Source organism: Schistocerca cancellata, chromosome 2, assembly GCF_023864275.1.
Source record: "Schistocerca cancellata isolate TAMUIC-IGC-003103 chromosome 2, iqSchCanc2.1, whole genome shotgun sequence".
Taxonomy (NCBI): Eukaryota; Metazoa; Arthropoda; class Insecta; order Orthoptera; family Acrididae; genus Schistocerca; species Schistocerca cancellata.
The window spans coordinates 414,898,366-415,475,081 of NC_064627.1; the positions used below are offsets into that span (position 1 = coordinate 414,898,366).

The following is a 576,716-nucleotide window of genomic DNA, read 5'->3' on the forward strand; positions in this document are numbered from 1 at the left end:
TAAAGTAAATGAAAGTTAATAGTATTAATATCATTCTTGATTCTCAGGAAAGTAAGTGGCGTTAAACCAAAGATACAAATCGGCCCAGTTTTTTTATAACATTACTGCAAAGGAAGAGTTCCACTCAATAATTTCAAAAGCAATTTAATGCCCTTGAGTATCAGATTCAGAATATTAATCAAATTCCACATAATTACAGATTATAATTTATAGACTCACAGATTTTCGAATGCTTTTGTGAGCGCGGGAAGACACAATTCGTAGGAGCGAGATGGATGGACAGAAAACAGTACTCTGTCCGATAATTTGTGGGACAGGCGTTGACTTCATCTGACTGCGACTGCCACAGCGCCCCATGAGGCAGCTAAGCAGTGTCCACTTTACAACCTTAGGCAAGTGAGTGGACCACCAGAGGATGTAACTGCAGTCGAGGGCTGTTTTCTAATTTTTTGCAGTTCGGCTTAGCAGAAAGCCATCGGCCACTTTCGAACACACGAAGTGTGCAAAATAATGGACTAGCTCCACAAGCAGTGTTTCCTAATTCCAGAGCCTCTGTGATATGAGACCAACTCCATGGGCACGCAGTCGTGGCATTGGTTTGTTTTAACAGTAGAAGAAGTTATGTGATGAGACTGTTATCTAAAGGTGACACGCTGTTTTGGTGGGACTCTCTATGCTGGAGGAAATCCTCGCTGTTGGGCCTCCTCAGTGTTTTGTAATTTTGGTATTAGGAACAGTCAGTGTTTGGCGGGAGAAATAAAGCAGAGCGGACAGGAAAGCCGATTTTCTTTTTCGCAAGTGGACTTCCGTCGAAGGCAGTGACTAGGGATTTGCTGCCAGACTTCGTTAGATACTAGATTGTTGTCGGGGTTCACTGTCGGATACTGCTGCCACTAATATTGGCAATAGTAGCAGTAGCAATAATAATAATAATAATAATGACATTAATAACCATAATGTTAGTCGCAGATATAAAAAGAATTTATAGATGTACGAAATACACGTTTCCTGATACAGCGAGTATTGGGCAGAGGAAATTTAAGGAGACGGCACCAGCTAAGAATACTATTGTTTGAAAGGAGGATGTACAAGGGTAACAAGAGCGTGCAGGGACAATGTTAATCATTATCTGCAAGAGGATATACCAGACTCGGATTCTTGCTACTGAGAAGGACGTCGAGAAAGTGTCTGAACGATGGACGAGGACAGAAAAGACTTTTCTCGGTTGAGAACAGGTGTTTCTGCCATGTTGTTCAGACAAGAATGTTAGGAGATATGAGAGACAGTGTACGTTGGTAAGATGATAGAAGAAGCAGATGTTACAGAAATCTCTGTGCTTGTCTGCACGCATTCGGGTTAGCTCTGCAAACGATGGTGAAATATTATCAAAGAGTCGATCATCACAGATGTAACGAACACAGACATTCATGAGCAGTTCCAGACGCCATGAGATTTCCTGAGAAAGACCTTGCAGAATAACATCGCTGTAATCAATAATTGGAAACGTAATTGTTTGGACGAGGGGGAAGAGATTTTTATATTTTTGTAGGCATGAAGACATTCTGATGCTTTCTTCCCCAATGCAGTTACGTGCTCAGTCCAGTTTAGATCTGTTTTACTCCTAGATTCCTCGCTGAAGGAAAGAAGTTTATGTTTTCCATTTAGGGTTAAAGATGGAAAGGATTCCCGAGCCTAGAACGACCATCCAGTACCGCTTGGGCTATGGATGAATTAACTCTACATCCTGCGCCCATTTTCATAGTGTACGGTACAGGTCCCTATTGCTACCTACTTGTTTATAGATTTTTCACTTACATATAACTGGAAGTCATTGACGTAAATGTGATGTTTGCAGTATGAAATAACTGATGACACATTGCTGATATACTATGAAGAGAGTATTGAACCTAATAACGAATGCTGGGGGACGCCTTTACCACTCGCCTTCACTGTGACTTTACGCTGAAACGCTTTGCATTATTTTAAGAAGCACTTGATAGTCGCCTCTTGTGCATTCATGCAAAATTCAGGTCATGTGTTACCTTTATTAATGCGAATGTTGTGCTGCGAAGTTTGTGATAACCTAACTGGCAGACGTCTAGTACGTCGTTTGTAGTTAAGAGGTTCGGTAACTGGTCGTGGAGTTCATGTTCTAAGGTCTTGAACAGTGCAGAAAGAATGAAAGTAGGTCGGTAATCAGAGGTGCTGTGGCAATGTCATTTTCAGATAGTATGTTAACTAATCCCTGTCCGTCAGGGAACACACTTGTAGTTAAGGAGTGTTTGAAGATATCTGTTATAGTGGGAAATAGTAAGTCAATAATAAGAGTCACAAGCTGCGACATAGTTGCGAATAGCACAGTGATCTAGAAGGTGTAGAATAAATTTCTCTTATCAACGAACGCGAAGTTATTAAGACTGTAGACTAGTGGTTTCGGTGAGCGATGACCACCTTCAGATCTGTTTCAGTACGTATCCTATAATAATGAAGCCCTAGTGCTATCGTCAAAAGATACATACAAAACCAGCATAGCATCGCCGCAAGTATGAGTATTTTAAATATGGTATACACTAGGCCACAGTATCTAAGTCGGAGCCATCTTGTCAACGGAGCTACTATTCATAACAAACTGCGTTTATAGTGTTATAAGTTTCATTACATGACCGAGTTCGAAGTCTCACGCCTCATCCTCGAGTGATGCTAATTCATTTATTGTCATTACCCACCATACTGTTTGTTGCGGCATTGTGTGATCTTCGAAGTTACGTATGCCAAGTGCATACAACAGCGACACGGCGGCGGCCTTGACCTCATCGATTTTATGCTGACATGCTGCATGCTGTTAGTACATTGTACGTTGTATACAACTGAACATCATCTTGATAAGTCTACGGCAATATTGCGCCGTGAACATCAGCCGCAGCCAGATACAACCTCCATAAATCAAATGACAATACCATCTATTCCGGGATAAGAGAGAAAAAATTCCTTGCAGAAGACCAAGCAATAAGTTCGATCCTCGTATTTGAACTGTTCGAAATGTACGTAGACTGTTTTATGCACTGCGAGAACACCCATTGTCTAACAAATCACAAAACAGAGATTCCTACACCTTTCAAAGACTACCTGGTGTAGCACAATGTATCATTATTATTCCGTCAGACAGGGAATGGTGAATGGCAGAGAGTACTTTGTGCCATTAATAGTCACTTTCTTTCCTGTTCCACTAGCAAATAGATCGGGGGAAAAACCACCGCCTTTATGCCTCCATGTGGGGCCTAATTTTTCTTATCTTCATGGTCATTACTATAAATGGACGTTGGTGGCACTAGAGTCGTTCTGCAGTCAACTTCAAACTCTGACACTTTAAATTTTCTCAGTAGCGTTTCCCGAAAAGAACATCTTCTCTCCATCTGAGTTCACAAATAAGCTCCGTATTACTTGCGTGCTGATCGGGCCTACAAGTACCAAATCTAACAGTCAGCCTCTTATGTGCTTCGATGTCTTCATTTAATCCGGCGTGGTGTGTATCCAATGCACTCGAAGAATATTTCCGTCGTGAAGGCATCCTTCAGCAGTATTATGAGTCAGTAGTGCGAATATTAGGCACCATTTGTCAGAGGTTGTGACGTATTCATCACACATGTTTTTGGACTACGTTAACCCATTATCAAGTACTATAAAACAAGGAAACAAATCAACGCAAGCTTTCATGTCATTGGGAGGAAGAGTACATAGCTAAAGGTAAGCACGCATTGTCACATAAAACTCCTCCCTGAACGTCTCATGTTGGCGCATCATGCCCCCAGAAGGCTCAAATGTAGAATAAAGGCAGTTGCCTTCATCTACCAAAGATAGCACTATTCTGTGATACATGTGTCACATCTCTCAACTATGCTACTGTCTTTCGCAAAATCTTTGAATGCTACACGTCAAGTCCCACCAAATTCTAAAAACCAATACTCAACCAATGGTGAACGTGTACATCCAGAGAGATAACCAACGGAAAATATTAAACCATGGCACAGGGTTGTGATACATGCGTCACGGAATAGTACTGTCTTTGGTAGGTGAAAGCAGCTGCCTTTAGTTTAGGGCTGAGCCTTCTGAGAGTATGGTGTGGCAGCTTCAGACGTTCAGGGAAGAACTTTATGTTTGACAATGCGTGCTTCCCGCTGACTATCTACTCCTGAGGGTGCCCAATGACTTAAAAGCTTTAAGGTATGTTACACCACTATACGATATAATATTTGCATAGTTGCCACTATCTGTAATACTCCAATATATTGAGGTGTTTCCTTGTTTTATAGCTCTTGATAAAGGATAATGTAGTACGGAAACATGCTTTGGTAAATATTTCAGATGTTTGACAACTGGTGCTTAACATTCTCATTACTGAATCCATCAGTACTCAAAAATGAGCCGCACTGTTGTTCGATACACTGTGTCGTTCTAAACATGAAGCACACTTCCCTAAAATTCTCCCAATAAACCGAAGTCGATCTTTCGCCTTGCCTACTACCTCCATTGGTGATTTCAATAACAGCCCTCTACTTTCAACAGTATTTTCCCTGCAATGGGTAAGCTGGAACTTAGCCATTTGTTTGCTTCTCTCCGTCTGAATGAACCTTCCTAAAACTGTCTACCAGATCTAATCAAAATTGATTACCAGACAAATTAATTGTTAATTTAAACTCGTGCACTAATCGACATTCTGACCATTCTAAGTTATACAAAGACTTAGTATGAATTGCTCAAGACAGTATACTAACTAAAGCTGTTTCTATAAAAATGCAATGCTACCCTGAATGTAGCCTCACTTATGAAATCAGTGCGCAACTCAACTTATAAAGAAGTGCCTGGTCCTAAACTGTATTTTCACTTACATTGCGTCTCGGCAAACATCTTGACAGATTTCTGGAAAGAAATGCACGGCGTACAGCAGCAAAGCAACACAAGGAAACCACGACTGAAAATTCAGTACCACATAGTGCAGGGTACGTAAGTACATAATAAACTGAACGACGGATGGGAATTTTAATTGGTAAGAAACGACAAATTTCTAATGAAACTATTTTCGAAAGTAATGCCTTAAAAATCAACCGAGTGTTCAGAACAGTATTTACTCAATATTAATTTAAGAAATAACATTAATCAAGGGAAATCTCACCTTCTCATAACAGCAATCCATATAAAAATCGTACTAGCTGAGCTTCGTTACTACAATCTCAGTAACATAAAACAACCCCATGCACTTTCGTGCTTAACTCAACCTCTCAACATTTCAGAAAAACTCACAAATTATCTCTTTACTTTCTCTCTCCATAACTGCATCAAAAATATTCACTTTCCCATTCCATCAGTCTCATTTCATTGTTATAAAGAAAATTTCCTGACCATTCTTAAAAATACGTCTGCTACTCAAGACTGCTCAACTAAGAATAGGTGTTACTTCGCTAGCGCTCTAAGACAGAGGGGGTGTAGCATCACACAGACACTGTAGCAATAGTAAAAGATTACTTAGCTACATGTTTTTGCACAGTCCGATAAATTCAGTCGCGGCCAGTGTCTGGTTAGAAAGATGTTACCAGTTAACAGCTGATGCTACACATGCGCACCAAACGGCGAGAAAGCAGTAACATACATGCGTCGTAAGAATACTATTTAACGAATTAGTTTCTGTACTTCTGCGTTCCATACATTAGTAAACTAACAAGAGACATGAATTATAGTTAAATTATGCGAAAACAGCTGAATCACACTGATTCATTATAGCTTACTCCTGAAGAAATATTTTCCATTGTGTGTATATTTGCAGATTACTCCACTGAAAGTGACAGAATACAAACACATATTTCATGCACGAGAAGCATAATTTCTGTTTTTGTTTGTTGCTATTATCACATGCACTTTCCTTAACACACAGAAAAATTTGTTATGGACCCTAATGATTCATCCATTCTTACACTTCACATGACTTTCTAATGCACGAACATTTTTGTAAATGTAATTACTTTTGTTTCAAAAGCGAATGTGCTGAAGAGTCTTGCTGTCTGTAGCTCAGATTTATGAAAATAGTGGAACTGGTCTCGTCAGTGTTAGGGAACAGTTTTATTGCTTTTGAAGTTTTATTGTCACGTGTATGTGGTTTACCCTTACGCTACAAGTGTGGTTGTTTATTTGGGACGTTACGTACTGTAGGTACTACATTCCATGTAGGATTCCTACGTTCCACATTCACTGACTTGGCTGAAAGCATAAAGAACAAAACTCCGCTTTCTTGGGCAGATATACGACGTCTTTCTGCAAAAGATCAGCTCTTCTGATGTTTACTAAAAATTTTTTGTTATTAAATGAAAACGACATTAGCCAGTAAAATATATCTGTACGCTGCAAGAGAATCATAAATAAACTGTCGTGTAATGTAACGTTCCGTACCTCCCAGAGGTTCTTAAAAAGCTGAAGAATGACAAATGAGGTATCACATATTGTCGATTTTCATAGCACTAAATACTCTCTCTGTTGTAAAAACTATGTAACGGATCAATATAAACGATACTATTTTGCACTCACCGGTATCGTACTCCGAGGTGACACTTGCTGGCCGCTTGGAGTGCTACTATCGCTGGAGGTAACAAAACCGAGACAGTGTCGCGACTGTTATGTTAGACTATGGTTTTGCTGTGTGTGAGATATGGATATCGATATTTACGTAAGAAACAGAGTTTACGAAGTGACCAGAATAGTATACATACCTCACAAACCTACTGTCCGTGTAGTCGACCGCACATCAATTTCGTCGTTGCTTGGTAACATCAGCTATTTTTCTCACACTACAGCTACAAGAATACTTTCATGAAATTTGTGAGGATAGCTATAGATGCATCGATAAAGACGTCAATAGCAACTGAAGCGTAACATTTTAAGAAGCCGTAAATTCAATAAACTATTAATTCCTATTGTATATTCTACTTTTCCTGTCGTCATAATCAATTATCGTTGATAGAGGAAGCATTGAGAATTCTGTACTTACTGCAATTCAAATCGTAACAGCAGGAATGGATAAAAAATAATTAAATTTGGCTTGTTGTGCAAATCTACTACTGTGGGAAGAATATACACGTATCTTTAAGCTTGTAGAGGGCATGGTTATAGGTAGGGTGCCAATTGTAGTACACAATGCTGCCACCACTAGCAACAACACTCATTCTAATCCAGCTGGGCATCTAGAGAACCTAAACTAGGAAGACAGATGTGGGTACGTCATAACATGCCACTTCAGCTCTACACCACAGTTGTAGTGGCAGCCCATGACCAAACGTTTTCCATGGGTAAGGGATCTGGTGAACATGTAAACCAGGGCGCCGACACCTTCTGTAGCTGTGTTGATCACCACAGCTAGTGCAATATTCTGTCTTGCGTTATCTTGTTAAAAGGTTACGTTACAGAGAATTCGAAGGTATGCCAAAGTCTCCGGCGTTAACGCTCTAAAATGTAGCGCTTACTGCCCAGGTTACTGCCAATGCGAACCACAGCTCAACGTGTGATGTGCCCAATAACAGCAGTCTAATGATAACGCATGAAACCTCGAAACTTCCGTTTTCCGTGGAGCCTCCTCACACTGATTCGTCCATCGTGATTCTACACGCTGAATCGGGACTTGTCTGAAATGACGATGTGGTGGCAATCCTGAGTCCAGTGTTTTAATTTGACGCACTTGTATCGGTGCATCCCTGTCTGCTGTCAACGGAAACCGCAACAACAGTCGCCGCGCCGTGATTCAAAAGTTGTGCACGCACCGTCGTACTTCCGGGGTATGTGCTTACATTTTATATATATACAGCAATGCCACGTAGCTTGAGTCAGCAAATGGCCTTGTTTGCAGGAAGGCAAATATTCTGGAAATTTATCCACCGCCAGTTCGAAGTATGCAACCTTTGTAAATGTTTGCGTAATAATTTATTAGTCACAGTCGCTTAGATATATAAAAAGTATACATAAAAGATAATATTTGCCTTCATGCAAACAAGAGCATTTGCTGTCTCAAGCTACGTGACACTGCTGTGCGATCCTTTACACTAATGCAAGCAAATAACACTCCTGTACTACCCTCGCAGAAAACGTCAGCTATATCCTCTCTACTGTCGTTTCTTCCCTTCGTTTACCAGGCACTATCAGCACTCAGATATATATTTTCTTTTTTTTTATCCTTATCCTTCCACGATCACATACATCCTGCATTTCACCTTCGCATACTGTTTTGTCAAACAGTCAAATAATTAAAATCTTTTGCTGCCTTTTTTTTTAAGAAAAAGGCACGTTACCTTTTCCGTAACTGGCTCGCACTCTTCGGATCGCTCACTAACATTTAAATACTTTTATTTTCTAAAAGAGATAAATGTATACATCTAACTGGCTATGAATGGTCACGGCAAACAATTCTTATGAATGTATAATCATCTTAGCAGCCAGAAAAGTTCAGCTTTATTTCATGGCACATAAATTTCCTCATCCTTTCCACGTATTTCATTTCTTACAACATGATTACACTTGATACCAGAAGAAAGGTGAGATTTAATTTAAGGAAAACACTTCGAAGTATGACCGAAACAAATATTTTCATTCTCAAACGAATATTCTATTTAATAAAACTTATATCACACTCCAACTAACAGTTGGCATTCACATAATTAAGGTTTCTAAATTAATATCACAATGTATAACGACATTTGTATTCTACATGAAATTATAAATCGCATTAGAAGAACATGTCAACTGTATAATACAATGAAATCCAGACCTTTAGCTGCTTACAAGCGTTGATAAATATCAACGGGGACAGTTGAAAATGTGTGTCCCGATAGGGATCTCTGCTTACATGGCAGACGTTCTATCGGATTTTTTTCCACTTTTTATGTATATTTATTTTTTATTTTATTTTTTGTAGTATTGCCCGACAGAGACTCGTACCAAGATTTCCTGCTTATCGCGAGCGGTCGCCTTACCATTGTATTCATTAAAAAAAATAGTAGATCAGGGGACAGAGTGGGCAGGGGTCGCGCTTGGAGGTCTGGCCACGGCGTCCCGTCTCCTAACAGGATAAGGGAGAGACAGCGGGAAGGAAACAATGTGCATGTATCTAATTCTCTTTTTATTATTATTTTTATTTATTTATTTATTTGATTTTAATGTCCCAGAAGAAAAATCACATATGAAAAATGAAAGGAAAGAAATATGTCCTCCTCACTTCACTGGGAGTAATATCCTATCCGGCGAAACTAACCTGGGTAGGGTCATGACACATGCTGCCTAGAAAGTTCGCAAAGTACGTGTTGTATTTTGACTGGCGTCGGATGATTTCTTGTTGTTCTGGTAGATAATGCCAATAGTCAATGCCCAATATCAAGTCCGCGAGAGCACGTAGTGGGATGCGTGTCCTCCAATCGAGGGGATTGCAGATGTTTTCTGTGAGGGGAAAAAGACAACGTCTACATCTACATCTATATGGATACTCTGTAAATCACATTTAAGAGCCTGGCAGAGGGTTCATCGAATCACCTCCACAATTCTCTATTATTCCAGTCTCGTATAGCGCGCAGAAAAAATTAATAGCCGGCCGTTGTGACCGAGCGGTTCTAGGTGCTTCAGTCTGGAATCGCGCTGCTGCTACTGTCGCAGGTTAGAATCCTGCCTCGGGCATGGATGTGCGTGATGTCTTTACGTTAGTTAGGTTCAAGTAGTTCTAAGTACTAGGGGACTGATCGCCTCAGGTGTTAAGTCCCATAGTGCTTAGAGTCATTTGAACCATTTTTTGAAAGAGCGAATACCTATATCTTTCCGTACGATCTCTGATTTCCCATATTTTATCGTGGTGATCGTTTCTCACTATGTAGGTCGATGTCAACAAAATATTTTCATTCAGAGGAGAAAGTTCGCGGGAAGATTCCGTTCCAACGAAAACCGCCTTTCTTTTAATGAGGTCCAGCCCAAATCCTGTATCATTTCAGTGACACTCTCTCCCATATTTCGCGATAATACAAATCGTGCCTCCCTTCTTTTAACTTTTTCGATGTACTCCGTCAGTCCTATCTGGTAAGGATCCCACACCGCGCAGCAGTATTCTAAAAGAGGACGGACAAGCGTAGTGTAGGCAGTCTCCCTAGTAGATCTGTTACATTTCCTAAGTGTCCTACCAATAAAACGCAGTCTTTGGTTAGCCTTCCTCACAACATTTTCTAAGTGCCGTCCAATTTAAGTTGTTCGTAATTGTAATTTCTCGGAATTTAGTTGAATTTGCAGTTTTTAGGTTAGACTGATTTATCGTGTAACCGAAGTTTAGCGGATTCCTTTTAGCACTCATGTGGATCACTCCACACTTTTCGTTATTTAGGGTCAACTGCCAATTTTCGCACCATTCAGATAACTTTTCTAAATCGCTTTGCAATTTATTTTGATTTTCTGATGACTTTATTAGTTGATAAACGACAGCGTCATCTGCAAACAATCGAAGATAGCTGCTCAGATTGTCTCCCAAATCGTTTATATAGGCAAGGAACAGCAAAGGGGCTATAACACTGCCTTGGGGAACGCCTAAAATCACTTCTGTTTTACTCGATGACTTTCCGTCAATTACTAGGAACTGTGACCTCTCTGACAGGAAGTCACAAATCCAGTAACATAATGGAGACGATATTCCATGAGCACGCAATTCCACTACAAGCCGCTTGTGTGTTACTGGGATGGAGTTAGTGCATCAGCATACTCCGAAAGGAACATAATTGCTATACAGTCTCGACCAGAAGACTCGTTTTTATTAAGTGATTTAAGTTGCTTCACTATTCCGAGGATATTTACTTCTACGTTACTCATGTTTTAATATCTAACTTTGCGTGAACTGTTACAGTTTGTAAGCGGTGTGTCATCTAATAAAAATGGACTACTGCCATGACCAGTTAAACCCTGAACTATTAAGCTATGCAGTAATATGCAATTATTCATGCCGCTGAAAACAAATTAGAAACGCGATCTGACACACAACATTATAATGAGTCACAGGCACACACACGTATTTAATATAGTCACAAGGAAAATGTATTTTGTGTAACTACACATTTAAACTTTAAATAGTAGGTAATCATTTATCAAGAACTTGTCCAGAAATTACATATTGTGTATGCTTTCAGCTTAAAGCAAAAAAGCAATGCAGTGAGAATGATCCCTCGTATCTCTAAACACATGAAAAGAAAACTGATTCAAACATTTTATTTACTACGTAGATCAGAATACAGTTTAACCATTCTAGGTGTGAATTTTTTTTATGGAAAACAGAAAATCTTTTTTTTAAATTGTAATACACTTACGTAGTCCTTTTTAAGATTTTAGATGCAAGATTTGCACAAAAATATGTACTTGTTTTCAAAACATTATTCGTACAGTTAGCTTAATTTTATGGGCTAAAATAACTAACTGCAAAATATTCTTTATTGTAATAAATAGCAAAATAATCACTCAATAGTTACCAGACAAAATAAGAATAACATTATTCAATTATACAGTGGAATATAGCGAACGAACCACATCCATGTATTCTGGTGTTAATGAGCTGCTGCGGATGCTACATTCATTTTCATAGTGATGTCCAGTATTTGCGCATGATGTAAATGTTAAGTATTGACAAATGTGGTCCACAGGTTTCCATTTTGAAAAAAGAAAATACTTCTCTTGCAGTTAATACACAGTAAAAGTTCATTGGTCTGAAAGGATTAAGAACAAAATCTTCACAAATAGCAAGGCAGGGGCTGCCATCTGTTCCACAGTGCATCTCACCAATATAGCAGAGCACTGTGAATTGTATTCAGGAAACACTTGCCTTTTATCTCCTGCAATCTTAATCAGTGCCAAGAACTTAACGTTTAGTGTTAGTCGTTTGCAACTATAAGATATGATTAACTCAATTAACTATTCGCGTCATATCTGGACATAAATGTATGGAAGCCTGCAACAACGAGGGTACAGAAGATGGCGGCACGGCAGCATGTGCCTTGGCTATTTTGCGCCAGATGATAAATGAAATGATTTGAAGGAAATACTTCAGAGCAAATGTGCGAAATATACGTAGATATTTTTCTGAAACGGTGCAGATATTCAAAAAACCAACAGGGGTTCTCTATGTAGTAAATGCAAGAAAGTTCCTCGAACAGAGTACAGAAATTATATGTTCTCGGTACTTGACATCTCACGAAACAATATCTCATTTATAGCGCAGGAGAGAAAGATAAGTTTATATGTTTAACGAAAAGGGAGAGAACGATGAATCTTCGTAATCACCCTGATAGCATCGCAAGTTCAGTACGCGGAATGATCACAGGATACTGTGCAAATTTAGATGCATGATTAATGATTCATACGTCGCCTGCTAGACAGCTGAGCAAATAATTCAAAAGATCGCACCCGTAATCTGCAACACTGTAGAAACTACGAACCGGCTCGCATCGACACCAGATAAAGCAAGAAGCAGAAGAGAACAGACTGCCTTCCAAGGCAAACAGCAGAAGCAGACTCCACAGATAGAGTCCCCATGCAGAATGGCCTAAACTTTATAACCTTGTGATAGCAAGCTCGAGTACGTTTCCCATTGGCTGATGGCCCAACAGGGTCCCAAAGATATGAAAAGCATGTTAACTTAACAGAGATCGTTCAAAAAAATTATTTCGAGTAATCATAGCACAAACATGCAACGCATTGCAAACATAAACTTGCGATTAAAGTAAAACCAAAAATTCTCTGGAAAACAATGAAAGTGGAAATGGACACATAACTTTCAGAGTATGCTTGGTTTCAAACCGGAAAGAATCATTTTACTGTATAAGCTTGATAACTAACATTCCAACATTCACTTATAATCAGTATTATATGAAGGGCTTATTTCAGTAGTGGTACAAGTCGATTTTTGTTCATTCTGAGATACAGAGTCCTAAAGTTAACTTCAGGACTCTGTACCTCAGTATGAACAAAAAGTTAACCTTAGGACTTAGTATCTCAGAATGAACAAAAATGAACTTGTACCACTATTGAAATAAGCCCTTCATATATCAGAGAACTGAAACAACTTTTTTCTGTGATACCTGTCAACCAACATTGTAACATTTCGCTGTAAGTTACAATCGTAAAAAAAGTAGTGCATACCACGCATTTTAGATTTGATAGATACAGATTACTTCCAGAATTCATTCGCAGATTTTCGGAGGCAGAAGAAGGGCAGAAGAAGCGCTATATATATAAGCAACATTAAAAGTTGGCAGTAGTGTCAGCTGCTGCTTTTCGGTGCCAAGAACGTTATCAGTGGAGACACGTTTTTGGTGAAATTATCACAAAGCTTAGTTACGCATATGAAAGTTTATGGATTATTTTTGTTTATGTTAATAATTTCCATTATTCTTTACTGCGAGACTGTGCTCACTCCTCCCTCCACTATTCAGAAAACAACTTCTCTCCGGTGTTCTGGGAAGGACTTGCCTCTCCGGCGTTCCAGAAAGAACTCTCCGGTGTTCCGAATAGGACTCCTGTCTATCTCCTTTTAAAATCCCCCTCTTTCAAAAAATGTTACTCCACGTGGAGCGTCTTTGAAACTCATCGTAGCAATTGGACGCAGCAAGATTCCTTTATGCTAATGGCGTAATCAAAGATAGCCGCACTGTCTTTCTCCAGGAGATGGGCGAAAGACACTCCACCAATAGAAAGCACTGCTGCCAAAGTTACTGACGCTACCGTCTGATTCCCGATCATGGCCCCAATTTTTTAGTGCGCGTGGGAATTCACTTGACATGGGCCGCAAATTTACCAACAAATACACCGGCTGCGTCGGCAACAGACTGTCGGACATCCAGCACTGCGGGACTTTCTCAGATTCAGAGAACAATTCACTATGTTAGCGGATAAGCTTCTCTCAACAAACAGGTCCTCGGGCATCGGCCTGCAGATACTTGCAGATTTCTAAAAAATTACTCTTTCGACGGGGAACAGTTTTGAGGATACCGGCTCGCTGTGCCAGTGGACCAGGAAGCAGTGTTAGCCCTCTGGCCAGCATCGTGGACAGTACGCCGGACCGCAACGGCAGGAGGCCCCTGCTGGTCGCCAAGAGACTCGCCGTGGCATCCACCTAGGCCCCTGCGCAAACTCCTGTAACGTGAGAACAGCCACATGTTCTCTGTCATCCCAGCTGTGGTTAGCTGCTGCCGCCTTCGCCGAATTCAACTCTATAAGGCGGCCCCGGGGCAGCAAGTTTCTCTCCACGTAATGGCAGCACAGACATACCACAAAATCTTAGTCAGTAGAAGACAAAACTCATCAATATAAATTGCCTAGAGCAACTAGATGCCGATGCAACGCAGTACAGTCACTGTTAACCGATCTCATTAAACATCATCACAATAAAAAAAGAAACCTAAAGGACGTGCTGTGCCGTCTTTCACAGTCTTTGCAGCCACATTACAAACCTTTCAAAATATCCACCACCCACAGTAGAGAGGCGGCACAAACAATCAATGAAATACGTCATCACTTTTTGTAGTGTCTCGACGTGAATTGATTCAGTTGCCACAGAGAAAGGTGATTCAAGTTCGTCCAGCTCTGTCGGACAGTTATGGTAGGCAGTGTCTTCCAATTTGCTCGGCAAAAAGTAGCCGCAAGCAGTCAGATCAGGTGAATATGGAGGAAAATGCATACCTACTCAACTAAATTTGGGCTATTCCAACACAGTGACTCTGTTTTCAAAGCATTCGTCATGAAAGCGAAATACTAATTTTCAACAATACGAACTCACTGATGAACCTAAACCGTGATTTGCTTCAAGAATCTGTCTTGGCCCCTTTCCCGTTCAGTCCGTAAATATCAGATATGTCTGAAACCATATCAAAAAATTTTCTGTGCGCTGTCGACTAGGCACTCGCTGTGAGACACAGTGATCTTTGAGCTGTCGAGTCTGCAGAGACCAATGGTTTATCAACTATTGTTGAGTATTTCGCACATGGAGCTTGCAGTCAAGTGTCACGAAGACGAAAGTCTCAGTATTTCACCTGCACAACAAGTTGGCCAACAAAGAGCTCACAGTCGATCTACTGAGACATTTCGTAAACCAGAAATATCTAGGGGTCGTGCTTGATACAATGCTCAGTTACGAACAACATCTATTAAGACAACCTGCCGAAATGAAAACTCGTATATAACACTGTAGCACATCAGGGGATTCTCTCCATCGACACCCCATACTTCATCTCGTGGGTTCGTTTACCCCAGTGTGGAGTATTACTCCCCAACTTGAACGAATGGTATTCACACAAAAGTTGTTAACATACAGCATAACCATACCATGCATCTTTTACAGTCAGTCCAACAGCTCTTTTATGGTTACCCATATGTACCCACATACCACGTCCATCTCTGCGGCACTTGTATGGGAGCACAAAAAAGTGCAGAAAAATTCTCACTCCTCTGTTCATGCAGACATTCCAACCCCTAGCAAATGAAGCTCCGCTCTCGTCACCCATCCCTAGAAACTGCAAGGATATTAGTTGACAACGGCTGTAATGACAATGACTGCTGAACACACAGGTGGATGATTAACGCTATTGTGGAACAACTAAAGAAGCCATGATTATCGACCAAGCCATCTGGCCTTGAATTGTCAGGCAAGATCTGGTCATTTCTTAACCGAATAAGAACCAATAATGTATGGTGTACTGATTCTCTGTATAAGTGGAAGAAAATAACTTCTCCAAGATGTGACTGTTGCACTGAAAAGCAGATCGTTCACCAAGTAATTCAAGAATTTCATCTGAGAGCATTCCCTGGCGATTTTATTTATTTGTTTTTTATTTTTATTTACATGTCAAGTTCCGTAGGACCAAATTGAGGAGCAAATCTTCAAGGTCATGGAACGTGTCAGTACATGAACTTACAACATAAAAGTAATAACAGATAAAAATAAATGTTCATGAACCTGAAAGAAAATCAGTCCATAAGTTTAAGCAAACGCTATCAGCAATACAGTGAGAATCAGCTTAATTTTTCAAGGAACTCCTCGGCAGAATAGAAGGAGTGACCCTTGAGGAAACTCTTCAATTTCGATTTGAAAGTACATGGATTGCTGCTAAGATTTTTGAATTCGAGTGGCAGCTTATTGAAAATGGATGCAGCAGTATACTGCACACCTTTTTGCACAAGAGTTAAGGAAGTCCGATCCAAATGGGGGTTTGATTTCTGCCGAGTATTAACCGAGTGAAAGATACTTATTGTTGGAAATAAACTAATATTGGTAACAAGAAACGACAATAAGGAGTATACACATTGAGAGGCCAATGTCAAAATACCCAGACTCGTGAACAGGGGTCGACAAGAGGTTCGTGAACTCACACCACTTATTGCCCGGACCGCCCGTTTATGAGCCAAAAATATCCTTCTAGAATGGAAAGAGTTACCCCAAAACAGAATACCATACGACATAAGTGAATGAAAATAAGCAAAGTAGACTAATTTACGTGTCGAAGTATCACTCACTTTCGATATCATTCGAATAGTGAAAATGGCAGTATTAAGTCTTTAAACAAGATCCTGAACGTGGACTTTCCACGACAGCTTACTATCTATCTGAACACCTAGGAATTTGAACTGTTCAGTTTCACTAATCATATGCCTGTTCTGTGAGATTAAAACGTCAGGTTTTGTTGAATTGTGTGTGGAAACTTCAAAAACTGAGTCTTACTGTGATTTAACGTTAGTTTATTTTATACAAGCCATGAACTGAGGTAATGTACTGCACTACTTGAAACCGAGTCAATGTTGCACACAACATCCTTTACTACCAAGTTAGTGTCATCAGCAAACTGAAATATTTTAGAGTTACCCATAATACTAGAGGGCATATCATTTATATAAATAAGGAACAGGAGCGGCCCCAACACTGATCCCAGGGGCACCCCCCACTTGACAGTACCCCACTCAGATCCCACTTCACAGCCGTTCAGAGTTTAGAGTTCATAGTTCATGTCTGTAATGGAGACTATATTCGTGGGCCAGATGTTGTTGTTGTTGTGGTCTTCAGTCCTGAGACTGGTTTGATGCAGCTCTCCATGCTACTCTATCCTGTGCAAGCTTCTTCATCTCCCAGTGTCTACTGCAACCTACATCCTTCTGAATCTGCTTAGTGTATTCATCTCTTGGTCTCCCTCTACGATTTTTACCCTCCACACTGCCCTCCAATGCTAAATTTGTGATCCCTTGATGCCTCAAAACATGTCCTACCAACCGATCCCTTCTTCTAGTCAAGTTGTGCCACAAACTTCTCTTCTCCCCAATCCTATTCAATACCTCTTCATTAGTTACGTGATCTACCCACCTTATCTTCAGCATTCTTCTGTAGCACCACATTTCGAAAGCTTCTATTCTCTTCTTGTCCAAACTAGTTATCGTCCATGTTTCACTTCCATACATGGCTACACTCCATACAAATACTTTCAGAAACGACTTCCTGACACTTAAATCTATACTCGATGTTAACAAATTCCTCTTATTGAGAAACGCTTTCCTTGCCATTGCCAGTCTACATTTTATATCCTCTCTACTTCGACCATCATCGGTTATTTTACTCCCTAAATAGCAAAACTCCTTTACTACTTTAAGTGTCTCATTTCCTAATCTAATTCCCTCAGCATCACCCGAATTAATTCGACTACATTCCATTATCCTCGTTTTGCTTTTGTTGATGTTCATCTTATATCCTCCTTTCAAGACACTGTCCATTCCGTTCAACTGCTCTTCCAAGTCCTTTGCTGTCTCTGACAGAATTACAATGTCATCGGCGAACCTCAAAGTTTTTACTTCTTCTCCATGAATTTTAATACCTACTCCGAATTTTTCTTTTGTTTCCTTTACTGCTTGTTCAATATACAGATTGAATAACATCGGGGAGAGGCTACAACCCTGTCTTACTCCTTTCCCAACCACTGCTTCCCTTTCATGCCCCTCGACTCTTATAACTGCCATCTGGTTTCTGTACAAACTGTAAATAGCCTTTCGCTCCCTGTATTTTACCCCTGCCACCTTCAGAATTTGAAAGAGAGTATTCCAGTTAACATTGTCAAAAGCTTTCTCTAAGTCTACAAATGCTAGAAACGTAGGTTTGCCTTTTCTTAATCTTTCTTCCAAGATAAGTCGTAAGGTCAGTATTGCCTCACGTGGGCCAGAGATTAATTTGTAATATGAGACAATTATATATACATTTCTGTGGTGTAGGCATATGTGAAACAAAAGTGAATAAATAAGCCCGTTCGGTGTGGTGTGGTTTTGTCCCATCTAGTATGAACCACACAGTGCCTGGTCTATCCTCCAATGTTTGACCTGTGGCGGCCAATTGTTCCAAAACTGCAACGTAACGTTCATCAGTTATTTATACTCGAATGAAAACAGGGCCCATAATGTCTCTGCTGCATACTGCAACCCAAACAGAAACTTTAGGGACATGGAGGTGCTTTGATTCACACAGGTAGAATATACTGCATATGTATGTGTGTAGTGTTGGTCATGATGAAACTGAACGAAAGTTTTCTAAATGTTTGCGAATCGTGTAAGTGAGGGGGAGTTGGGTTCTACCTCCGGTATTCACCTAGTGAGATGTGGAAAACCGCATAAAAGGCACACCTAGACTGGAAGGAGCAACGGCTTTCTTGGTGAATCCGTCGGCCGAACTTGATCCGGGGCCGGCTCCCCTCCCCGTCCCATAAACGGGGCTTTATCACGTAGGTGTACGTCCCTCTGCAGATCAGCTTACAAAGGTAAATAAATTGCAGTAGTAGAAAAAACCGTTACGCTGACTGCGTATATGTGACGACCAAGAGACGCAAAGCAATCAAACCAGTGGGTACGATTTTCTCAGCAATCACGAAGGTAAGAGGCAGGTATTTAGAAATATATCGCATCCGTCGCATCGGTCATAAGGTTCGGCTCCGGAACGGTTACATTTTACGAAATTAGTAACTTCGTTTTCATCGAATCGTAACGTTTTTAAAAAGACTGAAATGGTATTTTCAAACGAATGTTATTATCGACTTTCGTCATCTCTTTTCAGCTACTGGCTATTCAGGAAATTCACTGGTATTGTGCTGATTACTAAGGGACAGTTAATTCCATCGGAGCAGACTGCGGTAATTCAATTCCACAGCTTTAATTGCAGTGCAATCCGCAGATAGGCAGCAAATGAATCACGCGGGCATAACGAGGACGCCAGCTGCGACCCACGCGTGCGTCTCTCAGTGGGGCATTTTTATTTCACTTTCATTCACTCTTCGCTCTGTCAAGTATCATACAGTCTACGTCATCAAATACACCTGGGAAATCAAAAAGCCAACTTTACAGAACCATAATGAGAAACGAATTGAACGTGGCCAGACATATTTCTTATAGTAGCTAGCGTCTACTAACTATGTTCGACATAAGAAACGCAAGTGTCTTTTAAAATCCTTTGACGCAATCAGCATTAACATAAATCGTTCACCGTTGTATATATTGAGAGTATCAGAAGAATTTCAGAAATTTGATAATTATTACAGCATACTTGCAAGTAATCCGTGAAAGCACGAGTAGAGTTCAGTAAGTAAGGCAACAAAATTTTTATCTGCCTGTTTACGTTGAAAAATGCGGAATTTGTTGAGTAACATCGTGGAATATTCCCGCTTCAGTCCCTATGAAGGTCCGATAGGTGGCGACGCTGTACGTCGCTTTCAAATTGACGCCTCCAATGAAAGTGCGTTCCAAGCTGATAACCATCACTGAATTTTTTTTTTTGGCAGAATATCAGAGCATCGCAAACGCACTTGCTGGATGTCTACAGAGTCTTGGCAGTGAACAAAAGCACGGTGAGTTGTTGGGCCAGACGTCTGTCATCATCGCAAAAATGTCGCACAAACCTGTCCGATCTCCCGCTTCCCGGCTGGCAGCACACAGCTATGACTCCTCAAATGTTGGACTTGCAGACACTCTCATCCGAGGTGAACGACGGATCAGAATCAGGCATCTCGCTGCTCAACTGGACGTCTCTGTTGGTGGTGATCACACTAGTCCACCAGTTGGGGGTACTCAAATGAGTGTATTTGAATCCGGAATAAAACCAACCTGCTTTCAGCAAAAAGTTTTGCAATACTTATTGAACGCCTTTCATACTAGTGTAGCAGCTCCTTAGCACCAATTCTGAAAATTCATCGGTTGGCTGAAGTTGAGTTTTTCACCAGGAGGCTTGTAGATGGATTTTACTGTATAACTGATCAGCGCAACTGTTAACTCTTAACAACTGAGTGAGCAGTTGTACACTAATATCCGTCTACAAGCCTCCTGGCGAAAAATTTAACTTCAGTCACCGAGTGAATTTTCAAACTCAGGACACTCACTTCGTCGTGGACGACTTAAACAGCAACAGTAGCGTCTAGGGCTACGAGGATGATGATGTAAATGGAGAGGAATACTGAAGTGGGCTGACTGCAGAAGGTTAACCCTCTTACATGACTGCAGGTTACCGCCTTCATTTAACAGCGGCCTCTGGAAAGAAGTGGACCTGCTTTTCGTCAGCGACACCGTTTCCCACCACTGTGTGAAGGCTGTATCATTACCTGTTCCTGGCACCCGCCATTTTCCAATCAGCTGTCAAGAGCTTGCCCCTTCCGTACTCATTTCAGCGTTAAGAAGACCATCTGGAGTTGTTTTGCGTTAACTCAGGATGAGGCAATACTAAGCATCGAACCCGGGCCAGATTTCTACGATCTTTCTGTAGATGCTGTGAAGAGGTGCCCTCGCGCTTTGATCCCCAGAGGCTGCCGTACAACATACAATTCGAGAATTAATGAAGAATTAACGTCAGAACTGCATACATACCTTAGAATGTTTGGTGATGACCCTTTCAATACGGATACAGTAAAATCTCGACAGACACTAACCCAGGAATTGGTGAAAGCCAAACAGAATCTACGGATTGGAGCAGTAGAGAGTAATGACATGTCTAAAGGCAGCGAAAAGCTTGGCAACTGTTCAAAAGATTCCGTAATGAGCCTGTTATACTCAAAGTCGCCCACGAGGTGCTGCTGAATGAGAAAACTGAAAGAATAAAGAAAAAAATAGGAATAACCCTGCAAAGTCCAGAATCAAACGTGCTGTCTTGTAAGTTTACTTTGGAAGACTGAAAACCGCTATTAAAACGTACAAAGCCGGTAGAGCGCCAAGTTTTGACGATTTTTTGATGAAACCGATAAAGCATTGTGGGCCTGCGACTACGGGATGGTTACTGCAGTTCTATGATAACTGTCTAACATTACAGGAGATTCCTCAAATCTGGAGAAGGACAAGGCTCATTGCCATACTGCAACCCGGCAGGCCAGCGTCTAATGCCAGGAAATTTAGCCCGATATCTCTTTTGTTCCATCTTTATAAAACTCTCGAAAGAATGTTGGCCGCGCGGTATTAGTCGAGCGGTCTGAGGCGCTGCAGTCATGGGCTGCGCGGCTGGTCCCGGCGGAGGTTCGAGTCCTCCCTCGGGCATAGGTGTTTCTGTTTGTCCTTAGGATAATTTGGATTAAGTAGTGCGTAAGCTTAGGGAATGATGACCTTAGCAGTTAAGTCCCATAAGATTTCACACAATTCGAACATTTTTGAAAGATTGTTGGTTAATCGTCTCAGCCCTGTCACGAAGCCTCAGTTGATCCCAAAACAAGCTGGATTTAATTCAAATAAAAATTGTACAGCACAAATCCTAAATGTGACACATAATATGGAGGATGGTTTTGAGCGGAATTTTGTTACAGGAGCGGAATTTTGTTACAGGAGCAGTATTTGTAGATCTCTCCGAAGTGTACGATACTATGCAGGATAATATCATTGTGCACAGACTATATCAATTAACGAAAGATTGTAACTTTGTAACTTCTTGTGAACTCCCCTTCAAAACCGTAGATTCTGTGGTGGACTAGACGGCAAGAAAAGTAGATGGAGAATACAAAAAAGCGATCTGCCCCAAGGTAGAGTCCTAGCACCAACCTTGTTTAACTTCTATAGCAACGATCGGCCACAGCCTCTTAGCACAAACAGCTTCATCTAAGCTGACGAACTGGCGCTAATATCTCATGCCAAAGACTTCGAAACAGTGATGAGGCATCTAACAAGCGAACCTTTCATTCTCGCGGCATACTACCAAAATAACTACCTGAAAAAGAATCTAGCCGAAGCTCAAGTATGCGCTTTTCATCTACGAAACAAAGACGCCAACAGAAAATTAAAAGTCGTACGGGATGGCATGGAGATGGAGCACTGTCGTAATACAAAACATCTGGGGGTCAAGCCGGACCTGGCGCTGACATTTGGGAAGCACTGACTAAACACAAAACAAGAAATATCTGCGCGTAATAACATCATTAGAAAGCTCACAAGTAGTGGATGGGATGCCCAAGCGGCACTCCTCAGAACATTCGCACTTGCATTATGTTACTCTGCCGTTGAATATGACTGCGCTGTTTGATACAGCTCTGTTCATGGCAGGTGTATGGACGTTGTCCTCAACGAGTCATGTAGAATAACATCAATACGCTTGAGGGCAACGCTTAGCTACAAATTCCACGGCCTGGCGGGGATAGTCTCACCAGATATAAGGCGGGAAGTTGCCGCGAACACAGAGAGAAGTAAAGCGGAACTAAACGGGCTCGCCAGTTGCATGGACACCAACCTCCCCTAGTCAGGCTGAAATCTAGGAAGATCTTTCTGTCAGTGACAGTACATCCCCGTCAATGGCACGAGATAACCTATGGGCGTCCAGAGACGCAGATATTGCGTCATGGCTCCTACCTTAGAAGGCCCTCTTGTAATGCGAACATGAACAATGGGAAGCGGAGCAGTCCCTCAAAAGACTAAGAAGTAGAGTGGGTAGAGCAAAGGATAATATAGCCATCTAGAACTGACTTGGGGTCCCATCAGCTTAATGTGAATGTGGAGGCAAACAAAGCACCAAGCATTCGTACAGTCATCCTCAGGGCCCAGTTTACTGCACGCTGTAGATGTATTGTAGGCCAGGGACAATGCCGTCGACGTCGCTAATTTTTGGTCTGATTGTATTTAGAGCTTGTAACCTGCTTATGTATAACTATTTCTATACGGCTGTAATTGCCTCAAATTTTATTTTTACTTCTTTTGTGTGTATTAATCTTACATACTTAACCTGTTTTTCTCTTTTTGTCTGTTTAGTACGAAGTAAATAAATAAATAAATACCTACTTTTCTACGTAGTTACCAACGGTCTCAACACATTTTTCCCATTGTGGTACTAGTTTCAATAAGCCCTGTTCGTAGAAGTACGTTTGGCTGAGTATATCCATCTGTGTACTGTTGATTTCACTTCTTCATCTGTCACAAAACGTTGGGCGGCCAAGAATTTCTTCATAGGCCAAAACAGATGAAAGTCTGACGATGCAAAGTCCGGACTACATGGTCGATGCTGGAGCACTTCATACCCAGACTTGGCGATTTTCTCACGAACAGGAGCAGCAACACGAAGGTGAGTATTGTCGTGAAGAAGTTTGACACCCTCAGCCTAAATATTGTGGCGTTTGTCACAAAGGTCACGACGCAGCTTAACGAAAGTTTCAATGCAGGCTGCAGCATTCACAGTGGTATCGTGTTCAACAGAATCTACCAATAACACACCATGCGTATCCCAGAACACTGTCACAAGTACTTTCCTAGCAGACTGAGTCACTTTGAATTTTTATCGTACTGAGAAACCATCACGTTTCCTCCGCATAGAGACCTGCTTGGTTTCGGGAGTGTAGTGGTACGCCCAGGACTCATCACCAGAGACGATTCCTTTCAAAAAGTCATGCCCTTCAGCAGCGTAACGCGTTAAGTGATCCATGCTTGTCATCATTTGCTTACCCTTGTGGTTGTCTGTCAAGTTCTTAGGCATACTAACGCTAAGAAATTTCAACTTGTCATGGACAGTATCGTACATCGCGACAAACCAGCTATTGAACTTCTGCGATAAGGTTCGCAGTTCCACACGCCAGTCATTCAAAATTGCTGCCTCAATGGGTCCGACATTCTGCGGGGTTGCAGCTGTTACCGGCCTCCCGAAACGTGTCGAATTTCTTACGGACATCTTGGAGGAATACACACTACCTGAGACGTTGCTACGGTCTATGCAGTCATCCCCATACACGCCACGCATATCCCTGTGAGTTTCACAAGGTTTATACCCTTCGCCACACAAATATCGAACTATACTTGCTGCTTTTCACAAGTTAACAACTGCAACATGCCCACCGTATTTGTTTCGTAGTTCAGGCTTATGTCACTAGAGCTGCACATGAAAATCAAATACCATCTGTAGCGCAAATTTCAGATCATATAATAAACGTAAACACGGTCCGTAGTAGGCTGTAATGTGATTTTTAAGTAATCGTGCAATTACCTAATCACGTGATTAAATAAAAATCACATTACAGCCTTCTACGGACCTTGTTTACGTCTATTAAACATCTAACATTCTGCGTGGTGTCTGTTTGTTCTATATCGTGTCTCCCTACCACATTCGCACAACGCCGCTCTGAGTGTGTTTTTTAGGGAATTGACTAGTTTGAACCTGGGACCTGTTGCTGGTAAGGAGACGCCAGACCACACATGACATGTAGAGTTCAGAAGAGTTCAGTGAGACTAGCGATGATATAACCAAATACTTAATTATTTCAGTGTCAGCTCCACTGCACTCCCTGTAAAAGAATATTAATACTATCTAAATTTAGTGGAAGGGGTTCAAGGCTTTCCTATTTTAATTAGCTGATAAAATAATGTCGAAAAAGTAGTTAAGTTTACCATTGGAAATTTTATTCTACTCACAAAACATTGTTTATAAATTGCACTATTAATAAAAGGAAATGTTTTAATACAGGATGATAAAAACCAACTGCGTTCAACAAAAATGTGAACGAATATTCTCTGAGTGGGTTTCCAAGTTCTACAATGGATCGAAGGATGACCTATGCCATATCACATCTATAATCTAGGTTTAAATTAAGTTTCACAAGAGAGAAAACTATCAAAATGGTCTACAGTGACCCTCAATTATCTTTAATTACTTATCTAACTTGTCGTAAATTACAGTGGCTGATGTGGCTTCTCAATAACTATATAACAGAAAAATCAGCGCGTTTCAGATTTTTACTTCAAGTGGCAAATGTGAACACCATGAGCTTTAATTGACGATCGACACTAGTATTACGCAAAAAGGGGGTGTAACAGATGAGACCTCTGCAGTTCTGAGTGAAGCTTTATGCGCTGTTATGTGGCATTACGTGCGTTCATTACCTTGTCAGTGTTCGTCATGGGGCGGCGCACTGAACTGCTCCGCTCACCTCGCCGTCTCGGAAGCAACTCTCTTCTAACTTCTCCTTACTACAATTTACCGAAGTTGGTTAAAAAAACTATCTGGCTGTGTTTTCATCTGACCAATCAGGGTCTCAGTGTTAACCTTAAGCTCCGCCTACAAAAATTCTGTCCATCCAATGAGAAACATTATACTTTTCGTGGTGGGGGCAATGTTTTTAAAGTTTGCAACGCAACAGAGACGCGAAAAAGTCTCACGCTAAAACTTGCAGCTGGAGTGGTCCTTTTAGTGTTATCGCAAGATCTATACTGTTCTTCTGGAGGGCTCTATCTTTTAACATGGGCTGGGGGGTGGTCCTGACGTAACAGAGACACGAGAAAGTCTAACGCTAAAATTTGCGGCTGGGGAGGCCCTTTTAGTGTTATCGTAAGATCTGTACTGTTCTTCTGGAGGGCTGTAGCTTTTAACATGGGCTGGGGGTTGGTCCTAGAGGTAAGCTGGCGACGTGGGTGTCCGTCCCTTATCGCAGGGCATTCTAGCTTAACACGGTTTTGCTCTCGGCTTCTGTTCTCGTTTCTCCCCTCAGAACTGCATCTGTCTCGCGGTGGGAAGGCATGACATGCATTTAGGCATTCTTGTGTTAGTCTGTGGTATTCCATCTGCTCACGCGTTACTCGTATTACTTTGGTTAATTTAATGTCACGATTAATTCAGAGCTATGTGACATACTACTGGATTTGCTTATCATGTCAGGGTTTTCATGGAAGGTGTTGGATTAGCCTGACACCTTACATATTACCACCCTTCGAACTTAATTTTTGTACTGAAATCAGGCAATGATTGAATTGTTGTCTAAGCTAGTCAAAAATTATTCCGTTATCTAAATTTTGTTGCCTACTGTTCAGCCACGTTATTCTGTTCTATACCAGTTTGTATTACTAATTTATATTTTTATATTCTTCCACAGTATTATCAAAAATATGTTTATATTGACAAGGGAAGAATATTTTTATTCTATTATAATTATTATTTTTAATTATTTTCTTTCTTTATTTAATTATGAAGTTTGGTTTTTAAGAAGTTTGTTATAGAAAGTGAGGAGTCTTTCACATCGATTTTCTTAGAAATATTGTTTTTTATAAATGTAGTAATTAAGTAAAATCTATTCCTAACACTTTTTCTAAATATCATGTACAAGTAAAATGTTTTTGTTTCTAGACACTCATTTCAACATTGTTACACTAACAAATAAGAATTATTTCCAAGAATTGCTTTGACAAAGAAATATACATACACAAGTGTTGAGATATTATCCTATGAAATGGCACAAATGTTAAAAAAAAGGGAAAACATCCAACAAGAAAATTTTTTATTCCTTGTTTTTATAAGGAGAAAATAAGTAAAATATAGTTATTCTTTTATTTTTATGAGGAGAAAATAAGTGGCATATAGTTTTAGTGTTTATTATGCCTTACTTTTGTTCTTTATATACAGTCCATTTCAGAACTAATGACTTATTTTTATAGATAGCCTATTTTTTACTCAAGTCCATAGTCAATGACTGTTATTTTGTAGTTTATTAGCTTTCTGGTGTGCTTAATTTATTTAGTTCTTCACACATTTCTTTTGCACAGTTCCTACATCACATAATTTGATTTCACACATTCACACAATCCTATGAATGTTTAAGCATGAGGTTGGCGAATGTTTTCTGCACGAAGGTGATGGACTTGTGCAAGATGGATGTGGGCAAGTATTTGATGTACAGCTTCGTTCGTCGTTCCTTGTTGGCTTTGCAAGTGTGTGTTGTTGTTGTTGTGGAGGTCCCATAATGGAATGGAGCTGTGAGTGCAGAATCTCGTGGTTTACTGGCTTTGTATGTGTGAAAGTCATCGTTATGTGTCGCTGCAAGCTGTCGTTTTTCGTTGTAATACTTTGCAGACGATTAGTTTACAATAGGATAGGGATTTGGGAAGGTATGTCGTCTATTCTTCACCCATCTTCTTTCTTGGTCTCAATCTTGCGAATCTTCAACTTCTGTTGTTCCTGCTTTTTCTCTGCTTCTTACTTGCTTCTTGGTTCTTCTCTGGGCAGGATAGGGAAATATTTATTGATAACTAGTCGCTTTGAAGTCCTCCTCTTAGTAACAGTTTGATAAATTGTTTGGGCATGTCATTTTTACTTTGTTGAAGTTCTCTTCAGTTTCGTGCATCAGCATGCTGTTTAATAGCAGTAGTGACACTTGTGCACATATTTTTTTGTCAGTGGTGGCTTGCCCAAGCGGTCTTTTCGTCGGGCCGTTTTTTGCTCACTCCACTGTGTAAGGGTGTTCGGAGACCTTTCTGGCGTTCGGTGTCCTGTCGTGTCTCTGCAGGGTTCCGCCACACTATGGTTCAGCTTGGCAGCAGATTTATTTACTGCCCACTTCAGCTACAAGGGCCTTCTGTTGGTCTTGCTGTCCTTTCCCTTCTCTCGACGCTTCTGCCGTGTAGGGATCGTGTCTTGGTAATTACGTCCTTTCCTTTCTTGATACTTCTTGCGTTGCAACTTGTTGGTCATTGCATCTCGTCCTTGCTGGAATTTTTACAATGGTTCTTACAAAAAGATTTACTTATAATCATCTAACATATGTCTAGTACCTACATTGTTCTATGCCTTCTTAAAAGCTTTACAAATTTCGGCGCCCTTTTCATGTTACAATTCTAAGATATTTTGAGTCTTAACATCTACAAGAATCCTCAAATTGCTTTTTTATTTTTGTGTAGTGTTGTGGTGTATAGCATTTTAGTATTTCATGCTGTTAGACTATTTATGCTCTATCCCTTCACATTAATCTATGGTACTGATGGTGTTATTTTTGTTTTTGTTTTTATTGAAACTACTTTCTTTTTCCCACCTTCCTCTTTCTTCATTCTTCTTTCTCCTGACGATCTTATCTGCAACATAATCTTGAAATATTGTGCTGATTATTTACCAGTATTAAAATTAATCTTCTAACATTTTGATATGGCTCACATGGTTTTGCCTGTTTTTGGGTTCATTACTTCCACAGCATTATCATGAGCAATTCGGCTAATTATGACAGGTCCTTTGTATGCAGCGTAAAACTTATGTATTTTGTGTTTCTGCTTGCTGGTGAGATGGTGTGTTTTTACAAATAATTTCTGGCCTACTGAGAATGTTCTTTTAATTGCTGTTCTATCTCCTCTTTCTTTTCTTTTAATGGCTGCCTTTCTGATGTTGGAGAGTGCTGTTGCTATGACTTGTTTGTGCTGTCTACGTGGTACAATAGGAAATCTAACATTTTCTCTTGTTATGTTTGGGGGTTCAATATTTTTAAGTACAGTAACTGGAGGTAGTAGTGTAGTGCTATGTGGAATTTCATTTATAACTTCTTGAAAATCTTTAAGGTATATATCCCAAGTGTTGTGTTTTTTGCCTGCATATAATCGGCATAAAGTGCCTATGTCCTTCAAAGATCGTTCTGCTGGATTTACACTAGGTTTGTACTTAGATATGTAGATTGGTTTTATTTTGTGTTGTTTTAACGTGTTATGCCATTGCACAGATTTGTAGTGTGGGCCATTATCCGAAATTATTCGCTCCACTCGACCTACTTGTCTGAGAAAATCTTGTCTAAATGCTTTACTTATAGTAAGACCTGTTGCCCATTTTAATGGTGTCAAGGTAACATATTTAGAAGCAAGTTCCAAAACGACAAATATGAAAATATATCTATTTTTTGTGCGTGGGAGGGGCCCCATCAAATCTGTTACAGCTATTTGTTTTAATCTTTTAGGGATTATTGGAAACATAGGTGGCTTGGTTTGGAAAGTGACGTGTTTAGCCCTCATACATTTTTTGCATTTGACTAATACTGTTCTAATTCGTCTTTCCATATTAGGAAAATGGCTTGTTTGTTTTATTTTTAAAAAACATTGGTCTAAAGTGGCCATTACTTAAATGTGTATGCCATATGTACTTATTAATTAGTTCATCTGGGATATAAATTAACCATTCATTCGTTGCAACATTTCGTCTAAAAAATAAAACATTGTTTTTTACGAGATAGTGCTGTCAAACGTCTGGAAAATCCTTACTTCTCCACTTGCGTTTGATTCCTAGTATTTCGGGATCCTTGTCCTGTTCTTTGCCTATATTTTTCAATGCTGTCGTAATCTAGTTTTCGAAAGGTACATGTTTCATATAGTACATTGTAAACTGGTCTTCTGCTGCTTCCAAACAAATGTTATTGGATGCACCCTGTGGACATCGTGATAAAGCATCTGCTAATACATTCGCTGGTCCTGGTATGTGTGTAATAGTGAAGTCAAATTCTTGTAGTATTAACATCCATCTGGCTAATCCCCCATGAGTTAGTTTGGCGGATAACAGAAATTTTAATGCTTTGTGGTCAGTGTATACTTTTGTTTTTCTTCCGAATAGGAAGTATCGAAAACGTTGGAAGCCCCATACAATGGCCGATGCTTCCAGCTCCGTGACTGAATAGTTTTTCTCGTTTTTTTGTGAGTTAGTGCGTTTTTCACTTTTAAAAATTCTTCATTGGCTTGTTGATCCCATACCCATGGCGTGTTTTTTTCCAGTCAATGCACATAGGCGTGGTGTTGCGAGAGAGTCGATCCAAATAAATTTTTTATAGAATCCGGTGAGACCTAGAAATCCTCTGAGAGTTTTCTTATTATATGGAGTACAGAATTCTTTGATTGCCGTTAGTTTTTCTGGGTCAGGCATTACCCCTTTCTCGGAAATTATGTATCCTAGAAATTCGACCTCTCGCCTTCCAAATTTGGATTTTGTTATATTTACGGTGACCCCATGCTCTTTCATGATCTGTAAAAACTGATTAAATGTGTCGTTGTGATGTTCCCAAGAGGGTTCTGCTATAACAAGTAATTTTTTGTAAAATTTCAGGACTGAATATAGTATTAAATCCCCTAATAAACGCTGCTGATGATATGTTTAAACCAAATGTCAATCGTTTAAACTGGTAACATCTACCGAATACGATAAATGCTGTAAATTTTTTAGATTCTGGGGCCAATTCTATTTGCCAGAAACTACTCCGTAAATGAATTGATGAAAATATCTTAGCGCCGTGGAAGTTTTGTATCAATTCCTCTAATTTTTCTGGGCGATCTGTCTCAGTGATTATGATTGTGTTGATCTGTCTGGAATCAGGCACTAACCTGATGTTCCCATCTCGTCTTTGTACAATATGGAGCGGCCTGTTATATGTGGAGGTACCTGGTTCAATAATATCGTCATCTAACATTTTATATATCTCCTGGAATACTTTATTCCTGTAGCTTAATGGCATTGTATAGGGTGGCAGTCTAAATGGTTTGTGCTGTTTTACTTCAAACTTGTACTGAAAGTGTTTAATACTGCCAGTCTTAGGTAAAAATACCTCTGCTTTATCTCGTAAAATACCATGTAATTCTCTTTCACTGTGTTACGAAATACCTTGAACTTCTTGCAATTTTTCGTCGATTTCTTTATGGACTTCTAACATGAGTTGAGGCGATTCCCCCTTTTGTGCATCCCATTCTAATTCTTCATCCTCTTTATGTCGCGTCATTCTTAATTGATTGTTTATAACTGCTATTTCTTCTAAGTTAAGCTTTTGCTCAAACAGAAGTGTGACATTCCCGAATGTTACGCTACCTTTCCCCATATCTATTATCGCTCGTCTCTCATTTAAAAAATCTGCACCTATAATCAAATCTACAGTTAGTTTAGGTTTAATCACGAAGTTGGCTTCGATATTTTGACCTTGAAACGAAAGAGTTAACCTTGTTTGTCTCGTAACTTACGCAGCGTTGTTTCTAATAGGACCTCTTACTTTAATCTTAGATATTTTCAGAACTGGCAATTCCTCATTGGCATTGCACTGCATGAATAAATTTTCTGAGATCGCAGTCAGTTCACTTCCGCTATCAATTACAATATTGACTGGGATATGCTTTACCATGGCCTTCACAACTGGTTGAATTTGAAAGGGTTGGTTCTGTTCTTCTTCTTGCATCAACGAATCCTCCACTGAATCATACATGAGTCTTTTTAGGAATTTCCCTTGTGAATTCGAACTTTCTGTAGGATAAGCTTCGACTGCTACTTCTCTCTCTTTTATTTCCTCTTCTCTATTTCTTCCTTCATTTACGCTTTCGTCAACATCCTCTACTTTTTCCTCATCCTCGTCTGTCTTCTCCTTCTTCGTCGCTACTTCCACATAATCGCATCTAAATGCTCTAATTATCACTTCATTATATACGTTGGGTTGTGTGCCCACTCGTAACTTATTTTCAACTTCTGTCGACTGCGCATTCTTCTCATTGAATTCGCTTTCCCCGGTTTCCATCTCAAATAGCTCTGCAATACTCATTACTTTGTCCTTTCCTCCTCCATTCGTTGTGCATGCCTCTGGTAATTCATCTTCCTCGTCAGTATTCTCCCAATTAATTTCGTCCCAACACGATATTGTTATTATCTTGTCTTTGTTTTCATCTGGTCCCTGCGGATTTGTTTCTTCCTTCTTCTCTTCTCGTGATAAGATTTTTACTTCTCTGTTCAAGGTGCTGCAATTGTCCTGGGTCGGTGCGTCATTCTCTTTGGCATGGGCGCTTAGCTGTCAATTCGAACATTTATCGGGGTTTGGTGGTCTTATTTCCACCTCTTCTATCTGTATTGTCTTTGTTCAGCTTGTTGATAGTGGTTGTTGTGGATTGGCAAGACAGCCAACCCACTATGAGGAAGCCGAAAGGCACGCGTTTAAGCTCACGCAGGCTGGCGTGAGGTCTGGAACAGGACACGGAATTTAGACTTCATAAAAAAGGAGGTAACTGGTAGAATACTTAACTTTAATCCATAATTGGTGAACATCGTTCTTGACGGTACATGTTTTACAGCATCAATAGTAACTGGTAATGGCGCCTTGCTGGGTCGTAGCAAATGACGTAGCTGAAGGCTAAGCTAACTATCGTCTCGGCAAATGAGAGCGTAATTTGGCAGTGAACCATCGCTAGCAAAGTCGGCTGTACAACTGGGGCGAGTGCTAGGAAGTGTCTCTAGACCTGCCGTGTGGCGGCGCTCGGTCTACAATCACTGATAGTGGCGACACGCGGGTCCGACGTGTACTAGCGGACCGCGGCCGATTTAAAGGCTACCACCTAGCAAGTGTGGTGTTTGGCGGTGACACCACAGTGGTTTCTTTGTTGATAATTTGTCCGTCTATTGGTTCTCCAGTACCCGTTCCGGTTGTCGTTATTCCCTCTGTAATAGTTGTTGCCATTCCTGGGTGAATTATAGTTATTGCCATATTCTCTTCTAAATCCATAACCGGTTCTTTGTTGAAATCTATTGTCGTTTCTTGGCGCGAAGTTATCACATGGTTCGTAATTCATGTTTCTTCGTACTGTGTCTTGTGGATTCCACTGCTTTTTGCTTTCTTTTTCACGTGCGCTTCGTCTTTTTCTTGCGTCATCTTCCGAAAATATGAACTCTAGTTCCCTTAGAACACCTTTAAATGCTTCGACGTCATTGCCTCCGCGACCTACTAATGATTGCTGGTATTTCAATGGTAGCTTCATCGCGCATAATTTAATCAACTCTCCATCACTGTATGGTACATCTAAGCATTGATTTTTCTTTGCCATTAATTCGAAAAATTTCACGGGACTCTTCTCTCCTGAATTTTGAAAATATGGGTTCTGTAATAATTCGTACTTCACTCTGTTCTGTGCTTCGCTGGACCAATATCGTGAGAGAAACTTCTCTCTGAAATCTTCGTACGATCGGCATGTCGCTGCAACATTCTGCATGGTTTCTGCGACTGTTCCTGACATGTGTGCACATATAAAGTCTAATTTGTGTGCTAGCGTCCATTGTTCTGGTAATCCTACTCGGAATTGATCAATAAAAGTTCGTGGATGTAATGAGTTTCCTTCTCGAATGTGTTGAAATTTTCTGACTGTGAGGAAATGATCGTTGTCGTACTTCGTCATAGTTCCATATGAAATTCGCGATTCTTCGCCACTTTTGTCTCTGATCATTTCTCCCGTCGTTCTTTCCGGTTGTGGTAGATCCATTGGATATTGTCCACTGTAACTTTCGCCTACCCTTGCGTAGTATCGTTGGAGTGGTACGCAATAATTTTCTTCCATCGGTTGTGAACGTGTAGCTGGATGCATTGCACTGTACTCTTCGCGACCTGGCTTTCCATTGTCAGGTATTGGTTCGGTATCTTGTCTGGCAAACCTTGCTGCTGCATTGCACGATCCAAACTGTCTTGAAACATACATTTGTGGTTCCGCATGTGTTTGTGATGACGTTTGTTCATCAAGAATTTCGAAACGTGTTTGTTGCTGTGCAGGCTGTCTGATTTCACGTATGTTACTTTCCGCCTGTGATTGGAATCGAAAATGCGTAATATCTTCGTTAATTGCTTGTTTTTCCGGTGCTGTTACAGATACGAATGTGGTTGCAGACTCTGTGCTTGTTCGATCCTGTTCACTACGCTCTTCAATGGTTTGCAACAACTCTGTTCGCAATTTCTGAAATTGTCGCTTCGTTTGCGCTTCTATTTTGACTATGCCGTTATCATATCTTTTCAGCGCTGCTTTTGTGATACGTTTGTGTAACACACTGTTTTCAACAACTTCACGCGCTGTACTTGCTGCTTGTCTATTAATTTCGTTTATCTGTTTCTCTAGTTCCTTGACTTCTCCCTGGGTGTTGTTACGTAATGTTTTGATCTCGTCCCGAATGTCATTACGCAATGTTTGTACGTCCGCTTGTACCTTGTCAATGTCTGTTCTCAATTGATTGTGACCTGTTGTTAAGTTTCCTATCACTTCTCGAGATTCTTTTGCCTCGTCTTCAATATGACTTAGGTGTAGCTGAATTTTTTTGTTTTGTTCTTTAATCTCACGCATTTGTCTCGTGGTTTCTGCATTCTGAATTTGAATTTGATTCGCTATGTCTTTATTTTGCCTTGTCATGGTTTCCGTAATTTGTTGTAATAATTCTCCCAGATTGGTGGGTCCTATTGCGTTTTCTTCCGACGTCCTACGCTCTGTGTTTTCGCCCAAGTGTTGGTTCGCAACCGATAGCATTGAACTGTGCTGTGACACGTTTCTGCTCGCATTCCTTGTACTCTGTGGTGAGGGAGCTCTGATTACTTCTACTATGGGTTCTACGTATTCAAGACGCAAGTTAGAATCCTCATCGACTGTCTCTCTGCTTTCCTGCTCCTCTGTCGTATGCTGACATGTTTCTATGCCTTGGCGTACATTATCCTCGTTATGGTGCGTTATATGTCCTATTTCTCGCGATACTGCATCGTCTGTTGTACTGTCCTCTATTCTCTGTCCATTTTCATGCTGGGTCTCTACCTCAATTCGGTCAAGGTCTCGATCTGCCATTGCTAATCTTTCCGAATCCCTTATTTTCTGTTTTAAAAGCAATTCACGCGCCCTACTTCGAGTCAACATGCGCTCATACGATCTCACGCGTTTCATCAACTTTTTGTTCACACGACTTGACACTTATTATACCCAAGACTGACAATCCATTCACTTACTTGTTGGGTCAGAACCAACTTGTCAACGATGTATCCGCCACCTGTGCGCTTGCATTGAGGAGAAAACTTAATTCTAACCGTTCTTAAAATTCATAACTTAATTATGCTATTGTGTCTGCTAGAATGTCTCACTATCTACGGCGGCAGCTACTGTTTTCAACAATTTATGCCTTTCATAAAATTTTTTGTTATTATGAAAATTTTTTAAACAGGATATTTTTCTGACCTAGTAAGGCACGTGGTCGACCTTCAATCACGGTATTTTACCATCCTGGCAGGGTCACCATTTTCTAACATTCTGCATGGTGTCTGTTTGTTCTATATCGTGTCTCCCTACCACATTCGCACAACGCCGCTCTGAGTGTGTTTTTTAGGGAATTGACTAGTTTGAACCTGGGACCTGTTGCTGGTAAGGAGACGCCAGACCACACATGACATGTAGAGTTCAGAAGAGTTCAGTGAGACTAGCGATGATATAACCAAATACTTAATTATTTCAGTGTCAGCTCCACTGCACTCCCTGTAAAAGAATATTAATACTATCTAAATTTAGTGAAAGGGGTTCAAGGCTTTCCTATTTTAATTAGCTGGTAAAATAATGTCGAAAAAGCAGTTAAGTTTACCATTGGAAATTTTATTCTACTCCCAAAACATTGTTTATAAATTGCACTATTGATAAAAGGAAATGTTTTAATACAGGATGATAAAAACCAACTGCGTTCAACAAAAATGTGAACGAATATTCCCTGAGTGGGTTTCCAAGTTCTACAATGGATCGAAGGATGACCTATGCCATATCACATCTATAATCTAGGTTTAAATTAAGTTTCACAAGAGAGAAAACTATCAAAATGGTCTACAGTGACCCTCAATTATCTTTAATTACTTATCTAACTTGTCGTAAATTACAGTGGCTGATGTGGCTTCTCAATAACTATATAACAGAAAAATCAGCGCGTTTCAGATTTTTACTTCAAGTGGCAAATGTGAACACCATGAGCTTTAATTGACGATCGACACTAGTATTACGCAAAAAGGGGGTGTAACAGATGAGACCTCTGCAGTTCTGAGTGAAGCTTTATGCGCTGTTATGTGGCATTACGTGCGTTCATTACCTTGTCAGTGTTCGTCATGGGGCGGCGCACTGAACTGCTCCGCTCACCTCGCCGTCTCGGAAGCAACTCTCTTCTAACTTCTCCTTACTACAATTTACCGAAGTTGGTTAAAAAAACTATCTGGCTGTGTTTTCATCTGACCAATCAGGGTCTCAGTGTTAACCTTAAGCTCCGCCTACAAAAATTCTGTCTATCCAATGAGAAACGTTATACTTTTCGTGGTGGGGCAATATTTTTAAAGTTTGCAACGCAACAGAGATGCGAAAAAGTCTCACGCTAAAAGTTGCAGCTGGTGTGGTCCTTTTAGTGTTATCGTAAGATCTATACTGTTCTTCTGGAGGGCTCTATCTTTTAACATGGGCTGGGGGGTGGTCCTGACGTAACAGAGACACGAGAAAGTCTCACGCTAAAATTTGAGGCTGGGATGGCCCTTTTAGTGTTATCGTAAGATCTGTACTGTTCTTCTGGAGGGCTGTAGCTTTTAACATGGGCTGGGGGCTGGTCCTAGCGGTTAGCTGGCGACGTGGGTGTCCGTCCCCTATCGTAGGGCCTTCTAGCTTAACACGGTTCTGCTCTCGGCTTCTGACCTCGTTTTTCCCCTCGGAACTGCGTCTGTCTCACGGTGGGAAGGTATGACATGCATTTAGGCATTCTTGTGTTAGTCTGTGGTATTCCATTTGCTCACTCGTTACTCGTTTTACTTTGGTTAATTTAATGTCACGATTTATTCGGGGCTATGTGACATACTACTGGATTTGCTTGTCATGTCAGGGTTTTCATGGAAGGTGTTGGATTTTCCTGACACCTTACAAACATATGGAGGCTATGGATCCCCACAAATACAAAATTTCAGACAATATAATCGTGAAATTTCTACGTTCCAGTTATTGTGCGTTACTTTCCTCTCATCCCTCGTAAATTAATCATTTCAGTGAATAGATTTTCTTATTTCAAAAGAGAATGTAGCCTATTTAATGCGTGATTTTGATTTATTTTTGTGGAACATTACGTATTATTTGTTGTTTCATCACAAGTTGCCAACTAAAATTTCGCTACTAAGGCCAGGAACCATTAATAAGAGTTCAGACAGTCCGTTGCATACAGAATTCAGCAGTGTTCCTTTCGCGTTGTTCTGTTTCGAGAGTCATTCCCGATCAGAAATTAATCTCAAGTATTTCTCACATTACCAGTTCCAATCTTGTAACTGCTTGCAGAGGTCGAGTTTATTTACGCAAGCTGATACGTGCTGTACATCATACAGCAACATACAGTTATGCCTTGAAAACGGCTGTCGAAATATCGGCTGTTGTCGACGACGTCACCGGATACGTTCCCTTAAGTTTATTGAATGCAGCGCATTCTGCTTATAGCTTTATTGAAAATTGTTTGGAAACTAATGTACAATATTCCGCTAACTTTCACAGTAAACATTCCATTTGTTACACTCTGCTGTCCATCTTTGTTTTCAACATGTGTAATAAAATCCGAACCACTTTAAGAAATGAATAATTCATCATTTCAGTTTTAAAGTGCTCAACTCTCTTACATTCCTTTACATATGGAAGCAGATGGTGGACTCTTCGGCTAGTTTATATTGTCTTCCAGGTTGTTGCAATTAGTCGTCCATTCCGTTATTAATTATTATTTCCCTTTTTTGTGCTATTATCTCCTCTAATTTATTCATGGTTCCTCTATGGAGAAAAAGGATTACTTCACATCTGTTTTTTAGGTTTATTGGATAATAACCGGCGAGTGCTAACAGATCTCCTGAGGACTTTAATTTCTAAGCCCCAGTAAACCTCACAAGTTCACCTTGTCGCATCATATAGAGGACTCCTACATTTGTTGATGTTAATGTGCCTAAATTCGCACACCAATTACTGTAATAGCATTTACAGTATTCACTCACATTAATGGGACCAACTGTCGAAAACCAGAATAACCATCTTTTGCAGGGCAGACCGCTGCAATACATGCAGCAGAAAGCTATCGACAGGGATGTGGAACCATGCGCTAGGTTTCTCGATTGAATATCCACGGCACGAAAAACCCAGTCGAAGCTGTCCCACAGATTCTCGACTGGGTTCAAATCCTAGCCGGCCAGAGTGGCCGTGCGGTTCAGTCTGGAGCCGAGCAACCGCTACGGTCGCAGTTTCGAATCCTGCCTCGGGCATGGAGGTGTGTGATGTCCTTAGGTTAGTAAGGTTTAATCAGTTCTAAGTTCTAGGCGATTGATGACCTCAGAAGTTAAGTCGCAGAGTGCTCAGAGCCATCTGAACCATTTTTTTAAATCGTAAGAGTCTGGTGGCCAGGGGACTACAATAAACTCATACTCGTTTTCTTCGAACCACGCACATACACTGCGAGCTGTGTGACACGTTTGATTGACCTGCTGGAAGATTAATGCCAAGGAAAAACAAACTGCATGTAGGACATGGTCCACAAGGATACCTGCGCACTTGTGTTGATCCACCAAACATTTCAGAAAGACGCCGTCATTCAGGGAACGCCCTCTGAACTGGAACGCCCTCTGAACTGGACACTTCCGGCAATCGCTGTAGGATGTTTGCTTTCACATAGGGCATAAAACGTGACTCATCCGAAAAGGCCACCTGCCGCCACTCAGTGCATTCTAGTTGCGGTATTCGCGCGCAAATTACAGCCATCGTCGTCGTTGAACAGCAGTCAGCGTGGGTGTACGAAGAAGGGGCTTGGTGCGGAGGCCCATATGCAGCAGTGTTCGCTGAAAGGTCGTTGACGAGGCATCGTTCACAGTCCCTTGTTTCATTTGGGTCGTCTGTTGCTCAACAGTTGCACTTCTTCTCACCTGTACACAGCTCTGCAACCGTCGTTCAGGGGACTGATGACTTCGGAAGTTAAGTCCCATGGTGCTCAGAGCCATTTGAACCATTTTTGAACCGTCGTTCACCTCTTGGTAGCACCATTTTTCTACGCATGGTATACTTTAACGACAGCGGCATGGAAACAATTTACATCCTTAGCATTTTCGGAAATACTTCCAGCCATGACCCGAAAGCTCATGTTCATTCCCTTTTGGACATCAGATAAATGGCTCCGTTTTCACATTACGACAACGTCTGCAGTGTTTCCCGCATTCCTCCGACACACTTTATATACCCTCCACTGCTAGTGCTTCCAGCTGCCGTCTGTGAGTGTTGTTGCTCACAGGTGTCAAACATAGGCGGTTGTCACATTAACGTGACTGGATCGTGTAAAATCTCTTCGGGAATATGCACACTTAAAGATACGAAAATGCAGCGTGTATCAAAAAGAATCACCCGATTTGGCACGTATGTATTTCTGAAACAAATCAACATTCATAATGAATTTTGTTTTTTGATGAACGGGAAACTCATAAAGGTTTTTGTCATACCTTTCCATAGGTGTTCAAAATGACCCTCTTGAAATGCATGGCATATGTCAGTGTGGTATTCAAATTGTTACCACACTGCAGCGAGCATTTTTTGAGATACAGCTTCCACAACCGCTGTTAGGCAACCTCTCTGTTCATTCATTGTTGTTGATAACGGAGGCACCTAAACAGAGTCTTTTATAAACCCCGACATGAAATAATCACATACAGTCAGGTGACCTTGGAGGCAAGTAACGTAAGGCTGAATCATTTGGTCTAGTGGAACCGATCCATCGTTTAGCAATTCTTTGATTTAAAAATTCCAGCGCTTCCAGATGCCAGTGTGGCTGTGCCCCAACCTGTTGGTAAATGAAGTCGTTCGAATCAGTCTCCAATTGTGGGAAAAGAATGTTCTCAAGCATATCGAGATATGTGCTTCCTGTAACAGAGTTCTCAGCAAAGAAAAATTGACCGTACACCTTTCCCAGGGAAACTGCGCAAAAGACCGTAACTTTTGAAGAGCACCTCCAATCTTGTACAAATTCATGTGGTTGTTCCGTACCCCATTCTCATGTTATGACAGTTTATCTTTCCATTTAAATGGAACGTTGCCTCGTCACTAGACCCTAAGCAAGGAAGAAAACTGTCATCCGCCATCCTGCCAAGGACGAAATTAGAGAACTCCACTCGTTGTTGTTTGTCACAGTCACGAAGAGCTTGCAGTAGCTGAATTGTGTGTGGTTTCATATGTAAACGTAGACGCAACACATGGCAGAAGGACATCGGAGGCATGTTAAGCTATCGACCTACACGACAAACGGATTTCTGCGGACCCCTTGTGAAACAATGGCAAATGCGTTCGACGTCTGTGTCAGACACTCGGGGACCGGCCGGCGATTTGCCTTTACACAAACAACCTGTTTCTCGGCATTGCACATCCTATCGTCTACTGCACTGTGCCGTAGGGCCGGCCGTTGTGGCCGAGCGGTTCTAGGCGCTTCAGTCCGGAACCGCGCGGCTGCTACGGTCGCAGGTTCGAATCCTGCCTCGGGCATGGATGTGTGTGACGTCCTTAGGTTAGTTAGGTTTAAGTAGTTCTAAGTCTAGGGGACTGATGACCTCAGATGTTAAGTCCCATAGTGCTCAGAGCCATTTGAACCATTTTTTTGTGCCGTAGGAGGACCCACACTATACCTAGAACCAGAGTCTCGCTGAACAGTTATTACTGATCCGCACTGCGCAAAACGTAGAACACCAAACGCTTACTGTTGTCCCGACACCATTTTTACTAGAACTGAAGAGGAAGAGGTCGCACACTACTGCTACCTGGCGGGAACCAAGTAAAACTCGAGAGTTTGCTCTTTCCAGCTGAACATTGTTCACGCACGTATCTCAAGTAACTTAAGAGTTTTTTTTAAATCGGATGATTATTTTTGATACATCTCGTTTATTGGTACCAAGATATCAGGTTTCAAACAAACGTTTGTAACATGAGGACTGAAGTTAGTCTTTACCTGGAATGATGCCCGGAAACTTCTTTACTGTCCCATTAGCGATTTGTGTTCCATACGTTTCATTCTCGGTTTCTGGTCGTTGACAGCTTTCCATGCAGTGTAAACTAAACTGCCTTATTCGTAGCCACTCTGAAATCTTACTGACCTGCTTACTTGCATGGGAACTTACACTTCTTTTTCAGCTTAGCTGAAGGCTATTCGTCAGATCAGCGGTATATGCTACGACTGCTTCAACTATCACACTTGTCCGCAGCTCGTGGTCGTGCGGTAGCGTTCTCGCTTCCCGCGCCCGGGTTCCCGGGTTCGATTCCCGGCGGGGTCAGGGATTTTCTCTGCCTCGTGATGACTGGGTGTTGTGTGATGTCCTTAGGTTAGTTAGGTTTAAGTAGTTCTAAGTTCTAGGGGACTGATGACCATACATGTTAAGTCCCATACTGTTCAGAGCCATTAAAAAAAAACTATCACACTGTCTTCCAGTGGTTCGGGCAGTGATCAGGTAAACAGAGCCCAGAACACAGGGTCCAGGTAGTTTACTTACAGACCTTAACAATGATTGCCGTTTCACGAGTGGACTATTTTACTCCTCTCCCTGTTCAGTAGCTCTTTAAGCATAAATACACGCATCTTGAACATTCAGATTTATTAGTCTGTTAAATGAGACAGGTCACTAGAGATTGCCCAAAGTACTGGCTGTATCAAACATTACACTAACCCATGCAGCGCATCACAGAAAAAAATGAAGAAAATATTTTATCTGCGTTTCCTTTATGCACGGTGACTGTAACTGAATTCTGTTAACATCACGTGTAGCCTTAAGGAGAAAGAGTTTTAGGAATTTTTTGCCTAAGGCGTCAAACAAACATGTACCTTTGTTCAAACTCAGTTTCCTTCCACGTGGTCGAGTTCTGCCCTGGGTAAGGAACTCATTCGTCATTGTTGTCAGGAAATTACTTATTCTTGGTCTCCTGGAGCGCTTCCATTTACACTACTGGCCATTAAAATTGCTACACCAAAAAGAAATGCAGATGATAAACGAGCATTCATTGGACAGATATATTATGCTAGAACTAACACGTGATTACATTTTCACTCAATTTGGGTGCATAGATCCTCAGAAATAAGTACCCAGAACAACCACCTCTGGCCGTAACAACGGCCTTGATACGCCTGGGCATTGAGTCATACAGAGCTTGGATGGCGTGTACAGGTACAGCGCCCATGCAGCCTCAACACGATACCACAGTTCATCAAGCGTAGTGAGTGGCGTATTGTGACGAGCCAGTTGCTCGTCCACCATTGACCAGACGTTTGCAATTGGTGAGAGTTCTGGAGAATGTGCTGGCCAGGGCAGCAGTCGAACATTTTGTGTATCCAGAAAGGCCCGTACAGGACCTGCAACATGCGGTCGTGCATTATCCTGCTGAAATGTAGGGCTTCGCAGGGATCGAATAAAGGGTAGAGCCACGGGTCGTAACACATCTGAAATGTGACGTCCACTGTTCAAAGTGCCATCAATACGAACAAGAGGTGACCAAGACGTGTAACCAATGGCAAACCATACCATCACGCCGGGTGATACGCCAGTATGGCGATGACGAATACACGCTTCCAATGTCGCCAAATACGGATGCGACCATCATGATGCTGTAAACAGAACCTGAATTCATCCGAAAAAATGACGTTTTGCCATTCGTGCACCCAGGTTCATCGTCGAGTACAGCATCGCAGGCGCTCCTGTCTGTGATGCAGCGTCAAGGGTAACCGCAGCCATGGTCTCCGAGCTGATAGTGCATGCTGCTGCAAACGTCGTCGAACTGTTCGTGCAGATGGCTTTTGGCTTGCAAACGTCCCCATCTGTTGACTCAGGGATCGGGACGTGGCTGCACGATCCTTTACAGACATGCGGATAAGATGCCTGTCATCTCGACTGCTAGTGATACGAGGCCATTGGGATCCAGCATAGCGTTCCTGAACTCACCGATTCCATATTCTACCAACCTTTATCAAAGTCGGAAACGTCATGGTACGCATTTCTCCTCCTTACACGAGGCATCACAGCAACGTTTCACCAGGCAACGCCGGGCAACTGCTGCTTGTGTATGAGAAATCGGTTGGAAACTTTCCTCATGTCAACACGTTGTAGGTGTCGCCACCGGCGCCAACCTTGTGTGAATACTCTGAAAAGATAATCATTTGCATATCACAGCATCTTCTTCGTGTCGGTTAAATTTCGCGTCTGTAGCACATCATCTTCGTGGTGTACCAATTTTAATGGCCAGTAATGTATTATTCCATCTTTCCTTTTTAAGGAGATGGTGTTAACAATTCCGTGGTCTATTGGTACTTGTTATTCTCCTTGCAGTCATCCTGGTGTAAGGCGTCCACTACGTATTGGATGGACTAAAAATTTATCATGTGTCTTTTTTAGTGGGCGTAATTAAACAGAGTAGTAAGTTATCTTGTCGTATGCATTCTGTTCAATATTTTTGCTTACGAATTTACTTTTTTATCTTTAACTGACATGGTTTCTTATTCGTTACACAAATATTTGTGATTAATTTCGTTGTGTATCGTCATCAACAGATACTAATGTTGTTTGCATCAATAATTTGATGAGCACTACAAGTTTTTCCAAACAAAATTAAATGATACACTTTAACGACGAACAGACAATTCCTTAAGTACCATGTTTGCCTACTTCACGTCTTGATAAATTAATTATTAAGTTCATTGCAACTTCTAGAATCTAACGCTATAAAACATCATCTCTGATATGGATTGTACGCGTTTTCTTTTGTCACGTACTCTTCCTGTAGACTGCAACATGCATTATGTACGGCCTGGTGCCACGTTGCGCTATTAATAATTCCGAATCCGAGATTTATGCAGCGCGAACAATCAGTCGGAACTTCATTGACCAAACAACGATCCAGTGAGCTACGGCCTACAAAAGCACTTCGTTGTGAATCAACACTAATCATTTATTTCAGATGTATTTGCGGTCTAAATGTTTAAAATGTAATTCCAGTTCTGACAGCATTGTCTGCTGGTGAGAAAATCAACACTGATCGTTTATTTCAGATGTCTGTGCGGTCTGAATGTTTAAAATGAAATTCCAGTTCTGATAGCATTGTCTGCCAGTGAAAGATTGCAGAGCAATTCCGGATTTGATAATCAGAGTTAATACTATATTTTCAAGCAAATCCCTTCAAAAGCAAGTTAGTTTGAAAAGTTGCGATATTTGATGCTTAGTCTTGTAAATGACTAATTCTTCAAATTTATGTTGACACGATCAATGTAAGCATTACGACCAGCAGGGCAAGCACGCTGCCGCAGAAAATGCCGATGTAACTCAAACATTTTCACGGGCATTATGCACTGATCAGACAGAATATTACGACCACCTACCTAATAGCCAGTATGTTCACCGTTTGGCATAGCAGCGAAGACGCGTAGCGGCATGGAAGCAACGAGGCCTTGGTAGGTCACTGGAGGGAGTTGTCATCACATGTGAACACACAAGTCACATATTTCCCGTAAATTCCGGGCAGGGGGGGGGGGGGGGGCGGGCGATGAGCTCTGACTCCACGTTCAATCTCATGCAAGATGTGTTCGATTGGGTTCAGTTTTGGCGAATTAGGGGGCAGCACATCACCTGGAACTCGCCACAGTGCTCTTGGAACCACTCCATCACAAACCTAGCCCTGTGACATGCCACATTATCTCTGTTGAACAATGCCACTGCCGTAGGGAAAAATGATGGTCATGAACGGGGTGCATGGCCTGCAACCAATGTACAACACTCTTTGGCCGTCATGGTACCTTGCTCGAGCTCCATTGAACCCATGGATGCCCACGTGAATGTTCCCCAGAGCATAATGGAGCCGCCGCCAGCTTGTTTCCATCCCGCAGTAAAGGTGTCAAGCAGCTGTTCCCCTGGAATACGATGGATTCGCTCCCTTCCATTGGCATGATGAAGACGGTATCGGGATTCATCAGACCATGCAACGCTCTACTACTGCCCCAACTTACAGTGCCGATGGTCACCTGCCCATTTCTGTCGTAGTTGCCGATGTCGTGGTGTTACCCTAACATTGGCACATGCGTGGGTTGTCGGCTGCGCAAACCCATCATTAGGAATGTTCGGTGAACTGTGTGTCCAGATACTCTTATACTCTGCCCAGCATTAAAGTCTGATGTTAGTTCAGCCAAAGTTCATTTCCTGTCCTGCTTTACCATTCTGAGCAGTCTACGACGTCAGACATACGTAATGAGTGGTGGCCGCGCAATCCCACGTCTGGGCGTGGTTTCACCTTGGTTTCGCCACTTGTTGAAGACTCTCACCACAGCACTCCTCCAACATCCGACAAGTCGTGCAGTTTCTGAAATGCTCGTGCCGAGCCTCTTGGCCATCACAGTTTGCCCTAGGTCAAACTCAGATACGAGGGCTATTCGAAAAGTAAGGTCCGATCGGTCGGGAAATCGAAACCACCGAGAAAATCAAAAACGTTTTACTTGCAGCAGTTAGCTACACCCTCCAGCTACTTATCTACATAGTCGCCGCTCCAACTTAGACATTTGTCTCAGCTTTCTGCCAACTTTCCATCACCATCCTCGTAGAAGGCAGCCGCCTGTGGCTCACGCCAATTCTCTATGCTGATCTTCAGTTTGTGCCAACATTGTCTCCATAGCCAGTGCTTCACGTAAGCAGAGATGAATCTCAGAAGGAACCAATTACAGGCTGTACTGTGGGTGATCAAACACTTCCCATCGAAATCGCTGCAGGAGCATCTTCATTGCCAATGCAGAGTGCGGCCGAGAGCTGTCATGAAGAAGCAAACGCTTGGCAGTTACATTACGTGGGCTGTATGACAACGGGCGAAATCTGTCACCGGGCCCTGATACTTGGCGGGAGGCCCTACTTTTTAGTCATCTTTATGCCCTCACTGTGTGCTCATAACTAAAACCAGTGACGTGATGGGATCGACGCGCATTCTAAAGACACTGCCCAACACATATGTGTAAGGTTTCATCGGATTAGCCGGCTGCAGTGACCGAGCGGTTCTAGGCGCTTCAGTCCGGAGCCGCGCGACGGCTACGGCCGCAGGTTAGAATCCCGCCTGGGGAGTAGATCCGAATGCGACAGCCAGAATTCCGATTCCTAATTAGAAAAGCCGTGGGTACTTTGTGATCTTACAGGTTTATCTCTCACGACTGGCACAAACAAAACTCACAGGGTGCAAAATACTTGCTACAGAACAAGGAAGATCAGGAAGAAGTACTTAAACCTAACTGACCTAAGGACATCACACCCATCCATGCCCCAGCCAGGATTCGAACCTGCGACCGTAGCGGTCGCGTGGTTAAGGACTGAAGCGCCTAGAACCACACGGCCACACCAGCAGGCAAATGTGTTTTAAATTCATATCGTCTTGTTTGAAAGCTACAATGAGATTTGCATTATCCCTCCCCAACTATTTTGGGATTCTCGAGTATGTTTGACCCAAATAAAAAACGTCAATGCCGACATGATGACCAAAAGAGAAATGTCATAGAATTTTATACTTGTTTTCCACAGCAACATCGTTAAATATTTACAATGTGTTTGGCTTTACGTTTTCTGATGGGATATTTGACTGCCTTGATTGAATGTCGTGTATGTTACATCTACATCCTGCGGTATCTTTTGCAGTCACTACCAATTGGCCTGAAACACCGTTTTTGAAAATACACTTTTATGCTCAAAGAAGTTTTGTAAGTAGGCTGTTTATGTTTTCTCTATGTAAGTAGGCTGTTTATGTTTTCTTTATGTAAGTTTGATGCTTATGTTTTCTTATTGGCAACGTTACGTAGCGCTCTCTGTGGCTGTGCTGTGTGCAGTATGTGGCTAGTTTGCATTGTTGTTGTCTGCCATTGTTGTCATGAACTGCTATAGCTGGATGCGAACAGCGCGTAGCGCTGGGCAGTTGGAGGGGAGCCGCCAGCAGTGGTGGATGTGAGGACAGAGATGGCGGAGTTTGAAATTTGTAAAAATTGATGTCATGAGCTGCTGTATATATTATGACTATTGATGACTATTAAGGTAAATACAGTGTTTGTTCTCTATTAATATCTTTCATTTGCTAACTATCCCTATCAGTAGTTAGTGCCTTCAGTAGTTTGAATCTTTTATTTAGCTGGCAGTAGTGGCTCTCGCTGTATTGCAGTAGTTCGAGCAGCGAAGATTTTTGTGAGGTAAGTGATTTGTGAAAGGTATAGTTTAATGTTTGTCAGGGCCATTCTTTTGCAGGGATTTTTGATAGTCAGATTGCGTTGCGCTAAAATTATTGTGTGCCAGGTTAAGCACAGTCTTGTACAATTGTTCTAAGTGGACGTTTCATATTGTATAAATTGTTCTAAAGGGGACGTTGCATATGGCGACCCTGCCAGGATACCTCACTGGAATCTTCTGATTTTTTCTTGTAGTTTGTGTATTTAGTGTAGCTTTTGTTTATTGTTAGCGCGTAATTGTAGAGAGAATCTCCTTGGTAGTTGCAGTCTTTCATTGTTGTACAGTAAAACAGTTGTGGCATGCATGTAGCTTTGCGCCAAGTATTTCGCTGCTGCAATTAACTAGATATTATTTTCAGTGCTATGTTAATGTGTTCTCTTATTTTTGCTATTCAAATTGTGCTTTTCTGTGTTATCGTGTGAAATATTGTCACAATAATGGCGTGTGAAAAACGTAACACTCGGCTCCAAAGTAAACTGAGAAACGACAGTGAAGACGAAAGCAATGTGTTAGCGCCACTGTGTAATGAGTTAACTAATGTTCAAAGTAGTAATTTGGTAACTGTGCATAGGGAAATGGAGCGGGCGTCAAACAATGGCGTAGACAGTCAAACAGGTAGTGAACAGGGAAGCATTATCGATCGATCGGTCGGCAACAGCTCGCCTCAGGAATCCGAAATGATAGGACACAATTTTGCAAATACTGTAGATTCAGGTTTTGCGTCCTCACCGTTTTCTCAAATGAGTCAAGACACATTTTCTGCTTGTCAAAATGTGAATGTTGCCGGTGAAAATCCACTGCCAAAAAGCATAGAGAAACAGATTCCAGACACTAATACATTATTATTGCAATTAATGCAACAAATGGGACAAAATCTTCAAAAGTTAGACACAATGGAACAAAATCTTCAAAAGTTAGACACAATGGAACAACACCAGAGACAAACACAGCAACAGTTAGACGCAGTGGAACAAAATCTTAAAAAGTTAGACACAGTGGAACAAAATCTTCAAAAGTTAGACACAATGGAACAACACCAGAGACAAACACAGCAAAAGTTAGACACAATGGAACAAAATCTTCGGAAGTTAGACACCACACTTGAACAAACACGTGAAGATTTAACTACTGAGTTACATAACATTGAATCGAAATGTCAAAAAGTCTGTAATGACGTAAAAACACAAATTTGTGAGCATTTTCAGCCTATTTTTTCGCGGCATGAAAATGCATTACAGAATCACGAAGCAGCCATAAAAGAGCTGCAAACCATTGTTCATGAAAATCATGAGACCTTGTGGGCTAAAATTGACTCAGTTGCATCTACCGATTCGGTTACGCAACTGGCAAAAACTCAGGACAACTTAAAGAACACAGTAGATTCGATTTCAACACAAATGGACACTCTGAAACTTGGTTCAGAAAAACACACTGAGGAAATGTGTTCACTATCGGAGAAAGTAGCTGAACTTTCGGATCAGGTCACTAACTTATCTACAAAGGTAGATGATGATCTGAATGACACAAGACCCGTAGCCTTCACTGACACAGAAGAGTATGAACAAATTAGAAAATTCAAACAAAATCAAAATCAAATCAACACACAGTACAAAAGAGAAATGCGGGAAGTACAAGATCAGCTGACACAGGTAATACAAGAATTACGTATTTCAGAGGACACTCGCGCTCCAACACGGGAAGAGGAACTTAGAAATACGCAAAAGCCACAAAATAATAACACAGGGCATTTCGGTAATTATGAAAGAAATTGGCAAGGTACACCGAATTTTGAGATGGAACCGCCGACACGATATGCTACTCGCCGACACGATGATTTTGACTATAAGCTGTTCATTACTACACGTAAATTCAAAACATTCAAGAATTCTGCCAACGACATTCATCCACAAGCGTGGCTCCATCAATTCTCTCATTGTTTTCCTCCCAACTGGTCATTAGAACACAGATTAGAATTTATGTGTGGCTACTTGGAGAATGAACCAGCTGTAAGAATGCGATCGGTCATTCACGATTGTCACAGTGAAGGAGAATTTTACCATGCGTTCCTCTCAGCATATTGGTCACAAGCTACACAAGATCGCGTAAAACATAGCATCATGATGATGAAACACTTTGAACAATCTGAATTTTCCAGTCTTGTGAAATATTTTGAAGACATGTTGCACAAGAATCAATACCTGTCAAACCCATACAGCCCCTCAGAACTCATCCGCATTTGCTTAATCAAACTGCCTGAACATTTACGACACATTATTTTGGCAGGACGTTGCAAAGACGACATTGAAGCTTTTCAGGGACTGTTACAAGAACTGGAAATTGACACAGACAGTCGTGGGATGCGAAAACAGGAAATCAATCACTACAGGTCACATCCGTCACAATTCCGTGACGACAGAAATAATAACTGGACACGACAAGTCTATTCTTACAACGCAAATCGTGACCAAAACAGACACCACCCGTATGACAACCGTTGGCAGAGTAGTAATAATTACAGGGAAAGATCACCTCTCCGCAGTAATGACTATCACAGAGACAATCAGAGAAACAGACAATATGGGAACCAAAATAACTATTATCAAGGGAGACAGAATAACTTTAGACGCAACGGTCCAGCGCGTAGTTACGATTCAAGGAGAAATTCTCCACCACGTGACCGACAAGAAAGAAACTATGGAATCTACCGACATGACGACAGACGATATGATCGTAACGACAGACCTGAATTGCATCAGAACTGGCGAGATTTAAACAGAGCAGAGCACTCTCGTCACGATGAATTTGTAGAAGTTAGGTCTCCAAATCCCAATAACGACGCGCGCCAACAAAGAGACAATAGGCGATGACTCACACCACTGGCAGCCACAAGACGTACTTATGAAACTGACGACGCAGCTGCCGTAGCTAGTAATTACGTAAAAATGGAAGACATTAGGGACATCTTACTCCAGGAACACGACGTAAAACATAACAACATTGCATATCCTGTGATTCATATTACTGTAAATGACGTAAAATTTACGGCAGTACTTGACTCTGGCAGTCCCATTTCAGTAATTAGCGAAACAGCTTTTAGCAAATGCAACAAAGCGAACGATTGCCCCACACTTCCGTTACGTAAGATTAAATTACAAGGTGCAATCTTTGGAAAAAGTGTAGATGTACGCCAACAAACCAATTTAGAATTCGTTTGCCAAAGCCACAGCTTCTCTATGAACTTTCTTATTGTTCCATTATTGTCGACGGAAATTATACTGGGAGTAGACTTTTTGAATGAATACAAAGCAATTTTAAGCTTTCACGATGCTGAAATAAGTTTAGAGAAAGAAGGTAAGTCAATAGCTTTGAAATTTGAAGACTGGCTCTCAAACCATGATGAGGAAATTAATCGGCTTTATGTTCTGTTAGACAACAGTTCGGAATTTTCTACGGAAGTAGACACCAACAATCACTCTGCAAGTACTGAAAGGGATGATATCGACGGCATATTTGAAATTAATGAGTTAATTCAGAATAAAATTCAAACAATTGAGAATTGTAATGACACTGATAGGCAGGACCTTTTTGAGATTTTACAAGCACATTCCACAGTTTTTACTCACAAAACAGGAACAATCAAGGGATTTCAATACCAATTTCGTGTTCGTGAGCATACTAAATTTTGTGTTAGACCATACGTAATTCCAGCACATTATAGGGACCGTGTTAGAACAGAAATACAATCTATGCTTGACGAGGGCATTATTGAGCCTGCAGCAAGCTCATACAACAATCCGTTACATGTTGTTGAGAAGAAAAATGGATCGATCAGACTTGTCTTAGATTCGAGACAAATCAATACTATCATTATTCCTGAAACAGACAGGCCGCAGACGATGGAAGAACTTCTTCAAAATTTTAATGGTGTAAAAGTGTTGTCTTCCATTGATCTCAGATCCAGCTTTTATCAGATCGAACTTCATCCAGAATGTAGAAAATACACAGCTTTCCTTTGTTTCGGCGTTTGTTATCAGTTTCGGAAACTTCCTTTTGGTTTGAACATTTCTTCAGCAGCATTCATTCGCGGGTTAAATTCCATATTACCTGAGTTCTTAAAACGTCACATCACCTTATATGTGGACGATATTCTAATAGCAGAAGCTTCATGGGAACAACATAACCGCATACTCAACAGTTTGTTACGTATTTTTGCAGAATCTGGAATTACAGTTAACTTGGAAAAGTCTGAATTCGGTAGGACAAAGGTGAAGTTTTTGGGACATATCATTTCTTCTGAAGGCATTCAGCCGGATCCTGAAAAGTTAGAAGCAATCAGAGCCATTCCAGTTCCATCCACAAAAAGACAAGTCCGCAGTTTTCTAGGTCTCGTAAATTTTTACCGTCGTTTTCTGAATATGCAAATTCTAGTTACACCAAAACTTTGTTCTCTCACTGGAAAAAATACTATTTGGAACTGGGACGAACAAGCACAGTTGGAATTCAATTCTTTGAAAGAAGCGTTACTTCACGCGCCAATACTAGCTCATCCAGATCTGTCACAAGATTTCTGCCTTAGCACGGATTCTTCTAAAGTCGGTCTTGGTGCCCACTTATTTCAAGAAGCCATAGAAAATGACACTACTGTTCAGAAAACCATTGCTTTTGCTAGCCAAGTGCTAACAAAATCTGAAAAAAATTATTCCGTTACTGAATTAGAAGCTTTAGCTATCGTTTGGGCATTTAACAAATTCCGTTTCTTTCTTTCTGGTAAGCACGTGAAAGTATACAGTGATCATCGTGCATTACAATTTCTTATGTCTTCAAAATTAAATCATGATAGGTTAAAACGTTGGGCATTGTTTCTGCAAGAATTCCGCTTCACAATAGTCTACATTCCCGGCAAGGAGAACATTGTTGCGGACGCGCTGTCACGCGCACCGGCTGGGCTTGAGAAAAGTAACACAGAAGGCAACCTCGAGAAAAATTTCAGTATTCTTTACATTCAGAAAGTCGCCTTTGAAAACTTCATCACCACATCTTTAAAGGACATTGCTCATGAACAAGATAAAGATCCGATTTGGAAAGATATCAAAAGTAAATGGCATGAAAAGACACACACTCAGATTCGGCATTATTACCTGGTTAGAAACAACATACTCTTCAAACGTTGCACTGTTGATGACAAGCTATGGGTACTTTGCATTCCAGACGATTTTGTTAATAAGCTCATTTGGTACATTCATTTCAGCTACGCACATTTTGGTCCACGAAAATGTTATCATATTCTTCGAACGACTTGTTATTTTAACAATATGGAAAAGCGAATTCGAAGAGTCTTGTCTATTTGTAAACTTTGTCAAAAGGCGAAACCATCTACTATCTCACATCGTGCTCCGTTATTTCCTATTATTCCTTCTAAATTAAAAGAATTTGCTGCTGTTGATCTCTTGGGACCCCTTGTCAGAACATCGAATGGATTTGCGTACGTTCTAGTCGCTGTTGAACTTACTTCAAAATTTGTTTCTTTCACTCCGTTACGTAAAGCCACTGGACGGTCTGTATCCAACGCCTTTGTTAAAAATTTCTTACGTGAAATTGGACACGTTAGTAAAGTCATTTCAGATAACGGACCGCAATTCAGATCTGCTGTTTGGTCACGCATGCTTCGGAATCATAAAATCAAACCTGTTTTTATTTCATTGTATTCACCACATTGTAACCCGTCTGAACGGATTATGAAAGAAATCAATAAGCTTTGCAGACTTTATTGTCACAGAAAGCATCAGCATTGGGACAGATATTTACACTTATTTCAAAATGTGCTGAATGAAATGCCTCATGATTCCACTGCTTTACCACCTACTCTTGTACTGAAGAATGTAGAACCACCGAACAGAATCAGAGAGCTTGTACCTTTCCCGAATACACGTAAACTGCGACACAAAGACATAATTGATTTGGCTCTTAAAAATATAAAATCTGCAGCAGACAAAAGGAGAAAACTACACGGTAAAGCAAATGCAAAGAAATTATATATTGGTCAGAAAGTTCTCATTAAAGCTCATTCATTGTCACATAAGAAGAAACACTTGAGTCACAAATTCTTTCTAGTTTACAATGGACCTTACAGAATCCGACGTATACCACATGATAATTGCGTTGAAGTTGAAACTCTGCGTACTAGGAAGAGTAAAGGTTTACACCACATTTCTCATGTAAAACCATTTATTGACAGATAATCTGCTTTTTAACTTAGTCTTTGCAATTTTCACTTCACGCTACTTGTACAATTTGTCACACTGAGAAACTGTTAACATGCAACTATGTTTTAAAGATAACTAACCATCCAGTCAAGAACCAAGAGAACTTATTTAAACAGAAACTACGAATGCATTGTTATTGTGAACAGGCGACACAGTCTTATTGTGTGTGTGCATTCTTGCTTGTTAGTTGCACGATTACGTAACGAATACGGCTTACATACTTAGAACATATACCAGCACTGCTAATGAAATTTTCATGCAACATTTTGGTTTGCTTGAGAGTGGATTCTGGATTTGAGGTGCTTTCTGTGAAATGCCAGATGACACAGTGGTTAGTTTATGTTGACAGCTACACGATTATATCACGATGTTACTAATGAGTGACAATTTACAATGTGCTTTTGCGGTGTATCTGTTTTATATCTGCACAGTTTTTCTGAATTCTTCTATAAAGTGAGACATGTTTTAGTGGTGACTTTTGTGCTATTGCTACAATGAGACAGCCTTTTCTGTAGCACAACAATACGTTACAGCACAGTTCTTTCTTCATCACGGCAATAAGCGTAATAAGTATGATATCTATACGCAAAGCATTCCACTTTTGTGTATCATGAGGTAAGTACATTGACTTCTGCAGAACTTAGCTTTCGGAGGACAATGACTACGACACTTCCCAGAGATTATCTTACAGCAAGACGCACATTTAGCGCTACAGGACACGTATTTGAGTGATTAATTTTGTACTTAAAACATTTATTTTTAAAGATTTTTGAATTACAAAGAAAGTTTTTCGCAATACATTTCATTCCATTGCTGTAATCTGTAACACCTGAGGGTATAATTACAATAAACCTCAGGGGGGTACACGCCTACTTTGTGTACCATGTGTTTGGCAAGCACAAGGAGCCCTAGCTAATATGGTATTTGCTTATACAATTTAACACATCGGTACCATATTTCTCTAACACATAAATTACACAGCTATCTGATCATTTAACAGAGAAACAAACATTTTTTTTCTACGTCAGTGACACATGTTTACGCAATTACAGAGTTGGATTACTTCACACTTAAGAAATTGTACTTTGTCTGTACCTTTTGCACTGTTCATATTTTTTTGGTACCATTGTGATACTATGAGAGCTTTGAATGATGTATTTTGGTATGAGATCATAATTTTTAAAGTACGTTTGAGGTAGATGACACTACCGAAATGAACAGAGAATTTTCTTTAGGTTTTGAAATTATTGGAGGAAGCTACGACGATTTTGAGATTTGACTGAGGTTTTATGATGTTATTTTTACGACGACGATGTGTATTATGCTGTTGCGGTAAGTTTATGATCCATAAGCTGATGCTACATGAGTTATTTGATTATGCTATGTATCTGTTATGATGAAATATGGAAAAAGTGTCGACGAATAAGGTAAGGAGTAATGAATAGTGGTTAGGGACTCTTGACCTGTGAAATATTTTTATATGAGACTGTCACTGTAGCGAAAACTGCTGTCGTAAATATTTCCATAAGAATGTTAAGTGACCACCTGCACATGCGTCGTGGGCACACAGCTGTGTCAGACACCTGGAGAACAAGCCATTAGTTTGAGTGCCTCGTTAGAAGCACAGGTAGAAAAAAAAACAGAAAGGGAAGGCCATTGTACGCGCTACTGAAAGCATACTGTGGAGCTCGTAATTTATGATATTTATTGAAATGCCTAATGAAACGATGCGAAACATTTCACAGCTATTGTCTTGCTAGTTGAGAAAAATGCCATATGGCTTGCTTTATGTATTTATTTACATATTTTGTTTAATATCAAGTTTCTAGCTGCACTGCAGCATTGGTTAAAATAAAATTTAATATATGTACTAATATAAATATTTTATGCCTACAGATCCAGTAAATAATTTTATGATCTATCCAAAAAATGAGGGAGCACAAAAAGACATTTCCCTTCACAGGAATTGCATAAATTATTTTTTATGATTTGGTAACTTATCTACTAGCGTAAGTTTTTGTGATGCATCACTCTAATGTTAAGATGTGACATAGGTATTAGACATGGCCATTTTAGTGTAATATTTTTTCTGCTTGCGCTATGTCATGTTTAGATATAAGTTGCTGCTGTTTGCCAGGCATAGTGTTATTGAATTTGACTTTTGCTAATTTCTTAATGCTGCTTGCTTTGCAAATCTGCGTTTTTTTTCATTGCTGTTTATATTAACTGTGTTTTGTGATGCTGCATTGCCTCGTCCCTTGGTATATATCTGAGCTCAGTAGATTTAAGTTAGCTTAAGAGGGGGTAGACTATATAAGAAACTGACTATGGAGAATAGGTAAAGTATGCATTGCAAGGTTACATGAAAAAGATTTGGGCCCAAATGAGTGTTGTACAATCAGAAATAATCATTTTGAAAGAAATATGAATCGAATACAGGAAGGAGGTATAGGTAGGATTTTCTTGGAAATAAATGATGAGGTAAGCAATATGTGAACATATAAATACAGAAAGCATGCTTAGATAGGATTTTTTTTTGTGGAAACAAATGTTGAAATAAGACGAAAGATCTATCGAATGAAGTTGTGGGGTGGACTGCAGTACCAAATGTTACACTGAAAACAAACCCTGTCCTTTCCTTTTGTGTTATCCCACTATGTGTTTGGGTACCTGTGTGTATTTGTGTTTTTCCTGTCTTTATGTGTTTAGCTGATGAAAGCTATGCTGTAGAATTTTTCTAATACTCTGTTATTTTCTTTGTAAAGATGCTTAGACTTTATTTATTCTGTTTTGTTTTAATGCTCATGTGTGAAGTTGAATTTTTAAAAGTGATTCTGATCTTTTATTTTTGTACTCATGTCACAATTCTTGTAACACTGATGTATATGTTTATTTCTATTCTTTTGTAAAGCCTGTACTACAAATGTTATCTGTATTGTTATGTTTTTAATGATGTATTTTGTATCTTTGTAATTGTATTCTTATGTTATATAATTGTAATTGACGTCAGTTAATCAATTTAAGTAACTTGTACGTTACATTTCACTGCACATGTTTCTGTTGGTCACAGTATATGGACAATATGTGAGAAGTAGGGACTGATAGTGTTTGCACGTGTGTTCATAATTCAGCAAGGGACTGGATAACAGCATTGCTGGTTCTAAGGACAATTCCAAAAACTTTGTGAGTGCACAAGTGGTGGTTATGGACTTGCTCTATTATCCGCAAGACTCTTCAATGGTGATTGTGCACCTGCACAGTCGCAACAGATGGCTGCTGGCCATCTCTACAAGGACTACAGCGGGTCTACACCTCTGGTGGCCCACCAATACTCTCTACAAGGACAACAGTGGGTCTGCATCTCTGGAGGCCCACCAATACCACTTTCTACAAGGACTACAGTGGGTCTGCACCTCTGGTGGCCCACCAATACTCTCTACCAGGACTGCAGTGGGTCTGCTCTGTGATGACCTACCTACCAATATTCTTCAACACGTCGACTGACTCTGCTGTGGGTTTGCTCTGTTGTGGCCCATTACATGTCAGCATGTCAAGAGTCAGCACTATCTTACCGTTGGAAGGACAATACTACTTCTTCAAGACTGCATGGAAATCCACTACTTCCGTGTGCATTGTATTTTACTGCTCAGACTTTGAGCAAACAAAGTGCAGGTTTACTCTTATGATGAATGATCAGGACTGTCTTTATTGACTGTGAAACAATATTAGCTGTTGACCAACATTGTATCAATAAGTGTGTGCATTGGATATCTTTGTTATTGTAATTATGAAAAATTTTATCAAATCTGTATTGGCCACTGGCCAAAAACATTTTGTAAAATTTTTTGTGGGGAGCATGGGGGCTATGTAAGTAGGCTGTTTATGTTTTCTCTATGTAAGTAGGCTGTTTATGTTTTCTTTATGTAAGTTTGATGCTTATGTTTTCTTATTGGCAACGTTACGTAGCGCTCTCTGTGGCTGTGCTGTGTGCAGTATGTGGCTAGTTTGCATTGTTGTTGTCTGCCATTGTTGTCATGAACTGCTATAGCTGGATGCGAACAGCGCGTAGCGCTGGGCAGTTGGAGGGGAGCCGCCAGCAGTGGTGGATGTGAGGACAGAGATGGCGGAGTTTGAAATTTGTAAAAATTGATGTCATGAGCTGCTGTATATATTATGACTATTGATGACTATTAAGGTAAATACAGTGTTTGTTCTCTATTAATATCTTTCATTTGCTAACTATCCCTATCAGTAGTTAGTGCCTTCAGTAGTTTGAATCTTTTATTTAGCTGGCAGTAGTGGCTCTCGCTGTATTGCAGTAGTTCGAGCAGCGAAGATTTTTGTGAGGTAAGTGATTTGTGAAAGGTATAGTTTAATGTTTGTCAGGGCCATTCTTTTGCAGGGATTTTTGATAGTCAGATTGCGTTGCGCTAAAATTATTGTGTGCCAGGTTAAGCACAGTCTTGTACAATTGTTCTAAGTGGACGTTTCATATTGTATAAATTGTTCTAAAGGGGACGTTGCAGTTTCCATCCGGGTATGTTAGTAGTGACATTAGAACGTTTGTCTTGCCACAGTTGGATGGACCTGCAATTATCTCTGGATATTATCGGGTAGGAGTATCCAATTCTTCTTCTGTCTGCTTCTGCACCATCATGGGACCAGTCACAGCAAAGACCTGTTGCTACCCGGACCCTGCCATGATACCGACTACATGAAGTTTTGTTGTGCGATGTGCTTTTATACAAAAAATGACACTCCTAATAATAATAATAATAATAATAATAATAATAATAATAGTATGTGTAACCACTACAACGCAATCATCTTACCGACTGAGCCACAAGGGCTTCACATTACATTATATAATGACGGAGTAGTTAAATAAGAATAACAACCAATATTTGCGATATTAATTTTTTATTTACACTTCAGCAATGGTGTACATCAGTAAAAATTCTCTACTTCAATCTTCACAGCAGTGCAACATTTAGCAAACAAAACAGTCTTGTATGCACAGAATTCAGTGTCTAATTCTCACAAACTGAAGGATGTTCCTTTATCTTCTTCTTTTGACAACATACTGATGCAGTGTGTAGTCGTCTGCATGAACACCATTTGTACAGAAATAGTTCACAATGTCTTTATATACAATCTCAACATAAGGCAGCCCACGGTTCATTCTTTCCAACACAAGGGGTAGCACTATCCCCAGGTAGAACAATTTTGTAATGGTGAGTGCTGCAGATAAATAGATCGACCTGCAGATCTCATCATTAGTGCCATACCGTCGTACAATGATGTTATAGAGAGTGTCAAGTCAGCACAGTAAATATTTGTGGGTTGAGTAGATTGAGAATACTTGGAGGTCATCTGTTGATTGATGTAGGGTTCTGCATGACACAGTTAATCCCATTCAAGCTCTGTAAACCACACCTTAACACTTATCGAAGCACTTTCAATCTCTAAGTCAACACGCTATTCACTGCCCACTGATGGTTCTGTACGAATATTTAAGTGCTTAGGAAAGCTAACTGTTAAATTATAAGTGGAAGTAGAGCGCTGGGAGGATTCAGCAGCTTCTCATCCACCACATCAGCACTCTGCCCTTGCAGTAACACCAGAATATTCTGGGATGGCGCATTTGCTGGAGACCAGTACTGATCGTTCATAATGGATCCTTCTTTACTCAACACAAAGTAGCCACTTCAGACGGACTGATGCACGTGTGGTCCTCCAGTCCTGTACCAGCCATTGCATTTGGGAACATGCATTGTGCTGGCCAGCACGGCTGCGATTCCTGGTATTCATGTAGCCGGCTGATGGCAAATGGTGACACATGGCTCCAATATACATCTTTAGCAGCATTCAGCATTCTCTGATATATATAAGTAGTGCAGTGGTGAGTTGATCAGTGTTCTCAAATGGGACCTATCGATTTATTTGTGATGGGAATTTAGTTCTTTTACTTATTTATCTACACTTTACAATATGAAGATATGTGTGTGATGCTCAAGCGTTATTGAAGAGTTCAGATATGATTTCTGCAACGACATATCTGTATTATGCCTTTTTAAACTGTGTATTCCACTATGCGTGATCAATACCGATTTAATTTCTTTGTCATCACAGATCAATATGTTCCCAGTGCAAGCACATGAAGACAGGGCCACCAAAATTGGCAATATGACATCCTCCAAAAAATTGTTTAAATAAACAGTATTCCACACTGCGTTGGCTTCTACAATTCAACAGTGATACTGTGAGCACACAAAGACATTCCTCGCCAAATCAGCGATGCTTGGTAGTGTGACCAAAATGCTTTAATAAATTGAATGATCAACATGTAATCCAACCCACAAAGTGTTTGAACAATATTCTACTGCCTTAAATCGTTGAATGCAATGCGATTGACAATATATTACTGCCGCGAGATCTTCCCAGTCCAGCAGCTCAACACAGATTGTGAGATTTTTGCCGCCATTTTTTTTCCAGGCAGGGGTAGGGTGGAGGAGTGGGCATAGGAGGGGTAGGGATTTCACAGAGGGGTTGGGCAGAAGGGGACATTTGCCAGCTGAGGAAAACCTATGATGTCATCCGGAGGGAGGGAGTAATTAATTGATCAATTAAACTAACTAAAGTTATTCATTTGATATCAATTTCAAGAAAAGTGCCCTCTTTCCTGCTTTACCCTATTACTGGTGTCATGTTTTGGTATAGATTTAGTAAGATAGATAGCTCTTAAATTGCTAGGTAGTTGCGCAAGCAGTGGACTGATTGGATAACTGCAGTACTTATTGACTAGGAAACGGGGCAACGTATGGAATTTTGTTTTCAACAGTTATTTTGCAACACAACCTTTCTGCGACACATGTGTGTCAGAACAAAGTAATTCGTAATGAGAACTATTAGTAGTTGGACAGATTTTGAAATCAGACGCAAGTGATGCATTGTGACTCATATTCTACTATGGCAAGTAAATCTCAGCATCGACAATATCAGAAATTAAAACGAAAGTTACTCGAATGAGATTATGTTTAGTTGAAGTGTTCACTAATCCAAACTCAAAATTAACTTTTTGAATTATGAGTTCAGGAAGAAATTACGAACGAACAAAACCACTCAAAGTCGATCTGGACAGCAGACCGTGACCGGAGTGCTTTAGTGCTTGATGTCATCAGGTGGTGCGTATGGTTTGCCGGCGGCATGGCCACGGCTTTATGAGCGCACTGAGCGCTGAGCGTGGTCAGGCTAGTGTTGCAGCGGTACCAGGGCTGCTCTAGTAGGCTACTTGGCGTGGGCGTCGTCGTTCATGTTCATAAGAAAAGACTTGCCAGACCTCTCAGCAGCAGTTGAAGTGGCTTACATCAGACAAAGCGCCGAAATTCCTCATGATGCCCAGAAACCAAGGCCCGCATTTTGAGTGCCACAGTAAAAACTGTTAATATATTTAAATGGCCAGCGCAGATTTTTTCTCTCGCCAATCGCAGTTTTTGGTTACATGTTTTAACGTGCTAAGAGATACCAACACACTCACCAAGAAGTTTCTTCTTGTAAGTTGTCTACACTTTTGACATTTGGTTTACCAGCGCAAGTTAAACACAGCATATTTACATTTGAACAAACTGCAAAGTATTACAGATAAGGCCGTGGCTCATACAATTAAGTAATGAATGAAATCTGACTACATCAAAAAATGCAAGTTACCTTAACAGTAAACATATATTAGATCGGTGCATGAGTTCTAAGCGTTTTTGTTTTGCATGTCGGTATTCCGGTTGCTATGAGTTTATTTACCGATTGTCGTTTTTGTTTATGGTTTACATATTGTCATTTTGTCATTTGGGGATAGTTAGTAGCGGTGTAGATGTTACAAAATGGAGTGTGAAGTGGAGAAACCTGAACATTTTCGATATATGTTTCTGTTTGTTTTCAGTAGAGAAGTGACAGCAGCGGAGACAGCCAGATACATTTGCCCCGTTTATAGCGATATACCAATGGACAGAGCACGGCAAGGAGGATGGTTTTGACATTAGAGACTTTCCACTTTCAGGAAGATCTTCGGGGTTTGATGAAGTTCATTTAAACTCTTTAACGCACAATTATTCACTTCAGTACTCTCGAGAACTGGCAGATGTGAGAGACTGCGATCATTCCACCATAGTGCGACATTTGCATGCTATGGAGGATGTACGTTGCACTCCTGAGCCTACTGGTATTGATCTTATTTTAGTTTCACCGTTTTTGTGGAAGCGATATGTGTGACGATGAAGAATATTCGTAGATTTTTCCTAGGAAACCCCCCTTGTGATTTTCTAAACGGATATTCGTGAGGTGTTTACATGTATTTCTTCAATTTACCGGCAGTTAAAATATTTCCGCTTTACTGTTGTACTGTTATACTTCCCGGTCAGTTAAATTCACCCTTGTTTGTACGCATCTTCCCTATGAGTTCAGTCTGTTAATCAGTTTTCCACAATAAGCCGAGCAAATATTCAATAGGTAATCTTTTTCGTTGACAGTCCGTAATTTCCCAGTATACTAATGATACATTGGCAGTTGCCATTTTCCACAGCTAGACCTATTTCACGTTTGTACGCTGAAGGATCAGAGAAACTGGTACAACTACAAGATATCGTGTAGGGTCTCCGCGAGCACGCAGACGTGCCGCAACACGACGTGGCATAGACTCGACTAATGTCTGAAGTAGTGGTGGAAGAAATTGACACCATGCATCCAGCACGGTTGTCCATAAATCCATAAGAGTACGAGGAGGTGGAGATCTCTTCTAAACGGCACGCTGCAAGGCATCTCAGATATGCTCAATAATATTCATATCTGGGGAGTTTGGTGGCCAGTGGGAGTGTTTAAGCTCACAAGATGTTCCTGCAGCCAGTCTCTAGCAATTCTGGACGTCTGGAGTGTCGTATTGTTCTGCTGGAATTGCCCAAATCTGTCGTAATGCACAATGGACATGAACGGATGCAAGTGATCAGACAGGATACTTACGTACGTGTCACCTATCAGCGTCGTATCTACACTATCAGGTGTCCCATATCACTCCAACTGCACACACCCCACACTATTACAGAGCCTCCACCAGCTTGAACAGTCCCCTGCTGACAGGTTGTCTCCATACCCGTACACGTCCATCCGTTCGGTACCTGAGACGAGACTCGTCCGACCAGGCAACATGTGTCCAGTCATGAACAGTCCATTGTCAGTGTTGAAGGGCGCAGGCAAGGCGTAAAGCTACGTGTCGTGCTGTCATCAAGGGTACACAAGAGGTCCTTCGGTACAGAAAGCCCATACCGATGATGTTTCGTTGAATGGTTCCCACGCTGACACTTGTTGACGGTCCATCACTGAAATTTGCAGCAATTAGCAGAAGGGTTGCATTTCTGAACGATTCTCTTCAGCCGCTGTTGGTCCCGTTCTTGCAGGATCTTTTTCCGGCCACAGCAATGTCGGATATTTGATGTTTTAGCGGATGTTTGATATTCACGGTTCACTGGGGAAAATCCCCACTTCTTTGCTGCCGGCCGCTGTGGCCGAGCGGTTCTGGGCACTTCAGTCCAGAACCGCGCTGCTGCTACGGTCACAGGTTTGAATCCTGCATCGGGCATGGATGTGTGTGATGTCCTTACGTTAGTTAGGTTTAAGTAGTTCCAAGTTCTAGGGGACTGATGACCTCAGATGTTAAGTCCCATAGTGCTTAGAGCAATTTGAACCATTTTGAACTTCTTCGCTACTTCTGAGATGCTGCGTCCTGTAGCTTGTGCGCCGGCTGTAACACCACTTTCAAACTCACTTAAATCTTGATAACCTGCTATTGTAGCAGCAGTAACCGATCTTACATAGGGGTTGCTGACCGAAGTGCCGTATTCTGCCTGTTTACATATCTCTGTATATGAATACGCATGCCTATACCAGTTTCTTTGGCACTTCAGTGTATTTACTCAAGTATTATTATTGCCAGTCATTTGAATGGTTTAATTTACAGGATTTTTTTTCATATTTTTACGTCGTGTGAAGCGTACAGTTTAAATTTCTCTTCATGAAAAGCTTATTCTGAAATCTACATCCTACTAATATTTGATAAGACATGAGACGTATGTCTGTTGGTTAGTAGATATTTCATCAGATAATGCATCCACATTCATATTCGAGATTTCTTCGAAGAGTCTGACATTACAACCAATACCATCAGGCGAGAGTTAAGTAGACTACGGTCTGTGTCATTCATCCAGATTCTTCTCAGCATTTGGAACACTATACCCCAAGTTATACTGTCGGAGAGTTACCCCATTTCGGAAACAGCCGACGGACAACGGTAAAACAGTCTCAGTTTTATGGAGAGGTCCACGCAGCAGGTGTGGGTGACGCTGACAGCGAGTTGGCGTGATGAGCTCCCGCAAACAGTTCGCTTCTTAAAGCCCCGCCAGGTGAACTTGGCGGGCCGCACCGGGAGTTCTCTCATTAGCGAGGGCAGAACTTGGGCCGGCCACCAGCCGGTGTATCTTTGCAGAAGAGATTAATTCCGATGTTTGCTCAGAGCAGTGGAGAAGAGTGGCAGGCGACCCTGAAGCAGCCAGATATGAATCTGTCGCCCAGCCGTCTCGTCTGCAGCGGCTCCGGCAAATACATTAACAAAGGCCGAGTTAAACATGCACCGTCTCTGCCAACGGGCGCCACCCGTATTGACTCAGGTGCTAATCTGACGATGCCGGTGCCAGCACACTGAAATGAAGCTCGTCTGAGACTTCTTTGTCCTATGACAAGACGAAAGAGTTAATTTTTCACTATAGTTTGTTCGCTGAAGAACAGTTTCAGCTACCTGCACAAAGCAGACTAGAAATACCATCTCACATTAGCAATAAGGTCATGGTTTAATAAACCATTTTGTACTCCAGATGCTTCCGTTTAAGTTTCACTTGTAATAACAGCATATTTGCTTCGCCAGTTCTGGTCATCGCGGTGCTTTTTAAATTACTTCATTGTGAAACGAAGTGAAAGAATAGTACACCCGATATTTTATTTTACTTGATCGTAACAACTAACGCAATACTAACGGATTTTGTCACCGCAATGAAACCAGAAAGTCTACACGGAATCGAACTGATCAGTTCTTACAACAGCTGCCTGTCGAAGAAGCGGAAAATGAAAAGAGAAAAAATCCAAGCAGAACTTGGACCGAATAAGTAAAAGTATGAGAAGATATATAAAACTGGAATATATCCTGCAGGAGAAAATTTGTACTTTTGGAAAGACAATATCAGTTTTGATCTGATGGCTGCATGTGCCACCTGGTAAATAACAGATAGCGTAGCGACTTGGCTACGAGGGGGCCATACTCATTAATAGGGAATGCTCACACTCAGAAAGCACAGTGTTGGGCAAACGTGTGAAGCAAGCAGGCAACCATGCCACGGATACACACTCGTGCTTCCTACAGCCAAATGACCGAGTCTTGAAGGGGTCAAATTGTTGCCTTCCGAGTGGCGCAATGGTCCTTTCGGAGAATTGCTACACAACTTGGACGTGCTGCGTCAGTTGTGCAACGACGGCTCTGAGCACTATGGGACTTAACTTGTAAGGTCATCCGTCCCCTAGAACTTAGAACTACCTAAACCTAACTAACCTAAGGACATCACACACATCCATGCCCGAGGCAGGATTCGAACCTGCGACCGTATCGGTCGCGCGGTTCCAGACTGTAGCGCCTAGAGCCGCTCGGCCACCTCGGCCAGCAACGATCGTGGTATCAGTGGTAACATGAACGTTCTCACACCCGTAGACGAGGTTCTGGACGTCCACGCGACACAGACGCCAGCCAGGGTTGTAAGGGTAGCAGTGGCACCTCGTACAGCTACCACAGCACAGATAAGAGGACTTGTAAGTCAAGATGTATCAATATGAACTGTTGCGAACGAGTTATTAGAAATGGGAGCACGAGCACATGCACATGTAGCCCATCTTCCACTCATGCCATACCATCGACGTGCACTGCTCAACTGGTGCCGTCAGAGGACCACTTGTAAGATGGCACACCGTAGTCTTCTGTGATGAAAGCAGACTCTGCCTGCGTGCAAGTGATGGTCGTTTGAGCGTACAACGTACACCTGGTGAACGCTGTTTTGTAGAGTGCATTCGTTTAAGACACACTGGCTCTGCCACAGGCTTTACAGTGTGGGGCGCGATAGGTTACATCTCTCGTTCACCTTTCGAATTTCTGCGGGGGGGGGGGGGGGAGGGGGGCGCTCGGTACGTGTAGAACGTTGTTAGACCCGTTCTTGTAACAGGTAGGTGATGCGTTGTTTCAACAGAATAATGTTCGTCCACACGCTGCCCGTGAAAGTCAACGTGCTCTGCAAGACGTGCTGCGTCTTCCCTGGCGAGAGACGAACTCCGGACTTGTTTCCAATGGAGCTCGTATGGGATGTGATGGGACGAGAAGTGATACGTGCGACTCGTCAACCAAAAACTCTTAGAACTACATGAACAAATCGAACAGGCATGGCATAACTTATGCCAGGACACTATTCGCCATCTTTACGATCGACTGAATGCCAGAGTCAGCGCCTGCACTACTGTCGCCGGCCGGGGTGGCCGAGCGGTTCTAGGCGCTACAGTCTGGAACCGCGCGACCGCTACGGTCGCAGGTTCAAATCCTGCCTCGGGCATCGATGTGTGTGATGTCCTTAGGTTAGTTAGGTTTAAGTAGTTCTAAGGTCTAGGGGACTGATGACCTCAGAAGTTAAGTCCCATAGTGCTCAGAGTCATTTTTTGCACTACTGTCTGTGGAGGCTACACCACGTACTATTATACTCGTAGATGTTTCAGTATTAGTTACTACCTGATAGCGGAGAACCGCTTATGCTGTTGATCTGTAAATGTAATCATTTCACGTACTCGAAATACACTGTTGCAGCAATACATCTTGAGTGAAATGGGAACTTCTAAAAGGGTATACTAAGTTGTTTTCCTGCACTGTATTTTAAAGTAGACCATCGTGTTTGTACGAGCAGTGGAACGAATCGTTTAAGGTAATGCTACACTGAAGACAGAAAGATAAAACGAAATGGCGGAATTCGCTTAAGCTGTGACAAAAGTAAATAAGACATATGAGATAATTCAGAGGTATCACAAGTGAAGTCAAAGCTTTACAATACAACAGAAAAGAAGGTAAAGACTACATGGCCCCTAGGACGGACGCGATAAAGCCTATGCAGAAAGAGTATGTACGCGGTGCACTATAGCAGCGTCTTAACTCGACATTAATACAAAAATATCCAATTTTTTATTTAAAATTCCCGTAAGTCTTTTTAAAAATGGCCATATATTCGATGATGCGGTAACCTATCTCTATCTGGCAACACAGGATTGAAATGGTAGCAGCAGTGCACCTATGCGACGAACGTGAGCTGCAGAGATTCACAAGCTTACTAGCACTGTCTCCCTCCCGCACCTGCATCACAAACCCAGAACACTGTCTAGGCTATGATGCGTCATTGCAGTCTGCGGTGCCATTTAAAGCATATATGAGAGAGGAGTGCATGAAACCCAACATGAATTCACGCCGAAAGGAGATTTAAAACTATCTACAATGTAACACGTGTGTCAGTGGAAAAAACAGTCGTGGTCTAAAGTGAGAGAAGACATTATTGTTAAATCTTTCAAGAAGTGCGGAATAAGTAACGCTCTCGATGGCAGTGAAGATCATCTTATGTATGAAGAGGACAACGATGACGGCGAAGAGGAGGACGAAGAAGACGGAGAAGAAACTTCAGATGACGATTTTCAGAGGATTTAAAGGTCAGTTCGGTTTTATAAACTAAGAATTTTTTTACTGTAGCTTTGCAATCTAAAATTGAAAATGGTAAAAATGTTATTTCTTAAAAAAGTTGCTTAAAAATTAAGGTGCGTCTTATAGTCCGTAAAATACGGTAAGTAATGTCTCACGTGATCCACATTTAGCCTGACCGAAGCGATGAAAAATAAAGCAAAAAATTGACAAGTCTCACTATGAACTATAATGTAAAAACGTGTTTATATGCCCTGGTAGATGAATGGTCAGCGTAGATGGCTGCCATACGGAGGACTCGTGGTTCAATAGCGGGTGTTGCTACCGATTTCTCATTGGTTGTAGGACTGGTATTGAGTACATTCTACCTTATGATGTCCACTGAGGATTTACTTGAACGAAGTGGTGGTAAAACGTATGCACTGCCGGGAGAGCGATGTACTGACCCGACGCTCCACGTACCGCATCCACATGACGCCACTTGCTGATAGATGACACGGCGGTCGGTTGGATCCGATTGGTCCGTCTTTTGCCACGACGGCTGTACTCGAGTTTCGCCAGTAAAAACATGTCTAAATATAATGTTGGTAAATTTCTGACATTTTTATTATTTCACTTTATCCCGTTTTTCATTTCGTTGTATGTGTCTGAACTGATACATTGTAGGACCTGTATATTAACAAAATTTCCATTATTCAGATTTATCGCTGATGTGCTCTATTCGACCTGGTTTATGTTATTACATAATTTAGGAGAATGTGCTTTTTTTTTAATCTGATAGAAGGTCCAAAGTGTGTGCCCTTTTGCGATGTCCCACAAATAAATGTCCACGATCGCAGTATAACTAGTTGATCGCTCATTTAGAATATCGATGAAATGCAAGAACGATACATCTTTTTGTTGTGCTTGAATGATATTTGAAAAGTGGCAGTTAGTTATAACTAAATAGAAAAAGATTGTCGATTTTCTACAATATTAATTTATCTAGTTAATCAGTTTTCGGCGTACAAGGTGATTGTCAGGGTATAAGTGACTATTTCAAAAAGGATACACTATTAGTGAGAAACATTAGAAAAGATATTCCACGTATAGACTGAGGTGCAAAAACAAGGAAAATGTCATCATTTACAACGCAAAACTGAAATGTCAAAGTTAAATCCATATACGAGGGTTGACTGAAAAGTAATACCTCCACCTTCGTAACTCTTCAACAGTTGGCAGCGTTGGTAAGCGGCAGGTACTGACTTGTTCCGTAAACTCTTCTCTACAGCTCCAGTTGGCGGGAAGCCTTAGCATTGAACGGCTGTGTTGATACAGTGTGAAGTATGGAACCTATGCAGACGGTCGGTCAGTGCGATTTAAGCAACGTGCAGTCATAGAGTTCTTGACAGCAGAAGGTGTCACCCCAGAGGAGATTCATCAGAGAATGAAAGCAGTTCATGGTGACTGTGCTGATGTGAGTACTGTGCATCTTTGGGCGAGTAAGTTAAAATATGTTGAGGCGGGAACATCCGACCTGCTTGACAAACAAAGAGTTGGACGTCCTGTGACAGCTACCACCGAGCTTCACAAGCAAAATGTTGACAGATTGATTCAGGGCGATTGTCGTATCACTCAGAGAGAAGTTGCAACACAATTGGCATTTCACAAGAACGTGTGAGTCACATTATCAGGAGATCTGTGCACGATGGGTACCTCCGATGTTGGCTCCTGAAATGAAAGCGCACAGATTTGAAATTTGGCAGGAACTCCTCTCGCGTTACGAGAATGAAGGTGACGCCTTTCTCCATTCAATTGTGCCAGGAGACGAAACGTGGGTACACCATTACGGCCTGGAGACGAAACGTCAGTCTATGGAATATCGACACAAAAACTCGCCCCAGAAAAAGAAATTCAAGACACAACCCTCAGCTGGAAATATTACGACCCCAGCGTTCTGGGACGCAGATGGTGTTATCCATGTTGATTTGCTTGACCGTGGAGCAACAATGCATTCAGAGCGATATGTCACAACGCTGCGAACTCTGAAATGACGGCTAACAATGGTCCGAAAGGAAAAGGGGAATGTTTTCCTGGAGCATGACACTGCTAAATCACACACTTCACATGCCACCGCAGCATAACTTCAGAGACTGAATCTCACCGCCGTACGGCATACTCCATACAGTCCAGATTTAGCACCGTCTGACTTCTGTCTGTTCCTGATAATGAAAGACGATCGGCGGGGACATCAGTGTGCTTCTGATGAAGACGTTAAGTGAACTGTGAGACTGTGGTTGCGGAAACAGAGTGTCGACTTCTTCCGTGACGGCTTCAGAAAACATAAATGTAGTGTCCAATTGGCTGGTGATTATGAGGAAAAGTGAATATTGCGAATTAAAGATCACATTATAAGGATTATTTCTGCGTTTGGTTTATTAAAACATTCCCATCCAAACCCAAACCCAAATAACGAAGGTGGAGGCATTAATTTCCATTCAACCCTCGTATATTACGAAAATGAATGTGGATATATATGTATATGTGTATGTATGTATATACGTTCCAAAGCTCCACCTGAACCACTGGGCAGATTTCAACCAAATTTGGTACACATATCGCTTACTGTCCGGGAAATGGCGCTGTGGGGTAAGAACCATTCACCTATAAAATTTTGTGGGGTTGGGTTGTTTTGGGGGAGGAGACCAGACAGCGAGGTCATCGGTCTCATCGGATTAGGGAAGTATGGGGAAGGAAGTCGGCCGTGTCCTTTGAAAGGAACTATCCCGGCATTTAGCTGGAGCGATTTAGGGAAACCACGGAAAACCTCAATCAGGATGGCCGGACGCGGTTTGAGCCGTCGCCTACCCGAATGCGAATCCAGTGTGCTAACTACTGCACCGCATCGCTCGGTCCTATCAAATGTGTAGGGTGGAACAGCAGAGTAGCCCCGACATGAAATTACCCATATTTTAATCGTGCAGTATTTGACAATTTGGACACCTAGAGACTTGTATCAAACTTAATACATAATATCCAATATTTAAAAAAAAATTCTCGCTGACACTTCTGCTACATGATGATAGAAAAAAGTTTATCGCTGTCTACATTTTAGCTGTTCGCGCAGTAAAACTGCCTCATGAAGCGTAACGTTTTAATTGGTTATTTATTTACTACTAACTGTATTCGCAACCCATTTCGCTGACAGTAGCCACATATACCACAGAACGTACCTACAAAAGTATGTCACTGTACACCACATAGTTCACGAAATAAGCCGTCATTTGAGTTGCGAGAATATGAAATCGCTGGGAGCAATTCGCAAGAGATACAGGTGAAATATGTGTACAAATACGTGTGAAATACTAGGGATGCCCAGAAAGTAACAGACATCTTGATTTATTGCAAAATTGGGCGGGGTTACAGCCACCATCTTGCTGCCATAACGTTTCTACACTCAGTACACATCCTGCGGCAGTAGCGTGTGGCCTTCGTCTCCGTTTCTTTGCTTTCTGTGACGTGTAAGAAATTGCTCTGCAATAGAGAATCCTGTCGCGTCGAAAGTGAGTTCTGTGGTTGGTTTTTTTTTTTTTTTTTTTTTTTGCAAGAAATTGCAAGCCAATTGAAATTTGTAGCGATCTTTAGGATGCGTACGGAAAAGGAATAATGTGTCGGAGAAAACATAGCACAAAAGTTCTTTTTTGTTTTTCGCGACAGCGCAAGTCCACACACGGCTACGTGGTTTTGGATGGGAGGTGTTTGATCATCCACCATACAGCCCGGATTTGACACCGAGCGGCTACCACCCATTCCCAGCAATGAGATACTGTTCTCTACGCAACGGTTTGATATGGATGCAGGTTTGTACAGCGACCGTATTGAGAAACTGGTGCCTCGGCGTGATAGCTGCATCAGTTAGAATGGCTATTATGGCGGTGTAGCGGTTATCACGTCTGCCTAACACGCAGAAGGTCCCCGGTTCGATCCCGGGCGGAAACACAAGACCCCCCCATGAACCATGGACCTTGCCGCTGGTGGGGAGGCTTGCGTGCCTCAGCGATACAGATGGCCGTACCGTAGGTGCAACCACAACGGAGGGGTATCTGTTGAGAGGCCAGACAAACATGTGGTTCCTGAAGAGGGGCAGCAGCCTTTTCAGTAGTTGCAGGGGCAACAGTCTGGATGATTGACTGATCTGGCCTTGTAACATAACCAAAACGGCCTTGCTGTGCTGGTACTGCGAACGGCTGAAAGCAAGGGGAAACTACAGCCGTAATTTTTCTCGAGGACATGCAGCTCTACTGTATGATTAAATGATGATGGCGTCCTCTTGGGTAAAATATTCCGGAGGTAAAATAGTCCCCCATTCGGATCTCCGGGCGGGGACTACTCAGGAGGACGTCGTTATCAGGAGAAAGAAAACTGGCGTTCTACGGATCGGAGCGTGGAATGTCAGATCCCTTAATCGGGCAGGTAGGTTAGAAAATTTAAAAAGGGAAATGGATAGGTTAAAGTTAGATATAGTGGGAATTAGTGAAGTTCGGTGGCAGGAGGAACAAGACTTTTGGTCAGGTGATTACAGGGTTATAAATACAAAATCAAATAGGGGTAATGCAGGAGTAGGTTTAATAATGAATAAAAAAATAGGAGTGCGGGTTAGCTACTACAAACAGCATAGTGAACGCATTATTGTGGCCAAGATAGACACAAAGCCCATGCCTACTACAGTAGTACAAGTTTATATGCCAACTACCTCTGCAGATGATGAAGAAATAGATGAAATGTATGACGAGATAAAAGAAATTATTCAGGTAGTGAAAGGAGACGAAAATTTAATAGTCATGGGTGACTGGAATTCGTCAGTAGGAAAAGGGAGAGAAGGAAACATAGTAGGTGAATATGGATTGGGGGGAAGGAATGAAAGAGGAAGCCGCCTTGTAGAATTTTGCACAGAGCATAACTTAATCATAGCCAACACTTGGTTCAAGAATCATAAAAGAAGGTTGTATACCTGGAAGAATCCTGGAGATACTAGTAGGTATCAGATAGATTATATAATGGTAAGACAGAGATTTAGGAACCAGGTTTTAAATTGTAAGACATTTCCTGGGGCAGATGTGGATTCTGACCACAATCTATTGGTTATGAACTGCAGATTGAAACTGAAGAAACTGCAAAAAGGTGGGAATTTAAGGAGATGGGACCTGGATAAACTGAAAGACCCAGAGGTTGTACAGAGTTTCAGGGAGAGCATAAGGGAACAATTGACAGGAATGGGGGAAAGAAATACAGTAGAAGAAGAATGGGTAGCTTTGAGGGATGAAGTAGTGAAGGCAGCAGAGGATCAAGTAGGTAAAAAGACGAGGGCTAATAGAAATCCTTGGGTAACAGAAGAAATATTGAATTTAATTGATGAAAGGAGAAAATACAAAAATGCAGTAAATGAAGCAGGCAAAAAGGAATACAGACGTCACAAAAATGATATCGACAGGAAGTGCAAAATGGCTAAGCAGGGATGGCTAGAGGACAAATGTAAGGATGTAGAGGCTTGTCTCACTAGGGGTAAGATAGATACTGCCTACAGGAAAATTAAAGAGACCTTTGGAGAGAAGAGAACCACTTGTATGAATATCAAGAGCTCAGATGGCAACCCAGTTCTAAGCAAAGAAGGGAAGGCAGAAAGGTGGAAGGAGTATATAGAGGGTTTATACAAGGGCGATGTACTTGAGGACAATATTATGGAAATGGAAGAGGATGTAGATGAAGACGAAATGGGAGATAAGATACTGCGTGAAGAGTTTGACAGAGCACTGAAAGACCTGAGTCGAAACAAGGCCCCGGGAGTAGACAACATTCCATTTGAACTACTGATGGCCTCGGGAGAGCCAGTCCTGACAAAACTCTACCATCTGGTGAGCACGATGTATGAGACAGGCGAAATACCCTCAGACTTCAAGAAGAATATAATAATTCCAATCCCAAAGAAAGCAGGTGTTGACAGATGTGAAAATTACCGAACTATCAGTTTAATAAGTCACAGCTGCAAAATACTAACGCGAATTCTTTACAGACGAATGGAAAAACTGGTAGAAGCCGACCTCGGGGAAGATCAGTTTGGATTCCGTAGAAATGTTGGAACACGTGAGGCAATACTGACCTTACGACTTATCTTAGAAGAAAGATTAAGAAAAGGCAAACCTACGTTTCTAGCATTTGTAGACTTAGAGAAAGCTTTTGACAATGTTAACTGGAATACTCTCTTTCAAATTCTGAAGGTGGCAGGGGTAAAATACAGGGAGCGAAAGGCTATTTACAGTTTGTACAGAAACCAGATGGCAGTTATAAGAGTCGAGGGGCATGAAAGGGAAGCAGTGGTTGGGAAAGGAGTAAGACAGGGTTGTAGCCTCTCCCCGATGTTATTCAATCTGTATATTGAGCAAGCAGTAAAGGAAACAAAAGAAAAATTCGGAGTAGGTATTAAAATTCATGGAGAAGAAGTAAAAACTTTGAGGTTCGCCGATGACATTGTAATTCTGTCAGAGACAGCAAAGGACTTGGAAGAGCAGTTGAACGGAATGGACAGTGTCTTGAAAGGAGGATATAAGATGAACATCAACAAAAGCAAAACGAGGATAATGGAATGTAGTCAAATTAAGTCGGGTGATGCTGAGGGAATTAGATTAGGAAATGAGACACTTAAAGTAGTAAAGGAGTTTTGCTATTTAGGGAGTAAAATAACCGATGATGGTCGAAGTAGAGAGGATATAAAATGTAGACTGGCAATGGCAAGGAAAGCGTTTCTCAAGAAGAGGAATTTGTTAACATCGAGTATAGATTTAAGTGTCAGGAAGTCGTTTCTGAAAGTATTTGTATGGAGTGTAGCCATGTATGGAAGTGAAACATGGACGATAACTAGTTTGGACAAGAAGAGAATAGAAGCTTTCGAAATGTGGTGCTACAGAAGAATGCTGAAGATAAGGTGGGTAGATCACGTAACTAATGAGGAGGTATTGAATAGGATTGGGGAGAAGAGAAGTTTGTGGCACATCTTGACTAGAAGAAGGGATCGGTAGGTAGGACATGTTCTGAGGCATCAAGGGATCACAAATTTAGCATTGGAGGGCAGTGTGGAGGGTAAAAATCGTAGAGGGAGACCAAGAGATGAATACACTAAGCAGATTCAGAAGGATGTAGGTTGCAGTAGATACTGGGAGATGAAGAAGCTTGCACAGGATAGAGTAGCATGGAGAGCTGCATCAAACCAGTCTCAGGACTGAAGACCACAACAACAACAATAGCTGAAGAGTGTACCTTTAAAAATTATATGACAAAATTTGGTTTTTCCAATCCTTTATTTTTTTATTTAAAAACGTCTGTTACTGCTCTGGATAGCCCTCGTATGTTAAATACATGTGAAAGACATTTGAAATGTGCGTACGCCCGCAAAGTCATGAATATAAAGTTCATCCTAGACTCCTGGAAGGATTTCAACCAAACTTGGTACACATATTGGTTACAATTTCGAAAGAAATACTGTGGGGTGAGTGTGATATCGTGGAGGAAGAAGGGGGGAGAAGGAGATGGACAGTGAGAGGGAAAAAATGGACAGAGAGAGATGAGGGGTGGTGATAGACAGGAAAGAGAATATGGGCAGAGACAGGGAGAGAATGAGAGTGAGGGGAGGGGGAGGGGAGGAACAGATGCACAGACAGACAGGAGGAGGAAATTGACATGGAAAGTGAAGATAAGGAAATGGACAAGGAGAGGGGAGCGGAGAAGGTAGATAGAGAATGGAAGGAGTAGGAGGTGAACAGGGGCATTGGGAAGGAGGAGATGGACAGCGAAAGAAGGGGGAGGAGATGGGCAAAGAATGAGAGGAAGAGGAGATGGAATTAGTAGGGGGAGGAGCAGGTGGATAGAGGGGGGAAGGATCAGATTGACAGATACAGGAGGGAGAGGAGAAGGATGGAGGAGATGGATAGAGAGAGGGAGAAGGTTAGGTAGACTAATAGTAGATTGAAATAAACACATACCGAAGCAACGCTGGGTATTCAGCTAGTAATAAATAAATATAAAGGCAACAAACCAGAAAAAAATTTTAGCACTAAAACTTCAATAAACAGTGTTTATTCGATGTTTAGTATTTTTGTTTGTTTTGTTTCCTTTTTATTTATTTATTGCTTAATATTTTGATTGTTGCTTGAGTTCTTCATTTAATATTATAGAAAGTATACCAAACTAAACAAAAAAAACAGCAGTTACCAAGTGGCCAATTTCATGACTTATGTGATGGAATTGGGTGGTACCTGATAGCCACCTAAACGCATCCTCAGCTTTCGAATAGCAGGACACTGATTTATTCATAAAAGACGCAACTTTCCACGGATTTTTCACAGTGACATGTACTTAACCTGAAATTTGTAGTACGAGCCTGGACTTTAATACGTACGACATATGATACGCACAGGTTTCTGCTGCAAAGTCAGAACTTTCTGCCTACATTTACTTACACCTATGATTCAAACATTACTATCGCTACCCAGTGCAAGACTAAATGCCAACTCATGGCACTGCAGGCACGCAATCCGGTGGAGCAGACACAAATGTGTATCATTCTTGCGACAGTACAAGCCGCAAATAGACAGGAGGACATAAATGACTTTGACAAATGCAGACTGTTATGGCTCGGTATCGGGGGACGACGACCACGGAAACGACATACCTGGTTGACTTCTGGCGTGCTATTGCCGAGATTATCTACGAAAATGTATTTAACGAAACTGAGCTTGCGACCTGGTGACAAGGTGTTGGAGGTTCACGCCTTGTTACAGACCGTGGCGTTCGCAAAACTGCCTGCTTCGTAAAGCAGTACAGGCAGCCGTGGTAGATCTGATAACAGTACAATTCTGCAGTAGGCACAAGTCTTTCGCAGCACACCGTTCAGCGCATATTGTTGGACGTGAATTATTGGTAACATGTCACCTGATGGGATGAATCACGTTCATTGTTGCACGAAGTCCGTGGTCGTTTCTGTATACTCTGTCATCCAGGAACACACCTGCTCGGGACGTCACCGAGACACTGACGCAAACTGTTTGGGGTAGTATTCTACAGTGTGGGACATTCACTTGGGCTTCCATGTGGCCTGTGATAGTAATCTAAGACACTAAAACTATGTGAAAGTAACTGCGGAGCACATGTATTCCTTGTTGCTTTGATATTTTCTCCGGAGGGAGTGGGATATTACAGCACGGTAACTATTGTGCTACTGTGGGGTGAAAGGCATGTTAACCTTACCTTGATACATTAATCAACAAATTCGGCTGGTCTCAACTAAATCACTTCTAGGACGCTATCGGGCGCCAGTTCCGTACCTACAAATCACTGGCCATAGTTTACAGGAGTTGAACGCAGACAACTGATGTCACATACCTCCGGAAACCTACGGTAGACTCGTCGGTTCTGTGCCGCCAGAATCGCTGCTGTATGGTGTCCCAAACATTGACCAACACGTTATGAAGGTGGTGAAAATGATTTGGCTCATTACTCTCCACCATAAAGGGGACATCACACGGTACTTCGTACAAATATTCTTCCGCTAATTCTAGTTTTCTAAGCTCAAAATAAATAATAATGATGATGGTCGAAGTAGAGAGGATATAAAATGTAGACTGGCAATGGAAAAGAAAGAGTTTCTGAAGAAGAGAAATTTGTTGACATCGAGCATAGATTTAAGTACCCATGTATGGAAGAGAAACATGGACGATAAATAGTTTAGACAAGAAGATGGTTCAAATGGCTCTGAGCACTATGGGACTTAACTACTGAGGTCATCAGTCCCCTAGAACTTAGAACTACTTCAACCTAACTAACCTAAGGACATCACACACATCCATGCCCGAGGAAGCATTCGAACCTGCGACCGTAGCGGTCACGCGGTTCCAAACTGACGCGCTTAGAACCGCACGGCCACACCGGCCGGCAGACAACAAGAGAATAGAAGCTTTCGAAATGTGGTGCTACAGAAGAATGCTGAAGATTAGATGGGTAGATCACACAACTAATGAGAAGGTACTGAACAGAATTGGAGAGAAGCGAAATTTGCGGCGCAACATGACTGGAAGAAGGGATCGGTTGGTAGGGAATATTCTGAGGCATCAAGGGATTACCAATTTGGTATTGGAGGGCAGAGTGAAGGGTAAAAATCGTAGAGGGAGACCAAGAGATGAATACACTAAACATATTCAGAAGGATGTAGGTTGCAGTAGGTACTGGGAGATGAAGAAGTTTGCACAGGATAGAGTAGCATGGAGAGCTGCATCAAAACAGTCTCAGGACTGAAGACCACACCAACAACAACAAGCTCACCTGTACGTCTAACGAAATGGATTCGCAGATTGCGAATACGTTCTGGCGTCTGCTGCAGTGCCACCATTTTGGCATCCCATGCATGCCTCCTGGACCAATCCAAAATTTCAGATGTCATGTTCTCCGTGTCCCATATGCCTGCATTTCGTCATTCCCACAGAGGGACAGACAAATTTTTGTTATGTCATTTTAGGCTGTCAAGGCATGTATAGCAATGACTACATAATGTTTGGTTTCTACAACGTCTGCATATTACATTCCAGTGTCCTTCACACATGTATGGATGATATAGAGGGTGATTCAGCTTCCCCCATCTATAGGTTTTATGCAACTAGCAAGGCCTTCAAATACAACCTGCATGATTTTCGTTTTCTCTTGCTCGATAAGCACTATTAGTCTTACAAGAAAACAATGAACAAAACCTTATTGTAGGATATTTAATCAAATCAAATTTAGTTCCGGGATTTAGAATTATTCAAGAAAAACGTACAAAAGTGGGCTTCAAACTAATATTTTTTTTTAAACTGTAGCCTCCAGCATAAACGTATCCCAGTACAAAATTTAACTATATTAAATTTCCTACAAAAAGGTGCTGTTCATTCTTTCTGTAGGATCAATAGTTTGCACGTAGTGAGCCAGATAATGCTAACATTTGAACATACTGCACGTTGCATAAAACCCTTTGGTAGACGCTGCTGAATCACCCTGCCTATGCCTCGACCAGACAAAATGAAGAAATAAAATTTTGTCTCTCCCTGTGCGGGGATAACAAAGTGCGAGCATAAGAGATATGTACGAAATGACATATGGAAGCCCGAGCCCGTGCGCTGAAGTCTTTAAGCGGATTGCTCCTGATGAGCAGTTAACCTGGGTTCGAGTCCCGGTGTGGCACTAATTTCCATATGTCATTAACAAAATGTACAGCTGACTTCAAAATACATTTGCAATTTCCGAATTCATTTCATAATATTAACAACAGTTGTGAATCGTCTAACAGTATCCATTCCTTCAGAAGTGCATTCATGTCTGAAGAAACAGGCATGAAGTCATGTCTGAAAGACATTGTAATGTAGCACACAGACGCTGTATAAACACCGAAATTGTGTAAATCATTACACATAAGTGTTTCTTAAGGACAATGTCACGCATCTTCCATTGTAAGGGCTGTACTAATATTTTACGATCCAAGCCACAAACCTTTCAGTTCTATCGATATCTGCTGTGATAGCTACTTGATATGAATTTGTTGCACTATAGCAGTATTCTTAGAACTTGCCTGATTCACCTCTTAAATTCGTTCTCATTAATAGATGCACTGTAACTTTTCAGACACTACAGACGAATATAAGTCTTGCATTCGCTTTCTCCGCTGCTGATTTACGTCTTTATGTCATTTCATGGGGCTTGGAAGTGTTATCTCTTGATATTTAAACAGTGTGGAAGACTCCAAAAGTTAACCACTTGTATTGAAAACAGATGCTGTAGCCCCCTTTCTTTTCATTATGGACGTTAATTTACATTTACCCACATTGAATGAGTGCTTGCATTCGGTAGTCCAATGAGACTTAGTCATTCTGCATTTCTTAGACTGATCCACCGATGATACTTTCGTGTGAAGAACAGCATCATTGGCAAATAATATCCAGGTGCTGGTTGTAGTGATACACACTGCTGGAAGTGCGATACAGAGGCACTGCTACGCACTGGTGCATATGTTTTCTCAAACAATCAGTGACGTGCGCGATGGAGGTGACAGAGAGAGGTACTGCGTGGCGTGTCTGGAGGAACTTTGTTCGATGGTTATTTTTTGGGACAGGAAGTGAGAGCGTGGGCATTGAGTTCGAACTCTGCGAAGAATACAACGATAATGTCAGTCACAGACCAAATGTGAAATCCACCTGGCCAGGGAACGTCACAAAAATCCTCTGTAGTACCAGCTGGAGGAGCGTGCCTACAAAACAATTAGAGTAGCCCACATGGAAGAAATCATTGTAGGAGGTTCTATGAAGATAACCTCCCAAGAAACGACAGCGATTTTTTCGGTCTAACAGGAGATATCTTCTAGACAGACAGTGTTAGAAACAAATCAGTTCAATTCAATTCATAGCCATGAATTTTAGACCTGTTGTCTGGAACCTCTAAATAGATCATGAGTGTTCAATACTCATGGTGGGACCTACAGGGTGTCTCTCTTAAGAGGCGCCAGGCTCATTTTTCTCTGATGTTTCAGTATATACTTGCAATTCCTGATTTTCAATGTGTAACTGGAGCCAGCCCGCGCAAATAAAGGTCAACATGTCTTCTATGCGACGTCCACTGTCGACAGAAAGCGTCGGTTTGTTACCCGTTTTGATTTTTAATGCGGAATTTAGGTGTCCATTCGATGTAGTGGTCCCTAATTAGTCTAGTGCGATATTTGTTGCATCGATCTGTATTAAGTGGGACGGTAAAACACTAAGAATAACCGGTACTCCAGCAGCTACTAGCAGCGCCCTCGCCCACGACGATTGGTACCTCCATGCAGCAGCGCTGCTAGTCGCTTCTGCAGTACCGGTAAATCTTAGTGTTTTACCGTCCCACTTAATACAGATCGATGCAACAAATATCGCACTAGACTAATTTGGGACCGCTACACCGAATGGACACGTAAAATTCCGCATTAAAATCAAACGGGAAACAAACCGACACTTTCCGTTGACTGTGGACGTCGCATAGAAGACATATTGAGCTTTATTTGTGTGGGCGGGCTCCAGCTACACATTGCAAAACAAAGTTGTAAATATTTGCGGAAAAAACGGACAAAATGCGTTAATTCTCTTGAGAGCTCTTAGTAGAGACACCTGGGATATATATAATGTTAACAACAACCATTGTTAATATTAATGTAGTAATAAAAGAGAATATTTAAAAGATAGCCCGCATCTCGTAGTCGTGCGGTAGCGTTCTCGCTTCCCACGCCCGGGTTCCCGGGTTCGATTCCTGGCGGGGTCAGGGATTTTCTCTGCCTCGTGATGGCTGGGTGTTGTGTGCTGTCCTTAGGTTAGTTAGGTTTAAGTAGTTCTAAGTTCTAGGGGACTGATGACGATAGATGTTAAGTCCCATAGTGCTCAGAGCCATTTGAACCATTTTTTTAAAAGATAATAAGCTAAAATTGACATAAAATAAATGGAATTTAGTTCAAGTTCCAGGTGATTGGCTTCCAGCTTATATCAGTACTTCTGTTACTAGAAGCCTTGGAGGAACTCGAGGTTTGTCGACTAACTACAACAATACCTACCCGTAGATCTCTTGTTGTGACACTATTTTACGTTGACCGCGCTGGTAAATGGGTGCCTTGGCAATTCTCGAGTCACCCACGTGGGTGACGATGGCAATTTTTGAAATTTTTTTATGCTGGATTAATCAGGAGGAAACGTGTATGGTTTGACGGGTGATAGTATTGCCGATTTTGAACAAAAATGTCATAGGAACACATTTCCTGTTCTGTGACCTAATTGCTTTTTTTATTGTGTACATTTCCTCACAAAAGATGTTCAAAAAGTCCATCGTCAACTGCAAATAATTTTGCGCTCTTGCAGACACCTGTTGTGTTGCTGATCTCAGCTCATTCGTACGGAACGTTGCATTCGATGTATTCTGTTCCCTGATGAATCAGCATTTACCCACAAGGGCGTCAATAACCCGTGTAATTCTCGCGCTTGTGCAAACGAAACTCTATATAACGAGGAAATATTTCTCGTAATCTGTTGACGTTTTCTTAATATTCGCAGTGTCCGCTTAACCTTCGAAACGTCCCCTTAGAACAATTGTACACGACTGTGGTTAAACTGACACAATATTTTTTAGCGCAACGCAATCTGACTTTCAATAATCCCTACAAAACAATGGCCCTGACTAACTTTAACCTATACCTTTCACAAATCACTTACCTCACAAAAATCTTCGTTACTCGAACTACTGCAATACAGCGAGCGCCACTACTGCCAGCTAAATAAAAGATTCAAACAACCGAAGGCACTAACTACTGATAGGGATAGTTAGCAAATGAAAGATATTAATAGAGAACAAACAATGTATTTACCTTAATAGTCATAATATATATATCAGTTCATGACAAATTACAAAACTCCGCCATCTCTCTCCCCACATCCACCACTGCTGGCGGCTCACCTCCCACTGCGCAACGCTAGCGCTGTTCACATCCACCTGCCCCTCTACAATGGCGGACAACAATGCAAACTAGCCACAGACTGCACACAGCACAGCCAGTGATTTTCATACAGAGCGCTACGTGGCATTAGCAATATAAAAATCTAAACAGCCTACTTACATAGCCCCCATGCTCCCCACAAAAAATTTTACAAAATATTTTTGGGCAGTGGCCAATAATGATTTGATAAAATTTTTCATAATTATAATAACAAAGATATCAAATGCACACACCTATTTATACAATGTCGGTCAAAAGCTAAAATTTTCTCACAGTCCATAAAGACAGTCCAGATTGTTCATCACAGTAAAATTTCAGAGGTTTTTTTTTTTTTCTAAGTCTGAGCAGTAAAAGACAATGCACACTGAAGTAGTGGATTTCCATGAAGTCTTGAAGAAGTAGTGTTGTCCTTCCAACTGAAAGACAGTGCTGACTCTTGACATGCTGACAGGTAATGGGCCACAACAGAGCAAACCCACAACAGATTCAGTCGAAGTTTTGAAGAATATTGGTAGGTAGGACATCACAGAGTAGACCCACTGTAGTCCTGGTAGAGATTACGGTATTGGTGGGCCACCAGAGGTGCAGACCCACTGCAGTCCTTGTAGAAATTGTGGACAGGCCCACTGTAGTCCTGGTAGAGGTGAAGGTATTGGCGGGCCACCAGAGGTGCAGACCCACTGCAGTCCTCGTAGAAAGTGTGGACAGGCCCACTGTAGTCCTGGTAGAGATGGCCAGCAGCCATCTGCCGTGACTGTGCGGGTGCACAATCACCATTGAAGAGTCTTGCAGAGAAGATAGCAAGTCCATAAACCACCACTTGTGCACTCACAAAGTTTTTGGAATTGTCCTTAGAACCAGCAATGCTGTTATCCAGTCCCTTGCTGAATTATTAACACACATGCAAACACAAACAGTCCCTACTTCTCACATATTGTCCATATACTATGACCAACAGAAAAGTGTGCAGTGAAATGGAACTTACAAGTTACTTAATTTGATTAACTGGTGTCAATTACAATATTATAACATGAGAATACAATTACAAAGATACAAAATACATCATTAAAAACATAACAATACAGATAACATTTGTAGTAATACAGGCTTTACAAAAGAATCGAAATAACATATACATCAGTGTTACAGGAATTATGACATGAGTACATACATAAAAGATCAGAATAACTTTTGAAACATCAACTTTACACATGAGCATTAAAACAGAATAAATAATGTCTAGACATCTTTACAAAGTAAATAACATATTATTAATGCAAATTATATTTGAGGATTACAGTATTCCTCATCATAGTTCATGTAGCTAAGTACTAGAAGAAGAAAAATTCTACAACATAAATCTTATCAGATACACATATAAATACAGGAAGAACATAAATACACAAGGGTACACAAACATATAGCGGAATAATACAAGGAAAGGACAGGGTTTGTTTTACTGCAGTATTTTGTATGGAGATCTCCCTTCGTTCATCATTATTCCCAAAAGTCCTATCTAAGCCTGCTTTCTGTATTCTGTTTACATCCTCTGTCAAAAATAGTTTTTTCTCCATTGTACAGTATCCTTTTTTTGCCAAACCATTTTCTGATAGCTTCTCAATGCATTTCTGATAAATTCATCATAGTTAGTTTCTTATATAGTCTACCCCTCTTAAGCTAACTTAAATCTACTGAGCTCAGATATATATACCAAGGGACGAGGCAATGCAGCATCACATAAAACAATTAATATAAACAGCAATGAAAAAAAACGCAGATTTGCGCGAAGCAAGCAGCATTAAGAAATTAGCAAAGCAATTGTAATATTACAACTAATCTAAGGCAATGTGCAGCAAACAATAAAAATAAATAATTAGTAAAACTGGCTTAACAGAATAATACAAAGTCAAATTCAATAACACTATGCCTGGCAAACAGCAGCAACTTATACCTAAACATGACATAACTCAAGCAGAAAAAATATTACAGTAAAGACAACAATGCAGACAAGGGAAATGTCTATTCACATCTTAATGTCTATGTTATTAAAGTGGTGCACCACAACTTATTCTACGAAAAATATTACCAAGTAGTTGAAAAGAAAATTATGTATGCAGGTCCTGTGAAGGGAAATGTCTTTTTGTGCTCCTTCGTTTTTTTTTAAGTTATTGTTTACTGGATCTGTAGGCATAAAATATCTATATTAGTACATTCATAAAATTTTATTTTAACCAATGCTGCAGTGCAGCTAGAAACTAGATATTAAAGAAAATGAGCAAATATGTACAAAGTAAAGCATAAGAACATCATTCAGTAGTCATGAGGCATTTCATAAGTTAGTAGAAAAATCTCTCAACTAGAGAGACAGTAGTATTAATCAGGTGTATAGACATAAAAATATTTCTCGTCATTTCATTAGGCATTTAAGTAAATATCATAAATTAAGAGCTCCACAGTGTAATCATATGTTTTCAAGTTCGACCATGTCGTTTTTGCGATGCTTTCTACAAAGGAATGTAAACAGCGAGGTTAATGGCCTCTTTTTTTCTCCACCTAATGGCTTTCTTTTGTCAGACGACTACCTCTCAGCTGGGCGCCAAAAACGCATTACGTCAAGATCACTTACCTTTCTTAACGAAATATTTACGACAGCAGTTTCCGCTACAGTGACAGTCTCATATAAAAAATTTCTCAGGTCGAGAATTTGCGTTACAAATGTGTAGAAACAAAATCCTATGAATATAACAGTGTCCAAAAAAATTTTCCCCGGCATTGTGATACATTCACGCATTTACACACATTTCATAACTCTTAAAGTACGATTCTTGGTTTCCAACATCCTTTTTCACAAGTCAAGAGTCCCTAACTTCTATTTATTATTCATATACATATAAACACGTAATCACATTCCTCATATATGGTAGCATCATCTTATTGACATAAACATACCTCAACAGCATAATAAACATCGTCGTCGGAAAAATAACATCATAACACCTCAGTCAAATCTCAAAAAAGTCGTAGCTTTCTGCAATAATTTCAAAACCTAAAAAAATTCTCTACTCATGTCAAAAGTGTCATCTGCCTCAAACGTACTTTAAAAATCGTGATCCCATACCAAATATATCATTCAAAGCTCTCATAGTATCACAATGGTTCTGAAAAAATATGAACAGTTCACAAAGTACAGACAAAATACAGTTTCATAAGTGTGAAGTTATCCAACGGTGTAATCATGTAAACATCTGTCACTGACGTAATAAAAAAGTTTGTCTCTCTCAGTTAAATGATAAGATAGCTGTGTAATTTATGTGTTAGAGGAATATGGTACTGATGTGTAAAGTTGTGTAAGCAAATACCATATTAGCTAGGGCTCCTTGTGCTTGCCAAACACATAGTACACAAAGTAAGCGTGCACCCCCCTGAGGATTAATGTAATTATACCCTCAGGTGTTACAGATTACAGCAATGGAATGAAATGTATCACGGAAAACTTTCTTTGTAATTCAAAAATCTTTAAAAATTAATGTTTTAAGTACAAAATTAATCACTCAAATACGTGTCCTGTAGCGCTAAATGTGCGTCTTGCTGTAAGATAATCTCTGTGGAAGTGTCGTAGTTAACGCCCTCCAAAAGCTAAGTTCTGCAGAAGTCAATGTACTTACCTCATGATAAACAAAAGTGAAATGCTTGGCGTAGAGATATCTTAGTTATTACGCTTATTGTTGTGATGATGAAAGTACTGTGCTGTAACGTATTGTTGTGCTATGGAAAAGGCTGTCCCCTTGTAGCTATACCACAAAAGTTACTAATAAAACATGTTTTGCTTTCCAGAAGAATTCAGAAAAACTGTGCAGATATAAAACAGATACACCGCAAAAGCAACATTGTAAATTGTCACTCATTAGTAACGTCGTGATATAATCGTGTAGCTGTCACACAAACCAACCACTGTGTCATCTGGCATTTCACAGAAAGCACCTCAAATCCAGAATCTACTCGTAAGCAAACCAAAATGTTGCGTGTTAACAGTTTCTTAAGTCTGACAAAGCATACTAGAAACGTGAAGTGAAAAGTTTTATGGCAAAGACAAAGTTAAAAAGCAGATTATCTCTCAATAAATGGTTTTACATGTGAAATGTGGTGTTTTGCTCTTCCTAGTACGCAGAGTTTCAACTTTAACGCAATTATCATGTGGTATACGTCGGTGAGGAGTGCTAAAATTTTTCTCAAGGTTAGCATCAATGTTATTTTTCCCTGAGCCAGCGGGCGCAAGTGGCTGCCTGTGGTGTGAGTCATTGTCTGTTTCTTTGTTGGCGCGCATCGTTACTGGGACTAGGAGGCCTAACTTCTACAAATTCGCCTTGCCGAGAGGGCTCTGCTCTGTTAGAACCCCGCCAGTTCTGGTGAAATTCACGTCTGTCGTTTTGTCGGTAGTTTACATAGTTTCTTGTTTGTCGGTCATGTGGTGGAGAATTTCTCCCTGAATTATCACTGCATGGTGGAGCGTTGTGTCTGAAGTTATTCTGTCTCCTGTGATAATAATAGTTCTGGTTGCCAAATTGTCTGTTTCTATGATTGTCTCTGTCATATTCATTACTACAGAAATGCGATCTTTCTCTGAAACTATTACTCTGCCAGTGGTTGTCATATGGGTGGTGTCTGTTTTGGTCACGATTTACGTTGTAAGAATAGGTTTGTTGTGGCCATTTATTGTTTCTGTCGTCACGGAATTGTGACGGATGTGACCTGTAGTGATTTTTTTCCTGTTTTCGCATCCCGCGACTCTCTGTGTCAATTTCTAATTCTTGTAAGAGTCCCTGAAAAGCTTCAATGTCGTCTTTGCAACGTCCTGCCAAAATAATATGCTGTAAATGTTCAGGCAGTTTCATTAAGCAAATGCGGATGAGTTCTGAGGGGCTGTATGGGTTTGACAGGTACTGATTCTTGTGCAGCATGTCTTCAAAATATTTGACAAGACTGGAAAATTCAGATTGTTCAAAGAGTTTCATCATCATGATGCTATGTTTTACTCGGTCTTGTGTAGCTTGTGACCAATATGCTGAGAGGAACACATGGTAAAATTCTCCTTCACTGTGACAATCGTGAATGACCGATCGCATTCTTACAGCTGGTTCATTCTCCAAGTAGCCACACATAAATTCTAATCTGTGTTCTGATGACCAGTTGGGAGGAAAACAATGAGAGAATTGATGGAGCCACGCTTGTGGATGAATGTCGTTGGCAGAATTCTTAAATGTTTTGAATTTATGTGTAGTAATGAACAGCTTATAGTCAAAATCATCGTGTCGGCGAGTAGCATATCGGTCATTGTTACGTCGTGTCAGCGGTTCCATCTCAAAATTCGGTCCACCTTGCCAATTCCTTTCATAATTACCGAAATGCCCTGTGTTATTATTTTGTGGCTTTTCCGTATTTCTAAGTTCCTCTTCCCGTGTTGGAGCGCGAGTGTCCTCTGAAATGTGTAATTCTTGTATTACCTGCGTCAACTGATCTTGTACTTCCCGGATTTCTCTTTTGTACTGTGTATTGATTTGATTTTGATTTTGTTTGAATTTTCTTATTTGTTCATACTCTTCTGTGTCAGTAAAGGCTACGGGTCTTGTGTCATTCAGATCATCATCTACCTTTGTAGATAAGTTAGTGACCTGATCCAAAAGTTCGGCTACTTTCTCCGACAGTGTACTTATTTCCTCCATGTGTCTTTCTGAACCAATTTTCAGGGTATCTACTGTGTCCTTTAAATTTTCCTGAGTTTTTGCAAGTTGCGTAACCGAATCGGTAGATGCAACTGAGTCAATTTTAGCCCACAAGGTCTCATGATTTTCATGAACAATGGTTTGCAGTTCTTTTATGGCTGCTTCGTGATTCTGTAATGCATTTTCATGCCGCGAAAAAATAGATTGAAAATGCTCACAAATTTGTGTTTTTACGTCATTACAGACTTTTTGACATTTCGATTCAATATTATGTAACTCAGTAGTTAAATCTTCACGTGTTTGTTCAAGTGTGGTGTCTAACTTTAGAAGCTTTTGCTGTGTTTGTCTCTGATTTTGTTCCATTGTGTCTAACTTTTGAAGATTTTGTCCCATTTGTTGCATTAATTGTAATAACAATGCATTAGTGTCTGGAATCTGTTCCTCTACGCTTTTCGGCAGTGCATTTGCACCAGCAACATTCACATTTTGACAAGCAGAAAATGTGTCTTGACTCATTTGAAAAAACGGTGAGAACCCAAACCCTGAGTCTACAGTATTTGCAATATTGTGTTCTGTCATTCCCGATTCCTGCGGCGAGCTGTTGCCGACCGATCGATCGATAATGCTTCCCTGTTCACTACCTGTTTCACTATCTACACCATTATTTGACGCCCGCTCCATTTCCCTATGCACAGTTACCAAATTACTACTTTGAACATTAGTAAATTCATTACTCGGCGGCGCTGATAAGCTACGCTCGTCGTCACTATTATTTCTCAGTTTACTTTGGAGCCTACTGTTACGTTTTTCACACGCCATTATTGTCACAATATTTCACACGATAACACACAAAAGCACAATTTTAAGAGTAAAAATAAGAGAACACATTAACATAGCACTGAAAATAATATCTAGTTAATTGCAGCTGCGAAATACTTGGTGCAAATCTACATGCATGCCACAACTGTTTTACTGTGCAACAATGAAAAACCACAACTACCAAGGAAATTCTCTCTATAATTACGCGCTAGCAATAAACAAAAGCTACACTAAATACACAAACTACAAAAAAAAAAAATCTGAAGATTTCAGTGAGGTATCCTAGGCTAAGGGTCGACATATGAAACGTCCCCTTAGAACAATTGTACACGACTGTGGTTAAACTGACACAATATTTTTTAGCGCAACGCAATCTGACTTTCAATAATCCCTACAAAACAATGGCCCTGACTAACTTTAACCTATACCTTTCACAAATCACTTACCTCACAAAAATCTTCGTTACTCGAACTACTGCAATACAGCGAGCGCCACTACTGCCAGCTAAATAAAAGATTCAAACTACCGAAGGCACTAACTACTGATAGGGATAGTTAGCAAATGAAAGATATTAATAGAGAACAAACACTGTATTTACCTTAATAGTCATAATATATATATCAGTTCATGACAAATTACAAAACTCCGCCATCTCTCTCCCCACATCCACCACTGCTGGCGGCTCACCTCCCACTGCGCAACACTACGCGCTGTTCACATCCACCTGCCCCTCTGGCAGACAACAATTCAAACTAGCCACAGACTGCACACAGCACAGCCAGTGATTTTCATACAGAGCGCTACGTGCCATTACCAATATAAAAATCTAAACAGCCTACTTACACCTTATACGCTGAAAGCCCAGCAGTTGCATTTTAGACATTCGATGTGCAGTCATATTAACCGTCGTCAGTATGTTCTGCAGGCTTAACAATCGTTTGCTGGTCCCATTCTAGTTGTCTGGATTCTCCGCCTACCTGGAAACGAGGGAAACTGAAAACTACATGATCAGCGGAACCTTCCCATCCACATTCACAGACTGACGTCCTACTGCTCCACACTCAGTGCAGACGTTTAGTATACGAAACGTGACCTGTTAGTAAGTGCCACATACCTCGAGTAGCGACAATAGCGCGAAACCTGAGCCAGTGCCTAATGTTTCGGAACGTGCTATGTAGCCGCCCTGCACTGGTTCTGTTGGCCCTGTCAGTCTGCCGTTCATCTAACGTCAAGGCTCTTAATGTCAGAGAAGAGGCTGCAGGCTGCCTCTGTGAAGGCTGTGTCTCTGCTTCCAATGTCGGGCCCGTGCGCCACTGACGTCACTATTGGCGCTGTGCGCCCCATGAGAAATACGAACCCCACAACGAACTTGTGACGTCACGCTAGTTGCTTTGTCCGCCATACTTCATGACCGTTCGGCTCTTTTGGTTGGTTGTTTTGTAGATTAAGGGGAATAAACTGCATAGTTATCAGTTCCTTGGTCGATTCTGTGCAAGGTCCGCAGGAAATCAATATGTCAATGAAAAGGTACCCACTAGAGGTCTTAACTTTGTCGGTTACTATCTAGAGCAGGGCTTAACAACTGGCCGGTTTTGAGGGCGAGTACTCGCGTCTGCTCAGGCACGTGCTCGCGAGCAGGTGCAAGGTCGTGGAGTAGGGAGGGAGGGGAGGGAGGGGAAATGAGCGCGCACGTATGAATAGGACCGCAGCGTGCCTATTGAATTCGCGCCGACTGTGTAACGTTAAAAGTACTACGATCAGCTCTAACAGTCACTTCGCTGGTTAATAATCATGTCAAGTCGCCGTTGTGTAACCCCAACCATGCTTTCGCAGTTCAACCCCCATTGGGAGGAATTGTATCTGTTTACAGAAAAAGATGGTGTTGCAAAATGTTTAGTATGTCACAAAACGCTGAATTCTTTTAGGAAATTTAATTTGCAGCGACATTATATGTCGTACCACGCGAAGGACTACGGAAGTGGAAAATGTGATGGACCAGATCGTGCACTAGAAGTTATTAAACTTAAAAGGAAGCTATCCGTAGAAGATCTGGATGACGAAGAAAAATCAACAGAGGCAGCTCTCAGAGTGAGCTACAAAACTGCTTTGTTTTTAGCAAAATCCCTGCGCCCCTTCACTGATGACGATTTAATAAAAGATGTTTGGTAGTTGCAGCGGAACATTTGTGTCCATCTCAAGTTGAAGAGTTTCGGATTGTGCCATTATCTGACATGACCATTATGCGTCGCATACAGGACATGGCAGACGACGTCCAGAGCCAGCTTGAAAATATCTATAAAGATTTTATGGCGTATTCCCTAGCTCTGGACGAAAGTGTTGATATCACTGGAACAGCGCAGCTTTCCATATTTATTAGAGGTGTTAATAGAGATCTTCAGGTGAGGAAGGAGCTCCTCGATGTAGTAGCCATGAAGAACACTACAACCGGAGGTGATATTTTAAGTAGTGTTGAAGAAAGTGTTGAAAATATAGGATTGTCGCGGAATTCTTTAGTTTCAGTGTCTACAGACGTTGCACCAGCGATGACAGGGAAAAAATTAGGTTTCGTTGCGCTGTTGAAGGAGAAAATGCAAAAACTGACCGTGCCGAATGAAATAGGGGGCGTTCACTGTGTGATCCACCAGGAAAACTTATGTGCAAAGAGTATCACTCTAAAAATGTGATGAGTGTTGTTGTTCGTACAACCAATTATATAAGGAAGCATGGGCTACAACACAGACAATTTAAAAGCTTTCTTGAGGATGTAGAAAGCCAGTATGGTAGCCTGCCTTATTACAGCGAGGTCCGCTGGCTTAGTCGTGGCGAATTATTAAATCGAATTTTTGCCTATTAGATGAGATAAATATGTTCATGGAAATAAATAACAAGTGTGTTCCTGAATTGAAAGAGCCTTCATGGAAATGTGATCTCGCGTTCTTAGCTGATTTTACTAGCCATCTGAATGCTTTGAACATTTCACTACAAGGTAAAGATCTACTAATTACTCATTTCATAGATCGAATACGAGCTTTTAAAATGAAATTAACACTTCGGGTGAGTCAGCTGGAAACAGGAAATCTAGCTCATTTTCCTAAATTATCATCCATGCAAGATGTTCACAAAGACTGTGAACGTTATTCACATAGTTTAGTTGCCCTTAAGGAGGAATTTGATCAACGCTTTCAAGTTCTGACAGCACTAGACAGTGATTCTGATCTGTTCTCCTCTCCATATTCAGCGAATATTGAAGAGATTCGTCCTGAGCTGCAACTAGAAATTATTGACTTGCAGTGTGACAGAGAATGCAGAGACAAATTTCAGAACAAGAAAAACATTTTGGAATTTTACAGACACTTCCCTCAGGATAGATTTCCTCATTTGCACAAACTGGCGGCTGCAATAATATCAATGTTCGGTTCCATGTATGTTTGTGAATAACTGTTCTCTGCAATGAAATGTAACAAGACGCGCCTGAGAAACGCATTGTCTGATCGAAATTTAAACTGCACACTGCGCCTACGATGCACAAAAACAATTACTCCGAACATAGATGCAATTGTAAAGGGCAAAAAGTACAAGATAACAGAGAATCCCACACTTCATGACACCTTTTATTGTGTAACAGTTCACAAATTAATACGAATATAGAGGCATATACTAAGCTAATAAAATTATGTGGCACGTGTACATTCTCCTTTATTTGTTTCATTTGTCACAGTAATAATTCGTAAGTGATATCCCTGCAGGTGGCCGCCGATTTAAATTGACTGGCGGCAGCTGTTGTGTGCCCCACGTGACTCTCCCCACTCTCCGCTCTGGTCCGGTAGTGGGGGTAGCTTGCTCGCGCTGCTCCGTGCTCGCGCCTTGCTGCTCACAGCTTGCTCCGCGAGCACATATGTTGTGAAGCCCTGATCTAGAGCTTGCATGCATTTAAACGGACAGTTAAGAATTAGTAAACTCGTCTGAGACAGTTACTCGATTCCCACCAGAGATGATCGCTGGCACTAGTAAGACCTGTAGTGTCACGTACTGTGACGTACACGTATCGACCTGTCTTTCTTGTGGGGCTCGTTCCGCTACCAACCACTTTGCAGTACGATTCGGCAAAATTCTCTGAGCGTAGCAAAACCATGGAGCACTTGCACCTCAGATTCTCCTACAATCAATGTCATTCTTTGCGTTTTCTCAGGTTACATTGTTCATTGAAAGAATGGAGTTTCTGACAGGATTCCTGTGCGTATAAATTCTTTCGCACCAGCAGCCCAAACAATAAACTGTGTGTTGTTAGTACCACCCCTTCTAGTAGCTCTGGAATCTACATCTACATCTACATCCATACTCCGCAAGCCACCTGACGGTGTGTGGCGGAGGGTACCCTGAGTACCTCTATCGGTTCTCCCTTCTATTCCAGTCTCGTATTGTTCGTGGGAAGAAGGATTGTCGGTATGCTTCTGTGTGGGCTCTAATCTCTCTGATTTTATCCTCATGGTCTCTTCGCGATATATACGTAGGAGGGAGCAATATACTGCTAGACTCTTCGGTGAAGGTATGTTCCCGAAACTTTAACAAAAGCCCGTACCGAGCTACTGAGCGTCTCTCCTGCAGAGTCTTCTACTGGAGTTCATCTGTCATCTCCGTAACGCTTTCGCGATTACTAAATGATACTGTAACGAAGGGCGCTGCTCTCCGTTGGATCTTCTCTATCTCTTCTACCAACGCTATCTGGTATGGATCCCACACTGCTGAGCAGTATTCAAGCAGTGGGCGAACAAGAGTACCGTAACCTACTTCCTTTGTTTTCGGATTGCATTTCCTTAGGATTCTTCCAATGAATCTCAGTCTGGCATCTGCTTTACCGAGGATCAACTTTATATGATCATTCCATTTTAAATCACTCATAATGCGTACTCCCAGATAATTTATGGAATTAACTGCTTCCAGTTGCTAACCTGCTATTTTGTAGCTAAATGATTTGGGATCTATCTTTCTATGTATTCGCAGCACTTTACACTTGTCTACATTGAGATTGAATTGCCATTCCCTGCACCATGCGTCAATTCGCTGCAGATCCTCCTGCAATTCAGTACAATTTTCCATTGTTACAACCTCTCGATACACCACAGCATCATCTGCAAAAAGCCTCAGTGAACTTCCGATGTCATCCACAAGGTCATTTATGTATATTGTGAATAGCAACGGTCCTATGACACTCCCCTGCGGCACACCTGAAGTCACTCTTACTTCGGAAGACTCCTCTCCATTGAGAATGACATGCTGCCTTCTGTTATCTAGGAACTATTCAATCTAATCACACAATTGGTCTGATAGTCCATATGCCCTTACTTTGTTCATTAAAGGACTGTGGGGAACTGTATCGAACGCCTTGCGGAAGTCAAGAAACACGGCATCTACCTGTGAACCCGTGTCTATGGTCCCCTGAGTCTCGTGGACGAATAGCGCGAGCTGGGTTTCACACGACCGTCTTTTTCGAAACCCATGCTGATTCCTACAGAGTAGATTTCTAGTCTCCTGAAAAGTCATTATACTCGAACACCATAAGTATTCCAAAATTCTACAACTGATCGACGTTAGAGATATAGGTCTATAGATCTGCAAATCTGTTCGACGTCCCTTCTTGAAAACGGGGATGACCTGTGCCCTTTTCCAATCCTTTGGGACGCTACGCTCTTCCAGAGACCTACGGTACACCGCTGCAAGAAGGGGGGCAAGTTCCTTCGCGTACTCTGTATAAAATCGAACTGGTATCCCATCAGGTCCAGAGGCCTTTCCTCTTTTGAGCGATTTTAATTGTTTCTCTATCCCTCTGTCGTCTATTTCGATATCTACCATTTTGTCATCTGTGCGACAATCTAGAGAAGGAACTACAGTCTTCCTCTGTGAAACAGCTTTAGAAAAAGACATTTAGTATTTCGGCCTTTAGTCTGTCATCCTCTGTTTCAGTACCATTTTGGTCACAGAGTGTCTGGACATTTTGTTTTGATCCACCTACCGCTTTGACATTAGACCAAAATTTCTTAGGATTTTTTGCCAAGTCAGTACATAGAACTTTACTTTCGAATTCATTGAAAGCCTCTCGCATAGCCCTCCTCACACTACATTTCGCTTCGCGTAATTTTTGTTTGTCTGCAAGACTCTGGCTATGTTTATGTTTGCTGTGAAGTTCCCTTTGCTTCCGCAGCAGTTTTCTAACTCGATTGTTGTACCACGGTGGCTCTTTTCCATTTCTTACGATCTTGCTTGGCACATACTCATCTAACGTATATTGTACGATGGTTTTGAACGTTGTCCACTGATCCTCAACACTATCTGTACTTGAGACAAAACTTTTGTGTTGAGCCGTCAGGTACTCTTTTATCTGCTTATTGTCACTTTTGCTAAACAGAAAAATCTTCCTACCTTTTTTAATATTTCTATTTACGGCTGAAATCATCGATGCAGTAACCGCTTTATGATCGCTGATTCCCTGTTCTGCGTTAACTGTTTCAAATAGTTCGGGTCTGTTTGTCACCAGAAGCTCTAATATGTTATCGCCACGAGTCGGTTCTCTGTTTAACTGCTCAAGGTAGTTTTCAGATAAAGCACTTAAAAAAGTTTCACTGGATTCTTTGTCCCTACCATCCGTTATGAACGTTTGAGTCTCCCAGTCTATATCCGGCAAATTAAAATATCCACCCAGAACTATCACATGGTGGGGAAATCTACTCGAAATAGTTCCCAAATTATCCTTCAGGTGCTCACCAAATTGTTCGCTAACTAGAATGGAACCAATAGGATTTGACCCAGAGCATCTCTGTTTCGATCGTTGTGACTGCTCTGTCAGAAGCATCGTTGAGCAACATTAATCTGGCGACCGTATTTTGTTTATTTGTTTCAGCTAACCATACAGCCACGACCTCTGCCATGAATAATTATTTGATCTCATGCGAAGGCCGACATATGCTAACATATGCTAACCGTCAGTTAGTAATTGATAACCTACACCGAGGACATTGAGAGCTCGATTGTGCTTCTATATGGCACTCCCGACGTTATTTCGGTTTCTGTAGAACATTTGCTTCTGTTACAGCATATTGATGTTAAGAGACGAAATTCTTCTATCCAGTCAGATAGTTATAGGAACATTCGGTGAGATCTAATCTCACCTATCTATCGAGAGAGTGTAGCGCCTTCAAGACATCTGGATAAACTAAATCCGCCTGTTAACATTCATGTGCTATTTACAAGGTATGCTATGTGAAAAGTATGAGTTGCGCTATTACTTACAAATATTTCCTTCTCAGACTGATTCATTGAAAGAAGTTTCTTTTCCTGAATACCACGTGATATGGTTCAAGACAACAGTTTAAATCGCCGTCTGGACATCCGAATTTATATTTTCCGTGGTTTTCCTAGATTAACTTGTGTCAAATGATGCGATGGTTCTTTTGAAAAGGACAGGGCTCATTTTCCTTCCGATCATTCCCAAATCCGAGTCTGTAGTCCGTCTTTAACGACCAGGTCACTGACAGAACGTTAATGCTAATTATCTGATAAAGTTGGAGATAAGAGTTTTCTCTAGGATCTCACAGGTTTCTCAGCAGACGGGTGTAAATGTATTTTCTTTAAATCAATGACCTCTGTGATTTGATGAGGCATTCCGCCAAATTCTTCATTTCTTAGTAACAAGCGTGGGTTTTCTACACATTTATTTCCTTCTATATTGTGCGCGGAATGTTCTGATTTACAATATCCTCCTGTAACTAGTTGTCCGAAACGGTTCAACCCTCTTCATTGTTCTCAAATTCCATGATTCATATCTGTGCAATACTGTGCTCCATTTCAGGAATCTCTTCCTCAGTTAAGGCCAGTATTTTATACTAGAAAATTTCCTTTAGCGAGGAATACTCTCTTTGCCAGTGCTTCTTATGTCAATCTCGCTTCTTGCGTCATGCGTTGTTTTGTTTACAACGTAACAGAATTCTTTTACTCTTCTCCTATGTGGTTGCCAATTCTGAAGTTATGTTTATTCCTGATTTTTCCCCCCTAGTCCTCACTATATTCGCCTTTTATTTTTCTGTCAATTGTATTCTGTTATTATGAGAATGGCAATTCCGTTCAATAGGTCTTAGGGCATATTCTTATCTCTAACATTATCACCAGATTAGTGTTAATGGTAGAAGTCAACCTCGGGGAAGATCAGTTTGGATTCCGTAGAAATGTTGGAACACGTGAGGCAATACTGACCTTACGTCTTATTTTAGAAGAAAGATTAAGGAAAGGCAAACCTACGTTTCTAGCATTTGTAGACTTAGAGAAAGCGTTTGACAATGTTGACTGGAATACTCTCTTTCAAATTCTAAAGGTGGCAGGGGTAAAATACAGGGAGCGAAAGGCTATTTACAATTTGTACAGAAACCAGATGGCAGTTATAAGAGTCGAGGGGCATGAAATGGAAGTAGTGGTTGGGAAGGGAGTGAGACAGGGTTGTAGCCTCTCCCCGATGTTATTCAATCTGAATATTGAGCAAGCAGTAAAGGAAACAAAAGATAAATTCGGAGTGGGTATTAAAATCCATGGGGAAGAAATAAAAACTTTGAGGTTCGCCGATGACATTGTAATTCTGTCAGAGACAGCAAAGGACTTGCAAGAGCAGTTGAACGGAATGTACAGTGTCTTGAACTGAGGATATAAGATGAACATCAACGAAAGCAAAACGAGGATAATGGAATGTAGTCGAATTAAGTCAGGTGATGCTGAGGGAATTAGATTAGGAAATGAGACACTTAAAGTAGTGGATGAGTTTTGCTATTTGGGGAGCAAAATAACTGATGATGGTCGAAGTAGAGAGGATATAAAATGTAGACTGGCAATCGCAAGGAAAGCGTTTCTGAAGAAGCGAAATTTGTTAACATCGAGTATAGATTTAACTGTCCGGAAGTCGTTTCTTAAAGTATTTGTATGGGGTGTAGCCATGTACGGAAGTGAAACATGGACGATAAATAGTTTGGACGAGAAGAGAATAAAAGCTTTCGAAATGTGGTGCTACAGAAGAATGTTGAAGATTAGATGGGTAGATCACGTAACTAATGAGGAGGTATTGAATAGAATAGTGGAGAAGAGGAGTTTGTGGCAAAACTTTACTAGAAGAAGGGACCGGTTGGTAGGGCATGTTCTGAGGCATCGGAGGGCAGCGTGGAGGGTAAAAATCGTAGAGGGAGACCAAGAGATGAATACACTAAGCAGATTCAGAAGGATGTAGGTTGCAGTAAGTACTGGGAGATGAAGAAGCTTGCACAGGATAGAGTAGCATAGAGAGCTGCATCAAACCAGTCTCAGGACTGAAGACCACAACAACAACAACAGTGTTAATGATCCTTCGATGACATGGTCATTAAAGTCAGACTACAACCTCGAAGCAGGGAATGATCTGACAGGAAACGGGTCTTGTTCTTTTCAAAAGAACCACCCAAGCATTTGACACAAGTAATTTTTAGGGAAACCACGGGAAATCTAAGTTCAGATGTCCAGACAGGGATTCAAAATGATCCCTTGCGCCTTCTCACTTGGTCTTGAATGAAAGGAGATTGTGTCAATGAATCAGCATGATTGAGAAGAAAACATTCATATTTAAGAACGCAACTCACACTTTTCACATAGCACGCCTTGTAAATAGCACACGAATGTTAACAGTTGGATTTAGTTTATCTAGATGTCTTGAAGACATTGCTCACTGTCAACTGATAGGTGAGATTAGATCTCACTGAATATTCCTAGAACTATGTGACTGGATTCCTGTCAGCAATTCTTATTGTTGATACACTTGCACCTTGAAGTCGAATACAATTTCTTACCTCATACTTTATTTCCATCATTCCTTCTTAGATGTGGAGGCTGAACGCTAAACGAGAAAGACTGTATCCCTGCCTTACATCCTTTTTAATTCAAGCTCTTCTCTTCTTCTCTTTAGGTCTTCGACTCACTTCGTTACCTTTAACAGCCAGTCCTTGTGCGTAATGCACGTTATGCATGTTTCATTACTACGGTGCAATTTTTGAGAATTTCTAACCTCTTGCACTATTTTAAGTTATCAAACACTTTTTCTGGGTTGAAAAATACAACGAAAGATATTTATTTCCCTTAATTCTTGCTTCCATTATTAACTTCAGAACTGTCGCTCTGATGCCTTGCCTTTCGTGAAGACAAACTGCTCCTCAGCGAACAAGTTCTCATTTTTTAATCCTTCTCTATGTTACTGTATCAGCAATAACATACAGCTGATAATGCTATATTTCTAGCTTTTTTCTTCCTTAGATATGTTCATGAATGTGTAGATGATGTTCTTCAGAAAACCCAGCGGTAAGCCTCCAGTCTCATGGTTTATACAGACTAAGCTGATTAATTGTTTAGATACTACTTACCCGAAGGTTTCACAAGGAGCGGTATCTATCATTTCTGCCTTCTTTGTTCACAAATGCTGCAAAGCTCTGTCAAACTCTAACTCTGGAACCGTTACCTACTCTAAATTGTGACCCATTTCTTATTTTTTCATGCGGCAGACTGTTCCCACACTCATAGATGATTTCAGTACGGATACAGGTAGAGAGCACTTAACCCGCAGTTGGCAAAGGCCCCAGGTTCAAGTTCCGATGCGGATCACAGCTCTGAACTGCCAGAAACAGGAAATCGCTCTTCTTCCGAGCGTCAATTCTTCCTTATCTGTTATAACCAGGAGTGAAAAGTGCTTTTCCCGCTGTGTGGGACTATTTCCTTCAAGAGATATCCTCGAAAAGTATAAGCTATGAAAGCGTTTAATTCCGCAGAATTTTCAACGTCAAATATGAAAGGAATTTTGTCATGTCCTGATGTCTCGTTCTCTTACAATTTTTCAATCCTAGAGAACATACTTCAGTAACAGTCTCCGTATATTCGCACTGGCCAACTATTTATTCATGTATGGGTCCATAGCTGCGATGAATTTTTTACATGAAGCAATTTTGCGTGTGACTCAGAACTTTGAATGTACACTATCGTATGTAGTTACGTTGAGATTGTTTCGTTGGCCTTCTCGTCGGGTATGATAAAGCAGTCAAAGTTAGCCGATGATGATGTGTAAATCATTCAGATGAATACAAAAAGCAATCTAACAGGAAAATAGTTCCATTCAAAAAAGGTACCATCATGCATAAGTTCATTCAGTAAAGCCACCACCATCCGCGAATGCATTTTAAAATGTGGAATTACATATTTTGGGCTTTTCTCTATTGTGTTCAGCTTCATAACCAAACAGTTCAACGATGGAACTAATGTTAGGCTCTAATCCGTCAATGATGTTGCCTAGCACCTGAACTTACTAATATTTTGTGGTATCTCAATGCCTAGGCTTAGTGCACAGCCGTTCTTACATATGAAGTTTCTGTTAAGTTTCCCCTAGCATTTTCCCCATATTACTTTTTGTGACGATTCTGTATAGTTATCTGTTTATTCTTAGTTTTTATTAGAAAAGTCTGTCAAATACATCTGAATGACTTCTGTGAAGGCAAGCTTGACTCAAGCATTCCATAAGCCGATTCCTGATAATGAATTTCATCACTCCAGAGACCCACAAAATTTCTGAATACTCTCAGAATTTATTCATTCATTAATTGCGTTTCACAAACATATTTTTGAAACTACCTTTTCATCATATAAGTACAGTAAAAAAATTCATTTCACTATTTGCTGGTGGTTTTACACTGTGAAATTATTAGTTAAGTGAGCATACTAATTTGTTAGGATATAAGCCGTGAATGATAAATACACTGTCTACTATTTTAGACTGTCTGCATGCAACATGTTAGTTATTCTAACGTCTGTGGTGGAATATAGGTTTCAATAACGTGTAATTAATAATGTACATTTATTTTCATTCTGCGTCATTCACGAATGAAGTATGGGAAAAAGTACTCCCCCTAAACGTTAGAGGTGAAATGTTAGTAGTAGTGGAGTGTTTAATATTTTCACCTGGGGGGGGGGGGGGGGGGGGGCAGGGGAGGAGTGTGTTCAGTTCCGTTCCATTACAAGATCAGATCAGTATCTGAAACTGTTAGCAGCTGTTTCAAAGTTTAGAACTGGAAAACAAATTGATTTACTCAAACTCCGATAATAGTGAGCGGACATGAAACCAGCGTGGTAGAAAAATTGCGGTCTTGTTGATGACGATATAAATCGATCCGTAAATAGCGAGTATTTAGCGCCTATAAACTTCAAGGTATGCGAAAATTCACTTCATATGTTGTCTCATTCAAGATTAGTTATCCATATATTGCCTAATATGTCTAATCGGTCGGCATCATTTAAGTTACCTCTGTTAATAAACGGAAAAATATCGTTTTTTTACAGATGGAGTGGGAAATGGAGAACTTTTAACACAGTCGTACCTATCTTCTTGACTGACTGCATCAGACTGATATCAAGAAGTGAAACAGGAGCTAGCTTCCTGTATTTCAACATATCTTCGCCACTTTCTTTAAGATCTTCAATGTGCGCTCCCAGTTTTGTTCCTTCATTTCGAAGAAAAAGATTAAATTGATCCTTGCGAAAATCTGTTTTGAGGTGTTGGCGCCATGATAGTTCCTAAAAGGAAGCTATAACATTTTAAATGTTCGATATTGCAATGCATTGTAGGGCTAACATAACTATAAATCCTGTATGTTAAAGTAAAAGAATGAAAGTAATTTAAGTGAGGTGATTTTTTGGACTGCGTATTTTGTAATCCATAATTCGAAAAGTGGGAAATTAGATAGAATGAAATGTTTAAAAATTTCTCAAATGTACTTTGTTAATTCCAGAAGATTTATAAAAGCATTTCACCGTAATTTTTTATTCATTACAACAGGATAACTATTAACTTTGAAGGTATTAGTATGGCAGTCAGCAGACTATTATTTTTCATTGATTGATTAGCCTCCTAGGGTAAACTGAAGACTGTGACTGGGGTTTGACAAATTATGTTTCTGTGACTTAAACCCTCAGTTTGAAATTTTTTTGGACTTAAATGGAAAAGTATGGTTGCCAAACCACCCCTCACATGTATATCGCTTTTTTTCTTTTAAAATCGAAAAGCCTCCCTATCTAAGTGAAAGTAGTGAACGATTAACTGGTACCATTCCCTTTTCTTCCACACTCATGTAGCGGCGATCCAAGCAATGGAACCACATCATACGTAAATTTTTGTGTCAGGAAACCTTGCAGTTTCTTACTTTGTACTCTAGGGGCCACTGAATTCTAGTAACTTGACCCTAATACATAAACTGTCCAACTTTTCTTGACGCAATGCTCCTTAGTATTGCTCAGAAGTTGTCGATAGAATTAGAAAACTTTCGTGACGCTTATCACCATGCTTGCCAATCTACTCGAGCTAATACTAAATGGCACTGCACTAGGCTTTACGCAGTTCACTTCTTGACATTGAGCTGTGTCATTCATTTGACTTCATTTCATATTCGTAGCTACAAATAAGTGACAGCTGTGTCATGAACGTATCTGTAACGCGCTATCGCGAAACCTTGTCACGTCCTTGCGTCTATCCGTCACAGCAGGTGGTCAGATCGTAAAGTGAGCTGCAAATATTGACAGCATTGCGGAAGATGTCCCTCCGTAACGTTTCATTGAACAAGCTATGCTGCTGCTAATGCTTTATGGCAGATGGAATGCTCCGCCATACTGGCTTTCCGTGATTTCGCAGTATCAAACGTTGTCAAGTCCCTTAAACATGTTATCAATTTTTGCTGTTTTCTTGATGAACATAATTTGAAAACGCTCTCAAAACTGCGTGTTTTCAGATACAATTTGTAAGTATGACGCATCAGAGAAAGGGTCGGCAACCCTTTGGAACTATTACCGAAATGAAATCAAATGCTAAATCATATATTGGGGCATACCAAACTATAGTATGGCTCCTTTGTGGCCTCCCCCTTCCCCCATACAGCATCAAGTTAGTAATGAAATGTTTTCAGTTATTTACGAACATTATTCTATACATTACAGTACATATAAAGTGACATTTCCACTCTTAAAGTGATTTTACACCAACGTATCTGCCTCCTGGAGCGTTACCCTTGTTGCTAATACATTTCTGGTTTATTTAAGTGGTAACACCTATGTTCAATACTGAAATGATGAAACAAATTTTACGTAAGATTAATATCATTAAATTAACACAGTTATTTAATTACACTCCACTCTTGCAAAAGACGATTGTTTCTTACCGTGAAATATCATCTCAGGTGAACTCGACGAACATAATCCGAGTCACGCTACATACTGCAACTTGCTTCTTGCTATCAGTGTGACGAAACTCTTTAAAGGGTCCTCAGACTCTATTCGTGGTTTAACACTCAAGTAAACAAGCACATGTTCACTGATTGGTTAGTAAACCTAGGACGAAACCACCGGGTGTTGTCACGCAATTGGGTATCGCTCATGGGAGTTCACAGAAATTTTCCGTGGGGGTGGATGGCGCAAGACAGTAGGTTCCCGATTTTTTTAATACACATCGAAAAAAGTATTGCACTACCCCGGTTCCCAGAACTCCTGAAGACAGACGTTGACTGTGGATATTGTATCACACACACAGTCCCTTTGACCAGAGATGTCACTAAACCCGCCCAAAGATGTAAACAACCAGGCATGTGCAGCGCCTATTAGACGGAGGGGGTGCGACAGTCGATCAGCTCCAGTCGTTCCACCAAGAAGGACGTACACGGCTCGTGTTGTCTGTAGTTCAACCATGCCTAGACGATCAATACCGCGGTTCAATCGCGTCCGCATTGTTACTTTTGCATGGAAGGGCTCTCAGCAAGGGAAGTGTCCAGGCATCTCGGAGTGAACCAAAGCGATGTTGTTCGAACATGGAGAGAGATACAGGGAGACAGGAACTGTCGATGACATGTCTCGCTCAGGCCGCCCGAGGGCTACTACTGCAGTGAATGGCCACTACCTATGGATTATGGCTCGGAGGAACCCTGACAGCCACGCCACCATGTTGAATAATGCTTTTCGTGCAGTGACAGGACGTCGTGTTACGACTGAAACTGTGCACAATAGGATGCACGATACGCAAGTTCACTCCCGACGTCCATGGAGAGGTCCATCTTTGCAACCACGACATCATGCAGCGCGGTACAGAGGGACCCAACAACATGCCGAATGATTCTCTCAGGATTGGCATCACGTTCTCTTCACCGATGAGCGTCGCAGACAAACGTCGGAGACGTGTTTGAAGGTAACCCTGTCAGGCTGAACGCCTTAGACACACTGTCCAGCGAGTGCAGCAAGGTGAAAGTTCCTTGCGGTTTTGGGGTGGCATTATGTGGGGTCGACGTACGCCGCTGGTGACCGTGGAAGGCGCCTTAACGACTGTACAATACGTGAATGCCATCCTCCGACCGACCATATCGGCAGCATATTGGCGAGGCATTCGTGTTTATGGATGACAATTCGCGCCGACATCATGCACATCTTGTGAATGACTTCCTTCAGGATAATGACATCGCTCGACTAGTGTGGCCAGCATGTTCTCCAGACATGAACCCTATCGAAAATGCTTGGGATAGGTTTAAAAGGGCTTTTTATGGACGACGTGACCCTCCAACCACTCTGATTGATCTAGGCCGAATCGCCATTGAGGAGTGGGCCAATCTGGACCCACAGTGCCCTGATGATCTTGTGGATAGTATGCCACGAGGAATACACGCATGCATCAATGCAAGAGGGCGTGCTACTGGGTATTAGAGGTACCGGTATGTCTCGCTGTATGGTGGTACAACATGCAATGTGTGGTTTTCATTAGCAATAAAAAGGGCGGAAATGATGTTTACGTTGATCTCTATTCCAGTTTTCTGTACAGGTTCCGGAACTCTCAGAACCGAGGTGATGGTAAACTTTTTTTGATGTGAATGTAGATGAGTTGGTCAGTGTGAAGCAATAATGCTCTAAGAACTAAATTGAACAGGTAACATAAAAACATGTATCAGAGAACTGACGATGATTCACTCAGTATAAGAATAAAGTACTCTGAATTCGAGTGGGAGGGGGACAAGAGGAAAGAGCACCTTACTGGCTCTCCCTTGGTGACCCCTGAGTTATACTACCATTACATCACAACATTAAACTCTGAGACATACTAAAATCTATAGCGTGAAAAGTGACCAAGGTTTTGGTAATCATTATATTGTTTAAGTCATATTTCTTGTATTTCAAATTTTAGTGATCTCAGACGCCACAGTTCCGCTCCATATATATCGATAGAAGTCGATTTCAGTTGTTGGTGCTAAGATGAGCCTCAACCACAGTGGAGTGTGAGGTACGGTGAAAACAGGAAGGTGGATTTTGTCCCCTATCATTGATGCCAATTTGAGCATGCATACACGCAAATATTCAGCAGCTGTGCTACATATCACACACGGACGTAACATGGATATGTTAAAGCATGTCATAGAGGTGTTCATGTTCAAATACGAGTTCGCTGCGCTGTTATAGTGCTACAACTGTTAGATCACTGTCACTGGCAGCAGTCGTTAACGTAAGACAGTCAACACGAAGTGGACTGACATGTACTGACAACAAGCAGAAAGCCGAAGCTCAGCTTAAGTTTACTCCACACCACAGAGTAGAAATGTCTCTGGAATGAGCATTCAGATGGGCAGAATTGATTTTTTGTTGTCGACATACGATGCCAGCGTGGTAACCTGATCTCGGGAAGGCGTAGGTTTGTCCGTAATGTGTCCCATTAATTTTGAGTGTTTTCTTATCGCTAGTACAGACAGACTCTCTTGTTACGTGCAGTGGATATAGTATAGGCGCTTTGTAGACACCGTAACAGTTTACATTCGATACCTTGATAAAATGGCTCTTAGCTTTGAAGAACAAAATTAACGGACTTCACGTTACGGCACCGTCACGACAGGGTATATGTACACCGTCTGTCAGGTCACTTCTCATCACCTCGCTTAGCCTAGTACTGAAAGGCAAAATTGAGGTTTTGGGGCACCATCCGTAATAGTAAAAGTCAGAGCACAGTATCGGAACTGAGGTACTAACAACGACAAATTTTATTAATGGCCTAAGCATACTTTATAACCTGTGTTCTTTATCAGTTTCTTTCGATAAAGTCCTGAGATGTGAAACAACATCAGAACTTAGACAACTGTTTGCTAGGAGTAGTATATAAATACAAACACATCAAACAATAATCATAATGGATTAAATGCAGCCTGTTAATCAATCCACTATGTTGTTTCTTCTTTAACTAACAACGTCATAAACAACTGAACTTTCTCCTCCATTGAAGCTCATTATTCACTTAAAATGTTGTATGGTGGAAGTTGGTTCATCAGCTTACGTTCTTATCTACAATATTAAGGCATTGGCTCTGTTGTGCTACTTGTCAGTGTGTGGGTGTTACGTTGACGAGTTGCGCAACGTATTGATCTGACAAGTACCCTTTGGATCCTGCAAGAATCAATTTCCACCCCAAACAACTACCGAAGTCGGGCAGACGCTCCTAACTTACCAAAAAGAAATGCCTGAAAAACTTTCACCAATAAATACCTTCTGGAGTCGTCCGCTGTAAGGAGAAGACACAAAATATTCTATTTTCTTACGTAACTAGTGGGATACTTGGGTACTGGAGTATTGCTAGTTAGTGTAAGGAAAACATTAAACGAACAGAAAATATTATTTATTATAAAATTTAAGAAAAATCAAATGAAACTTTTATTTATAAACTGATACACAAATTTCCGTGTTCTTTTCGGAATAGGAGGTTACCTCTTATGGATAGGAATCCTGTTAATGACATTTATATACAAAGTGTGAAAAAGCTCTTTTATCTCTTTTCTTTACAAAATGTTATTTAATCGGCAGAATGGCTGAAACCCGCGCCTACTCAACTAGAATAATTATCCGAATGAATTTTTCTAAGTACGGTCGAGGCTGTCACGTCAGAAATGTAATGGAGTGACGTGAATGAAGTATGTTATTTCTAATGGAGGACAGATGGGGTTTACCTACGCTGTAGTGCACAGTACCATGAACTCCGAAGGCTGATGCCTGCGTCGTTCGCCGCTGAAATATAACAACACTACCTCTTTCTATCTGGATAGACCGCCAATCAAACTCTCACTGCGCCTTGATGAAGTCAAGGACTCCTATCTGCCCCTAGACTAACTATTGGCGTGGTACACCGGTCAGATAACCAGTCCACTGTGATGCCACTCAATTTTCGCTCTCAGGCGCTAACTATTACTCTGTCTGTGTTCACAGCACACATTAAGTGTCGCGATCAACACAGTGAACAAACACTTAATTGCAAGCGACTCAATAGAGAGTATCACTCCCATTCGCCAGCGAGAGAGGTGCTGTCTCAGTGCAGTACTGAATAGAGACTTTGTTCTTCACTCACTGCATACACGCATGAGCGCAGTCGCTCCCACTACGTGTTCCTGCTACAATAACGTCACTGGAACGATGGCGGGTGCGTATTGCCCATAAGCAGTCAGATCGTCCCGAGATCATGTGACAGTTCCAGCAAATGTTGACAACATGCGCAGAACGCAATGCTTACTACAGAGACACCTCTAGTCAATTGTCCACATGATGCCGTTTAACTGTTCAATTCTGCACATGCACTAGGTCGTATTTGAACAGGACTCGAACTATTCGAACAGTTTAGGTCACAGTTTGGGAAATCCCAGGTTCTGTTCTGTCCTTAGATTAGCCTGCAACCTAATGACTGCTTGTACTACGTCCCTGACCAGTCTTACTGCTTTTAATGCACTATACATTTTAATAGAAAAAGTAACTGTGAAACACTCAATAAAATATTTTCAAGGGTGCAGGAACGTCACTGGAACGATTTCCCTCCATGCAAAAAGCGAAAGGTTATATCATCCGCTGTCTTTCTCTCACTCATCCAGCTCGTTGTATCAGAAGTAGTCCACCAATCAGCATTACTCTTACAAATGGGAGAACGGCGAAGCCGACCAATCCGGAAATATATAGCATCTGCATTAGGCGTTTACTGTCCACTTGTGAGAACTATAAGATTGCGCACTAGGCCCATCAAAAAAATGCATATGCTGGGGCTCTCCCAAACAATACAGCGCATTTTGTTTTTGAGGTGAACACACAGGCCACTGTCCCTTTTCTCTGGCAAAAACTGTTCTGGTCTGTGGGCAGTCGGCCGGCTGGTGCAGCTGCGTGCTAACTCACCCTCCTACGGACTTTGCCTCCGCCGAACAAAAACTCCTGTGGCCGTCGTGTCTTGAATGTTTGTGTACGCCAGCCTCGACTTTTTAATCTCGGTGCGCATTTGCTGTTTATTTATTAGATTTGCATATCGAAGAAATGGAAATATGTAAAATTGATTCTACCCCATCGAGTATGGATTCGAATGAAACGTGTCGATGCGCAGAATGCGATGGTGAGGTCGGAATATGTAAGAAATGAAGGTCAGGAGACCATGCCACCTTACATACTGTATAACCTAAATAAGTTTTCGATTTCAGGTATCTAACTTCCATTGTATAAGAAAAATCAATAGAAAAAAATCCAAGTCGTCATGAAACATTTGCAGTTTGATACGAAAACAAAGTATAATGATAAAATTAAAAACATGTAGATATAAAATACGAAAATCCACTATTACAAGTGAGCGCAACAGTTGTAGTAGACGACCATACAGTCAAAATTTTCTGCCCATAAGACTTTGAAACCTTAATATGGCATAACGTGTGGTACGTTGACAGCCTGAGTTAATGCTGCCATTTTAAATGCGTTGTTGAATGTTTTGACATGACTGACGAGACATGACATGATGAGATGGCGGGTGCGTATTGCCCATAAGCAGTCAGATCGTCCCGACATCATGTGACAGTTCCACTTTGTTCTTCACTCACTGCATACACGCATGAGCGCAGTCGCTCCCACTACGTGTTCCTGCTACAATAACGTCACTGGAACGATGGCGGGTGCGTATTGCCCATAAGCAGTCAGATCGTCCCGAGATCATGTGACAGTTCCAGCAAATGTTGACAACATGCGCAGAACGCAATGCTTACTACAGAGACACCTCTAGTCAATTGTCCACATGATGCCGTTTAACTGTTCAATTCTGCACATGCACTAGGTCGTATTTGAACAGGACTCGAACTATTCGAACAGTTTAGGTCACAGTTTGGGAAATCCCAGGTTCTGTTCTGTCCTTAGATTAGCCTGCAACCTAATGACTGCTTGTACTACGTCCCTGACCAGTCTTACTGCTTTTAATGCACTATACATTTTAATAGAAAAAGTAACTGTGAAACACTCAATAAAATATTTTCAAGGGTGCAGGTCATGATTAACAACGGCAACTGATAAATAAATAAGAGAATGCAATCATGATTCTATCCGGTTCTCGGACGTTAGCTTCGCCCGCAATTTAGTGACGTCTGATGATGATATGTCCAGGACTGATCTTGTTGTTGTAATTTATACAGTTTACGAAGATATATTTCGTACGTTAGGCATTAAATTATTGCTGAATTTAATTCCTTGTTTCATCTGAATGTTGTCATCTTGTTTTCAAAACTGATTTATCACGATTTTACGTACCATTAAACTGAAGAGCCAAAGAAACTTGTACACCTGCTTAATATCGTGTAGAGCCCCGCGAGCATATGGAAGTGCCGCAACACGACGTGACATGGATTCGACTAATGTTTGATGTAGTGCTGGAGCGAATTGACACTATCAATGATGCAAGGCTGTCAACAAATCTGTAAGAGTAAGAGAGGGTGTAAATCTCTTCTGAATCGCACGTTGCACGGTATCCCAGATATGCTCAATAATGTTCATTTCTGGGGAGTTTGGGCGCTGTAACAATTCTGGCCTTCTGGGGTGTCGCATTCTCCTGGTGGAATTGCCCAAGTCTGTCGGAATGCACAATGGACATGAATATACACTCCTGGAAATGGAAAAAAGAACACACTGACACCGGTGTGTCAGACCCACCATACTTGCTCCGGACACTGCGAGAGGGCTGTACAAGCAATGATCACACGCACGGCACAGCGGACACACCAGGAACCGCGGTGTTGGCCGTCGAATGGCGCTAGCTGCGCAGCATTTGTGCACCGCCGCCGTCAGTGTCAGCCAGTTTGCCGTGGCATACGGAGCTCCATCGCAGTCTTTAACACTGGTAGCATGCCGCGACAGCGTGGACGTGAACCGTATGTGCAGTTGACGGACTTTGAGCGAGGGCGTATAGTGGGCATGCGGGAGGCCGGGTGGACGTACCGCCGAATTGCTCAACACATGGGGCGTGAGGTCTCCACAGTACATCGATGTTGTCGCCAGTGGTCGGCGGAAGGTGCACGTGCCCGTCGACCTGGGACCGGACCGCAGCGACGCACGGATGCACGCCAAGACCGTAGGATCCTACGCAGTGCCGTAGGGGACCGCACCGCCACTTCCCAGCAAATTACGGACACTGTTGCTCCTGGGGTATCGGCGAGGACCATTCGCAACCGTCTCCATGAAGCTGGGCTACGGTTCCGCACACCGTTAGGCCGTCTTCCGCTCACGCCCCAACATCGTGCAGCCCGCCTCCAGTGGTGTCGCGACAGGCGTGAATGGAGGGACGAATGGAGACGTGTCGTCTTCAGCGATGAGAGTCGCTTCTGCCTTGGTGCCAATGATGGTCGTATGCGTGTTTGGCGCCGTGCAGGTGAGCGCCACAATCAGGACTGCATACGACCGAGGCACACAGGGCCAACACCCGGCATCATGGTGTGGGGAGCGATCTCCTACACTGGCCGTACACCACTGGTGATCGTCGAGGGGACACTGAATAGTGCACGGTACATCCAAACCGTCATCGAACCCATCGTTCTACCATTCCTAGACCGGCAAGGGAACTTGCTGTTCCAACAGGACAATGCACGTCCGCATGTATCCCGTGCCACCCAACGTGCTCTAGAAGGTGTAAGTCAACTACCCTGGCCAGCAAGATCTCCTGATCTGTCCCCCATTGAGCATGTTTGGGACTGGATGAAGCGTCGTCTCACGCGGTCTGCACGTCCAGCACGAACGCTGGTCCAACTGAGGCGCCAGGTGGAAATGGCATGGCAAGCCGTTCCACAGGACTACATCCAGCATCTCTACTATCGTCTCCATGGGAGAATAGCAGCCTGCATTGCTGCGAAAGGTGGATATACACTGTACTAGTGCCGACATTGTGCATGCTCTGTTGCCTGTGTCTATGTGCCTGTGGTTCTGTCAGTGTGATCATGTGATGTATCTGACCCCAGGAATGTGTCAATAAAGTTTCCCCTTCCTTACTCTTAAGTGAACTTGTTTTACTCATATTTTGTTGTCCCATACAGTTTTTGAAATGATGACTCTAGTAGGTAGCAGATGACATAGTTACAAAATGTGCTACCTGTCTTTCTCGTGAAATCTCAGCTATCACTTTCTTTTTAATGGCTCATTTCACTCTGTATACCATAGAGCTCTTTGAATATCCCTTGCAACCTCCAAAGACGTTTAATGGGCTCAGAGTAAGTAACATTACTGTCTAACGCAATGAAAGTTTAATGCCTTTTGATGATCATTACATTTAATAGTAAATAATTAATGACATAATATAGTAAAAGCCAAAATCTGCTGTCATCGTCAGGTGGTATATTGACCATAAGTAGAAGAAGATTGTTTAAGAATTGTGGAAACCCTGCTGAAGCCTACCATTTTTCCTCAGCGTGTATGGACTGAATTTCAAAAAGTGATCAGTTACACTGATAACCTCTATGTGAAATGAGCTACAGGACTGTGGGTGGAAGAATGACACAGATTTCCTTAACATCAATCTTCAGCAACAATCTAGCTCATGATAGAGTAGTGAGACTTACCAATACATATTATTATGTTTCATATTGTCATGATACATTGATTAAAGGATGTATTTACAACATATAAATGCTTTATGCATGAAAATCATCTGTTTTAGTGACGCGTCATTACTATCCAGGGCTACACTCTTTACATACTTTAATGTATATTTAGATCCAATTACACTTGAACATATATGTGTTCAATTATTTTTTTAAATAATGTATTTTTGTAGATAAAAAATTACAAACAGGATAATGATGTCTTAAAAAACTTGCCACAGAACTAAATAAACGGTATGTTCCATTCATGATATGGTAAAGTATTTCTTATGTAGGCCTTTCAAACAATTTTGGGAAATTTGTTAATTGCTAATTTGTAAAACAGTTCATTTTCATATATGCACTCGATTGTAATAAAAGTTTATTATGCTTTCTGTACATACATTCAGTGACAACAATTTCTTCTAGATACACTTTTATTCATATTAACTGTGGTATTAAACTGTATGCATATTACAATGAAAACAGTTTTGTGAGAATCTGTTATGTCCATAAATTAATGGCAGAAAATTAAGTGTGAAAGATGTGATTAGATTTACAGTAAACCAAAATTAACCTATGTTTTTAATAATATTTAATTATGAAGAATATCTAAAGAGGGAGCTGTATGTTGACTCTGATCATCGAATCCACTTTCCTAATTGGGTGTATTCCTATATGAACAGTGAGTCATAATTTACTTCCGATGAATAGGAGTTTCTCGCTAATAACATGAACTTCGATGTTCAGTGTGATATTAACTTCCTATTCATTACATATCTGTAGAAGACCACAATGTTATGGCCCAAAATTATTAAAATTAGGGGGAAAGGAAATAATTATATAACTTCAACCTTATAGAATTTTTGGGAAGGAAGGTGATAGTAGTGGAAAAGAGAGCTCTCAGTATGTATCACACCACAGAAATGTTTCTTCACAAACTTCTCAATCCAGTATATATATTTATTACACTTACAATACATTGAAGGCAGGTAAAATGTATGTCTAATGTGTTAGTATCTGGGGTATATGGTATGGATACCATTCACACGAAAGTGTTGCACTAATGATCTATCTATATCATAGTTGTTTCCTCATTTTACAAATCTATTATAACAACATGGAAAATACATTATGTCTGAAAGTGTTGATACTAATATATTACATATTTACACTTCATAGGCCTTTTCTCTCAGCCATCATGTTTGTCTCGTTATTAGAAACATTACGCCATAGAAATACAAAGTAAATTCTTAACTGCTGAAACATTTTACATTAAAGTAAACTCTTGAGCTTATCAAAGGATAGAGCTTTAGTAGTTTCAGTATCTTAGATAATTAAATTTACTAGTACAGCTTATCTGCTACGTAAGTTTTATTGATACATTGATGAACCAGCAACAACAGGGAATAGTTACGTTTCAAAGTGAAAGTACAACTTTGTGTGCATACATTACTGAACATTTATCTTCAAAATAATTTTAAAATGGCACCCTGTTCTGGAACACAGGATATACTGAAACTGATGACGCCAAGATTTAAAAACAATGTAATACTGACTTGTGCAACAGATGAAACATAATATCACTGAACATGTTCCACTGCAGTAATTAATTTTAAGTTTGGAAATCATGAAAACAAATTTATTTCTTAAACACGTTTTCTGTCATGTGATAGCTTTTGTTGCATTACTTTTGCCAATCTGTTTTCATTCATATACGATATTTATCACTTTATAACAGGTAGTGTAAATCAGTACAATCCATTTCCTTAATTTTATGCCAGAACCGCTATCAATCGCTGTTTATAGGTACCAATAACAAAGCGATTTTAAGGTACTGTTTTGGATATGTATGTGTTTCCTCACTATTTATTTGCACTTCTAGAAAACTTGAAACAGCTCACCTCAGATTTTGACAGTTATCCAAGATATGAAAAGATGTTTGTAGGTGAAACATTTTTTCATATTTTCAATTAAATAGTGTAGCTAGTTAGCATACACATTATGCAGACAAATGTATGCTAATAGAATCAGATCCTTCTATCTAGTAAATGGAATTCATTAATGTGAATTCAGAGTTATCAAACAAGGTAAAAGGGTTCACTAAAATCCTGGGTTATCTTTGAGAGTGTGAATATTTTCTCTATTTTTCGATAGTTTGTTGGCATTTTGATGGTAAATTATATCATAAGGTCTACTTTACAGCTATTACTCCACATTCATTATTTTCATTTGAAATATTTGCACAAGACAACATATGTACTTTTGCATATCAATACCATTATAGTTCCACATCTGTACACAATATTTACAACATTTGATGTCCTGAAACAGATTCCTTTAGAGCAACCAGACAGAAATAAAGTAGTATCCATGTTCAAGGATTTGTTAACTATGACACTAAATGCTCAGTAAACAATGAAAAACTGCTGTTTTAGTTAAGTGCACAGTACAGTTGCATGAAAGTGCATGTTTCATATTATTATTCAATAACTGTAACAGGCTACTTCTACAGTACACAATAAGTACAAAAATAGCAATATTCTAAACTCACTGACAGGTCAGTGGTATATCAAATTCATGTAACTCAGTTCAGTAAATCACCAGTCCCATTATCACTACATCTCAAACACAACAATTTGTAATATTATAAAATTTGAAGAGGCTTTCTTTTCAACTGTGTGGCATAAACACTGCCTATAGATTCATGTTAAACATTTTAATGTTACATACCTTCATCAAATATATCTACATAAGACTGTCACTCTTTAACTTTATTTATATCCACAACATTTTCCTCAGTACTGAATTTTAAACTAATAACATAGATTCTCTGCTTTATTAGTGTGAAATAAATTTACTTTTTAAAGTTTTATCTTTAATCAAGAATTATTTATCTAAACATACACTTCTCATATATTCCAACAATTTTATAATCTTGTGTTGAACTGTATACATTGTAATCAGAAAGTACTCACAACTTACCAGAGGTTGGAAACCATTTATCTCGCCCAAATATATGCAGACAGTTGCCAGATGCTCTGTGTGAGGTTTTAAGTTGTAATCAGAAAGCACTCACAAGATACTATACGTTCTAAAACATTTAACTCATGCCAATGTATGAAGAAAATTGCTTGATAATTTATGTGATGTTCTTTTAACTTCTCAGTCTTCACATCTTTAACCACTGATTTTAAGATCTGAAGGTATCGTCTTATTATTAACTATAGCATTTCATTTGAGCTGGTAGTGATAAACATGTGGAGGTTCTATGAGTAACAAGTGTCTTACATGAAGGATGTTCACACAAGAGGGCATCAGATCGCTACACAATTTCACAAATGACATAAATCATTGCAGAACTGATGCAAAGTATATTACCTAAAAGTCACACACTTATAGATGTTGAATCAAGTGTCAAGCCATGTACCTAATTGTCTAATAACACAAGGTTTTTTTTTGTCATACTGCTAATGTAATCTTCATTGACAATATATTCAAGAGGTATTTTGCAGCGAACTAACTGCCAAAATTATCTTGATGAAAAGGAGCAGATTTGTGATATCTGTTATTCTAAGCAAGTCTGATATTGTGAAAACCCTGCAACAAATACACTAAGTTAATTGTTTCTAGCTTGGAATTACAAGGAACAGAATTGATTTGAGTAATGGAAACACCTCTGGGAAAAAGAGTAAATTCAAGGCAAATTACTTGCAAAATGATAACGTATAAACCCAAGAGCACTGTTATCTTCCAGTAGCATGAGTCAGGACACTTTCTTGTCATAAGCAAGATGCTGCAATTTTCACCATTTAAGGACGGAAAGTAACGCGAAAATCGTTACCATATGACAGTTTGTGCGTTATCAGTGTAATCTGAATGGTCTAAGTTCTCAGTATAAAAATTTGTGCCATTAATTTTAGTTAGCGGGAAACATATTTTATGTGATTAACATTTGCATCACTATTACTTTCTTAGCGAAAATCCACCAAAAAAGGAATAATCATTGTCGAATTTGTTATTTCTTGAAGTCTGTGGCAAAAGGTATTGTTATTACTGTATGCCATTCCAACGCAGTAAGTTGGTAATGAATAGTGGATCACCCAAAAAAAAGCATTTTGCATCTCCATTTAAACAAGTACATACTAAAGTATTTGCTACAATTGTTTCCTAACATTTCTCTTGTCACTCTTATTAGGACCCACGAAATGGACCCACGAAATGGTCCATGCCCACTCTGAGGTGGTTTTTTATGAGATCTGTGCTTCAAGACCTTCGAAACGAAAAGGTGCCATTTCTTGTTCTTTTATGTAGTACATTCCGTGAAAAACAAAAAGAAGTCACGGATTGGGAACCAACAATATTGTACAGTTTAAACAACAATGGTTGCAGCACCAGCATACATGCATCATATTCTGTTATACTTCAATGGATTTTTCGTAAGAAGAGACTGATTTTATTCGGATTTGAATGCCAGAAATGTGGGTGAAGCATGTCTAATCCTCGATCAACTTAATTAAATTACTCTCTTAAAAAATAACCGACCGTCTACAAAAAAGGAAGTATCTGAACGGGATCGAAATCAGAAGATATAATGTACATGTACGGACCAACAAATGATTTCAATTTCAGAAAAAATAGATGATTCATTCAAGACAAAGAGCTTCGTAGAATGAGCAAATCAATAACGCCTTGGTCCGTCTTTTGCCATTATGAAAACATTATTCGGCTTGGCATTGATTGATACAGTTGTAGGATGTCTTCTTGAAGGATATCGTGTCAAACTCTGACGATCTAACGCGCCAATTGGACAAAATTTGGCACGATATTCGACATGAGGACATCGAAGAACTCTGTCAAACAGTGCTAAGCCGAATGAAAGCTAGCATAAACATCATAGGTGGACCAGTGGGTTATTGACTTGCTCAGTTCCTGATGCTTTTTCCCTTGAATAAATCATCCAATGTTTCTGAAATTTTAATGACTTGTTTGTGTGTACATCACGCCTGCCGATTTCTGTCCCATTCTGATAATTAATTCATCGTTTTTTTTCTTTCTTTCGTAGAGTGTATTTTGTGTATGGCTGAGGAATTTGTACAGAAACAGTTTATCTCAGTCCAGATATGGCACACAGATATTTGGTAACATTTTATGCAGAGAAGTGCGAAACTATATAAATTTTAGGACCTAAAGGCAGTACTATTGACAGGCTTATGTTCCACATCAAACTGGGAGTTTTATGAAGGATACATTGCGGACATGTAGAAAAATTTTCTAGGCATTTATTATCACGAGAACAAAGATATTTTGCAATGAATGCAGCTGCTTCATTAGTTGTAAACTATTTTAGAATTACTGTAAAGTAAAAGTTCAGAAGTCATAAATCTGAACTGAGCCTAATACCTGCTTGTATATGGGCCAGAGGCGGACCAACGCGTTATTGACTTGCTCCATTTATGAATGTCTTTCTCTTGAATTCTCGTCCTGTACCATGATTCGACGAGTTTCCAGTTTATCATCAGTTGGACAAATAGCGTCAGAACGATTCAGGATGATAAAGAGGTAAGATTTCATGAAAGAAATTGGCCGCGAAAGATAGTATTCGCTTACACGTTGTTATTATCACACCTCTACCTCTCCATAATGTTCCCTCTAATATTCATTTTTCGAAGGGCAAAAGCCATATGTTTCCCTGTATTCCATCACTGATTGAGTTGTCATTTATACACCTTCCTTCGGAGTTCATAATTTTGACTGACGACAATCTTCAAGACCGGGACTGTGTGTCGTGCAGACCGGAAGTGACTTCGCCAGCTGGGCTTGCGCGAGGCAGCTGCCACCAGGCACCTCGGCTAGTGCAGTGGCGGTGCCGCCTGGAGCTACGCGCCGCGCAGCGGTGGTGGCACTGGTGTTGATGTCGGTGGTGTGGGCGGCGGGCATCACATGATGCTGCAGCTCTTGGCGCGGCCCTTGAGCTCGGCCTTGAGGTCCAGCTTGCTCTTGCAGGGGTAGCCGCGGCCGCGCTGCTGCAGCAGCAGCGCGTGGTGCTTGTTGAGCTTGCCCAGGGCCGCCAGCGCCGCCACCTCGAAGGCGTCGCGCACCGCCTTGGCCGACGCCTTCGCCGACGTTTCCACGTACGTTGTGGCGCAGATGGTGCGGCTCACGGACACAGCCTGCAACACATCCAAGTTTTCCGTTCTGATGCAGTTCCACTACTTGCGCTGTGCAGGGGCTGTCATCTGGGAAATGATTGTGGGCAGGAGCAGACACATGGTTAGGTTCTGGAGAGAGGTCTTTCTTTGTTACTGTCTCTGCCCCACTCCCTCTACAAAGAAAGCTTGCCGTCACCATCCCTACCTTTTAACATGCCACAGATATTTACAATTTTAATAGTAACAGCAATAAAATATATAAAACGAACGATCCGCCCGAGGTTCACATAGGTATCACAAGTATCTGCGGGTGGACGGCTTGTCTGACGTAGTGGTAATTACACTACTGGCCACAAAAATTGCTACACCAAGAAGAAATGTAGATGATAAACGGGTATTCATTGGACAAATATATTATACTAGAACTGACATGTGATTACGTTTTCACGCAATTTGGGTGCATAGGCGATGAGAAATCAGGCCTTGATACGCCTGGGCATTGAGTCAAACAGAGCTTGGATGGCGTGTACAGATACAGCTGCCCATGCAGCTTCAACACGATACCACAGTTCATCAAGAGTAGTGACTGGCGTATTGTGACAAGCCAGTTGCTCGGCCACCATTAATCAGACGTTTTCAGCTGGTGAGAGATCTGGAGAATGTGCTGGTCAGGGCAGCAGTCGAACGTTTCCTGTATCCAGAAAGGCCCGTACAACACCTGCAACATGCGGTCGTGCATTATGCTGCTCAAATGTAGGGTTTCGCAGGGATCGAATAAAGGGTAGAGCCACGGGTCGTAACAAATCTGAAATGTAACGTCCACTGTTCAAAGTGCCGTCAGTGCGAAGAAAAGGTGACAGAGACGTGTAACCAATGGCACCCCATACCATCACGCCGGGTGATACGCCAGTATGGCGATGACGAATACACCCTTCCAATTTGCGTTCACCGCGATGTCGCCAAACACAGATGCGACCATCATGATTCTGTAAACACAACCTGGATTCATCCGAAAAAATGACGTTTTGCCATTCGTGCACCCAGGTTCGTCTTTGCGTACACCATCGCAGGCGCACCTGTCTGTGATGCAGCGTCAAGGGTAACCGCAGCCATGGTCTCCGAGCTGATAGTCCATGTTGCTGCAAACGTTGTCGAACTGTTCGTGCAGAAGGTTGTTGTCTTGCAATCGCGATAGGCTACAATCCTTACACGAGGCATCACTACAACGTTTCACCAGTCAACGCCGGTCAACTGCTGTTTGTGTAGGAGAAATCGGTTGGAAACTTTCCTTATGTCAGCTCGTTATAGGTGTCGCCACCGGTGCCAACCTTGTGTGAATGCTCTGAAAAGCTAATCATTTGCATATCACAGCATCTTCTTCCCGTCGGTTAAATTTCGCGTCTGTAGCACGACATCTTCGTGGTGTAGCAATTTCAATGGCCAGTAGTGTACTTTATCCACAAACCTTTCTCACGCCTCACTCTATCTACGCTGACGGAAAGAAAATCACAGAACCAAAAAATAATTAACGTAGAGTAATGAACATTGCAAGATCACAGGTTAATGTAAACGCGAGTTAAGCCATTGTACGTGTGAAAAGCTGGTTCTACAGTAACTGTGTAAGCGCCAGTATGTTTAATGCAAGTGTGTTGTACAGGCGCCGGACGTCAGTATGTGGGCTGGAGTTCTGTGTCTGTTTCACTTGGTCGTCAATACAAGGACCGATAATGCTGTTTGTCGATGACGCTGCAGTTTTCGTCCGATGGTGTCCCATATGTGTTCGATTGGAAACAGATCTGGTGATCGAGCAGGCCAAGGCAACAGGTCGACACTGTGCAGAGTATGTGAGCGAACGTTATTCTGTTGGAAAACACCGCTTGGATGTTGTTCATGAATGGCGGCGGAACAGGTCGAACCGCCAGAGGGATGTCAAGATCTGCAGTCAGGATTCGTCGGATAACCACGAGAGTGCTCTTGCTGTCATACGAAATCGCACACCACACCATAATTCCCGGTGTGGGTCTATTGTGTCTCGCACACAGACAGGTTGGTTGCAAGCCCTCAATTAGCTTCCTCCTAACCAACACACAGCCATCACTGGCATCGAACCAGAACAACCTTTCATCATAAAACACAGCAGACTTCCGTCCAGCCCTCCAATGGGCTCTTGCTTGACACCTCTGTGTCCCAAATGGCGATGGTTTGGGGTCAGTAGAACGCACGCTACAGGACGTCTGGCTCGGAGCTGTCCTTGAAGTAACTGATTTATAACAGTTCTTTGTGTCACAGTGGTGCCAACTGCTGCTCACATTACTGCTGTAGATGCTTTACGATGGACCAGAGCCAAACACCGAACACGATGGTCTTCCCATCCGTAATGCTACGTGGTGGTCCAGAGTCTGGTGTTGCGGCCGAACATTCTCGTTATCACCGCTGTAAGCAATGATATACAATGGCTACGGTCCTGCCAAGTTTTTCTGCAATATTGCAGAAGGAACATCCAGCTTCTCGCCGCCCTATTATACGACATCGTTTAAACTCGGTGACGTGTTGATAATGGAGTCTTTGCCGCCTCAAAGGCATTCATGACTACTCATCACGTACAATCTCACAGATAAGTAACGTTCACGACCGTTACAGAGTGTATTTAGAGTAAATCTGATTTGCATCCTCGTAGTAGCGCTACTTTTATGCGACTGGTACAAAATTTGAACAGATATCATCTCTCAGTTGCAGAAAGACGACTACCATCTTTCATTTATGTCGCTCAACTCCTTGGTGTAGTGATTTTTTTCCCGTCAGTGTATTACCGACAACCGTTGTTAAAATCACCAGTTCCCTCAAACAGCCACCACAAATGAACGGCAAAACGCAGCAGCGGACATTAGTTCATCATAGTTCAGCCAACTGGCACGAAGTATTTGAAAATATGGAATCTAAACCACTTGTCGTTTCTGGCTAATCCCCACATCATTGAGTGTCGAATGGTGGGTGTAAAGTGAGACTGAAGAGTACGTGGGCCAGACGGAACTCGATCTCGCTAACTTTCATCTAACCGCGCGCGTTTTACCAATAAAACATAAAGCCCGACAGTGAATTTGGTCAAGCTTTGCTGTTCTGTGGAGTTATAACGGCTCTTATGGTACTGCTTTTCACGCCACATGCCGTCTCCATTATAGCTAACCAGGTGACAGCTCCCATCAGTGGCACGAGACGTTGCTACAAATGCTAATTAAATGGGAAAAAGATAAAGGTACAAAGAATGACACTCATTATTACTTAGCGGTAAAAAATTATATGCACGTACTTCGTTGTGAGTTATTCAATGTATTCGTGTAAACCGTATCGAAACCTCTGGCGCAGTTCCTTCAGATTAGTCTGAACATACAGCGGAAACCACTGTGGGGGACCCTTACGATAATTAAACAGTGCTACATTAGAACATCTGTTCTAAATTTATAACGAATTAAATTACTATGAAACATATAGAAATATACTAACGTAATAATAATAACAGTAATAACAGATAGTTTTCGTATGTGAGTAGTGCATTGCTCTCCCCTAACATCTGACAAATTGCAATTTAGGAATGTACAACCTTTGAAATGCAAAGTTCCAAAATTAGAAAAATACACATATCACACAATTAATCTGAGAAGTATAAAAGCAATAAATTCTCGTAACACTGATACTGGCATTATGTACACAATACACAGTCAAAGAATGCAGTCAGAATAATCAGCAGAAAACAGGTACAACGATTGTGAACACTGGTCTGCAAACTATGGCTAAACGCCCGTGTAAATGATCGGAAGGTCGTTTCTTCTAGGAAATCAGTTTCGTTGGTATTTATTTTCTTAGTGGAGGGTCTTTCCCCTTCTGTCTTCCTTATGCAACTTTCTGTGGGTTTCTTGGTTGTACCTGTGGATTCACATATTGTGTCCAGCTTGTTGATGAGAGCTGTTAGGTCAGCCTGTGGACAGGAGCCTTCACCTGGCAGCAATGTTACCAGTCTAGACACTAGACCTATTCAAGCGAGCAGGCGGTGACGTAAATAATTCAAAAATGACTTGTGTTAAAAATACCCTTTCATTTTACAAGAATATCTTGCCCTTCTCATGACTTTCAGTTTTGATGCAACTTCTTGTCCGAAATTTAGCTATGAAATTTGGTAATTAATTTATGTAAAAATGTATTTAAAGCATATCTTGGCTTCTTGGCTGTGTACACATCAGAATTTGTGCAAATATTAATGTGTTTGTGTGTGTGTGTGTGTGTGTGTGTGTGTGTGTGTGTGTGTGTGTGTGTGTGTGTGTGTCTGTGTCTGTGTGTGTTTGGAGTTTATGGGCCCTCAGTGGTGAGGTTATCAGCGTCCATACACTCATTAAAACAAACGAATATGGATAACATCTCTAAAATTGTTATACACTCATGCACTGGAATTGACCACACAGTCACACAGTCACTACATCGCACTTGCGCTGAAACAACGGAGAAAAAGTAAACGTAGTTATATATGAAGTTATAGAACAAGTAGAAAGACAAATTAGCCGAAGAAAGGGCATGGAAATGACAGTGGCTGACTATTTAAAAAAAAAAAACTGTAGTTGAGCCAGTCACTCTGTTAACACATTAAAACCATCTCCCTCAAATCTTGGGACAAACATTCGACAATTCACAAAACTTTAAAACTCGAACCACATTCGTTTGGACATTCCCTGAAATAGAGGGCACATACAAAGGCAATTACGCCGCGGCCCGGTGGTCGGAAAATAAAACATAGTCCAATAAAATGTGACGCTCAGTGGTCTCTAAGCCACAAGCACCCAACACTGGGGGGTCCTCTCGCCGGAGCAAGAAGCCATGCGCAATAGGGCTGTGGCCTATATGAAGACCCCTAAGGACGACCTCATCCCGTCGACGTGACTGGAAGGGAGTACGCCACAGCCACGATGTGGGATTTTCTGGACGGGGCTTACAGTCAGTCACTTACAGCCACTCATCCTCCCACCGACATCTACGCTCTGGATCTCAACGGCGAGACCATAGCATGCAGGGGGATGCTACACTGAAATAACTGATGGTCACGACATGCCTCCTGGACTGCTGGATCCGCCCATTCGTTCCCCACAATATCCATCAGTGCTGGTACCTGTCAGAAAGGCAGATTCTTTTCCAGTCTACGTAGTTGGAGGACGGCATCCTGGATATTCTGGAGTACATTATCTGCTAGGTGCAAACGTTGTTGAGGGTGAAGAGCACTCAGAGAATCAGAACAGACAAGAAACTTAGGATTGAAGGAACGTTTCATCTGCTCCAGTGCCCGCAAGATCGAATATAAGTGCATCGAAGACAATAAAGTCGGACCTTGAGGACAAAGCCTGGGAAAACAACAGAGCAGCCAACGGAGTCCCCCTATTTCGACCTATCCATAAAGACACTTCCATAGTTATCGTGTTCACATAAATTATCTGAAAATACCACAGTAAAACCAAAAGCATGATTGCAATCTTTCCCATACTGCACTAAATCTAAAATGATTGGGTCTCTGCAGCAACGAGGGTGGTAGGCGGCTAAAGCCCTGAATTTGAGCTTGGACTTGCTCCACTCCGAGTAACTCCACCACATACTGCACGCGGAACTCAAATGGTCTTGTTGCTCGTGGAGAAAGGGAGAACAGGTTTTCGAAAGGGGACGAGCAACAGTGTGGTATGTGGGTGAATCCTGAGCTGCGAAAAGCTTACATGTCTGCCGCATCATGAAGAGTTGCTGTCCAATTGTAAGTGGCGATTCACCAGCCTCAGCAGAGGGACTGGGCATGAGCTGGTGCTGTAAGCATCCGAGGCTAGCCTAATCCCCTCATGGTGAACAGCGTCAGCCATCTTCAGACAAGAAAGCGCCGCCGATCATTACACTGTACACCGGTAGTTAAGAAAGTCCTATAAAAGTGGAGCAGACGCATCATGTCCGCTCCCCAAGACCTGTGGCTAAAGCATTTTTGATGTCCAGTGCCTTATGGGTTCTGGCTTTCCTTTCTCTCAGGTGTGATACCCACGACAATTTAGAGTCAAAAATGATGCCCAGAAACGTCCCGAAGTCTCTGAAACGTAGAACAGTGTCCCCCACATGCAAGGCAGGTACGACGAGAAAGATTAAAATGATACACATACTTTTACTTCCTGGAAACTGAAAATCCATCTTCGCAGTGCATTCCTCCAGTCTCCACACTGTGCGTTGCAACTGACGGCTGGCTGTTGCAAGACTGGAGGAGGAACACAACAGCAAATTTGTCCACAAATAAGAGGCACTGCAGATGTGATAATGTTTATGGCTACGGCAAAGAGGATAACACTTAAAGTACTGCCCCAAGGGATATCATTCTCCTGCTCAAAACGATTTGACAGTGTGTCACCATCTCTGTTCTTAAAAACCACTTAGGCAGGAGAGATGCTATGAAAATGCGGAGGTGGCCACTAAAGCCATATTGATGCAATTGTGCGACAACGCTGCGTCTCCAAACACTATCATACGCCTTACTCATGTAGAAGAATGAGCCGACGCAGTGAAATTTACGCAGGAAAGCCTGCTGAATAGCTGCCTCTAGCAGGGTCAGATTATCGAGAGCGGATCGAAATTTCAGGAACCCACACTGAGAGTGGCTAAAGAGTTGTCTGGTCTCTAACAACCAGACCAGATGACAGTAACCATTCGGTCCAGGATCTTATCTACACAACTCGTTAAGGCGCTACTCCAATCACTGAGAGATGTGCGGTGCTTTCCTGATTTGAAGAGAGGTATCAGAACTGCTTCTCTCCACGAGTAGGAGATGTTACCTGACTGCCGTATGAGATTAAAACATTCCAGAAGGATTTCCTTTGACTCTGCTGGCAAATGTCGAAGCATGCAGTACCGGATTTGGTCGTTACCAGGTGCAGTATCACGAATCTGAGACAGTGCCGATTCCAGCTCCCGCATGGAGAAAGGGTAATTGTAAGTCTCAGAATTGTTGGACCTGAAGTCCAATTTCTCCCTGTCTAAAGTCGCACGGTGGCGACGAAACGCCGGATCCTGCCTGTCACTGGCAGCAGTAGTTTGTGCAAATTCTCTCCCAGCGTCTGAGCGATGTCTCTGGGGCCGGCCGCGGTGGTCGTGCGGTTCTAGGCGCTCCAGTCCGGAGCCGCGCTGCTGCTACGGTCTCAGGTTCGAATCCTGCCTCGGGCATGGGTGTGTGTGATGTCCTTAGGTTAGTTAGGTTTAAGTAGTTCTAAGTTCTAGGGGACTGATGACCACAGCAGTTGAGTCCCATAGTGCTCAGAGCCATTTGAACCATTTTTGATGTCTCTGGGCGCTGTTAGGAGACACCCCTGTTTCAGCACTGCTTCTATTGGTAAACGACCACTTATGGCTTCCCATACTTTCGTAGAGCAAGTGGAATAGTTGATGGAGTGCAGGATCAGTTGCCATGACCTTTTCGTGCTCTCTTTAATTACGCGTCGAGCCTCCGCTTTTGTAACACGAAATGCTGTCAGGTTCTCTGCTGTCGTGCAGTACTTAAACTGTTGAAGACCAGCACGCCTCGCTTGGATTGCTGAGTGGCAGTCACCGGTCCACCAAGGTACAGGTTGCTTTTTAAGACGACCTAAGGACTTTCGGGTGGATAAGTCAGTGGCGTGATAGATCACTCGTGTAGCGTGGCCCACACATTCCTGGACACTATCGCGCTGTTCAGACACAGTCAGCAGAGTGAGCGGCGTCCCGTTAGCCCTGCTGACCATCCATTTTGGCCACTTCTCTTCAGATAATGCTCTAAACAGTAGGTGAATGTGGAGTGGAAACTGGTCACTGGAATGAAGGTTGTCAATGACTTCCCACTGAACAGAGTTTACAAGTGATGTAGAGCAGAGGGGGAGTTCGATGGTTGAGAATGACCCAGTAGCAGCACGGAAATGAGGGGAGTACCTGTGTTGTGGACACACAGCTCATGAGACGTCTTGAGGCTCTCCACACCCCGACTACGAGGCAAGTAGAGGTCGAGCCCCACAAAACATGAAGGCTACGAAATTATATGGTGCGTCTGTTCTATTTAAGTGGCTCAGATAAATTTTAGTCTGTTCCAGAGCGCATTTGTTCCCTCTGAACCGCTATGGACCAATGTGTGTACGGATGAGCTTTGAATGTCATGCGAGTGTCCTTGTGGCAGCTTTAATAGAAACTGCCGTTAATAATGTTTTGCACTCCATTCCTGGTACGTGTTACCCACGACTGGACCCCACTTATTCACCCCCTGTCGGCATGCTTAACCGGCTTTTACGTCTTTTGGAGTGCATACACTCGGCAGCTTTTGCCGCTGTCTGTCTTTCGCGCTGTTTCCTCCAACCGCAACAACACAACTTAATGTTCCTGTCCAAGTTAAGTTTATTCTTTGAATATTTATAAATTTGTATCCGTTAGCTAGTGGCCTTCACCTTAAGCAAATTTTGATGTGCCTTCGGATCCCAACATATAGTTTAATCTGTTGTGACTTAATTATTCTCGTGTTATTGGAAATGTGTTATAACTTCAATTGATGTTTGTTTCTGGGTTTAAAATTATCTTGCCTATATATTAGTGATAAATCGTTTTTCATTGTTTTAAGTAAGGTTTTAGGTTTTTGTAACCAGTCAAGTTTAAATCATGTTTTTCCACCATTTGATAATTAAGTCCCTTCTGATCTGTTCTAGTACTGTTGATTAGAATTATGTCTGCGTGTCTTGCCCTAAAGAATATTAAGTCATCTGGGTTTAAAGTTAACTTTAAATTTTCTGTGAATTATTTAAATTAGCATTGAATTTCAAATGAATAGCATTGCTTGGCCTTTCAATCAATTTAAAAGAAATAAAAGCTTAATTCGCTGCTATGTGAGTGCGCCTGTGTAAAATAAATTTATGTTCTATCAGTGAATGAAGTGTTCAAAATCCCCACTGGTCCAGCCCTTCCCAGTTTTCCTTCCTGGTTGAATTAAGAGGCCGTAATTATGACCATTTCACAATACAACTCTAATGAGTATTTGAGATTTTCCACTGGGATGAGGATTTCCTGACAATGCGTCGTTCTTAATGGAACTAAACCGACAGATACAGTGGACAAAGTAAATGTAGCATATTGTTCAAACTTTCGTACTGAGCATTGGGATCCAGAAATACGAGGCGTGTTTTTTAAGTAAGTACCGTTTTGAAATTTAAAAAAGGGCTTGCTAAGATATCTCAATAATTTTATTTTTTCATGAAAGCCTGTAACTTAATCTACTTTTCTACATAATTTCCGTCAATATTGAGGCACTTGTCATAACGTTGAACCAGTTTTTGAACACCCCCCTCGTAGAAATATGCCGCCTGACTTGTTAACCACTGCACCACCACTGTTATGACTTCGTCATCGTCTTGAAGACGCTGAACGCCCAAGTGCAGGAACAGATGGTAGTCACTGGGCGCAAGATCGGGGCTGTAGGGAGGATGATCTAGAGCTTCCCATCGAAAAGATGTGATGAGATCTTTGGTCTGATTCGCCACATGCGGACGCGCATTGTCTTGCAGCAAAACGATGCCCTTGCTCAACTCCCACGGACTGTTGCTTTGATTCTGGTGTGACGTAGGCTACCCATGTTTAATCGCCTGTAACAATTTGGCTTAAGAAATCATCACCGTCGTTGTGGTACCGCTCAAGGAAAGTCAATGCACTGTCTAAACGTTTGTTTTGTGCACATCCGTCAACATCTTCAGCACCCAACGTGGCACGATTTTCGGTAATTCAAGTGCTTCGTCACAGTGCTATATAAAAACATTACGTGAAACATTAGGAAAGTCATTCTGCTAGGACGAACTCGTAATCCGTCTGTTTTCTCTCAACTTATTGTCCACTTCCTGCACCAAACTTTCATTAACGACCGAAGGACGCCCACTCTGTTGTTCATCATGCACATTTGTACGGCCATATTAATATGCTCTCACCCACTTTCTTACCATTCCATCACTCATAATGTTTTCTTCGTAAAATTCACCGATCTCACGATGAATATCGATCGCTTTTAGGCCCTTAGCATTAAGAAATCTTATAACACCCCGTATTTCACAGTTAGCGGGACTCACGATTATCGGAGGCATCTTAAACACTCAGTACACAACGTAAACAAGGAAGAATCAGACTGTAATGGCGTCAGTGCGTAGATTAAGGTACAGGCTTTCATGAAAAAATAAAATTATTGAGATATCTTATCACGTCTTTGTTTTAATTTAAAAACGGTACTTACTTAAAAAACACGCCTCGTACGTAATGATATCATTATGTTCGTTTGTTTGTAACGTAATTGTAACTGAAACAGCCCATGTGTCTACTGTGAGAGGGCAGTATGTGCAGTCTGTGGCAATAGTTCACGTGTAAACATTACGGTACTTGTGCTGCGTGTCATTAAGAGAGTTGTGTTGCTTGTGGATGGTTCGCACAGCAGTAACGTATGATCAAAGGCCTTTATAGTCACACCAGTGAAGCAGAGAATGAGACTGGTGGACGTCGGAGGGATATCGCTCTGGGTCAAAGTGATGTCTCTGCAATATGGAACAACTGCAAGCGACAGCATCAGTTGAGAATCGTCACTGACGTGGCCGTGGAAGAAAAACAACAGATGTGCAGGACCGTTACCGACGTACAACAACAAACAGAAATCCTCAAAACAGTGCTATACGTGTACGGTGGCAGTACCAAAACAGCTACAAGAGTGCAGGTGTAAACACAAACGGTACTAAATAGGCTCCGTGAGTAGGGATTACACGCCAGGATACCTCTACAGGCTTCTTTTCAAAACAGGGCTCGGAGAGGGGCTGGTGTCGCTTGGGCACGGAATTACCAGCGGGACACAACACTCTTTTCTCAAAAAATGGCTCAATTGGCTCTGAGCACTATGGGACTTAACATCTGAGGTCATCAGTCCCCTAGAACTTAGAACTACTTAAACCTAACTAACCTAAGGACATCACATACATCCATGCCCGAGGCAGGATTCGAACCTGTGACCGTAGCGGTCGCGCGGTTCCAGACTGTACCGCCTAGAACCGCTCGGCCACTCCGGCCGGCACACTCTTTTCTGATGAGAGTTCTGTCTGTCTGCGCCGTGACAGTATTCATATTTGTGTGTAGGGCAACGAGGGCAAAGATTCACCGTAACTTCATAGCAGACAGCTACCTTTATCGAGGCGGTTCAGTCATGTTTTGGGGTGGAATCTTTTTACGACAGCGGGACACCACTTGCAACAATACAGTGGAGAACAACTGGAGCGAAAGCATCCCTGTAAGTACTGAGGCTCTATTTGGTGAACATGCTGGAGCGGAATTTACGCTGATGTACGACACTGCACACCCCCACCGTCACAATCTTGTGAACACTTTCCTAGTGGAGCGTAGAATGATTTGGATGGAATGGCCCCCATATTCTCCAAATCTCAACTGCATTGGGGAGTGCATGGGCCATGCTAAAACGAATGTCTTTCAACCGTCCTGTCCCACCAGAGACCTTACAGGGCAGCAGAGAGGCCGCTGTACAGTGGTGAGACAGTAGCTTACAGGTTTACCTCGACTATTAGGTAAGGAGTATGCCAAACCGCATTCGGAAGTGTTTCCAATTACGAGGAGACAATTTTTTACGCGAGATGACCTGAGAAAAAGCTGCAGTGTTTACTGTGGAACTTTTTGTATGCTTTTGTTTTTTCTTTGTGTTTATCGCGTGTAAATGTGTTTATCCTTACTTTCCTTATGACTGCATCTGACAGGACAAAACCACTTTTGTTTTCTGTTATGTACAGTATTGACAATAAAGCAACGCGTCCGCAGCTCGTGGTCGTGCCGTAGCGTTCTCGCTTCCCGCGCCCGGGTTCCCGGGTTCGATTCCAGGCGGGGTCAGGGATTTTCTCTGCCTCGCGATGACTGGGTGTTGTGTGATGTCCTTAGGTTAGTTAGGTTTAAGTAGTTCTAAGTTTTAGGGGACTGATGACCATAGATGCTAAGTCCCATAGTGCTCAGAACCATTTGAAAGCAATATGCCATATTCATTTTGACCGCTGTATAAAGCAAATTTGTGAAGTAGCTCAAGGGAATGGTTTAGAGCCGCTACTACTTAAAATTTATGTTAATGATGTAGTGGATAACGTTGGAGGTTAAGAAGGGCAACTCGCGGGCGGTGCTGTTGCTATAGGAAGCTTGCAACGCCAGAACACAGTACCAAATACAGGAGCACGTTCAAATAAACGACGAGCAGAGCAGGGATTCGAGGTTGACCCTGAACATAAACAGATGTAATGTATTACTTACAAACAGGCGAAGAGATCCACTGCTGTTGATTACACCGTTAAGGAAAAATCACTGGTAACTATAACTATCGTGAAGAATCTACTAGTAACTGTACAGAGTGACCTCAAGTAGTATGAGCACAAAAAACAAATATTAAGAAAAGTAGATGCTACAATGAGATTCCTTTAAAGATTATTAAGGGAATGTAATTCATCCACAAAAGAAGTGGTTTACAAAAATTTGTTCGAGTGATTCCTGAGTACTGCTCACAAGTTTGGACTCCTACCAAGCAGAATTAGTAGCAGATGAGAAAAAGTTCCAAAGAAGAGCGGTGCGTTTCTTCACGGAATTGTTCGCTCGAGACTAGAGCCTCACGGAGATGATGAACAAACTCCATTGGTGGAAGCTTCAGGAGAGGAGTTGCGATTCACGCAGAGGCTTACTAACATCACTGCGACAAATTACTATTCAGCCATAGTCCCGCGAAATGACGACGAGAAAATCAGAGAAATTAGAGTTCATAGGATGCTTTACCTTCAGTCACTTCCTCTGCGCACTGTTCGTGAAAGGAACTGGAGAGAGAGAAAAAATAATAATACCAGAAGCAACGTAAATTAGCTTGTGGAGTGTAGATGTAAATGTAGATGTATGCGAAAATCTGTTTGTTCGCCCTGCCCTGTGATTATCACCCATTCTTATACTTGATTTTCTCCTCCTTCTGATACACTGAAGAGCCAAAGAAACTGGTACACATGCGTAATATCATGTAGGACCCCAGCGAGCACGCAGAAGTGCCGCAACACGATGTGGCATGGACTCAACTAATGTCTGAAGTAGTGCTGGAGGGAACTGACACCATGAATCTTGCAGGGCTGTCCATAAATCCATAAGAATACGAGGGGTGGAGATCTCTTCTGAACAGCACTAGTAAAGGCATCCCAGATATGCTCAACAATATTCATGTCTGGGGGGGGGGAGGGGGGTTGGTGAACAGTGGAAGCGTTTAAACACAGAGTTTCCCAGGAGCCACTCTGCAAGAATTCTAGACGTGTGAGGTATCGGATTATCCCGCTCGAATTACCTAAGTCCATCGGAATGCACAATGGACACGAATGATGCAGGATATCAGACAGGCAGTTTACATACGTGTAACCTATCAGAATCGTATCTAGAAGCATCAAACTGCACACGCCCAACACCATTACAGACCCTCCTCCAGCTTGAACAGTTCCCTGCTGACATGCAGGGCCCATGGATTCATGAGGTTGTCTCCATACCCGTACACGTCCATCCGCTCGATACAAACGAGACTCGTCCGACCAGGCAACATGTTTCCAGTCATCAACAGTCCAATGTCGGTGTTGATGGGCCCAGGCGAGGCGTAAAGCTTTGTGTCGTACAGTTATCAATAGTTCACGAGTGAGCCTTCGGCTCCGAAAGCCCATATCGATGATGTTTCATTGAATGGTTCGCACGTTGACACTTGTTTATGATGGCCCCGCACTGAAATCTGCAGTAAGTTGCGGAAGTGTTGCACTTCTGCCACGTTGAACGATTCTGTTCAGCCGTCGTTGGTTCCGTTCTTGCAGGATCTTTTTCCTGCCGCAGTGATGTCGGAGATTTCATGTTTCATCGGATTCCTGATATTCACGGTACACTCGTCAAATGGTCGTACGAGAAAATCCCCATCGCTCCTCGGAGATGCTGTGTCTCATCGCTTGTGCGCCGACTACACCACGTTCAAACTCACTTAAATCTTGAAAACCTGCCATTGTAGCAGCAGTAACCGATCTTACAACTGCGCCAAACACTTGTTGACTTACATAGCGTTGCCGGCCGCAGCGTCGTATTCTGCCTGTTTACATGTCTCTGAATTTGAATACGCATGCATATACCAGTTTCTTTGGCACTTCAATGCAGAATTACGAAGTTTTGCTAATCCCCTGACCACTCTCGAATCTGATTACGCGCCTAGGGCAGAGCCTTCTTACACGCGTACGTTGCGAATGGAGATGGAATGTGTTCCCTAGCTGGAAATGTAAATTATCAATGTGGGGTGAACGGGAAGATCACAGTTTATCGCTCGTTACACGTATGTGATAGCTGTTGTTGTTAGAGGTGTAAAGAAGATAGTAGTGAGTATGAACGACATCAGTTGCCTTTCTGCAGCTCCAATAGAGCTGGGAATATGTCACAAAGAAATTGTTGATACACAGCCTCTGTTACTTTGTGCAGTAAAATGTATGTCCTTGAGAGTCTCTTCACCCCGACTCGTGCAGACGCATTGATATTAAGGCCAACCTGACGCCTTACGTGAGGATTTATCTCTGGTGCCACATGATTACTTTGGTAATCTACTGTCCCATTCTGTGCCAAACCTGTACTATCCGTAATTAAATTCAAGCTGTGAGCTAAGGATCTTCCGTGCTGCGTCATCGACTGACGAAAGTTTAAAAAAGAAGGATGGAAGTTTAGGGTTTAACGTCCCGTCGACAACGAGGTCATCTGAGACAGAGGCAAAACTTCACTCTGACGTGGTATTCTTGTGACCAGAGAGTTTGCACACGCCGTATGTAGTGTGGATTAAGTAACCGCTCGTGCAGAACTGATGGCGCGACAGTGTGGTTATACTTTCAGTAGCTCCAATTATTTGCACAGACGCTTCAGTAACATCTTTTACTGGTCTTAACATTTGTTTCTCCACATACCGCGTGTGAAATCTTGTGACGTTCATTGCTATCCCTTGTTCGTAAATGAATTTCCACTCTGCAGTGGAGTGTGCGCTGATTTGAAACTTCCTGGCAGGTTAAAACTGCGTACAAGACGATGACTCCAAGTAGGAGCCTTTACCTTTTGAAGGAAGGCGCTCTCCCGACTGATCTATCACAAAAACACGTCTGAGTCGAGATGGGATAGCCCATTTGATAGAGCACCTGACCATGAGTGGCAAAGGTCCCAGCTGCGAGACGCTATCCTCTGTACTTGTTGAGAAGTATTGTGCCACTGCTAGTGCAATGTGGCTTTAAGGATTTCGCTCGTCTTACATGACACCTGCCCTGTTTAACTGAACCATAGAAAGATACCTCGTTTGCCTTTCCTCCACGGAAAAATAGGAATTTTCTACACTGCTTACGGTTTTCGCACTCCAAGGAATGATTAACGTTGTTTTGATGCCAAAGGAACACAACCAATACGACATGAGCAATGAACGTCGACAGGAGGCCTGCCTACGACAATGAGTACCGACCGTACTCAACACATTTAAAACAGCCAGTATGTTAACAAGTATTTGTTTCTAGGCATACGATTATAGCACTTCTTCTCTATCTGTGGCCACCACAATCTCCAATAAAAACATGGGACACTTAAAAGTAGTAAAGGAGTTTTGCTACTTGGGGAGCAAAATAACTGATGATGGTCGAAGTAGAGAGGATATAAAATGTATCCTGGATATGGCAAGGAAAGTGTTTCTGAAGAAGAGAAACTTGTTAACATCTAGTATAGATTTAAGTGTCAGGAAGTCGTTTCTGAGCCGGCCGTAGTGGCCGTGGGGTTAAAGGCGCTGCAGTCTGGAAGCGCAAGACCGCTACGGTCGCAGGTTCGAATCCTGCCTCGGGCATGGATGTTTGTGATGTCCTTAGGTTAGCTAGGTTTAACTAGTTCTAAGTTCTAGGGGACTAATGACCTCAGCAGTTGAGTCCCATAGTGCTCAGAGCCATTTGAACCATTTTTTGAAGTCGTTTCTGAAAGTATTTGTATGGAGTGTAGCCATGTATGGAAGTGAGACATGACGATAAACAGTTTGGACAAGAAGAGAATACAAGCTTTCGAAATATGGTGCTACAGAATAATGCTGAAGATTAGATGGGTAGATCGCATAACTAATGAGGAGATACTGAATAAAATTGGGGAGGAGTTTGTGGCACAACTTGACAAGAAGAAGGGACCGGTTGGTAGGACATGTTCTGAGGCATCAAGGGATGACAAATTTAGCATTGGAGGACAGTGTGGAGGGTAAAAATCGTACCAAGAGATGAATACACTAAGCAGATTCAGAAGGATGTAGGATTCAGTAGTTACTCGGAGATGACGAAGCTTGCACAGGATAGAGTAGCATGGAGAGCTGCATCAAACCAGTCTCAGGACTGAAGACCACAACAACAACAACAACTTCTTAATACCCAGCATACCACTAAGATGTTCGTGAAATAATTACGATTCTGAATTATTTTTTCTCGTGTGCTTAATTTTCGTTTTGCAGCTTCTTCTTCGAATATTGTACAAACATTTCTAATATTTCACATCAACAGACGCGAGAAGAGAATACCATCATGAAGATCTGATTAGCTACGGTGTTGGAGGGACACCGTTTCTGTCGAAAAAGGTAAATGGATAGCTGGACATTTCAGGTGATTAAGTCGTAGTCGTGACAGCCGAATGTGGGATGGACCCGCAGTGCTGTATCAGCGCGTTTCATCACCGCCAGAGAGTGGAAAACCAGCGCGTCGCACGTTCCATATCCGAGTTCGCGGAGTAACAGAGCTTACCAGATGCCACAGTATCAAGGATGTTCCACGAATTTCTCGGTTCGCTGCACCGGTATAAAATGCAGTCAGTAACAAGATATTGATGAGATACGTCGCCATGGGTTGTCGGGGACGGTAACAGTAGACACACAGGCTAATCATTCGTCTGTTCAGTAAGAGACAACAGCTACTGGTGAGTAGTACCATCCAGAGCTGCAGCAGGGATGTAAGTACAGACATAGGGACCACGGAGCAAGAATCTAAATTGGGATATCCTTCCTCTCCTAGAAGCCTCGTCCCATGGAAGCTTGTTCCCGATTCAACAGAACGCCGACCACACACCGTTTCTTACAGCCACCCCCTTCCTTCCCATACACACACACACACACACACACACACACACACACACACACACACACTAAAATACATCTGTATCCCGGTCGGCCTTGTCGCTGCCTGAGTAAAAAAAATTAAAAACAGTTCTAAATACGTTGATAAAGCGATATATATAGGCTTGACAATTTTTCCTGATTTATTCAGACAGGGAATATCACTTCGTCCCTACATCACTACAAAGGTACATCTTAATTAACTGCAAAACCAAACTTGCGAAAATTGCTGTTTAGCGAGTAAGAGAACATTCTTACACTCAGAATAAAAAAATTAAAAATAAATTAATTATAACAATGAACAGTACAGTAAAAAGTTAAGTACTTCCTAATAGTGTATTAAAAGACAAAACAAAAACGAATAGATAATTTCAAAGAAGTACATAAATAAGTGTGAATATCAATGTAAAAATAATACCTACCAATCAAATGCTTGCCGCGTGGAGTAGTCACTCGGTTAGAGGCGCCATGTCCCTGACTGCGAGGTTCCTCCCGTCGGAGGATCGAGTCCTCCCTCGGGCATGGGTGTGTGTATTGTTCTTAGCATAGATTATTTTAAGTTAGTTTAAGTAGTGTGTAAGTCTAGGTACGGATGACCTCTGCAGTTTTGTCCCTTAAGAACTCACACACATTTTGAACAATCAGATGTTTGAGTTCGGTCAGTTAAATTCTTGACTTACTTAAATAAGTTTTCCTTGTTTTTGCGTACGCAAAATAGACATTTATTTTTTCTAAAAACCGTAATTAGGGATCTTATATATTCTAAATACTCGTATAAACATACATCTTTATCTATACTCTACGAATATGTGTGAGGAGAGAGACAACGGATACTTTCTTTGAGCTATACGTTGGCTGTTCCTGTCCCATTTGCGAACAGAGCTTTGGAAGAATTGTGCTTATACGCCTTCCTGCAGGGTTGTTTTTTGCCTAATATTATCTACGTGATCTCTACGAGATAAGGACTCAAGAATATTTGTAGTTTCCGCACTGAAATAAGGGTCTAGGAATTTTCTAATCACGTTATTCCGAGATTTCAGTTCTGAAAATTAGGACAGTTCTTAAAAAAAATTCTGTTACAGTCTCCCGTGAGTTAAAGAAGTCTGACACTGTTCGTCAGCACCCTTCTGCGGCTGAGAAACCAGCTAACCGTTCCTGACGGAGTGTAGAACACAAGTATCTTTTTTAAATACTTTTAGCTTGAGAAATGAACAGCCATATAGATTCTATCAGAGACAAACAGTTCAAATGGCTCTAAGCCCTATGGGACTTAACATCTGAGGTTATCAGTCCCCTAGACGTAGAACTACGTAAACCTATCGAACCTAAGGACATCACACACATCCATGCCGGAGGCAGGATTCGGACCGTAGGAGTCGCGTGGTTCCGCACTGCAGCGCCTAGAACCGCTCGACCACAGCGGTCGGCTATCAGAGACACCAAGATGGCAGTGTATACGTCAGGACAACTCGATATCAACTCTGCTAATTCTTGCACAGCAGCCGTATTTTATATTTGTACATTAAGTGAAGTTCTTGTCAACATTAGATACGCCGGAAACAGAAGAGGAATATCATGAGGAAATGTCATTAAAAGCACTTCATTTCTAAGATCTTCGTCAGAGGCAATGCACACGCTAAAAGATTCTATATATTACTTACTTCATTGCTTAACATCAGACAACTAGTTTTGAAGAAATATTTTCAGTGATCCCAGTGTCGCTTTATGTTCCACGGAGAGCTGGTCGAACAGATTCTTCACTACTTTACTGCAATGAACAATTTACACTCGACGCTCCATCTTTCACAGATGCCGAAAATTTCGTGAAGTAGTTTGTCGAATGATCCTTTTTCTGAGAGCAAGCGAGCGATGTGGCTAGGGTAGTGATGAGACACTGCACTCATATTCGGAAGAACGGCTGGTTAACTGCTCGTGCGTCGATCCAGCTCAAGTTTTCCGCGGTGTCCTCTCAAATGGCTTAAGATAAAAAGCGAGATGGTTCCACTGAAAAGGACCCGGCCCATTTATTTCCCCCTACTCTTCCTATCCGAGTCTGTGCTCCGTCTCTAATGGTCTTGTCGTCAACAGAACGTTAAACCATTTTTGAAAATTATTTTCATTCTATGATCAATTTACCCAACATTTAGGAGTATTTAATCTACTTTCACGTATTAACTTCTTCGGTACACTGTTTGTAAAGTTAGTAGCGTACTTCTATTTTACAGAATATACTATATTTTTCATTCACGCCCACGGAGTTGTGTAGATCTCTTCTGTTTGTTTGTCGCAAATACACCTTGAAGGCCTCAACTCTGTCGTAGCTTTGGCCATGACCGGGTATAGTCCCTTTCGTTTTATAGATCTAATTACTAGATGTTTCAGTCCTAATGCAGACTGATCTTTTACTTGCGTAAAGGAGTTAAATTGAGTTCATATCTTACATGTTAACGGTTTCCCAGACCAGCTATCATTGTTTTAACACAGGGAAAGACTTCACTTGACTTCTGAGGGACAGCTGTGCGGTCATAAATCACAATGGCTGCCCAACGCTTACCTCTTTGAGTCCTTGCTGTAATCAGGTGTCCCTGACACAAATGTTCATAAAAGTATTTTGTTTCTAAATCCTTATTCTTTGAAGCTCCGTCCAAGGCTTTTAACTAGGCTTTGCTCATGCTTCTGCTCCTTAGTGTCAACCATAGCTCGTTTGACGTCCAACATTATTGGCTGTTTCATTCTTCTTAGCACACTGCTTTGCCAATTATGTATACAGAACTGTCTCTCTGAAAATAACCACTATTAAATTGCCCAACGAAAATATACACAACTCCCTGCCCACTTTGGGCTTCGCCATCTCCAATGCAAGCAACAAACTAAATGATACAGAAACTGAAACAACATAGATTTAAGAATCTATATTTGGTGCTATTATGTAGTAACTGACTTCTGGTTACCTCTCTTCGGTGCGTGATCAGAAGCCTGCTTAAATTATATTTAACTGGAGAGGACAGCAGCTGTTTTGTTGCACGTATTAATTTTTCCTTTTTCATTTACGACGGAATAAGTAAAAAATATTCTATCGCTTAATAGAGGTATAACAAAAAACATTTAGAATCTCGTTCACTCTGATTGATAACTGCCTTTCAGTTAATTTAGTAGAAGTAATTTAGCCGAAGGTCTCAGATTTAGAGATTTAATAACCAGCACACTTCTGAGCGCCAAGGACAACAGAACAACGTTCGCGGCACAGGCGCATGCATTGTGCAGTTTCACATTCAAAGGACTCAAATAAGGATGCATGCATTGCTTTCTCACTCGTCGTCGGCTTGTCTGACTTAGGCGCTACCTGACACATCGCCAATGTGCGAATATCTATGGTCGCGCTGACCATCTTCATCTGAGAAATACATGTAAAAGACGTTCAATCAAACGACTTAATTTTTCGTCGCTGGGGCAGTACCGAAAACTGTAGACACGAACGAAGGTTGGAGATGCAGAAAGGTGAAATGGAATCACTAGCTGGCAGGCAAGTACAGTCAAACGACTAGACAGAATAGCTAAACCTTGGCTTGTTTAAACTTTATCTATCTTTGGATGAGACGTTAGAAATTGAGCTTCTTTCTTTCTCTGTGGCTCTCTGAACTGTACGTGGAGTTCTGCCTGTAAATTAAACCGGTGTGCGAGACCATCGTTCTCCGAGGACGAATAAATGCTTACTAAACGATTGTTGCGGTTGCGGTGACCACGGACACAGATGGCTCGACTTCAGATGGCAGTAGAAATTTTCATCTCCAGTATTTGTATGGCAACAGTGGGAGAAGTGGTGACTCATCGCGAGACTGTGTATCTTTGTCCTCAGGTGAACCCTATATTTCGCCTCAGTAGTCATTCTCCGAATAAGGGTGTGCGATGCTGTTTAAGGATAGTTCTACCACTGGAGGGGGAGTCTGAAGTAGGAAGTACCCATGTTGTTTGAAGAAAAATAAAGATCAAGTGCTGCCACCAAGTTTAACACTCTATCTCAATTTCATTTTTACAATTATTGACAAAACTGCAATTATGTTACTGAACATAAAAAAGTAAAACAAAGGTAACGGAATGTACTCGAATTAAACCAGGTGACATGAGGGAATTAAGAAATGTGACACTAAGTAGTCGATGAGTGTTGGGCAGCAAAATAACTGACGATGACTGAAGTAGGGAGCATATAAAATACAGACTGATAATAGTAAGAAAAACATTTCTGATAAAGAAAAAAATGTTGATATTTAATATAAACATAAGTTATTCAATGATGAAGATACTAAACATTTTCGGACACCATCCCAAATTAATGAAAATGACAAAATTAACACCTAACAAATGCCAAATCTAAAGTAAGGTGTAAAGGAGAAACATTTGAGGCGTTTACGATTCAAGCAGAGTTAAGACAGGGAGATGGTTTACCGCTATTAGTTTCCAACTCTGCTACGGACAACGTGATGAGGGAATGGTACAAGGAAGTCCTGAAAACATAAGAGTTGGAACGAAAAAAGGTCAAAGTAACTTAAATTGCTAGGTTTTCGCAGATGACTTAGCGTTACTAACTAATAATATTCAAGAAGGCAGGAATCAAATAACACAAAACAGAGGTCAAAAAGTAAGGACTCCAGATATTATTCTAAAAGACTGAGATTATGGTAGCAGAACCACTAGTAATCAACCACATAACAGTAAATAACACGGAAGTAAAAGTAGTGAAACAATTTAAATACTTTAGAAATTATGATATACAAGTTGGATGAGCAACCGGCATGGCAATAAAGAACTAATAAAATGATAAAAGCTCAAAAATTAACACGGTCTATATACAAAAGAAATGTCTATCAATCAAAACTGAATTAAAACATTATAAGACGGTTCTTCAAGCAGAGCTGACATACGGAAATGGTACTCTTTTCAAAGTCACTCAGAAAGACAAAATCCTAAAAGTAGAGACAAGAATAGATAGAACGCACATAAATAAGAAAAATTAAAAAATTAAGAGAACTGCGGATAGTACCAAAAAAAGTGATGCACAGCGAACTGGAGCCCATCACAGATGTTATACGGAATAAAAGGCACTCTTTTTTTTATCACATTATGAGGACACCAGAAACCTGATTACCAAGAAAAATATCATGGAGAAAATTCGGAAAATGAAACAATAAGTTGGATGGATAAAGGAAATCAGGGGGATATGAAAGAAACAGAATTAATCTTGGGCCGGCTGGGGTGGCCGAGCGGTTCTAGGCGCTACAGTCTGGAACCGCGCGACCGTTACGGTCGCAGGTTCGAATCCTGCCTCGGGCATGGATGTGTGTGATGTCCTTAGGTTAGTTAGGTTTAAGTAGTTCTACATTCTAGGGGACTGATAACCTTAGAAGTTAAGTCCCATAGTGCTCGGAACCAATGAATCTTGGACGATTTGCAAAACATGAGAGTAAATTTAAAGAAACTGAAAAACATAAAAATAATATTCAAACCAAAAATAGGCAAACATCGTACAATAAAAAGAGTATTTACAGGTAAGAAACGCCACAAAATATCAGAACAAATGAAAAGGTGCTGCCCAATTCGGAAAGAAAACATATTGAAGAAGATGGCCAGAAAGTAAGTGACTGAAGTGGTCCAGTAAGGCTGTAAAAGCACGAGAACAAGAAACTTAAGTGTTAGGAGGTCTTTCTGGAGGTACCTGTATGGAGTCCAGCTTTGTGTGGAACTGAGACATGGACGATAAACTGCTCAGACAAGAAGGGAACAGAACGTTTTTTAAACGTGGCACTATAGAAGAACGCTGATGATTAGATGCGGAAACAGAGTAAGTAATGAGGAGCTACTGAACCGAAACAACATGACTAAAAGAAGAGAGCTGTTGATAGGAAGCATTCTGAGGCATCAAGAAATGTTCAGTTTAGTAATCAAAAAAATATTGTGGGGTATCTATCGCAGAGAGAGATCAAGGATAGATTAAAGTAAACAGGTTCAAATGTATAAACAAAGGGATTTCAAAAAGTAAGTTACACATTATTATGGCAGACTAAGTACATGTTACTAAATGCCACACTACACTTGAAAGTGACACAAACAAATGACACTACTTTTCAACATAATCACCAAATCTCTGTAAACGACAGTTGGAACGTTCTACCAATCTTTGAGTTCCTGACGACAGAAACCCGCTCCTTGGTCGCGGAGCTATTCAAGAACTGCTTCGTGTACGTACTGATAGTTGGAAAATTTCTTTCCTCCAAATGTTCTTTCAGCTCGCCCGAGAGGTCAGAAATCGCCTGGAGCAAAATCCGGACGTCCCGACTGGCATCACCCACGTCTGTGTGGTCATGGTTAAATTGTTGGCACCATTTCATCTTCAGCGGGACTGGAAGCGACACTGCATTTAGTCCATATATCACTAGAATTTCACGATGAATCTGTGAGAAATTTAGATGGTTCGACTTCAAGAATCGTACTGTCCCGCGTACCTCAAATTTGAAATGCATTTCCAGTTGCCGTCTCATTCCAAGCGCACATGGTGATGGACCTGTTATTCGTGCCAGGGTGTCAGTGCGAACTTTAGCACTTTTATAGTTTCAAATAATCACAGTATTTAGAAAAAATGTAGTCGTTGGGATAAGGATAGTTGTGGGAATGAAGAGAAAGCATCTTTAAAAATGAGCCGAACGGCGCAAAAAAATAACGATTAATTCATGAAGCATCCGTGTATACACGTTTCTGCATCCACAAATGTGTTTTGCATTCGGAATGTTTGTCGCGGCTTGCGCGACAGGCAGAGATCAGGGACTCTCGGTATCATCAGTAGGATCAACATTTTCAATTACACTAACTACGTTAGGTCGTAGTAGCAATAGATAAGGTGACAATGACAAATATTTTTGTGGTTTTGGACAGTATATTCGTTTAGAAAAATCAGCGTGTACGACGGGCAGAGATAATAGATTACCGCAAGGGTCACGGTTATTATGTATGATAATGCTACGTACAAACTGTCCAGTTCATAAGTATCTTAATACAGGAAAATGGTATTTTTAAAAAGATAAAATGAAAAGGAAGTTCCTTATTCGTGATTAATAAATCAGCTTCGTAAAATAGTTATGAAACTGGCCGACCCTAATGCCCTGTTGCCCTTGATAATTAAGTCTCTTTTATGTTAGAATTTTTCACAAACAGCATATTTCAGCCAAAAATCGTCAGTCACTGACAGAAGACGGTGACGGTGTTTGTAACCCTTTTCCCTGTACGATTAGTATGTGCTGAGAAAAAACGATACAGACTTGTGAAATAATACAGGGTGTTTGAAAAAGAACTCCCTAGCTTCAAGTATAAAATTAATGGGGAAATTAATGAAGAATTACATCAATGAGTACATATCATGAAAGAGAATTTCTTCAAGTTTTGTTTAATGTTAGTAGACGTCAACATGGGATCCATTCGTTGCCCTGCCCACGTCGAGACAATATTCCACTTCTCAGCACGCATTCAATAACATTTCAGCCGATCTGAGTGCCGCGCGGTTTGAGGCGCTATCTCACGGATTGCGCTGCCCCTCCCGCCAGAGGATCGAGTCCTCCTTTGACGATCAGTATGTGTGCTGTTATTAGCATAAGTTAATTTAAGTTAGTGGGTAAGTCTACGGACCGATGACCTCAGCAGTTTGGTCCCTTAGGAATTTACACACACACCAACATTTGAGGTGTAACTGTCCCAACCGCCGCGACGATTCTTTCCCGTAAATGATTGATGTGTCTGATCTTTTCACTGTACACAAAAAATTTTCTGTGGGGCCAAAAGAAAAAGTCTAGTGGGGTTAAAACTGGGCTTCGTAGGGGCCAAGGTATTGGGGCAGCCCTGCCTATCCACCTTCCTGGAAAGCGAGTGTCAAGATCTGCACGCACATGGTTACTGTAATGAGATGCGGCGCCATCTTGTTGGAAAAACACAAGCCCCTTTTCCTCCTCAATATCGTCCATTTGGGGAAAGACGTACTCTGTCAACATGTCACAGTGAACGTCCCCATTTACTTTATTTTCTACAGAAATGAGAGGACCAATCACACGATCTTTCATCAAACTGCACCACACATTAACTTTGGGAGAGTCACGATGATGCTGAATAACTTCATGTGGATGCTCTGCCCCCCCCCTCCTCCAAATTCTGCAGTTATGATGCTTAACTGTTCCACTGACATGAAATGTAGATGAAATGTAGCCTAATCACGAAAGAGAATCTTTTTTAAAAAAATTGACAACATCATCATTTCTATGTAGAAGGTCAACGGCAAAGTCATACCTTTCGATTTTATCAGTAGGTTTTATTTCATATAACAGTTGCAATCTGTAGGCGTGCAGCTTAAGCCTTTTACGCACAACATCATACACAGTACCTTTAGGCACTCCTAATTGTAGACTACGTCTGGCCAATCACTTCTTCGGGCTCCCAACACGGATCTGTTCAACATCTTCAGAATTTCTCGATCTCCCTGGTGATTTTGCTTTTAAAATACTACCGGTTCCCTTGGAAGACTTTACTCAATGACGGATAGTTTTTTCTGTAAGTGGTTCATCAGCATACTGACGTCCAAAATTACGTAGCACTGTTGTAAATGACTTCGTTTTCACACGCCAAGTAACACACTCCGCTTTCTGTTGCGGAGTACACATTGTTGTTGAGTTGCTCTGCTCTGCATTGGACGCCTGCCTGGACTGAAATGAAGGAGCAGAGGAAAAAAACAGCACTGGTGCCATCTCAAGGTCAAGCAGACCTGCCAACTTCAGGGGAGCCAAACTTGGAGAATTTATGAATCAAACACCACAAACTAGAATAGTGTACATCACTTTGTACAGATTCTAGGACACATTAAAACTAGGGAGTTCTTTTTCAAACACACTGTATTTGTAATCACACGATACCTATCCTGCAGAAACCTGGAACATTTACTCTCCTATGACATTGCACCATACTTCGGCAGTGGTCTCAGTGTGGGAATACATTGCGAAGCTACTTTCTGAAGTCCCTATGTCGCTTGCAGAAGTTGTACAGAGAATAAATAGAATAGATTAGCATGGAGACCTGTATCAAGCCAGTCTTTGGGCAATAACTCAAGGCAATAACCGGACCTCATGTGCACTAACCAATCATCCACAGTTGGCAGCTATACTGTACAGCTGGTGTTACACCTACAGGTCACAGCTGCCGATTACAAATTGCACGGACAACTATTTTGCATTGTAGGATGCTGTGCTCCGTCATGCTGCTCTCTACTTAATGCAACAAGCAAATAACTTAACGAAAGGGATATGCAAATACAAGTTACTATTGGTGTAGGGCGAAAACAGTGCACCATTAAGGAAAACTGGGAGGAACTCAGCGTTATTATCACTCTGATATGAGTGTAGGTGTTAGGACATGAAAGAGAGTAACCTTTCACCAGTGAAATGCCGCACAGTACTAGAAATTCTAGTGTTAATTTAGGGAGTTGTTACACAGTTGACCCTCGTAAAGATTAGTTCATCCAGATAAACCACACTGCCGCTTTCCTTCATCTATGGAAGTTTACACTAGCTCGTAAATGTTGAAATGCCCAGTGGTTAAGAAGGAGAAAGGACCGCTGGGATGTTGGGGCCATGTCTACAGCGTTTGACTGATATCTGGCCTCTACGGCGTCAGCAGTAGGAGGGCAGGTTGACCCACCTGCTCCGAGGAGACGGGCGCGTGGTGCAGCTTGGCCAGCGCAGAGATGGTCTCGATGTCGTTCCGCAGGTCGCTCTGGCAGCCGCACAGGATGACCGGCGTGTTGTCGCAGTGCTGCCGGATCTCCGGGTACCACTGCACACAAGGCAACCATCACTGTGCTGGTGGACAGCTGTGAAGCGTATTCTAATACAGGCATATGTATTTTAATTACAACTTTGCACAACCGATTAAATCAATTAGAGAGGGTGGCCCCCATCAAACAATGAGTCATACGTGAACCATATAGAAATGTACAATTAAAAAGAAAAAACGTCTGACTATGAAATGAAATAAGATTGCAAACTAGAGTTCTATAGTTCAATGACATGAATATGCACTGAGATGACAAATGTCGTAGGATACCTCCTAACATTGAGTCGGTCTCCCTTTGTTGCGTTGTAGTGCAGGAAATCGAAGTGGCATAGACTCAACAAGTCGTTGGAAGTCTCCTGCAGAAATATTGAGCCATGCTGATTCTATATTCATTCAAAATTGCGAAAGGGCTGGGGTTGCAGGATTTTGTGGAGGAACTGACCTCTCTATTATGACCCACAGATATTCGTGGCGTTCATGTCAGACGATGTGGATGGACAAACTGCCGAGAATATTCTTCAAACCAATCACGAACATATGTGGTCCAGTAACATGGCTCATTGTCATCCATAATCGGTCCATCGTCGCTGTGCGGTGTAGCCGCGCGGTCTTAGTCGCCTTGCCATGGCTCGCGCGCCTTCTCCCCGTCGGAGGTTCGAGTCCCCCCTCTGGCATGGGCGTATGCGTTGTGCTTAGCTTAAGTTGATTTAAGTCAGATTAAGTAGAGTGTAAGCCTAGGGACATATGACCTCAGCGGTTTGGTCTCATAGGAACTTACCACCACCACCACCATTCCATCGTCGTTTTGGAACATGAAGTCAGTTAATGGTCGGACAAAGTCCCTAAGAAGCTGAAGATTGGTTCAGTTGGAGCTGAGGATCCAGTCCATTCCATGTTGACACATCCTGACCACACAGTGCCTTGTTGACAACTTGGGTCCATGGTTCCGTGGGGTCTGTGCCATGCTCGAACCCTACCATCAGCGCCAATAGTCTGGCCACAGAAATACAACACTTACAATCAGTGTTCAGCAGGAATGGGTACTCCTCTAGACATATCCAGAAGGCACTTCAACCTGCCAACCAGCCAAAGGATCCAGAAGAAGAACCAGAAGAGCCAAAGAAGCTGGCATACCTGCCGTATGCCGGACCTATCTCTGCCAAGATCAACAGGATTCTCCATAAATATGACATCAAGAGCATATTTTGCCCACCCACCAAAATTGGGGCTATGCTGGGGAATGTAAAAGATGACCTGGGGCTACGCAAGCCAGTGTGGGATGTCATACATTGGCCAGACTACCAGAACTGTGGACATCAGGTGTAAAGAACACCAGAGACATACCAGACTCAGGCAGGCAACTAAATCAGCCATAGCAGAGCATTGTCTAGAACTTGGTCATTCAATGGATTACAATGACACCAAGATTGTGACACAGACCTCAAGATTTTGGGACAGTGTCATTAAAGAAGTCATTGAGATTAAAGTCACAGACAATCTAATCAACCGTGACTGGGGATACCAAATCAGCACTGCCTGGAATCCAGCGCTTGAGCTTGTGAAAACTCAACGCAGGACACTCCTGGATTCTACAAGAAATAGAATTGGAGACCGAGAGAACAGCCGTGAGACAAGGTGTCGGACACTAGAGACCAGATCTGACACACCCCAGATCATGAACTCGACTTCAGAAGACGGCCAGGCCGGGCGCGGACGGCGGAGGGAACACCGGCGACCAGAGAGGGACAATGTAGCCGCGTCTGGCGGGCGCGGACCTCAGACGGAACACACGACGCGGCGCGGACTGATTAGGGAGCACCCAACAAGAAACAGAAGTGGAAATCATAGCAACAGTCATGAGATAGAGTACCCAACATCTCAGATCGGGTCTGACACATCTCAGATGACAACCACAACCGTTGAGGACGGCCAAAACGGGCGCCGACGGCAGTCGGAACATCCGCGACTGGAGGGGTCCGTTGAAGCCGAGTCTGGCGGGCGAGGACCACAGATGGAACACTCGACTCGGCGCGGACCGATTAGGGAACGCCCAGCTCCTCCCAGGCATAAATACTGGACTCGATCGACCCAAGGACCAGTCTCAGGTAGCACCTGAAGAAGACAGCGAGGCACGCTGTTGAAATATCGTGCGAGAACGACGCGAACATCCGGCTGGACTCCCGAATATCCAAGATGTCAAATATAATTCTGTTTTTTGTATCTGTCTGCTTCTGTTCTATAACTGAAAGTGCTTTAAAATCTACGTATTGTTCTTTTAATATGTGGAATAGTTATTAGCGGACAACTCAGTCATAGGATTTTTTTTTTTAAATCAATAAATCTGCAGACTAAATTTTTGCTGCAAATTCCCTGATATCTAAGGATTACTTATCCGTTCATGATTTTGTCTGGGCATGACCAGCCTGGTCTGAATCCTCCCAGATATCCTCCAAGGTTCGGTTCCTGTTGCTTCTGTGCTCTATCGAGAATATGCTGAAATAAAATTTTGTAGGCAGCTGATATTAGTCAGATCCCCTTGTAGTTCTATACCGTTTCTTGTATTTCTGATTAATTTGGCTGTCTCTTTCCTCAATGTCAGGAATGTTTTGCAGTTGCCTTCTGTAATAATACTCCAGCAGTTGTGCTCATTGTGTCGAGACTGAATTTCATACTCACTGTCCTCATTCCATCAATGGTGATTTTTCCTTTTCTGCAGAGGAATTAGTGTTTGCGCTGTTTCGCTAATTGTGCTTTTGAGTTGTATGTAGCTGTTTGACTGCTTTTTCTCTGGTTCTTCTATGAGATACTGTTAGATGCTGCTAGTATCAAACTTGAGAGCTTGGATCATCTTTTATGTGAACCTCTGAGGTTTAAAAGTAGTTTTCCTCTTGTCAGTCTTTCTGATTTGAACGTTCGTAACTTCTCTTTAGCATATATAAGATATTGCTACAAGATCAATTTGGAATCCACAAATGAATGAGTGCAAAGATTTCCATCTTATCTGTTGTGATAGTTTCTTTTTCAAGTTTGCTGGCATGATTTTACGGTTGAATAACCTTCTTCCGTTCTGGTTAGTTCTTTCACGCGCTGGAAATGCTCCAATTTTTTCTTTGTACTTCCTTTCTTTGCCTAGCTCTGTACTGAAATCGCCTACTAGGATTTTGACATGGTTTTCTGGAATTTTAGAAACTATTTCTTCGAGTGCTTCTCGTGATTTGTCTTCATTTGTTATACTTGATGTTTCCTTTTACTTGTCGCTCTCTTTGTACCTGCACCTGCTTTGTTGTTTGCAAAAGTAATTTGTACGGTAATTACTCCTTTCGTCTGTTTCTCTATAATCTTAATTTGTAAGGTAATTAACATCTTACTTAATTTACACTTATAAAATTCCCTCTTCTTAAATAAAGGTTCAAATGGCTCCGAGCACTATGGGATTTAACTGCTGTGGTCATCAGTCCCCTAGAATTTAGAACTGCTTAAAACTAACTAAGCTAAGGACAACACACACATCCATGGCCGAGGCAGGATTCGAACCTGCGACCGTAGCGGTCGCGCGCTTCCAGACTGTAGCGCCTAGAACCGCACGGCCATTCCGGTCGGCTTTTTAAATAGTCTTATAATCTAGAAGTACGACGGGGTTCAATAAGTAATGCATCACTTTTTTCGAAAAGCAGGTCGGCTTTATAATTCCAATGCACCATACCAGTCCCAACTCTATACGCTTCGAAACCTTATTTTTCAACATAACTGTAAGGGCCCGTATGCCCGCCGTGTAGTCACTCTACCGGTCGACGTCGGAGCCAACGCCTCTCTGCGTCAGTAACCTCCCCATCATCCACATCCTCCTTCCCGCGGAGTTCATCCTTCATTGGGCCAAACATATGGAAGTCGGATGGTGAGTTATCTGGGCTGTAGGGTGGATGAGGAAGAACAGTGCAATGTAGTTCTGTGAGCTCATTTCGGGTGGGCAGACTTGTGTGAGGCCTTCGTTGTGATGGAGAAGGAAACGGTCGTTTACATTTTTGTGACGGCGAACACGCTGAAGTCGTTTCTTCAATTTTCTTAGGGTGGCACATTACACTTTACTTCAGAGTTTATCGCTACACAATGAGACAGGACATCGAACAGAAAAACCGCTTCTGAGTCCTAGGCTGAGGGTATGGCTTTGAACATTTTCTTCCGAGGAGAGGTGGTGAGGCGCCGCTCCATGGATTGCCGTTTTGTTCCCGGTTCGAGGTGATGAACTTATGTTTTAACGCTTTTGACGATGTTCAGTAAAAGCCTGTCACGATCAACATCGTAACGCGCAAGCAGTTCCTCACAGATGGTCCTCCGTTCTTCTGTATGGTCTTCTGTTAGGCGGCGAGGAAGCCAGCGGGCAAACAGGTTTGAGTACCCCGACTGGTGAATGAGTGTGGCAGCACTACCAACACAGAGGTAGCTGAGCGGCGAAGTGTTTGACTGTGACCCGTCCATCACCTCGAGTGAGAGTGTGTCCGCACATTCCAGCACTGCAGCATTCACAGCAATGTGCGGCCGGCCGCCACGCGTGAGGTCGGATAGATTACGGCGGACTTGTGATGACGGTAGATGCCTCTCCCAACGACTCACCGTGCTGTAGTTCACTAGTAGGTCTCCATAGAATATCAGTCATGCTGAGGTTTTTCGCCAAAAGAAACTCAAAAGAAAGCTCTCTGCTTGAAACGTACCTCCATTGCAGACGCCATATTGAATGATACGCATAGCACCAACTATACAGGCTGAAGCGGGAACATTCCACGGCGTCCCACAACAGATTTCGCATTTTTTCAACAGAAAATGGCAAAATATGTGTTGCATTACTTATTGAACGCCACTCGTATGAATTCATATTTCATAAGTAGTTTTCTTTTCTAAATGACTTTATTCAACAACGTCTCTACTATTTATTACAATATCCACTACAGCAGTTTCAGTCTTCAGTCATTTTTCAAGTGGTCATACGTGCTGAAAACACAGTAATAGTCAACATCAACAAAGAGAATACTAAAGAGTAAGCCTTTATGGCCCGTGTCACCCTTTGTAATATACGCCATCGGCAGGGGACTGTAGTTTTACATCTATGAATCTGTAATCACTTTAAATTCGAAGGTGATTCAGGACCGTCACATCCAGTAATAGTTTTTAATACTTATTTTTAATTTAATTTTGATCAATTTGGTCCCTGTTACGTCCATTTTGTATACGCTTTCCTCAGCACAAAGATGTCGATCTTTTCGGTAAATACTAGTAGTCCGAAATAATGGTCTCTGACTTTCTAGTATTTTTTATGAAGTCCCCTACTGAAGTGATGTCCTTTATTGTGTGTGCTACTTTCGTAGTAATACTGCAACACCCCCTTTTAAAAAATTATAAATTACTGTGCTTGGATGCCCCTTACGTTATTTGATTTTCAAACAGCTGAGCAGAACTGAATGTACTCACACATTTCGCTCTTTACTTATTCTGATCAACACTAAACTGACACACAATATTTTTAGCGCAACGCAATCTGACTTTCAATAATCCCTACAAAAGAATCGCCCTGACTAACAATAACCTATACCTTTCATGAATCACTTACCTAACAAAAATCTTCGTTACTCAAACTACTGCAGCACAGCGAGAGCCAATACTGCCAGCTAAATAAAGGATTCTAACTGCTGAAGGCACTAACTACTGATAGGCATACTTAGCAAATGAAAGATTTTGATAGAGAACAAACAATGCATTTACCTTAATAGTGTTCAAAAGTCATAATATATATATATATATATATATATATATATATATATATATATATATATATATATATCAGTTCATGACATCCAGTCTTACAAAGCCGGCCGGTGTGGCCGTGCGGTTCTAAGCGCGTCAGTTTGGAACCGCGTGACCGCTACGGTCGCAGGTTCGAATCCTGACTCGGGCATGGATGTGTGTGATGTCCTTAGGTTAGTTAGGTTTAAGTAGTTCTAAGTTCTAGGGGACTGATGACCTCATTAGTTAAGTCCCATAGCGCTCAGAGCCATTTGAACCAGTCATACAAATTTACTGTATCTGATGGACACACGTCCAGATCATCCGCACTCAAAACTCCTCCATCTCTCTCCCTACATCCACCACTGCTGGCGGCTCACCTCCAACTGCGCAACGCTACGCGCTGTTCACATCCAACTGCCCAACACTACAATAGCGAATATTCCAACCACGCCAACCAGACACAGACTGCACACAGCACAGCCAGTGATTTTCATACAGAGCGCTATGTGGCGTTACCAACATAAAAACCTAAACAACCTACTTACAATACCCCCCCCCCCTTTCACTCAGAGTATCATAACTGTATGTAGAATTAAAACATTTCCACGGAATATATTTTGTCTGGTTTAGAATAAATTTTGTTGCTCTATTAGGGGTATCTTCTGTATCTGTAACAATGTTTTTATTTTTCTTGTTTGTAACGACGGGGAATCCTGACTTTCGTGTCTACTCTAATTCTGTTTGGCATACGTTTTTTCGGCCAACTTCGGTTATCGACGTATCACATTTTATCTTATTAAGTACTCTTTGAACTCTACTAACCCAGCCTTAGGGACAAGAGTTCTGCTATTTATTGTCCCCAAACAACAAGTAATAGAAACAGGTTTATAAGGCTTATGTTATGGTTTCTTGGGGCAGTGTTCGTCTAACCAGGCAAAAGACCAGAGATCGCTGCGTATAGCCCGCTAATTAAACTTACCGCAGTACATTACACATTGATAATTCATCTCCCTGCAAAGCACAAGAAAAACATAAACAATCTTAGTGAGCTGATAGAATCAACATGGACACAGCCATGTGTTTCCGGAGGTAGAATTACACCGACAACCGTCTCGAGCAACCCAGTTTACATGCAGGTCTCAGAGATGTAGTCATCCTGATAGAGCTATTGATGTACAAGATGAGCCAGAAGATACGCAACCCCAAATTCAAAAAATTCTAATCTTCATTAATGTACCTATAATTCATACACTCACAGTATATATTTTCTCGGTGTGCTACAGCAAACGCCTCAACACGTTTCTTCATGTAAGCTGCTACGTTTCGGATGGTCGCTACACTAATGCAGGGTATTTCGTCTTTGCTGTTGGGCATCAGTTGCTCGATTGTGTGATGGTTAATCTTGTACACGTCACCATTCAGGTGTCCCCAAAGAAAAACGTCGAGCGGAGATAAATCTGCGAATCTAGCCGGCCACAGGCCACGAGAAATAATGTGTTCGTCAAAGAAGTCACACAACATTATGATTATCATGGTTTTGTCCCCACGTGCGCCGTTGCATTATCTTGCTGCAGCAAGCAGTGTCGAGCCGAGCGACCGCTACGGTCGCAGGTTCGAATCCTGCCTCGGGCATGGATGTGAGTGATGTCCTTAGGTTAGTTAGGTTTAATTAGTTCTAAGTTCTAGGCGACTGATGACCTCAGAAGTTAAGTCGCATAGTGCTCAGAGCCATTGGAACAAAGCGGTGTCGTTCATCAGCCTCTAACAATGCTACGAACTGCATGATGATGTAATGGTAACGTTCAGCTATTACCGTTACCGAGAAAAAATTTGGGCCTACAATTCTCTTGCGCGGAACGGCACACCAAAGCCCATCCCTCTGTAAATGTAATGGGGTCTCAAGTGAAATGTGAGGCTTTTCGTAGATTCAGTATCTGTCTTTCTGGCTGTTGACATAGCTAAGTAAATGAAGTCTTGCTTCATTAGAGCAGAAAACATAAACCAACACCCGAAAATTGTTGCGAATAAAACGCAAAAAAATTGACATTAATGTCGTCTTTTTCCTCTATCAGGTTCTCGAAGCTCGTACACAAAGCAAATGAGATACGAAGGGAGTTTCAGCTTCTTTATGGTTCTCCGAACACTTCCGTTAGACATTTCACTTCGGTGACACAGTTTTGTTACCGACTTTTTTGAAGAACATAGCAAGGATGTGCAGACATTTTCCATTGAGGCATCATTTAACAATGAAGATCGGCCGGAACATTCACATTCATTCAAACTACCAGTTTTTCTGAAACGAGCCACTGTGTGTGAAATGGTTGATCTGATAGGCGCCCTTCTTTCAGGGAAAGCTATCCTAAAGTTTCAAGAACGAACTCACGTTCAGCCAGGCAAAAACGAGTGTTTGTTCGTACCGAACTAACTCAATACTGACATCAAAATGACGGGAAACTGCTAGGATATCAGGTGCTACGCGTCTCCCAGAAGCTCATCCGTTCCCAACACAAACGTTCCCACCGGTATGACATTCATTTTCCCAATTTTTTAAATTGATGGCTGCTTACTTTTGGATCATCCTGTAGATGCAAGAAACTGCAGTACATGTACAACGAGGAACATAATGGAAAGGTAAATTTATAACCGTGTGCATGAATCTAAAGGAAACTGTTTTCTATCATGTAATATTATATACTAGGTAATAATAAGCCGTACCAATAATAACAATGATAGAAACAAATATACACCCATCTTGAAGCCGAGACACAAGAGTTCAGATACCACATAGTTAACACGACTCACCTTGTTGACAGCGTTGTCGAGGGAGTCGGGATCACTGACCCTGAAGCACAACAGGAACACCTTTGCATCCTGATAGGCCAAAGGTCGCACCGTATCGTAAGCCGCAGAACCTACAAGCAGACAAAATTAAAGTTTGCCACCGTTTTCAAGAAACGGCCAATGGATACACTTAACATCAGCACATCATCGAGAATAGTTGAAAATAAAACTGCCTGTAACGTCAAAGATGGCAGCGTTGTACACACTACATATGTTTCTTATGCCTGCCCCCTCTATCCTTGTGTAGAAGCCATTCACAGTTCTGTGTATTAGTCTAAGATTATTTTGCCTGAATCTACAAGTACTTCATAATGACACAGATCAAATTTATCTGTTTTTCAAATATGCGATTCTAGAGCACAATTCTTTATATCTAGGTAGAGCAAGTTCGGTCATTTCCTTGCATGGCTGTAAGTCAGCGTATGCGGATACATAAATCACTGTACCAAAACGATGCACTTATTCCCACGCAATGAAAAGGCAAACCAACATCTGTTGCCTGAGACTTTATCGGATTTGAGGTTTCGACAGTTTCTGGTAGAAGATTTTTAATAACAAAACAATTACGCAAAACATTACTGCAAAAAGCAGTCTTCATTTTAATTTATAAAGAAAGGACTTGACGCTTGTGTGGCACAGGAAAGCGTGGCAGACTACAAAGAAAACTCTCCTCTGCAGCGGAGATAGATGTAGTTCAGTGTTCAGGTTCTCAGCAGAGCACTTCTAGGTACGGCAGCCAAGTCAGTGGCGGTCTGCTCACGTTACATCAACGACTGTGGTAAGAGTAACTTGCAGCACTGGCGCGTTAGGATGAACGGAACTTAGGTATTCAACATCGTCTTTTGTGTAGCCTCGCCATGTTCAACAGTACTGTCACAGCTGCATGATTAATTTTAGTTTTTCTTTAAAGTCACGCAATCACTTATTAATGTGTAGGCAGGTATGCGATAATTTCGCAAGGAAAGGTAGAAGGAGTTCAGCAAATTTCAATTCGCCACCAGTTTACTTCACTAACTGTTGTTTGAGTTATCGTAATTTTTTCTTAATCAGTGTTTGAACTGTATACCAAGTAATTTGATGTCATGCCATTTCCATTTTTTGTGCAATTAAACTTTGTAAAAATTCGGAGTCATGCAAATTGTGCTGTTGCGTAAAGTACACTCATGCTCATAAATTAAGGATAATGCTGATAAATGGTGAATCAACGCTCTGGTGGGCACTTCCGGGTTTAAATCACCTCGGGGTATGACCATGCGGTGCATTTGACCTGCGATCGTCGAACGATGGCGCTGGCAGCAGTCCACATACACTGAGGTGTGTTGATGCATGTCAGAGTACGGTGCAGCAGACGTTTTCAGACGTGCTAATGGTGACTGTGTGTTGACACTGGCTCAAAGAACACGTATTGATGACGTTATGAGGGATAGAATACTGGGGCGACTGGAGGCTGGTCAAACACAGTAGGTCGTAGCATGGGCCCTCCGTGTGCACAAAGTGTGATCTCAAGATTATGGCAACGATTCCAGTACACAGGAAACGTGTCCAGGTGCTACAGTACGGGACGTCCACAGTGTACAACACCACAAGAAGACCGTATCTCAGCATCAGTGCCCGCAGATGGCCTCGGAGTACTGCAGGTAGCGTCGCTCGGGACGATACCGCAGCCACAGTAACAGTTGTCTCCAGACACACAGTCTACAGAAGACTGAACAGACATGGTTTTTTCGCCCGGAAACCTGCAAGGTGCATTCCACTGACCCCTAGTCACAGGAGATCCCATACAGCTTGGTGTCAAGAACACAGTACGTGGTCATTGGAACAGTGGGCCCAGGTTATGTTCACGGACGAGTCCAGGTATAGTCTCAACAGTGATTCTCGCTGGGTTTTCATCTGACGTGAGCCACGAACCAGATACCAACCCCTTAATGTCCTTGAAAGGGACCTGTATGGAGGTCTTGGTTTGATGCTGTGGGGTGCATGTCTGTGACAGAGGAACTGTAACAGGTCAGGTGTATCGGGACGTCATTTTGAACCAGCGTGTCCGCCTTTTCAGGGGTGCAGTGGGTCCCACATTCCTCCTGATGAATGATAACGCACACCCCCTCCTCTCCTCCGAGCTGCCATCGTGGAGGAGTACCTTGACACAGAATATATCAGCCGAATGAAGTGGCCTGTCTGTGATCCAGACCTAAACCCCATCGACTACGCCTGGGATGCTCTCGGTAGACGTATCGCTATGACACTTCAGGAGCTCCGATAGGCACTGGTGGAAGAATGGGAGGCTATACCCTGGCAGCTACTCGACCACCTGATCCAGAGTATGCCAACCCGTTGTGTGGCCTATGTACGTGAGCATGCTGATCATATCCCATACTGATGTCGGGGTATATGCGCAGGAAACAGCGGCGTTTTGTAGCACATGTGTTTCGGGACGGTTTTCTCAACCTATCGCCAATACCGTGTACTTACAGACCTGTGTCGTGTGTATTCCCTATGTGCCTACGCTATTAGCGCCAGTTTTGTGTAGTGCCACGTTGTGTGGCACCACATTTTGCAATTATCCTTAATTTTTGAGCATGAGTGTAGTTAGTAAACCCTCTATCATAGTAAATGTTTTTGTAAAAAAAAGAATTTTGACTACCCAAAACGAAGGTTCACTACTAGGGTAAAAATATTCTAAAGTGTTAATTCAATCCATTGTGCACATCTAATTCGGCACTGATTTTTAAGGGTGGCTCTGTCTCACAGTTGATTCTAATACACATTGTTCCTCACAACACTGAAGTTTCACAAGATAACTTCTTCGACACATCTGCCAAACCCAGAACCTTCCATCAAATTGCCACAGTATATAGCCCTAGTCAGACGAGTCCCGATTTCAGTTAGGAAGAACTAATGGCAGGTTCGAGCGTGTCACAGACCCCAGGAATATCAGCACCGTCTGGAGCCAACGAGGGAGGTCACACGGTGCTGCAAAGGAGAGCGTTGGGCGTCGCACAAGCGGGGACCTCACAAGGAGCCGTACGAGTGGGCTGGACGGACTCGATCTCGATAAATGGTCAGCCGCGGTTCAGTTGGCAGCTGTAGGCTGAGGTAACAAAAATCAAGGAATAGCGATATGCACACATACAAATGGCGGCAGTATCGTGTACACAGGATATAAAAGAGTAGTGCAATGGCGGAGCTATCGTTTGTATTCAGTTGATTCATGTGAAAAGGTGTCCGACGCGTTTATATCCGCACGACGGGAATTAACAGGCTTTGGACGCGGAAATACAGTTGCAGCTGGACACACTGGACATTCCATTTCGGTAATAGTTAAGGAATCCAGTATTTCGAGATCCACAGCGTCAAGACTCTGCCGAGAATACCAAATTTCACGCATTACTCTCACTGCGGACAACGCAGTGGCCGACGACCTCCACTTAACTACCACGAGCAGGCGTGTTTTCGAAGAAATGTCAGTGCTAACAGACAAGCAATCCTGCGTGGAATAACCACAGAAATCAGTGTGAGATGTACGAAGGACGTACCCATTAGGACAGCGCGTCGACATTTAGCGTTAACGGGTTGTGTCAGCAGACGACCGACGCGAGTCTGTTTGCTAACAGCACAACATCACCTGAATCTTGTCTCCTCGGCTCATGACCATACAGGTTACACCATATACGACTGGAAAACCGTGCCTTGGTCAGATGAGTCCAGATTTAAGTTGGTAAGAACTGGTGGTAAGTTCGAGCGTGGCACAGATTCCACGGAGCCATGGACCCAAGCCGTCAACAAGGCACTGTGCAAGCTGGTGGTGGCTCCATAATGTCTGGGCAGTGTTTACATGGAATGGACTGGGTCCTCTGGGCCAACTGAACACAATGGTAATTGTTGTGACTTACAAGTTTGTGGCTCCCTCCATCGGTAATGCTGGAATTCAGTATGGTGTTGGCCCACCCTTAGCCTTGATGACAGCTTCCATTCTTGCAGGTATACGTTCAGTCAGATGCTGAAAGGTTTCTTGGGGAATGGCAGACCATTCTTCATGGAGTGCTGCACTGAGGAGAGCTATCGACGTCGGTCGGCGAGGTCTGGTACGATTCAGGTCAGGACTCTGTGCAGGCCACTCCATTACAGGGATGTTATTGTCGTGTAACCACTCCACCACTGGCCGTGCATTACGAATAGGTGCACGATTGTGTTGAAAGATGCAGTCGCCTTCCCCGAATTGCTCTTCTACAGGGGAAAGCAAAAAGGTGCTTAAAAAGTCAATGTAGGCGTTAGCTGTGATAGTGCCGTGCAAAACAACAAGGGGTGCAAGCCCCTCCATGAAAAACACTACACCATAACACCATCGTCTCCGAATTTGACTGTTGGCACTAGACACGCTGGCAGATGACGTTCACCGAGCTTTCGCCATACCCACACCCTGCCATCGGATCGCCACATTGTGTACCGTGATTCGTCACTCCACACAACGTTTATCCACTGTTCAATCATCCAATGTTTACGCTCCTTACATCATGCGAGGCGTCATTTGGCATTTACCGGCGTGATGTGTTGCTTATGAGCAGGCGGTCGACCGTGATATCCAAGTTTTATCACCTCCTGCCTAACTGTCATAATACTTGCAGTGGGTCCTGATGCAGGTTGGAATTCCTGTGTGATGGTCTGCACAGATGTCTGCCTATTACACATTACGACCCTCTTAAACTCTCGGCGATCTCTGTCAGTCAACAGACGAGGTGTGGCCTGTAGGCTTTTGTGCTGTACGTGTCCCTTTACGTTCCCACTTCACTATCACATCGGAAACAGTGGACCTAGGGATGCTTAGGAGTGCGGAAATATTGCGTACAGTCGTATGACACACGTGACATTCAGACACCTGACCACGTTCGAAGTCCGTGAGTTCCGCGGAGCGCCCCATTCTGCTCTCTCACGATGTTAATGACTACTGAGGTCGTTGATATGGAGAACCTTGCAGTAGGTGGCAGCACAGTGCACCTAATATGAAAACGTAAATATCTGGGGGTGTCCGGATACTTTTGATCACATAGTGTAGATGACAACGTACCATGTCATCGGCCACATTTGTTTGCAACTGGTTTAAAGAACATTCTGGACAATTCGAGCGAATGATCTGACCTCCCTAATCGCCCGAAACTAATCCAAATGAAGATTTATGAGACATAAGTGAGAGATCACTTCGAGCACGGAATCCTGCACCGGCAACACTTTCGCAGTTATGGACGGCTACAAAGGCAGCATGGCTCATTTCTTCTGCAGGGGACTTCTAATGACTTACTGAGTCCATGCCGGGTCGAGCTGCTGCACTACGCTGGTCAAAGGAGACTCGACATGATACTAGGAAGAACCCTATGACTTTTGTCACCTCAGTGTGTAGAAAAGTATGGTGGTCGAGTAGTGGATTTCCGGAATGTCGAACTCTGCTATAGAAATGTCTATCCTGTCGCTTCCTGGAAGGCAAAACTTGGGGCAACGTATTACGTTGTGTCTGTTTGTTGTCATGCAGTACATCCCTAAATTCTTGCTGCAAGTGGTTATTAACGATCTTCCGATACCATCGCTAGCGTACTCATAGTCGAGAGCAGCGCTACTTTGAATATACGTTGCTATTCAGTGCTGGTGTGACTACTCATTAGTGCGTGCATACGAGGTGTGGCTAGAAAAAAACCGGACTAGTACTGGTGAAACAATAAAACGAATGCAATAAGGCTGAAAGTCGCGTGGCCTGTCACCTGACTCTCGCTCCGCCTACTGCTCGAGTTTCATCTGCCTCCTGCACTCAGTCTGCCCGTGGCGTCTGTTTTAAGTAGTTGACGTTTTGTCTGTGCGTCGGAAAATGTTGAGTGTACAGAAAGAACAGCGTGTTAACATCAAATTTTGTTTCAAACTAGGAAAATCGTTTGTAATGTTACAACAAGTGTACGGCGATCATTGTTTATCGCGAACACAAGTGTTTGAGTGGTTTAAACGATTTAAAGATGGCCGCGAAGACACCAGTGATGACACTCGCACTGGCAGACCATTGTCAGCAAAAACTGATGCAAACATTGAAAAAATCGGTAAACTTGTTCGACAAGATCGCCGTTTAACAATCAGAGCAGTGTCTGAGTTAACAGGAGTTGACAAGGAAAGTGTTAGGCAGATTCTTCATGAAAGTTTCAACATGAACAAAGTGTGTTCAAAAATGGTTCCAAAGTGTCTCACAATTGAACAGAACAAACGCCGAAGAATGATTTGTTCTGACATCCTGGAAAACATTGAAAGTGATCCCACCTTCTTACAAAATGTTATTACTTGCGATGAATCGTGGTTTTTTACTTACAATCCCGAAACTAAACCATAATCGATGCATTGAAAAACTCCTGGTTCTCCACGACAAAAACAAGCACGAATGTCAAAATCGAAATTCAAGGCAATGATGATTGTTTTTTTTGACATCAAAGGGATTGTGCACATTGATTGGGTACCAGAGGGACAAACAGTGAATCAGCATTACTACATTAGCGTCCTGGCTACCCTACGAGAGCGAGTACTGAGAAAACGGAACGATTTGTGGAGAAAAAAGTCATGGATCCTTCACCAAGACAATGCCCCAGCTCACAGTGCGTTGTCAGTGAAGACGTTTTGGCAAAACACAACATTCCCATCTTAGATCATCCACCCTACTCACCTGATTTGGCCCCCTGTGACTTTTTTATTTTCCCTAAAGTCAAGTCAGCTTTGAAAGGAACTAGATTTGAGACTGTTGAAGCAGTAAAAGAAAAAGCGACGGAAGTAATGTGTGGACTTACCGAAAATGATCTGCAGCATTGCTATGAACACTGGAAAATTCGTATGGAGCGGTGTAGAGACCGAGGAGGAGAGTATATTGAAGGAGATAACATGAAATTGTAAATAATTGTAAATACATGTTTTTTCCAGCATCAGTCCGGTTTTTTTCTAGCCACACCTCGTACTAGGCTCTTGTCATAAAATTACAACTGTCTCTCAGTACCATATTTTGTTGACTCAGTGTAATTGTGCCGCAGTAATCAGTGAACCGCATCTGTCACCACGTCATGTGACCACGTATAATTAAAACAAACCTGCGCATATTTTCTGCTAGCTTGGTTGTGTCTCGATGTGGTTTTCTCTTGGAATGAATGTGTTCGAAGACTTGCTTTTTGTGATTGATGTTGGTCATGAATCCTCCGTGTATAAGGTACAAGGAATTTCTGAAAGTATTTGGTAATTTTGTTGCATTTTCAAAATGGGTTCGATATTGGCTGTGTCTGATAAGATTGTCGGTAAATTATAGTTGTCTTATTGGTCAGACAGTGTGGGCAATGTTGGTAACTATCACAGGAGCTTCATCAGTAAACAGTACTAAAGGGATCGCTCAGCGATTTCCAATAAGCCATTAAAAAAATCCAATTGTCTACCTTCATCTCCTTCTGGAAAGTGCTCAGTCTGCCGTAAACAGTACGGGCAGAGGTCGTGCATACATAACGTCTTCCACATTCTTGCGTGTGGAACAACAATATATAAAGAGCTTTTGCGCGTACTTGTTGAAGGAATACCAACAGCGGAATAATGCCTTCTGTTCACACACATTCGGTACGTTTGCGGTTCGGATGAAATATACGTGTTGAGCACTGCATCAGCCTCACGCAGTTCATTGAACACTTGAGTAAACACTGCAGAATATGTCACTCTGTGCTTAGGAAATCGTTTACCACATTAATTACAAACAGCAGCAGCAGCGCTTACTGGTATATCAATAAATTATCAGCATACTCATTGTAGTAAATACGCGCAGCATACTTAAAGGGTATAGCACAAATGGTCGGATCATCACTATCAATATGACAGTTGAAAAATTCAATTATGTGAACTCAAGCACAGCTACACAGCTTGAAATTCAAAGTAAAAATCGATAGAAAACACACAGCTATTGGAATACCAACATCCGAAATGGAAACAAGGTAAGTAGTCTGCATAGGAAAGGGATTTACTATCAAAATATCAAGAGCGCACATTCCTAGAACAGTCACCCAACATATTATGGCTTCGCACCACGTACATCTTGCGAATAGACCAGGAACGTAAAATTGAGGCTCACAAGACGGTTTCCTGACAGTGGCTCTTCCCGCGAACAATTGTGACTAGAAGAGGGTAGTGAGAAAGCTACAGCTGTACACAAACTATACTCCGCCACACAATACAAGATGGCTAACAGAGTGTGGGTGCAGACGTGTCTTTGTAACCAGCTTTATAAACAGTTTACAGTACAGCGCAATCCGGATCCTTCAGATTACCTAGCTCTGTTCATTCTTATTACTAGCGTTGTCAATTTGTGAGGAATTCCCTAAACTGTGGGGAATTTCAGATCGTTTGGGGATTTTGTGGGGATTGGGAATATGTCGGCATTTTAACGTTTTCTTATTTATTAATGTGTCGTAGATGTTACATCGATAATTTGATGGATGGTGAGTTTGTTACTGGTGTTGATCCTAATGATTTTCAAGATCTTAAGCTCGGAATGAGTTTCATAAAGAAGATTTCAAGCAATATTATATCAAAATGGTAGATAAATACTCTTTTATATACAGATATTACTTAAGACCCCCCACCCATGAACCATGGACCTTGCCGTTGGTGGGGCGGCTTGCGTGCCTCAGCGATACAGATAGCCGTACCGTAGGTACAACCACAACGGAGGGGTATCTGTTGAGAGGCCAGACAAACGTGTGGTTCCTGAAGAGGGGCAGCAGCCTTTTCAGTAGTTGCAAGGGCAACAGTCTGGATGATTGACTGATCTGGCCTTGTAACAATAACCAAAACGGCCTTGCTGTGCTGGTACTGCGAACGGCTGAAAGCAAGGGGAAACTACGGCCGTAATTTTTCCCGAGAGCATGCAGCTTTACTGTATGATTAAATGATGATGGCATCCTCTTGGGTAAAATATTCCGGAGGTAAAATAGTCCCCCATTCGGATCTCCGGGCGGGGACTACTCAAGAGGATGTCGTTATCAGGAGAAAGAAAACTGGCGTTATACGGATCGGAGCGTGGAATGTCAGATCCCTTAATCGGGCAGGTAGGTTAGAAAATTTAAAAAGGGAAATGGATAGGTTAAAGTTAGATATAGTGGGAACTAGTTAAGTTCGGTGGCAGGAGGAACAAGACTTCTGGTCAGGTGACTACAGGGTTATAAACACAAAGTCAAATAGGGGTAATGCAGGAGTAGGTACAATAATGAATAGGAAAATAGGAATGCGGGTAAGCTACTACAAACAGCATAGTGAACGCATTATTGTGGCCAAGATAGATACGAAGCCCACACCTACTACAGTAGTACAAGTTTATATGCCGACTAGCTCTGCAGATGACGAAGAATTTGAAAAAATGTATGATGAAATAAAAGAAATTATTCAGATAGTGAAGGGAGATGAAAATTTAATAGTGATGGGTGACTGGAATTCGAGTGTAGGAAAAGGGAGAGAAGGAAACGTAGTAGGTGAATATGGATTGGGGCTAAGAAATGAAAGAGGAAGCCGCCTCGTAGAATTTTGCACAGAGCACAACTTAATCATAGCTAACACTTGGTTTAAGAATCATGAAAGAAGGTTTTATACATGGAAGAACCCTGGAGATACTAAAAGGTATCAGATAGATTATATAATGGTAAGACAGAGATTTAGGAACCAGGTTTTAAATTGTAAGACATTTCCAGGGGCAGATGTGGACTCTGACCACAATCTACAGGTTATGACCTGTAGATTAAAACTGAAGAAACTGCAAAAAGGTGGGAATTTAAGGAGATGGGACCTGGATAAACCGAAAGAACCAGAGGTTGTACAGAGTTTCAGGGAGAGCATAAGGGAACAATTGACAGGAATGGGGGAAAGAAACACAGTAGATGAAGAATGGGTAGCTTTGAGGGATGAGGTAGTGAAGGCAGCAGAGGATCAAGTAGGTAAAAAGACGAGGGATAGTAGACATCCTTGGGTAACAGAAGAAATACTGAATTTAATTGATGAAAGGAGAAAATATAAAAATGCAGTAAATGAAGCAGGCAAAAAGGAATACAAACGCCTCAAAAATGAGATCGACAGGAAGTGCAAAATGGCTAAGCAGGGATGGCTAGAGCACAAATGTAAGGATGTAGAGGCTTATCTCATTAGGGGTAAGATAGATACTGCCTACAGGAAACTTAAAGAGACCTTTGGAGATAAGAGAACCACTTGTATGAACATCAAGAGCTCAGGTGGAAACCCAGTTCTAAGCAAAGAAGGGAAAGCAGAAAGGTGGAAGGAGTATATAGAGAGTCTATACAAGGGCGATGTACTTGAGGACAATATTATAGAAATGGAAGAGGATGTAGATGAAGATGAAATGGGAGATACGATACTGCGTGAAGAGTTTGACAGCGCACTGAAAGACCTGAGTCGAAACAAGGCCCCCGGAATAGACAACATTCCATTGGAACTACTGACGACCTTGGGAGAGCCAGTCCTGACTAAACTCTACCATCTGGTGAGGAAGATGTATGAAACAGGCGAAATACCCTCAGACTTCAAGAAGAATATATTAATTCCAATCCCAAAGAAAGCAGGTGTTGACAGATGTGAAAATTACCGAACAATCAGTTTAATAAGCCACAGATGCAAAATACTAACACGAATTCTTTATAGACGAATGGAAAAACTAGTAGAAGCCGACCTCGGGGAAGATCAGTTTGGATTCCTTAGAAATACTGGAACACGTGAGGCAATACTGACCTTACGACTTACCTTAGAAGAAAGATTAAGGAAAGGCAAATGTACGTTTCTAGCATTTGTAGGCTTAGAGAAAGCTTTTGACAATGTTGACTGGAATACTCTCTTTCAAATTCTGAAGGTGGCAGGGGTAAAATACAGGGAGCGAAAGGCTATTTACAATTTGTATAGAAACCAGATGGCAGTTATAAGAGTCGAGGGACATGAAAGGGAAGCAGTGGTTGGGAAGGGAGTAAGACAGGGTTGTAGCCTCTCCCCGATGTTATTCAATCTGTATATTGAGCAAGCAGTAAAGGAAACAAAAGAAAAATTCGGAGTAGGTATTAAAATCCATGGACAAGAAATAAAAACTTTGAGGTTCGCCGATGACATTGTAATTCTGTCAGAGACAGCAAAGGACTTGGAAGAGCAGTTGAATGGAATGGACAGTGTCTTGGAAGGAGGATATAAGATGAACATCAACAAAAGCAAAACGAGGATAATGGAATGTAGTCGAATTAAGTCGGGTGATGCTGAGGGAATTAGATTAGGAAATGAGAGACTTAAAGTAGTAAAGGAGTTTTGCTATTTGGGGAGCAAAATAACTGATGATGGTCGAAGTAGAGAGGATATAAAATGTAGACTGGCAATGGCAAGAAAAGCGTTTCTGAAGAAGAGAAATTTGTTAACATCGAGTATAGATTTAAGTGTCAGGAAGTCGTTTCTGAAAGTATTTGTATGGAGTGTAGCCATGTATGGAAGTGAAACATGGACGATAAATAGTTTGGACAAGAAGAGAATAGAAGCTTTCGAAATGTGGTGCTAAAGAAGAATGCTGAAGATTAGATGGGTAGATCACATAACTAATGAGGAAGTATTGAATAGGATTGGGGAGAAGAGGAGTTTGTAGCACAACTTGACCAGAAGAAGGGATCGGTTGGTAGGACATGTTCTGAGGCATCAAGGGATCACCAATTTAGTATTGGAGGGCAGCGTGGAGGGTAAAAATCGTAGAGGGAGACCAAGAGATGAATACACTAAGCAGATTCAGAAGGATGTAGGTTGCAGTAGGTACTGGGAGATGAAGAGGCTTGCACAGGATAGAGTAGCATGGAGAGCTGCATCAAACCAGTCTCAGGACTGAAGACCACAACAACAACATTACTTAAGAGAGACTGGAAATAATAATGATGGAGCGTATGCGAGAAAACCTGTTGAGCGCATGCATAGAGCAAAGCATTGTTCCCCCTTCACAGTCTGTTTGTTGAGCAACACTTTCTTGCCAGTCTTCAGCTCGTATAGCGTGTATTCTAATACGTTCGACTGTTTACGTTTTGTTTTCTTCCCTTGGGAAATAATAATCGTTTTATGCAAAAACGGATAAATGGTTGCTGAAAGGTAGAAGCTAATCTCGAGGTACACCTGCATCTACATCTAAGTGATTAGTCTGCTATTCACAATAAAGTGCCTAGCAGAGGGTTCAATGAACCACCTTCAAGATTTCTCTCTACCTTTCCACTCTCGAACGGCGCGTGGGAAAAACGGGCACTTAAATTCTTCTGTGCGAGCCCTGATTCCTCTTATTTTATTGTGATGATCATTTCTCCCTAAGTAAGTGGGTGCCAACAGAATGGTTTCGCAATCGGAGGTGAAAACTGGTAATTGAAATTTCATGAGAAGATCCCGTCGCAACGAATAACGCCTTTGTTTTAATGATTGCCACTCCAATACACGTATCATATCTGTGGCACTATCTCCCCTATTTCGCGATAGTACAAAATGAACAGCCCTTCTTTGTACTTTTTCGATGTCATCCGTCAGTCCCACATGATGCGAATCCCGCACCGCACAGCAATACTCCAGAATAGGGCGGACAAGAGTGGTGTAAGCAGTCTCTTTAGTAGACCTGTTGCACCTTCTAAGTGTTCTGTCAATGAATCGCAGTCTTAGTTTGTTCTATCCACAACATTATCTATGTCATCGTTCCAATTTACGTTATTTGTAGTTGTAATCCCTAAGTATTTAGTTGAATTTACAGCCTTAATATTTGTGTGACTTACCACGTAATCGAAATTTAGCGGATTTCATTTAGTACTCATGTGAATGACTGCACACTTTTCTTTAATCAGGGTCAACTGCCACTTTTCGCATCATCTAGATATCTTATCTAAATCATTTTGCAATTCGTTTTGATCATCTGGTGACTTTACAAGGCGGTAAATGACAGCATCATCTGCAAACAATCTAAAACGGCTATTCAGACTGTCTCCTATGTCGTTAATGTAGATCAGGAACAACAGAGGGGCTATAACACTACCTTGTGGAAGGCCGGATATTACTTCTGTTTTACTCGACGACTTTCCGTCTATGACTACGAACTGTGACCTTTCTGACAGGAAATCAGGAATCCAGTCGCACAACTGCGGCAATATTCCATGGGCACGCAGTTTGGTTAGAAGACCCTTGTGAGGAACGGTGTCGAAGCCTTCAGGAAACCTAATAATATGGAATCAATTTGACACTCCCTGTCGATAGCACTCATTACTCCATGAGTATAAAGAGTCAGTTGTGTTTCACAAGAGCGATGTTTTCTGTATCCTTGCTAACTATGTGTCAATGAATCGTTTTCTTCGAGGTAATTCATAATGTTCGAACACAGTATATGTTTCAAAACCCTACTGCAAAGCGACATTAGTGATATCGGTCTGTATTCCAGAGGATTACTCCAATTTCCCTTTTTGGGTATTGGTGTGATTTCAGCAATTTTCCAGTCTTTAGGTACGGAATTTTCAGAGAGCGATCGGTTGTATATAATTGCTAAATATAGAGTTATTGTATCAGCATACTCTGAAAGGAACCTGACTAATATGCAATCTGGACTGGAGGCCTTGTCTTTGTTAAGTGATTTAAGGTGCTTTGCTACACCGAAGATATCTACCTCTATGTTTCCCATTTTGACAGTTGTTCTTGATTAGAATTCAGGAATATTTACTTCGTTTTCTTTGGTGAAGGAGTTTCGAAAAACCGTGTTTAATAACTCTGCTTAGGTGGCACTGTCACCAGTGACTTCACCGTTGTTACTGCACAGTGAAGGTATTGGTTGCGTCTTGCCACTGACGTGCTTTATGTATGACCAGAATCTCTTTGGGTTTTCTGCCAGATTCGGAGACAGAGTTTCGTTGTGGAAATTATTAAAAAAATCATTCCATGACTTTTCTACGCCTACGTGATCTGATCAGAAGGAGTGGAGACTGCCTCTTAAAAAGGTGTTGAGAGTATTTTTATCAGCTTTTTTAAACAGTTGTACTTTGCGTTTTTCTTTTATGGTTCTAGGTGTTACGGTATTCAGCCTAGCAGCAACTGCCTTGTGAAGAAATAAATCTCGGGTGAACAGCCTGGTATTAGTGTGCACAGGACACAATATTTCGACAATCGACCAGGTTGCCATCATCAACCCCTAGAACTTAGAACTACTTAAACCTAACTAACCTTTATGAGGAAATAAATCTCGGGTGCACATCAGCGCACCTGATGATGGCAACGTGGTCGATTGCCGAAATATTGTGTCCTATGCACACTCATACCAGGCTGTTTACCCGACATTTATTTCGTCATAAAGTACGCCTGGAGAAATTGAAGAATCACAGCTGCCTTGTGGTCGCTAATCCCTGTAATCGTCATCATACTCCATATTTGTCCAGGATTATTTGTTGCTAAGAGGTCAAGTATGCTTTCGCAACCATTTACGCTTCGAGTGGGTTCATGAATTAATTGTTCAAAATAATTTTCTGAGAAAGCATTCAGTATAATTTCAGATCATATTTTATGCCTAGCACCAGCTTTAAACGTATAATTTTTTCAGGACATCGAGGGTAGATTGAAGTCACCACCGACTACAATTGTATGAGTGGGCTACCTATTTGAAATGAGACTCAAGTTTTCTTTGAACTGCTCAACAACTATTTCTTCTGTGTGTATGCATGTGTGTGGAGTAGGGGGGCGGGGGGGGGGGGGGGGGGAGAACCAATTAATAGTTTAGTCCGATTGTCAGGTGTAACCTCTACCCATACTATTTAGCAGTAACTATATACTTCAATTTTACTGCAAGGTAAACTACTTCTGACAGCAATAAATACTCCACCACCACCAGTATTTAATCTATCCTTTCTGAACACTATTAGGTAGTTTGAAATAAATTTCCGGCTTTAGCCAGCTTTCCGTACCTATAACTATTTGAGCTTCTGTGCTTTCTATTAGGGGTTGGAGCTCTGGTTCTTTCCCAACACAGCTACGACAATTTACAACTATAATACCGATTGTTTCTACATCTATCTTACTGTGTTTTACCTGCCCCCTTTTAGACGGTCGCCCTTTCTGTGGTTTCCTGAAACCCTCTAACCTAAAAAAACGCCCAGTCCCTTCCACACAGCCCCTGCTACCCGTGTAGCCGCTTCCTGTGTGTAGTGGACCCCTGACCTATTAAGCGCAGCACGGAAACCCACCACCCGATGGCGCAAGTCACGGAATCTGCCGTCTACACCGTCACAGCACCGCCTGATCCTCTGCTTCAGACACTCCACTCAGCTCTGCACCAAAGGACAACAGTCGGTTCTGTCGACGATGCTGCAGATGGTGAGCTCCGCCTTAATCTCGCAAGCAAGACTGGCAGTCTTTACCGTTTCCGCTAACTGCCCGAAACCAGAGAGAATCTCCTCCGATCCAAAGCGACACGTGTCATTTGTACTGACATAGACCACCACTTGCAGTTCGCTCCACTCTGTACTCTTCATGGCATCCGGAAGCACCCTTTCCACACCCTGAATGACTCTCTTCGGTATGCACATGAAGTGCACACTGGCTTCCTTCACCTCCTTGGCAGCCATGTTCCTAAGTGGCCCCTTTACGCGACTAACCTTGGAGCTCCCAACTACCAGTAAACCCACCCTCTGCGAAGGGCCAGACCTTGCGGGCCTACAAGTTTCCTCTGGAACAGGATGGATGATTCTGTCCGGCTCAGAGACTTCGTCAGCCACAGATAACGCTTAAACCGTCAAACGAACCAAGTAGGCCCTACGATTGGCTTTGCTAGACTGGGACGTGCTCGACGTCCGTCGCATACCCACGTCTGATCCTCCACAGCGATGCCCCATGGCAACAACTTCAATCTGTGTGACGGAAGCCAACACAGCCTGGAACTGTGAGCGAAGGGTCACCAACTCAGCTCGCATCTGTACAAAGCAATCACAGTTCCTATCCATTACTAAAGTAGCTCCTCTTTGAAGATCATAAAAATATGTAATAGATGAACGGTGTACTAGCCTTATTAGCAGCAGGAACTCGCGGTGCTCTCTCACTGCCGGTCTAGCCGCCACTTGAGCTGTTCTAACCAAAGCAAACAACGAAACCCAGTACGATAAGAGGGTCGATACAAGATTCGATAGCAACGACAGTGCTCTACGATAACTGTTATTATAATAAAAGGTTGTGCCTAGTAAGCACTGAAAGACGCAATAAATTACAAAAATAAACTAGTAACTACATAGATAACTGAAAATAAGTCGCTCCTATTTGAAGCTCATAAACATATGTAATAAACGAACGGTGTACTCGTCTTATTAGTAGCAGGAACTCGCGGTGCACTCTCACTGAGGTGAGAACGTAGGTTACTAACTAAATTTGTTTGAATTCTTTTGAACACCTCATATACAGCTTGTTCACTTCTTAACAATACCTGTGTCTGTGCTCTGATCTGGAGTCGTCGGTGGTAATTCGGAAGTTTTCCTGCTACCTTCCTGCCAGCCTTTACCATTTATTAATATGTGACAATACATTACTCATTAAGACAGCGAAAGGATTGTTGATGTTATTGTCGGTTTGCTGGGCGCTGCAAATACACATGATACGTGATAGCGAAAAAAATGTACATAGTACAATATCATCGACATAGAATATGATATTAAAGTAAGCAGATTGTGAAACAAATATTCAATGAGTAAGATAGGTATGATGTTCAATTTATTTATTAAACTTTTACAGTCCGATTACACGTCTTCGAGACGTTAAAGGTGTCGATGAAGCAACATTTTCTTTTGTATACATGAATTATGGTTGTGCTGTTTACTTTTATTCACTCATGTGTTAATTCATTGCCTTCCAAACCGCAAACGCTCCGACATCCGAGCCACATTGAATCAACTCTCTCGTCTCCGCGTAACACACGGCTACGTGACCGCGCTTATTGCTGGTGCAGCATCTCACGCCCTAAATTCCTCCAGCCGATAATAACTCAGTGTTCACATTTCCTCCCTCTTTAAATAAGAAAACAGATTCTGACCAGAACAGCCGGAGGCAGGGGTCATGTGTGTGTGAGTTTTGTGTGTATGATAATATGAATGTGTGTGTGTGTGTGTATGTGTGTGAGCGCGCGCGCGTGTGCGCGCTTTCCTTCTTCTCCGAAGAAGGTAAAGGCTGGCAGGAGTTGGAAAGTGACTGGAAAATTTCCGAATTACCACCAACGGCTCTTTTCATAATCTTGCCTGCTGCTCGGCTTATGATTAGCAATCTGTCTGCTTAACAGTATAGTTATTCCCTCATGAAATTTCTTGTAAATAATCCACTGCCGTGCAGCAGGAACAATAACGTACATAATTAAAATACCGGAGTAAAAAAAACTGGCATTCATTACGCCACACAAAGATTGTCCGTAGAACAAACAGAGATTCACAACGCTGCAACCGGGAGTTCTGATCACTATTCCATCCAAAAGTTTTGATCACTTGGCCAGTGATATACAATTCCCGACAGATAGCAAAGTAAAATTCGAAACTAAAGTGGAAACATTTCTCTTCGGCAACTCCTCCTATTCCGCAGAAGACTGCCTATTATTGTAATGTGTAAATGGTAATGGGTAGGAACTATTGACTAACATCTGTTTAGTTAAAAAACAAAACTCTAAGAAATCATCACCAAGGAGGCATATTTATAAAACAAATCAATATAAAATGCCCCGTTCCACATCACTGTGATTTATCACGTAAATGATATATGAGACTAACTAAGTAACTACTGGTACAGCAGAAAGAATGGTATAGACTCACATATTCTGAAAACCTTAGAATGAAATTCAGAAGTAAACTGAAGCAGATGATGAAAGTAGCACACTCCAATTGTGATACATTTGGTTAATCCTGAAAAACTGTCAGTTCGTGGCGAGAAAATAAGAAAATAGGCTGCTGTTGGAAAGGTAGGCCTAAATGTTACACAGGTTAGGCTATCATTGCTTAAAAAGTGAACTACATACATGTTAAAGCAAAATATTCGTTTTATGGGGTGCAAGCGTTTGAGACCATTCCCTTAATCACATTTATAGTACTGCACAATGCTCGAGCATGCTCAGAAGATTATATCGTTTGTTTTATCCCTGTCAGTTACTATTATTGGTCACACACTGAAGATTTCAAATGCACTAACGGTCAAATACAGGGGCGGGCAAACGTTGCACGCGGCTCGAGAGCGCACAGCGCTGCACGTGTGCTGCTCGCGTGCAATCGTCGAATGGGGCAGTGGCGACAGCCGGCGGGTTGCGGCAGTGTAGTACCAGGCTAAGCTGCGGACGTCGATGCGTAGCGACCACTACGTAGTGAACGTTGTATTTCAAGAACCGGAAAATGCAGAGTGAAACAAGGAAACGGAGAAGCGGAGATTTGCTATCTTTTAAAAAGTAATGGGAGAATCATTTTTTCTTTGTGCAAAAACGTGAAAATTCGAAATGTTTAATATGTGGCAGTATTCTCGCTGGTCAGCGGAAGTTTAGTATTGAAGGTCATTATAACAAATTTCACAAGGACGAGTACAATTTATTGTCGGATTCTGAGCGGATAGGGAAATTGACTGAGCTTAAGAAGAGCGATCTGACGATACTAGATGAATCTGTCGTAGTTGCTGTGGTCACGAGAGATCTGCGACCTCCTTTCGTCATGTCTCTCACTGAACTGATTTAACATTTTATGGAGCACTGTTTTCAATTTTTCAGGACGACAACAATAATAGCCCAGCGGTACGTGCAAGTTATAACATTACGCTTAATATAGCGAGAGCTGGAAAACCATTTGCTGAATTAGTAAGTGTCGGTTAAGAGAAAACATCAGTGATGAAAATTTAAGTAACTGTTTGCGTTTGTGTGTATGTAGAAATTTTGTTCCACTCCACCTGTGATAATTAAATAAAACGTATCGTATGTAATAGGTACTCTTTCAAACCACGATATCTTTCAAGTACTCCTACTAATCTTATTCCTTCATTCAATAAAGCAAGCTAGGAAACAAAAAGCATTGCAGGGGAAGGAGCGGACAGAAGGTATGCTGGGGAGGGGAGATAAGCGGGTGGCCAGCTTGCCCCTGTGTGCACGCAGAACGACTGTTAACTGCACGCGTGAAAGTGCACCGCACACGTGCAGGATTCCTGCCCGCCCCTGGTCTAATAGGACAAGAACTCTATTGTGCATGGAAGTGCACCTCTATGCTGTTCTGTTTCTTTGTCATTTGAAGTTAAATGTAGACATCAGTACATAATCAAATATTAAATGACTGTAGCAGACCAGTACATTTTTTTCATGGGGAACTAATAGAACAGTTCGTCTGATATGCTGTGTTTACTTATATGGAAATGATCGTCAGAGAAGAAGATACCTGAAGTCACAACTATATCTTTCGGATCTCTACGAGAGAGCTACAAACACGTCTTAGGCATCTTCTCACTTTTTTAATATTCAGAAACAGTTTTCCAGAGTTGTTACAGATTTATTTCTACAACGTGGTACAACATGTAATTTGTAGCTCATTTTTCACAACATTAATTCAAAAACAGTGTGCTGCTTGAAGTGACCTTACGACTATAGTGAGAGCTAACTTAGTCGAGATGTCACAGGTATCACGCCACATAGAAAACGATATTGTGGACTTTCGAATTACTTGAACTTTTGTTTCTTCTTGTACATACTTAAATTTATGAAGAATAAGAGTATGTTTGGAGTATGAAATAACGCAATCAATAATTAACTGATGGATAGTACCAAAAAGCACGCAAATATTCCATTATGTGGGGAATTTGCTAGGAATCTGGAAAAATTTCTCAGTTCTGAGGAATTTCATTTTACAGAAAACTTAATTAATGACATACACAGCATAAGTTACAGTGCGTGGTAACAAACCATGGAAAGTCTGCACTCAATCACAAATACTCATCCCTTTCAACGTCACAATATAATTTATTTAACTTTGCAGAGCAGTAATTTAACTGCGAGTTTGTTTTAAATCAGTGTGACCGCGTTGTATTGCAACAACAATATTTGTCACCATCATCATCATCATGATTTAAGACTGATTATGCCTTTCAGCGTTCAGTCTGGAGCATAGCCCCCCTTGTACAGTTCCTCCATGATCCCCTATTCAGTGCTAACATTGGTGCCTCTTCTGATGTTAAACCTATTACTTCAAAATCATTCTTAACCGAATCCATGTACCTTCTCCTCGGTCTGCCCCGACTCCTCCTACCCTTTACTGCTGAATCCATGAGTCTCTTGGGTAACCTTGCTTCTCCCATGCGTGTAACATGACCCCACCACCTAAGCCTGTTCGCCCTGACTGCTACATCTATAGAGTTCATTCCCAGTTTTTCTTTGATTTCCTCATTGTGGACACTCTCCTACCATTGTTCCCATCTACTAGTACCGGCAATCATCCTAGCTACTTTCATATCCGTAACCTCAACCTTGTTGATAAGGTAACCTGAATCCACCCAGCTTTCGCTCCCATACAACAAAGTTGGTCGAAAGATTGAACGGTGCACAGATAACTTAGTCTTGGTACTGACTTCCTTCTTGCAGAAGGGAGTAGATCGTAGCTGAGCGCTCACTGCATTAGCTTTGCTACACCTCACTTCCAGTTCTTTCACTATGTTGCCATCCTGTGAGAACATGCATCCTAAGTACTTGAAACCGTCCACCTGTTCTAACTTTGTTCCTCCTATTTGGCACTCAATCCGTTTATATTTCTTTCCCACTGACATTACCTTCGTTTTGGAGATGCTAATCTTCATACCATAGTCCTTACATTTCTGATCTAGCTCTGAAATATTACTTTGCAAACTTTCAATCGAATCTGCCATCACAACTAAGTCATCCGCATATGCAAGACTGCTTATTTTGTGTTCACATATCCTAATTTCACCCAGCCAGTCTATTGTTTTCAACATATGATCCATAAATAATATGAACAGCAGTGGAGACAGGTTTCAGCCTTGTCTTACCCCTGAAACTATTTGTAGCATAAAAAATGACTGTATCTAGAACCACGGCTGACGTAAATTGGTATGACCAGGTGTTTTGAAGCAGGTAATATGTATTAGAAGACTTGCTTGGCCATTTAAAATATTAAGGAAACAAAAAATGTGAAGATAACATGTCAGAACAACCGGACAAACATCGCAACAGCATGGTAATCAGACATATCTAGTGGCGTACCGGTGGGGGTTGAACACCCGCAGCAGTTAAAAATATCACGCCCACTCGTAAACTGTTGCAAATTCAAGTTCTAGATCTATTTCTTTCTAAACAGTTACAATTATAACATCAAATTACTTCTGTAAAGTCATTGATGTCTACTTTGAACCACTACAGCTTATAGGTACGAATAACTAGTACAAGTACAGTATAACGAAATATGGAAACAGAAAAAATTATATATTAGACATTTCAGTATACGTACATATACCCAGCAGTCACAGGCACTGAATACTACGCGCTGCTTCTACGAACTGCCTCCATTCCTTTATACTTTGTGCTGGGTTCCTCCACGTATGTTTAGTCGCCAGGCCTGCCAGACCCTTCGCCATGTCCAAGACCACCCATACGTAAATTTGTAGGGAGGGCTAGATTGGGGAGAGGGGGGGCAAACCGGGGGTGTGGAGTAGTTTTAATTTGGAAGACGAAAGGCGTCTTATAACTAGACATAATAAAGTTCCAGTTTCAACCATATCAAAAACCTGCATGGTACAGACACTTAAATCATTCTTTGAAAGAAAAACAGCTGACTACCTTTCCCTGACAGGGAGGGGGATGTGTGCGGCCCCCTCCCTACCCCTAGGTATGAGCGCCCTTGACTACGTCGTCCATCCAGCGCTGTCTCGGTCGTCCTCTGGGGATTCTAATGTTCAGTTCCCCCGTCACCTGTCTGTGTTCTGGGATACGGGATACATGCCCTTCCCCCCCCCCCCACTCCCCCCCCCCTCTGGATTCTTCCGCTCTTCGCAATATTGTTGGTTGTTGCTTCAAGAGGTAGATTTCGTCATTCTTCCTCATTGTCCATTCTGCTTTATCTAAGATCAGTCCCCATATCTTCCTCATTACTCTTCTTTCGAATATTAATAGTTTTACTTTTTTCGTTTAGTCAAGCTAGTAAATAAAATGCATTTATTGAAAATTATGAATTCTATTCTTGCAAATTTTTCAGGTGCATGGTTAAAATTTACATTTTTTTCTTTCAACTGATGAAACTGCTATGGTACTTAAACTTTCATGGCTTGTAGTCGATCTCTGATAGGTCTTCTTTAGCTTTAGTTTGGGAATACTTCTTCCACAAGAATCATTTGATACAACGATCGTAAAAAATATTCTTAGTGACACAACAGTGTTAATTAAACTCTCTTGCATCTTCTACTTAATTATCGAGCTTAATAATTTTAAAGTGGTCCGTACCGAAATGTTCCCTTCTGCACGTACTTCTTTAAATAAAGGAATTTGGATTTTAGTACGCTGTACTTCAGCAGTCATAACTGAAGCATTCAGTTCAGAGATTTTTTACATAAATGTATTCCTCTTGTTCTGCATCCAGTAATATCCGAGACTGATGTATACTCATTTGTAACGCACGTTATTTATAATTTTTATGTTAGCTTATTTCCTACTTCAAGTTCCCCAAGTGTTTCCTGAACTTAATTTAAGCCAGACTGGATACTTTTCTCACCAGACTTTTTCTGTCGTCCTTAAATTCTTCTTTCTGTTGAAATATCAGATGTATAGCATATCTCCATAGCTCTCTCAGCTGCTTTTGTGACTAGAGAATAACGCTTTTCCTCATAAAAAGTCTGCGTTTGAACACAGTGATAAGTCCAAATCCTCTCTGCTGTAGGTGTATCTGAGCAACATTCAGTTCGTAACCACTAGGTTCCAAAAATAAGGGAATGTAAAGAAAGGATAGGTCATAATGCAAACCAACAAAATGCCTGCATCTCCTTTGTTTTCTTATATATATATATATTCTGATGCATCCGTCAAGACTGCAAAGGCTTCTATCATTCTTTTAATGTGCTCAGCAAACACATGTACAGATTCATGCTTTGAAATCACATCTTGTCTCTCAGGATCGCTTCACATTAATTCAAACATTTTGTTTAAGAACATCTCACCTACTTAGAGTCTGAGAAAAATCTGTACACATTTTGCACAGTACCAAAAAAAAGTCACCAATTCGGTTCTAACAGGAGCTGCATGTACTCCAGCAAGGCTGAGTGATTGTTACGTGGCGCCAACATTGTTTGGGGTTTATATTCAAAGTACGTCTCTGAACACCAATAATGTGTCATTCATGAACGTAGATTATCGTATACTTGTCACCAGCAGCGCTCCAGTTTTAGAAAGTCTCTTTGCAACTTGTCACACATTTGTTTTGTAATTTAAGTAGCTGATTTCCTTTGTAACAGAATGAAGTTAATACAGTATTCCTCTACTGTGACATCTGAACCACCAATATGTACATAACGCAGAGACATTTGGTCGATGTGCGTTGAATTTTAGGAAAGAGTGGTCACCTGTGGAGAAGACCGCATATAGGACACTGGTGCTACCTATTCTTGAGTACTGCTCGAGTGTTTGGGATCCGTACCTGGTCGGATTGAAGGGAGACATCGAAGCAATTCAGAGGTAGGCTGCTAAATTTGTCACCGGTAGGTCGGAACAACTCGTAAGTGTTACGGAGATGCTTCGGGAAGTCAAATGGGAATCCATGGAGGAAAGGCAAAGTTCTTTTCGAGAAACAGTGTCGAGTAAATGTAGATAACCGGGATTTGAAGCTGACTGCTGAACGATCCTACTGCCGCCAACATACATTCCGCGCTAGAATCACCAAGATAAGGTACGAGAGATTAGGGCTCATACGGAGGCAGACAAACGTCGTTTTTGCCTCGCACTGTTTGCGAGTGGAACATGAAAGGAAGTGAGAAGTAGCACAGTACGGTGGCAAGCACAGTACGGTGGCTTGCAGAGTATCTGTGAAGACGTAGATGTAGATGTAGTGTATTATCAAACATGATGGGGAAATACATGGCCTAAAATTTTTTCTTAAATTTTTGTATTTGATATAATCACCAAGCAGTTCTTTTTAGCTTCGTGGACAAAGGTAAGATACAACCAAGCAGTCTGTATGCTGAACTTTGTGAAGATGGTGAATCGCAGCTGCACCATGTTTGGCGAGTAGCTTGCAGATTTCAAGGAAATTTCCAAGGTCCTCATTTCCACAAAGCTCTTCTCAGTGACCATTCAAGGGTAAGGACTACCTGAATAAATACAATACACATTCAAGAATTTTTGTTGATACAGCTTTCCATTTCTCAAATGACTTAACGTTGTTCTGAGCACCGTCATCGACTGTTTCACATTTCTGTAGTCGCATTGCAAGTTCTTTCCGGTTTTCAGACGTTTCAATACGATAACTTTTCTCGTGATATAACGCTCTGAGGTTAAGCTTTTTCCATGTTTTTAGGCCATGTTGCTGTACAAAAGAAAGATTTTTTTTTAAGAAAAAGCATGCTATGAAAGCAGATTGTATACATTGACTTGGTAACTACGTTTAAAAATAGTGTCATGTATCTGTGTCACTTTGAAGTGTACCGCAGCATTCATTAAAAGTTACTTGGCCTCCAGGATAACAAGCAACTTGCTGTTTGAAATCCCCTCATATCAGAGAAATAGCCTAGTGTTCCTCTCACGGCAAGGGACACCATAGAGTGTCAAAATCGAAGATAGAAACAGCGATAAAAGTAAGATCACAGCAGCAAACGCACACAGAGCGAACCCGCAAAGCTCCTTGCTCTTAGTGCGGAAATTCTACTACTTGTTCTATCTGACCGCTGCACGCAGAGACCTGAGCGGCCGTCCGACTTAACACGGCAGGAGCACACAGAGAGATGCAAGTGACCACTCACGGACACGTCCAGAGCCTCCCACGGAAGGAACAAAGGTGCACGTACACTATGTGATCAAAAGTATCCGGACACCCCCAAAAACATACGTTTTTCATCTTAGGTGCATTGTGCTGCCACCTACTGCTAGGTACTCCATGTCAGCGACCCGCGGAACTCACGGACTTCGAACGTGGTCAGGTGATTGGGTGTCACTTATGTCCTACGTCTGTACGCGAGATTTCCACACTCCTAAACATCCCTAGTTCCACTGTGTCCGATGTGGTAGTGAAGTGAAACGTGAAGGGACACGTACAGCACAAAAGTGTACAGGCCACACCTCGTCTGTTGACTGACAGAGACCGCCGACAGTTGAAGAGGGTCGTCCTGTGTAAAAGGCAGACATCTGTCCAGACCGTCCCACAGGAATTCCAAACTGCATCAGGATCCACTGCAATTACTACGACAGTTGGCTGGAGGTGAGAAAACTTGGATTTCAGGGTCGAGCAGCTGCTCATAAGCCACACATCACGCCGGTAAGGGCCAAACGACGCCTCGCTTGGTGTAAGGAGCGTAAACATTGGACGATTAAACAGTGGAAAAACGTTGTGTGGGGTGACTAATCACAGTACACAATGTGGCGATCAGATGGCAGGGTGTGGGTATGGCGAATGCCCGATGAATGTCATCTACCAGCTTGTGTAGTCCCAACAGTAAAATTCGGAGACGGTGATGTTATGGCGTGGTCGTGTTTTTCATGGAGGGATCTTGCACCCCTTGTTGTTTTTCATGACACCATCACAGCACAGGCCTACATTGATGTTTTAAGCACCTTCTTGTTTTCCACTGTTGAAGAGCAGTTCGGGGATGGCGATTGCATCTTTCAACACTATCGAACACCTGTTCCTAATGCACGGCCTCTGGCGGAGTGGTTACGCGACAATAACATCCCTGTAATGGACTGGCCTGCACAGAGTCTTGACCTGAATCCTATAGAATACATTTGGCATGCTTTGGAACGCTGACTTCGTGCCACGCCTCGAAAAATGGTTCAAATGGCTCTGAGCACTATGGGACTTAACATCTGAGGTCATCAGTCCCCTAGAACTTAGAACTACTTCAACCTAACTAAGGACATCACACACACCCATGCCCGAGGCAGGATTCGAACCTGCGACCGTAGCTGTCGCGCGGTTCCAGGCTGAAGCGCCTTAAACCGCTCGGCCACACCGGCCGGCGCCACGCCTCAGCGACCGACATCGATACCTCTCCTCAGTGCAGCACTCCGTGAAGAATGGACTGACATTCCGCAAGAAACCTTACAGGACCTGATTGAACGTATGCCTGCGAGAATGGAAGCTTTCACGAAGGCTAGGGGTGGGCCAACACCATATTGAATTTCAGCATTACCGATCGAGGGCGCCACGAACTTGTAAGTCATTTTCAGCCAAGTTTCCGGATACTTTTGATCACACAGTGTAAGTGAATCCACAGCACATGAGGCCAATATCAGGGGCGTGTGTTAACACGTCCAGAGCAGTCAAAGTATCATTGAAAGTTGTCAATCTCTACACCAACTGTAAGTCGTATCAAGATCTGACCGAATAGTTTAAGAGCTGTCAGTCATTCATGCCCTGACAGATCTAATTATGTTCCGTGAGTTCCATTAATCACAATTACTGTAGTGTTTTTACTCACTGATTTAAGCTTGTTACTAATGATAGCAATGAAACGAGTGATTGTAAAGTCAAGCCATCCTTCCCTGTGTATTAACCTTCTCTATTCTGGTTGGAAATTTTTTCATATGTAATAGCTAACTTCACTTGCGAGCCAGTGGATGGCACAACAAGGGCTGCGGTCCTAGATTCAAACCGAGATTATTTCTAAAGGACAGAGACTTACATCTGAGGACCCTGCCAACTGGTGGTGGCACAGTGGCTCTGGTCGGCTGGGGCGCAGATACTCAGACGACCAACATTATTCCGATAGGCGACGTTCTGGCGTCGCGAAAACTTTTTCCTTGCGCCGTAGGCAGGCAGTTCACGCAAAATAGGTCTTTCTATAATGCTATGAACAGTAAGTGACGATGAGGCCGTTTTACAGCCCGATCCATCTCGGTCAACGCAGGTTTTGCAGAGGACATTTACGCAGCCCAACTTCTTCTCGGAAGGCTTTTGGAGTGGGAAACAGTTTGAACAGATCCCTATCCCTTGCGCTCCTGATGGAAGTGACACTATTCATTTTTCTGTCTCCTGGTGGAAGCTACGTCAATCAGATACCAGACCTGGCGCTGTCAGGTATTCTTCCACAAAGAGACGGAAGGTTTTTGCGTGGGGCATTCTTAAAAAATACAAGAGACTGGGAGGTGAGGAGCTGACATTCTGATCATATTGCACTTGCTATAACCACGGACTCATGAACTAAAACAGAAATGAATGAGGCAGGAAAGCGATATAGAATGTTGTAGAAACGGCGCCAACGGGAAGCCGGCTGTATGGAGAATTTTTACGCAGATTCTTTATTAAGAGAACAGAAACCCCCTGTACTTTATGATTTGCTTGGTTAAAATCTGTATTAATGTCATTATTTCTCTTGTGTAGCCTGAGAATGTTTATAACAAATGTATAGTCACTTGGGTCAAGATTTTAACTCGGTAGTTAGTGAATCACTTTTCCAAGCGGTATCCCGTTAATGATTTTGTGAATCCCAACACCGAGGACTCATTTCCTAGGGCCGCCGATTTAATACCATTAAATACGTTGTGTAGCAGCTGTTAATTCAGTATCTGAGTTAATTAGGGAGCGATATGCATCTCTGTCGCCCTCCTGATGCAAATCTTTATAGGAGCGGAAGGTTCGCCTCCATAGTTCGGTTTAATCTTCATATTTCAGTTTTTTCCATACAATACTTCACTACGTACAACATCATACGCGAAAAATAGAAGTTTCTGTTACTATTGTTTGTAAGGTCATAAATACACTATAAGAAAATAAAGAGAAGAAAAGAAACGCACCACGAAGAAGTTATCCAAAAGCGACGGAAATCAGTAGATGAGATGCACATGCGCAGACAAAAAAATTATTACAATTTCAGAAAAATTGGATGATTTATCCAGGAGAAAGGGCTTCACAAAAGGTGTTGGTCCACCTGTTGCCTTTAGACCCACAGTTATTAGGCTTACTATTGATTGACAGAGTTGTTGAATATCCTCCTGAGGGATAGCATGCCAATTTCTGTCCAATGGGAGGGCTATGTCGGAAACCCCGAGCTGGTTGGAGGACCCTAACCATAAAACTCAAAACATTGTCAGTTGGAGAGAGATCCAGCCACCTTGCTGGAAGAGGTGGTGTTCGGCAAGCACGAAGACATGACACTCACGCCTTGTGTGGAAATGCGTTATCTTGTTGAAATGTAAGGCCAGGATAGTTTGCCACGAACGGCATCAAAACGGGTTGTAGCATATCGCCGACGTGCCACTGGGCTGTAAGTGTGCCGCGGATGACAATCAAAGATGTCCAGCGATGAAAAGAAATGGCTCCCCAGACCATCAGTCCTGGCTGGCAGGCCGTACGGCACGTGACACTTACGTTGGTATCTCACCGCTCTCTGGGGCATCTGCAGACAAACCTACGCAGGTCATCGAGGCCTGACTGGAGCAGAATTGTCTTAATTGATGAGTCCCACTTCGAGCTGAGTCCCGATGGCAAGTGAAGATTTGTCTGGAGGCGCTCCGGACAGCAGTGGAATACCAAGCTGAGTGTCGCCCGTCGTACGGTCTGACAAGCTAGAGCGAAGGGCAGCGGTGCCATTTCCTTCCATAACCGTAACCCTTTGGTTGTCATCCGCGGCATCCTTGCAGCACATCGGTATGTAGACGATGTACTACGCCCCACTTTGTTGCCCTTCATGGCAGGCCAACTTGGCTTACATTCCAGCAAGATAAGGCCCGCTTGTACACGGAGATAGTTTTTACTGTGTCTTCGTGCTTCTCAACCCCTACCTTGACCAGCGAGGTCGGCGAATCTCTTGAGAACGTTTTGATATTATGGGCATGGGTCTCCAAAAAGCTTGGGATTTGCACAGATTTTGGCCAGGTAGCCCTCAGAAAGATATCCTAGAACACTATGAACTAATGCCAAGCCGAACAGCCATTGTTTGTGGTGCGTACTTTTGGTACTGAAGCAAATGCTTTCCACAAGTCAAGAAATACTGCACCTCTCTGACTGCCTTGGTCCATGGTTTTCAGATTGTTGTGTTTCCGGATTGCATGTTTGTTGGTACGGAGGTGGTCATTCTTTTAGAAATACATCATCACATTTGAGCTCAGAATACGTACTAAGGTTCTACAAGTGAAATATTATCAACAGTATTGGACATGAGTCGTGTCTGGATAGCTCAGTCGGTTGAGCACTTGCTGGCGAAAGGCAAAGTTTCCACTTTCGAGCTCCAGTTCGACATACTCGTAACATTTTAATTACCCGGGTACGTTTCAAACAGCACACGCTCCGCTGCAAATTTGATAATTCATCCTATAACTACTGTATTACACATATTTTATCAGGTACGATAATTTGGAAATTAAGTAGCGGCAACTATTTGCTCACAACCGATACAAAAGAGTTGCATGTTTGCACCTGTTACTGTCCTTCAAAGTAGTCACCAGCGTTGTGTAGAACCCTTAGCCAGCGATGTGGAAGGCGTAGTATACCGCTGGCAGAACCTGTTCTGTTGATTGTGGGAATGGAGCGGTCTGCTGCCTGTCGAATCTCCGGAAAAGTTCTGAAGCGAATGCGACGAAGTGGTTCCTTCATATTCGGAATCAAATCAGAGTCACAAGGACTTAAGTCCGGGGAGTATGGTGGATGGTACAGTACTTCCCAGTCCCATCGACAGGACAGAGCAGCCACAGTTTGCGCTGTATGCGCCCGCGCATTGACGTGCAATATGTTGGGTGGGTTGCGCAGAATGTGTCGCCGCTTCTTTCGCAAAGCTGGTCGCATGTGATGCTCCAAAAACGAACGGTAATATTGTGCGTTGACGGTCTGCCGTGGAGGAACGTAATGCATTAGGATAACAACATGACAGTCGTACACGAGAATCACCATAACTTTCACCATACTGAGGCTCTGACGCACTTTCGACTTTCGCGGCGACCCATAATGACGCCATTCGTTGGAGTTGCATTTCAGTTTTGGTTCCTACGATGTGGCCATGTCGCATCCAGTATTACGATACGGCGTAAGAAAGCCTCTCCTTCGCTCTCATAGCGCTACAATTGCATCTGAGAAGCGTCGTAACACATCCATTCCTGCATTTCCATCAATTCATGCGGAACCCATCGTGATGCAATTTTTCGCATGCCCAGGCGTTCCTTCAGGATGCGAAGCACAGTCGTATGCGCTAATCCGGTTTCAGGGCGAGGTCACGAATCTTATGGCGCCGACCACTGTCCACTAACGCGGCAAACAGCAAGCACTTCTTCAGAGAAGCTAGGACGACCTGCCCAATGCATGTCCGCCACAGTTTGCCGACCTACGTTGAAGGCTTTTACCCAACGTTTCACTGTTCTGTACGGCAATGCTGATTCCTCGCACGCCTCTTGAAGACCTTGATGACAATGTTGTGCTGTACGACCTCTGGCACATTCAATCTTGATCCAACTCCGTTGTTCCTGTTTCGAAAACATAGTGACATCGTTAGGTTGGACCGCTCGCTCACAAGTGACTGTTTCCCTCGATTGTGCGCACGCCGGTGACGTGTGACGGGCGAGTCCATTTGCTCGGAGGTAAGGTAAGTACGTCAATAACGTGTGCTATCAGTAGCAGTGTCCGACAATAGTAGATTCCATTGCATAGTGTCTCCACAGCAGTGTTGCCAATCTACGTAGATGTGGCGATACCCTTGATTCTTCTTTGTACTGGGTCATTTGAAACCCAAGTTCAATATTACTGCTTTTGCTTTAGTACACTCAGTTTCAGTTCCTGTGATATCCATGAGAATGTGGACATCGCTAATACCCTTCATATATGACCAGAATTGACTTGGATTCTGTGAAAGACTTTCGATAATAGTCATCTGCAGCTGTGACTGAAGGCTTCCCACGTTGCCTCTGGACACCTACACGCCTTTGATTTAGCATTTATCTACCTATAGCCCAATCCTTTATCTTGTGCGTATTGTGTAGCAGTCCGTATTACTTTAGAACTTTCCTTACAGTAAATGTATGTCATTGCGCGTCCCTCCAACGATTAACTTTTGTACTGCGTGCATGGCCGACTCTTCTTTTAAACTTCAATAACAGTTCTAATATCTGACGACACTACCGCCTCTTCATCCAATTGACTGAACACATGAATCCCTCTGTTTATTTTACTATCCTGTATTCTGTAGTAATTAAATCTGTGCTACCGGAGATCGTGACGATGCCTGCGATTCCACTGACGTCCATTGGAACGTAGATAATTTGGCGAATTTCTCTGTAGTACTTCAACATCAAGAACCCGTTTCCATGCTCTTCCATAATTATAGCCGCTGCCCCAAACAACTTTATTGTTGCGTGTTCTGACCTCTGCAGCCTCTTTAATGAGAGAGTATTTTGAAGGGTGCGGGACAAAATGTCTGTATTCATGAAACATATGTTTATGTTTATTGCTGATGTTGTAAAACAATAACTCTAACCGGAACCGAGGCTAGATTTATTGCGATGACCAAAACCGTGATCTCAACGTTGCCGGATTACAGAGAAATTCGAAGAGTAATGTACAGTCCAACAGATGCCACGGTCAACAAATCATCTGGTAGCGTGAAGACAGCCAGACGTTTCCGACAAATACCGTGGAGATTACCGTCAAAAGCTCGAGTTTTTATTCTAATTACGATGCGAGAAGGAATCAAGAGTATTTTATACACGAATTCTGACTGTACAAGCGAACCTGATAATCTCGTGTTAAATTGTTGTGTTGCTGTCTAAAATCCACTTATGGCAACAATAAATGTTCAGTGTCGCTTAGAGTGAAACAAGCAGAGCAGATATTGGCGTTTAGAGAACAGGAAGAAGAATTTATGGAGTGATGCATTATGATGTTAGGTGACTACAATAAATTAATGGGCAGCTACTCACAGAGATCCCTTGTGGGCTGTAGTTATAATATGGCAGCGAAACTTCGTAGGTATTCTAATGCGTTAATGTGGAACCGATTTTCTCTGGAAAACATTAATTCCAATTTTGGCCACCAGGTGCAAATCTGGCGCTGTAAAGCACCTCGTCGACACCTCCTTTGTTCGTATTGAACAAATTGTATTAGCGGCAGTAATAATAAAATCAACATTATGCCTTTCTCACTTGTTTGACCCTTTCTTCCCACGTCCCGTTCTTAAGCCACGCATTTGCAAACGTTTCTATACGTCTTTTTCGCAGTCACGGGGCAGATTTGCACCTGGTGGCCAAAATTTCAACTAATTTTTTCCAGTGTACATCGGTTCCGCATTAACGCATTAGAATATATACCAAGTTTCGCTGCCATACGACAATTACAGCCGACACTGCACATGTGTGAGTAGATACACGTTAATTATAACCACTCAGTACATGGCACGGCGCACTGCTTCTAGTCGGGGACGCGTCTAGTGGATGCTGCGGGAACGCTGTTCACCTGAGTGTGTTGGGGATAGTCGGCTATAGAGCGATTCTCTGTGATTCTGTTTACGTATTAAGGATTAAATTGTTAGCTTTTGACAAAACGATATACGAGGGTTGGAACTTAAATAGAGGTACATGTTTGCATCTGTCACTGTCCTACAGAGTAGTCACCAGCGTTGTGTAGAACACCTTTGCCAGCGATGTGGAAGTCGTAGTATACCGTTAGCAGAGCTTGTTCTGTCGAATCCCCTGAACAGTTCTGAAGCGAATGCCCCGAGTGGTTCCTTCATCTTCGGAATCAAATCAAAGTCACAAGGAATTAAGTCGGGGGAGCATGGTGGATGGTACAGTACTTCCCAGTCGCATCGACAGAACAGAGCAGCCACAGCTTGCACTGTATGCGCCCGTGCATTGTCATGCAAAATGATGGGTGGGTTGCGCGGAAAGCGTCGCCGCTTCTTTCGCAAAGCTGGTCACAGGTGATGTTCCAAAAACGAACAGTAATACTGTGCATTGACGGTGGCATTCGCTTCAGAACTGTTCTAGAGATTCGACACGCAGTAGACCGCTACATTCGCACGATCAACATCAACAGAACAAGCTCTGCTCACGGTATACTACACCTTCTGCATCGCTGGCTACGGGTTCTACACAACGCTGGTGACTACTCTCAAGGACAGTAACAGGTGCAAACATGTAACTCTTTTGTATCGGTTGTGAACAAATAGTTGCCACTATTTGAGTTACAAGCTTCGTATACGTTCAAGAAAATGGTTAAAAGTTATGGCGTGCTTCCCATTTATTCCGGAATCGATTTTTTTCGTGGCTGTTGACTTTGGTACAAAGAGCAACGTGTGCCTGAGGAAACGATATGGTAGCTCCTGCTGTACCCATCAGACTCTGTTGTTTCTTGGCATAGCAGACATTCTGAATTAACTGCGCACATTTAGAATAGACAGGGAAGTGCTCAGATTTGTGCCTTTTTTGCCGCACAGTGTTGTAACAAAGCGGATGTGGACGTCCTCTGTACGTCATTAAGGCGCAGCAGACGACGGTACATTGGCTTTGCAGAAGAAACGTCGATTTTGTTCGCTTTTTTCGTATTTTTGCGCACAAAGAACTTTTATGGCGGCCCTTTATACTGAAAGGCACGTAACACAATCATTACATGACATCATCTGCCTGAGAGTTGTACCACATGTGAAAGCTATTTAGTAATGCAAAGAACCGTGTGTTTACGACTGATTAGAACTGAGACATCCTTTTTCTCAACTGTATAGAGTGGTTACAATTAAATTGCAGCTACTCATAGAGATACGGTTTGGGCTGTAATCATCTGACGGCAACGAAACTTGGCAGATATGCTAATGCGTTAATGTGGAAGCGATTTAAGCTAGAAAACCTTAGTTTCAATTTTGGCCACCAGGCGCAAATCTGGCGCTGTACACCGTTTGGAAGACGGACGACAGCCGCGCTGTCATTTGACAAGGCATTACGTGAATGAACAGCATGGCTATCGAGAAGGGAGACCGTGCGCTGCAAGTGAAACTGTTTTACGTGAACGGCAGCGATTACAGTGCTGCACTGAGAGAGTGTCACCAACGGAGAGATCTGAGCAGAGGCCCGATGTATGATGTCGTTAAGTGGTTTAAGGAAGATGATAATTGAATTCGAAGCCAACGGCCTTACCGCAGTGGTAACATCGGTTCTCGTCAGATCACCGAAGTTAAGCGCTGGATTGCACTTGGGTGACCACCCGGTCTGCCGAGCGCTGTTGGCAAGTGGGGTGCACTCAGCCCTTGTGAGGCAAATTGAGGAGCTACGTGAGAAATAGCGGCTCCGGTCACGAAAACTGACAACGGCAGGGAGAGTGGTATGCTGCCCTCACGCCTCTCCATATCCGGATCCAGTTACGCCTATGGAGTGAGGGTGACACGGCGGTCGGTCAGTACCGTTAGGGTGTTCCGAGGCCTGTTCGGAAGGAGTTTAGTTTAGTTGGTTAATTAAATTCGAAAACACGTCTGAGCTTTGTGGAACCTCGAAGAGGAAGACTTTCTATGTCGGTGGAAGTCATTGACGACGTAGCTGGCGTTGTAACTGACCATGCAGCACGTGCCCTGGTAGTACTGGTGCTCGTGCAGAGTCACGAGAATTGTCCGTTCCGTGGTCAACAATACGCAAAGTTCTGCGGCCTATATTACACCAGTATCCGTACAAGATCCATATGGTGCAGCAACTGAAACCTCATGATCCGCAGCAACGTTCTGAATCTGCTCTTCGGTTCCCGGCACGGATCGAAACTGATGAAACATGACAATACAGTGTTCTGTGGAGTGATGAGACACATTTTACTGTACACGGTGCAGTGAATACAAAGAAATCCCGATGTTGGAGTAGTGTTGAATTGCGTGTTGTGCACAAAGAGCCACCGCAGTCACCATAAGTGATTGTGTAGTGTGGATTCGCAAGCATCTTTATTCTCGGTCCGTTCTTCTTTGAAGAGAATACGACCAGAGGGCCTGTCAGGTGTACCATGACGGCTGCACGTTACTAGTATCTCGTTGTACAGCGTGACTCCTGCTTCGGAAGAGTGCAGATGTGTGGAAATCACTGTCTTCATGCAAGGTGGGGGCAACGCCTCATGTCGCTCGCCCAGTGAAAGACCTGCTTACTGCAACCTTCACGAACATGTTATGTCCGGAGATTTTCCAGATGCATCTCCTGCAAGATCACCTAATCTCAACCCGTGTGACTTTTGACCCTGAGAATAACTACAAGAACGATTTTACCAGGATACTTTCGGTCTCTACGTGAACTGAAGGCCAGTATAAAGAAACAAGGTGCTCAGATTCCATCGGAACTGCTGCAAGCAACTGTTGATCACGTCGTTTTACGGATGCAGCACCTCGTCGCCGTCTCCGGTGTTCCTATTGAACGAACTATGTAAGAGGCGGTTAATAATAAAATCATTCACAGCGGCACATTGGCAACTGGTGATCAAAATTGGAACTACTTTTTTCCAGCGTAAATCGGTTCCACATTAACGCATTAGAAATTCTACCAACTTTCGCTGCCTTACTATAATTACAGCGCATACTGGACTTCTTTGAGTAACTGCACTTTAATCTGTTATAACCATTCGGTATTTTTATTGTAGTTATCTCTGATTCAAGGGAATGGCTCTACATAGTACTTTGTTGTGTTTGCGCAGTTTTGCCCATATAGAGTACAATTTTTAAATTTAATCTTGTTTTCCATTTATAACAATGAACCATAGGCCCATTAATTCATTAGAAGCGGCTTACGAAACCCACTTTTTACGAAGAAACACTGATTACGCAAACAGCAACCCTGTGAAACGCCCCCCCCCCCTTTTCTCTTGTCGTCCATGAGATACAGGAAGCAATAGACAAAACTGCAATTGTTGAAACAGTGGTTATTGACCTCCATAATGCATTTTTTTTTTACATTTAGACGTCAGTATGTTCGTCAGAAGAGGAAGAAGTGTCGGATGTGAAAATTATTTGTCACACACTCCAAGAGTGTATTACAGGTCTCCTACTGTACCAAACATTCTAGCAGATAACGTCGGAATCGTAATGAGGCTGTCGATGGGTGTTATTGTTGTATACAGGGCAGTTGCAGTAGACAAATGCTTGAAGTGAAATACAGGGTGACTTGCAGAGGACTGGATTTGAAACAGATGTACCGCCTCATACCAGTACAAAAGGAGTCAGTTGCCGACAAGTGAGAATCATTTCAATAACTCATGGTTGTAAAATACTAATACGTATTATTACACAGAAGTACAGAAAGACTGGCAAAAGCCAGCGTTCGAGAAGATCAGTTTTGATTACCGAAAAATGCAGGAAAATGCGAAGCAGTACTGACTATGAGACATGACATAGAAGACAGATTGGAAACGGGCAAACGTACTTTTATGGCTAATGTAGATTTACAGAAAGTTTTAATAATATAGAACAGAGTTACCTTTATGATATTATGTAGGTAGCAGAGATGAAATGCGGGGAACGAAAGGTTATCCACAGCTCGTACAGAAACCATACTGCAGTTAGAAGAAAAGGACAGGAAGGGGATGCAGTATTTGTTAGTTATTCAATCTGTATACTGCGCGAACAGTTCAGCTAAATAAGGAGATGTCTGGTAAGGGAATTAAAGATCTGGGAGAAGAAATAGAAACTTTATGATGTGCTTATGGCAACGTAATTGTCTCAGAGACGATAAAGTTCTTGGAAGATCAACTGAACGGAAATGGGTAGTGTCTTGGAGAGATATTGTAAGGTGATCATCGACAAAAGTTAAGCAAGGGTAATGGAACGCATACGATGATGACTGAATCATATTGGGAAATGGGTTACACATGGATGCTTTTCTATTTGGAGAGCAAAAAATTAATAATGATACAACTAAATAGGATATAAAATGCAGAAATACAGTAGTAAGAAAAAAGACATGTTTGCATCGAATACAAATATAAATACTAGGATGTTGTTTCCGTAAATATTTGATGATTGTAGAAGTATATCGATATGACACACGGACGATAAGCGACACAGACAAAAAGAGAACAGAAGCTTTTGAAGTATGGTGCTACAGAAGAACGCTGAAGATTAGCTGAGCGGATCGGGTAGCAGCTGAAGAGGTGGCGATTCGTTCGGGAGGAAAAGACAACCTGACTAAAATAAGGGATCGGCTGATATAACACGCCATGAGAATTCAATAAATAATGAATTTGTCACTGGACGAAAGTGTAGGGGGTAAAAAGAGTAAATTGTGACCAAGACTTTATTATGATAAGCAGGCTCAAGCGAATGCAGGTTGTAATATTAATCCCAGAATACTGGAGGGGGGGGGGGGGGTGTTACGTTACTTTAAAACACTGCAAATTTTACTACTCCAGATTTTATTCAAAGGAAGTCATAATTTGTATGTTATTTGCTAGTTAGTTTTATATCTCCATTGGTATGTTACATACAAAGGCAAAGAAGTCGTAATTTATGATATGCACTAGTTTCACATTACTATAATTATTATGACTCCAAGAGTATGTATCCACAAAATGAGTAGAGAGTCTTCTGCTTTCTTCGACGGTTACTCCGGGTTCTTCAACCGAATCGTCATTTGCTATTTCAGCGCCTGGATCTACATCACTGTCATCTGTACATACAATGTTAACTTGTTGAAGAAAATCTTCCTCTTCACTAAATTCCCCATTATGTCTTTATCAGCTTCTTAAAGCTAATCACCCTGTAATCAGTGTCAAAATCTAATTCAGAATCACCCAAATGTTTCAAATAGCTCTGAGCACTATGGGACTTAACATCTGAGGAATCAGTCCACTAGAGCTTAGAACTACTTAAACCTATTTAACCTAAGGACATGACACACATCCATGCCCGAGGCAGGATTCGAACCTACGACCGTAGCAGTAGCGCGGTTCCGGACTGAAGCGCCTAGAACCGATCGGCCTCAGCGGCCGGCTCAGAACCACCCACATTGTGCTAATTTTAGCAGTAAAAGGCGAGATTAGCACTGATGAGGACCAAAATGTGATACAACATAACAGTCTCCCAACTGTGACTGCTTGATATTTCACGTACGATGCCACACTAAGAAATTCTAAACGATATATCGAGTATGGCGACTATTATAAAACAGGCACACCATTAGCAAACATTCCTAATATTCACGACAAAGGCATCAGTGCCAGCAAACCGCTGGTGTCAGGCAATGAATAATTCAGGTATTCTTAACAACTATGTTTTCCATTAAGGTACTCATGAGCACGTGTCACTAATGTGTCCAGATTGGTGGGAAGCACGGAGAGATGCCGTCTGAAATCGTAAATTTTACGAGAGTCTGGTAAAGCAGGATTAATGCAGAGAAGAAAAGGCTTGCGCAAGACAGACAAGCGTGGAGAGCCGGCCACTTCAGAACCAGACTTCGGACTGACGAACGCAGCGATGTCTAGCGCGGAATTAGGCGGGGAGCAACATTGTTGTACAATCACTGGAAAGTCAAAAGTGTTAAATACCGGGTGATCAAAAAGTCAGGATCAATTTGAAAACTGAATAAATCACGGAATGATGTAAATAGAGAGGTACAAATTGACACACATGCTTGGAATGACATGGGGTTTTATTGGAGCCACAAAAATACAAAAGTTCAAAAAATGTCCGACAGATGGCGATTCATCTGATCAGAATAGCAATAATTAGCATTAAAAAATAAGACAAAGCAAAGATGATGTTCTTTACAGGAAATGCTCAATGTGTCCACCATCGTTCCTCAACAACAGCTGTAGTCGAGAAATAATGTTGTGAACAGCACTGTAAAGCACGTCGGGAGTTATGGTGAGGCACTGGCGTCGGATGTTGTCTTTCAGTATCCCTAGAGATGTCGGTCGATCACGATACACTTGCGACTTCAGGCCAATAATCGCACGGACTGAGGTCTCGGGACCTGGGAGGTCCAGCATGACGAAAGTGACGGCTGAGCAGACGATCATCACCAAACGACACGCGCAAGAGATCTTTCACGCGTCTAGCAGTATGGGGTGGAGCGCCATCCTTCATAAACATCGTACGTTCCAGCAGGTGTTTATCAGCCAGGCTGGGAATGATGCGATTCTGTAACATATCGGCGTACCTCTCACCCGTCACGGTAGCAGTCACTGACGTTTTGCTGCGCAGCGCCATCTGTCGGACATTTTGTAAACTTTGTTTTTTTTGGGTTGTAATGTCATTCCAAGCATGTGTGTCAATTTTTACCTCTCTATCTACATTATTCCGTGGTTTATTATGTTTTCAAATTTACTGACTTTTTGATCACCCGGTATTTTACAGTATATGTCTGGCGTGATTTTGAAGGGAAATAACTCTATAAAACTATCAGATTCGTTCGAAGCATCCTAAGGAAATTCTAGTAACAGCTTACGAAACACTTGTTCTACATGTATTTAACTATCGTTCCTGGTTTTTGGCTATAACCATCGGCATCTTTTTGATTAATCTTATCAGACGATGTTCTGTTGGAATGGCGACAGTCCTTACCGACTTCTGTCTCCGTTTCTGGCCGGATCGATCGCTGTTCTGATGTGTCTGGCTTCTACGCTCATCCTTTACGTGGAGGCGATTCATGAATAGCGCAGCAGGCAGGTGAGAAGGGGCATCGTTTCTAAGAGCGCTTTCATGTGCACACACCTGGGCCGCGCTCCGTAACAAGTAATCTCGGGCCACAATGAGGGCGCGCCCGCGCGCCACGCTTACTTAGCGACGACCGGGGAGGCGGCTGCGGCGCGGCTGTGAAAGGCGGGCAGTCGGCGGCCTGGCAGCGCGCTTTGTGCAGGTGGCGCGCCGCGCATGCGCACTCACCAGACGTGTCCCAGACGGCGAAGCGGATCCGATAGTCCGCCACGTTGTACGTCGACGCGTACTTTTCGAAGCCAGTCGGCGTGTACACCTGCAACAAGAGAACGCTCGCTGCAGCTACAGCTCCGACCTCTTCACCATCTACACTCTGAAAATTGAGATCGTTGTACTGTAAATTATCTAGCTGTCGTAGGTTCACGTGATGCACAGTGCTGCGTGCTCCGCCAGCTACGGCACACTGCTATACGCACACAGGGTCCCAGCGTGGCTCCACGTAGTTACCTCACAACGAAGCCGCGGCTACTCACCAACGCCGATTTCTTCCAAATTACCATTAAGCAGGGATTGGCTAGAGCTGAAATTGACAGAAGTAGGAACTTCAGAATGCAAAGTGCTTTGGAAAAAAAAGCCTATTTGGCACGGCTTGTGTGAGGCATCAACCATTTGTGATAAAATACTTCCAAGGCAGCACTTGTACAGTGAAAAGAATATGGAATGTTACAGAATGTTCCCCATGAGAGAATTTTTTATTTTTTTTTTAATTTCAGTAACGTTACTCACACTGCGAATAAACCGAAGTAACGCTCAATATACTGTTTTTATTAATATCTTCGTAAAAGGGCTGAAAAGGAACGGCAAAAGAAAATTGCAAATAGTTACCAAGAAATAAGTGTAGTAACAGCGCCCACGGGGACTGTGAAAATAGTTTTCCAAGAAGAGACCGCACTTAAAAGTGTACAAGACTTTCGTTTGTCTCATTTTGACATTCGAGCAGCCCTTGGCAAATGTATTCAAACAATAAGTTCTCCTGTTTTTAAGTGTCAATCATCAACTGTAAAATAGTAAAAGAATCCAATTTTACACTGAAGAGCCAAAGAAACTGGTACACCTGTCTAATATTGTGTAGGGCCCCCGCGAGCATGCAGAAGTGCCGCAACACGACATGGCATGGACTCGACTAATGTTTGAAGTAGTGCTGGAGGGAACTGAGAGCATGTTGCAAGGCATGCCAGATATGCTCAATAATGTTCCTGTCTCGGGTGTTTGGTGGGCAGCAGAAGCGTTTAAACCCAGAAGAGTTCTCCTGGAGCCACTCTGTAGCAATTCTGGACGACTGGGGTGTCGCAATGTCCTGCTGGCATTGCCCAACTCCGTCGGAACGAACAATGAACATGAATGCATACACAGGTGATCATGCAGGATGCTTACGTACATGTCACCTGTCAGAGTCGTATCTAGACGTATCACGTGCCCCATATCTCTCCAGGTGCACACACCCCATACTATTACACAGTCTCCACCAGCTTGAACAGTCCCTTGCTGAGATGCAGGGTTCATGGATTCATGAGGTTGTCTCCATACCCGTAAACGTCCATCCGCTCGATACAATTTGAAACGAGAGTCGTCAGCCATCAACAATCCAATGTCGGTGTTACGGGCCCGAGCAAGGCGTTAAGCTTAGTGTCGAGCAGTCATCAACGGTACACGAGTGGGTCTTCGGCTCCGAAAACCCATATGGATGATGTTTCGTTGAATGGCTCGCACGCTGACACTTATTGATGTCTGACCACTGAAATCTGCAGCAATTTGCGGAAGGATTGCTCTTCTGTCACGCTGAACGATTCTCTTCAGTCGTCGTTGGTCCCTTTCTTGCGGGATCTTTTTCCGCCCTCAGCGATGTCGGGTATTTGCTGGTTTACCGGATTCCTGATATTCGCGTTACACTCGTCAAATGGTCGTACGGGAAAATCTCCATTTCATCGCTCCCTCGGAGATGCTCTGCCCCATCGATTGTGCGCCGACTATAACACCACGTTACAACTCACTTAAATCTTGATAACCTGCCATTGTAGCAGCAGTAACCGATCTAACAACTGCGCCAGACACTTGTTGCCTTATATAGGCGTCGCCGTGTGCAACGCCGTATTCTGCCTGTTTACATATCTCTGTATTGGAATACGCATGCCTATATCAGTTTCTTTGGTGCTTCAGTGTATATGCGAAGTCTTCGAGTATGCCTTATAATACCCTACCGGAAATTTATTTGCAGTTCCCAAATTTTCCCTTACCTGCGATTTCATGCTTTTTCTACAGAAATATTAATAAAAGCAATAAACGGAGCATTATTTTGGTTCATTTGCAGTACAAATCATGTAAAAATAAACAAAAATTAAGGAAAAAGAATTTCCACATAGGAACTCGAACGCACGACTCACGTACTCTTTTGTACTCTTCCTACCGCACCGAGCAGTGCCCTGAAACAATAAGTAAGACGGTTATATTTACATCGAAAAACGCCAGAAATGCTTCTTTTCCTTAACGCTGGGCCTGCAGCTCCCACTTTTGTGATCTTTATTTCTGGCCAAGCCCTAGATGCACTACCAATCTGAACAAAATCGGCGATGATTAGCGAGCGCGGTCTCATCATTTAGAGCGTACACTTAACAGGAGCTTTGTAATGCTTCCGCGAAATGATTTAAAATGGTTCAAATGGCTCTGAGCACTACGGGACTTAACATCTGAGGTCATAAGTCCCCTAGACTTAGAGCTACTTAAATCTAACTAATCTAAGGACGTCACACACATCCATGCCTGAGGCACGATTCGAACCTGCGACCGTAGCAGCAGCGCGGCTTCTGACTGAAGCACCTAGAACCGCTCGGCCACAACGGTCGATTCATACTAGATAGACACGTCACGTCATGTCACGTCCATTCGCTTACCCCAGTACCGAATGATGAAAGTAAAGTTATGAGTTACCATCCGTGATACAAGAAGTCGGCGTACAATGTCGAACTTGCGGAAATAAACAAAGCTAAAGTTTATTAATGGCCAAAGCAAACTTCATAATATATGTCCTTCATCAGTTTTGTGTGGTAAAGTGGTGAGAAGTGACACAACACTTCAAAACATTGACATCCATTTGCTTGTGAAAATATATAAATACAAACACATCAAAAATATTTATAAGGGAATAAATAGAGGCTATTTACCTTAACATTATATATTGCCTTACGCAACTAATAACGTCATAAAAAGCTGTATTTTTCTCCTTTATTACAACTGAAATTTTCACTCAAAATGGCATTTAATGATATCTGCTTTATCATTTTACGTTCTTATTTATATACAGTATAGGCGTCAGTTCTGTTCTGTTATTGTGGAACTTTCAGATACCTGATCTCACTTTTGGAAGAACACTAAAATATATCCAAGTTGTCATGGAACATTTGCAATTTGCCACGAAAACAAAGCAAAATAATAAGATTAACGTTTAAGAAAAGACAACAGCACAAAATTCCCTACAATAATATGAGTGAGCACGACGAACAGACGTTGTATTCCGATGTTAGCAGACGACGACATCATCAAAACTTCCTTACCAAAAAATCTTCGTGCGGCGTGACCTGGCGGTGTGTTGACGACCTGTGTGAATGCTGTCGTTTTAAATGCTTTGTGGAATGTTTTGAAGTGACGTGGCGAAAGTGACGTTGCGTGAGTGATGTGACGATCAGTGTGAAGTGGCCCTTACCCGTCGTCCGATCCATACGGTGGTAGCGCTGTCTGAAGCCATAGAGGCCGCTGATACCAGGGACGACTTCCTTCACCCATCAGATAGTTCGGAGACAAACATACTTCCGTAGATTAAGACATAAGCGGACACACAGCTTCACTCGGCGACTTGTCGCTGTTGCCAAACAGTTGCTGCTGTTCTCGCAGTTATCAACCAGCAGCAATCAACAAGTGACGATGGCACAGCAGGTATCACAGTTTATGCCTATACTGACAGTAATCCTGACTGAACAACATCTAGATTAGTTAGTCATCGTTCACTGAGTTGCGTTACACCAGTGTTCAGAACTTTTACATTAATATCAGACATTTTCTTTACACAAAAGTTCAGTGTTTTTGTGTAATATTATCTCAATAAGGGTTTGTTAATTGTTGCTCATCGTGTTATTAACATTATTTACGTTTTAGTTCAATAATGCCCCATGAGAAGACAATTAAGGCATACAGGCTCACCTCATCAATACAGCGAGAGTAAGGGGTTCGCTTCCTGCTATTTTGATGTTGGGAGCCTTCCTTATTTGGTGAATACAACGCCCAGCACAGTTATTTGGCCTCAAAAAACAAGCTTTCCCGTTTAGTATTTACTCCTTTCATGACGTGATTGCTGTATCTTAGAAAGCGATCTTAGAAAAAGTGCTGACGTTCTTACAATATTAGCAAATATAACTACCGTCGGGGAATTTTAGTATGCGTCTTCTATGCCTTTATTGATTGCACTTGCAGCAGCAGATGAAACCTCAGCCCCGAACATTATTCAGGGGTTCCTGAAGCTGTGTATTACCAGGAAACTGTTACTCGTCTCACTCAAAAGAAGTTGGCGCAATATTTAGCTATCGTCATTGGGTTTTCATTTCTTATCTTTACCCTTACCTCACAGGTTACCACGTTTGATTTTTAGCAACTAAATAAATAAATTAATGGAACTTGCAGATGAATACGGTTCAGTATATAGAATATGATTCTACATGTCTATGAGGAGAATGGCGCAGGTGAGACCAGCAAATAAAATCCCTGAATATTTGGAAGGTAGAGTGACACAGCATAGCTGGACGTTGGAAATTAGAGAGTACAACAAAACTAAATAAATTCTAAAAAAGAAAAATAGGCACACACCACAAAAAGAATTTTGCGAATGCGACGGGAATCGGTAGATGTGATGTAAATGTACCATCAAACAGATGATTACAATTTCAGAAAAAAATGGATGATTAATTCAAGAGAAAGAGCTTCACTAACTGAGCAAGTCAGTAACGCGTTGGTTCACCTCTGGCCCAAGGCATTAGGATTTAACAAGAACGAAGACAAGCAGTAGTAACTGTATCCAGGCGGGCATCATCTTGCCATGAAGGGCTACAAAATGGGGCGTAAAAGACCATCGACGTACTGCTATGCTATAAGGCTGCCATGGATGATAAACAAAGCGGTCCTGCTACAAAATGAAATGGTAAACCCGACCATCACTCCTGGTGATCGAGCCGTATGGCAGGCGAAAGTTAGATTGGCATCCCACCGCTGTCCGGGGCATCTCCAGTGAAGTCTTCGAGCTGGAATGTCATTGACTGGAGCAAAAGTGTTTTCATTGATTAGTCCCGCTTCAAACTGAGCACCGATGATCAGCGAAAACGTTTCTGGAGACGCACCGAGCAGTTGCATCCATTCATGTCCATTGTGAATTCCGACGGTCTTGGGCAAATCCTGCAGGATAATGCGAGTGGCTGCAGGAACACTCTTCTGAGTTGAAACACTTCCGCTGGCCACCAAACTCCCCAGAAATTAACATTATTGAGCATACGTTAGATGTCTTGCAACGTGCTGTTCAGGAGAGACCTCCATCCCCTCGTACTCTTACGGATTTATGGGCAGTCCTGCAGGATTCATGGTGTCAGTTCCCTCCAACACTACTTCAGACCCGGCCGCTGTGGCCGAGCGGTTCTTGGCGCTTCAGTCCGGAACCGCGACCGCTACGGTCGCAGGTTCGAATCCTGCTTCGGGCATGGATGTCTGTGATGTCCTTAGGTTAGTTAGGTTTCAGTAGTTCTAAGTTCTAGGGGACTGATGACCTCAGATGTTAAGTCCCGTAGTGTTCAGAGCCAACCAGCTACTTCAGAAATTATTCGAGTGCATGCCACTTCGTGTTCCGGCGCCTCTGCACGATATTAGGCAGCTGTAGCAGTTTCCCTGAATCTTCAGTGCACAACAGCGCCACCTGCAGCCCTGGCTATCATCTGCATTTATACTGAAGCATACATTTCTCGCGGTGTTTCCGTATTTTAGTGCGGTCCCTGTATATGGATATGTAGTGGTAAAAATTAAGAAATTAACAGTTTAAAAACAATGAATACTGAAAACATCGGACAAGGACAAGCAGGATTCAAGCTCCGACGGTTTCGTACAAATTCATTTATGTACACAGACAGTTCATTATAGGTTTTGATGAGAGATTTTTCGAATATCGTTTGATTGTATTGACTTGAAAGTTTAAATTCTTTATACCGCCAAGGGCTATGGATCGTAGTATGCGACATAATTTTCAAGTAGATACAGCTATTCGTTCTTGAGAAAAATTGCTCTCAACAGACGGAGGGACATAGGCATGCGGATAACAAACAACAATAGTTGTACTCTCGCCCGTTTCGCTGTAACTCCATTCATTCTGCCACGTATTTAGTTTCAAGTGCACGAAATTGACAGTGGGTGATTTTCTTTGTTCCACGACTTGCTAGTTTTGTCAAACCTTTTTACGAAATCAATAGGGACCCTCACGACATCTTACCGTAATATCTACCGAATAGATCCCGAAGTTCATCAGCGAATTATCGGTCGGTGTTGTGCCAAAGCCCTCGTGTGTCTAAGGAGCAGAGCCATCCTTCTGTGGCCACAGTTCGGCTGTTCCCTCGCTCACAAAGGCCTGTGCAGCCAGAAGCTTGTTACGAAGCCTATCATGGCCGCGAAAATGCTTTTGTGCTATGTTCTCACAGCATGTTTCATACCTTATCATTGTCTTTGAAGGCACTGAAAGTTTTTTGGCATTCTGTTGCTTCCTTTATGTGTGATTGGGTGAATATGGCACTCGAAGTTTTCCGTTTTCGTGCAGTTGTACTCCAAGGTATCGTGTTGTAACCTCCCCCTCACTTATCGACCTTACTGACAGTGAAAAATTAAACCGCGTGTACCTAATGGAAATTTGGGAAAAGCAATCGTCACCAAAGTTAGTCTGTCGGTAAAGAGGGAGGAAACGGTTACATCTAAATGAAAGGAAAAATGCAAATGAAACTGGTGGAATTTAATTTTGAAAAGGGGTAAAGTTAATAAAGAAAGTAAATGTGCGGCCGTTACGTTAACAATTAACTAGCGGTAATTAGATATTTGAGATTTGGGGAAAATTACGGTCGCCAGTCATAAGGACAATAACTACTGTAACTGAAAAAGAAAGGTTATTACACATATAATTAGCACTAGAAGCGTGGCAACTGAAGGTTGACACGTGTAGTGTGAAAACTGAAAGTTTGTCAGAAGTAATAAATTTCGCTACACTCTGACTTAATTTAGCAAAAGAATTAATAAAACCGGAAAATAGAAAGTTAATTTAGTGACTGAAGTTAATAGTGAGCTTTCTTTCTGAAGCACATCGAAATTCAGTTAAATACGGTTAGTCTTGGAGTACCTCAACAATCATTTCAAAAGCTACTTGAATCTACGCAATTTAGAAATAAGAGATTTAACTTTGAACTTGAATTAAATGATTCTGAACAATTAACAACAGTAAAATTTAGTACGTACCAAGCTGAGCTGCAGTCACAGGTAAGCTAAAATACGGTAACAAAACTCGCACTCTTAATTTGTGCTTGTGTAATCTAAATATTGTAGCCAGCTATGAATACCTTAACTGAACTTTGAAATTAAAGCAGTGAAATCGAATGATGCTGGCGTTTGAATTTCAACGACACTCGGGTTCATTCCGGAAAAGGAACGGACCCTGCTTGGTAATGCAATTGGGACAATGAGCAACAAAGGTTCACGCTACGTTGCTGTAATTTAGTTATGAAAATGGAACAGTTTGAAAAGCTGAGGTCTGCCATACAGTTCTAAAACTTTACGTGCTTCCAGTCTTCCTTGTTGGTTGATTGAAGGTTCGAAGCCGTCGATCGAGGAGATGTCGACAGTCACTCACTGTCGGCCGTCGCTGTTGCAGAAGCTGGATGTTGGCGCGCCTTCTTCTTGACACGGTCACCAGGCGAAACGGGCTCTTGATGTGCGCCAGCTAATGCTTCCCGTCCGCGACACCGTGTCAGAAACTATCATCGCAAGTCGAGCGCAATTACATGTTGCCCAACCCCGAAAGCGCGGCAACTCGCGGGAGCGTCACACAACGCACCTGCTCCACTGCACCACCCCAGCCAGACCCTCTCTCTGCCCGCGCTCCACGCGACAGAGTTAACACTACCAAAGATCTTAAACACTTTGGTTCTCCACACGACCTATCGATGTATTCGTTCGATAGCATAGTTTTCCCTAAGCCAGACCCAGCGTATAAATACAAATAATATTCACAAAACAAACCAATTATAAATCGACATAAATGCATATATATATACAAATAGTAAAACAATTACAATATACAGAGACACAGAAATGTAATATATTCAGGTAACAAAATAAGGAAAAAAATTTGCAGTGCAATTGATGGAAATAGGAGGATATGCATTTCCGGCGTTACAGTGTGACTGTTTACTTGTTGAGATATATTCTAATATTACTCTGGGATTTTTACCTAAGGAGAATTATCGTGGAACTACTGCTAGTTCGTTATCTTTATCTTTGGATACGGAGAGGGGTTCATTTGTTATTCGCAGCTGAGCTCATGAGTTCCCCGACGCCACAGACATCGGCGGGAAGGGACAGTGGAGAAGTGTCCTTCAGAGGAGTAGCCTCGCTCGCCTACGGGTTGCCACAGCCGAGGTATGAATGGAGCGGGTGCTCCCACCTGCTGCTAGACAATGGCTGCACACGTCATGCGTGGGGGAACACACTCACTGAGATTGGCACAGACGCGTCTGGCAAGCGGCAGAACCGTTGCTCTACGCAGAGTACACGCTCCTTTTACGCAGCAGCAGCAACGTAAATGGAAGCGTCGTGGACAGGCAAAGTTGCGTTCTTGATTCCCACCATTACTACTTCTTTGTCAGGCTAGGAGGTGATTGCACTAACAACGAAACAAACAAAAAGTTACTGTTGGTTTATTTCATCGCATTTCCTCTAGAGTCGTACCTAAGATTAACACGGCGCTCATAACATACACCATCTTAATTTGTATCTTAGTGAATAAAAACAAGACTAAACAGTCTTACATTCTACACGTCGATAGGAAGTTAATGTGTTCTAATTTTCAGTCGGAATACTGGCTTGATGCAGCACTGCACGCTAGTGTATCCTAACCAAGCATCTTCATCTCTGAATGTCCGCCCCGATAGCTGAATGGTGAGCGTGACAGATTGCCGTCCTACGGTCCCGGGTACGATTCCCGACTGGGTCGGGGATTTTCTCCGCTGGGTGTTGTGCTGTCTTCATCATCATTTCATCCCAATCGGGCGAGCAGGTCGCCCAATGTGGCGTCGAATGTAATAAGACCTGCACAAAGGCGGCCGGACCTGCCCTGCAAAGGGCCTCCCTATCAATGACGCCAAACGCTCATTTCCATTTTCATCTCTGAATAACCACTGCAACTTACTTTCACTGGTGCTTACCGTAGTCAAGATTTGGTTTGGTGTCCTGTCTATCGATACCATCTTATAGTCAAGTTTTGCCACAAATTTCTTTTCATCCCAATTTAGTACCTCCCCATTAGTTACTCCATGTAGCCGTCCAATCTTCAGCATTCTTCTGTAGTGGCATATTACAAAAGTTTCTATTCTCTTTTTGTCTGAACCGTTAATTGTCCATGTTTCACTTTCGTAGCCGGCCGATGTGGCCGAGCGGTTCTAGGCGCTTCAGTCCGGAACCGTGCTGCTGCTACGGTTGCAGGTTCGAATCATGCCTCGGGCATGGATGTGTGTGAAGTCCTTAGGTTAGTTAAGTTTAAGTAGTTCTAAGTCTAGGGTACTGATGATCTCAGATGTTAAGTCCCATAGTGCTTAGAGCCATTTGAACCATTTTCACTTTGGTACTATGCTACAATCCAGATAAATATCTTCAGGAAAGAATTCCTAACACCTCCTAATACGCCTTTATTGTCATTTCCTGTCTGCATTTCATATTCTCTTTACTTCGACCGTAGTCAGTTTTTTATCTGCGGGAATAGCAGATTTCATCTAATATTTTTAGTATCTCATTTTATAAACTGATTCCAATAAGATTGCTCGGTTTATTCCGACTACATCTCATTACCCTTTCTTTATTATTTTCGGTATATATCTCATGAGATCATTTCAAGATACGGTATTATCAATTTCGTTCAGCTGTTATTCGAAATTCTTTGCTGCTTATGATAGAACTACAATCTCATCAAAGCAATGTGTTTCTGTGGTTCGCTGAATTGAAGGCCATGACTGAAAAGAGAGCAAATAAAATAAACAAAAGGATGTAACTGACCTGGAATGCTTTTAAAAAACGAAATGTGATATTGAAAACTAAGTTTCGCATCCAGTTTGTCTCAAACTGTAAGTTTACAGTCGGTGTATATTACTTATCAATACTTTTGACAAAGACAAAACGATTCAAAATCTGAGGATTGCTCATCGACTAATGGAGAAACCTACGGCGGGAATTCTTGGAAGAGACTGAGTAGCAGGCAAGAGGAGCAGGGAACAGAACGTTGTGGAAGTCGTACTCACAGCTACGATGAAACTGAAATGAAGTTGCAGACGGATGAATTGGTGGTAGATGGACCAAGGAATATCTCTGATTCAATTCAAGAGACACGAAAATACCAAGACGTCCTGTTAATGAAAGATTAAAGGATGAAATTAAATAAAATGCAGGAAGAATATGAACGCCTCCATCTGAAGACTGAAATGTATGGAAATATTTCGAGAGGACTGCATCTAGTAGGGTGAATTAAATGGTTGATTCTTGCATGGCGAAGTTTATATTACACAGTGTCATGTCGTATCATTTTCATCTGAATATTCTGACTTTTCATGTCTCAATTTTATCGTACCTTTAAGAGGGACTTGAAGCCTGCAAATATTGTGAACCCGAGTATCAACAAATAGTAACAAAGAACTGCGATCTCCGACGGCTGCTAGAAATACAGTGTTTGAGCATTCCCATACGAAAACGGTCGTCGCCAATTCGACGTATCCAGCTTGGCAGAAAGGTATTTCCTCCCAGAGAAAACAATGAGCATTTCCACTCCGAGCTGTCTTAGTCACAACATTGCACCCGGAATTTACCAGCACATACAGGCATAGATTATATTTGACCCTGATTCACGTGTTTTACATGAACGGTGCCACCACTTGCGTAATCCGGGTACACTTCACGCAGCAACTCTTAACCTGAATCAATCTTTAGTCCCTCTTCATTTCAGAAACCTTAGTTACTTAGACTGCTGCAAAATCAGTTTTAGGAAGGAATATGAGGTTTCAACGTCCAATGGACCACGAGATCATTAGAGACGAAGCGAAACCTCGGAATGGGGAAAAGAACCAACCCTTTAATTACTGTAAGCGATTTGTGTAAATTACAGAAACCCTATACGCGGCGTCGCATGAGGAGTGCTTAATATTCGTGGATACTACATAAAGTATTATTTGAAGCAAAAAGCCTCTTATGAACATATGCCGTATTTCGGACGGTTTCCGAGACAGAACACGTTTAATGTACATTGTTATTTATTTTCTGTATTGTCCACTACACTGTCAGATTAACACATGTACAACAATTAGTGAATGTTACAATACGCGTTTTAAAAATGCCGATTGAATACCTGCAGAAAGTCAACGTGTGCTGATAGCATGACTACTCTGCACCTTTTCGACTACGTGTTGTTCTTCCTACACAGGTTGTAGAACTTTACGTCCAGGAGAAAAAGAACAACTGTTTCAGCAATCTGATGAAAACCCTGGTAAACACTATACGATCAGGATTTCGACGAGTCCGAATGCATCAACGGTATTGTTCGACAGTAACAACAGCACCACCATTACAAAAGCGGTAAACTTATCAGCACATTCTTCATTAGTGTGGATGGGTGACATTTTAGCCAGCGCTTGTGCAAACACAGTTAACCGGTGCTTCTCTCTAATATACTCTCAGTCTCTCGCGCTACTACAGTCACAAAATACCATGGACAGGTGCGCGTTCAACAGGCTAGTTAAAAGGCAGATAGGTATACTAGCAAAGAGATTGAAAACAACGAGATAGTTCGGGCTAAAATGAAAGGTCATAGGTGTTGGATGGGTAAGAAACATACACGCGTGCCACTAACCCTACAAACAAATTTAAAATGCTCTCTCTCGGAAACCATTCGGAACAGGACGTATGTCTGCATGCAGTTTTTTGTTTCAAATGAGCGTTTCTGTCGTATGTCTGAATGCTGACCATTTCTCCTAGGACATTCTGAATCGTGTGTGTGGATGGCCGGATGGGGTTATGAACCACCGTCAGTGTCTTATCGCTGTGGCACCTCCCTCCGTATACCTGAAACCAATTTTCAGTTCTGCTCAAAATGTTGAGCAAAAGACAATGTGCAGCACGTGTTCAAAGAACGAATAAAACGAGCAAATGTAGGTTCCTAACACAAGGCAGCTCTACGGGAACCATACTGTGATACATTCAGTGATTTTTTGCACAAAAAAAATGGATAGAGAGAAAACGAGCAAGGACGCATAGAGCATATCTCCTCGGCTGGTCTTGTCACTGCGATATAAGGCACGTAAAACTTGTCGGGTCCCAGACATCTCTGTAACACAGAACGGCAATCTCCTCCACATGCTGCTGTTCTGCAAAGGTTAACGCGGCGAGTGATTTCAATGCCATTCCGCGCTCCAAAGAACGATGTCCTGGGATCACGAGGATCCCTCCGATCTGCCGGCGCTATTCATCCATTTGGCGCTGCCTTTAGAGAAGGGCACAACACAGTGGCGAAAGCTCCTTTTGAACGCCCCTTTGGATGGGAACCCCACAATGGAAGCGGAGTCCCGCCGTGTTGGTCGGCTGTTGTTAGCACGCGGCGCGGTGCTGCCGGCAGCTAGGCAGGAGGAACCAAGCAACCCAACTCGCAGCGGTACGACCGCGTCTCCCCATTGACTAACCCAGTACTAAGGGACCTAACCCCAGCCCCGGAAGGCCGAGGTCACCGTCGCTTGGTCCCAGCCCTCTTTCCTCGCCACACAGCCACTATTTATCTCCCGTCACATCCTGCTGCGGACGTAACGAATACCCCAGCCGACAGCTGCTCGGGCTCGTTTTATTGCCGTAAACGTAACGACTATATTCCCTATCGCACTACCACCTGTCCCAAGAAAGCTGTCACTCGTGATTTTGTTTACTGAGCACTGTTGTGACGCGTCTTATATGCCATTCAAAACATTGTAGACAGTAATTGCACTAGTACCGTATGTACTGTTTGCTTGTATGTCGCTGACATTAAAGAAATTTATATTCCATTTGAAATAGCAGTCAAGCAATAAATAGTAGTTCTCCAGTATCACATCGATCCCTGCAACATAGACTGTACAGGGGTTGGACAAAAATACGGAAATACCGGGAGCAATGCATGCTTGAACATAAATGCAGATGCTAGCTAGCTACGCTAGCAGTTTGCGCTGTTGTATCTGGGCACGAACGGTACATGTGCTATGATCTCAATACAGGGTGTATCAAAAAGTATCATCCGATTTGGCACGTCAATATTTCTGGAACTAATGAACATATACGATGAATATTGTTTTTCGATGAACGGGAAACTCAAGAAGTTTCTTTCATATCTTTTCATATGTGTTCTCTATGTACCCCTTGACATGCACGACATATGTCAATGCGCTATTCAAACTGTTTCCACACTGCAGCGAGCATGTCTTGAGTTACAGCTTCCACAGCTGCTGTTATGCGACGTCTCAGTTCACTCATTGTTATTAGTAACGGAGGCACATAAACAGAGTCTTTTATAAACCCCAACAACCCCCTGACATTGGATGCAAGTAGCGTGAGGCTGAATCATTTGGTCTGGTGCGACCGATCTATCCTTTAGTAATCGTTTGATTTAAAAGTTCTCGAACTTCCAGATGCCAATGAGGCGGTGCCCCATCCTGTTGGTAAATGAATTCGTTCAAATGAGTCTCCAACTCTGGGAAAAGAAAGTTCTCGAGCATATCTAGATATGTGCTTCCCGTAACAGTGTTCTCGGCAAAGAAAAGTGGACCATACACCTTTTACGGCGAAACTGGACAAAACACATTACATTTAGGAAAGCCCCTCTCATGTTGTACAACTTCATGTGGTTGTTCCGTACCCCATACTCTCACATTTCGATGGTTCACCTTTTCATTTATATGGAATGTTGCCTCGTCACTGAACACTAAACGTGGGAGAAAGCTGTCATCCCCCACCTTGCCAAGCACGAAATTACAGAGCTCCATATGTTGTTGTTTGTCACCTTCACGAATAGTCTGCAGTAGCTGAAGCTTGTATGATTTCATGTGTAAACGTCGACGCAAGACACGCCAGACGGGCGTCGGTGGCATGTTGAGCTGTCGAGTTGCACGGCTACCGGATTTGTGCGGGCTCCTCGTGAAACTATGGCGGATGCGTTCGACGTCTGTGTCAGACACCCGGGGACGGCTCGGCGATTTGCCCTACCCAAACAACAGGTTTCTTGGAACTGTTCATGCCATCGTCTAACGCTCCGTGCTGTAGGAGAGTCCACGCAATAACCAGTAAGCAAGTACGCTGAACGGTTATTAGCCACTGACCCGCGCTGATCAAAACGTAGAACACAAAACACTATCTGTTGTCCCGACACCATTTTTACTAGAACTGAAGTGGGTGCACACTGCTGCTGCCTAGCGGGAACCATGTAAAACTCGACAGTTTGCTCTTTCAAACAGTACGTTTTTCACACACATACCTCAAGTAACATAATAGTTCTGACTTTTTTAAATCGTATGATTATTTTTGAGACACCCTGTATGTTGCAACTGTCCTCGTGGTGAGAGCAACGTCCGATTTAGTTGCGAGCGCAGTATATCGGAGCTAAGTGAATTCGAACGTGGACAAATTGTTGGTGCTTGCGTAACTAAGGTGGCCACAACGTTTAGTGTTTCAAAATGTACCGCATCTAAGATTTATACCGCATACAGGGAAAGCGGAAAAAGTCAGCTAAATCAGGACGCGGGTGAAAGTGTGTGTAGAGTGATTGTGACACACGGTCATTCAAGAGGATTCTGGCGAAGAGTAAGGGACGACAGCTGCAAAAATTACTGCAGAACTGAATGTCGCATTCGTTAACCCTGTCGGCAACAAAACGAAGCAAGTTCAAGAAGCAAGGAATTTCAGGGCGAGCCAGAATTTCATAACCACTTATGAGTGATGTAAATGCCTAACAGAAGAAAGAGGTACCGAAGCCGTAAAAACTGGACTATGGGGCAACCGAAGAAAGTCGTTTGGCAGAACGAGTCTTGTTTCACACTGTTTCCAGTTTCTGGCAGGGTTTACGTCCCAAGAGTGAAAGGCTGCGTTCGGTGATGATTTGGGCAGCCATATCGTGGTACTGGTTGGTTCAAATGGCTCTGAGCTCTATGGGACTAAACATCTGAGGTCATCAGTCCCCCAGAACTTATAACTACTTAAACCTAACTAACCTAAGGACATCACAAACATCCAAGCCCGAGACAGGATTCGAACCTGCGACCGTAGCGGTAGTGCGGTTCCAAACTGAAGCGCCTAGAACCGCTCGTCCCCTGCAGCCGGCATATCGTGGTATTCCGTGGGCCCATTGTTACTTTGCAAGGCCGCATTACTGCCCAAGCATATGTTACCACTTTACTGATCAGGTCCATCCTATGGTGCGATGTTTGTCCCACAATGCTCAACTTGTGTTCCAAACGACTGGGCCCCTGTTCCCACAGATCGCATCGTCCAGGACTGGTTTTGTGAGCACAAAGATTAACTGTCGCGTCTTTCCGGGCTACCACAGTCACTACATTTCATTATTAGTGAGCCTTTGTTGTCTACTTTGGAGAGAAGGGTACGCGTTCGCTATGAGTATCCTTCATCGTTAACTTTCCGCCACTGTGCAGGAAAAGTGGTATACGATTCCCTTGCAAAACCTATAGGACCTATATTTATTCATTCCGAGACGAGTAGAAGTTGTTTTGAATGACAACGGGTTTCTTAGAGAGCATTAGGCATAGGAAAGTATTGTGTTCTTGATGCTTATTTTTGTCCACTCACTGTACCTATTAATCACAATACGTAATTTACGCCGTCGATACAGTTATTCCCTACATACAAGGTGTTCCATTTATCTTGATCACCCCGAATAGCGTGTTGTCCAGTTGTATCAAGCATATGGTGTTAAACAAACAGGGGGACATTAGCCGTCATGGCTGTCTTCCTTGTAAATTTGTTCGTTACAGCATTTGCAAAAACAGACACAATGTCTGATAGGATAGCCACAATCAATGATTTTACGTTGTAACTTTTAATCCGTGTTGATTGCAAAATGTTTATTCATATGACCGGTTTCGGTTCCTTTAGAACCATCTTCAGATCTGTAACGATAATGATACTGATATTTCGGTTACAGGAGTAATCCGTCCAAATACAGCAACTTTCACATGCTGCGTCACGTGTCACATGTATCAGTATCATTATTGTTACAGATCTGAAGATGGTTCTAAAGGAACCGAAACCGGTCATATAAATAAACATTCTGCAATCAAAACGGATTAAAAGTTACCTTGACATCAACAGCAGTACGACTTTTTTTAGATAGCTGCCTACACTTTTTATTCTGTAATCCACTTCCTCTCATCAAGAAGAGTTGAAAACAGTATCACAGTGTACCGTTCACGTAAAAATGACGTTATTTGAACCTAACTCATCCGCTTGCTCGAGGTAACAATAAATAAACTGAAACACAAGGAAAATGCAACCGGTTATTCAGTTAACAGTTTCTGTCGAAGGTTCGTACGAGTACATTGTGTACCAACGAATGGTAAGGATGCATGCTACTCTTCTATGGAGCCGGCCGGTGTGGCCGAGCGGTTCTAGGCGCTGCAATCTGGAACCGCGCGACCACTACGTTCGCAGCTTCGAATCCTGCCTCGCGCATGGATGTGTGTGATGTCCTTAGGTTAGTTAGGTTTAAGTAGTTCTAAGTACTAGGGGATTGATGACCTCCGATGTTAAGTCCCATAGTGCTCAGAGCCATTTGAACCATTTCTGCTATGGAGAATGTAAGTTAAACTGTATTACCAACAAATTTCTTTTGTTGTGGTAGAAAATAGGTGTAACGCTATACTGGCAGGGAAACTCTACACAGAGCGATATTATGACAAACACAAGGGCTGCAATCGTCATGCGAGGGCGTGCTGAAAAGTATGTTTCCGAACTTTTAATGTGAAATTTCTTAAAGTTTTTTAAATAAAACAAACGTTATTAACATTCTGCGTCTTTGTAGTTCACGTCTACAACCTACTTTTCAACATAGTCACCCTGGCGACGAACAGATTTCTCCCGACGAGAGACTGGTTTGTTGATACCGACACTTCAGAATGTTTGTGTTTGTTAACGGGAGCCACAACGTCATCTCTGCTTGGGCCTCTTCGTCGCTATCAAAGTTCTCAAAGGTGTTCTCTATGTACTGGAAACAGATTACAATCGGATGGGTCCCAAGGCGCCCGATTGTTGCAGCGCCCGCGTGTGGTTTGGTATTGTCTTGCGGACGGAAAAGGTGCACCGTGTGTAGACGAACTCTTCGAATTTGAAACTAGATTACAGCACGCTTTTTCTCATGCACCGTCATATTTATGTTACACAGCGCCATTTTATACGCTACAGTTCGTAGCTCTCTTGCGGCAAAGATTTGCAATAAAGTTCGCTTTAATTAAAAATCGTTAAGAGTTTTACATTAAAAAATCTAAGGTATTAAGCACGCTCCCGCATAATACCAATTACTACGTCACGTCAGATGTCACAATTTGCTGTACCTTCCCACCTGCTACAGGAGATGTTCCACGGTGTTCTCGTCGCATTTGGATGCAATACTGTGCTCGTCTCTGCAGTGAGTTACAAATTCTTTGCAACATCCCCAGATCATCTCGTAAAATTTGACAAGGCTACACAATTCGCTGCCCCAATCATTCAACCGTATCAACGAAACTGTTGTACATTTCTCTTTTGGGATGACCTGTGACACAAATTCAGATAGCTGATGTTAGGTAAATGAAAATGAAAATGCCGTGTGATTAGGGCCGCCCGTCGGGTAGACCGTTATCCTGGAGCAAGTCTTTCGAGCTGACGCCACTTCGGCGACTTGCGTGTCTATGGGGATCAAATGATGGTGATAAGAACAACACAACACAAAGTCCCTAAGAAAATCTCCGACCCAGCCGGGAATCGAACCCGGGCAGTTGGATATGACATTACGTCGCGCTGACCACTCAGCTACCAGGGGTGGACACTGGAGTCAGGTGATCTTGTGCCGGATGTCAGTTTATGGGATGGAGTTCCGTGACTGTTGCACTTGGTCGGTCAATAGAAGTACGGTTAATGCTGTTTGTGAATGACGCTGGAGATGTCGTCTGATGATTCCTCACATGTGTTCGATTGGAGACAGATACGGTGATCGAACAGGCCAAGGTAACATGTCGGCCCTACGCAGAGCATGTTGGGTTACAACAACGCTATTTGGGCGAGCGTTATCCTGTTGAAAAACACCCCCTGGAATGCTCTTCATGAATGGCAGCACGAATCACCAGACGGACGTACAGATATTCAGTCAAGGTGTGTGGGATAACAACGAGAGTTCTCCTGCCGTCATACGAAATCGCACAGCAGACAATAGCTCGATGTGTAGGTCCAGTGTAGTGTGTCTATCACGCAGACAGGTTGGCAGCAGCCCCTCCAGTGGCCCCCTTCTAAGCAACACACGGCCATCACTGGCACCGAGAGAAAACCAGCTTTCATCAGAAAACACAACATACAGATGTGCAGAACTATAGACCTATATCTCTGACGTCTATCAGTTGTAGAATTTTGGAACACGTATTATGTTCGAGTATAATGACTTTTCTGGAGACTAGAAATCTACTCTGTAGGAATCAGCATGGGTTACGAAAAAGACGATCGTGGGTTCCCAGGTAGATGACTTCCGCAAGGCGTTCGATACAGTTCCCCACAGGCGTTTAATGAATAAAGTAAGAGCATATGGACTATCAGACCAATTGTGTTGTTGGATTGAAGAGTTCCTAGATTACAGAACGCAACGTATCATTCTCAATGGAGATAAGTCTTCCGAAGTAAGAGTGATTTCAGGTGTGCCGCAGGGGAGTGTCGTAGGACCGTTGCTATTCACTATATACATAAATGATCTTGTGGATGACATCGGAAGTTCACTGACGCTTTTTGCGGATGATCCTGTTGTATATCGGGAGGTTGTAACAATAGAAAATTGTACTGAAATGCAGGAGGATCTGCAGCGAATTGGCATGGTGCAGGGAATGGCAATTGAATCTCAATGTAGACAAGTGTAATGTGCTGCGAATACATAGAAAGAAAGATCCATTATAATTTAGCTACAATATAGCAGATCAGCAACTGGAAGCAGTTAATTCCATAAATTATCTGGGAGTACGCATTAGGAGTGATTTAAAATGGAACGATCATATAAAGTTGATCCTCGGTAAAGCAGATGCCAGACTGAGATTCATTGGAAGAATCCTAAGGAAATGCAATCCGAAAACAAAGGAAGTAGGTTACAGTACGCTTGTTCGCTCACTGCTTGAATACTGCTCAGCAGTGTGGGATCCGTACCAGATAGGGTTGATAGAAGAGGTAGAGAAGATCCAACGGAGAGTAGCGCGCTTCATTACAGGATCATTTAATAATCGCGAAAGCGTTATGGAGGTGATAGATAAACTCCAGTGGAAGACTCTGCAGGAGAGACACTCAGTAGCTCGGTAGGGGCTTTTGTTAAAGTTTCGAGAACATACCTTCACCGAGGAGTCAAGTAGTATATTGCTCCCTCCTACGTATATCTTGCGAAGAGACCATGAGGATGAAATCAGAGAGATTAGAGCCCACACCGAGGCATATCGACAATCCTTCTTTTCACGAGCAGTACGAGACTGGAATAGAAGGGAGAACCGATATTGAAGGTACCCTGCGCCACACACCGTCAGGTAGCTTGCGGAGTATGGATGTAGATGTAGATGTAGATACCTCCAATCACCCATCCGATGGGTTATCGCTTGACACCACTATAATCGCAAATGGCGATGGTTTTGCTTCTGTGGAATGCACGTTACAGGACGTTTGGTTCAGAGCTGACCCTGAAGTAACCGATTGTAACAGTTCTTTTTGTCACTGTGATGCCAACTGATTCTCAGCTTGCTGTTGCAGATGAAGTACGGTGCACCGGAGCCAAACACGATGGTGTTCCCTCTCGATAGTGTCACTTGGTCGTCTTGAATCCAGTCTTCCTGCGACCGTACATTTTCATGACAACCGCTTCCAGCGTTAATGTACAGTGGCTACAGTCCTGCGAAGTCCTTCAGCAGCATCGCAGCACGAACGTCCAGGTTCTCGTCGCGCTATTATACGACCTCGTTCAAACTCAAATAGGAGTTGGTAAGCGCGCTTTTCTCACCTTAAAGGCATTCTTGAGTAACATCAGTTCACCACGATCAATGTCATAGGTAACTAATGTTCACAACCGTTACAGCATTCCGTCGGCTGGGGTGGCCGAGCGGTTCTAGGCGCTACACTTTGGAACTGCGCGACCGTTACGGTCGCAGGTTCTAATCCTGCCTCGGGCATGGATGTGTGTGATGTCCTTAGGTTAGTTAGGTTTAGGCAGTTCTAAGTTCTAGGGGACTGAAGACCTCAGAAGTTAAGTCCCATAGTGCTCAGAGCAACTATTTAGAGCAAACCTGATTTGCATCCTCATAGTGGCGCAACTTGCGCACCCCTTATGTGACTGGCGCGAAATTTGGATATACATCATGATTCAGATGTAAAAACATACCTATCAACCATCGATTATGTCGCATAACTCCTTGTTGTTTGCGTTTTTCTTTCCGTCAGTATAGTCCGCAGCTCGTGGTCGTGCGGGAGCATTCACGCTTCCCACGCACGGGTTCCCGGGCTCGATTCCCGGCGGGGTCAGGGATTTTCTCTGCCTAGTGATGACTGGGTGTTATGTGCTGTCCTTAGGTTAGTTAGGTTTAAGTAGTTCTAAGTTCTAGGGGACTGATGACCATAGATGTTAAGTCCCATAGTGCACCGAGCCATTTTTTCCGTCAGTATATATTGGTGCGTTGTACACTGTAGATATGTAGCAAAATGCACATTCATCGGCGATGGATTAAGAGTTAGATTTGAGCTCATTTTGACGAGGATTTAACTGAGGTGTTTATATTTTCAAGTACGTTTGTACCAGGTACAACATTACTTCTTACTGGCGTCAGTGGCTGCTTGTGGCCTCAAATTCGCAATTACCTAGTAAACGGCTCGTTTGGGGATTCACGTTAACTCAAACTTTTTTGGCTCGCATAGACTCTCACCCGTGTCTGTTTATATGCTATTAATTTAGACGTACCCTGGATACACTGCAAAAAACTGTGTAGTGAATGACATCGAAATTTTCTACGAGAATTTGTCATTCTCTGTCTTGTTCCACTCACACACAAAGCGAAGCACAAGTGGCTGTCTATGTGTCTCAATACGGGGCTAATTTATCTTATGTCATCCTTACGATTCCTATGCGAAATACATGACAGACGCAGCATAATTTTGTAGAGCTTGGCACAGCCAAGCTAGGAGCACAACAAAAGCGATCAGAAACTGATACAATATTACTTCATTGGCCAGTCTTGAGGGCGAAATACAATATTGATTTGCCAGTTTCAGTATCTGCTTGCATCCTATCACCAGAATAAAGACGAAAAATGAATCATTGTTCTATAAATGAAGTATACAGGTTGTTACAAAAAGGTACGGCCAAACTTTCAGGAAACATTCCTCACACACAAAGAAAGAAAATATGTTATGTGGACATGTGTCCGGAAACGCTTACTTTCCATGTTAGAGCTCATTTTATTGTTTCTCTTCAAATCACATTAATCATGGAATGGAAACATACAGCAACAGAACGTACCAGCGTGACTTCAAACACTTTTTTACAGAAAATGTTCAAAATGTCCTCCGTTAGCGAGGATACATGCATCCACCCTCCGTGGCATGTGATCGCCGATGCGCTGATGCGGCCCTGGAGAATGGCGTATTGTATCACAGCCGTCCACAATACGAGCACGAAGAATCCCTATATTTGGTACCGGGGTTGCGTAGACAAGAGCTTTCAAATGCCCCCATAAATGAAAGTCAAGAGGGTTGAGGTCAGGAGAGTGTGGAGGCCATGGAATTGGTCCGCCTCTACCAATCCATCGGTCACCGAATCTGTTGTTGAGAAGCGTACGAACACTTCGACTGAAATGTGCAGGAGCTCCATCGTGCGTGAACCACATGTTGTGTCGTACTTGTAAAGGCACATGTTCTAGCAGCACAGGTAGAGTATCCCGTATGAAATCATGATAACGTGCTCTATTGAGCGTAGGTGGAAGAACATGGGGCCCAATCAAGACATCACCAACAATGCCTGCCCAAACGTTCACAGAAAATCTGTATTGATGACGTGATTGCACAATTGCGTGCGGATTCTCGGCAGCCCACACATGTTGATTGTGAAAATTTACAATTTGATCACGTTGGAATGAAGCCTCATCGGTAAAGAGAACATTCGCACTGAAATGAGGATTGACACATTGTTGGATGAACCATTCGCAGAAGTGTACCCGTGGAGGCCAATCAGCTGCTGATAGTGCCTGAACACGCTATACATGGTACGGAAACAATTGGTTCTCCCGTAGCACTCTCCATACAGTGACGTGGTCAACGTTACCTTGTACAGCAGCAACTTCTCTGACGCTGACATTAGGGTTATCGTCAACCGCACGAAGAATTGCCTCGGCCATTGCAGGTGCCCTCGTCGTTCTAGGTCTTCCCCAGTCGCGAGTCATAGGCTGGGATGTTCCGTGCTCCCTAAGACGCCGATCAATTGCTTCGAACGTCTTCCTGTCGGGACACCTTCGTTCTGGAAATCTGTCTCGATACAAACGTACCGCCACGGCTATTGCCCCGTGCTAATCCATACATCAAATGAGCATCTGCCAACTCCGCATTTGTAAACATTGCACTCACTGCAAAACCACGTTCGTGATGAACACTAACCTGTTGATGCTACGTACTGATGTGCTTGATGCTAGTACTGTAGAGCAATGAGTCGCATGTCAACACAAGCACCGAAGTCAACATTACCTTCCTTCAATTGGGCCAACTGGCGGTGAATCGAGGAAGTACAGTACATACTGACGAAACTAAAATGAGCTCTAACATGGAAATTAAGCCTTTCCGGACACATGTCCACAAAACATCTTTTCTTTATTTGTGTGTGAGGAATGTTTCCTGAAAGTTTGGCCGTACCTTTTTGTAACACCCTGTATACTCTTGAAAAAGTTGTTCGAGAATGTAGTAAAGCAGGTGCACCAGCACATAGACTGGGACCAAAACGTAAGGGCATAGAATTAGACTATTTAGCATTTGCTGACGACATGGCACTGATCGCCGAAGACATTAACGATCCACAGAAAGGGCGAGAATTATTACAAGAGCAGGCAGCAAAAATAGGATTAGGAATTTCATTTGAAAAAACAAAATTTACGACCGACATCACAGATGCACCTTCTGATCTCAAAATTGGTAATAACAACATCTCTCGAGTAAAAGAATTTAAATATTTAGGTGAATGGACTGCATAAAATTGTAATGAAAAGAAATATATCAGATCAGGAGTCCAGAAAATCGAGACGGCGTTTCAGTTAACAAACAACTCTTACAACCAAAAGAGTATCTCGTAGAACTGCAAAGTACGACACTACACAACAGTAATTAAACCCGAAGCTCTCTACGCATCTGAGACACTGAATCTTCAACACAGAACACTAAAAGGGTTATTAGTAGTGAAAGAACGTAAAATAACGAGGGAAATCCTAGGACCAAGAATTAAAGATGGTTTGCTGGGCATTATCCAAAACCCAATGCAGAAATATACAAAGATATCTCAAAAATAATAGACACAATGCACATGAGAAGAATCCAATTCATGGGGCATTTGGAAAGAATTGACTCAAACAGGTTAACGCACAAAATCCATACATCCGAAAAAACTGCAAGACCGAACTGGTACAAATAGACGGAAAAAGACCTGAGAGAATTAGGGTATCCAAATCTACATGACAGAAATGTAATGAGAAATATCACAAACACACGGGGTTTTGAGGAAGAAGAGAGAAAAACTAATCGACATACGTGGTCTGCGCAACGAAAACTAGTCCATTCGTTGCGTATGGAGGGATACTGGGCGAAAAGGAAAGCCACCAAATGTAGATTACGCGTGGTCCTAAGTGATCCATCCGCGAAGAAGAAAGAAGAAAGAAATATATGAAGGCTCGCATAAGATATCTTGTATGTATACATATTGGAAAGACTAAATACGATAGTAGAGCGTCAAGTGATTTCACGTGTATAGCCAAGAGACAATAATCTAGCTGACTCAGCCTCATACAGTAACAGGAGAGGACAATAATCTATAGATGCCGTGGGTACATATTCAGAAGTAAAAATCAACTTCGGAAGGCGGACAAAATACGCTATCTGATTAAATGTATCCAGACTCCCCTACGATACGTAGGATTGACCACTAGATGTCACGAGAGACCAGACTAAAGTGAGACGGAGAGCGCTGTTTTGTCAGTAGAGATGCAGTGACAGCAAAATAGGTCGGTAAGGATATCTCAGTGGCTTCGAACGCAGACTTCTCATTGGTTGTGAGCTGAGTAACAAATCCGTTAGGACAACTCAACTTTTTCTAAAGCTGCCCAGTTGGACTGCTGCTAACACGACTGTGAAGCAGAAACGCGAACAAGCAACCCCAGCTAAATATACGTAGACCAGGCAGGCGCCATGTACTGACGGACTGGGACCGTCAAGTGTTCCGGAGGATGGTTGTAAAAGATCGTTTCGAATCAGTTGAAGGAATCACTCTTAAGTTCAGAGTGCTACCAGCAGTCCGGATAGCACAGTTCCTATGCGTAGGGAGCGAAAATGAATAGGGTACAATGGACAAGCACCTAGTCACAAGCCACACATTACAGCAGTCAACGTTAAGCAGCGCTTCAGGTGGTGTAAGGAGGGACACCACTGGGCAGTGTATGACTGAAAACAAGTGATTTTGAGTGATAAATCATCCTGCACCATGTGCATATTCGATGGAAGAGTTTGGTTTTGGTGAATGCCCGGAGAGCGTTACCTATAAACATGTGTGGTGCCAAAAGTGGAGTACAGAGGATATGGTGTTACGTTATGGATGTGTTTTTGGTAGTTACGTTGTGGTCGCATCACTGTATTTAAGAAAACTATAAATGCGAAAGTTTATGAACTCATTTTGCAGCACTGTATACTGCGTATAGCGAAAGGAACAGTCCGAAGGCGATACAAGCTTTCTGAGCCAATAATTTATGAACCACATAAATGAAATGAACTGTCCTTTCCAGAGTCCCGATATCAACCACATGGAGCAACTTTTGGATAACTTAGAACGTCGTCCAGTTACCATTACCTTCTATGGTTCCGACTGGCAATCCTCCACCTCACTGAAAGTGCCCTAGCAGATTTCAAGCCGACGGGTGAACTCACCCTAGATTAATGCCCCATAATAAAAGTCGAGATACCTGTGATTAGATAGTAAAGCGGAAAAACGTTCAATATCCTTTTGGAAACAGGATTGCAAAAGGTGTAAACCCATTATGAAAACGACAACAAAGCTACAGCCATTATTGTAACTGAAGCAATATAACAGGCAAGTATCAGATGCTAGGAAAAGTATTGAGGTAGAACCATTTTGTAGCCCAAAATACGGAACGAATTTTAGTGATTCGTTCTAGAAAGGATAGTGTCTTACTGAAACCACTAAATATAGCAAACAGAACTCACCAGCATAGTGTTATGACAGCGAAACTGTAACACGGTCAACCTCGTATATCCTGACGAAACGTATTACATTCTGTGCGCCTTTTTGTATTCGCCTTACATAGTAAAGCTTGTCATGTAGAAGCTAACTCTATCGTTGCCCTCTTGTGTGTCGTACACAAAAAGTTTGGTGTGTAACACGAAAGGACAGAGACAGAAGGAAAAGAGATTAACTGCGTGTCTACTTCGGCTAATTAGAGACACAACTCTGGCACAGTTGCACTAGGGAAAGGAGAAAGAAATAGGCATAGCTTTCTCGAAAGAACCATCATTGCGAAGCTGTACAACTTTGGCACATTTGCACCAGGGACAGGAGAAAGAAATAAGCATAGCTTTCTCGAAAGAACCATCATTGCGAAGCTGTACATTGAAGATTTGACCTAAGGAATATTAATACCTGCGTAATGACGGTTGTAGACGCGGTAACAGATAACAGATAAAGTTATTGGCACAAAACCTCGCGTCTACGAGTTACATCAAGAAACGTGACGCTAATTTAACTGATGCATAGGCAGTAGTTGCATACAACGGTAACCAAGAGACAATTTTATGTACTAGAATGAATATTTCACTCTGCAGCGGAGTATGCACTGATAAGAAACTTCATGGCAGGTGAAAACTGTGTGCCGGACCGAGACTCCAACTCAGGACCTTTGCCTTTCACGGAGCAAGTGTTCTACAAACCATTTTTTCTTGCGTCAAGAGGATGAGTGCCCTCCGGTCTACTTCTTCCAATAAGGAAAAATCTATGGCCATGCCAGGAATAGAACCCAGGTCCTCCTCATAGCAACCAGGCACGCATAACACCTTTTTTTTCTTTCAGTCTTTCGGTTTGCTGGCAAGCCCTTTACCACTTTGTTTCACATGTTGAAGCTACAGTCAATACAAATGAAAATAGGAACCTAGAGTCCACTAGTTTGTACCACGATTAGAATAGAGAACTCAGGCCACCCTCCTGTGGAAGCACCCTTCTTTTTGCGTTCTCACAACACCATTTTGCAAGAGTTTTCTAACCCAAGGTGCCATAAATCAGAGAAGAAAAATTTCAGTTGCTGCTCGATTCATTAGGAGGGCAAGCCATAAAGATTTTTAAAAATGTACTCTCAGCAAGGCTCGATCTGGGTACCCCGGGCCCACGAAACTAGGCACATACTTACTTCCCAACTTTTTTTTTTGACCTCATTTTGTTCATTACTGTTCGTTGCATTTGTTCGAGGCGGACGTCCCATGACACCCGGTTAAGTTCATCGTTTATCCAGTCACCCATTTTTTTTATTATTATTACAGAGGGCACCTAACCCTCTGACCGAACACGCTGAGCTACCGTGCCAGCTGTCCGACTGAGCTATCTAGAGACCCCTCCCCAGATCTGTACTTCTGCCAGTACCTCATTTCCTACCCCCCCCAGACTTCATAGAAGTCTTCCTGCGAAACTTTCATGATTAGCACTCCTGGAAGGAAGCATCCGTGGAGATATGGCCTAGCTACAGCCTTGGAGAGAGTTTCCAGAATGAATTTTTCACTCTTCAGCAGGGTGTGCGATGATTTGAAACCTCCTGGCAGATTAACACTGTGTACCGAACCGAGAGCACTTGCCTACGAAAGGAAAAAATTCTTAGTTCGAGGCTGGGTCTGGCACACATTTCAGTCTGCCAGGAAGTTTCGGTTGTATGTACGACCTGCTTCCAGATCTCAACGAGTCGCTTAGCAGAAGGATTTCTCCGATGTAATCCACGCGTTTTTAGAAGTGGTACTTCGTATAGCAGCAGGTAATGGTGTTCTGATGACGACGGCAGCCGAAATACTTACCACTGTGTAAGTTGATTATGAAAACCAGAATGAGATTTTCACTCTGCAGCGGAGTGTGCGCTGATATGAAATCTGCCAGGAAGTTTCGTTGCTTATGAAAAGTTAAGAACTCGATTGAACGTCTATAAGGAAGGCCCAACGATACCGACCAGCCGCGGTGCCATCCAGAGCCCATAGGCGTCACTGGATGCGGATATGGAGGGGCATGTGGTCAGCACACCGCTCTCCGCCGTATGTCAGTTTACGAGACCGGAGCCGCTACTTCTCAGTCAAGCAGCTCCTCAGTTTGCCTCACAATGTCTGAATGCACCCCGCTTGCCAACAGCGCTGGGCAGACCGGATGGTCACCCATACAAGTGCTAGCCCAGCCCGACAGCGCTGTGACGATGTTCGATAAAAAAATTGTTAAGGTCAGCCTCGTAACGCCCAAACAATTCCGTCAGATGGTCCTTCGTTGCCCTATATTCTTCTGTTAGGCGGCGAGGAACTCAAAGATCACACACCTTTGAGTACGCCAAATGGTGGACGACTTTGTAAGCACTACGAACAGAGGCGTCCAGCTGTGCAGCGAGGCGTTTGATTGTATCGTCGATCAGCTCGAATGAGAGTGGCCACATGTTCCAACATTGCAGGAATCACACCTGTGTGCGGCTGTCCAGCACACGCGGGATCGGACAGGTTTGTTCAGCCTTGTTGCTATTATTACAGACGCTTCCCCTAACGGCTCACCGTGCTTTTGTTCGCTTCCAGGTCTCCATAGACATTTCTAGAAGCGCCTATGAATATCTGCGATGACGGCTCTCTGCTTGATACACACCTCTGTTACAGACACCATTTCCAAGGCTACGTATAGTGCCGCTACCTATTGGAACTTCAGAAAAACCATAGGGACTGAAGCGAGAATGTTTCATGATATCCCACAAAAAATTCTGCTTTTCTTCAACCGAAATTGGCCGATACAAAAATGTGTTCCATTACCTATTGAAAGCCCCTCGTGTCTTCTGCACAGATTATGAAGTCCTCACTGAGTTTTCCTGTCTATATATGAAGGCTTATCTCAGGAACTACTCCAGGGATTTTAATACGGTTTTTACAAAAAGATAGTCTGAGTCACTTGGAAGGTTTCTGAGCATAATTCATTACCACTACGCCAGACAAGCCGTCCAGGCTGGGTCGCTAGTTGGTTATAAAATCCTCAAAGTAGCGCAAGTCCACCTCAGAGACTTCAAAATTACACTTCGTTATTTTATTTACCTTTCCTAGTTTCGTGGGTAATGGATGGGCCATGTTCTATTACTTTTTTATTCGTTTTGGCTTGGCACCACCTCACACGAACGTTATACATTTGTTGCCACAATATTGCGGTTGTGAGTTACAGTGGATCCATAGTACAGAAGGAATGTAGCGTCCTGTTTTTTTTTCTCTTTTTTTTTAAAAAAAAAGAAAACAGAAAGAGGTATGTGTGAATTTAAATGAGTACGTTAGAGGATGTAAAGGGCGCAGAGAAGTTACAATCTTCAGTCTGAAAACCTGCAGCGTATTTCGTATATTATTTTTCTTATTCCTGTGGACTATTGCAAATCAAACGTGCAGAATAAGGTCTACCTTTTTTTAGAATGGTATCTAAGTAAAGGTTATTGCCTCTCTAGTGTTTGTTGAGTAAATGCTGTAGTTGCTTTGGAATAAGTCAGTGTTGCTGGTTCATTTTACCATGAGAGGATATATATACTGGCATATTTGTGTCATAAATCGTAGAATTTTCAACAGAAGTTAGAAAACTTACACCAAAATTCTTTATGCTCTTCCTTTATGGAACAATAATATCATCTTGGAATACAAAAATATGACTTAATGTAGACACATCGTACACAATGCAATGAAAACAACTGAAGTAAATAAGTTTTCAAGTTTTTGGGATCAGTATCTGCAGAGAGCATTCAGATGCAGACGATTCCATTCAACTTGAGTGCATATTTTTAATCCAGTACTGAATTTGCACTCAGAATCAAATGAATGACCTAGGTTACTAGTTTGAGGCATCCAACCGAAGTTCATTACAACTGCCTTTATTTCCGCAAAATATCTCGCTTTGGATATTTCATTTGCCTTTCTCGAAATGTGATTTGAAACAACAAATATCTTAGCATAATGTTTTACAGGTAACAAGAATACACCAATATGCCCATTGTATTAATTATTACCTGCGGGCCATTTTCTTGGCTATTAGTTAAACTTTGTGAGAAGTAGAATATTGTTAGGTGGACATTTACTCGACTGCTTCATTGAACTGTACGACAGGGAGGCGATGGGAATGAAGGCGGCAACCAGTTATTCCCTGTGCTACAACTGCAGTGGTATCTGCCAGCTATGAGTCTAACGGACACCCTCAGTACTCAGATTTGACGTGCTGAGTAACTCTGAGCAGCACTTGAAGCGTGTTGGCTTCATTACTGTGAGAGGGTTTGCGCTCTAGGAGGCCTCACCCCCTTGTCTTCGGCGAAATTAATTTCTTTTTTTTCCTGGGCGTCTGGCTTGAGCAATATTAATCAGATTGTAAGTCATCTCTACACTGGATGTATGCGAAGCTTCGGAATGACTGAAAGATGAAAGCAAGGAGTAATACCAAAACGATTTATTCAAAAAATAACAAAAAACAAGAAACATCACTAAATACAGGGTCTCAGTGCCCTTGGAATGGGCAGAAAAAGCACAAACTGGTCCTCTGAGCAGCTGGCTTCTCAGTTGATCTCACTAAAGTCATTCATCGACAACTGATAGTGCTGAATTAATTTTCGGCGGACGTCGATCTGCAGCGGGTTGTGTCTCGTCTTGTCGTTCATCACTGTGTGCATGGAGATGATTGACAGCTGACGGCAGTTGGATGGCCTGTTGCCTCTGTACAGGATGGAAGGGTTAGCACAGAGATCCGGTGGCGACGCTGCTGCATTCACTTTTTCAGGTAATAGTGTCACAAGGTGTCGGCTCTCTGACCGGAGTAAATTTTCCATGTGGCCGTATTACAGAGGCAGCACCGAAGAAATCTAATGTTAACTGGACGGCGGTGGTCATGCAAATGACTCGCTACCAGCAGAGTCATAGCGTGATTCAGCATTGGAATTAGACTGGAGAAGCAGCATCAAATGGGAGAAGAAAGACTGGCTTTAGAAAAGGAAACAAAGTCGAATGATCTTGAGAATAATCGTCAGTATGGAATCAAGTATTGCACCAGTGAAAGGAATTCGGAGTGAACGTAAAATTTTTAAACTTTTTCTTCTGTAAGCACTGAGCCAAGACAAGTCAGGACAAGTGTTGTATCACAATTAGAATGCTACCAGGGAGTAAAGCCGATGTAGCAAATAGTGAGACACACACCTGTGGCATTGCTGTACCACAGTCGAGCAGAGGGCACACAGTGCGACCACAACAGTATTATCGCATCGGAATGTCAATCTGACAGCATTGCAAGGCTGAAACGTCCCCTTAGAACAATTTTACATGTGAAACGTCCACTTAGAACAATTATACAAGCCTGTGCTTAACCTGACACACAATATTATTTAGCGCAACGCAATCTGACTTTCAATAACCCCTACAAAACAATGGCCCTGACTAACTTTAACCTATACCTTTTACAAATCACTTACCTCACAAAAATCTTCGCTACTCAAGCTACTGCAAAACAGCGAGCGCCACTACTGCCAGCTAAATAAAAGATTCAAACTACTGAAGGTACTAACTACTGATAGGGATAGTTAGCAAATGAAAGATATTAATAGAGAACAAACAATGTATTTACCTTAATATTCATAATTGACATTCAGTCTTACAGATTATCAAAACTCCGCCATCTCTCTCCCCACGTCCACCACTGCTGGCGGCTCACCTCCAACTGCCCAGCGCTGCGCGCTGTTCGCATCCAGCTATAGCAGTTCATGACAACAATGGCAGACAACAATGCAAACTAGACACATACTGCACACAGCACAGCCAGTGATTTTCATACAGAGTGCTACGTAACGTTGCCAATAAAAAAACATAAACAGCAAACTTACATAAAGAAAACATAAACAGCCTACTTACATAGCCCCCATGCTCCCCACAAAAAATTTTACAAATTTTTTTGGGCAGTGGCCAATACAGATTTGAAAAAATTTTTCATAATTACAATAACAAAGATATCCAATGCACACACTTATTAATACAATGTTGGTCAAAAGCTAAAATTTTCTCACAGTCAATAAAGACAGTCCTGATCATTCACCACAGTAAAACTGCCGTTTCTTTTATCAAAGTCTGAGCAATAAAAGGCAATGCACACGGAAGTAGTGGATGTCCATGCAGTCTTGAAGAAGTAGTGTTGTCCTTCTAACAGAAAGACAGTGCTGACTCTTGACATGCTGACAGGTAATGCGCCACAACAGAGCAAACCCACAGCAGAGTCATTCGAAGTTCTGACGAATATTGGTAGGTAGGTCATCACAGAGCAGACCCACTGCAGTCCTGGTAGAGAGTATTGGTGGGCCACCAGAGATGCAGACCCACTGTAGTCCTTGTAGAGATGATGGTATTGGTGGGTCATCAGAGATGCAGACCCACTGTAGTCCTTGTAGAGATGGCCAGCAGCCATCTGTTGCGACTGTGCAGGTGCACAATCACCATCGAAGAGTCTTGCAGAGAAGATAGCAAGTCCATAACCACCACTTGTGCACTCACAAAGTTTTTGGAATTGTCCTTAGAACCAGCAATGCTGTTATCCAGTCCCTTGCTGAATTAGTAACACACGTGCAAACACTAACAGTCCCTACTTCTCACATATTGTCCATATACTATGACCAACAGAAATGTGTGCAGTGAAATGAATGCTTACAAATTACTTAATTTGATTAACTGGCGTCAATTACAATTATATAACATAAGAATACAATTACAAAGGTACAAAATACATCATTAAAAACATAACAATACAGATAATATTTGTAGTAATAGGGCTTTACAAAAGAATAGAAATAAACATATACATCAGTGTTACAGGAATGATGACATGAGTACAAAAATAAAAGATCAGAATCACTTTTGAAACGTCAACTTCACACATGAGCATTAAAACAGAATAAATAATGTCTAAACATCTTTACAAGGTAAATAACAGAGTATTAGAAAAATTCTACAACATAGCTGTCATCAGCTAAACACATAAGGACAGGAAATACACAAGGGTACACAAACACATAGTGGGATAGCACAAAAGGAAAGGACAACACACAATTACATATTGGGAAAAAGCAGCAAAGAGGAAAGGACAGGGTTTGTTTTACTGCAGTATTTTGCTCGGAGATCTCCCTTCATTCCATAGATTGTTCGTCTTCTTTCAACCTTTGCTTCCACCAAAAAAAAAATCCTATGTAAGCATGCTTTCTGTATTTATATGTTCACACATTGCTTACCTCATCAGATACTCATTTGCACCGACTCTTCTTTACTCACATACTTAATTCGCAACTTAGCTGAGGTGTTTATCGACTTCAGCAAGTAGCGATCTGTCATAATACATTAGGGATGATAAATTTCTTTGCTATGATCGCTAATAACAACCTTTATTCTCGATAACCGGTTTCGTTTATCAATGTTACCATATTCAGATCTAGAGATACAGGGTATTGCATATTGAATATCTGGGAGTATGCGTACGGAACGATTTGAAGTGGAATGATCATATAAAATTAATTGTTGCTAAGGCGGGTGCCAGGTTGAGATTCATTGGCAGAGTCCCTAGAAAATGTAGTCCATCAACAAAGGAGGTGGCTTACAATACTGTACTTGAGTATTGCTCATCAGTGTGGGATCCGTCGGGTTGACAGAGGAGATTGAGAAGATCCAAAGAAGAGCGGCGCGTTTTGTCACAGCGTTATTTGGTAAGCGTGATAGCGTTACGGAGATGTTAAGCAAACTCAAGTGGCAGACTCTGCAAGAGAGCCGCTCTGCATCGCGGTGTATCTTGCTGTCCAGGTTTCGAGAGGGTGCGTTTCTGGATGAGGTATCGAATATATTGGTTCCCCCTACTTATACCTCACGAGGAGATCACGAATATAAAATTAGAGAGATTCGAGCGCGCACGTAGGTTTTCCGGCAGTCGTTCTTCCCGCGAACCATACGCGACTGGAACAGGAAAGGGAGGTAATGGCGGTGGCATGTAAAGTGCCCTCCGCCACACACCGTTGGGTGGCTTGCGGAGTATAAATGTAGATGTAGATGTAGATTTATTTCCAAGAAAATCCTACCTATACCTCGTTCCTGTATTCTATTCATATTTCTTTCAAAATAATTATTTCTGATTGTACAATACTCATTGGGGCCCAAATCTCTCTTCGCAATGCATTCTTTACCTATTCTCCATAGTCAGTTTCTTATATAGTCTACCCCCTCTTAAGCTAACTTAAATCTACTGAGCTCAGATATATATACCAAGGGACGAGGCAATGCAGCATCACAACAAATCAACACAAACAGAAATGACAAAAAAATGCAAATTGGCAAAGCTAGCAGCATAAATTAGCAAAGCAAGTGCAATATTACAACTAATATAAGGCAATGCAGGAAACAAGAAAAACTAGCTTAGAAGAGTAACACAAAGTCAAATTCAGTAACACTATGCCTGACAAACAGCAGCAACCTATACCTAAACATGACATAGCTCAAGCAGAAAAAAATATTACAGTAAAAACAACAATGCAGACAGGGGAAATGCATATTCACATCTTACTGTCTATGTAATTAAAGTGGTGCACCATAACAAATTATTGTAAAAAAAATATTACCATGTACTTGAAAAGAAAATTATGTTTTACTGTTACGAGTTCCTTCGTATTGTTCTTTCCTTTCCAAGTGCTCCTTTTTAAAGAATGTGGATCATAAAATAATTATTTAATAGATCTGTTGACAGAAAGTGTTCACATTAGCAAATGCATTTTATTTTATAAAAGCAATGCTGCAACACAGCTGGAAACCAGATATCAAATGAAATAAGCAATTACGCAAACGAAAGCATAAAAATATCATTCAGTAGTCATGTGACATTTCATTTCATAATTTAATGGCTCTCAACTCTCGTACAAAGACTCTTGTCATAATCAGGTGTGCAGATGTAAAAATATTTCTTGTCATTTTGTTAGGCATTTCAGTAAATATCATAAATTTTTAAGTAACGAGGGTGTCGCATTAGCGATGAAAGGCACATCCTAATGGCTTATTCTCCAGGTGTTTGACACAGCTGTGTGCCCACAACACATTACAAAAATCATATGTTTTCAAGTAACGAGCGTGTCGCATTAGCGATGCCCTCTACAAAGGAATGTCATTAACAGTGGTATAGGCCTCTCTTTGTCCTTCTCTTCCACCTGTGCCTCTGGCACACCCTAATGGCTTTCTTTTCTACCTGAGCGTCTGAAAAGGCTTGTTCTCCAGGTGTCTGACACACCTGGGTCCCCACGTCACATTATGTACAGGTGGTCACTTAACTTTCTTACGGAAATATTTACGACAGCAGTTTCCGCTACAGTGACAGTCTCATATAAAAATATTTCACAGGTCAAGAATTTGCGTTACAAATCTGTAGAAACAAAATGCTATAGATATGACAGTGTCCAAAAAATTTTCGCTTGCATTGTGATACATTCACGCATTTACACACACATTTCATAACTCTCAAAGTACGATTCTTGGTTTCCAACATCCTTTTTCACAAGTCAAGAGTCCCTAACCACTATTCATTACTCCTTACCTTATTCGTCGACACTTTTTTCATATTTCATCATAACAGATACATAGCATAATCAAATAACTCATATAGCATTAGCTTATTGATCATAAACATACATCAGCAGCATAATACACATCGTCGTCGTAAAAATAACATCATAAAACCTCAGTCAAATCTCAAAATCGTCGTAGCTTCCTCCAATAATTTCAAAACCTAATAAAATTCTCTGTTCATGTCAAAGGTGTCATCTGCCTCAAACGTACTTTAAAATCATACTCCCTTACCAAATACATCATTCAAAGCTCTCATAGTATCACAATGGTTCCAAAACAATATGAACAGTGCACAAAGTACAGACAAAGTACAATTTCTTAAGTGTGAAGTAATCCAACTCTGTAATTGCGTAAACATGTGTCACTGACGTAGTAAAAGGATGTTTGTTTCTCTGTTAAATGATCAGATAGGTGTGTAATTTATGTGTTAGAGAAATATGGTACCGATGTGTAAAGTTGTATAAGCAAATACCATATTAGCTAGGGCTCCTTGTGCTTGCCAAACACATGGTACACAAAGTAGGCGTGTACCCCCCTGAGGTTTATTGTAATTGTATCCTCAGGTATTACAGCTTACAGCAATGAAATGAAATGTGTCACGAAAAACTTTCTTTGTAATTCAAAAATCTCTTTAAAAATAAATGTTTTAAGTACAAAATTAATCACTCAAATACGTGTCCTGTAGCGCTAAATATGCGTCTTGCTGTAAGATAATCTCAGGGAAGTGTCGTAGTTATTGTCCTCCGAAAGCTAAGTTCTGCAGAAGTCAATGTACTTACCTCATGATACACAAAAGTGAAATGCTTTGCGTATAGATTTCTTAGTTATTACGCTTATTGCCGTGATGAGGAAAGTACTGTGCTGTAACGTATTGTTGTCCTACGGAAAAGGCTGTCTCCTTGTAGCAATAGCACAAAAGTCACCACTAAAACATGTCTCACTTTATAGAAGAATTCAGAAAAAACTGTGCAGATATAAAACAGATACACCGCAAAAGCGACATTGTAAATTGTCACTCATTAGTAACATCGTGATATAATCGTGTAGCTGTCACATAAACTAACCACTGTGTCATCTGGCATTTCACATAAAGCACCTCAAATCCAGAATCCACTCGTAAGCAAACCAAAATGTTGCGTGTTAACAGTTTCTCAGTGTGACAAATTGTACAAGTAGCGTGAAGTGAAAATTGCAAAGACTAAGTTAAAAAGCAGATTATCTGTCAATAAATGGTTTTACATGAGAAATGTGGTGTAAACCTTTACTCTTCCTAGTACGCAGAGTTTCAACTTCAACGCAATTATCATGTGGTATACGTCGGATTCTGTAAGGTCCATTGTAAACTAGAAAGAATTTGTGACTCAAGTGTTTCTTCTTATGTGACAATGAATGAGCTTTAATGAGAACTTTCTGACCAATACATAATTTCTTTGCATTTGCTTTACCGTGTAGTTTTCTCCTTTTGTCTGCTGCAGATTTTATATTTGTAAGAGCCAAATCAATTATGTCTTTGTGTCGAAGTTTACGTGTATTCGGGAAAGGTACAAGCTCTCTGATTCTGTTCGGAGGTTCTACATTCTTCAGTACAAGAGTAGGTGGTAAAGCAGTGGAATCATGAGGCATTTCATTCAGCACATTTTGAAATAAGTGTAAATATCTGTCCCAATGCTGATGCTTTCTGTGACAATAAAGTCTGCAAAGCTTATTGATTTCTTTCATAATCCGTTCAGACGGGTTACAGTGTGGTGAATACAATGAAATAAAAACAGGTTTGATTTTATGATTCCGAAGCATGCGTGACCAAACAGCAGATCTGAATTGCGGTCCGTTATCTGAAATGACTTTACTAACGTGTCCCACTTCACGTAAGAAATTTTTAACAAAGGCGTTGGATACAGACCGTCCAGTGGCTTTACGTAACGGAGTGAAAGAAACAAATTTTGAAGTAAGTTCAACAGCGACTAGAACGTATGCAAATCCATTAGATGTTCTGACAAGCGGTCCCAAGAGATCAACAGCAGCAAATTCTTTTAATTTAGAAGGAATAATAGGAAACAACGGAGCACGATGTGAGATAGTAGATGGTTTCGCCTTTTGACAAAGTTTACAAATAGACAAGACTCTTCGAATTCGCTTTTCCATATTGTTAAAATAACAAGTCGTTTGAAGAATATGATAACATTTTCGTGGGCCAAAATGTTCGTAGCTGAAATGAATGTACCAAATGAGCTTATTAACAAAATCGTCTGGAATGCAAAGTACCCATAGCTTGTCATCAACAGTGCAGCGTTTGAAGAGTATGTTGTTTCTAACCAGGTAATAATGCCGAATCTGAGTCTGTGTCTTTTCATGCCATTTACTTTTGATATCTTTCCAAATCGGATCTTTATCTTGTTCATGAGCAATGTCCTTTAAAGATGTGGTGATGAAGTTTTCAAAGGCGACTTTCTGAATGTAAAGAATACTGGAATTTTTCTCGAGGTTGCCTTCTGTGTTACTTTTCTCAAGCCCAGCCGGTGCGCGTGACAGCGCGTCCGCAACAATGTTCTCCTTGCCGGGAATGTAGACTATTGTGAAGCGGAATTCTTGCAGAAACAATGCCCAACGTTTTAACCTATCATGATTTAATTTTGAAGACATAAGAAATTGTAATGCACGATGATCACTGTATACTTTTACGTGCTTACCAGAAAGAAAGAAACGGAATTTGTTAAATGCCCAAACGATAGCTAAAGCTTCTAATTCAGTAACGGAATAATTTTTTTCAGATTTTGTTAGCACTCGGCTAGCAAAAGCAATGGTTTTCTGAACAGTAATGTCATCTTCTATGGCTTCTTGAAATAAATGGGCACCAAGACCAACTTTGGAAGAATCAGTGCTAAGGCAGAAATCTTGTGACAGATCTGGATGAGCTAGTATTGGCGCGTGAAGTAACGCTTCTTTCAAAGAATTGAATTCCAACTGTGCTTGTTCGTCCCAGTTCCAACTAGTATTTTTTCCAGTGAGAGAACAAAGTTTTGGTGTAACTAGAATTTGCATATTCAGAAAACGACGGTAAAAATTTACGAGACCTAGAAAACTGCGGACTTGTCTTTTTGTGGATGGAACAGGAATGGCTCTGATTGCTTCTAACTTTTCAGGATCCGGCTGAATGCCTTCAGAAGAAATAATATGTCCCAAAAACTTCACCTTTGACCTACCGAATTCTGACTTTTCCAAGTTAACTGTAATTCCAGATTCTGCAAAAATACGTAACAAACTGTTGAGGATGCGGTTATGTTGTTCCCATGAAGCTTCTGCTATTAGAATATCGTCCACATATAAAGTGATGTGACGTTTTAAGAACTCAGGTAATATGGAATTTAGTCCCCGAATGAATGCCGCTGAAGAAATGTTCAAACCAAAAGGAAGTTTCCGAAACTGATAACAAACGCCGAAACAAAGGAAAGCTGTGTATTTTCTGCATTCTGGATGAAGTTCGATCTGATAAAAGCTGGATCTGAGATCAATGGAAGACAACGCTTTTACACCATTAAAATTTTGAAGAAGTTCTTCCATCGTCTGCGGCCTGTCTGTTTCAGGAATGATGATAGTATTGATTTGTCTCGAATCTAAAACAAGCCTGATCGATCCATTCTTCTTCTCAACAACATGTAATGGGTTGTTGTATGAGCTTACTGCAGGCTCAATAATGCCCTCGACAAGCATAGATTGTATTTCTGTTCTAACACGGTCCCTATAATGCGCCGGAATTACGTAAGGTCTAACACAAAATTTAGTATGCTCACGAACACGAAATTGGTATTGAAATCCCTTGATTGTTCCTGTTTTGTGAGTAAAAACTGTGGAATGTGCTTGTAAAATCTCAAAAAGGTCCTGCCTATCAGTGTCATTACAATTCTCAATTGTCTGAATTTTATTCTGAATTAACTCATTAATTTCAAATATGCCGTCGATGTCATCCCTGTCAGTACTTGCAGAGTGATTGTTAGTGTCTAGTTCCGTAGAAAATTCCGAACTGTTATCTAACAGAAGGTAAAGCCGATTAATTTCCACATCATGGTTTGAGAGCCAGTCTTCAAATTTCAAAGCTATTGACTTACCTTCTTTCTCTAAACTTATTTCAGCATCGTGAAAGCTTAAGATTGCTTTGTATTCATTCAAAAAGTCTACTCCCAGTATAATTTCCGTCGACAATAATGGTACAATAAGGAAGTTCATAGAGAAGCTGTGGCTTTGACAAAAGAATTCTAAATTGGTTTGTTGGCGTACATCTACACTTTTTCCAAAGATTGCACCTTGTAATTTAATCTTACGTAACGGAAGTGTGGGGCAATCGTTCGATTTGTTGCATTTGCTAAAAGCTGTTTCACTAATTACTGAAATGGGACTGCCAGAGTCAAGTACTGCCGTAAATTTTACGTCATTTACAGTAATGTGAATCACAGGATATGCAATGTTGTTATGTTTTACGTCGTGTTCCTGGAGTAAGATGTCCCTAATGTCTTCCATTTTTACGTAATTACTAGCTACGGCAGCTGCGTCGTCAGTTTCATAAGTACGTCTTGTGGCTGCCAGTGGTGTGAGTCATCGCCTATTGTCTCTTTGTTGGCGCGCGTCGTTATTGGGATTTGGAGACCTAACTTCCACAAATTCATCGTGACGAGAGTGCTCTGCTCTGTTTAAATCTCGCCAGTTCTGATGCAATTCAGGTCTGTCGTTACGATCATATCGTCTGTCGTCATGTCGGTAGTTTCCATAGTTTCTTTCTTGTCGGTCACATGGTGGAGAATTTCTCCTTGAATCGTAACTACGCGCTGGACCGTTGCGTCTAAAGTTATTCTGTCTCCCTTGTTAATAGTTATTTTGGTTCCCATATTGTCTGTTTCTCTGATTGTCTCTGTGATAGTCATTACCGCGGAAAGGTGATCTTTCCCTGTAACTATTACTCTGCCAGTGGTTATCATATGGGTGGTGTCTGTTTTGGTCACGATTTACGTTGTAAGAATAGGTTTGTCGTGGCCATTTATTGTTTCTGTCGTCACGGAATTGAGACGGATGTGACCTGTAGTGATTGTTTTCCTGTTTTCGCATTCCGCGACTGTCTGTGTCAATTTCCAGTTCTTGTAACAGTCCCCGAAAAGCTTCAATGTCATCTTTGCAACGTCCTGCTAAAATAATATGTCTCAAATGTTCAGGCAGTTTGATTAAGCAAATGCGGATGAGTTCTGAGGGGCTGTATGGGTTTGACAGGTATTGATTCTTGTGCAACATGTCTTCAAAATATTTGACAAGACTGGAAAATTCAGATTGTTCAAAGTGTTTCATCATCATGATGCTATGTTTTACGCGATCTTGTGTAGCTTGTGACCAATATGCTGAGAGGAACGCATGGTAAAATTCTCCTTCACTGTGACAATCGTGAATGACCGATCGCATTCTTACAGCTGGTTCATTCTCCAAATAGCCACACATAAATTCTAATCTGTGTTCTAATGACCAGTTGGGAGGAAAACAATGAGAGAATTGATGGAGCCACGCTTGTGGATGAATGTCGTTGGCAGAATTCTTGAATGTTTTGAATTTACGTGTAGTAATGAACAGCTTATAGTCAAAATCATCATGTCGGCGAGTCACATATCGGTCATTGTTACGTCGTGTCGGCGGTTTCATATCAAAATTCGGTGCACCTTGCCAATTCCTTTCATAATTACCGAAATGCTCTGTGTTATTATTTTGTGGCTGTTCCGTATTTCTATGCCCCTCTTCCCTTATTGGGGCGCGAGTGTCCTCTGAAATACGTAATTCTTGTATTACCTGTGTCAGCTGATCTTGTACTTCCCGCATTTCTCTTTTGTATTGCGTATTAATTTGATTCTGATTTTGTTTGAATTTTCTTATTTGTTCATACTCTTCTGTGTCAGTGAAGGCTACGGGTCTTGTGTCATTCAGATCATCATCTACCTTTGTAGATAAGTTAGTGACCTGATCCGAAAGTTCGGCTACTTTCTCTGATAATGAACCAATTTCCCCCATGTGTCTTTCTACTGTGTCCTTTAAGTTTTCCTGAGTTTTTGCAAGTTGCGTAACCGAATCGGTAGATGCAACTGAGTCCATTTTAGCTTGCAAGGTCTCATGATTTTCATGAACAATAGTTTGCAGTTCTTTTATGGCTGCTTCGTGATTCTGTAATGCATTTTCATGCCGCGAAAAAATAGGCTGAAAATGCTCACAAATTTGTGTTTTTACGTCATTACAGACTTTTTGACATTTCGATTCAATGTTATGTAACTCAGTAGTTAAATCTTCACGTGTTTGTTCAAGTGTGGTGTCTAACTTTTGAAGCTTTTGCTGTGTTTGTCTCTGATTTTGTTCCATTGTGTCTAACTTTTTAAGATTTTGTTCCACTGTGTCTAACTGTTGCTGTGTTTGTCTCTGGTGTTGTTCCATTGTGTCTAACTTTTGCAGATTTTGTTCCACTGTGTCTAACTTTTTAAGATTTTGTTCCATTGTGTCTAACTTTAGGAGATTTTGTCCCATTTGTTGCATTAATTGTAATAACAATGCATTAGTGTCTGGAATCTGTTCCTCTACGCTTTTCGGCAGTGCATTTGCACCAGCAACATTCACATTTTGACAAGCAGAAAATGTGTCTTGACTCATTTGAGAAGACGGTGAGGACGCAAAACCTGAATCTACAGTATTTGCAAAATTGTGTCCTATCATTTCGGATTCCTGAGGCGAGCTGTTGCCGACCGATCGATCGATAATGCTTCCCTGTTCACTACCTGTTTGACTGTCTACGCCATTGTTTGACGCCCGCTCCATTTCCCTATGCACAGTTACCAAATTACTACTTTGAACATTAGTTAACTCATTACACAGTGGCGCTAACACATTGCTTTCGTCTTCACTGTCGTTTCTTAGTTTACTTTGGAGCCGAGTGTTACGTTTTTCACACGCCATTATTGAGACAATATTTCACACGATAACACACGAAAACACAATTTGAAGAGCAAAAATAAGAGAACACATTAACATAGCACTGAAAATAATATGTAGTTAATTACAAGCGCAGCTGCGAAATACTTGTTGCAAATCTACATGCATGCCACAACTGTTTTACATTACAACAATGAAAGACTGCAACTACAAAGGAGATTCTCTCTACAATTACGCGCTAGCAATAAACAAAAGCTACACTAAATACACAAACTACAAGAAAAAATCAGAAGATTCCAGTGAGGTATCCTAGGCTAAGGGTCGACAAATGAAACGTCCCCTTAGAACAATTTTACATGTGAAACGTCCACTTAGAACAATTATACAAGCCTGTGCTTAACCTGACACACAATATTATTTAGCGCAACGCAATCTGACTTTCAATAACCCCTACAAAACAATGGCCCTGACTAACTTTAACCTATACCTTTTACAAATCACTTACCTCACAAAAATCTTCGCTACTCAAGCTACTGCAAAACAGCGAGCGCCACTACTGCCAGCTAAATAAAAGATTCAAACTACTGAAGGTACTAACTACTGATAGGGATAGTTAGCAAATGAAAGATATTAATAGAGAACAAACAATGTATTTACCTTAATATTCATAATTGACATTCAGTCTTACAGATTATCAAAACTCCGCCATCTCTCTCCCCACGTCCACCACTGCTGGCGGCTCACCTCCAACTGCCCAGCGCTACGCGCTGTTCGCATCCAGCTATAGCAGTTCATGACAACAATGGCAGACAACAATGCAAACTAGACACATACTGCACACAGCACAGCCAGTGATTTTCATACAGAGTGCTACGTAACGTTGCCAATAAAAAAACATAAACAGCAAACTTACATAAAGAAAACATAAACAGCCTACTTACATAGAACGTCCACTTAGAACAATTATACAAGACTGTGCTTAACCTGACACACACAATGTTTTTAGCGCAACGCAATCTGACTATCAAAAATCCCTGCAAAAGAATGGCCCTGACAAACATTAAACTATACCTTTCACAAATCACTTACCTCACAAAAATCTTCGCTACTCAAGCTACTGCAAAACAGCGAGCGCCACTACTGCCAGCTAAATAAAAGATTCAAACTACTGAAGGTACTAACTACTGATAGGGATAGTTAGCAAATGAAAGATATTAATAGAGAACAAACAATGTATTTACCTTAATATTCATAATTGACATTCAGTCTTACAGATTATCAAAACTCCGCCATCTCTCTCCCCACGTCCACCACTGCTGGCGGCTCACCTCCAACTGCCCAGCGCTACGCGCTGTTCGCATCCAGCTATAGCAGTTCATGACAACAATGGCAGACAACAATGCAAACTAGACACATACTGCACACAGCACAGCCAGTGATTTTCATACAGAGTGCTACGTAACGTTGCCAATAAAAAAACATAAACAGCAAACTTACATAAAGAAAACATAAACAGCCTACTTACATAGAACGTCCACTTAGAACAATTATACAAGACTGTGCTTAACCTGACACACACAATGTTTTTAGCGCAACGCAATCTGACTATCAAAAATCCCTGCAAAAGAATGGCCCTGACAAACATTAAACTATACCTTTCACAAATCACTTACCTCACAAAAATCTTCGCTACTCAAGCTACTGCAAAACAGCGAGCGCCACTACTGCCAGCTAAATAAAAGATTCAAACTACTGAAGGTACTAACTACTGATAGGGATAGTTAGCAAATGAAAGATATTAATAGAGAACAAACAATGTATTTACCTTAATATTCATAATTGACATTCAGTCTTACAGATTATCAAAACTCCGCCATCTCTCTCCCCACGTCCACCACTGCTGGCGGCTCACCTCCAACTGCCCAGCGCTACGCGCTGTTCGCATCCAGCTATAGCAGTTCATGACAACAATGGCAGACAACAATGCAAACTAGACACATACTGCACACAGCACAGCCAGTGATTTTCATACAGAGTGCTACGTAACGTTGCCAATAAAAAAACATAAACAGCAAACTTACATAAAGAAAACATAAACAGCCTACTTACATAGAACGTCCACTTAGAACAATTATACAAGACTGTGCTTAACCTGACACACACAATGTTTTTAGCGCAACGCAATCTGACTATCAAAAATCCCTGCAAAAGAATGGCCCTGACAAACATTAAACTATACCTTTCACAAATCACTTACCTCACAAAAATCTTCGCTACTCAAGCTACTGCAAAACAGCGAGCGCCACTACTGCCAGCTAAATAAAAGATTCAAACTACTGAAGGTACTAACTACTGATAGGGATAGTTAGCAAATGAAAGATATTAATAGAGAACAAACAATGTATTTACCTTAATATTCATAATTGACATTCAGTCTTACAGATTATCAAAACTCCGCCATCTCTCTCCCCACGTCCACCACTGCTGGCGGCTCACCTCCAACTGCCCAGCGCTACGCGCTGTTCGCATCCAGCTATAGCAGTTCATGACAACAATGGCAGACAACAATGCAAACTAGACACATACTGCACACAGCACAGCCAGTGATTTTCATACAGAGTGCTACGTAACGTTGCCAATAAAAAAACATAAACAGCAAACTTACATAAAGAAAACATAAACAGCCTACTTACAAGGCTCTGTAACAACATGTCAGTCATATGCAAGAACGAACTTTAGGCAACTGACATGGCATAACGCGCCAACTGAAGAAAGGAAAGCCACAATTGGGACACCATAGTACCATTTGAAGCGCTGACAGGCTCAGAAAATGGGGCCAAATTCGCTCATTGCAACGGTTTGGTAACATAATTGGCATAAGCCAACCACCATAAATACTGGGACTTCTGAAGCACACATTCTATTCTGTTCAGTTGCCAGCTGTTAGTAGTCAGTCAGTTTGACTGTCTCGTGAGTTACAATGAACCCACATCGAGGCTGTCCCATGACGTGCTGCCTAATATTTATCTGGTGACTTCAGCGAGGAGATATAGCCCAACCTGATGCACTCCACTGTCCTGAAATTCCGCTGCTGCTACCTCGCTGCCACTGAGGTGAAGGCCTCAGTCTCTTCGATCAACATCCCACTGGGGGTCAATTGAGGGAGAGGTGCTAGCTTAAGGCAGCACATACTGTCCAGGAGAGTTGCGTTCCTGCTGCCCCCTGCTGTACCTGTCAGCAGCTATCGTAGTCTCGACAGTCTCGTATTGGGAGACCAACGGCACAGTTGTGCGTGGCTAGCATCATCCCATGAGGAGCTTTTGGACGCTGACTCGGTCAAATTCTGATGTCTTCAAGAGCGTCTCGCTAAAGCAGTGCACCATGCTGCCTGTGTCCTGGCTGCGTGGACAACGACTGCAGTACCCCTGTTGAAGATGCAGTACCGATCTCCGCCATGCAACATAGACGTGAGGACACCCTGCCGCTTTCGCTCAGTGCCACGAAGGTTCTGTTGCAATATATGTATCCTGAAATAACTGAACTTACAGCCAGTACTGTATCAATGACGTCTTCAGGCGTTTCACTGGACAACACTCTCGCATTCCTAATTCGGCATCCTGCGCCCGTAGAGACCACACCTTCCCAGCTCTCCACAAAAGTCTTGTTAAAGACTGAAATGGAATTCAGAACAACATGGAGTAGACTGAAGTCATCACAGTATCGGATCAGCACCAAGGACAAGTTCAGACCAAGTCCTGACTACCAAGTCTTCAGATGAAATCCCAATATGAAGTCTCTCTAAAGAATCTTCATGTAGTTTCACTCCTCACTGAGTGTATCCACTGAATGTCCTATGAATGTGATCACTCTGCCAGCAGAAAGCCCTCATATCTCTCTCTCTCACTTATACTTCACTAGATTATCTCATTTCTTGAGACAGTCGTTTGATCGACCTTGTAGGAATTAAGAGCTTTGGGGTTTATATCCAAACTATCATGAAACTCCCCTTAATGAAGTCCTTTATCCACTCTCTGACACTTTATGCTCACATTCCTTGATTGATTTATATGTTTGCTTTCCTGTCTATCCATGTATGACACGATGTACCTGTAAGAAATCTAATTTATGCTATCTTCATTACACTTTATCTATTTTTTTCCCCAGAAACAATATAGCAGTGCAATGAATACAACAAATATTCACCTGCAATGAAACCATAAATGACCTACGTCAGAAACAAGTATAAAGAGATGATTTTCAAGGAAGAGACAGCAAGTGTAATCCCGACTTGTATTCTTACTTACCTTGCAATCTTCTTCTAAGGATTAATGGGGAAACATAAAAGCTTACCACTATATTCGTATATGAAAGAAGTGCCTCTTTAGGACTGAAGTTTTGTCTCTGAGCAATTCCTGAACCGTGCTGGAGTGGGTTCTCCAACTTTATACTTTTATTTATTCTTCCTCTAAAGCCCAGCGCCGCGTCAAGCGCGCGTTGTGTCGTGAAACAGCACGGCATCTGCTCACACACTGCCGCCGCTTTTCAGCCCGGTCCTCGCCTCTTTCTTGCTTTATTTATCTTCTGGTTCTCTTCTTTTTCCAAGCTGAGCGGCGGCGCCTTCCCTCCGCGGCGTTTGACAAACTCGGCTGCGGTCGCCGCTGCTGCCTGCGGGGCTTTCCCGGCGGCGCGCTGCTCGGCACGTGACTGCGATGCCAGCGCCCCTGCCGGCGTGTGATCTAATTACCGCCGCCGCCGCTGCTGCAGCCGGCCACCGGCAGACAGGCGTCCTTCCCTCGGCGTCCCTGGGGCCGCCGCCTGCCTCCTCCGTGACGGCACCACAGTTGCGGCATTGTCTCTCCCAGGCTCTGCTGTCTCTGGTACTCTGCCTCTACTCTGCCTCTACCACAGTAGCTGTGGCAAGGCCTGCGGAGAGTTAAACGCGCCCCGTCCGTCCACTCTACAAACTGCGTAATTTATACAGCGGCCGTTCTAATGCAATGCCTCCCAGAGTCTGTACATAGTTAACTCCTATTAACAAACAAACAGAACTTATTATGCAGTCTGTTCCAAGCTCTTACCAAAAAAAAATACTAATTTTGTAGTGAGTGCCTGTAAAGGAAAACGGGAGATTACTGTTGACGCTGGGGTGACAGTAGCACTTATATCGGTGGATTCCACCGACGACCGACATCGGCAAAAGACAACCAATGTTTTCAAATCACTGCGCCACTACGGGCACGGTTACAATATGCAGACGATTTCATCGGCCGAAGGTACAGCTTTCGGACGACCATCCATGAATATCAAATCAATATGTTTTCTCCGGTCAAATCAATCGACGTTCTTGCACACGAAATATGGACTGTGAAATGATGGTAAATTTAAAACAAAAAAGGAGTACGTACCACTTTGTGGATAAAAAATTTCATAATCCGGCTTCTATTAGGAAACTATGGAATGGAACAGCAACTTGACTGGAAACCACAAGTAGACAGATTTTTGTCGGAAATTTTATTTCTAATTTATAATCTCAAAACAAATGTGTTCAAGTGAGAGGGGTGGTGAATATTACGCTTAAGGATACAGAGTAGTTTTCCGGGTCAATATTATGTGAAAATCAACACCTATTTCTTTCAGGCACTGTTTATAATGTATATATTTTACAGATTTTTTGTTGTTATCGGGTAATGCAGCACACTTTTTAAACAATTTAGAAGTATTTTGAATATTTTTGAACCTGCTTAGGGTTATTAAAAAAATTACAAAGAAGTTGATGCAGTTATTTTTCCATGATGCTTCCTCAAATTGAGGTACCATTTAATTCAATGTTATACATTTGAAGGACATTAAATTTTTACCAGATGCGAATGAAATGATGGGTGAGGTACTGAGCCATTTAATTCCACCTATTACGTATATTACAAGGATAAAAAAATATCAAATCTTAAATTTTAATTTTTATAATTTTTTTCCTAATAAAAAGATTATTTTTCCTTAATTTAGTTGATTCTGTAATAGATCTTAGGTCTGATACATAAGTATGGACTATTGCAAGTTACAGAAAAAAATTAGAGGAATACTTTATAAACTTTACTAAGCAAAACAGGGTCATTCCGGTCTCTAAAAATTGGTTTTATACAGGCCCAGGAAGAGAATTCTCATGATGGTATATTTGAACACTTTTTTTTTGCTCTTTGGTATCCACACCAAGAATCTGCTTCTTTAGGGCAAAGTTCGTGAACAGGGTGGTCATCTATGATCAACTTATGAAAGTAGGCGGCCCATACAGCTTTTGTCATGGCTGCAACATCATTCAGAAGTGCAGTTCGTCTAATGGCCAGTCCATAATGACTCCGAAGAAGGTCTATTTCAGTTTCTGTCAATCTGCCTCGGCCAGGCAGAGATTTTCCATCAGATAGCAACTTTCATTTCATTCCTCTTTGTAGGTTCCTCAATCTAGCACCCATCCTCTTTTTCACATGTCCATAACACTCCAGTTTTGTTACCAAGGAATCACCATAAACATTGAATACATTAATTTTATTGAAAGCTTTGGAGTCCGCATCGCCTAGGTACCTCGTATATCTAACGTTATATACGGTAACCGACATCTGAAGTATTTTAGAGCTCCATCACACTCCATACCTCCACTGTAACCGTCATAATTCTTAGAACTCTGATGTTCAATATGTCCTTTAGCGTTACCATGGCATATCTGGCAGTACTTAGATAAGCACTAAAGATCAACTATTTTTCCATTCTCCAGAGAATTAGCACTTACAACACCATTCAAGGAACGATATTCTCTACGTTGCCATGTCCCCGCTAATATTTATAGTTTCTTCTACTGCACGTTTCGTAGATGCTTTAGACACAACCGACAAGGCACCTGAAAGTATTGTTATGTACTTGCTGAACCTATTGGGGAGTAGGAGGAAGGTCCATGAAACCACAAATCGTTTGAGCAGCCTTTTTTCCTTTTCCTACTGCATGCATTGCATACACTAACTTCAGATTCACAGAATATGAATTATGCACAATGTTCGAAGTCATTTTCGAGGTAGATTTATTGCAGAATCTACACAGAACAACTAATTTTGACGCTAAACCCTACCTGCTACTTTGTTGTTCAGTTATTTCCAGACAGCCCACACCATCACATTGTTTACATTTCGCCACTTCCTTTATCAAAGAAGATAAGATGCCCACATAAACAACAACAAATCCACTACGAACAGCGTCATCGTTAACAAAAAAAATTTACACCAGGAGAACTGACACATAGGTTACTTTCAACAGTGTGGCTTGCTTTGTTTGTGAACTGGTTACCACGGAATTTACTTTTATTGAATTTCTTGATGCGTGGCAGAGTTCGTATTTATGGCACACTAAAGGATATATACACTCCTGGAAATTGAAATAAGAACACCGTGAATTCATTGTCCCAGGAAGGGGAAACTTTATTGACACATTCCTGGGGTCAGATACATCACATGATCACACTGACAGAACCACAGGCACATAGACACAGGCAACAGAGCATGCACAATGTCGGCACTAGTACAGTGTATATCCACCTTTCGCAGCAATGCAGGCTGCTATTCTCCCATGGAGACGATCGTAGAGATGCTGGATGTAGTCCTGTGGAACGGCTTGCCATGCCATTTCCACCTGGCGCCTCAGTTGGACCAGCGTTCGTGCTGGACGTGCAGACCGCGTGAGACGACGCTTCATCCAGTCCCAAACATGCTCAATGGGGGACAGATCCGGAGATCTTGCTGGCCAGGGTAGTTAACTTACACCTTCTAGAGCACGTTGGGTGGCACGGGATACATGCGGACGTGCATTGTCCTGTTGGAACAGCAAGTTCCCTTGCCGGTCTAGGAATGGTAGAACGATGGGTTCGATGACGGTTTGGATGTACCGTGCACTATTCAGTGTCCCCTCGACGATCACCAGTGGTGTACGGCCAGTGTAGGAGATCGCTCCCCACACCATGATGCCGGGTGTTGGCCCTGTGTGCCTCGGTCGTATGCAGTCCTGATTGTGGCGCTCACCTGCACGGCGCCAAACACGCATACGACCATCATTGGCACCAAGGCAGAAGCGACTCTCATCGCTGAAGACGACACGTCTCCATTCGTCCCTCCATTCACGCCTGTCGCGACACCACTGGAGGCGGGCTGCACGATGTTGGGGCGTGAGCGAAAGACGGCCTAACGGTGTGCGGGACCGTAGCCCAGCTTCATGGAGACGGTTGCGAATGGTCCTCGCCCATACCCCAGGAGCAACAGTGTCCCTAATTTGCTGGGAAGTGGCGGTGCGGTCCCCTACGGCACTGCGTAGGATCCTACAGTCTTGGCGTGCATCCGTGCGTCGCTGCGGTCCGGTCCCAGGTCGACGGGCACGTGCACCTTCCGCCGACCACTGGCGACAACATCGATGTACTGTGGAGACCTCACGCCCCACGTGTTTAGCAATTCGGCGGTACGTCCACCCGGCCTCCCGCATGCCCACTATACGCCCTCGCTCAAAGTCCGTCAACTGCACATACGGTTCATGTCCACGCTGTCGCGGCATGCTACCAGTGTTAAAGACTGCGATGGAGCTCCGTATGCCACGGCAAACTGGCTGACACTGACGGCGGCGGTGCACAAATGCTGCGCAGCTAGCGCCATTCGATGGCCAACACCGCGGTTCCTGGTGTGTCCGCTGTGCCGTGCGTGTGATCATTGCTTGTACAGCCCTCTCGCAGTGTCCGGAGCAAGTATGGTGGGTCTGACACACCGGTGTCAATGTGTTCTTTTTTCCATTTCCAGGAGTGTACTTCCACAAATATATTTAGCACTTGGGAAACAAACATTCAGCAACACGTGAACAAACTGCTTCAGCGTAACAAAAGTAAATACTAGCAAAAATAATCATTCACAGACACTAGAAACATGCACTGTTACCAACATATATAATGTATTATACGTATAATCGCTGGAAACAGAAAGGTCACAGTTCTTTTCGAAATAATACTGGTTTATATAACAGAAATAAAGGGGGCATGGTGGTATACATGATCGTAACTTTAAAATTTGGTATATACATATAGGTAATTTTTCATTTGAGACCCTATAATTTATACATCAATGTAATCAGAAAAGACTATAGAATTTAATAAAGTCATAAAAAATTTAGATTTTTCCACCAATTATAAGTACCCTGTACCTTTAAAGTCACTGAAGTGGATCTTTTTTAGGTTGAAGTAGGTCAGCGTTAGCTGACTACAAATTATGATTGCTGCTTACTAGCATGTTTGTGGCCGGAGGTTGATGATTCTGTCATGTGAAGTGGTTTGCAAAAGTGTAGTATGTTTTTCTGCTTTTCAGTGTGTCATATTGTAAAATTTATGACTGTGATTTACAAGTGCACAGAATGACAGTCATTGAAGGTTAATTCGCATATGTCTTGTTTGTTCAGTTTATTTGAAATTGAGAACGTTTCTCTCTTCATCTCAACTTGTCTGGCTAACGCTATAACTGAGGAAAGAATGTACGGTATTCGTCACTTTTTTCCCAGTCAGTATAGCTCATTCACATCCATTCAGCGACTTTTTGATAGCGGAAGTCACAATGCAGCACTCGCCTCCAAGCAGAGAGACGCCGTGGAATCCATGACGCCTCCGGAGTTTAAAAGTCCAGTTAACCTTAACGGAATAGATTATAACCTAATCTAATCTAAACTCCTTAATCCTCCAAAAACTGACGAAGAGACCGGACGTACTGCGACCAAATTGTCGGCCGGTGTTACCGGGCGACATCTGCTGACGGAGCTTGGCCTTCATTGTCGATGTGACTGTGAATGCAGCCTTAACGGAGCATTGAAAACTGTGACATCACAGACGGCGAACAAGGCGCATAGACAGCGAACAAGGCGCAAGAAATCGGCCGTATTCCAGTGGCTCAGTCACTCCGCCACTTACCTTCGTAGGTGACAGAAACAATAAATTGATGCTAGGAATTCATGATCGGAAAATCCATTCCACGAGGTTATAGAGCGTGGGAAATATGGGGAGCAGTATTTATCGCAATGCATTTCTGCAATCAGAACGTAGCCGTAAGCAACAATCCAAGTTTGAAGAATTTCCCTCTTTTCTTATAATAACTAAAAGGACATGAAGTGCAAACATAAAATAATAAGGAAACCTATTGGTGTGGGAAAAGCAATTGCGAGAAAGTAGTCGCTGTTATTCAACGTAACGGTAAAAATTGAGAAAGTGTCTAAACATATGACGTCAATTTACCACCAACTGATGCCTTTGTTTCAAGATGGCTGGCGTAATTATTACATCTTCACATACTAGATGTATCATGCTGACGGAAAAACTAAGGAATGAAGCAGAGAACAGACTCGAGAGTACAGTGATATAACAAACAAACGCAGCTGAATGTTACAAACAACGTCAGTCATCAGCGTGAATGCGATTCCCCTCTCTGTGTTCCCACGGATGGCACATAACTGTCTCCATCATTGCTCGAGTAGAAAGACGTGTGAGTGGCCTAGCCGTGTCTTGTCTATGCCAAGTGGAGCTGTCAACGGCGGACGAAAGGAGGTCCGACACGATATAGCTCCGTGTATGAAGCCGCTAACGTCCCATTGTCTATGAGGATATGCTAAGTCGCTCAACCCGTCTCTGTCGTCACTGATGGTTCCTCATCAACAGACACACTGATATGTGAGCAGACTTTGCACATGAAGTGTGCCCATCCCGTTGTTACATGACTGTATTTCACAAAACTGTCAAAACCGTAATTAGATTCCAGTAAATTAATAAGTCCAGTTAATCAAAATTAACCCCAAACTAGAAACAAGTGTGCAAGTAATTAAAGTAAATATGTTAGTGACTGCCGCATACGGTTACTATTTCAATACTGAGTACTTCTTCCGGACGTGGTTTTACATTTGTTAGGAATCTTACTGAGCACGGGCTGGGCAGTGGAAATCCGAGCAGGGAGAAACAGTCAGCGTTCAGCCATCAAGTAGGCCGTAGGTCTCTTCGAAGGGCAGGCACTGCCAAGAGGATGAGAAGCAGAGGCAGAAAGACAGAACAGTATATTGTGTGAGGCTGAACTCCGCCAAAGAGACACCATCTAACTTTTGTCCTAAATGACGAAAAGCCATTGTCAACATTAATAGCAGTCTGCTGGCGCCGGTAAGACACGCAGTGAGCAAACAGTGAGAGAGTGCAGTTTTGTGGCGCCCTCTCCTCAGTCGGAAGTCAGCATTGTGGGAAACTCTAGACTTGCAGCAGTACACGGATAGAAGTCTCTGAAGTAGAATGAGATGGAGGGTCACCCTGTGCTTCTGTGATTAAAAACACGGGGCTCGCAATCGTCAGCCTGGTGCAAAGTTAGCTGCCTTGTTGACTCTGTTAAGAAACTAAAAGCTGCTAGCGTTGGATAATGTGGATAAAAGCCAGAGTGAGATAAGAGGAATACCTGTGTGTACATACAGGAGACCTGGTTGGCTAAAAAACAAAGAGTCAGGAGCAGCTTGTTTCTGAGCTCCTACACTAAAAAAATCACACGACTGGGTAATCATGTTTAAACCGAGTATCAAAAATGGTTCAAATGGCTCTGAGCACTATGGGACTCAGCTTCTGAGGTCATCAGCCACCTAGAACTTAGAACTACTTAAACCTAACTAACCTAAGGATATCACACACATCCATGCCCGAGGCAGGATTCGAACCTGGGACCGTAGCGGTCACGCGGTTCCAGACTGAAGCGCCTAGAACCGCTCGGTCAGCCCGGCCGGAAAACCGAGTATAAACGGTAAGTTTTTGCAATTTTAGAATGGACTTGTTTGGCCAACATTGGTGCTCAAAATCATGCACAAGTAAGATTCTGCTTCTTGGTGAGACCACACGGTGGAACTTACTTGCCTCGGGGACACGCCAGAGGACACTTCAGCCTAGAAAAGGACTTCGATTCTGAGGGAAAGCAGACTAGATGATTTAGAATTGTCAACTACCACATCTGCCACTCGCACGCACCGGTACTGCTAAGTATGGTTAGCCACTGCAGCGTCCGAAAACCAAGTGATAGGACGTACACGCAGTTTTGAGTTTGACATTAGGGATTTTACATTTCTGATTCAAGTACGGTCATTAGCAATCTCTAACTCAACATGTGCTCAATCAATATAGTGGGTATATGCACAATGCTTTCCATGTTTCTCTCTTTCCTCTTTGGCTAACATTCAGTAATCTTTGTGCGATTCCCGCAAACTATACTAATGCACGTTAAAACTGCTACACCAAGAAGAAACGCAGATGATAAAAGGTATTCACTGGACAAATATATTATACTAGAACTGACATGAGATTACATTTTCACGCAATTTGGGTGCATAGATCCTGAGAAATCAGTGCCCATAACAACCAAATCTGGCCGTAACAACGGCCTTGATACACCTGGGCATTGAGTCAAACAGAGCTTGGATGGTGTGTACAGGTACAGCTGCCCATGCAGCTTCAACACAAAACCACAGTTGATCAAGAGTAGTGTCTGGCGTATTGTGACGAGCCAGTTGCTCGGCCACCATTGACCAGATGTTTTCAATTGGTGAGAGATCTGGAGAATGTGCTGGCCAGGGCAGCAATCGAACATTTTCTGTATCCAGAAAGGCCCGTGCAGGACCTGCAACATGCGGTCGTGCATTATCCTGCTGTAATGTAGGGTTTCACAGGGATCGAATGAAGGGTAAAGCCACGGGTCGTAACGCATCTGAAATGTAACGTCCACAGTTCAAAGTGCCGTCAATGCGAACAAGAGGTCACCGAGACGTGTAACCAATGGTACCCCATACCATCACGCGGGGTGATACGCCAATATGGCGATGGCGAATACACGTTTCCAATGTGCGTTCACGGCGATGTTGGCAAACACGGATGAGAGCATAATGATGCTGTACACAGAACCTGGATTCATTCGAAAGAATGACGTTTTGCTATTCGTGCAGCCAGATTCGTCGTTGAGTACACCATTGCAGGCGCTCCTGTCTGTGATGCAGCGTCAAGGGTAACCGCAGCCATGGTCTCGGAGGTAATAGTCCATGCTGCTGCAAACGTCGCCGAAGTGTTCGTGCAGATGGTTGTTTTCTTGCAAATGTCCCCATCTGTAGACTCAGGGATCAAGACGTGGCTGCACGATCCGTTACAGCCATGCGGATAAGATGCCTGTCATCTCTCCTGCTAGTGATACGAGGCCGTTGGGATCCAGCACGGCGTTCCGTGTTACCCTCCTGAACCCACCGATTCCATATTCTGCTAACAGTCATTGGATCTCGACCAACGCGAGCAGCGATGTCGCGATACGATAAACCGCAGTCGCGATAGGCTACAACCCGACCTTTATCAAAGTCGGACACGTGATGGTACGCATTTCTCCTCCTTACCCGGGGCATCACAACAACGTTTCACCAGGCAACGCCGGTCAACTGCTGTTTGTGTATGAGAACTAGGTTGGAAACTTTCTTCATGTCAGCACGTTGTAGGTGTCTTTACCGGCGCCAACTTGGTGTGAATCCTCTGAAAAGCTAATCATTTGCATATCACAGCATCTTCTTCCCGTTGGTTAAATTTGGCGTCTGTAGCACGTCATGTTCGTGGTGTAGCAATTTTAATGGCCGGTAGTGTAGATCGTTCCCGCAGTGCTGCGTTGACTTTAACGTATTCACCTACATCTCATTACCTGACCCCTTGCCATGATGTTATTACTGTTAACTCCATTGTGATATTGTACTGATACTCGATGAACGTAACGCTTGTCTTTTTGTCAGGATGTTGTTACTGTAACTCCGTTATGAATTTATGTAGATACTCGATGAACGTAATGCTTTCATATCCTTGTATACTTGCGTTTATCTTGAACACCACAGAAAGTTGTAATAAATACTGTTTTATAGTGAGAGTGAGCATTGTTATCATTCAGTAGTTTGACGAAAATCCCTATTTCGTCATCTTATTAGTTACTGCCCCTGTTTCACGTATGCTCGGGCCACACCTTTTTAATGAATTAAATTCAATAATTATCCGGGCCTGACACCTGTAATTAAATTCAGGTGTTTCTATGGAGAGCAAGATGATTATTGGTAATCTTCGTACGTCCATATTTAAACTGGATGAAGGCTGGACTCAGCTGGTACAATTTTTATTAAAAATGAAATTCCTCCCACTGTGCTTAAGATTTTTTATTTACTTCGAAACTAGTAGCGAAGTAAATAAAAAATCTTAAGCACAGCTGGAGGATTTCATTTTTAATAAAGATTATTCGTAAGGTCACTCAGAACAGCTCTTTCTGACATCCACGGGGGTATGTCGATGGCTCAATTGTAACGTCACACTGTCATTGCTGTCCTTGATGCATAAAACACTTCCTCATTTCCTGTTAAGTCCTTCCTAGGTTTCTTGTGGGTAACTAGATGTAGAAATGCAATGATTTTGCTGTGTGTACCTTAAATGTGTGTGCGTGCATCTTTATGTGTGTGTGCTTCCTCATATCTTTTGCTTAAATGTAAGGCTCAGTTTTCTCACAGCTAGATGGTGTCATTAGTCTAGAATACACTACACTGTTGAAGCTCTATTCCAGTATGGTATCGCTGCCAAAGGCTCTACTTAATTGCTCTTTTTTTTTCTACAGACAACGATGCAGTTTTCTGTTGAACACGGATGGCGTCAAAATGACCTGAGGTCTACTCTACAGACATAAGGCCGCTTGGCTTCAAATGTATTGGGAACAAGTGTGAAGCTATCGAGCCATATTTGCTAACCATAGACGCTATGTTTTTAGTAGAATCGGTTGCACGTCACATCACTGCCACTACTGTGGACAGCAGAGCTGCCAACGCTACTAGGCTAGTGAGTCCAACTCACTCATGCATGTGCACTGTAAACTGCATGTTTGTACATTCCATGATGTTATGCACTAGGATGTAATGGCAAATTCAAGGGCTTGCATCCACTTTCTAGACCTTTATCATAATGTGTATATCTCTTCAGAGAAATAGTGCCTCTGGGAAATGTCGTTTGCAATGCATATTAGTCTTCTAAATAGACTTCCGTTTTGGAAGAAATATGAGCACCTCAGTGTGGAAATTACAGGGTGGCGCACGAAAGTTGTTACCATTCTGTTTTTTAATATAAACTTTGTTGTCAATACAATCTGAAAGGAACATATACTATAATGAAGAGCCGTCCACGGAGATTTGTTCTAACTCAGCACATGCTCAATATGTCCACCATTTCGTTTCCTAACTTCCTTCAAACGAACACTGAAGTTAGTGATTACCCTACGGCAAATGTCTTCGGTAATTTCACTGCAAGCTTGAAGAATAAGTCTTCTGAGCTCCACTAAATCACGTGGACGTTTCGGGAATATTTTTTCCTTTACGTAGCCCCAAAGAAAAAAGTCGTATGGGTTGAGATCTGGACTATTTGGGGGCCAATTTTGTCCGTCATTGAAGCAACCTGGAAACCTGAGTGAAATGATCCGCATGTCGAAATGCTCGTGTAAAAACTACAACATAGTGTATGCAGTATGTGACCTTGCTCTATCTTGCATTAACCACTGCGTGTTGAAGGGCAAGGCAGTAGCAAGAAGCTGTGGAGTGAAGCTATTGCGAAGCATGCTCAAATAACGCTCGCTGTTCACAGTTTCTTCAAAGAAAAAGATTCCAATTAGTCCGTGACTGGAAATTGCTGCCCACGCTGTAATCCTCGGAGCGTAATGTTGTCGTTCATGAAGCACTTGTGGGTTTTCAGTGACCTAAAAGCGCACATTTTGTTTGTTAACCACACCGTGTAAATGAAAATGCACCTTGTCTGAAAACCAAACGTTGTTGAGAGTTTCTTCCCTTTCCTCCGCCCACTGAACAAACAGTAGTCTCTGCTGCTTGTGTTCTTCAGTGAGCTTCTATGCACGGGTCATCTTGTATGGGTACATATGGAGGTCACTTTTAAGAATGCGTTTAACGGAGCGTCTGGGTATTCCCAGTTGCACTGCTGCCTTTCTACACGATTTCCCGCGACTTCCCTGTGCAGCAACTCGTACCGCTTCAATATAATCCGGCGAAGAAACAGGCTTAGGCTGAGGTCGCTTCGCTTCCAATACTGTTCCTTCCTGTACAAATTTATCGTACAACCTGTGGATGGTCTTCTTGCAAGGGACCAATCGTGTGTTAAACTGTTGTCGAGAACGCCTCTGAGTCACAACAAGGCTTTTCGTTTCATGAAAAAGTAACACAATTGTCGATCGATGCTGTGTCGTCACTCTTCCATTGTCAGCCATTGCTGCTTACTAGTCTCCTAGCGGCAGTATTGTGAATTACACGTCATTTCGTAACTCATTTGTTTTTCCAAGCTCTGCTGGTACTGCTGTAGAAATCCCAGCGGGATATCTAACGTGCGTCGTAAATTGTGAAAGAAACAATTTGTAACACATTTCGTGCGCCACCCTGTAAATGAATGTAACCTCCGCAGCGGACAGGACGACATTCAACGGAAGAATGCTTACTAACTTTTATTAAATAACTATAATAAAATAAGTCCCTAGCAGACACGTGTATACCATGCTGTAAAAATATTCAGTTAGAGGTGTGTCACAGATACTGTCAGTCCTCGTCTGATCTGGTGCAGAAGTAGGCACGTGCCTCATCAAACTTGTCCTTGAAAGCCTAGAGTACAATGGAAAGGCTGTCTAAGAAATCCTAGACTGGTGTGGATGTAACAGTGCGAGTGGTGGGGCGATGCACAAGAACAAGAGGCAAACAGCAGCCAATAGCGTCTTTCTGCGTGAGTGACTATTATCGTCTGTGAGTGTCTACTTGATTTTAGTAGTAGTGCAGCTCAGTCTAAGTAACCACAACACAGTAAATTTGTACTTAGTGGCTGATCACACGCAACGTTACAAATTTAGAGATCTAATGAACCATCTTCATTACTGCTAGGATTATTATAGATGTTAAAGGACGTTAATCCGAGGCGAAGCTTTTAATATGAAACCAGAAAAAGATTTGGAACCCACAATCAGTGCCACGTCTCCTTGCAACTCGATGAGTGAGCCTGCAAGGAAGCAAGTGAGATTGTTCATTGGCGACACGTGCATGGCACGGAACGCTGTGAGAGGGTGGGATTCCCCCCTCCACTCTCTTCCAATGATGGGCCAAACGCGTGTGCAGCTGGAGGCAGAGGGACAACACACTCAGCAAGTCATAACAATTAACACACTTGCAATTGTATCTTAAACTGTTCAGATTAAACTGTTCTTGAATTTAAGTATGACTAATGTGCTAATTTCCTGAAAAAATTAAATTTTCATAATTTTTAGAGGCGCGAAATATAAACGTTCCGATCTTGAAATTTTGGTAGTATATGTGATTTACCATAACGTAATCACCATAACGCCCCTATTGCGCTGCTTTTATTATTTTTTGAGTTTTTCCTGATACAGAATCAGCAGAAGTGTTATATATTATTTACCTTCTAGAGGCAAGCTAGGAAGCAGAAATTTCGGCTCCATATTCCACCTAATACATTAGAAACCGTACGAATTGGGAAAATAATAGCTGTATAATGTGTGATGTTGAGGCTTAAGGCACTGGATGATAAAGCGCAGCCGGCCGGGGTGGCCGAGCGGTTCTAGGCGCTACAATCTGGAACCGCGTGACCGCTACGGTCGCAGGTTCGAATCCTGCCTCGGGCATGGATGTGTGTGATGTCCTTAGGTTAGTTAGGTTTAAGTAGTTCTAAGTTCTAGGGGACTGATGACATCAGAAGTTAAGTCCCATAGTGCTCAGAGCCTTTTGAACCATGATGATGCGCAATATTTAAGTACTGGAACAGCCAGTCTTCCTCCATTCCAAGGAAGGAATGAAATGTGTCAGCAAGAAAAGTAAGGTCTGCTTTAGTCAATCGTGAGAAGTTCGCGTCGGAGGCTGCGAGTGCTTAAGCCAAATGCGTGACCCACATTTGTGATAATAGCCGCGGAACGCGGGCCTCTCGGATGACTGTACACAGATGAAACTTTCATATCACGAACAAAACTACTATAATATTCCAGTTCCATTTTAAGAAATTGAACGCAAGTGTGGAGTCGTGCTATTGCCTCATACCTTTCGGTAGCCGCGCTGGATTAGCCGAGCGGTCTAAGGCGCTGTCGTCAGGGACTGTGCGGCTGGTCCCGGCGGAGGTTCGAATCTTCCCTCGGGCATGGGTGTGTGTGTTTGTCCTTAGGATAATTTAGGTAAAGTAATGTGTAAGCTTAGGGACTGATGACCTTAGCAGTTAAGTCCCATAAGATTTCATACACAATTGAACATTTGAACCTTTCGGTATTTGCGAGTTTTTATACGCCCCCTGTTCCATTAAGCCGCGTGACGAGTGTAGGATCAGACTTTTCCTTTTATGGACGAACAATACATCACCGATTAACCAACCGATGTTAGTTTCAACAGTAACTGTAATGAATGGAACTAGGGCAGAATCTCCGAATCTGAGTAGTGCTAGGTGCTGAAAATAGTTTGAATAGTTACAGAGAATTTTACTTTCTGAGTGTTTTGCCGAAGAGAACTTATAACCCAAGAGCTTTGAACTGTGTCTCAGTAATTTCATTGAAGAAATTCTTCATTATCTCATATGCTCATTAGGTAAGAATTTTCCACCTAGACAGTTTGTGATGTCAGGAAGAGGAATGAAGACTACAGGTACAAATTTCCGACTATTTACAGGTTAAATATGTGAGTAGTTTACAAACTCTTATTGCGTGTGTTAACCTTTGAGACGGAATTTCATTTTCGTTCAGTGAAACGAAATGTACAAAAGTGATACGTTGATCAGCATCTGACTGACTCACGTTAACGGAATGATGAAATAATTATTTCGCCTCACCGCAAGTCGATTTTCAGGTGCTATTAAGAAAGCAGCATATCGCCTGGAATGTGGTTCTGTTTTGCAAAACACAGGGGTTTTAAAACCAGCCTTCGGGCTGAAGTAAACGAAACTCTGTCCTACAGCTTCAAAACTACATGCAACTATTTTGTGGTGGGTAGATTAAAATTCGGAGGCCACAGCAAGACTGACGTGGTACGGCTACAAGGAAACCCATTAGAACGCTGTTAGACAGTGGAGTGAAACTGTTCAGCCGTACGCTCTTGCTGTTTGGTAAAGAACACGATACACTTATTTGAATCACGCAGCGATCCAATAATTCTTCATATGTTTACCATCTATAAACTAAATGTTATATAAAACATATATATATATATATATATATATATATATATATACGGGGGGGGGGGGGGGTCCGTTAATCGTGACCGGGCCATATATCTCACGAAATAAGAGTCAAACGAAAAAACTACAAAGAACGAAACTTGTCTAGCTTGAAGGGGGAAACCAGATGGCGCTATGGTTGGCCCATTAAATGCCGCTGCCATAGGTAAAACGGATATCAACTGCCCTTTTTTGAATAGGAACCCCCATTTTTTATTACACATTCGTGTAGTACGAAAAGAAATATGAATGTTTTAATTGGATCACTTTTTTCGCTTTGTGATAGATGGCGCCGTAATAGTCACAAACATATGGCTCAGAATTTTAAACGAACAGTTGGTAACAGGTGGGTTTTTTAAATTAAAATACAGAACGTAGGTACGTTTCAAGACACTGTGCATTCCGTTCCGCTGCTCTTCCAAGTCCAAAGCTGTCTGTGACAGAATCACAGCAAAACTACAAGTTTCTATTTCTTCTCCGTGAACTTTAATTCCTACTTCAAATTTTTCTACTGCTCCCTTTACTCCTTGCTCAGTGTACATACTGAATGATATCAAGGTAGGCTACAACCTTGTCTCACTCCCTTCTCAACCACTGCTTCGCTTTCATGCCCCTCGACTCTTACAACTTTCATCTGGTTTCTGCAAAAGTTGTAAATAGCCTTTCGCTCGCTGTATTTTACCCTTCCTATCTTTAGAATATCAGAAAGAAAATTGCAGTCCACATTGTCAAAAGCTTTCTCTAAGTCTACGAATGCTATAAACATAGGTTTTCCTTTCCTTAATGTATCTCCTAAGATATATCGTATGGCCAGTATTGCATCACGTGTTGCTGCATTTCTCCGAAATCCAAGTTGATCTTCCCCGAAGTCAGCTGGTGCTAGTTTCTCCGTTCTTCTGTGAGGAATTATTATTAAACTGATAGCTCGGTAATCAGCAACTGCTTTCTTTGAAACTGGAATTATTACATTCTTCTTAAACTCTTATTTCGCCTGTCTCACACAACTTGCTCGCCAGGTGGGAGAGTAGTTGTAGACAGGCATGTCGTTCATCTATGAGATTTGGTTCACTGGTGACTGGACCTTTTTGAGACATGCTCATATATACCCATTCACGTTACTTTTTTATCTAATTAACGATACTGTACGTCTGTTTCTAATTTTAATATACTTTCCCGAGTGTGAATTAAAAACACAAATTCGTTATTTTAATTACAAATTTAATTGAAGATGCGTTAATTAACATTTCCATTCGATAATTAGGATGTAATTTAAATAAAACTAAATAACAGACTTGTCACTAGTGAGATTCGAACCAGCGGCTTTGCAATTACAAAATTAATACTACTCATATAGCTACTCGCAACTACTTTTATAAACTTGAATTGTTTTGTTCTTAACAGAACTCGGAAATCTTTCAGCATTCAAAGCCGCCGTACACTTACCTTAGAACTGCGTCACTTTTAAGCCGACTTATCGAGTAATTTAAGAATTGCATCAAACTGCTTTAGACAGTTAATGCCCGGGCACTGACCTTTAGACTGACCTTCCTGACTCATTCTACTGCCCTATTCTCGCTGCTTCCGACTTCCATTTGTTTGTCGCAATGAAGGATACGCTCCGTGAGAAGCAGTACGTGGATGACGAGGGGGGGGGGGGGGGGGTTACTGATGCATCAAGACGATGGCTCTGACATCGACCATTAGAGTGTTACCATGCGGGCATACAGGCCTTACCGGTAAGGTGGTGTAAGGCAGGCGCCTTGAACGGTATGTTGAAAAACAGGGTTTTCTAGCCGCAACGGTGGGGAATTGTATGGTGTATTGGAATCGTGAACAAAAACAACGTGCATTCAGAAAAAAAAAATGTTGCATTACTTATGGAACGCCCCTCGTATATATGAGGGTTACCCAGAAAGTAATGCACCGCATTTTTTTTTCTTCTACAGTTCTTATTGAGCATAATGAGAATTACACACACGAAAGAATGGTGTTTTATCTACACACCCTATTTTTCCACATAATCTCCATCTCCTCTAGCGCGACTCAAGGGCGTGTATATCCTGTCTGTACCAACTCTTGTCCTGATGGCGCAGCCAGTGCTCCACTTCGTGAATCACCTCCTCATGATCCTCAAAATGTCTTCCACGAATGACATCCTTTAATGGCCCAAACCAGTGGAAGCCCGAGGGGGCTAGGTCAGGGATGTAGGGTGGATAGGATAACACTGTCAAACCATGTTTTGCGATGTGTGCAGCTGTCCTCAGACTTGTGCGGGGCGGGGCGCTATCGTGTTCCAGCAAAACATCTCCTGGGATGCTGTGGCGCTGAAGTCGCTAGAAGCGCATCTTGAGCTTTGTTAATGTATTGACAGACGCTTCTGAATTAATGGTACCGCCTCTCGGCATCACATCAGTGATAACCACTCCTTCACAGTCCCAGAACATGGAGATCAAGACCTTATCGGTGGAAGCAGTTGCTTTGAATTTTTTCTTCTGTCGGGAGTGGGATTGGCGCCATTCCATCGACTGTCGTTTTGTTTCGGGCTCTAAATGGTGAACACAGGTTTCATTGCCTGTCACAATCCGAATCAAGAAGGCCTCCCCCTCAGCTTCGAAACGTTGCAACAAATCAAGACAAATGTTTTTTCTGTGCGTTTTTTGATCCACCGTTAGACACCGCGGGACCCACCTTGCACACATGTTTGAATATCCGAGAGTATGGATAATCGCATCCATACCTCCTTTGCTGATTGACAGGTTCAGCGCCAACAGCCGAGTCGTAATGCGTCTGTCCTCACGAATGACATCAGCCCCCTGCAACATGTCCGGTGTGATAGCCGTGGATGTTCTCCCGGACCGCTGAAAATCGAGGAGCTCCGCCGAACCGCTTTCTGATGACCTCATCCTCCATACCCAGAGACTAATAGTACTTGTGTTGCCAGCAGATGCTCCATAGACTTTGCACAAGTGTTTGTGAATATTCCCCACAGTTTCTTTCTCTGCAGCGAGTAATTGAATGACGGCACGTTGCTTGTAACGAATATCACCTACAGACGCCATTTTGGAACTGTCCTGCAACTACGCTATCTGTCGGAAGTGACGGAAACTTGGCACGCTCACTCTGGAGACTTCAGATAATACATGCGCTAAGTTTCGCATTCGCAGCATTGTTTTCGGCTGAGAAAAAATTGCAGTGCATTACTTTCATGGCAACCCTCGTACTGCGAGTGTGTCTCCTATAACTCGTAAGGAGCATTTTCCCTCGTGATTCATCAGATATTTGCAGTTTCGTTTTCGCCATATGTAGCTGAAATCAGTCCAGACAATTACTGCTCGTCATGTCATTGCTGGACGCCCAGTCCCAAGAGAAAGCGTCGATTTGTTTCCCGTTACAAACAAAATTAGTTTTAAATCGTAATTTTACTTACCCTTTCCATAGATTGCTCCCGGATTACTCTATTCTTACATTCAATTAGTAGATATGTATTAAAAGACACAGTAAACCACGAAGAATAGAGAGCAATCCAGCAGCGACTCAGTAGCGCCCCATGCTTGGCGGTAGTAGTCAGCACGGACCAGGTCAATGCTTTCGCTGCTCCAGTAGTGGTTATTTTTCCAGTTTTACTGTCCTTGTTAATAGGTATTGATAAAACAAATATTGCACTAGACCAATCGCGGACCGCTCTATTGAACAAACGGATACTTTCCGCCGACACTGGTTGTGATGAGAAATATTTGTGTGGGCTAACTCCAGCTACACACAATGCAAAAACTAAATTGAACATGTCTGCTGAAAACCCTGAGAAAATACGCCTCAAGGCTCCTAGAAGAGACATCACACACACACACACACACACACACACACACACACACACACACACTTATAAGCCACAACATTATGACCACTGCCTACCGCGACGTTGGATGCAACCTGTTCGCGTTAAAGGCACGTGACGCGGTAACAAGAGTACGTAAGCGGAACAGACACGGACAGGGGATCACCCTAGCAAAAATATGAGCTGCAAATCGGGAAATCCATTGAGATAAGCGACTTTGACAAGAGACAGATTATTATTACGCAGAGCCCGTGAACGATTGACTCGAAAACGGCGAAGCTGGTCGAATGTTCACGTGCTACTGTCGTCAGAATCTACGGAATGAGGTAGAAGGACAGTGAAACTATCACAAGGCGCTAAAGGATTCGACGTCTACGACTCTTCACAGCACGTGGGGTTCGGAGGCTTATCTGTTCTGTAAAGTAGGATAGATGGTGATCTCTGGCATGTCTGCCGGAAGAGCACAATGCTGGTGCGCGGACAAATGTTTCGGAGAACACTATTCATCGTACGTTTTTAAACATGAAGCTCCGTGGCTGACCACCCCCACGTGTTCACACATTGGCCCAGCGGCATCGCCGATTACGATTGCAGTGGGCACGGGCCCATCAGGATTCGACCATAGGTCAACGAAAACGTGTCGGCTCTTCGGGTGAATCACGTTTTTGCTACACTAGGTCGATGGTCGTCTCCAAAAACGCCGTCATTGAGGTGAACGGCGGCTCGAAACGTGCAGTGCGCCACTGACGCAGGCTGGTGAGAGCAGTATTATGCTATGGGAGACATTCTCCTGCGCTTGAGTGGGACCTATGGTAGTAATCGAAGACACGCTGACAGCAGCGAACCACCAGCATCCCTTCATGTTCGAGGTCTTCCCCGGTGGTGGTGTCATATTTCAGCTGTATAATAGCCCATGTCTCGGAGTCAGAACCGTGTTACAGAGATTTTAGGAGCTTTATAGTGGACTCGCTTTGATATCTCGGCGACCCAATTCGCCTGATGTAAACTGTTCAATCCGTACATCGAGAAGCAGTGATAGAAATAAAAGAAAGATTCAGGAGTGGAATTAAAATTCAAGGTGAAAGGATATCAATGATGCGATTCGCTGATGACATTGCTATCCTGGGTGAAACTGAAGAAGAATTACATGATATGCTGAACAGTCTAATCAGTACAAAGTATGGATTGAGAGTAAATCGAAGAGAAACGAAGATAAAGAGAAGTAGTAGAAATGAGAACAGCGAGAAACTTAACATCAGGATTGATAGTCACGAAGTAGATGAAGTTAAAGAATTCTGCCAGCTAGGCAGTAAAATAACCAATGACGGTCGGACAAAGGAAGACATCAAAAGCAGACTAGCAATGGCAAAAAGGGCATTCCTGGCCAAGAGAAGTCTACTAACATCAAATATCGGCCCTAATTTGAGGAAGAAATTTCTGAGAATGTACGTCTGGAGTACAACATTGTATGGTAGTGAAACATGGACTGTAGGAAAACCGAAACAGAAGAGATTCGAAGCATTTGAGATGTGATACTACAGACGAATGTTGAAAATGACGTGGACCGATAAAGTAAGGAAGCAGAATTGGAGAGGAAAGCAATATGTGGAAAACACTGATAAGGAGAAGGGACAGGATGATAGGACATCTGTTAAGACATGACGGAATGGCTTCCATCGTACTAGAGGGAGCTATAGAGGGCAAAAACTGTAGAGGAAGAGAGAAATTGGAATACATCCACCAAATGATTGAGGACGTCGGTAGCAAGTGCTACTCTGAGATGAAGAGGTTAGCGCAGGAGAGGAATTCGTGGCGGGCCGCATCAAACCAGTCAGAGGGCTGATGAACAACAAAAAATCTTGTGGAACCCATCTGGATCGCTATCGGACGCCATCATCGCGTACCAAAATCTGAGGTCCGTTATTATTTACGCGAATTACATGAGCTGTACGTACATATCTCATGCCACATGTCACATAATCCACAAACCTACCAAAAACAGTCGGATCCCTGATACGAAGAATCATTGAAGTATATCGTTCCAGAGACGGAGAAACGAGCTACTAATCAGGTGGTCATAATGTTTTTAAAGTCTGTACATCAGACGACTAGGGGAGGTAGATCACGTGGTGGGGAACAACTTTGCTTAGAGGCAAAATGTTCGCTGTCACTTCCTGACGGCAGTAGACGGCTTTTGTTATTGGTTATTCCCATGAGAGGCGGCAGAGCGTAGACGACCTGCAGTGGGTATATGCCTTGTGTGTTGCCTCTAATCCAACTGTCTGCTCCTTGTGAATGGAGGTACGCGCAGTAAAGTTACCGTTACTGGTTCACTTCTAAAATAGTTTTCTCCTCTTGGAGACAATTAGTCTCAGGGTTTTCTCGTTGAAAGTCACTCTATCAATTTAATGGGTTAGGTAGAGTGGAAGACCGCCCGGTTGGCCGTGCCGTCTAACGCACGGCTTTCCGGGCGGGAAGGAGAGCCTGGTTCCCGGCACGAATCCACCCGACAAATTTGTGTCGAGGTCCGGTGAACCAGTCAGTCTGTGGATGGTTTTTAGGCGGTTTTCCATCTGCCTCGGCGAATGCGGGCTGGTTCCCCTTATTCCGCCTCAGCTACACTACGTCGGCGATTGCTGCGCAAACAAGTTCTCCACGTACACGTACACCACCATTACTCAACCACGCAAACACCGGGGTTACACTCGTCTGGTGTGAGACGTTCCCTGGGGGGTCCACCGGGGGCCGAACCGCACAATAACCCTGGGTTCGGTGTGCGGCGGCGGAGGGGTGAAGTTGACTGCGGTAGTCGTCGATGGGTTGTGGACCAATGCGGCTGCGGCGGGGATGGAGCCTTTCTCTCGTTTCCAGATCCCCGGTTAACATACAATACAATACAATACAATAGGTAGAGTGGAAGGCACCTGCTTAGCACACACTGCTAATTTGCTGATATCTCGTCGTCCCAGGGCCGGCAAATCCCAAAGCACGCTTAGCATCACTGGAAATCATATACGAACATATAACTAACAACAGTTGGTTCCCAGAACGTGATCTATCACCCACAGCCATTTGACGTAATGACTCTGGAACACCTGCTATTATTTGTAAATGCCGAAATTGAAAGGATGGACACTGTGTTTTCGAAGACAAACTGTACCATGCGAAAAAATGAGTTCCAGGGAATTGGGACTTTTTTTAATTTTAACGTACGTTAATAACGGTGTTGGATGTTGAACAGCATAGGCAAAGAAGTCGATATTTCGGGAATAGTTTGAAACTGGGCAAGAACGAGCAAACGCAGAGATGTAAGCATCAACAACTGAATGAAGGCCGGTGGAGTGAAACGAGGAGCTAGTGTCCACGTGAGAAAGAACGAACTAACCGAACGAGACCGAGGCGTGGACGAGGACTGGCGACACTGAAACGAGGAGCGAGACCGACCGAGCGAGAGCGATGCGGGAGCGAGACCGAACTGAAGGGAACGGTGAATGGCCGTTCCTCAGGAGTCGTCCCTCAGCCCTTCCATTCAGTTCAGACAACCGTTCCTTTGGAACCGTTCCTTCGCGAGGGACCCACCTCCAGAGCGGCTGCGCTGCGGCGGTGACCGGTTTGTCGCGGCCACGCCGCGCCGCACTCCGCCCCCACGGCAGCTGCTGCTGCGGTTGCGGCCGCTGCTGCTCCTTCCTGTTAAGGAAGGTCGTCCGCCAGCCGCTGTCAGTGACCGCGGCCAGGCGGCTCCTCCGACAGCTACAAGCCCAGCCGACTCTGTACAAAGGCTGCTCCTGTCCTTACATTTGACATCGTCTAGGCGCACGTGGATGCTGTGCTCAATCAATCTGGAGCCTTCTACCATAAAGGCGTACTTAATATAATCAGCCTTGCCCTCTAGCCAGCCTTCAACCTAGCGGCACTGGCGGAATAGTCGGCTGGGCTTCGTAGTGTAGCGATTCGACTTGGCGGCAAAATAAACGAACCCTTTTGATGCCTCTGAACTCCGACGCAACCATTTCGGATTTTACTTGCGGAAGGAATTTTCATCGTCGTTATTTAAGCGGTACGTGGAGGTATAAGGTTTCCGTTAACCAGCAAAATTTGCTAGTTTCCTGGATCAGATGGTAAATGTCTCCTCAATAATGCTGATGAAAATAATGACTAAGTTGAGATACTCACTTCAGACTGAGACGTTAACTCCGCCTGTTGCTGTTCGAACAGTAAGTCGTGTGTCGTCACCAGGTTTCAACATTGTGTTCCCTTATACCTATAACACGAAGACAGCTAATTACTCATCTCAACCAAACACACTTCACAGTCTCTGAACTGAAAGGCAGATGGAGGCAACATCCCACGACGTTTGCTAGGCCCTAGTCCAGAAAGCAATGTGTGATTCTCGCGTCTACTCCCAGTTCTTATTTCCTGAGTTTTTGGCTGACTTTGACTGACTGCTGAAAACTATTGGCCTTGATTTCATCGAGTAGCTATGCAAATAAACTACGCTGTTTCACTATACTGGCATCAACGATACCTCTTTATAATACCTCTTTATAATAGCTACTGAAGTTAATTTGCTTCCATAATGAGTATTTTTCACAGTCTTTTTTTTACGTTGTTAATGATACGACACACTTGCGGCAACTTAGTGAGTTTATTTTAATGCATTCATTCCTGTCGGTACACATTTTGGATTTTGTCTACGGTAACTCTATGACATAACAGTATAAAAAGTTTTATTTAATAATACTGAATACCAGTTTTCATGACTGGTTAAATTGAACTGTTTGTTTCAGGGCTCTCGATTGCATAAACGACAGTAAAAATACACAAAATAAGAAAACTGACCGAGTTTCCTAAGCGTTGATCAAATTGTTCCAAACTTCTTGGAAAATGACTACCTTCTCTTTCCTAAGAGTTTTGGTAAAAGGCAGGTACCCTCACTATGATCAAAGGAGTGTTTATGTTTTCACAGGCTATGGCGGAAACATATTCCAGATTCCTTGGGATATATTTACAGACAGATTAACACAGGATAGATCCACATTAACGGCTAACTATGATCAAAGGAGTGTTTATGTTTTCACAGGCTATGGCGGAAACATATTCCAGATTCCTTGGGATATATTTACAGACAGATTAACACAGGATAGATCCACATTAACGGCTATCACAGAGTATGCCATAAATGGTCATCGTTGAGATTAATATACAGTAGTGCTCGATTTATCAAACTGCGAGACATGTGTAGAATCTTTGTCTGAGTGATACTACCAATAGCATTTACAATGTTCTGCCCTAGCATTTCCAGTGTGTGAGGATATTATGAGTACGCCTCACTCTTCTGTCTGTCCCTAAGGTAAAAATCGCAGGGAGAGATATCCTGTGATCGAGGTGGCAAGGAGATTGCACTGCCTCTGCTGGTTGTCATCTTCTCAAAAAAATTCCTAAAGCCCTAGTGACTAGGCTGTCAAGACGGTGTATGCGTTTGCTCTGTTTTTCAGAAAATACCCATACACTCGTGCATCCTCTGTGAGCTGACGCACAAATGGCTCAAACAGTTTCTGGACGTGCCAGTTCAGCCTCCACGTCTGCACAGGCTTCCGCTCATGGCGCAGTAAACCACAAACACGGTCTGGCATGGAGGGTAATGTGTCACACAGTTCCGCAACTCACGCGAGAAGAGATGATTCGTACGTTGCCCAGCCACTACACTTGAAACAGCCTTAGTGAGAGAAGCCCAATCAGGTGGGAATCGAGACCAAAGAATAGATTCGTTTTGCATATTCATTCAGGAGGAGGAGGAAACTTATGTTTAACGTTCCTTCGACAACGAGGTCATTAGAGACGGACCACGTGCTCGGATTAGTGAAAGATGGAGAAAGAAAGCGGCCATGCGCTTTCGAAGAACAATCCCGGCATTTGTCTTAAGCGTGTTTAAAGTTAAAAAAGCAGCACTAATTAAAACACAAATAACGAGCAAAAGAAAATTCAAAACAAATATAAATAGATTTAGGGAAATTGCGGAAAACCTATATCAGGATCGACGGACGCGAGTTTGAATCGTCGTCCTTCCGTATGCGGGCCAGTGTGCTAACCACTGCCCTACCTCGCTCGGTTACATCCAGCTCAGTTATAACTATTTAACGTAGAAGATTGTGATGCGTAAGTGTGGTGCGCATTGTAGAGTTTATGTGCCTGATGGTTGGGAAAGAGAAGGGAGAGAGTTAACACCAGTGTCGCAACGTGGTTGGTACCTCTCACTTAGTACCCAGGTGCCGGTTTAAATTCCCCGTCCGCTGGAAGGTTTACCACAAACAGCGTTACATGTCTCTGAACGAAACTGCAGAGATGTGGAACTCGATGTAGGTTACTGGCGGAAATTCTGAGATACACAATCTGATCAAAAGTATACGGGCACCTATTAGTGGCCTTTAATGCACGTATGTGCAACCTTCGCCTTTTACGGCTGCTTGAACTCTGCTGGTGACTGTTTCAGTGAGGTGTTTGAATGTCTGTGGAGGAACGGCAACTCATTTTTACTCAAGAGCCAAAACATGAGAAGGTAGTGATGCTGGAGAGTGGGCTCTGGAGCGAAGTCAACGTTCTCACTAATTTGAGACGTTTTCCAATGCATCTGGTCAGTTCAATTCACGAATGTTACTGTCCACAAACCGTTGTCTCACAGATGCTGCTTTACGACCAGGTGCATAGTCTTCCTCATACAATAATCATTTTCTCTGCCTCGTGATGACTGGGTGTTGTGTGCTGTCCTTAGGTTAGTTAGGTTTAAGTAGTTCTAAGTTCTAGGGGACTGATGACCATCGATGTTAAGTCCCATAGTGCTCAGAGCCATTTGAACCATTTGAACAATAATCGTCTCCGAACAGTTCCTCTAACGTATACAGAACACATTTCTGTAAAATGTGTTCATTTCCTTCCGCAGTCAGCGTTTATTTAAGTACAATAAGGAGACAACACTCCAAAGACGAAAAACACCCCATACAGCAGCACAGCCACTTCTCTACTTCACTGTTGGCATTACACATGCTGGCAGATAACCTTCACCGGACGTTCGGCGAACTCAAATCCCTCCATCGCCTTGTCGCAGGTTCTTGCGTGATTCACTCCTCCAGATCATTCGTTTCCAGACATACACTGCCCACAGGCGTCGCTCTGGAGACCATCACGAGCGTCGCTTAGCAGTCACTATTGATGTGTGTGGCTTACGAGGAGCTGATCGACTATTGCATGGCAGTCTGTTTACCTGTCTGTGCACGGTCACTGATGACCGTAGCTCGTAGCACTCTGCTATGCTCGTAGCACTCTGGAAGTCCAGAGTAATGCCTTCCGCTGGATTCACGTGATTTCGCAATGGTCGAAGGAACCTGTACGACAGTAAAGGAGACCTGCCTTGTTTTGGCTTAGTTGTGGTTGTTCCTTCGCGTTTCCACTTCGTAATCACATCACCAACAGTTGACCTGTGCAGGTTTAGAAGGGTTTAAATGGCCGGTATGCTTTTAACGTGGCATCCAATTATTAGTCCCTGTTCGAAGTCCCTGAGTACTACTACGCACCATAAGCAATAAACCGCTAAGCAAGATCCAGCCAATATTTTGTAGCTGTGTGATAGGAAGGCCAGCGGCTTAGTAGCTTTTTGGAACATTATAGCGGTTTTAGTCAGGGAACAAACTTGTCTAGAGGATTTTCATCGACACGAGTCGTTAACCATCAGTAGGGCCATGTCTTTTCATTATAAATTCCGAGAAAGTCGCAAGTGAAGGAAATAGTTAAAAGAAGCCAAATCTAGTTAAATTTACATTTGATTTTTAATCAAGTATTTATTACGTTCAGAAACAGTAGTAACTATAGTGGTTCAGATAATGTTACACTGCTACTGCAGACAATCAGCTAAAATTAAAAGTATTGAACTGAAATTTATTTTCTATGACTAAAGAACGCTGATTTTCTTATAATCAAAGTGGTTTTAGAATTTCACATTGTATTTCATGTTCAGTCCGGAACTGCGCTGCTGCTCCGGTCGCAGGTTCGAATCCTACCTCGGGCATGGATGTGTGTGATGTCCTTAGGTTAGCTAGGTTTAAATAGTTCTAAGTCTAGGGGACTGATGACCTCAAATGTTAAGTCCCACAGTGCTTGGAGCCATTTGATTTTTGTATTTTATGATTGATACTACGAGACGCAATAATTTACAAAGTGATAAGCAAAGAATGGTAAACAGTTTGATTCACGTTTAGGCATTTGTTCAAACAGACAGAATTATCGTGAGTTTCGTAACACAGTATAGTTTCCATAAAGTACATTTGAAATTAATAACTTTAGTGTTCATGTCACACGTATCTTTTATATGTAAGTTAGTTCGTGGGCACATTTTTTCAGTTGCTGCTTTGTCTTTCTCATACGATATTTACGCGATTTCAAAGTCATTACAATCATTTACCAAATTTAAATTTTGCTAGCGACCGTTTTATTGTGCGGTCTACATTCATTCAAATCATATCCCGACATTCAAAATTACGGCTGACTACGGTGAAACTTAAATTTATCAGTTTTTTTTTTGTTTTTTACATTTTGGTCGTTGCTGCACATATTAACAAACACTCGTGCGATATCGATCAGGTTGTGGCTACATGGCCGGCCGCTGTGGCTTCAGTTTGGAACCGCGTTGCTGCAACGGTCGCAGGTTCGAATCCTGCCTCGGGCATGGATGTGTGTGATGTCCTTAGGTTAGTTAGGTTTAAGTAGTTCTAAGTCTAGGGGGCTGATGACCTCAGATGTTCAGTCCCATAGTGCTCAGAGCCGTTTTTGTAGCTACATGTATTCTATTGACAAGCATTGATCTTCGGATTCGATGCCTTTTTTCCACTAACAGCGGAACTTTTTGTACACGTGTTACAATAAAACCTGATAAACACCGTAGGGTATTAGTACGTTATAGCCTCTTTTGATATTTAGTGGTCAGTTCTGCAGTGCACATTAGTGTCTGGATAGTTACATGATGGATTTGGACACATTAAATCCTTAACGCGATTGTTAGGTTGGGAAGATAGAGGCACGCGGTGTTGCGTCACTGACCAGCCACCTGTGCTGACAGTCAGTGACAGGTGGCCCGTAGGCAGCGCGGAGCCTTGTAAGGGCAGCGGGCTGCTGCGTCCTTAGCGCGCCTTCAGCGGGCCGCGTGGGCAGCCACTCGCCACTGCTGTGGGCGAAGATTGATGGCCCGGCCTCGCCGTGCAACTTTTCCCTATTCGGCCCGTACACATGTACGTTGCATCTTGCAGTTACTACCTGGTCCAATCACATTAAAGTGACCACCGCCTATGTTCGACGTCAGCGTGCAGTAACCACTCACAACGGCAGGTGGCAGCACTAGCAGTGGAGAGCAGGTATGAAGCGAGTTGGGAGGTCGCGGAGAACAGTGCAGCCGTTGTCGTAATGTGGAAACTGAGGGTTTATCTGACGTCCGAAAAGTCATAACCATTAACTTTCGGGCCAAGGGTGGAAGCCTGGCTAAGTTTGTAAATTGTTCGCTTGCCGCCGTGATTAAAATATACGGTGCATGGCGAACTGGCGCTATCCAAAACCGGCGCTGAGATAACTGTGGCGCACCACAGGCCATAGGCGACATGGGTCAACGACTGCCGCGAAGCTGTGTACGTGCGAACAGACGTGCATCTGTTGAGCAACAGAGCGCGCAGGTGAATCAGGGGGCTACAAACAGTCTCTCCTCAAAGATCTTTCAGCGAACGTTCCTGCGTATGGCCCTCCTCAGCAGGCGTCTGATTCATGCACCCACGCTCACTACTGTTCATCTGCTGGAATGTGCACTCCAGAACCGCAACAGGACGTCCACTGTTTTCTGCTGTATCGGACAGTTGGACGTTTGCGTCCACTGTCCTGCAAAAATCGTCGGAAGGCTCCAGGCTGGAGGCGGGAGTATTATGATCAGGGGAGTGATTTTCTGTCATTACCTGACTTGTCATTCTGGAAGGCACAGTGGATCAACACAAGAATGGATCTATCCTTGGGGATCATATCCACCCTACACCCAATATATATTTCCTCGGCACGATGGCATCTATCAGCAGCACAATGCAACGCGTCAAACAGGTCGCAGTGTACGTCCATGGTTCTAAAAGTACCAGCTTCAGTTTACTGTACTCCCCTGGCCACCAAATCGCTCAGATTTAATCCAGTACTGCGTAAGTGAGTCGGTGAGATGCAGTGCCTTAGAGCCACATTGGTATAATCTTTAAGAATAACGAGTTGTGATAACACACTATCTACTCCTATTAGTGTGACCACATGTGAAAAGCCTGAATGGCCACATTCTGCAGCGCGGGCCACTGTGAGACATGCAGGTTCAAAAAATGGTTCAAATGGCTCTGAGCAATATGGGACTTAACATCTGAGGTCATCAGACCCCTAGACTTAGAGCTACTTAAACCTAACTAACCTAAGGACATCACACACATCCATGCCCGAGTCAGGGTTCGAACCTGCGACCGTAGCAGCAGCGCGGTTCCGGACTGACGCGCCTAGAACCGCACGGTCACAGACATGCAGGAAAAGACAGTGAATGGGGTTCCAGAAGGTATCGACAAGGATGTCGAGATCTGCCGACTCGTCTGCCTTGATCCGATGCGCTATGTTTCTTGGTTGAGGATCCATGGCACGAACAATTCACTGAAGTAGATCTCATAGATACTCAACTGGGTTTAAATCCGGGGAGGCTAATGGGCAGGGGAGTACAGTGCACTCATGCCGGTGCTCTTCGAACCAGGCAGGTACAATTCGACGTGTGTGAGGCTTCGAATTGTCTGGCTGATAGATGTTATTGTGCAGAGGAGAAACACACTGCGTGTAGAGGTGGACATGGTCCGCAATAATAGCTGCAAATTTGTGTTAATCCATTGTGGCTTCCAAAATGACGAGATGACCCAGGGAATGTCACGAAAACATTCCCCAGTCCATAACGGAAAACATTCCTCAATCCATAACGCCCCCTCCTACGGCCTGGACCCTTCCGACGACTGTTGCAGGGTGTTTGCTTTCTGTCCAGTGCAGAATACAATGTCAGTTATCTGAAAAGGCCACCTATCACCACTCAGTGAACGTCCAGTTGCGGTATTGACGTGCAAATTCCACCCTTCGTCACCTATGAACAGCAGTCAACATCGGATCATGAACCAGGCACATTAACTGCAGCCATCATGAGTGCATGAACCAGGTACATTAACAGCAGCCAACATGTGTGCATGAACCAGGCGCCTGCTGCAGAGGCCCATCTGCAGCAACATTCCCTTAACTGTCGTTGACAAGACACCGTCGATAGCCCCTTGGTTTACCTGGGCGGTCAGCTCTTCAACCGTTGCACGTCTAATCTCCCGTACACATCTACGCAACCGTCGTTCTCACCTCTTCAAATGGTTCAAATGGCGCTCAGCACTATGGGACTTAACATCTGAGGTCATCAGTCCCCTAGAACTTAGAACTACTTAAATCTAACTAACCTAAGGACATCACACACATCCATGCCCGAGGCAGGATTCGAACCTGCGACCGTAGCGGTCACGCGGTTCCAGACTGAAGCTCCTAGAACCGCACGGCCACACCGGCCGGCGTTCACACCTGTCATCTATGGCCCATGGTGCACTACAGTTGCCTCAGCGGCGATTTTGGATAGCGGCGTTTCACCATGCGCCGCATACTTTAACCATGGTGGCACGCGAACTGTTTACAAACTTTGCGGTTTCAGAAATTCTTCTACTCTTGTCTCGAAAGACAATTATCAAGCCCATTTGGGCCTTATGCAAAACGCTCCGTTTTCGCACTGTTCTCTGCTCCCCTGAACATTTTATATAACCTCCACTGCTAGTGCTGCCACCGGCCGTCAGTGAATGGTTATTGCACGTTGAGGTTGAACTTAGGAGGGTGTCACATTAATGTGAATGAACTGTGTAGGTTACTTTAAGCAATCGTGAAGTAGCAGCTTACAGTGTCAACCCAGACTAATCGCCATTTGAGAGTGGTCGGGAGAAAGTAGGCTGCCTGTGGCCGCAGAGGTGTGGGTGGTGGGGCGGAATTCGTAGGGACGTTCGGTCTGCCGCTCTTGCACCCTGGTGCCCCCTGCCCTCCTCCGGTCTTTCGCAGATAAAGAGGCGGGCCAGCTGCAGCTGGCTCCATTTAGCACACGTCTGATCCGCAGTGTGTGGCAGCTGCACGAGTGTTAGGTATTCGAGAAACCTTCAAGGTCCTCGCCTTTTACTTTTACTATACATATTACATACATTTGAGGAATGAAATACACTAATCATTCATTTATTGTACCAGAAAGTTCGGTACTACGATTTAGTCGACCTCTTAGTGACGATGACAGCTGGCCTCGGTGGCCGAGCGGTTCTAGGCGCTTCAGTCCGGAATCACGCGACTCCTACGGTCGCAGGTTCGAATCCTGCCTCGGGCATGGATGTGTGTGATGTCCTTAGGTTAGTTAGGTTTAAGTAGTTCTAAGTTCTAGGGGACTGATGACCTCAGATGTTAAGTCCCATAGTGCTCAGAGCCATTTGAACCAATTTTTGTGACGATGGCATAATGAAGTTGCTACGTAAGTCAGGTTACTGTGAACAGTTACTGTATTTATTGCTTATTTAAATAGACAGTACTCATGAACCACTTTATTTTTTCTTTTGCTCTCCTTTGGAGAAGATTGTTACGGCGGTGGTCAGTCAAACGTAATCACGAGTGAAGTAACACTAAACGGATATGAGCTCCAAATCTAGAAGACAATCCACTTTCGTGGATAATGTATCGGGGCCACAACAGTAACATCTTGTTTCACTGGAGATTCAAACTTCAACAAAGGAATTAGGGTAGCTTGATTACGATGCAACATCAAAGGGTACCACGGAATACCAAAAATGTTGGTATTCCTACACGACATTTCATGGAGACTATATCAGTGTCTCTACAAACTACCCAACTTGACAGTGTTTGATTCAAATGTAAGACATACTCATGACCGGCTATTAATATTAGCTCTCCGAATAGGTAGATGCAAGAAATTTTCTGATGTACTAATTTGTAGTAAGTGCACCACATGCCATCCGACAGAGTTGTGAAATTTACAATTCAAAGCTTCAGAAACTTACTTCACGACTTCCCATAACAGCGACGTTGGAATCGTAAGGGACGGAACTCAAGCTGGAATTGGTTAACGATGAGATCTGAAACTGCTCGCGTCCAATTCCAGCAAATCGTCAAGGCATTTCTGAGATGAGGTTTAAATAATATACAGCGTGTTAGGGGTGTACGTATTGATATCGTCATCATTGGTACCTTAGAATGTACCCACTTCTCTCTGTCTAACAGTCTTCCTACAAACACATCACATAATTGACTACTTGATGTTTTCTGGACAGTCGTAACTGCATCGCGAAGTGCACTAGACTTTTCCATACAGACTATCCGTTTTGCATCCAAGCGTCCTCACTTTAATACCTTACCCGCTGAGCAGGGGAAAATAAACATTAATGGCTTACTTGTGACATGCGCATTTGGAAATGCTAACCAACCGAAAACCATATTGCTGGTAATACAAGGACTATTCGGATAGTAAATTCCGATCGGTCATGAAAATGGAAGCCACTGTGAAAATCCGATGAAGCTTTTTACAGATGTGTTGCGTAGTGTCTCTAGTACGTCCGTCAATCGCGGCACGCCACCGTTTTCAATTCTGAGCGCTCAGTGGTCACGTAAAGATGCGTATAAAATAGATTCACCCACCAGTTATGAGGGCCTGATGAGAGATTTCCCCTGATGTCGTGCAGCCCACATAACGTAACTCTCATGCGTTTCGTTCTTCATGACAATTCTCGGTCGCAGTCTGCAGGGGCAATGAAGATGCAACTGCAGCGTTTTCGTTGGGAAGTGTTTGATCACCCACAACACAGCCCGTAATAGGCTCGTCCTGAGCTTCATCTCTGGTCACGTGAATCGCGGGCTATGAAGACAGCACTTTGACACAGACAACCAGCTGTAGACAAAGCGTAGAAGACTGGTGGAAAGCACAGGCGGCGGCCTTCTACGACGATGGTATTGGGACGTTGGTACAGCGCTACGAGAGATGTCTCAGTCGGAGTGGTGACTATGTAGAGAAGTAGCCGTAAGGTGTAGCTAACTACTGAAATAAAACATTTTTGATTTTCACAATTGTTTCCATTTCGAGACCGATCGGAACTTACTTTTCAAATAGTCCTCGTAGCTATAATTATTACTCTTCAGATGAAGTAAGTACTGAAGTAACGTTGTTCAGTGCAGTGTCATCATTAAAATATCTGCACTTACACCACTAACACCTTGAATATTTTAAAACCTCAAGGTAACGTCTGTTATAAATGTAGATTACGGATATGTTAAGGTGTGATCCAAGATGTCTGTATCTCGTCCCTCACGGTTCATATACAGCTGCGTCGGCCTTATGCTAAGAACTGCAGTTACTCCATCGGTCATTCCTCATGGATACGAGACGCTGACCAGTAGGATCACGAGGTATCCGACCTGTAGTGGTTTACATTCCATCGGCATATCAAAATCTAGGAAATCCTTACACAGAACGGTCGTACAGCGATTTGAACGCCGTTTCTACCGAACATTATTTCAGCGTTCTAAATTGTGCGCCACCTCTGCCGGAAACAGACACAAATGCTTTCACATATCTACACAGATGTCGCTGACCGCACGCTTCCAGAGATTTCTGTAGGGTATTGTGTTTAGAAATAATCAGTTGTGACCACAATTGTTAATAACTGACGCAGGACAGCGTAAAATTATCGCACCGTGCAGAAATAACCGACAGTCAGATGTATGTGCCTTTTTGAAGCTGTACAGCTGTACACACTACTTTCAGATCATCACTTGACCCACGAAACGTCATCTTTTGTTAAGTACTGCAAACTTTTTAATGAACTGTGAAATAATAGAAATAGGCTGGTCAACCAGTTGGCGATGAGAAATGGTAAACTGTGGATGCTCCTTGTCATCCTTGACTCATGGCCACTAATTTCTCAGTAATGTAGCTCATAGCGAAGGAAGTTGGATTTTCAAAGGTTGGCTAATACCGAGTACTAACAATAAAAGTACCCAACTCAACGGGCATAGCACAACAAATGACAGAATTACAGAGGAAGCTGAACTGAAAACGACAAAAAGCAGGAATTCTACCAACGAATGACAATGTTTGGTGCTGAGTTTCATATTTCAACACTGAGTTAAGGGAAGAACGTTTCTCTCACAATAGCAGCGGCTCCATCTTCGGTTCCACGTAAAACTTTGAACTTTGTAGAGTAAAAGGGTAGAAAACTCCCAGTTCTCCAGTTACCACCTCCCATTTTGTCCATGGAACTTACTCTCTGTTTGTGTTTCACATTCGGGGAATAAATAAATATCCCGAACATTGATCCCCTAGCTGCTATCACTGCAACTTCTACAAAGCCTATGAGAGAAGGAAGTAACTATTTCGATAACTGTTCTTTTATACAGATTATATTGGTTCCTCTTTCCACGCAAATGGAAGGTCACAGGTGTCTGATCGACAGTGAGGTTGTTAGGGACGGGAGGCTGGGCTATTTGCAGAAGTATTGGAGAGGAGTTTTCTATCAAAGCAATCAGTCGTCTCAGAAGATTTAGCGATAGCAAGTTCTACGACTAAGATGATGGTTCACATGGTTCTGATCACTATGGGACTTAACATCTTAGGTCATCAGTCCCCTAGAACTTAGAACTACTTAAACCTAACTAACCTAAGGACATCACACACATCCATGCCCGAGGCAGGATTCGAACCTGTGACCGTAGCAGTCCCGCGGTTCCGAACTGCAGCGCCTAGAACCGCACGGCCACCGCGGCCGGCTGACTAAGATGAGCCACCCCGATACATCATCTGTCTTCTGATATTTACTTCACTGATTCATCTTCAATGCAGTGCTAATTTTCTTGCTAGTCAACTCACGTAACGTATTAAGAATGATAAAAACCTCCTCAGTGCTTTAAGACTCATAGTGTATTATGCCTAAGTAGATCAAAAGTATTGTACACTCCAGTTAGCTGTTAAAGGACTTACTATACAGACCAGCTGTAAAGACAGGTACAGCGATTAATAATGTTCATTTTCTTTCCCACAGACAATATCTTCATATTGCTACGCTATAATATTGTTCATCGTAACTAGGAAAAATAACTTAATCCATTAAAAAGGCAGGAGTAGCGATTTTGTGATGACGATACGTTCGACAACGGGATATAGAAACAGTACTGTTACAAAGGACGCACCAAGTGCAAAGATACGAATAAAAACATATTGTATCAAGCCAAAATTCGTGGTGGGTTAAGTGCTCTGGAAACAGTAGTAGGAGACAAGAGGAAGATATTCAGCTCAACGGTTTCACGTGCTGAAGTCGTGCCAAGCGGTGTGCCAATTTTCCTCGGTCCTGGTGCACCGCTGCTTGACATAAGAACAGAATAACCAGCAACAGGCGCCGAGGCACGTTCCGAGGCAAACGCCTCTGTTCGCAAGGCAGGAAATTTCCAGGACGGGGGTACATTTGTTTAGAGTGCACTATCGTACTGCACTGCTGCACAGCCGTGGTTGACGAATCGCAAAGCAATCACTGTTGGTTTGTCAATAGACGCTCATTGTGTACCCCGTAATTAATCGGTTCCAGTAAATATTGCTACTAACGAACATTAGAAAAATCACCTTAGTTTCTGGCGGTAAACCATCATGCAGACTGTTACGAAATCGTCGAAGTCCAGAGTACACTGAGGTGACAAAAATTATGAGATAGCGATACGTACATATACAGATGGCATTAGTATCGCGTACACAAGGTATAAAAGGAGAGTGCATTCGCGAAGCTGTCATTTGTTCGCAATTGATTCATATGTAAAGGTTTCCGACGTGATTATGTCCGCACGGCGAGAATTAACAGACTTTCAACGCGGAATGGTAGTTTGAGTTAGATGCATTGGACACTGCATTTCGAAAATCGTTAGGGAATTCAACACGAGTAGTCCGAGATTCACAGTGGAAAGAACGAGCCGAGAATACCCAATTTCAGATATTAACTCTCACCACGGACAACGCAGTGGCCGACGGCCTTCACTTAAAGAGCGAGAGCATAGGTATCTGCATAAAATTGTCAGTGCCAACAGAAAAGCAACATTGCGCGATATAACAGCAGAAATCGATGTGGGACGTACGATGGACTTGTACATTAGGACAGTGCGGCGAAATTAGGCGTTAATGAGGTATGGTGGCAGACAGCACGACCTCGTCTGATACGCCTCCCCTAGCCTCGTAACCATATCGATTGGACTCTTGACGACTGATAAACAGTAGCGTGATCAGATGAGTCCCAACTTAAGTTGATAAGAACTGATGGTAGGGTTTGAGTGAGGCGCAGACCTCACGAACCCACGGACCAACCTTGTCAACAAAGCACTGCGCAAGCTGGTTATGGCTCCATAATGATGTAGGTTGTGTTTACATGGAATGGAATGGGTCCTCTTGTCCAACTGAATCAATTATTGACTGCAAATATTTATATTCTGCCACTCGGAGAACATTTTCAGCCACTCATGTACTTAATGTTCCCAAACAACGATGGAATTTTTATGAATAACCATGCGCTCTGTCACCGAACCACAACTGTTCGTGATTAGTTTGAAGAACATGCTGGACAGTTCGAGCGAATGTTTTTGACCACTCAGATCGCACGTAATGAATCCCATCGAACATTTGTGAGACTTAATCGACAGTCCATTTAGAGCACAAAATACTGTACCGGCAACACTTTCGCAATTACGGACGCCTATAAGGCAACCTGACTGAATATTTATGTCAGCAGGTGACTTCCAACAACTTGTTGAGTCCATGTCACGTCGAGCTGCTGCACTACGTCGCCCAAAAGGACACGATATTAGGAGGTATCTCACGGATTTTATCGCCGCAGTTTATTCCAGTTGTGATGCAATCTCGACATGGCAGAGCTCTTACACGTACTAGACCATTAAGAAGTCAATAACGTTTTGTACGTATAGCCCCTTTGTGCATTTAATTTTATAATAAAAGAGACGCCATAGGAAACAATAGTGAAGGTTTTTTGCAAATCATTGAAACTATATTTCTCACATACCAATTGGTCTCAATTTAGCTCTAACACTGATGCGAATTCTTTGCATTATGGCTATTTCCTCATGAGGTTGCCATGCGTTTGGTCCTCAACGCAGAAACGACGGAACAAAATATTACTTAACGTACAAGTTATCTTTGATCAAGCGCTAAAAAGACTTGAGATGCAATTCTTGTCCTTATACTCTTAATTTCGGTCTTTCGAGGTTCATAAAAGAAGGTGGGATTGTGAGTTGATCAAGAATACCGTTTGTCTCCCATCGCCTCTTTCCCACTCTCTGATACACAGAACTGATTGACTGTTACGTCCCATACGAACTCCGGTGACTTCCTGAAAGTGCTTAAAATACGTTCCAGTATGGAGCATGAGGGAAGTCCGCTAGACACTGCCTCCTTCATTCTAGTTTAATTGGGTCTGCTCTTCATCTTTAATGAGATCCTAGTTTACATTATGTGGTAACTGTACCTTCCTTCCTTCGAACGAGCTTACAGTTGCCAACATGTTACAAATATGAAATGAACTTATTTGGCCCTGCGTCATTTTCTGTCCCTTGGTCGTACATCGTCACCGATATTAATCACTTGCCGTCTGTTAAAAGATGCCCCAAGGTGCAGTTCCTGTCGTAGAAGCGGAAGGCGCCCGAAAGAGGAAGAGTTTTGTAACATCATACTGATCTATAGATGGGAAACCCTGGAACTTAAAATACACTGCGTACCAAGAGTTAAAGAGTCACTTCTTCGGAATCCCGTAATTGTATCTCGTTAGAACGCAAGAGTTTGAAATTTGTCTCAAATATGCGCACAACTTCCTTCTGTAATAGTACAGAAGCGTGGACTTGGTGAAGCTTCAGACAACAAGGTGTAGACACATGCGAAAAAAAGACCACACCTCAGATGATCATGTGAGGTATAGGTAGGTTAAAGACGTCACAATGACATCAAATTTCACTACATCTATGTCCAGCTCCATCATGGACGTATCACACGAAGGGAAGGTCAGCATACCCTCTCTTATCGACATTGATCCCTTCTTTTGACGCCTCTGCGATGGGAGTCAGAAACGCAATGAGCAGCATTGTAATCGTGCAATTTCCCTATGGATGCCCAAGGAAAACATTTCAGACACATCGCCGTTCAGAATAACCACGAAAAGGACTTGGGAGGTAGCATAATGGGCATTAATGAAGCCATCCGTTCCCTTGGGGAATGATTCCCAAACGTTTGCTCTCGGAACCGACTGCTGGCAGTGCAACGAGCAACAGTACGATGTTCTAGAGAACTTTTGACATTGCTGACCAGCCCCAGATGATTCAGTCCTTCTCTCACGACATCGTGGGCCTGCAACCACATTGATTGTGATCACACACCCTTGGAGTGTAGCGCTACCACAATTTTTGCTCAGGTCTGCAGTGTGGAACAAGTAGGGGCCGTCCAAATTACTTGACGAAATTTGAACGTGAAGCAAAGTGTGTGTATGCTATTTCAACGCTATTGACTGCGCCGTCCATTTTCTGCGTCACAACAGGAGACCATGACGGATTCCTAGACACCTGCATGCAGGCAACCCCTTCTACATCCCACAAGTCCCACATGTGAGAGAGCAGGCGCTACGGCAGCAACACGGGGCCATTCAGCTGAAGGGAGTGAGATGGGTAACCTGCCTGCAGGCGCCTAGGGTTCCCTCACGCGCTGTATCTGTAGATGTACATTTTCAAATTGCTCAATAAAGGTGCGTGTGTAGTGCCGAGGGTGTTGCTGAACTGGGGGTCAGAGAGGACCCTTTGCTTTTTTAGACCACCTTACACCTCACACGAACTTCTGAGCTCTGGCCTTTTCTTCCCATGTGTCGACACCTTGCTGTTTCAAGTGCCCTGGCGCCAGAGGGTGACGTCGGAGGTTACCACACTTTTGCACCATTCACTTAAATTTCACTGCATCGCAATGGCAGGCAATTACGGTGTTTCGAAAAAGCGACCATTAATTGTGTTGGGCAGTGTACTTGAGCTCGTCACCGTGCTTCAGTGATTCGAGTAGCTGCAAACGAATAATTTTGTCATACTCTCAACCATAGTACACAAGTAAATAGAAACGATTCATCGATAATCATCGATTTATTTCCTCTTGCTACAGTAAAAAATGCAATGGAAGAAACCCATCTTAAATGTCTGTTATTTTTGCGTTAGTGAATTAAATCTTTTTTGCGTCGTGTTAGTAATATTCTATTACTAGACTGAAATTTTCACTCTACAGCGGAGTGTGCGCTGATATGAAACTTCCTGGCATATTAAAACTGTGTGCCGGACCGAGATTCGAACCCGGGACCTTTGCCTTTCGCGGGCAAGTGCTCTACCGACTGAGCTACCCAAGCACGACTCACGCCCCGTCCTCACAGCCTTATTTCCGCCAGTACCTCGTCTCCTTACGGAAGCTCTCCTGGTTCGCAGGAGAGCTTCTGTAAAGTTTGGAAGGTAGGAGACGAGATACTGGCGGAATTAAGGCTGTGATGACGGGGCGTGAGTCGTGCTTGGGTAGCTCAGTCGGTAGAGCACTTGCCCGCGAAAGGCAAAGGTCCCGAGTTCGAGTCTCGGTCCGGCACACAGTTTTAATCTGCCGGGAAGTTTCAATATGCTATTAGTTCGAGAAAATTGTGATAAGATCTAAACGTTACACTGAGCGTCGAGGACTTCACTACACGAAAAGTAACTGAGGATAGGCTACAAAGGAGTGTGATACGATCGTATATAGACGTATATGGAAAACTTACTGGCAAGGGTCAGCAGTCCTCTAGTGTTGTATCCTGACATTGTCATTCTCTGCGCTGGATGGTCGAAATGAACTCCAGAACCTATGTGAAACCACGTACAGACGTCGTGGTGTTGGGCGACATTACATACGTCGGACGTTGTAGGCTGGGCAGAGTGGTAAATAAGGACAGGCAGCGAACTATGGGGGAACTAACATCAGAGGTTAAGGTTGAGCAGACTACCAGTGTGTCTGAACACACACTGCACCGAACGCTCCTAGCGATTGGCCTCCGCAGCCGACGACCCAGGCATGCACCAATATTAACACCAGGGCATCGGCAACAGCGACTGAAATGGGCACGTGGCTATCGGCGCTGGACGTTGGCGCAGTGGTGGAGCGTTGCATGGTGTGATGAATCCCGATACCTTCTTCATCACGTCGGTGGGAGCGCGCAAAACTGTCGTCCTCCAGGGGAACAGCTCCTTGACACCTTTACTGCGGAACGGAGACAAGTTGCCAGCGGCTCCGTTATGCCCTGGGGAACATTCACATGGGCGTCCGTGGGTCCAGTGGAGCACGTGCAAGGAACCATAACGCCAAGGTGTGTCGTATCCTGGTCACATATCACGTACACCCCTTCATAACGATCATGCTTCCCCACGGCAGTGGCTTTTTCAAGAAGATGTCACGAGGCCGTGAGTGTGATGGAGTGGTTCTAGGAACACAGTGGCGAGTTCCAATTGATGTGCTGGTTCCCCCAACTCACCAGATCTGAACTCGATCGAACACATCTGGGATGTGATCGAACGCGGCGTCAGGGCTCATCGCCCCCCTCCTCGGAATATACGGGTTAATTGACACCTGTGTGTGTGTGTGTGTGTGTGTGTGTGTGTGCTATGAGCACGTGCTCACCTTCGCCACTTGAAAATACAAATCTTGTAATGAACAATTCCTCATAACTTTTAAGATGTGCATTGTAGAGAAAATGTTTACTGGACAATTTTTTCTTATTTTGGTCCTTCTACTACTTCCCAAAATGTGGAAAGAAAAGAGCTTGCCGTAGAAGAGATTTGCTTCACAATATCGAGGATGAAAAATTGCTCGTAGCTTTCAAGGTATTCATTTTCGACCCTATGTTTACTGAGACTTTTTTGCTTCTAGTATTGTGTACTTTCAACTGTATGCGTTTACGCCATTAATTATGATACACCTTGTGTACAAATCAGATGTAGGTTGCCATTGGGCTCTCAATTTTTCATTATCATAGAGTGGCAGACCCCTCAAAATACTTGCTGTACTGTCTTACAGCTTTTAATAATGTTGGGTGTTCTCGTATTTTGCGGTACTAAGGATCAAGGTTTCATTGATTTCATACTTATGGTACATGTAGTACGTCAGTTTTGCTGGGCGCTTATGTATAGGCGGTGCAACAGCTGTCGTGATGTCCTGAACTGCCTGAATTCAGCGCTATCAACCTCGCCACACTTCATGTAGAGCCAGTGTTGCGCTCTCCATTAAGATGATGTGTCGATTATGAATTCTAATAACAAGAATGATCTGGGAGAGGAGATATTAGATGGGAGCTGCAAGAAGTGTGTTCAGAAGTAGATCTTATCACACATTATATCAGAATGTAAACATCTGACACCTATAGAATATTACACAACGCTTGATGAGCCCGTTAGATTACGAGTTTCTTTAATACTACATATATGATCCTCTCACTCGGATACAAAATGTTGTTGTTGTTGTCTTCAGTCCTGAGACTGGTTTGATGCAGCTCTCCATGCTACTCTATCCCGTGCAAGCTTCTTCATCTCCCAGTACTTACTGCAACCTACATCCTTCTGAATCTGCTTAGTGTATTCATCTCTTGGTCTCCCTCTACGATTTTTACCCTCCACGCTACCCTCCAGTGCTAAATTTGTGATCCCTTGACGCCTCAGAACATGTCCCACCAACCGGTCCCTTCTTCTAGTCAAGTTGTGCCACAAACTCCTCTTCTCCCCAATTCTATTCAATACCTCCTCATTAGTTATGTGATCTACCCATCTAATCTTCAGCATTCTTCTGTAGCACCACATTTCGAAAGCTTCTATTCTCTTCTTATCTAAACTATACAAAATGAGTAATTTATTATTTATTGGAACCGAATATAATTATTACTAAGGCGAGCCTATTCAATCATGCTGACATAACAATGAGTAATGAAGTTGAGCAAATCCTCATAGTTGTAACCGTAATGAACATTCACAATTTGTAAATAACCTGGAATAAAAACATTGCTAAATATAGGGACTAGAAAGGTGAAGTAAAACTCATGCGGAAACAGGCAACGGTGTACATCCTCCCCCTTATAATATCTGACATCTGTTCGTTCTCCCAAAGAGAACTACGAAGATTCTTTAGGACATAATGCTGTGTCTCCCACTCTGATGCAATGGAGAAAGGCACGTCTCCTGAAAACCTACGGAACAATTTGTCATGTTCTCTGATAGTATAGTAACTTTACTGACAACTTTATATCTGAACCGTTATAGCCAGTTTCATGTCAGACCTTACGGATTACTCCGTCCTGCTTGATTTCGTACATTTGTGGAGGATTTAAAGTTCGGTGTCCGGACATCAGTTTCCTAAAGCAGCACGATGAAATTCTCAAAGTATCTTGTAAAAATAGGTTTTGAAGATTAGAAGTCTTCCGAACGTTGTTAAATGTAAAACGTTGCTAATTTGTTAACATTATTTATTGGAGCTGAGTGCGTTTCATAAAGGCCTTGTCTCTTGTTCAAATCTCACTAGCAACAACTTTTCTTGATTTCATTTAAATACCATGTTACCATATTTTTCAAAACTTTAACGTATTTTTATTTTTACTTACTGACCGCATGAAATATACGTGCATTCACAACGTATTAAAATTCGGCACAAAAATGTGAAAAATGAAATCTGTAATATGAACATGAATATTTGTTTCTTTTGTTCGTTTTCTACGCGTTCCTGTACCATTCATCAAACTGTGATGAAAATTCGGCAAGTTGTTAAACTTCGGCAAGTTGTTATGCGGACGCTCGAGGTTTCTGTAACAGTAATAGACACTTGGAGATGGGGCTGAAATGAGGGTGACACAGAAGCTTAACTCAGGAACGCCTGCAGCAATTTCAGTCAAATGTTTTATGTTCCTGACTGATTATTTGTATAACGATACCGTCAGGGTATTATACCCCAACCACCCCTAGAAGTAAGGTTGGTGGTGAGAAGATGTGACGTGTAAAAACTTTCGTTAACGGCCCATATTAGTATTAAATCCAAAGATTTAGGGGTCGCTAGACTTACTGGTGACAGCATGGCGTTGCACCTTTGGAGTAGGAGAAGAAGGAGTTGCGGGGAGGGGGGGGAGGGGGGGGAGGGGGGGGGAGGGAGGGAATTGCAAAGACAGTGACACATCAGCATATCATCTAAAGGAATTTTTACAAATATTGGCACACGTTCCATTTACTATCAGGAAAAATTTTCTGTGACAGGAAGAACACCCACACCACATCTCTGGCTGACGGTTTGGGGTGAAAAAGATTTAAATAAAAGCATAATTCAGCCAAGGACGGAGAAATTTCAACCAAATTTAGCATATAAATGACTCATTATTTCTATCAAAATACCGTCGGACTAAGATGCCCCGTACTACCACTAGGGATGACTTACAGAAACGGTAGGAAACGACCTCTTGGTACATCTTCCTTGTAATTAGTAGACATAGAATACTTTACAAGTATGAAGCACAATAGGTCTGTCATTTGTGTCTTTTAGTACATCAACCACTCCATGACAACAAGAACCAGAGTGAGCCAGCAATTTTTCGAGCGTGTTTCGGAATGAAAGATCATGCCACACGGCTCAGTGCTACAGACAAATTTATCATCCTTCCTAGAGGCGCATGGAGTAAAACAGCTGGGAAGTACACATGTCCCAGCCACTGTCTTTTTTTCTAAATCATAACCTGTTACTGGCAGAATTACGAGATTCTTCAGAATTCAGACGAAGCTGATGGGTGAAATTCTCTGGAAGTAGGGACGAAATAGATGTGAAATACGTAAAAATTTGCGTTAAATACGTGCTTTTATGAAATATATGTGACATATGCTTACGGGAATGAAGCCGCGAGCGAAAAGCTAGTAGAAAATAAAATTCATTTTTATTAGTGATGTGTATATTTTTTGAGTAAGCCAACAAATAAGGACTTCTGTTGTATATTTCACAGGATGTCACCTAAAGCAGCACTGCTTCCCCGGTAACAATGCGATTACTGATAAAAGTGCAGCTCACGTGTTCGTCCCAGAGAAGAGGTGCGCTACTCTGAAGAACGTGTGTGAAACCATTTAGGGAGGCCCGATGGGGAGTCGTGCTCCTAACCACTTTCTCCGGCAGCCTCCTCTGAACAGGATGGAGCTGGAGTCAGTGACTTTCATGAGCCGTAAATCCCGCAACAGCTGGCGCTATGAAGTCGGCTGCTGTGAGCATACTGTAAGGATGTGGTCACGGTGGTACCGATAACGGTTGCTTCTGCCGACAAACGACGTCGGTCGAAGATGGCCGACATTTTCAAATTAGTATACGACTAAGTGTTTCATTTCATTATAGCCGATCTCATCTTCCGAATGAACAGATTTCGGACGATAATCGGTGAAACTCAGATCAGAATGCATTCTTCGACAGAGCTGAACGATGTTTTCAAACACGAAATATGGACTGTCAGAAACTGGTGAATTTCATCCAAGAAGGAGTGGCTTTGTCCCTTCCGGAGGATGAAAAGTGTTCGGGTCGGGACAGAGTTAGAAATCTGCGGACTGAAATCGCTGGTTTATTGGAAACCAGTAGTACGCAAAAACTTTATCGGTAATTTTAGGCAAAAATTATAACAACTAAAAATAATACATTCAAGTGAGAATGGTGGCGCATTTTCTGCTTTGTAGTTACCACGTTGAATCTTTTATTGGTTGAATTTGGTGGGTATTAGCTGTCTGCAGATTATTGTTATTGTTTACTCTCGTTTTTGTGAGAGTAAGGTGGTGATTCTCTTATATGAACTGATGTGCAAATGTAGTGTATGTGTTCCTACTTTTTCGGTGCTTTAGATGTTCAGAGTATCTTATTCTAAGTATTTTACTTGTTTTTCACACGTATGTTGAATGACAGTCATTGAAGGTTAACTGACGTATGTCTGCACAGCTTCAAATAAATACAGCAACACGGAGTGTTTGTAATCTTGCTTTTGAATGTCACTATGAAACATTTGAAATCGTAACAGAACGTTCTCCCTTTTCCCTTCATCTCATCTATTGGTGAAACTTACCTAGTTATTACGATAACTGAGGTCTGAATGCGAATACTCACGAAGTTCTTTTCCAGACAGATACAACTCATTCCCGTGCATTCTGCGTCTTTTTAATAGCAAAATCTGCAATGCTGCGCTCTTCTCCAAGCACAGAGGCGTCATGATATCAGTCCCACCGTAGTACGTTAAAAATCTAAATTCACGCATAGAGCACGTTCTACCCTAACATAACCTCCTTGAGCGTGCCAGAAACAGACGAAGGGGATTGGACGCACTGTGATCAAGCTGTCGGCCGATGTTATCGGCCGACTTATGGCGACGATGTATGGCAACTGTTGCCGGTGCCATTGTGAATGGAGCCTAAGTTTGCGGTCGCCGTGACACTGACACCGGTGGCTTACACTAACGACCTACACTATATGATCAAAAGTATCCGGACACTTGGCTGAAAATGATTTACAAGTTCGGGGCGTCATCCAGCGGTAACGCTGAAATTCAGCATGGTGTTGGTCCACCCTTAGCCTTGATGATAGCTTCCAGTCTCGCAGGCATACGTTCAATCAGATGCTGGAAGGTTTCTTGGGGAATGGCAGCACATTCTTCACGGAGTGCTGCACTGAGGAGAGGTATCGATGTGGGACGGAGAGGCCTGACACGAAGTCGACGTTCCAAAACATCCCAAAGGTGTATCCTTTAATCCTCCCAACAAACCAAAGTCGACAGTTCGCCTTCCCTGCCATAGTTCTCTCTTACTCGTTCAGTTTCATATCACATTGCAATGGTTAGGGCCAGATGTTTAAACGACTTGACTGTGTCAAGCACGACCCTAGCAATACTGTATCCGAACACTGCAGGTTCGTTCCATTTTTATTAACTTCCATTTTTACACATTTATAGCTAGCTGCCTTTTATCATGTCAACTGGAAATTTTGTTAAGTCGTCTTGTATCTTCCTATAGTCACTCAACTTCGACAAGTCAGTGTACACCACAGCATCTTCAGAATTTAATAGTAGATTGCTGCCCATCCTGTGGCCCCTACAGAGGCAGGTTAATGGCTGACGGCAAGTCAGGATAAAGTGCTGCCTCCCAACCTGGACATGGGTTGTGGGTGTGGGTGTGACTAGAATCGTGCAGCACACCACCAATGTAACATCCCGGGCTATAACAATCCTTTCTTCACTTCAATCACACAGGAGGAGCTGGAGCGAGAGAGAAGCCCGTTGGCTTCCATGATGTAAGTGACTACAAGCACATAGCGAGTTAGCCTGAACTTTTCACCTGACCGAGAGACAACGTATGTTGGAGTCTGCAGCTGCTGACATCGTCCACATGGCCGGAGAAGACTGGCACTAGCACCATCTGCAAGAGATGATCATCGAGCTCCTTGTGGACCAGCTGCTCTGTGGCCACAGAGACAACACACCAGGACAGACAGTGCTACACTGTGGTACCCAGCACGAATGAAGATAACAGCTTGCACACACGGCAGGCGATGGTCAGTAAAATTGTGGGCCTGTACAGTCCAGATGACAGTGATAGTGCAGCTAGGCAGCAAGATGACCCACTATAGATGTGGCTAACGGAAGAAGGAGGCCAACAACAGAAGTTAGCCATCCAACAGTGCTGAGGTACCAAGTTGACGGTATGCGAATGTCACCCTAGGAGGGAGCCTGTAGGTACTGGCAGTGAATTCTGTGGATGGTGGCGACATCTTGTGCTGACAGTGGCCTCGAGATTGTTGTCATCAGCTGATGTAGACTGCATTGCACCACATATTGTATGCACCTAGATACTGTTGGATTCAATGAACATCTCAGAATTAGGGTATGATTTGGCATTCCCAACCTGGAAGTCATAGTCGGCTGATGTGGCAGGGCATTGCCATTGGTCGGACAATGTATCCATTTGCCGCCATTATCTTGTTTAGTTTGCTCTTCCAGAAGCCTTGCCAGAGCTGTAAGGTTTCCTAACTTTTCCTTCAAAAGGCTCTGCGTACCATCTTCCCCTGAATGAGCGCTCTTGCACACTGAATACACCTTATTGTGTAATGGTGCCAGGACTCAAGACTGACGACTGCTTCCCTCTCTATGACATTGTTCTGCTCATTGACACAGCATGGTTCATCACCCTGATGAAATTGTGGTCAACAGACAGAATTAAAATGTGTTTGTGATTGTTTTGTTTTTGTACTTCCTCTTTTTCCAACGTGTACTGCGCGCTGATAAATGTGTAAGTGAAGCGTGATGTTGTGACTTCTGCAGATGTGGACTGCAGAATACTTAAAGACAAGAGAACAATGCAACATCTCACACATCGAAAAAAAAAACCAGAAATGTATGGCATATGCTCCCAATAAAGGCAGTTGAAAATGAGAATAATTTAGTGAAACACGTCGAGCAAAAGATAAATAAAAAGGAAATTGTTTTTGGTAGCAGAAAAAATGTTATTTTGTAAACAAACACGTCGTTTATACAGTCATGGGATTTCACAAATAATTTCTAATGGATGAAAAAAACCACACCGTCATCAGCAAATCTCAACATTTTTGTTTCTTCCGCGGAACATTAATTCCCGTTTAAAATTGCTCCTTGGTTAGTCTTATACCATGGTCGATGTACTGATTGAATAACATTTCAGAAAGCCTACAACCGTGTTTCGCTCCCTTCTAAAGTACCGCTTTCCTTTCATGCCAATTGACTCTTGTAACTGCAGTCTGGTTTCTGTACAAGCTGGAAATAAGCTTTCGCATTGTTTGTTTACCCCTGGTACCTTCACAATTTAAAAGAGTATAGCGCAGCTAACGTCGTCAAAAGCTTTCTATAAATCTGCACATTGGACTGTCAAGAATCATACTTCTCCTGCACTGTTCACAAATGAAATAACTAGGGAGCACATTGTCTTGAATAGAGACATAGAAGGAGATGTACAGTGCCAGAAAAAAATGCATTACCCTTAAGGAGTGCACCCCGTGGGATCAGAGTAAAATATGTGCACACTGAGGGTTGTAGTGCTAGTAATTCATTTATTATGGTCATTGGCGGTCAGACGGCGCACAGGTGGTTTGTCCGTGTACTCTCTGTTTGTACCCTACAAGCAATAACTGAGTTCAGAGCTGAACAGTGTTTACAACACCCATTCTATGGTGCAACCGTGCCCCACCGACGAGTACATAATCCTCTTGAGCAGCTTCATCTGTTTCAGTGGGGTCACACTGCTGGTTTGCACAGAAAGCTGGATGGTCGCTCAACCGATTGCTGCACATCCTGGGCACAGTGTATCAGCGGTGTGTCGCTCGTTTCAACAGTGGTCTGTGGAATATTCGCACGCCTGTAGGAAATGTCCTGCAGGTCCGCATAGTACATACGCAAGTCAAGATCGACATACTGTGTGCGAACAGGTGGACGGCCGGGTATCCTCTAGGGACGAAATCTGTGCCCGGCTGCCTGGTGGGGAGGGGGGGGGGGGGTGAGAGTTACAACTCAAGCTCATATCTGGTGCTTCTGCAGGTTAAAGTAACAAGTAACTGATACATTGCACAGGCTAATATTCCCACTGACATTTCTTCGGCAGGAAGGCTATGTGCTTTTCCAGCAGGGCAGTGCCCGCCCACATACTACTGCTGCAGAGCAACGTGCTCTTTGTCGCGCGCAACAACTGCCTTGGCCAGCAGATCGCCAGATCTTCAAAAAATTGTTCAAATGGCTCTGAGCACTATGGGACTTAACCTCTGAGGTCATCAGTACCTTAGAACTTACAACTACTTAAACCTAACTAACCTAAGGACATCACACACATCCATGCCCGAGGCAGGATTCGAATCTGCGACCGTAGTGGTCGCGCGGTTCCAGACTGCAGCGCCTAGAACCGCTCGGCCACTCCGGCCGGCTCGCCAGATCTCTCACCAATTAAATATGTGTGGGACGCGAAGATGTTAAACTCACTTGTTCTCCAGGGCCTGCAAGAGCCATTGGCGGATTATAAAAACCGCAAGATGCTAGCGACAACCTATTACAGGATGACACTCGGCCCCTTTATAATCAATTGCGTTACTGCCAGTGGGGGGAGGGAGGTAACCCTTTGCTGTGATACAAATGTTAAAGTTGGTCTGACTTTGTTCCCATATACTCCTACAACGAGGCACCTGTCACCTCACTCGTCGATAAAATGACCTTGTCCTTAGTGTGTTGCGTTTTTTTTTGTTTTTGTTCTTCCTCCTTCACTATGGGAATAAGTTTGAGGATTGCGTTGGGATTCATGTTGTACTTGTTCGGTATTTAATGCGGCAACATGCGGAGCAGAGCGAGTAGCATCTTTGTGCGTGGGAAAGCGGCCGCTTGGAGGGGGAGGTTTTTGTGCTGGTGAGGGGGAGGGAGGGGGCGTGCCCCGGGCAGGTCGGGCGCGGCGGCCGCTGCCGCGGCTGTCCCCATTAAAGACGGGAAATTGAGCGGCGGCAGGGCCACGCCAGGTACAGGAGGGCCACGGAGCAGGCGCATGCCGGCGCGGCGGACGCGTCCAAACACAGCGCCACACGTTTACAGCAGACAAAGCTGCCGCTGTTTTTTAATTAAAACCAGCTGACACTCGCGTCTTAAATCATCCAAGATTATTAGCATTCGATAGAATTGCGTTCACGGTGTCCGGAAAATAAACATTCCATTCAAAAAAAATTTGTCACCCTCGTGAGGTATCAAGCCGGCCGCAGTGGCCGAGCGGTTCTAGGCGCTTCAGTCCGGAACCACACGGCTGCTACGGTCGCAGTTTCGAGTTCTGCCTCGGGCATGCATGTGTGTGATGTCCTTAGGTTGGTTAGGTTTAAGTACCTCTAAGTATAGGGGACTGATGACCTCAGCTGTTAAGTCCCACAGTGCTCAGAGCCTTTTATTTTTCCGTGAGGTATCACACTAACGGAGTGTGACCGCGCCTTCAGCCTTCTTAATTAACACAATTCGGAGGGGGAGAGGGAACACAAGTTTATTCAGGTTGTAACAGTTACTTTATTTTTGTTGTTCTTGTGTGTTGTTGCTATAAACTAAACTGGTTTCCTATTCTTAATCTTTCGTGTATACCTGTGTTAAATGTGAACCTGAACGATTCAAGTGGTGTTATTATGTAAACGCTATCAGATAAAAAGAGTCGAGAATCTAACTGCTACCAGCTTTTACCAAAAATAATTAGAAAGCGTAGTACCATGTACTAAATAAGCCGTCCTGTGAATGCAGTGAATAGTGCTACATAGCATGACGTCACTGTATGTGACTGGCAGTTCCATCACACAAAACTAAGAGAACAAATTAGGCTCTACGTAAAGCTATGAATCGAATTTTCAAAGAATAAATGTCCAAAATGCTTCTATGAAAATGTCCTGACTAAATAAAGCTCCAAATATTAAATGATGCACACGCGACAGTAGCGCTGTACCATAACAATAAAACTGTCGGTATAAGGAATGCGATACGAACTTTACCTATGCTGAGGTAATAATTTTGAAATGTAACACATGAAAACGAATGATTTTACTGTGTCCTGCCTGATGTTAAAATAGCCCTATATTTTTTTGTCTTACCTTGTGGCAACAAGAATTCGGTACTGCTCGAAAGCGGTGAAAATAAAAATGCAGCGCAGCAGCAAACCCGTTAAAGAAAATAAGAAGGCTTGCCCAAGTGCAATGCAAGAGAAAACAGCTATGCTAAACACATCATACATTAGTTTGAACAACTGTGTTACGCTAAGTGCAGTGCATCGACACAGTTACATAACAAAATTTTCGTAGGGAGACAGTGGTAGAAACTCGACTTGTTAAAAGATTGAACAGGAAACTAGCATTCAAAACTGTATTATGAACCTCATTCCTGAACAATTACAATCATCTTGGCTAAAATAACTTCATATAAAAAAAAATGACTATGCCATGAAATTACTTAACAGAATGGTAAAGCAATGGTGAATCTATAACTCTGAGTGCAAACTACCTGAGCAACTAACTTCGTTTAATCACGTCTGGACAATCAAACTAACTAACCAAAACCAATAAATACATAACAGAAAATTTCACAAACTCACCATAACCTTGCACGAGCAAGCAACGCAGTGACAACATTACCTGTAAATCTTCATAGTTCTCAAATCAGTCTTTACCAAATCATATTTCCAAAAATCTAGGTCCTCTACATTTTCATCTCTGTGCTCTGTTTATTATTTCAACACTACTAAGTAGTGTAACCAATACCCGACTTCCTCTCTTATTTCTCACTGAATGCTACTGGCAACGACAGTGTTGCCAACAACAAAAGTCACATTGTTTGTATTTACAACCTCTGTGGCGTAACATGTCGACTATCGAAGACATCTGTTTGAAAATATATCCAGTGTAAGCCATTCATTAGTTACTGATTCAATAGAGTTGCTCAGTTGAGGAGATACTGACTGCCACATTCCAGCAGCTATTACAAATAGAGTCCGATATTTTCTGTGGGATTAAGAGCGGCTGATCTAGCGGGCCAGCCGAGATGTGACAGTGTGCTTGAGTGTTCATCAAACCAGGAAGGTACAGGTATCATTCAATAAAACACGCCGGCCGGTGTGGCCGTGCGGTTAAAGGTGCTACAGTCTGGAACCGCGTGACCGCTACGGTCGCAGGTTCGAATCCTGCGTCGGGCATGGATGTGTGTGATGTCCTTAGGTTAGTTAGGTTGAAGTAGTTCTAAGTTCTAGGGGACTGATGACCACAGAAGTTAAGTCCCATAGTGCTCAGAGCCATTTGAGCCAGCCAATAAAACACCAGAATTTTAAAAAAAAATCTATTACGAGAATGGAATATAACATTCATTTATTTTTCAACGTAATCCCCTATGTATTTCGCCAGCGCTGCACAAGCTTCTCAATTTCACATGCGAAGAATTGTTGGGGCGTGTGTGTAACCAGTTTTTGGGTCGCTGCCTGGAAGTTTTCAACATCAGCGAAACCTGAGTCACTAAGAGCTGCTTTCAGTGGGCGAAAAATGCATCCAACTGCCATCTCGCTTTACAATACGATGCAGAAACGTCACACCTTCAGTTTCGTACTGTTACAAAAGCTTCCTGCGCTCATCCATGTGATTTTATTTCATTTCTGATTTCAGATGTTTTGGAATCCACATCGTAAACATCAGTACGTCATGAACAATGTAGTGGGCTGATCCGACACTAATGTTCATAGTTGTTCCAATATCACTCGCCGTAATACGCTGCTTTCCCGTACAAAATTCATCAACTTCTCATTGTTTATAAATTGGCTTTCGCGACGTGCAGATAGAGTCATTTCAATATTGGAAGATGCGACAGTGCATTTCCACAGTTGGCTCTGAGCGCTATGCGACTTAGCTTTTGAGGTCATCAGTCGTTTCGACAGTGGAGCACATTCATTTGGGCCAAGCCGTATCCTAGTACTTACACATGCCATGTGACGTCACTCAAGTGATTTCCGAGATATTAATGACAGTACGAAGATAAGAAGAACACAGCACCCACTTCCAGAGTGGAGCAAATCTCTCTCGCAATGTAGTTCTTCTTGACTGCACAGAGCATCATGGGCGTGGCGAATCTTCAATACTTGTTACACAGCGTTTGTACTTACCTGCCCACACTTACACTTCTGTTCGACTCAAACAACTTTCACCATGTTGCACTGCCATTCGTCAGTGAATTTCCATTGGTTTCAATGCTTCATCCAACAGATATCTAATGATGCACAGTCGCTCCACGTCGATACAAACCTGCACGGGTTCCGCCATCTTGTGTCGCTGATTTCCAGCACCACGTTTTCGAGGCAGGCGTGTCAGATCCAACTGATGATAATTATAGGACACCACCAAAACATAACAAAGAAACACTAACTCTGTCTAAGTTTTGTACTTTTACGGTAATTTATTGAACAGACCTTGTATGTGTGCCGGCCTGTGAGCACGGCCGTTGAGTGTTGTCATCTTGGAAGATGGGTGTGTCCAAAGCATACTTATCATGAAGATGTAGAAGAAAGGGCAAGACTTGCGTCATTGAGAATGTTGAAATAAACATCCGAGATCATATTCACCTGAATGAATCGTCCCAAGCAATGGCACGAAAAATACCCCCAAAATATCACAGAACCCCCGCCTGCCAGAACTACTCCCTACACACACTGTGGTTTGAGCGCTTTTTTGGGCCATAAGAGCATTCAGCGTCTTGCTTCATTCGAAAAGAGAGAAAATTGCCGCTCAGTGGACAGCATTACACACCTCCTGCGAGCTTATGACCAGTTCGCGTGTACCTTGACACTTTGAAGACGTGCAGCCTTAAGTCCCACTATGATCAATGGCGTTTTGCGAAGTATACGGCTCCAAATGTTGAGTAAGATTTAAACCGACTGTCACTGACAAATTACTCTCGCCTTCTCTTTCTGTCGATTAGGATCTCTTCACGACTAGAATTCTTACATTTTATATAGCTGGGAGTGGTACACCTTTCCTTGTAGAACACGCACTGATGCAAACTGGGCACCTTCATTCACGATATGGCACTGTGCACGTCCAAACACGATAGCTCCTTTCTGCCATTCTCTCATGTCTTTATCTCTGCCTATCTTACTGCTCTGGTTCTATACAACCGGTTGGCACATACAACATTGTACTTCACGTTCGAGAACTACGTCCGTGGCGTTGGATCACACAAGCGCTTGGTACCATTTCTGCTCCATCAACGGCGCCACAAAGCGACCACTGATCTCCTTCAAAGGGGTGACTGATATTTTCTCTGCTGAGCATGCAGAAAATAATCTGAAGTATGAAGTCTGTCCGGAAAAGTAAACTGCTTTTAGCATGAGGATATTGAAGAGATGCTGGCAGTAGGTCAGCGTGCTTAGAACTGCGACAACAAGAAACCCATATGGCTACTTGGTTGTCTACGGTAGCCGTTCAGAGTACTTTGATCAGCCAGAGCATTATAACGACTTACCTAAGAGCCGGTGTGTCCATCTTTGATGCGGATAACACAGGCGACATGTTGTGGCGTGAAGGCAATGAGGTGTTGGTAGATTTCTGGAAAGAGAGGGCAGCGAATCTGCACACCCAACACACAAAAATCACCTAATTCCGGTAAATTTCGGGGGAGGGGGGACTATGAGCTTTGACGTCAGGATCAACCTCATCCCATATGTGTTCGATCGGCTTCAGATCTGCGAGTTTGGGGGCCAGCACATCAACTGGAACTGGCCACTGTGTTTTTCGAACCACTCCATCACACTTCTGGCATTCTGGCATGGCGAATTATCTTTCTCAAAAATGCCACTGCTGTCGTGATACATGGTCGTCATGAAGGAGTGTACGTGGTCTGCAATCAGTGTACGATACCCCTTGAACGTCATGGTGCCTTGCACGAGCTCCACTGGACCCGTGGAAGACCACATGAATGTTTCCCAATGCATAAAGGAGCCGCCGCCATTTACTCCCGTCCAGTAGCACAGGTGTCAGGGAGCTGTTCCCCTGGAAGACGACGGATTCGCGCCCTCCCATAGGCCTTGTGAAGAAGGTATCGAGATTCATCAGGCCATGCAACGCTCTGCCACTGCGCCAATGGCCAGTGCCGATGGTCACGTGTCCATTTCAGTCGTAGTTGCAGATGTCGTGGTGTTAACATTACCTCATGCACGAGTCGTCGGCTGCGGAGGCAAATCGTTAGGAATGTTCAGTACACTGTCTGTTCTGACACACGAGTTCTCTGCCCAGCATTAAAATCTCACGTTAGTTCCGCCACAGTTAGTCGCCTGCCCTGTTTTATCAGTCTCCCACTCTACTACGTCCGACTGTAATGAGTAGTGACAGCCAAACCCTTAAGACGTGTGGACGTGGTTTCACCTTGGTTTCGCCACGTGTTGAAGACACTTACCACAGAACTCCTCAAATACACAACGAGTCGTGTAGTTTCCGAAATGTTCGTGCCGAGCCTCCAGGCCATTGCGATCTGTCATCGGTCAAACTCAACCAGATTGCGTGTCTTCTCCATTCTACGCACCAAACCGCTGCCACATCCACCACAGTCAAACAGGCAGATGTTCTATTGGATATCACTTTGACAAAGTCTGCGTTCTGCAACCGAACAATAATTGTGAATGTAGCCATAGGAACTTGTTACGAAGTCTCAAGATTATTTGGTCATTCTCAGTGAAACCAGTAAAAATTGTCTTCCCCCGCTCCCTCCCTCTCAGATAAGATCCTGCGTTCACTTGCTTTTAGTGGCAGAAAACTTGTCGCGAAATTTGTATACGGATTAAGTGTGATGAGTAAAAGTGTCGTATGGTTAAGAAAGGAACGACGAAATTTCATTGTGAAGACAGAGATGGCTGTCCATCTGTTGTCAGAAACAAATGATACAGAAAATTCACAAAAAGTTCATGAAAGCTGGGTTCAATATCTGTCATCAAAAATGTCTCTGAGCACTATGGGACTCAACTGCTGTGGTCATCAGTCCTCTAGAACTTAGAACTACTTAAACCTAACTAACCTAAGGACATCACACACACCCATGCCCGAGGTAGGATTCGAACCTGCGACCGTAGCAGCAGCGCGGCTCCGGTCTGGAGCGCCTAGAACCGCACGGCCACCGCGGCCGGCAATATATGTCATCCACTGAACGACTTCCCGCTAGTTTCTTGGAGAGTTTTACACGTGATCGTCACTAATTCAGTGCTCGTTGCCTTCCACATTTCCGTTCTGAAGCTTACAAAAGCCAACGGATGACAGCAACTCTGTACTTCCTTTTTCGTTACGATTTCGAAGGAGAAAACTATTGAAGAGTATTGTGACCGGTAGCGAGACATTTATTGCCTGAACTAAAGCGGTGACGAAATAGCAGTCAGTGATGTTGGATCATATCACCTTGTAAAAATAAAAAAAATTTAAAAAAATCTACAGCGTGCTGTGAGACATTAAGAAAACTGCGAATAGCCATTCAGAGCAAGTTGAGCTCTTGACTATCGACGTCGTGTTTTTGCCCGTCCAAGCCTGGCCTTACACTCCCCGACAAACACAATAACTGTCGCGTCAGCTAAATTGAGATGTATTCTACATGCGCTTGCCTGCAAGTGATGTTCGCCTGATCAAGACCATAAAAAAACGGCTTGGCTTCAAATGGTTTAACTCCGACTAAGAACTTCAAGACATTGTCAAAGGCGGGCACAGAAATCAAGAGTCAGAATGCTAAGCTGAAAATTTAGAAACTCTCTAAGACACACAATCCACGCTTGAATTTGAATATTGATTATGTTAAGAAGGAAAACAAATTACGACTTACACTACATTATTTATACTCTTACAGAGATGAATTTCCAGATAGCTCTCACGTATTGTAACTCAGAGATAGTAGGAAACATAAATGCTGTTCCTTTTTTCGTCAGCATAATCTCAAATATCTGCAGTACCCTTCGGAACAGTGTTAAAGCTGCGAAGGCTCCTTTTGGAATCGATCTGTAGGTACTGATATGAAATGTTTCTATCACGATTTTTCAGAAACGAGGGATGCTGACTTGTACATATCAATGAAATATCCCGTAGTTTCCACCTGTGTTGCAACCTATCTTTCGCATATCCTAAAATTAGTAAATGACTGCACTTAGTCTTTCCTTTCAGGGTCAATGTTTTGGCTTTAATATTTCATACGTGCAACACCAAACTAAACACTGCAAGAAAAATTGTAATCTGCAACACCTTTTCCGCTTTGGCCTCGCGTTCCATTCACAAGCATCGACATCTTATACATCTCTGTCACCCTTTTTCGTAGTTGTAACAATACTTGATATTCAGGCGTTCTCCCACTGAACTATGTCATGAGTGTTCCACTACATTCAAAAGCTGATAGGAAAAAATCTACTTAAACTTAGTGTTGTTTATGCTACGTGCTCCATCTCTTCTTGGCTCTATATTCTCACGCACGCACCTTTCTTTTTACAGACATTACAGTCCAGATGCAGTTCAAATGGTTCAAATGGCTCTGAGCACTATGGGACTAAACATCTGTGGTCATCAGTCCCCTAGAACCTAGAACTACTTAAACCTAACTAACCTAAGGACATCACACACATCCATGCGCGAGGCAGGATTCGAACTTGCGACCGTAGCAGTCGCGCGGTTCCGGACTGAGCGCCTAGAAGCGCTTGGCCACCACGGCCGGCAGATGCAGTTCCACATATCGTACTTTTAGGCACACTTTGCATATAAACGAAATTTTCTTGTTCGGAACTGATGTGAAATTATTCCTGAGAGGTGTCCTCACATGACAGTTCAAATAATCTTTGAGCTTCTATGGAGACGCTGAAATTATCGAGTAGAGCTACAGGGCACAGTCTATAATAATAATAATAATAATAATAATAATAAAATACTGAAATACGATTTTAGAGAAATGACAGAATGCAAGGGGACAGCTTTTTGTTGTATTGGCAATGCTTTTACAGTAATTCTTTTTTAGTTTCCAAGAAGTAGAAAAGTAAAAAGTAAAAACATCATTGTTCTTTTTTGCTAGTAGGGCAAAGTACTTTTAAGCTGCATTGGTTACCATCTGAATAAAAGACTGATGTGGTGTAGCATTTCAATGTCTGGAATGACAGGTTCCTGCCGGCAGGAGTGACCGAGAGGTTCTAGGCGCTTCAGTCTGGAACCGCGCGACCGCTACGACCGCAGGTTCGAATCCTGCCTCGGACATGGGTGTGTGTGATGCCCTTAGGTTAGTTAGGTTTAATTAGTTCTATTTCTAGGGGACTGAGGACCTCAAATGTTAAGTCCCATAGTGTTCAGAACCATTTTTTTGACAGGTTCGTGAATCTAGCCGGGCGAGGTATTGGTATGACCTCCATTTATTTCATTCGTCACGTAAACAACACAGAAAGGGGATCTAATCCTGTATATGTCGACCATAATATTATTGCACCTGGGAAAGAGAGCGTTTCGGTCTGAATATACCGGGTTTTTATCGTGATATTTCACGAGGACACGCTGAACCATTTGCTAGTATACGCACAAGTGTCCTGTAGGAATTCACAGTGTTATGGGTATTCCTTAATCACCCCTCTACTTATTTACTGGACGTCATCGCATGTTTCCGATAAGGGCCACAGGAGGTCAAGTGCGATAATATTGCGTTCAAACAGTACATTGGCGACTCAGAGAGCCAAATTCTACCAGCGTGTTTTGCCTATGTAACACTAGATAAACATTTTAAGTGGGATTTCACGTCCTTATCGATATCGGAATGAGATTTATGGAATGCAAAGAATTACTGGGGCCAAGTCGGCAATGCACTGGCAAAGGAACATAATGGCTGATCAGCGGCCGAGACACCGTAATGGCTGACCAACGTCTGAGAGAGAGCCAACATCTTAGCAGCGACAAGTGGGACAGCCAAAGTGTGATTGCAGACCTGTATCTTGGATCATCGTGGTGTAAAGATCATCTCGAAGCAGCAGTGGCTGCTGGGCATCTTGACTCCTACAGGACTGAAACAGAAACGAACTGTTTCCAGTGGTACTTTTCTCAGTCTCCTCCTAACAAGCGCTATCACAAAGAGCTATCCTGCCCTTGCTTCTCTTTCGCTTGCTCTTAGTTGTTCTTCCATTATTTGTTCTTCAGTCAGTGAGGTGTAGCGTAATAAACTCATGCCTTGCACTACAGTCACCTAGGTGCCAACTTTTTCATACCCCGGAAACACGCTGCGATAGGGGTTTCCATGTGTGGCTGCCAATTGGTTCTGGGTATGGGAAAGTTCGTCCTAGAACGGCCAATTTCCCAAGGACTCGCTGATTTCTAGCGGTGTATTTGGTGTAGATGTTCCACCCTCCCGCAGTCAGTTTCCAGACAAGTAAGTCTCTTTTGTCCAGGTGGACAGCGTAGTGCTTACAGTGGTGTGTCAAGCCGAATGCCTACAAACAGCTAACGGGATGTTTCCTTCCTTTCCCAAGAACTCCCATTGTGGGTTTCATCGTAGACAGCATCTACAAAAGTGACTGGAATCAACTCTCGCGCAGACAGAATCAACATCTTGTTAAATCACTTCTCTCCTACCTTCACCACAACTTACACACATTTGTGTTATGGAGCACATAATTGCTCAAATATTTTTCCACAATTAGTTGATGACGCCTCTTTTCATTCTACTGAAGACATATGGGTCAGAATGATTAGACTCGAGGTCAAATTATAACATTCTTCGAGACATTTGGAACAGTGTATCGGAATAGCACTATCCATTATTGTCCAGACAGCAGAATTCAACACTAATGGACTTCCTCCTATGGCGCCAGAAGAATGTGAAGTCAAAAGAAGATACTGTGGCTAGCTATCCATCGTTTTTGATACTGTCCACCAAATGCTAGGGATTCTCAAGAGGGGTATGAAAATTTTTATGTATCCCAAACCTGCGGAGACGGCGAACCATATTGTGGCTTTCACTGCAAAGTTTTTCGATTTTTCTTCCATTATGTACAAAGAGGAATTATGTGTTATAGCAACAATTATTACTTCATAATTTTGTCTTTCACAACTGTTTGCTTCAGGTTATACCAGTCCATTGTTACATCCTTCACTGATTAACATTCTAACACATTGTTTCAAACAATATCCAACTGCTTACTACCACTGTGTCATCTATAATGAATCAATGTTCTTACAGTCATTATGTGTTGACACATTGAAGCCAGAAGATGGTCAGGTCAGTGGAATCACACTAGGAAGAAAGCTGCTATACTTGCTTATGCATCATTTTGTTTGAGCACAAGGGAGATACCCTCTAAAAGAGGTTTTAATCAGCCTACAATTTCGAGATTTCTGGAAAAATACAGAGAGAAAGGTAGCGTTGATCGTGAGAAAGGAAGAGGTAGGGAACAGGTGTCTACTGTCAAACAAGATAGGAGACTGGCAATACTTCCTCTCATAGATCGTCGCCTGTTGTCATCTGAACTAAAGCGGCAGTGGGAAGAAATGTGTGATGTCTTAGTAAGGAGTAGAGCTGTAAGAAACAGCCCATCGACCGAGGAAGAAGCCTTTACTGTTAACAACAACTTGACAACAGCAACTATGATGGAAAAAGCACTTGTGACATGGACGCCGGAGTTGCGGAACTAAGTCATCTTCCCAGATGAGTCTAAATTTAATATGCATGGCTCCGATGGCGAAGTGTCCGTGCGTCGCAGAATAGTCGAAGAATTTTTGCCTTCGTGTTCAGTACAAACAGCGGAACAACCAACAGGACTGGTGGTCTGGAAATGCATTTCTAACCACGGAGTTGGTCGCCTGGACTTCATAAATGGCACAGCCAATGCAAACTTTACATCAGCATCCTTGACAGGAAGCCTTTAACAACAAGAAGAGACCAGCTTGGACATATTTCAAGTTGAATTTTCCAGGATGATTCTCCTCCGTGCCACAGAGCTTTAAAAGTAAGTTTTGTGATTAATATTTGTATCAGGCACGAAGTAGATGATGATCCAATTTAATTTTTAAGTATTTCTACATTTCAGGTAAAAACTTTCCTTAGTCAAAACGGAATTCAAAAGTTAGAAAGATCGGGAAACAGCCCAGATCTCAATCATATTGAGAAACATTGGAAGGTTATGGGAAACGTTGTCGCAAAAAAGAAGTCACGGAACAGACAGGAACTCGGGCGTGTGTGGTTTCGTTAACTGAGTGAGGAATACTTTAAGAAGTCTGTTCTCACCATGCCTAAAACGTGCAGAGACGTTGGTTAAGGCAAGTAGAAAGCCAGCCAAGTATTAAATGGCAAAAGTGGATTCATATAAGATAACTGCGTACGAACAATTATTAGACGCTATCAGTATTATGTCGTAAAATTAATATTCATTGTTCCTTCCGAGATCAGCACTCATAGTTGATAAAAAACAAAGACAGGTCAGATGGCATATGTACCTCCACCCGGTTCATTTAGAAAATATTAAAATGTAAACAACAACCCATTTAATAGAAACAAATCAAGAGAATAAAATAAAATTGGTTCATATTATAAGGCATATTTGCTTCCTACAGAAACAAAGGGAAAATCAAGCCAGTTTACTTGAGACGTTCAGTGATTATAACAAAATCAATGATTTATAGAAGGTGATGTTGTTGTTGTTGTTGTTGTGGTCTTCAGTCCTGAGCCTGGTTGGATGCAGCTCTCCATGCTACTCTATCCTGTGCAAGCTTCTTCATCTCCCAGTACTTACTGCAACCTACATCCTTCTGAATCTGCTTAGTGTATTCATCTCTTGGCCTCCATCTACGATTTTTACCATCCACGCTACCCTCCAATGCTAAATTTGTGATTCCCTGATGCCTCAGAACATGTCCTACCAACCGATCCCTTCTTCTTGTCAAGTTGTGCCACAAACTCCTCCCCAATTCTATTCAATACCTCCTCATTAGTTATGTGATCTACCCATCTAATCTTCAACATTCTTCTGTAGCACCACATTTCGAAAGCTTCTATTCTCTTCTTGTCCAAACTATTTATCGTCCATGTTTCACTTCCATACATGGCTACACTCCATACAAATACTTTCAGAAACGACTTCCTGACACTTAAATCTATACTCGATGTTAACAAATTTCTCTTCTTCAGAAACGCTTTCCTTGCCGTTGCCGGTCTACATTTTACATCCTCTCTACTTTGACCATCATCAGTTATTTTTCTCCCCAAATAGCAAAACTCCTTTACTACTTTAAGTGTCTCATTTCCTAATCTAATTCCCTCAGCATCACCCGACTTAATTCGGCTACAATCCATTATCCTCGTTTGGCTTTTGTTGATGTTCGTCTTGTATCCTCCTTTCAAGACACTGTCCATTCCGTTCAACTGCTCTTCCAATTTCTTTGCTGTCTCTGACAGAATAACAATGTCATCGGCGATCCTCAAAGTTTTGATTTCTTCTCCATGGTGTTGCAATAAATAATTCCACCACCGTTCTACATCTACATACATACTCCACATGCGCCGCAAGCTGCTGTGTACTGTGCAGTGCGTGACGGGAGTTCCCTGTAGCACTGCCAGTCATTTCCTTTTCTATTGCACAACCAAACACAGCGATGGAAAATAGAATATCTACATGCCTCAGTACGAGCCCTCATTTCTCGTATCTCATCTTCGTGGTTCTTACGCGAAATGTATGTTGGCGGCAGTAGATTCAAATGGCTCTGAGCGCTATGGGACTTAACTTCTGAGGTCATCAGTCCCCTAGAACTTAGAACTACTTAAACCTAACTAACCTAAGGACATCACACACATCTATGCCCGAGGCAGGATTCGAACCTGCGACCGTAGCGGTCGCGCGGTTCCAGACTGTAGCGCCTACAACCGCTCGGCCACCCCGGCCGGCGGCAGTAGATTCGTTCCGCATTCATCTTCAAATGGCAACTCTCTAAATTTTCCCAATAGTGCTTCCCGAAAAGAACGTCACCTTCCCTCCAGTGATTCCCTCTTGAGTTCCCGAACCGTCTGTGCAATCCGTCAATTCCAGCTAAACAGATTCATTTTCTGTGGGAACCGACAGCTGACTCTCGATCACGGGGACCCGGGTTCGATCCCCGGCCGGGTCAGTGGTGATTCTCCGCTCGTTACTGGGTGTGTGCGTGCGTTGTCCTCATCTACATTTCATCGCCACGGACACGCAAGTCGCCAAAGTAGCGTGAAATAAAGAGACTTACACCACGCAGCCAAACATCCCAGATGCGGTTTTCCGGCCAAAAACACTGTGGGAACGCTGAACTGTATCCTTTGAGCTGTTACCGTTGTAAGAATGTGTCAACAATAACAGTAACCTCGACATTTGGGTCACTAGCCGATATCTGTCCATTCTTCAGCCTTACTGGCTTACCTAAAGTACTTTGTAAATTCTAAATGCCCTCAATAGTTTGTTTGTAGGTAATGTGTCGTACCCAAAGTTTTAAAACTAGGTTTCCCCGCAGCCTGCAGATGTGTGTGCAGCTCCGTGGCACCGCCCAGCCGCCAGCCACCAGCTGTCGCAGGCTCTGCGGCTGGAGGTGACCCCGTTTGCTGCCCCAGGCTCCACAATACCGTCTGGGAGGAGAACGCAGGGCCGGCCAGGTGCCGCCGCGGCTTTGTGAGCGGACCATTGTGCTCCGTGGCCACGTGACCCGCCCTTTCTTCTTTTCTCTGTGAGGCGCATACAGTTTACTTTTAACTTTATTTTACCATTTCCATCATTAATATCCTCGACTGAAAAGGAAGATACTATCGCGGACACACGAAATGCTTTTGGAATCTGTAAAGCTACAAAATGACAACAGGGCACAAGTTCATCGAATACCTAATGTGGACGACTAAGCACCAGCAATTGAGACGCAACGAAGTAGTTAGGAAACCCAAGGAAAATAGCCAGAAGAATAAGGCTAAGCATCACCAGCAACAATACAAAGATACTGAATACCAATGGAGAATGGAATTCATTTAGAGGCACTGTGAGAGTAGCAAAGGGTAGTTGTAATTAAACTTTCCCTATTTAACACGTTATAATAGGGAAACTAATTACTGCACTAATACCAGACGTGATAGAATTAATGTCCAGAATATGGGGTGCACGATTTCCATGCGTCACAGCGCCGACGTCCCATTCCAACTGTGGCCATTAGGTTCCGTGATCAGTCATCGTGATTCATAGTCTCACACACCTGACCAGCCGCAGTGCACTTGTTGACATATCAACATGAGCTTGGACAACACGAGCTTGGTGAAGCTCTATTATCAAAACAACAGCTGCACTTCGAGAATATCGCTGTCTGAAAGAATTACGGAAGGGTCCCTTTTCTCCATCTGCAGTGCGGAGCATGATGAAGAATTTCGAATCAACTGGAGAATTGGCGTCGCTCCGGGAAAAGGTCGACGACCTGTTGCACAGCAGGTTGAACATCCCGTGATCCACTGTACGGAAGGTGCTTCGAGGCATTCACGAATGGTTCCCGTACAAGATCCATATCGTACAGCAGCTTACACCACAGCGAGCATGTCGACGTGTTGACTTCGCTCTCCAGTTTCTCGCAAGGATTGAAGTTGATGAGGGCTGGCTCTGGACCATCCTATGGACAGACGAAGCTCATTTTTCTCTTTCGCACACACACAGAATTGCCGAGTGTGGTGGTGTTCACCTCCAGTCACTGTGCATGAAGCTCCACTGTATGGTGACCTACGTTCATCATTCGCCCATCCTTTTTCGAATAGGTTGGCGCCCAAGGACCAAAGACGTGCTGTGTGGCCGGCCAGCGTTACTGCGAAATGTTCCGCCAGTAAGTCATACCCGCCCTAAAGGAGAGAGAGACGCATTGAACTCGAACAGTTTTCATGCAAGATGGAGTCCCACCGCACATCGCTCGTGAAGTTCACCTGCGTCTCCGAAACACATTTGGAAAGGCCGAATTATCAGACGATCGTTTCGATATGCAGAGCCGGCACGATCACCTGATCTCACTCCCCGTGATATCTGGTTGCGGGGCTTCCTAAAGAACAGGGTTTACTAGGGTATCTGAGGCGCAGGGTATCAAGAGAGGTAAGCTGGCTACGGACATGCTTCGTCCTGCTGTGCAGAATGCAATCCTACGCTTCCAGACTCTTCTGGACGCTGGTGGGAGCCATATTGAGCCCCTTTGGAGCGGTAATGGTACCGGAATATAATAGTATGGTATACCGTAGCAGCACATTAAAAGTATTTCAGTTGAACTGATTCTGCATTATTACTCTTCCCCATGTCCTTGACATTAATGGCATCAAATTTGGTATTCGTACGGTAATTAGTTTCCGTGAATTATGTTGGGGAATAGGTAACAACAAGAAATCAGGTTAAAGAATGAATCGGAAGTGAACAAGATTGTAATACAAGTAACATGTTAATGGCCGCAAAAGGTCAGACACTAAAAGAGAAAATCATTTGAGGCTGATACGACAACACTGTGAACGTATGGTGCGGAGTAACCAATAAAAGTGCAGAAGGAATGTTCTTAACCAACTGATGGGTCCTTGAAGACTATATAACGGATGGAAGAGGAGATCAACACAAAAACTGTACTGGAGAAGAGTTTAGGAACAGGATCGAGGGCTAATAATTGGGTACAAGTGATAAAAATATACAGGAAGTCTTAGAAGAGTGGTAGAGAAAGGAAGGGGATGCAGAGAAAAAGTGATCACAATGGAAGGATTACCTTTGATCTTACGAAGGGGACGAGGTTGGAACAATAATAATACCACAAAATTTGGTAGTCAGGAAGTACAACTGACTGTGTCTGCCAACGGTGTTCCACCAGGAAGTTGTAGGTGATCTGTAGGCCTGTAATATAAGATGGAAGAACATCCAAATATGCCTCTCAGAAATATTGTATGCCGAAGGTGCAGGTGCGTGGGTTAGCACACTAGACTCGCATTCGGGTGGAGGGTGGTTCAAATCCCTGTCTAGCCAATCAGATTAAGGCTTTCTGTGGCTTCCTTAAATCGTGTGCAGCAAATGCCGGGATGGTTCCACTGGAAAAATACTGCCAGTTTTCTTCCTCATCCTTCCTTATGTCTGAGCTTGTACATCGCATCTAATTATATCAACAGGACTTTAAATCCTAACTTACCTTCCTTCTTGTTTCTAATATTATACAGGAAATTTCATCTGCCACTACAGGCTGGATTAGATGGGAATGTTTATTTGCCTGAAGAATTTTGATATTAAGCCAGCTTTCTGTCTCTGACTGTAATCTGTGGACTTGACAGTGACTAAATTTTCTGTGGCGTCACGGGATTGTGGGACCTGTGTGTGTTTATCTGTCCACCGCAATAGCTTAACATTTTCTGTCGTTGTGATTTCGATAGAGTCGAAGACTTCTACTATACTGGCGGCCATTAAAACTGCAACTGTGTTTGTGTACTGCGGCAGACAGAATTCATGATTAAATTTGCCTGTGATTTTGGAGCATACAAGTCAGTAGCTACAAGGAGCTGAAATCTCTGGCAGCGGCAAATGCTCTAACCCTTCTGGACATAAGTGAAGAGAGCTTGTGTGACAGACATCAGTACTTCATTCCATGCAGCTTCAGGTCTGTGGCAGAATTCTTCATTTGTCTTGGTTGGTGAGTGGTGACATGGCACTCTCTCAAGATGTTTTCAGTGGGTTAGAGTTCTGGAGAAAGTCCTAGCCCAGGCAGTTGTCGAGCGCCTTCTGTATTGAGGCAGGCCAGGACAGTACGACCAACTTGGCACCTTTGCTTTACATAATTGAGACATAACTTCATGGAGACTTCGAAAATAAGGCACCTTAACAAACCTACTCTCCGAATTCCTGCAGGCGAGACAGAGGTCATCGTGTTGTGTATCCAATGGCGTCCCACACCGTCACGCCCCATGCTGGGACATATGGCGATGACGTTTTCTTTGAATCCTCGACACATGGATATCTCTAGCGTGATTGCTATCGCGACCTTAGAATTTATCACATGTCAGACTATAACGAGAAGAGTGCAGAGGACTGCGTAGTCAACCCGATCCGTGTACGTGACAGCTGGAAGACAAACAGGACATAAGGAGACGATAACGCTCCCCCAAAAAGCCGCACACTTTTTTTCCCAACCGGCTGGTCAAATAAGCCAGTAAGCATCACACATGACATTTCGCCAAAGGCGCCAAGGGTCAAGATCAATGGGAAAAGAGGAAACGTTCCGACGAGCATGGTGGAAGAATCCCGAAAGGAATTTAGATAGATTAACATTAAGGCTATCAAATGTTAAGGGAATATCTAGACAGATACTGAAGAGGGGCGTGTGCACCCAGAATCATTTAATAACAAAATAAACGGTCAGCCAGCAGCTGATTACGACGTCAGTAGTCAGTAATCAGTTTCAGTAACGAGCACCCAGAGGGCAGTGACGCTCCGCAGCAGAGCCCGACGGAGCAATAGACACTGCATCTACGAGTAGACGGTGGCAGACTCTGGTGGACACACAGCTAGGTAGCGTTTTACAGTATTCATTGGAATATAGGTGAACAAAGACTGCCTGAGTTAGAATGGCGGAATTTCAGTGAATAGCAGGAACAAGTCACTGCCTGGTACTTGTCACTTGTAAGGAGGACAAGTCCCCATTGACTACTAGTGATTTAGTACGAAGTGCTACTCATTGGTTAATTAGTCCAAGTGACCAGTAGTTAGCAGACCGAGTGACAGTGGGAGCACTAGTCCCTGATAAGAAATTCTTTCTAGTAATTATTGAGAGAAGCTAACATTCTGATTAGAGGTTTTGGTTTGAGACCCCACTAAACGAACGCGTGTTTTGGAACAAGAAACTGATTAGAGAAAGAGTAAACACTTACTAATTCAGCAAACCATTACTGAAAACTCCACGAGAGTTACCAACCTTTTGGAATCTAATCCCCTCCAACAAGGGAGATTTACTCCTTCTCGTTTCCGTTATTGTGACTGCAAAATATCAAAATAAACCCACATTGTCGTTAACGTCCTGATTGCGCCACGCAGATCACACCGAGTCCCGTTTGGTATGCAGACTGGTTGAGGGAGGCGGCAAGCCGTACGTAGAACCGGACTCGTCTGGAAAGATGGCGTAATTCCACTCCTGTGTCGAGTGTTATCACTGAGCCCACCATTGTCGGTGCACGTCCCTTAGCTGTCGCGTCAAATGAAGCCACAAAAATGCTTGCCATGCACGCTGTCCATGTTGCTCCAGAAGTGATCGCACTGTCCGTGCGGATGTATGTCTTGCTGCAGAGACCATCCCCTCTCTAGGAAGATAACGTGGCTGGACGAACCTGCACTGGTCGATAGGGCCCGCTGGCATCCTGCATAACTTTGGGTTTAACACTGTAGCACCTATTCATTAAAGCCTACCGGTCTAGAAAATTGTCACCCCTAGAGAAGTCATTGCAACTATCATTTAATACTGTGTAATTCCGTCCCCATAGTTGACCGCCTGGATTCGGTTAGGAAGTGAATTCACAAGGTTGTGTAGGTACGTCGCGTCCCTGTTAAGCCAATCGCTGAGGATAAGATCGCGCAGTTCCACCAAATTGCGGGGAAGCTGCTGTCGGTGTTTAATGCGCAGCTCCAACATATCCAACAGATTTTCTATGGGATTCACGTCAGGTGATTTTGCAGATCAATCGAGGTTTCACAGGACGGGGACGTATTCAGAAAACCAGTCACATAATCCGACGAACTTTGCTGTTGTCGTCTTCAATAATAGGGGTATCAGAAGCACGTTCATCATGCAGATGTTCACTGAAACGCAACACCTGATAATTCGGAATGTTTAAAAAAGTTGCTGGTTCATATTAGTGGTACAATTCATTTTAGCGGTCACCTCAGTGGGAGGTTTCAAATCACGGTGAGAAGAACACCTCCAAAACATCAGACACCAACATTTGGCTTGAAGCTGACGCTGCACACGCTCAGGATGAACTGCTTAATCTGGACTTCGTTGCGCTTGACGATATGCGTCATTTTAACATGGACGAAAACGTGATTCATCAGACCACATTACGTTCCGCCAGTCAGCCACTGTCCACGTTCGATGATTTCTAGCCCGCTGAAAACGCAGAGTATGAGCAACGGCCTCTTGCAAGGTGACAGATTAAAAATGTTCATTACGCGCAGTTCCCATCACAGCGTTCTTTCACAGGCTGGCGTGGACATTCATTCACTGCATAAGGCAATTTCTGTCGGGTTTGGAAGCTATTTTGATTCACAAGGCGATAAAGGTGTCTCCGGTCTCTCTCAATCATGATCTCTTTTCCGACAGCAATTCTGACGGCGTGTTTCGTGGCCATGGGCGTTACACCACTGGTAGTAAATAGGCACGCTGGACAGTCTCGAGATGAACAGTCCGCCGTGAAACACCAACAAATCAAGCAACGGCACATACCGTATGGCAATCGGCAAGGACAAACACGATTGCCCCTTTTTGCCACTCTGTCATGTCCTTACATTTACCCACGTTTAAGCACAATGTCCGCTTCAGACATAAATGTCTCACTGATCCCTACTGCCTTACGCTCACGTAGAAGCAGAGCGCGCGCGGTTGACAACATGGTTCTAACGCTGCGCCATCTGTTAAAGGCTTAACGTACGTACTGAGGTAGTCACCCAGTTGGTTCGGTGAGCTTAGGTAAGTATGGCGGTCATGGGATCCTGACCACTGCGAGCAGCACTATCAAGGAATAATGAACGTCACTATCGATAGGCATCGATCCTGCCACTATCGAAATCTCACACATGCTGGCAGACGTTTCTTCCTCTTGTAGGAGGCTTAACATAATATTGTTGCGAGCAATAAACCTTGCTATGAAGGTTCTGACTGAAGAACTTGTTGCGTACTATCTTTCGTGACACGCAATTTGTAGATGCCGTTACTTTTACATACTTAGTGCTGTCGCTCTGAAAGGTAACCATCTGCATATTTAGACGTGTAGTACACTTCATTCCAGTTTGACAACATTACACACAGCCTTCATGGTGTCCCAAAATTTTAATGACAAAGGAGATCTAGGTGATGTGTTGCGGAGGTGTAAGTTGGGACAAAGAGGGTAAATTTTATCCCTAGTGTAAGATCTTTAAGACACTGACTTGACTAGTAAGAGTATGACGCATTTAAATTAGTTAAACTGTAGCTATATATAGGTCTTTTAGGTACGAACTCCTACCAAGGAAAATTTTCTTTAAATTCTGGAAACATTGCGAGGTCTCTCACGGTACCTAGAGGAATCGTAGCTGCAGTAGGAAATTTTCGATCCATGGAAAGAATTTTTAAAATATCAAGCTCTGTTTAGCCCGTATCTGCTTAGGTGTGTTATCCTCATCTCTCGTGTAAAAGCCAGGCTGACGATCCAAAAATAAATATTCTCGGTACTATGTCATTGTCTGGGAGAAGACGTTTGTCAATCTGTTTCTTCTCACTTTGAAACTACTCGTGGTACAAAATTATTATAAACTCATGCAGAAAGCAGCTCCTTCAAAAATTACTGTTTTCCCAACTGCAAAATAAATGAGCGAAATGTCACAAATTTCAGGAAACGTGTAAATGAGGAAACTGCAAAATAATTCACTACATTATTAATATCTCTAGCTGTTATATTTTCTTAAGGCGCTGATGACAGAGACGAGAGTTACGGCGTTTGGTAGCGTTTAGATCGAGAGACCTCCAGCCAGTGGGAAGTGGCAGAGAATTAGTGATGTGCCAGACCCAACCGTTGTGAAAGTTACGACCTGTTCCTTCTGATAACGTTTTTGGATTGTTGTCTCGTTCGTACTATTCGTTCGGGGAGTACTCTCCACTTATGAACAGCAGCTTATCAGAAATCGTCAGTGACTGCCTTTTCCACTACTTGAGGTCTTTTGCAGAATCTACTGTACGAAAAACCACCTGGTGTTGTAGAAGTATATGTCGTGCTGGATTCGAACTCGGTCCCTTGTCCATGGAAAGTATGAGCTCGATCTCTCACTGGTCACTCAAAACGAGGGACAGAGTTAGTGCTACTTACTCAACCGTTGTTGCCCAATACGAGTATTTCACAATCTATATTGTCCGACGTTTTGCATTACTGAATGCGTGGTGGAGCTATAGTAGTTGCCTGTATACAGCTTTTCTGCATAGGCCGTGATTTAGTTTCCAGTTTGGTGTAGCGCCGCCCGCCGAGGCAACAAATTGCAGCGCACAGCGTTATCTCGTTTCATTTCTGCCTTGCAAATGACGAGGTGCTCACGTGTCAAATATCGGTATTTTCCGATGACATTAACTGGATGCGTTCCCATAAGTTATCTAAACATACATTACGCCGGGAGAAGCCCAAGTTCATGACAGAAGGATTTTGTCATTTCCTTTTCCTTGTCTTTGCCTTCATAATACTGTAATATGGTTTTGAGCTAAACACTGATTTATTTGTAAAAATATCTTGAAAAATATGTATTTACCTTGAAGGAGATACATGAACTTTCCGGTGTATGCGAAGGATGTATTTAAGGAAAATTATGGATGAACTGTTTGAATCACCAGGTAAAAATGTAGAATTACATATCACTACTAGAACAATTAAATAAAATGTACTTTGTGTTAGAAGAATGAAATTAGATAGTAAAAAATTAATATTATTGCAAATATAATACGAAATTAATTAATGATGTGATTTAAAGGAGGACTTGGTCGCCTCTTCTTCTAAAATATCACACATTGTAGTACTGAAATATACTTGTATTTAAAAAAGTTAATTCACAAGTGTAAGCGAGGTTTCGCGGTTAAGATGAGCATCTCAATGCACGGTGGTCATTCCATCGCCTGAGATCATCGGCAGTATCAGACACTGTGCTCACTCTGGGTTCCACGATCATCGTCGTCTGTACACGGAGGTGGAAGGTTTATGGACGTAAAGAACAAAAGACGTGGAAGGTTAACCAAAGGTATTGCTCTCCTACACGGCAACGAAACACCCCACTTGGCGCGCACACAACACAACCCTTGCTTCAGCGTTTTCGGTGGGAGGTTTGAAAGACTGCACCGTAGAGTCCAGATCATGCACCAAACGATTTTCATCTTTTCGGCAAGTTGGAAGAACATCTGGTGGCCAGAAGACATTCGCGCAGTGGTTATCGAATGCCTGCATTACCAAACAGCGGATTTCTATCGTCGAGGAGTGAACGATTGCTGGAACGCTCCGACCGTTGTTTATTAGGGAGTTGAGTGTGTTTATCTGTAGTGTTCTCCGTTGGAATGAAATCGTATGGTTACTTGTTTTGCCTATAAATAAACGAACAGACGTGTAAGGTCTCCTGTTACTTTCTTCAGGCAGATACTCTTTAACTAAAATAATACTTTTGATTTACAAGTAGACTGTTCATTTCGATATTTCACTCACTAACGTCAACCTTCTATGTTTGCAATATGTAGATGTTCAAAGAACAGTTCAAAGAAGAGTTTCTGAGTAAAGACATTGCGGTGAAGGACTAAGACACAACAAAACATAGCACAATACGTTCAGAGCGTTTCCGCTAAGTTGACAATGAGCACTTTACGTTCGATCGCAGGCGGTGCCGTGGCTTGCTTTTTTTCATCGTTTCTGTCAAATCTGCAGAATACAAGTTGGCACAGTTGTATTTATTTGACAGAATTTTATGTTAGACTTGGCAAGTGGTGTCACAGCAGATGCTCATTCACTGTATATTTTCCTACAGAATTTACGTTTGAATTAAAACAACTAGTTTTTTTTTCATTTAAAATTTTCAGCATATGAATCTTTTTTGTGTAAAGTATGATTATTGTGCTCTGAACTAATTGTTATGTTTGGAGATTCTTCTATATTTTTGGAGCTGCAGCTCCAGAAAGCAGACATAATTCTGTGCCTAAAAAACTTGAGAAGTAACTACAAACTCTGTCGTCCCTCGGAAATGTGGTTCAGCTTATACATCTTTTGCATTAACATTTATTCTACAAGGGCATATGGCCAGCTGAGGGCTATTTTTGATACCAGCTTTCCACATCCTGGAACAATTAGCTAGTGGCAATAAGGTGCGGAAGTAGCTCTTGGTTTCACAGGTGACGCACTATGTACATCCTCAGAACTCCTTTGATTTAATGGTAAGTGAAGTTATGAGTATGTGAATAAACATGAGATTATTTTTAACCGAAGTTCTCACAGGAGACATTAGTTATCAGTTGATAATCACTCGGTATTACTGATAAAAACCATCACAGTGCAGTATGATTCATGTGATGAAAATGGTGAATGTCTTTTCCTACAGAAATGAAACTAGATGCAGATAAACAAAACCAGCTACCTTTGAAATACAGTACACATGATTTGTGGTAAAGCGTATTGGTTAATAGGTTGCAAGTTCGGATTGTTTGGTAAAGTACAGATATAAGTTCGCAAGCCACTAGATTCTTGTTTTTGTGTAAATAAAACGATAATTTAAGTGGGCAACCTATTTGTTGGTGAAAATCCTTCCTGCAGGCATCATAACTGAAGACAGGTACACTAGTGACTTTAACAGTATGTTGAAATTATGGCTGAAATACATGCTCCTAAGTTTTCAAAATTGTAAAACAAAGTCGATCGTGAGCTAAACATTCTCAACAGGAAGAACATGCTGTGATATGCAAATGATTAGCTTTTCAGAGCTTTCACACATGGTTGGCGCCGGTGGCGACACCTACAAAGTTTCCAACCGATTTCTGATACACAAACAGCAGCTGACCGGCGTTGCCGGGTGAAACGTCGTTGTGATGCCTCGTGAAAGGAGGAGAAATGCGTACCATCACGTTTCTGACTTTGATAAATGTCGGATTGCAGCCTATCACGATCGCGGTTTATGGTATCGTGACATTGCTGCTCGCGTTGGTCGAGATCCTATGACTGTTAGCAGAATATGGAATCAGTGGGTTCAGGAGGGTAATACGGAACGCCATCAGCCACGTCTAGATCCCTGAGTCAACAGATTGGTACGTTTGCAAGACCACAACCATCTGCACGAATAGTTCGACAACGTTTGCAGCAGCATGGACTATCATCTCGGAGACCATGGCTGCGGTTACCCTTGGCGCTGCATCACAGACAGGAACGCCTGCGATGGTGTACTCAACGACGAACCTGGGTGCACGAATGGCAAAACGTCATTTTGTCGGATGAATCCAGGTTCTGTTTACAGCATCATGATGCTCGCATCCGTGTTTGACGACATCGCGGTGATCGCACATTCGAAGCGTGTTTTCGTCATCGCCATACTGGCGTATCACACGGCGTCATGGTATGGGGTGCCATTGGTTACCCGTCTCGGTCACCTCTTCTTCGCATTGACGGCACTTTGAACAGTGGACGTTACATTTCATATGAGTTACGACGCGTGCCTCTATCCTGCAAAACCCTACATTTCAGCAGGATAATGCACGACCGCATGTTGCAGGTCCTGTACGGGCCTTTCTGGATACAGAAAATGTTCGACTGCTGCCCTGGCCAGCACAATGTCCAGATCTTTTACCAACTGAAAACGTCTGGTCAATGGTGGCCGAGCAACTAGCTCGTCAGAGTACGCCAGTTACTACTCTTGATGAACTGTGGTATCGTGTTGAAGCTGCATGGGCAGCTGTACCTGTAAACGCCATCCAAGCTCTGTTTGACTCAATGCCCAGCCGTGTCAAGGCCGTTATTACGGCCAGAGGTGGTTGTTCTGGGTACTGATTTCTTAGGATCTATGGACCCAAATTGCGTGAAAATGTCAGTTCTACTATAACATATTTGTCCAATCTGCATTTCTTCTTGGTGCAGCAATTTTAATGGCCAGTAGCGAATGAAGAATCTGTGTGGTGTCCAAGTATTGGGGTGGCCAGCAAGATCCCCAGATATGTGTCCTTTGGGACATATACAGGATCAGCTTGTACACTAATTCGGTCCCAGAGCCAGTATACAGTACATCAAAGTTCAAGTACAACATTCGTGGGCCAGTTTATCTCAGGAGAGCTTTCGACGGCTTTATCACACCCTTACCAACGGAATCAGTACATACATATGGGGCAAAGTGGGTGCAATGTGATACTGATAAGCACGTTCTTACTAACAAATTCTTTGTAAATTTGACTTGATATTGTAATCAGTAAAATAACATCACATAGCCTCTCAACCCGTGAAGCCTGATTTCGTTTGCTCTTTGCGTTCCAGATGCTACAGCTTTTTCTCGGCCAATGTATTTCTGGCTACTCACTGTCCCCTCTTCAGCTAACACACATTAGGCTCCATGCAACCGTCTGTGTGAAGGACTATGAAGTGGTCGCTCTACGAGTTTAGTTTATAGAAAAAGACTTACATATTTCAAATTTAAAAATGTTGCACTTTCTCAAATCTCTAGCCTCATCGCCGATTCACCAAGATCACACTAAGTCAGGTGTCCTAAGCGTCAAGTACGGAAGGTATGTGTGGGCTGTTCCCGAAGACAAAGCACCAGGCACACCTCAGGTTTGCTGGCAGTGCCCCGCAGAAGTCGGCGGCGACGGCCTCCCATCGCGAGAGCAATTCCGGCGGGAGTCTCGGCGGATCGGCGGTGATGGCGACGCTATTGATTTCCGGACTCTAGGCACGCGCTGCGCTCTCCTGCGCCCATAAACCTTTGATCCGCACAGCCCTATCGTTACCGGGCGCAATCCGTGTATTTGCCGCCGCCGACTCGCCCCGAATTTATCGCCGCCGAGGAGAAAGAGAGGCGCACCGGGCCGTCAGCCAAACTGCTGACGAGCCGGGGGAGCCACTGGAGTTGCGAGGCACCTGAGGACGAGCCGCTGCTGATGGGCCGCGCCGTTACAGTCGAAACGTCACTCTTCGTCGTCACGTTACAGTTTTCGGTTTGAAATGTTACTATAGCCTCCGCTGGCTGTAATGCATCTGTCCTTTCCCATCACCGCTGTCAGATAAAGTGAATTCAGCATTAAGTAATGATTGTGTTAGTAAGGAGCATTTCGAAGCAAATATTTTATAAGAGATAATATATAGCGATTCTGGACTATTCGTTAAGGTAGCAGGGTGGTTTAATGTAAAAATAAATTTTTTCTGTACAGTTCATTCTCTTGTAGAACTACTGAAGAACGTATGTTAATACTATCACTTACTACACCTTAAAGAAAATGTAAAAAAGTTCTTTAACTGAAAGTATTTACGTTTCGTAATGTTTGTTGTTCAATAATTTCTTCTCTGTTGTGCCAGCAGCATATATAACGTTAAGACATGACATTTCTATATAAACCGAATCCTCGTTAGCTGCAAAATATTTTATTTATCATGTGCTTCACTACAACCATGATTCCGCTAGTAGGCCAGAGTACCTGTTAATGCTACAATTAATGTAGATTACCTACAAGGAGAGAATAGAAGCTTTCGAAATGTGGTGCTACAGAAGAATGCTGAAGATTAGATGGGTAGATCACATAAGTAATGAGGAGGCACTGAATAGCATTGGAGAGAAGAGAATTTTGTGGCACAACTTGACTAGGAGAACGTATCACTTGGTAGGACATATTCTGAGGCATCAAGGGCTCACCAGTTTAGTATTGAAGGGCAGCGTGGAGGGTAAAAAATCGTAGAGGGAGACCAAGAAATGAATACACTAAACAATTTCGGAAGGATGTAGGTTGCAGTAGGTACTGGGAGATGAAGGAGCTTGCACAGGATAGAGCAGCATGGAGAGCAGTATCAAACCAGTCTCTGGACTGAAGACCACAACAACATCAACCTATGTCTGTGTATCTTTCATATAAGGTTGGCTTACAATTTTACTTACGCCTTGATGGAATGACGTTCATAAATACGACTCGGAGTGGATATTTGTCTGGTGACAGGTGGTACGAATCACATAATTTCTTTTGTATACAAAACTTTTTCACAGATAAAATGACATTTTTCGCTCCTGCGATACTTTGTGTTTACATAATAAATCGAATCTCTGAAGGTCATAGATGCTGGCTGTACATCATAGATACTATAATTTCGTAGTTAACCATAGGTGCAAAAAAGGAGTTCTCATTATGTAACAAACTTGAAGCCGACGTCTGCCATCTTACACAGCCCAAAACATTGAGTTCTCTGCATTTATACATAAATGGTTCACCGCCGTGATACTGCCCTGTTATGCCACTCTAACGTGCCCGTGCCCAGTTTCGACGGTTGGGGATATGTAGCGACTTTTGTGGTTGTATCCCAAGTAGCATCTAGTGCTTTGATTACGTGGAGACGTAGTTGTTTAATCAAAAATGCTAGCTTGCGTCGTTTACTTATGTACTAATCGATCCAATCGTAATCTAAAGATTACAGAAATCACGTTTCATTCGTAAGTGGAGCCGTTGAAGCAATACTAATCGATCCAGTCGTAATCTAAAGATTACACAAATCACATTTCATTCGTAAGTGGAGCCGTTGAAGCAATATTTTCTTTTGTATACATGAATTATGTTTGCACTGTTTATTTTTATTCTTTCCTGTGCTTTTCATGTCCATCCAAACCACAAACGCTCCATCATCCGAGTCATACTGTATCAACAGCCACATCACCTTACAACAGAAGACTACATGACCGATTTGGTTATTAGTGCAGCATCTCAAGTCCTAAATTCTTCCCATTGACAATTATTCACTGTTACATTTCCTTCCTGTTTAAAAAGAATTCTGACAGGAAAATCCAGACACAACAGTCGTGTGTGTGTGTGTGTGTGTGTGTGTGTGTGTGTGTGTGTGTTAGCGCTTTGCTTCCTTTTTGAAGAAGGCTTTGGCCGAAAGCTAATGTGAATACTGTCTTCGTCGTGCTTGCCTTTTGCTCGGCGTGCGAACAGCAGTCTATCCGCTTCACGCTATAGTTCTTCCCTCGTGAAGTTTGTTGTAAGTAATCCACTACACTTCAGCTAGAACAATGTATAATTACTTTAACAGAAGAAAGAAAGACATTCATTACGCCACATTAAGGTTGTCTGTAGCACAAACAGCAGTTTACAACGCTGCAGTCAAAAGTTTTGATCACTTACCCAATGATATAAAATGGCTAATAGACAACAAAGTAAAATTAGAAACTAAACTGACAACGTTACTGTTTGACAATTCCTTCTGTTCCGATGAAGACCACTATTCTAACGTGTAAATGGTTCTGGCTAGGAATTATTAACATTTGTCCGTCTTTAATTAAAAAATTAAAAAAACTAATAAATGTACGGCATGGAGGCATATTTACAAAAAAACTGATGTTAATGTTAAATGTGTAGTCCGACATCATTATGATTTATCGTGCAAATCATAAGAGGAACCTGAAACTAACTGACTAACAACCTACGTGTTGGTATATCACAAAGCATGGTATAGACTTCTACAACTTGAAAACCTCAAAGTAAAATTCAAAACTAAAATAAAACTGACGATTAAAGTAAATGTACCTTCCAATTCTGATACGTTTGGTTATTCCTGAAAAACTGACTATTACTGGAGAAAAATATTCCTGGAAAACATGAAAACTGGCTGCTGTGTTTCGGAACAGGAGGTGTCGGACAACATATTACTTCCACCCACATACATCTCGCGTATTGACCAAGAGAAGAAAATTCGAGAAGGAAGGCCGGCCTATATTACTCACGCGTTAGGATGTTATTGCTAACAAAATGACTTACATACATCATCATCATCATCATCATTTAAGACTGATTATTCCTTTCAGCGTTCAGTCTGGAGCATAGCCCCCCTTATACAGTTCCTCCATGATCCCCTATTCAGTGCTAACATTGGTGCCTCTTCTGATGTTAAACCTATTACTTCAAAATCATTCTTAACCGAATCCAGGTACCTTCTCCTCGGTCTGCCCCGACTCCTCCTACCCTCTACTGCTGAATCCATGAGTCTCTTGGGTAACCATGCTTCTCCAATGCGTGTAACATGACCCCACCATCTAAGCCTGTTCGCCCTGACTGCTACATCTATAGAGTTCATTCCCAGTTTTTCTTTGATTTCCTCATTGTGGAGAATCTCCTGCCATTGTTCCCATCTACTAGTACCTGCAATCATCCTAGCTACTTTCATATCCGTAACCTCAACCTTGTTGATAAGGTAACCTGAATCCACCCAGCTTTCGCTCCCATACAACAAAGTTGGTCGAAAGATTGAACGGTGCACAGATAACTTAGTCTTGGTACTGACTTCCTTCTTGCAGAAGAGAGTAGATCGTAGCTGAGCGCTCACTGCATTAGCTTTGCTACACCTCGCTTCCAGATCTTTCACTATGTTGCCATCCTGTGAGAATATGCATCCTAAGTACTTGAAACCGTCCACCTGTTCTAACAAACTGCCTATTGGCTTCCGTCTCGGGTTCTTCGGCCGACGTTCATCTAATGATTTTTCTGACGTTTCGCCAGCACGAGTGGCTGGCATTGTCAAAGCTTCACCCTCCATTGCCGGTGGTGAACTGGAGGCGAGCTCGCGGCCGCAGACTATATGTACCTGGCGCGCCAACGTCCGAGGGCTTCTCCACGGTCATTTCCGGTGCGGTTCTCCTCTTGCTACCTGCGACGGTCGTTCGCTGCAGTACGGGAAGCCAGGATCCGTTTACCTTAAGGCTTTCCTCCTTCTTGTTGAAACTGTTCGCGTGTTTTTGGATTTCTACAGCTTCTCTGAACAAGCGCGTGTGATAGTGCTTCTCTACAGCCAGAACTTCCGTGTCGGCGAATTTTATTGCGTGGTCGGTCTCATTCAGTGCGTGCTCTGCCACGGCCGATTTCTCCACCTGCCCCAACCTGCAATGTCGCTTATGCTCTTTGATCCTGGTGTTGATGGATCGTCCAGTCATTCCGACATAAACTTTTCCGCATGTGCAAGGTATACGGTATATTCCCGACATTGCAAGTGGGTCTCTTTTCTCCTTCGCCGATCTAAGACACTCTTTGATCTTCCTTGTCGGTTTGAAAATCGTCTTTACGCCGTGTTTGCGCAATATACGGCCGATTCTGTCCGTCACTCTGGGAATGTATGGCAGAAAGGCCGTACCCGACATTTCTTTTTCTGGTTCCTTACTTCGCCGAGTGTTTGGCTCTGTTACACTTCTAATGTAATTTGTGGAGTACCCATTGCTCCTCAGAACAGTTTCCAGGTGTTGCATTTCTCGTTTGAGGTGTTGAGGCTCACATATTCGTCCTGCTCTCTTTACGAGCGTACTAATCATGCCTCTTTTCTGGCTCGGGTGGTGGTTTGACAGTTTGTGCAGGTATCGGTCCGTGTGTGTCGGTTTTCGATACACGCTGTGTCCCAGGTTTTCGCCGTCCCTTGTGACCAGCACATCTAGAAATGACAGTTTCTTGTCCTTTTCTACTTCCATGGTAAATGTTATGTTGGCATGGAGGCTGTTCAAGTGTCTCAGGAATTCACCGAGCTGTTCTTCACCATGGCTCCACACCACGAAAGTATCATCGACGTACCTGTACCACACCTTAGGTTTGCAAGTCGCCGAGTCCAGTGCCTGTGCTTCGAATTGTTCCATGAAGAAGTTGGCCACCACTGGACTGAGAGGACTACCCATGGCGACGCCTTCCAGCTGTTCGTAGAAATCGCCATTCCACGTGAAATAGCTCGTGGTGAGACATGCATGGAAGAGCTTTTTGATGTCTTGCGGGAACATGGAACCGATGTGCTCCAGAGCGTCGCTGAGTGGCACTTTCGTAAATAACGACGCTCTGGAGCACATCGGTTCCATGTTCCCGCAAGACATCAAAAAGCTCTTCCATGCATGTCTCACCACGAGCTATTTCACGTGGAATGGCGATTTCTACGAACAGCTGGAAGGCGTCGCCATGGGTAGTCCTCTCAGTCCAGTGGTGGCCAACTTCTTCATGGAACAATTCGAAGCACAGGCACTGGACTCGGCGACTTGCAAACCTAAGGTGTGGTACAGGTACGTCGATGATACTTTCGTGGTGTGGAGCCATGGTGAAGAACAGCTCGGTGAATTCCTGAGACACTTGAACAGCCTCCATGCCAACATAACATTTACCATGGAAGTAGAAAAGGACAAGAAACTGTCATTTCTAGATGTGCTGGTCACAAGGGACGGCGAAAACCTGGGACACAGCGTGTATCGAAAACCGACACACACGGACCGATACCTGCACAAACTGTCAAACCACCACCCGAGCCAGAAAAGAGGCATGATTAGTACGCTCGTAAAGAGAGCAGGACGAATATGTGAGCCTCAACACCTCAAACGAGAAATGCAACACCTGGAAACTGTTCTGAGGAGCAATGGGTACTCCACAAATTACATTAGAAGTGTAACAGAGCCAAACACTCGGCGAAGTAAGGAACCAGAAAAAGAAATGTCGGGTACGGCCTTTCTGCCATACATTCCCAGAGTGACGGACAGAATCGGCCGTATATTGCGCAAACACGGCGTAAAGACGATTTTCAAACCGACAAGGAAGATCAAAGAGTGTCTTAGATCGGCGAAGGAGAAAAGAGACCCACTTGCAATGTCGGGAATATACCGTATACCTTGCACATGCGGAAAAGTTTATGTCGGAATGACTGGACGATCCATCAACACCAGGATCAAAGAGCATAAGCGACATTGCAGGTTGGGGCAGGTGGAGAAATCGGCCGTGGCAGAGCACGCACTGAATGAGACCGACCACGCAATAAAATTCGCCGACACGGAAGTTCTGGCTGTAGAGAAGCACTATCACACGCGCTTGTTCAGAGAAGCTGTAGAAATCCAAAAACACGCGAACAGTTTCAACAAGAAGGAGGAAAGCCTTAAGGTAAACGGATCCTGGCTTCCCGTACTGCAGCGAACGACCGTCGCAGGTAGCAAGAGGAGAACCGCACCGGAAATGACCGTGGAGAAGCCCTCGGACGTTGGCGCGCCAGGTACATATAGTCTGCGGCCGCGAGCTCGCCTCCAGTTCACCACCGGCAATGGAGGGTGAAGCTTTGACAATGCCAGCCACTCGTGCTGGCGAAACGTCAGAAAAATCATTAGATGAACGTCGGCCGAAGAACCCGAGACGGAAGCCAATAGGCAGTTTGTCAACAAGTGGCCACGAAAGCCTCAACAATTTTGCACCTGTTCTAACTTTGTTCCTCCTATTTGGCACACAATCCGTTTATATTTCTTTCCCACGGACATTACTTTCGTTTTGGAGATGCTAATCTTCATACTATAGTCCTTACATTTCTGATCTAGCTCTGAAATATTACTTTGCAAACTTTCAATCGAATCTGCCATCACAACTAAGTCATCCGCATATGCCAGACTGCTTATTTTGTGTTCACATATCTTAATCTCACCCAGCCAGTCTATTGTTTTCAACATATGATCCATAAATAATATGAACAACAGTGGTGACAGGTTGCAGCCTTGTCTTACCCCTGAAACTTCTCTGAACCATGAACTCAATTTACCGTCAACTCTAACTGCTGCCTGACTATCCATGTAAAGACCTTTAATTGCTTGCAAAAGTTTGCCTCCTATTCCATAATCTTGTAGAATAGACAATAACTTCCTCCTAGGAACCCGGTCACATGCCTTTTCTAGATCTATAAAGCATAGATACAATTCCCTGTTCCACTCGTAACACTTCTCCATTATTTGCCGTAAGCTAAAGATCTGGTCCTGACAACCTCTAAGAGGCCTAAACCCACACTGATTTTCATCCAATTGGTCCTCAACTAATACTCGCACTTTCCTTTCAACAATACCTGAGAAGATTTTACCCACAACGCTGATTAAAGAGATACCTCTGTAGTTGTTACAATCTTTTCTGTTTCCATGTTTAAAGATTGGTGTGATTACTGCTTTTGTCCAGTCTGATGGAACCTGTCCCGACTCCCAGGCCATTTCAATTATCCTGTGTAGCCATTTAAGACCTGACATTCCACTGTATTTGATGATTCCGACTTAATTTCATCCACCCCAGCCGCTTTATTGCACTGCAATCTATTGACCATTTTTTCCACTTCCTCAAATGTGATCCTATTTCCGTCATCATTCCTATCCCATTCTACCTCGAAATCTGAAACATTACTGATCGCATTTTCACCTACATTGAGCAACTCTTCAAAATATTCCCTCCATCTGCCCAAGGCATCCACAGGATTCACCAGCAGTTTTCCTGACCTGTCCAAAATACTTGTCATTTCCTTCTTACCTCCCTTTCGAAGACTGCTAATTACACTCCAGAATGGTTTTCCATCAGCTTGACCCATAGTCTCCAACCTGTTTCCAAAGTCTTCCCACGATTTCTTCTTGGATGCTGCAATTATATGTTTGGCTTTGTTTCTTTCTTCAACATAACTTTCTCTGTCTACCTGGGTTCTGGTATGTAGCCATTTTTGATACGCCTTCTTTTTCCTTTTACAGGCTGCCTTGACTGTATCATTTCACCAAGCTGTTTGCTTCATCCTACTTTTACACACTACTGTTCCAAGACATTCTTTAGCCACTTGTAGTACTGTGTCCCTGTACCTTGTCCATTCCTTTTCCAATGACTGTAATTGACTACATTCAACTAACTGGTACCTTTCTGAGATCGCTGTTATGTACTTGTGCCTGACTTCCTTATCCTGAAATTTCTCCACTCTTATCCTCCTACATATGGACCTGACCTCCTGCACTTTCGGCCTCAAAATCCCAATTTCACTGCAGATTAAATAATGATCAGTGTCATCAAAGAATCCCCTGAATACACGTGTGTCCCTCACAGTCTTCCTGAATTCCTGATCTGTTATTATATAGTCAATGACAGATCTGGTTCCCCTGCCTTCCCAAGTATACCGGTGAATGTTCTTATGTTTAAAAAAGGAGTTTGTGATTACTAAGCCCATACTGGCACAGAGTTGTTTCCCGTACCTGTTGGCCTCCGTATCCTCTCCAAATTTACCCATAACCTTTTCATGCCCTTCTGTTCGATTTCCAATCCTGGCGTTAAAATCACCCATGAGCAGAACACTGTCCTTGTCCTTTACTCTAACAACTACATCACTGAGTGCCTCATAAAAACTATCCATCTTATCTTGATCTGTCCCTTCACAATGCGAATATACTGACACAATCCTAATTTTCTTGCTAGACACTGACAAATCTATCCACATCAGTCGTTCGTTTACATACCTTATTGCAACTACGCTGGGTTCTATTTCTTTCCTGATGTAAAGCCCTACACCCCATTGTGCTATTCCTGCTTTGACTCCTGACAGATAGACCTTGTATTCTCCCACTTCCTTTTCTTTCTCACCCCTTACCCGAATGTCACTAACAGCTAAAACGTCCAGCCCCATCTTACTTGCAGCCTCTGCCAGCTCTACCTTCTGCCCAGAGTAGCCCCCATTGATATTAATAGCTCCCCATCTCATTACCATTTGTTTGCCAAGTCGTATCTTAGGAGTCCCTGGTTTGTCAGTTAGAGGTGGGACTCCGTCACCTCCAAAGGTCTGAGGCATTTTGCTCTGATTGTTGCCAGCATCATATTTAAAGTACCAGGGAAGCAGGTTGCTAGCCTTACTTGCCCCGAGTCCCATTGGGTTTTACCCCTAACGGCTGAGGGACTAACCGGTGGATTTGGTAGTCTTTGCCGTATGAGCACAAAGGTGACCACGACTCAGAATATGTCCGAGATGCCCAGCCTTATTCCAAAGTAACTGGTATCCCGACTGTCGGGACCACTTACTTGGCCACTCATACGTTGCACGTGGTTCATGAACTAGGACATGACTACAGGAACCCACACAATGAAGCTTTTGAGACCATTCTGTTAATCACATTTACAGTATTTCATAATGATGGAACATGTTTAAATTTATATTGTTTATTATCCTGTAAACTGTTATTTGTCACAATCTGAACGACGCATCATAGGTACGATTTCAAAGTGAGAAAATGTGTAATCTGCAGTGAAACTAATGCAATGAAAATTTAATTAAACAAGAAATCTATTCTGCATGGAGGTACACCTCTATGCAGTCTTGTTTCTAAGACGTTTCAGTAGTTCCTTTTCTTGACATGGACAGGATACGACAGCATGCCTTGCGTCTTCCCTCATTACACACGTTTATGGGATAGCAAAGAAGACGTACATAAGTATTTTTCTAAATGTGAATATTAGAAATGTTGCGCACACTGTTTGAAAGCTGAAAACGTAACGAACAAGATGCAGCACCTACTGGCACTTGTTTATAAGTTCCAGCTTCAGTTGCGAATGATACAAACAGACTAAAAGTCGAACTAAATGGATTACGAAAGCATGCTTTTCAATCGCTTCTTTCTCTTCTTCGTTATTCGAAACATATAAACGAAAAGTAAGTTACGTTAAAGAGACCACATGTGTCGTATTACTACAACAAAAACCCTTTCAAGAACATAAAAACGTTCGAAATTGCCTTCCTGACGCTATATTATTCATATAAGCATGTCATTTATAGTATTTAAAAGAGCTGTTGCGTGCACACGAGAGAAATACTGAACACGAAGCAATCTGCTAATATTTTGGACTGTTTAAGATAGCGTCAGGCTCCGCTCACTCTGGCTTCAAAAGACGTACAGCCTAAGACTGTAGTGCCATATCCCTCCTTGTTTTTACTCCATGTTCTTGTTGTTGTTGTTGTGGTCTTCAGTCCTGAGACTGGTTTGATGCAGCTCTCCATGCTACTCTATCCTGTGCAAGCTTCTTCATCTCCCAGTACCTACCGCAACCTACATCCTTCTGAATCTGCTTAGTGTATTCATCTCTTGGTCTCCCCCTACGATTTTTACCCTCCACGCTGCCCTCCAATACTAAATTGGTGCTCCCTTGATGACTCAGAACATGTCCTACCAACCGATCCCTTCTTCTGGTCAAGTTGTGCCACAAACTTCTCTTCTCCCCAATCCTATTCAATACTTCCTCATTAGTTATGTGATCTACCCATCTAATCTTCAGCATTCTTCTGTAGCACCACATTTCGAAAGATTCTATTCTCTTCTTGTCCAAACTATTTACCGTCCATGTTTCACTTCCATACATGGCTACACTCCATACAAATACTTTCAGAAATGACTTCCTGACACTTAAATCTATACTCGATGTTAACAAATTTCTCTTCTTCAGAAACGCTTTCCTTGCCATTGCCAGTCTACATTTTATATCCTCTCTACTTCGACTATCATCAGTTATTTTGCTCCCCAAATAGCAAAACTCCTTTACTACTTTAAGTGTCTCATTTCCTAATCTAATTCCCTCAGCATCACCCGACTTAACTCCACTACATTCCATTATCCTCGTTTTGCTTTTGTTGATGTTCATCTTATATCCTCCCTTCAAGATACCATCCATTCCGTTCAACTGCTCTTCCAAGTCCTTTGCTGTCTCTGACAGAATTACAATGTCATCGGCAAACCTCAAAGTTTTTATTTCTTCTCCATGGATTTTAATACCTACTCCGAAATTTTCTTTTGTTTCCTTTACTGCTTGCTCAATATACAGATTGAATAACATTGGGGAGAGGCTACAACCCTGTCTTACTCCCTTCCCCACCGCTGCTTCCTTTTCATGTCCCTCGACTCTTATAACTGCCATCTGGTTTCTGTACAAATTGTAAATAGCCTTTCTCTCCCTGTATTTTACCCCTGCCACCTTTAGAATTTGAAAGAGAGTATTCCAGTCAACATTGTCAAAAGCTTTCTCTAAGTCTACAAATGCTAGAAACGTAGGTTTGCCTTTCCTTAATCTTTTTTCTAAGATAAGTCGTAAGGTGAGTATTGCCTCACGTGTTCCAGTATTTCTACGGAATCCAAACTGATCTTCCACGAGGTTGGCTTCTACTAGTTTTTCCATTCGTCTGTAAAGAATTCGTGTTAGTATTTTGCAGCTGTGGCTTATTAAACTGATTGTTCGGTAATTTTCACATCTGTCAACACCTGCTTTCTTTGGGATTGGAATTATTATATTCTTCTTGAAGTCTGAGGTTATTTCACCTGTCTCATACATCTTGCTCACCAGAGTTTTGTCAGGACTGGCTCTCCCAAGGCCGTCAGAAGTTCCAATGGAATGTTGTCTACTCCGGGGGCCTTGTTTCGACTCAGGTCTTTCAGTGCTCTGTCAAACTCTTCACGCAGTATCGTATCTCCTATTTCATCTTCATCTACATCCTCTTCCATTTCCATAATATTGTCCTCAAGTACATCGCCCTTGTATAGACCCTCTATATACTCCTTCCACCTTTCTGCTTTCCCTTCTTTGCTTAGAACTGGGTTTCCATCTGAGCTCTTCATGTTCATACAAGTGGTTCTCTTATCTCCGAAGGTCTCTTTAATTTTCCTGTAGGCAGTATCTATCTTACCCCTAGTGAGATAAGCCTCTTCATCCTTACATTTGTCCTCTAGCCATCCCTGCTTAGCCATTTTGCACTTCCTGTCGATCTCATGTTTGAGACGTTTGTATTCCTTTTTGCCTGCTTCATTTACTGCATTTTTATATTTTCTCCTTTCATCAATTAAATTCAATATTTCTTCTGTTACCTAAGGATTTCTACTAGCCCTCGTCTTTTTACCTACTTGATCCTCTGCTGCCTTCACTACTTCATCCCTCAAAGCTACCCATTCCTCTTCTACTGTATTTCTTTCCCCCATTCCTGTCAATTGTTCCCTTATGCTCTCCCTGAAACTCTGTACAACCTCTGGTTCCTTCAGTTTATCCAGGTCCCATCTCCTTAAATTCCTACCTTTTTGCAGTTTCTTCAGTTTTAATCTACAGGTCATAACCAATAGATTGTGGTCAGAGTCCACATCTGCCCCTGGAAATGTCTTACAATTTAAAACCTGGTTCCTAAATCTCTGTCTTACCATTATATAATCTATCTGATACCTTTTAGTATCTCCAGGGTTCTTCCATGTATGCAACCTTCTATCATGATTCTTAAACCAAGTGTTAGCTATGGTTAAGTTGTGCTCTGTGCAAAATTCTACCAGGCGGCTTCCTCTTTCATTTCTTAGCCCCAATCCATATTCACCTACTACGTTTCCTTCTCTCCCTTTTCCTACACTCGAATTCCAGTCACCCATGACCATTAAATTTTCGTCTCCCTTCACAATCTGAATAATTTCTTTTATTTCATCATACATTTCTTCAATTTCTTCGTCATCTGCAGAGCTAGTTGGCATATAAACTTGTACTACTGTAGTAGGTGTGGGCTTCGTATCTATCTTGGCCACAATAATGCGTTCACTATGCTGTTTGTAGTAGCTTACCCGCATTCCTATTTTCCTATTCATTATTAAACCTACTCCTGCATTACCCCTATTTGACTTTGTGTTTATAACCCTGTAGTCACCTGACCAGAAATCTTGTTCCTCCTGCCACCGAACTTCACTAATTCCCACTATATCTAACTTTAATCTACCCATTTCCCTTTTTAAATTTTCTAACCTACCTGCCCGATTAAGGGATCTGACATTCCACGCTCCGATCCGTAGAACGCCAGTTTTCTTTCTCCTGATAACGACATCCTCTTGAGTAGTCCCCGCCCGGAGATCCGAATGGGGGACTATTTTACCTCCGGGATATTTTACCCAAGAGGACGCCATCATCATTTAATCATACAGTAAAGCTGCATGCCCTCGGGAAAAATTACGGCCGTAGTTTCCCCTTGCTTTCAGCCGTTCGCAGTACCAGCACAGCAAGGCCGTTTTGGTTATTGTTACAAGGCCAGATCAGTCAATCATCCAGACTGTTGCCCTTGCAACTACTGAAAAGGCTGCTGCCCCTCTTCAGGAACCACACGTTTGTGTGGCCTCTCATCAGATACCTACGGTACGGCTATCTGTATCGCTGAGGCACGCAAGCCTCCCCACCAACGGCAAGGTCCATGGTTCATGGGGGGTCCATATTCTTAACTGCACTTAAAAGTTGTCTATTGTTTTTGTGATTCATGTGAATTTCTAGTTTACTTTTCCTAAAATTTCAGTCAAGTTTTATAAATAATTTTTACATTTCAAATATGTTAGTTCTTTAAGAATGCCGTTAGGATATCTCTTTGCATCTGTGTAAATTGCCAACTCCTCCAAAATGTTCAGTGTAGAGCCTGTAGGTATCGTATGTAAGATTTTAAATCTTTTTCGATGTATTCTGCTGTGTTGTTTCGGTTCTTAAGGTGAAAGTAGAAGCTACACTGATTGCTTTCACTGTTTCTCATGTGTTCTTTAAATTTAATTGAAAGAGTTCCTCCTCCACTTTGACCAATATAAAACTTAGTGCAGTCGCTACACGAAATTTTGTAGAGGTCTGGGTTGAAATTAATGTGGGCTTTTGTCTTTCCTGATCTTAGTTCCGTTGCTAAAATTACCGTTTGTGCAAAATGCCAGAATGATGTTAGTTTTCTTTAACAGGTCGCGCATTTCATCGATATGTAGACGGTACGTATGTTGGTCTCGTTTTATTCTGTCTTCTCTTTTCCATGTTATGTCTTTACTTGTTTTTGGTTTTGTGTGTCATTCATATAATTTGAACACTATGTCAACCTTGAAATTATTCTTTTGCGCTATGTATCGTACTGATGTAAGTTGATTTGTATTACGTTTTGTTCCAGTGGTAGACTTGATTCGAAAAGCGCATATTTGTGTAAGTTTGCATTACATAAATTTTTATTTATGTCGTTACCTATAGTTGTTGTGTTCCTATAACTTTCGAATGTGTAACTAACAACTCATATCACATATTTTTAAGCTTAGAAAATTTATAGATCTATTTTTTTTTGTCTCCAGTGTTAATTTTATTTTTGGATGTAAGGTATTTGGTTTCTGTTGATTTGTTTGAATGTCATGATCTTCTATGGCTATTAGCAGTAATGCTTCATCTACATAACGGTGGTAATATATAATTTTGTTAAGTAATGGCGAATTGGAATGCTAAATTTTTCTTCTAATGTGTTAATGAATATATCCGCAATTGTACCCACAATACAGTTTCTCATTCCGAACCAGTCAGCATGTGTATAGAGTCTATTGTTAAATTCAAAATAATTTTGGGATAAAATATAATGCAGGAGATCTATTGTTTCATATGATTCTGTGATAGGAACTTTCCTGTATACGAGCAGCTTGTTTTTTTTTTATTTTTTGGATATAATTTGAGTAGTTTCGGTAACAGTTGAAACTTTGTGCTAATTCAGTGATTTTTTTATCCTGTAAAAATGCCACGACTTTACATATTCATCAGGTTTAACATCAGTCAGACTATTTCCTGTATCATATTTCACTGCATTTTCTGTGGGTAAGTGGAATGCATTTTAAATAAGTCTGTTTGCTGTAGATTTATCTATTTTTTATTTTCATCTGTACGAATTTTTGCTATTTCACTGTTAGTTTATTTTGTTTTCTTAGAGCTGGTCTTGCCACATCAATGGCTACTTTTGTTGTGGCTGTTACGTATTTTATAAATGTGTTGTAAAACCATGGGTTCATTTTGTATTTAAGACCTTCGTTGAGTAGCTCCATTTGTCATTTGTAAATTCTATGGTTGTTAGCTTTTTGACTCTGCATAAAACTGAAAAGTTGATACAATTTCATACGTCACTTTTTGTTCATGACATCTGTTTTCGATTACCTTAGCAAATTTCTTTTTATGTGTTGTGTGTATACAACGATTTGTATACCAGATATGTCTGTCTATAACATTGGTTACACAATCGAATATTAATGGTGTTTCACAATTACTTAACTGTAAATGTGCTACAGACAGCTCTTTGTTGATTTCATTTTTATGGTGAAGTTTGTCTGTGATTCCCTCTTCCTTCAAACCTTTGCTCCAAAGCTCTTGATGTGTTGCAATAAACTTGATTTTACACTAAATTTTATGTTATGTACGAACGTATGATATTGTGCTTTAGACATTATTTTTGTAATTTATGGTTTCATTGAGTTTCAACATTTTAATTTTCATACATAGTTAATGTAGGATATTCTACAACAGACAGAGGCATGTAGGATGCGTTACACTTAACCACATAAATAAAAAATTATTAACACCAAACACAACAGCGGTGAAATCTGATGAAGGAAATAGTCCGGTTGTCATAGAACTTGATGACTACACAGATAATGAGTTTTTTTAAAAATTGCTATACACTCTTAATTGGTCAAGAAAAGAAAAGATGCACTGGTATGAACCAACGCACTTCAACATTACATACATAATCGAAAGTGCATAAAGACCTAATGCCAGTCCATCTGATTATTAATTCTATTCGTAGCCTGGCATATCTACTAAGGAAGACACTTAATAAACCAATATCTTATCTGTACACATTTAACAAACAATTCGCTATTACAAATTCGAAAACATTTGCAAATGGCTCTGAGCTCTATGGGACTTAACAGCTATGGTCATCAGTCCCCTAGAACTTAGAACTACTTAAACCTAACTCACCTAAGGACAGCACACAACACCCAGCCATCACGAGGCAGAGGAAAACATTTGCACATTCTCTAAAAGATACACAATCCTGCAGGCAGGTAAATTTATCTTATTTGACATATCAAATCTACAAGCGAACACATCAGTTTCTAAAACAACTAGAACTGTGTAAAACAACCTGCTCAGAAGCCTATGAAACAGTAGATCTCTTGCAGCTTACTTTATCCCAAAATCAATTTGAATTTAATAAGAAAATCTAATCACAAGTGCATGGAGTAAGATTGGGGAACCGTATTGAAGTTACGATTGCAGATATATTCATTAACACATTAGATGAAAAATTTTCCAATTCATATTGTCCACTACTTACGAAAAGTATACATTCCCTCTATTATGCAGGTGACACTTTACCACTAGTGACTGGAGACGATAGTGGCAGCTAACAACAAAATCCTGATACCTATGATGTACAACCATCGTCTATGACCTTCAGAGATGTGATTTACTCTGTAAACACAAAGCTTTATAGATGTGATAAGTGTAATTTTCTCTGTCAAACATAGAATTCTATACAGACGAAATTCAGTGATTTGTATACCCTGCCACCAGACAAATATCTGGTCCAAGTGCATTATGAACTTTACTCCACATTCACGTAAACGAAGCTGTAAAACAACTTTATATGAAAGATACATAAACATCGGTAAGCTGTATTATTTTTTACATACCAAGTACAATTCACAACGGCATACAAACCGAAACAAGCTTGTAAGGAAGAAATGCGATCAGCACAAACTAAATAAAATATCTGGCAACTAACTGGGAAACAATGTGCATAAAAATGTTTGCTATTGGTGTTTACTGCAGAAGAAGCCGGGTAGAAATTAGGCTTTTGGAATTCATTTATCTCAACTGCTCTTGTAGGTATCATTTCAATAAATGAACAGAGTTAAAAATTAAATGAGAAAACAATTTAAAAAAATGAGGTCGTGCCGTTGCTAGTTTCTCTGTCACCTTTATTAACAAACAGATAAAAGAATTATGACATATGTTACATTGGACAAAGGTGGTAAAAGGTGTATTTAACTGCAGTAAAAACGATTTCACCAGCAATGTGTTTCTTTTACTGTTGTTCGAGAAAGCAGCAAACGAAATGTAAGTAAAGCCGATTTTAATCTTTTATCTGAGCTATTACAAATTTCACGCCCTGGTCTGAAATAGTGCAAATAAGGTCTTACAGAGTTATTAAAAGATATTTGTACAAGGACAGGAACTTCTCTTCTTAACCTTCGTTAGCGTCGAGCAGACGAAAAACAAAACCACAGACATCAGTGCAATACTGAGAGAAAATAAGTGTTAAACAAAAAAAATATCTCCAGAGACAAAAAATTAAAGTACAACAAAGGAGTATTATCAGGGAAAATGCAAGATGGTAGAAGACGGACCTGTCCTTGTAAACAGAGCAGACGAGAGTTCTAACACTAATAGCACTCATTATTATTTTCATCTCTGGAGAAGGCATGAAAAGGATAAACCTGTTGAATACATTTAAACAGTTTGGAAATGCACAGCTGCCCTTCCGTGTCACTTGCTTAGCCAATACATTCCAAAACATATGCAGTCCTTGCACTTTATTAACAGCAGCAGTTAACAAATTCTATCATCATCTTGGCCCCGTCATCAAATTGCTGTTACGACCATTTATACAGCCATGGCCATTTGTGGTGGTATAAGTAATATGTGGAAGTTTAAAATGTAGGTACGTGTCTTTGACTGCTACAATGGGGGCTCTCAAAACGACAAATATCTCTCAATAAAGTCATTTGGTGGCACTAATCTCAAGAACTTTATTATAATTTTTTTTTGTATTCACATAGTTTTTCTGCTTTAGTGTCTTTACATATCTTTGGCTTTATTGCGACAACACCCATATATCCTACATTCTCGAACCACTGCCCTTCCTCTCTCTCTCTCTCTCTCTCTCTCTCTCTCTCTCTCTCTCACACACACACACACACACACACACACATAGAGTGCAAGTTTTCCAAGCCGTTGAGAGTATGTGTTAGTCAATTCAAACGCGCAGAGCATGAATGTGTGCAATGTGCTGGTAGTGCTGCTGATCCTGAGGTCTCATAGGTGAGAACACATGAACTCCATCGATACAGACATCTACCATAGCTATTCATCTTCAAAAAATTATAGACGAATGTAGTTGCTTTCAGCAGAGAGTCAAACACTCCAAAACTATTAGGCTTAGCTTAAATGTCAGAGGATTTACATCGATGCCACTGAAAATTTTCTGGATGTTAGTGAAAATTATAGTAACGAGAGGTTTTGACATGAGGCAGCACTAAGCGCAGAAGGGTAATTACAGAGGGAGAGGCGATACTGAAGGAAATGTTTCTGATTAAGGCAAAGACATGCCATCTGTAGTCGCAATGCAAACTGTGTAAAAGGCGGAATGTTGAACAATTTTCATAAGCTATTTCTGCAAAGTAACGTGGATACGATAAGTGTTCTGTGGGACGAGTTGGAGAGGAGGAAACATTTCTAAAGCCCTGATACTACAGAAGAGGGTGTGGGTTTTGGCAACCGAAGAGTGACAGCGGATGAGGAAGAGGCTATTGGACGGTAGAGCTGAAATTTAGCAGAGGAGTGAATTACTGTTGGAAACAGCTTAACATTAGGGTTCCGCTGTTAACAGCTTGATGGAGAAGACTTTGAACGGGGCGACGACGTGGCTGGGTTTGTTAAAGTGACAAACTATTCTGTTTCTGGGGGAACTGAAGTATTTACATTAATGAGAATACTGACTCTTCTGCTTCTAACTGCAATATCGAGTCTCTTCTCTTCTGAAAACCGCGGGGGGGGGGGGGAATTGGAACTCTACGGCGATTAAGTGGAGTAAGTGATCTGTGTGTATTCTCCGATCCAGTGAGTGGCTGAGGCATCTGCGTCATCCTGTCGGAAAACATCGTTCAGCGCCGCTGGGAAAGGAGCAGAGATTAATTAACCCTCTCTCGCAGATCAAAGAGAAGCTGGTGACCCTTATTAAAACGATTTGCTGAATAAAGAGCCAAAGAAGCTTCATCTATTTTGATCCGTAAACGTTATTCTTCTCTGACTATGAGGTAATTGACATTCGTAGAGAATTTGAACTAATCACACTTTGTTTGGATGACGATAGTGAAGTTCTTAGACCACATGCAAAAGGCGAACATTTCAGTGTGAATGACGAAGGGTGTGGAGCACCACTGTGCAACAGTTCTAATATTTACACTCTACTTGTTTCTACTGGTAGAATCCTTTGACTATTATCGGTCATGTAATCCAAAAGTCATCTAAGGATTTATAGGCGCTGAAGTTCGGCTAAAACTCCAAATTATTTTCTTTTGCTGAAAAAAATTCTTAGCATACGTTTGAGATTCTAAAACACATTTATTCACATTTTATTGTTTTTATTCCGTTGCGTCGTCTTCAGTGAGCGTTGTTTATGTAATAATACTTTTTAGGTAAATGCTTTACGGCGGAGGTTCGAGTCCTCCCTCGGGCATGGATGTGTGTGAGTTTGTCCTTAGGATAATTTAGGTTAAGTAGTGTGTAAGCTTAGGGACTGATGACCTTAGCAGTTAAGTTCCATAACGTTTCAAACACATTTCATTTCGTAAATGCTTTATATTAGGAAGCCATAAGGATGCGAAAATTTACCTTCAGAGTCCTAGGCACATTGGTTTTGTCATAACGATTTGTTTAGAAGAAATTTGTCATTTTAAGTGGGCTGATTCTTAAAATATATGTGGATTAATCGATAAACTGTACGGAATACACTTTGAGGAACTCTGCTGCTGTATACACAGTTTCTTTTAGACTTCTTTTTTCTTATGGATATTTAGTTTTCGTCCTAGGATGCGATACGACTTGCATAACGGTAAGACTTCGTGGGAAGAGATAGACTATGTAATGACATCTCATGGATAACACAGGACGAAATATCAGTAGTGCAGAGGGGACGAAGTGATGATGACCAGATGAAGTACTTGACTTACAATCTTCGGTTTTCAACCTTATGTAACTACGGCAAACATCTGGTTAGTTCTTTGTTCATAAAATTTACTTAACACCATTTAAGTGGAAGCTTATAGAAATTTTCACGCAGTTGCTTTTCTTAAATCAATATTTCTGCTGCTAATAATACATACAGACGTTGGCCGTTTGTCAGTATTTCATTTTACTTCTTTTTCCCCTGTGAAAATTGTCTTTTCAGTTAAGATTCAAACTGCGTCACTGAAGTGGATTCCATTGCCTCCGTTCCGGCAGATTCCCGAGTTAGTTCTAAGATGCGATCACTAAGTGTTTTCAAATAAATGTACATGTGCTCGGTTTTGACGAGCTAACACTGGAAATAATCTATGCCGTATCGGCACATACGCAATGGCACTCAGCTCGTGTAACGTAAGCGAATAAACAATATTTAATTTACAGCAGGCTGTACAGAACTAGAAAGATTGTTTTCCCCAATGGTAACCAAAAACTTGAAGTAATCGATTGTCTACATTGCAATAAAGAACTGAAACTGTTGAAGTAGTTGAAAACTAGTTCATTCCTTTGTGATAGTTCACTATTTTCTTCAACCTTACTGATATTCAAACCAAGACATTTGTTTAGCAAAAAGATGAAAACTTTGGAAAATAAGGAATTTATAACTAGCATTGTTTTAAACAGGAATTTGATGTGTGTTATCTGAAGCCGACACCTTATTACATAGGTGGTATGTCTGATGATTAAAATTAGAATGTTATACCAAACATGATAACTGACTGTAATAGGGTATTATTCTAACTTACAGAAATTAAAATACTTTTTTCATTATTGACTGGAAAAACTGGAAGAAATTTGAAGAAATTCTTAATTTGTTATGAAATGAAGCAGCTACATAATCTTCTGACTATAACACAAATTCTAGGTGTTAACAGTACATACGTAGAATACTCCCACCTGACAGATAGTCAGTGGCTCGTACAAAAGCTCTTCATACAGGCTGCAATATATTTGAAAGTTTACAATGATTAGGCATGTTGTTACATTCGTTGACGAGAAGACAGTGGTAATTATAGTGAGAAAATGGTAACTCAAGTGGGTTAGCCTGTTACAGAAAGTGACAAGCTAATCGTAACACCAGTCATACGGTATGAACTTAATGTTTAAATCGCCTTCTGTAGCATAATATCACGAACAAGCAGGGCAGCCTTTTACACCTAGCCTGCGGAAGTTCCCTTGAAGACGAAGGTCTTGTGTTGGATACTATGGCATCGGCGGCCTTCAAACTCTTCTTTCCCTCGTGACGGACTTAAGCTTCAGTCTGAGGAAAGTGGCCGTGTGTGTTGAAATAGGGGATAAGTAAGTATTTGTCCTTTCGGAGAAGGTCCACGTACTTTGTTCAGTGCCTTGGTGAGCTGGTATCCAGACAGACGTTCATAAGAAGAGGTTGCATTTCACTGGTGAGACTTGATCAGGGTCCAGTTCAATCCTAACAGCCTGACGATGTGGAGTCTTTTTCATAATCACCACTGCTTCATACAAAAAAATCTAACGTGTTCTAAGAGAGAATAGCATCATTCTGTTGAGAAACGAGGTCCGAAGGTGGCGGTTACCACATTAGATTGGTCAGCATTTTTCATCTGTCAGGGAATAATTTAATAGCACCTCACCATTACATTTTTACGTATACCGAGAATATGTATTAATTTTATTTGTTTCACTTTTGGAGAGGACACGGATACAGCTGGAAACGAGCGGCTGAAAAAGTAATGGCTTCTAACTCCCGATAGGAAACTTAGAGTATCCATTACTATTTTAAAGATGTGGTAATGTAAATTTTGCACAGTAATTGATCGCTGACGTTCTAAAGCAAATACTGTAAACATTAGCTCGTTGATTTGTCCGCCGTCTACGGTTTTTCTTTTACTGATGAGAGATTATTTCGCGTTTAGTATTCACATTTCTGTCGTAAGTGTTCGTATGGGCAGGACGCGGAATTCGACTACTTCCATAATAGCACATCTTAAGTTTCAAATAGAAGTATTTTGTCCGGACGTATTGACTCAGGAACGAGTCTTCCTTGTATCGTTGTGACTCTTGAGAATATTAACTGAACGAGTAAATTATTGTCAGTGGGACGATCATTCATCTATAGCGTTTGTTCACTCATGTTATTAATCGTTTTTACATGTTTAAATGTTATGCACAAAAAGGCGTATTTACAATGCGACGGAATGCGAAAGCACGATGGTAAGCCATTGCGACAGGAAGTAAGTAATTAATGTGCATAATTTCCATCTTCACCGAATAGCTTGATTACTAGCAGTCAAAGACACTGCTAATACGCTGTTGGGGGTACAGAGCTTTTTACTGAATTACTTACTCACCAAAATAACTATCTAGTATCATTATGTTTATTGATATTATACGCAATAAATTTTATTTTTCGTGAACGCTACAGTCTTCGTATTTTAACAACGGTACACAGCTGTACTCCGAACTGAAACCCGTATGCTTCTTTCGCTACGTGGACGACACGTTCGTTATCTGGCCACATGGACAGGAACAGCTACAGATTTTTCTAGAACATCTAAATTCGGTCCACAGTAACATTCGGTTCACTATTGAGACTGAGAAAGATGGAAAACTACCCTTTCTTGATGTCCTAGTGGAACGTAGGTCTGATGGCTCACTGGGTCACAGTGTGTAGCGCAAGCCTACACACTGCATGCCTCCAGCTGCCACCATCCGGTGCAGCTTCATGGAATGCTCAACACCTTGGTACATAGAGCACACTCGATCTCTGATGAACAGAACTTGCCAACGGAACTCAAACACCTGGAGACCATGTTCCGCAAGAATGGGTATGGCAACCGTCAAATCCAAAAGGCTTTCCGACAACAGAAGTGCAGCAAGAAACGAGATGAAGAACAACCCGAAGAAGAGAAGCAAGCTCTGGCCTCTCTGCCGTTTGCTGGCAACGTGTCGTCAAAAATAGGGAGACCGTTACGGCGACATAAGATTGACACAGTCTTCCGACCACCAGCAAAGATTCGTGACCTACTAGGAACGGCAAAAGATGACGTAGGCCTTAAGAAAGCGGGCGTGTACAAAGTCCCGTGCGGCTGTGGCAAATCCTATATCGGCCAAACAGTTCGCACGGTCGAGGACCGATGCAAGGAACGCGAACATCACACCCGCTTACGCCAACCCAGCCATTCGGCCCTAGCAGAACGCTGCACTGCAACCGGAAACACAGCGAAATTCGAAGAGACAATAATCCTGACGGCCACAAGTGCCTACTGGGACAGTATCTACAAGGAGGCCTTAGAAATTCGCTTAACAGATAAACTCACTAATAGGGACACCGGGTATCAACTTAGCAAGGCCTGGAAATCATTATTAAAAGCCATCAAAGAGCAACGGCGCGAGCGGACGCGAGATCCTTCCGCCAAGGCGGACGGAGATGAAGTGCGCCAACCACCGGGCGTGGCTGCAGCTACCCCCCCCCCCCCCCCTAGGGGGGGATGGGTACGACTCGGGACCCCGTGGACATAAATACCACGGACACTGCGCAGACAGATCATTCCTTCACCACCACCTGATTATGGCGGAACGGTTATTCGCCGAAATATCGTGGAACTTCGACGATCGGATCCGGCTGGACACCCGAGAACCTTGGCTGCGGTTTACAGGATGTTTTAGAATTACACCGACAAATTTAGAGGGTATGTAGATGATGTCTTGAGGAACAAAATGAGGATAGGAACCGGTGTTCGGAAGCATCATCCTGCGATGCGACAGAGAGGCGAAGTTACAGGCACCGGCGTCAGTATATGTAAACACAGGGTGATTCAATGATGGTCTTAGAGGTTGCCAGGCATTATAGAGAAGGAGAACTGTACCAATCTGAGTTGAGCGACCCTGCTCGGGAAACGAACGAATCGAAATTTATAAGCGAATTCTTTCTGTAACCTCTGATGGCGGAATCCATGTACCAGTCCTGTTGCTGCTAAGATTGTAGGGTAGACAACTTCCAGAAGTTATGGACCAAAATAGGATACTGTTGCTACTAAGATTGTAGGGTAGACAACTTCCATAAGTTATGGACCAAAATAAGAAAAAACAATGACTAATAAACATGGGCTTTTAAATGGATACCTGAGGAACTCCGAGCAGTTGTTCATCTTCGCTGCTGTGAAACACATCTAATCTATTGAACAAATGATCGTAGCTCTTGAGGCAAGATTTTAGAGTCCAAATTACTGGACTTTTTTGTGGATTTGCTCCATACTGACGCCTCTGAAAGCTGCCAACTCTACACTCTTAGCAACTTCAGTACTGGTACATATATTCGACTGTCAGAGGTAGCAGAACGATTTTCTCTTATAACTTTCGACTCAGTCGATTCCGGATAAGGGTTCCTCATCTAAAGTTGATATATAGACATTAAAAATGGTTCAAATGGCTCTGAGCACTATGGGGCTTAACATCTGAGGTCATGAGACCCCTAGAACCTAACTAACCTAAGGGCAACACACACACCCATGCCCGAGGCAGGATTTAAACATGCGACCGCAGTAGTCACGCGGTTCCGGACTAAAGCGCCTAGAACCGCTCGGCCACCGCGGACGGGTAACAGACATCAAAAAGTTTTGGATCACCCAAGTCCCCAGAACTCCTGAAGATAGATGTTGACGGTGGATATTGTGCCGCAGACACATTCCCTTTCACTATTCAGAGATGTCACTAAACCCGCCCAAAGATGTAAACAACCTTGCATGAGCAGCGCTTATTAGACGGAGGGGGTCCGACAGCTGATCGGTTCGTCATTACATCAGGAAGGAGGTACACGACTCATGTTGTCTGTAGTTCAACCACGCCTAGACGGTTCGATCGCGTCTGCATTGTTACGTTGTGCCAGGAAGGGCTCTCAACAAGGGAAGTGTCCAGGTATCTCGGAGTGAACCAAAGCGATGTTGTTCGGACATGGAGGGGATACAAAGAGACAGGAACTGTCGATGACATGCCTCGCTCAGGCCACCTAAGGGTTGCTATTGCAGTGGTTGAGCGCTACCTGAGGTTTATGGCTTGGAGGAACCCTGACATCAACCTCACCATGTTGAATAATGCCTTTCGTGCAGCCACAGGACGTCGTGTTAAGATTCAAACTGTGCGCAATAGGCTACGTGATGTGCAACTTCACTCCCGACGTTCACGGCAAGGTCCATATTTGCAACCACGACACCATGCAGAGCGGGACAGATGGGCCCAACAACATGCCGAACGGACCGCTCAGGATTGGCATCACATTCTCTTCACCGACGAGTGTCAATCATCACAGACGTGTTTGGATGCAACCCGGTCAGGCTGAACGTCTTAGACACACAGTACAGCGAGTGCAGCAAGGTGGATGTTCCCTGCTGTTTTGGAGTGGCATTATGTGGGGCCGACGTGGCCATGGTAGGCGCCGTAACGGCTGTACGATACGTGAATTTCCTCCTCCGACCGATAACGAAACCTTATCTGCAGAATATTGGCGAGGCATTCGTCTTCATGGACGACAATGCGCGCTCCCATCGTGCACATCTTGTGAATGACTTCCTTCAGGATAACGACATCGCTCGACTACAGTGGTCAGCATGTTCTGCAGACATGAACCCTATCGAACATACCTGGGATTGGTTGAAAAGAGCTTTTTATGGACGACGTGACCCACGAACCACTCTGAGGGATCTACGCCGGATCGCCGTTGAGCAGTGGGACAATCTGGACCAACAGTGCCTTGATGAACTTGTGGATAGTATGCCACGAAGAATACAGACATGCATCAATGCAAGAGGACGCGCTACTGGATATTACAAGTACTGGTGTGTACAGAAATCTATACCACCACCCCTGAAGGTCTCGCTGTATGGTGGTAAAACATGCAATGTGTAGATTTCATGAGCAATAAAAAGGGCGGAAATGATGTTTATGTTGATCTCTATTCCAATTTTCCGTGTAGGTCCCGGAATTGCCGGAACCGAGGTGATGGAAAACTTTTTTTGATGTGTGTATTTATCCTTCTCCATCATCCCTGAAAGTCTGTAACATCATCATGGAAACACCCTGGATATGCAAACATATACAAGCACAACATCGACTATCTGTAGCGTCGTTGGGTGACGTTCCCGGACACGGGTTGCTACTCTCATTTTGTTCCTCCAACCCCCTCCTGCATCGCCTCGAAGTTTGTCGGCGTAATTTTGAAACACCTTGTATGCAACAAATGTAATTTTATTTCCGTTACAAAGTCCGTTAATTGTGACCTACGTCTCATTTCGAATAACAGCTTTGTCAAAGAAAATCACAGGCAGTATTTTAAACACGCCGACCGCGGTGGTCTAGCGGTTCTGGCGCTGCAGTCCGGAACCGCGGGACTGCTACGGTCGCAGGTTCGAATCCTGCCCCGGGCATGGGTGTGTGTGATGTCCTTAGGTTAGTTAGGTTTAAGTAGTTCTAAGTTCTAGGGGACTTATGACCTAAGATGTTGAATCCCATAGTGCTCAGAGCCATTTGAACCATTTTAAACTGTGTACGAGGTCAATAACACTTATAAGCGACTTTACTGAGTAGTATATTATCAAATAATAATGTATTTTATGTTGATGAAATTTCGATGTAATTTTACATCTCGAAATCGCATCACCGGTACACAGGGAAGCTTCGATATAGTACAGGGTCAACGCTCTTTCAATTTAAGAACTGTATATCCGAAATACTTTATTTTTCAATTCTATTGCAAATAATGTTGGTGCTGCAGCGCCATTCGGCACACTATGTTTGAAATTAATATGCACAGATCATGAAAGGGGTGCTCGCGAGCTTCACATGTTCGTACGCCGCAAATAGCACGCGATAAAATACCGAAGGGGTTTGTTGCGCTAAATACAGAAGCAATTTATGAAACTGTATTTATCTCTGACACATATATTTGCGCCCAGAGACGCAAACCATTCATTCTCTTAGTACCGACGGGAAGTAAGTCGGTAGCTGGACTGTATTATAAAATTACCTTAAGTGGGCAGTACAGTGTGTTAAATAAATGAGAAAATTATTTGTTAGTAACGAAATGCATCAGTCCTCACTCCTCACATTAGTTTAGTCAGATTCTGACACGATTAATCCCACCACAAAACTTTTACTTCAGAAATGCTGTGCTCAGAGTATTATGCATAGCAGATGGCATTAGTTTTCTCTCTGAGTACCTGAAGTTGCCCGGGTCTGTATGTATTTCAGTCTTCTATTAGTCCATCTCCTCCGTTCCCCTCTCTCTGTCGCTCTCCTCCCACCTTCTCACTGTCCATCTACTCCTCACTCCTCTCTCTCTATCCATCTCATACTTTCCCCGCCCCCTGTCTACCACTTCCTCCCCCCTCTCTTTGTCCATCTCCTCCTCACCTCTCTCTCTCTCCCTGTTCATTTCCTCCTATTACCTTTCCCTCTCCATCTCTTCCTCTCCCCTCTCTCTGTCCGTCTCCTCTTCCTTTTTCTTTGTACATTTCCTACTGCTCCTCTCTCTGTCTGTATCCTCCTCCCCCTATTTATATCCCTGTCCTCCTTCCGCTCCTCACTGTCTGTCCATCTCCTCCTCACCACGTACCTCCCGACGTTACCAGGTCACCCTAACAGGACACTGGTGGTTCTTAGCCTCACAATTTTTCTTTCAGATCGTAATTAACGTGTGTATCACATTTGTCAGAAATCGTTCCAGCTGTAGGATAAACTTTTTATCTGTGCCTTGCCTGCGTACACACATATCAGAATGCCGGGATGGTTCCTTTCAAAGGGCACGGCCGACTTCCTTCCCCGTCCTTCCCTAATCCGATGAGACCGATGACCTCGCTGTCTGGTCTCCTTCCCCGAAACAACCAACCAACACATGTCAGATTTATTCCACGTATATTTAACGTATTTCACACATGTTTCACTTGTATCTCTAGCAAATTTCTCCCTGCAGTTTCATTTTCATGCAGTTCGGTGTTTATGAGGTCCAAATGTGTTGTGAAAAGAGTTAGCAGTAAGGAAGCTATAAATTTGAACTTCATGCTTCATGTGGCTGTGTTACTGCGAGGCCAGCGAAAATGTAGGAGGGGGGAGGCTGTCAGGGAGAATCAGTTTCAGATTATCTGTAAGGTTTGTTGTAAGTCACTAAGTGAACTAATCCTCGCGCAATGGGTGACCAGAGTATGGGTATTCGCCTGTCTTCAGGTACACTGCATTCCCGTCCCCACCCCCACCTCTTTGGTAGGTAGGTGGTTCTTACACCCACAGCAATTCGTTCCAGACGCGTGTGTGTACCAAGTTGGGTTGAAATTATCCCAGTGGTTTGGAGGAGACGTGGAACATACATACATACTTACATATACATGTACATCCATTTCTATAACACGTCTGCCGGCCAGAGTGGCCGAGCGGTTCTAGGCGATACAGTCAGGAACAGCGCGACCGCTACGGTCGCAGCTTCGAATCCTGCCTCGGGCATGGATGTGTGTGATGTCCTTAGGTTAGTTAGGTTTAAGTGGTTCTAAGTTCTAGGGGACTGCTGACCACAGCAGTTAAGTCCCATAGTGCTCAGAGCCATTTGAACCATTTTTTATAACATGTCTGGGTATATTCCATCTGTAGCTACGCTCACATATCGGTAGTTTTGTTCTGATAAGTGATGGTAAGTCAGTAAGTTAATGCACGTGCTATAACATTAGCTGCCCTCACGTATGTGTTCGGGTAAGCATAGCTCGTGATGTACGCCTCCCCCTCCTCCAACGCTCTCCCTCAATTGCCAACTGCCAAACGCGCGACGACGTGGCACGCGCAGCGTCGCTGACGAGCAGAGTGTTTGGATGGGTATGGCAGGAGCGTGCATCTATGCATCGTACTGCTGAATAACTGTCTATTATTATAGAACGCGTGCATTATTATGCAGCACCTTTCGCTTCTTTTTTTTAAAAAAAATCTCTAAAATACCCACTGTTCTTCCTCATGAGGTTGAGGATTGTATAAGCACTGTACCCATTACGCTAAATCGTATTACGCAAAACATATCAACCAACAAAAGAGTTTTCACAAATATAATAATGTTAAATTGTCATCCTCTTTCAAAGAGTAAACGTTTTGCCTTAATTCGCTTAATATTCTTCAAATCAATAAATATCTTGTACTGCAAACTTTCTAAGGTAGCCTATGCTGTTCCTCAAAGTTTAAGCTACTCCGAACCAAATTACAACTAAAGTAGTTCAGCGTTTTAGCCGTGGAAACATAACAGACAAAGCTACTTTCCGAGGAATAAGAATTTGTCCGAACGCGATATTCGATGTTCGTAGATCTGTCTAGGTATGATCCCAGGCCTGTATTATGAGACTCATTGACCACTTTCAAGTTTTGTTAGTTCGTTGTCTTAGTGTCTGACGGGATCATGAAGTAGACCGTTTAGCGTTTCGCAGTTATACCATGTACACACGACGATCTGCCTACTTCAGACACACTGTTGTTATGTAAGCATGGTTACGCACAGGGTTAAAATTAGATTTTAAATATTCAGGAGGCTCTATGTTTTCTAGATTCAGATCATTTTTAACAATCTTAAAGATGTTATTCTTGACAGACACTAGCTTGATACAAACATGCACAGAATGCAAGTAATCTTATGCTTCTACTTTGGTATATGCAATATATTACTGTGTTTTCAACATCGATATGTTTGTTTATCCTTTGTATTATGCCACGGAGGATAAACTACACTTCCAAATACCGGTATGGTACATAAGCGCATTTGAAGCTCTACTCATAAAAAGATTTCCTTTCTCTCATTGGAGATACACAATCCTTTGCAACCTGTGAGAGAAGCTGGTGTAGTTGTTTCCATGTCTTCTTAGAAAATAATTGTGATGTGTCGTAACAATATTACGCTGGTACTTGAATAGCACAATAGGTTACAGTGATAATGCACACAACAAAAAAGTTTTGCATCACCTCGGTTCACAGTACTCGTGAAGATAGACGTTGACTGTGGATACTGTATCACAGATACAGTTCCTTTGACTGTTCAGAGATATTACTAAACCCGCCCAGAGATGTAAACAACCATGCTTGAGCAGCGCCTATTAGACGGAGGGGGTCCGACAGCCGACCAGTTCCAGTCATTCTACCAGGAAGGAGGTACACGGCGCGCGTTGCCTGTAGTTCAACCATACCTAGATGGTCAGTACCGCGGTTTGATCGCGTCCACATTGTTACTTTGTGCCAGGAAGGGCTCTCAACAAGGGAAGTGTCCAGGCGCCTTGGAGTGAACCAAAGCGATGTTGTTCGGACATTGAGGAGATACAGAGAGAGAGGAACTCTTCATGACATGCTTCGCTCAGGCCACCCAAGAGCTACTATTGCAGTCGATGACCGCTACCTACGGATTATGGCTCGGAGGAACCCTGACAGCCACACCTCCATATTGAACAGTGCTTTTCATGCAGCCACAGGACGTCATGTTACGACTCAGACTGTGCACAATAGGTTGCATAATGTGCAACTTCACTCCCGACGATCATTGTGAGATCCATCTGTGCAACCACGACACCATGCAGTCCGGTACAGATGGGCACAACAACATGCCGAATGGACCGCTCAGGACTGGCATCACGTTCTCTTCACCGATGAGTTTCGCACATGCCTTGAACCAGACAGTCGTCGGAGACGTGTTTGGAGGCAACCCGGTCAGGCTTATCGCCTTAGACACACTGTCCAGCGAGTGCAGCAATGTGGAGGTTCCCTGCTGTTTTGGGGTGACATAATGTGGGGCCGACTTACGCCACTGGTGGTCATGGAAGGCGCCTTAACGGCTGTGCGATACGTAAATGCCATCCTCCGACCGATATGAAACCATATCGGCAGTATATTAGCGAGGCATTCGTCTTCATGGACGACAATTCGCGCCCCCATCGTGCACATCTTATGAATGACTTCCTTCAGGATAATGACATCGCTCGACTAGAGTGGCCAGAATGTTCTCCAGACATGAATCTTACACAACAAGCTTTTGATAGATTTAAAAGGGCTGTTTATGGACGACGTGACCCACCAACCACTCTGAGGGATCTACGTCGAATCGCCGTTGAGGAGTGAGACAATCTGGACCAACAGTGCCTTGATGAACTTGTGGATAGTATGCCACGACGAATAAAGGCATGCATCAATGCAAGAGGACGTGCTACTGGGTACTGGAGGTACTGGTGTGTACAGAAATCCGGCCCACCACCTCTGAAGGTCTCGCTGTATGGTGGTTAACATGCAATGTGTGGTTTTCACGAGCAATAAAAATGGCGGAAATGATGTTTATGTTGATCTCTATTTCAATTTTCTGTGTATGTTACAGAACTCTTGGAACCGAGGTGATGGAAAACTTTTTTTGATGTGTGTATTAAGATAGTACTTGAAGTATTACTTTCAGAATAGAGCCCGTAAATGTACGTCCCTTTACGCCGACTATGAACCCTGTGTGCTGCTCGTACAGTCCGGAACCGCGTGACTGCTATGGTAGCAGGTTAGAATCCTGCCTCGGGCATAGATGTGTGTGATGTCCTTAGGTTAGTTAGGTTTAAGTAGTTCTAAGTTCTAGCGGACTGATGACCTCAGATGTTAAGTCCCATAGTGGTCAGAGGCATTTGTGCAGTTCGTAATAGCATTCCACCAGCAACTAAACACATCCGAATAGCTGCTGTAATACAACTTGTCAAAGCTCTTGAATTATGGGCCTGGCTGTTCCACTGCCTCATCTCTGTGTATATTAACAGATATTGCTCGCCAAAACCCTCGCTTTCTTATCTCTTTCGTCTGTAATGTCCTTGTCGAATATTCATTTTCAATATATCGACTTCACACTCGAGTTATGCGAGCTTCAATTCTGCTTTATCTTAGAGCTGCACGATAAAATAATATACTTAATGAAAATTACACTTTCGCTATTCAGTGTCAACCAAATCTAATTTTTAGTTGATTTCAACCCAGTCACCCTTGGGTGACCTTACCTGTTATTTCTGTTAACATCATAGTAAAAAGGTTTTGAAAATGTAATAAACTGCAGAAAACTGTTCCGCTGAGCCAATAATATCGGTTTTATGTTTTCGGAACAGCTCCCAAAAGATACTACTATTTACACATCTATTCATAAAATTTTACTTGCGTTAAATAACAAACTAGAACTGTAGGCAATTTTTCTAACTTGTACTTGGGATTTTTCTCATCTGGAATCACTATCAAATTTTTCTAGTAGCAACTAACGAAAAGAAAGTAGGAAGTTATGCTACATAATTCACTGAACATAAACCGGTGAGATTTCTATTACTGGGAAAAAGCCGGCCGCGGTGGTCTAGCGGTTCTAGGCGCTCAGTCCGGAACCGCGCGACAGCTACGGTCGCAGGTTCGAATCCTGCCTAGGGCATGGATGTGTGTGTTGTCTTTAGGTTAGTTAGGTTTAAGTAGTTCTAAGTTCTAGGGGACTGATGACCACAGATGTTAAGTCCCATAGTGCTCCGAGCCATTTGAACCATTTTGAACTGGGAAAAAGCTAATGTAGTTCTACACGGTTCAGTATTTTATAAGGGCTGTAAGGTTTTCATATGTTTTTTATCACTGTAAATAACTCATCTTTACTGGGACAAGGATGAATATGTTTTTGACTGTAAATAGAGTTTAATTTTTCAAGAACGCCTTCCTTTATAGTAAAATCCTCCTCCATCATTTTTAGTTAAGTTTTAATATTTTTGCGCCTGTGCATTGCACCTTACGCCACACGTAGCCACAGATTATTTCTGACAAGCAAATAACAAAATTTTATAATGAGTAGTTTACCCTGTATTTAGCTGCTGCTTCTGCTGGTTTTTATTTCCTTTCGACAACGTCAGTACACCACACATAAAACAATTTTAAGCGTGAGGTATATTCCTATTATTTCAGGGTAGACCTCGCTTTGCATTCTTATGAGGAAACAGTTCGTTGTCAGAATCGTCAGGTGTTATGCTAAGCAAGCAGATTAATTTATAGTGAACAGTGTACGTAATCTCAGATAGTTATTTTTCTTCCTTGTAGAGCAGTATTTTACTTTTGTGAACATTTCAAATCAGAAATTGCACTTCATGTCACACGTCTTTCGTAATGTACTTCAGTACTGAGTTTTAGTTTTCACTGACTTCAAAAGTAGTTACTTTTGGCATTTAATTACAATGGTTTTCATTATTTAAGTTTCTGTATTTCATTACGTTTAAACTTTTGTTTCACACGAGGAGAAAGTTTTCTTTAAAAAAGGAATATTGAGTATTGTCACTTATAGATAATTTTTATAGAAAGCTTACCGAGGCACCATACGATTGGCATCGTTGCCCCTTTTGCCCATAACAAAAGTATCATAATCAGTCACAAGAGACATGTGTAAAGCATCAGAAGAAATTTTAAATATTCTCTGTCTAGGAAATAACATACTGTTAATTATAAAGCACAAAAAACAGAGCGAAAGACACCATGCTCAGGCCCCTACATCCAGTTCTACAGCGTCAGTTATAAATCTAATAGGCAGACAAGAATAACTAACTAAACTCAATCTGTGAAATTTTTAGATGTGCATATTCATGAGAAATTAAACTAGGACGCATACACACATAGCTAATTTTACGTTTAGTGCCAACTCAAGTTTCGGAGAGAAAGAACATTTTTAAGATAACACATTTCGTTGTCTTTATGTACTAACGTTCTTTGAAGGTTTATTCATCCACAGATCTTATTTAAGAAAGAAGTTTTCATTGAACAAAAGAGCGTAATAAAAATACATCACACTGCTACCCATGAGCATTTCCCATACACTGTTTAAAGAGTTAGGTAATTTAATTTCAGCACCGCAGTATTTTTATTCTCACAAAATTTCTTGCAATTGATTGATATTTTCTACGCATTATGAGTTTTACAGCATCCATACAAGAAGAAGAAATTCGATCGTTGTCTATAATAAACGTGACTTTAATCTGAACGGGTTAAATAAAATCGCTATCAAAATCAGTGAGCACTTGGCTTATGACATTAAACGTCGGATATGCAATAAAGTCAAATTTAGAAGTAAATTGACAGCAGTTAATATTTCATAGACGAATTGTTATTTGGAATGTGGCTTTTGTAATGCAAAATAATCAATATTTTAAGCGTGTAGGTGAACTTAATTTTATTTACTGGTGTATAAACGCATGCATTAATAGTATGTAGTTACTTAAAATATGAACTGTAAATCGTCTGTACCTATTTTCGTTGTCTGTCGACAAACTTTCTGAAGTTGTTCAGTGACATTTTCTGAGAATTTAGGTATTAGGAACCCGCTTCTCCGGTAGCCCGTTACAGAGTAATCGCATTTCGTTTGATTTCTTACCCTCACTGACTTCCGCACTTGTACTGTACTGAAAATATTTGTGCAACAGTAACAACTCGTCGGTCAGCGCTGTGTACCATGTTTGAACATAAACTTGTGCCATTCACTCACTGTACTTGCTGTGCCACGTTACTGCTTTCGTGGCTTTATGGTTCCGTTTTGGGTTTGTTTTGCTGGTAGTGTTAGTTTCATGTTGACTGTGATACACATCAGTCCGGACGATGAAGAGTTGGCCGATATGAACCTCGCGTGTGGGTTCACAGAAAGCAATAGAAGAGCAGCGCAACGACGCTGCGATGAAGGTGTACCTGTTTTGTCTGACCGTTGTTATGTTGATTTGAATTTTGTGTTCGGCTTCTGGTTATACCACGCGGTTTTCCACTTCATGGAGGTATTTTCACAGATACAAACTGAGTAAAATGTTTGTCAACTTGAGGGCCCGCAGCCCTATATATCTTGCAGAGACATTGTAGACAGAGAAATACTAATCACTGCAATGTTTAAAGCATTTAGAGTATTTTTGGTTTGCGATAAGCCTTCTTCGCCTAAAGTACCATTTTCAAGCTGCCTTCGAGTAAATCATTGTTTCGTTAACGTTTGTTACTATTCTTATGTATCATTCATGACAATGTTGGGGGATTATACAATTGCACTTACGTATAGCTATTTTTGACACCCATGAAACATCGACTGGTGCTACCCATTCTAATTATTTTGTTGTTACGTCTTATAGATGACGTGATTATGTGACTGTGGCAGCTATACTGCCGTACCTCCATGGTTAATGTTGCTGTAGGCGAGACTTTTTTTGTTGTTATGACCTTTTTATTCTGTTACAACTTCTGTGCTTTTGACAGCTTTATTTGACACATGTCCATCAATTTTAATGGTTATACTTTTGTTTTTGTTTATTAATTTCTTCTGTGCTTTTGACAGCTTTATTTGACAGAAGTCCATCGGTTTTAATGGTTATACTTTTGTTTTGGTTTATTAATTTATGAGTTTTTATCATGAAGTTAAAAAAGAAAGCAGTTGTCATTACGCCGCAAACTTGAAGCCGATGTCCACCATCTTGTTGCTGTTGTGGTCTTCAGTCCAGATACTGGTTAGCTGCAGCTCTCCAACAGTGTGGCTCGGAAGAAGGAGCGTTTGCGATTTGGAAGGCAATGAAAAACACGGGAAAGGAGAGAAAGAACGGATACTGAGTAAAGCAAATCTAAAGTCAAATGACAGAAATAAAATCACTACAATAAAAGCAAAAAATTGCAATCACAATTCGTGCATACAAAAGAAAATATTGCTTGAACGGCTCCACTTACTTTCGATTACGAGCCGGTCGATTAGTACACCCGTAAACAATGCAAGCTGGCATTTTCGATGAAACAGCTACGTCGCGACAAAACCAAAGCACCCAACCCGTCGAAACTGGGTACAGGCACGTCAGAGTTACGTCACGGGGAAGCATCATTGGGGTGAACCATGGAGGTACGAATGCGGTGATCCTAATGTTTTGTGTTGCTTAAGATGGCGGACGTCAGCTTCAAGTTTGTGACGTAATGACAACTACCTTCTTTTTTTACTTCCGTAACCCAAACACAAAGATTAATAAATGAAAACAAAATAGCAACCATATAACTTCGCTGGTGTTCTTGAAATAAATCTGCAGTAGTACAAAAGCTTGTACACACACCGGAAAGGCCATAGCCAACAAAGAAAATCTCTTGTACGACAACATTAATGATCGAGATATGGCAGTATAGCAGCCATAATCATATCATCACACAACCTGTGAGACATAAAACGAAAACATTAGACAGCGACAGCACAAATCGATGGTTTATGAACGTCAAAAACAGCTAGACGTAAAACTATTCTATAATCACACTATATTGTCAATAATTGTGGATAAGAATAGAAAAAAGTCAACGAATTCGTGTTTGATTCGCAGGCAGCTATGAAATATCACTGTGGCCGAAATAGGCCTGTGGCAAACCAATAAAGCACTAAATACTTTAAACATAGCAGTGAATTGGATTTCTCTATTTGCAACAGAATAAATTGTGATTACATTTTTACTCTGTAACTAGGAAAGAGAGACTACGGTTCCATTATGCTAAAATGTTCAGAAAATATTCTTGAACGGCCGGGGTTTTGGGTTTAGCTGTACAAGATTTTCAAAGCTGATCAACGACTTAAACAGTAGGCATCGAAACAAAGTAGTCAGAGATGCTAGTAGTTCCGTAACGAATATGTGATATTCACGTCGTGAGGAAATCACGCCGGTACGTTGAACGTTATTGCAAAAGGCATCTCCAGAATAGTCAGCAATCAGTCCTAAGATGTGCAGATGATCAAATTTAGCTACTAGAAATACCATACATGTAAGAGATTAAGAAATAAAAGTGCCACCAAAACTCTTCAATACCAGTCGTACTGACCACATCCTGAACACATTTCACACAGAGTGTACCCGGACGCAGTGACCTACGAGTATACCAGACCGGAATTGCCCACTGCAGCGCAGTGCATCACTGATGCTCGTCGGGGAACCGGTTTGAGGGCCGCCGCTGCGGCTCCACGGGCGAAGCGCGCCCGCTGACCACGAAGGCCGCTCTTTAAAGAGGCACCGGCTCTTCTCGTAGCGGGCACGCCCTGTCTGATCGCCGGATTAGGTTTCTTAATCTGACAATAACTTGAGGACACACGGCCTGCCGTAGCTAACCGCACCCTCCACAAGTCCGCCTGGGAGCTCCATTAAGCTTAATGGTCGCTGTGGACTGGGCGGTTTGAGACGCGTGCTGCCACCCACAGAGCGCAATCACGTGTACCGTTAACGCTCAGGAGTGGTTTCAACTCGTCCTCTTTTAAAACGTATCGCATTCGGGATCACTAGAACGATGTGTCACGAGTAGGATGAAGTTCACTCCGTCATTAATAGAAGAATGAAGCACAGTCGTCATCACGATGAAGAAAGGTTTTGTGGCAGCCGTGCGGTGTTGGCTAAGTAGTGTTGCTGAAACGACGCAGTATTTCGACTAAGCACGTGTTCACAGTCATCAGGCAATGGTGGTTACTTCTGGTGAAAGACTCAACAGTGTTCCCAACATAGGCACAGATGACCATCTCTGGTCCGACAAGGGGAGGCTACGACGATTGGAACGCGGATTTACTGTAAACTCCGTACACTCGTAGCAATCCATGAGGACAGCAAAATGTGTAAGCAGTGGCGCGTACTTCTCAAGCGTTACTGAGAAAATCGCAAGACGATTTCGGTCGTCAAATATATATCTGTGCGTGGCCATTTTAACCATGAAGCGGCAGAAGCCTAATGGTGCCGGCACGGTAGGTCAGCGTGTTCGGTCAGAGCGTTAGCTTTCCTTTCTAATAAAACAACTGAGCGAACGGATGAACTGAACGGGTGTCATCGGACGTCAGCTCTGAACAAATTCAGCGAACAATATAGAACAATTTTATTTTTTTTAAGTGGTTAGCGTTCAAGCCGCTAGATCGCTGGATGGAGTTCCGTTCGTCAGTTTTTTTTTTTTTTATTTTCAACACAGTCATGTTTTTTACTATTTATAGTACAATTGATATAATGGGAAAAATACGAGTAATGGGATGGACTTTTATTAAATTTACAATGTTATTTGGCAATCTACTATTTTTTACTATCGCAAATAATACAATATTCATAACTATCGACTAGTAAACGACTAAACGCATAAAGTGATACTGAAAATGTATGCTTGTCCGTGTCTTCAAAACTGTTCGTATTTAATCGAAAGAGACCGAGAAATTGCTTCTTGGAAGACGCTATTAAAATGCGCTCGATACTGCATAACCAATTATCAGCGCCGATTTTTAATGAAATACTGCGTTATGCATGGTTTGCTTCCAAACTATCGTCTGAAAGAGAAGTTTTTGAGAATGTTAACGAGGCTTGTTTTTCCACGGAAAACGTCAAAAGACCTTGCGTATGCGGAAACATAGCATTCATTCAATGCAGCTGGTGCCGTTTAAGTTTGTGTGTTCCATGTTTTTACGAAAAATACCACCCTGCAACTTGTAATGTCGGAAGCGACGATTAGTTGTACATCTTTCGAAAGCCGTCTGTGCCGGTCAAATCTTGGAGGTAACAAGTCGTTTCGGGCTCCTTCCAGATATAAGGGATTTCTGAAATCACAGACAAGCATACATTTTCAGTATCACTTTATGCGTTTGGCCGTTTACTAGTCGATAGTTACGAATATTACATTATTTGTAATAATAAAAATTAGTAGACTGCCAAATAACATTGTAAATTTAATAAAATTTCATCCGATTACACGTATTTTCCCCATTGTATCAATTGTAATACAAATAATAAAGAAAATAGCTGTGTTGAAAATAAAAAAATGACGAACGAAACTCGATCCAGCGGCTTGAACGCCAACCACTTAAAAAAAAATTCTTGTTCTATATTATTCGTTGAATTTGTTCAGGGCGGACTTCCGATGATACCCGTTCAGTTTGTTCGATGGCCGTTCGCTTAGTTGTTTTGTTACGAAGGAAAGCTAACGCTCTAACCGAACACGCTTTTTTTTTTTAATCTCATTTTGTTCGTGTTTGTTCGTTGTATCTGCTCGGGGCAGACGTCGCAAGACACCCGTTTCAGTTCGTTGTTGATGCATTAACTCGGTTTTTTTTTTATTACAGAGGGCAGCTAACCCTCTACTGAGTTACCGTGCCGGCCGCTGAGCTACCGTGCTCCCACCACTCGCATGTAGCCGCTTCATGGTTAAAATGGCCACGCACAGATATATATTTGACGACCGAAATTATCTTGCGATTTTCTCAGTAACGCTTGAGAAGTACGCGCTACTGCTTACACATTTTGCTGTCCTCATGGAGTACTACGAGTGTACGAAGTTTGCTGTAAATCCGCGTTCCAAACGTCGTGGCCTCCCCTTGCGAGATATTAGATAGCCTGGTGAGCTCCTCAATGTAACTGCGCGAAGTCGGAGTTTCCTTACGTCTCTTGTGAGGACATGGACAGTCTCTACGATAGTATCGTCCTAGAAACAGAAAACAACAGGAAGAAACTTGGTGTTCGGGTATACCATCCAACCAATCGCCAGAAGACCACAGCAACACCGAATATATCGGGAAAGCATTTCACGGCAGCCCAGAGGGTTGATTTGAATGCTGAAGTGGTATACGAGGCACGTTCGTGTACCAAGCGCCATGCCAACGTATTTCTCTGACTTGACAAGTTACTCCTCCAAACTGTTACACGTTTACGTGTAATACAAATTATAATGCTTATTTTTCTGCATACGAAATGTTTGACGTGGAAGTTTCGTTTATTCTATGAATAAACTGCAGGCCCATCCAGGAATCTAACCCTGTACCTTGCCAGTGCTAGTTTAAGACTCCGCCAATGCATCGATCGAGTCGCAAAGTATTGGTGTGTGTATGTGGGGGCGGGGGTGAGGGGGGAGGGGGGGCGGAGGAGAATTATGCAGTAAAACGCCAAAAAACATTTGTTCCGGGTGCCAAAATAGTATTCTGACTGTAATAGGCAATGCCCACGTAACATCTAAGAGTACAACACTCAAGCACGTCACTCCGAAATTTACTCTGAGAGATGTCGCTGAAGTATGGAAAGCTAACACAGCCCCCGACTGGTAAGGCACTAAATATTATGGAGGTACGATTGTTATTCGTACTTCTAAAGAGAATTTTAAGGTGGTTTATGATGTCAATAAGGTCCAGAGACAATGGACGCGGGATTATTGAACAGAATACAAATGTAACTAACAATCTGAAGCAATGATTATTAATCTGAAACTCAGATTGTCGTGTGATGTAAACTAGGGAATTATGGCAGGTCGCACATACTAAAAACTCCCATTGGAATGCTTTAATTCTCACCGTAAAATTTTATCTATCGCATCTGTGAGTATGCACACGTAGGTTGTGCTACATTCTTCTACCCGCAGAGTGTAAAACATGGTAATTCTGTAAATGTCCATCACCCAGATCGCAGACTTCTATCCGATTAATTCTATCCTAATTCTATCCTAGGTGCAATAGATTCGTCCCTGAAGCACGATTTAGGCTGATCACGTCAGCAAACTGAAGTAATTGTAAGTATGATACAAAGGGAAGGAAGACATCAGCTGCTATTGGGTACTGAAATAAGTTACGTCAATAGGGACAGTTCAAAAATTTTTGCCGGACCGTGAATCGAACCCGTATTTTTCCGTTTCTCACGAACGGTCACCTTAACGGCCTAGGCCATCCGGACACGTCTTCTTTTTTTTTCATTTTGTTCGTTGTTGATCGTTGTGTTTGGTCTTTGCGGACGTCACATGACATCTGTTCAAGTTCGTTTTGTTGATCGTTCCACGCAGTTTTTTTATTACAGGGACCAACCGGCTCTCTGACCGAACACGCTGAGGTACCGTGCCGGCTGTGATGTGTGTGTATATATCTTTCGGACATTTCAGAAACAACAGACACCATATATGTAACAATAAACAGTTGTGACAGTACAGCCTTGCCGCAGTGGTAACACCGGTTCCCGTCAGATCACCGAAGTTAAACGCTGTCTGACTGGGCTAGCACTTGGATGGGTGACCACCCGGTCTGCTGAGCGCTGTTGGCAAGCGGGGTGCACTCAGCCCTTGTGAGGCAAACTGAGGAGCTACTTGACTGGAAAGTAGCGGCTCCGTTCTCGGAAACTGACCTACGGCCGGGAGAGCGTTGCGCTGACCACATGCCCCTCCATATCCGCATCCAGTGACGCCTGTGGGCTGAGGGTGACATGGCGGCCAGTCGGTGCCTTTGGGCCTTCATGACCTGTGCGGGAGGAGTTTAGATTTTTTTTTTTTTTTTAGTTTTAGTTGTAACAGTTAGCAGTTTGCTTGCAGATCTTCTACAATTCAGGGAGAGCAAGGAAGTCATTTCCCGAGAAAGTGATGTTGAGTATGTTCCAGGTATCTGTTTCTACCATTCCTCCTTGGATATATGATAGATGTCCAAGTGCATGTGAATATGCCGTGCATATTCATCGTACACGCCATTCATACACCTTGCGGGAACGGGTGATTTACACTTTCAACACAATCGTGCAGCATCGCATTGACAGTGAAACGTACGAAAGTTGATGAAATTTTCTTGAGGACGAATGAAAAGTGTGGTTTTCGGTACAAGTTTGGTGTGCGAAGAGGAGAGGAAAACACAGCAGGGCCACCTTCTCCCCTGCAGTCTGTACTTGGGCACAGAGCAACCAGAACTGAAACAGAATCAGGCAGCAGCAGGCCAGCAGAGGGCCGCGATGAACTTGCCACGAAATACTGCGACGGCCTGTTCTCTTCTTTCGCTCTACAACTGCATTTTTAGTTACATGCCTCGAAATTAATTTTAATTTTTCTGTAAAAAACTTTCTGATTCTTCTCTCGTAATGGAAAACTCACAAGTTTATCTGCTATATCATAATTTTATCGTATACTGTAATTAAATATGTCAGTTTTCAATGTCTCTTTGTTTTATATGTTTTAACAACAAATTTTATACCCCTATAAGGTAATTATACACGTACTGTAAATGATGACCCAAAGATTGGAAAACATCAAATCAGACGAATTTATGCAAATAAATTTACCTTTCGTTCCCAGGTTTTACTTTGCTACTGCTGGTGAGTCATATATTTCTGGGTACTGTCTGAAAGCAGAAACAGTGACAGAGCTTTGGGAAGATGTTTAACAGCATGTGTATCATTCATTGCATTCATTGTAGACTCTTCACCAAATATGGACAGTAAATGACAGTTCGTTGTTCTTAAAAGCGTCTGAACGCTGTTGGTGGCAATTCGAGGCCACCGTAGTATTTGTGGGAATCTAAAGTGACTGGTATTTTCTTTTTATCGATTCGTTGGTGTCATATTTACATTCTTCCTCTTATTTTCTTGAAATACACCTATGAATGGATTATCCTTCGTAAATAACATTTTTCACTGTGACATCGAAAGTGAATTTTAATGTGGCATTCAGAGGCAATAACTTGTAGGGGCAACCGGTGATCGAACTCTATACCTTTTTAATGCTAGTGTAACACTTACAAATATTTCGCCATCGTAGATGGTTTAGTATTTTTCCTGTAGAGGTAGTACGCTCCAGTAGTCGTTCCTACGGCTCGCGTGCAGTTTATCACGAAGTGAGAATGAGTGATACTGTTGATGGTGATTTGTTCTTTGGATGAGGGCGTTAAAACCGGCGACTCTACAAGGGGAACAGGCTACTTGCCGGCTCTAGCTTTTACTCTCTCCGTCTGTCTCGTCGTAAGGTGCGAGATGATTGTGAAATTCCAATCCACACGCACTTATCAGTCGACTACATTAAACACTTAACGGAAGACACAGTACTCAAATTTAATGATAGCAAAACCCAAATGTGTACGAATGAGTATATATTCTATTAGACGACAGAACCTACCCTTCCCCAAATCAGCAATACCATACGACATGACTGTCTTCCATTCCATCGAAAAGAACATTGCCAATGCACAGCAAACGCTAATCTACAAAATAGGCTACTTCCGTGACGGTTTTTGTTAACTGGGTGTCAGGCCATGGTCTAAGACATGTTTCTCCAGCTTACGTTTTGTTTCCTAATGTTGGTGACACCAGCAAAGGCTATAAGTTAGTATTTTCAAAGCTTAACAAGATCGTAAAATACTAGCTACTTCTTTACAGCCTCTGATAATGTCTGCGCCATTAGCAGACAAAACGTATAACACAAATTAATAGGGCTGGAAACAACCACGGTGAAAACTTCCATGATAAAGTAGCTTTCTGTTGCGCGTTAAGACCGATATTGGGGATTATGCTTGTGGTACATGCTGAAACTCATTGTCCTGTTATTTAAATCTCAGACTGTGGATATGTTCTACAGCCGTAAATTATTCCATTATTGTTACGGAACAACTTCGGGACGACAATGGTAGTTAAATCACTAATATTTTACACTGAAAGTAATGCGTCGTTTAAAAGTAATAACTGGACCAAATATCAAGCACGATATTTCGACTGATTATTCGACAGTTCAACAGGCCTGTCTTATACTAGGAACGTAAGTGAGAAAAGTGGCGCTGTTTCCTCACTCGTGTTTGCTCATACTGGAGAGAGCTCCGTTTACAAAAATGGTATATCCTTCACTTTCCTCCACTATTCTCCATATTTTTAAACCGCTTTCGTGGTCGTGATAATCAAAGAAACGCCCATCAAGCCCTGTCGCTTTCGCTATTAGATCTTTCGTTTGATAACACAGGCCAACGTTGGAAAAACTTTTTTGCTGAAAATACCTTATTCTTATTTTTTTAAGGTGGTAAATCCAAATATGATTGTTAAAAAATTGTATCGCCCTCCATTTCTTCACATTTTACTGCTAAATTTATTAAATTAAGCGACTTTTTAAGAATTTAACAGCTTTTATATACTTAAAATAATTTTAAAAGGAGGTGTAATGAATGTAGATGCCGTTGGTAGCACTGCTGAAAAACATGTGCTATCAAAAAAGGTCGATTCTATTTTTGTGTTAACAGATGGTGTTTTGTTTACTGTCAACCTTACCTCACTTTCCCATTTCCTGTACATGTGCTCAGTACAATGTCTGCTTCAAATGGTTCAAATGGCTCTGAGCACTATGGGATTCAACATCTATGGTCATAAGTCCCCTAGAACTTAGAACTACTTAAACCTAACTAACCTAAGGACGTCACACAACACCCAGTACAATGTCTGGTCGTGGTTTTCAAAACTCTGCTGACAGTTTTTGTTATATCTGTGGTGAAATTGTGATTAAAAACACCAAAGAAAATTTTCAGACTTCCTGAAAAAGGTTTATCTATCTAACTTTGGATCTAAACTTGCTAATCAAAACAAATCTCGAGCGCCGCATAAGGTATGTTATGTTTGTGTTGAAGATCTGAGAAAATAGTCCAAAAAGGAGAAAAAAGTCTTTAGATTTGCTCTTCCTGTGATATGTAGGGAGCCAAGAAATCATTCCGATGATTGCTAATTTTGCAGTTTTGATACTACTGGTCATAATTCGAAAAGCAAGAAGGTAAAAAGCTAACATAACCTTCGGTCAGCCATCCGACCAGTAGGGCATGGTGTAGATTTGTCGGTTCCTGAACCACCAGATGACTTAAATTCTATTCCAATAGAAGTATTTTCTAAAGTACAAGGTGATTCAGATGAACCAGATGATGATGAATTCATTGTAATACAGAATGTCTAGAGCTCATATTGTTTACTCAGACCGAGCTTAACAATTTGGTTAGGTATCTGGGCTTAACGAAAGAAAAAGCTGAATTGCTTGGCTATAGATTAAAAGAAAAGAACTTATTGGCAGTTGCAACCAGCATATACATGTACAGACAGAGAGAGCAGCAATTTTCAAAGTTTTTTTTTAACAAGAAGGTGATTTAGTGTACTGTTCAGACTTTCCCGGTATGATGAGTGAGTTTGGTATTGAATGCAAAAAGAAATGTTTATTGATTCATCCTAAACTAATTTAAAGGCTGTTTTACTAACAATGGTAACATGTATGCATCTATACCTGTTGGACATTCTGTACATATCAAAGAAAGCTACGAAAACCTAGAAATATTGCTAAATAAAATAGGCTATTGTACCCATGGTCGGATGATATGTGGCGATTTAAAAGTAACATGCATGCTACTTGATCTGCAAGGTGGCTTTACCAAATTCCCATGTTTCTTGTGTGAATGGGACAGTAGAGCTAGGGATCAAAACTGGTGCAAAAAGAACTGACCTGTGAGGCAGCCTTTAAAACCTGGTGTCAAGAACATTGTATGCAAAAACCTTGTAGATCCAAAAAGTACTCCTACCACCTCTACATATAATGTTAGGCCTAATGAAACAGTTTGCAAAGGCTTTGTCTAAAGATGGATCATGTTTTAAGTATCTGTGCCAAAAGGTACGACACCTCTCAGAAGCTAAAGTAAAAGAAGGCGTCTTTGTCGGACCTGACATTAGAAAATTGACGTTTGATGTTGACTCTGAATACACAATGAAGTTAATTGAGAAAGAAGCATGGGTATCATTCAAGAAAGTCGTTGCAAAGTTCTTAGGACATTAAAAAGACCCAGAATATGTTTCTCTTATAGCTACAATGTTAAAGAAGTTTAAAACTTTAGAATGTTTAATGAGCCTGAAAATTCACGTTTTGAACAGTGACCTTGATTACTTTCCGGACAATATGGGAGATTTTTGAGAGGAGCAAGGGCGCTGGAACACCAACATGATGGAGGACTACTGTTGGTCACTTTACCAAGAAATTCAACAAGCGACTCATCGTAGAAAAAGCTACACAAGTAGCCTCAAAGACAAAAGAGAAGGAAAATACAAATATATTCCAGCTGACAAGTGACACCTCTATTGTCATTGATTTAAGTAGCTTATTGTAAATAGAAACAATGCTTATGTTGTAACAAAGCGTTTCATTAATTTCCCGGTTTACCTTATAGCATAGGATTTTTATACTATATAATAAAAAGTATATTGCTCGAAAACTATGGATGATACAAAAAAAAACTAAGGCTATATTTGGATTCAGCTCAAACCTATAAAGACAGCTATCAAAGTAAAAAAGATTTTTAAAAAAAATTTCGTTGACCTGTGTAATTAGTTTTGACGTTTTGGGTTAGTCCTTAAGTTGAATATTTGGAAATCTCTCACGATATCGCTCTTGTACGTACAGCTTCTGTAAGGGCTTCATTTGCGCTGCGGTAGTTTAGCCAATCTTAGGGAAAAGCTATCTTCCTGTAATATAGAAATGATTTCACGGTCTTTATTAATAAACCTTGTCTCGAACGATAAACATCTAACCCCTTTCCGCTCTGAGTAATATTCCAACAAATCCGCTGTAACTGTACCCCTTCTCTCTTGCTCTCTTAGTTTATTAAGAATTTTCTGTGAAAGATCCGTTGTGTGCGGGACTATATTGCAGCTGGTACGTACCACATGGAAACAATATTGGACAGCTATCGGTACCGCAAGTATGTGTAGTAATAAGAAGTGGGAAAAACCAGTAACCGAAAATTATTTAGGTGTTAAAAACAAAATGTGCCTTCTCCGCACTAGCTATTTCTTTTAAATTTGTGTGAGCTTGTTATTTAAAGCTTTAAATAATGAGCGTTGGTAGATTTGACGTTAGGAATTTTAATTGAGTGCTCCAATCTCTTGATGGAATCGCGCTGTTAAAATTTGAGTGAAAGTCGGAGATAAGAAATTGCGCTTACGATATGGCCTACTTCAGTGCAGAGAAAAGTTACAAATTATGTCGGCATTGGACCATAATTTAGATGAAATCTCGCGATTCTTACGCAACAGCTGATCAGAGGCGTAGGGTGGGGGGAACATGAATAAGTGATTATGGCTTACGGCGGATAGCAAGGTATCAGTCTGCCTTAACACCTACCTGGGAGTCCCAGAAAAGTAAATAAAAGCGAAAGGCCCGCAGGCAGCTGTGAGCCACTCTCCGCTGAGCTCTGCAGTCGTGGGAGTAAATGCTCGTAGTCAGGCAGAGTCAACACACTGGATGGATAAGAACGTATTTGTAACTGCATGCTACGCATCCGATCTGCTGTGAAAAAAAAGAAAAAAGAAAAGAAACTGGAGAAGTGGGAACGAGTAGGACTTGGGCTCTGGGCGTTCTGTACAATCTTAATTATGCCACGAGTAATGAGGATAATGGGCAAGAGGCACTACATTAGTAGTGTGTGGATAAACTGGGAATTTGCACCTGATTGGAAGCGTGGTAGGGTAGTCCGTGCTGTTGCGATGACCACTGTGCCCGGATGGCGCAGTGATCAGCACTTATGCCTACTAAACGAGAGACTCGAGTTCGAATCCCAGTCTGCCACAAGTTTTCAACTTTCCCAATCGATTTAAATAGCTAATGTTATTAATTCCTTTGTATTGTTTGATTCATAATCGCTGTAGTTTCGAAATTGCAACTGAAAAAACAGATGCCACATGTAGAAGAAGGTTGCTGTTGCTGAGAAAAACAAAGTGGGTGTGCATCTTGACTGATTAACACACAGAGAATATCTGCACACAAAACTCAAACTATCTAAATTCTCCATTGTGTATTAAAATCTATCTGATTTAACACAGTACTCTTCGCTGTGTGTACAGGTGGTGAACGAAAATATGGAAAAACCTAAACACAACACAATACTACAACAAATACGGTGTAGGAAAACCACTAGCTTTCAAAACAGCTTCCAGTTTTCTCTAAACGGATTAGTACGGGCCCAGTACGGTTTTAAAGCGAATCTTACATCATTTTTCCAGCATGACAGTGGCAATTTCGGATAACGACGATGGAGATGAACAGCGATCACGCACGCCTCACTGCAGCGTAAACCACAAAGGCTGAATAACACTGAGATATGGTGAGTGTGTTGGCCAGATGAGACGCTACAATTCATCCTCGTGCCCACAAAACCATTCCTGGATGATACGAGCCACGTGAACAATGTACTGCCGTCTTGGAACATGACATCACCATTGAGGAGCGAACACTGCACCAGGGGACCCACTTGATGAACCAAAACGGATAGGACTGACAGGAGACATAGAGAAGATCCAACGAAGAGCGGCATGTCCAGTCACGGGATCGTTTAGTCGACACGAGAGCGTTACGGAGATTCTTAAAAAACTCCATTGGCAGTCAATACAAGAGAGACGTTGTGCATCACGGAGAGATTTGCTTCAAATGGTTCAAATGGCTCCAAGCACTATGGGACTTAACATCTGAAGTCATCAGTCCCCTAGACTTAGAACTACTACTTAAACCTAACTAACCTAAGGACATCACACTCACCCATACCCGAGGCAGGATTCGACCATGGCAGCAGCGGGGTTCCGGACTGAAGAGCCTAGAACCGCTTGGACACAGCGGATGGCCTGAGATTTACTATTGAAATTTCGAGAGATCACTTTCCGCGAAGAGCCGGACGACATATTACTTCCCCCTCACATACGTCTCGCGTAATGCTATGAGGAGGAAATTCCATAAATTAGGGTCAAAGCAGAGGCTTACCGCAAATTATTCTTCCCACGCACTATTTGTGAGTGGAACAGGGTTGGAGGTCTCAAAATGGTTCAAATGGCTCTGAGTACTATGGGACTCAACTGCTGAGGTCATCAGTCCCCTAGAACTACTTTAACCTAAGTAACCTAAGGACGTCACACACAGCCATGCCCGAGGCAGGATTCGAACCTGCGATCGTAGCGGTCGTGCGGTTCCAGATTGTTGCGCCTAGAACCGCTCGGCCACCCTGGCCGGCTGGAGGGCTCAGGTAGTGGTACAGAAAGAACAGTGTTAGGTGGGATGCTGAGTACGACGTAGACAGACAGATAAAACAGGCACATAATCCTTGGCAGTAGTGCTACCGTGCAAAGTACCCATGGGGAGGGGGAGGGGTGAAATCGAACACCACAATATGGCTGCCAAAATCATCACCGAACGCCTCCACGTTTCACTCTTGCTACATAAACTCGGCCAGATGTTGGAAATGGTATGCAACGTGACTCAGAGGACCAAATGCCTTTCTTCCATGGCTCCGCAGTGCAGGTTTTGTGGATCCGGCTCCACGTTTTCTTGCTACTGGCATTTACGTGGAGAATGTGTGGGTTTGGAAATCTAGCACGCGCTCTAATTCATACTTTATGGAGCTCTCTTCTCGTTGTTTGGTGCTGACAGGATTCGCGAATGTGACGTTTAGTTCTGCAGTGAGGTTTGCAACTGTCGTCCCCTTGTTCTTCGTCAAGAGCCTCTTCAGTGAACGCCTGTCACGATCACTCAGCACACACATTCATCTCCGTTGTGACTGAGTGGATGATGTTTTTTCGCTTTCCCCGTATGAAGCGTAGGCCCCGGAGTAAATTGGAGCGATACTACAGAGCATGTAAGTAGGTTGTTTAGGTTTTTATGTTGGTAACGCCACATAGCGTTCTGTATGAAAATCACTGACTGTGCTGTGTGCAGTCTGTGGCTGGTTGGCATTGTTAGAATATTCGCTATCGTAGTGTTGGGCAGTTGGATGTAAACAGCGCGTAGCTTTGTGCAGTTGGAGGTGAGCCGCCAGCAGTAGTGGATGTGGGGAGAGAGATGGCAGCGTTTTGAGAGCGAACGATCTGGACGAGTGTCCATCAGAAAAAGGAAATTTTGTAAGACTGGATGTCATGAACTGATACATATATTATGAGTTTTGAACACCATTAAGGTAAATACAGTACATTGTTTGTTCTCTAGCAAAATCTTTCATTTGCTAACTATGCCTATAGTAGTTAGTGCCTTCAGTAGTTAGAATCTTTTATTTAGCTGGCAGTATTGGCGTGGCGCTCGTTGTATTGCAGTAGTTCGAGTAACGAAGATTGCGTTACGGAAAAAAAAAAATTATATGTCAGTTTAGTGTTGATCAGAATAGGTGAAGAGAGAAATGTCTGAGTACGTTCAGTTTCGCTCAGCTGTTTGAAAATCAAGTGACGTAAGAGGTTTACCAGGACTGCCATTTCTAAATTTTTCTAAGGGGACGTTTCAAGCAGAGCGGAGCTGCGCGTCGGACAGCTGCTGCAGCACTGCTTCGCGCCGAGGTATGGTGGGATCCGGGGGAGTGGCGTGTGTTAATCTTACCCTCCGACACATCACCATTAAATTTCTCTTAGGCTCTTCATTATTTTCAAAAGCTTCGAGAGGTGTAAGATATACAAAAGAAATCCTTTTTGCTTATCTTCATTTTCTCTTCTTGTTGGCTCCAAGTTTTGCGTCTTTGGGTACATTCTTGGGGCTGAAATTTTCATTTAACGTTGTGAGTTCCTGGTGACTAAATTTTATAATTAACGTCAGATTTTGCAATTAATAACATTAATTTTAAGTATACCCGAAATTTCGTAGTTTCAAATATTTATAAAAGAAGAATAATTGTAACTGTACATGCAGAGTGTAACAAATTAATTTCTTTTTATGCATTTTAGAATGAAACATAACACATCGTATACAAAATCATATGAAGTTCAGTCAGTTAAATAGCTGATATAATGTTCACCTATACAAGAATCGATAGTATACATGGTATCGGTTACTTATATAAAAGAAGGTAATGTTAGAGGGGGGTGGTCCATTGCACGCGGCAGCGGCATTCTCGCCAGGCTGTGTGGACTTCAAAGGCGCAAGCCGGCCGATCTGCAGTCTGTCTCAGACGACTGCAAAGAGACTAATCGATAAACAAACTTGATTCTCCCGCATCTCACAGCTTTATTCGTCAGCTTCCCGGTGAGGTGCTTAGCATTTCATTAATCTAAATGGTTATTCTTATATTTCAAAATTAAGCAAGCTCTTGCAAGAAAATCTCGTAGTTATGAAAGTTAGAGGTCGCTATGAATTTGCGTTTGGTGGACATTAGATCATTTGTTACTGCGTATCAAATGTAGTTAGCATACTGAACTATTCTTTAAACTTGGGATGGGATCTATAGCTAACTGCACTCTCGAGAAAATGGATCGTATAGGCCCTATAGCGTACTCCGTTCCATTGCCTTGACCAGGCGATAAAACGAGAGTGAAATATTTATACCATCCTTACATCTCACAAACTGTTTGAGATATCGACACAAGAATTTGGGAAACGTAGGTTGCCATATAATTACTGTGTGTAACGTCCTTATCTAGTGCGATATACAGCTAACTACAGATATTTCAGTGCAGTAATGTAATATTTAAGGGGCATCTACAGCTGATGAAACGAGAATTGCTACAAGTTCCTAGAAACCAGAAGACGTTTTCGGGATATGGCCCTCACCATCATAATAGGTTTCATAACCACTGTAAGAATTGTGGAGTCAAGTACCAAAGTGTTGTGGGATTGTTCCCAGCCACAACACACGAGTGCCATTGAAGATGACTTTCTAAATACTGTAAATGATTTGTACAAGATTTGGAACTTTCCAAATGCAGTCGAAGACGCTGACAGAAAACACATTCGTCTAAAACGGTCAGATAATTCTGGTAAAATGCTTACAACGACAAAACATTTCCATTCAATCATCTTACAGCCAGTTCCAGATTCCCACAGGAAATTCATTATAATTGATGTTGGGTTTTATGGGAAGGAAAGAGGAGGTGCACGTCCCATTCTTCTAGTGCATATCGATAGAGGCAAGGGGGAAGCTTAATATATCGCCAGACTCTTCAACACCAAAGACATCAGGTGTGTTGCCTTTTGTGTTCATTGGAGATTAGGCAGATCCACTGTTGAGGCATTTTACCCACTCTTGCAGTCGGTAGATTTCAGATCCAGGAAAAGAATATTTCGACAGATGCTTTTCCAGACCACAATGATTAAATGAATATGCTTTACGAGTAATGAGCGGTAAGTGGAGCATATTTTGGAAGCCAACACAAACCTCACCAGAATCTGCTGACGATGTTGTGAAATGTACATGTTCTCCATAACACTGTCATTGATCTAGAAGGATTACTGATTGTCGATGATTAACATACATTAGAAATCGAGTGTTCAGTACAAGGCACTTATAAGTCAGGACGAAACTTCAATACAACGTTAAATAAGCCGTCCTAATGAGACGGTTTTCAAAACATTTAAAACACGATTTTCATATATTTCTCAGCTACGTTACTTCAACTTACTATCGTCTATCGTTTTAAGAGAATGAAAGAAATAAGAGATTGAGGGATTGTATTCTGTACTTGGAATTAGTGATATTGCTGGCACCTTATCAGATAAATTGTCCAAAACGCATCAGCTGTGGTAATACTTGTTTCCCAGGTTCCATAAGGGATATCGAGTAAAAACAACAGCTGATGCCATTTCCTCAACAGTACAGAAAAAGGAATTTAAGCGCATAATCAATCTCACTGAGTAGTGCTAGTCTGTGTCGCCAGCGCTGCACTGCTCGCCGCACTGCTCTGACCACGCCTACCGCACCCTTTGGTGCACTGACTACACTGACCTTTGAAACATTAAAAACTTTGGCTACATGGGTGATGGAAGCACACGCCGTACGGACACCAACAATTCGACCACATTCGAATTCACTTAGTTCCAACATAATGCACTCACAACTACAGTGAACTCTGTTCTGACCACATCTAACATTTGCAACGTATTGAGGACATCGCCCAGGTGTCGTTCATGGCTAAATGTAGCATCACAAGCTGTGGGCTTAGCTAACAGCTGCATTTATGTTCCAGCGCGCATTTCTCATGGTGTTTCCATATTTTTCTCCAAACCCTGTATGTTAAGTCTGAGCGCTAGAGAATTGTAGCAAGACGAAAACAACAGCAGAGAACAGTGAATTCAAGCACGGACTGCCACCTGTCATTATTAGGATGTACTGATGTAACATATAGAGTGCGAATAAGTCGAAAGTTTAATTAATTACTGTTCAAGAACATGGTTGGTAATCAACCAGTGGAAACAGTCAAACCGTTAACTGTCTAGAAGAATGCATCCCGAGAGATTTAAAGTGGGACGACAACATGGAGATAGCTGCAGAAAAATGCAGCTACCAGGCATAATTACTGGAGGAATACGTAAGGAAATGTAATTCACTCATGAAAAAGCCAACAGTTGACCTATTTTTGCTTTTTGCCCGTTAGTCAGGTTAGATTTAACAAAAGAGAAAGAGAAAATATAAGATAGCTGCATATTACATCATAAGCTCGAGAGCGGTAGTGAAACAGTCAAACTGAGGCTACAAGACAAATATTATGCATCAAAGAGAAGCTTACTGTTAAAATTTCGTAAGCGCAAATCCTAAGAAGAGTTAATCAATATATTTTATGCTCCTCAACGTATTACATCAAATGACCATGACAACAAAGCAGAGAAATTCGAGTTTATGAAGAGGCGTAGCGGCAGTTACTCTTTCCGTACTCCGTTTGTGCATGGAACAGGAGGGGAATGAAATGATAGTGGTATGTGATTTAACATCCAGCACACAGCATTAAATTTAGTTTGGCATATGAATGTAGTACAGCAGTTCTACGGCAATCTCTGCAGTGTGTGTAAAGAACTCTTTAACGTAGGTTCACTATCTTCTGATGGAACGAATGATAATAGAGAACTAATTTAAACGAAACAGAAGAGAGACGGAGGGATGGTGGGGGGGGGGGGGGCAAGGAGAAAGGGAGAACTTGGACATTCTCAGAGCGGATATATACATGAACTATCCGATGGATAGGGTGAGCAGCAATCTACACTGTTTTCTGCAGTGTATGTCGTTGGGTGACTGTAGGAGGAGGGCCGGCCGGCATGGCGCTAAAATCAGGAACCGCGCGACCGCAACGGTCGCAGGTTCGAATCCTGCCTCGAGCATGGATGTGTGTGATGTCCTTAGGTTAGTTAGGTTTAAGTAGTTCTAAGTCTAGGGGACTGTTGACCTCAGAAGTTAAGTCCCATAGTGCTCGGAGCCATTTGAACCATTTATAGGAGGAGGCAGGATGATTTTGACATAATTTATATCTGATCCTATTAAAAAAAAGCTTCCTTTAAATGTAGAATAATACGAGCAGGAAAAACAATCTTGGAATGTTGGAGTACGTGATTAGTAGTTTGTCGTCAGACAGAGTCACGTCCATTAAAAATGTAGGCGTAACGCTGCAAAACCAATTGAAATGGTACGACCACCTAAGATTGGTAGCAGGAAATGCAAGTGGTCGACTTTGGTTTATTGCAAGAATTCTAGGGAAGTGTAGTCCATGTGTAAAGGAGCCCGCGTGTAGAAAACTACAGCGATCCTTTCTTAAGCACTGCTTGAGTATTTGGGACCCCTACCACGTAGGATTAAAGGAAAACATCGAAGCAATTCAGAGTCGTTGTGCAGATTGGGAAATGCTCCATGAGCTCAAATAGGAGAATAAGACATACTTTTTGAGCAATAGTATTGAGAAAATATAGAGAACCGGCATTTGCAGGTTGACCGCTCGACAATTCCAGAGCCGCTAACGTAGATTTCGCGTAAGAACCACCAAGAGAAGAGAAATTAGGGCACGTATGGAAGCGCATAGATAATTATTGTTTTCCCTCGCTCCGTCTGCGAGTGGAACAGGAAAGGGAAAGATTGGCAGTGGTACAATATATGCTCTGCCACTCACCTTTTGGTGGCTTGCGGAGCATGTATGTACATGTAGATGTGTCACTGTTTACGTGTAAACGAAAGATACGATCAATGCACCTTACACGAGATTTATCTGGTGAGTTACGAGGTGTAACCAAAAAAAAAAAAAAAAAAAAAAAATTGTCCGATAGCCTCATCCATTGAGACAGGCAGCGTCAAGTTGGAACACGTTCTGCCTTGTCAGTCAGCGTCCAGAGAAGATGAAGAGATGTTGGGTTTATTGTATCTGTGGCGCATCATGGCTTTCTAACAACGCATTAAAAGTAAGTTTTGTTTGAAGTTGCAAAAATGTGGCGAAGAAATACTTGAAATGTTGAAATTGGTGTATAGCGATTATGTTGTAACTCTAAAGACTTTTTACAAGTGGGCCGCGGGGTGTAAGGCGCTGCAGTCATGGACTGTGCGGCTGGTCCCGGTGGAGGTTGGAGTCCTTCCCCGGGCATGGATGTGTGTGTGTATGTGTCCTTAGGATAATTTAGGTTAAGTAGTGTGTAAGCTTAGGGGCTGATGACCTTAGCAGTTAAATCCTATAAGATTTCACACATATTTGTCCATTTTTTTACAAGTGGTAAGACCGATGTAAAAGCGGAAATGATCGGTAGAAAACGAGCAACGTTCAGGACGTCTATTAACCACAAAAAAACAGAAGAAAACTTGCAAAAAATGGCAAAAAATTTTCGTTCAAACAGGTGAATAGCTATTCGAGAGCTTACCGAAGAACTTAGCGATCTCGCAGGGGTCTGCGGAAAGCATTTTAACCTATAATATGTAGTTGAGGCAACTGAGTGCAAAATTTGTTCCCAGACTTTTGAGTAGTAAACAGAAGGAAAATCGTGGGTCAGTTTACACGGACAAGAAGTATGTCGCCTTTCAGATACGGGCATCACGTGCAAAATTTTTAACTGAAGGTGAAGTTTGGGTTTATAGGTACGAACTTGAAACGATATTTCACAGTTGCTAAAGGGAAACCAGTGAATCTCATCGTTCTAATAAGGTACAATCGTTAAAATCGAACATGAGAGCCATGTTCAGTTTTTTCGGTATTGAGGGCGTAGTGCGCTCAGAGCTCGTTCCAAAAGGTACAACTGTAAACGTAGAATTTTACAAGAACGTACTGCAACGTTCTCGAAAGGATGTACAAAGAAAGGGACCAGAAAAATGGGCAAGTGGCTCTCTCAATCATCATGACAACGCGCCGTGCCGCATCTCGCTTTTGATTCGCGAGTTTCTCGCCGGGAAAAGTGTTCCCATCTGCCCGCATCCGCCTTACTCTCCAGATTTAGCGCCACGCGACTTCTGGCTTTTCCCAAAAATTAAAGCCATGCTTAAAGTTTAGCTTTTTGACACTATTCCTGACACTGAGGGGACAGCTACAGAGCACTTAAGCGCACTACCAAAAGAAGCTTTCCAGAAACGCCTCCAGTAATGGATTCAACGTTGGGATAAGTGCATTGCTAACCAGCCCTTTAAAGCAGAGTAAATCAGATTCCGTGTAAGCTTATTACACTACTGTCCAAAATTGCTACACCACGAAGATGACGTGCAACAGACGCGAAATTTAATCGACAGGAAGAAGATGCTGCAATACACAAATGATTAGCTTTTCAGAGCATTCACACAAGGTTGGCGCCGATGGCGACACCTACAACGTGCTGACATGAGGAAAGTTTCCAACTGATTTATCATACACAAAGAGCAGTTGACCGGTGTTGACTGGTGAAACGTCGTTGTGATGTCTCGTGTAAGGAGGAGAAATGCGTACCATCACGTTGCCGACTTTGATAATGGTCGCGATTGCGGTCTATCGTATCACGACATTGCTGCTCGCGTTGGTCGAGATCCAATGACTGTTGGTAGAATATGGAATCGGTGGGTTCAGGAGGGTAATACGGAACGCCGTGCTGGATCCCAATGGCCTCGTATCACTAGCAGTCGAGATGACAGGCATCTTATCCGCATGGCTGTAACGGATCGTGCAGCCACGTCTCGATCCCTGAGTCAACAGATGTGTTACGACCCGTGGCTTCACCCTTCATTCGATCTACATTTCAGCAGGATAATGCACGACCGCATATTGCAGGTCCTGTACGGGCCTTTCTGGATTTAGAAAATGTTCGACTGCTGCTCTGGCCAGCACATTCTCCAGATCTCTCACCAATTGAAAACGTCTGGTCAATGGTGGCCGAGCAACTAGCTCGTAACAATGCGCCAGTCACTACTCTTAATGAACTGTGGTGTCGTGTTGAAGCTGCATGGGCAGCTGTACCTGTACACGCCATCCATGCTCTGTTTGGCGCAATGCTCAGGCGTACCAAGACCGTTATTACGGCCAGGGGTGGTTGTTCTGGGTAATGACTTCTCAGCATCTATGCACCCAAATTGCGTGAAAATGTGATGACATGTCAGTTCTAGTGTAATATAGTTGTCCAATGAATACCCGTTTATCATCTGCATTTCTTCTTGGTGTAGCAATTTTAATGACCAGTAGTGTACTTTGTTTCTAGTAAAATTATTCACCGTAAGTTTTTTTTTTTTTTTTTTTTTTTTATCACGCCTCGTACAAAAGACCGGTGTGTGGCTGTCACACAATCTTCATTGGCCTCGAAACTGTTTAGAGACACAAACTGCTTTACATATCGCAATAGGTTATTGCCTGACAAGGTCAAATGTGGTAGATGGTATTAATGTCCCAACAGTTTATTATTCATATCTATCGGTTTTCATGTTGCCGAAGCTCGTATGTTGACACGCTCTTCTTTTTTTTTTTTCTCTCTGAAGATGCACTGTTTCCTTTTCTCCTATGCCTTACAGTCTAGTCTCATATTTATCATCGAGTGCTTGCGTACAGGTGTTGTTCCACTCTTTGCAGGACTGGCGGCTTCCGCCAGACGAGGTCTGGTGTTACTACGTGCGGCCGCGCCAGGTGGGCGCCTGGGCTTGGGGCGGTCAGCTGCAGCTCCGTGGCGCCACGCACCGCTGCGCCCGCCGTGACCCCAGCCGCCCTCCTCTCCACTCCTCTCCTCTCCTCTCCACAAACAACCAGCGCCGCATTCTTGCGCGGCAGAGTCTGTGCCTCCTAAGGCTCACCTCTTCAGTGGGCGGGGCGGCACGCCTGCCAGCCCAGCCCCATATGGCCGCACGGGGCACGCACCTGGTCGCCTACCACGTGTTCTCTCCCACGCTACTATAGAGAGGGCACTAAATGAAAGTTTATTCGCAGGTCTGTGAAGGAACAGACACAGTGGAAGCAATCACTGGTCAGACATCGGCAGCAAGCTGGACTTCAATACGAGGGGCGTTCAATAAGTAATGTAGCTTTTTTTTCTCAAAAGAGCTTGGTTTTATTCAGAATTCTAATACACCACATTCCTCCCCACTCTTTTCTCTACAGAACCCTATTTTTCAACATAAACTCCATTCAAAGCGACAGCCTTACGTCATCTTTCTGGGAGGGCCTCTTCGGCCGCATGGTACCACTCTATTAGTCTACGACAGAACCAAGATATTGCTGCATCAGTAATCTACCCATTATCCACGTACTGCTTTCCTCGGAACGCATCATTCATTTGTCCAACCATACGGAAGCCGGAAGATGTGTGATGCGGGCTGTAGCATGGGTGAAGAAAAAACAGTCCAATGAAGTTTTGTGAACTCCTCTCGTGCATGGAGACTTGAGTGAAGCTTTGTGTTGTCTCGGAGAAAGATAAAACTGGTTTGAATTTTTGTGGCGATGAACACGCTGGAGTTGTTTCTTCAGTTCCCTGAGAGTAGCACAGTACACTTCAGAGTTGGTCGTTGCACAATTAGAGAGGACATCAAACAGAATCATCTCTTCAAAGTCTCTGGACACCGTCGCCGTGACTTTGCCGGTCGAAGGTGCGGCTTTCAACATTTTTCTTCCAAGGAGAGGTGATGTGACATCACTCCAAGGATTGGTGTTTTCTTTCCGGATCGATGTGGTGAACCAATATTTCATCGTCTGTGAAGATGTTCCACAAAAATTTGTCACCTCCAGCATCGTAGCGCGCAATCATTTACGGACAGATAATACTTCGTGGGGCTTTATGCTCTTCTGTTAGGCGGTGAGGAACCCAGCAGGCATACGACTATGAATTACCCAAATGGTGGAGGAGTGTGCTAGCACTACCAACAGGGACGTCAAGTTGTGCATCGAGGTGTTTGACTGTAGTCGTCGTTCACCGAGAATGAGAGTGTCCACAAGTTGCAAAATTGCAGCAGTCACAGCTGTGTGCAGCTGGAGATGGGTCCGGTTTGTGCGACCTTGATGCGATAGCAACAGATGTCTTTCCCAACGATTCACCGTGCTTTTGTATCCGAAGACATTCAGCAAACGCCTATGAATATCTGCTATGCTCTGGTTTTCCACTAAACAGAAACTCAATGACATCTCTCTATACGGAACGCACCTCTGTTACAGACACCATTTTGAAGGTTACGTAAAGCGCCGCCACCTATAGGAACTTCACGACGTTATATGGACTGAAGCGGGAATATTCTACGATGTCCTACAACATATTCCATGTTTTTCCAATCGAAGTTGGCCGATGAAAAATATCCGATGTAGTACTTATTTAACGGCCCTCATAGATGAATTGGTAAGAACCAGGAAGAGATTAGGAGCAAGTAGAACAGTAAAAGACGAGTTCAGCAACTTGCATTCGAAGTGCGCATCTTCATGTACACTGATAGGCCGATGTCCATGCCGAGACTGATTGCGTCCTAGAGCCATTGCGGGCACGTGACGTGGGAAGAAAAGTCTGCATGCTCTTAAAAAAAAAGTTTAAAATGTTTCCATATTTTGATAGGTTGTCGCTTGGACCAAAACAAGGCAAAAATATCCAGCAAACATGAGCTGTGAAATGCATACCGTGAGAGCTTTGAGCACTTATTCGTCTTCTCTCGCACGAAACTCACCTCTTCTACTGTAAGCGAAGAATCAACAGACTGCAGTAAACAGACGAGCAAACAAATGAGAACACGTTATTCTGTTACTGTTCAAATGGTTCAAATGGCTCTGAGCACGATGGGACTTAACATTTGAGGTCATCAGTCCCTTAGAACTTAGAACTACTTAAACCTAACTAACCTAAGGACATCACACACATCCATGCCCTAGGCAGGATTCGAACCTGCGACCGTAGTGGTCGCGCGGTTCCAGAAGGAAGCCCCTAGAACAGCTCGACCACACCGGCCGGCTCTGTATTGTAAAAGAGCGTAACTTAATCTGCTTGCTACTACATACAAGGTGTGTTCTAAAAAGGACCGAACAGTTGAAACAGCGCATCAACCAGCAGAGGGATTGCGCTGCGGATACTGAGTACAGCAAATGGCAAGTTTAGACAACAAAATACCGTTAGCGTCATTTCGCTTTGACCATTAGTTGCCGAGCTGCAGCTGCTGAAGTGAGCACGTACACACGCTTTTCGCCGGGTTAGTAACAATCTGACAATGAAGTGGTTGCCTTAGATCTAATGTACGCGATGAACTTATCCACTGTGAATACCGTTTACAGTAACAGCATTAATAGACATTCACTGCATGTTTTAGCCGACGGCCGAAGTGGCCGTGCGGTTATAGGCGCTGCAGTCTGGAACCGCGAGGCCGCTACGGTCGCAGGTTCGAATCCTGCCTCGGGCATGGATGTGTGTGATGTCCTTAGGTTAGTTAGGTTTAACTAGTTCTAAGTTCTAGGGGACTAATGACCTCAGAAGTTGAGTCCCATAGTGCTCAGAGCCATTTGAACCATTTTTAACCACGTACAAATTTTGAGGAATGCGTTCTATAGTTTGTAGGCATTAACAAAGACCTTACATAAGAAGAGATGTGTTTCACTGTAACAAATATGAACGAATACTCGTAGCTTTAAAGTAAGAATTTTAGAGCCCATGTCTATGGGGAGTTTTTGTCTCGTTTTGGTACATACCAGCATCTCCCGAAGTCTGGAATATTCTTTTTAACTTCCTGTATAAGAGACGCTGAATCGAATGGGTACCATACCAGTGACGATACGGACTGAAAATGGGGAAATCCACTGACATAAAAATCTTTGACAAAGGCTGGATTGTTTCGGCACGCAGCTGGTACGCCCACCGCGGAAATGGCTAAGTTGCTCGGCTATCTACGTGCTGCTGTCGTGAGCATCTATGGAAATGCCTTGAAGAACGGTGAAAACACGAGTAAGCGACAAGGTGTTCGACGTCTATGCTTCATCACAGAATGTGAAGGCCAGAGGCTTACCCCTTTCGTAAAGGACATTCGGTGATCTGTGGCATATACGAGGGCAGGGTACAATGCTGGCACAGGCACAAGTGTTTGGGTGAGCGATGTTTAGCGGACAGACGACTCCTACATGTTCCTTATGTTCACTCAACGATATCGTCAATTACGACAGCATTGGGAACGGTATGATCTAAACTGGACCGTGGATCAATGGAAACGTGTCACCTGGTCGGATGAATTTCTTTCTTTGTTGCACCAGGTCGATCGTCATATTCGAATACTTCGTCATCCACGTGAACAGGTGTTCTAAACATGCTCCGTGTCATCAACGTAAGCCGACGGGGGTAGCATGACGCAATGGGGGACATCCAGATGGACGTCCAAGGATTCTGCGGTAACAATCGAAGTCAACATAATAGCCGTGGACTGCGAGAATATTATCGTGAACGACTGGCATACTTTCTTCCCCGACGACGGTGATACCTTCCAACAAAATAAGGTCCGCCTCGTAATTCCAAACTTCCAAAATCATGCTCCAGTGATTTAAGGATCATGTTAGTAAATTGATAACTTGGCATCAAATTCGATTGATATCAACCGCATTGCACGTTATAGAACGCCACCTCCACGCTCACAAAGGACCAGCGAGTAACTGACGGGAATCGCCTCACTTGTATGCAGACATCAGCTGTTACTTAACTCCGGAGACCTACGAAGCACCTGTAAGATCTATGGCATTCAGAATCGGTGTTGCATTGCGTTTAAACACGATATTAAGCCAGTGGTTAGAATGTTTTGGTTCGGTGTAGGTACGCTGTATAAAATCCGCAGTCGCATTTGTTTACAAGATTAGTAGCAGATGTTTTCAGCGTGTCGCTTTGTTTAAATTCTTATGCGCAATATTACGAGGCGATATTCAAGGGGAGAAAACCACTCAGAACTAGTAATAGGGAAATCGAATAGAAGAGTTAGATTTGTAGCAAGGATTCTGGGAAAGTGCTGTACAATCAGACAGGAAACTACATGCACGTCACTCGTGCTTTTTATTTTAGAGTACTGTGTGAAGTAGAAGTGACAGCACATGTAGAAATTCAGAGAGACTCTGCAGGTATTTTGAAAGTTGGTTATAGTTCATTGGCAAGTGTTGGTCAGGAAACAAAATGTGGGTTTTTTGGTAGAAAGACTCCGTTGTTCTTACGAAATCCTACTGAGTGACTTTATAGAGTCAATAGTTGTAGTAGACTGTAAGAATTCCACTCTTTCTATTGTACAGTTCACTTAACGATAATTTGAATAAGATAAACAACTCTATTCATACGCGGTTTAAACGAAAGTGGCTTATATGACGAAAGTCTGGCTTATATGAAGAAAGTCTTAGTCTTGTAGATTTTCTTTTGTTTACATTGGCCTTTGTATGCAATGGGAGACACGAAACAAGACAAAGCTGGCTTAAAATACGAAAACTGCATTAAAGTTCGTATTGTGGTCGGGTCGCCCGGAATGTGATATTCCTGGCGACCCAACCAAAAGCACTCCACAGAACATACACTACTGGCCATTAAAATTCCTACACCAAGAAGGGTATTCATGGGACAAATATATTATACTAGAACTGACATGTGACTACATTTTCACGTAATTTGGGTGCATAGATCCTGAGAAATCAGTACCCAGAACAACCACCCCTGGCCGTAATAACGGCCTTGGTACGCCTGAGCATTGCGCCAAACAGAGCATGTATGGCGTGTACAGGTACAGCTGCCCATGCAGCTTCAACACGACACCACCGTTCATTAAGAGTAGTGACTGGCGTATTGTGACGAGCTAGTTGCTCGGCCACCATTGACCAGACGTTTTCAATTGGTGAGAGATCTGGAGAATGTGCTGGCCAGGGCAGCAGTCGAACATTGCAGAAAGGCCCGTACAGGACCTGCAACATGCGGTCGTGCATTATCCTGCTGAAATGTAGATCGAATGAAGGGTGAAGCCACGGGTCGTAACACACGTCCCCATCTGTTGACTCAGGGATCGAGACGTGGCTGCACGATCCGTTACAGCCATGCGGATAAGATGCCTGTCATCTCGACTGCTAGTGATACGAGGACATTGGGATCCAGCACGGCGTTCCGTATTACCCTCCTGAACCCACCAATTGCATATTCTGCCAACAGTCATTGGATCTCGACCAACGCGAGCAGCAATGTCGTGATACGATAAACCGCAATCACGAGAGGCTACAATCCGACCTTTATCAAAGTCGGAAACGTGATGGTACGCATTTGTCTTCCTTACACGAGGCATCACAACAACGTTTCACCAGGCAACACCGGTCAACTGCTGTTTGTGTATGAGAAATTGGTTGGAAACTTTCCTCATGTCAGCACGTTGTAGGTGTCGCCACCGGCGCCAACCTTTTGTGAATGCTCTGAAAAGCTAATCATTTGCATATAATAGCATCCTCTTCCTGTCGGTTAAATTTCGCGTCTGTAGCACGTCATCTTCGTGGTGTAGTTATTTTAATGTCCAGCAGTATATTATAACATACAATAGAGCTTACTATACCCACATTACTACAGTATTTACAAAAACCGTCGGCATAGCGTTTCAAATGTCAGCAGTCCAACAAACAGCATTAACACACATAGTGGTTCCAGTTCTAGCCGAAACAGGAATATCTTAATTTTTTCGAGTAGGAATGACGTTTATCACCGCTACTAGCTACCAAGACGGCATACGAAACCACGTTCTTCATTTCGCGAAGTCTACGTGAGAAGTTAAAGCTACCGAGCCTCCACAAAAAGTGAACTTTACTTGTCTCCCTGGGAATCCAGAGTGAAAGAATCTTCGACGGGTGTCATGTTTTGCTCTTATGAAAGGCCAATAACGTGGCGGCCATCCCCACTCCATTCTGTTAACTTTTAATATTACTTTTCGATGTCAGCTCGTATTAAATTCTAATATCTTCCCCTTAGTCAGACTTATCACTATCGTAAGCTTCTAGTTCTTTCTCCTAAACATTAGTTTTGATTACTGTTGAATTAATCTAACTATCGCTGTTCTGTTGTTTGCTAAGTCAGTATTTTCTGTGGTGTTTTTTTTTAATAGTTGTACAACAGGACTGTACCTTTATAGAGGGCAAGGAGATTGTTTCTTTTGCTCCATGTAGTAGAGAATGTAACACATTATACAAAGGCGTACAGGCGTACGACATATGTAGAATTAAGTCTACTTACTTGCTATGCGGGATGGGGGGGGGGGGGGGGGACGTCAAACCAATCAGACCTAGAGCGACAAAGAGTGGAAGCAGCCGAATAGTACCGCCACTAACAAATGTACACTCCTGGAAATTGAAATAAGAACACCGTGAATTCATTGTCCCAGGAAGGGGAAACTTTATTGACACATTCCTGGGGTCAGATACATCACATGATCACACTGACAGAACCACAGGCACATAGACACAGGCAACAGAGCATGCACAATGTCGGCACTAGTACAGTGTATATCCACCTTTCGCAGCAATGCAGGCTGCTATTCTCCCATGGAGACGATCGTAGAGATGCTGGATGTAGTCCTGTGGAACGGCTTGCCATGCCATTTCCACCTGGCGCCTCAGTTGGACCAGCGTTCGTGCTGGATGTGCAGACCGCGTGAGACGACGCTTCATCCAGTCCCAAACATGCTCAATGAGGGACAGATCCGGAGATCTTACTGGCCAGGGTAGTTGACTTACACCTTCTAGAGCACGTTGGGTGGCACGGGATACATGCGGACGTGCATAGTCCTGTTGGAACAGCAAGTTCCCTTGCCGGTCTAGGAATGGTAGAACGATGGGTTCGATGACGGTTTGGATGTACCGTGCACTATTCAGTGTCCCCTCGACGATCACCAGTGGTGTACGGCCAGTGTAGGAGATCGCTCCCCACACCATGATGCCGGGTGTTGGCCCTGTGTGCCTCGGTCGTATGCAGTCCTGATTGTGGCGCTCACCTGCACGGCGCCAAACACACATACGACCATATTTGGCACCAAGGCAGAAGCGACTCTCATCGCTGAAGACGACACGTCTCCATTCGTCCCTCCATTCACGCCTGTCGCGACACCACTGGAGGCGGGCTGCACGATGTTGGGGCGTGAGCGGAAGACGGCCTAACGGTGTGCGGGACCGTAGCCCAGCTTCATGGAGATGGTTGCGAATGGTCCTCGCCGATACCCCAGGAGCAACAGTGTCCCTAATTTGCTGGGAAGTGGCGGTGCGGTCCCCTACGGCACTGCGTAGGATCCTACGGTCTTGGCGTGCATCCGTGCGTCGCTGCGGTCCGGTCCCAGGTCGACGGGCACGTGCACCTTCCGCCTACCACTGGCGACAACATCGATGTACTGTGGAGACCTCACGCCCCACGTGTTGAGCAATTCGGCGGTACGTCCACCCGGCCTCCCGCATGCCCACTATACGCCCTCGCTCAAAGTCCGTCAACTACACATACGGTTCACGTCCACGCTGTCGCGGCATGCTACCAGTGTTAAAGACTGCGATGGAGCTCCGTATGCCACGGCAAAATGGCTGACACTGACGGCGGCGGTGCACAAATGCTGCGCAGCTAGCGCCATTCGACGGCCAACACCGCGGTTCCTGGTGTGTCCGCTGTGCCGTGCGTGTGATCATTGCTTGTACAGCCCTCTCGCAGTGTCCGGAGCAAGTATGGTGGGTCTGACACACCGGTGTCAATGTGTTCCTTTTTCCATTTCCAGGAGTGTACCTCATTCGCCGGGCGGTTCTAGGCGCTACAGTCTGGAACCGCACGGCCGCTACGTTGCAGGTTCGAATCCTGTCTCGGGCATGGATGTGTGTGATGTCCTTTGGTTAGTTAGGTTTAAGTAGTTCTAAGTTCTAGGGGACTGGTGACCTCAGCAGTTAAGTCCCATAGTGCTCAGAGCCATTTGAACCATTTTGTACCTCATTCCATGTATATTCCGGAGGGCCATTGTGGATACTGCTCCCAGGGACATGACCCAGGGCTGCTTCTTTCTGCCGGCGATAGCTATACAATATATAGTGAGGAGCTAAAGAAACTGGTACACCTGTCAAACCGTGTAGGTCCCCCGCGAGGACGCAGGAGTGCCGCAACAAGACGTGGCATGGACTCGACTAATGTCTGAAGTAGTGCTGGAAGGAATTGGCACTATGAATCCTGCACACCTATCAGTAAGAGTACGAGAGGATGGAGGTCTCTTCTCAACAGCACGTTGCAAGGCATCCCAGATATGCTCAATAATGATCGTGTCTGGGGAGTTTGGTGGGCAGCGAAGGTGTTTACACATTTAGAAGAGTGTTCCTGGAGCCACTCTGTAGCAATTCTGGACGTGTGCGGTGTCGCATTGTCCTGGTGCAACTCCCCAACTCCATCGGAATGCACAACGGACATGAATGGATGCAGGTGATCAGACAGGATGCTTACGTACTTTTCACCTGTCAGAGTCGTATCTAGATGTATCAAGGGTTCCATATCACACCAACTGCACACGCCTCACATCATTAAAGAGCGTCCACCAGCTGGAACAGTCGCCTGCTGACATGCAGGGTTCATGGATTCATAAAGTTGTCTCAATACCCGTAGACGACCATGCGCTCGATACAATTTGAAACGAGTCTCGTCCAACCAGGCAACATGCTTCCAGTCATCAACAGTCTAATGTCGATGATGACGGTCCAGGCGAGGCATAAAACTTTGTGTCGTGCAGTCATCAATGGTACACGACTGGGTCTTCTCCTCCGAAAGCCCTTATCGATGACGTTTCGTTGAATAATTCGCACGCTGCCACTTGTTGATGGACCAGCATTGAAATCTGCAGAAATTTGCGGAAGGGTTGCACTTCTGTCACGTTGAACGATTCTCTTCAGTCGTCGTTCGTCCCGTTCTTGTAGGATCTTTTCCGGTCGCAGCGATGTCGGAGATTTGATGTTTTATGGGATTTCTGATATTCACGGTACACTCGTGAAATGGTCGTAGGGGAAAATTCCCACTTCATCGCTACCTCGGAGATGCTGTAACCCATCTCTCGTGCGCCGACTATAAAACCAAGTTCAAACTCATTTAAATCTTGATAATTAGCCATTGTAGCAGCAGTAACCTATCTAACAACTGCGCCAGACTGTTGTTGTCTTATATAGGTGTAGCCGTGTGCAGCGCCGTATTCTGCCTGTTCCTGCATTTGAATGCGCATGCCTATATCAATTTATTTGGCGCTTGAGTGTAGACATTTGCAGGGAACTGAGAAATTGACGGTTCAGCACATCACACAGTTTTCCACATATGAGACAACACTGACAAAAGCGAACCGGGATTTGAAATGCGTATCGTTTGAGTCGCAGATCACTTCTGTACTAATAAACACGTGTGTCTCAATCTTCATGTGAGTCCTGAATTCAGTGGCGACTCGTCCCTTTCGCGGGCTGAGATGCGTCTCGTACTTGATAGTAATAAATCCAAATGGCGACTCGTTAAATGAGACGGGGTGTCTCCCAGTTTCTTGAACCACCTCAGCTGGCGTTGTCAGCACAGTGCGAGCCCTCCTTTTCTTTCAGTCTCAAGCTGTGTCTATCAAATTTGCAGACACCCTCAGTGGTAACCTCGGGCGTCAAATCTGTTTCCTTCTTGATGAAAACAACATTTACTGACGATTTTCTTGCCCCAACAATAAAAAGTTCATAATCCGCTGAAAAATTCACTTTTATACCGTTCTGTTCACGTTAACTGTACAATTTATTTAGAAAGTAACATCGTTACTTTCTTACCTACTCCCCATCTAAGAGATGGATTCTTTTCTGTTTGCAGCGGAGCCATAAATACTCTTTCCCATTTCTTTAGACGCATTAGGCTTATTACCTGTTTCGATCGCATATGTGTTTGCTTGACGCTGTTTTACAAAATTGTTCTAAAAACACCATTTTGTGCTAATGATATCCCAACCCAGTAGGCACGGCTTATTTCAGTCAGAGAAATGGCTTCCTCCCTTTTCGATTCTGGCTTTGCATGTTGTTTAAAATGTCACCACGACATTAAAAGAGTTCCACAGCGGGCGTTGCAGAGTAGACTGTTTGTTACATTACTGCGAGACGTTAATCATCAGTACTTCTGAAGTCTCTCCTGCAGTGACATGTTCACTTCTCACTTCTGAAGTGTCTCCAGCAGTGAACTGTTGGTCTGTCCACTTCGTCGCGTCATCAGGCACCTAAGAGCAGTGAGCCGAGCTACGTCGTTGGTTTTCGAAGACAAGGTTCAGGCTGGAAGTAAAGTTATTCCATAGAATTTTCTCGCGAGGGCGTCTTCGATTAATACTTTCTCGGTTTACTAGTCGCGTAAATCTGGGTGAGATGTCGATATTTAGACGAACTCCTCAGGGAGAACTGACTATCGTGGCTGAGGTGTTGACCACTTGCAGCCCGTAGACAGTTTGCGATGGGTCGAAGTCCGTCTTCATTAGGTCATACGGTCACAAATTGTGTCCATGTCAGCAGTGGTGGCGCCAACGCTTTCGTAATGACGTAAACATTTCAGTACATTTCTCTGCGTCGTCTCAGTGTCGATAGCTCACATCCATTCACCACTAACTATATAGCCGCTGTGCCGGTTGAAGTTGTTCTCGCGCGTCCTACTTTTCACTACTTCTTTAGTAACAGAAGCCCAGTATGTAGAAGGGTGGAAAAAGATCAAATTTTTAATGTGATTATGGTGTTTTGTGCAACGGTCGGTAACGGCTGGGATAGACTGGCGGATTTAGTTGCTTCCTCACCCACAAAGAATGTTGGAAATTCCAGGGACTCTGAGACCGACACTTACCTTAACTGGGTGCAGCGTCTGCTATTTCTACTTGGATGGTCGGAAAGTTGATCTTATGCCTATTCTTCTCCGCACCCTGCATACAGGATGGTTTTAATTAAACTGCCACTACTTTAGAGTGCCCTCCTGAAAAATAAGTGAAGATAGAGCAATGACGTATAAACAATTCAAAGAACCACATCTACTTTCCACATGAAAGGGTTCAAATCCGGTGATCTTTGGCGGTTGCGCTGTTTGGAACGGTAGGCCCATGATCGAGTTTGCTCTTGCGAAAGGCTGACGGCCAACTGGACCACAAATTGTTGAAGAAGTTACTGTTGCCATGGTTGAGAATGCTAAAGCTGGAAACAATGTACGACATTCAAGCAGTGCACGGGCTGTGGCATGACAGCTGCAAGAATCTATAGGGTATAAATGGTCACAACGGCTGCAGCCAGGAGAGTCAGTTGCTTACGACGAAGACAGTGGAGGAATTCGTCGAAAGCTCGAGATTTCATTCAGATTTGAGGCGACATACAAACCGAGAATGTTTTTACGAACTTCCACGTCCAGAATGCTGGAGTAACTTCGGTTGGTAACTTCTGTTAATCAGTAGAACGAAAAACCAGACGAAGTCGCAAATTTTTACTTTTTATTCATGCGGCGAGTAGTTGCGGGCGGAAACCCATTTTCAAATCATCCTAACATAGTCGGAAATAACGTTTCCGAAGATGTCAAAAATGTGCAATTAACATTTACAGTGCGTACAGATAACTGTATGCGTTATAAATGTTCATTGCACATTTTTGACACCTTCGGAAATGCCATTTTCGACTATGTTATGATGATCTGAAAATGGGTCTCGGCCCGAAAATAGTCATCGATTGAATGAAAGGTAAACTTTTAAAAACATCTACATCTACAGCTACATGGATATTCTACAAATCACATTTAAATAGCTCGCGGAAAGAACGAACACCTATATCTTTCCGTACGAGCTCTGATTTCTCTTATTTTGTCGTGGTGATCGTTTCTCCCTATGTAGTTCGTTGTCAACAAAATATTTTCGCATTAGGAGGAGAAATTTGGTGATTGGAATTTCGTGAGAAGATTCTGTCGCAACAAAAGACGCCTTTCTTTTAATGATGTTCAGCCCAAATCCTGTATCATTTCTGTGACACTCTCTCCCATATTTCGAGATAATACAAAACGTGCTGCCCTTCTTTGAACTTTTTCGATGTACTCCGTCAGTCCTATCTGGTAAGGATCCCACACCGCACACCAGTATTCTAAAAGTAGACGGACGAGCGTAGTGTAGGCAGTCTCCTTAGTGGATCTGTTACATTTTCTAAGTGTCCTGCCAATAAAATGCAGTCTTTGGTTAGCCTTCCCCACACATATTATAACTGTTCTTTCCAATTTAAGTTGTTCATAATTGTAATACCTAGGTATTTAGTTGAATTTAAGGCTTTTAGATTAGACTAATTTATCGTGTAACCGAAGTTTAGCGAATTCCTTTTAGCACTCGTGTGGGTGACCTCACACTTTTCGTTGTTTAGGGTCAACTGCCAATTTTCGCACCATTCAGGAATCTTTTCTAAATCCTTTTGCAACTTGTTTTGATCCTCAGATGACTTTATTAGTCGATAAACGACAGCGTCATCTGCAAACAACGTAAGACGGCTGCTAAGACTGTCTCCCAAATCGTTTATATACACTCCTGGAAATGGAAAAAAGAACACATTGACACCGGTGTGTCACACCCACCATACTTGCTCCGGACACTGCGAGAGGCCTGTACAAGCAATGATCACACGCACGGCACAGCGGACACACCAGGAATCGCGGTGTTGGCCGTCGAATGGTGCTAGCTGCGCAGCATTTGTGCACCGCCGCCGTCAGTGTCAGCCAGTTTGCCGTGGCATACGGAGCTCCATCGCAGTCTTTAACACTGGTAGCACGCCGCGACAGCGTGGACGTGAACCGTATGTGCAGTTGACGGACTTTGAGCGAGGGCGTATAGTGGGCATGCGGGAGGCCGGGTGGACGTACCGCCGAATTGCTCAACACGTGGTGCGTGAGGTCTCCACAGTACATCGATGTTGTCGCCAGTGGTCGGCGGAAGGTGCACGTGCCCGTCGACCTGGGACCGGACCGCAGCGACGCACGGATGCACGCCAAGACCGTAGGATCCTACGCACCGCCACTTCCCAGCAAATTAGGGACACTGTTGCTCCTGGGGTATCGGCGAGGACCATTCGCAACCGTCTCCATGAAGCTGGGCTACGGTCCCGCACACCGTTAGGCCGTCTTCCGCTCACGCCCCAACATCGTGCAGCCCGCCTCCAGTGGTGTCGCGACAGGCGTGAATGGAGGGACGAATGGAGACGTGTCGTCTTCAGCGATGAGAGTCGCTTCTGCCTTGGTGCCAATGATGGTCGTATGCGTGTTTGGCGCCGTGCAGGTGAGCGCCACAATCAGGACTGCATACGACCGAGGCACACAGGGCCAACACCCGGCATCATGGTGTGGGGAGCGATCTCCTACACTGGCCGTACACCACTGGTGATCGTCGAGGGGACACTGAATAGTGCACGGTACATCCAAACCGTCATCGAACCCATCGTTCTACCATTCCTAGACCGGCAAGGGAACTTGCTGTTCCAACAGGACAATGCACGTCCGCATGTATCCCGTGCCACCCAACGTGCTCTAGAAGGTGTAAGTCAACTACCCTGGCCAGCAAGATATCCGGATCTGTCCCCCATTGAGCATGTTTGGGACTGGATGAAGCGTCGTCTCACGCGGTCTGCACGTCCAGCACGAACGCTGGTCCAACTGAGGCGCCAGGTGGAAATGGCATGGCAAGCCGTTCCACAGGACTACATCCAGCATCTCTACGATCGTCTCCATGGGAGAATAGCAGCCTGCATTGCTGCGAAAGGTGGATATACACTGTACTAGTGCCGACATTGTGCATGCTCTGTTGCCTGTGTCTATGTGCCTGTGGTTCTGTCAGTGTGATCATGTGATGTATCTGACCCCAGGAATGTGTCAATAAAGTTTCCCCTTCCTGGGACAATGAATTCACGGTGTTCTTATTTCAATTTCCAGGAGTGTAGATAAGGAACAGCAAAGGGCCTGTAACACTACCATGGGGAACGTCAGAAATCACTTCTGTTTTACTCGATGACCTTCTGTCAATTACTACGAACTGTGACCTCTCTGACAGGATATCACAAATCCAATCACATAACTGAGACGATATTCCATAAGCACGCAATTACACTACGAGCCGCTTGTATGATACAGTGTCAAAAGCCTTCCGGAAATCCAGAAATACGGAATCGATCTGAAATCCCTTGTCAATGGCACTGAACACATCATGTGAATAAAGAGCTAGTTGTGTTTCACAGGAACGATGTTCTCTAAACCCATGTTGACTGTGTGTCAATGGACAGAGTTCTTCGAGGTAATTCATAACTAGGACTCGTTTCTCGTTCTACAGAGAATGTTTTGTGCAAGGAGGGCAAGTTGTTATTAATACTAAACAGACGATAGTGCTTCGTGAAACAGAGCATCTCAGTTTTCCTGTAAGTCGCGATTCGTGAGGCACGCCTTGGCTTTATCAATATTCCCCAACGGAAATACTGAACTCAGCTAAAGCAGGAATCCATTCTGAGAAAAAATTTCTTCTTGTGTTCTTGTGTTAGGTAATGGCAACAAAAGCTGTTACAAAGTAATTCCATTCGCATGACGAAGTATTATAGCTGGTCAATCAGAATTGAGGACAGGCCTCTCGTAAATTTTACATAACGCTAGGGGACAGACCATCCTTGTGTGGAATATTTCACTGTTAGGCTTTACAAGAGACACATCGCTACTATGCCTCAGGTACGGACTTGAGGTGCTGGTTAAAGGTCGTTGAAGGCTCCGCTTGTGTGCGCAATGGCAGTCAGCCGAAGCCACTGCCGCACGCCGCTGCCCAGGAGGCGCGCTCCAGCCCTGGCCGCAAACACGCAGCCGCTGCCGTACCTTCACACGGGTCCTGCATCGCCCACCACCGGGGAGCACTGCCGCCCAGCGGACGCAGAGACAGTTGCCTGTCGCTGCCGCCCACAGACAGCGCGCCGCCTGCTAAGCGAACTGCACTGCTGTACTCCACCAACACTCCACCTGCCGGTCCCCTGTCTGGCTCGGAGCAACAAGTGAAGCCCAGAAAAAGCGAGCCTGAGGATTTTCGTTAATGCACACCTGGCAGTCCAAAATGCTTCGAAGCTGGATTTAGGGACCGATGATCTCAGCAGTTTGGTCCCTTAGGAATTCACACACACGCATATTTGAAGGTGGATTAATAAAACATAAAGGAAAGTTAAATTCGTGGTATTAATGTTTCGGATGTTCTACACATTCTCACCCTCACTTGAGTATAATGCACAGAATGTTCTCCGGCCACTGTGGTCGAGCGGTTCTAGGCGCTTCAGTCCAGCGCCGCGCGGATGCTACGGTCGCAGGTTCGAATCCTGCCTCGGGACGTGATGTGTGTGCTGTCCTTAGGTTAGTTAGGTTTAAGTAGGTCTAAGTCTAGGGGACTGATGACCTCAGATGTTAAGTACCACAGTACTCGGAGCCATTTGAACAAAATGTTCATACAACCATTTCAAACTGCCGAAAATAAGGCATCGTCCGAAGATTGCGATGCCACACCAAAATCAGCGACACTTATCTATACCACGGATGTTTTCGAGGTCTCGCTGCAGTCCTCAACGATGTAAGGGAGCTGCTCCCCTCTCAGCACAGCACTGCCCTCACACTGGAGGTCAATACGGAGCCGAGTACAGAAGCGCTCTGCTCTGGCTCGAGATCTCAGCTTCAGCAGTTAACATTGTCGTGTAGGATAGTGACATGAAATGTACTTTCGTTAATGTTGCCTTTTGCACTGTAAGGGAACAGTTTGTTAATGCGTGCATCAAGTGATGCTTTCATGGTCATTGACAGATGTAAATTATGAAGCAATCCTGTGACAAAGAACTGTGTCAAAGTTAAGTCAATCTTTCGTTCATTTATGGAATAAAGTGAACTAATATTTCGTGTGTTCTAATTGATGAGCCTTCTCCCAAAGCAATCAAAGTAATCTGTCTGGCCCCAACAACAAGGACAAAGGTCCATCACTGGGATAATGTTCAGCTCGCTCATCTCACTGTCTTGAACTTAGCTTATGCCGTCGAAGCGTTGACGCTTCAAAAATGGCTCTGAGCACTATGGGACTTAACTTCTGAGGTCATCAGTCCCCTATAACTTAGAACTACTTAAACCTAACTAACCTAAGGACATCACACACATCCATGCCCGGGGCAGGATTCGAACATGCGAACGTAGCGGTCGCGCGGTTCCAGACTGTAGCGCCTAAAACCGCTCGGCCACCCCGGCCGGCTCGTTCAAGCTTCATGTGACTTTCTGCACTTTGTCTTTTCGTAGTAGGTTCGTACTGATGACACTAAGTCTTGTCACCTGTGAAGATTTTTTTTCCAGAAAATCTTTTTCCATGTTTTTTTCTATTTTAATCAAGATACGTCGGGTGTTCACGCGTCATGGTCTTTGTTTAGGAGTGAAGCTGCAAGGTATAGACTTGGCACACACTTCTCTCTACTCAAAAACATTCTGGAGAATACCTCGAACACTTGATTTTGAGAATTTTCTCCTTGCGACGTTCCCACACTAGGGCCGCTCGTCCATTACTTCCACACGTCCTGTTCGCAGATGAGTGATCGAAGGCACATCTTTTGTTTACAGTTGTTAGTTCAAGCTGCCATCGCATGTACTACCCTATATCAGGAATAAAATCAGTTTCGCAACTTTCTGTACTGACTATGTAATCGACAAATTGTTGTTATCTTATTCTAATCATAATGATGAAAAATATCAATTGTTCTGTAACTGTGTTTCTGTAAAGGGTAGTTGAAAACAGCTAGCAATGGCCCAAACAGATCTATTTGTGGAAGCGAAAAAAAATTAATATATCCATTGAAGATACAAATTTCTGTAAGCCACATTTACTCCTCTTTCCGTTACTCGTTTCGAAGGAAAATTCTTCCAACAGGAGTCGGATTTTTTCAGTTAGTATAGCATACTAGAGATAGTCAGAAAGTTTCAATTAGCGCGCCTCGAAATAATAAACTTACGTATTTAATTGTTTGCTTGTTTGCACGTACTTGGCAGCACATGTCGTGCACTTTGAAACAGTCGCGTCACAGTTCCGTAGCGTGCCACTAGGGAGCCAAAACAAAATCGCGGAGACTATTGAGAAAGTGGAATACCATGGGGTAATTCGTTTTTTTTTTTTTTTTTTTTTTTCTTTGCATTTGAAGATGAACAACGCAATAATCCTTGCTGAGTTGGTGGTAGTGTACGCCCAAACGCTCCATACAGAGTTTCCAGCGAGGGGGGTTTCCAGCGAGGGAGTCCCTGAATTCAGATCGGAATTCCTCGGAGCCTAAGACCGATGGACGAGTGCAACAAATTCTGTTTATTGTGAAAGCTGTAAGAATTATATATAGAAGTTTCTAAATGCCAAGCCATGGCGTTTTACGCTGTACAGCCCGTAGAATATCAGAGTGTTTAATTAAACTGTTTCTTTGCGAGGAATATCTGCAGTCGCATCACAATCTTTTCAAAATGCCCACCACTCGTAGTATGGACATGTCCCAAACGAACAATGAAATTTGCCATCACATCACATAGTTTACCTCACCGTTGACAGACTGCTGTTAACATTGAAGGATAATATATAATTGATGAATAAAATGTACGTTATGTGAATTTGTTGTTTTCATTAAACGTATGGAATAACACTTCGAACTTGCGCAGCAAACCAGTATTTGAACGGACAACGTGTACACCACATTGGAAAGTATCCGATTACTTTACAGAGAGATAATTAAGTAAGGTGTCGGACTGCGTCTTTGTGCAGGAATGAAGAGTATAATTACCCCACAGATTCACAAGACGGCCGAATTACCCTCCCGCATAGCTGCACGCGTTAGCACATCGCATTGGGGATTCAGGGAGGCGAGCCAGCTTCGGATGACATCTACTCGGCAGATTAACTTCGCCGGCCGGTGTTTCGGCCAGCCTGAAGGTGGATGTAAGCTGTTTCCTAACTGCATGAATACCGTGGTGGTACCCACGTCCGGTCTCCGTTGCACCATCCACATACACTTCGAAGAAGTTTACATGCCTTCACATGGGACAACATTTGGCGCACACAAATGGGGTGCATAAAACTCAGGTGTTGGCAACAGGAAGATATTTGGCCACGCTCTACGACCGACATCCCCAAATCCTGAATACCTGTGAAGATGCCGCATAAGAGCAGAAAAAAGAAGAAGACTCAAGACGACAGAATATGTGACAAATCTCGATATCCTTAATACCAGGCGATACCGTCGGAAACATACATCTACATGATTACTCTGCTAGCCACAATTAAGTGCCTGGCAGAAGGCTCATCGAACCACCTTCAAGCTATTCCTCTACCTTTCCACTCTAGAAGAGCGCACAGGAATAGTTGACATATTTCCCTCCATGCGAGCTCTGGTTTCTCTCATTTTATCAAGATGATCATTTCTCCCTGTGTAGGTGGGCGCCAGAAAGATATTTCCTTTGGCAAGGAAAAGTCGCTGACAGAAATTTTGTAAGGAGATCCTGCTGCAAGGAAAGGAGCCTTTGTTTTAGTGGTTGTCACCCCCGACTCGCGCATCGTATCCGTCACGTCTATTTCACGATAATACAGAACGAGCTTCCATTCTTTGAACTTATTCGGTGACCTCCGTCAATTTTATCTGGTGAGGATCCCATACCGCACAGACATACTCCAGCAGCGGACGTACAAGCCAAGCGTACGCAGCCTCTTTAGTATACCTACTGCATCTTCTAAGTGTTCTGCCAATAAATCGCAGTCTTTGGGTCGCTTTCCCCACAACATTATGTATGTGATCATTCCAATTGAATTTGTTCGTTATTGTAATCCCTAAGTAATTATCTGAATTCACAGCCTTTAGGTTTGTGTGATTTATCGTATAACCTAAATTTAACTGATGTCTTTCAGGACTCATGTGGAAGACTTCACATTTTTCATTATTCAGCGTCAATTGCTACTTTTTGCAGCATACAGATATGTTGTAAAAATCATTTTGTAATTGTTTTTGAGCATCTGATGACTTAACTAGACGAAAAATTCAGCATCATCTACAGACAGTCTAAGAGGGTTGCTCGCAGACAGTCTAAGAGGGTTGCTCGGATTGTCTCCTAAATTGTCTATATAGATCAGAAACAGTAGACGGCGGCCTATAGCAGTTCCTTGTGGAAACAAGGTGTGTTTTACTCGATGGCTTTCAGTCAGTTACTACGAACTGTATACCCTTTGTAACAGGAAACCACGAATTCAGTCGCACAACTGAGACATATTCCGCAGGCGCGCTATTTGATTAGAAGTTGCTTGTGAGGAACGGTGTCAAAAGCCTTCGCGGAAATCTAAAAACATGGAACTAATTTAACAGCCCGTATTCATAGCATCCATTACTTCTTGACAATAATGAACTAGTCGTGATTCATAAGAACTTTAATTTCTGAATCTTGTTCGATATTTGTCAATAAATCGTTTACTCCAGGTAATTCCGCGGTGGCCGTGCGGTTATAGGCGCTGCAGTCCGGAACCGCGGGACTGCTACGGTCGCAGGTTCGAATCCTGCCTCGGGCATGGATGTGTGTGATGTCCTTAGGTTAGTTAGGTTTAAGTAGTTCTAAGTTCTAGGGGACTGATGACCTAAGATGTTAGGTCCCATAGTGCTCAGAGCCATTTGAACCAGGTAATTCACAATGATGGAGCACAATAGATGTTGCAAAATCCTACTGCAAATCGACATTCGTCATAAGGGTCTCTACTTCAGCGTATTACTCCTATTTCCTTTCTTGAGTATTGGTGTGACCTGTGCAACTTTCCACGTTTAGGTACGTGCGTTTCGTCGAGCGAGCGGTGGTATATGACTGCTAAGTATGGAGCTATTGTATCAGCATACTCTTGAAGCAAACAAGTGGTATACAATCTGCACCGGCAGCCTTGCTTTTATAAAGTGGTTTAAGCGAATTCGCTACACCGATTATATCCATTGTATACGTTAGTCGTGCTGGCAGTTGTTCACGTTTCGAATTCTGGAATATTTACTTTGCCTTCTTTGATGAAGAAAATCGGAAAACCTTGGTTGGTAACTCCGCTATAGTAGCACTATCAGTAATATTTCCATTGTTATCGCACAGTGGACGTACTGATTGCGTCTTTCCGCTGGTATACTTTATATGCGACCAGAATCTCTTCGGGCTTTATGCCAGATTTCAAGACAGTGTTTCGTTGTGGAAACTACTACAAGCATCTAGCATTGAAGAGCGCCTTAAATTTCGAACTTCTATAAAACTACGCCAGTGTTGGCGATCGTGCATTGTTTTAAATTTGGAATGTTTTCGTTGCTTCCGCAACAGTGTTCTGATCTCTTCAGTTAAAACTTATGGGCTGACAGGCCGTGGTCGATGCATAAAACTGCTTTCTGACGTTTCTTCTATAAATGCAGGAGACGTCTTTCGAGGTAAAATGGCTACCATCTCTAAGGCTTAAGGAGCTCTCACATTTATAGAGCGCATAGAGGGCACCGCCGTACGTCACGTGACGTCGAGTGTGTAATGTCTCTGGCTGGAATTAATTCACGACAAAAATAATCGATTGTCATTCTGTTGGCGTGAAGTAGTCGTCCATATTTTACCCAACTTAAAATTTTCTTCTTTTCTGTTAAAATTATTATGGTGCTTTTCTACTCAAGCGTGCTAAAATTCTTGAAGCACCACGAAGCATTTTTATACATCTACCACGGATTCTCAGCCGGAAGTTTTAACCAAAGGAACCTGCAATTTGTGAGTGTTCTGGTGTATTTTGTGAAACACGGGGGATCAGTGCGATCTCTTATTAATTTATGTTGCAACTCGTGTTACTTGACCTCCTTTAACATCTACTTGTTGGTCTGTCTTTCTTTCTCTTCCTTTTGCTGCCCTTTTCTCCTTGTTCTCAGCTTGTCGAGGCTTATCTGCGAGCTGCCGGTGGACAGAGACCCGAAGACGCGCCGGCGCTTGTTGGGTATTCAGGAGGCGGCGCGTCTAAAGAGCTGAGCCGGCTCGCCTCGGGTCCTTCCGGGCCATTAGGGGCGGGAGGAGGCGCCGCCCGCTGGCGCACACCCGCGTCAGGGGATCAGCGCGATAACAGGAAACTACTCTCACGTCGCTACGCCCTTCAGAATATTGCTAAGCTTGTTATTTCCCCAGCCCCAACACGTATACTTGCCGGGAAGATTCCCCCTCTGTGTTGCTACATTGGCTCCTCACTCCGTTAACCGGAATCGGTGAACAAAAATAGCAAAGTGGAGCAAAGAACATGTTTTTAAGTAACTTAAAGAAATGCAGCCGGGTGACGTCGTCGACAAACGCCGCTATTTCGATACGAAAACATCCTGCCATTTTCAAGTCAGAACTGCAGCAAGTAAGCGCTGTAAAAGGGAATTTAAAACCTCGGTTTGCAGAGAAACTGTGGAAAAATAAGACACACACACACACACACACACACACACACACACACACGCACACACACTGTTCACACTAGTGCCATCACAAACCAAAGATTACCGACGTCAGAAGTTATCGATAGTCTATCAATAATCAACGGGCGAGGTAGCGTTAGCTCTGTTCCTCCGTCTTCTTTTTTTTCTTTTTTTGGCAAGGGAGAGAGAGCAGGATTCCATGTAGAATTCAAAACAAAAATGATTACTTGCTAATTCAATTTCAACTGCTTCCTTAACGTCACTATCCCAGTAGCTGGAAATACAGGCCAGATTCTCCGTGGTTATATTTCATGGGATGACAGGTGCCAAGACAGTGTTCTGCAATGGCGTTTTTACTTGGCTGTTGTGAGGGTGTGGGACGCTGATGCACAGTACACCAGTCCTGTTAGTCTGACCAATATATAACATGCCACAGCTGCAAGGAATACGGCAGATACCCGCCTTACGCAAACTGAGATCATCGTTTACAGCATCTAGAAGGACCCTGATTTTAGATGGTGGTCTAAAACACATTTATCATATTTCTGCAAACCATTACCAATTATGTTTGAAATACTCCCTGCGTAAGGCAGAAAGCTCGTAGACTTTGCTAATACATCGGTATTATCATCACTGACCCGGTGAACAGTTGGTCGATAGCGCAACGCACATCTGATCTGTCTTTCAATGTAACCGTTCTGACGAAAGTTGACCCCGAGGTTTGCTAATTCATCTAGAAAACCCTCAGAGCCCGAAATGACATGGGCCCTTTGAACAAACTAGGATGGTGACAACTATCAGCCAGCAAAAACAAGTCAGTGTGAGTAGGCTTTCAATAAAAGGTAGTCCCCATTGTCGCATCAGCCACCCTCCTGACCAACACGTCAAGGACAGGAATACAGCCATCCTTTTCCACCTCAATCGTGAAACAGATATTCGGGTGGGCTGGATTCAGATGTTCTAAAATGTCGTTCAAATTCTCACTGCCTTGAGGCCAAACAACGTAAGTATGGTCTACATAACTGAAAAAAAAAAAACCACAGGGCTTTCAGAGTCACCGACTTTTAGTGAGTGCGCGCGCGTGTGTGTGTGTATGTGTGTGTGTGTGTGTGTGCATGTGTCAGTGAGTGGATATGTTATCATACCGAGTTTCTCTACAAACTGAGGTTCCTTGCACACTGCTTACTTGCTGCAGTTACGCCTTGAAAATGGTAGTCTGCGCTCCTTTCGAAATATAGGCGGTTGTCGACGACATCACCCGGCTGCATTCCCGTAGTTTATTTGAACTTGGTATGCACAGGAGAAACTGCGGTCTGACAAGTTGTTTTTATTTGTAAGTGAGAAACAACATACGTGCTTCTGGAACGGAATTAGCACTACGGATATGTGGATTTACAATTCTTCATTGACTGAGCAATTCAGGAGTTCGTAAGTACAATTGCTGAAAACTGCTACCGAACAGAGATATACCATACCCCTCGCTACGGTGGGACAACGTATCTTCGTATCAGAGCAGGAGATAGATAGTGAAGAATCCGAAAAAGGTTTTCAAGTCGAAAAATTGTTACTTCTTCGTGGAGCGGAAACAACTAAACTCTCGATAAAGGAAGAGACATGCATTTTTCCGCGAGGCAAGAATGAAGCGTTTTAGCTCCACAGTTAAGGTTAGGGGAACCGGTACAAGACGAGCGATATGCGGACATTACCCTCTGCTGACCACCTTGGCTCTAGCTACGTTTCATGAAGAGTGACGAAGACGATTGATGCCAGACTCAGTGCCTTTCTTACGTTTCCGTACCTAACGACCTCTGCGTCGACTGAGCGTTCCTTCATTCAGAAGATACAGAGAACTACTAGGGTGTAGATGCACGCAGGGGAGAGTGTTCTGCATAGGGGTAACGTACTTAGAAACATATGATGTTTCCTTGTCGGGACTTCAGTCTAGTAACTGATATTATTATCACAAGTAGGAATGCGCATTTGAGACCACCATAAGCAGGTTCCGCCATTGTCTATTTTCGTTGTTGTAAGATATGAGGATGTTTTTGAACTATTACAAGGCAGGTAGAAGAAATTGTGAAACATTTCCCCATTGGGAGACGGTCATCTATTACAATGTCCAAACGTGAACCACCAGGATACTGCTTTATCCCTCTGTACATATCTTCTCAGACTGAATTCTGAGAACGATATCCACTTTATAAATAAAAACTGACTAATTCGCAATCGTGTGACATGAGGACGATTCGACAGGCTACTCAGCAACTCCACATCGCCGCAGACCATTTTCTGGTTGAATATCACTGCTTCACAGTACTGTTATCAAATTATAAGCATATTTAAAACAACTTGTTGTTGCCAGAGGAAGTTTTTGGGAGGAGTTTATGAGACAAACTGGATCTGTTAATGGATCATTTGGTGGTTAGCTTCATTTTAGAAATATTTTCGTTACGGTGTTTCTTCCGTGTCTCGACGACAACAGCGTACGTTCTAAAACAGTATCAGACGATAGTTATTGATATGCTTGCTAACTTGTACATTGATAATGCGGAACCTATACAAACTCAGTGTCAGTCTTTGATTTTCTCAGTCACGTTCTCACTAACAGGCACAATCAATCATAAGAATTTAAGAATCTGTTGATACACTTGTTGTTTTACATTAATATTTAATTGTAAGAGAAACAACAATTGTTAAGATAATAAATGATAGGTCGTGTGACTACCTGATTGATTAAAAAATAAACTTAGTGAACCAGCCACTCTGGCAGTAGCATATAGCGTGGTGTCACCGCCAGACACCACACTTGCTAGGTGGTAGCCTTTAAATCGGCCGTGGTCCGTTAGTATACGTCGGACCAGCGTGTCGCCACTATCAGTGATTGCAGACCGAGCGCCGCCACACGTCAGGTCTAGAGAGACTTCCTAGCACTCGCCCCAGTTGTACAACCGACTTTGCTAGCGATGGTTCACTGACAAAATACGCTCTCATTTGCCGAGACGATAGTTAGCATAGCCTTCAGCTACGTCATTTGCTACGACCTAGCAAGGCGCCATTACCAGTTACTATTGATACTGAATCATGTACAGTCAAGAGCGACACTCATCATTAATGGATTAAAGTTAAGTATTCCACCAGCTACGTCCGTTTTTTCTAAAGTCTAATTTCCTTGTCCTGTTCCAGACCTCACGCCAGCCTGCGTGAGCTAAAACGCGAGCCTTTCGGCTTCCTCTAATAATACGGTGTTGGCTCTCCTGCCAACCAACAACATATAGTACCCAGTAATTCTCGGAGCTAGCCAGACATCACACAACATCTCTGCTCGTTATACATCACACTGCGAGTTAAATCAAACAGGAATAATGTTCCAGCTACTCCGTACTCAGCACATAAAAAGATTATTTCCAACCTACTGCCATAGTGCTGTACTATATCATAAGAACTGTATACCACTCGCCCTCTCGCGGGAGAAGGAATTCAGGCATCATAGAGCAATGTCTTGTTTGTATGTGGGTTAGGGTAACTTCATCGTGTCGAAGTGGTTAATATTTTCGAGTTGAGGTTCAACTGACAATCCTTGCAATTCAGTTTCGATACCCTGTAGGTCTTCCAGCATTTCGCTACACACTTTTTAGCGCTGTGACCTTACTGTATACAACGACGTCAACTTTGAACAGCGTCACCGTGATTCCCCCATTACCATTAAAGTCATTAGCACATATCATGGTCACCAACTCCCTACATATCCTTCTAGTGCTAAGTACGGAGTTAGTTTTATACCTAGCAATTTCGCCACGTTAACAAGGACTTGTTGATCTGTGCTCTACGAAGTTTTTAAGTCCAAACACGAAGCTGATCCGACATGCCGCACGCTCGTATTTTGCTCACTAAACGACAGTCTAGAACTAATATGAATGTCTTGTGGTAAGGTCGTGCGATAGTGTTCTCGCTTCCCACGCCCGGTTCCCGGGTTCGATTCCCGGCGGGGTCAGGGATTTTCTCTGCCTCGTGATGACTGGGTGTTGTGTGATGTCCTTAGGTTAGTTAGGTTTAAGTAGTTCTAAGTTCTAGGGGACTGATGACCTTAGAAGTTAAGTCCCATAGTGCTCAGAGCCATTTGAACCATTTTGTCTTGTGGTAGCCAAGGTGCTTGGTATCAGTATGGATGCCTCTATCTACTGCTCTCTGGTGCAAAGCTTCACAACAGACTTCCCACATGAGAACAACACGGTGCGGACGGAGGTAGTATAGAGGTCTGTTCTATGCTTGCGTAGTGCAGAGGCCCTCGTCTTCACTTGCATGAACAGCAACTCCTGTTCATAGAGAACAGGTCGCTTTGCTGAGACAATGGAAGACGAGGAAGTTGTACGAGGGGAGTGATCTGAACCTCTGTCGGATCTAAATACCAAACGTGGAAAGAGTGTGGAAACCAGATGGTCCTTTTGCATAGTCGACGTTAACATCGACGTAGCGGCCATTAGATACGCGGCACCCCCCCCCCCCCCCCACACACACACACACACACAGTGGATGATGAAAGTGACCATGATCTGTTCAAGGAAATGTACCAGTGTTAAACTGGACTTGGGGAAATCGTGGAAAGCAGAAACCGAGACCTCTATATTGGGGCTTGCACCGTCTCCCACCGAAGTCATACGGGTTTGACAGTTCCTCACTGTCTATCGTTACGTACAGCCAATATCGGCCAATGATGGTAGCGCCTGTGTTTACTTTGTCAGTACGGCTTCGTGTTATACTTAAGTCAGTATTATTTCCCTTTAAGGATTGGTCGTTACCCTATGTGTTAGTTCGCACGTGACTAGAGCACGGATAGAATCAAATTTATCATGTACAACCGTTTAGGCTTTTAGTCATTTTCATGTTTCATACAAGAGATATCCAGTGCCATATCAATTAATTGTCAAACGTAACTTACGATACGAGTGTAATCTCTGAAGCTTTCACGTTATTCTAAACTTTCAGCGAAAAATGAGCAGGTGTTGAAGCCCCAACGATATCGACTGGGCGCCATATCATTCTCAGCCCGTAAGCGTCACCGGATACGGATACGAAGGAGCATGTGGTCAGCACACCGCTCTCCCGACCGATGTCAGTTTTAGTGACCGGTGCCGTCAGCATGAGAGCACTGGGAGACAAATATCGAAGATCTCAGTGGGGATTAAGTGGTGGAGCGATGTGACCAAACAGTTGACCATGACCATCCCCAGCCTGTTAATTGCTTAGCAAGGAAACTCCGATACTGTGTGAGTGTAATGTTCCTACTTCATCGGAGACATATATTTTGCTCGTCTTCGTCTGTCTCTGAATACATAGAAAGAAGGATTCTTTATTGTATGATTATATGATAGCGGAACAAACACTGGTAGCAGTTACTTCTGTAAAATATCTGGGAGTATGCGTGCGGAACGATTTGAAGTGGAATGATCATATAAAATTAATTGTTGGTAAGGCGGGTACCAGGTTGAGATTCATTGCGAGAGTCCTTAGAAAATATAGTCCATCAACAAAGGAGGTGGCTTACAAAACACTCGTTCGACCTATACTTGAGTATTGCTCATCAGTATGGGATCCGTACCAGGTCGGGTTGACGGAGGAGATAGAGAAGATCCAAAGAAGAGCGGCGCGTTTCGTCACAGGGTTATTTGGTAACCGTGATAGCGTTACGGAGATGTTTAACAAACTCAAGTGGCAGACTCTGCAAGAGAGGCGCTCTGCATCGCGGTGTAGCTTGCTGTCCAGGTTTCGAGAGGGTGCGTTTCTGGATGAGGTATCGAATATATTGCTTCTCCCTACTTATACCTCCCGAGGAGATCACGAATGTAAAATTAAAGACTGACCCATTAATTTTAAACATTATGAAATCATCAAGACTATCCACTTCATCTGGTATTGCTTATACAAAACACGCACTTGAGTTCCTTCAGCATCGTGTTCTCTAGTTACGAAGTCAACCTTTGTGAAAGACTTGTTTGTTCAACTCCCGCTGTCTTCTTTTAGATTAACTTTTAAGTGCACTGTAGATGACTAAAAGTCTTATCAGCTGCTGGTACCTGTTGCAACATGGCGAATTTTTACATCTGAAAATGTGGAAAATTTCCAAAACCAAACCAGTCACCGTGCATTTCTCATGCGGTTGGGAGATGACGAAGTATTTTTTTCGTAGAACATCAGGGACAGTCCCGGAATTGTTCCACGAAAAATATGAGGATCTCGTAGACTACCATGTGACTTTTCTCTCTAATTTTGTACTGGACACCAAGTAGAGCCGAAGTAGTGCAGCAACGTTGTCACTCTATATCATGGTGGATACAAAACATATATCAAGATTGACGCGGTAATGTCATCTTCATTCCATATGATCAGTCGTTTGACATATCAATCCACTTATAAATAAGTGAGTCAAATTGAATCTCACTCTTTTAGTGTTATGTGGAGGCAGGACGAGCGGAATTATGCGTAATTTGTCGTCAAATGGCGCCTGTCAGTCCACATACCACCCCGTAAAACTTCCTAAATAAGTGGTGGATGAATCAACCTGTTTAAAAAATTCCGCGTGGACCAAAGACCAGTGACCAACTCCAGCCTGCATAAGTTATATCAACATTATAGTGGTTTATAACCATAGGGCTAGCGAATAACGTAGGGCGTGTTACCGAACGCTTGGAACCAAGCTGTCCAGTAGTTGGCAAACTGGGTAACGATTCTAGTTGTCATCTCCCCTTGGCAAGAACGGGTCAGCCTAAATCTGTGGACGCACTGGCACTTTTATGGTGGTCATCGCTCTGTCGGTATAGGCACTTCCTTCACTATACTGCTATAGTTTGGTATTAGGCACCGAATCCTTATATCATCATGTAGTAGTTTCCAGTTGGTTTTCACTTTAATGCTACAATTCAGTAGTTAATTTTGTGGTTACATTTATATTTAATCAATTTTTGATTGGAGAAAGAGTCTTGGTCTGACAGCCTTTGTCTGTGATGAAATGCTCCACGTGTACTTAAAGATCAATAACCTTAGTGTTTCATCCTAAATGTCATTTCTAAATTCACAGTTATCTATCAAAGCACATCCTGAGATGTTTAAATGAATGTATCATCGCCTTAACCGATTACATTTAGTCATTTCGCAGCCTTATTTCTAGGCTTACGTTTACCCAGTGTAAGGTATTTTCCTTCTATGCTGAATATTATAGTCATTGGCAGAATATACCATGTGTCCTTTAGTTGGTATCAAACAAACAATGCTATGCTTCACATTGTCATACATGAAGTTACGAACTGAAGGAGTACCAATATGCGTATTGAATTTCTCCTTATTTAGGATTTACAGAATTTAATGTGTTTTTCAACATTTGAGTGTCATGACCAGTGACATGACATGCATGTACTCACCTATTTTCACCATTGTGGTATTTAATTGTGGTAACAGGGCACCTCTAGGATCTTAGTAGTTTCTGTCTCTTATTTTCGTGACTTTGAATGAACAGTTTCCATAGCCTATGATCCATACAACTCTCCCTATCTACTGTGCACACGAAACAAGCTACGTCTGCAATTGCCCCTCCATGTTACTGTTATTTTAGGGGACCATGTAATTCTATCTTTTTTCTTGTTGTACATACTTCATTGTCTGAAGACGTTTTCAGTGGTTTGTAGTGGAAACATCGATGCCCGTGTTATGTATTTACAGAATAAATACCAATTATTGGAGATCATTGATCCCCTATTTCATTAATGAGCCGCATAGATTAGCACTTCACGCATCCTCGCAAACTAACTTTTTACCTTGACGTAAAGAGAGTTATACAGGCAGATTAAATCAATTACTGCAATTCATATAAAATTCCTCCGCGCACAGTCTCGTGTGTAGCGTGTTAATGAAAATTTCCGTTGTGCATGAAATCAATTCAGACAGATTCATGTCTTTTGCTTACCCACTTGCTTCACACAAGCTCAACGATAAGCCAAATACCTGGTGTAAATACACATTAATTAGACAGCCCATCGCTTTCCACACTGGGCAACCCCCTCTTACTAACAAATTAAAGTCTATTAAATATCCTCCATTCAAGATGAACTCTCATACAAGCTTTAATACTAATAAAATCAAGAGACTGTATTTAGTAAAATATTTTTCAACACTGACAACGTAGTCGCTTCTTTATACTAAAGTGCCATGAGAATGGAACTTAATAAGCTGACCGTAGCCTGTTGGTCCATCGTCAGTCAGAAAAAGAATTGGTGTCGTGTTGTCTTGAGTTTTAAAAATACTTAGTATAAGACCATGCGTTGATGGCTCCAAATATTCGTGCACAGAGCATGAAAGTCCTGTGGTGTACGACGAAGTGATCCGTGAACCCCGAACGGAATCTCCACAGCAGGCTCAATGCGTTCCATAGTCGTCTCGTCTGGCCTGTTTTGGAAACAGGATTTTATGTCGAACTCATTATGATGCTTTTAAAACAAAACGGGGAACGATCATGGTCTTTTAGGTTTGAGGATTCTCTCGCTGGAATAATTGATATTTGGAGCACAAAACATCAGACATGTAAATTTGCAACATGGCAATGACAAATCGATGTAGTCCATACCTCGTAAAGCGATTTCTGTAATAACCATACGTACCAGAGTGCTGAATATAAGCATTTCTCATGACATCGCCTACCATCAGCATGTGAGAAAAATGCCAAGCAGAAGTCCTCCCAGAGAATAACATTTGTTGTGACGATTTTAGAAACTTCATTCATTGGACAGTGAACTTGTTACCACGGTCAAATATATTCACGCGTCCGCAACAGTAACAGGTGACGGAGTCACTTGATCATCAGGGGCACATCGCGTGCAGTGAGACCGGAACTGTATGAACGTGAGCCGGCCGTTGTGGCCGTGCGGTTCTAGGCGCTTCAGTCTGGAACCGCCTGACCGCTACGGTCGCAGGTTCGAATCCTGCCCCGGGCATGGATGTGTGTGATGTCCTTAGGTTAGTTAGGTTTAAGTAGTTCTAAGTTCTAGGGGACTGATGACCACAGATGTTAAGTCCCATAGTGCTCAGAGCCATTTGAACCATTTTGTATGAACGTGCAAGGAACAGCGTGTTCAGATACGTAAAAATCTTCCCCATCATCTTCCTCAAAGACGAGTTGAGACACGGACTGGCTACTGTTACATTTTGAAGAGCGGAAAGATCTGACATCCATTGTCTTAAACCAGACACCATTGTTCAATTTATTGTAAACGTTAGTGCAGCAAATTCTACGATAACGTTCCGACAAGAGCTTTCACCAAGTAGACAAGAGGCAACCATCAAAGGAATTCAGACATGCTCTGATAAGCTTGTAACAGATCTATTATGACCATACGACAGTGTAAAAAAGATGCTTGTGAAATAGAAACTGGATCTTTGGCAGGAAGACGACATTGCTCTCTCGAAATTTTGTTGAGTAAACTTAGAGAACCAATATTCGAGGAAAGTTGTATGGCGAGACTCTGCTACAATTTTAAACCTCACGTACAAGCCATTAAACAAACGACATATCAGTGCACGTACAGATCCATATAGATAGTCATTCTTATCTCGCATAGTACACGAATGGAGTAGGAAAAGAATTCGCTAACATTGGCACTTGGTATCCTCGGCCAGATGTGCAGTGAGTTGTGGAGTATTTAGATACAGACAGAGACAATCGGCGCTTTCATATCGGAGAGATGGTGATGATAAGGCCATCGCAAGAATCCACGATTGCACCGTTAATGTGACGCTAGTTTACAGATTGCAAATCACCAGTGCCTACAGTTTCCCAAAGTTGTTAAAATTATAGGATTTTCCCCATTCTGTACGAGACTGTTCCTACGCCCTGGAACCTGTTATATACTTCTCACACTATGCAATGTGTGCTCCACGTGATTCGGCCATTATGGTTCCTATGATAGACAGATGGTGACAATCTTCTGGCTAGGCAAGTTACGTTTTCATTCAAAGTGAGGAATGCGTAACTAACCCGAATTATCTGGATAAAATTAACATATTTTTAATGCTGCCATTTAGTACTGGAACACATAATTAACACAAAGAGCGTATGTAAATTGACGTAATCTTTCAAACCAACCTTTGTTGTCACAACAGTATTAACCAGATGTTGTGTATGAAAGAGCTTCTGTTACTGTAGCTCTCGTAAATAAGAATCATGTACTAGAAGTTGTGTATGAAAGCACGAAGAACTTCTGTTACTGTAACTCTCGTAAATAAGAAACTGTCACGGCATTTTCGTAAGGTGACGAAAGAATCGAAAACCTGAACCAGGATGGAGAGAAAAAGATTTGAATTCCACTTCTCCAAATACTTACTTCGTATCGATATCAGATCACCTCATAATCGTTGTTCATTAGTTCAGCCAGTACTCACGTGCTTCATCTGGGACGTCTACTGTATGTCATTTCCTCACAGTAGTAATGCACGTTTGTAAAATCACAGCTCTGTGATTCGTTCGTAGACATTCGACGAGCTTAGATTCTTACGTTGTGCTTGTCTACAGTCGTAAACTGATCACAATTTCTAGGGAAGGATGAGGCATTATTTCGTAGGCTTGTATTTTGCTCAAAAACATCAGCAAGTGCTGTGAGACAAAAAGCTGTTATTATATGACCACCTAACAAATGACATAGAAGATGAGATTATGATTACTGACAGTGAGTTAAGCTAACTGAAGAGATTGAAATAAATTCTCTGTTCTACTTCAGATCACCCGACCGCATAGCCGTGCGTGTTGAAGCGCTTTCCGAGACTGGGAGGTGCGCTGGCGCGTGACCGAGTCCGGCTGGCGGCTTAACGACGAGGTTAACGTGTAGTAAACTCTCGCCCACTTGCACATGAATAACACTACACGCAGACAGTCGGGATACAAATATTCCATCCCCGGGTAACGGGATGGCGACACGAAGAGCATCCGAGTAACAATTAAATTAAACCACGCCAAATTCGTTAACAACAATGTCGACCCTGCGCCGATGCGGTATAAAGGGATAAGAGAAAGAAAAAGATACAGCTTCAGATCGAGTGTTCAGAATAAGAGAAAAGATCAGCCAGCGGAAGACTGTTCGGATGACTTGCTCGTGGTAACGATATCTGAGCTGCAAAAAGTCTGTGTTCCCTCTCTCCGCGCGACTGGATGCCGGCAGAAATCAGATAATGGGCTAACGCTGTTCTGTGAACAAGCGGAGAGACACGCAGGATCTATGTTGATTATACCAGTTCTGTACAGAATACCTTAGGGGCTTGCATGGTTTGGAATGGAGCTGATCTGTGCGGAAATGACATCACTCGAGAGAAACAAAGGACCAAAGTTATTAAAATCATTCTGTTGTCGAGTGGAGGGTGTACAATGTATGCAGGAAAAGCGCTGCTGGTGCTCTACCGTGGAGAATCCTGCAAACTTTATTTTGAAAAAAAAGCACTCCTCGTTTTTCATCTGTAGTAACCCACCCCTCCCACCACGAGTAATTGCGGCCGAGTTATTAACGTATCCATACGAACTGTATTGTTGTATGGGAGAACCCGGAACAAATTCTAAACTGAGCCAGTACAGTTTCTGAACAAATAAGAGTTCTGTTCGGATTTCTCTAGTGGCACCACAACGAATGTGTTGTGCCAACTGTTTAAAAAAGCTGCTGTCATTTCGTTTGAAAATGGTAAAGGAACCAGCTCGCAAATCATTCCACTAGTACATAAATGTCTTTGGTAAAGAAGTGACAGAATTTTCCAATGGCAGCTGCAAGACGATTCGTCCCGTCTCGTCTTACGGTCCTATTACGAAATATGTAAGATCATACAGGGTGTTTCAAAAATGACCGGTATATTTGAAACGGCAATAAAAACTAAACGAGCAGCGATAGAAATACACCGTTTGTTGCAATATGCTTGGGACAACAGTACATTTTCAGGCGGACAAACTTTCGAAATTACAGTAGTTACAATTTTCAACAACAGATGGCGCTGCAAGTGATGTGAAAGATATAGAAGACAACGCAGTCTGTGGGTGCGCCATTCTGTACGTCGTCTTTCTGCTGTAAGCGTGTGCTGTTCACAACGTCCAAGTGTGCTGTAGACAACATGGTTTATTCCTTAGAACAGAGGATTTTTCAGGTGTTGGAATTCCACCGCCTAGAACACAGTGTTGTTGCAACAAGACGAAGTTTTCAACGGAGGTTTAATGTAACCAAAGGACAGAAAAGCGATACAATAAAGGATCTGTTTCAAAAATTTCAACGGACTGGGAACGTGACGGATGAAGGTGCTGGAAAGGTAGAGCGACCGCGTACGGCAACCACAGAGGGCAACGCGCAGCTAGTGCAGCAGTTGATCCAACAGCGGCCTCGGGTTTCCGTTCGCCGTGTTGCAGCTGCGGTCCAAATGACGCCAACGTCCACGTATCGTCTCATGCGCCAGAGTTTACACCTCTATCCATACAAAATTCAAACGCGGCAACCCCTCAGCGCCGCTACCATTGCTGCACGAGAGACATTCGCTAACGATATAGTGCACAGGATTGATGACGGCGATATGCATGTGGGCAGCATTTGGTTTACTGACGAAGCTTATTTTTACCTGGACGGCTTCGTCAATAAACAGAACTGGCGCATATGGGGAACCGAAAAGCCCCATGTTGCAGTCCCATCGTCCCTGCATCCTCAAAAAGTACTGGTCTGGGCCGCCATTTCTTCCAAAGGAATCATTGGCCCATTTTTCAGATCCGAAACGATTACTGCATCACGCTATCTGGACATTCTTCGTGAATTTGTGGCGGTACAAACTGCCTTAGACGACACTGCGAACACCTCGTGGTTTATGCAAGATGGTGCCCGGCCACATCGCACGGCCGACGTCTTTAATTTCCTGAATGAATATTTCGATGATCGTGTGATTGCTTTGGGCTATCCGAAACATACAGGCGGCGGCGTGGATTGGCCTCCCTATTCGCCAGACATGAACCCCTGTGACTTCTTTCTGTGGGGACACTTGAAAGACCAGGTGTACCGCCAGAATCCAGAAACAATTGAACAGCTGAAGCAGTACATCTCATCTGCATGTGAAGCCATTCCGCCAGACACGTTGTCAAAGGTTTCGGGTAATTTCATTCAGAGACTACGCCATATTATTGCTACGCATGGTGGATATGTGGAAAATATCGTACTATAGAGTTTCCCAGACCGCAGCGCCATCTGTTGTTGAAAATTGTAACTACTGTAATTTCGAAAGTTTGTCTGCCTGAAAATGTACTGTTGTCCCAAGCATATTGCAACAAACGGTGTATTTCTATCGCTGCTCGTTTAGTTTTTATTGCCGTTTCAGATATACCGGTCATTTTTGAAACACCCTGTATAACTAGTCGTATAAAATTTCACCATCTTATTCCACCTTCTCTCATGTGTAGGTCGATCGTAAAAGTATTACGGAGCTAACTCGGTTTATGCATAGCACTGGAAGTAGCGGGTACAACGAAACAGTCGATACACTGAATCACCTAGCGGGGCAGTGCGGTTAGGATCTATGATAGTGAGAAATCCAAGAAGTTTCTCGCTCGACTACAGGTAGCCGCTCAAAAAGAACGTGCAATTGAAAATCCAGTCAAATGCGAAGTCCGTTCTGTAATACGTTTCTTAGTGTCAATTAATGAATAAACGTTCACATTTATGGCAAAATTTGTGCTGTATTCGCCACGAGCGAGAAGACTGAAAGATTTGTGTGTCAATGGTATCATTTGTTTAAGAGTGGAAAGACAAATATTCATGGTGATGACAGAAGAGATCTTCTGTTTGTAGTCAGCCACGAAGTAACACAGAAAATCTGACGAACACCAGCGTTTCACGAAACCTCAGGAGTCGGTCAACTTTTCGCATATTTCTCCGGTTGTTTTGCATGAGGTCGCACTCAAACAAATGGTGTACTGGATGTTCTAAGAGCGTTTGATTCTAAGACCCTCAGATGTAGAATTTTATGCAAGGGGATACTATCGACTCGTTAAGATATATCACTAATGCCTAAATTTTAATAATGTTTATGTATAGAATTAATAAAAGGTGCAGTTTAAAATTAATTTGCCTCAACTAATGTGGGACTTCATTACAGCCTGACAAATGGTGCTTTCCGGATAGTTCACATACTTTATACGGGTGCGAACGAAGACACTTAAAGATTTCCCTGATTGCTAACCCTTCAAAACAGAAAACTGTGATGTTTCTAAAGATCCTATTATCAGTTTCTACGCTAATCGCCAGGAAGAAGAATAAATATTAGAAAAGAACTAAATTTGGAAAGCTGCAGTAGAAGAGAATGATGAAATGCCCCTAACAATGCATCAGATATCACAGAAAACTTTATTTCCCAATGATGACAATGAGAAGCCGACCGTGAGGGAGACTTCATGCTAATAGAAAAGAAAGAACTTCAGCGTCAAACATCGCCACAGATCATCGCTTACAAGAATGGAGTTTGCGCATGATCTCTGTTTGGAGGAGGTAATTATTGAAATTTATCAATATAGTTGGTTGAAATTTTCATAACACTTAATTTGTTGAATTAGGCGGATATTTACTATTTATTGACACATTTTAAACCTAAAGTTATTAATCAGCGGGTAAGGGAATGTAGACGTTATCGTTTCCGTCCATTCAGCAACAGTGGCACTGTGATTAAGACGTTAAGTTTGTGTCCTTGAGCATGGTGGCTCAAAACCTACCTAATCACACAGGTTTAGATCTTTCTAGAGGAGAAACAACGTGCTATATTTCCATTGGTGTGAATGATTCTTGCTGGCCGCTGTGACCTTGCGGTTCTAGGTGCTTCAGTCAGGAACCGTGCTGCTGCTACGGTCGCAAGTTCGAATCCTGCCTCGGGCATGGATGTGTGTGATGTCCTTAGGTTAGTAAGGTTTTAGTAGTTCTAAGTTCTAGGGGACTGATGACCTCAGATGGTAAGTCCCATAGTGCTTAGAGCCATTTGAATCATTTTTTTGAGTGTTTCTTTGTCTTATCTGGGTTTCGCTAATTTTGTTCGTTTGCCAACTTTTTGGCCCAGATTTAACTTCAGTAGCTACTGCTGCGAACAATTCGGCGTACTAACGGGGAAGTGTGTGGTTTCACTATTTAGCCAATTGAGGGGTGCGGCTGCCGGATGTGAAATCTGTGAGGAAAGGAGGCAGTAAAGAAGTCAGATGTCTTAGTCCAGGCTCAAAAACGCTAGCGGGTTGTGTAGTAGTAAATCAGTTAATAAGCGTAAAATGTTTGCTTACCCGGAGTGAGAGTTGATGGTGTAAAAGCTAAATATTGCCATAGTTATTATCGACTAACTGAGCTACTGTTAAAGCGAATAAATTACACAGTTTTACACATTGAAGAGCTAGAGAAACTGATATAGGCATGTGTATTCAAATACAGAGATAAGTAAACAGGCAGAATACGATGTTGTGGTCGCAACATCTACATAAGACAACAAGTCTGCCGCAGTTGTCAGATCGGTTACTGCTACTACAATGGCAGGTTAATAAGATGTAAGTGAGTTTGAACGTGGTGTTATAGCCGGCGTAGGGCGATGGGATACAGAATCTCCGAACTAGGAATGAAGTGGGGATTTTCCCGTACGACAATTTCACGAGTGTACCGTGAATATCAGGAATCCGATAAAACATCAAATCTCCGACACCGCTGCGGCCGGATAAAGATCCTACAAGAACGGACCAACGACGACTGAAGAGAATCGTTCAACGTGACAGAAGAACAACTCTCCAGCACATTGCTGCAGATTTCAATGCTGGACCATCAACAAGTGTCGGCGTGCGAACCGTTCAACGAAATATCATCGATATGGGTTTCTGGAACCGAAGGCCCACTCGTGTACCCTTGATGACTGCACGACATAAAGCTTTACGTCTCGTCTGGGCCCGTCAACACCGACATTGGACTGTTATGACTGGGAATACGTTGCCAGGTCGGACAAAGCTGGTTTCAAACTGTACCGTGCGGATGGACGTGTACAGGCATGGAAACAATCTCATCAATCCATGGACCCTGCATGTCAGTAGAGGACTGTTCAAGCTGGTGAAGGCTCTGTAATATTGTTGGGCGTGTACAGCTGGAGTGATGTGGGACCCCTGATACGTCTAGATACGACTCTGACAGGTGACACATACGTAAGCATCCTGTCTGATCAGCTGCATTCATTCATGTCCATCGTGCATTCCCACGGCCTTGGGCAATTACAGCAGGACAATGCGACACCCCACACGTCCTCAGTTGTTACACAGCGGCTCCAGGAACACTCTCCTGAGTTTAAAAACTTCAGCTGGCCACCAAACTCCCCGGACATGAACATTATAGAGCATATCGGAGACGTCTTTCAACGTGCTGTTGAGAAAAGATCTCCACCGTCTCGTGCTCTTACGGATTTATGGACAGCGCTGCAGGATTTATGGTGTCTTTTCCCTCCAGCACTACTTCAGACATTAGTTGAGTCCATGCTACATCGTGTTGCGGCACTCCTGCCTCTTCGCGGGGGCCCTACACGATATTAGTCTGGTGTACCAGTTCTGGCTCTTCAGTGTACATGAACCTAATGCCTTCTTTTTTACAAAGATATCGTTGTTGGATATGGATCAGTGTAGATCAGAACTTGCAAGCCAGTTACATCTACACGTGTACTTTGCCAGTTATCGCCTAATGCGTATTAACCAGAATTTCTCTGATAATAATGTCGTGGTCAGTATGCGACATATATGATAGGACATTAAACTTTTTCGTCACTCATTTTGGTACATGGGCATTTCTGTGACACTGTCACGCTGACTAAATGAATCCGTGACAAATGGTACAGGTGTACGTTGATTTCATCTTTTCCGTTAATCCAATCAAACAAGGGCCCAAGAACTACGAGTGCGGGCTGAAAAGTAGTGACTCCGAATTTCTTGAAGATTTTTAAGTAAAACATACGTTATTACTATTATATTTCTTTAATATTCATATCTATATATCTGCAGCTCTCTGTCGCTTGAGGGCTCCCAACCGTAGTGTGTAACATGGCGGTGTGTATCGTAGCAACGTCGGTGCGCGAGAAACAGCGTAGTGTAATCGAGTTTCGAATTCGAAAGTTAGTCCACAAGTGGAGCAGCCTCTCTTCAATATAACAATGCCAGAACACACACAGGCGCTGCGACATCTGCAACAATCCGACCATTGCGTTCGCTGTCGTCGATCATCGTCCATAGAGTCCCGCCTTGGCTCCCTCTGATTTTCATCTGTTTCCGAAACTTAGAGAACAGGTTCGAGGACTTCACTATGATAGTTATGAAGCGATGCAAGCAGAGGTGAGATTGTGGTATCAACAGCAAAATCAAACATTCTACAATGACGGTATGAACAAACTAGTCTCTCGTTGAGAGAAATGTGTTCGTCGCCAGGAGTTGCCGTATTGAGCAATAAATATGCAGATATGAAGAATGAATATGTAGAATGTTAATAACGTTTGATTTACTTAAAAAGCTTTCAGAATTCCCACGTAAAATATTCAGAGGCATTACTTTTAAGCACGCCCTTGTACAAACAATATTCAGTTACAGTTTGATCCTCTTTCACGTGTGAATTACGTTTCCTTATGATTCTTCCACTACATCTGAGCCTGGAATTTGCCTTTATGACGGCTACATTCCCTCCAGCGTAAATCACTCTGGACAGACGTTTAAAGTCACATGCCAACCTGCTGATCTTCTGGAAGGCTATATATTTCGTAACACGTCGCCTATCACACAACTGGGTCGACTGTGAAAGGCATTACATGGCTACAGACGTTATCCGCCAGACCACGAATGCAAGCTGCTCTCCATCAGAACGGCAACACCATGAAGACGGCTGGGACAGCTATTTTGTTTTTTAGAATCGCATTTGAATGTTCGTTGTGTATGAGTAGACAGTGTTTTGATGATCCCATAACTGCCACGTGAATATGGACTTTTTGGTCTCAGAAGCACCATACACAACCCCATGTAGGAACAAAACGACCCCACGCGACTAGTGCAGGTATTCAACCCCATGTAGGCTGTCAGTGGCCCCAAGTGACTAGCGCCCGATAGGATACACTTATCGCTCGCTCAGTTGCGCAGTTTCATATAGCCACGTCACGTACGTTAATGCAGAAAAAGAGCCTGTTTGCAGCACGACAAGTAATCACATGGGGAGTACGATGATTTCTGAAGCACCTCTGACTGGCAGCATGTCAACTACTGTCGCGGATTCCTTTTGACGCATCAGAAAACAGAGACTCACTGACAGTGACAACACTGGGCGCACAAGTAGCAACACGTCGTCTTTTCTCACGAATCGTAATTCCGTGTGCAGCATTACGATAGATGTATCCCTGGGTGGAGGCTCTGCATTGGTCATCGTTATAAAGACCAGCGCTTCGAGTAACGGTATGAGACGCCGTTAGGAACAACATAGGATTACATTTGGTTCGCTTAGCCGGTAATCTGGACGTCAGCCGCTACATTTCAGACAGGTTAAGATGTGAGGCTGTGACCTGTCTCTGTGGCGTTACTTTTCAACAAGATACCGGAAAACCGTATGTTGCCCTTGCTGTCCTGCCTTATTTTGAAACAGAGTGTGTTCGAGTGTTGTTCTAGTCAGCACGTTTCTTCAAATCCCTCAGCTACTGAAAACACCTGGTCATGAGTTGTTGTAATACTGAGACGCTATCACTCATGAGGCACTATGATTCACGAACTCTACAATACTGTACATGCAGAATCGAAAGATGAACCCGTATCTGTCATCTAAGTTCAGTTCAACTTGATGCCCGGACAGCTTAAAGCAACTGTTGAGCTAGGTGTGACAGTTCATGTATTGCATTTGGCACTATGTATATCTCAAACCACTTGCAAACTGAAACACTATTCATCCTGTTGTGCTGTATAAGTACAATTTTGTTGTTTGCTATCTTCCTCGTGTTGCAATTTTCATGGAAAGCTGTGTACCTAGTGTGTACAGAGGCGGTCCTATTAAACTATGCTAAAACACTCCTCGCTGACTACGCTTCTGTTACCACCCCATTACGATTGACATAATGATCTTGATGAGTTGTCTTCATTCCGATCGTGTATCCGCTTCACTATTCCATGTGTAGGTGTTTTATTTCCTGGACGAACGTATGGAACTACATCGATGGATCACTGAAGTTTAAGGGGATGTTTACTATCTTTGGCCCGAAAAAAGCATGTTCTTTGAGTATATTTTCCTCGGGATGTATTATAGATATCAATGTCAAATTTGGTCAAAATGTTTATTGATATTTCCTCTACAAACTGGAATTTTGTCGACCGGAAATGTCGAAGAATAAAGGCGGAAGTGCCGTCGAAACGAAACCAAATTTCGATGTAGACCCCCACGCGCGGTATTTCACAAGTCAGCCGACTCGTCTGAAATAAAAATTGAGTTGACGTTCGCGAATTATATAAGATTATTTAGGAGTTCTATCTCGCTGAAGTTATTTGGACCATAGGAAACAAAGTGGCGGCCATTTGGAGAAAAGGGTTTTTTTCTTCGATTTTTCGACTTCGTCGGCCAACTAAAAACATATATAGTTGCTGGATCGGAATAAAAGTGATACAACTCCTAGACAATTCAGTTAGCTTCGTCGAAAACAAAGAATCATGCCAATCGGTTCAGCAGACTTGAAGTTACCATACCGCACAAAAAAAAAAAAACACGTCATTTAGAGAAAAACGCGTTTGAAGTTTTGACTACATATAAATGCAGTATTATGAAACATACGTTAAATCTGCTATTCCGGGTCCATAAACTAGTCCTTCCTCTTCCTCACAGAGGGCGTTCTGTTTGATCTGGGCCATCTTGCGCTCCTCCAGAGCCGCGCGTACGGCCGGTTTTCGGCCGCTTGAATCCGGTGGTCGTCCGAATGCTTGGCGAACTGCGTCAATTGCTGAATACCCATCGTTGAAGCTGCTCACTGCCAGAAAAGTCGCAATCTCCACAGTCTTCGCACCAGAATGCAAATGCTTGGGGCTAACTTCGAAACACACGCGTTCAAACTTTCATCTGAATTTTGTGCGTTTCCTCCCAAGCACAGGTACAATAACCCATCCTCCGAAGGAAAAAAAAAACTGGTGCGTGAAAAAGGTCGATTTCAGCAGGTGCATTTTTTTGTTCAACCGCGAATAACAAACATTTCCGTTCTGTATTCGGAAAAACCGTTTCAGGGCTGGATTCTAAACACTTTTATGGATACAAAAATGAAGTTTAAACAAAAATCAGTTTTTTGAACGAAAAGATAGTAAACCTCCCCTTAAGAAACACATCAACCTGTGCTCCGTCATCTACCGTCCTCTGCCATTGGATCATTAGACACTCGATAGTAAATATGGTACACACTCTTATCGTTCCACAGTTTAGGAATTGAGTAGTATTCCGTTACGAATTCGGTGAGTGCAGGGGTACTTTCCTCAAGAATGCCTTATTTTCTTTCCCATCACTTCCCATTAGAGGTAGTGTTCCGTCCGTAATGACCCCGAGATTATGAAAAATATGCTTGACTCTTTAATTTTCACTTCCTTTTGTGGGATCGCTTGAACGCACGTATCCTACGACAGCAAAAGCATCCGAGAACACGAGAATTTTGCAGAACTAGCGATGACGCACGAACTTCTTCATTTCGCGGTTGCAGCAGGACACAACTGGAACAGCAGCAGCAGCTCGTGCTTTAGACTTCCATGTCTGGTTGCAATTGATGTGTTTACATTCAGTGGGGCTCGGTGCCGACCTCACTCCAGCGGGCTCCTATCTGCGACATGAGTTCCCTGCCCTGACAGATGAGTAACAGTGAAGTTCCAGTCTCTGAAATAAGTCGGTTTATACAGTAGTGTTGTGTTTTGTTTGTGTGACTGTCGCTGATAGGAGGAAATTGAGACAATAACACCTGTTTCTAGCAAATAGCGTACTCAATACAAACAGCGACAACAAGCGTAGGTGTTCAGTTTCCCCGTCCGTTGGACAGACTACCAGCAACAGCGTCATATCCCCTCATTCCATGACGCACTTCAGAGAGTATTAGAATTTAACCAACTCTATTGGCTGAAAGTCTGGTCTCAACTGAAATAAATTCACTTAAATTATGTGAGTGTAATCAATGGCTATGAAATCACTGTACTACATCGTTCTCAAGTAATTTCAGAACATCCGTTTATAATTAATATTTCTTCGTGTTTCTTTGTGTTTCACTAGGATTTCAGCCCAGTCCTCACGCTTATCTGTAGCACTTACTTAAACTAATTCGGGCATCCGAGCACACCTATAAGACCAAACAAAACATTCAGTTTCACATGCGTTTTCCTCGTATTTTTTCGAACAAACATCCAGAGGTTCTCTCTTAGGGACACGATCGCTACCTCCGTCCAAGAATACCAATGACTTACCGATTTCCAGATGCAGTGCTTGTTGTCTTTCATTGGAGGGGGGTTCAATAACTAGTGCAACACATTTTTATCTGAAGCAAGTTGCTTTCATTCAGGATTACAATACACCATATTATTCCCCACTCACTCGGCTACAAAACTCTATTTCTCGACGTAATCTCTGTTCAACGAGACTGTCTTAGGCGCAGAGCAACATTCTACTAGTCTACATCTACATTTATACTCCGCAAGCCACCCAACGGTGTGTGGCGGAGGGCTCTTTACGTGCCACTGTCATTACCTCCCTTTCCTGTTCCACTCGCGTATGGTTCGCGTGAAGAACGGCTGCCGGAAAGCCTCCGTGAGCGCTCGAATCTCTCTAATTTTACATTCGTGATCTCCTCGGGAGGTATAAGTAGGGGGAAGCAATATATTCGGTACCCCATCCAGAAACGCACCCTCTCGAAACCTGGACAGCAAGCTACACAGCGTTGCAGAGCGCCTCTCTTTCAGAGTCTGCCACTTCAAAAGTTTGCTAAACATCTCCGTAACGCTATCACGCTTACCAAATAACCCTGTGACGCAACGCGCCGCTCTTCTTTGGGTCTTCTCTATCTCCTCTGTCAACCCGACCTGGTACGGATCCCACACTGATGAGCAATACTCAAGTATAGGTCGAACGAGTGTTTTGTAAGCGACCTCCTTTGTTGATGGACTACATTTTCTAAGGACTCTCCCAATGAATCTCAACCTGGCACCCGCCTTACCAAAAATTAATTTTATATGATCATTCCACTTCAAATCGTTCCGTACGCATACCCCCAGATATTTTACAGAAGTAATTGCTACCAGTGTTTGTTCCGCTATCAGATAATCATACAATAAAGAATCCTTCTTTCTATGTATTCGCAATACATTACATTTGCCCATGTTAACGGTCAGTTGCCACTCCATGCACCAAGTGCCTATCCGCTGCAGATCTTCCTGCATTTCGCTGCAATTTTCTAACGCTGCAAATTCTCTGTATACTACAGCATCATCCGCGAAAAGCCGCATGGAACTTCCGACACTATCTAGTCGACGTCGGTGACAACGTCTTGCTGCATAAATAACCTACCCATCATCCACGCACTGCTTTCCGGGAGTGCATCCTTTATTGGGCAAAACATATGGAAGGCAGAACGTGCGAGATACGGACTGTAGGGTGGATGAAGAAGAACACTCCTGTGAAGTTTTGTGACCTTCTCTCGGGTGCGCTGCCTTGTGTAAGGTGTTGCGTTGTCAAGGAAGGGAGAAGTTCATTTGCATTGTTGTGGCGACGAACACACCGCAAGGAGTCACAGCTGTGCGCGGCCGGCCGTCCCGCGGGAGGTCGGACAGGTCTGCGCGACTTGTTGCGATGGTGACAGATGCCTCGCTAAACGACTCATCATGTTTCTGTTCACTGGCAATTCTCCATAGCCTGCAAGTGCCTATGAATGTCTGCGATGCTCTGGTTTTCCGCCAAAAGAAACTCAATGACAGCTCTCTGCTTGGAACGCAGCTCCGTTACAGACGCCACTTTGAAGGCTACATACAGCTCCGCCACCTATCAGAACTTCATGAAACTATAGGGGCTGAAGCGGGAATATTCCATGATGTGCCACAACAAATTCCGCATTTATCAATCGAAATTGGCCGAGAGCAAAAATACGTTGCATTACTTACTGAACGCCCCTCGTAGTTGTTTCGTGGGAGAACGGAATCGGCAACCGAACAACCCCTTGACAATACAGCGCCCTTGTTCACAGCAGTTGTGAAGCAGACTGTATTACGATAGATGGGATACGTTCAGCGAATGAACCCAGAGCTGAACGCGCTAAGACAGACTCTGCGTTTGAAGACACCTCTAGGATATTCCACACTTACAATAAACTATGTTACCAAATATTACAAGCAGGGATTTCACATACGCACAATTGCAGGTGGGTGACATGCAGATCTGTACGGTGACGTTGCTTATCTAACGGGACGATAACAACGACGAAGAGTGATTAGAAACGCTGAAGCCAATGTGGCTTCCTAATACCGCCAACGACTGTGAAGAGCCAAAGAGGATTGGAAATGTCACGTTATTGTCAAATTGATCACCGATAAACGCGGTCGTGACAGCGTTAAAAAGAAATATATAATTAAAGAAACAACGCTTTTCCAAGAATGGCAATGTGTCCCCATCGTCTATTGTTTGTAGTAGTTAAAACTTTCATTATAACAGTCGTCTGTAACGACGCTGTCGGCTAATTATATCAAAAAACATTTGACAAAAACAGAATTAGAACATGGAAGTCCACTCTTTCGTGTTAAGTGTTTTGGAGGATACAGTTTCACCGTACATTCTTGTAAATGACAGGTACGCTTCAGAGTCCGGCTGCTGTGAAACCTCTGTTGGATTTTTCGAAGAGTTGTTTTAGAAGGTTCATTTTGTGTAACATCACAAAAGCCCATCCTAGTACTTCCTCATTACAGCACTCGAAATGGAATGCTTCGTTGCCACTTAACACTAGTAACTTCTTTTAAAACGTTTAAGGTATCTCATTCTAGTAGCTCACAGGACATTTCTTAGATAACTTTCGTAATTTCATGTAGTTGTTAGCATCTGTAACCAAAGTGAAGAACAGATTTCGTTATCTCCAAATGAAAGCAATGTAAAACAATATGGTGAGCGGTCGTGTGGCTAAAATTATCGTCTTCCTTCAGTCTCTAGACAAAACAGCAGCAACAGTTATCAGTAGATATTCTGAGAAACAAACGCATTACATACAAGTAAATCAGTACCACACATTGGAAATACACTTGAAATGTATCTGATAGACTAACAGTCTAAAAATAAGTTAAAAGGCTTGGGCCGGGAAAAGAAATCCGATCTGTGAGGGTGAATGACTATTTTCTGTAAGCTATTGGTCATGTAAACAAACAGAAGCTCCACAGGATACTAAGTCCGTCTGACATTGGCAAAATGTAGTCCGTAAATGTGTGTCAGTCCCTAAAGTATCGTGTGGGAGTTATCTTTCGTCATTTGTGAAGCGAATTTTAGGTTTCCTGGCCTAGTGAATTGGTGAGATTATAGGGCCAACAAGATTTTTTTCATATTAAGACTGATGGATTTCCTCTAAATTATTTGGTACATGGATGGATGCCGTAAGTGTTGCCTAGCGTATGTGTTGAGAGCATAGTGGGGAGCGTCAGCCATATCTCGGAAAACTTTGTTTTAAATAACTTGCAGTCTTTTCAAGCGTTTCTCGGAGGCCAGTGACCAAACGTCCGATCTACAAAAGATGGAGACATGTGTGATGGCACATCAGATTGCCAGTTTTGCACTTTCTGATAGCGCATCGTTCTTGAGGAGTGTGTATAACTGACAAAACAGGCCACAGTCATTATTGAGTGCACAGGTTATGTGCGACCTCCATGTCAGTCCCTTGGCTACGTTAAGGTATGGCTTGCCACCAGCTGTGACTTGACAATTGGAGATCTTGAGGTTTGTGGTGAACAGAATGGTCTGGCTCTTGTTAGGATTTGTTTTCACCTTCCAGACAGTGCAACATAGAGTTATTTTGTCCAAAAGTCCCCGAAGGCACCTCAAAATGGAGTTTAGGCTGTAGCACCGCTTGAACAGCGCAGTGTCATTGTCGTACTTGGTGATTTCTCCTCCCACCTGCTTAGGTATGTCACTGATATCGATAGAGGACAGCACGGGTCCGAGAACGGAACCCTGCGGCATGCAGCCAATACCGGTTTTGTGATGTCGCAGGATCTGCGCCTCTTGAGAAAGTATATCTTCCCCCTAGGGAAAAAAGAATCAATCGTCTTGAGTACATGTCCTGGACAACCTATGATTTTAATATATTGTGTGAAGCCATCATGCCACACGCGCTCGCCGGCTGGGGTGGCCGAGCGGTTCTAGGCGCTACCGTCTGGAACCGCGCGACCGCTACGGTCGCAGGTGCGAATCCTGCCTCGGGCATGGATGTGTGTGATGTCCTTAGGTTAGTTAGGTTTAAGTAGTTGTAAGTTCTAGGGGCCTGATGAACTCAGAAGTTAAGTCCCATAGTGCTCAGAGCCATTTGAACCATTTGAACCACACGCGTTCAAAACGAGTTCCTCATCCGGGTCATGTAGGCCCAAGGGATGTCTACCGGCGCCATGTCATCCTGTCTCTTGTGGCGTCACGCGGATGCGGTGTGGAGTGGCGTATGGTCAGCACACCGCTCTCCCCGCTGTTGTTGCGGACTTCCCAGACCCTGGAGCCGCTACGACTCTGTCAGTTACCCCCTCAACTGGCATCACGAGGCTGAGTGCACTCCGTACTGGTCCTCTCACCTACGAAAAATCCTTGGCAGTTCCGAGAATCGAGTCTTCCGCAAGGCGACATCTAACGCGTTCAGAAACCTTTTTTATATCAAGGAATAAGTAAGTCACTGTGCTCCTCACTGTACAAATACTCAGTCAAGATAAGGGACTGGTGGACTGTGGAATGCTTTGTGCGGAAATGACCATATTTATATATACTGTGTGTTGTAGTGTAATGAATCTATGTAATCAATCTACTGATATTCTGAATAGGGAAGTAAAAGTAGTCTGTAATTTGTCAGCTTCAGTACAACAAGATATAACGGCATATTTTAGGCATCTTATGAAACAAAACTGTGTATCTTTACATCGTGAAACCCAGCTAGATGATACGAAATGAAGATTGCGTAAACTTTTCGGAACACAGTTTGGTAAGAAATTAAAAGATTAGCGTTAAGTTTATTTCGGTGACAGTAGGAAAGGACTTTGTCAGGAATGATTCATGGACAGTCACCATTAGGAACGCTTGGCCGGCTGGAGACACAGGTCATCTCGCTAGTCCAGCCACCCACCGCTTTGCTGTCTCACTAGGTCCCTTTGTTACCTGCTTGTCCTATCGGCCTCATGCTTTGTGTGTTTGCTTCGTCAAACACGCCAAATTTCTAATAACAGACGCATCGCTCTTATATGCCCGAAGAGTGTACGATACTGCCAGCCGGTGTGGCCGTGCGGTTCTAGGCGCTTCAGTCTGGAACCGCGTGACCGCTACGGTCGTAGGTTCGAATCCTGCCTCGGGCATGGATGTGTGTGATGTCCTTAGGTTAGTTAGGTTTAAGTAGTTCTAAGTTCTAGGGGACTGATGACCACAGATGTTAAGTCCCATAGTGCTCAGAGCCATTTGAACTGTACGATACTGTCGACTGCTAACGAAGCTGGAGTCACACGGAATATCTACGAGGTACGATACCGGTGTTGAAATTTTTGACAGTTTGAAGAAGAACCACTACAGCCTACTGAAAATAGTGTATTTGACTGAAACAGAAGTAACAATGAGCATGCCACACGGATGACTGACTACACATAAACGACTTATTAGTTAGGGTCCGCAGCACTCCCAAATCGATCTTTGAAGATACTATTGTCTTCCAGAAGGTGCTGGCGTCGCTAGTTGATGGTAAAAGAATGAAGAACGGCTTTCACTCTCTGTACTAGCTGGCAGCTTTCCTAAAATACATAGTGTTTAGTGGTCGTACGCTGGAGCCTCTCACGTAGATTAAACACCTAACGACATGAAACGGAATTAACAATGGAAATCACTAGCGAAATCAGGAAAGTGAATGGATGACTCAGATTTGTTGGCTGGTGAGATAATATTAAGAAAGCTACATACAAGACACTACGCAAGCCGTTCTACGAAGCTGTTCCAGTGTTTCAAATAGTCCGCATGAAAGCTATTGAACAAATTCAGAGACATGCTGCTTGGACTGAAAACGCGTTAGTGCAGCACATGTGACAGATTAACAGAGAACCTTAGTCAACCTGATTAGTATCTTTGGAAGAAAGGCCATATTGTTTTTACTGAACCCTTTCGAAAAAATTTAGAGATCTAGTTTTTGAGAAAAGCTGCAACAAGTCTATCGTCTATATTGTACATCTTGTGTACGGATACAGTTGACACATTAAGAGATATTACGGCATGAACTGGTATGTGCACAGATTCAAACTCTTCTGTGTATCGAGTATATGGTACAGGTAGCCAGAAGCTCTCGGTGCGGAGCAAAACCGTCAATCACTGCGCTGTCGCTATCAGTACAGTTGCTACATGCCTCTCCTCTCTTTGTCTCGCTTAGCTTTGAAATCTCATACCATTTATTAAAAATCCAACTCGTATGCCCATTTACAAGAAAAATCAAATTCACATGACGGTCATGTATTATTAGTTTGTTATTATGTACGCTAATATCTACAGTATCATAAAGTACAACATATATTACTAAATCCCTACGACAGCTGGAACTAGGAAGCTGAAGTAAAGAAACACTGCCCTCTCTCTCTTTTTATTTTTGCCAACTGCCAGACGTAAGAGTACTGTTCAGATGCATTTCACCATGATCACTCACCTCGACAAATTTGTCCGAGACGAACCTCTCGACGAGCGCCGTCTTGCCGCACTTGGAGTCGCCGACGAGCACGATGTTGCAGTCGATGTCCTGCAGCGCGTCGCCGCCGCCACCGCCGCCGTCCCCTCCGGTATCCATGGTTTCGACAACAACGCGACGCCCCGTCTCCCGCAGCGCACGGTACGGCAGCGGACGCACAGCTCTCTCGGCGCGACACGGCACTTGCTAGCTCCGGGCAGCCCGCGGCGCCAGCATCCCCGCTACTGGCAGGACGGAGGCGCGCCGGGCACGTGCAGCTGCTCTCCCAGACGCGCATGCGCACTGGCCGCCGTCTGCGAGTAGGGCAGCCCCAGGTAGAAGCAGACAGCGCGTGGCCCTCCACGGCAGCAACAGCTGGCAAAGGACCACAAAAATTCTCACATCGTGCACCAAGAGTTGCACACGAACTATATTATTTATTGTTGTTAGTTTTATTCTGGACCACGTTTATGCCCTGCATTCACTACATTGCGTTTGGCAGAGAGTACTTTTCGCTGTTTCGTACTGTGATGACCCAAAGCGTTACGACGACTTGGTTAATAGCGTGATAGTTCACTTCTGGAACGCAATACAGCGCTGACTCTGCGTGGCATGGATTCGACAGTCCCTGGGTGGTTCCCGGAGGTTTGTGACAGCAGATGTATACACAAAGGTCACGCAATTTCCCTAAATTACGAGCCGATGGTTTAAAGGCGCGGAAAAGACGCCCAGTTGTATCCAGATGTGTCCTATCGGCTCCCAGATCAGGCGAATTTGATGGCTGTGACATCAAGTGAGGCACTACCATGCTGCCAAAACTACTGTAGCACATTTGTGTCCTTTTGACACGTGCAATTACGCTGCTGTGAGATGACATTGAAGTTGGAAAAGAGAGGAAGCATAAAGAGCTGCAGCATGTCCGCAATAACGTTCACGGAGCTCACAGTTGGGCTGACGTTACGTAATAGATCTTGCCCCCTCCCAAGCCAAAAATGGGACTCAAATGGCTTTAAGCACTATGGGACTTAACATATGACTCATCAGTCCCCTAGACTTAGGACTACTTTAATCTTACTAACCTAAGGACATCACACACATTCACGCCCGAGGCAGGATTCGAACCTGCGGGCGTAGCAGCAGCGCGGCTCCGGACTGAAGCGCCTAGAACCACTCGGCCACAGAGGCTGGCTGCCTACCCCCACACTCCCACCTCCCTACCCGCCCAGCCCAATTTTTAGCATTTCATCAAGCAATTATTATGAAACTGGTTATGGTATATACACAACTAGCCATTAAAATTGCTACACCACGAAGATGACGTGCTACAGACGCGAAATTTAACCGACAGGGAGAAGATGCTGTGATATGAAAATGATTTCAGAGCATTCACACAAGGTTGACGCTGGTGGCGACACCAACAAAATGCTGACATGAGGAAAGTTTCCAACCGATTACTCATACACGAACAGCAGTTGACTGGCGTTACCTGGTGAAACGTTGTTGTGATGCCTCGTGTAAGGAGGAGAAATGCGTACCATCACATCTCTGACTTTGATAAAGGTCGGATTGTAGCCTATTTCGATTGCGAATTATCGTATCGCGACACTGCTGCTCGCGTTGGTCGAGATCCAATGACTGTTACCAGAATATGCAATCGGTGGGTTCAGGACGGTAATACGGAACGCCGTGCTGGATCCCAACGGCGTCGTATCACTAGCAGTCGAGATGACAGGCATCTTATCCGCATGGCTGTAACGGATCGTGCAGCCACGTCTCGATCCCTTAGTCAACAGATGGGGACGTTTGCAAGACAACAACCATCTGCACAAACAGTTCGACGACGTTTGCAGCAGCATGGACTATCATCTCGGAGACCGTGGCTGCGGTTACCCTTGACGCTGCATCATAGGCAGGAACGCCTGCGACGGTGTACTCAAAGACGAACCTGTGTGCACGAATAGCAAAACGTCGTTTTTTTTCTGAGGAATCCAGGTGCTGTTTACAGCCTCATGATGGTCACATCCGCGTTGGCGACATCGCAATGAACGCACATTGTAAGCGTGTATTCGTCATCGCCATACTGGCGTTTCACCCGGCGTGATGGTATGGGGTGCTTGGCTACACGTCTCGGTCACCTCTTCTTCGCGTTGACGCCATTTTGAACGGTGGACGTTACATTTCAGATTTGTTGCGACCCTTGGCTCTACCCTTCATTCGATCTCTGCGAAACCCTACATTTCAGCAGGATAACGCACGACTGCATGTTGCAGGTCCTGTACGGTCCTTTCTGGATACAGAAAATGTTCGACTGCTGCCCTTGCCAGCACATTCTCCAGATCTCTCACCAATTGAAAACGTCTGGTCAATGGTGGCCGAGCAACTGGCTCGTCACAATACGCCAGTCACTACTCTTGATGAACTGTGGTATCGTGTTGAAGCTGCATGGGCAGCTGTACCTGTACACGCCATCCAAGCTCTGTTTGACTCAAAGCCCAGGTCTATCAAGGCCGTTATTACGGCCAGAGGTGGTTGTTCTCGTTACTGATGTCTCAGGATCTATGCACTCAAATTGGGTGAAAATGTAATCACATGTCAGTTCTAGTATAATATATTTGTCCAATGAATACCCATTTATCATCTGCTTTTGTTCGTGGTGTAGCAATTTTAATGGCCAGTAGTGTACATTGAAGTTTTCTTGAGTCAGATGTATGGTGTTCCCTCAGTTAACTATGTTCTTCAAAATACGTTTGTCAACATGATTGAGAACATCTTTCACGAGAGTACGTAATAACCTTATCACGTTTGTGGTTACAGACAGATCTGTAGCGTAGCCAGAGGTCTAGGTTAGGTTGGAATGTGACAGTTTGGTTGAGATGGCGAAGCTAACGAATGTGATGGTGATAAACGTGTCGGTAGTGACGGACTGGTCTGTCCCTTGGATTCTCTAGACTAGGCTGGAAGCTGAAATTTCATCTGATGGATGTTAAATAATAATTAGGCCATTTGAAATCTGCTTCAAGTGTTTGTCCTTAGGTAACCGATTTTATACCACACCTGACAGGTGTAGGCCTATTATGCTGTACTGCACTTCTTTTACTTTCCTTTTGTAATTTCAGTCTGTAAAAGTGCGCTGTGTCCTGCAGTGGTTTGTTGTCGATACATATGTGGTCTTTATTCAGTTTCTGATTAGTTGGAGCTATTGTCATTAAACATATGATCTTTGCCTTTCTTCCGTGGCGTCAGTTGCTGTTTCTTTTGCTTCCTTCGGGAAGTGAATAGTTTGGCGTCTTTTCGAATACTGTTAGGTTAGAACATGCATTGGGTGTTTGTAGCGCCTTAAAAAGAGCTAGCGAGTTTATCAGGAGTTTATATATAGTCTGAAAGACGCTAACCAAATTGTAGATTTGTGTATGTCGAGTGTATTCATTGCAAAATAGAGAAGGTGTGATGAGTGCCAATCAGAAATGAGGTTGGGAGCGAAGAAGAGTTTGGGTGAGGTATTCATGTGGTAGTGTCGGATAAAATGAAATTTGGGGGATGAGAAACAATGTTCAGCAATAGTATGTTTTTGGTTGGCAGCTAGCAAAGTACCGATAAGTATCATTTCGTGATTGACAGACTTTTTTGGTTGTATGAATGTATCAGCAAATACATTTGTTACGACCTACAACGCGGCCAACAATCTGTTGTTGTTTGAAAAGAATACTGTAGGAAAGATTGTATTAATGACTGTTTAAGAAAAATGAAGAACTTGGTGGGAAGGATGCAATTGTAGAAACTGATGAGTCTCTATTTGGTAAGAAAAATCTGTTAGGGCCAACAACGCGCCAGGGCGATGGATATTCGGTGCTGTTGAAAGATGCACTAGTAAGCGCTGTTGCCGTGTAGTTCAAGAGAAATCTAAAGAGGTTAATTTGGAGATAGTTAAAGAAAATATTTTACTTTCCGATTGTTTCAGTACCTATGTACACCTAAAAGATGAGGGAGTGAAGCACGTATCCGTAAATCATAGCCTTTATTTCAAGGATCGAAAAAGTGGAGGACATACAAACACCACTGGAGGAACGTGGCCAACAATTAAACGATCATTACAAGTAACATGACAATACAAAGAATTAGCTGACGCTCTTTTAACTAAGTATATACGGCGAAAGCAAAATAAAGACGAAATATCTTGATTACGTATTCACGCTCAGAAAGATATAGAGGTTTGTTTTTTCCACACGCTGTTCGAGAATGGAATAATAGAGAATTGTTGTGGAATTGGTTCGATGAACGCTCTGCCAGGCACTTGAGTGTGACTTGCTGGGTATCCATGTAGATGCAAACGTAGATGTAGACGAATTGTGCAACTACGTAGATGTAGACTAATTGTGTAACTCTTCGGTACAATCGCAACTCGTAAGTAATCACATTTTCGGGTGTACTGTTAATGAAATTTACAAATAACATTCTGGCAGTCTATAGTTGCTCCATACATATTTAAAAAAAACATTGACGACAATTTTTCACTTGCATTTGTGATACAGACGCACCTTCTAATAGTAGGTCTCGCTTTTTAAATTACATTTTTATTTGCTCCAGTGTTCGTTTCCTTGAAAGTTATTCGTGATTTATGGTTAGGTTCTAGGATCCTTCGTACCTACAAGAACCGAAAAATCGTATCGCGAAATTATCGCTTGTAGTCCGTTGTTTTGGTTGATTCTATCACTACTGCTTCGCTTAAATATGCTGCAACACGAAAACTACGGAGAGTATCTTTTCTCAGTTGGCAGAATACTCATCCCCTCTTAAGGATTTTCACTTTTCCGAATACAGATATGAGTTTTTGCTATTATGTATTTCGCTACAATCATTTCATTATCTCTAAAATACATTTCAGTACACTCTTTTCTCGGTTCATTCCAACTGACAGCAGAAAATTATGGTTTATTACAGGTTTGTTGTGTGCAGTCAAGTACTATTTCGATTTAAACCTCAACTCTCTTGCCGCTTTTCTCACCATCTTCACAGCTGACATACAAATATTCTTTGTAGGTACCAGACTGATCGTATAATGACACTTCTCACAGCTTCTCTCTTTCGTGATAAACGCAATGGTCTACTGCCAGTATGAGAAGGTAACTGCTAATCTATAAGGTGAGTAGTCAGCTGAAATGGGGTACTTCCGATATTGTGCAACCATTCAAGTGTTTAATCATGACATCAGTTCAGCTGATGTTGTTGATACGAACTGACTAAAGAGGCACACTGCTACAATTTCGAAATTATACCACTGATGTTGACGGAAGAGACTCTGAGTGCTTCTAAATGACTTAAAATATCTTCGTGAAAAATTGGGACATCATTTTCCCTGAATCTTAAGTTGCTACCAGTGCAGTTAATGTCGATTTCCAATCTCCGGGAGGGCCAACTAAGGAATGGGAAACCAGGAATGAAACGACAGATGTTAACTAAAAAGATTTATTCAAGATAAATGATTTTATGTCATTATTGACAGCCTAGTGTCGGACTTGAAAGGCCGATACGAAACAGTGAATATTGTAAACGAAGCTTTAAGATTTTTATAGAAAAGCTCAAAGATGATTCATGACCAATTCGCTGAGGCATGCACGTTATTTATTTATGAATACCCTAATGACGTCACAACATATTTAGAAGAAGAAATTACATGTCTGACAGAAATTCACACTTAAAATTTTAAATACATTACTTTGCAACCATTAGACCTCTTGAGTAATATGCACGAGATTAAAGTTTCAACCTTACATCCGAATGTATGTCTAGCTACGGGCGTCTTTTCCACTTAACCAGTTATAACAGCTGAAGCAGTAACATCGTTCAGCACTATGACTCGTGTTAAAAGTTGTTTCAGATCAAATGTACGTCACCAGCGTCTTACAGATTTGTGGCCACTTGCAACTCAATATACACTGAAGCGACAAAGAAACTGGTATAGGCATGCGTCTTCAAATAAGAGATATGCAAGCAGGCAGAAAACGGCGCTGCTGTCGGGAACGCCTAAGTATGACATCAAGTGTCTGGCGCCGTTGTACATCGGTTACTGCTGCTGCAATAGCAGGTTGTTAAGATTTAAGTGAGTTTGAACGTGGTGCTATAGTCGGCGCACGAGAGCTGGGGCACAGCATCTCCGAGGTACCAACGAAGTGGGAATTTTTCCGTACGGCTATTTGAAAAGTGTACCGTGAATATCAGTAATCCGGTAAAACATCAAACTTCCGACATCGCTGCGGCCGGAAAAAGATCCTACAAGAACGGGACCAACGACGACTGAACAGAGTCGTTGGATGTGACAGAAGTACAACCCTTGCGCAAAATTGCTGCAGATTTCAACGCTGGGCCATAAACAAGTGTCAGCGTGGGAATCATCCAACGAAACATTATCGATATGGGTTTTGGGAGCCGAAGGCCCACCCATGTACCCTTGAAGACTGCACGACAGAAAGTTGTACGCCTGGCCTGGGCCGTCAGTACCAACGTTGGACTGTCGATGCCTGGAAATATGTCGCCTGGTCGGGCGAGTCTCTTTTCAAATTGTATCGAGCGGATGGACGTATACAGGTATGGAGACGATCTCACGATTCCATGGACCAGGCATGTCAGCAGGGGACTGTTCAAGCTGGTGGAGCCTCTGTAATGGTGTGGGGTGTGTGGACCCCTGATACGTCTAGATATGACTCTGACAGGTGACTCGTAAGTAAGCATTCTGCCATTATCTGGATCCATTCATGTCCATTGTGCATTCCGCCGGACTTTTGAAGTTCCAGCAGGTCAGTCTGACACTCCACAAGTCCAGAATTGCTACAGAGTTTCTCTAGTAAAACTCTTCTGATTTTAAACACTCCCCAGACATGAACATTATTGAGCATATCTGCGATGCGTTGCGATGTGCTGTCCAGAAGAGATCTCCACTCTCTCGCACTATTACGCATTTATGGACAGCCCTCAGGATTCATGGTGTCAGATCCCTCCAGCACTACTTCAGACGTTAGTCGAGTCCATGCCACGTCGTGTAGCGGCAGTATTGCGTGCTCACGGGGGCCCTACATAATATTAGGCAGATGTACCAGTTTCTTTAGCTCTTCAGTGTAATTTGGCAAGGAAACTAGATTCTGATGCAATGATTGAAAAAAATGCTGAACGATAGGCTCGCAAAGCGCCATTGATAGCGTTATAGGTAAGTATGTTGTAGTATGCTACCCGTTGCACGACGGCTTATGTGTCAGGGCGTTGATGTCTGTCTACTGCCATGTGCGTGCACACCAGGTAGCGAGCATGGACAGAAGACTCCACATAGCAGCGTTACAGGCACAAGATACTTCGTGAGTTGCAAGTGAATACAATACTTAGCCTTTTGTTTTAAAGCGAAGTGAATATAAATTAAACCATTTCAAAATGTAAAACTGAATGAAGCCTACATGCATTTTACAATACTTTATCATCGAATAGCATATGAAGGCGAACCTATAAGTTTGTCAGTCGTATCAGTTTCCTCTCTTGCCATTGCAGGTTTCGGTGGAGCTAGTAGTGGTGGTCTTGGGTTCCTGGTAAGTGCCTTCATCAATACTTTTCTAAACAAAATTATTACTTTCCTTCAGTCTCCTACTCCATGAAAGCTTTATGATGTTGGTCGTCTTACTCGATATATTTAACCTTTGCAAACAAATTCGTGATCTGTCCAATTGGTCTGTTAGTTTCTTTCAAAGCCGCAGTGGAAAACTGGAGACATGATTTACAGCTATTTCTTGTTTTACTACATTCCAAATGGTTTTGATTGTAACAGAACATTGTACAAGGTATACCACAGCAACAGTTTCCACTTTTCTCAAATAACAGAGGGCATGAAATTAAACATTTTTATCGATAAAAAAGGTCTAGTAATACGTCGTTTTTAAAATGTACTGGGATGATGGAAACTGTATATTTTAATTTAAGTGCTGACAGGACTTTCAATATGAAACGAGGGCGCAACTTAGAGCACGATCTAAGCAATGGCACATCACGAAATGTGCTGCAAACTGTTTATTTCTACAAAATTGTTGCCATTAAATCTAATGCAAATTGCAAATATATTTATAAAAGTTATTTAAATTTGTAGCTAATGCAAGCTACTGTAATTCTGACTGGAAATATGTGTGGAAATCAGATATATGAATGCAAAAAGTGTGCTCGGGAAATAGTAACAGGAAATTTGACTTTCAGTGTCAGTTGTATGGTTTACCACGGTTTCGCAGAAAAACAATGTCAAATGTTTAAAGACCCGAAACTAAGATATTCTGTGACTTATAGTGACGAAGTAACTACAGTATTGCATTGTTACCTTGGTAAGAATAAAAGCTGATGCAAAACCATCTTAAGTCTGAGTGATGAGCATTGGCTTTTGCATAGAAAACAAAGCATTTGCAGACTTTGTGTTATTAATACCTAACATTTATGTTAATTTACTCCACATCAGAAAATTAGGAACAGTTTACTCCCATATATAAAATTCGCGCGATTTCTTAAGGGGCATCTGCTTTCTAAGTACGAGGGTCAGTCAAATGAAAACCTTAAAAAAATTTTAAAATATTATTTATTGTGCAGAAATGGTACAAAGCTGTATCACTTTTCAACATAATCTCCCCCACGCTCAATGCACGTCGTCCAGCGCTTACAAAGTGCATAAATTCCTTTAGAAAAGAATTCTTTTGGTAGTCCGCGCAACCATTCATGCACCGCGTGGCGTACCTCTTCATCAGAACAGAACGTGCAATGTCATTCAGTGTCACTTGGCGGTTTTCATTCACTATGGCTTCAACTGCTGCAATGATCTGTGGAGTCATGACTCGTTGTGCCTGACCTGGCCGAGGATCATCGTCCACTGAAGTCACACCAATTGCAAACTTTCTACTCTATTCTTAGACTTGCTGCTGTGACAAACATGCATCACCGTACTGAACCTTCATTCGTCGATGAATTTCAACAGATTTCACATCTTCACTACGCAAATTAAAAGAACGCTGTTTTTCACTGGTGAAATTCGCAAGTGGGGCGGCCATCTTTATACTGATACTGCGACGGGATGTATGCATCTGCACTATGCTGCCACCTACAGGCCGCTCTGCACGCTGTTTGTAGCACGCTTACCAATTTACAGGATAACGGCGCGAAATTTCGATTTGTTATTACAAATCTAAGGTTTTCATTTGACTCATCCTCGTACAACGCAGTGTCAGGTCACAGTCTGTATAAATTCCTTGAAGGTTTACTAGCTCTGCAATCCAGAATAACAGTGCATCCAGTATTCAGCCGAAGTTAGTGTTGGCTCTGAGCACTATGGGACTTAACATCTATGGTCATCAGTCCCCTAGAACCTAGAACTACTTAAACCTAACTAACCTAAAGACAGCACACAACACCCAGCCATCACGAGGCAGAGAAAATCCCTGACCCCGCCGGGAATCGAACCCGGGAACCCGGGCGTGGGAAGCGAGAACGCTACCGCACGACCACGAGATGCGGGCAGTTAGTGTTGTTAATAGTAACTCCATGATACACGTGTGTAAAGTACCACGCACTCAGTTTCAATCTTTTGAGTCACGAACTACTCTAAATTCATTCGGATTGCGATAGCAATATCTTATGCGACGTATCGTACCATAGTATAAATTTCATTTGTGAACATATGTTTAGAATGTAATGAGAATTCTATGTATCATCCCAGTGGGTATGTCTTATGTATCTCCTCTATTCCCCGAATTATTTTATGTTTGAATCATATCAGATCTTCTTTTAAAATAGCAATAAAATTCGAAACTTTCTGGCAGATTAAAACTGTGTGCCCGACCGAGACTCGAACTCGGGACCTTTGCCTTTCGCGGGCAAGTGCTCTACCAACTGAGCTACCGAAGCACGACTCACGCCCGGTACTCACAGCTTTACTTCTGCCAGTACCTCGTCTCCTACCTTCCAACCTTTACAGAAGCTCTCCTGCGAACCTTGCAGAACTAGCACTTCTGAAAGAAAGGATATTGTGGAGACATGGCTTAGCCACAGCCTGGGGGAGATTTCGAGAATGAGATTTTCACTCTGCAGCGGAGTGTGCGCCGATATGAAACTTCCTGGCAGATAAAAACTGTGTGCCCGACCGAGACTCGAACTCGGGACCTTTGCCTTTCTCGGGCAAGTGCTCTACCAACTGAGCTACCGAAGCACGACTCAGGCCCGGTACTCACAGCTTTACTTCTGCCAGTACCTCGTCTCCTACCTTCCAAACTTTACAGAAACTCTCCTGCGAACCTTGCAGAACTAGCACTCCTGAAAGAAAGGATATTGTGGAGACATGGCTTAGCCACAGCCTGGGGGAGGTTTCCAGAATGAGATCTCATTCTAGCAATAAAATTCGATTGCCACTTTAGGATCTGGGCTCAGTCACTCATCCTCCCCCGGGGTCAGTCCTGAATCTTAGCGGCACTGACCACAGATCCTAAGGAAGGCCACATAAATGACACCCATAGCACACTACTGCCTATATTTGTCTGCGTTCGTGGCACACTGCATGTTTTGAGCAGCCTCTCGCTTGAATGGCAACGTATCCGGGAACCACCATCGACCTGGTGAAATAAGAAATGTGATTCAATCTGCCAGGTGAAACGTTTCCATTGATTTACGGTCGAATCTCGACGATCCTGTGGCCACTGCGAACATAACTTTTGACATCAGCAATGAACATGTAGAGGTCAGCTGTTGTGGAGCCTTGCCCCGAAACATTTGTGCTGGCACTAGTATTCTATTCTCTCGCCAGATCTGCCACATATCCCGCGTATCCTCCTTCACAGAGCAGGTATATTTCAGACCCCCATATACTGTGATGAGGCGTGGGCGTCCAGCTTTATGTCACCTAATAGTGGGTTCTCCGTTCTTCCCCAGTTACGAGACGTTCGTTCTCAGGTCCTGGCCCATACAGTCTGCCTCTGTTACAATCCCTTATGTTAGTGCATCACCGCTATTAATAATTCCCCATTCGTCATCTTCGGTTTTTGTTCAAGATCATTCGTCACCAGTGAATAAGAGAGGATATCCGATTTTTGGCACTCCACTTCGTTCAGTCAACTGACAACAATTATGGCGGAGGGTACGTCACACATAAATGTGTGGACTTTCACACTTGCGCCACTTAATTCTGGGTCTCCCTTGGAAGTTACTGGCTGGTTTTCCTTCCATGGAGCACTGTCTTCATTATACTCGATGATCTGAACTGCGACTGTCTCTCCTGCCTTTACGTCACATTGAGCAAAATGCTCCAGTTAATAAATACTAGGATTCTACTGACATATCTATCTAACTCAGTTACTTTTGCTACCTTCTCTAACGATGGTGTCCGGCAATACGCACTTCAGTATAAACTACCGCAATAAAGACACACTTATCCGACAGATCAGTGGTTGACAAATGCACTTTAGATATCACCACAAGACAGAAAGACAGTTGGTATCGTGTGGACAAGAGAGCAATACCAAGTGGATTGCAAAAGATTTGGCAGATTCGTTTAAAAATTGCCCCACGTCAAGTTACTTTAAATAGGACAACAACTTCTACGAGAATACTGATGTCGAAGCTATGGAAAACCCACTCAGTGCACTTGTTGTGAATTTTTATATGAAAAAAGTCGAAGAAGCAGCTCGTGAGAGGAGGAAGAACAGACTCTCATATTCGTTGCGGTACGTTGCTGAGAGTTTCGTTATATCGGTTCATGGAGAAACAAGACCTCTCAGAATTCCTAATGATTTCGAATGATACTAGTTCTAATATAAAGTTTATTGTGTTAAAAGAGAAGGAGGATAAAATTTCGATTTTGGAAGTACAAGTGCTTAGAAAATACGACGGATCAGGCGCACAACCTACAGAAAGCTCACTCACATGAAAAGATCTTTACAGAAGTTCCAGTCATCATCCCTGAAAGAGTAGAGGAGTGATCATAACATTGTCTGTACGAAAATTGAAGGAATCTGTGAAGAAGGAATCTGTGAATGACATCACTTGGAGGACAAGCCCGATCATTTAAGAATTGCCTTAGGAAGAAGCGGCTAACCTGAAAAAAGAATAAATAACGCACTACACACTAAAAGATCTGCAGTTTCTAATGAAAAGAACCAACTAAAGGAAAAATTTCCTTCCACTCGTAAAAACTGTCACAGATTACATCAGCGGAATATTAAGAAGACACGACTTTGACAAAGGGTTTAAACAAACAAAGTGAGTGCGCGAATGTTTGAACACTGTGAAAGACCCACGCCTGTCGCTTGTCACAGCAAGAGCATACACTGATCAGCCAGAATGTTATGACCACATACCTAATAGCCGGTATGTCCACATGTGGCGCGGATAGCAGCGGTGACGCGTCGTGCCACGGAAGCAATGAGGCCTTGGTAAGTCGCTGGAGGGAGTCAGCGCCAAATGTGCAGGTCCTGGGTTCAATTCACGACCGGGTTTTGGATTTTCTCTGCCCAGGGACTGGGTGTTTGTATTGTCATCATCATTTCATTATCATCATCATCATTTGTGAGAGTGACTAGAATGGATTGTGAAAAGAAAATGGACTATGTAAAAATTGGGATACTGTACTGGCCCTTATGACCGTGCAGTTGAACACCCCACAAACCAGACATCATCATCACCATATCAGCACACACAGACATCATCTAACTCCCGCAAATTACAGGGATGGAGACAACGAGCTCTGAAGCTACGTTTAATCACATCCCACATTTGTTCGATAGGGTGCAGATCTGACGAGCTGGGGGCCACACATCAATTCTAACTCGCCACTGCGCTCCTCGAACCATTCCATCACATTCCTGACCTTGTGATATGGCGCATTACCTTTATGAAAAATGCCACTGCAGTCCACAAACACATGAAGGGTTGAACGTTGTCTGCAACCGGTGTAAGACCCTATTTGGCCGTCATGGTGCCTTTCGCTGTCTCTACTGAACCCGTGAATGCCTATGTGAATATTCCCCAGAGTACAACGGAGCCGCCGCCAGCTAGTCTCTGTCCCGCAGTACAGGTGTCAAGGAGGTGCTCTCCTGGAAGACGACGGATTCGCGCTCTCCCGTCGGCATGATGAAGAATGAATCCGGATTCATTAGACCATGTAACGCTCAGTCACTGCGCCAACGTCCAGTGCCGATGGTCAAGTGACCATTTCAGTCGTAGTTGCCGATATTGTAGTGTTAACATTAGCACATGCATAGGTCGTTGCGGAGGCCCTTCGTTAGGAGTGTTCTGTGTACTGTGTGTTCAGATACACTTGTAGTCTGTCCTGTTTTACCTGTCTACGCAGCCCGTGACGTCCGACATCGGTAATGAGGGGAGACCAAGCAACCCCACAACGTCTGGACATGGTTTCACCTTGGTTTCGCTACTTGTTACAGACACTCGACGCAACACTCCTCGAACACCCGACGAGTCGTGCAGGTTCCGAAATACTCCTGTCGAGCCTCTAGGCCACCACCTGCCCTCTGTAAGACTCAGGTTAGATGGGACGCTATCTCCATTCTACGTACGGACAGCGCTCACTGATGCTACATGCAACGTTCGTGTGTCTGAGTAGCAGTCATTCCTCGCCAGGTGACGTTGATACTGCCTGGGTGAGTTTATATCGATAGTAGGTCGGTAGTCACAATGTTCCAGCTGATCAATGTTTAAAATCCCTTGCATGTGCGGTCAGCTGATCAATTAGTGACGTAATTAGCGAGACCCGTTGCCCTTTAGTCATATTAATACGCCAAGCCTTACTATCCGTTACTCAGCGTAACAGGTTATGCGACACAGTGCTACCAACATGTACTGTTGAGTCACATACAGGTGTAGCGTTTCTTACAGGACACACGAAATGGGATATCAAATGGACCGAAGTCTTGTGCACCAACGTAGTAATTAAGTGAGGAATAAAATTTTAGCCGGCCGCGGTGGCCGAGTGGCTCTAGGCGCTTCAGTCCGAAACCACGCGACTGCTACGGGCGCAGGTTCCAATCCTGCCTCGGGCATGGATGTGTGTGATGCCCTCAGGTTGTAAGTAGGCTGTTTAGGTTTTTATTTTGGTAACGCCATGTAGCGCCCTCTATATGAAAATCACTGACTGTGCTGTGTTCAATGTGTGGCTGGTTTGCATTGTTGGAATTTGCTATTGTAGTGTTGGGTAGTTGGCTGTTAACAGCGCGCAGCGTTGCGCAGTTGGAGGTGAGCCGCCAGCAGTGGAGGATGTGGGGAGAGAGATGGTGGAGTTTTGAGAGCGGATGATCTGGACATGTGTCCGCCAGAAAGAGTAAATTGTAATACTGGATGTCATGAACGGATATAACACTATTAAGGTAAATACATTGTTTGTTCTCTATCAAAATCTTTCATTTGCTAATTATGCCTATCAGTAGTTAGTGACTTCAGTAGTTAGGATCTTTTATTTAGCTGGCAGTATTGGCGCTCGCTGTATTGCAGTAGTTCGAGTAACGAAGAGTTTTGTGAGGTAAATGATTCGTGACAGGTACAGGTTATTCTTTTGTAGAGATTATTAAAAGTCAGATTGCGTTGCTCTAAAAATATTGTGTCTCATTCTAGTGTTGATCAGAATAGGTAAAGAGCGAAATGTCTGAGTACTTTCAGTTCTGCTCAGCTGTTTGAAAATCAAATAATGTAAGAGGTTTATCAGCACAGTAATTCATATATTTTTCTCAGGGGACGTTTCATATGGCGAGCCTGCCAGGATCCCTCACTGGAATCTTCTGATTTTTTTCTTGTAGTTTGTGTAATTAGTGTAACTATTGTTTATTGCTAGCGTGTAATTATAGAGAGAATTTCCTTTGTAGTTGTAGTTTTTCATTCTTGTACAGTAAAACAGTTGTGGCATGCATGTAGATTTGCAACAAGTATTTCGCAGCTGCGCTTGCAATTAACGATATATTATTTTCAATGCTATGTTTATGTGTTTTCTGATTTTGCTCTTCGAATTGTGCTTTTCTGTGTTACTGTGTGAAATCTCGTGACAATAATGGCGTATGAAAAACGTAATACTAGCCTCCAAAGTAAACTGAGAAATGACAGTGAAGACGAAAGCAGTGTGTTAGCGCCACCGTGTAATGATTTAACTAATGTTCAAAGTAGTAATTTGGTAATTGTGCATAGGGAAATGGGGCGGGCTGAAAATAATGGTGTAGACAGTGAAACAATTAGTGAACAGGGAAGTATTATCGATCAATCGGTCGGCAACAGCTCGCCTCAGGAATCCGAAATGATAGGATACAATCTCGCAAATACTGTAGATTCAGGTTTTGGGTCCTCACCGTTTTCTCAAATAATTTAAGACATATTTTCTGCTTTTCAAATTGCGAATATTGCCGAAGCAAATGCACCGCCGAAAAGCACTGAGGAACATGTTTCAGACACCAGCGCATTGTTATTACAGTTAATGCAACAAATTGGACAAAAGCTTCAAAAGTTAGACACAATGGAACAAAATCTTCGAAAGTTAGACACAATGGAACAAAATCTTCAAAAGTTAGACACCACGCTTGAACAACACATGAAGATTTACCTACTGAGTTACATAACATCGAATCGAAATGTCAAAAAGTCTGTAATGACGTAAAAACACAAATTTGTGAGCATTTTCAACCTATTTTTTCGTGGTATGAAGATGCATTACAGAATCACAAAGCAGCCATAAAAGAAGTGCAAACTATTGTTCATGAAAATCACGAGACCTTGCGGGCTGAAACTGACTCAGTTGCATCTACCGATTCGGTTACGCAGCTTGCAAAAACTCAGGAAAACTTAAAGGACACAGTAGATACTTTGAAAATTGGTTCAGAAAGACACATGGAGAAAATTAGTTCATTATCAGAGAAAGTAGTCGAACTTTTGGATCAACTAAATAATTAATCTATGAAGGTAGATGATAATCTGAATGACACACGACCGGTAGTCTTTAATGACACAGAAAAGTACGAACAAATTAGGAAATTCAAACAAAATCAGAATCAAATTAATACGCAACACCAAAGAGAAATCCAGGAAGTACAAGATCAGTTGACACAGGTAATACAAGAATTACATATTTCAGAGGACACTCGCGCTCAAATATGGGAAGAGGGATATAGAAATACAGAACATCCACAAATTAATAACACTGGGCACTTCGGGAATTATGAAAGAAATTGGCAAGTTACACCGAATTTCGTGATGGAACAGCCGAAACGACGTAACAATGATCGACATGCGACTCGCCGACATGATGATTTTGACTATAAGCTGTTCATTACTACATGTAAATTCAAACATTTAAGAATTCCGGCAATGACATTCATCCACAAGCGTGGCTTCATCAATTCTCTCATTGTTTTCCTCCCAACTGGTCATTAGAGCACAGATTAGAATTTATGTGTGGCGACTTAAAGAATGAATCAGCTGTAAGAATGCGATTGGTCATTCATGATTGTCACAGTGAAGGAGAATTTTATGATGCCTTCCTCTCAGCATATTGGTCTCAAGCTACACAAGACCGAGTAAAACATAGCATCATAATGATGAAACATTTCTATCAATCTGAATTTTCCAGTCTTGTGAAATATTTTGAAGACATGTTGCACAAGAATCTGTACTTGTAAAACCCATACAGCCCCTCAGAACTCATCCGCATTTGCTTAATCAAATTGCCTGAACATTTCGACCTATTATTTTGGCAGGACGTTGCAAAGACGACATTGAAGCCTTTCAGGGACTGTTAGAGGAATTGGAAATTGACACTGACAATCACGGGAGGCGAAAACAGGAACACAACAATTACAGGTCACGTCCGTCACAATTACGCGATGAAAGAAATATTAACTGGACACGTCAAGGCTATTCTTACAACGCAAAGCGTGACCAAAACAGACACCACCCATATGACAACCACTGGGAGAGTAGTAATAATCACAGAGAAAGATCGCATTTCCGTAGTAATGAATATGACAGAGTTAACCATAAAAACAGACAATATGGGAACCAAAACAATTATTATCAAGGGAGACAGAATAACTTCAGACCCAAGAGTTCAGCACGCAGTTACGATTCAGGGAGAAATTCTCCACCACGTGATCGATAAGAAAGAAAATATGGAATCTACCGACATGACAACAGACGATATAATTGTAACGACAGACCTGAATTTCATCAGAACTGGCGGGATTCAAACTGGGCAGGGCCCTCTCGACAGACAATGACTCGCACCGCAGGCAGCCACGTGCGCTGGCTGGGCTTGAGAAAAATAACATAGATGCTAACCTTGAGAAAAATTTTAGCATTTCTTACCAACGTATGCCACATGATAACTGCTTTGAAGCTGAAACTCTGCGTACTAGGAAGAGTAAAAGATTGCACCACATTTCACATGTAAAACCGTTTATTGAAAGATAATCTAGTTTTTAACTTAGTCTTTGCCATAAAATTTTTTACTTCATGCTACTGGTTCGCTTTGTCACACTTAGAACCTGTTAACATGGAACAATGTTTTGAAGTTAACTATACAGTCTAGAACCTAGGGAACATATTTAGACAGTAATAACGAATGCATTGTTATAGTGAACAGACGACACAGTGTTATTGTGTGTGTACATTCTTGCTTGTTAGTGGTACTATCACGTAACGACTATAAAGCTCACATACTTAGAACATATACTGGCACTGCTAATGAGATTTTAATGCAACATTTTGGTTCACTTGAAAATACATTATGGATTTAAAGTGCTTTCTGAGAGATATCAGATGACTCAGTGGTTAGTTTATTTGACAGCTACACGATTATATCATGATGCTACTAATGAGTGACACAATTTATATTACTGCTTTTGCGCTGTATCTGCCTTATATCTGCACAGTTTTACTGAATTCTTCTGTAAAGTAAAACATGTTTAGTAGTAACTCTTGTGGCATAGCTACAATGAGACAGCCTTTTCCGTAGCACAACAATACGTTACAGTACAGTATTTCCTTCATCACAGCAATAAGCGTAATAACCACGATATTTATACGCATAGCATTTCGCTTTTGTTTATTGCGAGTTAAGTACATTGACTTCCACAGAACTTTGCTTGCAGACGACGATAATTACGACACTTGGCAATTTTTTACCCTTCAATAATGACAGAGATTATGTTACAACAAGATGCACAGTTTAGCGCTGCATTACACGTATTTGAGTGATTAATTTTGTACTTAAAACATTTATTTCTAAAGATTTTCGAATTACAAGGATACAAAGGTTTTCCATGATGCATTTCATTCCATTGCTGTAATCTGTAACACCTGAGGGTATAATTACATTAATCCTCAGGGGGGGGGGTACACGCTTACTTTGTGTACCATGTGTTTGGCAAGCACAAGGAGCCCTAACTAATATGGTATTTGCTTATACAACTTTAGTCATCGGTACCATATTTCTCTAACACAGAAATACACAGCTAACTGATTATTTAACAGAGAAACAAACATTCTTTACTACATCAGTGACACATGTTTACACAATTACAAAGTTGGATAACTTCACACTTATCAAATTGTATTTTGTCTGTGGTTTGTGAACCCTTCATATGTTTTCGGAACCATTGTGATACTATGAGAGCTTTGAATGTCGTATTTGGTAAGGGATCATGATTTTTGAAGTACGTTTGAGGTAGATGACTTTTTTGAAGGTCTTGAAATTATTGAAAGAATCTGCGACGACTTAGAGATGTGATTGATCTGATATGATGTTATTATTATGATGACGATGTGTATTATGCTGTCGAGGTATGTTTATGATCAATAAGCTGATGCTATATGAGGAATTTGGTTATGCTATGTATTTATTATGATGAAATATTGAAGAAGTGTCGACGAATATGTATACGTGTAATAAAGTAAGGAATAATGAGTAGTGGTTAGGGACTCTGGTTTGTGAAAAAGGATGTTGGAAACCAAGAATCGTACTCTAAGAGTTATGAAATGTGTGTAAATGCGTGAATGTATCACAATGCCGCCGAACATTTTTTGGACTCTGTTATATTGATAGGATTTTGTTTCTACACATTTGTAACGCAAATTCTCGACCTGTGAAATTTTTTTATGAGTCTGTCACTGTAGCGCAAAGTGTTGTCGTAAATATTTCGGTAAGAAAGCTAAGTAACGTTGACGTAATGCGCTGTAGGTGCCAAGCTATGCGACAGTCGCCTGGAAAGATAGCCGTGCGTTTCAGAGGCACAACAAAAAAAGGAGAGGCCATTAACCTCGATATTGACATTCTTTTGTAGAAAGCGTCTCTAATATGACACTTTTTGATATTTACTGTAATGACTAATGAAACGATGAGAAACATTTCACGGCTCTTGTCTTGCTAGTAGAGAGATTTTTTATTGTCTTATGAAATGCCATATGGCTAGTGAATGACGTTTCACGCCTTGATTTATGTATATATTTGCTAATTTTGTTTAACATCTAGTTCTAGCTGCACTGCAGCATTGGTTAAAATAAAATTTAATAGATGTACTAATGTAAATATTTTCTGTCTACATATCCAGTAAATAATAATTATATGATCTACTTCCAAAAAAATGAGGGAGCACAAAGACATTTCCCTTCACAGGAATTGCATACATAATTTTTGTCAATGACTGGGTAACTTGTTTTGTAGAGTAAGTCATGGTGATGCAGCATTCTAGAGTTAAGATGTGACATAGTTATTAGACATTTCCTATCTTTACTGTAATTTTTTTCTGCTTGAGCTATGTCATATTTAGGTATAAGTTATTGCATTTGCTGCTGCTGTTTGCCAGGCATAGTGCTACTAAATTTCGCTTTGTATTACTCTGTTAAGCCAGTTTTACTACTGATTTATTTTTCTTGTTGCTGCACATTGGCTCATATTAGTTGTAATGTTGCATTTGCTTTGCTAATTTAGATATACTGCTGCTTGCTTTGCCAATTTGCATTTTTTGTCATTGCTGTTTGTGTTAATTTGTTATGTGCTGCTGTTTGCCTCGTCCCTTAGTATATATATCTGAGCTCAGTAGATTTAAGTTCGCTTAAGAGGGGATACTATATAAGAAACCAACTATGAAGAATAGGGAAAGAATGCATTGACAAGTTATATGAAAAGGATTCGGACAGAAATGAGTATTGTACAATGAGAAATATTTATTTTAAAAGAGCATACGTACAAAACAGTAGGGTTTAGGGACAACAGGGTTAGATAGGATTTTTTTTTTCGGGAGCAAATGTTGAAATAAGGGGAAAGATCTATGGAATGAAGTTTTGGGTTGGACTGCAGTACCAAATGTTACACTGAAAACAAACCCTGTCCTTTCCTTTTGTGTTATTCCGGTATGTGTTTGTGTACTCTTGTGTATCTTTGTTTTTCCTGTCTTTATGTGTGTAGCTGATAAGAGCTATGTTGTAGAATTTTTCTAATAATATGTTATTTACTTTATAAAGATGTTTAGACACTATTTATTCTGTTCTGTTCTAATGCTTATGTGTGAAATTAATGTCTGGAAAACTATTCTCATTATTTTATGTATTTACTTATGTCATAATTCCTGTATCACTAACGTATATGTTTATTTCTATTATTTTGTAAAGCCTGTATTACTACAAATGTTATCTGTACTATTATGTTCTTTAATTATGTATTTTGTACCTTTGTAATTGTATTCTTATGTTGTAAATTTATAATTGTATAGACACCAGTTCTTCAAATTAAGTTACATTTCACTGCACATGTTTCTGTTGGTCATAGTATATGCACAATATGTGAGCTGTTGGGACTGTTAGTATTTGCACATGTGTTAATAATTCAGCAAGGGACTGGTCAACAGCATTGCTGGTTCTATGGACATTTCAAAAAAAATTTTTGTGAGTGCATAGGTGGTGGTTCATGAACTTGCTATATTGTCTGCAAGACTCTTTGATGGTGATTGTGCACCCGCACAGTCGCAACAGATGGCTGCTGGCCGTCTCTACAAGGACTACAGTGGGTCTGCATCTTTGATGGCCCAACAATACCATTATTTCTACAAGGACTGCAGTGGGTCTGCACCTCTGGTGGCCCACCAATACCATAATATCTACCAGGACTACAGTGGGTCTGCTCTGTGATGACATACCTACCAATATTCTTCAAAACTTCGAATGAATCTGCTGTGGGTTTGCTCTATTGTTGCCCATTACCTGTCTGCATGTCAAGAGTCAGCACTGTCTTTCCGTTGGAAGGACAACACTACTTCTTCAAGACTGCATGGAAATCCACTACTTCCATGTGCATTTTCTTTTACTGCTCAGACTTTGAGAAAAAAAAACACTGCAATTTTACTGTGATGAATGATCAGGACTGTCTTTATGGACTGTGTGAAAATTTTAGCTTTTGACCAACTTTGCATCAATAACTGTGTGCATTTGATATCTTTGTTATTGTAATTATGAAATTTTTTTTCAAATCTGTATTGGCCACGGCCCAGAACAACTTGTAAAATTTTTTGTGGGGAGGATGGGGGCTATGTAAGTAGGCTGTTTAGGTTTTTATGTTGGTAACGCCATGTAGCGCTCTATGTGAAAATTAATGGCTGTGCTGTGTGAAGTCTGTGGCCGGTTTGCATTGTTGGAATTTGCTATTGTAGTGTTGGGCAGTTGGCTGTTAACAGCGCATAGCATTGCGCAGTTTGAGGTGAGCCGCCAGCAGTGATGGATGTGGGGAGAGATATGGTGGAGTTTTGAGAGTGGATGATCTGGACATGTGTCCACCAGAAAGAGTAAATTTGTAATACTGGATGTCATTATATATATATAATGACTTTTGAACACTATCAACGTAAATACATTGTTTGTTCTCTATCAAAATCTTTCATTTGCTAACTATGCCTATCAGTAGTTAGTGACTTCAGTAGTTAGAATCTTTTATTTAGCTGTGCAGTATTGGCGCTCGCTGTATTGCAGTAGTTCGAGTAACGAAGATTTTTGTGAGGTAAGTGATTCGTGAAAGGTGTAGGCTATTGTTAGTAAGGGCAATTCTTTTGTAGAGATTATTAATAGTCAGATTGCGTTGCGCTAAAAATATTGTGTGTCATTTTAGAGTTGATCAGAATAGGTAAAGAGCGAAATGTCTGAGTACTCTCAGTTCTGCTCAGCTGTTTGAAAATCAAATAATGTAAGAGGTTTATCACCACAGTAATTCATACATTTTTCAAAGGGAACGTTTCAAGGTTAGTTAGGTTTAAGTAGTTCTAAGTTCTAGGGGACTGATGACCTCAGTTGTTAAGTCCCATAGTGCTCAGAGCCATTTTTTGAATAAAATTTTATTGAAACCAACTGGAACGATGCAAAGCGAAGCACGCTCATCGAGTATGCAACGATGGCGTAATGTCAGCACTCAGAAGAAACGCAGTACAAACAAGCAGAGAGCTCATTGTCTCACGTTGTGTGAAGCAGAGCAGTAATGGGGCTACGTGTAGTAAATAAACCTAGGAACGACTCAAGAACCCAATTCAGACTGCAAATTTGCATTAAGGAACGCTCTGAAGCTTTGAATTGAAACATAACGTTAGCCAAGTGTGTTGATAAGTTCAAAAAACGGGAGCACCTATCGTCACCAGTACGGGTCCATCACGTCACTGACTGCTGTAAAACCCCCGCCTTCTTTCCGCTCATTCTCAGAGTCTGCCCACTCCATCTACACCAGTGAAACCGATGGATGGGCAGCTCTGGCAGTTGCAGGATGGGTCGGTGCATATGACGAAGTGTTTCCAGCCGCCACCAGCTCTGAGTCTACTGCTACGAGTCTGCAGCCATCTGGCAGTGGAGGGAACTTCAAATTCACGAACTGTGTAGTTGCCGGTCACACATGTGACTACCCGAAGTTGAGAGCCGAGTCGATCTTCCGTGACTGAAAAACCAATCTGCTCGTTCGCAGGCTGTCCAGCTAGGTAGTAGGGCCCTGTGCCGCCACTCCTGGACAGTACAAGTGCCGCCTTTATAACTGTAAGCAGGGACCGCCCCTCGGATTGTCCTTTGTGATGCTGTTGGGTCTTCCGCCTACACGCCATCACGAAAACCGACAGCAGGGGCATGCAGATTTCTGGGGCCAAGCCTAAGTCCAGTTACTTTCAATGAGAGCGCTGAGGCTCTGACAGACATCCACACCCTCCAACGACAAGGCCCCGGCACTGACCATAGACAACGCCATCGGCTGCGCAAGCAAATTTTTCACCAGGTCCTGATACGCAACCACGCACTTCTTTGCAGTGCAGACAGAGACTGCCACTCCTGGGCTGCACTGGGAAGAAGACAGAGTGACTTTTACAACTCTTGGCAATAATTGGCAGTTAATTGATTGACGTCTTATTAGTGCCTTCGCACACCATAGGACCACAAACCCACACCTTACCCCGACTATCCTACACATATAGAGGAGGCCTCAACTGGCGGACTACTACATAAGTTATTACATATTAATTGACATTTCTGAGGCATTGAGATAAAACTGTGTATACATCACATGAAATTCCGTAAATCAGGTGACGAACGAACTATGACAGCATATAATGCTTCAAGTTTCTGTTACCTTTATCAGACCAGAGTGTAGATGGACGTTTGGTGAGTCGCTATGATGCGAATAACGACAACTTCAGAGAAGGATGAGACAAAACTGATAAGAATATATGAAGATGGTACCGTCTTCATATAGTTAAGGCTCACCGGCCGTTGACCTTCTTCTTCTGAGCTGGATGCACACGCATTGCCCGAACTCTTACGGGACTCGGTAAGATTGTCTGCCGCGAGTAATGAGTGTAACGGGCAGGAGCACTACGAATGTAGTGTGCGGACATTAAGATGGGAATGTGGGGTCTCACGAGGAGCGTACAAGGGGTAAGTCCCTGCAGTCGCACTGTCCTCTGTGCTCTCGGTGGCTCAGATGGGTCAGCTGGCACGGTAGATCAGCATGTTCGGTCAGAGGGTTAGCTGCCCTCTGTAATAAGAAAAAAAAACTGATTTAATGGATCAACGACGAACTTAAACGAATGTCTTACGAGGTCAGCCCCGAGCACATGCAACGAACGAAAACGAACAAAATGAGATTAAAAAAAAATGGATGGATAGAGCGTCTGCCGTGTAAGCAGGAGATCCCAGTTTCGAGTCCCGGTCGGGGAACACATTTTCAACTGTCCCCGTTGATGTAGATCAACGCCGGTCGACAGCTTAGGGTCTTGATTTAATTATCATTTCATGATAAGAATATACGTTTATCGAAATAAACATGATTTTATATCTATATGCGAACCAGTTTATGTCTAAAGGCAGTCCTCGTAGTAGTAATAAGATCCATGTAATGATTTTTTTCTTTATGATTAGCTTAACCAAAACTAAAGTCGGTAACCAGCTGGACCAGTAGTAAGAAACTTAATTCGTTGCCGGGACAAACAAGAGGGTTGCAGCTTTGCACTTACTGGTACGAATCAGTGGAGGCCACAGGGCACAACAATTTACGGGCCGGCCATGTGGCTGTTCCTGCTCACTGGCTCTATCAGAGGCCAGAATGGCACAATACTCGTCGACAGGAGTCTTTAACATTTATGATGTTGTTGTTGTGGTCTTCAGTCCTGAGACTGGTTTGATGCAGCTCTCCATGCTACTCTATCCTGTGCAAGCTTCTTCATCTCCCAGTACCTACTGCAACCTACATCCTTCTGAATCTGCTTAGTGTATTGATCTCTTGGTCTCCCTCTACGATTTTTACCCTCCACGCTGCCCTCCAATGCTAAATTTGTGATCCCTCGATGCCTCAGAACATGTCCTACCAACCGATCCCTTCTTCTAGTCAAGTTGTGCCACAAACTCCTCTTCTCCCCAATCCTATTCAATACCTCCTCATTAGTTACGTGATCTACCCACCTTATCTTCAGCATTCTTCTGTAGCACCACATTTCGAAAGCTTCTATTCTCTTCTTGTCCAAACTAGTTATCGTCCATGTCTCACTTCCATACATGGCTACACTCCATACAAATACTTTCAGAAACGACTTCCTGACACCTAAATCTATATTCGATGTTAACAAATTTCTCTTCTTGAGAAACGCTTTCCTTGCCATTGCCAGTCTACATTTTATATCCTCTCTACTTCGACCATCATCAGTTATTTTGCTCCCCAAATAGCAAAACTCCTTTACTACTTTAAGTGCCTCATTTCCTAATCTAATTCCCTCAGCATCCCCCGACTTAATTTGACTACATTCCATTATCCTCGTTTTACTTTTGTTGATGTTCATCTTATATCCTCCTTTCAAGACACTGTCCATTCCGTTCAACTGCTCTTCCAAGTCCTTTGCTGTCTCTGATAGAATTACAATGTCATCGGCGAACCTCAAAGTTTTTACTTCTTCTCCATGAATTTTAATACCTACTCCGAATTTTTCTTTTGTTTCCTTTACTGCTTGCTCAATATACAGATTGAATAACATCGGGGAGAGGCTACAACCCTGTCTCACTCCCTTCCCAACCACTGCTTCCCTTTCATGCCCCTCGACTCTTATAACTGCCATCTGGTTTCTGTACAAACTGTAAATAGCCTTTCGCTCCCTGTATTTTACCCCTGCCACCTTCAGAATTTGAAAGAGAGTATTCCAGTCAACATTGTCAAAAGCTTTCTCTAAGTCTACAAATGCTAGAAACGTAGGTTTGCCTTTTCTTAATCTTTCTTCCAAGATAAGTCGTAAGGTCAGTATTGCCTCACGTGTTCCAACATTTCTACGGAATCCAAACTGATCTTCCCCGAGGTCGGCTTCTACCAGTTTTTCCATTCTTCTGTAAAGAATTCGCGTTAGTATTTTGCAGCTGTGACTTATTAAACTGATAGTTCGGTAACTTTCACATCTGTCAACACCTGCTTTCTTTGGGATTGGAATTATTATATTCTTCTTAAAGTCTGAGGGTATTTCGCCTGTCTCATACATCGTGCTCACCAGATGGTAGAGTTTTGTCATGACTGGCTCTCCTGAGGCCATCAGTAGTTCTAATGGCATGTTGTCTACTCCCGGGGCCTTGTTTTGACTCAGGTCTTTCAGTGCTCTGTCAAACTCTTCACGCAGTATCTTATCTCCCATTTCATCTTCATCTACATCCTCTTCCATTTCCATAATATTGTCCTCAAGTACCTCGCCCTTGTATAAGCCCTCTATATACTCCTTCCACCTTTCTGCTTTCCCTTCTTTGCTTAGAACTGGGTTGCCATCTGAGCTCTTGATATTCATACAAGTGGTTCTCTTCTCTCCAAAGGTCTCTTTAATTTTCCTGTAGGCAGTATCTATCTTCCCCCTAGTGAGACAAGCCTCTACATCCTTACATTTGTCCTCTAGCCATCCCTGCTTAGCCATTTTGCACTTCCTGTCAATTTCATTTTTGAGACGTTTGTATTCCTTTTTGCCTGCTTCATTTACTGCATTTTTATATTTTCTCCTTTCATCAATTAAATTCAATATTTCTTCTGTTACCCAAGGATTTCTGTTAGCCCGCGTCTTTTTACCTACTTGATCGTCTGCTGCCTTCACCACTTCATCCCTCAGAGCTACCCATTCTTCTTCTACTGTATTTCTTTCCCCCATTCCTGTCAATTGTTCCCTAATGCTCTCCCTGAAACCCTCTACAACCTCTGGTTCTTTCAGTTTATCCAGGTCCCATCTCCTTAAATTCCCACCTTTTTGCAGTTTCTTCAGTTTCAATCTGCAGTTCATAACCAATAGATTGTGGTCAGAATCTACATCTGCCCCAGGAAATGTCTTACAATTTAAAACCTGGTTCCTAAATCTCTGTCTTACCATTATATAATCTATCTGAAACCTGTCAGTATCTCCAGGCTTCTTCATGTATACAGCCTCCTTTCATGATTCTTGAACCAAGTGTTAGCTATGATTAAGTTATGCTCTGTGCAAAATTCTACAAGGCGGCTTCCTCTTTCATTCCTTCCCCCCAATCCATATTCACCTACTATGTTTCCTTCTCTCCCTTTTCCTACTGACGAATTCCAGTCACCCATGACTATTAAATTTTCGTCTCCCTTCACTACCTGAATAATTTCTTTTATCTCGTCATACATTTCATCTATTTCTTCATCATCTGCAGAGCTAGTTGGCATATAAACTTGTACTACTGTAGTAGGCATGGGCTTTGTGTCTATCTTGGCCACAATAATGCGTTCACTATGCTGTTTGTAGTAGCTAACCCGCACTCCTATTTTTTTATTCATTATTAAACCTACTCCTGCATTACCCTTATTTGATTTTGTATTTATAACCCTGTAATCACCTGACCAAAAGTCTTGCTCCTCCTGCCACCGAACTTCACTAATTCCCACTATATCTAACTTTAACCTATCCATCTCCCTTTTTAAATTTTCTAACCTACCTGCCCGATTAAGTGATCTGACATTCCACGCTCCGATCCGTAGAACGCCAGTTTTCTTTCTCCTGATAACGACGTCCTCTTGAGTAGTCCCCGCCCGGAGATCCGAATGGGGGACTATTTTACCTCCGGAATATTTTACCCAAGAGGACGCCATCATCATTTAATCATACATTTATGATAGACGTAGGAAATAAAATTTTATACACATTTAAGTTAACTGTGGTGCGACTGGTGACAATTTCCTTTATACCTTGCTCAACGAAATGAAAGGATCACCTTTCCGAAATACCGTAATTGCTTACCTTTGCGAAGCATATGTTTCAAATTGGGCTTGAAGGTAGCAATTGCAGCACTACTATTCTCAAACTAGTCATACTCGATTAACTGTAGTGAGAAGGAACGATGTCTTTAAAGCAGAGACGAAAAGTGGCATCTTGATTTCTAATGTATGCAGCTCTCAACATTAACTCGTACATCCTCTCTAGTGTCTTACAGTCTACGATGTGCAAATTTTTCTCAAATTCAGCTCGCTCTGTAAACATAATTTTGCTTTTCTTCAACTGATTTTATAAGATAGAGTCAGCATTGCCTCACATGCTCGTATATTTCTCCAGAGTCGAAATTCATCTTCCATGACCTTGTTTATTACTAGTTTTCCAATACATCTGGAAATGTTTTATGTTAGTGTTTTGCATGTATGACTTATTAGATCCATAGTTCAGTAATATCCTCATCCTTCAGCAACTGCCATATTTCGTACTGGAAATATTACATTCTTTTTGAAGTCTCGTGGTATTTCTCTTTGTACACGAGATGGAATAGCTTTACCTTGTATTTTCTCTCAAGGATTTCAATAATACTGAAGGAATGTCCTTTTGTCAAAATGTCTTTTTTCTGACTTACGTCGTTCAGTGCTCCGTCAAATTCTTCTCACAATATCATATCTCCTCTCTCACCTTCATCGATTTCTCTTCCCTTTCTGTAATATTGTCTCCTGTTCCACTTCCCTTGTATTACCTTTCTGTAAACTCCATCTTTCGACTGGCTTTCCCTTCTATGCTTAGTACTGCCCAAATTTCTGAGTTCTTGATATTCTACAATTGCTTCTGTTATCTCTATCGGCCTTCTTAATTTTCTTGCTTGCAGCTCCTCTCCACAGTGGTACAGGCTTCTTCAGCCTGGCATTTGTCCGTCAGCCCATTGCCTTAAGCCATTTTGAATTTTCTGCCCATCTCAGAGTTTAGAAGAGTGTTTCTTTTTGTCTACCTTACGTGATTTAGTTTTATATTTTCCCTTTTCCTCAATTAAATTTAATGTCTCATGTATTATCCAAGGACTTTGTACACCTATCACTAAAGCTGCCGTCCGTGTTACGACTTTCTGCAACAGTTCTTAACCAAAAGAATTTTGTTCACTCAGGAATTTACATTCAGATAACAGAACAATTTATCTACAGACCAAGATGGGGTACTGGTGTAATGGCGGAGTCCTAAGGTGTCGACACAGATAACATATACCTGATCAAGTAATTCCTTGTCAGAGATGAAGTATGAGTTATGATGATTCTATGAACGACTGCTGTTGAATTGTGTGTGTCTGGCGTATGAAGTTTTCAGCGTGAGTAAGAAAGAAGAACAAATATAATAACGGCAGCTACTGAAGAATAGAGAACTCAAACAATTCCGCATAATCTTAATTTGCAGTCAGTAAATATGCAATTTATTTATAACCGCGCTTTAGATCTAACGTCTAGCTACAGAATTGAGAATAAAATTCAATAATGTATATGTTTGATCGACTAGACAGCTGCCTCCTCAGTAAGTATGAGACGCTTAAGAAACAGCTCAGCTGTGGAAGCATTGTTTCTCCCGCTAACTTGAGATGTGGCAACATCCCACAATATACGTAGTTCTGCAGGCTTTCGTGGCCGTTGTCACTGTAGTTAAAATCTTCTGGGTTATTAGGCCGCGTCATATAACAGAAAAATTTATCTACTGACCAAGACTCATATAACGTGGCCTTAAAACCCAGAAGAATTTAACTTAATCTCATAATACATTTTGCAACTGCATAAATGGCAGCTTACTTACTGGGGCAGCTGAGAATTATCTTTCAGTATTCACCTGATATTTTCTTGCCATTTCGATTAAATATTCTGATTGACACTCACTTCAGGGATGATATAGAGATACACTCCTGGAAATTGAAATAAGAACACCGTGAATTCATTGTCCCAGGAAGGGGAAACTTTATTGACACATTCCTGGGGTCAGATACATCACATGATCACACTGACAGAACCACAGGCACATAGACACAGGCAACAGAGCATGCACAATGTCGGCACTAGTACAGTGTATATCCACCTTTCGCAGCAATGCAGGCTGCTATTCTCCCATGGAGACGATCGTAGAGATGCTGGATGTAGTCCTGTGGAACGGCTTGCCATGCCATTTCCACCTGGCGCCTCAGTTGGACCAGCGTTCGTGCTGGACGTGCAGACCGCGTGAGACGACGCTTCATCCAGTCCCAAACATGCTCAATGGGGGACAGATCCGGAGATCTTGCTGGCCAGGGTAGTTGACTTACACCTTCTAGAGCACGTTGGGTGGCACGGGATACATGCGGACGTGCATTGTCCTGTTGGAACAGCAAGTTCCCTTGCCGGTCTAGGAATGGTAGAACGATGGGTTCGATGACGGTTTGGATGTACCGTGCACTATTCAGTGTCCCCTCGACGATCACCAGTGGTGTACGGCCAGTGTAGGAGATCGCTCCCCACACCATGATGCCGGGTGTTGGCCCTGTGTGCCTCGGTCGTATGCAGTCCTGATTGTGGCGCTCACCTGCACGGCGCCAAACACGCATACGACCATCATTGGCACCAAGGCAGAAGCGACTCTCATCGCTGAAGACGACACGTCTCCATTCGTCCCTCCATTCACGCCTGTCGCGACACCACTGGAGGCGGGCTGCACGATGTTGGGGCGTGAGCGGAAGACGGCCTAACGGCGTGCGGGACCGTAGCCCAGCTTCATGGAGACGGTTGCGAATGGTCCTCGCCGATACCCCAGGAGCAACAGTGTCCCTAATTTGTTGGGAAGTGGCGGTGCGGTCCCCTACGGCACTGCGTAGGATCCTGCGGTCTTGGCGTGCATCCGTGCGTCGCTGCGGTCCGGTCCCAGGTCGAGGAGCACGTGCACCTTCCGCCGACCACTGGCGACAACATCGATGTACTGTGGAGTCCTCACGCCCCACGTGTTGAGCAATTCGGCGGTACGTCCACCCGGCTTCCCGCATGCCCACTATACGCCCTCGCTCAAAGTCCGTCAACTGCACATACGGTTCACGTCCACGCTGTCGCGGCATGCTACCAGTGTTAAAGACTGCGATGGAGCTCCGTATGCCACGGCAAACTGGCTGACACTGACGGCGGCGGTGCACAAATGCTGCGCAGCTAGCGCCATTCGACGGCCAACACCGCGGTTCCTGGTGTGTCCGCTGTGCCGTGCGTGTGATCATTGCTTGTACAGCCCTCTCGCAGTGTCCGGAGCAAGTATGGTGGGTCTGACACACCGGTGTCAATGTGTTCTTTTTTCCATTTCCAGGAGTGTATATATCTTTTGAGGTCATGACGTTTTGACTCACCTCAAAGGTCACTGACGGCTCCGAGCTATACATTCGCAATGGTCTGCAGGTACTTGGTGACTGGATCCACGTCAGTTTTCGCTTTTATTGCGATACACCCTGTACATATACACATTCAAGAACGTATTATTTTGTATATTAAGATCTGCAAGGAATATGCATTTAAGATTACACTAGAGCGTAAAAAAATATAAATAAGTTACTACTGTTTGATTTGTGACATTTAAATATCATATTATTTATAAATAGATGTCCTTCCAAATTATATAATATGTATCTGATTCATGCGTTACTAAGCAAAATAAACATAAGGATCTTTACAACTGCTGAAAGGATACAGTTCTTTATATTAAATTATGTGTTCCATTAAAAGAAGCCAATTACAACTGTCTTTTAATTTTGTGATATAATCACAGTCAGTAAAAAATAAAGATAATCACAACTAAAAACAATGTATTGAAAATAAGTTTAATTTCGTTCACCACAAGCTGTCGTTATTTTGTCACAAATCTCTACACCCCTATAGGAAAAGAAGCCCTTTTCTCCCTTTTCTTTCTGTGTGTATTATCATGATAGAGTGTTTCGAAAAGATAAAATCTGTTCTTATACAACGTCACCGGAGCGTTTATATCGTCACCTGAAACATAAGTGACTAATATTAATTCAGAAAACTATTCCTAGCCGTAAGTCACTGCATCTGTTCAAATATCAGTTGTTGAAAGGGTCAAACCGCACAGACTCTACTTCCAAATGGTCTTCCAAGTATACAGTTCGAAAGATCTGGCCCCATATAGCTTATTTTGTGTTTCCTTTCCTAAAAAAAATGACTTCGGAAACTAATGTTTTGACAAATGGAAAGACTGTCTGCTATATACGAGTATTATGCAGACCTGGTGACAAATGTACTTTATTTGGGACTGAAAATCTTTTGAGCTCAGAAGAGACAATAACAAAAACAAATTTTTGTTTCCCATAACCCCCATTTTTGTTTCCTACACGTTTTTACCAAATCCCAAAATCCACTCTAGTGATATAGCGAGCTTTTGGATTGAAGTATGTCTTATTTTATTTCCTGTTAAAACAAGATGATGTCTAAATCCTTATTGAGGGCAACCAGCACTGATGCAAAGTTACTTTTATTACGTATAATTGACGATATGATGGTTGGACCACGTCATGCACTGTTCTGAGCAACACGGGACAGTCAAAGTGGATTGTGTGACGATCTGGAACGCACTCGCGGCCAGACTTTGGATCTAGTCCGCAAGAGCTCTTCGCCGTTCGGCGTATTACCCCAAAGAGCGGCTGGCGTTTCCTCTCGTGTCGTAACCATTGTGGCAGTTAAAAGCTGACCGGTGCTCCATTTCACGCATTAGCTTCGACAGGCCCACCGAACCCATAGCTCGGCAACACCCACAAAGACCAGTGGGATACGCATACATCGATACGGTTTGAAAGTTCACGGAGCTGTTGGACACTTAAGACTTCTGAAAGAAAATTAGGTGAGCATTGAGAGAGTAAGAATGCGTACCGATATGTTGGACCCCGAAGACGATCCGAACACTCGTGAAAGAAAATCAGTGGAAAGTCTTTCGTGGTATTAATGACGTACGTCAACCATTACCACGAAAGAAAAAACCTTTCACTATACTGTACAGAATTACGCTCATTACACAAGGCAGTATTTTCCTTATTTCTATTTTTAACGAAGGTTCCCTCTTGTACTTGAAGAAAGGGGTTAAGAGCTGACGGCGTCGAGATAATAAATCACTTCTTACTACCTACTCAGGACGATTTCGTTTCCCATACCAATGAAATAAAACGATGTGTTTAGTGTGTGATCTCCACTTAAGATCTCAGTGGAATTTGCCTGTGCTATCACTCTTTATGCGAGTACTTCACTGCACATTCCTTTATCCTCAAGAACACTAGGGGGCAAAATATACTTTGTTCTTGACAGTTTCGTAGAAATCTAAATTGCAATGCCCGTATCTCTAGGTTCGAAACAGCAATTCCGCAAAATAATTTAGATGAGTGGAGTTCGTGAAATTAATCAAAGCAAGTTAAGGAAAAGACGATAGCCTCAATAATCTTCATGGTTTATTGTTGCTCTTGGATCCTCTAACGTATCATACATGTAAAAGATGAAACATGGCTCACTTAAGAATTACAGGCATGTTTTTCTCACAACACACTGATAAGAAACACACAACTCAGTTTTCCATGCGAAACCTGATGTACCATTACAAAGTCAAAATAATATTTACATATGGACTTACGAAGGTCACTGGTAATGGTTAGAATGTTCATTGAAAATTATCAGATAATGGTAACATCAACAGAATATATCCACTTCTGGGTAATGATCCCATTCTACAGGTGTCCATAACTAAAGTTGTAGTTTCAAAACGCAGTAGAAAGGGAGCAGTTGCTCAGAATAACGTCCAGTTTGAACAGGGTGTTATTGACGCAGGGGGAAACGCCATGGAAAAGGAAGAAAGCAAGTGAGAGAGAGAGAGAGAGAGAGAGAGAGAGAGAGAGAGAGAGAGAGAGAGAGAATTAACGACAATTTGACCAATAGATGGCGCTGTAAGCGTCAGAATAGTCACTCCAACTGACCCGCGGCGCAAGTTTCATCATCAGTTTGCGTCCGAGTGTCCAGCATCACCGCCTCCATGAAGGATAGCGCGCTCCTGCTAAAGCTCTTTTACAACAACAGTGACTATACACCAGTAGCGTTGCAGAAGCTCCTAACACCCTAGGATGTGAGAAAAGGCATTGTTCTGACGTCCACTATGGGTCTGGAGAAAATCACTACAAAATTCGAAAAGACAGGTTCTTTCGAAGTGCACTTTGGCAGAGGGAGGAAAGCAGTTCATCCGACATCTGTCGAAGATTGGTGCGCAAACATGCAGTGCAATGAAAACCGCCGCTCGGGATTAGCCGAGCGGCCTTAGGCGCTGCAGTCATGGGCTGTGTGGCTGGTCCCAGCGGAGGTTCGAGTCCTCCCTCGGGCATGGGTGTGTGTGTTTCTCCTTAGGATAATTTAGGTTAAGTAGTGTTTAAGCCTAGGGGCTGATGACCTTAGCAGTTAAGTGCCATAAGATTTCACACACGCAATGAGAACTGCCTGAACACTGGACACGCCTGCAAGCACGGGGCAAAAAATCCTACGAAAAACTCTGCATTGATATCCACACAAACACACACAAGTTCAACTTCCTTCCTGTTGACCAGCGAGGTAAACGTTCACTCTAGAATTTCTTGCTCGCATGGAAGTTAATCGGCGTGGAAAATCCAATGGACAGACCAAGCCCATTTAATCTCCAAGGATATGGCATCATGCTGAATTACGAAATATGGGCAACGGAAAATCCGCACGCACATCAACCGGAACCAGTTCATTCTACAAAGGTGACAGTGTGGTGCGGATTGACGGCATCGTTTATTGTAGGGACGTATTGTTTCGAGGAGGTGAGTCCTGTGCGGTCTGTTACCCACACCGTCACTGGTAAACGTTGTCAGAGTCTTTCGAGCACCAACGCTTGGATGTGTGAGTAGTAGCATTCTGATACAAGATGGCGTTATCCGCACATTGCAGAGCCAGTGAAGCGACTGCTCCAGATGCATTTCGGAAACGCTAGAATTATCACTTGCCGTTTCCTTATATCCGGGCCATTCAGATCACCAGATATCGTTCCGTGTGACTTCTGGCTGTGGCGTTATTTGAAAAATGTTGAGTTCAGTGCTCCAATTACGGACGTAGCTGAACTGAAGGCACGCATTGCGCAGCACATTCTGAACATGACCTCCGAGACACTCAGATCTGTTGTGAAACGTGTTATTTCTCTATTTAAACTTACGGCAGAAAACGGTGGACAGCACACTCCACATGACGTGCCCCCGTCTTACGACAATTAGAAACCGATGTTATTTTGCTTTATATGCTGTTTTTGATCTCAGGACAATTAAAAACCGACGTCGTTTAGCTTTTTATGCGTTTCTTCCCCCAGAACAACTGAAAACCCATGTCATTTATATTGTTAAACATTTTTGGCGTCAAGGCAATTGCCGTGGTGGATAGGCTTACTTAATTGACAGTGCCACAACTGTTGACAATCAAACTTGTACAGTCACGCACATTCAACAGTGCGGATGGTGTAATGTGCAACTCAAACCATTGCCGTCCTATAGCGGTTAATCTGTCAACTGCAGCCGACCCCATTTACATTAAGACGCCACCTACTAGTAAAATTTTCGTTAATTTTTTATTTGTTTCATGACGTTTCTGTCAATAATATGATGTTAGAAGTTGACGTCATTCTGAGCAGGGTTTCTCTTCCTACAGCGTTCCGAAACTGGAACTTTATTAATGTACACGTTGTCTCAAGATATTATCTTTGGATATGAAGGTCGTCGCGAACATTGTTGTGGTAGCTGTATCTCATCAGAAAGCATTCATTCTTTTACCAACACGGGGGAATATAAACTGAAGAGTATGAAATTCTATGAGCATAAATATCAATAATAGTAAAGTGATGCGTATTTCCTCATCTACGTGGTTTTCACGATATTTAAGTGTACAAACAGTATTGTAGTAACCGATATGCGGCCTGTTTCGTTACATGTGCTGTAGCACATTTCTCTCAGAATACTGCAAGTAAGAAAATAAAAAGACAATTGCAAAATGCTTTCACTAGGACTCTGTTTTATGATAGATTAAATTTATACCAAATACCCAGGGAAGCCACCTTTCAATTGTCACAAACTGCGAAATGCACCGCGTCTTGAAATAAAATCATGATTGTGACTGAAGGTGGTTGTTCCTTATTTTAGGAAAGTAGTACAGTCACGGTAAAAACACTGGGGCAACTGATAAAATTAAAGAAATTATTTCCATACTCAATGAGAAGACAGATATAGTGGGGAATTGTGTGCCCGGTGGAAAGGAGAACATGAGATCTGGTCATATCAGCACAGGGTAATCCACAAAAAAGCAAATAGGGGCAACGCAGGAGTATGCCTAATAATGAATAAGAAGATGGGACTGCGGGTTATTTACTCTGAACAACATAGTTAACGCATCGTCGTAGTCAGGACTGAAACGGTGCAAACACCCTCCACAGTAGTACAAGTTTATATGCCAACTAGCTCCACAGACGACTCAGAAATTGAAAATGTATGACGATATGAAGGAAACTATTGGAATAGTCATAGGAGACGAAAATTTAATTGTGATAGGTCACTAAAATTCTGTAATAATGGAACAGAGACTGGGGGACAGGTATGAAAGTGGCAGGTACCTGGTGAAATTTTGCAGAATGCGTAATTTGGTCACCGCTAGCGCATCGATTAAGAATCATGAAAGAATGTTGTGTACGTGAAAGAGACCGCGGTACACTAAACGATTTCACATTCATTATGTGATGATAGGACGAGATTTCGTAGTGAGATTTTAAACTGTATAGCGTTTTCAAGCGCAAGTGTGGAAACAAAGCTCCTCGAGTAGATGGCACTCTCTCAGTATTGTTGACGTCCTTGTTAAAGGCACCCAAGACAAAACTATTGACCTGGGGTGGAAGATATGTCAAACAGTGAAAATACCCTCAAACTTCAAAAAGAATTTAGTAATTCCAAATCGAAAGAAGCAGGTACTAAGTGGTGTGAATATTTCCGAACCTTCAGTTTAATAAGTCGTGGCTGCAGAATACTTCCATGCATTATTTGCAGAAGAATGGAAAAACTGGAAAAGTCGACGTCGGAGAAATATAGAAACACGAAAAGCAATACTGACCCTACGTCATATCTCAGAAGACGGACTGAAGAAAGGCAAACATACATGTATAGCATTTTCTGATTTCGAGAAAGTTTTAACATTGTTGACTGGACTATCTTCTTCGAAATTCTGAAGGCAGCAGGGATAAAACACAGGGACTAATGCTAGTTGTACAGAAACCAGACTGCAATTACAAGAATCGGAGGACATGAAAGGTAAACAGTGGTAGAGAAGGGAGTGGGACTTGGTTGTAACCTATATTTTTGTACATTGAGCAAGTATTAAAGGAAACTTCGGAGACAAAGCGGAGCTAGGATTCAGCTTTACTCTGTGGAAACAATACCAATATGAAGGTGCGAGAAAACCCCATAAAAGATAAATAATGTTTTAGCTACATTCTTACTGGGAAAAATGATTGATCCAATGTGTAAAAACTTTGGAGTTCATGCTTCCCTTCGACGCAATCACAACCTTGCTGCCAGGAGAAACATTCCCTTCCTGTTCGAGTTTCAGTCTCTACCCCTTGAACAAAATAATATTGCGGCCACATGTAGTAAGCGTTGCTTCACGCAGAGGAGAATGGAAAAACAGAGGCACGCCGGCGACCGAGGCGTTGCGAAGTAGGCAGGCACAGAGAGCCTTGCCGACAGCAGCAGTCTACCAACAGGCTGACACAAGGACGCACACAGACTGAGCGCCGAGCGAAACCTGGAGAGTGCTGAGTAAGGGGAAGTGAGGCCAGCATGCTAAGTTACGCTGCAATATACTGCGAGAGTAATAACAAAAGCTACCAATGAGGGTTAAAAACTTCCTACTGCCGGATATAAATAGTGGAGCGCAGGCAGCAACAGACAGAAGACATTACGAAGCAGTTCGGATCTGAGGACGGACGTGGTCCGTGTCCGAATGTTCAGTCTTCGTAGGTGACGATTCTGGAAGTCTGTTCCAGCTCGCAGGAGTCATCCGTTTGTCGCCAGATGTCAACTTCAGCTCTGGAGGTCGGCCCGAGTTCGGTCGGCACCATGGCTGACTAACTACAGCGAGAACTTCCAGCAGGACCGGCCGCAGCGCGGTCTTGGTAACAGGCGCCGCCAGGGATTGACGCCCGGACTTCACGGCAACCCGGCCCCATGGCGCGTGGTCCGTCCATGACGGGACCTTGCGGACATCGCGAGTGACGGCTTCCCAGCCGCCGGTGCAGCAGGCGTCGGCAGCTGACCTCACGGCGACGTGGCTCCGTGGGGGTGCCATACTGGGCTGCCGAGCGGCGACGAGTTCATCTCAACCACAGGGCATCCTGGCTTCAGCGGAGCACTAGTGGCGCGCGTTGTGCGCATTGTTGGAGAATCTACACACCAGCAGCCAGGTGGAAGTATCCGCAGGGCTGGGCAGCGAGAACGAGGGAGAAATTGTAAAGCAAGCTCAATAAATAATTGTAAAACTCCACGCCGTCACAGTCTTTGGCGCAGCCACAGTGTCTGCTGCAAACAAGTGGTGCAGAAGTTGTAACAAGTGGTGTCAGGCGCACCCACGCCACGACTTTGACTAGCACCATGCGGCGCAACCGACAAACACCGAATAAGGTGAGTCCAGAAACTGCTTCCTCTCTGCTTTCTGTGTAACTAGACATATCGAGGGTAACGTTAATGAATGTGAGAGTGTCATTTGAAAGGCCTAGCAGCCCTGTAGACTTATCGCAGTTTCGCGGGAATGATAGTCATGTTAACTTAGTACTATCTAAATGTGTAGTGTGTGGATTAACAGGTCACGTCGCTCCTTGCGATAAATTTGTACCAAGCACTTGTGATGTGTGTGGCTTCTATGGTCATGTAACTGGGCAATGTGGTAAGCCTAGATGGCTTGCCATTAGACATGCTAGGAATTAACTTGCTTCTGGGTAACACAATTTTATTTTTGTGAGGTGAGGTATACCACACGGAAAATGCCAGAGACACGTGCAACCGGGACAAGTGACGCCGTAGTCGCATTGACAGAGCAAGTTAAGAAACTGATTGAAGAAAATAAGTTGCAAAAGCAGCACATGCAGAGGATGGAGCAACAATTGTTGCAAAATACTCAATCAGGCTTGAGAAGCGATAGTGTAGAATGCAAGGATACTGTCTTTTCCGGTGTGGCAGGTTGTTCAGTGGCTAATTCGATACCTTCCTTCTCGGGTAAAACATCAGAGGATTGAATGTTTTCATTGGTGACATACGTAGTACGGCTAGACTGTGTGGCTGGTCGGATGATATGTGTTTGCAAATGGCGAGGTTATGGTTAGTAGGTGACGCAAAGACTTAGGTGACATGCCATGAGGGGTTAAAGAATGCTACTACGTTCACAGAGCTGGCTGAGGGATTATTGCAAAGGTTTAGGAAACAAAACAGTGCCAGATTTTTTAGATAAAAATTGGGGAGGATGATGCAAAAAACGGGTGAAACGGTAGAAGAATTTTCAGACAGAATTAGGAGAATGAATGCGCACACGTATGAGTTAATGCAAGATGCGAGTGAAAATGAAGTTCTATTAAAAGAAGCAGAGAATAGAGCTTTAGACGCATTTTTGCGAGGGGCCTCGCCGGACTTTTCACGCCAGATACGGATGTAAAATTCAAGTGGCTTAGCAGCAGCATTGTGCGTATCTACACATTTGCAGGAAGTGGATAGAGCCACTATAAGTCGCAATGACAAGAAAATTTCTTCGTTTTCCAAAGACTGTTACCGTTGTGGGAAGCGAGCTCATTTTAAGGGACAATGTCGGGAACCGTAGTGTTTCAATTGTCAGAAAGTAGGGCATAAGGCACGGCAGTGTAAAGCCAAGAAACGGGTTAATGATACAGCAGGTGAAAACAGTTAAACGAAAAATGGGGTGTTCCTGCCGTCGGGAGGCATTCCCAGTAATAAGAGGTACTTAGAGAGTGCACGAACAGGCGGATTGTAGTTTGATGGTTTGGATAAAAGATAAGTGGCGAAGAGTTTTAGTGGATACTGGAGCGCATGTATCAGTTGTCAGTGTGGACCTCATGGGCAAGAAAGGATTGGAAGCACCGAGATAGCGATTGCACGCAGTAGGTGATAAAAAATTAGATGCTCTAGGGACAGCACATCTCAAGTTTAAGATAGGGAATGTGTGGTTCTGGGAGTAAATGGAGGTGTTGTCAACTGTGGGACAGGGATTTTTGGCGATACTTGGGCTGGACTCTCTGATTAAACGTCACACCAAAATTGACCTTTCGCAACATACGCTGGAATTCGAGGGGAACTTGTTCTCAATGGGTACAGCCATTGCAAATGTTTCAGAGTCGCAAGGTGCACCTATAGCTAAGGTGATACCAACTAAACTGTGTACAAGTGCATTAAGGGAGATTTCGTGTGACAAAGTACGAACAGGTATAGCGAAGTTGATCTGGGTACCGGTAGATGTCGATGTGCCACCGCAGGGGTTGTTCTTGGTAGAGCCACTACCATGTAATAAGGTTTTGGACGAAAAAGTGTATCACGGGTAATGGCATTAACGGGCAGTTTATGGTTCTGGTGAGTTTAGATAACTTCAGGCGGGATGATGTAGATCTGCCAAAGGAATTAGTAATAGCCACAGTAGAGTTAATGGATGAAGAGGACATTCATAGTGCGAGGCTAGACTATGATGTAAAGAAAACCGTCAGTACGTCTGCACTTCGTGACAAGGTAAATCATTTGAGAAGAAATAATCGTTCGGGTATGGAAGCATTATCACTGAAGTATAAAGCATTGTTTGAAGCACAGGGTTCGTTACCTGCTACACCGATAACACAGCATCGTATTCCGACAGGGAATCATGCTCCGGTGTATCGTAAGCCATACAGAGAACTGAAACAATTACAACCAGTAGTAGAGCAATTAATAGAGCAACAACTGGAAGATGGGACAATCCAGCACAGTAATAGTCCTTGGTCTAGTAGCGTAGTCCTAGTCCCGAAGAAGACACTGGACGGGTCGAAAATTTCGCTTTTGTTGCGATTACAGACATTTGAATGAATGGACAGTGGCGGACGTATTTCGGATTCCGAATATCACAGAAACGTTGGACAACCTACGATAGTGTACGTTTTTCTCCACTATGGATTTGCTAAGCGGTTATCACTAGATTGAACTGTGTCTGGAGGACAGGCCGAAAACAGAATTTACGACACATTGTGGTCACTTCGAGTATAAAAGAATGCTGTTTGGACTAAAGAACGCTCCAGCAACATTTCAGAGGTTGTTGGATGGAGTCTTTCGCGGGTTCAAACCGAAAAAATGCATGGTGTATCAGGATGGCATTATAGTTTTTTCAAGAGATATAGAGCAGCATGAGGAACGGTTAGAGGAGGTGTTTAAAAGATCAGAGGCAGCACGGCTAAGATTAAGTTTGGACAAATGCCATTTTGCACAAGCAAAAGTAAATTATCTCAGGCATGTTATCAGTCAGGACAGGGTAAGGACATATCCTCATCTCACTTCTGCAGTACGAGATTTTTCGGTTCCGCAAAGGTTAAACAACTGCAATCGTATATTGGTCTTGCGAGCTGTTATCGAAAATTTAACAGGGGTTCGCAGAAATAGCGAGGCCACTTACTAAGTTGCTAAGAAAAGGTGTTACCTTCCAGTGGACCTCAGAGTGCGAGAAAGCATTTCAAGAGTTGAAACGGATACTGACATCAGATCCAGTTTTAAAGTTTCCAGACTTTTCAAAGAAGTTTTTGCTACAATGTGACACATCTAATCAAGCTCTTGGGGTTGTATTTGGGCAAGAAATTGATGGCAAAGAACATCCGATTGCGCTCGCGTCTCGTCAACTTAACAAGGCGGAACAAAATTACTCCACCGCGTAGAAGGAATTGTTAGCGGTAATATACGTCTTTTCGATGTTATCTGTACGGTAGAAGGTTTAAGGTTGTGACGGATCATTCAGCTCTGAAATGGTTATTAGGTCTGAAAGACCCAGCGAGTAGGCTAGTGAAATGGACGCTGAAACTCAGTGAGTTCGATTATGAGGTAATACACAAGCCAGGTGTGAAACATGCCAATGCTGACACATTGAGCGGGAATGTGGCAGTATTACAAGTAACAGGGGTGACTGAAGATAAGTGGAAAAGGGCACAAGCCGTGGATAGTGATTGCCAATTGTTCAGAAAGCAAACACAGTTTCTAGTACTGGGCAGGTTACTTTGCAGGTCGACGAAATGCGACCTGCTCGTCGTCGTACCAGCAGCGTTAAGATCTTAAGTTTTGAAACAGGCACATGATCATTTTCTTTCAGGACATGGCGGGAGAAGAGCTACGGATAGGCGGAGAGCGGAGAAGTTTTGGTGGAGGACATGACGTCAAGACGTGGACGAGTACGTCAGGAATTGTGTGCCATGCGCACAGCGTGCGAACTTGAGCCATCAAAAGATTCAGCTTCAAAGATTTCCAGAGGCAGACAGACCTTTCCAACAAATCGGAATTGATGTATTAGGCCCATTTAATAAGAGTGCAGCAGGAAATAAGTATGTGTTAACAGTGATTGACCACTTTTCTAGGTATTTAGTCATGGTCGCATTACCAGACCAGAAAGCAAGTACAGTGGCACAAGCTTTAGTTAATAATTGGTTACTCAGGTATGGGATACCTCACTCCTTAATCTCGCATCAAGGTACTCATTTCACATCTGATCTGATGAAGCTACTGTGTAAGCTACTGAAGGCAAAGAAACTACGGACTAGTCCATTCCTTCCGCAAGCAAACGGACGAATAGAGAGAGTGCATCGCACGATCGCTAAGATGTTGACTCACTATGTAAATATTCAACACACCGACTGGGATGAGTACTTGCAATTCGTAACCAGTGCATATAATAGTGAGGTATATACGTCGACAGAATTGTCGTCGTACTAAGTGGTGTATGGGCGGAAGATGTCATCACCTTTTGACATGCTTCGTCCAAGGCTGGGAGCGGAGGGCAAGCATGTAAGGCAATTTGCGAAAACCATTAAGGAAGTATGGCAGAGAGTTAGACGAGCTAACACGAAAGCGTTGGAACGACAAGAAAGGATGGGAGGTACAACGAGGAAGTTGCCCCAGTAGAGAGTAGGCCAATGGGTGCTACTAGCCAATCCGTATGTTCCAAAAGAGAGGACCAAGAAGTTCACAAACAAGTTCCAGGGACCATACCAGGTAGTGGAAATGACATTACCTGTCAATGTAAAATTACAGTTGCCTACCAAGACAATGGTGGTTCACGTTAGTAGAGTTAAGCCGTTCCAGGGGGTAGTAGATCTGTGTATATGTACTTCTCGTTCTGGCAGAAAGCGAAAATAAGAACCATAAGCAGACAGTAAACCGGGTATTAAGTATAAGTTGCGTTCGAGGGAAGTGTAGTTAGCAGTAATTATCATGTGTGTATTATTTTTGTACACGGACTAGGGTTATTTGTTTGGTATTAAGGAGTAGTGATGGAAGTTTTTTCCTTCTCTCTCCATTCTGTAGGTGACGCAGAATGGGGTACAAGTAGATAGTAGGGGGCGTAGTCCTCCGACAGCTGACACAAACTGGCCAGGTACAGGATATGCCGTTGCGAAGTGGGGTGTCGTTCGGGAAACAACCAGATGTGGTCCTCACGAGTCATGAGTGGATGCTTCGGCTGGCACTCAGCATCCTGCAGGCAAGGAACGAGATGTGGCAGCTACAGGAGGTGGTATCGAGTGTGGAAATGGTTGCATCTAAGAACGGAATATTACGGGATGTGCAAGAAGAGTACGAGGCTTTGGATGGATCATGTAAGGAAATAAGGGAACAACTGCTCCAAGTCGTGAGCATGATTCCAGGGAGGAGAAAGAGAGTAAAGAGGGGTTGATCGAATGCAGGTGGGAAGTTGCTGAAAACAATTTTTGGAACAGCAGATAGAGATGATATGGAGGGTTTGAACAATTATTTAACAGTTATTCGCAACAGGGAGGAAAGCATAGGGAAGTTAGTGGATATATACACAACAGAGATACGGGGATTAGGTACAGAGTTGTCGAATGTGACACGCGTGGTGCGTGGGATGGCTACAGGGTTACGAGCAAATATAGAAAAAACACAGAAATTATTGAATACGAATCTGGAACAGGTACAAACGCGATTGGATATTGTGGAAAGGAAGCTGGAAATGGCTAAATTTCTGCGGGAACTGGTTAACAGCATTGGCGATGCACGAGTGAGGATGGATGAATTGCAAGAGGCAGTACATCACGCATTGCACGGGCAGGTGAGGGTGACGTTGATGTCACCAGAAAAATTCAGACAGGGTCTGAAGCAGGCAGAGGGAGAGTTTCCAGAGGGGGCAGAGCATGTAGTGCCGATAATTGAAGCGAGTATGTCACTTTTTTATCATATGTCTAGGGTTAAGGTAACAACGGATCTAGTTAAGATGTATATAGAGATTAGATTTCCAGTAACTAGTGTGGGGAGACAGTATCACTGTTACACAGTGCATCCTTATCAGGTGAGATGGGAGCGCATGGGGAAAGGCGCACAGTTTAGGACGCAGGAGGTTTCATTAATTCCTAAGGAGGGGGATACTCATGCTACTGTGTCGAGTTTAGAGTTGAGTAGATGTCTAACGGAGTTAGTTTCCATTTGTCCATCACGGGTTGTTTTCACGGGCAAGGGGTTGTGTGAGATCCAGTTATTTAGGGCAGAAGCAGAAGCTTCGAAGTGTCGGAGAATAATGGTGAATCCTACGCCACATTTTCAGCAAGTTGGGAGGCATTGGTTGTATTCAGTATTCGCTACGGAGAGGATATCAAACCAAGTGTTATGACAATGGGAATTGGACAGCAACCACTGAGATGGAATTACGGGACAAAGGTTTGCTAATCAACGGGACAAATTGTGAAATAGTAGGGGATGGTTTCAGCTTACCAGCGACAGTCACGGGTGTCCCCAAGCTTACAGATACTCATCTGACGATGTTCTGGCCAGATGCGTCATTCATCATCGCTCCAGGAGAAAATTTGACGTATATTCAAAAAAAATGTTCAAATGTGTGTGAAATCTTATGGGACTAAACTGCTAAGGTTCAAAAATGGCTCTGAGCACTATGCGACTTAACTTCTGAGGTCATCAGTCGCCTAGAACTTAGAACTAATTAAACCTAACTAACCTAAGGACATCACACACATCCATGCCCGAGGCAGGATTCGAACCTGCGACCGGAGCGGTCGCTCGATTCCAGACTGAAGCGCCCAGAACCGCACGGCCACTCTGGCCCGCAAACTGCTAAGCCATCAGTCCCTGAGCTTACACAATACTTAAACTAAATTATCCTAAGGACAAACACACACACCCATGCCCGATGGAGGACTCGAACCTCCGCCGGTGCCGGCCACACAGTCCATGACTGCAGCGCCTCTGACCACTCGGCTAATCCCGCGCGGCTGACGTATATTAACAACACCTTGGATACTACACTATTGCAAACGATAGATAAACTAGTAGATTCGGAGAAAGGTCAAATTTCAAAGCACCAATTCTTAAGGCATGTGGAGGAGTACGATACCAGGCAGAAACGTAGCTTACTGACTTGGCAAGACAGCCAAGCCACTATGATTGGTAGCCGAAAGGCACGCGTTTAAGCTCACGCAGGCTGGCGTGAGGTCTGGAACAGTTAAAGGAGTTTAGTCTAGTAAAAATAATATGTAGCTGCTGGAACACTTAACTTTAATCCATAATTGGTGAACATCGGTCTGACGGTACATGCATCACAAGATAAATAGCAAATGATAATGGCGCCTTGCTAGGTCGTAGCAAATGACGTAGCTGAAGGCTATGCTAACTACCGTCTCGGCAAATGAGAGCGTAATTTGTCAGTGAACCATCTCTAGCAAAGTCGGCTGTACAACTGGGGCGAGTGCTAGGAAGTGTCTCTAGACCTGCCGTGTGGCGACGCTCGGTCGGCAATCACTGACAGTGGCGACACGCGGACCGCGGACCGCGGACCGCGGACCGCGGCCGATTTAAAGGCTACCACCTAGCAAGTGTGGTGTCTGGCGGTGACACCAGACTGACCACTGGCATTTCAACCAGTACTATTATCGCGTTGATTGTATTTATCGGTGTGGTATATATCTTATTAAAACGGAGGATTCAGCATGTTAATGCAAGACCGCTCCATGAGATTCCTGTAGAATGGATTACCAGTAGGGCATGTTCTGGAGCTAGCAATTGAACGCTTTTTGCGAGCACTTGTTAGCAGTGAATATGAGATGAGGTTTACCAGCTACATCGATATGATCCATCAACTGTTATGATTTTATAAACCAGTTAGTCACAATAAACTTATTTAATACGTTCTGCGCCATGCTGTTTATGGGGGCGTTTTATAAACGGTTCCAGCCAACGGAGCCCTGCTTCATTTGTATTTTCATTGAAAGGGTTTGGAATTTTGTTCTCTGTATAGAAGGTGTGTACACTACGTTTGAGAATATTGTTTGTTACAGGCATTCCTATACATGCCAGTCGAAAAATACGACATAGTGATTTCTCTTGCTCTATATTTAGAGTACAGTGTCATCCTAATTTCCTTTGTGGATGCGACGTGTCCGTCTGGGAATATGAAACATTGTTGATGCTTCCATCACAGACATGCCATCAAGAATAGCAGCTAAAGCTAATTTCGTCTGCTCCTCTGACCGCGTTACACGTGGCTGGATTCCATTGTTTACCACAAAAAAGAAAAGACCTTATTTGCTGAACTATTATATTGTATCGAATAAGTTAAGGTCAATTTATATTCTTTAAAAAGATAAAATTTATGAAGAAACAGTATTGAGATTGCTTGTAGTCGAACTATAAACAATCTAACGAGGAACCACCAATGGAGGTCTGTAAAGTGATGTAGCAAAACCGTGAAAAAACTTCGAATTTCTATGATTCCTACACATACCCCGTAATTAACTACCGAAGGCAGCATATATGCGCATAAAAATTAATAAGGCCATCACAGTATCTAATAATGCCATACCTGGCCTTACTGGTAACACACCGCCGTGACCAAAAGCTTTTGACCTAATTTCTAACTGATTGAAAATTAATAGGTTACTTGGTGAAATACCAAATAAATAAGCTTTTAAATCGCACAGAAACAAATTAAGTAAGACAACTCTAACCTCTGTTATCTCGAAAAACCTATGCCGCACAAATTACAACGAAGCGCATACCAAACCAACACGTCGGCATGCGGCGACAATGAAATCTGCTAGAACCAAAATCTTCGCATTTCATAAATTTCATAATCAAGCAGCTACCGCCGTCTAGAAGTTGTCTATCATACTTTTTTCACAATTGGCCACTGGCCTTATTTTGTATATAGGTGTAAGGTGCTTATTCTTTCGGAAATATCCAAAAGAACCGACACCAACTTCGATTTTGTAGCCATTATGAATCAAGATATAGAGGAACGGAAGACATTAGCTGCCAGTGGGCAATGATTTATATCAATGGTACAAGATGAAAATTTGTGCCTGACTGATTTTCGAACTTGGGTATCCTGCTTAGTAGGAAGTTGCCCTCACCACTTCGCCATTCGGACGTAGCAATCGCCAAAACCGCGCCGACTTACTTAGCACGCGTCCCATCGGACCCAGTTTCTGAGCTACCACCGCCCTCTGCTGATGTGACGTCACTGCCCATTAGCCTCATTACTAGCGATGCGTCGCTCGGTTGTGGTCACTGTGTCCGGATGGCGTAATGTTCAGAGCAGCTGCCTAGTAATCAGGAGACGCGGTTTCGAATCCTGGTGCGTCACAATTTTTCAGCTTGTCCCATTCATATGAATCAGTGACCATTGGCAGCTAAAGTCTTAAATTCCTGCCGGCCAGAGTGGCCGAGCGGTTAAGGGCGCTACAGTTTGGAACCGCACGACCGCTACGGTCGCAGGTTCGAATCCTGCCTCGGGCATGGATGTGTGTGATGTCCTTAGGTTAGTTAGGTTTAAGTAGTTCTAAGTTCTAGGGGACTTATGACCACAGCAGTTGAGTCCCATAGTGCTCAGAGCCATTTGAACCACCTTAAATTCCTCTTTGTCTTAAGTACCCTTATTATGTACCTGACCTTTTTCGGACCACCTACCATATTGAAACTGTTGTGTTGGTTCTTCTGCCAACACAGCGTTACTAGTGGAGGCCGAAATGCACGCGTTTTAGCTCACGCAGGCTGGCGTGAGGAGGGAAGAACTATACTGACGTGAGGTCTGGAACATAACAAGGAATTAGAATTCAGAAAGCGGACGTAATTAGTTTGACACTTAACTTTAATCCATTACTGATGAACGTCGCTCTTGACGGCACATGAGTCACAATATTAACTGTTCAGAATACATTAGTAATGATAGTAACTGAGTATGGCGCCTTGCTAGGTCGTAGCAAATGACGTAGCTGAAGGCTGTGCTAAACTGTCGCCTCTGCAAATGAGAGCGTATGTAGTCAGTGAACCATCGCTAGCAAAGTCGGCTGTACAACTGGGGCGAGTGCTAGGGAGTCTCTAGACTAGCCCTGCTGTGTGGCGGCGCTCGGTCTGCAATCACTGATAGTGGCGACACGCGGGTCCGACGTATACCAACGAACCGCGGCCGATTTAAAGGCTACCACCTAGCAAGAGTGGTGTCTGGCGGTGACACCACAGAAACATCAGCAAGGAAAACTGTGTGGAACACGTGATGCCGTAGGCACATCCGAAAGAGAGTACGGTTCATCGTTCGTCAGGAATCCCGTGTGACAGCACGTGAAAGAAATGGGTGACTCAGATACTGACTACCGACAAAAGGCAAAACGAATTTCACAACTATGTTCTTCCCTCCTTAAAAAGAACCCACCTCAACTAACAATCGCTGTCCTTCGACGCTGCGTCGCTAGCTTTGCATCTCATGCACGATATGAAGCATATATTCCTACATCTGGGCCACGATTTACTGTTTCATTTCTTACGATGACATGGTGGAAATATCTTTTCAAATATGAGGGTGGCGTTATGATCCCCTTTCATTCGCGTTACACTGCGCCACCAGCTCCGGCTGCTCTTTATCCAATAATGAAATAAAATCGGCGCGCACTGCGCAGCAGCCATGGTCTGCTAGGCTCCTTAAAGCGACGAGATATCAGCAATCCGAGCGCAGCGGTGGCATGAATAAACATTAAACGCGTGCTGGGCGGGGCGGGCAGAGAGGGGGGGAGTCCCGAATTAAGCACGGCGGAGCGCGCCGCCAATCTGGAGCCGACGACGAAACGCAGTCGAGCCACCGAAACGGTTATGGCGCCTTAATTTCCCGTTCCATTTGCATTCTCCGGCTGACACACGAGCTGGAGACTCGCGGGTAATTTAATCAAATATTTACGTTTGCGTTTCCCTCCACATTCATGGTGCTTAAGGCCATCACAACAGCGTCTCTTGGTGACGACGTTATTTTCGTGAGCTAGGTACATATGGTCATACGGCGTCGTTTGCGAGAAACGAAACGTACTACTGGAGGCAAATGGACGATTCTTTTTTTCTAACGTTTGAAACGTTCATGGAGTACCTCTCAGCCCGTTTCGATAAAAGCAGAGGTGGTTTGAACTATGGATGCTTCCAGTGTCGAATGAAAGTGGTAAATTTTGGTCTGGTCACCTTCTTCTAATCACGTGATTGTATTTACAGTAAGCTCCGGTAACGGAACAAATAAAATTCTCGAGTTTCTGGTAACCGTGCAACCTGCAGAGCAGGATTTTCGAGAGAGCTCGATTGGCATATTTACCGGGTGATCAAAAAGTTAGTATAAATTTGAAAACTTAATAAACCACGGAATAACGTAGACAGACAGGTAAAAATTGACACACGTGCTTGGAATGACATGGGGAGAACAAAAAAAAAAAAAAAAAAAAAAAAAATTCCGCGCATCGTTTGGCGATGATCGTGTGCTCAGCCGCCACTTACGTCATGCTTGGCCTCCCAGGTCCCCAGACCTCAGTCCGTGCGATTATTGGCTTTGGGGTTACCTGTATCGCAAGTGTATCGTAATCGACCGACATCTCTAGGGATGCTGAAAGACAACATCCGACGCCAATGCCTCACCATAACTCCGGAGATGCTTTACACTGCTGTTCACAACATTATTCCTCGACTACAGCTATTTTTGAAGAATGATGGTGGACATATTGATCATTTCCTGTAAAGAACATCATCTTAGCTTTGTCTTACTTTGTTATGCTAATTAATGCTAATTATTGCTATTCTGATCAGATGAAGCGCCATCTGTCGGACATTTTTTGAATATTTGTATTTTTTGGTTCTAATAAAACCCCATGTCATTCCAAGCATGTATGTCAATTTGTACCTCTCTATCTACATTATTCCGTGGTTTATTCCGTTTTCAAATTTATACTGATTTTTTGAACACCCAGTTCAAAAATGGTTCAAATGGCTCTGAACACTATGGGACTTAACATCTATGGTCATCAGTCCCCTAGAACTACTTAAACCTAACTAACCTAAGGACAGCACACAACACCCAGCCATCACGAGGCAGAGAAAATCCCTGACCCCGCCGGGAATCGAACCCGGGAACCCGGGCGTGGGAAGCGAGAACGCTACCGCACGACCACGAGATGCGGGCTTGATCACCCCGTATATATACTAGACGTATTAATACGAAAACATCGAAGGCAAGCCAACAGCTGACCTTGCTGTCGCTAGCGAAGCGTTTGGTTCGTTGTTGAGTGCTGCTGGAAGAAAATAATTCATATGGCTGCAGTATTGTTGCACATTGATGCTTTGGCATTGTTTTGCGTGTCAGTTGTGAACACTATTGAGACCGGCCGTTTATAAGAATATTAGGCCTAATAAATTGGCCATTTATACTGTTGCAGCCTTGTCTAGTACTAATTTTACCTTATTTTATTAGTTTTGTTTATTAATAGAAACTGTGATGTAGGCATGCTATTCCTATTTTGTGCTAAATGATTTCCTGTCAACTCCATTGTTATTTATGTACTGTTCAGTTTTTACTATTTCATTGCAAATATGTTACTTACTGTATGTTTCTACTTCAGTCTAGATGTATTACTTCTCTTCCAATGTGGTCTGCTAACATTTAACTTCTTTGGTGATAATACTCAGTAAATGTCTGAAGATGGCCTTGTAAGCCGAAAACCGGTTAGCAATAAAAGTAATATTGTAGAAAAAAATTAAACTGGTGCTTTTCATTTATTTATATTGTTATTTAAAGCGTTACTGACACATGTGTGGTTGATGGATGTTCAAGAGTAATACGTACTAAGGGAAGACCGAGCTTCAAGTATTATTTTCCGTTAGTTCTTTTCACATATTACGTATTTTATAGTATTGACAACGGCAGTATAATTATCCTCCCAAAAAGAGCAGATTTATCAAGCAATTTCTTCCGTTTGGGCTTCCAAAATTTTTTGTTCTTTTAGCAAACATAGCAAATTTTTAGCTGCATTACAGTGAATTGCGAAATTCAAAGAGTGTACGCACGGAATTATGTCAGTGCAATCATACTGGCTCAGCCATTCGCAACAGCAGTTATTAAGTTCACTAATGTTTCTTTCAAATTAATTCTAGAAAATGACAACAGAAGGATGCACCAGTCATGAGACAGGTAGCAAGACGTCCGTACATTGTTCTCATACGCAATGACCACAGTTTTCGAGTAGCAGATGGCTTGCTTGTATAGAAAATGGCGGCCCGACCTAAACTCGGCCGCGGTCTTTTGAACACAAAGTTGTGAGTCCGAACTATGTTCTGGCTTGGTATACAAACTGTTAATAATGCACGTTATAACTGTTATCCCTGTTTTTTATAAGAAAGTAGTTATCCAATACAATGAGTGAAGTGAATAGAGTAAGTGGTGCACAAAATAGGAGGTGAACTTGTAATGTCTCTTGCAGCGGTCTTTCCGCGATATTTTCAGAAATTTAATAAATTATATAACTCAGTACATATCTCGAAATATCTCTTCTTATCTTACCGATTATCAATGCAAAGTAGTTTCAAGGCCAATTATTCCTTGGAGCGTCCATTTACTCCATGGAATAGCTTCTCTGCTATCTATGTTTTCTCTTATGAAAAGAAGGAGGGACTTCTTGCCGATTAGTCGTGAAAGAAGGAGGATGTATATGCATGTATTATTGGGCTAGTCGCCATCTTGATGAGATTCTGTATGAGAAGGAATTTAATACATGAACTAAATTAAAGTAAGTGTGTTCGCGTATTATTTAACTGATTATTATTGACAGTGTCTGCTTACTACGCTATGTTGCACGGGATCAGTGGGGAACGTCTGATTTACATTGGACGAACCTGCCGTTTTGTATGCTCAAAATATCCAGTTATTTGAAATAAATAGGCTAACACGGTCTTACCAGCAGATCTTCGGTCTTCCCCATGTGATCACCGAAAGTTAATAATTATTACGAATGTTTCCAGGAGATCGACTGACAATTTTCGTCGCACCGAGACTTCGAAATTGCTTCAGTGCCTTATGGAATTTAAGTTAAGCTCAATTTAATCAGGATAGAACAGTATTGAACTGTGTGAATGTGATAAACCTGCTTTGTGAATGAAAATTCCCTTAATATACGCATGTTTTTACTATCCTGATCAGTGAAGCTAAATCAGGCCGGTGTGAGAGAGGTTTTTAAATTTTAGATCACACAAAAAAAATATTAAAAACTATTAAACGACAAAGGAAGGTGCTGTCCAAAGGTAAAATATTTGGGGAATATTTTTATAAGCTTATAAATGCCAGTTTTAAATGTCTGATCGGGAATAGTGCCATGACCAGTCAAGGTGAAATTTTAGCAGCATTTAATGAAAGTGTTGATGGCGGTGAAATATATATTACAGCAGTAATCGAGTTGTGGAGGCAGCATTGTTGTTGGTGTTGCTGCTGAAAAAAACGTCAGTGGACTTGGGAGCATGGATGCACCAACATATGAGAACGAGAATATAGGTAAGGACACAACCCGTGACGAGGAAAGTCTTGAAGATTATGTGGAGGAAAAAAGAACAAATCATGTGTGTGAGTGCAAATGCCATTGTGGACATACTAACTAAACGGCATTTGGAAGATGCAAGCAACGAGAACGAAACAATTATCCAGCGAATTGTGCTATGAATGATGCTGCCTGAAATTTATTGCTGTTCACAGTGCTCGAAAAAATATAGATTGTGATTTCTATTCCACCGTAAGACGTATCTGAACGGCAGCTATTCAGAATCTGCGCCGACGGAGCTGCAGCCACCACTGAGCGACCCCATGAGGACCCTACCTTAAGCAGGTAGCAACATGGGCGCCACAGTGAGGCGCCGGTCGAGAATAGCTAGCGAGAGTGCGGGACTCTCTGATCAGGCTTGCAGCGCCCTCACATTGAGGTCAATATAGTGCCGAGTATGTCAGAGCGCGCCCAATTCGAGACCTCGGCTACAGCAGTTAACATCATCATGTCGGACAGTGACAATTAACGTCTCTCATGAAATATTCTTTCGCGTACGTTGCATTTTGTACTGCAGGCGAACAGTTCGTTTGTGTATCAAATGATGCTTTGCTAGTCCATGACAGCTGTAAATTGTCCAGCACATCTGTGCCAAAGAAGCGTGACAAAGTTAAGAATTTTTTATTCATTTGTGTAATAAAGTGAACTAATACTTCAAGTGTTCTAGTGTAATGTGCCATCTCACCTAGCAATCAACGAACCATCAGCTGAGGCCAGACAGAGGTAGTTTCACCTGGTCACAACATGAACTGTCCTGTTGGGCATTCGTGGTGGAGTCGGCTGGCATTAACAAAAGTGCACTGGCCGAATAGTTGTTGTACAGCCCGCTGGATGCTGACTGCTTTATGGCTATTTGTCTGGTTTGTTTCTGCTAGGCAACACTTGACACAGTGACGTAACTTGTGTGAGTGTGCGATCGGACAGGACTATTCTAACTTTCCGTGACGTATGGTAGTTACCTCTCTCCCTGATGTAATCAGTTGCGTGTTCGATTGGAGAGAGGGGAGTGGTTGCTAGTGCGACATTTCTTGCCGTCACTAGCCTGATCTCTAATTACTGTATGTTCCGTTGAGTGGTGGTGAAATCACGTTGCGCAAAATATATTGGTCAGTCGGAGCAATAGTAGTCGGTGCACTACACATGCCTTGTACTTCTTATCTCGGTATATGAGCGCATATAGCGGCAACATAACCACTGTATATTTGTTTCAAAGTCGTCTTGATCAGGTTCCTTCTCAGTTCACTGTATTCCAAGATTGTTCTTTTCTTCGGTGTGTTCCGGTGCATCCGCTTTGAATTTTAAGTTACATAGAGAGTTTTAAAAGTTTCCTGGCGAGTTGTGTTACCTGGAGGTGTTTTTGTATCTAGCACATCTGGCCAGATGATCCATTGGTTGAAGTCGGCTTAGTGTCCAGACAGTGGGTACACATTCTGAAATAGTTTCCGTGTAAGGGTAATTGCCGACCAGTGTGGCCGAGCGGTTCTAGGCGTTTCAGTCTGGAACGGCGCGACCACTACGGTCGCAGGTTCGAATCCTGTATCGGGCGTGTTTGTGTGTGATGTCCTTAGGTTTGTTAGGTTTAAGTAGTTCTAAGTTCTAGGGGACTGATGACCTCAGATGTTAAGTCCCATAGTGCTCAGAGCCATTAATTGCTGTTATTATTAAGCTTGGTGTGCTCAGCAATACGCTCCTTGTATAATTGCAAATTAGTTATATATCAAAGTGTTCTGCTGAGTGTATTTTTGCTAATTGACGTTGGACAATTTTCATGACTCAAGTACTTGTAGAATTATTCGAAGAATTCGTGTTTTAAGATCATTTTTGAATAGCAGGGTTCATTACTTTTCTTTTAGTTGCCAATTTTGGTCTTTTTTAATTTTGAAAGTTCATTGTGGCCCTCCTCCTGTGGAAATGTTAAAAACATTATATTGTATTATGAAAATTTAAGGCGTGGAGCATTGATTTATTGAATATATTTTCTAAAATTAATTTTGAGACTATGTCGAATAAAAGTTTTAAGAGTAACTGATCACCCACATCTTAAATCAGTCCTACCAATCCTTCTAGCGGCACAGATTCATAAAGTCAAAAGAAGAGTATTCACAGTGAAAGGTGGCTACACTGAGCCACAGCGCCAAAAATCGCGCCAGAGAGAGTATTGTTCCGCCGCCTCCAGTGGCAGTGATTATTGAGACGCAGCGACAGGCAGTTCTTGCCGAGAAGTTGTGGTGGACACTGCTTGTAGCTGAAGTTGGAATGAGATGAGGTAGTAGTGAGTGTTGTTCCATGTTATGCAGCTATTTGATGGGAGAGATAGCAGATGTTGTTCCAATGGAGATATTGTAATGATCTGAGTGCTTTTCGTCAATATAAATTAAGGTAACTAACTACTGTTCTTTATTTTCTTATCATTTGTGTGTCCTAAATAATGTGTCATTACAGGTTCAGTCAACAAAGCATCTGGCTTGTGTTCTTGTATTAGAGTGTAATTCTGGGTTTCTTGCACAATTATAGTATTTCTAATTTTCTTTTATCACGTCAGTATAAATGGTATTTAAAATTTCTTGTCTTGTTGAAGAAGAACCGTGCCAGAGTGCGTTGAGTCATACCACCACATACAGAACAGCTACACTTGTGCTTTGTTGGTTTCGTAGGTTTTATAGTTGCTGGGGACTTAATTAATTAATTGTATTAACTGAAATTTTCTTTTCATTCTTTGTTGTTGTTTCACGCAGTCAGATTGCGTAATAATACTAGTCAGGGCCAGCCGTTTACGAGACTTGCGTAATCGGACAGACAGCTACTAAAAATAATTGCATTACATTTTATTAAGCCCCCATGCACGTGGCGACCGCTGCTTCGGATCGTCCCTTGGAATTCTTCTGATTGCAAAAATAGTAGACAGTAGTATTGTTGTAGTAATCTGTAGTTCAGTAATTGTAGTCTATTTTGCATGTGTAGACTGGTAATTGTCATTCTTCTATTGTTCGTTAATCGTGTTTGAAGGAAGCATTTCGTGTGATTGATATTGTTGGTGATAAAGTGTCATTGTGTATAAATTTTCGTACAGTGACGAATTTTGTATGTTTTGTAAATGATTACGCGATCGATGAAAAAGGCAAAAATGATGGATAGTGAGAATGACGAAGTTGTTAACATGGCGAACTCGCCAACAGAGGAAAACAGTATCATGAATAATGAAGTGGAAAACAATTTAATCAGTCGAGAAAATAGTCCGGAACCATTTCAAAATTTTTCTCAACCAGAAAATTCACAGAATCCGAGATTAACGACAGAAGATTCTGGAATAGTATCGAACACAGATAGCCTTATGGCTATGCAGAAGGAAGTTAGTATTGTGGAAAATGTTAGGGGCGAAAAGAATTCTGAACCATTTAATATGGAGCAGTTGATGAGTGCTATATTAAATATGGGATCACAGTTACGATCTGAAATTAAAACTGATATAGGAACAATTAAAACTGAGATGGGAACTTTGCGATCTGAAATTAAAACTGATAGGGGAACAATGGAAACACGGTTAGACTCACTGGGATCACAAATGGGAACAATGGAAGCACGGTTTGGATCTGAATTAAAAACAGAGATGGGAACTTTGGAAACACGGTTAGACTCACGAATAGGGACATGTTTCAAAAATATGAAAGATGAATTAAAGAAAGAAATCAGAGAAGAAGTACAACCGATTTTGAATTCTCACAATAATAGATTAATTGCAGTAGAGATTAGACAAAGGGAACAGGATAGAGAACAGGAGGAAAGAGATCGCGTGATAGTACAGAAATTTTCAGAATTAAATTTACAATGTGCACACGATAAGGAAGAAATACTTGAAAGAATCGAGAAATCCGTACCAAATGACAGAATAAATAACCTAACACAACAGTATGAACAGTTAACTACTAAATGTGACCATACTGAAACCCGAGTCGCGACACTTACGGAAGACGTAAATAAACAGAAAGAACAAATAGGTGATTTATCGGAAAGAGTGGAGGAGATTTCAGATAAATTGACAAATCTTAGTTTAAATGGGGACAGAGATTCAGATGACACAGCTCCATTGCCATTTTCAGAAACCGAAGAGTACCAGAGCATAAGTAAACATGTTGAAAATCAAGGAAAATTTAATGAACGCGTTAAAAGGGAAGTTGAGGCATTACGAAAGCAAGTGAAACAAATTGAAGGCGAAATTGTAGGTAAAGACAGTAGAAGAAATTTAGAATCACAGATAGCAGAGGGGTTTGAAGAAAATAATTTGTTTCATTTACGGGATGCAACAAGAGATCGCCAGGCGCGCGAACTTGACAATAATCGACCTTGGGACTGGGACAAACGCGGTAGGTCTTTGTCGCCACGAGGCGAAAACTTTGACTATAAACACTTTTTGACTGTTCGGAAATTTAAGATCTTCCGCAATTCTAAGAATGACATACATCCATGTGCATGGTTAGATCAATTTATGTACGCACTTCCACCAAATTGGCCACTAAGTCACAAACTGGAATTTATGTGTGGATATTTAGAAAACGAACCGGCGACGCGGATGCGCGCACTCATTAGAGATTGTAATAATCTGAATGATTTTTATCATGCATTTTTATCGGCATACTGGTCCGAAAACACACAAGACAGAGTCAAACATAGTCTGATTATGCAGCGTAATTTTAAACAGTCTGAGTTCCGAACGCCGGCAGAATATTTTGAAGACATGATTCGAAAGAATCAGTTCCTTTCCAACCCTTACAGCCCGACTGAATTAATTCGTATTTGTTTAACTAAGCTGCCGCAATCCATAAGACAAATTGCTTTAGCCGGAAGATGTAAAGACGACATTGAGACTTTTAAGACTTTGCTACAAGAACTCGAGTACGACAATGACGACGGGACTACCTGTAATTTTTTCAGTAACAGTAATTATGATAGATTTTCAGAGAAAAGGGACAGTGATCGGAACGGACGTTATAGCGGTAATTTTGAGAATGACAGACGAAACAGACAGGACAATAGATACCAGCCTTATGACAATAACAGGCGTTCTAACAGAAATTACACAGACAATTATAATAACGGTAATTCGTACCGGAATGATCAATCATACGGAAACAGTAATCGGTATTATCAAGACAGAAATTATTCAAACAGTAATAGAAATTCTTACTACAGAAATAATCCGGGTAGTAGATACAACAATAATTTCAGAAGTGACAGTCGAAATTACACAAGAAGTAGTTATGCAGACAGACAGGAAAACAGAAATTTTAATAACAGACACAACCAAGAATTTGTATCTAACAGACAGGAGGGACCTAATTGGCATCCTCCACGTGACAGAACTTCAGAGAGACAAGTGCAAATCGTAGAAATGGATCCGCGAAATGACGCGAATAATCAAAGACGTGACGCAAACAATCGACAATGACTAGCAGCTTCGGCTTCTGGCAGCAATATAGACGGTTCAGAAAGTAATGACACTACGGCTTTACACTACGTACGCCTGGAAGACATGAGAGACATTTTGTTAGACGAAAAGGAAAATAATGTAGACGCATTTTTACATCCTGTTATTGAAGTATGTGTGGGTAAGAATAAGTTCACTGCAGTTTTAGATTCTGGGAGCCCATTGAATGTCATTAGTGAATCAGTTTTTCGTATATGTGAAAGAACTATTGCCTGTCCTGTGTTACCTATTTCTAAAACTACAATTCGAGGAGCGATTTCTGGAAAGGGTGTAGAAGTTAAACAACAGACCAACCTAAATTTCAATTGTCAAGGATACGAATTTTCTGCTAATTTTATTATTGTTCCATTACTCAGTACACAAATTATATTAGGTATGGAGTTTCTTAACGCACATAAGGCAATTTTAAACTTTAAAGAAGGAAGTGTGAATTTGACTGTTGCCGGAATGCCGAAATGTTTGAAATTTTTTGAGTGTTTAACAAGATCTGAGTCAGATACAAAATGTTTAAGGTTTCTTACTTCTGATGTTTTCGTTGAGCATTATGACGACAGTGTGTTTATTCATGACAATGGCAATAGCTACAGAGACGCGATGGATGATATAATTAATAGCGAAGAACTAATTAATCAAAAGGTTAAGAAAGCTGAAGTGCCAGATGACGTTGCAAGAGAAGAGCTGCACCACATTTTGACTTCACATGCTACAGTGTTTAGTCATCACACGGGAACTGTACAAGGCTTACAATATTTATTTAAAGTAAAAGAACACACACCATTTCGTGGGAAAACGTACGCTATTCCTTTGGCTTACAGAGACATGGTTAAGAATGAACTTCAGTACATGTTAGATCAGGGCATTATTGAGCCTGCAGTCAGTCCTTATACTAGCCCATTACACGTTGTTCTGAAAAAGGATGGGTCAACTCGTTTGGTTCTGGATTCCAGACAGATAAATAATATCATCATTCCTGAAACTGACCGCCCACAAAATTTAGATGAACTTCTTCAACATTTCCATGGAATTAAAGTTTTATCCACGATTGATATGCGCGCAAGTTTTTGGCAAATAGAACTCCACCCTGATTGTAGAAAATACACTGCCTTTTTAGCCTTTGGTAACTGTTACCAGTTTCGGAAATTACCGTTTGGACTTACTGTATCTTCAGCAGCATTCATTCGTAGCTTAAATGAAATTTTACCTGTTTATCTTCGTGACAATATTACTTCATATGTTGACGACATTCTTATTGCTAAACATTCTTGGAGTGAGCACAACAAAATTTTGGATTCATTGTTACGTATCTTTGCAAGGGTTGGCATTACTGTGAACTTGGAGAAATCTGAATTTGGTCGTTCACAGGTGAAATTTCTCGGTCACATTATTTCTACAGAAGGTATTCTTCCTGATCCAGAAAAACTTGACGCTATTCGTAATTATGCTGTTCCTACCACAAAACGTGATGTTCGTAGTTTCCTTAGTGTCTGTAATTTTCTTAGACGCTTTGTTAGATTGGACGATTTGGCCACACCTCGTTTATGTGAACTATCTGGAAAGAAATCTAATTGGTGTTGGGATGAGGAAGCTCAGTCAGAATTTGAACAACTTCGTGATGCTTTAGTTGCTGCTCCACTTCTTTCACACCCGGATTTATCTAAAGATTTTTGTTTGGCAACGGACTCATCATACAAAGGGCTAGGTGCACATTTATTTCAAGAGATAGAAGAAAACGGCGTTGTAGTACAAAGGACTATTGCATTTGGAAGTCGTGTTCTTTCTAAATCAGAAAAGAATTATTCTATTACGGAACTTGAAGCTTTGGCTGTTGTTTGGGCTTTTACAAAATTTCGGACATTCTTGTTTGGCAGACATACTAAGGTTTACACCGATCATCGAGCTCTGGAATTTCTTATGTCAACAAAATTAACTCATGGCAGATTGTCACGATGGGCGTTGTACCTACAGGAATTTGATTTTAGTATTGTTTACATACAGAGTTCTTCAAATATTGTTGCTGATGCTTTATCACGTGCACCTATGGGCTTGAAACAAAGTGCTGAAGAGGACTGCAAGGAAAACAATTATTGTTTGATGTATATTCAAGGTGTTGCGTTTGAGAACTTTATTTCGTCTTCGCTCCAGGACATCGCTAAGGAGCAAAATAAGTATCCAATCTGGAAGGACATTAAGGAGAAGTGGAGGAGAAAGGAAAGCGTAGCGATTAGACAGCATTATTTAGTTCGCAATGACATTCTTTTTAAAAGAAAATCGGTCGACAACTCTGTTTGGTTAGTTTGTATTCCTGATGAGTGGGTTAATAAGCTGATTTGGTATACGCATTTCAGTTATGCACACTTTGGTCCCAGAAAATGCTTTCATAAATTACGAGAAAATTGCTACTTCAATAATATGGAAAAACGTATTCGATTTGTTCTTGCCAAATGCAAATTATGCCAAAAGGCTAAGCCGCCGACAGTTTCTCACAGAGCACCGTTGTTTCCTATCATTCCAGCAAAATTAAAGGACATGGCTGCAGTTGATTTGTTCGGTCCAGTGGTTCGATCTACTAATGGTTTTGCGTACATTTTCGTAGCAGTGGAGTTGACATCAAAATATGTGTGTTTTACACCTTTACGCAAAGCAACAGCTCGTTCAGTATCTAACGCTTTCATCAAACATTTTCTTAAAGATAAGGTTATATCAGATAATGGATCACAGTTTCGTTCTAAAATTTGGCTTCGTACTCTACAGCGTCGTAAAATTAAACCAATTTTCGTTTCACTTTTTCACCCCCAATCTAACGCTTCAGAGAGATGGATGAAGGAAATCAATAAATTGTGTCGTCTTTATTGTCATCAGAATCACAGAACGTGGGATCAGTATCTTCATATTTTTCAAAACATTCTGAATGAACTCCCTAATGATTCAACTTCTTTACCGCCTATACTGATATTAAAAAACAAAGCACCGACAAATCGCATTTCTGAAATCGTTCCTTTTCCGCCTTCACGGAAACTGCGGCATTCTGAAGTTGTCAACCTGACTCTACGAAATATTGCATCTGCGGCTGCTAGAAGAGAGAAATCAGCTAAGCATCCTGGTCGTTCAAAAATCTTGTCAGTTGGTCAGAAGGTGTTAATTAAGTCTCATCGATTGTCTCACAAAGGAAAAGGCTTGTGTCGCAAATTTTTTCTGCTTTATAACGGTCCATATAGAGTTCGCAAAATTATACATGATAACACTGTTGAAGTAGAAACTCTTAAATCTCGACGCTCTAAGGGAATACATCATATATCTAACGTTAAAATTTTTGTGGAATGATTTACTTTTGAAAAATTTTTGTAGAATGACATACTTTTGAGAAACTAACAGTTGTATGTAAACACACGGAGAGTACAAGGATACCGCGCTGTGTTTTGGCGGCGGCACATACTCAAAGCAACAGTCAAGTCTGCGCGCCGTTAAAGGCAGTCGTTGACCGCAAACAATCACTTCCTACGTCACGCGCCTACAGCTGATCGAGCGCTCAGTGCGAATGCACTGACAGCCGTAAATAAATACACAGTCTAATTTCTCCGACTAAATTCAGTATAAAGCTATAGTGACTTGATGAATTCTGTTATTAACATTCAGTATTTTTCAGGATACGGTTCTATAAGGTATTTAAGAACTTCAGGTAAATTCTGTGCGTGTCCGACGTTAAGACGACTTGCTATCGAGAAAATTTCAGGAAAAATGTCATTTAGAAGAAGAAAGTAATAAACTAAAAAGGTAATTATTAATTGAGTTTATTTTTCAGGTAACATATTTCCACTTAGGTACGTACTTTAGACGTAATTTGCTGCTCGCGATTACGTGATTCATACTTTGTGCTAATTACATGTTCTATGAATTTGCTGGTGAAGCGACGTGCTTGCGTACGTTAACTGATTTTGACAATGATTATCCATGAATTGAGTTGTAACTTGTGTATATTATGCATCGCTTGGCTGCACTGCTTTTTCACTGATGTCATATTTTTAATTATGTGCCTGCTGTGCCTATTTATTTAAATTATAATTGTCACCTGATTAATTGTGCTGATGCGGTTAGGTATGTAAGTTATACTTTGTGATTTATCTGCTTGCGCCTTCATGTTTACTTATTAAGATACGATGCTAATGACCTGTTTAGTACGTAAGATATATGTTTACTGCTATGCGTATGGATTGCACATTTACACATTTCTGTTTGTTGTCACAACTACTCTTTAATTTTGTATATAGAAATGCTATTATACTGTGTATGAACATAGAGTTTAGGTTACACTATGGTACTATTTACAGATTGTTCGCTTGGCAGAGCCTCGTTGTAAGATTTGTGCTGCATCCACTTGTTGACATTCTGTTCTCTACTGGTATATTTACTCGCTGTTGCTTGTGTTGCTTACGCTCAGTGCTTTATATTTTAACATAAGAAAATGAACTGCAATAATTCGACGAACGACATTAGTACAAGAAACATCATAGAAGTCACATGAGCTGGAGGTTTTATGAAAGCTGTATAAATGTATGCCAATAGGAAGGAAGCTAACGACATGACATACCAACACAGTTATTACACTGCATTTTTCGTGAGCAATTGAAATAGAAAGTGACACTTGATACAAGAAATACTCCACATGTTTGCTTCTGTTTGCCATAATTCTTGAAGTGGTGTACACACTGTGAAATATTAGCATCATTCACACTCCGTAATCGTACTTAATTACTGAGAGTTATTCGAACTAAGTCTGTTAGAGGTCATGTATGCATTCTTTGTTTATAATTCATAATGAGTAGAAGATTTTGGTCAGATGGATTACACAGAGGTTGTGTGTTGACAGTGTGTCTTCGGATTGTATGGGATGAGGAGGTTTGCATTAGGATTTTATCTGTACTTATTCGAGGAGACTGACTTGAGGAAAGAGTTGTTATGGAAGTGAAATGATATTGGTGCTAAGGTTTATATGTATCGACGTATTGAAGAGGTATTATTGAGGTATTATTGAGATTATATGAAGTTGATTGGAGTTTTTGTGGATAAGAGATAAAGTAAGTGAGGTGCATATTTTTTTTGTTGTTGGTCTATATGGAACAAGGAGGCTGAAGATAGCAGACTAGAACACTAAAATGGAAGGAAGATTGTCTACACACAATTTGTTAAATCACTAAGCAGTATGTATTTTTTTTTGGAGAGAGGAAGTTGCATATCTTGGCACACTGACAGTTGTTCAGTAACAGTACATTTTGATCTGGCTTGGCAAACATTGGTCTTGACATGATGACTATGACGTTGACTTAACTATTATTGACTGTTATACATTGCTGCCACTACTACTTGATACACATGATGAACATGAAATTTGACAGAAGTGGATTCAGACAGTTAACACTATACAATTACACAGTAGTACTTAATGTGGATGAAAGATGAGTGAGTGTGTTTTGTGTGTTTTCCTTTCCTAATCCTACCCACCTATCTCCTAAATATTATTTTATTTGTTTGTAGTGGCTTGCACTGACACCCATAAATATTATAGGTTTACTGATGTTTATGTACTTGTAATAGTAATATGACAATTATCTGATATCATTTGTGTGTTTGTTATGATTTGTATGTTTAGTGTAAGAGCATTGTAAAAGCATTTGTATGTGCATTCAAACTATTGTTCATGCTTGAACTGTCTAAATAGTGACTGATTATGGACTGTTACTTGTACTTTTTCTACATGATTGGTGCCACTAGGACATGTTTAATTTGTGATGAGGAACAGTGTGATCAGTGATAGTTGTTTAATGTCATTTGTCGGTGTCTGCACCTACTCAACATTGCTGGGTGCCACTGATGAACTGCTTCTACTGAAATGATGTTACTTCTTGCTGTCTGCACCTACTCAACATTGCTGGGTGCCATTGATGGACTGCTTCTACTGAAATGATGTTACTTCTTGCTGTCTGCACCTACTCAACATTGCTGGGTGCCACTGATGAACTGCTTCTACTGAAATGATGTTAATTCTTGCTTTCTGCACCTACTCAACATTGCTGGGTGCCACTGATGGAACTGCTTCTACTGACATAATGTCACTTGATGGTGTCTGCACCTACTCAACATTGCTGGGTGCCATTGATGGACTGCTTCTACTGAAATGGTGTCACTTGTTGCTGTAGCACCTGTTCAACATTGCTGGATGCCACTGATGGACTGCTTCTACTGAAATGGTGTCACTTGTTGCTGTAGCACCTGTTCAACATTGCTGGATGCCACTGATTGACTGCTTCTACTGAAATGATGTCACCTGTTGTAGTCTGCACCTGTTCCACAATGCTGGGTGCCATTGATGGACTGCTTCTGCTGAAATGATGTTACTTCTTGCTGTCTGCACCTACTCAACATTGCTGGGTGCCATTGATGGACTGCTTCTACTGAAATGATGTCACCTGTTGGAGTCTGAACCTACTCCACAATGCTGGGTGCCACTGATGAACTGCTTCTACTGAAATGATGTCACCTGTTGGTGTCTGCACCTGTTCCACAATGCTGGGTGCCACTGATGGAACTGCTTCTACTGACATAATGTCACTTGATGGTGTCTGCACCTACTCAACATTGCTGGGTGCCATTGATGGACTGCTTCTACTGAAATGATGTCACCTGTTAGAGTCTGAACCTACTCCACAATGCTGGGTGCCACTGATGGCCTGCTGTCTGCACCTACTCCACATTGCTGGGTGCTACTGATGAACTGCTTCTACTGAAATGATGTCACCTGTTGGAGTCTGAACCTACTCCACAATGCTGGGTGCCACTGATGAACTGCTTCTACTGAAATGATGTCACCTGTTGGAGTCTGCACCTGTTCCACAATGCTGGGTGCCACTGATGGACTACTTCTACTGAGATGATGTCACTTATTGCTGTCAGCACCTATTCAACAGTGCTGGGTGCTACTGCTGGAACTGTGAACTACTTGTTGTGAATATTTGTATTAACTGATTTTTTGTGTATTACTGTTTGTGAAAAGTTATAAGACTCTTACCTGCTCATATGCGTCATTGCTGACGTTATCGATTGAATTGTTTAACCACATGATATTTCTGTAAACTATTATGTAAAGTCACATGTATGAAAGAATTTGTATTGCTTAGTGTATTTTGTATATTAGGCTATAGAAAGGTCAGTGCAAAGCCAAAATTTTATCTAGTTATATGATATTTACGTATTAATATTATCTTTTATTTTTGTCTGTATTTTTTTGACGAATTTGGTGGTATTTTCACCACCAATGCTGGCAAAAATACCATCAAATTCTAGCCCGTGGAGGAAGGGCATATGAAAGGTGGCTACACTGAGCCACAGCGCCAAAAATCGCGCCAGAGAGAGTATTGTTCCGCCGCCTCCAGTGGCAGTGATTATTGAGACGCAGCGACAGGCAGTTCTTGCCGAGAAGTTGTGGTGGACACTGCTTGTAGCTGAAGTTGGAATGAGACGAGGTAGTAGTGAGTGTTGTTCCATGTTATGCAGCTATTTGATGGGAGAGATAGCAGATGTTGTTCCAATGGAGATATTGTAATGATCTGAGTGCTTTTCGTCAATATAAATTAAGGTAACTAACTACTGTTCTTTATTTTCTTATCATTTGTGTGTCCTAAATAATGTGTCATTACAGGTTCAGTCAACAAAGCATCTGGCTTGTGTTCTTGTATTAGAGTGTAATTCTGGGTTTCTTGCACAATTATAGTATTTCTAATTTTCTTTTATCACGTCAGTATAAATGGTATTTAAAATTTCTTGTCTTGTTGAAGAAGAACCGTGCCAGAGTGCGTTGAGTCATACCACCACATACAGAACAGCTACACTTGTGCTTTGTTGGTTTCGTAGGTTTTATAGTTGCTGGGGACTTAATTAATTAATTGTATTAACTGAAATTTTCTTTTCATTCTTTGTTGTTGTTTCACGCAGTCAGATTGCGTAATAATACTAGTCAGGGCCAGCCGTTTACGAGACTTGCGTAATCGGACAGACAGCTACTAAAAATAATTGCATTACATTTTATTAAGCCCCCATGCAACAGCACAATCGGCAATTGTCAAATACTCTGTTCTAGTATGGTCTGTGCAGAATTCATGATTTGTTTCTTTTAAATAATACCATCATATATTAAATTTAATTGGGAAACAAATAATAAATGAAAACTAAAAACGTCTGAAACGTACGAGACGAGCTGAAGGGGACGAAAGTCTCTGGCCGATGTCGTCGCCAGCTATAAACAAGCCCTGGCATTCTACTGCGCTTCTATGGCTTTGGATGCTTGCGATACCAAGAACTCACACGACTAACACAACTATCGAGATGCTTACCGGAAAAATGCGAAAGCTTATGGATGGGAAGTGCTTTGTGCTTTCGTCGTTCTCTTCGAGCCATTCTCGAATATACAGGTATGTACTGTTGACGCAACGAGCATTACCTGGCTCAAGGATCTCATCCTCGGAGAATGTCTCATTGTATGTGTACACATCCGAACACATACAGTGTGGTACATTGATAGTCACCGGGCCAAAAATCTCACGAAATTAGCATCAAACGAAAAAGCTACAAAGAACTAAACCCGTCTAGCTTAAAGGGGGAAACCAGATGGCACTATGGTTGGCCCACTAGATGACGCTGCCATAGGTCAAACGGATATCAACGGCGTTTTTTTTTTAATAGGGACCCAGTTTTTTAACATATTCGTATAGTACGTAAAGAAATATGGATGTATTAGTTGGACCACTTTTTTCGCTTCGTGATAGATGGCACTGTAATAGTCACAAACGTTTAAGTACGTGGTATCACGTAACATTCCGCCAGTGCGGACGGTATTTGCTTCGTGATATATTAACAGTGTTAAAATGGACCGTTTACCAATTGCAGAAAAGTTCGAAATCGTTATAATGTATGGCTATTGTGATCAAAATGCCCAACGGGCGTGTGCTATGTATGCTGCTCGGTATCCTGGACGACATCATCCAAGTACCCGGACCGTTCGCCGGATAGTTGCTTTATTTAAGGAAACAGGAAGTGTTCAGCCACATGTGAAACGTCAACCACGGCCTGCAACAAATGATGATGCCCAAGTAGGTGTTTTAGCTGCTGTCGCGGCTAATCCGCAAATCAGTAGCAGACAAATTACGCGAGAATCGGGAATCCCAAAAACGTCGGTGTTGGGAATGCTACATCAACATCGATTGCACCCGTACAATATTTATATGCACCAGGAATTGCATGGCGACGACTTTGAACGTCGTGTACAGTTCTGTCACTGGGCACAAGAGAAATTACGGGACGATGACAGATTTTTTGCACGCGTTATTTAGCGACGACGCGTTATTCACCAACAGCGGTAACGCCATCTATCACAAAGCGAAAAAAGTGGTCCAACTAAAACATTTATATTTCTTTACGTACTATACAAATATTTAATAAAAAATGGGGGTTCCTGTGTAAAAAAGAGCAGTTGATATCCGTTTGATCTATGGCATCGCCATCTAGCGGGCCAACCATAGCGCCATCTGGTTTCCCCCTTCAAGCTAGCAAGTTTCGTTCTTCGTAGTTTTTTCGTTTGATTCTTATTTCGTGAGATATTTGGCCCGGTCACCATCAATGGACCACCCTGTATATGCAATGAGTCGGCCAGGAGGTAACGCCACTAAAGTCCTCCGAACATAACCATAACCACCGTCGTCACGTATTCCTCCAGGAGTTTTCACAGGGTGATTGGTCTTCTACGTTTCTGACCAGGAAAGCAACGTTGATCTTCGGAACGAAGCAGGAAACGTGTGAAAAATGGCTACAAAACCACGCGTCGCTAATCTATTTAGTTTCGATACTTCTGAATATGTTCGGGTCTGTTCTGCCACTACAACGTCGTTAGCGTGGATGCAGAAAACGTTTCTGTTTCAGAGTCTAAAACGAAGCAAAGTTCACTGTAACTGTATAGACACGAAATTCGTGTTACTCCCTGGTTGAAATGGATGTGATCATTTACACTGAAGCAAACCATTTGAAATTCATACTTCATCGTTCCCTTACGAAAGGCACCACAGCGAATGGTTCAAAATGGTTCAAATGGCTCTGAGCACTATGGGACTTACCATCTATGGCCATCAGTCCTCTAGAACTTAGAACTACTTAAACCTAACTAACCTAAGGACATCACACAACACCCAGTCATCACGAGGCAGAGAAAATCCCTGACCCCACCGGGAATCGAACCCGGGAACCCGGGCGTGGGAAGCGAGAACGCTACCGCACGACCACGAGCTGCGGACCCACAGCGAATGATTACGAGAGAAAGACAGCCTGTCGATCCTATTTGTTGAGCTTCTTTTCCACATGATGCTAATTGTCTGACAGCATTTACAAGGTTCTCCAGGAGGGATAGACAGTATTCAGTGATATGACAGGAACGATCATTCGAAGCATAAAAGACTAGCAAACATGGGCTTTAAAATGTGCATCTTGAGAGCTATGACCACTCCATCTTCAGTACTGTGAAACAAATCCCTTGTAATGCAAGCTGTTTGCTTTCCGTATTTTGATAGGAGGTATGGACCACAACAAGCAAAAAATGTCCACTAAACATGGGCTCTAAAGTGCATATCTAATGACCAATGAGCTCTTGTCCATCATCGCTACTGTAAAACACATCTCTGTTACTGTATAAGTGCTCAGAACTCTTAAGGTACGCATTTTAGAAGCATATTTGCTTCTAATGATCATTCCTGTCAAACCCTTGAGTAATAACCATTTCTTCTGGGACATCCTGTAAATGCTGTCAGGCACTTATTATCACGTGTAAAGGAAGCTCAAATAATAGGACCGACAGGCATCTGTCTCATTGCTCTGAATATAGCGGAAAATAGCTGTGAGCATTATGCAAACTAATAGAGTATGTAAGTTCTGGCTCCACAACATCCCCTGTACTAAAATCGGTCTCCATACTACGGATACTTTCACGTAATTCGGCGCATTCGTCTCTGGACAGCTGTCGAAACTCATCAATCGGCAGCGACTGCTGTATGGTGTGCCTGTGTAGGTTACTGACGTCTTGCTAAACGGTGTAGCTCTAACCGTCAGCTCCACTGAACCTCTCCCCCATCCGTGGGTTATTATTTCCTTGGTGTGCCCATGGACACATTGACAAAGTCCGCCATGGATCCCTCCCTCAAGGAAAAGAAGCATATCGACACTGGACAATAGTTCGATGTTAACTTTCTTTTTCTAGAACATCGCGTCACAAGATAACCCAGCTCCTATATAGAGAAAGGCAGGATCCAGAGTATATGTGGTCATGAGTACACTCCGGAATATCTCAAAAACATAAACAAGCAAACAAACGTCCATGATCATATAAAGTTTTGCATACTCCGCTAAATTTAGGATGTTGAACTCCAGCGAAACATTCATAGCACACTAATACTCTCCATCCGATATGGCATCACCTGCAAGATTACTAGTGAATACAGCTATGCCGGGTAGTCTGGTTTCGTCGAATTTTTCCGTATAGTTTAGATACTCGTATGCGAAAACCCACTTCCTCGTCACAAACAGAAACTTTGCGTCATGAGGATATGCATCTCGAGTGATGTGTTTATCGTCGTCAGGTCGAGTTTCAGCAAGTTTCTGGTGTGGTGCCTGCATAAAACGTAATGAGTCTAGGAAGTGGAGTGTAATTCTTGGCCTAATTCATTTGGAGAATGGGATGCATTTCTCAACTCTCTCAGAAAAGACGCTGAACTCATTTTTCTTCATACAGAAATCAACCAACTGCTCAACAAGAATGTGAGTATCCTACCCGCACAAACTGTGAAAGAAAACGGGTATGCGTCGTGGTAATTTATATGTGATACGAACTGCGCCACAGAACATCCGAGTTAGACGACAGTTGTCCATGCGAGGAGTTTCCGCTTTTATGACAGCAGTCCACAAATGTGACAGTCAAACACACTATTATACATATCATAATTCTCCTTCGACTTAGTTACGGGAACGCTACTGCCGTAAAACTTACCGACCTCCCATGAAAGGATTTCGAGCTGAATGAGCAGCCAAACCGTTGCATTATCCTCGGCAAATACTTTAGTTGTTAAGACTCGAATCATATTTATACATGACCTGGTGCGCAGCTGCAAATGGTACATACACTCCTGGAAATGGAAAAAATAACACATTGACACCGGTGTGTCAGACCCACCATACTTGCTCCGGACACTGCGAGAGGGCTGTACAAGCAATGATCACACGCACGGCACAGCGGACACACCAGGAACCGCGGTGTTGGCCGTCGAATGGCGCTAGCTGCGCAGCATTTGTGCACCGCCGCCGTCAGTGTCAGCCAGTTTGCCGTGGCATACGGAGCTCCATCGCAGTCTTTAACACTGGTAGCATGCCGCGACAGCGTGGACGTGAACCGTATGTGCAGTTGACGGACTTTGAGCGAGGGCGTATAGTGGGCATGCGGGAGGCATGCGTACCGCCGAATTGCTCAACACGTGGGGCGTGAGGTCTCCACAGTACATCGATGTTGTCGCCAGTGGTCGGCGGAAGGTGCACGTGCCCGTCGACCTGGGACCGGACCGCAGCGACGCACGGATGCACGCCAAGACCGTAGGATCCTACGCAGTGCCGTAGGGGACCGCACCGCCACTTCCCAGCAAATTAGGGACACTGTTGCTCCTGGGGTATCGGCGAGGACCATTCGCAACCGTCTCCATGAAGCTGGGCTACGGTCCCGCACACCGTTAGGCCGTCTTCCGCTCACGCCCCAACATCGTGCAGTCCGCCTCCAGTGGTGTCGCGACAGGCGTGAATGGAGGGACGAATGGAGACGTGTCGTCTTCAGCGATGAGAGTCGCTTCTGCCTTGGTGCCAATGATGGTCGTATGCGTGTTTGGCGCCGTGCAGGTGAGCGCCACAATCAGGACTGCAAACGACCGAGGCACACAGCGCCAACACCCGGCATCATGGTGTGGGGAGCGATCTCCTACACTGGCCGTACACCACTGGTGATCGTCGAGGGGACACTGAATAGTGCACGGTACATCCAAACTGTCATCGAACCCATCGTTCTACCATTCCTAGACCGGCAAGGGAACTAGCTGTTCCAACAGGACAATGCACGTCCGCATGTATCCCGTGCCACCCAACGTGCTGTAGAAGGTGTAAGTCAGTTACCCTGGCCAGCAAGATCTCCGGATCTGTTCCCCATTGAGCATGTTTGGGACTGGATGAAGCGTCGTCTCACGCGATCTGCACGTCCAGCACGAACGCTGGTCCAACTGAGGCGCCAGGTGGAAATGGCATGGCAAGCCGTTCCACAGGACTACATCCTGCATCTCTACGATCGTCTCCATGGGAGAATAGCAGCCTGCATTGCTGCGAAAGGTGGATATACACTGTACTAGTGCCGACATTGTGCATGCTCTGTTGCCTGTGTCTATGTGCCTGTGGTTCTGTCAGTGTGATCATGTGATGTATCTAACCCCAGGAATGTGTCAATAAAGTTTCCCCTTCCTGGGTCAATGAATTCACGGTGTTCTTATTTCAATTTCCAGAAGTGTATTTTTCTGTGAATTTACCGTGTGAGGCTGTAGGGTCGCCTTCACAGCATGTCACGAATTGAGGGCACACTCAAAGTCAGCATTCACTACAAAGGGTCATCGCTTCTGGGGGTGGGCGTTCTTAAACTTTAAGATTTTGTTTTCCTTCTGTTGGCATGAAAACAGGTACCAATTTCTTGGTAGTACAATCCGCAAGATGCTTTGCTAGTAACACGGTTGAGGAAAAGCCATTGAGACACCTAAGGCAAAAGTATCTTTTACCATTATGGTTACTCAATTGGGAGCTAAGGAGTCTGGACATATATTTGACCCATACATAGTGATTATTATTATCCCCCTTAGAGAATAGTAGCAGTGTTACGCTCAACTTACGCTGACCAGCAAATTCAGAGAAAAGAAGGGGTCCGACGACTTTATGTTTATCCAGTTTGTTCTGCTCATCCGACTTCTGTTTTTCTTTCTCCAGGCTATAAACACAGAGAGAAATATCAGTATTCAGAGCCTCGAATATAGAAGTCTCCTGGATCGTAATGGGGAATTCGATATGGTCAAAGCAATAGGAGCCACAAACGTCAATATCCATATCGTCTCGGGATGTATGCTGCAGATGTTTCTTGTAGTTTCTCTCGCAAGCTTAGATCGATCATGCAAAACAAAACTCGTCATTTATTCTTTGCACATTAATAGATGCTTTCGTGTTAGCTATGTTCTCAGAAAGTTCGATGTAACTTGACCCCCCCCCCCCAATTTATCGGATCAAAGACAAGTGTATGGATGTCGAGGTGTAGTACTTGGCTGAGCGCTTTACCTGAGGCTCTAACTTCCATCTTGGAAGACTTGGTCGGTATGGCACTCAAGGTGCATTCATGAAACCGCTTAATTATTGAGGTGCTTCGTGATACCACGCTATTTTACCCCCTGATATACACAATTCCCGTCTCCTCGAGCATTTCCCCATACAGAACTATGGGGTCTCCTCAACGTCAGAGCTCTGTTTGGGGAGATGCGTGAGTTCACAACATACTTTATGGTGGTGCATCACAGATAAAAAAAATGGTTCAAATGGCTCTGAGCACTATGGGACTTAACATCTATGGTCATCAGTCCCCTAGAACTTAGAACTACTTAAACCTAACTAACCTAAGGACATCACACAACACCCAGTCATCACGAGGTAGAGAAAATCCCTGACCCCGCCGGGAATCGAACCTAGGAACCCGGGCGTGGGAAGCGAGAACGCTACCGCACGACCACGAGCTGCGGACATCACAGATCATTTACAGTTTTGAGGAGCTCTGTTTCCAGAACAGAAACATATGCTTCGAGAGAGCTGTTCGGATCTCTGCGCTCTTCTGCTGTGTTCTCTACGTGAGAAAACGAAATATGCTCCTCAAATGCATCCTGAGTCGCCTGGTACTTTAACTGCAGCATATTGGTACTGGTGTCCTTCACAAACAGGATGGAAGAAGGAACTGATACTAGTCACAGGTCATTAGTACTACTACTACTACAACTACTACTAGAAAGAACACCCATGCTGCTGCAATGGCTGCCACGCGCTTCCTGTAGCGGTGACTCCTAGCCCTGATAGGGATGGTGGCGGTGGTGGCCTAGCGGTCGGAATGGTGCAAGCCTACCGCTTGTTTGTTAGTGATGGCCGATAGACCGTTGCTGTGACGTGGGAGGCGGCGGCAGAGCCTGTACCGGCGAAGGCTGCAGCTGCAAGGGAAGCTGGAGTGGGGGATGGCAGCTCAGGCAGCGACCAATGCAGCTACGAACCTCGTCCTAGTGGGCAAGGCGTGTGGTGGTGGTTAGTGTTTAAAGCCCCGTCGACAACGAGGTCATTAGAGACGGAGCACAAGCTCGGGTTAGGGAAGCATTGGGAAGGAAATCGGCCGTGCCCTTTCAAAGGAACCATCCCGGCATTTGCCTGAAACGATTTAGGGAAATCACGGAAAACCTAAATCAGGATGGCTGGAGACAGGATTGAACCGTCGTCCTCCCGAATGCGAGTCCAGTGTGCTAACCACTGCGCCACCTCACTCGGTGGAAGGCGTGTCTTATGGGACCGCGTTTTGGTGATGCCATCTTCACCTGCCATGTCACCCACGCCACTGCATACTGCAGGGATGGTTGATTGGATCACACCCCCGACACTGGCGCCTTGCCAGCTGTAGAGAAAGAATAACCCAAATAAGTACTCATGTCCTACACTTGCCTGCTGCTGCTGCTAAGGAAGAACACTGACTGTGTATGCTACATAGGATAATGGTGGGTATTTAAATTACTGGATTCGCCTTCCACCGACGATGACACCATATCCCCGAGATCATCGAGTATCACCACGCACTCTGGGATCTCTGACTCGAACTTGTGAAGCTGTAGGTCCTGCTGCTTTTCTTCCACCCACTGTGCCATCTCATTATCCAAACTGACGTGGAGCCTGTGGTGCAGCTTCTGTACCGATGCTGTAACAACATACTTATTTCTAAACGTATACAGCAGTACGAAAAAAAAATGTAATGAAAAGAATGTGTGTTTACACGACAGCTCTGGTGGGTTCGCTACGGGTGGTGTAACAGCGCCTTTAAACTCATCAACTTCCCGATGCTCGAAACTGCCTACAACAAACACCAACTGATTTAAAACGTATTCAGCAGAGACACATGTGTACAAATTACATCATTACGAAGAGAAATGTAAGGAGAGCATGTACTTTCATGACTGCTGCAATGGTTGAATTGTCGCTAGAGACTGTTGCATCATCTCAGACTCATTGGCCCACCTTCTTTCATATTTCAGCTGCTGAGCGAGGTCGGGCAGAATTTCAGGAACAAATGCTGTAACAACAACAAGGAAAAATTGTAACATACGAAATGGTCCTAAAAAAATATGCTAGAAATACAGTTATTTGATAAACACATATTAAGAAATAAGTTTTACCGAAAATATGCTACTAACACAGTGATTTGATAAACACATGCTACAAAATACTAGAATGAAAATGAATGTGGAGGGGGCAGGGTTTATATAGACCCATTATCCACCAACTTATTTGACAGAAATAAATAGAATCGCTTATACTGGGAGAAAAGCCAGCCTCCATCTAGTGGGAACTAGTAGGAATGTTTGTACAGGGGGAGAATCGAGCCCTGGATGTTCAAACACGTCAGTCATTGCTCACATCTAAGCATGTGTGTGTGAATTCCTAAGGGACCAAACTGCTAATGTCATCGGTCCCTAGCCTTACACACTTCTTAAACTAACTTATGCTAAGAACAGCACACATACCCATGACCGAGGGAGGACTCGAACCTCCAGCGCAACTAGCGACATGGTGCCTCCAAGCAAGATGCCGCTGGCACAAATCCCCTGGGACATTTGGGATGTGTTTGCATTGTTCAAAAGGTCAGGACTTCCCTCAGCGACCAGATATTCCAGGACGGTTTTGGAATGCCTTTGAAGCAACTCCCTCCCCCCTCCTTTCCATCCCCAAGAAGCATCTCGTATTCCTCCCTTCCCCTTCTGACAGTTCAGTTAATCACAGCCACTTAAGTGTTCAAGTTTTTGTTCATCCTTCCAAGAAGAATGGAGCAGCTTTTATGAGTATGAGAAATGTTTTTGAAGTACCTGCTTGTGTGTGTGTGTGTGTGTGTGTGTGTCGGTGGGTGGGTGGGTGGGTGTACATGTGTATGTATGTGTGTATATGTGTGCATTGTTTGCATGTGTGCACAGAGACAGGAAACGCGCCATTCTTTTCTTGTAGTTGTTTCAAGTGGTCTGGCGATGTTTAAGTCCCCCAGGCTTCCACCAGTCCTTCCAGGAAGGACACAATGTCATTTATCCACCCACTTCATGTTTTTACAACCCTGAGACTGGCACCCATTTCGTTCTGGGAAATATACATGGTGGCCTTTGTGAGAAAGATCGGAAGAGCTGCGTTCCTTGTTGGTGTTTCAAGTAGTTAGCGGTACGTAAGTGTGCAGTCCTGGAGCTGCATGTCAACAACAAAGCAATTTGCCACTAGTGCAAGTCTCTAGAGGATTTCAATGGCTTATTGGCATAGCAGAAGGACCAGACCGCCAGAAATAGTACATGGGAAGTCCGCAGGTACTGTCTAGCCTGTAAGCACAGTAGTTCTCCGCGCTGCCACCAGATAACACAAGAGCCAAAGGCAGGTCGAGTTAGTGCCCTAGTTTGCTGCACTGCTGTGCATGGAATGCATGGTGGCGAATCGACTATGGACTGCCACAGCGAGTGGATGTAGGGAGATATGCGCTCCCAGTGTTCAGTGCCGTAGCTCGTGTGTTCATGGAGCTGTCTGTGGTCCCGGCGTTAGGTGCAGTGCAACAATGGTGTTTTAGCACTGCACATCTCCTCAGAGCTGTTGGCAGATTATTACAGACTCCACTTGTACATAGTGCGAGTGTTTAAGATCTGTAGATGAAGTTTAGGAGTGTTGGCATATTGTATTTCATGATACTTGCAGTGTGTTTAGATCTTTAAGTGATCTCTACGTGGAGATTAGGTGAGGTTTTTAGCTGTTTTGGGGTACCTTTTTCTCCAGTTTTAAAAAATTCTTATACAGTCGGGAGTTGAGATTTTTGTTACCGTTTTTTGCAATACGTTATTGGATCTGTAACTGTGCGTATGATTTTTTTAGATTGATAATCTGTAGCAGTGTAGTTAATCATGTAGATAACAGACAGGGTAACACTTGCTCCTTCTGGAGCTTTTCCTACCAACTTCGACCGGTATTGGAAAATTCTTGTAACATGGTAACACATCTAATTCCCCAAAAATAGAAGAAACACCGGCAGCTCAGCACAGACTGAGCATTTCCCACCAATTCCCAGGTGGGTGTGGGGAAGGGGTGATGAGGGGAGGGAGGAAGGAAGGGACAGGGGATGGGAGGAGGACAGGAAGGAAGGGAGTGAGAGGGGAGGGAGAAAACCTAAGATGTCATCAATGCAATGTTGCCACATCTAACAACACTACCTTGAATAAATTTGGCAACAATGCAGACTGCATCAGATCTCTCCTGGCCCCACTACTATTGTCATGAGAACAGAGGAAACATCCTTAATGCTTCTGTTGGTGATTGCGTATTTGTTGCGCCAGATGATTTCTTCCTGCAAGAGAACAGGCCTTGCTCATTTCCAAGAGCAACTAATATCGTGCACTTAGTAGTCAGCTCAACCTCCCCACAGGAATCTGAAACACAATGTTGAAATATTCACGGCACGTGAATGGCGTCTTTGCATTCATATGATGTTTGTGGACAAAAGGGGGAACCTGGTAGTTTAGAAGGCTAGGAAAAGGCAAAGAAGGACCTGCTGGACAGAAAGAAAATGCAAATCAGACTCTGTGCCTGACTGGGACTCAAACCTACAACCCAGCTCCCCACGAACAAATGCGTTCCGACTCAGCTATCCCAGTACGATTCCAGATCGCACCATGGTTTTACTGTTGTTACTACCTCTCTCCCATTTTCCGAACTTTACAGACGCTATTTTACATCTATTACTCGAGTACAACTACACACACCAAGGAAACTACGCAGAATTGACTTGGCCACAGCATAGGGGGCTGTTTCTAGAATGATTCAATCTTCAACCGGGTGTATGCTGCTCTGAAACATCCTGGCAAGTTAAAACTGAGTGTTCGGACACAGACACCAGAACCTTGTCAGTACAGTCATGTCGTGAGTTGGTCGTAGATATCTTCATCAGAAATAGCATTGACTGTCTAAGGCTATGTTCTACTTCGAGTTCTGGTTCAGCACACAGTTTAAATCTGCCAAGAGGTTTCAAAATAGCGCATTCACTGCTATAGAGTGAAAGATCATTTTGCATTCACTAAGATGCTCTGAAAGGAATTATTGAGCGAAGAAATGTTAAAGCAACTATTACAAAAATCAAAACAAAAGTTGAAGTGTGATCTATCACAATGTAAATAATGAACAGCAAAAAAACTTGTGATTAAGTACTAGCACAAATACAACTAGTTTTAAAAGTGAAACTTCTTAGGCATTTATTTAGAGACTATATTTTAAAAATGTGTTGGAATGAAAAATTTTTGGAATGAAAACCAAGGGAGGACTAAGAAAGGACGTAGTTGAGGAAGTTAACAAAATGTTATGACGCAGGTAGCACTATATATCTATGGGCAGACAACTTGTCTGTTGTTTACAGGCCACTGATTATAGTTATGATTGAAAGAGAGAGAATAGTGTTATGTAAGTCAGCATCAGCATAGTCATATAACTTAAACAATTTTAGCAGCGCATGACTGGAAATTCCTCATGAAGCACAAATGCTATCTGTTTTACATTTGATTGGTGTTTGGAGTGACGTAAAGTGAGAATGATGGGAGCAGTGAGCGCAGCGCTGCCCGGTCTGCCCGACTACAGCGTCCGTTCAGTGCGCGCTGCAGACACATACCAGCCGGCCGTTGTGACCGAACGGTTCTAGGCGCTTCAATTCGGAACAGCAAGACCGCTACGGTCGCAGGTTCGAATCCTGCCTCGGGCATGGATGTGTGTGATGTCCTTAGGTTAGTTAGGCTTACGTAGTTCTAAGTTCTAGGGGACTGATGACCTCAGATGTTAAGTCCGATAGTGCTCAGAGCCATTTGAACCATTTTTGCCATTACGGCACTGAACGCCTGACTGCTACGGAGTTTCGACACGAGCTATGGCGACTTGCCAGTCTCGCGACTCCACCTCCAGTCTGGCACGAGCTACATTTTCTGAGCATTCGTTTGCCACATTTCTCTTCACACTATGAAATGTTTCTCCTCGTCAGTCGTCTCGGACCTTCTGCAGCATCTGTTGACGTCCCATCACGATTGTGACTAGAGTCCACGAGCTCTTAGCGCTGTGCTGTGCGCGAGAAAAAATCACACAGCATTTTCCTTCGTAAATTTCCTCCAAATGTTTGTTGGCGGACTTGGACTATTTCAAGGCCCTGCTACACCCATGCTATAAAACCAAATAAGGGTCGCCAACCTTGCTGAGACTCGTGATACAGGGTTAAAACAGGTCCTTCCTCTGTAGCACCGTGGTATGCCCTGAAGCCATCTAACTACCTTCAAAGCCGCCAAATCGGCTTCGTTCGTTACAAAACGCTTTCAGCTGGCCAGTTTCTCCACAATCAGTTAGGCGGCCTCTTATGTAACAATCCGCTTACATCAACACCCACCTAGTCTGCCCTCAGTAGCAGCCGGCCCTGTAGCTCAGCGTGTTCGGTCAGAGGGTTAACAGCCCTCTGTAATAAAAAAAACTGAGTTCATGGATCAATGTGGAACTTAAACGGATGTCTTACGACGTCCGCCGCGAGCGTATGCAACGAACGTAAACGAACAAAATGAGATTAAAAAAAAGTAGCTGAGTGGTCAGTGCGACAGAATGTCAATACTAAGGGCCCGGGTTCGATTCCCGGCAGGTAGGAGATTTTATCCGCTCAGGGACTGGGTGTTGTGTTGTCCTAATCATCACCATTTCGTCCCCAACGACGCGCAAGTCGCCGAAGTGGCGTCAAATCGAAAGTCTTGCACCCGGCGAACGGTATACCTGACGGGAGGCCTTGGTCACACGACATTTTTGTAACACCCACCTCAAAAACCAGCAACAGATTAAGATGTTTTCCACGCTTGCAAAAGAGAACGCACGTCCGAACGTTTCTGAACTTTTCACAACTAGATAACAACCTCAATGCACCCTGACTACCATCGTCCTAAATAAGCCTCCACACCACGTCTGTCCCAGAAGGCTCAAACTTGTCTCCTGCACCATACCAAGGCTACCCTCGAGTTCCTGAGGTGCTCAACTCTTCACAAGACGCTTCTCACATGCTGACGTTTCGGCCAATGGGTCTACAGAGCAGAAAGTAAAGCACTACTGTTGGCCATTTCCTGGTCACGCTCGTAGTACTACCGTAAAATGCTGCTCCCTGCCGGCACTTTTAGAAGTTTGTTCCCGAATGGTACTAGGAAACGCCGGCCATTCTGTGGAAAACAGCCGCCTTTGAAAACTTTCTGGTCGGGCCACGCCACACCCATTAGCCAGATTAAGCAAAGACTGCCCACTTAACTACAAGCGTGAGAGCAGAGAGGCTGGGAAGCAGTCGGGGACGAACACAAAGTCGACCGACATTCGTAGACTGTCGCAGCCCAAAAATTATTTGTTACAACTCCTGAAACATTTGTAAATAGGCTGTTTATGTTTTCTTTATGTAAGTAGGCTGTTTATGTTTTCTTATTGGCAACGTTACGTAGCGCTCTAGATGAAAATCACTGGCTGTGCTGTGTGCAGTCTGTGGCTAGTTTGCATTGTTGTCTGCCATTGTAGTGTTGGGCAGCGGCAGCTGGATGTGAACAGCGCGTAGCGTTGCGCAGTTAGAGGTGAGCCGCCAGCAGTGGTGGATGTGTGGAAGGAAATGGCGGAGTTTTGAAATTACATATATTATGACATTTGATGATATTAAGGTAAATACATTGTTTGTTCTCTATTAAAAGCTTTCATTTGCTAACTATCCCTATAAGTATTTAGTGCCTTCCGTAGTTTGAATCTTTTATTTAGCTGGCAGTAGTGGCGCTTGCTGTATTGCAGTAGTTCGAGTAAGGAAGATTTTTGGTGAGGTAAGTGATTTGTGAAACGTATAGGTTAATGTTAGTCAGGGCCATTCTTTTGTAGGGATTTTTGAAAGTCAGATTGCGTTGCGCTAAAAATATTGTGTGTCAGTTTAAGCACAGTCATGTATAAATTGTTCTAAGGGGACGTTTCATATGTCGACCCTGCCAGGATACCTCACTGGAATCTTCTGATTTTTTCTGGTAGTTTGTGTAATTAGTGTAGATTTTGTTTATTGCTAGTGCATAATTGTATTGAGAATCTCCTTGGTAGTTGCAGTCTTTCATTGTTGTACAGTAAAACAGTTGTGGCATGCATGTAGATTTGCACCAAGTATTTCGCAGCTGCGCTTGCAATTAACTAGATATTATTTTCAGTGCTATGTTAATGTATTCCCCTATTTTTGCTCTTCAAATTGTGTTTTTCTGTGTTGTTGTGTGAAATATTGTGACAATAATGGCGTGTGAAAAACGTAATACTAGGCTCCAAAGTAAACTGAGAAATGACAGTGAAGACGAAAGTAGTGTGTTAGCGCCACCATATAATGAATTAACTAATGTTCAACATAGTAATTTGGTAACTGTGCATAGGGAAATGGAGCAGGCGTCAAATAATGGTGTAGACAGTGAAACAGGTAGTAAACAGGGAAGCATTATCGATCGATCGCTCGGCAACAGCTCGCCTCAGGAATCCGAAATGATAGGACACAATTTTGCAAATACTGTAGATTCAGGTTTTGCGTCCTCACCGTTTTCTCAAATAAGTCAACATACATTTTCTGCTTGTCAAAATGTGAATGTTGCTGGTGCAAATGCACTGCCGAAAAGCGTAGAGGAACAGATTCCAGACACTAATGCATTGTTATTACAATTAATGCAACAAATGGGACAAAAGCTTCAAAAGTTAGACACAATGGAACAGAATCTTCTAAAGTTAGACAAAATGGAACAAAATCAGAGACAAACACAGCAAAAGCTTCAAAAGTTAGACACAATGGAACAAAATCTTCAAAAGTTAGACACAATGGAACAAAATCTTCGGAAGTTAGACACCACACTTGAACAAACACGTGAAGATTTAACTACTGAGTTACATAACATTGAATCGAAATGTCAAAAAGTCTGTAATGACGTAAAAACACAAATTTGTGAGCATTTTCAACCTATTTTTTCGCGGCACGAAAATGCATTACAGAATCACGAAGCAGCCATAAAAGAACTGGAAACCATTGTTCATGAAAATCATGAGACTTTGTGGGCTAAAACTGACTCAGTTGCATCTACCGATTCGGTTACGCAACTTGCAAAAACTCAGGAAAACTTAAAGGACACAGTAGAATTGATTTCAACACAAATGGACACTCTGAAACTTGGTTCAGAAAAACACACTGAGGAAATGTGTTCACTATCGGAGAAAGTAGCCGAACTTTCGGATCAGGTCACTAACTTATCTACAAAGGTAGATGATGATCTGAATGACACAAGACCTGTAGCCTTCATTGACACAGAAGAGTATGAACAAATTACAAAATCCAAACAAAATCAAAATCAAATCAATACACAGTACAAAAGAGAAATCCGGGAAGTACAAGATTAGTTGACGCAGGTAATACAAGAATTACATATTTCAGAGGACACTCACGCTCCAGTATGGGAAGAGGGACATAGAAATACGGAACAACCACAAAATAATAACACAGGACACTTCGGAAATTATGAAAAAAATTGGCAAGGCGCATTGGATTTTGAGATGGAACCGCCGAAACGAAGTAACAATGAGCGATGTGCGACTCGCCGACACGATGATTTCGACTATAAGCTGTTCATTACTACACGTAAATTTAAAACATTTAAGAATTCTGGCAACGACATTCATCCACAAGCATGGCTTCATCAATTTTCTCATTGTTTTCCTCCCAACTGGTCATTGGAGCACAGGTTAGAATTTATGTGTGGCTACTTGGAGAATGAACGAGCTGTAAGAATGCGATCGGTCATTCACGATTGTCACAGTGAAGGAGAATTTTATCATGCCTTCCTCTCAGCATATTGGTCTCAAGCTACACAAGACCGAGTAAAACATAGCATCATAATGATGAAACATTTTGAACAATCTAAATTTTCCAGTCTTGTGAAATATTTTGAAGTACCTGTCAAACCCATACAGCCCCTGAGAACTCATCCGCATTTGCTTAATCAAACTGCCTGAACATTTGAGACATATTATTTTAGCAGGACGTTGCAAAGACGACATTGAAGCTTTTCAGGGACTGTTACAAGAATTAGAAATTGACACTGACAATCGCAGAACGCGAAAACAGGAACACAACAATTACAGGTCACATCTGTCGCAATTCTGCGATGAAGGAAATAATAACTGGACGCGACAAGGCTATTCTCACAACGTAAATCGTGACCAAAACAGACACCACCCATATGACAATCACTGGCAGAGTAATAATAGTTACAGAGAGAGATCGCATTTCCGTTGTAATGAATATGACAGAGACACTCATAGAAACAGACAATTTGGCAACCAGAACTATTATTATCACGGGAGACAGAATAACTTCAGATGCAACAGTCCACCGTGCAGTGATAATTCAGGGAGAAATTCTCCACCACTTAACCGACAAGAAAGAAAGTACAGGAACTACCGACATGACGACAGACGATATGATCATAACGACAGACCTGAATTTCATCAGAACTGGCGGCATTTAAACAGAGCAGGGTACTCTCGACAACGTGAATTTGTGGAAGTTAGGTCTCCTAATCCCAACAAAGAGATAGCAGACAATGACTCGCACCGCAGGCAGCCACCTGCGCCAACTGGCTCAGGGAAAAATAGCATACACGCTAAACTTGAAAAAAATTTTAGCATTCCTTACCGACGTATACAACATGATAATTGCTTTGAAGTCGAAATTCTGCGTACTAGGAAGAGTAAAGGTTTACACCACATTTCACATGTAAAACCGTTTATTGAAAGATAATCTGCCTTTTAACTTTGTCTTTGCCATATAACTTTTCACTTTACATCGCTAGTATGCTTTGTCAGACTTAGAAACTGTTACCATGCAACAATGTTTCATGTTAAATATCCAGTCAAGAACCAAGAGAACTTATTTAAACAGAAATTACGAATGCATTGTTATAGTGAACAGACGTCACAGTGTTACTGTGTGTGTACATTCTTGCTTGTTAGTTACACGATTATGTAATGACTATCAGGCTTACATACTTAGAACATATACTGCCAATGAGATTTTAATGCAACATTTTGGTTTACTTGAAAATACATTCTGGATTTAAAGTACTTTCTGTGAGATACCAGATGCGTCAGTGGTTAGTTTATGTGACAGCTACACGATTTTATCACGACACTACTAATGAGTGACAATTTACAATGTTGCTTTTGCGGTGTATCTGTTTTATATCTGCACAATTTTCTGAATTATTCTGGAAAGTAAAACATGTTTTAGTAGTAACTTTTGTGGTATAGCTACAATGAGACAGCCTTTTCTGTAGCACAACAATACGTTACAGCACAGTAATTTCTTCATCACAACAATAAGCGTAATAACTAAGATATCTATACGCAAAGCATTTCACTTTTCTGTATCATGAGGTAAGTACATTGACTTCTGCAGAACTTAGCTTTCGGAGGACGATAACTATGACACTTCCACAGAGATTATCTTACAACAAGACGCACAGTTTAGCGCTACAGTACACGTATTTGAATGATTAATTTTGTACTTAAAACATTTATTTTTAAAGATATTTGAAGTACAATGGTACAAAGGTTTTCTGTGATACATTTCATTCCATTGCTGTAACCTGTAACACCTGAAGGTATAATTACATTAATCCTCAGGGGGGTACACACTTACTTTGTGTACCATGTGTTTGGCGAGCACAAGGAGCCCTAGCTAATATGGTATTTGCTTATACAATTTTACACATCGGTACCATATTTCTTTAACACATAATTGCACAGATATCTGATCATTTAACTGAGAGAGACAAACATTTTTACTATGGCAGTGACAGATGTTTACGTAATTACACCGTTGGATAACTTCACACTTACGAAATTGTACTTTGTCTGTACTTTGTGAACTGTTCATACTTTTTCGGAACCATTGTGATACTATGAGAGCTTTGAATGATGTATTTTGTATGAGATCATGATTTTTAAAGTACATTTGAGGTAGATGACACTACGAAATGAGCAGAGAATTTTCTTTAGGTTTTGAAATTATTGCAGAAAGCTACGACGTTTTTGAGATTTGACTGAGGTGTTTTGATGTTATTATTACGATGACGATGTGTATTATGCTGTTGCGGTATGTTTATTATCAATAAGCTGATGCTATATGAGGAATTTGATTATGCTATGTATTTATTATGATGAAATATTGAAGTGTCATCGCAAGATTGACGTGTCGACGAATATATATATATATATGTGTAATAAGGTAAGGAATAAGGAGTAGTGGTTAGGGACTCTGATTTATGAAAAGGATGTTGGAAACCAAGAATCGTACTTTAAGAGTTATGAAATGTGTGTAAATGCGTGAATGTATCACAATGCCGGCGAAAATTATTTGGACACTGTTATATTTAGAGGATTTTGTTTCTACAGATTTGTAACGCAAATTCTTGACCTGTGAAATATTTTTATATGAGACTGTCACTGTAGCAGAAACTGCTGTCGTAAATATTTCCATAAGAAAGTTAAGTGACCACCTGCACATAATGCGTCGTGGGCACCCAGCTGTGTCAGACGCCTGGAAAAGAAAGCCATTAGGTGGAGGAAAAAAAGAGGCCATTATCCTCGCCATTGACATTCCTTTAGAGAAAGCATCGGAAATACGACACGCTCATTATTTGGAAAGATACTTACATCTGCACACCTGATTATGACAAGCGTCTTTCTACGAGAGTGGAGAGGATTTCTACTAACTTATGAAATGTCACATTTTTATGCTTTGCTTTTCATAGTTGCTTATTTCATTTGATATCTAGCTGCACTGCAGCATTGGTTAAAATAAAATTTAATAGATGTACTAATATAGATATTTTATGCCTACAGATCTAGTAAATAACCATTTTATAATGTACTTAAAAAAAACACGAAGGAGCACAAAAACACATTTCCCTTCACAGGAATTGCATACGGAATTTTCTTTTCAAGTACTTGGTAATTTCTTTTGTAGAATGATTTGTGGTGCGCCACTTTAATTACATAGACATTAAGATGTGAATATACATTTCCCTTATCTGCATTGTTGTTTTTACTGTAATATTTTTTCTGCTTGAGCTATGTCATGTTTACGTATAAGTTACTGCTGTTTGCCAGGCATAGTGTTACTGAATTTGACTTCGTGTTACTCTGCTAAGCCAGTTTATTACTGATTTATTTTTCTTGTTTGCTGCTCATTGCATATTAGTTGTAATATTGTTGCTTACTTTGCCAATTTGAATTTTTTGTCATTGCTGTTCGTGTCAATTGTTTTGTGCTGCTGCATTGCCTCGTCCCTTAGTTTAGCATCTGAGCTCAGTAGATTTAAGTTAGCTTAAGATGGGGTAGGCTATATGAGAGAACGAGTTCTGAGGAATTGGAAGAAATGCATTAAGAAGCTATAAGAAAATAGTTTGGCCAAAAAAGTAGTGCACAGTGGAGAAAAAGTATTTTGAAAGCGGATATGAACAAAAAAATAGGGTTTAGGGTAACAGGTTTAGGTAGGATTTTCTTGGAAATAAATGATGAGATAAGATAATGGAAAATAAATATTGTGGTAAGAAACATGTGAACATATAAATACAGAAAGCATGCTTGGATTGGACTTTTTTGGTGGAAGCAAAGGTTGAAATAGGACGAAAGATCTATGGAATGAAGTTTTAGGTTGGACTGCAGTACCAAATGTTACACTGAAAGCAAACCCTGCCCTTTCCTCTTGTGTTATTCTGCTATATGTTTGTGTACTCTTGTATATTTGTGTTTTTCCTGTCTTTATGTGTTTAGCTGATGAGAGCTATGTTGTAGAATTTTTCTGATAATATGTTATTTTCTTTGTAAAGATGTTTAGACATTATTTATTCTGTTTTATTTTAATGCTCATGTGTAAAGTTCATGTTTCAAAAATTATTCTGATCTTTTATATATTTACTTATGTCATAATTCCTGTAACACTGATGTATATGTCTATTTCTATTCTTTTGTAAAGCCTGTTTTACTACAAATGTTAACTGTGTTGTTATGTTCTTTAATGATGTATTTTGTACCTTTGTTATTGTATTCTTATGTTATAATATTGTAATTGACACCAGTTCATCGAATTAAGTAACTTGTAAGTTACATTTCACTGCACACGTTTCTATTGGTCATAGTATATGGACAATATGTGAGAAGTAGGGACTGTTAGTGTTTGCACGTGTGTTAATAATTCAGCAAGGGACTGGATAACAGCATTGCTGGTTCTAAGGACAATTCCAAAAAATTCTTGAGTAGACAAGTGGTGGTTTATGGACTTGCTATGTTGTCTGCAAGACTTCTAAGGACAATTCCAAAAACTTTGTGCGTGCACAAGTGGTGGTTTATGGACTTGCTATCTTCTCTGCAAGACTCTTCGATGGTCATTGTGCACCTGCACAGTCACAGCAGATGGCTGCTGGCCGTCTCTACATGGACTACAGTGGGTCTGCACCTCTGGTGGCCCACCAATATCACAATCTCTACCAGGACTACAGTGGGCCTGTCCACAATTTCTACAAGGACTGCAGTGGGTCTGCACCTCTGGTGGCCTACCAATACCATACTATCTACCAGGACTACAGTGGGCCTGTCCACACTTTCTACGAGGACTGCAGTGGGTCTGCACCTCTGGTGGCCCACCAATACCACAATCTCTACCGGGACTACAGTGGGCCTGTCCACAATTTCTACAAGGACTGCAGTGGGTCTGCACCTCTGGTGGCCCACCAATACCATACTCTCCACCAGGACTACAGTGGGTCTGCTCTATGATGACCTACCTACCAATCTTCTTCAAAACGTCGAATGACTCTGCTGTGGGTTTGCTCTGTTTTGGCCCATTACCTGTCAGCATGTCAAGAGTCAGCACTGTCTTTCAGTTGGAAGGACAACACTACTTCTTCAAGACTGCTTGGAAATCCACTAATTCTGTGTACAATTTCTTTTACTAATGAGACTTTGTGAAAAAAAACCTGTAATTACTATTATGATGAATCATCAGGACTATCTCTATGGACTGTGAAAAAATTTTAGCTTTTGATGAACATTGTATCAATAAGTGTGTGCATTTGATTTCTTTGTTATTGTAATTAAGATTATGAAAAATTTTAACAAATATGTATTGCCCAATGCCCAAAACAATTTGTAAAATTTTTTGTGGGGAGCATGAGGGTTATGTAAGTAGGCTGTTTATGTTTTCTTATTGGCAACGTTACGTAGCGCTCTAGATGAAAATCACTGGCTGTGCTGTGTGCAGTCTGTGGCTAGATTGCATTGTTGTCTGCCATTGTAGTGTTGGGCAGCGGCAGCTGGATGTGAACAGCGCGTAGCGTTGCACAGTTAGAGGTGAGCCGCCAGCAGTGGTGCATGTGTGGAAGGAAATGGCGGAGTTTTGAAATTACATATATTATGACATTTGATGATATTAAGGTAAATACATTGTTTGTTCTCTATTAAAATCTTTCATTTGCTAACTATCCCTATAAGTAGTTAGTGCCTTCCGTAGTTTGAATCTTTTATTTAGCTGGCAGTAGTGGCGCTCGCTGTATTGCAGTAGTTCGAGTAAGGAAGATTTTTGGTGAGGTAAGTGATTTGTGAAACGTATAGGTTAATGTTAGTCAGGGCCATTCTTTTGTAGGGATTTTTGAAAGTCAGATTGCGTTGCGCTAAAAATATTGTGTGTCAGTTTAAGCACAGTCATGTATAAATTGTTCTAAGGGGATGTTTCACATTAAATCTAAGGCAAAAAATTTGTTCTTGTCAGCATATTTCTGATGCTTTCTGCATCATAGCTTATTTAGGAATCAGCAGTAGCTCTTGCTGGCCTTCTCATACTGGCAGTTCTTCCATTGTAGTCGTGTGGTCTTATGGGTGAATGATTCCAAGTAGTTCTGATATTCACTGCTAGATTTCAATGAAATCGGTATCACAGCAGTGAGGGACTTTAATTCATAGTCGTTCAGACAATATGAACAGACTATTTACAAATTATTTACACTGTTCTTCCCTCTGGATAAGTTTGTCATTAATGAAACCCATATCAAAAACAGGATAGCCCAAAATAGAAAACAGTAGTAGCAGCAACAAGGCAGCGTGTTCAGAAATTGATGATGTACAGATTTCATCCATCAGTGGATGCAATGCTTCTAGTGAGTTAATATCAGGGGCTGAAACTTCATTAAGTTTCGCAGAAATTATCTCAAACTGGTGCCCATCTTATGAGGGGAAGTCATAAAATCTTAGGTAACACACTGAAAAACTAAAGGCACGTAATAATTTTTTTTGTTTACACATACATGTCTGCAGTTATGGCACACATTGAAATCCCAGCGCTAGAAACCGTAGCACGTCGACAGAAGATAGAGAGACAAATGATACAGACCATTGACCAAATGGAGGATCGTGCACTAATTCATTTTCTACATTTTAAGGGGAAAACCCTTCAGCAATCCAAGCAAAGTCTATGGCCATAACAGTTCAGCGCATGATGCAATGGTTACGTGGCCCAGGCGTTTCCAGTGTGGTTAGACAAGTTTGACGAAGAACGAAGCGGCTGCCATTTCTCTGTTAACAACTGATAAAGATATGAAGGCCCTGGAGCGTGAAGACCATCGCATCACGATCTAGGCGATAGTGGAAACAGTCAAAATGAATCATAAATCAATATCCAAAAGCGTTCGTGACATTTTGGTCACGTCAAGGGTCGCCGCCCTGTGGGTTACAAGGCTGCCCCACAGATTAACAATGCGCGCTGAGCCGAGCAACAGCGGAAATACATAGTCCGGTCACGTCAGCATGCAATAATCAGTCACAGACGGCAGTTGGAAGCATTAGCATCGGAGGGTATACATGGGGCTTCTGGGGGACACGGGAAACAGTGCAGTTGTTGTAATGCGGAAACGGAGCGATTTATATGACGAAAAAAAGGGCATTATCATTGGCTTTCGTGTCACGGGTGGTAGCATTTACGGAGCCGATGAGTTAGCAAACTGTTCGCGCGCCGCTGCGTTAAAGTATACCATATGTGGGAAAATGGCGGTATCCAAAACCGGGCCGTGGCAACTTCGGTGCAACACAGACGATAGATGACAGTTGTGAATGACTGCTGCGGAGACCTCTACGGGCGAAGAGACGTGCAACTGTTGGGAAACTGTCTGCTCAGATGATCCAACAGTGCCTCTTCAACGACCGATCAGCGAACGTTGCTGCATGTGGCACATGGTCCATGCAACATGCTGACTGTTGTGCATCGGCGACGAAGGCCGGAATTGGGGCACCACTTCCGCAACGGGACGTTCACAGAGTGGCGACAGGCGACCTTTTCAGCTCAATCACTTTTACGCTCCATCAGCGTGAAATGTCTCAGAGTAAACACCCTGCAGCATTCGTCGTAAGTGTCCAGGACGCAGGATGGAGCGTTACGATCTAGGAATGTTTTAGTGACATTCCCTGTCGTTGGGGACCTTGTTGACTCCTACGTAGAGTTTGCTTTCCCTTGACACAGAGGCATCTACCAGCAGGACAGCGCAACGTGTCACACGGATCGCAGTGTACGTGCATGATTTGAAGAGCAACAGGTTGAGTTTACCGTATTCCCCTGATCACAAAACACCCCAGATTTAAACGAATCGAGAATTGTGGGACAACCTTGATTGGGCAGTTCGCTCCATGTATCCAAAATCGAGAAACATAGTGCATTTGGCCACGGCATTGTAGTCCTGTGACTCCACATCTTTGTCGTTGCCCTCCAGAACCTCACTGCCCTTTTCCTGCACGTCCCAGAGTGGTCCGCGGTGCGAAAGATATTTTCAGGCATTTGAAAGATGGTCACATGAATGTGACAGGACAGTGTATTATAGTTGTGTCATGCCAATCAAGATGACCTCGAAAGCCGCCTGGTCACCATGGACAAATGCTGGGTGTGTCACTGCGATCCCGAGATATAGGAGCAAAGCAAACAGTGGAAACAGGTGCATCCACCACCACCGAGAACAGTGAAGACGCGAGTATGATCGGATAAGACGATGTTTGAAACATCCTCTTAGAAAAAATTAATGAATGACTGTGCTGGTAAACCCCTTGCGTTATTTGATCTTCCAGCTGCCCAACACTGCAACAGCGAATATTCCAACAATGCCAACCAGCCACAGACTGCACACAGCACAGCCAGTGATTTTCATACAGAGCGCTACGTGACGTTACCAACATAAAACCTAAACAGCCTACTTACATGTTGACTCTTTTCTGGGACTGCCGTGGCACGCCGCTCTTACACTTACAAGTGCCAAAGCATTACAGGACCACAATACAAAAAATTTCCTGACGATGTTACGGAAAGCTATCAAGACGAAGAGTAGCATGAAGAGAAGCTCTCTGAATGGAGGTTTTTCTTTTATCTTTTCAGAATAAGGCCCCAGGAGAAACTGCACATGACGCAGTCACACGTGCTTCTTCATTAAGCTATAAATGTTCTTCGTCGTCCCCGCATTCCGCTGACATTGTATCCAGCGACCTCCTCCTCCTTTTCCAAATGAAGAAACCATTGCATGGTAGGCATGCCCAAGTGGCAGCGAGGTGTCCTTCGAGATAGAACGTGTCTATAACAACCTAAGTACATACTTCAACAATCAAGGTCATCCGTTGCTGGGAGAAACGTGTCGCGTTGAAAGGCGGTTATGTAGAGAAAGACCAATACTACCCCCAACTGTCACAGTCGCAGCTTTGATTTCTTCAAGGCATAAATGTCGAAGATTCACAACTTCATAGTTCGATGGTGACCTTGATGTGATCCAGATACAGTGTGAAAAAGAAAACAGAAATATGCTACAAAACAGAATTGAAGCAAAAGTTCTTCACAATCTGCAACCTCTAAATAACTCCCTGATACTAGCTGTCGCACTCTTCGCCGCCTTCCTGCAGTTCCACTTGGTAAAAAGAGCGCATAATGAAATGAGAATGCTCTCGTGCTTCAGCGTAATGTCTTACGCTGTGATAACGGTAATCTCAGTTTCTTTCCCAGCTCTGCTGAGATAATCGCCTAATAGCAGGGGCCACTCCGGTGGTAAAGTCGGAGATATGAGCCGACCCACCAACACCAGCGAACCCAGCACGCGGCCCGGGCGCCAGTCGTAGCTCTAGCTGCGCTATTTGTAGCTAATAGCGAGGCCGTTTAAAAGGTACTCTGGTTAGCCGAGTAATTTGCGAGTAATCTCATCCGGCAGGCCGTAACCCAGCTGGCTGGGTGCATTAGCGCCCACTCACCGTTCACGTCCCCTCCCTACCCCCGCCTCCACGCCCCCGACTTATTGCTATTATTATCTACAGCGCGGCTGTTGTCCGAACCACTCCCAGTGACTTCCGCATTAACCGAACATACACTGTGCGACGTGTGTACGAGTATTTTGCTTAACAACTTTTCCGGTTTCTGATCAATGACCTGTATACAAAAGCCAAATATAAAAATCTAGTGACTGGATTAATATGCAGCGTGTTTGATGGTACTATCATGTGCGGTACGATAAACTGAGAAGAGGCAGTTTCGAGACTGCTTCATCAAACACTTACCCCAGACGAAACTGCTTATTCTGTCTTCCTGGCAGTCTGACATCGCTGATCTTCCTGCTTATCCACTTCTTGACCGCTTCTAAATGTTTTCCACGATGTTTCAAGACAGCCGGCTGCTGCTGTAGCTGTATGAACGTCTACACTATGTGATCAAAAGTATCCGGACACCTGGCTGAAAAGACTTACAAGTTCGTGGTGCCCTCCCTGCTGAAATTCAATATGGTGTCGGCTCACACTTAGCCTTGATGACAGATTACACTCTCGCAGGCGTACGTTCAATGACGTGCTGGACGGTTTCTTGGGGAATGGCAGCCCATTCTTCACCGAGTGCTGCACTGAGGAGAGGTATCGATGTCGGCCGTGAGGCCCGGCTCGAAGTCGGCGTCCCAAAGTATCCCAAAGGTGTTCTGTAGGATTCAGGTCAGGACTCTGTGCAAGCCAATCCATTGCGGGGATGTTATTGCCGTGTAACAACTCCGCCACACGCCATGCATTATACACAGGTGCTCGATTGTGTTGAAAGATGCAATCGCCACCCCCGAATTGCTCTACAACAATGGGAAGCAAGAAGGTACTTAAATCATCAATGTAGGCCTGTGCTGTGATAGTGCCACGCAAAACAACAAGGGGTGCAAGCCCCCTCCATGAAAAACACGACCATACCATAACACCACCGTCTCCGAATTCTACTGTTGGAACTACACACGCTGGCAGATGACATTCAACGGGCATTCGTCATACTCACACACTGCCCTCGGATCGTCGCATTGTGTACCGTGATTCGTCACTCCAGAAAACGTTTTTCCACTGTTCTTGCAATGTTTACGCTCCTTACACGAAGCGAAGCTTTGTTTAGTATTTACCGGCGTGATGTGTGGCTTATGAACAGCTGCTCGACCATGAAATCCGAGTTTTCTCACCTCCCACCTAACTGTCATAGTACTTGCAATGGATCCTGACGCAGTTTCGAATTCCTGGGTGATAGTCTGGATAGCTGTATTACACATTACGACTTGCAGTAGGTGGCAGCACAATGCACCTTATATGATACTTTCGATCACATAGTGTATGTGTTAAAAGTGCATGTAAATACACTTCTGCCTTATGGTTCTTTGTAAACGTTGCTACAATGGTTTCTTAGCACAGTTACTTATTTTATAATTATTATGTTTGTGCGATGATGTGTAAGAGCAAAGTACTTAATAGTCATATTTTACCTTGTCACTAACAGTTTCTTTGTCTCAGGGCATTAACATTATTAATATAAACATACTAAGAAGGCAAATATGAAACCATAACTTTGGAAATGATGTGCCAGTAGTAATATAGTTGTACAGAATTATATGTTTACCAGATAATAAGAATTATCTCGTGTTTCAGTGTAATGTCTTACGCTTACACTACTTTAGACAGAATATATGATTTACATGTTCGGTTAGTTTGGTAACGCCCCGTGATCACTGGGTGTTATGTGATGTCCTTAGTTTAGTTAGGTTTAAGTAGTTCTAAGTTCTAGGGGACTGATGGCCATAGCTGTTAAGTCCTATAGTGCTCAGAGCCATTTTTTATTTTGGTAACAGAGTACTCTCTACAGACACGTACGGAACACTGTTCAAGCGTGCGACTCACAGAAGTGCAGATGTGCTGTGATTGTTTTTACTGTCTCATAGCTTCACAGAAGTCGCGACAAAATAAAGTATGGCTTTGCCACTTGAAAGAAATGCGAGCATAGTCAGTGCATCGTGAGCTAACGAGAGCAGACCATGACATTAACCAAAAGCGAAATACAGGTGCAAAAGCAAATGTAATCCACCATACAACAAACGCGGCGGAATGAAAAGATTAACAAACTGCAGCGAAGGTAGCGCTGTGCCCAAATAGCGCAAACAGCTGTGGCACGCGTCCACTCTTCTGTTGTGACGGATCGGGGTGCGCAATGACTGCTACTGGATGGTCGGAGTCACTACGGTGGCTGCCAGGAGGCGTTGGTGCCACCTCAGGACGTCCTGGGTTCGTGTGAGGACGTTGTAACAGGCTGAAAAGAAACAATCGTTAAACAAAACAGTTATTTAGGAAGGCGTACCGAAAAGTAATGATTTTATTCTGTTCTCAATACCGGTTGAGGTACTATATGTCGTGCATATCACTCGGTCGACCTTCCCGTTTCGCTGACTCAAGCTGAGACCCTCTGCCGCTAGAGGAACGCGATTTGCACTGGGTGATAACGTGGTGTGTAAAGCAACTACGTCGATGCGTGAGAAGGAACGTGGTGTAATGCACGATTTGAAGAGTCTGTACACATACTCTCCTTCAGCTTTACAAAATCAAACCACACAAAAACGCAGCGACTTCTGCAACAATCCGACGCCTTGTCTTGATTGTCATCGATCACCTTCCACGCAGTCCCGACTTGGCCTCACTCGGTATTCTCCTGTTTCCAAAACTTTAAGAACACCTTTGGAGACTTTACTTTAATAGTGGTGAAGTGATGCAAACAGACATGAGGTTGTTGCTTCGTCACCAAAGTCAAACATCAGGTTACCTTCCATTCGGAAAGCGGTTGCACTCAGCAACTGTTATATTGACTTGTAAATTATAGATTGCAGCAAGCAGTCGACATTTTTAAAGTTTATTATGCAGATCTAGATTTCGGCTAGAAGGTAGCCATTCTCAATGCACTATTATTTTCCATTAAAGCATGTAAGTCCCTGTTGATCGGGCTTCATCAACAATCTTCTTCTTAGAGATGTCGGGACACGAACGGGCATGAGTTGCCCCTGGTGGGAGGGATGCTGCGGAGTTTGTCTATTTGTGCCTTTTTCCTGCTCGACTAAACTGATTGCTGTTAAAAACCTATCCTTACTTTGCTTCTGGGTGTGAAGCTGGCTCAGCTTTTGATATCGGTGGAGACAACTTTTTTTAAGTTTAGCAGGATAGCCTGTTGTTTATGTCGTTTTACAAGTAATGTCAACTCCCTTGAGGTAGGGAATTCTGAATTTGTCGTCGGCTATTTCAATGTGGGGGAGGATCAACGCTTGTTGAGCACGTTACATCAGTTCCCCGACGTTCTTACTAATAAGCTGGGGGTAACCGATGTCATTCACTATAAGATCTATCTTCCTGACGACATTCCCATCAGTCAAGCTCATTACCGGCTGTCCCCTCTTAAGATGAAGGTGTCGCTCCAGAAAATTGATGACATGCTTCATGTTGATGTCACTAGGCCATCCACTTCACCTTATGCTTTGCCGATATTTTTGGTATTCAAGGGAGAAGGGAAGAATTATAGATCCATCCTTGATTATAGAACACTTAATAAAAAGGTTATTTTGGAGTCGGTGCCCCTCCCTGATCTTCATAATTCTTTCACCTGGCTTTCTCAGGCCCCTTACTGTACTGTACTCGATTTCAATCAGACCTATTACCAGATACGTTTAACTGTGATTCCAAGTAAATTTTTGCTTTTTGTACTGACTGGAACCTTTGTCAGTTCAATAGAGTGCCTTTTGGTTTGTCCACTGGTGCGGCTATTCCTTCCCGTCTTTGGGATCATGTTTTGGGGGATTTAAAATTCGGTTGCTTTACAATTATCTTGACGATGTTATTGTTTAAAGTCGTTCTTTTGACGAGCATGTGGGTCATCCTCGGGAGGTATTACTCTGTCCTCATTAGACACTAGATTTCCTTTTTGAGACATTTGGTCTCTAGTGATGGGATAAGCAATGATCATAAACGCACCGCAGATTTAAGGAAATTTTCCCCTCCTACCATTAAGAAGGATGTCGCTAGGTTTATTGGCATGGCCAGTTATTATAGGGAATTCGTTCCTAATTTTGTTCAATTTGCGACCCATCTCAATAATCTTCGTAAAAAAGGAGAAATCTTTGGGGCAGAGCCAGCAGGCTGCATTCGAGGCTGTTAAGACTGCTTTGAGTAATCCCGCAGTGTTGACCATTTCTGATTTCAATACAAAGTTTATCATTCAAACTGTTGCCCCCAACACCGGAATTGTGGCAGTACTTCCCAGGAGGACTTCTTGGGGGGGGGGGGGGGGGGGCGTCCCTTTTCTTATGTCTGAAGAAAATTGTCTGGATTAGAGCTCAAGTACTCTGTTTATGAGTGTGAATCCTTGGCCGTGTTGTTTGCCGTTGAAAAATCTTGAACACAGAGAGTTTGACCTGGAGACTGACGATCAGGCCATAAACTGAGTTGTAGCACGTCCTGGGAAGACTGGGAGGATCGCCAGGTGGAGGGATCGCATGTCTGTCTTTCGTTATCGCGTGCGGTATATTAGATGCTCAGATAACTTAGTCGCTGATGCACTTAGTCACATGTTTGAGGAGGGTAGTGAGTGTAACCCTCAATGTTCGTCTTCCTCTGGTACCCCTGTATGTAGCATCCTTGCCCAGCATTTCGTGGACCTTAAGTCCAAGGAAGATCAGCGCCTCCATTTAGCCCTATTACCAAATAGCTCTTTGGCGGGCGGTCAGCGTCCACGTTATTTGCTAAGAAGGGGATTCTTTGTCGTGAGGTTCGTAGACTGACTCAGGTTAGGATTTCTTTACCTGTCGAACTTATTCCCTTGGTCTTTCGATACTTTCATCATTCATTGTAAGTAGGGCACTTAGGCATTCACAGAACCGTCTCAAGGATCCGGTGCCATGTTATTTGGCCATCCCTCTACAAAGCTATCTGATGCTTGTGGGGGAGTGCGAGCTATGTAAGATAGTGGTACTGTCCTCGTCTCGAAGTAAGACCCTGATGCTGGTATTGTAGCTCAGCGTCACGTACTCGCCTGGACACCGTCTGAGAACATCTAATTTGAAAGAGAGGTTCTGATTCAAGTACTGTTTATATGAACCAGGACGGCTAGTGTTCTCTTCTGGCCAGTACTTTAGCCCAGAAACGAAAATAAGTTAGCAGGCTCACTCACCATATTTGCCCTGCTTCTCTCGTCCGGCCAGCTTTCCTGGACTCACTATCATAGCTGAAAGGTATCTCAGTTTTGCTTTTCAGAAGTGGTTGCAACGTATTTTTCAGCGTCGACAAACTGAATAACTACCACCACACTTTGAAAGAGACTTCTTATCCACAGTACGTAGTCACCGTAATGGCGGCACCTCTCTCCCTACGACATCATTTAGTGGAATTGGCGCCAAGTACTTCAGGGTTCCAGACTAGGTCGTGGCCGCGAGGGATTAGCCGAGCGGTCTCGGGCGCTGCAGTCATAGACTGTGCGGCTGATCCCGGCGGAGGTTCGAGTCCTCCCTCGGGCATGGGCGTGTGTGTTTGACCTTGGCAGGCCTGAAGCTGAGTAACTGATGACGTTACATCTATCACCTCTTTGTCAGTGTTGTGTGATGCAAAGACAGGCAGCCGTAAAAAAAAAGAAAACAAAAAAAAACCATACTGACACGTAGACCAGTTTCTACACTGTCAGCGCTGTACCGTCGTTTACGTCTACTTAAATCATCCATCTCCTAGTACACATTTTATTGAATATCGTGCGAGAAAACATACAAGTTTCTTACTAAACTAATTATGCTAAGTTTCAACTGCATTACTCCGTATTCCAAGTAATATAAATTTCAATTAAAAATTTTCCAATCATCAAAACCCATAAATAAACGATTTATAGAAGTCACTCCATGAATTCCCACTTACAGGGAAAGTCAATATGGTTACGATAGTCTATTCCAAAGTTTTCTCGGTACAGACGCTTTCCCACTTCTAAGCCAGGAAGCTTCTGGCACTGGCTGGCGTAAGGACCTTTTCGGTGGCATACCAAACAAATCACGTCGTGCGACATAGTGTGACGTACCGAAGATCTTCGCAAAAGCGATCGCCAATCCTTCGGGCACTTGAGCGCGCGTGCAGCCTATGTGGCCCCTGCACGCCTGAGAGTCGCAGACTCGCCCAGTCGCAGTGTGCGCTAGCAGAGGCCGTCACTTCCATGAGATCTATTCACGTCCGCCACACTCGTGACCAGAAAATAGTGCCACGAGTATACCGCCGTCGGTCGCTATAGAGGTTGACACTAAAGCTACACAAGGCAGTTCTTCAGGATTCGAGAACCTCTCCTAGCCCCCGGGCGGGCGCTACACACCTCATCGTCTTAGAACTCTCTCGAAGCTCATCGTAGGGACCGATGTCACTCCATTCAGCAGTCATTGTTGTTCCCTTGGCGCAATCAGATTGTATCCAGGTTAGACTTTTCTGATGATATGCAGGTGTTATTCAGGACGGCTTATTTGGCCTTAGAAAATTATTAATAAAAGCGTATTTGCCTATGAAGATGGTAATTGCGTTACTTTAGGACAATCCAAAATCTGCATACTGTCACGTCTTCATACCTGTGAAACACTGTAATAGAGATCTTTTTACTATCGTCGAAGTAGACGTTTCTTCCTTTGGTCAATAAACTTTTGTAAACTTTAATCACTGTTTTCCTTGTGTAGGTGTGAGCGACACATCATGATGCAATGCCTGTGTGCCCCAGTAAACTAACATGAGTGCATATTACCGGCACTCGTACTGTGACCAAACACTACTACAGCATCTGTAACTGACACAGTTAAAAACACTTATATAACAACAAGGATACCACGAGTCCCAATCCAAAATCTGAGCTGCTAGTTACATACGCTGCTGCAGCAGTTAAATCACCATTGAAGACTCCATCTCCTGTCATCAGAATGAAGAATATCTTTTTATTCGTCGCCAAGCAATCTCGCTTATGACTCCAGAATATAGCGGATCAAGCGACTTGGTGGTTGTCAGGAGTCTTCGGCCATACCCTCGTGGCATATGATGGCGAGAAACAGGAAGACGTTGTACAGGCTGCACAGAAACAATCGATGAATAAAATAATTCTTTATCATTTCAAGTGACTTGGACAAATATATTGGTGGGCCCTAGTCTTGTGCGCGGCATGGATTATCTCATGTAATTTCTGATGTGTTGGCAGAATAGCCAACACCGTTTTGCTAGAGGAGGCCGAAATGCACGCGTTTAAGCTCACGCAAACTGGCGTGAGGTCTGGAACAGGACAATGTAATTAATATAGCCAATAAGGTACGTTGCTGCTGGAATACTTAACTTTAATCCATAATTGGTGTACATCGCTCTTGACGGTACATGTTTTACAATCTCAATATAAACTGGTAATGGCGCCTTGCTAGGTCGTAGCAAATGACGTAGCTGAAGGCAATGCTAACTATCGTCTCGCCAAATGAGAGCGTATTTGTCAGTGTAGCTTCGCTAGCAAAGTCGGCTGTACAACTGGGGCGAGTGCTAGGAAGTCTCTCTAGACCTGCCGTGTGGCGGCGCTCGGTCTGCAATCACTGACAGTGGCGACACGCGGGTCCGACGTATACTAGCGGACCGCGGCCGATTTAAAGGCTACCACCTAGTAAGTGTGGTGTCTGGCGGTGACACCACAGTTTCTCCTCGGCCCGGCAGGCGAGGTAGACGTATGAAACGGCCTGCAGCGTTAGCACACAGCTGGAGAGCAGACGCTTGCACGGAGAATGCCGACTCGGCGGACCTTTCTATTGTTATTATGATATTATTATTATTATTACTATTGGCTTTCGGAGCGAGCCCATACAACCGCCTTAGTACTGGAAATGTTGCACAACAGCTGAATTTTTACAGTTCATAGTACGCATAGGTTTGTATCTTACCTGAGTACGAAGTTACATAGGCTTAACAAAGGAGAGATTACGACGTAAAACAAAGTTTACTTACTCGGCGATTGTTGACCCAGTGGCCTGGACATTAATACAGCTCTGCTGCCGGCGGCACATGGCAGCCAAAAACATCTTCCAATTGTGTCGCCCAGACACATACTATGGACCATTAGCTGGGGAGCGCCAGCGGGCGGCTGGTCGTCTCAGGCGTCACGAAAGTGGCAGGTACGTCAACGACGGGTGTCATAGGAACGGCTGTGGAGTATTGGCTGCGAAGGCCATGGACGGTCAAGCAACAGTCGGTGGTTTGCAGCCTGGAAACGGTGGTGGTGGCTGTGTCAGAGCATGGCGTAGACTCCAGAGCTGAGTCAGTAGATCTCGTGATGACGGCTGAATCAGGACAAATTCCTTGCGTAGCCCTGCCGTGAAGAAAACGACGGGCTGGTTCCAGCAGTTTAAACAGCACCGTCTCAACTTGAGGGCTGGGTAGAATCCACGTCTCTGTGTCACGTGGAAACGTTTCGAATGGGAGCCAGTGTTATAGTTGCGGGTGTCACCATGCGGAGGGTGGTCGACGCAAAAGTGGCCCAGTAGCGAAAGGTTACTATGTCACCAGGTCGCTGACTCCGGCTCTCGTTGCTCCAGATACGGCACTGAGTACTGTCTGTGATTGATGTCGTTGCACTGCAGCTCGTCCACCGGTAAGCTGCTTTCTTTTGCTAAAAGTGGGCTGTAATAATTGTAATCGACAGTCCGAAGACTGGTTTGCTGCACCTCTTCACGCAATACTCAAGGGAATAAGCCTCTCAATTTGACCAAATCAGTAACACGTTGGTCCGTCTCTGGTCCTCATGCAACCAGTTATTCGGATTGGCACTGATTGACAGAGTTATTGTATGTTGTGCCGATTTGTGTCCATTTGGCGCGATAGGTTGCAAATCCCGAGGTCGTTCGAGGGCTCTGCCCGTAATTCTGCGAACGTTCTCAGATGGGGAAAGATCCGGTGACCTCGCAGGCCAGAGTAGGGTTTGTCAAGCATGAAGACAAACAGTAGGAAGTCTCGCCGTGTGCGGATGGGAAATATTTTGCTGAAATGTAAGACCCGGGTGGCTTTCCATGAAGAGCAACAAAACGAGGCATACAATATCGTCGACGTTCTGCTGTGCTGTAAGGATACACGGACGACATCCAAAGGGGCCCTGCTACGAAATAAAATGGCACCCGAGACCATCATTCCTGGTTGTCGGGTCGTATCGCGGGCGAAAATCAGGTCGGTATTCCATCGCTGTCCTGAGCATCTTCAGGCATGTCTTCTGCCTTGAAGTTGTATAAAATTCTTTGGTGATGAGTACCGCTTCTGAAAGATCCTCGATGACCAGCGAAGACATGACTGGAGACGTCCTGGATAATGGTCAAATACCGACCTGACTGTCGCCTACTATACGGCCCAACGACAACAAGTGATTGTTGCGATGCCATTTTCTTTCTTAGCAGGACCCCTTTGGATGCGTACCCTTACAGCACAGCAGAACGTCGACGATATTCTACGCCCCGTTTTGTTACCCTTCATAGCATGACTTCCTCTGCTTACCATCCTTTCAGCAAGTTAATGCCCGCCTGCACACGGCGAGAGTTTCTCATACTTGACTTGCAAATTCTACCTTTGCCAGCAACGTTACCGGATGTCTCCACAGTTGAGAACGTTTGGAACATTATGGGTAGAGCCATCCAACCAACTCGGGGTTCTGACGATCTAACGTATCATTCAGACAGAATTAGGCACTATATCCCTCAGGAGGAGATCCATCAATTCTGCCAATCAACGCCAAGCCGAATAATTGGTTGCATCACGGCCAGCGGTGGACCAACGGGTTATTGGATTGCTTAATTTGTGAAGCTCTTTCTCTTGAAAAAATAATCGAATTTTTCTGAAATTCCAATCATTTGTTTATCTGTACATATACATCACATCTACCGATTTCCGACCCACTGGAATAAATCCTTCGTGGTGCATAGTTTTTGTCTTAGAGTTTAATATTTCTACAAAACTGACGTAGAAACTTCTTATGAAATTCAATTCATGCTGTTCTGAATATATGAAATGTGTAACTATGTGTATAAATCAAGACTTACAGGCATAGATTTGTAAAATAAGCCTGTTCAAAGAAGATATTCATCCATAATTCTTCCGAAACATAGACACCACTTTACTGAAATATAAGTAATTTGGAAGCTTCCGTTAATACCAGGAAAATATCAAAGAAATATGATAAAAAAGGAAACTACCTCAATAGAAAGAGAGATAATAATGACAGCAATGAACAGAATGCTGACGTGGTAGGAGGAAGAAAAGCTTCACAACCTCAATGATACTCATGTGCAGCATTGATGAAAAGAAAGTAAAGACAGAATCTGACAAAACGCAAAGTTCAGACTTGCCAGGACTATCGTTGTGCGAGCTTGAGGCCAATGAAGATTTACTATGGGAAGAAGATTGTGTGGAGAATCGTGCAAGCAGTTCATTACTGCTGTGAACTTGTACAATGAAAATAAACTAATTTTAATTGATATTGGCGGTGATATCTGAGGTTTTTCCGAAACTTTTTGTGATATTTTAACCATTAAGGGGCAACAATCACGGGCCAGTGTGTGATATCAGGGCTATAGGCACTAATAGCAAGAATAGCAAGCCGAATAAGAGTCAGGCTTCTTGTTGTTTTACTATTAATGGAGTACCATTTTAACATGACTTCCTTGGAATTTTCGCATAATCCACTCATATCATCCAAGGAACTGACAGACTTGCAAAGGAGCACACTACAACTGATTGCAAGAAACGATTTCTAAATCCAGAGCCGAAAATAGGAAGATGGAAACAGGATTTTATGAGTTTGGACTGAACCTTACGAATCTATTCCAATTATAGAGATGCAAACTAACGATAGTTTAGTTAATGACGTAGAATGCTACCATGTAAACCGTAAGAAGTCTGAATGTTGTCAAACATTACTATGATGAATTTCGCCTGTTTGAAGATAACGTTGATGACCTTACTTATGAGCAATGAAGTACGAGTGTCTGTTAGATGTTATAGAAAATTAATTGTTCTATGTATAACCATACACTGTGCCCCTATCAAAAAATGTGGTAAAAAACCAATTTGTTCGTACATGGGGTATTATCAAATACAGCATCTGTTACAATAACCTTTCAAATTTCGTGACCAAACGAGATGGGGGTGCTAGAGTAGTTATCGATGCTTGCACTTTGAATAAGATTGTCCAACGAGAAATGGAATGACCAGATTGATTATATATTGCCATTGTTTCATAACGTGCAATATATTACTGGTTTAGATTCATTAGCTGTGTGCAAACGAATAGCATTGTCATCTGAATCGCCATAAGGTAATATCAAATGGTTTTAAACTCGAAAGTTGAGTTTGTGTACCAAAAACTCACAAGCAACTGACGACCTACTGTCACTGAGAAACAGCGATGCTCTGATTCAGAATCCTTTGAGTGGTTTTGTTCCTCAGTATCGTATTGCAGTGGCGTGAAGTGTTTTGTCTGTGCCGTTAGTTTAAGAGACGTCTGCTTTCAGGTACTCTAGCGTCCGATATTACCAGATGTTATCGTATTAGCCCTCTCAAGCAGATACCTTCCTCCATCTTCCGGACGAGTGATGAAAATCTGTCGCGTGTTGCCCTATCACCATACATTAGTGAAGTCCGTTACGGTGGTATGTTGGACGGAACTACAGTACTGCCGTAATTCGCAAGCAAAGCTACAGACCCGACTGAACCAATGCGCCTTCAACGAAGTACTATCGCTAGCTGCCAGTCTCCTGTTTCCTGCAGTTTCACATACCCTAAGGTTTCATGCCGGTTCTAAGTTATTTAGCAGGTTCGCCACCCAAGCTCAATAAAGAGTTTCATACAATCATACAACAGAGCCATTTCGAAGAATGTAATCTCATACCACTCACTATTCAGTACGTAATAAGATGGACCTCGGTGCTTCTGTTATTTCTGTGTTGCTCAAGTCTGATAATTATGACGTTCTTGGTAAAGTTTAATAGATGTTTGCTTGTTAATACCTTGAGTCTTCTGTTAACTGAGTGTTCCCTCATTTTCAAAGAGAACTCTACCTTGCATTCCTCAGATCATTTCTTGGTCTCATGATAATTAATTTTTGTAAGAAATGTTATAAGACTCAGTTATTCAACCATTTTAGTTTTATGTCTTTCTGAATATGAATAATCCCCTTCAAAGACGTTTCTGATATTTTTGTGTATTTACTTCACTTCCGAGGCGTTGAGGTTGGTGGTGCTTTTGAAGCTGAATTTCTTGCTAAAGTTCTCGTATTAATAAAAGTGTCATTGTTGTTGTTGAGGTTTTCAGTCCAAAGACTGGTTCAATACAGCTCTCCATGCTACTCTGTCGTGTCGAAGCCTCTTCATCTCCTAGTAACTATTGCAACCTACAGCCTTCTTAATCTGTTTATTGTGTTCATCACTTGGTCTCCCTCTAAGATTTTTACCCTTCACACTTCCCTCCAGTAGTAAATTGGTGATCCCTTGATACCTCAGAACATCTGCTACCAACCAATCCCTTCTTCTAGTCATGTTGCGCCACAAATTCCTCTTCTCACCAATTCTACTCAGTAACTCCTCATTAGTTACGTGATGTACCCATCTAATCTTCAGCATTCTTTTGTAGCATCACGTTTCGAAAGCTTCTGGTCTCTTCTCGTCTAAACTATTCATCGTCCACGTTTCACTTCCATACATAGCTACACTCCATACAAATACTTCCAGAAAGGACTTTCTGACACTTAAATCTCTACTCAATGTTAACGAATTTCTCTTCTTCATAATCGCTTTCCCTGCCATAGCCAGTCTGCATTTTGTACCCTCTCTACTTCGACCATCATCAGTTATTTTGCTTCCCAGATAGCAAAACACATCTACTACTTTAAGAGTCTTATTTCTTAATCTAATTCCATCAGCATAAACTGATTTAATTCGACTACATTCCATTACTCTCGTTTTGCTTTTGTTGATGTTCGTGTTATATCATCCTTTCACCACACTGTCCATTCTGTTCAACTGCTCTTCCAGGTCCTTTGCTTTCTCTGACAGAATTACAATGGCGTCGGCAAACATCAAATTACTTATTTCTCCTCTGTGGATTCTAATCCCTACTCCTAAATTTTCTTTTGTTGTTTCCTTTACCGCTTGCTCAATGTACAGATTGAATAATATCGTGGATAGGCTGTCTCACCCCCTACTCAATCACTGCGTTCCTTTCGTGCCCCTCGACTCTTATTAGTGCCATTTTGTTTCTGTACAAATTGTAACTAGGCTTTCACTCCCTGTGTTTTACCCCTGCCACCGTCAGAATTTGAAAGAGAGTCAAAGGTTTCTCTAAATCAACAAATGCTAGAAACGTAGGTCTGCCCTTTCCTCAACCTATCCTTTAAGATAAGTCGTAGGGTCAGTATTTCCTAGCGTCTTCCATACAAACTGATCTTCCTCGAGGTCGACTTCTAATAATTTTTCCATTCGTCTGTAAAGCACTCATGTTAGCATTTTGCCATTGTGACTTATTAAACTGATAGTTCGGTGATTTTAACATCTGTTAACACTTGCTTTCTTTGGGATTGGAATTATTATTTTCTTCTTGAAGTCTGAGAGTATTTCGCCTGTCTCATACATCTTTCTCAGCAGATGGAAGAGTTTTTCCATGGCTGGCTCTCCCAAGGCTATCAGTAGTTCTAATGGAATGGGGTCTACTCCTAGGGCGTTGTTTCAACTTAGGTCTTTCAGTGCTCTGTCAAATTCTTCACGTATTTCATATCTCCCATTTGATCTTCATCTACGTCCCCTTCCATTCCCACAATTTTGCCCTCAAGTACATCCCCCTTGTATAGACTCTCTAAATATTCCTTCAACCTCTCCGCATTCCCTTCTTTGCTTAGGACTGGTTTTTCGTCTGATTTCTTGATATTCATACAGGTGGTTCTCTTTCCTCCAAGCGTCTCTTTAATTTTCCTGTAGGCAGTATCTTCTTACCCATAGTGATATACGCTTCTACATCCTTACATTTGTCCTCTAGCCATCCCTGCTTATCCATTTTGCCCTTCCCGTCGAGCAGGTTTTTTAAACTTCTGTATTCCCTTTCACCTCCTTCATTTACTGCTTTTTTTATGTTTTCTCCTTTCAGCAATAAAATTCAATTTTTCTTCTATAACCCTAAGGTATATACTAGCCCTCGACTTTTTACCTGCTTCATCCTTTGCTGCCTTCACTATTTTATCTCTCGAAACTACCCATTCTTCGTCTAGTGCATTTCTTTCCCCTGTCCTTTTCAATCGTTCCCTAATGCTCTCTTTCTGAAACTCTCTACAACCTCTGTTTCTTTCAGTTTATCCAGGTTCCATTTCCTTATATTCCTAACTTTTTGCAGTTTCTTCAGTTTTAATCTACAGTTCATAACCAATAAATTATGGTCAGACTCCACATCTGCCCATAGAAATGTATTACAATTTAAAATCTGGTTCCTAAATCTCGGTCTTACCATTATATGATCCATGTGAAAGCTTCCAGTGTCTCCAGACCCCTTCCACGTATACAACATTCTTTCACGATTCTTAAATTGAGCGTTAGCTATGATTAAGTCATGCTCTGTGCAAAATTCTACCAGACGTCTTCCTCTTTCATACCATTCCGCCAGACCGTATTCACGTAATACTTTTCCTTCTCTTCCTTTTCCTACCATCGAATTCCAGTCCCCCATGACAATTAAATTTTCGTCTCCCTTAACTATTTGAATAATTTCTTTTATCGCATCATACATTTCTTCAATCTCTTCATCATCTGCGGGCATATAAACTTCTGCTACTGTGGTAGGCGTGGGATTCTTGTCTATCATGGTTACAATAATGCGTTCACTACGCTCTTCGTAGTAGCTTACCCACGTTCCTATTTTTTTTATTTATTATTAAACTTAATCCTGTATTGCCCTTATTTGATCTTGGATTTGTAACTCTGTATTCACCTGACCAGAAGTCCTGTTCCTCCTGCCACCGGACTTCACTAATTCTCACGATATCTAACTTTCTCCTATCCCTTTCCAATCTTAGGCTTTCTAACCTACCTGCCCGATTAAAGGATCTGACATTCCACGCTCCCATCCGTAGATAGCCAGTTTTGTTTCTGTACTATTTTATCTCCGAAATATCATCATAATTTAACCATATACTAAAGCTGCATGCCCTCGGGAAAAATTACGGCTGCAGTTTCCCCCCGCTTTCAGTCATTCGCAGTACCAGCACAGCAAGGCAGTTTTGGTTGATGTTACCAGGCCAGGTCAGTGAATCATCCAGATTGTTGCCCCAGCAGTTACTTGAAAGGTTGCTGCCCCTCTTCAGGAACCACACGTTTGTCTGGCCTTCCAACAGATACCCCTCCGTTGTGGTTGCACCTACGATATGGCTACCTGTATCACTGAGGCACGCAAGCCTCCTCACTAACGGAAAGGTCCATGGTTCATCGGGTGAGGTGCGGGGGGGGGGGGGGGGGGAGTAAGTGTCATTAACAACAGCAAAACTCACAGAACTAAGATGAGGATTCCGTTAGGTTGTAACGGAACTGAAATGATGGTGGGCTGACAGTAATTTGGAGCCCGCGCGTCTGAAACGGGCGCGCTTGTGTGAGACTGCCAGGGAGTGCACCCTGATGCCATCTATTGGCGAAACTGGGAATTAGCGCGGCCTGTCAGACAATGCACTAAGCTCTCAGAGTCAAATGTATTCTTTTTCTTGGTAATTATAAGTTATTACTGTATAATTTAATGTTGTAAAACGCTAGTAGTAAATTATTATGACTAGTATTGACTCCAGGGTAGTAAATATAAATATTCTTAAATACTAAATGATTTCGGTAAAAAGGTGGTAGGGGAACGCCCCCACTCTTGGTGATACGAGCGTAGCTAGGGGTAGCTGGAGACACAGGGACTGAACAAGGAATGGCCTGGGGAGTGTTGACGTGATCGGACGTGCGTATCTGTGCTCACGCAAAAGTGATTGTGCAACAGCGAAGAGGCGAATATCGTCGCCGTAGCGTATAAGAATGTTGAAAAGAGCAATGGTCACACCAGAATGAGTCGCCTATTTACAGTTACTTAAATTTTTCTGAGCAACCTTTCAAGTAAAGTCACTTAACTAATTCTGTATCAATGGTCCAAAGAGTAATTACCAAGCCAACTCACAGAAATTGAGAGGGTATTTGCTTTGTAGAATCATCTAGAATGATCAGAAATAGTAATATTCAGAATTAAGTTTAAATTCAACTCAAGCCATTTCACTTTGAAACGAGCCCAAAAATTGATTTATTCTTTTGCTCCTTCAGAGCTGGCGACCGTAGTTATAAGTATTTTCAGGAGGATTCGACGGTAAGTCTGCTGCTCTCGTCGTGCTGATAGGATTGGATACATAAGCTCACTACCAAGTTAAGTGGGTCAGGTAGGCAGTGTTACCGTGTGAACTGTAGGCCACTATAGGCCGTGGATCGAACCCGTTCAATCATCACAGCTCTTAGGGAAATAGTCCGGTTAGGAGTGTACTAATCATTAGGTAAATACTGGCGAGTAACGGTCAAAAATGTATACGCAAGTGAATTTAGCAAGGTCCACATAGCACCTAGTTAATGTGGTGCAATGGCGAGGGTAGGAGTGGAGTAAAAGTGAGCTGAGCTTGTGGCAGCTGTGCTGGATTCAAATATTAACTACGTGAATTCACTACTGCCTCTTACCATTGGGACTGAGCTAGTTACAGTTAAAATACGTAGCAGTAAGCGCAAAGGCGTGACAGCTACAAGTCCGTATTGGTTTTATACATACGGAATTGGGAAGTGGGTCATTCCGTCAGTGGAGGGGGTTAAAACAACCGAGTCAGTGGAGAACATACCCCATTTACTGATGGAAAGATTCAGCGGTTCGGTCGCATGTGGCGACCGTGACAGGACTAACCAAATTTGTAGAATAATGGCTGCAATAAAAGTGTTTTATATAAACTTGTAGTTTTAAGAAAATTTTAAATTTAAAATTCTGTTGTAGACAAATATACCACAATTGGTAAGTTCAAGACGAAAACCTGCAAAGCAGCAAAAGAAAGTCCAATAGTAGGAGTTAAACAAGTAATACTTGGTTTAATAAACATTTCTATTAGGCACGAAATACAGCAGCATAAGATGGAGTCGAATAGTAACAAGCAAGACGAAAACATTACAAGGTCAGACCCAGAATTAGGGACCATAGATACTGTTGTAGGGTTGGAAAATCTTATAGATGAATCCACACCCATAAGACAGGAGGAACAGGAAGTGAAACCAAAGGTAGTGAAAAGTGAACCCAATGTATCTGTGGATGCAAGTCACAAGGGAGAGGATATGGAATTAACAAGTTTGTTAAATAGGATGATGGCGCAAATTCAAGAAGGGAATGCTAGTTTGAAAGCAGAATTGGCTAGTCATATATCCCAATTGGATGAAAACCTATCTGGTAAAATAAAAGCCAATTTAGATATTTTGAATACGCAAAGCCAACGTATCACAGAGGTAAACAAATCAGTAAATAGCATTAGGGCTGAAATAACAAATGTTCAGAGAAAAGTCACAGAAATAGAGGAAAGATTTGATACCGAAATTCAGAGAATAGAGAAATCAGTGGAACCTTTGGTTAGTGAAAAATTAGAACCGATAATTGAAAGTAAATTACAGGTGATAGTACCAGTTCTAAAGAAAGAGATTGTTAAAGAAACGGCAGCTGATATTGAAACACTGCGCAATACCATGTTGAGTTTTGATGCATGTGTGCAGGAGCAGGAAAATACACTGCGTAATGAGATAAAATTATGAAGTCAGCAAGTTCAGACTCAGACGTTTCTTAACTGTAGTGGTATCCCATTGGTAATGCAAAAATCGGAAATACTGAGTAGGGAGGAAAAATACGATCCTCAAAAGAAACAAGGTGGATGGCATCCAATGGATTTTATAAAAAATTGTGAACGTGTCTTACCAACAGACATGTCGGATAAAGAAAAAATTAATTTAGTAATAGACGCTTTAGCAGGTCATGCTAAACTTTGGGGATTGAATTTGGATATCGACAATTTGAAGTTTACAGACTTCAAAGAAAAGTTCCTTGAGGAATTCTGGAGCACACAACAGAGAGATAGGTTGTGGAGAGAATTCGTTGTCGCCAGAATGCCAGAACATGGGCGTGGGCTCATGAAAGAATACTGTGAAGGATGGTTCAAGCGTTTGGAGTATCTTAAAGATCGTAGATCAGAATCGGAGATAGTGTGGGAGTTGTGGAAAAAGCTACTTGACGATTCAAAGCGTTATGTAGGAGGCACTCATCGAACATTCGATAAATTTTTAGAAAAAATCGAGAATGAAGATAGGTGGCGTGAAACTAGAGAGTTTCGAGGTTTCAGAAATCAGAATGGAATAGTAAAAGGTGGTAGGAATGAACCGCAAATTAACATGATGAGAGGAAGAGGTCAAGAAGGTAACTCTCAGCGAGGGAGAGGACACTATCAGGGAAACAGGATGCATTATCAAAATCAGGAAATCTAAATACCGCGCAGGTCAAGGGCCTAACGCGCGCGGAAAGAAAGAAATGGCCCAAATATAGGGAAGATCGGAGTAGGCAGTACTATAGTAGGATAGTGCGTCGTTCGCCTGAAGAGCAGTTACATAAACGAAACTTTGCGAAGTATAATGCAGGGATACAAACAGAGGAGAGAGAGCAGGGAGGAATTATTAAGGGAAATGAAGTAGGAAAAGAATATCGGTCGGATGTGAAGGCTCACGTGAATGAAAGAAGTACAATTCGAGGTCAGAGTGACGAATTGATGAAGGAAGAGTCAGAGAAGGCGTTGTTTCTCGGTAGGGATGGCAACTGTGCAGAGAGGCAGGGGCAAGGGAGGAGTGATGTGACTTATGGTAAAAGGTTCGTACGAATAGTCGACGAATCGCATCGAGAAGTAATTAAAGAGGAAAGGGTGGATAAGAAAAGGGGGCATAGTGCAGAGACGCATGCCGATTCAGAAATTACCTCGTATGCAGAATATATACATCAGCTCAAAAGCCAGCCAGCACAATTAGAAAGATCTTCCACTCAAGTGATTAATTTGGACCCGAATATGACAGTGTTAGAGAGCCATACCGATTATGATGTGTACCTAGTGACAGCAAGAGTACATGACTGTGATGAATATTCTTTTAAAGAAATTAGAGAAAGTGTATCTAACCAAGAGAAAGAGTGTTGTGATCCCTGTAGTACTGAAGCAAATGAGTTGAGTGAGACTGGAATTCCATTAGTAGGGGAAAATAATGAAAGTAAGAGTGGCGAATGCACTATCCAACAAAGGGAAAGTATTGAAATGGATTATAATTTGCGAGAATTATTTGAACCCGCAGAAGGTCATATTTCTAAGGAGGAGGAATTATCGTCAGAATCATCAGAAAGCATTCAGGGAGAAAAAGAAATAGAGGAAGTTTCCGATTCCGCAACCGAGAGTTCAGGCATGACAGATTCGAATGAGAACGCGATGGCATTAAAGAGCCTAGACGAAGGACTATTGGAAAAAGTGGTGAAAGAATTTAGGATGAAAAGGAGAAAGAAACCTCCGGATGGAATGGTCAGTATAAAAACCGGAAAAATAATATGGCAAGACTTGGCGGTGGAAAAGGATTTATTATGGGAAGATAAAGAAAGTATGAAAGAGGACAATAGGATGCAAACAATCCTACCTATTAATGTATGTGGGTACGATTTATATGTATTGTTGGATACGGGTGCTCAAATAAGTGCTATTTCGCACGCATTTTTTGAGATGATTAAAGAGCAACGAGGAGTAGTCATGATGCCAGTAACAGGTGTTAAAGTGATAGGGGCGACAGGGAAATGTAGTAAACCTGTTAAACATCAAGTGATGATGGAATTTAAGATAAAAAACAAGCTATTTTCTAATGCATTTTTAGTAGTTCCAGAGCTCAGTGCCGAGATCATTTTAGGCATTGACTGGTTAATAAAACAAAAAGTAATTATAGATTGTGACAAAGGGATAATAGTTTGTAAAGTTGATAGTGCGGTATTAGAAATACCATTTGAATCATCTAGAGCAATGGAAGAGAACCAGCTGAGATGGGTAGAATTTAGAGATGATCATGATTCAGGAATAGGTCAAAAATTCGATTGGTTTCTGGTGAGGCAGATAGTTGAAGATGGAAATAAGGAGACACTCCTTCGAAATGTAGTGGATAAAACGGAAGGACTATCTGATGCCCAAAGGGAGGATCTATGGCAAATTCTGAAAGAAAATCAGGAGGTATTTTTGGACAAACCGGGACGAGTGATAAATTATGAGTACTGCATGGAGGTAGAGGAGCATGGACCTTTCTTTAAACCACCATATAATGTACCCTTGTCTAAGAAAGAAGCAGTTCAAAAAGAAATAGATAAAATGGTTTCATGTGGGGTCATTGAACGGAGTTCTAGCCCATATAATAACCCATTGGTGATAGTAGGTAAGAAGGATGGAAGTGTACGAATAGTGATAGATGCTCGTACTCTGAATAAAGTAGTGAAGAGGGAGTTGGATCGTCCAGAGAACATAGATAATTTATTGCAGAAGTTTAATGGTGTAAAGTACATGACTAGTTTAGACCTAACGGCAGGATATTGGCAAATCCCATTAAGTGAGGAGTCTAGGAAGTACACGGCATTTTTATTCAATGGCAAATGCTACCATTACACAGTGGTACCATTTGGCCTAAATACTTCCGTTTCAGTGTTCGTTTGGGCTTTAGACAAAATTTTTGGGAGTGAACTTAGTTCGCTAATCACGGTTTATGTAGATGATTTGTTAATTGCTACAAGGACATGGGAAGAGCACATGGAGTTATGCGACAGGGTGTTCAAAGCTTTAATTAAAGGAGGAATGACCCTGAACCTGAAAAAATGCGAGTTTGTGAAGAAAGAAATAAAGTTTTTAGGTCACATAGTAACACCAGAGGGAATTGAAAAGGATCCCAACAAAGTCAAAGCAATAAGAAATTGTCCGGCTCCCAAGAATAAAAAACAACTAAAGTCGTTTATAGGACTTTGTTCCTTTTATCGTAAGTATGTGGATGATCAGGTGTTCAATAGCCCACATCTGAACAACCTACTTAAGAAGAACAGTGTGTATATATGGACTGAGGAATGTGAAACAGCATTCAACCGGCTAAAAGACAATTTGGCTAAAAACATAAAGTTATGGCACCCTGACCTGTGTGAACCATTCCACATGGCAACAGATAGTTCAGATTATGGATTGGGAGTATCCATATTTCAGGAGGTAATGATAGATGGGGAAAAAACTCATAGACAAATAGCATTTGCGAGTAGAACCATGTCTAAGTACGAAAGAAACTATACAGTTTCAGAGTAGGAGGCTTTAGCTATAGTATGGGGTTTTAGGAAATTTCAACTTTTCTTATGGGGACATAAGACTGTGGTCCATACAGACCACAAAGCTTTAATATTTTTGAAGGACTGCAGATTGTTACATAACAGGTTGACCAGATGGGCGCTGTTTTTACAACAATTTGACATAGAGATCAAGTATGTTAAAGGGAAAGAACATGCAGTACCGGATGCTTTGTCGAGATTACCTGAAGGATGTGAGACACTAGAAAGTGTAAAGAATAGGGAAGATGTTTTCGAGGTGAATTACTTCAAAAAAGCGGAAGGAAGAGAAAAAATTAGGGAAATATGTCGGAATATGCGAAGATATCAAAGTGATGATGATGCACTCAAGTCAGTAAAGGTCAAGTTTGACAATCCGGACGCAACTAACATAAGGGCTTCATATAAAATACATAAAGGTGTACTGTATCTTCAAAGATTAAATAATCCAGGGAAGTGGAGAGTATGTTGGCCGGAACAACACACTGAAGTGCTGATAGATTATGTTCACTTGGCATATGGCCATTGTGGTGCACGGAAATGTACCGGTAAGTTAGATGAATGCATTACCTTTAACAACATGGCACGAAGGGTAGCACAGAGGATAAGATCTTGTGATCTATGCCAAAAGGCGAAAGTAACAAATGCAACTAATCAAGGGCCCATGCAATCAATCAAACCTGATGAAGTATTAGAAATAGTAGCAGTAGATATCTTTGGACCATTACCGAAAACCATGGGGGTTTTTGTGTACATATTTGTAGCAGTTGAACTTTTCTCAAAGTGTATAAAGCTTTATCCCTTGAGAAAAGCTACTGCCAGAGCTGTGTATGATAAAATGGTGTGTGATTATTTTGTGAAAGTAGGGAAGCCAAAGAGAATACTATCAGATAATGGTGTTCAGTTTTGCTCAAAAATGTGGAAGGATGGTATAACTGAGAAACAGGTAGAAGTGGTACATATCTCAGCTTATCACCCATCAAGCAATCCAGCAGAAAGATATATGCGTGAGATAGGTCGGTTATTTAGGACGTACTGCCATAGTAACCTCAAGAAGTGGGGCATGTATGTGAGTGAATTCGAAGAAATCATGAATTCATTAACAAACGAGAGCACTGGATTTACTCCAGAAGAAATCCTGAAAAAGACAAGAAGTAAAAGTCTAGTAGAAGACCTACTAGAATTTCCAAATAGAGTTGAATTAGATTATTATAGTAAAAAGAACTTAGTAAAAGACAAGATGAGAAAACAAGCAGATGCGAGAATTCGTCGTCACGACGAAAAAGTAAGGAATCCCAAATTCAAAATAGGTGATTTCGTTCTTGTAAAAACACATGAAAAGTCAAGTGAAATTAATAACGAGATTAGCAAATTTAAATATATATATAATGGACCATTTAAAATAGTGTCCATACCCAATGTGAATGCTTATTATTTAGAGTACCCATTAACAGGCAAACGCCTGGGAGTAAGAAACATAGTGGATCTCAAAAGGTATGAACCACGAATTCTACCAGATTGAAAATAAATATATAAATAAATATTAAAGTAAACCAATATGTAAATAGTTGTGTTTCTTTTGTTCTATGTGAAAGGTAAATGCTCACTAAAATATATTGCAGTATTCTAATGAAACTTCTAGTTTAAGTAGAGACTAAACGGACTGGGAAAGGCTGAGCTTCTAAGAAAGCCTTAATAGATGTGTAAATAAGTGTTGTGGAAGAGGTAGAAAAGTGAGGAGGTAAAGTGAAAAGGACGGGCTACAAAGAAATAGGGGCATAAGGTGTGTTTTACTTGCCTGAAATAAAAGAAGTGTATTTAAAACTTTGAAAAAAAAAGATGTTTAAAGTGTACTGTGTTTAGAAGTAAGAAAATTGGAAAGAATATATGTAAATCATTTATGTAATGTTTAGCAGGAAAGAGAGAAAGAATTGGTGTTTAATTTTAAATATGTAATATAAGTATCGAGGTGTATCAGTAAGAAAGGGAAAACCCTTGGTAAAAAGCTTATCGAACATTTCAGATTCATTATAGGAGAGACTTCTTATTGAATTATCACTGTAAGATACTTCAATAAGAAGTGAGGCATGTGTAACGGAACTGAAATGATGGTGGGCTGACAGTAATTAGGAGCCCGCGCATCTGAAACGGGCGCGCTTGTGTGAGACTGCCAGGGAGTGCACCCTGATGCCATCTATTGGCGAAACTGGGAATTAGCGCGGCCTGTCAGACAATGCACTAAGCTCTCAGAGTCAAATGTATTCTTTTTCTTGGTAATTATAAGTTATTACTGTATAATTTAATGTTGTAAAACGCTAGTAGTAAATTATTATGACTGGTATGGACTCCAGGGTAGTAAATATAAATATTCTTAAATACTAAATGATTTCGGTAAAAAGGTGGTAGGGGAACGCCCCCACTCTTGGTGATAAGAGCGTAGCTAGGGGTAGCTGGAGACACAGGGACTGAACAAGGAATGGCCTGGGGAGTGTTGACGTGATCGGACGTGCGTATCTGTGCTCACGCAAAAGTGATTGTGCAACAGCGAAGAGGCGAATATCGTCGCCGTTTGTGGAGTAGAACGCGACGAATGGTTGTCGAAGCCGCCTCTATGCCACTGGGGCTGATTGTAAGAGTTCCTGCGCCCAGAATTTATGGCGGACGTGCAGTAACTTATACGAGTGCTACAGCTTGTAGTTCCAGCCGCCATTAAGGGCATGAGGCGTGAAGAGCTGCGTTAGCCACGTGCATCTCACCACCAGCACCGACACGTCTACCCAAGGCAAGACTGCTTGCAATTGTTAAGTCGAACTTTGTATACATGTAAAAGGAGAATACCAGTTTTCTTTTATGCAAGTGCAGAGGACAGAATATAGTAATGAGTAAAATTACGATGCATGTTGTTCATTGTAAAGTGTAGTAACCTCAAACATAGAATAGTGAAATCAGACTGAGGCCACCATCGCCTCTTTCATTTACAATTCTTTTGGTTGTAGAATACTTTAGCGTATAAGAATGTTGAAAAGAGCAATGGTCACACCAGAATGAGTCGCCTATTTACAGTTACTTAAATTTTTCTGAGCAACCTTTCAAGTAAAGTCACTTAACTAATTCTGTATCAATGGTCCAAAGAGTAATTACCAAGCCAACTCACAGAAATTGAGAGGGTATTTGCTTTGTAGAATCATCTAGAATGATCAGAAATAGTAATATTCAGAATTAAGTTTAAATTCAACTCAAGCCATTTCACTTTGAAACGAGCCCAAAAATTGATTTATTCTTTTGCTCCTTCAGAGCTGGCGACCGTAGTTATAAGTATTTTCAGGAGGATTCGACGGTAAGTCTGCTGCTCTCGTCGTGCTGATAGGATTATCCACTGCTGCTAGCAGTGGTGATTGGATACATAAGCTCACTACCAAGTTAAGTGGGTCAGGTAGGCAGTGTTACCGTGTGAACTGTAGGGCACTGTAGGCCGTGGATCGAACCCGTTCAATCATCACAGCTCTTAGGGAAATAGTCCGGTTAGGAGTGTACTAATCATTAGGTAAATACTGGCGAGTAACGGTCAAAAATGTATACGCAAGTGAATTTAGCAAGGTCCACATAGCACCTAGTTAATGTGGTGCAATGGCGAGGGTAGGAGTGGAGTAAAAGTGAGCTGAGCTTGTGGCAGCTGTGCTGGATTCAAATATTAACTACGTGAATTCACTACTGCCTCTTACCATTGGGACTGAGCTAGTTACAGTTAAAATACGTAGCAGTAAGCGCAAAGGCGTGACAGCTACAAGTCCGTATTGGTTTTATACATACAGAATTGGGAAGTGGGTCATTCCGTCAGTGGAGGGGGTTAAAACAACCGAGTCAGTGGAGAACATACCCCATTTACTGATGGAAAGATTCAGTGGTTCGGTCGCAAGGTGTATGTTCAAATGTTTGTGAAATCTTATGGGACCTAACTGCTAAGGTCATCAGTCCCTAAGCTTACACACTACTTAACGTAAATTATCCTAAGGACAAACACACACTCCCATGCTCGAGGGAGGACTCGAATCTCCGCCGGGACCAGCCGCACAGTCTATGACTGCAGCGCCCCTGACCACTCGGCTAATCCCGCGCTGCCGTTAGGTGTAATGAGTATTACTTTCCCTAAGCTATTGACTGCGTAGCAGGGGAACCAGACAGTTTGTGAGTGCTGTAATAGCGAGCAGTATATTACTTAATTCTCACACCTCTGTTAAATATCCATGTGTAGCCTGACGAAGAGCTATAAAGTGGCAGACACATATTAACTAGAGTTATATTTATGGAGAAATTCTGGAAGAGTGTGATACATCCTGACAAAAGGATATGGAGAGAACATTTACATTACCTATGGTTAAGAGCAACTCTAGGGTTCGGACATTTTCAGTAGATTCGTTTAAAGGATAAAATAAAGGGAAGTTAGTGACGTGCTGTTGAAAACGTGATTCTGCGGTGGGATCCTATACTTATACATTATCCCTAATAGTAAATATTATTAATTAATGTGATTAAATAATATAATCAATATGATTAAATTATGATTGATTTCATATGACTGTGATATACCCTCATATGTAAAATTTTTAATAAAAATATAAAATTGAATGTTACTGTAGGGATGAGTTGAATTTATCAGATGTAAGAGTTGAACTATTCCGATATAGAGAAGTTTGGACGTTTTCTTGATTGCATAGAAATCCCCGTAGTCGGCTCCGTCGGACAGCACTTGTTTCAATGGTTGAGCCAAGAAGGATCAACATGGTATGACGGAGCGTGGCCATCAGAGTAGTTTTTAGTAGCCATCAACAACATGCACCTTACACGTTGGCTGTGAGATGTGGACACTGCATTGTCGAGAGTGGTGATTCAAGGAAGAACGTGCTGAATCGCGGGGTATGTCTTGTAGCCAAGCGTTTTTGAAAACTGATATTTTCTTCGACATATATGTAAAAGACGTGTGAAACACCTCATCCTGTCTCATTTACTTCCAAAAAAAAGGTAACTTGTTTCCATATGATAGCTAGTCTGAGTTTCTTAAATAACCTCCAAGTTATCTGATTGTCCATCAAAGACAGCAAAGGTGTTATCCTGCACAAATAAGTGAGGTTTGAATGCACAATCTCGTTTTTGGCATAGAGTAACTTCTGAAGCCCAGATAATGCAGAATTGCAGTGAGCAACTTATTTTCTCCATTGTAATACTTTAAATATAATGTAAGAACAAGTGTTTTAATTGAAAGTAACGTTATTTATATTTTTTATTAATATGCATCAGCAATTCAAGTTTTTAGCAGTACATGTTTACAACATTTCACAAGTAAATTAGATTAAGATTTATAGTCAAACAGATACTTGACAGAAAACGTTTCAAAAGCTGAGCTATTAAAGGTAACAGTGTCAGTTAGGTAGAAAATAAGTCTAAGCACGTTTACAACTGTGTTAATTGCGTCATTATCCCGGCAGAGATACTATTACTGATGCGGACATTCAGTACAGAAAAACAAGTAGAAAGGTTGATTTCGTAAAGTGTAAAGAGAAATTGATTAGTTGAGTTGTGTATTTCACAGTAATGGTATGTTTTTTTGTGGAAAACAGCTGAAATCCTATATTACAGGTTCACGTAATTCTCTTTTCCGTATCACGTCACAGGTGCTAAAGGTAGTAGGTTTAATGTTACCTTCTTTTAATACAATAGTTGTATTTCAGTGTGAAGTTTCGGCGACAGTTTATTTACTAATTTCAATTTAAGTAACATTAATGCTTCACTGACATTCTGGACACATCAGTTTATCAAATGGACGCATCGCAACCTTTATATCTTTAACTCTCAGTTGGAAACGCGGTAGAATACGTAAGCTTAAGCTATTTATTCCGAGTTCAGAAAAGTATCAAAATTAAACAATAAAGTTATTTCTCAGAAAAGAAAAGCCTAACTCATAAAGTAAAAAACCTCCCCATTTCTCGTCTTATCATTCCACGTAGATTTCAACGGCCTTCTGTAGCACCGCATCTCAAACGCTTCAATTCTCGTCTTTCTTGTTTTATCACTGTCCATGACTCACTTCCATGCATTGCTGTGTTCCAAAAGTATATTCTCAGAAATTTCTTCTTAAAATACACGGAAGAAGCGCATTCTGTACAATCCTCTCTTTCAAATTAATACTGTTTCAGAACTAAAGGGAAACCTTCTGAAAGTGTTCTACAGGTGTCGAAACATGTTTGAATAAGGAATTGAAAACAGGAAAAATATTTTTTCCAGAAGGCGGAGTTTTAAATGCCCAAAATTAATAGCGGAATGAGGAAAAGTGCAATATAAGCTTCCAACGATAGCGAGATGAATAGTATAAATGAATTAATATTCGTAACTGTCGATAGTGATCTAAAAGTGAAACAAATAATAAATACGCCTTTGTGTTAAGTAACGAGGTCGGACAAAGCTTGACGAAAGCTTAAACCTCATCGTTTAATAACACACTTAGTAGTTATCCAGCAGTTAAAACCTAAAATTTGTATTACTTGTTACGGAATAGTTGGCTAACGGTAGCGAGAGTAGTTAATGATACTGTGGCAGTCGTGTGTTCATATTCGTTAGGAAGGGATACGATGGTGCAGTCGTCTCAAAAAATCTATAAAAAAACGAAATATTTAGCAAGACAATGGAGGATACTCGACCCTACGATCAGTTACAAACAAGCCTCCTATTTAAGGGTTAGCTAATATCAAACAGCCGCAGGTAACCTTACGTGTGCAGAGGGCTAATTATATTTTTAGTCTACGGCAATATAATTGAATTAGTCGACTAACCTAACATTCATCCGTTGGTATTATTAGGTATGGTACCAGTAGTATACAAATATATTTCATCTTTTCGCGACGGCATGCCTGAATAAACTCTCCTCAGTTTACAAGCCGCGTCATTTAGAGTAAAACACTCGAGCTATGTCCGCCATCGTCACCACCTATGAAACTTCCGCTCTCTCCTCCCTACAAGTGTCAGTCATCAGTTTTTGCTTTCGCTCGATATCCAAAGCCCGTCCTCATGTACTAATAAATGTGTACCCTGATCTCTGTTAAATTTCTTTGTTTGTAGTAATCTCAGCGGCTTGTTCAGAACGGAATCGTAATATCATGAGGCATGAGCCAAGACTGTTGTCTTTTGAAACTGTGTTTTATGTCCATTTTCTAGGCAATGCTCAGCTATGAGCGAATTCTCAAGCTCCCTTTGATTCATACGTCGCTTGTGCGCAATACGATGCTCCGCAACTCCAAGCAGTGTTCCGGCCCGCCCCTCATGATACATTGTAAGCTGTTAAAGACGACATAGGTATTCGAGTTCCGCCAGGCGGCATTAGCCGAGCGGTCTTGGGCGCTGCAGTCGAGGACTGTGCGGCTGATCCCGGCGGAGGTTCGAGTCCTCCCTCGGACATGTGTGTGTGTGTGTGTGTGTGTGTTTGTCCTTAGGATAATTTAGGTTAAGCAGTATGTAAGCTTAGGGACTGATGTGTTAGCAGTTAAGTCCCATAAGATTTCACACACATTTGAACATCTGAACATTCGAGTTCCCGGTGTGTATGGTGTCCCTTACGAATGCGACAGCATCTGTATAGGTCAAACAGTTTGCACAGGTTGTACTGAGCACAAGAGACTTATTGAACATAAGGTGCTTGTGAAGTTGGCCATAGCACAGCATTTCCTGGAAAACGGACGTAAAATACAATTTGTAAAGTCGAGAGTCTTGGCTCATGCATCATCATAATGAGATGCCACTACAAAGGCAATAATTCTAACAGAGGCACGGTGCACACACTTAGTGGGGCTTGGGGGCAGGTTTTGGATATAGAGCGAAAATAACGACGGATGGGTGACGCTTGGATGGAGGTGAGAGCGGCCAAGTGGCGCCGGCTTCTCGCGCCACCTGAAGTCATTTGTTCCACGACAAATCAGAGCTGCTGGGAGCTGAGAAATCCGTCTTCCGCGCACGTGAGCTTCGGTCTTCGCTGACTGGTTCCAGACGCTGCAGTCATGCCAGTATACAACGACAGCCGTGAATAGATAAAGACAAATCGTGTGAAAATTGAGTTTCTCCCAGTGTATAACATGTTCAGAGAACCTACAATAAGGCAGCCAGTGACGTCTTCGACGATCGCCGATATTTCGAAGGTGAATAGCCCGCGTTTTCAAGGCAGAAATGAAAAGGGGGACCGCAATGCACGGAATGCATGGAAATGAAAACCACGATATGCGCGGCATATACAGAAAGACTAAACGCACGCGCTTTAAACACTAGCGCCATCATACAGCTATAGATGACCAGCGTCAGATTTAATCGATTGTGTATATTAATTTCTGTCAGTGAACATACAGCATTTTCTCTTCCCTTCTGTTGTTTGGACTTAGAGGAAACAGAATTCCAAACAGGAGATTTCATCAAAAACTTCTGTCTCTGTTTATAAGGTCACTTGCAAATGATGATTTCTCAATCATAGTACCTCAACGGGTAGAAATGTACGCTAGAAACTCCAAGATGTCGTATAACCAGTTCCAAGGCACTGTTCTGCAGTAGCAGATTTCCGGGAAGTTGCAAAACGAGACTCCCGCTCAGACCTCGACCCCGAAGCAAAGTCTGTTATTGTCCGGCAGTCTGCTAATATTAACGTTCCCTTGGTTCGGAGTGTAACTTTACATCTCAATGTTCTGTAGTCAATCACGGGGAGATACCTTTGCACGACACAGCTGTATCTGTGATAGGAAAGGGTTTAAAATCTGTCCACACACCCAGTTATTTACCAGTTCTTGATTTTACGAGTTCTGTGTAGCAGATTGTTTCAACTATCCCTTATGGTGCCGAGAAGATCAGGAGAGAAGCACCTAGTGTGGTGATTGGTGCATGTTCGCCCAAGAGTAGCAGCTGAGGGGGCTGCTTTACGTTCAGTCGGGGCGGACTGACATTGTTATGTTACCAGCGGACGATGGCAACTTATGGTTATGTTAGACAAGCAGGATTCATTTCAAAATATACAGTGTTTATTATCTGATCCAGCCTATGGCAGACTCAATGCTGACCCTACAAAAAGGGTTGAGAGGAAGACCTAAAATCTGTCGAAGGAAAGTTTATTGCCACAGGAGGCCATGGGTCTTAACCTGCTGTCCTCCCTAGATTATATGACCATCTGAAGATCCGAAAAAGAGAGGTCCACCTTAGGTTTATTATCACCAACACAGGTGCTCCGAGCCGGCCGAGGTGGCCGAGCGGTGCTAGGCGCTTCAGTCTGGAACCGCGCGACCGCTACAGTCGCAGGTTCGAATCCTCCCTCGGGCATTGGTGTGTGTGGTGTCCTTAGATTAGTTTGGTTTAAGTAGTTCTAAGTTCTAGGGGACCTCAGATGTTAAGTCCCATAGTGCTCAGAGCCATTTGAACCATTTGAACAGGTGCTCCGAGATAAGATGCTAATAAACACCTTGCTACCCTGTTGAGCCGCTAATGGCTCGAAGTGTGGATCACTTAAAGAACTCAGCAGTTTTCTCGTATCGAGTAGAAGGATTGCATTTGAATAAGTCTGATATTTTGTAAGTTCTAATGTCGTCTCATTCTCCAGTTGGTTTCTTCTGTATGATTCGTTACTGTAAACTGAGGTTAGATTTAGTGTTGAATTAACTAACCTATTTTGACGTGTGTTTACTTCACCTTATCTTTTACTCAATGAGCAGTTCTATGTGTCGACACATGGAGCTGTAATGAGAAGACCTCTGTTTCCTATTGTTCACAATCCGTTCTTTAAAGATTTCCAGGAACGTGCCCTGTAGTCGGAGGCATTGAAACACAAGTGTTTTTCAGGTATGTAGACAATACCTTTGCTGTTTGACCTTATGGTAGTGAGACTTTAAACATGTTTTTATGATATCCGAATTCAATCCACCCGAATATTCGCTTCACAGTGGAGGAGAAAAAGGATGGTTGTCTTCCCTTCCTCGACGTTTTGCTCAGGAGGAGCGTTCATGGTACGTCAGTATATGCTGCATCTAGAACGCCAGCCATCACTGATCCGTATCTGCAGACTGATAGTTATCACCAACTGGCTTAGTGTGCATTCGTACTTCCGAACCTAGTTTCGTAATGCGCCCTTAAACTCAATCCCTGAAAATTTGTCAGTGGAGTTAGCCCACCCCGAAGTCACCTTTCGCCAAAATAGTTCCAGTGAAAGCTGAAGGGCGAGTTGCATTAACGACCGACCGTGAGTCATGTGGGTGATGGAAACAACGAGGTGGTACTTAATGCTACAACTTTCCTGCCTCACACAGGTAGCATTTCCTTCAGAATCGGTCGTATTTTGCGGAAACATGATGTGTAGTGTATTTCTCCACCATAATCTAAAATTATGCACTATTAGGGTCAGCAAAGTATGGTCTTGGATTGTGGCAGGCGGGTATCTACCGCATCTCTTGCAGTTGTGGTATATCATACCATCGCACATTCGCCAAACTAACAGAAGCGTGTATGACCGATGCAGTGATCGTAAGAATCACAACCGCTTACGACAAGTGAGCAAATCTTCTATTGCAGTACATTGCCTTGACACTGGTCCACCTACGCAACATTACACAGAGGTTCTTGAGTGCACTTTTTGCTGCTGGGATAGTGTTATTAAGGAAACAGTTGAGATTAAATTAGGAAGTGAGACTATAAATACAATGGAGGTATTGATTTAATTCGTTTGAATTCCATTACCCTTATTTTACGTTGTTAATGTTCATCTCTTTAAGACACCATCCATTTCTTGCGTGTTCTTTACTATCTCTCACTGGATTATGGTGACATCGGTAAATCACAAAGTTTTAATTTCCTCTGAATGTTCTTTAATTCTCTTCCGAAATTTCTGCTTGGTTTCCTTCACAGCTTGCTCAATGTACAGATGGAATAACACTGAAGGTGGGCTGCAGCCATTCCTCGTTTCTTCTCAACTTCTTCTTCCTTCATGTCATTGGACTTACAACTGCAGTCTGGGCTCTGCTGCACAATGTAGGGATTATGGACTGAATTAATTCCGTGGTGAGCATCGTTATACGGGTGGATGGTCAAACAAGTTCTGATTTAGTTCGGACAAGAGGGAAGTTGAAGGAAATGTGGTCTTCATTGTTACTGGTGGACTGTGAGATTGTGTTGGTACCCTGTACCGATGAGAAAGGAGAGAGTAATATTTTGGGCATTGACAGTGGATGGAGGGATACTAGGGAGTGTGAAGAAGTGGTGATTACTGGAAATCTTCTTCCAAGTTGTGCACCTATATCCAATACTTAAAAATATATACGCTGACTACGAATCCCTTGACATGCCTGTGTCAGGTATGTTAGCGACACAGGGATTGGAAGTCGAATTTCCTGCATATCGCAAGCGGTCATCATAACTCCTTTCGGCTACCCATCACGCCCTTTGGACCGATCAAACGTCCAAATGCCACATTGTTTACACTGTTATACCACAGTTAACTACATTCATAACCGAATGCTCTAACCATTACCAGGAATGGCGCAACAGGGAGAATGAGACTACGAGAATAGCCGAGCGTTTAAGGCAATCGATTGTGATAAGCAGTAAACCCGGGTTCGAGTCTGGGTGCGGCACAAATTTCCATATGTCAGTAATGTATAGTTTATCTACACCTCATGGAGCTGATGTAAAGTAATTCGCAGTCAGTGAAGATACAGGGTGACCCAAAAGCCCGTTGAAATTTGAAAATTCGATGCTTCAGGCAATAATGAAGTTAGAGAGGTAAAAATTGACAGACATGCCTGAAATGACGTGAGGTGTTATTGAAACCAAAAGAAGCCCACAAAATCACCAACACATGGCTTCATGTGATACAAAGGCAATAATTAGCATAACAAATGATTTTAACAAGAACGATATTGTTTATAACAAATGATCGGCCCTTATTCACCAACAATATATGTAATCGAGGGACAACGTTGTGAACTGCACTGTAAAGAACATCAGAAGACGTGCTGAAAAATGGCCGTCAAGTGTTATCTTTTCGTATCCACAACGAGATCGGACGATCGCAATGGACTTGCCATTTCAGGTACGCCCACAACCAGTAATCACACAGATTGAGGCCTGAGAAACTGGGAGGCCAACCTTATGGGACGTGGCGGCTCAGTACGCCATCATCAAACGACTGCGCAAGAGATCATTCAAACGTGTAGCAGAAGAAGGTGGAGCATCAACTGGCATAACAGTCTTACCTTCCATCAGGTGTTTATCAGTCAGGCTAGGGATGATCTGACTCCCTCTCTCACTACTGCTCATTTTATGCTCGATTCTCATGCGCCGTCACTGACAAGTTGCTGTCCAACGTCATCTATTAGCCATTTATAACACTCACTTTTGTTTTCAATAAAACCCCATGTTATTTCAGGGATGTGTGTCAATTTTTACCCCTCTACCTACATTATTCTTTGAATTAATGCATTGCCAAATGCTAACGGTCTTCTGGGTCACCCTGTATTTCGAAGTACACTACTGGACATTAAAATTGCTACACTACGGTACATTAAAATTGCTACACCAAGAAGAAATGCAGATGATAAACGTGTATTCATTGGACAAATATATTATACTAGAACTGACATGTGATTACATTTTCGCAGAATTTGGGTGCATAGATCCTGAGAAATCAGTACCCAGAACACCTACCTCTGGCCGTAATAACTTCCTTGATTCGCCTGGGCATTGAGTCAAACAGATCTTGGATGGCGTGTATAGGTACAGCTGCCTGTGCAGCTTCAACACGATACCACAGTTCATCAAGAGTAGTGACTGGCGTATTGTGACGAGCCAGTTGTTCGGCCACCATTGACCAGACGTTTTCAATTGGTGAGAGATCTGGAGAATGTGCTGGCCAGGGCAGCAGTCGAACATTTTATGTATCCAGAAAGGCCTGTACAGGACTTGCAACATGCGATCGTGCATTATCCTGCTGAAATGTAGAGTTTCGCAGGCATCGAATGAAGGGTAGAGCCTCGGGTCGTAACACATCTGAAATGTAACGTCCACTTTTCAAAGTGCCGTCAATGCGAACAAGAGGTGACCGAGACGTGTAACCAGTGGCACCCCATCCCATCACGCCGGGTGATACGCCAGTATGGCGATGACGAATACACGCTTCCATTGTGCGTTCACCGCGATGTCGCCAAACACGGATGTGGCCATCATAATGCTGTAAACAGAACCTGGATTCATCCGAAAAAATGACGTTTTGCCATTCGTGCACCCAGGTTCGTCGTTGAGTACACCATAGTAGGCGCTCCTGTCTGTTATGCAGCGTCAAGGTTAACTGCAGCCACCGTCTCCGAGTTGATAGTGCATTATGCTGCTAACGTCGTCGAACTGTTCGTGCAGAAGGTTGTTGTCTTGCAAACGTCCCCATCTGTTGACTAAGGGATCGAGACGTGGCTGCACGATCCGTTACAGCCATGCGAATAAGATACCTCTCATCTCGACTGCTGGTGATACAAGGCCGTTGGGATCCAGCACGGCGTTCCGTATTTCCCTCCTGAAGCCACCGATTCCATATTCTGCTAACAGTCATTGGATCTCGACCAACGCGAGCAGCAATGTCGCGGTACGATAAACCGCAATCGTGATAGGCTACAATCCGACCTTTATCAAAGTCGTAAACGTGATGGTACGCGTTTCTCCTCCTTACACGAGGCATCACAACAACGTTTCACCAGGCAACACCGGTCAACTGCTGTTTGTGTATGAGAAATCGGTTGGAAACTTTCCTCATGTCAGCCACCGGCGGCAACCTTGTGTCAATGCTCTGAAAAGCTAATCATTTGCACATCACAGCGTCTTCTTCCTGTCGGTTAAATTTCGGTCTGTTGCATGTCATCTTCGTGGTGTAGCAATTTTAATGTCCAGTAGTGTATTTCGTACAGACGTGAATCGTCAACAATGTCTCCTCTTTCATACATGCAACTAACTACGTAAATGCTGTTAACAGTAGCATGCAACACGACAAATGTTTAATTGTTAATTCCTGTACCTAAGATGATATATGAACATGTATTATTAAATAAAGAACTAACGGACTGTACGTCATTTAAGCGGATAACAGGGCACGTGAAGGAAGGTCGGAACCCTCTGGGAGCGCGACTGGTCGGTAATGGAGTGCGGGCGTTGGACCGGGCGGCAGCTGGCGTGGGAGCCGGCGGGCCGCAGCTAGCAGCCGCTCGTTACTTAGAGTGGCCGCCGCCGCCAACTTGGAATTGTTTGGCCCAGCGGCGGCGGCGGCGGCGGCGGCGGCCACAAGCACCTCGTTATGCCGACACGGCTCTCGCGCCGCCTTCCGCGCGCACAGTAGTTAGGTTCGCAGTCGCTCCATCGGCGTCCACCTCAGTTATTCGTCGATTCCTTATCCTTCGTTCATTAAAACCTGCTGCAGCACTTCGAAAAATTAAAATTTGCACTACTATTTTCCCCCGCAATACGTATTGGAAACGCAGCGTGTTTTAGCACCGACACTTCTCTCGATCAGACCTGAACCCTAATTATATACGCGGAAAACATTCCACCGGGCACTCTTCATGCTGTCGTAAATTAGGAAATGAAAAGAACATATCTATAGGCGTTATAAACTAAAGCGCCAAAGATACTATACTCCATTCACCGAAACAAGAGACGTACTGTAAACACGGCAAGGCGCGTGACCACAGCGCTCCCGTCGAGGGGTGTACAAGTCAGGGGCGTCAGAAATTAGAAAATGAAAGTCGTGTTTTTTTATAATTTGGCACCTGAGCATGATAAAGTGTTCCGAGAACTACCTACCAACCCATTTTTTTTACATTACATTAAAATTTATTGTCACTGAAAAAGAGAAATATTTAAGCTTTCAGGAAAAGTTATTTTTTCGCGTTACTCTATATTCATCACGCCATATCTCCTAAACTGTGTGTCACAGAGCAAAATAATTTTGTAATTGCCTTCAGCACTATATGTTGATGACGTCCGCAAATTTTCTGCGCAATAGAGTCAGTAATTGTGAAGTAATAAATTAAAATCTCACGTCTGATGCAGAACTTTTACCAAATCATCATCCGAAATATAGTACACAACAAACTTTTCCCCTTTAAATATTTTTGTGGGGATGTAAGCGAGAAAAGTTTCAGAAAGGTTTGAATTTAATTTTGTAGTTATTTCGAATGCGATGGGTGCAACCGTTTGTCCTTTACGAGTGGAAACTCAAATGTGGAAATTAGACTGCATTATAGAGGAGAATGAAAACAGTTCAAGTTCGACAGAGTGAACCTTGTTTCGTCCTTTCTCATTATTATTACTGTTATTGTTATTAAAATTAACAGTTAATTGTGCTTGAATGGAGCGTTTTGCTAGCAACCTGAATGAAAATAAATCTGCTTCGACAGAATGAACCCGGTTTAACGTTATTTTAACATTATTGTTAGATCTATTTCGTACATTGTTGCCCAGGTTTCCCACGGTCCGCTGTGACAGCTCGGAAGCCAGCCGAACGCCGCCAGCTCCAAAGCGTGCGCCAAGAATTTTCCACACCCCTACGTATCACGTGAACACCGAACGCTTTCTCTGGAAACCAGCGTAGTCGCTCACGTGACACTGTTTATGTTTCGTCCCAGCTCTCGGTGAATAGACTGTAGTCTAAGCATGCGTATTTAAACGCAGAGATATGTAAACAGGCAGAAAACGGTGCTGCGGTCGGCAACGCCTGTATAAGACAAGTGTGTGGCGCAGTTGTTAGATCGGTTGCTGCTGCTACAATAGCAGGTTATCAAGATTTAAGTGAGTTTGAACGTGGTGCTATAGTCGGCGCACGAGCGATGGGACGCAGCATCTCCGATGCAGCGATGAAGTGGGGAATTTGCCGTACTACCGTTTCACGAGTGTACCGTTAATATCAGAAATCCGGTAAAACATCAAATCTCAGACATAGCTGCTGGCGGAAAAGGATTCTGCAAGAACGGGACAAACGACGAATGGACAGAATTATTCAGCGTGACAGAAGTGCAACCGTTACGCAGATCGCTGCAGATTTCAATGCTGGGCCATCAAGTGTCAGCGCGCGATCGAAACATCATCGATATGGGCTTTCGGAGGCGAAGGCCCACTCGTGTGCCGTTGATGTCTGCACGACACTAAGATTTACGCCTCGCCTTGGCCCTTCAACACCGACAATGAACTATTGATGACTGGAAACATGTTGTCTGTTCGAACGAGTCTCGTTTAAAATTGTATCGAGCGGATGAACGTGTATAGGTATGGAGGCAACCTCATAAATCCATGGACCCTGCATGTCAGCAGGGGACTGTTGAAGCTGGTTGACATTCTGTAATGGTTTGGGGAGCGTGCAGTTGGAGTGATGTGGGGCCCCTGATACCTCTAGATACGACTCTCCCAGATGACGCATACATAAGCATCCTTTCTGATCGCCTGCATCCATTGACATCCAGTGTGCATTCCAACGGACTTAAGCAATTACAGCAGGACAATGGGTCACCCCACACGTCCAGAATTGCTACAGAATGGCTCCAGGAACAATCTTCAGAGTTTAAACACTTTCGCTGGCCACCAATCTGCCCAGACATGAACATTATTGACCATATCCGGGATGCCTTGCAACGTGCTGTTCGGAAGAGCTCTCCATCCCCTCGTACTCTTACGGATTTATGGACAGCTCTGCAGGACTGATCGCATCAGTTCTCTCCAGCACTACTTCAGACATTAGTCGAGTCAATGCCACGTCGTGTTGCGTCACTTCTGCATATTCGAGGGATCCCTACACGATATTAGGCAGGTGCACCAGTTTCTTTGGCTGTTCGGTGTATATATTGCTGGCTATATATATTGCTATACCAGGAAGAACACGAAATACCAAAATTTTATATACTGTGCGTCTACAGCTTAACAAGAAGAATATGTGATTAAATTTGTGAGTGGTTTTAAGGTGTACAGGGTGTGGAAGTTAGTATACAGAACTGCGATTTCTGGCAAGTGCAATTGCGCCAACCTGGGTGGGCACGGAACTGAAACGAGCTAGGATGATACAGGTACGTACGTCATTCCGTACTGCTGGAGATCTGTGCCAGGGCTCACCAATCACAGCGACTGGCAACTGGTGGCGTCCAGATCTCTCTACAGCCTTTGAACAAATGTTTTCTATAGATGAGAGAGCTAGAGAACGTGCTTTCCAGGACAAGAGTCGCACTCCCTCTGTATCCAGGTAGATCAGGGCAGGAAAGTAAAATTCTATGTTCCGACTTGACAGAAAATCCTAGGAATTTCTGGTCTTACGTTAAATCAGTAAGTGGCTCGAAACAGCATATCCAGACACTCCGGGATGATGATGGCATTGAAACAGAGGATGACACGCGTAAAGCTGAAATACTAAACAACTTTTTCCAAAGCTGTTTCACAGAGGAAGACCGCACTGCAGTTCCTTCTCTAAATCCTCGCACAAACGAAAAAATGGCTGACATCGAAATAAGTGTCCAAGGAATAGAAAAGCAACTCGAATTACTCAACAGAGGAAAGTCCACTGGACCTGACGGGATACCATTTCGATTCTACACAGAGTACGCGAAAGAACTTGCCCCCCTTCTAACAGCCGTGTACCGCAAGTCTCTAGAGGAACGGAAGGTTCCAAATGATTGGAAAAGAGCACAGGTAGTCCCAGTATTCAAGAAAGGTCGTCGAGCAGATGCGAAAAACTATAGGCCTATATCTCTGACGTCGATCTGTTGTAGAATTTTAGAACATGTTTTTTGCTCGAGTATCACGTCGTTTTTGGAAACCAAGAATCTACTCTGTAGGAATCAACATGGATTCCGGAAACAGCGATCGTGTGAGACCCAACTCGCTTTATTTGTTCATAAGACTCAGAAAATATTAGATACAGGCTCCCAGGTAGATGCTATTTTCCTTGACTTCCGGAAGGCGTTCGATACAGTTCCGCACTGTCGCCTGATAGACAAATTAAGAGCCTACTGAATATCAGACCAGCTGTGTGGCTGGATTGAAGAGTTTTTAGCAAACAGAACACAGCATGTTGTTATCAATGGAGAGACGTCTAAAGACGTTAAAGTGACCTCTGGCGTGCCACAGGGGAGTGTTATGGGACCAATGCTTTTCACAATATATATAAATGACCTAGTAGATAGTGTCGGAAGTTCCATGCGGCTTTTCGCGGATGATGCTGTAATATACAGAGAAGTTGCAGCATTAGAAAATTGTAGCGAAATGGAGGAAGAAAAAAATGGTTCAAATGGCTCTGAGCACTATGGGACTTGATATCTGTGGTCATCGGTTCCCTGGAGCTTAGAGCTGCTTAAGCCTGGCTAGCCTAAGGACATCACACACATCCATGCCCGAGGCAGGATTCGAACCTGCGACCGTAGCAGTCGCGCGGTTCCGGACTGCGCGCCTGGAACCGCTACACCACTGCGGCCGGCATGGAGGAAGATCTGCAGCGGATAGGCACTTGGTGCAGGGAGTGGCAACTGACCCTTAACATAGACAAATGTAATGTATTGCGAATACAAAGAAAGAAGGATTCTTTATTGTATGATTATATGATAGCGGAACAAACACTGGTAGCAGTTACTTCTGTAAAATATCTGGGAGTATGCGTGCGGAACGATTTGAAGTGGAATGATCATATAAAATTGTTGGTAAGGCGGGTACTAGGTTGAGATTCATTGGGAGAGTACTTAGAAAATGTAGTCCATCAACAAAGGAGGTGGCTTACAAAACACTCGTTCGACCAATACTTGAGTATTGCTCATCAGTGTGGGATCCGTACCAGATCGGGTTGACGGAGGAGATAGAGAAGATTCAAAGAAGAGCGGCGCGTTTCGTCACAGGGTTATTTTGTAACTGTGGTAGCGTTACGGAGATGTTTAGCAAACTCAAGTGGCAGACTCTGCAAGAGAGGCGCTCTGTATCGCGGTGTAGCTTGCCCGCCAGGTTTCGAGAGGGTGCGTTTCTGGATGAGGTATCGAATATATTGCTTCCCCCTACTTATACCTCCCGAGGAGATCACGAATGTAAAATTAGAGAGATTCGAGCGCGCACGGAGGCTTTCAGACAGTCGTTCTTCCCGCGAACCATACGCGACTGGAACAGAAAAGGGAGGTAATGACAGTGGCACGTAAAGTGCCCTCCGCCACACACCGTTGGGTGGCCTGCGGAGTATAAATGTAGATGTAGATGTAGATACAGGCAACAGGTGCTGTGTTGTTAAAAGATCACGTCACAGAGACCTCGAAGATAGGGAACAGCCACTGGCCTTAACTAGTCATGAGCTCACCTGACAAAAAAGTCATCCCTTGCGAAATCATTGCATCATTCAGTACCGTGTAACTCCACCAATGGACATAACCGCTTGGATTCAGTAGGAACTGAGCCGACAACGTTGCGGAAAGTATATTGCATCCAGGTTAAGTTACTCGCTGTTGATTTGAAAGCGCAATTACACCAAATTGTGGGGATGCTGACGTCGCCGTTTTGCCTTCTGTTCCAATATGTCTCACAGATCTTCTGTGAGGCTCAATCCAGGTGATCTTGCAGGCCAGTCTAGATGTAATACAGTCAGGGAGTGTTTAGAAAATCAGTCACATATTCTTCTGGCCTGGTGAACTTCGCGGTTGTCTTGAAAAATATGGGCATCAGTGGTCTCTTGAGAGGTGACTAACTCAATTTGTTCATTGCACACTGTTCCCGCGCAACGTTCTCTCGCTAAATTATTCCTGCTAAACAGTAAGGAGTCCCGTTCTAAGTTTTCAACAAATTGTCCACGCTGACCTGTGTGAAGACTTGGACCTCCATATTTCTCACGTTTCTACAAGGTGCCTCCTAACGCCACACCACATGCTTCTATGAGGGACTTTCCAAGTTTGAAACAAACTCCAGTTGTCAAACAATTACGCCTAGATGAGCTGGTTCGCTAAGGTCGGCGAGTCTGCTAGGGTTCTACGGCTCCATTATCTGATTACCCTGCAAGGCTGCCGGACCACACCGAGTAGTGCGAAAGACGGTACGGCGGCCGCTCTGGGTCTCACCGCAGGATGCGCGTAAGACTCAGTCCGTTGGGAGCAGGCGGCTTAACCGCACCTTCGCACGGGACCTCGCAGTACCTGGCCATTAAGCCGAAAGGGTGGTGCTAGCTCCTGAGTGCTGTACCGGTCTTCGCTTTGCTGTCCGAAACAAGGTTCACAGGCGGTGTCTTGGCCTTCGATTCACCGTTCACAAAGGTACAGAAGCATTTGCACGCAGGTGTCTGTATGTAGATAGAGAAATAAGATGTTAATGGGCGATCTCATCCCCGCATCAGTGGATATTGCTTTCTATAAACATAAGCACACGTCAACTACCTTCAGTTGAACTCAAATTAATGATTTAAGGTACATCATGACAATAAAACACGATATGGGTCACTCCGGCAAAAGACTGGCGTGTATTACTGCACACACATACAAAAAAAAAAAAGAATGTGCTGCACGAAGTGTGATCCACTGTCTCTGACTTAACACGTAATGAAACAGAAACTTACAAAAATTGTAGAAGGCTAAGAATAGTACAATGAAGATGAAAAGACAATTGAGATTTTGATTGCTCTTTACTCAACACAAAACTCTCAGACCATGTTGGAGGATAATCCATTGCACTATTAACCAGTCCATCTCTCACTTAGTTTTCGATTGAAGAAAAGGAAAAAAATATTGATTTCTATGTCTTTGTAGGCACCTTAATCTCTGTAAACTCATTTTTATGATTCTCATGCAAGAATCATTATAGAGTAGGCAGCAAAAGAATTGCACAGTTCACCTCGAATGTTGCTCCACTGGATTTCTGAAGAGAGCCACATGAAGGTCTACCACTCTTACAGGAATCCTCATTTATGTTCTTCAGTGAATTACCTGTGTGATTAAATTATGATGACTGAAATACAAACAAAGAAGCTAACTGCACTAGGAGAACAGTCGTAAGAACCCCGAAAAAAAGTTGAGTAAGAAATTCTTAGGAATATTTGCTACGTTGTTGAATGGAATACATGCTAGCTTAAAATGATGACACATCCTAAGTAAATGGAAGTAAGTGTCATACGACCCAAACTCTTCCTCTGTGTAAGTGAACACATACTTGTACACACGGGTCATACATTTTATAAAAGCCGGCCGTTGCGGACGAGCGGTTCTAGGCGTTTCAGTCCGGAACCGCGCTGCTGCTACGGTCGCAGGTTCGAATCCTTCCTCGGGCATGAATGTGTGTGATGTCCGTAGGTTAGTTAGGTTTAAGTAGTTCTAAGTCTAGGGGACTGATGACCTCAGATGTTCAGTCCCATAGTGCTCAGAGCCATGTTTATAAAAATGGGTGTACATATGTATGCATGCGCCACGTCTCGTAAATCACTGGACGGATTTCAATCGAACTTCGGACACACATTACTAACAATCTGGAAAGAATGTCTGCATCATCTACAGTTCAAAGGAGTGGGAGTGAAAAAGAAGGGTAGCGCATGATGTCCGAATTTCCAGACTTTATTCATCCAATACATGTGAATGAGAGCAATTAGCTTCTTGTGATAAACTTTACACATATTTTAAACTCTTTACGAAACTTTCTGTCACTCCCCCCCCCTCCCCCCCCCCAATCCCCCGTTCCACACCCCTCAAATGATGAAAGAACAAAAGTTTATCGCTTGACGTTTAAGGAGTTTGTGCAGTAACACTGCCTCATCAGATATGATGTTTTAATTTATTACTTCTTTACAGCCAGTTCTTTTCGCGACACACTTTACAGACGGTATTCACATTTACCACTGAATACACCTGCAAGACTATCATTGTACGTCACATAGTTCAGGTCATATGTTATGGACGTTGAGCAGCGTGCAAACGAAAGTTCAGGGTGAAATTCGCTACAGACACAGGGAAAAGTTGTGAGCAATATGTTAAACTTATTTTACATATGTGGCACTTGCGTATGCAGCGAAATTCTCTAGTAAAAAGTTCCTCCTAAGCCCCTCTATCGATTTTAACCGGACTTGTCATGCATATTGCTTACTATCAGGAAGGAAATGGTGTGTACAAAAATGGTTCAAATGGCTCTGAGCACTATGGGACTTAACTGCTGAGGTCATCAGTCCCCTAGAACTTAAAAATACTTAAACCTAACTAACCTAAGGACGTCACACACATCCATGCACGAGGTAGGATTCGAACCTGCGACCGTAGCGGTCCCGCGGTTCCAGGCTGTAGCGCCTAGAACCGCTCGGCCACCCCGGGCGGCAATAGTGTGTAAGATCCAGCAAGTTTCTACAGGGGATGGGGTGATAACGTGAAGAGAGAATAGCGTGAGGAAGAGATACAGAGGGAGTAAGTATTCAGAGACAGAGAAGCGGATATGGACAGAGGAAAGAGAGAGGAGGAGATGGACAGAGAAATGGGGGAGAAGAAGGTGGATTGATTGTGGTGGGAGGAGGAGATGGACAGAGATGGGGAGAAGTTAATGGGCACAGAAATGGAGAGGAGGTGGGCAGAGATGGGGAGAAGTTAATGGGCACAGAAAGGGGGAGGGGATGGACAGAGAGAAGGGGGAGGAGATAGAGAGTAGGGAAGGAGAGACAAGGGGAGGGAGAGATACAAGGGGTGAGGAGGGGATACAAAGGGTGAAGGGGAGATAGAGGGGGGAGATGGTCTTAGGGAGAGGAGGAGAAGATGGAGAGAGGGGAAAGAGAAGTTAGAGGTGGGAATGGCAGATGGATAGAGAGAGAGAGAGAGAGGGGGGGGGGAGGGACAGAGAAAGAAACAGGTAGATAGAGACAGAGAGAGAGAGAGAGAGAGAGAGAGAGAGAGAGAGAGAGTAGGAAGGAGTATTGGGACGAATAAATACAAATCTGGGCAGTGGCAGCTACTCAGCTAATAAATTGTATAAAACGTACAGAGGAAAATAAACTTGTTACAAGCATGACTTTTCGACATCTGTTTGCCACGAATACAACACAAAAATTAACGAATTGAATATATAATAAATAACGAAAACGTCGATGGCGTTATGGGAGCAGTTGCGGAGAGCCTAATTCGCAGCGGACCCTTTGCTTTGTGGCGGCCAGACACGGAGCAGCGTTCCTGCCGGAGCCGCTGCCGTGACCCGCCGTCGTTACGCGTCTCAGGAAGTCCGCCTGAATTATACAGGCCGGCAGCGCAGCGGAGCAGCTGCACTGACTGACTGACGCCTTCCCCCTTGGGCGATAGGGCGCACGCGAGTCTCGCTGGGCCAGCCCTCCCGACCTGCGTACTCCCAAGCTGGCTTTTACGACAGATTCTGATACCGTAACGCAAGTTCACCGTAGCACTAATCTACACGTGCAGTCACGCATTTTAAAGATTGTAATACGATTACGAAATCAGGGATCATAGTTCCTGTTTTTGTGTTGTGCACGAACATGTCTTAATTTTCTCTTTCCGGTTTTTTCTGCACGCATTTGCCTGTACATTTTCACGGAATCCTGTGATACCAAATACATTTCGCGTGTAATACTGTAAGAACAGGAAGGAAAAATCCAACACTACCCCCTCCCCCTCCGTCTTAAGGCCACGAGTGGCCTACCGGGACCATCCGACCGCCGTGTCATCCTCAGAGGAGGATGCGAATAGGAGGGCCGTGGGGTCAGCACACCACTCTCTCGGGCGTTATGATGGTATTCTTGACGGAAGCCGCTACTATTCGGTCGAGTAGCTCCTTAATTGGCATTACGACGCTGAGTGCACCCCGAAAAATGGCAACAGCGCATGGCGGCCTGGATGGTCACCCATCCAAGTGCCGACCACGCCCGACAGCGCTTAACTTCGGTGATCTCACGGGAATCAGTGTAGCCTCTGCGTCAAGGCCGTTGCCACCCCCGCTCCCCACCCCAAATAGAAAAATTCTTTAAGGAAATCCTGCTGAAGATCCTGAAGCAGTAACAGTATCCTTTGTACTGTGGAGAAGGGTACAAAGATTTTGATTTAAAGACTGGAAAGGTTCAATGGATACATTGCACAGTTAAAACTATCTGAAATTCAAAAGTATGAGAGTAGCAAGTTTTAATGTGAAACAGGTTTCGTCCGTACGGTGAATAAATCACATGAGGAAATTATAGAACACTAGTGTCTTTCGAAGGGGATAAGATCGTCATGCAATTTATGTATATCAGTGTAAAGTTGGAAATTCCTAAGTATAGTATTAAGAGCTAGAGTAACTTCAAATGGTTCTGTTTCGCACCGACTTCTTTCACTACTTACTTGGAAGGAATGGTATAGAATTATCTTCAGCAGTCATCAGGAATCTACGTTGAAAGGAGTATAATGGGCCAGATTTGTATAAGACCGCAGACCCAGAGATAACTACTTCTGGTCTGAGATTATAACAGTGCTGGAGTAAGAGAGCGCTTGGTGCACAGTTGTAGGTAGCTGTCTGTGAGGGAAAGACGGTGGAGTAGGTAGTTTTTGTGATGTGCTGTGTGAAGCCACCAAGGATTAGATTAATTTAGGTATGTCATCATTGTTGAACATGGAAGCAGAATTATTCATGCAACCAAAGTAAAAATGTTAAATAATTATGATTTCTGTTTTTGCAGCGCGTTAGTATAGATGAGTTGGCTGATAATTTGTAATTGTACGTAAACTGTTTTGATAAAAAGGCAAGTTAGTACACTGTGCCCCAGTGTACTGCTTTCAAGGTTTATTGATGACATAGTGCTTCTAGTGGAATACTAGAAGTAATAGAGAGGCTACGTCGATAACGATCTCAAGAGAAGAAAAAATAACAAAATTGTAACCATAGAGGATGATGACAGGTTCTAGTATTTGAGATGCATAATGTACAGTTATCTGAGTTACAGGTCAAGAGGAAAAGCTTTTTATATTTTTGTAGGGCATGGAGAGATACTGGTGTCTTATTGCACATTGCAGTTATGTGCTCAGTAATTTATATTTTGACATACTGTTACCCATAGACTCTTTGCTGAAGCAGAGAAGTTGATATTTGTCCTGTTTAGTGTTAACGATGGTAGAGATTCCCGATAGTTCGGGCTAATGAGCCTAGAATGACCACCCAGTTCCGCTTGGGTTTTGGTTGGGTCTTTCATAGAAAGCGTGTCCTCAAATGTTCCCAAAAAAAAGAATAATAAGAAAATTTTGTAAAGTAACAAATGCTTCGTTAAAGAGCTTGCTGTAATTACCGTCGTCAGCAATGTTGTTGTATTGGCGAATAAAACTAACCACAAGTGTAAAGATAAACAAGTAATAGCTTGTCAGTCAATCATATTTTCATATTTATTTTTTGACTGGTGCGTTTGGGAGCGAGTGCTGCGCCGGACAAACCGTGATCGTAGCGGTGGGAAAGCGAAGTCGCTAGAAAAACAATTCTACCTGCCTACTGCCCAGACCGAAGAGGAGCTCGAGCCACAAACGTCACGGAACAAATGTCAGGGAAAACGTGACTTGCAAGTGACAATAAAAAAATATCGTTTTTCAGTACGCTTAATGTATGTACTACTTAAGGGATATTTAAAAAAAAAACGGACTGTGGAGTGTTAATCTGCACGTGGGAAGTACATAGGTTCTTTACGGCATCCGAGACTTTATGATCAAGTAAACCAAAACATAAAATACGAATTTCAGACGCATTATTTATTGCAGAAATGAAATCTGTTGGAACTCAAAGTAATAAATCCGCAGTGAAAAACTTTGTTATCTTGGAAAAACATAGTTTTTTGTTACCAAATTATCAACTTCTCGAAAATTCGACAAATTTCTAGAATTGAAAAATATTGGACCCCACCTGTCACATGAAAGAAAGACACTGTGCGAAAGCAGTTAGGTTCGCTCTCCAAATTAATTTCATTTCCATACTCATATACTCACTGGTTAAAAATCACATCATTAATGAACATGTTCGCAACACGGTCCCTGTTAGCTGTTAAAGTTTTCTTTATATGTGCATCAAAGAAAATTGTAAACATACAGTTTGTGGCTGGACAAGATGCTTCTCAACTCTAAATATGGCGACGGTAGACAATCTTCAGCAAAATAATGTTTTATTTAAGTATGGCATTGCTGAGAGCAACCTTCCGAACGATGACAGGCTTATTTTTCTTTCGCAGTGATCGAGGTAAGATCTACAACAGGATTATGAATACCTTGGCAAAGTCGTTAAAACTAAAGATCTCAGTACGGGCCCTTTTACAGATAGTACGTTGACTGTGTTATACGAAAGAACAACAGAATACATCATACTGAGAGCTGTTATAATGTTGAATCTATATCCCTACTTTATTGCGTGATAGATATCAAAATTTCCAATTGAATTTGCACATGTTTGAAATACAGAAGAAAACTGAGCTTTTTCACGCAAAGATTCTTATCATCGTTGACAAAATCGACTGCAGATGTACGTGTCTGTTCGTGAAGTTATTGTAAATAAACTACCGTTCTGATTGTTTCTCGTGGAGACACATCTTGGAATAAAAAATAAACAGGCTTTTCACTGGCCTCTACGACAAACTGCGGGAATGTGTAATAAAAATGAAGACATTAGTCTCCCCGCTAAAGTTTCCTCTCAGACAAGCGACGTTTCCTGTCATACGTTACCACGAGGCTGCGTGTCGTAAGCGTTGCTTCCTGACAAAAGTTATTAATGTGCTTGCTACATTAGCCCGACGTTCGTCGTCTGCCTCCTCCGTTCCTTTCTGTAGAGAGCTGCTTACTGGAACAGTTCCCCAGGTTATTCTTGTGACCGTTTGCTCCATGTGGCAGCAGAATGATTAATACCTAATTTTCCACTGAGGGCATGGTGCGCTTATTATGCTTTCAGCGACACGAAAGGGTGAAAGGTTTCTGATCACAGAACTTAGCGCCAATGTTCTGCATTAAATTTCAATCCTCTCCGCAGTGTGTCATGGAATGGCCTATGTGACACTGTTGATGGTATTTCGCGACCCCATTGGTGCTGTCAGAGAAGAGTATGCTATGAACCAGCAAAGAATTTCACCGTCTTCCTTCTCTTATTATACTCTTCAAACATATCACGTGACACATATAGTCACTACACTCGTTTACACTCAACACGTACACGCAAGACATAACTGGCACGTAGAATGGGGGGGAACTAAACCCTTTTCGATTAGGCGGTTGAAAAATCTGTCTGTAGCACTCAGACAATAATGCCAATAGACTTCTTTTTACTTTATTTTCTGGCATCTGAAGTCGCCTCCTCCCTTTAAGTCACTTCCATCGTCGTCCATGAGAACATAATGTCTATTCTACATAGGAAACGCTCTTATCACAATCTTGCTAGAAACACATGTAAGAATAATGTGAAACATTACGTAGGAGGGGGTAGAGTACTCCGACTTCAACATTTAATTATGAATAGCCTTGAAAATGGTTCACAGCATTTTGATACCAGTTAGGCAGCCCTCAAACTGTTTAATTTTGTTGGGTTGGTTTCTTGATGAATCGGAAAATTTTGCAAGTGAATTTGCAGGTATAGTGACAGATTTAGCAATGATCAAGGTGAAAATTAGAAGCAACTTGAGAACTAAGATTTTTTACACGAACATATGTTACTACTCACGTTATTATACTTATAGATTGTTAAAATTGAAATTTTCTGGCTTTCTCAAAATGTTTATTCACACCCACACAGTGCTGTGGTCATATCGTACATTATCATAAATGTTTTCTAGAGATCAAGGCTGATGTTTGATAGTAGTAAACTTAGTCTGAGTCTTTTTTTATGTAATTTGCGCTTCGTCCATAATGTGTTATTTTGCTTCGATGGTAAAAGAGTTCCCTTGTATTGTAATGTATATTAACCCTAGAAATGATGGAGAGGCTACGCCCTCGCTGCAGCCCCAGTTGTCCAGAACCCCACGACGACTACCGCAGTCCACTTCACCCCTCCGCCGCCCCACACCGAGCCACTCTTTCAGGGTTGTTGTGGGGTTCGGTTCCCGGTGGACCCCACCCCCCGGGAACGTCTCACACCAGACGAGTGTAACCCCTATGTCTGCGTGGTAGAGTAATGGTGGTATACGCGTACGTGGAGAACTTGCTTGCGCAGCAATCGCCGACACAGTGTAGCTGAGGCGGAATAAGGGGAACCAGCCCACATTCGCAGAGGCAGATGGAAAACGGGCTAAAAACCATCCACAGACCGCCTGGCTCACCGGATCTCGACACAAGTCCGCCGGAGCAGAGTTCCCTTACTTCCTCTACTTCATGGTGTCCAGTTTTGATGTTAGGCTTCTCATTTCTTCTACTCCTCATTACTTTCGTGTTTTCTTGGTTTACATTCTGTCTCTAGCTGTCTCATCCACAGACCGCCTGGCTCACCGGATCTCGACACAAGTCCGCCGGAGCAGAGTTCCCTTACTTCCTCTACTTCATGGTGTCCAGTTTTGATGTTAGGCTTCTCATTTCTTCTACTCCTCATTACTTTCGTGTTTTCTTGGTTTACATTCTGTCTCTAGTGTCTACTCATTAGACCATTCATTCCACTGAAAATATCTGCCGGCCGAAGTGGCCGCGCGGTTCTGGCGCTGCAGTCTGGAACCGCAAGACCACTACGGTCGCAGGTTCGAATCCTGCCTCGGACATGGATGTGTGTGATGTCCTTAGGTTAGTTAGGTTTAACTAGTTCTACGTTCTAGGGGACTAATGACCTCAGCAGTTGAGTCCCATAGTGCTCAGAGCCATTTGAACCACTGAAAATATCCGGCAGCTCTTCCTTATATTCACTGAGGATAATTACGTCATCTGTGACTTTTATTATTCATATCCTTTCACCCTGAATTTTAATCCCATTCTTAAGATTTTTTTATGTCTGTGACTGATTCTCCAATGTATAGATTGAAGAGTATGGAAAAAAGACTACAGTCCTGTCTCACACACTTTCTAATCCAAGCACTTTGTTCTCTTTCTTCCATTCTTCTGGTTTCTTCTTGGTTCTTTTACATATTTATATTACCCTCCTTTCGCTGTAGCTGTTTGTCTGAGAATGTCAAATATCCCTCCCATTTTACATTGTCGAACGGTTTTAGAAGATCGACGAATCTTATGATAGTGTTGCGAATCACGTATTCACCGAAATTTCAGAACTACCTCTTTGGTATCTATGCCGTTCCTGAAAGAAATTCATCATCTAACGGATCCTCACTTCTTTCTTCGATTCTTCTGTGTAATACTTTTGTTCGTTACTTTGATGCATGAGCTGTTAATTCGACTGTGCGATAATTCTAGTACTTGTGTGGCTTTCGTATCTTCGGAATTATGTGAATCAAATTTTTTCGGAAGTCCGGTGATAGATCTATAGACTCATAGATTCTGTCAACCAAAATGAACAGTCATTTGATTGCCACATTCTCAATGACTTTAGAAACTCCTAAGAAGAATTTTCCTTCCCTTCCGCCTTATTTGATCACAAGTTATACAATGGTCTGTTAAACTCTGACACTTACAATCATTTTGTGATCGAAGCTCTTTACTTGTCCGCGTTTGCTTTCTAATACGGTATAATGAAATGTGGTTCTGCCTTGAGCAAACACAATTTTTCTTGATATATTAGCCATTCATGTTTCGGAGAAGTTTCCTCATCCCTCTGAAGATGGAGAAACTTGTACGAAACATGCACGGATAGTAAAACAAGAACAACTGCGTTTGTTCAACGCAGAAGCACATTTTCTTTTTACTCTGACTCTTATATTGCATCCTCTCCGTTTTTCGTATCGATTCCCGGCTCTTCTAACACGTCATTACACCGTTCCACCCCTATATAGAGCCCTTCAGTAAACTCTTTCCATCTACCTGCTCCGTACTCTACGATTAGGCGCCTTTGCTTTTAGTGCCACCAAAGGTTGTATTTACCTTTCTGTACGCTAAATTAATTCTTCCAAAGAACACTTCGTTGTATATTCACTCCTCGTATTTCCCATCTGTTTTATTCCTAACTAACTTAAATTACTGTATTGCTCGCCTTTCTGAACATTTTTGTACTTCCATTTTTAGTCGACAAGTTTTCTTCTGTTACGCAAGGTTTCTTTGCAGCTACCACCCATATGCCTATGTTTCCCCTTCCACATTCTGTAACTATCCTTTTTACAGACGTCCATCACCCTTCACTTGAACTGATTGCTGTGGTATTCATCATCGCAGTATTTATAGCTCCTCCGAACTACAAACGCATCTCATCATTCTTTAGTACTTCAGTGTCCCACGTTCTGGCACATTGATTCTCCCAGATGAGTCTCTTAAATGTCAGCCTGTTCTTAATCATTACGAAGTTGTGATTTGAGTTTGTATCTGCTCAAGGGAAAATCTTATAATCCTATATCTGACTTCAGAATTTCTCTCTGACCCCGCTGAGTCTGCTGGAATCTTCGCGTGTCTTTAGCTCTGTTCTAAGTACACTGCCTGATCTCTTACGGATATGAGGTTCGTTAACGTACTGCATTATCCTCTCCCGCTTGTTGTTGCACACAGGATCACATTATTGTCACGCACACTCCTCCGGTATCAGCATTTTTCTCGATGGTTATTGATTTACAAAACATACGGCTCTCGGATGTTGTCTCCATTTACATCTATACTCCGCAAGCCACCGTGCGGTGCGTGACGGGAGGAACTTCTAAACGGCTACCGTTTCCCCGTTCCCCTTTCCATTCTCGAATGGCACATGGGACGAACGAATGGTCGTAAATCTCCGTATGAGGCCCAATTACTCTGATTTTCTTTTTACAGTCTTGATTAAGTCACGAGACTTTACGGGAAGAAATATTTAACCTGATTCACCTTCGAATGTAACTTCTCGGAATTTCGATCTTAAACCTCTCTATGACACAGAATGACGCTTTTGCATTGTCTGCTACTGGAATTCTCTGAGTGTCACAGAAATGCTTTCGCGCTTCCTAAACAATGCCCTGTAGCAATGCGCCACTCTCTGCTGGATCCATCTATCTCATCGATTAATCCAACCATGTAAAGATCCAATAATGATGAGCAGTACGTCTACATCTCCATGATTACTGTGGAATTCACCATTAAGGACACAGGGTACTTTTCTGGCTCAATATTATGTAAAAATCAACACCTACTTCTTTCAGGCACTGTTTATAATTTATATGTTTTACGAATTTTTTGTTGGTATCAGGTAATGCAACACACTTTCTAAACAAATTAGAAGTATTTTGAATATTTTTGAACCTGGTTAGGGTTATCAAAAAAATTACAAAGAAATTGATGCAATTTTTTTCCGAAATGCTTCCTCAGATTGAGGTACCATTTAATCCAACGTTATAGATTTCCAGGAGACCAATTTTTACCAGACATGCATAACATGACGACTGAGGACTAGATCTATTTAATTGCACCTATTATGCATATTACAAGGATTAAAAAATATCTCATCTTACATTTTAATTTTTATAATTTTTTTCCTAATAAAAATGTTATTTTTTCTATAATTTAGTTGATTCTGCAATAAAGCTTCGGTCTACTACATAAGTATTGACTATTGCAAGTTACAGAAAAAATTAGAGCAATGCTTTATAAACTTTAGATAATATTTGTACCTGAAATCTGAAAAATACAACTTGCGGGAAATTGCGAATGAAGATATGAGTCCAATTAAACTGTGCCTCAGGACATTCCTGAAGCATAGTCTTCATTCTGCAGCATTTACTCATCTTCAAGCTTCCTCTTGGCATTTCTTTTAGCACTTCTTACTTCTTTGCTAACTTGAAGAGCGAATCTTTCAGCTTCATGCACCCGTTGTCTGTCACGTTCAAGCAACTGATCTTCCTTATTAGAGCCACATTTGATGCCTAAATTTCTCAGTATTTCCAACCTTCCTATCACTCCATCATTGAAACAAATCACTCCATCTAGTACAACAACTTTTAATGTATTTAGTCATACAAAAACATTATTGGGTAATATTTCCCATATGCAAAGGTTGTAACTTTCATTTGTATTCTGAGTGCCACCATCAAGGCGTTTACTAAGTAAAACAAGGTCACTCAGGTCTCTAAAAATTGGTTTTATTTCATGCTTAACAGGCTCAGGAAGAGAATGCTTATGATGTTATATTTGACCACTTCCTTTTGCTTTTTGGTAACCACACCAAGAATCTGCTTCTTTAGGGGAAAGTCCGTGAACAGGGTGGCCATCTGTGGACCACTTATAAAAGTTGGTGGCCCATACAGCTTTTCTCATTGCTGTAACACCATTCAGAGGTGTAGTTCGTCTAACGGCCGGTCCATAATAACTCTGAAAAAGGTCTATTTCAGTTTCTGTCGATCTTCCTGGGCCAGAAAGAGATTTTCCATCAGATAGCTAATTTCCTTTCATTTCTCTTCGTAGCTTCCTCAATCTAGCACCCATCCTCTGTTTCACATGTCCACAATACTCCAGTTTTGTTACCAAGATATCACCATAAACATTGAAATCATTAATTTTGTTTAAAGCTTTAGAGTCCCCATCGCCTAGTTACTTCTTATATCTAACGTTATAAACGAAAACCGACCTCTGAAATATTTTTAGAGCTTTCCACTGTAACCAAATAAAACTGATGTTCAGTATGTCCTTCAGTGTCACCATGGCAGGTGTGGCAGTGCTCAGATAAGCACTCAACATCAACAGCTTTTCCGTTCTGCAGAGAAGTAGCACTTACAACACCATTCAAGGAACAAAGTGCAACAGCAATGTCCCTGGTTCCACTAATATGTACGGTTTCTTCTTCTACATTTTTCATAAATGCTTGAGACACAACCGCCAAGGCACCTAAAAGTATCTTTATGTACTTGCTGAACCTATTGGGAGGAGGAGGAAGGTCCATCAAACCACAAAATGTTTTAGCTGCCTTTTTTCCTTTTCCTACTGCACGCATTGCATACACTAACTTCAGATTCACATCATATGAATTATGCACAATGTTCGAAATCACTTCCGAGGTAAATTTATCGCAGGAGTCTACGCAGAACAACTAATTTTGAAGCTAAACCCTTCCTGCTACTTTGTTGGTCAGTAATTTCCAGACAGCCTACACCATCACATTGTTTACATTTCACCACTTCCTTTATTAAAGAAGATAAGATGCCCACATCAACAACAAGAAGTCCACTACGAACAGCGCCAGTGATTTCAGGTGTGCCGCAGGGGAGTGTCGTAGGACCGTTGCTATTCACAATATACATAAATGACCTTGTGGATGACATCGGAAGTTCACTGAGGCTTTTTGCGGATGATGCTGTGGTATATCGAGAGGTTGTAACATTGGAAAATTGTACTGAAATGCAGGAAGATTTGCAGCGAATTGACGCATGGTGCAGGGAATGGCAATTGAATCTCAAGGTAGACAAGTGTAATGTGCTGCGAATACATAGAAAGAAAGATCCCTTATCATTTAGCTACAATATAGCAGGTCAGCAACTGGAAGCAGTTAATTCCATAAATTATCTGGGAGTACGCATTAGGAGTGATTTAAAATGGTATGATCATATAAAGTTGATCCTCGGTAAAGCAGATGCCAGACTGAGATTCATTGGAAGAATCCTAAGGAAATGCAATCCGAAAACATAGGAAGTAGGCTGCAGTACGCTTGTCCGCCCACTGCTAGAATTCTGCTCAGCAGTGTGGGATCCGTACCAGATAGAGTTGATAGAAGCGATAGAGAAGATCCAACAGAGAGCAGCACGCTTCGTTACAGGATCATTTAGTAATCGCGAAAGCGTTACGGAGACGATAGATAAACTCCAGTGGAAGACTCTGCAGGAGAGACGCTCAGTAGCTCGGTACGGGCTTTTGTCAAAGTTTCGAGAACATACCTTCACCGAAGAGTCAACCAGTTTATTGCTCCCCCCTACGTATATCTCGCGAAGAGATCATGAGGATAAAATCAGAGAGGTTAGAGCCCACACAGAAGCATACCGACAATCCTTCTTTCCACGAACAATACGAGACTGGAATAGAGGGGAGAACCGATAGAGGTACTCAAGGTACCCTCCGCCACACACCGTCAGGTAGCTTCCGGAGTATGGATGTAGATGTAGATGTAGATGCTTACACAAAAATTTGAATCACCAGGAGGCGTGTCATGTGGGAGTTTCTTCCCTGTTGAATTGATACATAGGTCACTTTCAACAGTGTGGCTTGCTTTGTTTGTGAACTGGTTAACACGGAATTTCCTTTTATTGAATTTCTTGATGATTGGCACAATTTGTATTTATCGCACACTAAAGGATATGTACTTTCACAAATGTATGTAGAACTTGGGTGACAAACATTCAGTAACACGTGAACAAACAGCTTAAACGAAGCGAAAGTAAATGCTAGCAAGGATAATCATTTACAGACACCAGAAACCTGCACTGTTAGCAACATATACAATGTATCATACGTATAATCGCTGGAAACAGAAAGTTCACAGTTCTTTTCGAAATAATTCTGGTTTCTATTACAGAAATAAAGGGGGCGTGGTGGCATACATGTCTGTAACTTCAAAATTTGGTATATATAGGTCATTTTTCATTCGAAATCATGTAATGTACATATCAATGTAATCAGGAAGGACTATAGAATTTAATAAAGCCATAAAAATTTTAGATTTTTCTACCATTTATAACTACCCTGTATCCTTAAATGTTTAGTAGAGGGTTCATGGAAACATTTTCAGACTACCTTCCTACCGTTGCACTTCTTTCTGTGCGTGCTCTAATTTCTCTTACCATATTGTTCATTTCTCCCTATTTAGGTTGAAGTCAAAAGAATGTTCTGGAATTTGGAGGAGAAATTTGGTGGTTGTAATTTCGTGAGAAGTTGTAGCCGCAACGAAAGACGCCTTTGTAGTAACAGTTTCTACTCCAACTCGCTTATTGAACCTGTGGCACTTTTTCTCCTGTTTTGCAATATTTAAAAACGAGCTGCTCTATTTGAACCTTTCCGAGGTACTTCTTCAATTGTATCTGGTAAGAATGTGGGCAGGTATACTCCAGAATAGGATGGACAAGAGTAGTGTAAGTAGTTTCTTTAGTAGATCTGTAGCACCTCCCAAGTAAATATTTGAAACTTGTGGTAAGTTCTATGGGACCAAACTGCTGAAGTCATCGGTTCCTAGGCTTACACACTACTTACTCTAACGTAAATAACTTATTCTAAGGACAACACACACACACACACACACACACACACACACACACACCCATGCCCGAGGGAGGACTCGAACCTCCGAAGGGTGGAGCCGCGCGAACCGTGCAAGATGCCCTACACCACGCGGCTACCCAGCGCGGTACACCTCCCAAGTGTTCTGCCAATACAACAGTCCTTAGTTCGCATCCTCACGATATTTTCCAAATGGTCGTTCCAGTTTAAGTTGTTCGTAAGTTTAACCATTAGGTATTAAGTTGAATCGATAACCTTTAAATTTGTGTGATTTATAGTGTAGCCGAAATTTTACGGAATTTTCTGAATACTCTTGTGGGAGAAGGAAGAGTAGAGTATAACGTCCCGTCGACTTTGCGGTCGTTACAGACGCAGCATTTGGAGCAACTAAATTTTTTTATTGAGCGGAATCAATTAACACCATGCAGATAATTCGTCTAAACCATTTTGTAGTTAGTTTTGATCCTCTCATGACTCTGCTAGCCACTTCTTTGGTTCAAATGTCTCTGAGCACTATGGGACTTAACTTCTGAGGTCATCAGTCCCCTAGAACTTAGAACTACTTAAACCTCACTAACCTAAGGACATCACGTACTTCCATACCCAAGGCAGGATTCGAACCTGCGACCGCAGCGGTCGCGCGGTTTCAGACTGTAGCGCCTAGAACCGCTCGGCCACCACGGCCGGCAAGCCACTTCTTTCGTGGATGAATTAGGAGGGCGTTCTGAGAAGAGATGCCTGCGAATTTATGTGAATATTCTAAGATTTTTACATAAAAGAAATGTTGTTAACATTCTACAGCCTTGTTATTAAACCGAGCGAGGTGGTGCAGTGGCTAGCACACTGGACTCGCATTCGGGAGGACGATGGTTCAATCCCGCTTCCGACCATCCTGATTTAGGTTTTCCGTGATTTCCCTAAATCGCCCAGGTAAATGCCGGGATGGTTCCTGTGAAAGGGCACGGCCGACTTCCTTCTCCGTACTTCCTTAATTCGATGAGACCGATGACTTCGCTGTCTGGTCTCCTCCCCCCAGACAACCAACCAACCTTATTCTTAAAGTCTACATATTTATTTCTTAACATAGTCACGCTAGCGGTGAACGCTTTTCTCTCAGTGAGACACCAGTTTGTTGGTACTGTGACTGTAGAACGTTTGACTCTGTTGTCTGAGCCGTAACATCACCTCTGTTCGCATTGTTTCATCACCACGAAAGTGAAGTATCCAAAGGTGTTCTTTAAATTTCGCAAACACATGAAAATCGGATGGGTCAAGTCGGGACTGGATGGTGGATGATCGATTATAGTAAATCCAAGACGTCGGATAGTAGCAGATGTTGCTCCGCTCGTCTGCGGTCTGGTATTGTCATGCTGACGGAGAAGGTGCACCATGTGTGGGCGAACTGTTCGAACTCGACACTCTATTACAGCACGCTGTTACGTTACGCGCTACAATTCGGTGCCCTCTAGCGGCAGAGAGCTGCAAGTATGTGGACATAATGGAAAAAAGTTAAGAATGTTAATAACGTCTGTTTTATTTAAAAAGCCTTAAGAGTTCTCACACAGTTTATTGTAGATGGTGATTCTGATGTGTCGACAGAAGTGCCCACACAGTGTTATTTTGAGGGGGCCGATATGCACGCTATAAGCTCACCCAGAATATCGTGAAGTCTGAAACAGGACGCTCAATGAATGCTATAAAGAAAAGTACGTTGCTTTGGGAATACTTAACTTTAATCCATCCTTTTGGTATACATCGTTCTTGTTGAGACATGCTTTAGACGATAATTATCAGTTGCTATGTAAGGCTAATGGCGCCTTGCTAGGTCGTAGCCGTGGACTTAGCTGAAGGCTATTCTAACTATCTGCTCGGCTAATGAGCGATGCTTCGTCAGTGTAGTCGCTAGCAATGTCGTCCGTACAACTGGGGCGAGTGTTAGTCCGTCTTTCTAGACCTGCCATGTGGTGGCGCTACAGTGGCGACGCGCGGGTCCAACATGTACTAATGGACCGCGGCCGATTTAAAGCTACCACCTAGCAAGTGTGGTGTCTGGCGGTGACACCACATTCCTCCCCCGCAAATCGGCGAACGGTTGTGTTATAAGGCTTCCGCCCGCCGTGGGGAGGGCCCCATGTTGACGTATGCGATGAGGTGGGGAGCCTAACAACAGGCGAGGCTGTGCCACCCGCACCCGGCCATTCGGTCCGAGGGGAGCTAGGAAACGCTTGGAAACCTACTCCAGGGTGCACGTCAACATGCGGCGTATGCGCCCGTAATGAGACAGGAGGGGCCGAAGGGTCGACCTCCATTGCATCGGGGTATCCGACGCGCGATGACGCCATGTGGTCCGGAGCGGGCAAGAGTTCCATGGCGGAGGACAGCCGGTCACGGGAAGCGATCGGCGGCGCGTGACCCAGGGAGGCGGTTGGCGGCTGCAGCGAAGCGTCCTCTGCGGGCTGCGCCGGCGGCGGCTGTGGCGGCGGCGCGACGCCATGAAGCAAAATGGATGGCATCGTCGGTAACACCTGGGGATGAGGCGAGCCAGTAGATGGGTCCCCAGGGCGCTGACCGGACGGCTCCGTCGCTGAAAGCAGACGGGGAGCGGCAGAACCCAGGCGACGACAGAGGCGCAGCTGATTGAGATGCCGACGCACCTCACCAGAGGCCCCCAAAACCAAATACATCGCGCGGCCGAGGCAGCGAAGAATGCGCCCTGCGAGCCAACGCCGTGAACCGCGATAGTTGCGATAGAATATAGCGTCGCCTGGAGCAAAAGCAGGAGTCTGCCGCTGCACAGGAACCTGTTGCGGCGGATGCAGCAAAGACATCAAGGTTCGATGAGGACGACCATGAAGCAACTCAGCCGGCGAGCGACCATCGCGGGGCTGAGAGCGATACGAAGACAAAAAGAGCAACAACGCGTCCTCCCGAGAATGCGACTCTTTCAACGTCAACATCTGTGACGAAAGTCCGGACCAATCGTTCAGCGGCACCGTTTGACTGAGGCGAAAACGGCGCGGATGGCAGATGTTGAATCCCATCCTCGTCGCCATGTGATGTGTCGACAGAAGTGCCGACACAGTGTTATTTTGAGGGGGCCGATATGCACGCTATAAGCTCACCCAGAATATCGTGAAGTCTGAAACAGGACGCTCAATGAATGCTATAAAGAAAAGTACGTTGCTTTGGGAATACTTAACTTTAATCCATCCTTTTGGTATACATCGTTCTTGTTGAGACATGCTTTAGACGATAATTATCAATTGCTATGTAAGGCTAATGGCGCCTTGCTAGGTCGTAGCCATGGACTTAGCTGAAGGCTATTCTAACTATCTGCTCGGCTAATGAGCGATGCTTCGTCAGTGTAGTCGCTAGCAATGTCGTCCGTACAACTGGGGCGAGTGTTAGTCCGTCTTTCTAGACCTGCCATGTGGTGGCGCTAGGTCTGCAAGTACTGACAGTGGCGACGCGCGGGTCCAACATGTACTAATGGACCGCGGCCGATTTAAAGCTAGCACCTAGCAAGTGTGGTGTCTGGCGGTGACACCACAGATTCCTCTTTAGCTCACTCTGAATGGCTGCTTCTACGAATTTTAAGATTATTATTATTACTAGTGATTTACCGTCTATAATCTTGTATGCATTTCACTACGGTCCTCTGTCGTCGCACTCTCCCTACGACTAACAGCATCATATGCGAAAGCCTGACTGACCTTCTGACATTATCGAATGGAGCACTGGGCAACAAGGGCACTGCAACACTGCTGTGGGTTATCCCAAAAATATCTTTAAATCCGTCTATTTTGTGCTGTTAGTAACGAAGTGTGTCGGCCGGAGTGGCCAAGCGGTTCTAGGCGCTTCAGTCTGGAACCGCGCGACCGCTACGGTCGCAGGGACGAATCCTGCCTCGGGCATGGATGTGTGTGCTGTCATTAGGTTAGTTAGGTTTAACTAGTTCTAAGTTCTAGGGGACTGATGACCTCAGATGTTGAGTCCCGTAGTGCTCAGAGCCATTTGAACCAATAACAAAGTGTGGAGTTCTGTACACTAAGAAACCCCGAAGTCAGCACAGATGTCGACCGATATTCAGGAAAATGGCATTTTGTTCAGTATCCGAGAGTGTGAACGGCTGCTGATGGTTCAAATGGCTCTGAGCACTATGGGACTCAACTGCTGTGGTCATAAGTCCCCTAGAACTTAGAACTACTTAAACCTAACTAACCTAAGGACAGCACACAACACCCAGCCATCACGAGGCAGAGAAAATCCCTGACCCCGCCGGGAATCGAACCCGGGAACCCGGGCGTGGGAAGCGAGAACGCTACCGCACGACCACGAGATGCGGGCGAACGGCTGCTGAGCACATCCCTGAAGTCAAGGAACATGGCATCAACCAGGACACCTTTATCAATAGCGCTCTGGTATTCTTGGACAAACGAGAGAGCTGTTTCGTCAGATCTTCGTTTGCGGAATCCATGACGATATTTGTATTTCTTCAAAGCCGTCAAATTGTGAGAGCATCAAACATATTTCATAAATCTGCAGCACCTTTACGTCAGCGATATGAACCTACAATTACGCACAAACGTTAGACAACACTTTATGAATAACGGGAATGCCCTGTGCTTTCCTCCAACCGTTTGGTATCCTTCGCTGACATACGATAAACTGCTGCTAGATAGGGAGCAAGTTCTTTTGCTTTATATTACAGGTCTTTTATACGGCCCAGAAGCCTTTGCATTGCTGAGGCATATTAGTTGATTATCTATTCAGCGATAACTTACCTCAGTGTCTCCATTCCAACGGTCGTGCCGTGCTAGGAAGGAGAATCGAATTTCTCTACCGCAATGTAATGATTTCGGAAGTCTGAGTTTAGTATTTCGTCCTTCAATTAGTCATCTTCTATTTCTGTGTCATTTTGGTAACAGAGCGACTGAACGGGTGATTTCGAATATTACTGTCTTTGCATGAGAACCATACGTCATAGAATTTTTAATAAGGTGGGTGAGCAAATATTACTATTGAATTCATAGAATGCTTTTCATTTTGCTCATTTTCGGTACGTTCAGTTTTTATCTTCAGTTAGGTTTTGATTTCGAACAAATTTGTATTGGCTCTCTCTTTGGTTTCTTAGGCTTCTTTTGACACAGTTATTGAACAACGCTTGAGACGTCCCTTTAGAAAAATTATTGCATTACTGTGCTGATAAACCTCTTACGTTATTTGATTTTCAAACAGCTGAACAGAACTGAACGTACTCAGACATTTCGCTCGTTACCTATTCTTATCAACACTAAACTGACACACAACATTTTTAGCGCAACGCAATCTGACTTTCAATAATCCCTACAAAAGACTGGCACTGACTAGCATTAACCTATACCTTTCAGAAATCACTTACCTCACAAAAAT

The 576,716-nt window shown here is 42.7% G+C and overlaps 1 protein-coding gene and 2 non-coding genes across 3 annotated transcripts; 1 reads left to right on the forward strand and 2 right to left on the reverse strand.

Annotated features, from left to right (window-relative positions):
* The first annotated feature begins 71,251 nt into the window (after positions 1-71,251).
* Positions 71,252-71,318, forward strand: Trnav-aac (transfer RNA valine (anticodon AAC)). The gene has a single exon. It is a non-coding gene; the product is annotated as a tRNA-Val (tRNA).
* Positions 71,319-116,479: 45,161 nt separating this feature from the next.
* LOC126161860 (ras-like GTP-binding protein Rho1) lies at positions 116,480-422,601 on the reverse strand. Its single transcript, XM_049917976.1, has 5 exons — positions 422,353-422,601; positions 193,262-193,349; positions 153,206-153,315; positions 144,491-144,625; positions 116,480-117,558 (listed from the first exon to the last, which is right to left on the reverse strand). The coding sequence occupies exons 1-5, from the start codon at positions 422,488-422,490 to the stop codon at positions 117,325-117,327; spliced, it is 705 nt and encodes a 234-aa protein (XP_049773933.1). The 5' UTR covers positions 422,491-422,601; the 3' UTR covers positions 116,480-117,324.
* Positions 422,602-432,509: 9,908 nt separating this feature from the next.
* Positions 432,510-432,584, reverse strand: Trnas-aga (transfer RNA serine (anticodon AGA)). Its single transcript has one exon. It is a non-coding gene; the product is annotated as a tRNA-Ser (tRNA).
* Positions 432,585-576,716: the final 144,132 nt, after the last annotated feature.

What these genes read in the sequence shown, in the direction of transcription:
- LOC126161860 (XM_049917976.1), bottom strand. Translation starts at nt 422,490, where the DNA reads ATGGATACCGGAGGGGACGGCGGCGGTGGCGGCGGCGACGCGCTGCAG. An exon ending in CGCCGTCTGGGACACGTCTG is followed by an intron (nt 153,316 to 193,261) that starts GTGAGTGCGCAT and finishes GTCTGCTTGTAG; the next exon opens with GTTCTGCGGCTTACGATACG. An exon ending in TCGACAACGCTGTCAACAAG is followed by an intron (nt 144,626 to 153,205) that starts GTGAGTCGTGTT and finishes CCTTGTGTGCAG; the next exon opens with TGGTACCCGGAGATCCGGCA.